The sequence below is a fragment of the Choloepus didactylus genome, chromosome 5, assembly GCF_015220235.1.
Source record: "Choloepus didactylus isolate mChoDid1 chromosome 5, mChoDid1.pri, whole genome shotgun sequence".
In the NCBI taxonomy this organism is placed as follows: domain Eukaryota; kingdom Metazoa; phylum Chordata; class Mammalia; order Pilosa; family Megalonychidae; genus Choloepus; species Choloepus didactylus.
In genome coordinates, this window is record NC_051311.1 from 98,613,261 (window position 1) to 99,189,976 (window position 576,716).

General features: G+C 35.0%; 1 protein-coding gene and 2 pseudogenes across 2 annotated transcripts; all 3 read right to left on the reverse strand.

The window, feature by feature from the left end:
* Nucleotides 1-10,390: 10,390 nt before the first annotated feature.
* On the reverse strand, nt 10,391-471,141 carry PCLO (piccolo presynaptic cytomatrix protein). 2 transcript variants are annotated; one of them, XM_037836536.1, is made up of 25 exons: nt 470,732-471,141; nt 463,255-464,695; nt 445,091-446,503; nt 262,832-263,569; nt 247,771-252,853; nt 245,402-247,416; nt 204,011-206,174; nt 196,526-196,650; nt 190,397-190,487; nt 161,314-161,439; nt 135,640-135,748; nt 135,031-135,098; nt 133,753-133,964; nt 125,832-125,882; nt 121,253-121,377; nt 118,721-118,747; nt 111,511-111,604; nt 110,117-110,188; nt 108,361-108,541; nt 106,491-106,685; nt 89,519-89,660; nt 84,891-84,964; nt 16,950-17,084; nt 16,371-16,516; nt 10,391-15,059 (listed from the first exon to the last, which is right to left on the reverse strand). In XM_037836536.1, exons 1-25 carry the CDS (start codon nt 470,971-470,973, stop codon nt 14,919-14,921), a joined length of 15,210 nt encoding a protein of 5,069 aa, XP_037692464.1. In that variant the 5' UTR covers nt 470,974-471,141; the 3' UTR covers nt 10,391-14,918. The 2 variants fall into 2 exon arrangements, with proteins under 2 accessions (XP_037692464.1, XP_037692465.1); XM_037836537.1 differs by lacking the exons at nt 190,397-190,487; nt 196,526-196,650.
* On the reverse strand, nt 35,287-56,757 carry LOC119534767 (annotated as a pseudogene).
* LOC119535590 lies at nt 367,866-367,963 on the reverse strand (annotated as a pseudogene).
* Nucleotides 471,142-576,716: the final 105,575 nt, after the last annotated feature.

The following is a 576,716-nucleotide window of genomic DNA, read 5'->3' on the forward strand; positions in this document are numbered from 1 at the left end:
GAGGATAGAAATCAAAGCAGTGCATAGAGATAATTCTTTCAAGGATTTTTTTTTTTTTTCCTCTGGAAAAGGAAGGGCAGAAATGGGATTAGAGATGAAGGAGGATATTGGGTAAATATTTTTTTATTTTTTGAGCTTTGACTGGAAACACTATGTTTATTGGTGGAAAGTTCCTTTTGTTGGGTTCTTCAGGAAACAGACTGTGAGATGGGGAGTTACCTGCAGGAAATTTGTTAGGGAGTGCTTCAGAAGTGACACCAGGGAGAGAGTGGAGGAAACAGAAATGGGCAGATGGAGAAGCTAAATAGTGAAGCAGTCGCAGCCTCAGCCCATCCCATGGGAAGCTATGGAGTGAGGATTGCCCTTTAGAGTTGTCCCAAAATGAAGCTAGAGATCCTGGCCTTTAGCATCCTCTCCCCTAATCATCTAGTCATTGAATTCAGGCTGCCCCTGGGAGGGGTGGAGGGAGAGCTCCCTTTGGCTGAGGGCAATCCCTGGGGAGATATTCAGCTGTGAACTTTCAGAAGACACTGCAGTGATGTCCTTTTGAAGGTTAAAGGGGACAAGATGTGGTTTACAAGGAAAGGATTTCCTTTTCTCAGAATATGGACAGATTATCCATAGTAATAGGAGAGAAGTATCCTGAGATACAGTATCTAGATACAGAAAGCAGGCAGATGAGTATATATTATGGTGTGAACCTGAAGTGCCATTTGAGATCAAAGATTCATGAGGAATTTGAGTTGTTGGAGGTTTAAGGAGAGGGAGAGCATGTGAAAGGATCACTCAAGAGACTGGAAGAGTGAATGACCTAGGGAAGAGTGATTGCTGGGCAGCACTGTAGGTCCACTCAAGGTTAGTGATAATTAGTGAAACTAAGACCTCTCAGATTGATTGGGCAATATTCTCCAGCTTGGTTCAGCTGGGTTTGGATAGAAAGAGAAAAGGTAGAAAGTGGGCTTAAAATATAAGGATGGTGTTTTGCCAAGTGAATACAAAGAAAGAGAGGGACAAGAGTTTTTACACACAAAAAAGAAGCATAGGTTCAAGAAAATTATCATGTCTCCTGTGTCATGCAGTGAGAAAATGTACAAGCAAGGATTTGATTCCAGATCTTTATGACTCCACAGCCTATAAGTTTTCCATTACATCATCTTACCTATATAGTACTCAAACAAAGCATGCAAAAGGACCAAATAAAACTTATAAAAATAATATAGCAATGCCCAAACTATAGGCATAATTCTATAGCTCTTCAGTGTGCTATCAAGTTTTTACTTTTCCTCCTTTTCTTACAAGATGTTTAATGCTGGCTTGGGCCAAAAGACACTCTTTAAGAGAAAAGGCTCTCTGGGAATGGAGCTGGGTCCATACCCCTCTCTTTTCAGTTTCCCAGGTGTCTTGGGTTTCGCTGATAAGAAAGCCTAAGGAAGATGATGATGTGAATTCTTTAGGAAATAGGGGACTCCATGTGACACTTAAAGCCATTCCCACAGTGTTGAATCCCTGAACATTAACACAATGCAAAAAGGATTTTCAGATTTTCTCATGATTCTCTCCAACATATAAAGGCTCTACATGCACAGGCCCTGGTGACATATTCAGATCTTCTCCCTCTCCTATTCTCTAGAATCCTGAGACTTATGAAAGATATTTACTATTATGCAAATGCCATTCTCTATGTGCATTTTGGTCTTATAGTCCTTTCCCCTCTTTCCCCATCCCACACTATACTTCTTCACATCCTCTTTTTTTTTTTTTATTACATTGTATTTATTTATTTTTTTGGATTACATTTTAGTTTTAAGGGCTGTTGTATGTATACGGAAAAATTTATGCTGATAGTACAGAGTTCCCATATACTCCTGTCCACTACAGTTTTCCCTATTATTAACATTTTGCATTAGTGTGGTACATTTTTTTTTAATAATTCAATTTTATTGAGATATATTCACATGCCATGCAGTCATACAAAGTGTACAATCAGTTGTTCATGGTACCACCATATAGTTGTGCATCCATCACCAAAATCAATTTTAGAACATTTTCATTACCACACACACAAAAGTGATAAGAATAAGAATTAAAGTGTTCCTCACTTCCTCTTACTCCCAGACCACCTCCTGATAGTTTTGAGGGGGAGGTGGTTTATCTCTTTCTCTTCTATTAGTGTTTGACTTGACTTTGAGCCCAGCTGGGTTTTACCCTTTTTCTTTATAGAGGAGTGTGTGTGTGTTGAGTGTGTGTGTGTGTGTATGTGTGTGTGTGTGTATGTGTGTGTGTTGTATGTGTGTTGGAGATGAGGAATGGAGTGGAAACTAAGCAGGTAACCCCAATTTAGAGGATGCTTGTGAACCTCCATGCATTTATATTTCTTGTCTCATGAACACTGAAATCCCCAGGAGCACCTTCCATTTTAACCCATGATGTGGTGCTAGTTTTCATTGTTCTCAAAAGCGGTTGATACTTTTACTCTGCCATTGGTGAAAAGAATAATTTAAAAATTCAGGAAAAAGATAAAAGCTAGGTTGAAAGTAAGATGAGTGAAGCCTTTGAGTAATGTAGTTCCAGGAAATGGGTGCATGTAATTGAATCTATTGATTTAGAAATCTCACAGAATGAAAAGCCTAGTGTGCACAGTAAAAATGAAGTCTTAGCAAAGAAACACATTTTTTGTTGTTGTTGTTGTTTCTGAAAATTCAAATGAATTATACTGAGAAGAAGTAGTTCCATTTTGAATGGAAATGCATCCACTAAAGTCTCATTGAATTAAGGGTATCTCTAATCATGGTTAGGGTAATGAAGAAAAACTTTTGATGCTTTAGGATCATCCCATTTATTCAATCTTTTGCTTAATAATGATCAAGTTCCTACAATGGAGGCATTTTGAGGGTGGTAAAAGTGCAGCAATTTTTACATCAAGCTTATAATGGTTTAGTGTTTTGATCCCACCACACTAATTCTAACTAATGATTTGTCATTTTGTCTCTAAGCTTCCTTAGTAAAGGCACATCATTTTTTAGCCTTTCAAATCTCCTTGTGTTATCAGCTTTGGTGAGATCCCCATTTTTCTTCCACAGCTTCTCAGTGCAGATTCTGGGCAAAGAGTACCTTTCCGTATTATAGTCTTCTGAAGGAAAAAGAGATTTTGATGCCTGATGTACACATCATAATGTGTGTCAGGGCTCCCAGCTGTGCTGTCCAGTATGATAGCTACTAGCTACATGTGGCATTTAAATTTTAAATTTAATTACAATTAAATAAACAAGAATTCAGTTCTCCAGTCACATTAGCCACATTTCAAGTTCGCAATAGCCACACATGACTATTGATGCCTTCATTGACAAAAAAGATATAGCATCACTGCAGAAAGTTTTATTGGACATTGCTGACCTGGGGAAGAGAAGATATTTTTTCCATTTCTTCCCTTGGAGAGGAATTGTCATGCTTTGTAATACCATGACACATGGCTGGGTGTGGGTGAGTCCAGGATTCATAAGATCCACTTTCTGCCTTCTACGAAGTCACAGATGTATGTTTAGATTATTACTGTGCAATAAAGTTATTCCAGAGGAAGTGTTATGAGTGCAACTAGAAGAGGGATGAGTAGTCATCGTCAGGGAAGTCTTTCTGGGATAGGAGTTTTGGGGCTCAAAGAAGGCTTTTTGGAATAGACACAATCATTGAGCTTCAAGAATGAGCAGGAGACATTTCAGTAAAAGTGTGAGCTGGAGGAAGGGCATTATTGGTAGAGTACAGCTTCAGCAATAGATGGAGAAGGGGGACAGCATGATGTGTGTAGAGAACAAATAGCAGGCTAACATTATTGAAAAATAAAGTGTTAAGTTTACAATAACATGAGATGACATTGGAGAGCTGAGCAATCACCAGCTTATGGAGGGCCTTTTATGAAATGTGAAGGATTTTACACTATTTCAATAAAATTTCTTCATGGAATTATCTTCTATGTGTAGCACAGAGCAAAGCAATATGTATTTGGATTGGGAAAGGAGGAGAAGGAAGAGGATTTGCTTAGATACTAAGTTTAAGTATTTAAGTTTTCCTTCCTTCTTCCTTCCCTCCCTCCCTCTGTCCCTTTGAATTCATGGAGTTTTTGCACCCTGCTTTATGTTAGCTGCATTTGTTTTAAATAAATACAATATTTTAAATTATCTTCCATTGGGAAAAAATGGTGCTTCAAGGAGCTGTGCCCTGTTTCTCCTCTGGGGTTACAACTGTCTGAGAAACTGTAAGCCTTTGATCCAAACAAGATTTATTGAGTACCTATTCTCTGCCAGACAGAGTGCTAGGAATTGAGCTTATAATGGTAAGCAAATAAAACATGGTTCTATCATGAAGTATATAATTGTGCATTAATCAATTGGTTATCCAAATAAATAAGTACAATCTATGGTAATTGCCTAGAAAGAAAATAAAGAGCATTACTAGAGCACAGCATGTGGGATGGATCACTCTTAGGAGATGTTGGGGAGCAGAGGCAAATCCCAGGCATAGGGTTCACAATGTAGGATGAAATTCTCAAGTATTGGGGGAATAGGAAAAAAGGCCTGCGGATAGATGGGAAAGCTCTGGGGAGGGCTGTACTAGATGAGTTTGGAGCAGGAAGCATGGATTTTACAAAAGTGTTTGGTCTTTATCAAAAAAGCAAGGCTATACCATTAAATGTTTTAAGTTGTGGGTAGACCAGATGGGTAGTGTTCTAGTTTGCTAATTCTGCCAGAATGCAAAACACCAGAGACGGATTGGCTTTTATAAAGGGGGTTTATTTGGTTACAAAGTCTTACAGTCTTAAGGCTATAAAATGTCCAAGGTAACACATCAACAACTGGGTACCTTCACTGGAGAATGGTCAATGGTGTCCAGAAAACTTCTGTTAGCTGGGAAGGCATGTGGCTGGCATCTGCTCCAAAGTTCTGGTTTCAAAATAGCTTTCTCCCAGAACGTTCCTCTCTAGGCTGCAGTTCCTCAAAAATGTCACTCTCAGTTGCTCTTGGGGCATTTGTCCTTTCTTAGCTTCTCCAGAGCAAAACTCTGCTTTCAAGAGCCATCTTCAAATGGTGTTTCATCTGCAGCTACTCTCTCAGCTTCTGTGCATTCTTCAAAGTGTCCCTCTTGGCTGTAGCTCCTCTTCAAAATGTCACTCTCAGCTGCACTGAGTTCATTCTGTTTGTCAGCTCATTTATATGGCTCCAGTGATTTAATTTAGATTCACCCCGAATGGGTGGGGTAACACCTCCATGGAAATTATCCAATCAGAGTCATCACCCACAGTTGGGTGGGGCGCATTTCCATGCAAACAACTTAATCCAAACGTTGCAACTTAATCCCCACTAATGTGTCTGCCCCACAAGATTGTGTCAAAGAATATGGCTTTTTCTGGGGGACCTAATACATTCAAACCAGCACAGATAGGGAATGAAAAGTCAGATTTGTCTGTCTGAAGAGGAGAAAATGAGTAGGAGAAGGAAGAGTGCAAGTAGTGGAATGGAGACAAGAAGCAATTTGCAATTGTCCAAATGAGAGAGAGAAGAATGGAAGGATTAGGTTTTTCTAAATGATCTGAATTTGGGGAAGGAATGGGGCATGGGGAAAGTACAAGAGAAGGTGCTGTCAAGGATGATGTCCAGTTTCTTGCCCTGGTTTTGGTGAGGGGAACCAATGAGATGTTTTAAGCAAGGACATGTTGTAGTCAAATATGCATTTCAGATAGAGCACAGGTGGCTGTGGGGAGGATTCATTTGAAGAGGACAAATAGCAAGGCTATTAGGAGGCTGTTGTGGAAATCCAAGAAAGAGATGAAAGGGTAAGAACTAGGAACAACTGAATTAAATATTATAGGCAGCTATAATTCATTCAGTCTACAGCTCCTAACTTTACCATTGTAAGTAATTCAATAGTATATGACTTTCTTTTAAGTGCCTGCATTAATAGATATGAATAGCCTTTAAAGGAATGTTTGAAACATTCAAAAGATCTAATCAACTGACAATAACAGTCCTTTGAATTTTACAGATAGAGCAAAAAATTAGAGTATCTTCTCCAGCTCAACAGAATAAAGTCTTCTTCACCCCATGACAGAAATATTTCTTCATTAAAAGTAGAAATGTCATCTGAATGCCTTGGGGTCAGTATGAGCTTGGTAAGGTATTACATAAGGGAATGAAAGAAAATTGGTCAATTTTGCTAATAGTCTCTCATTGTCTTGGTGTGCTAGTTTGTTTATATTATGTCCCCCAGAAAAAGCCATATTATTTAATGCAATCTTGTGGGAGCAGATATACTAGTGTTGATTAAGTTGGAACCTTTGGATTAGGTTGTTTCCAAGGAGATGTGACCCACCCAACTGTAGGTGATAACTCTGATTAGATAATTTTCATGGAGGCATGGCCATGCCCATTCAGCACGGGGTTGATTAGTTTACTAGAGCCCTATATAAGAGCTCAGACAGAAGGAGCTTGCTGCTGCAACTTACAGAGACATTTTGATGACGGCCGTTGAAAGCAGTCTTGCTGATGCTTTGGAGGTACTAGCCCAGAGTTTGCCCCAAGAAGCTAATACAGAGACATTTTGGAGAACACCATTTTGAAACACAACCTGGGAGCAAGCAGACGCCAGCCATGTGCCTTCCCAGCTAACAGAGGTTTTTCCGGAGGCCAATGGCCTTTCTCCAGTGAAGGTACCCTATTTTTGATGCCTTACCTTGGTCACTTTACGGCCTTAAGACTGTAACTTTATAACCAAATAAACCCCTTTTATAAAAGCCAATCCATTTCTGGTGTTTTGCAAAATGGTAGCATTAGCAAACTGGAACACTTGGGTTTGGCTATCTTTTTTTTTTTCTTTCCAAACTTTTAGATGTATTTCTGGGTATATTGTGGAAAATGGTAATCTCTTATTTTTTGAAATGTGCTGTGTTTGCAGACTTTTCAATTGATAAATGAAATACAGAATCAAATATCACTGCTTCTCAATCATTCCATTTATTTTATAGCAATATCATTATTTTGAAAAAATAACTCCAGAATTTATATTTTATGAAATCTAATCCTGATACCTTATGACCCTCCCTTTTCAACTCTTCTTTACCATTATAAACTATGCCTGGGAAACAGTTTTTGGGTATTTCTGAAACAAGTAGTGCACTTTCACAACACTGTGCTTTTTTTTTTTTTTTTTTTAACAACATTCCATTAGCCTTAATACTTGATCTCTTGGTTCAACTGGTGAACTCCTTTCCCCTACTAGAACTTCACTCATAGATCCCTGTAGTTTCCCTGGGAGAAGTAGTTATTCCTCTTTAATTTTATATGTTTTTCTATTTCCCAGTCCATTGGTCTTTACCTTTCTTTACTTCCCTCTTAATTATTATGTATTCTGTGATTCATCAATTTAAAGTCAACTCTTCCCATACCCTGAACTCCCTTGCACATCTGTCTTTTTGTTGGCAAGACCCAACTTAATTAAAGTTTACTGTCTTTTCTCTGCTTTTATGTATGAACACCCAATTGAGGCTGGAGAATCATATGACAAGGCAGATTGGCATCACTGAGCTCAAATGGGCCCTCACTATGATATAGTATCCTTTGCACTTTTTCCTGTCTACTTTCTCTCCCATTTGTATCCAGCACTATTTTAGATCTCCTTTATTTTCTTCAAATATCCAACCCTTATTAGCTTCCTCTTCACTCTAAACTGGTGACCTCAGATTCTATTTCATTGGGAAAATTGTACTAGGAGAAGGAATATCTTTATATCAAACCTAAAATCTGTCTACATATGCTCTAATCCTCTCTTTTTCTGTCTTTCTTTTTCTTTTGTTTTGATTTATTAGGCTTGTAGTTTTAAACCTGATTGCACGTTGACACCATTTGTAGCATTAAAATATACTTATGCCTGGGTCCCAAAACCAGAGATGATGATTTACTTGGTCTGGGTTGGTGTTTGGGTATCCATATTTTTTAAAGCTCTTCAGATGATTTTAATATCCAGCCAGGGTTGAGATCCCATTGTTAGAAGGGTTTACCTTTCTCCTCTTAAAGAACAGTTGTTGAACATGTGCTTAGATCCCATCTTCTCACATTATACCCCAAAATATTATTCTTTCACAATTCTTGATATATATCACTCCCTCTCAGATATGTTCTCATTGTCTTTGCAATTTATTCAATTCTTTCTTGTCTTAAAATCCAAACCAAACCAAGCCAACTGACCAACGAACAAACTGACAAAATACTGTAGATTTCCCCTTCACAACCAAATGTCTAAAAAGCATTGAATGCTTCTTGAGTTCATTTAAAATAATTGGTTTCTGTCCCTATTATTTCACTGAAACAGCCCACACCAAGGTGATAATTAACCTTGTTTTGCCATCCACAACTCTGTTTTTCTCAGAAAGCTTTGTCATACTTAATCTTTCTTTTTCCTTCTCTCTCTTGCTCCCCCCCCTTTTCTTTCTTTCTTTTCAATTGTGAAAGATATAATACATCTAGAAGAGTATGTAGTTTAAAGAATAATTATAAAATAAGTATCAATATTACCACCACACAGATTAAGAACTAGGATATTACTAAGTGCTTCTCAAATCATGTCTGCTTTATTCCCTCATGAGATAACCCAACGTGTCTTTTGTGATAATCATTCCTTTAATTTTCCTCATACCTATTAGAAGCATGCGGCATTTTTTTTCATTTTACTTTTTTCCCTCCATATATTTGTGAAATCCATTCATATTGATATGCATAGCTTTTGTTTGTTCATTTGTACTGTCTTATTTTTATTTTATTGTCTTATTTTATTCTGTTGTTTTAATATATTACAAAAGTAATAATATGCTAAAAATATTTATCCATTTTATTGTTGATGGATTTTTGGGTTGAGTTTAGGGTTATAATTATTGATATATAATTATCTATAATAAATATATATATTTTATATATTATAGAATATATATATTTTTATAATTATATATTATATAATATATATTTATTATAATTATATATAATAAATATACCTGTAATGATGACATTCAAAATATTTAATATTGTATATGGCAAGGTTACATACCAATCACAACTATTAGCAAACCTATCTGAAGGGAAGCCTGACTAAGGAGAATGGAAAATACATTCTCCTATGTTGAGTGGCTAAACCAGTTAACATATTTGGGCTTGTCTCCTGGTGTACATGTTGAAGAGTTTCTCTGTTGCATATGTGTAGGAATAGAATTATTGAGTTGTAAGGCATGGACATTTTCAATGTTCCAAGTTAATCCCAAGCTATTTTTAAAATTGGTTTTTCCTATTATATTTCCACAAAGAATACAAGAGAATTACCTTGCCAAAACTTGGGTTCCTCAGACTAGATTTTTACCAATCTACTGGATATATTATAATATCTTATAGTATAAACTGAAACTTCCCTGAAAACTAATGAAGTTGAGCATGTGCTTTTACATTCTTTAACCACTGGGTTTCTTCTTTTCTAAAGTATCTGTTCAAGAGTTGTTCCCATCCCATTGCTTTTCCTTTCTTCTTTGATTTGTAAGTGTTCTTTATATATTCTTAATATTAGTGCTTTATTTGTATCTCTTACAGGGATTGAGCCTCAGAAGCTGCAAATATTACAAAAATAGAGGCAGTCTGATATTATATGTCTCCTAATGGAAGAACACAAGAGTAACTTGTGATAGAGATCAAGCATGAATCAGATCAAGCCCATAGAGCCAAATACCAATTTAAAGGCAATTCAGAGGAACATGTTAACTTCATTATGAGGATGCAAATTCAGATTTGAAGAATGCCTGGGGATTGAAAGACCAAGTTTCTTCAATAAAGGATATGTATAGAAAAACAAGAGTAGGGGAAGGAGACCAGGTAGATTGAAAGGGGCTTAGAAAACATATTTTAAAAACCCAGGAAGACTGTACTAGTGTTTAGTGGGCAGATGTGAGTGATAAAATGGGAAATAATTATCATAAATATCAGGATAGTCTGTATTTAGGGCAGAGAGAGGGAACTGTGATAGTGATGGGTTACGTGGAAGGCTAATGGAATGTCTCACAAAATTCAATTACTTGAATAACAAAACAAAACAAAAATTTCAATTACTTGACCTAAATGATGGTAACAAGAGTAACAGTTGTTTACTTCTGAGCTATATATTTGTTTAATTCTGTTTTCTATACCTGTGCTATATTTTATAATGTATTTTTAAACTGGGTGAGTAAACAATTTAGAGAAAATGTTCTGAAAAGTTCCATGTTCTGTTGTTATATTGAGTATCAATTTTTCAAATTGACATACACAAGCAGTCAAAGTTGACATTTTCAGTATTTATTAGTAAGGCTGAGGCAACAGCCTTTATACAGCACAATTTGCATAAGTTATCAGACACATCCTGTATACTATCACAAAACCAAGACATATTTTTACGAAGAGTAAAACTCAAAACAGATTTACAGGCATTTTTTAATACAATTACCACATATTTTCAGTTCAATTTACACAAACTTTAGCCCAAGAATTTGTATTTGTTCATTAGATTTTCCAGAGAGAGTTGGGTAAAACAGAAAAAAGAACACATTAGCAAATCACCAACATGGCATGCAACATATAGTTTGAAACAAGACTTATCTTCAAGTTCTTTACTTTTTATTTTGAAATCAGTTTTACTAGGCTTTTATTTTTTCAGACAAGAAATTTCTTTCTTTAACATCAGATGTGTTTTTATTAAGATATCAGCACAAGTGTTAATCAGTAGTAAGAGCACCTGAGCACATCACAAACAAATATACAGATACATTCAAACAATAATCACATTCACATGCTGAATGCCAAATAAAATTCATATCTCAACTTTGTCTATGTTATGAAATGTATAATTAGGTACAGAGTAACAAATTAAGAAAATGCTCTCAATCTATCTATGAGATAAGGAATTCGATTAATAATTTTAGTTTAGTGAGTATCTTTAATAACAATAACAGGGAACATACAGAAAACATCAATATGTCATATTCAATGAGAATATCTCTTTCACTCGTTCATTCTTGTATTACATCAAAGGCAAGTAGTTATTAAAGAAACAGTTCGTAATTATTCATTGAGCTTTCTTTCACTTTCATTTTAAGCTTGAAAAAATGGGGAAAATCACTTCTGTCACACCTATAGTTATAAACATATATATATATATGTAGTTAGCTGATTTTAGAATATTAGACATTGTAGCAATGAAAATAAGTTTTTAAAAATATTGTTAGTTGTGATTTAAATTATAAAGTAAAAAAATACTATAAACATCTTTATGATATCTTAATGAAATGAAACATTGATCAAATAATTTCTAATAAATTGGGAGCAATATAGTACATACTTTTATTTTACTTCACATCACCACCACTTCTAGTGTCACTACTGCTATCACCACTGTCACCACAACCGTTCCTACATAAGAATCAATATCAGCTGGTTACCAGCTATAATATTCCCATAATATGACAATTTTAATGTGTGTGAGCCACAAAGTTAATTACACTCATATGCTGAAAATACCCATTCAGTTAGTGAGTGTGATTAATTAAAATATGGGCACTATTAAGGGCAAAGACAATCTCTGCTCCTAGTTTTGGATACTGGTATTTTAAATTGAAATGATAAATAATGAGTTCAGAGTCATCAAAAATCTCCTTAATCTTGAGTAAAACCAGGGAAAACGTGAACTTCTTGCTTCTGATAGTATTTACTTCTGTAATGACTATCCTATAAAACCCTGTTTTTTGTAAAAACTCACATTGTGCTTTTGTTTCTATAGCTGGAAGTTTCTCTAGGACCAAACCTTAAACCAAGAAGCAACTTCGGTCTCTCATGACTCACTGAATTTGTGGGAAAAATTAAAATGCTTTTCAAGGTGTAAGTGCTGTAATTGGACTTATCGTATGTTACTTAGAGATTACAAACTTTGTTGTTAATAGGATTAAAAAAAGGTAATGCCATTAAATAAAATAAAATAAAGTGGAAAATCACATGCTGTGATATATACAAAAAAGTAAAAAACACCAAGAGCCCTGTTTATAATTAAAAAAGAAATAGTTTCATAGTAAGAAGGGTAATTAATTAACATCATTCAAAAGAAATGCATTCATATAAGGATCAATGTTGCATAGAATAATTCCAGTACAATGTAGGAGTTTGGTCAGCTGCAAACTTGGCACACTTTGGTGAGATCTCATACTCTCTGAGGGGGTTGCTGGTGCACAAAAAGAAGCCCTGTTGTTAACTCTTGTGATTGACCTGGCCCATTCACTAATTCCTTGAAACCAAGGGGCTAGTATAATGGAAAGACTCATGCTTTTCAGTCAACTACCAAGGGATGTTCTTGTTTTGGTGGCCCCTCCATTTGTATTATTGGAAAAGAAATTGCAACTGGAATGAAGTAAGCTAACTGGCCATACAACTTCTTATGCACACCTGTGGTTGCAAGTGGCTGCAGAAAAGGACCAAAGGCAAGCCAGGGATTACTTTAAAGGGCAAAGAGCAGGGAATTTTTATGTCAGAAGGAGATCTTCCTGACCTTTTCCTTCCCCAGTTATGAGAGACAATTACAGGCTTCCTCTAGTGCTAACTTCTGCTGGAAATATCCATGGCAACCACCCCCAGATCTAGTTGTCTCTAAAAATAAAATCCTAGCAATAGCAAATCTTAAGTGATCCCTCCCCTCATGCTTATTCTAGAGCAATATCAAGCAAGATAAACATCATTGCAATATCAGGGAAGAGGGAGACAAAAGTAGGTAGGGGAGTGACAATTATCTTTCTTAGGTTAGGGAAAAGTAAATTTGTATTTTTAGATGAATATAATAATAAATATAGATGGCCTGGGATTTATTATGAGTTTTTTACTTTAGTGTTTTACACTGAGTTAATTCCTTGTAAAAAATTCCTAAAAAAATGAGAAAATTCAATATGCAACCAATGTATTTGGAGATGGGTTTCCTTCATTCCATTAAACCCTTGCCCTTGAATAAAGCAGCAGCTTTTAAGCTCAGAATACTCTGAGAAGCACTTTAATTAATTTATTTTTGGATGTAATATGGGAATGGGATAAGAAAAATGAGTATGATTCTTATAATTTAGGATAGCAAAAATTTGGAAATATTTTTTCATTTAATATTTCATCTACTTTTAGGTGAAATGAAAGTTTATATTTTGAAGAAAATTTTAAAAAATGAGTTTTGGAGTTAATTTTCTACTTTTATCTGTACCAAATGCTTGCCATTGCTTTGGCGGATGCTTTTTTCACATATAAAATATGAGAATCAAAAAGCTGTATATTAATTTTTCCTACTTCTGTATATAAAACTATATCTGGAAATGTGCTTTCATCTTCTGTCATAGACCACTTGGTTTGATCATCCCAATATCCCACTAGGAATATATGATTATTTTTATCCTACAAATAAGAAAACTGGGGAAAAGTAAGATGTGACATATGCAAGGTAATACACTGAGTCAGTGGCAGAACAAAGACCAGATACTGCACTTCTTTTCCCAGCCAAGTATGTTTTCCACAACTCCATGCTACTTCCTTTATTAAGGCTGGGTGATGGAGAAGATGTCAGCTTCACTTTAATGACTTTGACATTGACCATTTTATTCTATATTATTAAAATAGCTTAAAGTATATTTTAACTTCAATATAAAGTTTAATTTTCACATATTTTCCCAACATTGAATAACTTTATCCCTTTAGTAACTTTGATATTGTTACTAAAGGAGGAAAAAAACACTAGAGAGAATGTGAGTTCAGTGTTGGGATTGACATTATACAATTAGTTGATGTGTTAGGGGAAAACATTACAGAAGAGCAGGAAGTCACACTAATTTAATTAATCAGTGTCAAGAGATTAATGTGATTTGTCTGCCAGAGAAAGAATTTTCTCTATCAATACATCACTCAAGAGGAATGAAGTATACAGGATAGTTCATTTATTTGCAGTTCCACAGAGAACAAGTTTTCATGCTTGTTAGAACATATCATTTTAATCTAGATCTTTTGGAACATAGATTGAAAATTCCTTGGTTTAATGGTAAATTATGGAGATTTTGAAGTTTTCAACCAAGTTTCCAATATTTTGTGGGCAGCATTCTTTGTTAATCAATCATCAAGGTCTAGAAAAATGAGGGCCTTATTTCTAGAATAAATGTAATTTCATTTCTACCTATTATTTTCTTCACTCTACATTATTTTAAATACTATTGGAACAAATGTGCTTTTACCATATGGATTTCAAAGTTGGTGTTTTACACCTTGTAACATTTAGACATAAGAGAAAATCTGTGCAACATGTTCTGAAAAGTCATAATTTCTCCCTTCTCTCTTCTTTTAGCCCTATGAACACAGCCACCTAACTGCCAGTCCTGGACAAGCTGTTTAAGTGTATCGTATGTCAGCATCACAAAACAGTAAGTTGTCTGAGAGTATAAACAGAAGGAAGATTTTCCAGACTTTTGAAAACTGAGATTTGTTACATCAGTTCTTTTCTTTCAACTGAGGTTCTTCTGCATCAAAACCATATTGATCTTTGATCCTCTGCTTTTAGCTACAGCTCAACTCTGATCAATGATTTTTGCCTTAAGAACATTTCTCTCACAGTTTCGCTTGACAGCCACAAGAAATACAAGATCTCAGAATTACACTTTGTTGTCATCACATGAACTTTTCCATTTGAGTCTTTTTCTGCATTCTGCATCAATACATTTAAAATGCTTTAAGTATGCTTTTGCCTGTCATTCCCCCTCTCATGTTTGCTCCTGAAAACATCGTTAATACAATATTAGCCAACTATAGCCTTGATTTGAAGCTATTTAGAACAGTTTCTATGCCCTTAACAACCACATTTCTTCAATGGGTTTGAGTAGGACTGACCAAAAGTTTGTGCCAGTTGACTATTCTTTTCCTTAGATCCACTTTGTCAAGCCAGATACAGGCTTCACCTATTAAGGTCTTTTTCATAAACTTCCCTCCATTGGAGAAAAGTAAAACCTAGAAGAAATAGACAAAATTATATATTTATGTATATATTTTTTAATCTCTTTTAAGGACATTATGATCATCAAAGAAAAAGGAGAGAAAAGAGAGGGTGGGAGTACAAGAAGTAACAGGCATACTTGTAAGACAACTAGTAACCAAGATGTCCTCAAAAAAATGCATAATATAAATTAGTTGACATCAACATTTTTTACCATTCTCTGAAGTAAAACATATATCCTAAAGGATATGAGAATTCTAAATAAGAAATGTAATGTAAAACAAACTAATCCTGTCTAGGTTTATGCTTTAGCTGATGTAAAGTTCTACATCACTTTTTACTAGTTTATGAAATACTAACTCAAATACAAAATTATTTGAGTGTGGACTGAATAAATTGGATTTCACAAGGCAAACAACATAACACTTGTTTTAGTTAGTATTTGATTTACTGGTGGTTTTACTATACTACGGTATGCATTTCCGAAGTGGTTTTCTTAAGTCACGTGCAAAAGTTTTATTACTTAAAATCCCAAGGGATCTCAGATCCAAGAGATTTAAGAGATGAGTTGAAAGAAAGGTAGAGGGCAGTAAGTGGAGTTAGCCATTATATTAATGGCAGAATGGGGTTGACAGTTTATAATATGAGCAAAAGGTTACGTGAGTAAGGTGTGATAAATTACACAAGAGTTCATCTGTAAAGGTACTGAGTTTACACTGTAGGATGTGGTGTATAGATGGAGAGAGATGGTGAAAGAAACTTTGAATAAGAGAGAAAATATGAGCAAAAGTTTGGAGGCTTAACCTGATCTGAAAAGATTCTGGTATGACTGGGGCATAGAGTGAGTGGAAAAGCATAGAAGGATGAGACTAAATGGATAAAATGAGAACTCACCTTGAAGGACTCTTAATGAGCCAAGATAGTGGTGAGTCATTGAGGGGTTTTAATATGACTTAACCAGTGTTTCTAAAAGATACAGTGTGATCCAACAGATTACAGAAACAAGACATTGGTGACAAGTAGGCCAAGGGCACTGATGAAATGGTTTGAGTAACAAAGTTGGGGACCTATAGAGAAGTAGTGGCAGTGAGCATGAAAGTAAGAGAAAATTACATAAAATAAACTGAACAGACAGAATAGAGAAAACTTGGCAACTAACTGGATGGGGAAGGTGGGGCGTGGAATTGTAAGTGGCCCCTGGGAAGGTAAGGATTAATTGACTTGTTAAATGTCACAGAGCACATGATCAGAATATAAATATTGAATAATTGAAAGGAAAACAAATAAATACAATATGAATGAAAACTTTTTAAATAGTAATTTACCTGAAGGGAATGTCCAGCAGGACTTAGGCTGAATCTAAAAGTTTCATTGAATGAAGGCTCTCGATCGTGTCTACATACTCTTGTTTTTTTCTTGATCACTTTTTTTTGAGTGGAGATGTTCATCACATATATTTTCACATACAAATCTGAAAGTAAGATTTCAGTTTCTTAAGTGTCCATCAAACATACAATTTTCTACTGAAAGAATTATAATTGTATACTGAGAGCTCTCTACATTTTAAGCAAAGCCAGCAGATTATGTATAATTTGTTTTAGACAACTTAAAAGTTAATTAAATGTGTATCAGTTTTCTTAACAATTTAAATTTGGTTTCTTGTAGTTTAATAAGTACATCATTCTAAGTATATATTTGAAAAATAACTAGCTAAAAACTGGGAAAAACATAAAAGATATTGCCACTTGTTCTATACACAAAACATTACTAAAATCCTATTTGGCATTTTTTCTGGTATATCTGGTATATAGTCTAAAGTTTAACTAACAATTTCTTAGGATATTTAGAATAGACCCCTAATGAATTCCTAAATATATTATGTTGCGCATTATAAAATCAGATACCTGGTAAGTGATCAGGAGATTTAAATTTGTAGGTGATATTTCTGCATTGGAGAATTTCAACTATTAGCTGTTCACCATCTGTCTTCATTTCCTTCTTCAATGCTATTTTTATTTCACCCATTACTTGAGTTTTAACTGGAATAATTAAATGAAAATGTTAAAGGATATGTAATACCATTTATTAAATTTTTAGTTCCATCATTCATTCATGTGTTAATTTACTGGGTGTTTATCAGGTGTGAAACACTTTATTGTATCTGTAGATACATAGATGAATATGAACGCAGTCTAGGACCTTAAGGAAAACAGTCTCATGCGGAGACTGATAAATATAGTTCTTTGTAATATGTTAAGTATAATGATAGACCAATAACAAGGGAGATGCATTGGAAATATAAGTGACTCAACTGTAGACTTGCTGGCCAAAAGAGAGGATAGATGAGACTATACTGGAAAGAAGAGAAACATACATAAAACTAATTGAATTCTAATATAAGTTGCAGGAAATAGTAAGTAACAAATTCTGTAAAATATAAAAAGTCTCTTGCCTCTAATTGACAATTACCAGTCTTGTACAAAAACACTTGCTAAGACCACTAAAAGTCATTATATATTATTCTATTCCTTTTCAGTTTCTTTCATATATGAAATTGCCAAGAGCATGTAGAGATAGAATTGCAAAAAGGAAACTACAATAAGTGAGTGAAACTGACCTCAAAGTATTTGTTCCAAGTGTTTATCTTGGATCTTTAACATTACTGAAGATGCTATTCTTGTTAGGTCAAATCATTTATTTATTCATCCATTCATCTATCAAGTCACACTGTTTATTTGCATATTCATTCAATGACAAATATTTTATTTCCCACCCTACTCTGTGCTGAACACTCTGCTAGGAAGCATGGATGCAATGATGAGCCAAAACAGGCATAGTTATTGGCTTCATGGTTTTTCCATCTATTTAAGGAAGGGATATATTAATCAAATCTTTCCATCAATAAATGCATACTTAGAAAGAGAGAAAAAGTTCTAAAGTTCTACAGCATGGTTCTCAAAGAGGATATAACAAAGGAGCACTTCCGTAGGGAAGTATTCCTTGAGCTGAGACCAGAACGAGAAAGCATAGTCTGGGTGACACGATGGGGAAGAGTGCCCTAGAGGGAAGGAACAGCACATTTACAAAGGGAACATTATGTAATTGAAGAACTAAATAAATGACAATGTGACCAAAACATATTGTTAATTGACGCCATGTTAATAAATTGGTTTTTACTGTCAGAACAATAGGAATCCTTTGCAGTTTTTCAAAAAGGCTGTAGATCATCTGTCCTCGAACATTTTGTTCTCAGAACTTCCTTACACTCTTTAAAAAATATGCAGACCCCTCAAAGAGCCTTCGTTTATATGGGTTATATCTATAAATTTTTTTTGTATCAGAAGTTAAAACTTAGAAATTAAAAAATATTCATTTTTATCCAGTTAAAATGGCAATGATAAATCTATAAATAAATAACATTTTTGTTGTTGTTGTTGCTCCTACAAGGGAATATTGTTCTTTTCTTTAACAATAATTTTATTGACTTTGAGAACACAAGAATATTACAAATAGAATGCAAAAGCCCAGACAGAGAAGGGAAATATTAAAGATGTAAATTGAATTAGCAAATAATACTATTAGCCTTGTTTGCAGTGATGACAGCTATTTAAAAACTTCATTCAGAAGCTAAATTAACACAGTGGTTCCCAGCCCTGATTGCATATTGGAATTGCTGGGAAACTTTAAAAACATCAGGATACCTGGGCCCAACCTAACTAATTAAGTCTCATTCTCTGGGGCGAGGCCAGGTTTCTAATTTTTTTTTTTCCTTTTTCCTTTTTAATTTTTATTGGGATTGTTCAGATACCATGCAATTATCCAAAGATCCAAAGTGTACAATCACTTGCCCCCGGGTACCCTCTTACAGCTGTGCATCCATCACCACACTTAAATTTTGTTCAATTTTTAGAAACTTTTCATTACTCCAGACAAGAAATAAAGTGAAAGATGAAAAAAGAAAAAAAGGAAAGGAAACTCTAATCTTCCCCTAGCCCTAACCAACCCCCCTCAATTGTTGACTCATAGTATTGGTATAGTACATTTGTTACTGTTTATGAAAAAATGTTGAAATACTACTAACTGTAGTATATAGTTTGCAATAGGTATATATTTCTTCCCTATATGCCCCTCTATTATTAACTTCTAATTGTATTGTCATACATTTGTTCTGGTTCATGGAAGCGATTTCTAGTATTTGTACAGTTGATCATGGACATTACCCACCACAGGATTCAGTTTTATACATCCCCACCTTTTGACCTCCAACCTTCCTTCTGGTGACATATATGACTCTGAGCTTCCCCTTTCCACCTCATTCACACACCATTCGGCACTGTTAGTTATTCTCACATCTTGGTACCGACATGTCTGTTCATTTCCAAACATTTAAGTTCATCCTAGTTGAACATTCTGCTCATACTAAGCAACCGCTCCCCATTCTTAAGCCTCATCCTATATCTTGGTACCTTATATTTCATGTCTATGAGTTTACATATTATAATTAGTTCCTATCAGTGAGACCCTGCAATATTTGTCGTTATGTGTCTGGCTTATTTCACTCAGTATATTACCCTAGAGGTTTTGTCATCCACCCGTTTTTTTGTTTTTTTTTTATATGGTTTTGTTCACTCACCACACATTCCATCCAAAGTAAATAATCAATGGTTCTCTGTATGGTCATACATTTATGTGTTCACCACCTTCACCACTATCTATATAAGGGCATCTACATTTCTTCCACAAGGCAGGAGGGAGAGTCAAAGAAGGTAGAGAGGCAAAAGAAAGAGGAAAAAAAAATGACAGCTAGGAAGCAGCAAAAGGAAAAATAACCTTAAATCAAAGAAGAGCAAAGAATCAGACAATACCACCAATGTCAAGTGTCTAACATGCCTCCCCACCCCCCCCCCTCAAATCTGCATTCACCTTGGTATATCACCTTTGTTACATTAAAGGAATCTTAATACAATGATTCTATTAGTTACAGTCTCTAGTTTATGCTGATTGCATCCCTCCCCCAATGCCTCCCCATTTCTAACACCTTGCAAGGTTGACATTTGCTTGTTCTCCCTCGTAAAAGAACATATTTGGACATTTTATCACAATTGTTGAACACTCTAGATTTCACCAAGTTACACAGTCCCAGTCTTTATCTTTCCTCCTTTCTTGTGGTGTCTCACATGCTCCCCACTGTCCTCTTTCAACTGTATTCAGTTACCTTTGTTCAGTGTACTTACATTGTTGTGCTACCATCTCCCAAAATTGTGTTCCAAACCACGCACTCCTGTCTTCTATCACTCTGTAGTGCTCCCTTTAGTATTTCCTGTAGGGCGGGTGTCTTGTTCACAAAGTCTCTCATTGTCTGTTTGTCAGAAAATATTTTGAGCTCTCCCTCATATTTGAAGGACAGCCTTGCTGGATATAGGATTCTTGGTTGGCAGTTTTTCTCTTTCAGTATCTTAAATATATCACACCACTTCCTTCTTACCTCCACGGTTTCTGCTGAGAGATCCACACATAGTGTTATTAAGCTTCCTTTGTATGTAATGGATCGCTTTTCTCTTGCTGCTTTCAGGATTCTCTCTTTGTCTTTGACATTTGATAATCTGATTATTAAGTGTCTTGGCGTAGGCCTATTCAGATCTTTTCTGTTCGGAGTACGCTGTGCTTCTTGGATCTGTAATTTTATGTCTTTCATAAGAGATGGGAAATTTTCATTAATTATTTCCTCTATTATTGCTTCTGCTCCTTTTCCCTTCTCTTCTCCTTCTGGGACACCAATGATACGTACATTATTGTACTTTGTTTTGTCCTTGAGTTCCCGGAGACATTGCTCATATTTTTTCATTCTTTTCTCCATCTGCTCCTTTGCGTGTAGGCTTTCAGGTGTTTTGTTCTCCAGTTCCTGAGTGTTTTCTTCTGCCTCTTGAGATCTGCTGTTGTATGTTTCCATTGTGCCTTTCATCTCTTGTGTTGTGCCTTTCATTTCCATAGATTCTACTAGTTGTTTTTTTGAACTTTCGATTTCTGCCGTATATATGCCCAGTGTTTCCTTTACAGCCTCTATCTCCTTTGCAATATCTTCTCTAAACTTTTTGAATTGATTTAGCATTAGTTGTTTAAATTCCTGTATCTCAGTTGAAGTGTATGTTTGTTCCTTTGACTGGGCCATAACTTTGTTTTTCTTAGTGTAGGTTGTAATTTTCTGTTGTCTAGGCATGGTTTTCCTTGGTTATCCAAATCAGGTTTTCCCAGACCAGAACAGGCTCAGGTCCCAGAGGGCAGAAATATTCAGTATCTGGTTTCCCTGTGGGTGTGTCTTAGAAAATTGCTCCACCCTGTGATGCCTCAGGTCACTGTTCTTTTCTGCCCAGCAGGTGATGCCTGTTAGCCTATAATTCTTGACTAGTGTGAGGAGGTATGGCCGTGTTTCCCCAGGCTCTGGGGTCTGGTTCTGAATGGAAAGGGCCCCACCCCTTTCCTCTTAGAGAAGATAGACCCCCTAGGGGGAGGTCATTAGCATTTCAATGTTCTCTCTCTCTGCTTGTGCTGTCTCCACCCTTCTCTGAGTCACAGCCCTGGAAACTGAAAATGACTTGGGCTTTCTCCACTGAGAGATTTTATGCTGTGATCTTGGGCATTCCTCCCAATTCAGGTTGGTGTATGATGAGTGGATGGTCTTGTTTGTCCCCCTGCAGTTATTCTGGATTATGTACTAGTTGTTTCTGTTTTTTTTTAGTTGTTCCAGGGGGACTACTTAGCTTCCACTCCTCTCTATGCTGCCATCTTGCCTCCACCTAATAAATAACATTTTAATGAAAAAAAAATAACCATACTCTCCCAAACAAACAAACAAACAAAATAATAGTAAGAAGAGTACTGCTGTTTCCCATTTTTTCAAATCTCTTTAACACTTGGCTTAATACAAAAGAATTGGACTTTCAAACCTATTTCAATGTTAAATTGATTACAGTATGTTGTTTGAGTTAAACTATATGAAGAAAGTCCAGTCTCATACAGATTCTTAGTTAGAAGAGGTAGGAATATTTTAATAACCATTTCAGATAATTGTGGAAAATCTTTGATACTATACTAAAACTTAACAAGTAGGAGATACTTAAAGGTCAGTGGCAATGTGGAATCTGAAAGCATATCAATGAACATTTTGTACTGTTACTTTAAAACCCATCAGTCTAACTTGTACTTTGAACAAATATTTTAACTATGCCTGAATTTGTAGCATCATGCATTGGTCATTTGGAAAATACTGGCTCACTGAGTTATGTAGATCTTCCAAATGTTGACACATTTCATTCAATATTAAAAGCTCACATTTGTTAATACTACCATAAAGCTCATCAAAAAAGTCCTTGATATTTGGAAGTTATCAAGTTCAATAAGGCACATATAAGCATTCCAAAATTCAAATTTTTACTTAAAAGCTGAATTGTGTCATTGGCAACAAATAGTCAACCGTTTCTTTAAGGTGATAAGCACACTTTGTTAATTTTTTGAGAAAATGGCAGCTAAATATCCAAGTCAGAATAACTATAGTTTGTCTTTCATTTGCTCTTTAAAGTAAAAATGGTTTTTCATGGGGGGGGGGGGTGGCCAGGGGGAGGAAGAAGTTCAGCCTGCAATTTTTAAAAAATTTTTTATAAATGTGTTGTCTCCTATAAGTCTGTTTTGCTATGTGGTAGAAGTTCTTTATGTGTATTTACCTTTTCATCACACAGAATATTAAAGGCTTAAGGGACTAGATTTAATAACAGTAATTTAAACTGCTTTGACAAGGACATTTTTAAGTGAATGTGGCATTTATTTTTTCCTGCAAATGCATAATAGTGAAGAATACATTGTTTCCTAGTACAGTTTGTGCCAATATCCTAATTTGTGCTAACTCACCATCAGTTTTATGCACCACTGCTCTTCCACTCTCAGTGTAAATGTCAACACAGTGAAAAAGGTGAATAATGTTGTGCTGGTTTGAATCGGTTATGTATCGCAGAAAAGACTATATTCTTTTAATCCATTCTTGTGGAGGCAGAAATATTGTGGGTGGGACCCTTTCTTTTTTTAAGTTGCCAAAGCCCTTTATTTTTTTTAAATTAAGTTCAGTTTTATTGAGATATATTCACATACCATACAATCACCCATGGTGTACAATTGTTCACAGTACCATCATATAGTTACACCTTCATCACCCCCATCTATTTTTGAACATTTTTCTTACACCAGAAAGAATCAGAATCAGAATAAAAAATGGAAGTAAAAAAGAACACCCAAACCATTCCCCCCAACTCACCCTATAAAGGGAGTGTGATCCGCAAGGTTTTCACAATCACACTGTCACCCCTTGTAAGTTACACTGTTATACAATCATCTTCAAGAGTCAAAGATACTGGGTTGGAGTTGGATAGTTTTAGGTATTTACTTCTAGCTATTCCAATACATTAAAACCTAAAGAGGGTTATCTATATAGTGCATAAGAATGTCCACCAGGGTGACCTCTCGACTCCATCTGAAATCTCTCAGCCACTGAAGTTTCACTTCGTTTTGTCTTGCATCCCCCTTTTGGTCAAGAAGATGTTCTCAATCCCATGATGCTAAATTCCGACTCATCCCCTGGAGTCATATCCCACATTGCCAGGGAAATTTACTCTCCTGGGAGACAAATCTCATGAAGAGGGGAGGACAGTGAGTTCACCTGCCAAGTTGTCTTACCTAGAGAGAGGGGGGCCACATCTGAGCAGCAAAGAGATACTCAGGGGGAGACTCTTAGGCACAACTATAAGCAGGTTTAGCCTCTCCTTTGCAGTAATGAGCTTTATAAGGGCAAGCCCCAAGATGGAGGGCTCAGTATACCAAGCCGTCAGTCCTCAATGTTTGTGAGAACATCAACAACAATCCAGGTGTTCTGGTTTGCTAATGCTGCTGTTAAGCAAAATACCAGAAATGGGTTGGCTTTTATAAAGGGGGTTTCTTTGGTTACAAAGTTACAGTCTGAAGGTCATAAAGTGTCCAAGGTAAAGCATCAACAATTGAGTACCTTCACTGAAGGATGGCCATTGGTGTCTGGAATACCTCTGTTATCTGGGAAGGCACATAGCTGGCATCCACTTGCTCCCAGGTTGGGTTTCAAAATCACGTTCTCCAAAATGTTGCTCTTGTGGCATTTTGTCCTCTCTTAGCTGCAGCTCCTCTTCAAAATGTCACTCTCAGTTGCTCTCCAAAATGTCACTCACAGCTGCTCTGTGAACTCCTTTATATGACTCCAGTGATGCAATTAACACCCACCCTGAATGGGTGGGGTAACACCTCCATGGGAATTATCCAATCAAACATTTCAGTCAAAGTTGATTGAATCACATCTCCATGAAAACACTCAATCAAAAGATTCCAATCTAATCAACACTAATACATCTTCCCCTACAGGACTGCATCAAAGATAATGGCATTTGGGGGGACATAATACATCCAAACTGGCACACCAGGGGAGGAAGTCCAACACTTCTGCATTTTCCCCCAGCTCCTCAGAGGGGCTCTGCATATATATTTTTATTCTCTGCCCAAGTTACTTTGGGATGTGTTGCTATTTCACCCTAACCTATACAAACCTACCATATCTCACTTCCTATTCAAAGTTCCATGTAATTGTGGTGTTCGAACAAACTGACTGTAGAAGTTATATTGTCTAGAAAATATAGATCCTACACCAAATAAACATCTCTTCCCTTGGTCTCACATGGAAGTTGGAGTTTTAACACACAGTCAGTTTCAACCTTTACCCATTGACCCTGTTTGCCCTGGTCTTAACCAGATTTGCTTCATTCATATCTCTAATTGAAGTCTGGGCTCTTTTTCAACTTTTTTTTTTTTTTAACAGTTGCTGTATGCATTAATACTGACATTCATATCTGCCAAGCTCTAGCTCTGAGTTTCAGGTGTCACACAGATACCCAATGTTCCAGAGACCAATCAGGTTATACACAAAGGGATCAGCATCTCAGAGTTTGGAGATAGCTGTTACAATTCAGGAATAGATTTGACTGTAAGAGCTTACAATCTAAGAACCATTACACAAATTGTTTCCCTGTTAAGCTGTGCTCTAAGATTCAATTCTGAGTTTACACATTGTAGTTAGTCCATATTGGTGAGGCATTATAATGTTTGCCTTGGTTTCTGGCATACTTCACTCAAAATGCTGTCTACAGGATTCATTCACCTCACTGGGTGTCTCACAGCTTCACTCCTTCTCGTAGTTGCTCAATATTCCATCGTATGTGCACACCACAGTTCACCATTCTATTCCTCAGTCTATATACCCTTAGGCCACCTCCACCCATCATAAATCATGAGTACTGCCTCCATAAACACCAGTATGCAAATATTCATTCATGTCTCTGCTCTCAGATCTTCCAAGTACATATCCTATAATGAGGTTGCAGAGCCTTATGGCACCCACATAGTTAGCTTCTTGTGGAACCACCACACTAACCTCCAGAAAGTCTACACCATTCTGCCCCCTCATCAAAAGTAACTAGGTCCATCCCTCTCTTCATGTTTTCTCCAGCACTTTCACCCGTATTTATATTTTTCCTACAATTTTTAGAGATATATTCACATGCCATACAATTATCCACAGTGTACAGTCATTTACAGTATCATCATATAGTTGTACATTTATCACCACAGTCAGCACATGAATATATTACTTACTACAAAAAAGTTTTCTTTTTGGCCAATAATAAAAAAGATAATAAAAAGAAAAATAAAATGTAATACAATATAATAGTAAGGACAGAAAACAACACCACTACTAAAAATCCCATATCCCTCCCTTATATCCCCCTTTCATACACAAATAGCTTTGGTATATTGTCTTTGTTACATTTAATGCAAGCATATTACAATGTTACTATTGACCATAGACTCCAGTTTGCTTTGATTATGTTTTTTCCCAAATACCATCCCTTTTTCAACACTCTGCATGGTTGACATTCATTTGTTGTCCCACATGTAAAAATATTTTTATATTTGTACATTTAATAACAGTTATTGGCTACTACAGTTTTTGCCAAGTTATACAGTTCCAGTCTTTATCATCTATCTTTACTTCTGGTGTCATACATTCCCTTATTTCACCTCTTTCAGCTTTACTTGCAGACATCTTTGTTCAGTGTACTTACAGTATTGTGCTACCATCACACAGTATGATGCCATCTATTTCTGGGTCTATACAATCAATCCTGCTGAACATTCTGTAGTCCTTCAGCATCAAATGCCCAATCTCTACCCTCCTTCTATCTCCTGGTAGCCTGTGTTATCAGCTTTAACTCTCAAAGTTTGCTCACTAATGTTAGTTCATATTAGTGAGACCATACAGTATTTGTCCTTTTGTTTCTGGCCAACTTCACTCAACATAATGTCCTCAAAGTTCATCTACGTTAGTATATGTTCCATGTCTTTGTTCTGTTTTATAGCTGCATAATATTCCATCATATGTATACACCACAGTTTGTTTATCCACTCGTCCTTTGATGGACATTTGGGCTGTTTCCGTCTCTTGGCAGTCGGGAATAATGCTGCAATAAACATTGGTTTACAAATGTCTGTTTGTGTCTTAACTTTCAGTTCCTTTGTGTATATACCTAGCAATGGAATAGCTGGGTCATATGGCAAATCTATGCTTAGCTCCCTGAGGAACCACTACACTGTCTCCCAGAGTGGTTGCACCATTCTACATTCCCACCAACAATGAATAAGTGTGCCTCTTTCTCCACATCTTCTCCAGCACTTGTAGTTTTCTGTTTTTTGGATAACGGCCATTCTGGTAAGTGTGAGATGATATCTCACTGTGGTTTTGATTTGCATTTCCCTAACAGCCAGTGAAGTTGAGCATTTTTTCATATGTTTTTGAGTCATTTGTATTTCCTCTTCAGAAAAGTCTTTTGCCCCTTTTTTTAATTGGGTTGTTTTGTCTTTCTGTTGTTGAGTTGTAGGATTGCTTTATATATTTGGGATATTAAACCTTTATCTGATGTGTGGTTTCCAAATATTGTCTCCCATTGGGTAGGCTGCCTTTTTACTTTTTTAACAAAGTCCTTTGATGTACAATAGCATTTGATTTTAAGGAGATCCCATTTGTCTATTTGTTTTTTGGTTGCTCGTGCTTTGGGTGTAAGGTCTAGGAAACCACCTCCTATCTCAAGATCTTCAAGAAATTGCCCTATGTTTTCTTCTAAGAGTCTTATGGTCTTAGCACTAATTTTTAGGTTTTTGTTCCATTTCGAGTTAATTTTTGTATAAGGTGTGAGATAGTAGTCCTCTTTAATTCTTTTGGAAATGGATATCCAGTTCTCCAAACAGCATCTATTGAAGTGGCTGTCCCAGTTGCTTTGGCTTGACTGCCTTATCAAAGATCAATTGTCCATAGATGCAAGAGTCTGTTTCTGAACACTCAATTCAATTCCATTGTTTTGTATTTCTATCCTTATGCCAGAACCATGCTGTTTTGAGCACTGTAGTTTTGTAATATGTTTCAAAGTCAGGTAGTGTAAGACCTCCCACTTTGTTCCTCTTTCTCAAGATATTTTTGGCTATTCAGGGTACCTTGCCCTTTGAAATAAATTTGGTTATTTGTTTTTTCTATTTCTGCAAAGTAAGTTGCTGGGATTTTAATTGGTATTGCATTGAATGTATAAATCAGTTTAGGTAGAGTTGACATCTTAATTATATTTAGTCTTCCAATCCATGAACATGGTATGTTCTTCCATCTTTTCAGGTCTGGTTCGATTTCTTTTAGCAGTTTCTTGTAGTTTTCTTTGTATAGGTCTTTTGTGGCCTTCCTTAACTTTATTCCTAAATACTTGATTCTTCTAGTTGCTACTGTAAATGGATTTTTTTTTATTTCTTCCTCTTGTTGCACATTACTTGTGTATAAGAACACTATAGATTTTTGTGTGTTGATCTTGTAGCCTGCCACTTTTCTGTATTCATTGATTAGCTCTAATAGCTTTGCTGTAGATTTTTCTGGATTTTCTACATATAGAATCATGTCATCTGCAAACAGTGAAAGTTTTACTTCTTCCTCTCACATTTGGATGCCTTTTATTTCTTTTTCTTGCCTAACTGCTCTAGCTAGAACTTTCAGCACAATGTTGAATAACAATGATGACCATGGACATCCCTGTCTTGTTCCTGATCTTAGAGGGAAAGCTTTCAATCTCTCCCCATGAGTACAATGTTAGCTGTGGGTTTTTCATATATTGCCTTTAACATATGGAGAAAATTTCCTTCTATTCCTATCATTTGAAGTGTTTTCATTAAGAAAGGATGTTGAATTTTGTCAAATGCCTTTTCTGCATCAATAGAGATGATCATGTGGTTCTTCTGCTTTGATTGATTGATGTGGTGTGTTACATTAATTGATTTTCTTGTGTTGAACCAGCCTTGCATACCTAGAATAAACCCCACTTGGTCATGGTGTATAATTCTTTTAATGTGCTGCTAGATTTGATTTGTGAGTATTTTGTTGAGGATTTTTGCATCTATATTCATTAAAGAGATTGGTCTATAATTTCCTTTTTTTGTATTATCTTGGCTTGATTTTGGTATTAGGGTGATGTTGGCTTCATAGAATGAGTTGGCTAGATTTCCCTCCTCTTCAGTTGTTTTTTGAAGAGTTTGAGCAGGATTGGTATTAGTTCTTTCTTGAATGCTTGCTGGAATTCACATGTGAAGCCATCTTGTGCTTGGCTTCTTTTTTGGGAGCTTTTTGATGACTGACTCAATCTCTTTACTTGTGATTGGTTTGTTTAGGTTGTTTATTTCTTCTAAGGTCAAAGTTGTTTGCTTATGCTTTTCTAGGAAGTTGTCAATTTCATGTAAGTTGTCTAGTTTATTAGCATGCAGTTGCTCATAGTATCTTCTCATTATCTCCTTTATTTCTGCAGGGTCAGTAGTTAGGTTTCCTTTACTGTTTCTGATTGCATTTATTTGCATCTGCTCTCTTTTTTCTTTTCTTTTCTTTTCTTTCTTTCTTTTTTTTTTTTTTTTTGTTAGGCTGGCTAGGGTTCCATTAATTTTGTTGATTTTCTTGAAGAACCAGCTTCTGGTTTTGTTGATTCTCTCTGTTGTTTTTCTATTCTCAATTTCATTTATTTCTGCTCTAATCTTTGTTATTTCTTTTTTCTGTTTGTTTTGGAGTTAGTTTGCTCTTCTTTCTCTAGTTCCTCCAGGTGGGCAGTTAATTCCTCAATTTTTGCCCTCTCTTCTCTTTTAATATAGGCATATAGGGCAATAAATTTCCCTCTCAGCACTGCCTTTGCTGCATCCCATAAGTTTTGATATGTTGTGTTTTCATTGTCCTTTGCCTGGAGGTATTTGCTAATTTCTCTTGTAATTTCTTCCTTTACCCACTGGTTTTCTAAGAGTGTGCTGTTTCGTCTCCATATATTTGTGAATTTTATAATCTTCTGCCTGTTTTTTATTTCCAACTTCATGCTTGTATTTTTCCATTCTTTTCACCATCTGTTCTTTTGTGTATATGAATTCAAGTGTCTTGTCTTCCAGTTCACTGATCCTTTCTTCTGCCTGTTCAAATCTACTGTTGTATCCCTCCATTGTCTTTTTCATCTCCTCCATTATGCCCTTCATTCCCATAAGTTCTGCCATCTGTTTTTTCAAGTTTATGACTTCTTCTTTATGGTCATCCAGTGTTTTCCTTATATCCTTCATCTCTTTTGCTATATCTTCCCTCAGTTCATTGACTTGATTTTTTAATTCATTTATATTTGTTTGAACATTTTAATTAGTTCTTCCTTCAGTTCATTGAATTGATTTAGCATTAGTTGCCTCAACTCCTGTATCTCAGTTGAACTACTAGTTTGTTCCTTTGGCTGGTCCATATTTTTGTGTTTCCTAGTACAGCTCATTATCTTGAGCTGTCTAGGCATCTGACTTTCTTGATTAGCTTATTCTGGAGTTCATTTTCACTCCTTTACCTAGGGTTTTTGTGTTGGTTGGCTTTGTTCTCTAACCTTTGGTGTTTAGTTCAGCTTATTCTAGGCCTCTAACTTAGGTTTTATTTATTTGAATGGAGTTTTTCACCTCTTGTTTTTCTGTTTCTTGCCTTGACTCTATGTAGCCTTTCTGTGTGAGGGTCTCCTCAGGTATGGTCAACCCCAGTCAGGTTTTCTGAGTCCAGAGAGGACCAGGTCTCAGGAGGAGGGGATGGAGTTTCCTTGAGAAACTCCTGTGAGGCCTTTAGACTCTGTGATTTTCCTATGCTGTCCAGCAGATGGTGCTTGCCAGCCCACAGTTCCCCTACCAGTGTAAGGAGGTGTGGAGCCTTAAGTTCACCTGGTGATCCTGACCCTGTTGGGGGTGTGGCTGGCTGAAGCTCATTTCTGAATTCTAACCCTTGGGGTCTGAGTCCCCCAAAGAAGGGCTGCCAGTTGAGCTGGTCCATGCCCCCCTTTTCTTGAGAAGTTATGGTCTTTAGTGAATTTTCTCTGCCACTAGACTTACTGCTTTGTCTCTCAGAGCTATCTTACCTCTGCTCTTTCCTGGGCCCAAATTGCAAGTCTTTGAGACTTTCTGTAATGAGCTTCTTAGAATAGTTATTTTTTAAAAAAGAGAAAAAGATAAAGAAAAAAAACAGAAAAGAAAAAGAAAAAGAAGGGCCAGTATAGACTATTTACAGTCCTTGCAGTTCTGATGGGCTGTTGAGATGCAAAAAGACAATGAGTTGAGGGCAAGGAGCAATCAAGAAACCAGAACAACCTGCTTTTCAGAGAAGGGCCCTGGCCCCCTGGGTTTGCATATGTGCCTGATTCTGTTTGAGCCTGGCCGTTCTCCTTATTATGTTTACTCCTAACTCCAAAAGTCTCTGATTTTATTTATTTATTTATTTTGCTGTTTTTGCTAGCCCTGTCTCCTCTCTGCAGGGCTGACTCCTCCCAGATTTTCCAGTGTCTGGTGTCAGTTTATCTATGGTTGAAGTTTTTGTTCAGCAGTGTGAGTTTGCTAATTAGAGCTGCAACTGCAGTTCACCCTCCTGGTTCCCAGCACCAATAGCCCCTCCTCCCTTGGGACTGTGTCTGGCAGGGAGGGGTGCAACACCCCCTGGCCACGAGAACTTACAGATTTTGTTGATTTCAGCTGCTCTATGTATTCGTGAGTCTTGTATGAAGTATGTACAAACTCAAATTCCTCTGTGGTATCTGGTCCATGCAGTTCCTGGCTATCTACCAGCTGTCCCAGAGGAGTAACTAAAAGTCACACCTCACCACTCTGCCATCTTGCCCCGCCCTCATGGGTGGGACCTTTTGATTATGTTGTTTCCACAGAGATGCGACCTTGTCCATTCAATGTGGCTCTTAATCCCCTTGCTGGAGTCCTCTGTGAGAGGATAAAAGACAGATGAAAGTTCCGAGATGTTTAGTAAGAAAACGCCCCAGAAGAAGCAAGAAGGACCCAGACAAGTTGATAAAGAAATGCCCAGAGAAATTTGGAAGCAGCCATGGAGACCAGAAGCAGGGAGAGAAGGATCAGCAGAAATCGCCATGCATTTTTCCACATGACAGAGGAACCCTGGATGCCATCAGCCTTTCTTCAGAGAAGGTATTGTCCTATTGATGCCTTAATTGGGACATTTTCATGGCCTTAGAACTGTAAATTTGTGAACTAATAAATCCTCAGTGTAAAAACCAATCCACTTCTGGTATATTGCATTCCAGCAGTATTAGCAAATGGAAACAAATGTCTTAGTATATTCTCAAAATAATTTTTATCTCATGGACTCCTTTAACAGTCTTGGGGACTCCTGGTGAACCCCACTTTGAGAACCACTGCTATGAGTTACAGTAGTTTGAAACGTCTTTGAGAGGAAACTAAAATAACAAAAGCACTATTGTAAAATTGTAAAAATATTAGATTATAGTTATTCAAACATTTTAATTAATTTGGTCATACTGTTGGGATATGGTAATTCTGATATATTTCTTTCCTAGATCAATCAACAGTTTAAATTAATTTAGACCTCTATATCTAGATGTACCCTGACATGTGGAAAAATTTCTATTTATATCATATCTCTCCCTTATCCGTTCCCTCTGTCATAAACTAATGCTAAGGCCCCAACACAGAAAAAGTTGTCTGTAATACATTACAAAATGAAACACAAATTTTCTAGATATAGTTAATTCATAATGCTCTAACAGCCAATTATTGGACACTACACAGTAGCTAGATGTCAGATTCATTAAATTCTCTGTCCTCACACATTAAGAATACATTAAACTGTTAGAATTGTATGTAAATAATAACAACAACCTTGCAACCTTAAAGTGTAAATTAGCATCCATTCTGATATTTGAAAGTGACTTGAAACTAGCAATCAATAAAGAGAAACTTTGCTGTAACCCATAAATGTATTTAAATCACAGGAACTCTATGACAGAAATTTTGTGAATGAGTATTGGTGAACAATTACTGTGATGTTAGTGGATCTTTTGTCTCATATTTATTTCTTACTGTTATTTTATTTATCTGGGCTGATCAAATCAAAAAGAAGAAAAATTGTCTTGACAGTATCTTATCAACCTAAAGTGATTTCAAGATTTCCAGACTTATAACCAATATTAAGTCAATGTTCTCCAAAGATTTGTAGATTTTTCTGAGTATGTGAGCCACAAAGCCACATATTAAAATCAACCATAAATTATAATTACACATCATTATTTAATTTTATTTTTAGAATTATTTCTGTTGCTTATTCACATTTACACTTTATTTTGGGCTTAACATTTAGTCAAAGAAAAAACAAATATGAGAGAAACATACAAATTTGAGTGCTAGCAACCATACATGTGGTATGAGAACAGTAAAATGAGAAACCATTAAAAGGTAGAATAAACAAGCAGAGCTCTGTTGAGGAATTTCAATCGGTTAAAGAAGTCTTGAGCTAAACGTGTTCACCATTATCTCATTACTATTTTCACAATCCTATGAGATTGTTACCATTATTGTTACATCTACCCACCACCTTTTTTTAATTTCATCAAATCTATTTATTAATGCATTTCAAGTTTCAAAAAACCTTACATCTTTGCACAATACTTTATTTTTTGCAATTTTTAGTAAAAATTTCCAAAGTGGATGAAAAGATACTGTATAAAACACAGTGGACATTAAAGTAACGGTAGTATTAGATCTCATTTGTCTTGATCGTTTTGTTTTACCACATCTTGATTTGCAGTGGAAAGAGTTCAGTGCACTTATCTCTTTTCAGAAAACATTTAACTTAAACACAAAACAGGGCAGAGTGCATCTTCCAAAACCCTACCACAGGATAACATTATAAGCAAAAAATTTACATGTTCCAAAGTCTACCACACTCAAGAAGTTACTAAGAACTCTTGCAGAATAAAAGTCACTGCTTTAGAAATGCAACCCACTTCCAACTTTGCATGGCCCAAAAACAAAGGCATTTAAATGATTTAAAAGCAATTACATACATATCTACCTACTTGTTTGTTTATAATTATTTATAGTCTATCTGGGATTTCATGTACAAAATCTGTCTTTAAATCATGTACAAAAAGCTTTATTTTGAAAAAAGTCACCACATACTGTACAAGTTTACAAGGAAGAGATCCCATTATTATCTCTAGCATTTTTGGCCTTGCTTGCTTACATCACATTATGAGAATGACTGTGTAAACCTTATACTCTTAAGAAAAAAAAGGAGAAAAAAGAAGTCAAAACACAGAAATCTTTTCAACCTTCCCTAATTTGCCTCCTATGTGAAGTCAGGAAAAATAAGTGTTTACTTCTAATTTTGGTGATGTAGTTGGAAAACAGAAGCAATAAATATCACAAGCTTACATTTTTTTTGTAATGCCCTCTTTCCATTTCCTGCATAGCAATAAGCCTGCTAATATATTAAATGCTTTTGCTTTCTTTCTTTTAAATGCCAATTACTTACATCTGTTTAAAAAATAAATTTGGAATGGGACATTCTGCTTTTTTGCCTTCATTGTTGTTAAGATATTTTAAGGGAAAAAATGTCAGAAGGCCCACCTACAATTTTAACTACCAGTTGAACAAAATTATTCTTATTTAGTGGTTACCAATGATCAGTGATGACATGCTGAAATAACTTCAAATATTTTGATAAAATAAAGACACAGCTTTTCTTCTCCATATCAGACAAAAAAACAAAACATAATTAGCATACCTTAGAAATATGGAAAACACAAATAGCAGGCTACAAATTAAAAAAAAAATAATTTCATTGACATATTTTCCACCAAAGCATGAACAAAATTTCACCTATCAGTTCAAAAATGGAATTAAATTAGGAAGTTTAAAATAAATAAACAGAAGTCAGACATTTACATAAAGAACTAACTCTGAAGTAGTATACTGCATATGTCCAGTTTGTACAACACTTCTTTAACTGTGTTCTTCAGCATAGTCACTTGTGCTCTTAGCAGCCATTAGAAGAAGATAAAATGAGTATCAGAACAACTCCATCATAAGAAAAGGGTAAATTGATTCTCATTCCAAAACTGCCTATGTAAAGCCTTACAGAATCCTGGACCACTGAATACCACCATTTTCTGTTTTCCTGACTATGTCAATTAAACAGTAATTTTTCATTAAGAGTGGGAAAATTTTATTAAACAAAGAAATATCAATATTGCAGTTTTTGTTTACAATTTCACACAGAAGTACAGTGTATGTAAGAAATACATGTCTGCATATAACAAGGTATGTACATTGGCAAAGGACGTCTCCAGTGTTGAGGTGGTTGAGCCTCCTAGCCTTGACTGGCAGTTGAAAACTCAAAACAAAACAAAACAAAAAAATATGTACATAAATTTCAATTTGTGAGAAAAGTTTATTGAAAACCAAGTTTGCCTGCATGTGAAGAAAATGCAGCAATGAAGAACAGGAAACATGGGGCACATAATAATATCCTAAGACTTTGTGCCATGAGGTTAAAAATATCTGTCTATCAGAAAACTGGGCTCCTTTTACAACACATCACCCCAAATTGGAATTTTCAGGCTTCAAAATTTAATTCCACCTCTTCTGAGTACGTGATCTCTTGCCGTTTTTCCTTTGACTGTTATTTGTCAGGATTTAGTTTGGGGATGATGATTTAATAGGTTTCTCTTTGGAGTGAAGTTTTCCCATTGTAGGCACTAGGAAGAACGAAGGCAAAAGCAGCAATTAACATCTCAGATGTCCCTTCTGATAACTCTCCCAGGGCCTCTGATGCTGGGGTTGCTGAATGAGCTGTGGAGGTCTCCTCCTCTTTAAAGTGCCTGGAAATGGTTTAGGAGGAGGTAATTTTGGATTACTACTTGGAGTACAAACACTGCATATCTTAGTAAAAGCAGCCAGTAACATGATCAGGGCAATTCCTGTAAGTAATACTGCCCACCAATATGCCACAAACCATTCAACAATGTTTTTATCAAGCTCTGGATTAAAAACTGCTTTTTTTTAAGCCTAGCTAGAGGACCATCGGCATCTACTAATCTCACAGTAGCCTCTAAAATCATTGCAAAGGGATCCAGGTTGCAGGCTGATGGTTCAACCACCAAATTGCTTGTTCCACCGCACAGACCCTGTACTGGCACAAGTTGATGGCTCCATTTTCTTCATACAGCAGATGTGACATAATTCCTTATCATCTTTGCCATCAGAACTGGCACAAGTACACTCCTCCAAGCCGTATTTCTCACAGATAGAACCTGCACGTTGCCCATTAATGTATAGTTGTGTGTGCCTATTATAATCTGTCAAATTTGGTTTAGGGTCAGATGCTGGGCAGAGAGCTGTGACGCCATTATATATTCCTTCTCTCACACAGTCTGAATCATCCCGACACTTCTCAGACTTTGACTAGAATGCACACTGTGCTGTACAGCAGGGACCTTGACTTGGACTGCAGTGTTTTCCAGGTTTCAGCTTGCCTTTTTCCCCCTCTGGTTGGTGGGGAGCACTCATCTTTACACTGGTCACTATCACCACAATCACAGTCTTCACCTTGTTCTACCATTCCGTTTCCAAAAATAGGTTGGCCAGATTCAAGAAAACAGTTGCTTCTCTTCTTCTCAACAACTTGGCTTATATTTCTGATACTACAAAGTGAGAATTTATTGTTGTTGAATTCGTCCCCAGATGTTGCTCTTGCATGCATGATGTAATTGCCATTTTCTTTTTGTCCTAAATTCTTAGATTCTCCTGGAGTGCCCTCTGTTCCAGAATCATGTGGAGATCCAAAATTGTGTCCAACTTCATGAGCAAAAGTAATGTGAGAGACTTTGGGAGGTACATGAAACCCATAGTTGTGAACAGGAACAATTCCAGTGTTTAGGGACCTCTTGCCGTCTGAATAGAGCTTACTTTTTTTCACATATTCCTCTAGAGCTTCCTGAAGGTGCTCCAACCCAAGCCAGACCAAGAATGCCATCATCAAAATTTCGGTCTGTGAAGACATAGGCCAAACAGTAGTCATCATGAACCTGCTCAGAATTCAATTCCAGAAACTTCTCTAACCCAATATTTGGGAACCCAAAAGGATATGTAGGATCCTTCTCATCAGCAATTGTATTGATTCTTATTCATTTTACCAAGAAACTAATGTTGCAGATTCTGGAGAAGTTGGTAGTCTAGTAAATTGTATCAATTACTAACATAACTGGGTATCTGGACAATCACAGCTTTCTATGTTTCATAATATTTAAAGAATAGATGATCAGTCTGAATATAAAGTTGGCATATATTTCTTTCAGCTATAGTTGTACTTTTTTTCCTTAGGAGTCCTGGACCATTAGCAGTGAATTCATCTTGAGGTTTCTGTGTTACTTCCTCTACACCAGTCATTTGGTACTTCCTCATCTTTTCAAATACTGAATGATCTGCACAGCCCTCCTGTGGACCATATTTATGGGAATAGTCTTCTCTGAGGAAAGTTCTATGGCATCTGGGGTTCCTCTGTCACATGGGAAGGCATATGGCCAGAGTCTGCTCAGCCTCTCCCGGGTTTAGCTTCTGGATTCCGTGTCTTTCTCCAAAATGTCTGTGGGCTTCTGTTTTAGCTTCTCTCTTAGCTTCTCCCGGGGGCAAACTCTGGATTACATCTTAGCTTCTCTCAACTTTTTTTTTTATTTGAGACAATATACCCTTACAGAATGAAAGAATTTGCCCTTTCACCCAAAGGCCACACAGCTAATAAATGAAACAAACAATGTGCATAAATAATTTGTAAAATATTATCTAAGAACTGTTTCCAGAAATAAGAGATCTTAAATCTGCAGATTGAAATGGCTTACAATGTGACATGGGAAATTTGACGAGGATAATCATCTTTGAGACATATCCTAGTAATACTACTGGGCTTTAAATGCAAAGAAAAAAAATTCTTTAGGTGTCCAGAAAAAATGTAAGAATCCTTGCAGTCTGGTATCAGGCTTAGAGCAAAGCAACAATGGAATAGCCTTTTAAGAAAGTCGAGAAAATGAAGAGCAAGTCACTTTATGTGTATCCAGCTAAGCTGTCTTTCAAGTATCAAGACTAAAGTTTTGTACCTGAAAGAACTCAAGGAATACTGTCAAAGGTTCACTTCCTGAGAAATATATGAAATGATGCATTTCATTAAACCAAAGAGATAACTAGAGAAACTTCAGCAAAAGGACAGATATTGAATAGTAAATATATTTAATTGTAGAACTAAGACAAAGTAAGAGTGGGGACTTGGGTGGGTAGAAGAACAGCATGTAAATGTTTTATGTTCTGACAAATAATGAGTGTAACTAAAAAAATAGATGGAGAAGGGAGAGAGAAACTAGAAAGTAGAATAAGATTATTGATTTTTATATAGGTAACAAGTAAGCAACAAGGATATTACTTAAAACTGACAGACCAGATAATAAAAGGTTAAGTACAGAAAGCAGGGGTTAAAGATATTTTAAAAGGTACAAATAAAAAGACAGCCATTAGAAGAAAGATACAAAGCGTCCTTAATTCCAAAAAGAAATTTTTAAAAACCAAAACCCCAAATTAAAAAGAAATACAATAAATAAAACACAGTGTACTTAATAATTATAAAACAAAATGCAGAGTTGAGACCAAGCTTATCTGTTATATCAATAAACATGAATAGACTTAGCCACCCTATTAAAAAAAAATTTTAGATAGGGTCATAAAGCAAAGTCTAACTCATTGCTATATGCAAGAAACAAAACTAAAATTTAGTTTTGTTATAAAAAGCCAAAAGTAAAGATGTTGGCAAGTATGACAGGCAAATGGAAACAATAAGAAAGTAAAGATTGAGATTCTATTATCAGAAAAATAGAATTAAGGCTTGTGTGCAATAAACCAGATGAAGAAGGGCACCTTATAAAACTAAAAATCCATAAATTATAACAAAGACACAACAGTTAATATCTGTGAACCACTTAACATAAAGCTGAAACTACAAAATAAAATGTAAGGAAGTATAGAGGGGTAAGGAGAAATAGAATAATAATAGTAGATTTTAACATACTATCTGCATCACAAGACAGATCAAGTGAAATAAAACAAGATACAGAAAATTTAGATGTCATACTCAATAAAATAGTTCTCATGGATATATATAAAAGACAATACACCTTTTTTTCAATCATAAGGAACATTCACAACCATTGATCATGTTTGCTTCTAAAGAAAACATCAGTAAGTTCTATCAAATGAAGCTGTTATAAACAACAATATCTGATCACAACGTAATTAGACTAGAAACTCTAAAACCAAATACAAAACTACCTTTACTTAGAAATTAAAAAAAATCCTTCTATGAAACAACTTTTGAGTAAATGAGGAAATATGAGAATATACACAGTTCCTGAAAAACAATGGTAATGAAAACACTATGTATGAGAATCTAGTGACCAGAGGAAAATCAATAGCCTTATATAACCATATCATTTAAAACAGTGATCAGAAGAAAATGCATAGAAATAGACTTATATCAATTAAAAAAACTGAATTAAATTTCCAACTCTGAAAGCTAGAAAAGAACCACATAGTAAAACAAAAGGAAGTGCAAGGAAAGAAATAATGAAGATAAAAACTGAAATTAATGAGGTAGAGAATAGAAAAACAGTAAGTCAATTTAAAAAATCAAAATTCCAATACTTTGACAACCATCAACAAAATAGAAAAATCAATAGTAAATTTAATCAAGTGACACATGGAGAAAGCAAAGTATACAAAATAAGAAATGCCAAGTGAGGAATAACTACTGACAGAAGAAATTCTTAAAAAAGTCCTATGAGATCCCTTTGCACATCTTCATGTAAATAAATTTAAGTAAATGCAGTTTACCATAATCTACCATATTAGAGATGGAAAGCTAAAGCAGAGTAATATAGAAAAAGTTTTCAAGATATTGCTTCAAAAAGGCAGTAGGTCCAGCTTATTTTATAGGGAAATTCTACAAAATCTTTAGATGCCACATTACTCCAGTGCTACATAAATAGTTTCAGAGCATAGAAAATGAAGACAAAGTTCTAAATTCCCTTTTCTGAAGAAAGTGTAATATTTATACCTAAACCCTATAAAGATAAGATGGAAACTAAAAATTAGAGATCAATATCACTTATACTGATGTGAAAATTTTGAATAAAACACTAGTGAACAGACACCAACATCACATTTAAAAGACTAATACCCTGTTACCATACAGAATAGAAGACCAGTTAGATATTTATACTTATACTGATGACCAGAATAAAATAGTAGTACAGGCTATAATAATATCCCATATTTTATAATGGGGCATATGCATACGAATAGGAAAAGAAGTTCACTGAGTTTCTCTTTCTATCACCATGGGGACCCACTTTAAAAACGGGGCAGAAGGAATGGTGTCTAGGGGCATGGATTTATCTTTTGACATCTCTCAGATGGATGCAGTAAACAGTGAAAAATTTCCTGGCCAATTAAATGGGACAATAGATGGATAAAATGGAAAGGCACTTGACTACTCCAAGCTTTTCAGCCTTAGGAAGATAACAAAATTAGGGGAACCATCTATTTCTGCCTTTCTGAATTCATTCCAACCTTATTTTACTACTTGTGCTGGTTTGAATCTATCGTGTCCCCCACAAAAGCCATGTACCTTTTGATTAGGTTGTTTCCATGGAGGTGTGACCCCCCCATCCAGTGATTAGTTCACTGGAGTACTTTAAGAGAACTCAGGAGATGAGAGGCTGAGAAAAGCCAAGAGAGATATTTTGGAGAGAAGCTAAGAGCCAACACAGACCCAGATGCTTGGAGAAGCTGGGAGATGCAGACAGAAGGACGTTTGTAGATGCTAAGCTAAGAAATGAAGCCCAGAGTTTGCCTCAGAGAAGTTAAGAGAGGACCCCCAGATGCTTAGAGAGAAATGCCCCAGGAGAACCAAGCAGAGAGCTGAGAGAAGCTAAGAGAGACAGACACCTAAAGACATTTTGGAAAAAGCCATTTTGAAATGCAAGCTGGACCAGCAGCAAAGGACCAGCAGATGCCAGCCACGTGCCTTCTCAGCTGACAGATGGGTTCTGGATGCCATTAGCCTTTCTTCAGTGAAGGTATCCTCATGTTGATACCTTAGTTTGGACACTTTTATGGCCTTAGAACTATAACTCTGTAGCCTAATAAATCCCTTTTATAAAAGCCCATCCATTTTTGGTATTTTTCATAAAGGCAGCTTTAGCAAACTGGAGCACTACTCCATTAATGAAATATCATTATTATTTTCATAACTCTTTGACAATACAAGATCTATCTTTTCAAGTCTCTATTCTCCATTAAATTTGCAACTGAGAATTTCAACTCAGAATGTCCTCCTCTTTCTCCAATTTTGAGAACGTAGGAGTTGAAAGAAAGTTTAGGGATCAACTCATCTTCCTTTTAAACAGAAACATGTAACTCAAATATTTGCTTTTACCCTATTTCTCTCTGCTCAATGATTGTTGCTCCAGCTTATACCAGCTTATATTTTTACCTGTTACTCCTAACTAGACTAAAGTTCCTTTATGATTGAGCTTTCTGTCTTTCTATTATGCCTCCCATATAATCTTAAACCACTCTGTCGGCACAGGAAAGACACAATCTAGTATTAGTTTACTGGCTGAAGTGAGAATTCATAAGTTATCTTAGTTCTTAATTGGCCTATGATATATGTATGCTTATATCTAAATGTGACTGTTGATAAAACCCTGGGAATTCTCACTAAACTCTCATCCACAAAGAAGTAGATGAACAATTAGAGTAGCCAGCCCCAGGAGAAAGTCAAACAAATCCCTTGACAGTGACAGCCTTGACTCATCACTGTAAGATCAAAGGGTCTCAGGACAAGTCAAGAAAAACAGCCAGGGCTTCTCATTTCCCAGGGCTCCAAGATGAAGTGAGGGCAATATCCAAAGCTGAGAGTGTCTTTTCATAGGAGTTGGACTCACCTTGGCTTGGTGTAGTAAATGTTGGCACATAGCATTTAACTAAATCTCAGAAGAAGGAACAGAGTCTAGTGAACTACAGCCACAAACAGTCATAGAAAAGTGGATAGAACTGCTGCTCCATCCCTCAAACAGTCCCTGGGATGGAGGGAAAACTAGGATTCCAAGTTGGTAGGAAAGGAGTCAAGGAAAATTCACACCACTATTTAGGGTCAATAGAAATTGTGGGTAGAATTGATCACAATGATGAGTACAACAAGAAGGGGAATAGACCAACAATTTCTTTTGGAAGAAATTCCCTTTTATAGGTCATATTCTCTTTTATAGGCTTGAAAGGCCACCCAATACTCTGTACATTTGAAGTTTGTTGTTGTTTTTCCCACCTTCTCACTTGGGAAGAAAGGTGGAATTTAAAACTTGCTAATTAAAGTTCTCAAGTCATCGCTTTTTCTGCTTCTTTCTTGGACGGTTAAATTCACATGTTTAATAGTGTGACATTCGTGAAGGTCTTGAGAAGTTTCTCTTTGCTCAATGATTGTTGCTCCAGCTTATACTTTAATATTTCTATTAAAGGAAGAAAGGGACATGTCCATTGCAGGGCTCTCAAAGGAGAAGGCTGAATTAATTAGGGGTCATTAAAATCAATTATTGCTGTTCTTTTATAAGTTCAGAATGACTGTCATTTGAAGCAGATGAATGGATGCAGACAAAAATACTCTGCATCTACTGTCTCAAAAGGGAAACAGCAGCTCCAGCTCAGCTCGAACCTTTGAACTAAAAAAGACTATGACATACTAGAGGATATGTGAATGTATTGTGTTATTTGGTTTGCAGTAGAGAGTAAACAATCAGTAGGATAATGATTTGGCTAGTCATAAGGTCTCTTGGTGTCCTGAAATTTATGCTTCTTTGGTTGTATTAAAGGAACAAAAATTGATTCTACCTTACAGAAGTATTTATCCTAGACTGTAGCATGCACATACAACTCAAGAAGAGAAAGAAAGAGAAGAAGAAGGAAGGGAGGGACAGAGGGAAAGAGGGGACATAGTTCAAAAATGAGATGACAAAATAATAGGTGAGGTGGAAATGGGAATTAGAAGGCTAAAGAAACGTAATCCCATTTCAAAACTCTTAATGAATTAGAAATATCACAGAACAAAATGAGATAAAATAGAAATTAATATTATTGACAGTGGAAAGGAAGGCTTAAAATAGGAAAGATATTAAAGAAGTTAGAGAACACAATAGATATATAGAACAGAAAGATATAATCCAACGTAACTGGCTTCTCTGAAAAAGTAAATCAAGAGAGCAGAAAATAACATCTATTCAAAAATATAAAAAAAATATTCTGTATTCCAAGAAATATTGGTAGATTTAGATGGTGGTGTAGCCTATTTGAGCTAATGAACTTGTTTAAGGATAGAGAAAACATTCTGTAAGGATCCAGGGTGAAAAAAAACCAATTCCCTTGTTAAGAGTCCAAGAATCAGGCTGATTTCAGATTTCTCAAAAGCTACTCTCAATACCAGAAGTCAAAAGAACTATGTCTGAAAATATCTGAGGGGAAGAAAGTACACTCCTATTTAAGTTGTCATTGGTGTATAAAAGAACATATAGCCATTCTCAAATATTTAAGACACTATGAGAGATTATATAAGAGAGGAAGGAAGGAAGGAAGGAATGGAGGAAGGGATGGAGGAAGGGAAGGGAGAGAAGGAGGAAGGGAGGGAGGGACCAAAAAAATAGTAGAGTAACGAAGGTTGAAGAAAGTGAAAGAACACTGATTCCTTACATTTTAAAGCAGAGAGTCATTCAATGAAGTTTAAAATTGAAATGTAATAGTAAAAGTCATAATGACCTAGTCACTTAATATTTTACATTTTGTTTCATAAACTTAGTGAGATCTTTTACAGAGTAATATGGCTAAAATATTTATCTGAAGCTGTTATTCCTTTGTTTTCACTTTGATACAATTTGTTCATTAAATTCAATATCAGTATAACAATTTTTTTACAAAGAACATGAATAACATAATTCCATTTTAACAAAATTATCTCTGTCTCTAGCTAGCTAAAGCATTCTAAGTAAGTATAATTGTAAAACTAGTTTATTTTTGTCTTTCACAGCTTCCCCTTTTCACACTGTCTGGTGTTTTATTCTCCATTAACATATGCAATTCTCTTCCCTGCTTTTTTCACTTTCTCGGAAAAATGTTTACATATATTTATAGATATTTTACCTTTGAAAAAACATGTGTGTCATATCTATGTGCTCACATTTATACACATCCCTGTAACTTGCTATATAATTTATAATTTTAGAGAAGTATATTTTAGGAAAACATAATTAACAGAACACTTACACTCATTGTCTCACAACAAGAATAAAGGTTGGTATAATCCACAATTTACAGATGAGAAAACTGTGGCTCAGGTGTCTTAAGTATCTTGCCAAATTGTTACATGTTTGTGGTTTATTGAATTATTTAGCTCAATTTAGACATGTTCCTAATCTTAATCTACATTCTTATGTTTGTGTGACCCACTGTAAATAGTATCTCTTGAAGATTTTATTTTTCTTTAAGGTGTGGCCAACTGAATGAGGGTGGGTCTTAATCCAGATTACCGGAGACCTTGTAAAGAGATAGACACAGGGAAGAACCAGAAGCTGGAAGTCAGGGGAATCCAGAGGAATAAGAAGACATGGCCATATCAGGAAAGCCAGGGCACCCCAGAGAGTGCCTGCAGCCAGCACCAGAACGCTGCCATCTTCAGGGAGAAATCAAACCCTGCCTATGTCTTGAGCTTGGACTTCTCCTAGCCTCGAAACTATGAGCCAATTAAATACTGTTTTCAAGACAAAGCCAGTTTGTGGTTTTGTGATAGCAGTCTGGCATCATAAGAGAATGACTGAGGCAGAACTTGAATCTAGATCTTCTGATTTTAAGTCTAAGGCTCTATTCTCCCATGAACACTATATTTTCTTATGAATAAGATTGCAAAGATATTTGAGTTACTTATGGGAATATTAGCAGTTTTTATAATACAGTATTATAATGAAAGGGTTTTCAAGGCTAAAATTTACTATTTTGTTTTAGCCACATATTGGACCTTAGAAAGCAGAGAGAGCATAGCAAGAAACTCTGTAAGTTGTTTAAGTAATGGAAGATCTCTTCTAGTATTGTCTACACATTTCCATTAGGTCAATTATGTAGGTTATTTAGATTAAACAACAAAAACAGCAATACAGTTTTCTGAATTGCTTATAATTATTTAAGATTCTATATGCAATTGACTTAAACATGCAAAGTAATTTAAAAGAAGTGGCTATTGATTGAGAAACTATTTCTATTTTCTTACATTACTGATTTTTAATACTTACTGGACACAGTGCAAATTGAGGTTTAATCTCTTATAATTCTAAGACTTCTATTGCAATAAGGGTGGCTTTTGTCAAGTGTAAGGATGTTTTAAGCAAAAGCTCTTTGGAAGCAACATATAATTCACTGAATGTGAAAAAAAAAAGTGCCAATTCATAAAAGAAGAGAAAAGCAGTACTTTGTAGAAGGGAAGTCTCCATAAGGAAAAAAATCATACAGTGAAAAAAATTCTCATTAACACTTAGATTTCTCTGTATTCACAAATTTCCATTAATACTGCCTACCTGTTCAGGTCACTGGTATTACTGAAGTCTGATTGGTGTTAGATAAGATGTGTATTTAGCCCTGATAGTCTATCACCACCTAATTTGTTAGCACCCGTCATTCCAAATCTAAGAAAAGTCTAATGTGAAATTAAGCTGGATTTTTAAAAACCCAGGAAATCTGGTTTCTAGCCCTGTGAGATGACAGGCCAGTCATTAAATCTCTGATTTGTCTTTCCCATTTGTAAAATGAAAATATTTAAGATCCTGTATAATATCCCTTTCAGTATTATAGGGCTGTAAAATTTTGGGACATTTTCTGGCATTACCTAAACACGATTTAGCCCTCAGCCTTCACTGGTTAAATGTATTTTGCTCAAAATAATTTTATCTGTCTAGTCTGTTAGTGTTTCCAAATCCAGTCATTATGGAAAGTCTTACTTACGCCTTCATACCAGTCAATAGCCAAAGTATTGAAGCACATTTCCTAATGTACAAGTTTAAATGGTGATATTTTTATAATGCCAGGATAACAAAGGTAAACAGTCTAACAGCATGTCTTAAATGGAAATTATTTAATAATCATAATTCCTTTTTATTTATCAACATTCATATGCAATGGAAGGTCAGTTCTAGATGTAATTTAGAGTAAATATGTCTATACCTACTAGGTCAATTACTCAATTTATTCAAATTAAGCAAAACCAAGAAAAACATGTCTTGAAATATTCATATGTCAATACCATTTTAACTTGAAATCTCACCCCAACCCCCCACCCCCCGAAATAAAGGTCATTTTCCACTTTGTTGAGCCTGTACAAATCAAACCTTAGAGAGAGGACAACATAAGCTCACTATAATTAATTCTTTTCTCCAGACTTTCTCTGTAATTTCCAACCAGGTGTATTCTCACCTTTAGTCTATAACAATTTTACCTTCCATGCTGATGTTGTAACTCTCCTTTCCAAAAGTTAAAAGGCTTTTTGACTGTGGTGCTCAATAATTATCTATAATTAGCTCTTCCTTTTCTTTACATCATATCCTTGAGTAGCAAGAAAAGCTACTTGGTTTTTAAATAAGCCTGGTATCTTATTTGCATTGATTTTAATCTCCTGGTATATTGTTGCTTTCCAGAGTATATATTAAAGGCACTGATATGTTTTAAAGTAAATTCTCAGAAACTTGTTTCTGGACAAAGATCCTTACTTGTATAGATAGAACTGGTTTTGGGTAGGACTAACTAGGAGGAATGTGAAATGGTTTAATTTTTGAAGGTTTACCCTACTCTTAGACATTTGAAAAAAGTGAGGAATAGTGACACTATTTTATCTCATTATGTAGTATATTGGATTCCATTCCAGGTATCCTCAGTATGAGATTTCATGAGATTGGTTCTATGTAAATCATCCTATTTAAACAATGATGATGACTCTGTGCAACTAGCTGTTACCCAGCTCCCCTTCTACTGCTGTATCTAATGGATGACTGTAAGTACTTGGGACCAGCACTTTTTACTGACACGTTCCATGAATAAAGGGTTAGAGAAAGAATTACTAAAGCAGATTTGAAAAATACTTCCATACCAGTTATAATTTCTTAGAGTGCAAGTCACTGGATTTGATTTTAAAGAAAAAAAAAAAATCTTCTTCCCAAATATATTTCAAGAAAAATCATCTTCTACTCCCTCACAAGTATATGCTTTTTTATAACCAAATGAATAGTGTTTTATAATATTACTAGTGATGAATACTAGTTAAATAATTTAAAAATAAAATATGTAAAATGTCAATCTCATTTTCTCTTAAAACCATGTAAAATAGACAGTAGGTATTAATACTTTCATTTAACATGAAAAACACTGTAAATTTTAGGTCGATTAAGTTACCAAAAGTCACACAGCTAGATTAGATCAGTTTCCAGGAAGATGGCCCAAGGTTATTGCCAAAATTGTGGTAATTTATTATGTGATAGTGATCGTGTGCCAAATTCACGTGCATTTTCTTGTATGTTCCTGTTTTGGAGGAAGGTGGCTTGGAATCTGGGGTCATGGTGATCAGCAGGCATGTGTGTGTGGGGGGGGGGTGTGTATGGAGGGGCTTGGGATTTGTGGGGCAGTTGTCCTGGGAAAAGACAGGGAGTAAATTTTTACCCATTTCCTTTTCAAGGCATTAATTTATGAAAATATATTTGATTGTTTACATGTAGGGAGTTACAATGGACATGAAGGTGAAGATAAGGTGTTTGATCTATTGAACAACTGTTGTGTTTCAGGCACTTTATAGGATCCTATAAATAATTGACTTAAACATGAAAAGTAAGTTAAAAGTGCAAGAGCTGTGCTTTATTTATACTTGTCTTTTTAGCCCACAGCAAAAGCATATATATTAGATGTTTAATGAATGAAATTGTGTAGTTTTCCTAATCTTTATCACAAACTTATAAGGTAACTCTTTCCACCTAGACCCAAAGAAAGTGATGTATTGGATCTGACTTAAATGATCATGCTTGTACCACTAAACTAAGCTAACACCAAGGATGACAGATATTTTGGAATTTTCTCCAACTCTATGGCTCCACCCAAAAGATGATTTTATGTTAGCCTCTTAATTTTATTCTCTGTTTTCGTCTATACCAAAGCCTCTATATTCAAAGCTGTTGAGTGACATCCTAGCACATTTTCATGTCTCTGGGCTGAGTGGGGGCTGAGGGAGGAGGCATTTTGTTACATTTTCATTAAAAAAATGTATTTCAAAGGGAAGGGATTTTTTTAAGCTTTCATTAAAACTTTTATTTGAAATAACCCAGATTCAAGGTGATATTTTATACAGTAAAGCAGATTTAAGAGTTCTGTGAAAGTAGGTCAAGCCTGCACATTCTCTCTGTATTCTGTTATAAAAATAAATCCTTTCTTTCTGAGATAAAGCCAGAAAGAACATAATTTTAGGAAGAAAAAATAGATTTTTCTGATTGGTCTCCTTCAATGCTTTTGGCAATTTCTGTCTCTTGATACATGTGTCTTAGCATTCATTTTACTGTGACCCAAAATACTAGATCTCTTTAAAAATTTACTTTTAATTGGAAGCCTCCTATTATCTTGTATAAGACAAGAAAAAAAGCTTTTGCTATTAGAGAAGAAAAACTGAAAACTTAATAAATGGACTTTACATTGAAAATGTTTGGAGTTTTGAAATAACTCCCCAACCCTTAGGAAAACAAACCCCATGACTAGTGAAATAGAACAGCTGGTATGACAGACTAACAGGTTAGTGAAGTCCTTTTTAGTAGAAGAAACAAGCTTAAGAAGACAAGGCCAGCTTCCTGAATTCACACTAAAAGTTGTACTGGTATAAAAGCAGGCTTATTACCTACCCAAGAAGAGAGAGTATTAACATCATCATTTAACAAATTTAGAAAATAAAACCAGGTCATAGTTTAACATTAGGGAAACTAGGAGTCCCTCTGAGGAAATATAAACAGTCTCTGAAAATGTGAGGCTACTGTGGTAGGATGAATTATATACACTAACTAAGACGTGTTCTTAATCTTAATGCCACTCCTTTGTGTTTGAACTCACTGTAAATAGGGTCTCTTGAAGATGTTATTTTTAGTTAAGGTGTGATACAATTGAATTTTTAAGGTGAGCCTTAATTGGATTACTGGAATCCCTTATAAGCAAAAGAAATTCCAACATAATCAGATAAAGCCATGGGGGAAGAACCAAAAGCTGGAAGTCAGTGTCCCAGGAAAAAAGGAGAGGACATGCCATGTGATGGAAAAGTGAAGTGCTGGGGATTGAATCATGTCCTCCAAAAAAAAGGTTGCTCAGATACCAACCCCTAGCCCTGTGCGTGTGAACCTATTTGTAAATAGGATCTTTGAAGATGTTATTAGTTTAGGTGTACCTAAACTGAATGAGAGCGGGCCTTAATCCATTAGGGCTGAAGTCCTTATTAGCAAAGGAAATTGGACATAGATAGAAGCCACTTAGAGCAGCCAGAAATTGGATGTCAACAGAGCTTGGAGAAGAAGAAAAAGAGGCTGCCATGTGCATTGTCATGGGACAGAAAAGCCAAGGACAAGGATTGTGCAACCAGCCCTAGAATGCCGCAGTCTTCAGGGAGAAAGCATTGCCTTCCTGACTCCTTAATTTTGGACTTCTTCTAGCTTCAAAACCATGAGCCAATAAACTCCCATTCTTTATGATATTTGTTTTAGTAGCCAGGAAACTAAAACAGTTTTTGGTATTGGAAAGTGGGGCACTGCTATGACAAATACCTGAAATTGTGGAAATGGCTTTGGAATTGAGTAATGGGTAGTGACTGGAAGGACTGTGAGGTACTTGATAAAAAAAGGCCTAGACTGCTTTAAAGAGACTGGTAGAAACAGGGACATTAAAAGAACCTCTGAAGAGACCTTAGAAGAAAATGATGAATTCGTAATTGAAAATTGGAGGAAAGATAATCCTTCATACATAATGGCAGAGAACTTGTGAAATTGTGTTCTGATTTCGGAGAGAAAGTGGAACTTGTAAGAGATGAACTCATATTTAGCTGAAGAGATTTGCAAGCTAAGTGTGGAAGGTGCAGTCTGGTTTCTCCTTACAGCTTTGAGTAAAATATGAGAGGAAAGAGATAAGCTGAGTACTGAACTCTTAAGCAAAAAGAAACCAGAAATTGATGGCTTGCAAAATTCTGAGTTTATCCAGATAGTGTGCTCTGAGACTAGGGCCAGAAGTGGCTCTATCAGGGATCTCCTTGAGCTTTATGGAACTGAGTCCCCAGAGAACAGGGCTCAGGAGGGTGTGACTGAAAATGGTTCCAGTCAGCCACTTCAGTGGAAGTCGAGATTGAAAATTCAGATATCCAGAAAGGATTTGTAGAAAGTTCTATTGTTTGATGGTTTGGATCCCATGGAATTGCTAGCAAAGACAAAAAGGTTTTGCAAAATTTGTATGAACAGGAGCAATGCCTGAAAGGGACAGAGAAGGGATGACTTGAAGGAAGAATGACTTTCAGGGCAGAACAATGGAAGTTGAGGACTGGCCTGAACAGATCTCTGTTCATGAGAGTGGACCCATCCACATGTGTGGAAATGGCAGGTGTGCCCCTATGTATGGAGGGGGCAGGCCACCTGCCTGGGGACTTTGAGGGGGCAAGACTTGCACCCTACTGTTTAGGAAAGTGCCACCAATCCAATGCTTGGAGATCGTGGGGCCTGTTGTTTCAGAATTCAAGAAAGCGTAGTTGCTATTCCAATGCTCGGAGAGTGTGGGGCCTACACTGCAGGGTTTGGGGAGAGCATGGCCACAGCACAGGCACTTGGAGAGGGTGGGGCTGCTATTTCAGCAGGCCCATAGGGCAAAACATGATCTACAGACGACTCTCAGACTTTGAAATCTAACGGAGTTTGCTCTGCTAGGTTTCAGATTGGTTTGGGGCCTATGAAGCCTGTTCTGTCCCACCAATGTATTTTGGGAGCAGATATCTTGCTTTCTAGATTTTACAGGTCCACAGATGGAGAGGAATTTTGCCCCAATATTGATCACACCCATAAATGATTTTACTGAGACTTTGTAACTTAGTGTTATTCTAAAATGGTTTAAGGCTTCTGGCATATTGTGATGGAATGAGTGCATTTTGCATGTAAGAAGAATATGTTTTTTGTGGGCCCAGAGGGTGGATTATTGGGGATTGAGTCATGTTCCCCACAAAAGGCATATTCAGTTCCCAATCCCTGGTCCTGTGGGTGTGAACCCATTTGTAAATAGGTCTCTTCTGGTTTGCTAAAGCTGCTGGAATGCAAAATACCAGAAATGGATTGGCTTTTACAATGGGGGTTTATTAGTTCTCAAATTTACAGTTCTATGAACACTGAAAATGTTCCAATTAAGGCATCAATAGGATGATACTTTCTCTGAATAAAGGCTGATGGCATCTGGGGTTCCTCTGACACATGGGAAGGCACATGGCTGGAGTCTGCTGGGTCTTTTCCCGGGGTTAGCTTCTGGTTTCCCTGGCTTTCTCCAAAATGTCTTTGGGCTTCTGTCCAAGCTTCTCTCTCTTAGTTTCTGTGTGTCCTTTCTTATTTCTCCCAGGACATTTCTCTGTAAGTGTCTAAGGGTCCTCTCTTAGCTTCTCCAGGGCAAACTTTTGGTTTCATCTCTTAGCTTCTCTCCTGGTTCTGGTTCAAAGGCTGTCTCCAAAATGTCTCTGGGTGTTTTCTCTCTAAGAGTCTCTGAGCTTTCTTCCAAATGTCTCTGCCTTTTACCCTCTCTTAGAGGATACCAGGAAAGATGATTAAGACCTACCTTGAATGGGTGGGGCCACATCTCTATGCAAATAATCTAATCAAAAAGTCTCATCTGCAATAGATCTGCCCTCACAAGATTATATTAAAAGAATGTAGTCTTTTACGGGGCACATAACGTATTCAAACTGGCACAAGGACCTCTGAAGATGTTATTAGTTAAGGTTTGCCCAGACTGAATGAGGGTAGGCTTTAATCTAATATGGATTTTTATCTAACCTCATATGCAACAGTTGAAGCTACAAGGTCCTAACAGAAAGTAGTTGACTTACTCAAAGGAGTGGTTAAAAAGAATTTAATGAAAGGACCATTTACAAAGTGGGGGGAGACTAAGGGAACCTACAGGGTGTGGTGATGCACCCAAGGACCATCCACAAGAGGAAGCCATTCCCACTCCTAGACCTGATGGATCCTGAGGAGGGAGGCTGTTAACAAAATCCAGAAAGAGCTATACCGTGGGAGAGGAGCCCCTAGAGAGGAACTGAATAAGTCAACTACTTCCTGCTAGGACCTTGTAACTTCAACTTTTGCATATGAGGTTAGATAAAAATCCAAGACTCGTGTGTGTGTGTGTGTTTTCCATATAGGGAACAGTTCTCCCAAGTCCATCTATGAAACAGTCCGTTTGTTAAAAGGAAATCAAACATGGATTGAAACCATGGGGAGCAGCCAGAAGCTACAAGTCAATGCAACCAGGAATAGAAAGGAGGAGATGCTGCCATGTGCATTGCCATGATTTTGGACTTCTCCTAGGCTCAAAACTGTGATCCAGTAAACTCGCATTATTTAAGTCAACCCACTGTATAGTATTTGTTTTAGCAACTAGAAAATGAAAACACCAAGGAACCCAAGGACTGCCAGCCAGAACGCTACCAACCACAGGAGGAAGACAGCCTTCCAGCCTCTGAAACCATGAACCAGTGAATTTCTGCTGTTTAATCCAACCCACTGCGTGGTATTTGCTATAGTAGCCAGGACAACTAAGCTACCAATAACCGCAGAACAATCTCCATCTTCTCACAGAGTGGAAGGGCAATACGCCACCCAATAATCTAAAAAAGAATTGGCAAATGCCACCTGAAGGAGGGTAAATAGTTTGTGGGAGTCAAATGTTTAAATTGGTTCACTAGGTTATTTACATTGATATCAAGTCACTCTTTGTTCTCAGATTAATTACACACAGTAATTTTGCTACTCTTCTCAGTTTTAACTGATTCTCTAGTTTTTCATTCTTTACTAGATGAAATATATAGAAATATTTTAGAGTTCTATTTTATAAAACTGTTCCTTAACCCTATTATTTCCAGCTATAACCTATTCTCTCTTTTCCTTAACTGTCACATTAGATCAAAGAGGAAACTATAATTCCATCCCAACTATTTATGCTCAACCCACTTGTGCTGGATATTCTGTTTACCTCTTCAGTTTTCCTCTACATTAGGTAGATCTTGCTTTGCCTACTAATATGAATATGAACACTATGGACTTCCTCACCTGGCTTCCTTACCTTCTTACTTTCAGTGAGGTTTGACAGTGAAGAGCCAGCAGGAGATCTGAGGTTAAGAGCAAAGAGGTTGGCACATTTATTTCTTCATCCTACTCCACTGTGTCTGTTGGGACATTATTTTTTTAGCAGTGGCTGTACCTTACTACAAAAACTACAGTTCCTCTCTAGGGGCTCCTCTCCCATGGTATAGCTCTTTCTGGATTTTGTTAACAGCCTCCCTCCTCAGGATCCATCAGGTCTAGGAGTGGGAATGGCTTCCTCTTGTGGATGGTCCTTGGGTGCATCACCACACCCTGTAGGTTCCCTTAGTCTCCCCCAACTTTGTAAATGGTCCTTCATTAAATTCTTTTTAACCACTCCTTTGAGTAAGTCAACTACTTTCTGTTAGGACCTTGTAGCTTCAACTTTTGCATATGAGTTTAGATAAAAATCCAAGACTCGTGTGTGTGTGTGTGTGTGTGTTCTCCATATAGGGAACAGTTCTCCCAAGTCCATTTATGAAACAGTCCATTTTGTTCTGAGGTGCTATTTTTAGTTTCCATATATTCCTGGGTCTATCTTTGTATTTTATGCTATTTTTCCTTTCATCTTGCACAAGTTCCATACTCTTTTTAAAAATATTGTGTGTCTTGATATCTTGCAGGGCAATTTCATCCTTGTATTAGGGTAGAGTAGATTTTGCTGCAGCCACTATCTCCCCTTTTGTTGGTTGACAGACCCACAAAGAAAAGAGAACTCTGTAGAGACTTGCACAGAAATTAAATGCTCAGCCCAGAAGTGACACATATCATTAACTCCTATGACTTATTGGCTAGAATCAGTCAATGATTCACTGTCCCACAAGGGAGTCAAGTAGTCTCGGAGACAGAGAAATGGAAATAATCAGTGAGCCACATTAATGACACCAAAACCTTCTTTGTTCTTTTTCAAAGTTGACTTGGTGATTGGAGGCTCTCAACTATTTCACTTGACTGTTAGAATAAGTATGTCGAGTTCTTAAAAAAGAAAAAATCCAGCTGTGAATTTAACTGGAATTTCATTAGGTTTATATTTTGCTGTCCTACTAAGGATGATGGAATATTTCTACATTTATTCATATCTTCTTTTATGCCCTTTAATAGAGTCCCAAAGTTGCTTTTATTTTTCTGTAGGTACTTAACATTAATGAACATATAAAAGTTATTTATCAATTTGTTGTTGAATATAGTTTTTGAATTCTTCACTATTACAAAGTTGAAATGAACATTTTATCCGTAACTCTTCATGTAGGGATATAAGAGTTTGACATATTCCTATGTATGGAATCATTGGTTCAAAGAATATGCATACGTTCATCTTTAGTTACTATTGCCAAATTGGTCTCCAAAATGGTTATACAAATATTCTCATGTACTGTTGTCCTATCAGCAGGATACTATTTCATTTGTTACCTTTTGGCAAATTTTGGTGTTCCCTTAATGAATTTTAGAAAAAAACATTATATTCATGCACAAACATGCAGGATAATAATCCAGTATGAATAATTAAACTTCATTTAAATGTGTGGCAAATATCTTCTCTCAGTCTTCAAATTATCTTTTTATTTTATTTATGGTGTCTTCTGTTGAACTAAATTTTGTTCTAATTTTAATGTAGTCAAATTTAGTAGTCTTTTACATTATTGTTTTTTGTTTTGTCTGATTTTGAAATCAGAAAGATAATTACCTATATTTGTTTTTAAAAATATTAAAGTGTTATTTCTTAAATAGATGCTCAAACCACATTTATTTGTCTATCTATTGTTTTTGCAGCATGAAGTAATAACCTTTTTTTATTGTGTGTGGGCAACCAATTTTTCCTGAATATTTATTTATCTACAATGTAAAATACAATTTCTGTTGTAAATAAAGCTTCCATATATATAAGGATATTATTGGTCTATTAAACTATACATGTGCTAATACCATATTATTTTATATACTATGACTTTATAACTAATCTTGATAACTAGGAGCACTGTACCTTAACATTCTTCTTTAAAATTTTCTTGGCCCTTTGGTCTTCTGTATGAATTTTAAGATTAACTTCAAAATTCCCTAACAAACCTTTTTGTTATTTAATTAAATTTCATGATATTCGTTTATTAAATTTGGAACTGTAATAATTATGATATTAATCTTTATTGCATGCTATATAAATATTCATTCATTCATATCTTCCTTTTTGAGCCTCAATTATATTTTGCAATTTACTCATAAAGTTGTTGTATTTTCTTAGACTTATTTCCTGCAGTTTTAGACTTTCTACCAAATTGTGAAAAGGTTCCTTTTTTCCTGTGTTTTTGAAGAGGTCAACAGAGGTCACATCAGAAGGCTATTGTATCTTTCCTTGATTTTTCTACCTGTTTTGTCTGACCTTGATATCATTCCACCAGCTTTATATTGCTTGGTATCGGTATGATGCGTATCTTTCCGTCCCTTTATTTTCAACCTTTCTGTAAAATTTTACTTTACAGTATGCCTTCTGTAAGCAGCATGTAGCTAGATAAGTTTAATCTACTTTGGTTAAGTTTGTATTTTATTACATAATTTAAATACATCTATATTAATTAGCAGTGATTATTTTCTGTTTAATAGTTCTTACTGCACTATTTTGGAATGCTTTCCACTATAAGTAACAGAAAATATGATTTATAATGGATTAAACAAATAGGGAGTTATTTTTCTAATGTAAAAAGAAATCCAGAGTTAGTCAGGTTGGTAGTTTGAAGCTGTACGTATCCCAGTAAAACACAGTCTTAAATTTAATCCATTCCTGTGGGTGTGAACCCATTGTAAGTAGGACCTTTTGATGAGGCTACTTCAGTTAAGGTGTGGCCCAGCCCAATCAAGATGGGTCTTAATCCTATTAGTGGAGTCTTTTATAAGCAGGATGAAATTCAGACTTAGAGAGTGAAAGACAAAGAGAGCAGCCAGAAGCTGAAAATCAACACAACCTGGATGAGAATGGAGAGGCCAGGAAGGCTGTCATGTGTATTGCTATGCAAGAGAGGAGCTAAGGACCAAGGATCTCCAGCAATCAGTCCCAGAATACTGCAGTCTTTGGCGGGAAAGCATCGTCTTGACGAGGCCTTGATTTGGATATTCTCTTAATCTCAAAACCATGAGCAAGTAAATTCCCTTGTTTAAGCTGAACCATTGCATAGTATTTGCTTGAGCAGCTAGGAAACTAAAATAGGCAGGCACAGGCATGGGTACACAAGTTCAATAATGAACTCAGGAGCTTGATTCTTTCTTTCTTTATAACTGTCATTTTTGGCATTTGTTTTCCTCCTTCTTGCTTCATGGTTGCAAGATGCCTCTACATTTCCAGGCATCAGTTTGTCTTCCAGACACAATAAAATGGGTCAGGAACAACTGCTTTTACTTCACAGGGATCTTGTGAAGATTTAATGAGCTAATACAATGTCCAGAATATTGTAATCTCTCAAAAAGTTTAGTTATTAACATCTTCTGCTGTCTAGAATAGAATTTATTCCTTCACCATCTAATTCTGGTAAACCCAAGTCTTTCTAACACAAAATCCAGGAAATATACTGTCCTTCATCCCTACATTGGTAACTCCAGAGGGCACCATTCACCAACTGGTCTGTGTGAACACTGTCTCCTGGAATCATGCTCACCCTACTTGTCCATACCTGGGTGGTACTGCCCTCAGGCTTCCTAGAAAGTGAGACCCTCGAGAATAAGACTGATCTTGATAAATGAGGAACATGGTTGCTGTTAAAGTTGAAAATGTTAAGTGAAGAATTTAGTAACCTGTCTTAAAAGAACCAAAAATAGAATGTGTGTTCTGTGGCCTATTGCTACTACTCTCCACCTCCTTTAAAATCTTGCTACCAAATTCTAGATTCTTTACAACTGACTGAAGTTAAGCACCACCCTCTCCCCATGCACCTTTCTAATAAAAAGTAGTTATCATCCCCCAAGTGCTTGAACACCAAAATAAAAGTGTCCTTTATACTCTCTTTATGCTCACTTTATGTAGTGATACTGTGAATAAGTAGTTACAAACAAACTGTATTATCACTCTTTTTATCTCACATATGCCAGGCATTTTCTTCAAATGATGCAGATAGGTGATGGGAGATCTTTAATAAAATAAGTAATTTAAAAATTACCAACTTTAATGATACAAAAATTCTTGGAATTATTACCCTTGAAATTATTATCAGATTTCCTTTAATTTCATAGTGAAGTTAAAATTATAGGAAATGGATGAATCATAATATTCAGAATGGCCATAATATTTTAAGTGTATAAAATTGGGTATTGCAAAAATTGGAATATGACTTTGGCTCCATAGTGAAATAATCCTTGAAAACAGACTCAAATTAAAGTATTTCATTAATAGTAGCTTGAGAGGATTGAGTTTTCTCAGAAAAAAGAACCAAGAGTAAATTATTTTTAAATTTTCAAAACACTAATAAGTTTTCAAAAAATCAAATAAATAATAAGCAATAGTTTTGAAAAGTTATAAAGGCAATGGCTTGATAGGTTTTTTAATAGAAATTTACCCAAATGACTTTACAAAAAGTTTCTTTTCCAGGTAAGAGGAACTCATACTTCTGAACATTTTTTACATAAAATTTAATTAAACAACTTTGTTACATTTTGATCTAAAAACTTGTTTTAATAGAAAGAAATAACCATTTCCATGACTGGATATAATTTCTGGAAACAGAAACGCAACATTGGGAAATGCTATATTAAATGAATTATTCATCCATTCTTGATGAACATTTAAACTCTTTCACATTAATATAAAATATCAAAACTCATTTCAGAAATTTATTATAAGCCCTGCTGTTTTTGTCATTTCAAGCAAAGCTCTTCTAAAGTTTCTATTTTTTATAGAGTTACCATTCTTTTTATTACTATTTTTTACATTACTTATATATTTTTTAAAACCCTACTGTTCACATTTCCCCTTTCTTTTCATATAATTTTCTAGATCTGTGCAAGGGTTTTGTTTTTTGTTTTGTTTTGTTTTGTTTTGTTTTTGCAACAGCCCTGACTGCTCTATTTAGATTCGAAGATTTCAGGGCATATTTGAGAGTTAGATACTCTAACAAAAATCTCTTATCCCTTTTTCTCTTCCACCAATTTTTTAGGAAATACCTGCCCCTAATCTATGTAGGTCTGTCAGGCTGGAAATCATCTTACTCAATTTTCTTTGTCACAATGATTTTTCCAGAGATAGGCATTTGACCCACATAGGAAAAATCAGAGTGTGTCACTGATGGTGTTGTGAGAGAGATTCTGTCTTGCCTTTGGATCAAGAACTTAAAACTATGTCCCTGAGCAGCCAGCAGCTCTGTCCGTGGACTCATGGAGCAGCCTGAGACCAGGCTAATACATAGAGTGTTGGGAACTGAATCACGTCCTCCGCAAAGGGCATGTTCAGGTCCCAGCTCCTGCTCCTGTGGGTGTGAACCATTTGGTAAATAGGACCTTTGGAAGATGTTATAGATTAAGGTGTGCCCAAATTAAATGAAGGCGGCCCTTAATCCAACATGGCTGAAGTCCTTATAAACAAAGACTGTTTTAGCAGGAGAAGCCACAGAGAGCAGCCACAAGGTGGATATCAACGGAACCCAGAAGGAAACAAAATGCCACCACCTGCACTGTCATGTGACAGAAAAGTCAAAGAATCCAAAGATTGCCGGCCAGTAGGAAAATACAGACCCTAGGAGGGAGCAAGCCTTCTAGTTTCTGAAAATGTGAGCCAATACATTCCTGTAGTTAAGCCAACCCATTTTGTAGTGTTTACTTTAACACCAGGTAAACTAAGACCCAGAGAAAACACCAGCAAACAGTGGAGAAACTAAAACAGAACAGAAGCTAGTATTTTCTGTGGCCATTTCCACCTACGATTTTCTCAATTATGATAACCAATAAGCTTTCCTCTTTAAACGTTATTTGCGTTGTGTTTCTGTTACTTACCAATGAAAGATACTGTGTCACATACATTTAGTTAAAGAAATATCATATGAAAAAATCACACCCTGGATATAATGGGGAAAAATCAATGCAAAAATGACTCAATACTGTTTTATATTTATTAAAAGATAGTTAAACATAAGGGAGTATAAAGAATATACAATAAACCTTCATATAATGACTGGCCAGCTTAAGAAATAAATAAATTCATAAATTCAGATGAAGCCAGCTGTATTACACTTCCCCCAATTACTTCCCTCTCTTTCCCCAGAAAGTAAGCATTATTAATCTGATGATTATCATTCCCTTCACTTTAGCACCATTGCTACACATATGTGAATCCCCAAACAATATCCAGAGTGATTATTTCTCACTACATTAGACCATACACCCAGCCCAAGACATCATCTCTTTCCTGGATAATTGTGACAAATGCCCATCAGCTCTATCTTTTTGACCCTTGCTTCCCTTCAGAATATTTTCAAAAGAGAAGTCTGGGTGATTCTTGTAAAATATAAAATTCTACTAAAAATTCTTCAATGATGTCCCATGCCACTCTCAAGAGCAGGCATGGTTTTTATAGTGGTTTGCAGGCCCCCTGTTCCCACTCTGACCTGACCGACTACCATTCTCAACCTCACCCACTCTACTCCAGCCACACTGTCCTCTTCTTGGAAATGCCAGGAATGTTTTGCCATTTGTTCTTTTTTTGTTGTTCTGCCGTGAACACTCTTGCCCCAGATATTCACTACTCTCTCCCTCATCTCCTTCTGTGTTTACTCAAATTTTACCTTTAAGCAGAGCCTTCCCAGGCCATGGTATTTCCTACTTCCACCTTCTATTCTTTTTTTTTTTTTTTTTTTTTTTTTTTTTTTTTTTTTTTATTTTTTTTTTTTTTTTTTTTTTTTTTTTTTTTTTTTTTTTAACTTTCCCTTCTTTTTTCAAATCACCTGTATGAAAAAAAAAAGTTAAAAAGAAAACAAACATACAATAAAAGAGCATTTCAAAGAGACCATAGCAAGGGAGTAAGAAAAAGACAACTAACCTAAGATAACTGCTTAACTTCCAACATGTTCCTACTTTACCCCAAGAAAGTTACATAATATAGCAACATTTCAGTGAACTTGTTCCTACTACAACCATCAGAAATTAACAGACCATAGTCATTTCTGGGCATCCCCAGAACGCCAAATAGCTTATCTGTTCTTCCTGGATTATTGTTCCCCCTTCCTTAATTGCTCTCTACTGCTAGTTCCCCTACATTCTACATTATAAACCATTTGTTTTACATTTTTCAAAGTTCACATTAGTGGTAGCATATAATATTTCTCTTTTTGTGCCTGGCTTATTTCGCTCAGCATTATGTCTTCAAGGTTCATCCATGTTGTCATATGTTTCACCAGATCGTTCCTTCTTACTGCCGCGTAGTATTCCATCGTGTGTATATACCACATTTTATTTATCCACTCATCTGTTGAAGGACATTTGGGTTGTTTCCATCTCTTGGCAATTGTGAATAATGCTGCTATGAACATTGGCGTGCAGATATCTGTTCGTGTCACTGCTTTCCGATCTTCCGGGTATATACCGAGGAGTGCAATCGCTGGATCGAATGGTAGCTCTATATCTAGTTTTCTAAGGAACTGCCAGACTGACTTCCAGAGTGGCTGAACCATTATACAGTCCCACCAACAATGAATAAGAGTTCCAATTTCTCCACATCCCCTCCAGCATTTGTAGTTTCCTGTTTGTTTAATGGCAGCCATTCTAACCGGTGTTAGATGGTATCTCATTGTGGTCTTAATTTGCATCTCTCTAATAGCTAGTGAAGCTGAACATTTCTTCATGTGTTTCCCGGCCATCCGCATTTCCTCTTCAGAGAACTGTCCCCTCATATCTTTTGCCCATTTTATAATTGGGCTGTCTGTACTATTGTCATTGAGTTGTAGGATTTCTTTGTATATGCAAGATATCAGTCTTTTGTCAGATACATGGTTTCCAAAAATTTTTTCCCATTGAGTTGGCTGCCTCTTTACCTTTTTGAGAAATTCCTTTGAGGTGCAGAAACTTCTAAGCTTGAGGAGTTCCCATTTATCTATTTTCTCTTTTGTTGCTTGTGCTTTGGGTGTAAAGTCTAGGAAGTGGCCTCCTAATACAAGGTCTTGAAGATGTTTTCCTACATTATCTTCTAGGAGTTTTATGGTACTTTCTTTTATATTGAGATCTTTGGTCCATTTTGAGTTAATTTTTGTGTAGGGGGTGAGGTAGGGGTCCTCTTTCATTCTTTTGGATATGGATATCCAACTCTCCCAGCCCCATTTGTTGAAAAGACCATTATGGCTCAGTTCGGTGACTTTGGGGGCCTTATCAAAGATCAGTCGGCCATAGATCTGAGGGTCTATCTCTGAATTCTCAATTCGATTCCATTGATCTATATGTCTATCTTTGTGCCAGTACCATGCTGTCTTGGCAACTGTGGCTTTATAATAAGCTTCAAAGTCAGGGAGTGTAAGTCCTCCCACTTCGTTTTTCTTTTTTAGAGTGTCTTTAGCAATTCGAGGCATCTTCCCTTTCCAAATAAATTTGATAACTAGCTTTTCCAAGTCTGCAAAGTAGGTTGTTGGAATTTTGATTGGGATTGCATTGAATCTGTAGATGAGTTTGGGTAGAATTGACATCTTAATGACATTTAGCCTTCCTATCCATGAACATGGAATATTTTTCCATCTTTTAAGGTCCCCTTCTATTTCTTTTAGTAGAGTTATGTAGTTTTCTTTGTATAGGTCTTTTACATCTTTGGTTAAGTTGATTCCTAGGTACTTGATTTTTTTAGTTGCTATTGAAAATGGTATCTTTTTCTTGAGTGTCTCTTCAGTTTGTTCATTTCTAGCATATAGAAACATTACTGACTTATGTGCATTAATCTTGTATCCCGCTACTTTGCTAAATTTGTTTATTAGCTCTAGTAGGTGTATCGTTGATTTCTCAGGGTTTTCTAGATATAAGATCATATCATCTGCAAACAATGACAGTTTTACTTCTTCTTTTCCAATTTGGATGCCTTTTATTTCTTTGTCTTGCCGGATTGCCCTGGCTAGCACTTCCAGCACAATGTTGAATAACAGTGGTGACAGCGGGCATCCTTGTCTTGTTCCTGATCTTAGAGGGAAGGCTTTCAGTCTCTCACCATTGAGTACTATGCTGGCTGTGGGTTTTTCATATATGCTCTTTATCATGTTGAGGAAGTTTCCTTCAATTCCTACCTTTTGAAGTGTTTTTATCAAAAAGGGATGTTGGATTTTGTCAAATGCTTTTTCAGCATCTATTGAGATGATCAATTGATTTTTCCCTTTCGAGTTTTTAATGTGTTGTAATACATTGATTGTTTTTCTTATGTTGAACCATCCTTGCATGCCTGGAATGAACCCCACTTGGTCATGGTGTATGATTTTTTTAATGTGTCTTTGGATTCGATTTGCAAGTATTTTGTTGAGGATTTTTGCATCTATATTCATTAGGGAGATTGGCCGGTAGTTTTCCTTTTTTGTAGCATCTTTGCCTGGTTTTGGTATTAGATTGATGTTAGCTTCATAAAATGAGTTAGGTAGTGTTCCATTTTTTTCAATGTTTTGAAAGAGTTTGAGTAAGATTGGTGTCAGTTCTTTCTGGAAAGTTTGGTAGAATTCCCCTGTGAAGCCATCTGGCCCTGGGCATTTATTTGTGGGAAGATTTTTGATGACTGATTGGATCTCTTTGCTTGTGATGGGTTGGTTGAGGTCTTCTATTTCTTCTCTGGTCAGTCTAGGTTGTTCATACGTTTCCAGGAAATTGTCCATTTCTTCTACATTATCCAGTTTGTTGCCATACAGTTGTTCATAATATCCTCTTATAATTTTTTTAATTTCTTCAGGATCTGCAGTTATGTCACCTTTTTCATTCATTATTTTGTTTATATGGGTCTTCTCTCTTTTTGATTTTGTCAGTCTAGCTAGGGGCTTGTCAATCTTGTTGATCTTCTCAAAGAACCAACTTTTGGTGATATTTATCCTTTCTATTGTTTTTTTGTTCTCTATGTCATTTATTTCTGCTTTAATCCTTGTTATTTCTTTTCTTCTACTTGGTTTAGGATTGGTTTGCTGTTCATTTTCTAGCTTCTTCAGTTGATCCATTAGTTCTTTGATTTTGGCTCTTTCTTCCTTTTTAATATATGCGTTTAGTGCTATAAATTTCCCCCTTAGCACTGCTTTTGCTGCATCCCATAGGTTTTGGTATGTTGTGTTCTCATTTTCATTCGTCTCTATATATTTAGCAATTTCTCTTGCTATTTCTTCTTTAACCCACTGATTGTTTAGGAGTGTGTTGTTTAACCTCCAGGTATTTGTGAATTTTCTAAGTCTCTGATGGTTATTGACTTCTAATTGTATTCCATTGTGGTCAGAGAATGTGCTTTGAATAATTTCAATCTTTTTAAATTTATTGAGGCTTGTTTTATGTCCCAGCATATGATCTATTCTGGAGAAAGTTCCGTGGGCACTAGAAAAGTATGTGTATCCTGGTGATTTGGGATGTAATGTCCTGTAGATGTCTGTTAAATCTAATTCATTTATCAGATTGTTTAGGTTTTCAATTTCCTTATTGGTCTTCTGTCTGGTTGATCTATCTATAGGAGAGAGTGATGTGCTGAAGTCTCCCACAATTATTGTGGAAACATCAATTGCTTCCTTTAGTTTTGCCAATGTTTCTCTCATGTATTTTGTGGCACCTTGATTGGGTGCATAGACATTTACGATTGTTATTTCTTCTTGCTGAATTGCCCCTTTTATTAGTATGTAGTGGCCTTCTTTGTCTCTCAAAACATCCCTGCATTTGAAGTCTATTTTATCTGAGATTAATATTGCTACACCTGCTTTCTTTTGGCTGTAGCTTGCATGAAATATTTTTTTCCATCCTTTCACTTTCAATTTCTTTGTGTCCCTGTGTCTAAGATGAGTCTCTTGTATGCAACATATTGATGGTTCATTTTTTTTGATCCATTCTGCGAATCTATATCTTTTAATTGGGGAGTTTAATCCATTTACATTCAACGTTAAAACCGTGAAGGCATTTCTTGAATCGGCCATCTTATCCTTTGGATTATGTTTGCCATATTTTTCCCTCTCTCTATTAATATCCTTTATTGTACCCATACCGAATCTCTTTAGTACTGAACCTTTCTCCAAGTCTCTCTGTCCTGTCTTTGTTTCTCTGTCTGTAGGGCTCCCTTTAGTATCTCCAGTAGGGCAGGTCTCTTGTTAGCAAATTCTCTCAGCATTTCTTTGTCTGTGAAAAATTTAAGCTCTCCCTCAAATTTGAAGGAGAGCTTTGCTGGATAAAGTATTCTTGGCTGGAAATTCCTCTCTCTCAGAATTTTAAATATATCGTGCCATTGCCTTCTCGCCTCCATGGTGGCTGCTGAGTAGTCACTACTTAGTCTTATGCTGTTTCCTTTGTATGTGGTGAATTGCTTTTCTCTTGCTGCTTTCAGAACTTGCTCCTTCTCTTCTATGTTTGACAGTGTGATCAGTATATGTCTCGGAGTGGGTTTTTTTGGATTTATTCTATTTGGAGTTCGCTGAGCATTTATGATTTGTGTATTTATGTTGTTTAGAAGATTTGGGAAGTTTTCCCCAACAATTTCTTTGAATACTCTTCCTAGACCTTTACCCTTTTCTTCCCCTTCTGGGACACCAATGAGTCTTATATTCGGACGCTTCATATTATCTATCATATCCCTGAGGTCCATTTCGAGTTTTTCAATTTTTTTCCCCATTCTTTCTTTTATGCTTTCATTTTCCATTCTGTCATCTTCCAGGTCACTGATTCGTTGTTCAACTTCCTCTAGTCTTGTACTATGAGTGTCCAGAATCTTTTTAATTTGGTCAACAGTTTCTTTAATTTCCATAAGATCATCCATTTTTTTATTTAGTCTTGCAATGTCTTCTTTATGCTCTTCTAGGGTCTTCTTGATTTCCTTCATATCCCGTACTAGGGTCTCATTGTTCATCTTTAGTTCTTTGAGTAGCTGCTCTAGGTGTGTCTCTTCTGGTCTTTTGATTTGGGTGCTTGGGCTTGGGTTATCCATATCGTCTGGTTTTTTCATATGCTTTATAATTTTCTGTTGTTTTTGGCCTCGTGGCATTTGCTGTCCTTGATAGGGTTCTTTTAGGGTTTGTAGACCAGTTGAAGTCCTTATCTCTAATTTATCAGATCTACAGCTTCGTGGAGTACACTTTCTCTAACTAACCAGCAGGTGGCGTCCACGAGCCACCTGTTCTCCACAAGCCAGATCTCCCCTGCTTAGCCTTTTTGGTGAGTGGGGGAGTGAGTCTTGTGGGGCCCAATTGGTGTCCCAAGCTTGCGTGTGTAGTTGGTGTTGCCTGCCCTGTATGTGGGGCGTGTTTCTGGGCAGTCGGGGAGGGGGGGTGGCCCTAACAATCAAATCTCCCTGATGATCCTAGAGTTTTAAAGCTACTGCAATAGTCTAATCCTTCAGTTCAGTCCTGCCACAGTTTGTCTCTGCCACTGACCCACAAGTCTTTGGTATTGGCGTATGGCTCCTGAGACTTGCAAGTGGGCCCCTCTTCCAGGCTGTGCACCCCGGGTCCTCTGTTGAGGGATGACTGTGCTATGTCACAGGTGAGTGCCGTCCCCCCAGGGCAGTTCTGGGCTGCTGGGCTGTGTTGGGAGGCTCCCAGTCTGCTCAAATGATGGCTGAATGGGGCTCTGTTAATTCACACTGCTCCCCCTTCCCAGCTCTGGGACATTCAGCTGAGGTTGCAGGGAAGGCTAATGTCCACGCCCAGTTTTGTGGTGTGTGCCTGTTATTTGAAGCACTTCCGTCACACTGGGTTGTCTGGGGCAGCTCTGGGCTATGGGGCTGGCGATGGGCAGGAGTGTTTCCTGTCCACCAGGATGGTGGCTGTGAGCGGACACCCCCCTTTTCTTGGGAAGTTGTGTTGTTTAGTGAATTTTCTCAGCCACTGGATTATTGCCTTTTGTCTCAGAGCTCTCTTATTTCTGCTCTTGACTTGACGTGCCCAAATTTCAATTCTTTGAAGCTTTCTGTATTGAGCTTCTTAGAGTAATTGTTTTAGAAAAAGCAAAAAGGATTTTAAAAAAAAAAAAAAAAAAAAAAAACAAAACGGCCCTCCTCAGAGATCTAATGGGTTATTGAAATGCTAATAGACAAAGCAACCAGGGCCATTAAGGAAAGGTGCCCTGGGCAGAGAGATCAGCCTTGCTTCGGGATTTGCATATGCGCCTCAAGGCCTGATCTCCGCCCTTCCCCTTTCTGTGTTCACCAGAACTCCAAAAATCCTCTGCTTTTACTTTGGAGCTTCTCGTGTTGTTTTCCTTCTATGCCCGTCTCCTCTCTGCTGGGCTGGCTGCTCTCAGAGTCTCTGGTGTCTGGCCTCACTCTATCTATGGTTGGAGTTTGAATCAGTAGAATGAGTTTCCGATGAGAGCAGCCACTGCAATTCTCCCTTCTCCTTCCTGGAGCTGACAGCCCCTCCTCCCCCGGGACTGAGCCTGGCAGGGAGGGGCGCGGGTCCCCTGGCCGCAAAAACTTACAGATTTCGCTGATCTCAGCAGTTCCACGTTTTCATGAGTGTTGTATGAAGTATGCCCAAAGACAGATTGCTCTGTGGTGTCCAGTCCACGCAGTTCCTGGCTTTTTACCTACTTTCCTGGAGGAGTAACTAAAACATACAGCTCACCAGTCTGCCATCTTGCCCCGCCTCCCTCTATTCTTTTTAAACTTCAGGTGCTTGGAATTGTGTTTCTCACCCTCCTCAGTTCAGCACAGAAGCTCCTAAATAGCTCCCATCTCTGCAAGGACTCCCCCTTGTTGCTATTTTATTTTGTTTATATTTTTCCTTTTCATTCTATTTACTTTATCTCATCACCCTCCCAAACATAGCTACTCAATCCTGTGTATTTACTGTATATCCTTTTAATCCAACTTCCATATATTTATTTACATTAATTTTTATATAAAGGTATAGCCATGTAAATATCTGGTATTACTTTTTATTTATTTATGATGGACCTAAACAATATTGTGCTATAAGTTTCATTCTGCTTATTACTTTCTTTTCCACTCAAAATTTTGTTTTTGGACTCTACTGATTTTATTACATGTAGATGTGTTTGTATACGTCTTCTGAAATCTGCAAAGTAGTCTTATTACCTGCATATATATATATATATTCCCTTTGTCTTCACAACCACACACACACACACACACACACACATACAAAAACAGCTGCCAAGCTTCTCTTTACTAATAGCTTTGTAAATCTTTACTTATGAAATAATTTAAGTTTCTTTGAGATGGTTTTATATATTATTTTTGCTTTTAGCTTAAAAATGATTTTTTATTGTCCTAGAAGAAACAAAGTCTTCAATGATACAAGTTAAGAAATCCTCTCTCTCCCCTTATCTCTGAATCATTTCTGCTACAGTTTGCTGGAGGAGATAGAACTTAAGCACATAATTACAGAAAAACATGGTTGGTGCAGTGATGGAGGCACTGAGAATACAGAGAAAATTTTCCTAACACAGTCTGGTGAGGCGGGTTCCATGAATAGCTTCTTGAAAGAAGTAAGCTGAGAAATGGGCCTCAAGGGCTGAATAGGTGCTTTCCAGGAAAAAGAGATTTGGGAAATAGGGATCACTTTAAGCAAAGGGAACAGCATGGGCAATCGTAAAGAGAGGGGAAACTACAAAGCCTGTATGCAAAACTACAAGCAAATTTGATATAACCAGAATGTGAAGTGAGGAAAATGACAAGTCAGGAGAAGTAGGAAGAGGGACCTGTGGTGTTAAAACCCTCAGCTGTAGTATTATAGTTGATGGGGGTCTACTGACATGTCTTATGTTAGAGACTCACGCAGAGGGTGTCTATTAGAAGATGGACTTGAAGGTGATGATACTGTAGGTTTTGAGAACAATTAGGAGGCCAGGAAGTTCTCTGGGGGAGATATGAGGAGAACCTAAACTTGGGCAGTGGTGGAGAAAAGGGAAGAGATTTAAGAACTATTTAGGAGACAAAATCTGCAAGGTTTTAGCAATTTCCCACCTGTGGAAATGAGAGTGATTAGAAGAATGATGCAACCAAACCTGAGATATAAAATACAGCAGGAAGAGGAGTGTGGATCTTTGCTAGAAGAAAAAAAAACACAACTAACATTTGATATATTTTTTACCTGCCAGTAGATTCGCATATTTAAAGTTTTAAATCTTCTTGATGTTTTATCTTGAAATCAGCAAAGAGCTATTCCTAATAACAAATTTAAAAATTGTATTTCTTTAAATAACATAAAATCATGAATTTCCATGTAACATGTCTACCTCTAAAGATTGAATTCTAGGTACTATTTTGATAATAAGAGCAATTAGACATTCATTAAATAATAAAGATACAACTTTTAAAAGCAGTTTTAAAAATATTACACTCATTCCATTTGATTTACTACCTTTTTAAAATTTGTAACAATTTTCAGGAACACTTTAGTGGAATATTTTCTTTAAAATATGACTAAAGACTTTATTAAGGAAAATATTTATGCACAAGAAAACAGAAACCTAAAATATTTATAGAAAAGACTTTAAATTATTAGCCCATGGGGGACAAATAGAATTTTGAGCTTCTTACTCAATAAGTAATATTAAATTTATACCAGTAATATAAAATTTATAAATTTATTATAAAAATAATATTTTTATTTCGGAAAGGAGAGACCCTTTCCGAAAGAAGTTTGGCAAAAAGCACTTTAACTGAATGCTGCTAACTTTGTTCTTTTTTCATGGTCATTTGCTTGAGCACAAGACATGCTTGACATAGCTCATTTTCTCTCTGAATTATTTAAGGAGATGTATGTGCCTGAATTACTCCTGTATCATTGCTGATAATATTGGAAACTGAAATAAAACACAGTTGGAAACCCTTAAAAAAAGAGTTTAAAATGTTAAATCAAATGCTAGAAAAACTATAGTTCATACTTGAGAGCTCTAAAATATCCATAAACAAATGAGCAACAGCTTATTATTAATTTTATTCAGACGACCTCACTGTGAAATATAAAGAAGTAAACCGTAAACAGAGGAATACCACAGCAGTCTCAAAATCAAACTGAATTGCACAACTTGTCCTAAATTTTGACCCAGCTGATTCATCATGAACTAAAAGGAAATAAACTCAAACTATGACTATCAAAAAATAACACATACATCAAGAAAAAGCTACCTGTCTTGAATATAAATTGTTGAGAAATAGTTCCTGTTCTTTCAGACTCGTGCAGAAACTGAAATCATCTCAAACGACTTTTTCCACCTATTAAAATACAAGCCAAAGAGAGCATGTCCCACCTAACTCAAAACAGAACTATTGAATGTGATTGGGCTCAGACTTTTTGGTACTAAAAGACTGCTTATTGATTGATTTAACCCCTTCCACCCTTGTGTCTGTTTCACTGCTGTAATGATACATTAGTGAATGAAAAGAAAAACAGAAGCAGCAAAACAAAGTAAGAGTTCAGTTAAAACGGAGTATTTTGATAAATTCCATTCCTTTTGTTTCATTAAAGAATTTTTTTAATGTTCACAGAAAATTTTCTAAAATACATATATCAACATTTAAGCCTTTTCAAGTATGAAATTATAACTTTTTTTTTTTTTTATTAAACCAGCTTCTATACCTTATGGTAGAATTCTGAATTTCTTATCTCGTTTTATGATACCAAAGATGTATAAAATATAAATTATTGAATGAATACCTCCACTGTCTTCAGGATACACCCTGGATGATTTTATTTAAAAAACAATGAAATTCCTCTGAACTTGTCAGTGATTTTCCTCCAATACCCAGAGTACACACACACACACAATTCAGTATATGGAAGGATCTGATTCATCAAGGTTTCCATATTTAGAATTACAGATCATGTCACTGTATACAAAGTTAAGATAGCAAAATTTAGGTGTTCTAACTAATTCAAACTTCATTTTACAGAATTCATCTTTTAAACATCTTCTGAAGTACATATGGCCTTTTAAAGCACAGCCAGTTTCTCTCTTTAAAATTCTGTGGAAGCATAGGCTTGCATTTCATGATTTCCCCACAGTTCCCTTTAATTTATTACTTTTTACACTGCCCTCTATTGTTAATACATTTTCTGAGTTCTTCTTTTCAAATCATATTTATATTTACTGATCATTTTACATGATCACAGTTACCTCATTTCATCTCTATGATGCTAGGGCTCAAAGATATTATAATTACATTTTGACTCTGAACCTTTTTTTCAGAACAAAGACATCTCTATTTGTTTCCCTCGATAGCTCTCAGAACTCTCTGTCCCATTTCCTCTTCCTGCTGCCTCTGCCACCATTCTGGTCATTATAATTTCTTACTCGGACAATTGAATTATCTCCTAATTCACCTCCCTGAATGCAGACATGATCCTTATCATCTATCCTTCACTGAATCAAATCTAATCATGTGATTTTCCTGCTTAAAGCCTGTCTAGAGCTTTCAACTGCCTATCTTACCATGCAGAATCCAAATTCCTTATGACAGCATCTGATATTTCATACATTACCTAAATCATAAATAACTTTTAGGTTTGGTTTAGCCTTTGGCCTCTCTGAGTCTTGATTTTTTTATTCAATATTGATTTAAAAACACTTATCAAGTAAGTATTTTGTGCTAAACACTGAGAACATCCTGACACACAAAACTTACATAGGTATTATTATATTATTATATAGGATTGCCGTGACAACTGAAGTCACCAATTTTAAAGATCTTAGAATAGTGTCTGAAAAATAAATGGCAGTTGCTGTTGTTAAGAGTCTGGGTTGATGTGTTTTTTTTTAATATAATTATTTTTTTAGAGAATTTCTAGATTTATAGAAAAATCAGTCAGAAAATATAGAATTCCCATATAGTCCCCCTCCCCAACTATTATTAATGCCTGCATTAGTGGTACCTTTGTTACAATTCATGAAATAACATTTTTATAATTGTACTATTAACTATAGTCCATAGTTTATATTAGGGTTGACTCTTAGTGTTAAACAGGTCCACAGATTTTCTAAAAAATTGTATTCTAGTAACATATACACAATTCAATTCCCTCCATTTAACCACATTAAAATATATAATCTGTGCTACTAATTATATTCACAATTTGTGCTACCATCACCACCATCCATTACCAAAAAATTTCCATCCTCTTTAACAGAAATTCTGTACCAACTAAGCATTAACTCCTTATTCCCTACTCCCACCCAGCTCATGGTAACCTGTATTCTACTTTCCAATGCTATGAATTTGCTTATTCCAATTATTTTATATCAGGGTCATTTGTGTCTGGCTTATTTCACTCAACACAATGTCTTCAAGGCACATTCATGTTGTAGCATGTATCAGAACTTCATTCTTTTTCATGGCTGAATAATATTCCATTGTATGTATATAACACCTTTAATTTATCCATTCATTGGTCGGACACTTGGGTTGTTTCCATCATTTGACAATTGTGAATAATGCTGTTATGAACATTGCACAAAACATCTGTTTGAGTTCCTGTTTTCAATTCTTTTCATATATACCTAGTAGGAGAATTGCCAGGTATATAGTATATCTCTACTTAGTTTCTGAGGAACTGCCAAACTGTCTTCCACAGTGACTGCACCATTGCACCATTTTACTTTCCCACCAGAAATGAAAAAGTGTTCCTATTTCTCCACATCCTCTCCAACACTTGCAATTTTCTGTTGTTTTTTTTTTTTTTAATAGTAGCCATTCTAGTGGGTGTGAAAAGCTCTCAGTATGGTTTTGATTTGCATTCCCCTGATGGATAATGATGTTGATATTCTTTTCACAAGCTTAGTGGAGTTACATACCAAAAAGTACAATACAGTAGTACTAGCATTTATAATTACCCATATGGTTACCTTTACTAGAAATCTTTATTTTCTTATGCTCCTTGGATCCGTTGTCTAGTATCCTTTTCTTTCAGTCTGAAGAACACACTCTCTTTAGGATTCTTTGTAGGGCAGGTCTAGTGATACTGAACTCCCTCTGGTTTTGTTTATCTGGGGATGTCTTACTCTTTTTCTCATTTTTGAAAGAAAGTATTGCTGAATGTAAAATTTTTCGTTGTTTTCTTTCAGCACTTTTGCTTATCTGGGAATATCTTAATCAAAACTTTGAAAGAAAGTCTTGCAGGATATAAAATTGTTGGTTGTTTTCTTTCAGCACTTCAAATACTTCATATCACTGCCTTCTTGCCTCCATGGTTTCTGATGAGAAATCATCACTTAATCTTATCAGGACTCCCTTGTACATAAGTCACTGCTTTTCCCTTGCAGCATTCAGAACTCTCTCCTTGTCCTGGTAATTGAACAGTTTGATTACTATGTGTCTGGGTGTGGTTCTCTTTGAGGTTATCCTGTTTGGGGTTAGTTGGGCCTTTTGAATGTGCATATTCATGTCCTTCATTAAATTGGGAAGTTTTCTGCCATTATTTCTTTGAATATTCCTTTTGCCCCTTTCTCTCTTTCTTCTCCTGGGGATCCCATAATGTGTATATTGTTATGCTTGATGGTGTCCCAGGGGTCTCTTAGGCTCTGCTCACTTTTTTTTAGTTTTTTCTGTTTTTGCTCCTCAGTCTGAATAATTTCAATTGTTTTGTCTTCAAGATAACTGATTCTTTCTTCTGCTAGCTCCAATTTACTGTTGAAATCCTCTAGTGAATTTCTCATTTTGGTTACTGTGTTCTTCAACTCCAGTATTTCTGTTTGGTTCTTCTGAGAATCTGAAATAGAGTCCCATATTGTTCATTCATTGTTTGCTTCATATACTTAGTTGTTTTTCCATGTTTTCCTTTATCATCTTCATCATATGGAAGATCATTTTTTTTTTTTAAGTCTTTTTCCTATATATCCAAAGTCTGCTCCTTTTCATTGATGGTTTCTGAATTTTTATCTTGTTTCTTTCTATGGGCCATCTTTATTTCCTGCTTCTTCATTAGTCTTATAATCATTTGTTGAACACTGTACATTTTAATATTTTAAACTGTTAAATCTGGCATTTAATACCTGAGCCATCCGTTCCTTAAATTTGTATCCAGTTTGTGATATGACAGAGATTTTCTTGAATGCCAAGAACTAATCTAAACAAACCAAAGCAAAAAGCACCTTTCACTGTTTTTGCAAATTGTCTCTGCTTTGGCTCTGGTCTCTTTGAGAGCTTAGCTCCCTTATCAAGAAGATCAGCCTGAGGCAAATGTGAAGTGCATGGCCTTCTGTTTTATCTGAGCCTGTGTGGAGTTCCTGGGTTTATGCTCTCTAGAGGCCTTAGGAATTCCCCTGTTTATCATTTACAGGGTTTAAACTGAATGTCCCCTCTAATCTCTTTGAAATAGACTTTCACCCCCTCATGTGTACTCTCTCCTATGACTTAACGCAGGTAGTCCTTTGCCCCAGACTTCTGCAACTTAATTGTTTCTTATACTGTCCCAGAAGTCTTTAAGTTGCTTCTCTGCCCTCAGGACAAACTTAGAAAGTGCAAGCCCAAGACAAGTTTCCAGGCTCAGTTCCTCAGACTTCCAGTCCATAGATTGGCACTGGCATACATGTACTCCAGTATGCACACAGGGGCCACTCTATTCCCTCTGGAACATGGCCAGGAACTCACAATGGGAGTGCAAACTGGCTCCACCCTCCATTGTGGAGGGGTGGGGAAAGGGCCAGCAAGGGTGCTAGGAGTTTTCCTGTGGCATTTGAAGCTGCATTTTCTTGATTCAGCACTTGCCCAGTTAATGCAGCCCTTTAATTGTTTTCCATAGTTTTGAGGAAGGTTACTGTCTTTAACTTTTCTCTGACACCTCTGCCTGAGGGTGGTTGGAACAAGCACCACCCTCAGAGCTGTCCCCCAGCCATCTGAAGTAGCTGATCAAAAGCAGTGATCAGAAATTAGACCACATCACCCTGGAATTTCTAAGACCAGGTCTTTATGTTCCATCTTGGGACCAGCAAGCTGTATGAGATGTCTGAGTTTCAGTCCCCACTGCTGCCTGCCATAAGGCTGGAGGATGGGGATGGAAGCCACAACATGGAAGGTGAAAACTACTGGTTTTTACTACAATTTACCAGCTTCTTTTCCCAGCTCCTCTCTGGATGCTACACTAGACTCCAGAATTTCAAATTAGTTGATACAGAAAGTTTCTGATAGCTCAATAGTTGTTTTGGTGGAGGGTCTGATTTCTGGAGATTCCTACTCTGCCATCTACTCATAATCCTCTTCTACTTCCCAGCACCGTATTTTCTAGAGGCTATTGTTTCTCCATTCAATGACCTTGGTGCCCTTGTCAAAAATCAATTGGCCAGATCTAGTTAGGACTAGGGGAAATCGGACCGAAGAGTAAAGGACGATACTGACTGTGTTTTTAAACTTCAACTTCTGTGTTAGACAAAGGGAAGAGGTTTATTTGGTGCAGAATCTATATTTTCTAAACAGTTTAACTTGTACAGTGTGTTCAAATACCATAATTACATGGAACTTTGAATAGGAAGTGAGACTTGGTAGGTTTGTACAGGTTAGAGTGAAATAGCAACACATCCCAAAATAACCTGGGCAGAGAATAAAAATATATATGCAGAGCCCCCCTAAGGAACTGGGGGAAAATGCAGAAGAGTTGGACTTCCTCACCTTGATTGTTGCTGATGTTCTCACAAGCACTGAGGACTGGTGGTTTTGTATACCAAGCCCTCTATCTTGGTGCTTGCCCTTATGGAACTTGTTACTGCAAAGGAGAGGCTGAAACTGCTTATAATTGTGCCTAAGCATCTCCCCCTGAGTACCTCCTTGTTGCTCAGATGTGGCCCTCTCTCTCTAGCTAACCCAACTTGGCAGGTGAATCCATTGCCTTCCTCCCTATGTGGGACCTGACTCCCAGGAGTGTAAATCTCCCTGGCAATGGAGGACATGACTCCCGAGAACGAATCTGGACCCGACATCATGGGATTGAGAACATCTTCTTGACCAACAGGGGAATGGGAAATGAAACAAAGTTTCAGTGGCTGAGAGATTCCAAATGGAGTTGAGAGGTTACTCTGGTGAGCACGCTTATGCATTATATACATAACTCTTTTTAGGTTTTAAGGTATTGGAATAGCTGGAAGTAAATACCTGAAACTATCAAACTGCAACCCAGTAGCCTTGACTCTTGAAGTTGATTGCATAACAATGTAGCTTACAAGGGATGACAGTGTGATTGTGAAAGCCTTGTGGATCACATTCCCTTTATCCAGTGTGCAGACGGATGAGTAGAAAAATGGGGACAAAAACTAAATGAAAAATAAGGTGGGGAGGATGATTTGGGTGTTATTTTTTACTTTCATTTTTATTCTTATTTTTACTTTTTCTGGTATAAGGAAAATGTTCAAAAAATAGATTGGGGTGATGGATGCACAACTATATGATGATACTGTGAACAGTTTATTGTATACCACGGATGACTGTATGATATGTAAATATCTCAATGAAACTGAATTTAAAAAAATCAATTGGCCAGAGATGTGGAGGTTTATTTCTGAACTCTCAGATTTATTCCATTGATTTATATGTCTGTCCTTATGCCAGTACCATGCCATTTTGATTATTGTAGCTTTGTAAAATGTGTGAGTCCACCAACTTCATTCTTTTTCATGATGGTTTTTGCTATTCAGTGCCCCTGTCCCTTCCATATAATTTTGATAATTGGCTTCAACATTTCTGCAAAGACGGCGGTTAGGTTTTTTTTTTTTAATTAAATTTTATTGAGATACATACACATACCATACAATCATCCAAAGTGTACAATCAATTATTTATAGTACCACCATATAGTTGTGCATTCATCAGCCCAATCTATTTTTTGAACCTTTTCCTTATACCAGAAAAAAGTAAAAATAAGAATAAAAAATAAAAGTAAAAAAGAACACCCAAATTATCCCCCTCCCACCCTATTTTTCATTTAATTTTTTGTCCCCATTTTTCTACTTATCCATCCATACACTGGATAAAGGGAGTGTGATTCACAAGGCTTTCACAATCACACTGTCACCCATTGTAAGCTACATTGCTATACAATCATCTTCAAGAGCCAAGGCTACTGGGTTGCAGTTTAATAGTTTCAGGTATTTACTTCTAGCTATTCCAATGCATTAAAACCTAAAAAGGGTTATCTATATAGTGCATAAGAATGCCCACCAGAGTGACCTCTCGACTCCATTTGGAATCTCTCAGCCACTGAAACTTTATTTTGTTTCATTTTGCATCTCCCTTTTGGTCAAGAAGATGTTCTCAATCCCACATGTTGGGTCCAGGTTCATCCCCAGGAGTCATATCCCACATTGCCAGGGAGATCTACACCTCTGGGACTCAGGTCCCACATCAGGGGGAGGGAAGTGAGTTCACCTGCTGAGTTGACTTAGCTAGAGAGAGAGGGCCACATCTGAGCAACAAAGAGGTACTCAGGGGGAGACTCTTAGTCACAATTCTAAGCAGGCTTAGCCTCTCCTTTGCAGTAACAAGCTTCATAAGGGCAATTCCCACAATAGAGGGCTCAGCACATCAAGCCACCAGTCCTCAGTGTTTGTGAGAATATCATCAACAATCAAGATGAGGAAGCCCAACACCTCTGCATTCCCCCAGCTCCTCAGGGAGGCCCTGCATATACATTTTTATTCTCTGTCCAAATTACTTTGGGTTGTGTCACTATTTTATACTAACCTATGCAAACCTACCAGGTCTCACTTCCTATTAAAAGTTCCATGTAATTATGGTATTTGAACACACTGTACAAGTTAAATTGTTTAGGAAATATGGATCTTGCACCAACTAAACATCTCTTCCCTTGGTTTCATGTGGAATTTAAAGTTTTAAAATGCAGTCAGTGTTGTCCTTTACCCTTTGGCCTGATTTTCCCTAGTCCTAGCCACATCTGCTTCATTCATATCTCTAGTTGAAGTCTGGACTCTTTTTCAGCTTTTTAAACAGTTGCTATATGTGCTAATACAGACATTCATATCTGCTGAGTTCTAGCTCTGAGTTTCAGGTGTCACACAGATACCCAAAGTTCCAGGGATTGATCAGGTTATACACAAAGGGATCAGCATCTCGAAATCTGGAGATAGTCATTGCAATTCAGGAATAGATGTGACTGCTCTAAGAGCTTACAATCTAGGAACTGTTACAATAAGTGTTCCCCTGATAGGCTGTGCTCGAAGGTTCAATTCTGAGTTTACATATTGCAGTTACTCCATATTGGTGAGGCATTACAGTGTTTGCCTTTGTTTCTGGCACAGTTCGCTGAAAATGCTGTCTACAGGTTCCATTTACCTCATTGCATGTCTCACAGCTTCATCCCTTCTCGCGTTGCTCAATATTCCATTGTATGCATACACAACTCTTCACCATTCTATTCTTCAGTCTATGTACCCTTAGGCCACCTCCACCCATTGCAAATCATGTATACTGTCTCCATAAACACCAGTGTGCAAATGTTCATTCAAGTTGCTGCTCTCGGATCCTCCAAGTAAATGCCCCCTAATGACATTGCAGGTCGTTATGGTACCCACATACTTAGCTTCATGTGGAACCACCCCACTGTACTCCAGACAGGGGCTGTTAAGTTTTTGATTGGGATTGTGTTGAATCTGTAAATCACTTTTGGTAGAATTGACATTTTAGCAATATTTAGGCTTCCAATTCATGAATATGGAATGTCACTCCATTTATTTAGGTTTTCTTTGATTTCTTTTAGCAGAGTTTCGTAGTTTTCCATGTCCAAGTCTTTACATCCTTGTTAAATTTATTAAATATAAATCTTGGTTGCTATTGTAAATGGAAATTTTTTCTTGGTTTCCTCTTCAGATTTTTCATTATTAATGTATAGAAACACCACTGATTTCTGCATGTTGACCTTGTACCCTGCCCCTTTGCTGAGTTTGCTGAGCAGCTTTATTGTGGATTTTTCAGGATTTTCTATATATAGTATCATGTCTTCTGTAAATAGGGGAAGTTTTACTTTTCCTTTCTAATTTGCATGGTTTTCATTTCTTTTTCTTGCTTAATCACTCTGGCTAGAACTTCCAGTACAATACTCAATAACAGTGGTGATAGATGGCATCCTCATCTTATTGCTGATCTTATGGAAAAAGCTTTTCATTTTTCACAATTGAATATTACATTAGTTGTGGGTTTTCCATAATTCCCTTTATCATGTTGGGGAAGTTTTCTTCCATTCCTAGTTTTCTAAGTGTTTTTTATCAAGAAGGTGTGCTGAGTTTTGTCATATGCTGCTTCTTATCAATTGAGATGATCATCTGATTTTTCTTCATTCTATTAATGTGATGTGTTGATTAATCGATATTCTAAGTTGAACCACTCTTGCATTTCTTGGATAAATCTCACTTGATCATGGTATATAAATCTTTTAATGTGCTGTTGGATTCAGTTTGCTATATCTTGTTGAGGATTTTTGCTTCTATATTCATAAGGGATATGGACCTGTAATTTTCTCTTCTTGTGTATCTTCTTCTGGCTTTGGTATGAGGATGATGATGGCCTCACAGAATGAATTAGGGAGTGTTCCTGCCTCTTCAATTCTTTGGAAGAATTTGAGCAGGATTGTTGTTAGTTCTTTGACTTTTCAGTAAAATTCACTGTTCCTGGGCTTTCTTTGTTGGGAAGTTTTTCAATACTAATTCAATGTCCTTACTTTTTCTTAGTCTGTTGAGATATTCTATTTCTTTTTGAGTCAGTGTAGGCAGTTTATGTGTTTCTAGCAATTTGTCCATTTCATCTAGGTTATCGAATTTTTTGAAATACAGTTGTTTATAGTATCCTCTTATCCTTTTAATTTCTGTGGTGTTGGAACTAATGTTCCCTCTTCATTCTGATTTTAGTTATTTGCATCCTCTCTCTCTTTTTTTTTTCTTTGTCAGTTTAGCTTAAGGCTTGTTGATTTCATTGATCTTTTCAAAGAACAAATTTTTGGTTTCATTGATTCTCTTCATTGTTTTTCTATTCTCTATTTCATTTATCTCTGTTCTACCTTTTTATATTTCTTTCTTTCAGCTCATTTTGGGTTTAGTTTGCTCTTCTTTTTCCTGTTCCTCTAGTAGGGAGGTTAGGTCTCTGATTTGAGATTTCTTCTTTTTAATGTAAACATTTAAACCTTTTCTTGAATCTTCAAGTTTTGGTATGTTGTGTTTTATTTACATTCTCCTCAAGATATTTCTTAATTTCCCTTGTGATTTCTACTTTGACTCATTTGTTGCTTGAATGTGTTATTTAATTTTCACATATTTGTGAGTTTTTCAGTTCTCCCACTGTTATTGATTTCTAGTTTCATTCCACTTTGGTTGAAGAGGATCCATAGTATGATTTCAGTATTTTTAAATTTACTGAGACTTGGTTGTTTGGACCTAACATAGGGTCTATACTGGAGAATGATCTTGTGCACTAGAGAAGAATGTGTATTCTATTGCTATTGGGTGAAGTGTTCTATATATGTTTGTTAGGTCTAGTTGGCTTAGAGTATCATTCAAGCCTCCCATTTCCTTACTGATCTTCCATCTAGATGTCTATTCATTATTGAAAGTGGCATACTGAAGTCTCCTACTATTAATGTAGAACTGTCTATTTCTATCTATTTATATATTTTGGTCTCTGCTGTTAGGTGCATGCATATCTATAATTATTATACCTTCTTGTTCAATTGACCCTTTTACTGTATATGCCTTCTTTTCCCCTTGAAACAGATATTGACTTAAAGTCTATTTTATCTGACATTAGTACAGCCACCACAACTCTATTTTGAGTACTTTTTGCATGGAATATTTTTTCCAATCTTTTTACTTTCAATGTACTTGAGTAACACTGAATTTTAAATTTCAGGCAATTTAGGAAAATATGATAAGGTCTAAAAAACAATTCTCCACAGAGGAGAGACATTCCTATACCAGGGATTAAATCAGAATTATTTTGGGGAGAAGAGTTGATTGAAATAATAAATACATGTATCACTTCTACAAAACAAACTGGAAAATGTGGGACTCTAAAAACATTTTGTCTTGGAGGCACACCAAAATGCAGAAAAGATAAAGCACTTTAGAGAATATGGATTTAAAGAACTTGCAAAAATTTAGACTAGGATAAATCACTTACATGATATGTGGTATTATTAGAACAAAGATACTAATAGCTAATATTTATTGACTATGTGTCAGCCACTGTGACAAGCACTTTACAGTCACTATTTCTTTTAATCCTTGAAACACACTGATGAGGTAGGTACTATTGTTTTTCTTACTTTTGTGGATTAAGAAACTGAGACTTGAGTGACTTGATGAATACCAAGCTTATAAAAAGTGGCCTCTGAAAGCAATGTCAAAACAATCATAATCTTCTCCTTCAGAATCCAGTGGGAATTACCAATTGCTAGCAGTGGTATTTAGTAGTCATTGCTGCTTTCCATTTGACCTGGTGCTTTTTCTAAGAAAACACTATTAAATACATTTAACTAATAAAAACAATTGTAGAAAAGAGACAGATAACCTATCTTGAAGGTGTCAATAGAGATTTTAATGTAAATTGGGAAAGCACCTGTCTGCAAAATAGGAAAGTCTAATTAGTTTTATTTAAATCTTCAAGAAAAGAGGTCTTTTATAGCTCTCCCACCAATTGCATGGTATTTTAGCAATCATTCTTTGGATAGGATTTCATTCTTTTAGAGGAATATAAATTGGATATTCATTTCTAATTTAATGATAGCTACAATATAAAGGGTGTTAAACATGTGACAAATATCTGCTTATTAAATTTTATATTGTGTAATTATTTAAATTGTAGAAGGGTAACCATTCACTATTACAGATAGTCTAGAATCATATTACCATATTTTACTACTACTTGGGTCAGAACCCCAGAACTTTTGATCGATCTCATATTCTGACCCACTAAATTAATCTCCTGATGGGATTAAAATTTATGAGTCACTTCTATAAAAAAGATGAAATATTATTGGAGAAAATTAAAAAACAGAAAATAGTATTTTTCTATTCTTATTTTTTACGATCAGAAATCAGAATAAATAGACTTCCTCAATAAGTAGAACAAAAACATGGATATTCAGTATCAAAAAATTCTGATAACATGCTCAACACAAAATTTCATTGCCGTAAAACATTCTTTCTTATTCTGCACACTACAATGCCAAAACAAGAATAAGAATTTTACGGGAAAAAACTGTGTCAAGGCCATTACTTAAAATCTATGATATACTTTTGATTTAAAGTAAGCTGTCCTAGACAATTTCCCTTAGAGGAGACCAAGGAGTTCATAAAAGAAAATGCTTAAATGAGTATAATGAAAGACTCAAGATGAATTGGGACCTTGCAAGGATCTACAATTTCAAGCTTATCTACAGACACTGTTTTCATGGTACCCTAGAGAAATAATTGAAAAGAGAAAAATCCTATCAGGAAACTACATAGTTTGTCTAAAACAAATTGAACTGACTCTGTTTTATTTGTATGTTTTTTTTTTTTTTTTTTTTCCCATTTTAATGGTTGTTTTTGTTGACTGACAACAAAAGGAAGTCAAGGCAATTCTTTGGATCAGTAAAATTAAAACAGAAAAAATATAATTTATACATATACCTCAAGTAAAACACAAAGTTGATTCCATATTTCCATGTGGACAAACAAAATCTTGCACTTTGTCTTATTCTGATGTGCTTAGAACAAATAAATTCTTGTATAATTTAATAATCTTTCTCCTTATTTTCCGTCTATATAGATTTCCTTACTTAAAAATTATCTCTAAAAGTTTAATATTTCTTGTGATTTTCTTCCCATATTATTAGCTATTTTGTATATATCTCTTATAGCAGTATTTATGTCCAACTTCTTATAAATTATAAATTTGTTTACTTTCAAAATGTCAGTAATATTTCAGCCAAAAGCAGCTTGTCCAAAATATTGCTACCAAAAGGGCACACAACCATAAATTACTCACATTACATTTCATATTCCATCTTATTCCCATCTTCAACCCCTGCCCCTCTGCTCAATATCTAATCTGAGATAACTGTAGATTAGGGTCAATACATTAAAGCATAAACATATTGACTCATAAGTTTAAATAAAATATAAAGTAGTCTATGATTGGATCCTTCTTAGAAAACAAGCATGTTTTGTGTGGGACTGATATAAAAGAAGAAAGCAGTAGTAGGATGAATAAGTTTTATTCATTGACTGTTGTTAACATTTATGCTAAAATAATTTTATACATAAACTTTAAAATTGAAAGAAAGGTGAAATTAGGTAGCTAAATCTTTGAAAAAACTGCACACGTATTAGTCCTCTATAAACCTAGAAAACAGTCATTAACTTAATACATAATCATATTAGTTATTCATTCACTCAACAAACATTCCTTAAACAACTATATGGGTAAGACTTTCTGCTAAGGGCTGGGATAGCAAGAAGAACAAAACCTAATTCTGACCTGAGTGTTGCTCAACCTAATGGAGGAGACAGGCATAGAAATAGACAAATTTAATTCAAGGAACATTGATAACAATACATGTAGACTATGGTATAAACAGACAGTTTTTGTGAAGTTGTAAAGGAGCACAGGAAAAGGAAGCAAAATGGGGAAGAGGATGAATTAAATTCAGGGCACGTGCAGTTCAATGCGTTTATGGAATCTCCAGGTAAAATATAGTGCTGCTTCTAGGTTTTGTGCCCTTGATCCATTCTTTGCCCTTCCCCTTGTTCTCCTATTGGAGTTGGTGCTCCTTATGTTGTGTCTCCCAGGCTTCCTGTCAGTTGGCTTCTAGCTGGGTTTGGTCAAGCACTGGCAGGAGATTGAAGAGTATGAGGAAGAGAGAAGCAGGATATTTCTCCCCATTCCTTGTATATCTCAGGATATATTTATGGTATTTGCTGTGTCTCTGCCTTGTTTTCTACTCCAAGCAAGACAGGCTTGCCCTGGTTCTGCTTCCACTGACCTCTAGCCTACAGGGCTCTGCTGCCTCGTTATATCCTGCTTTGCTCCTTGGCCTCTTCCATGAGTACATAATAAATTGCCAGCCTTAAATTTCTTCTATTTTAAATATTCAGAGTAATTTCTATTTTCTGGTTGGACACAGATACTAACAGACATTAACTGAGTCTGAATACCAGGGAATTTGGGTGGTAGATTTTGGACTCATCAACATATAGACTAGAATTGATGCGATTACCTAGGGAGAGAGTGGGTAAAAGAATTGGTGATTTGTGGATAGCACCCTGATGAACATGACAATAGGCAGAGGAAAACTAGAGAATTTTGAGTGTAATCAGAAAAATGTGGTAACCATTTAAGTCCATGAGGAATCTTAGGGATCTCTTAGACCCATCACTGACAGATGAGGTTTCTGAAGCTAAAGATATCAGGTCACATAAGTAGTAACAAGACTAGCTTTGAAACCGAAGTCTCCTGTTTCCTTTTGTAGCATCCTTGTGATACAGTTATGGATTGAAGAATGTCTCCCATAAGGACATGTTCAAGACCTAACTCCAGGGTGTGAACTTATTTGTAAATAGGATCTTTGATGATGCTGTTAAGACAAGGTCAAACTGAATCTGGGTGGGTCTTACCAATGTGACTGGAGTCCTCATAAGTAAAGGAAATTTGGATACATTAGTAGAAGTGTGGAGGAGATAGGAGGAGACTAATCGCCATGTGACAGAGGCAGAGATTGAATTATGGATTGGCAGCAAGCCATCACCAGAATTCTACAAGCTTTGGAGAAAGCATGACCCACTGGTACATTAATTTTGGTCTTTTAGCCTCCAAACGGTGAAACAATAAATTCCTGTTGTTTAAGCCAACCAGTCTACGGTGTTTCTTATAGCAGCCTTGGAACACTAAGACAAATGCCATGCCCATAATCATTCTTTTTAACAGAATGAGAATTGGTACCATTTTCCTGGGTTCAAATCACTTGTTTTGACCTCATGTGATGTTTGTACTTCAGTTTCCCTTTATGTAAAACCAGTAAAATAGCATTCTTTACCTCATGGGAAATTGTAAGAATTAAATGAAATAACACCTGAAAAGTACTTAGAATAGTGTAATGTACTTCGAATAGCTGAAATTATTGAGAGGTTGGTGCAAACTCATTAAGGATAACAGTGCTATCGGATTTTATCATATTATAAAAGAAATGTTAGTGGCTATACAGCTTATAGATTCTCTTATTATATATATACTAGAAGTTGATAGCTTTTTTTATATTTTGTAATTCATTTACCATTTATTTAATACAACCAAATTTAATTTCAAATTTGGTTTTCATGTTAAAAGCCAGTTCAGAAATTATTTCTCTAAAATGATTTTTACACATTTAGTATCTTCTCAGCTTCATATATTTAAGAAATCCCATTGACTTACATGTGGTGCCATGATTGGTTTTCTATTTGCATGTTTAAAATACAAACAAACAAAATATTAAGAATATATTTTTTCCTTAAGAAAGCCTTCTGGGTCCTTTTCTTGTCATCATTCTCATTCTTTCTTTATCTTTTAAATTTTTATTACCCCAAAGTACATGAATATTAAATATGAATGAAGAAATAGGGAAATTGCTAAGTGAGGTTACTAAGGAATTCTCATTTAATAAAGAATAAGTGCTTACTATTGAGTGGTTTTGCTATTTGTGCTTAGAATTTTACGTTTGTATTAAAAGATACACATCAAACACTTATGGTGTAGCATGTAGATCCAAACAGAATCTGGTATTGTAGATTTTAACTTACCCTCAGGGTCTGCTAGTCCTCCTCCCACTCCTGGCTGTTTTACAGGTTCTTGTACATTCTGACCCATCTTCCCTCTATTTAAAATGAAAATGAAATGTTACATATTAAATTATGATCTCCTGAATGTAACATAAGATGCCAAGTTCACAAAAAGTAAAATGATTTTGTATATTCCAACCTGCAGTAAATTATTTCCATGGCAAATATACACTCAGTAAATTGTTCTACATCGCATTAATTAAAAAAAAAGGGAAATTGTTTATTATTCCTATTTAGTCCAACATAGTATCTCAAAACTCAATGTCTCATTTGTTGATTCATTTATCAAATTTAAGACCTTTATGCAATTTTAATATTTTGCTGTAGAATTAGAGGGTTGTTTTTTCCATTTTTATTTGGTTAAGTGAGAAGGAGTTTTTATATCTTTACACTTTGAATGGTGAGTTGGTATAGATTCTTTGGTGAGAAGAGGAATCTTGAATTAAATAAGTTACAAAAATAATATTGTGATAATATAGATTTTTTTATTTTACTTAGTAACTTTCTTCCAAATCCCTTCCATGTTTTCAGCTGGGTTTAGCAAATTGGCTTTTGAAGTCAGACTGTTTGTGTTTTGGCTTTGCTACTTCTTGCTATGTGTAACCTAAGGCAAAGTTACTTAATCTTGTCAAGTCTGTCTCTTCCTTCATAATATAAGGGAAGCAATATCAGCGGCCTTTTGGTTACTGAGAAAATCAAATAGGTAATGTATATAAAGTGCTTATTACAATGCCTGAAACATAATAAACACTCAAGAATATAAGTTATTACTAGGTAGGTACCCATATGACAGCTTTAGAATTCACCCAAAATCTGCTACTTGTTTTCAGTTTGAGCTTCAGGCTTTTTGGAGGGCCAAACAGCTGAACACCTTATTCAGGAGAATTTTTGTCATCTCTGAGCTTTCACATGACCATTGATTTTATGATAATATATGTTGTCATCAAATCTAATCTGCCTAATGGTCTGAGTAATAACAGCAAATATATTCACATTTGAAGATACATTTTTAAATATATATAGGTGTTTTAGGTGCAATTTGAAGTAAAAATCTCAAATGCATTTTTATATTGAAATTTACGATCAGTTGAAATTATGCACACCAATACACAAGCATGTGTGGTTATATATATATATATATATATATATTTTATTATATTTTCATATATATATATATGTTGCAAGAATCCATGATACTTTGAACATTGCAAGTTCAGAATGTTGATAATGTAACAGCCAAAAGGCTCTAGATCACTTCTTATTTTGTCAGCCAGAGGAAAAGCTATATGGCGTATAAAAGATTTTTGGAATTGCCATTTTATTTTATATGCTTATATAAGATATTCTAAAAAGATGGAATAGAAGCTCTTAAGTGTTGAAAAGGATGCTCGATCAAAGGATTGCCTTCATACTATACTTTCTATACAGTAATTACAATCAAGCAAGATCTACTAATAACTAATTCATTCTTTCACAAAAAGTAGTTGGTTTGCTTGACCTGCTGAACACATAACCATACTTGTTTTTAAGAATCCAATTATATCTTTCTTGAAAACTACACTAAAGATCCTCTTATTCTATTACAGAAAAGAGGCTGATATGGGTAGGTACAAATGAAAGAGGAACAGTTGTAAATTCAGAAATAATCTTTAAAGCCATTACAGTGCTGCATTATGACAATTCTAGATTTAAGGTTTAACTACAAATTTTTATCAAGTAATTATGTGAGAGTTCCAATGTACAAAAAATGTTAGAAATTACACACACACACATGCACACAGTTTGTGTCTCAATATATATACAAAGTCTTGTTTAAGCAAGGCACAAAATTTCAATTTGTGTAATTGCTTCAATAAGATTACATCATCACTATAGATGAAATCTTCAACACGAGTAGTTGATGAGATTAAAAAAATAAATCCACTCAGGAAGAAAAGTTTCATAACTTAGCGGCAATCTCACGTTTAGAAGTATACTGTATTGGTAGAGTTAGCTAAAAAATATCTTATTCCTGTGCTAAATTCAATTGAAATTGACAGTCTATTTAATATTGTACATGGTGATCCTGGGAACAATCTATGAGTTGAGAGTATTGAGAAAATTACTGTTCTTATATTACTTTGAACTTTAAAAAATGGTTTTTATAATTTTTATAAAATTATAGTACTAAAATTAAGTTTTTGATAACTTTTATATTTGTTCTTGATTCCTAGATTTTGTATTTTAATGGTGATATTCAACTGTAGGCTTTGCTTCTAATGAAAATTGATTTTAACATTAGGTACTTAGCCAAATCTTATATTCAATGCATTTCTAAGATTATACAGGAAACTTTCACAGCATTGTGAAGCTAAGTGTAGTAGAAAGGAAATGTAACTGGGTGATGTGAAAGACAACAATTTTCCTGAATTTCCAATGAATAAATCTCAACTCAGGCCATTCTGACTCCACAGTTTATAATTTACATTTGTTAATCAATCAACAAATATTTGTTGAACACTTACGCTAGTCCAAACACTAATTCTGTTAGACATGATGGGGCATATAAAAGAAATCTGAAACAATATTTCTTGCATATATCCTGGAATGCTTTAGAAATGTGAATTTTCTTTCTGCTCTTATGCGAAACAATAGTCTCCTAGACAGTGTTGTGAGGCTTTGGTTTACAAAAGAAACAGGAAAATTGAAAAAAAAAAAGCAAAAACAAATTTGGAATGTGGTACATATGTTAAAAAAAAAAAAAGAGCGCATAATCTACTTCCGCCTCTGACATTCTGATATTGAGGAAATAATATAGTTTATTCTCTGGAAATTATAACTTTTTCATCATTGTTTAATTATTTATCTTGAAAGGTACAGACAACATGAAAAGGTATCCGGTACACACTGGGCAAAACCTTTATAAATTCATATGATTCATATGATTCCAAAAAGGAATCTAATGAATTTGCTGAAATTCTTTTCAGTCAAACTGGAGTCATTAGGGGCTCAGGACAAAAGAGATCACCTTCCTTTTAGAAATCACTTCCAACAAAATATGACTGATTAAATACCAATAAGCCCTTTAAATCTGTAGCCTGGTCTCCATAAAAATAAAATAAAAAAAAGGATGGACAGGGGATCTAATAATAATGGACATAATTTAAGTTGAAAAATGCAACTAGAAAACTACAAAATAACCACATTTTTTCACTGTAAAAATCCACTTCCCCATTATTTTGCCTTTGTGAACTAAGTCATTATCTAAATATTAGGACTATTCCAGAGTTCAAAAGGAAAGAATTATAAAACACTTGACATTAAAACAAGGAGAAATGGAAGCCTGAGAAGGCTTCACTCAGCACTGCAAAAAATCAGAAAGACCCTTAACAAGGATCCAAGTTAGGGATTAACAAATGTGTTCTGTAATGGGCCAGACAGTAAATGCTCTGGACTGTTGCAACCAATCCACTGTGCCCTTATAGCCCCAAAGCTGCTTGCGGACCGGTGATTGGTAGGCTTTGCTGCATCGTGTGGGAAGAGTCAACATGACTGTCAATAAAAGATGTTCACGCTGATCTCCAAATGCATAATTATATGGTAACACACAAACAAATTGACATGGCTGTGTTCCAGTACGATTTTATTTATGGATACTGAAATTTTGATTTCATAGAATTTTTATGTTATGAAATACTATTTTTCTTTTGATTTTTTTCCAGATATTTAAAAATGTAAAAAACATTTATAGCTCACAGGTCTTAACAAAAATAGATTTTGCAGGCTAGATTAATCTTGGCTAGAGCTTGGTTGTTCAATGGCCCCGTGGTGTTTTTGACAACCCAGGAGACCTGTTAGCAGGGGAGGAGAAGGTAGGGTAGGATGTTTAGATTTTGGCATTGGAACAGATGTAATCCACATATTTATCTCGGATACTACTAAATTATCCCACCAAACTGGCTAAACCTATCTAACATATTCTAAGCACAGCCTGTTTCAGTTTTACATTTGCTTTGAAATATAATTTTCTTGAGGGTTAACATATTATGAATGAGCTTTATTTGGAGAGTTTCTACAGAGGAACTTATATATTATTTGATATTAGTTCTAGAAAATACTGAAACTTCAAAATCTTCAATTACAATTGAAGATAGAATTTCAGTTATAAGTATATATGTTAGCCCAATGTATTATCTAAATCTAACAAGATGTATGGGTTCTTTAAATATGTTTAAATCTCTCCTGATTCAAAGTAATCTATCTTCATCTCAAATACCCAATAGTTTTTGTGTTTGGTCATTATATGATTAAAACATCAATGTACTGCCGCTAAACTTGACTCAGATGGCTAAGCTATTATTTTGGTAGTTTTGATGTTAAATACATAATTAAATAGCCTTAGTAGTAACTAGCTTTTCTATTTAGAATTAACTGAAATAATTAAATTTTTCCTGAACAGTCTATTTTTTTTGTGTTGGCATAAACAGTTCAAGTATTTCAGGTACAATGACTCAGACTTGGCTAATTATCCAGTTATTTCCTGTGAAATGTTAAGAAAATCTTAGTCATGAGGTTGTTAACTTTGTAGGAAGAAAAAAAGAACAACTTACATCCTTGGAATAGGAAATAGATTAGTCTCCCCTGCCGTGCTGCCGCTTCCTTCGCTGTCCATGCTGTATCCACTTCCAAAACTGCTGCCCGAGGAGCCGGTGGACACAGAGCTTTCCGCGGGCCGGTGATTGGTAGGCTTTGCTGCATGGTGTGGGGAGAGTCAACACAACCGTCAATAAAAGATGTTCACGCTAGTCTCCAAATGCATAATTATATGGTTTCTTCATTTACACGAATAAAGAAACATAGCTAGCACAAGAACTCTACATTTCTTAACCCATTTCATTTTTATTTCCTTATCCACTAACGCACAGTAACACTAAATTACTTTGGTTTTTTTTAGACATAAAGGAAAAGCACTTCTGTTGAAACACTATTAGGTTTTTAGACTCACTTAAGTAGTATTTAACCTTCTATTATTATTGTTGTTATTGTTATTACTTGTAGTGGTTTATTTGTATAGTATTGCAATGATGATATGGCAATAAAACTAAGTATTTTGGCTACATCATGGAGAAAAAAGTTTAGGAAGACTTGAGTACATGGAAATAGAATGAAAAAGGAAATTTGCTTGGTTATTTTCCATATTAATAAAAAATTCATTTTTCTCCTGAGAACCGAAGATGCAGAGTTGAATAGTTTCCAGAAGTGATTGAAAATTCTGTGCATGCTTGGATGTTGTTGTATTATCTCCAGTAGGTTTTTTAATTTTGGAGATATTTATTTCCCTTTTATACATTTCCAAGTTTATGATTGGAACATGTTTCAAAAATTTCATGAGTTTGATTTTTGGATATAATAATGCAAATTCCCATAGATACCTTATAAGATTGTGCTGTAAATAATGCAATAAAGGCACAGATCTAGTATTGTTAGCAAAGTTCTAGATTATAAGAGATTAGGGAAGCATTTTTTCTTTGCTTAAATAACAGGAAATTATTTATTTATTTTATTTATCTATTTATCTTTATTAGAGAAGTTGTGGATTTTAGAGAACAATCATGTATAAAATACAGGATTCTCACATCTTACCCCACCACCAACATCAGAAGTACTTTTGATGCAAAAAAAGGAAGACAAGACAAAAGTGTTTGCACTCATTTTGTCAGTAGAAACCACTGTTAGGCAAAATTTTGAAGTTATTGCTGTATTTCTTCAGGCAGGTGATCAGAGTTTAATGGCATGAACTTTGGTCGTATTGATCTGGTTTTGAATACCAACCCACTCTCTAGTAGCTCTTAAGTCTTAGTGTTCTCATTTGAAAAACATGGGCAATTATGCCTACCTCATAAGGTTGTGATTATGAAGAGTAAGTGAGGTTACTCACTCTTCTTCCTCTTGTGATTTTATCGCCAAACTCCCATCCCTTCTTCTTCAGGGCTTTATTGCCAGTGGCAGTTTCCTAGTGCTTTTGTGCTTACCTAGGTCCTGACCACGAATTCTCCTACATTCTCTTCTAATTCTGGACGTGTTCTAGGCTACAAAACGACTCAGTCTCTTGCCTCTGTACAGGCGTGTATTATCCCTGTTCCTTCCAGGAATTTCTTAGCCAGTTGGGCAAATTCACACTCCTGGGTGAATAAGTTGATAATCCTTTATGGATCCTAAAGTTACATGTATTTTTCTTGAGAAGATGTATAAAATACAATGACTCAAAATCTGATGGAATTTCAACCACTATAACAAAATGAAATGGGGGTGGGGTGGGGACAAAAACAATGTGAAGGAAACAGATTGTGGATAGGAAAGCCAACAGGAGGGCAGTCAAGTCTGACTCTTTTTTCTTTGGGATCAAGTCCTACAAAGGATTTAACTTTGCCCAATTTCTTCCCTTCTTCCATTTCAGGCACTAGTAGATTCTCTTAAAGCCATCAGGAATTTTCACAATATCTATTTCAGTTTCAGTAGGACCCCCTTCACAGAATAGAGAAATAAGGAAGAAAATTTTAATGATCAATTATTTATCAGACATCTACGAGTTGGGAATAGCTATATAGAAAAAGGCCCGAATCCTATTAAATAGCCAGTTGCCAATGAATTACCAGTAACTTAAAGGAATACATTTGTGGAAACAGAATGATAGTTTCATCTTTGTTTAATAGTCTCTTCAACTTATGTAGAACAAACCCAGATAAATATAGTGTATTTAATGTTAAAGAAAAGACTTTTTAAAATGATAATTTAAAGTAAAATTTAGAGAAAATATAAGGATATAAAATATGTACATTTATAAAGTAGATTAAATTGTATGATCAACCACATAATGAGTCAGATTAGTCATTTGATTGTAAATAAAGAAAAGCTGTCGTACTTTTTGATTGACATTACATAACCCAATCGACTAGATTGTTAATAATTTTTAGTATGACATTGAGCAGCTTTAATTTCATAAACTGGAAGATCTCAACATAGTATTTTCAAACTCAAACCTCAATTAACTGACATTAATTTTTAAATCAATTTCTTCTTACTAAATTAAAATTTTCATCCCAAAGCAAGCTCACAATGTATCAGAATAGCTACATTATAGCCATGACATTTTACTATTTGCATTTTTAAATGTTCAGTCTTTTCTTCTGTCAAATTTGGTTTTGTCTGATGCAATTTCTAGTTCTATTCCTCTCTGAGCAATTTGAGAAATGTGTACAGAATGTAACAAAACATAATAAGAAGAAAAGAACAAAGATAGAAATAAATATAGGGACAGGCAGTTTTTCATCTTGTCTATCTCCCTTGAATAGAAATCTCATTTAGAAAGCTTGCGGAATTGCTATTACTATTTTAAATGTAAACAAATAATATTTAATAAGAATGTAAAAAGAAAGAAAATCAAATTAAGGGAACATACACATATATTGTCACAATCCCAAGTCTACCTAATATCTTTGCAAAATAAAATTACATCTAATGTTGAACCTACAGAAATTTCATGCATTTAGAAGTTAGGAAAATAATTCAAATGAATCTTAGATATTTGGCATTATCTTAACAAAACATCCCAATGCCTTAATTTGATTTTTTACTCTTAACCTGGTATATTAGTGCAGCATAGAAATAAATAGTCTGACATTTGGTTAGTTTCTGCAAATAAATTTAATTAAAATGTGGAATGGGCATTACCTTTTTTGCTGGGATACATTTATATAGCATTAAATGCCATAAAACGTGAAGAAATGCAGACATTTTGATAAGCTGGTGCTGAAAATCCAAGTATTTTAATAGTCATTTTCCAAATACTTGAAACCACATATATATTTACTAATTTCTTAGTATTGAAAAAGCCCTCAGATAAGTAAACATCAATTCTGTTATATTGAGCTAAATTTGCCTTAATGCAGACTTTTAAACAAATAAAACACTTTTGGTATTTTACTCAGTTATCTTGAGACTTTACTCACAATCTTATACAGTTTCAATACATTTAATGATTCCAGTAAAACTCCTATAGTCTGTCTTTCAAAGTTCTTTATCATCTGCTCCCTTCCAAATTGATCTCCTATAATTCTCCTTCATATACTTTATGCTGAAGCCTCTTCAGATCAACTCTCGCTCCTTTTGGTTCCTTGATACTTTTCCTCTCCTGTGCCTCCTACTCTAACATACCTTTCTCAACCCCTGTCACTTTCTCACATCTAAAGTATACTTATCCATAAAAGCCTGGTTCAAATATCACCTGCTTCAGGCATTTTCCTCATCCTCTTAGTCAGAAGTGAATTTTTTTAACTTTGGATTCTCACAGAACATGATCCATGTATACTTAGTGGCAATTATCTCTTTCTGTCTTTAATTGTAGATGTTACATGCATGCCATTATTGGAAGCAGAGCCTGCATTTGCTCCTTGTTAGCCTCCTTAAAAAAAATTGTCATGGAAACATGTTCAAATGATATTTAATGAATAAATTATTCTTAATAATAATATATGAATAATTATTTCTCTTAAATAAATAACTAAAAATTCTGACTGATTAATAGATATTTCACTTTTTATACAGCTGTACACAAATCATAAGTCATCATGAAGGCTACTTGATATGGGATGCTTTCCATGTTCTTTGTGAAAAAGCTTTGAGGAATCCACTTTTTTTGTGGCTCCTAAAAATCACAGATAACAGTTTTAATCTGTCATACTATGTAGAAAAATGCAATCACTCAACTAGAAGTTTTGTTATTCCATTTCTAAAAATACTAGTTTCGTTGAAAGAAATATTTTAAAAGAATGCATTAAACACTGGAAAGTACAGCTTCATGAATTTTAAAAATTCATAACAGACCATGAATATTATATATTTTAAAGAATTGGAGTGACAATCAGAAATAAATCTCCCTTGGAGCAAAAGAGACAATAGAAACATTCTATGGGTGCCTCCAGAGGGTACTATTTCAGACACTGGTATTTGAGCTGATTTCACCTCTTGGTGTATAGACAGTAGATAGGCTCTGATTTGTATCTAAGTGTAATTTTTCTTTCTTTCCATATTTCTGAAGGAGAGAATATTTTAAAATATTAAAACTAAATATTATTTTTCATAATTTTATTATTTCAAAATTAACAATTTAAAAATAATCTACCTCTGCTTTGTTCTTTCAACTTTTCAGAGTTTCAGGAATCATGGGCCTATTATTTGCATGTATTATGCACCCATATGTTATACATGAGAAATGTTTATTTTACTAATTGATTTTTTTTGATATAATACACATTTTGTGGGAGAAACTGTTTTATGAGTTACATGTGTACTTTTTGGTGTACTTTATTTTCGAATTCTTTACTATCAAGTATCACTCCTGTAGAGAGGGTCCCCGTGTCTTACAGGAATAAATCCCAGTGTACCAGATCATTTTTGTGACTCTGTTGTTGAGAGGTCATTTCAGGTAAACAAGTTTTATCTACTATGAAGAATTCAATCTGCATTAATTGTTCTTAGACCTCTTCGTTTTCTTCAACTGCTACATGGCTAGACATCATTTTGTTTTATTATTCCACTGTGGCTAACCTTTTTTAAACCTGGTTGTATCTGTTTGATAGCACGTCTGACTTAAATTAGTTTGTTGGGTTGGTTTTTCCCACTACTATACTTAATGTGCAGAACTATAGTTGTACCTACCACAAGATGGCAGCACTATGCTCAGAGTCCACCGATCAGAATTGCAGACTCGATTTTGTAACTGTGGTATGACGGAGATTAAAGAAAAAAAAAAGGAAGGAAGGAATCTAGAGATAACTTGTTCCAGAACCATCATCTCTCCTATAGAGAAACCAACCCCTGGAAAAATTTTGTGGCCTTGTTCATAGTCACACAGTAATTAATGAGAGGAATTGGAACTAAAAAGTGCTAATACTTTTCTATCACATCCAGTTAGTTGTTTCAAATGAGGAAGGTGAGATCCCTGCCTACTGTAGAATTCAGTGCTTGAATTGCAAACACATTTGCTGCCAGTGATGTTCCATCATTGGTTTTATATGGTTGGTCCAGCTCATATATTTTGGAAATAATATATTACGTAGCTAGATAGCTGTAATTGCACAGATTACCTTGTTGATACAGTATTAAATATTACTTTCATAGACACAATATATAGGGTTTTAAGATTAAGTTTGAAATTAAGATAAAGCAATCAACAATTATTTTATTTAAATAATGTAATGATGGAACTGAAATAACTATTTGGTTGTTTTAGAAATGTTGAATATAATTTTTTCTCTAGCTAGAACTTTAACTGTTATTTATTTTGGTGACCTTTTCTACTTTCCCCCCTATGAAATTTCTATTTATCTATCTCCTTCTTTCTCATATATCTATCATCTATCATCAATCTACCTATCTAGTATTACTGTTTTTTGTTGTTTTGTTTTTGTTTTTGTTTTAAACTAAAGTGAGTATGAAGTGTTGTCTCATTTGTTGTTTTGATGTGAACCTGGACCTGAAAATATCAGGTTTAAAATTCCATTGTGGTCAGCATTACTCAGTATGTTTTCCACTCAGTTATGTTCAAATCACATCTTTGTTTCCTATTACAGTTCAGTGATATTAATTTTAGAAGAGATGTAGCATCTTATTAGTACCTCAGAAGTTCAATATTTTTATTTTCTTTAAATCTACTTTAGCATATTCATTATCAATTTAGAAACAAACTAAAGAAACCAGACACTAGATAAATGCCATAGTTAGCTTCAATACAGCTGTTTGTGGGAATGTTCACACACCTTCAAAATTACAGGTATTCACAAATTAAAATATTGAATATAGACAACTCTAACTTTTATATCAGCCATTCATAAGCACTTTGGTGGGGCAGTTGAAGGAAGAATGTCATTGAAATTTTTTTCAATGAGAAATTATTGGTGAGATTTATTTACCTATTGATCTATAACAAAATAACAAACCATGAGAAATGGAATGTTTCAGTGTCTTTTTTCCTCATAAAAATCAAAAGGTGTCCCTGAAGATATTCCATATTCACTTGGTAGCATCTGTCAGAGAGAAAACTGGAGATGTGATGCCTCCATTTGTTATGTCCCAGGAAAGGTGATGAAACTCTTAATCCGGATCACATTCTCACCCTCCCTCCATATTGGCCTTTTGACTGAATTTTTAAAGACATTTGAGTAAACAATTCAATCTGCTTTAATCTAAAACTACCAGTAACTTGCAGGAGTTGCCCATACTTACTAATCATTCACTCTGTAGCTTTAGAGATACTGGGATCAAATATCCCTTCAGGAAATAGAAGTAATAGTATATATTTTCAATATAACAGATTTTTTTTAAATGAAAGAAAAATTAATTTAAACTAATAATGTGGTAGAGAGGATTTTTTCTTACATAAATAAAATACATGATGGCCCACAATACTGGAGTCCTTGCATTTATGCTATAATGTTGCCTTTTAAGCATGTCTTCTTTTTTTCAGGTGTTTTGGTTCGGATTGTCCAAGGTTAACTGATACTGGAAAAAGCCATTTGAAATAAATGCAGTTAAAATGGAACCATTTCATAAATAATGGAAAAATAATGGAAAAATTTTGACATTATCATGAGCAAAAATTAAGAAAATAAGTTCATTTTATTTGATCTTTAGCACATTTTAGGTTATAATTCCAGCTATGCTGAATTACGGAATGAACCAAGAATGTATCACATTCCAAGTTTTGCTTTTGTGCTAAAAATTGCTAACACAGTTATGATAACATGATAAGAGATCAATAGTAAGGAGGGACATATTTGAAAGAAAAAACATTCAAGGGCTACATCAGGTTTTCAAGGGCAACTCTCAATTTTTCAATGTTCATTTCATTCTCTCTTGAAGCAGAAGTAGTCTCTTTCTTGCAATTTGTTTGCATTATATTCACATTAGATATTTAGACAGATATTTCCAAGAGCTGACAATCGGGGGGGGGGGGGAAAGACAGGAATAAAGACTACTGTAAAGCACTCAGGGATGTTTGAGTGGAAAGTAATTTTTAAAATATTCAGTTTTGAAAAATTTTGCCTTCTTTTAAAATCCTGAAACTGTGGTAACCTAGGCTATGAATACTTAGATAACCAGGATGTAGCTCTTAAATGGAATCCAAAGTTTGATTTATATAAAAATTCTGTCCAAAGGACATAGAGTTGGACAAATTTTTAATGTATATGAATAATATATTAAGAGCATATTAATTTACATGGCTAATGCTACAGAAAACGTTGAGTGTTATTTTTCATTTCTTCAAATGTGGTCAATGTCTACAAAGTAATGAGGAAGTTTGGATAATTATTTGATAAACTCCCATAGGACCTGAGTTCTTTAGTTAATTTCATTAATCTTTTCAAATACGTTCTCTTTACCTGTAGTTGACTATCTCTCAACAGACTGTAAAGATTTTGAGAGAGGAACCAGAGCCAGAACAAATAAAAATAAAATTAATTGTATTATGTAGATATTTCTAAATATTATGATGCTTGTTTTTATATAAATCTAAGTAATGACTAATTGTATTTTTCTTTTTACATCTCAGTTGAAGGTGGGCAAAGCTCACACTCTCCTCACACTTGAAAATTCTTTCCAGACACCTTTAAATTGGTTACTCAATAAATATTATTAGGTTGGAAGATTTACATGGATAGTGATTTTTGTCTATTTTTGTTTGTTGCCATATCACCAACACCTCAAAGAACTCCTGTGACATAATATGCACTCCAAAAAAACCCCAAACAATAAACAAATATGAATGAATGTATGAATGAATGATGAACACTGAATATAGATAATACTTTCTATAAATGATATATACATATATGCAGAGTCTCATTTTTTGCTTTAATTGTTTAAAAACATACTAAGTTAAATACATAAAAATTAGGTAAGAAGTAAGAATTTTTGAGTTTTTCCTCAAATTTGAATTAAAGTGATCTTCAGTTTTTTATTATTATGCCAACATAATTTACAATAGATAGTTCCAGTAATGTTGATATATAGAAGATAAAAGGAACAAATAATTCATAAACACGTGTTTTTCCCATAAATATTATGCCAAGATAAGGACTCAAACACAATTTTTTTCTACATTTATAATACTTGTCACTCCACTTTAGATTAGGAACAGCTTGATTAGAACTGGTAGGCAATTTACCAGTCAAATTTCAAAAGGAAGAAATAATGAAAATGCACATATCACCCTAGCTTAATCTGAATCATGCCCAATAAAATATTTTGTTAGCTATTTAAGATGAAAAATTGCTGTCTGTCAATCTTGATTATAAGCTTACAGTAAATGTGAAAGGAACGGGTTCTGAAATGCAATAGGGAAGACACAAAGTTTAGTAAATTTAGAGGTAAATGTGATAATTTTATCTTGGAATACACTCCTAATTATCCAATGTCTTTGGCTTTGGAAAAACAATGATTGGATACAAGTCTGGATCAGTGTGGTTCATAACTATTTTGGTCTCAAGATGCCCTTTACGCTCTTAAACTTTATTGAATAACCCAACGAACCTTGGTTTATGTGGGTCAAATCTACTGATATTTGTTGCATTCAAAGTTAAGACAGAAAAACTTTAAACCAAGAATCCACAAGCATAGTCATCAAAGAAATAATGTCATGGCATGTCATATAGGTGCTGGAAAATTCTACTTTACACTTGAAAAAGAATGGGAGTGAACAAAGCAAATAGCTTAGTATTCTAAATAGTTTTTTTGACCTTGCAGATTCCTGAAAGTGTCTCTGGGACACTGAGGGGTCAGTGGACACACTTTGAGAACTACTGTTCTGGACCTACAGTGATGGAAAAGAAGTACTATCTGTGAGAATTAGAAGAAATCAATTAGCACCAGCTTCTTTGAGAGTGTCTTAAATTATAATATAAATCGAGATCATTTTATAGTGCCTTTCATTTTTCACTTTACCTTTTGTATTGAAAAATAATTTCAAGTCATTAGCCTTTCTTGAAAAGGTTTATTATCATTGTTACTATGTTAACCTCTTTAAATTTCTTCAGATGTTAAGAAGTTCATTCAGCATTTCACAACCTTGGAAGCATAGGGTCTGATTTGAGGATTACAAGTATCATAAAAACATGTGTGTCTATTCTATATTTACTTAAAAAAAAACTGCTTTATGGAACAAAGGAACCCAGAGTAAATATTTGGGATTCATAATATAATATAAATTCTTACAAAAAGGTTTTTTTTATTTACATAAAATATTTTTAATTTTCTTGTACAGTAGTGGCTGGAGGAAACCAAAATAATGATTAAATAGTTATTTACTTTAAGAAATGTCATTAGCTATGAGAATGTGTTATGACAGACTAAAACTAAAAATATATAATGTGTCCATATGGAAAGAAATTTGAGTTAAATAGTAAAAACATCCATTTTCTTTATCTTTGTTCTGTTCTTTTTATATACTGTTGGATAAAAAAATATATGTATTCCATAGAACTTGAAATAATGTGGTTTTGAATTGTTTTAATGAGGAAAAGCAGATTTTGCTGCTGCATTTCTTTAAGAACAAATATAGCAAAATAGGGAATGGATGTTTTTATTCTACTCTCTTATGTTTCAAAATAGAGCACCATGCTCTTGACTATTTCCAAGACTTTTTTTCTTAAAAATTTATCTGTCTCATTTGATTTGGAGTATTAGTTTTATTAGTTTCTGTCCTAGCAGAATCTATCGATCGATCGATTGAATGTATCTTTCAGTACCTTAAAACACATTGAGCTATAAAGCTAGATTAAACCTACTTTATTCTTATTCATTCATCTTATACATTAAACTCAAGACCAATTAAAATTCTGTATTTCTGATATGTTTTCATTTAAAATCCGTAAGTAGTTTTGCTCTTCAATGAATATCTATTTATACATATAATACAGTAATAATACAAAGAAAAAAAAGAATATTTTCACAGCCTGGCTCATTACACACTTCATCCTATCCCACATGTTATTTTTTCCAGAATTATCTTGCCCAACAAATAATGGATGAAGTATCATGATTTTATACAACGTAACACATATGGATGAAAAGTAGAGGAAAAGAACAAGTAATTTTGTATAGCAAGGGAATTTTGTTATGTAGGCAGATAGTGTCTTGGTCATTCCTCCATGTCTCCTTAGGTAGCATTTCGCCTGGCTCCATCATCCCCCTTTCCCGGATATTAACTTTCCAAGCCAATGCTCATCTTGTGCCCTCACTGACCCAGGTTCCCCACTCTGCCCCCTCAGTCTTCCCATGCTCCATGCTTCCAACTTCCTTCCCCCATCAACATTTTACTTGCCTGTCCCATTTCCTCAGGTTCCTATTCCCTGGGGGTAATATGATAAGCTAACCTTTTGAAAATAATTTGCTCAAACCCAAAGTGAAATCAGTTGCATTTTGAAAGCTAAGTTTCATGTTAAAGTAGACATGTCACAAACAGTATTTAAGGACTTTTGGCATTGTTAAACATTAGCCCTTTCTCTTCTTCTCATATCATGTATTAATAGTTCCATCCACATCATACAGGCACATAGCTAGATCACCTGATTAAGACATAGCAATTTTGAAGTCAATTTTGATATGTAGATGGGCTAGTTGGCCTTGCTCTGCATGTCAAATGAAATGAACATACAAACTCCAGTGTGGACCAGATCAAAATATGTGTATGTCATGGTACAGATCCATGGCTACTACTGGAAAAGAACAGAAGTACCTGATGATGGTAGGTCAGTGGTTTCACCTTCATAAATGAAGGTCAATAAACAAGGGACAGTGTCATCTGGTCAGAGCTATATATTTTCTGGCTGTGACTATGTAGGTATAGCAGAGTTATTTCTGGCAATGAAGTTAAATGCCTGCAGAAATATTTGAAAATGAATAAGCAATTATTCTAAGAAAATATGGAAACTTTCAGAAAAACAAAGCTCAGAAGAGCATTTTGATTTTCAGAGACAACAAAGAGAACCCCCAGCCCCAGAGAGATAGGCACAGAACTTTTGAAAGTTGAAATTATCCCATTTGATTCTCTCATATGTAACTGAAGGTTTGCTGTTTCTGCTTCATTACAGTTCCAATTTTCTTTTCATTTTAAACTACCCAAGGTTTTATTTTTTTTGTTTTTCTTTCTTTTTCCGCCAAGTACAATGAAATGCAAAATGTAAAATCTGTTTTTATTAAACTCACATATAATCTTACAAAAGACTTCACCTCCAAATGAACTCATTCTGATTCCTCTTGTCATGAGTCTCCCTTATTTCCCTAATGGACCCTGTCTTTCCAGAAACAGAGAATGCTAAATTTCCTTCTGACTGGAAGTGACCATAAACTTCTAGTAAAAAGTGAACAGGACACAAATTAGCTACTGCCTTTGTAACCAGCAACTCCCTCCACTTCCAACGCCCACCCAGCTCCCCAACCCAGCCACCCACTACGAATTGCCCAAGACAGCACTCCCACGGGGCGGGGGTGCCTTAGTAAATTTTGCCAGGGCAATACATGGATATGAAACTCTTCTTCTCTGACAAGTGCTGCAAATGAGCCTTATTGAAAATGGGGTGTCCAGCAACGGTGTGTAGAAGAAACTTCAGGCTTTTCTCCTACAATACAGGATACTGAGGTATTCCTGATTATTATTCCCTCACGCAAGATTTTTATTGATTTATCTTCTCACTTAACCTATCCAACATGTCCACACTGCTCTTTTATTGCCCAAGGTAGATGGATATTTCTGTCCATTCTGTATTACCTGTTTATAAATTAAAAATTTGTTTTTAAAATGTTAGATCTAACAAAAATAGGTTGGGCATTGTCAAAATACACTTAAAATTTAACTTGTTAGATGTCAACTAACTTCCTATTTTTAAATTACAGCTCTCTTGAAAGACTTTAATCAGAATGGCTATATTCATTCATTTGTGATTAAAGTTCCCAAATGCCTTTTTCTTCCACCCACTAGTCATCTAAGATATATTGTGAAAAACACTGAAAGACTTGGAATTAAATAAATCTAACTAAAACCCAGCTGTTAACTAACTCAATCTTCCAGGTGTTAAGAATGCTTCCATTGGTTTTGGTTTTGGTATGATTTTCTAAACTCTTTCTTCCCTGGTTGGTGCTACCTTTTGGAAAGATGTGGCCTGTGTTCAACCAAACCAACTGGCTTGGAAAAGAAATTTTCAGGGAATTCTAAATATAGAGAGCTGTTTAGGCATCAAGATGATCTGGCACAATATGTGTCATCTTTCCTTTCAGGTTCTCTAGCATGCAACTACACCCTGGTGGGAGAGCAAAAGTTCCTTTTGACTCATTCCATAATTCTTGCTTGACTCATATTTTATGCTAGTTCAAGCAGAAATCTGCTGAGAAGCTTTAAAAAAAAGTATTTGAAAAGCTCTTTAGGGACAATTTTGTCACCCTTGATAGAAATGTCTACAGATGTACACCTGGCTACTCTTTGGACTCTGGTTACTGCTGCACTGGACTTCTGCAGTGGGAAGGTTTTCTTCTGTTGATTTGTGGCAGCTTAATTACCAGTTTTCAGAAAGGAGAATCATGTAGGTAGAACACTGTATTCTGCCATCATTTCTAGCCACTTCTAGAAATGTGTAAGTACATGAGTGACAAATAATAAATGTGTCCACTGTTTTTATTTAAGTCAGGAAGAGTTTGATTTCAAAGAAATCAATGTATTAAAAAGCACTGGCTTAGGTGGTACAAGAACAGGATTATATTGAAGGTTCTGAAAATTTCTAGATGTGTGTTCTTATATCAGTCTCAGATTCTCAGATTGCCAACCCATAAAACAGGGATTAAAAATATCTGCAATGAATTCCTCATTAACTTGTTGTATTAAAGTGAGAAAATGGTGGCAAAACACTTTGCATATTGTGAATAACTTTTCAAAAGTAGGGTATTATTCCATAAGGCAGCTGGGATTGTGTGAACTCTATTCTGAGTTTGAAATGGGAGACTTGCATCCAAACTCTGAAAATTATTAATTACACTACTGCAGTTAATGAATAGGAACTTGCTGAGTCTTTATGTTTATACCTCTTAACAGTTTTTCTCTATAAAGTATAAACAAATTATGTTGTATTTCAAAAACAATTTAATCCTACAGCATGTTAGCTCTTAGGTATTGGGCATAATCCATGGTTGACTTACATTATTGATTTATTGTAGCAGTAAAATAATATATTTGTATTATAGAAAAGATAACATTTTATTTATCATCTGTTAAACCAAAATTGAATAAGAAATCATGCTGTGTCATCTATTTTCCCTTTTGATTGTGATTTTAATAAAGAATGACTTCAGGATTCAATAATCACAGGGATTTAAATGTAAGAGAGTATTATTATTCAAAGAAGGGAATTTAAAAATAGTTTGATACATGTTTTAAGAAAGAACCATATTTAGAATAAAATCATACAAAAGATATTGTATGGTAATACATCATAATTAAAAATAGAAGCTTTGACTACTATGACATTTATAATCATGGAATGTTTAAAGTTAAAAAAAAAAGGATAACATTAAGAAACCAACTGAACTTATTTGATGTGAGAAAAGGTGAGAGGCAGAATTTTAAGTACTTCTGGAAAGCACTAGCAGAGCTAGACAGAAAAGGGAAAAGTGTGCTTTGGTGATAATCTATAAACTGGGCTAATTTTTAAGCCAATTGTTTCTTGAATTACCTGGATAATTAAAAAAACATCACAGTGGTGCAGTCTCTCTACTGCCACATACACCTTCCACTTTCCCAAATATATGATAAAATAAACTTTTTAAATTTCTGAGAATAAGGAGAAACGTAATAGGAAAGTATAGGGCTTAATCTAAATTTTGTGCTGAATATAGAATCATAAATTCAAGCATTTTAGGGCTAAAAAGGTCTTCAGTGGGCAAACACTGCCATCCTATTTTTAAAATTGTTTCTTTTATACATGTTTTAAAATTAAACTTGAAGATAATTTTATAATCACTGTGGTTTGATTCCTCTTATCAGTGGCACTCTTTCTTCAGGAAAACTCCTTATTGTACACAAATGCAGTTCAGGTTAAACATAGATATATGCTTGCTTTCCCTCTTGAACAGAACTCTGGAAACAAATATAGCTGCATTTCCAAAGCAAGGGCTCATGGGATTTATCTTCCCCTATCCAGGAACCACAGGAAATTGTGAAGTAGATCAGACGTGGGAGAATGAAAGAGTTGGAAGTGTTGCCTAGAGTAGCCCAACACCACTACTTACTTACATTTTTACGTAAGCTCTGATGCTTTTATTTGGTAATAATTTTCCATCTATCTCATAATGTTTTATAATGGAACTTTATTCTGCTCCCAAATGTTCTATCATTACAGCTCTCACTAGCAATGGAGAAGTAACTATAAATAGTCTGTCGCAAGGAATCAAATAAGAAAACAAAAACTGACACACTCATTTTAAACTGCATCATATAACAATGGCTCGGAACCCAGTAGTTTATGAATGAAATAAAGATACTTTATTTATTACACAGGCACTTGGATATTCACATGCCCAACACATCTGATACACTTAATAACTATGGAAACACCAGTGGAAAATGTCTGCTTGTAGGATCAAGAGAGAACTTTCACCATGTAAAGGTGAGTGATTGCAATAACAATTTTTCCTTTACTTTCCTCCAAGAATGTTCAAAATTCACTGAATTTATAAGAAAGTTACACTTGAAATAATATGCAACACAAACTGATCTACATTCCAACTGGTATGCTAACTTGAATTGTGAGCAATTTAAATTTTATCACAATGTGACATATTTATAGTCATGCTTGAACAGATCAGGTTAGTAGCATGCATTCCATTCTGCAATATGCATACTGTTAATCTATTTCTCAACAAAAGTCAAAAGATGCCCAGTGAATAGAAAAATACAAATCACTGTAGTCAATATATTACGGGACTGATTTTGGGACTGACACCGTGATGATGAGATCCTGAAATGCCATGCCCACAAAAGCACATTAAAAAGTAGATAAACATGTTTTATCAGAAAATATCTAGAAATTAAAAGATGAGGGCTTTAAATTTGGGGGATGTTCTTGCTGTGTGCTTTGAACAGTGCCTTTCTGCTCACCTCCTTCTGGCTTGACTGGTCCATCAGACATCACCTTCCTGAGGGCTAGCTGGCTTTGGTCTTGGTTGCCATTGGCTGGTGGAGGCAGATTATCAGACTGAGATCTTTGAATGGGGAGGACTCCTGCTATGCTGTGTCTGTGCTGCTTCCTGGCATGATTAGACTGACCGCTTTTATGTGCTGCTGAGGCAGTGTGGGTGAAATGGAAACCCAGAATATGTATCCTCAGATGGAACCAGCTTAAATGTTAGTCATGCAAACAGAAGTGTTCTGTTGGTCTATTCAAATAAGTTGTGTTTTCAAATGCCAAAACGACACCACATGCACAGCACTAAAAGAGGTTAAAACTGGCTGTTTCTTTGGAAATGATGACTAGGGAGACGGGAAAACAAAAATCTATCTCTATTGTCTGGCTAATGCCTCTTAAAAGTAACAGTGCACCTACATTTATGAGATCTCTGCTTTTATGTATTTATGAGATCTAAGCTTTTATATATCAATTGATTAAATTTTCACAGATTAAAACACAGCATTTAAGAATAAATGATGGTTGCACTTTATAGCTAATTTATAGCTACCAGACTTAGCACATCTTGACTTTCAAAGGATCATCAATGGTTAGAAAAACAATAACAGCCTATAAATCTCTGTTATATACAAAGGTGACCCATCAGAGTGGACCCAATTGTGCTCCTTAATGAGGCTACATTGCTTCACCACAAATCCTTATACATATATTAATATTGTGTCTTTTTTGAAAATATGAGAAACATGATTCTTTTCACTAGATTCTTTTAAAGACTAGAAAGTTTTGCACATGGAAAGCTACAACATATTACATGCATAATTTATTAGTGATTTTAGCAGGACTCAAAATGGCTTTTCTCTCTTAGAACTTGATTGTTGGTTGCATTATTCTTTTGCCTAAATTTTCTGTGTGTTTTCAGATGCGAGAATCTCATTGATACTCTGCTCTAAATGCTTGTGTGTGCTTTTTTTGGTGTAAGGCCTGGAAAAGTGGCAGCCATTTGTGCTTTTAATTTCTATCATCTAAAGGATATCTAAGCACACACAAAGAGGACAAAAAACACTGCTTTGCCTGCAAACACCACAGACACAGCTACCAAACATTATGAGCCAGGTTGGATGGATGGTGGAAACAAAGGAGAAACAGCCAGTTTTACTGCAGTCTATGAAAATTAAAAAGAGCGAGAGAGAGATCTAAATAGGAAGGAGCACATTTATGCATTGATACGGTTTTTACACAGACAAAGAGACAGAGAACAGAGTGAGCAGGAGATGCTGAAAACAGAAAGGACAGCAGGAAAGGCAACAGATGAACATTAAGCTGCCATGCTGAGGAATTTATTTGCGTCTTTTACTTGGTTGAAGGCGGAGTTGTTGCACAGCAGCTTCCGCAGCGGCTATAGCGGCCCCTGCGTCTTCCAGGTGGGTCTGAGTGACGCTGGTTTTGCTTTGACTGCGAGATGGTCCGTGAGAGCGGAGATGGCCTTCAGATGATGATTTCGAGCTACCAGGACTACTATGGGATTTCTCAATGGTGGGAACCTGCATGTCTGGTTACAAAAGGGTAAAACATGAGTTCAAGTATCCCTCCTGTCAAGCTAGATGGAAAATAATTTGAAACTGCCTAAGTTTTATGTTAATTCTGTATTTTTTTAATGGCATCTTTATGCAACGGCTCACCATAGAGTAAATGATTAAACATTTAGGAAACAAAACGACTATAGTCTCAAAAAGAGATGTTTGAAAAGAGAATACATTCTAACATGCCTCAAGTAAATGAATATATTATCTTCTAGGTTCACCAAGCAACTCTGCTAATTCTAGTAGGGACCAGGTAAGAGACAATAGGCATATACTGCTACAGGAGGAGTTTTAATTAAATATGTAGTGAATTCCTAGATGAAGGAGTGTGAGTCACTAGGACATATTAAAAGTGGAGATTGTAGAATCATCCTCTCAGGCTATTTTAGATCATGTATAGATCATACATTTCGTGAGGTGGTTTGAACATGGTAGTCAGAAAGAGAGAGAGAGAGAGAGTTGAAGTTGATTTCGAGCTACCAGGACTACCATGGGATTTCTCAATGGTGGGAACCTGTATGTCTGGTTACAAAAGGGTAAAACATGAGTTCAAGTATCCCTCCTTGAACTTAATATAAAAGTACAAGTTTATATTAATCATCTTCTAGAATGCTAAACAGGGTAGGGTTGCTATGACTAAGTGGAATCCATAAATGATCTACGAAACTCAGCACTCATTGTAGTGACCAGTTTATCACATCAACGCAGTGGCCTACTGGACATGGCCTCAGTTTCCCATCTCCTAGAACACTTGTACTGATGATCCATTCCCTTCTAATGTACAAAGAGGAGGCAAGGAAGTAATCATCAGATCCAACATAAAAATGTATATTTAATACTTATACATAGCTGAGTATATCTAGGTAATTTACTACATGGTTATTTCATACAGGCAGTAACTTGGTTTATGATGAGGATTCATGTTGCATTGTAGGGTAGTTGGTAAAGAACCTCCCAAGGGAATAGCTCATTTGAATGGGGATCCTGTGCAGTCAAACCAAATCTATGACATTGTTATTTTAAAAATAAATAAATAGTAGCTAAAAAATCAGAATTAGCTTTAGTCCAACAGTTTGAAAATGCTTAAGTAAAGTTCAGTATATTTATCATTTTAATAACATGGGGAAAATGTTGTTGATATGATAAATAAGATGTAGGATGAAAAATTATATATATGGAATAAAACCATACCTATGAAAAAACATGGATTTAAACAATTAGAAGGAATATGCCTAATGGAAATGGTGATTATGTCTAGTAAATGAGCTGGTGGGAATTTGTTTTATTTCCTTTATCAAATACCACAATGAATTTTATAAAATCATATTACCAAGGAGTTTGAGAGCTGGAAAAGATCCAATAGTCCATAGAGCGCAATCTCCTCCATTTTACAGATTGGAAAAGAGAGGAGCAGAGAGGTGAAGATCACAAAGTCATATACCTAATATGGGCTGATCCCAAGACTGAAGCCCGTTTCTCCTGATTCCATATCCATCACTCTTTTCATGGCACCATGTTAAATCTTTTTCAATAGAATCTGAATCTAACATTTCAACATATATTAAATATACAGGTATTTTTATTCAAGAGGATACTGAATGAACAAGTAGACACAAACTTTTTTTTACTTGAAATATCTCCTACCCTTGGAGGGGTCAGGGAAGATACCATGGCTTCTGCTTTTGATGACAGATGGCTTTGGGGACTGCTGGCTGCTTTGACTGGAATGGGACTTGCCATGATCAATGCTTTCAGTCTGTTCTTTAAGAGGATACCACCGAGGAGTGTTGTCAAGGTGAGATGTGCTAGATAAATCAATCAATACCTGAAAAACAGTGTAATAAGCCAATGAAATGTATAGATTAAGCTATATTTATTCAAACCTAATTTATGTGATTTAAGATTTCCTTAAGGATATAACTCTGAGAATGCTGAGGCTGTCTTCCTCATTTGTTCATCATCTGTGGTATTAACAATGATATCTTGTGCCTATCAGATGCTTAATAAATGTTTGGTTAAATTGAACTATCTAAATTTTTTGACTATTAACTTAATTTGTTATCAGATGATGTAAAAAGGCAGGGTCACAAGTCAATCTCTTCCTGAAACAGCAAAGCTTTCTTTCGTTACATGGGCGCAGTCTAGTCCAAAACTTGGCTAGCAACTTTGAGTAACATTTGGCATTAGTTACAAGAGGGAGAAAAAGAAAAAGAATGGATAATTTGCAATTACTAACTTATTTTTCTATCTTAAAACATAGTTTACATTTGAAATAGCGACATGATTAACAACTGATGATAAGAAATCATTGTATCGTGGTTTAATTGGCAGCATTCCATTTTAGTAGTTTGTAAATAATGCTGCCATCTTAGATATGATGAGATACAAAGTAAATGAAAGCCAGCACAATGGATATATACTCTAAATTCATTTAAACAAGAAGACAATAAATTAGAAGGACTTCAATAACACAAGTTTTTGAATCGAGACGTTAAATAAGACATTGAATAATAGTCGTCCAGATTGAAAGAAAGGATAGACCAAGTATCGGGACCAGGAAGAAGCCTGCAGGTGAAAGTCAAATGGGGGGGATCATCAGGGTCGGTGATGGGAACAGGGTGTAGGAACCAAACAAGGCTTCATGTCACCTCAGAATACACAACTGTTCTATATAATCTCTAACAGTAGTATATCATGTTTTCTAGATGCTCAATTTTGGGGAGAAAATTATTCATTCTTCTATCATTCATTCATTCATAATTTCTGCTGTAAGCAAAGAGAACTAAACGAAATGTATGTTTTTGGAGCATAGTAGATGAAAAATATCACAAAATCTGACCACTCTACCAGATCTCACGATTAGAATATTTTGATTCCTTGTGAATTTACATAAATATAATTTTCACTGTTTTCTCCTACTTCTAGCTTTGCCTCTTGAAATATTTTGAGAGATTTTTCTCTGAATAATCATAAATAACAATGTAAAATGACACATCCAGTTATTCAGACATGTATTGAGGAATACCATTTAAAATGCATTTAAAACAATCCAGCTAATTTTATAACATGATAAATTTGCTATCTGAAATCTTCAACATAATTATTTGGAATTGCAACCCCATTATACATCTTCTTACCGAAACAATTGGCATTTTATCTTGCAAATGCATTATAAAATATGTTAAGGGGTAGAGTGAAAACTATTTCATGAGTTGTGTGCATCTGTTCAGAGTAAATCAGGCAAAGATTTACTCTGATTTTTACAAAGAAAAAATTCAATTGGTCAAAGAATTTTATCCAGAAATGGCTATCTTATAAACACAAGAAATATAGTTTGCAACAATCTTTAATTGGTGTTTTACATTGGCAGTAGATAAGAAAAAGAAAATTGGAGACTCACCTCACCAAGAAAGTCATTGGAAGAAAATCTATCATAATCCCAGACTGTCACCTCCAGTGTTTTCTTCTTGAGCTACAGTTCAAATCAAAATGTCATTTACCACATTTTTCCATCATAAACTTTTCATTATATTCATATAATAGGCCCACTTATTTTCACTTCCTTGAACCCTGTCTTCTTATGTTAAAATACTTGAATTTTTTTCTAAAGCCACTTGAGTTTGTATTCAATAATATGTAAAAGCTTAATGATTTTGTAATCCATCCCATGTTTGACCATAAAGGACCTCCTTTTTTTTATAAACAAAATGGTAACTTTGATTTATTTCCCATTGTTTCACCCACTCCATTTTTAAAAATAGAAAGCAGAATATATAAATATGTTCTAAATGCATGAAATTTATAAATTGTAAGAATGTCTAGGATTACGCAGAAGATAAACTTTGTGTATTGCAGTTTGTTGTTTCAGTCAAATGCTGAAAAACCTAGTAGCATTGCCTCATTTCTGTGGGTGAATTTAACTCATTTAAAATTCAAAAGCACAGATTATAAGTTATATCTGGCTTCAACTTCATAATCAAATTATACAGCACAAAATATAAATCTCATTTTGAAATACAACTCATATGTAAATTGTATCATGTGGCTGTCTTTCCTTTCTATTTCTACTCTTCTCCCTCTGTATTCAACCTTAAAAAGTATCAGTTATTTTCCATTATTTATGAAAATGCAGATTTTCAGAAGCAGATTAGTGCAACTTTGTCTGGAGCCCCTTATTTGTGGTAATAACCCTTTATACTAGTTATTTTTATGCCCATTTTCTTCTTTACAGTTTATTTCCAGAATCCCAGATTCTTAAGAAGCCTCAGGTTAGAGAAGAGATGAGTTTCTAAAATGTCACTTGGTAGGATAATAAATTTCTATGCCTTGAATCTTCTTTTCTCTTTGAATTCTTTCTGTAAGTCTAGAATATATCCAGTTGGAAATATTTCCCCCCAAGATATGACAAATATGGCTCAGTCTATCAAAGCATTTGAAATTTAAAAGTAATCAGTGGAAAATTTCCCATTGGGCCCCTTATTGTCCTCGCTCCTTCCTTCCCTCCCTTCCTCCCTCCCTTTTTCCCTCTTTCTTTCCTTTCCTTCCCTTCTTCCTTTCATCTATTTATTTATTTTTTTATTGGTTGTTTTGTCAAAATGGTCACATTTACTTTCATTGTCACTATCTTTGAAATTCATCTATTTCTTTTCACTGGCTAAATTTATTCCATGTTTTATACTTAAACATTTTTCTTTGTTTGGCAAAAGAGATATGGATCCCAATCTTTCAATATTTTTTCCACCACTATTCTTAAATTAGCCTAAATCTGTCTTATAGAAAATAAACATCACATACCTGTTCCAAGGAGATACTTTTATAAATTACTGTTTGATTCCACTCAGGATTAAGGCTTTTCTGAATGTATTTAGTCCTTCTCTTGTACTCAGCACTGAATTGGAAGAAAAGAAAACATTATCTTGATTATTCACTCTAACTGATGACTTGAGAGTCAACCTGAAGGGCATGCAGACTTTTCAAGATGACATTTTGTTCTGAATAGCTGTAAACTCATTTCCTCATGCCTCAAACTTTATTTTAAATTAAATGCACAATGACAATTTAAAAATATGTTGGATGATTCTAGTTTTATTAGCTCTAAAGTATTTTTTTTTTTAAGAAAAGGTTGTAGGTGTTCTACTAACTATATTATACTATAACTTTAGAAAGCTTATTCTTTCCTGAACGCAGGAGATAATAACATGAACTATATGGTAATATCAAAGTCTTTTTCCCCCATAAATAATAATTTGATATTTATTTTTTCAAAACATCTGCATCTATTCTTGTCAACAAGACTAAAGGATCTTTAAATTCATTGTCTTTATTAAACATTGTAATAATTGTATTAGCTGAGAAAAGGATGAAGAATGGCTGTTACTATAGCTGAGATTTCATGAAGATTTGTTACCTAATATTTAAAGTATATCCTAACACTCTTGGTAAAATATAATATTTAATCTACTTATAAAACAGTTTTAATTAAATATAAATTCTTGATTCAGGTCAACAGCTATGATATGAATGATGACTCCAATCTAATCTTCCCTCATTTGAGTTTATCCCTGACTTTTCCATTTATTCTGAGTAAGGGAAACTTTTATTCTACAGGTTTAAAAATCAGTTTATTTCCAAAACCTATTCCAATCAAGTCAGGCAGAATATCTATAGTTGGCAATCACCAGCTAATGAAGATGGAAATGGATTACAGCTATCTGTTATTAGCTAATGGTATCCAGACAGACAAGACCATTCTCTAAACTTCACTACTGTTTTCTGAATTTTCTGACTAAGCTATATCTCTGAGCCTAAATAACACTCCAGCTCTGGTGGGTACTGGAGTCATAAACACAGACCTCCTTGTCTGGGGCCATGGCATGTTCATGGACCTCACAAGTTGCCTTTCCCTAAAGGAACTGGACCCTCACCCTTTTAATCTGTAATTCTATTTCAAACCTGAGGCAGAACTAAATATTGCTACATTCCTGTTCTCAAATGTTGCCATCCTGGAATGCATAGTATTGTTCCCAGACACTTACTATTGTCCAATTCAGCTAAAGCAAGCTACTGTGAATGAACTCCAGTTCACCACCCACTTTGAGAGACGGCCTTCCAGTCAGGTATCTTTCTTTTCTGGCTTTATTCTCTCTCCTACTAGCCAGGTGCAAGAGGAGCAGTTCTCAACAGTGACTCAATATTGGGGTTACCTGGTAATTGGAGACCTCTCATCTCTGCACTTCTAAGTAGAGTCTGATTTAATTGTCCTGGCACGAAGCCTTAGCATTAGTGTTTTAAAGCTCCCGGGTAAGTCTAATGTGTAGCTGTGATGGAGAATCACTGTGCTTAAGCCTCCTAATAATTCACTGTTGAGCCACTGTGAACTTAATCCAATATAAGGAGTAAAGCAGCACTTTTCTCACTTCTAACTAATTCATTTGAATGTAGAACAATAAGAGCAGGTTTTGACAATTTTGCCATCCAAGATAAATTTCAAACATTTTGGAGAAATGATGTAAGGAAACAGAAAATTTCATGGACCATTGATGGGGAGTAAAAATTTGTACACACTTTTTAAAAGACAGATTTGTCAATATCTAGTGAAGTTCATGTTCATATGAACAACCACCCAGAAAATTCCACTCCTGCTTATTCCATTTCTGCCTTAGAGAGATTCTTCTGTGTACAAGGAATTTGTTCAAGAAACTCATTGCAAGATTGTTTTTAAAATTATAGTCAATTAGGAAATGAATAAATACATTGTAATACATTGATTCAATGAATACAGCAGTTAAAATGAATGGAAGACACCTACATATATCCAGATAAATAAGTCCTGAAAACAAAGTCTTGAACAAAAAAATTGCAGAAAGATAAATATAGTAAGGCCTCACAATATAAAGTTAAAATCATGTGAAATACTACTATAAGTTATTTATATATACATGCATATATGTACACATTCATATATGCTTGGGAATTATAAATATTAAATTCCATTTAATGGTTATCTTAGGCTGGGTAGCAGAATAGTCTTAGAGAGCTTCAGGAGTACCTGTAAAATGTTTTTCTTTAACTAAAAATGGAATCTGAAGGAAAATAGCAAAATACTAAGATTTGATAAAACTGAATAGCAAACACGCAGGTATTTGTTAGAGCATTTTGTGTAATTTTCATTAAGTTTGAAATATTTTATAATAAGTTCAAAATTTGGTAAACCAAGCCCCTTTATATCTAATGTTTCTTTATTTTTTTAAATGATGACATAGGAAGAATGAATGTGATGTCTTTTAAGTTACTAGCGAACACCTGAATTTCTTCTTTAGAATCATGAATATCTCTAGGCAGTTATTCTTTGAAGAAAAACAGGTGATAGTATGAGTTTTAAGCTTTCCATTTGTTTTGAACTCGGTTATCAAGGTGATGAGGTTCAGAACAGCCAGAACAAGGACAAGATACATAGTAGACCAAACTGTGGCAACATTACTTTTTTCAAATTCTGAAATACTAAATGTGTACAATTTTTTTACAAGATGAGAATTAATGTCAGATGCAATCCTATGTAGTTCTGCTAAAGTTCTGAATATACTAATATATATTAAAATGGTATGCAGTATTGAAATACTTTCACAAGGATTTATTGGTCATGAAGTTTTCTTAATCCATAAATATGGATGATTGCTATTATAATTTTTCATATCGATATTTAGTCATGTTTATCCTCATATATCTACCAAAAATTGAGTATCAACTCTGTACCAGGAACTGTGCATCTCTATGAAGAAGTATAACTTCAAAAATTTAATTGTATTGACCTACCATTATATATTTCACTCATGCACAAAAAGCATGATAGAAAGTAAGCACATTAAAATAAAAATAGCTAACAATTATTAAATGCTTACTTTTCCCCAGGTACAGATTTAAGTGTTTTACATGTGCTAATTCATTTAATCCTCAAACAAATGGTATTATTATTCCATTTGATAGGTGAGAAAACTGAAGCACAGAGGGATTAACCTGTTGGCAAGGATGCACAGTAGATAACAGGTGGAACCACATTCAAACATAGGGAATCTGATTCCTTGCTCTTAAACATATGCTACATGAACTCAATTTGATCAGGCCATCATAAAAATGTGACATCCATTGATTTTCTTAATTGCAGGCTTCATTAGTTGAAGTATCCAGCTTGTTTTCTTTACTTTATAATTTAAATGTCCTCACCTCAATTTAAATATATATTTAAATACATATATAATGTAAATTATACATAATATGTGTGTACACAAACACACATACCGTTAAAAAATATGCCATTTTTAGAGTTATGCCTAGGAAAACTCTGAATGCTTTATGCTAAGAGAGTGTTTGGGGAACAACTTGGGAATAGTTGTTACAAATAATTATTTTTGCCCAAATACATTGAAAAATAACAAATTGGTTGAAACTTTACATGCTCATTTTAATAGAGGATCTGAATCCTATTAATGACTTTGATTCTACAATTCTCTCCAAACCCAAAGCAAACATTGTCTTTAGGATTAATGGAAGTCAAGACACCTTGCTCCTGAGTCCTCTCTAGCACAATGAAATAAAGAAATCATGCGCAGTCCTTCAGCACTTGAATTTCTTCACATGCAGAGCTAGCCATGCAAAGCTATTTCTAAAATAACACTTGTTTTATAATGACCAAAGCTTAACCATCTTTGGCATGGGGCTTTTGGGGTTTTTTGGCCCTTTGCACAACCAAAAACTCTCCATAATTCTCATAGTCATGTCAAAATCTATGGATTTATAAGTTGAAGATGGCCAGGTGAGGATAAAATCAGGTTGAGGAAAAAAAGTAGAGTTTATTCTCCTTTTCCTTCCATGTCTGGTAAACACACTGCATGCCCTTGTGGGAAAATGACATTAATAATTTATTAACACCATTAGGCCTTTTCTAATAATCAAATAAGTTTGTAAAAATGTGAAAATAAAGTGTCAGTTCATCAAGATGGGACATGATGCTCATTTAAAAAAAAAGTCTAAACCTTCACCCTTCAAAGTTTTGACTTATTTATTTTTTATTTCATTTACTATTATTAGCCAGAAAATTTTTCATAGGTAGATCCCTTTAAGCAGGCAGAAGAATATATTTCAAATTCAATTATTCTACCCTGAACCAGCAGAAAAACCAGCTCTTCAAATTTCTCCTTTTAATTCCAAATGAAAAAGTGAGAAATAAGAATGGAATACCATGGCTTCTTCATATTGAACTTTCATAGAATTATCATTTAAGGTCTTTATTTATTTTATTTCACTTAGTTTTCCTTTACTGAATGCTATATAATAAAACACATATATACACACACATATAAATATGTGTATATATACAATTGTGTATACATATATAATTTACAAAAGTAAATTAATATGTATCTATATTTACATGATTATATATATTTTTAAAATGTTTTATATATATACACATATACATATTTTTTCAAAATTACTGCTCTAAGGATGTTTTCCTTAATATATAGAAAAGCCTAGATTGCATCTGATTTTAAGAGCTCTGTTGTCTGTGCCAAGGTGGGTTTGTTACCTGTCACTTTGTTGCCTTCAGTACACCCCAAGGGTGTAGTCTGTGGCCATGTTGTCAATTCTCACTCCAACACCTAGCACAGTTTCTGGCACATTGTCTGTGCTAAATAAATGTTGAACAGATCCTTAAAACATGTTTGCACTTCTTTGTTTTCTTGAAAATCTATTGAAATAAAGTAAGCTTTGGCCTTCCATTCTGAAATGCATACATACCTGAATCTACCTTATATAAGCCCAGGAATAAAAAGTTTGATATGATAAAGAGCATGTTTAGAGAAAGCCAAGCAGAGAATTGGGCTTCCAGGTATGTTGATAGCTAAAACTAGTTTCAATCAAAGCAAAACTTTAAACTTATTAGCAGGAACCTATTTGCATTTTGTCAAATAGGGTGGTGAGAGAAAACGAGAATGAGATCCCATAGATACGTTCATTGTCATCTCTATCACCCAGGGGCCAAGTACTGAGTTCAAGAACTATTCAGGCTCTTTCCCTGCCTTTCTGCTACCTCATCTTGCCTGGCATTTGCTCTTTCTGCTCTGGTGAGTATACTGATCAAAGGGTGGGAAGAGAAATGAAAGGAAAATAGAAAACTGGACTGAAGAAAGTATAATTTTTAAATTAATTGACAGGACATTTAAGAAACTTTAAGAATGATGTATTAAATTTTACTATAAAAAATGGTGTTTAGTTTTCTCTATAGTATTGTTAAATAATTTGATACAATTCTGTAGCCCAAGCATTCTGTGTCTCCTTTTTGCAGAGATATCTGACCATTAGCTACATGAAACTTAATAATAATAGCAGCTGCTATTTACTGATGTGCCAGACACTATGCTTATCACTTTCCATGCATTGGGCCATTTATTTCACAAAAACTGTGTGAGTAGCAGAAGAAGAAATGGTTTTAGAGAAGTCTCACGGGTTCTAAGTTGCAGGTTGAAATTCAAACTCAAGTTCTCAAAGACTTCATTCTATGGTCTCCATAACTTACCTTACAATCTTTTGACACCATTGGTACCTAGCCATTAAAATTCCCTCTCACATCAACAATTCTTAAAGATTTAATGAAGGAAAGTGACTTCTACATCTTCAAAATCACCATTATAATACAAGACATCTCATACTTTCTCCCATTATTTATATTTATGTGTTTTGTTTGTTTGTTTTTTCTTGTTGTATGCTGTCTTCTAGGCAATCACTATAATTCTGACACTCTCACTTCAGTTTCTCTGGATTAAAAACAGGAAGGTTCTGAATAATGTGATTGATAATGACTGTTGTAAAATGACACTATCTCTTTGAAACAGAAGTAATTTCACATACCAGTCAGAGACCTGGATGGTGTCATGTGGTGAGAGAGCCAGCCACAAGGAGCCCATCAAAGCATCAAATTTCACAGGTTGCCCTACTTTATGGTTGCAAGGAAACATAAAGTTTCTGGGCACCAGAAAGGCTGTGGTGACTCATCCAATTCATTGACATATTTAAGAATTTATGCCTTTAAAAATCAGAAACAGACTTTTTGAGCAACAGCTTGTCAGGATTGGTAAAGCTGTCAAATTTTCATATACAAAAACGAATGCTGTACCATTGATATTTTGGGTAGGATTAAAATTCTCACCACCCTATTGCTATAGATGGTACAGGATTCACCTCCTCAGCTAAATAACACATTTAATTTGTAATGCAAATAAGAGACACACAAAAGAATGCTTTTGGCTATGTCTTAAGAGAAAGCCTTAGTTGATAATATAATGATGCAATATGTTATGAGCTTTATCAGAAAACATTTTTCTACTATTGGCAAACAAAAGAGGGTGCTCGTCTTGGGTTGCCAATGCACTAGAGCAAGCAAAATGTGGCATCCTATATTTTGTAGCAATACTTTTGTGGTGCAGGATGTATAAAAGAACAAAAATGTTTCAAAAAATCAGGTCCAAACAATGGAAAAAGATTGGACAGCTAATGTCTCTAGGACAAGATATACATCTAGTACCAGCTACCCAGACAATCAGTTAATTCTTTTTGAAAAGTGATTATAGATGTTTTTAGTTGTAATAGCAGATCCAGGAGAACTTAAGCCATGATTATCACATGAGAGGGTAAATGAGTTTTAGTGGACAGATTATAAACAAAAACTTTAGACATGTCTAATTTCAGGGTAGTATTATTTCCTTATTCAAACTTTTTATGTTTTTAATGTTTTATACTTTTCTCTGTTCTATTGCAAATAAATGCTAAATTTATTTAGTAACATTGTAGTCAGAACAATTTGCTCTAAGCCTAATGCAACAGATACAAATATATAGAAAAATAAAATTTACAACCCAAGTTGAAGTGCATTTAAATGTACATTAAAATGCAAAAAGTACAACTCTAGACATAACAGCATAGCATGATGCTGAAAGATAACCAACTCTACCTTGCATTCTGGACAACCATGACTTGACTGCATTGATTCCAAGAGCGAGAGTGAAGGATACGACAGGAAAGTAGGAAAGACAGGAAAAAAAAGTTAGAACAGAAATAAGGAAGGAAATATGAGAATATTAATTAGAAGAGCTATCCCATAACCTATAAATGACATGAGACAGAATATAGTCGTAGAACTGAAGTGAAAATAATACTTCATAAGTATAATAAATCCTAAGGCCTTGGCCACTGAAATAATCAAGAGTCATCCAACAAAAGAGCTGGGACTCGAAAAGGCATATTGGCTGCCTTTGAACCAAATCCCATCCAGCAGGCATGTTTTGTTTGGCAAACTTCACGAGTGAGGGTGGCTTTAGGTGGGGCATTTGCTCCATGTTTTACTGTAATCCCCACCATTCCTTGTTATCACAAAATAATTGACATATTAATGTTATCTGTCCTTTCTGGTTATTCAAGTTTGCAACATTCTAATTGAAAGATACCCTGCAGAAAATGAAGGAAAGGCATGCCATATAGTATAAAAGATGATACTCCAGCATCTTATTAGGAAAGATAGAAATAAGCGATAGTGCTTTTTTTTTCATTCATTCATTAACAAATACTAATTAGAGACAAAACCATTGGCAGGGATGTCCTCATCTCATTATATTGAGATTAAATAACATTAAGAGTGTAATGCACAATCAAAGATAGAGTGACGTTTTCTTGTTGCTTTTATACTCACTTTAAAAGCTGTAGGCAGATTATAGCTGTAACTGCTATCTAGAGATATAAATTAATTAGCATAAAATAAAAACTCCCATTCCTGGGTTATATGACTAGCTGGTAATCTCTCTATAAAATTATTGAGGATTTTTCAAAACATCTAATTGATTAAAACTAGAGCAAAGACATCAGCAATGCTAAGTTTCTAAATAAAATTATTGGGGAGGATGAAATTAAAGCTGTATGCTGAATTTTATATAGCACCTCACCATTTTCAAATTGTTTTCTAAGTATTTTCTAATTTGATTTCCCTTACAAGCTAAAAATTATGACTCTGCCTAACTTGTCTCTTCTCCATATAGACAATGAAACTGAAACTCAAAGAATTTGGTGGTCTACCCGTAGTTGTATAATCAGTAAACAGCCAATTTAAATCTAAAGTATTAATCTTATGTGGGTCACGTTCAAACCAACCAACTACAGTTAGAGAACATACTTTATACTATTTCAATGTTTTTAAATTTGTTGCAGTTTGTTTTATGGCCCAGAATATAGTCTATATTAGTGAATATTCATGTGCACCTGAAAAGACTATGTATTCTGCTATTGTTGAGTAGTATGTTCTACAAATGTCTATTAGGTCATCAAACCAACTATAACAAATTATCAGGCAATTGAGGAAATTATTAAGGCATTATTTAAATATTATTATGGATGATATGGGTCCCTAGCTTTTAGAAATGTACACTAAAACAGTCACAGAAAAAAATGTAACAATAGTTCAAATTTACTTCAAAATATCTGGAGAGGGTTAGTGGATAAGGGTAAAAATGAAACACAATTGACCATGAAGTGATAATTATTGAAGCAGAGTGATCGGCACATGATGTGTCTTTATACTATTCTCTCCACTTTTGTACCACGTTTGAAAATCTCCAAACAAAAAGTAATATTCAAATGTCACTTCCCAAGTTAAATGAAAAACAAACAAAAAATAAAATCAGCTTCTTTAAGTTACCAGCCCTGATTATTTTTTTAAATTATACCTCCATTAGTTGATAACTTATGTTTCCATCATATTAATTCAGCTAATATAAATTGTTCAGATAAGGCATAATCATCTGTAGAGCCCCAAATCCCTGTTCTATAATTATGGCCCCTGATTACTGATTTATATACACGGTGATTTTCATTCATTATGTGCAAATTAAACATCTTGCTTTATGTGAACTATTATATATCACCAAAGAGTTTCCATGTATTTACTAAAGTCAACATTTCAAATATTACTCTTATTTTTATTTTATTGTTTTGTAAACATTAATTGGAAAACATGCTTATAGATAAGGATGTATCAAGAAGCCTTTTTCATGAACATTAACATATTGGGTAATATACATGTCCCAGAAAAGTAAACTGTAACTTATGAGTCCTTAGATATTGATTTCACAAATAAAATCAATTTTGGAATGTATGCTAATTCTTTAAATCTACCACAAATAAGTCCTTCAACGATTGGTTATCACATTGAAAAGGCTTCCAGAATTGAAATGCTGATTTGGTCTCATTGTGGCAGGCAGGCTCTTCTAGAAACCTTTAAGAGATAATTTAAAGATATTTTATTCCACTTAAATTTAGTAAATTGTAAATAAATAGTTATGTAGAGAAAACTAAGGAAAAGATAATAAACTCAATTACATTAAACATAAGGAGAGTCTTTGAAATTAGAGTTTGGAAAATATTATGAATATTTTTTCAACCATGAGATAAAGCCTGTTTTCCTATGATACTCAGAAGGTTTTGCTTCTTTACTTACCCTCGCCCTGGAAGAAGGTACACTTTAACAAATGGGTCAGAGTAACCGTTGTTGTCTCGAGGGATAAGGTTTCTTGCTTGGAGAATATGTATTATGAGATTTCCAAGATCATAGTTGATTTGAAGCTAGAGGGAACAGAAAAATATCTTGTTAATTTTTATTTTTTAACATATCTTACATTATCATCCATTAAAAAAAAAGTCTCACAAGTAGCATTAAATGTCATTTCCATTTTATTTGAAACTGAACAGAGCAATTAACATCTAATTTAATTGGAGGCTCCCAGGCACATTTTTCTTGTTTATAATTTTTTTATTGAGATATATTCACATACCATACAGTCATACAAAGCATACAATCAACTGTTCACAGTACCACCATATAGTTGTGCATCCATCACCAAAATTAATTTTTGAACATTTTCATTACCACACACACAAAAGTAATAAGAATAAAAATTTAAGTGAAAAAGAATAAAGTAAAAAAGATCACTGGGTGGTTTTTTTTTTTTTTTTTTTTTTTTTTGCCCCTGTTTTTCTACTCATCCATCCATACACTGGACAAAGGGGGAGTGTGATCCACACATAGCTTTCCCAATCACATTGTCACCCCTCATAAGCTACATTTTTATACAATCATCTTCAAGATTCAAGGGTTCTGAGTTGTAGTTTGATAGTTTCAGGTATTTACTGCTAACTATTCTAATTCATTAGAACCTAAAAAGGGTTGTTGATATTGTGCAGAAGAGTGCCCACCAGAGTGACCTCTCGGCTCCTTTTGGAATCTCTCAGCCACTGAAACTTATTTCATTTCATTTCACATCCCTCTTTTGGTCAAGAAGATGTTCTCCATCCCATGCTGCTGGGTCTAGATTCCTCCCTAGGAGTCATATTCCATGTTGCCAGGGGTATTTACAACCCTGGGTGTCATATCCCATGTAGGGTGGAGGGCAGTGATTTCATCTGCCAAGTTGACTTAGCTAGAGAGAGAGGGCCACATCTGAGCAACAAAGAGGCATTCAGGAGGAGACACTTAGGCAAAATTATAAGCAGGCCTGGCCTCTCCTTTGCAGTAACCATCTTCTGAAGGGCAAATCCTGTGATTGAGGGCTCAGCCCATCAAACCACCAGTCCCCAATGTCTGTGAGAACATCGGCAACCATCGAGGTGGGGAAGCCCAACACCCCATGCATTCTCTGCCAGCAATGTTCACATTAGTGGTAGCATATAATATTTCTCTTTTTGTGCCTGGCTTATTTCACTCAGCATTATGTCTTCAAGGTTGTCATATGTTTCATGATATCGTTCCTTCTTACTGCTGCATATTATTCCATTGCGTGTATACACCACATTTTATTTATCCATTCATCTGTTAAAGGACATTTGGATTGTTTCCATCTCTTGGCAATTATGAATAATGCTGCTATGAACATTGGCATGCAGATATCTGTTCGCATCACTGCTTTCAGATCTTCCAGGTATACACCGAGAAGTGCAATTGCTGGATCAAAGGGTAACTCTGTATCTAGTTTTCTAAGGAACTGCCAGACTGATTTCCAGAGTGGCTGAACCATTATACAGTCCCACCAGCAAAGAATAAGAGTTCAATTTCTCCACATCCTCTCCAGCATTTGTAGTTTCCTGTTTGTTTAATGGCAGCCATTCTAATCTGTGTGAAATGGTATCTTGTCTTAATTTGCATCTCTCTAATAGCTAGTGAAGCTGAACATTTTTTCATGTGTTTTTTTTTGTGCCAGGCACATTTTAATCCCTAGTAAACATGCTGTTCATTCTTTCCATGGCAAACATCCTGGCCTATTTGAAACTCATTCAGAATTAAAAATCATACAGTGAATGCTAGTTACATTTTAAACTAATTTTCTTTTCTAGGAAAATGGTAAATGTTATCAATGCTCATTAATACAACCAATGGGATTTTGAAAATAAATTAACTAATTGATAACATTTATCAGAAAATGTCATTTGCATTTCTCCAAACTTTAAGCAGTGGTGTGGATGTCAGTACTGAAATGTAAGGGTATTGAAGAGTATGTAGATTTTATCTCTTCCTACATTCCACTACCTGCTGTTAAACCTACAGCTTCTCTTGCTCTGCCTGCTTTTCTAATAGAGTGAAAGATTAGGATAATAAAATTCTGTCCATTAATTTTATAAGCTGAAGGAGAAAGAAGAGGCATTGGCTCATAGATGCTCAATGGCTGTTGCATAATTGTCACTGAATAGTAAACGATTTACAACTCAAATAAATATTGGGAGAAGCCAGGATAATTCAAAATAATTGAATTAATTACTTTTTCTCCTTCTGAATTAAAAGGTTCTTTTGGCATAATTTGGTAGAACCCTCAATTCTGTTTGATGCTCTTTGTGTTTATCTAATGACAGAAAGGAAGGGCTCTATATACCAAAGGGAAAAATTCATAAATACAAATAGTAACATATTTTAATAAGCCATACAAAATGGATCTGCTGTGTTGATGCTGAAAGTGGGATAGTAATTTAGATGAGTTAAATTTTCATTTAAAATTTCATAATTAAAATAATTCCTTATTTTAGCATATTTTCAACCTGGTTATGTTTCTGGCAGGAAATGAATCCTGACTTGCCTTTCTTGAACCACAAAAGCCCAGAGTCTTTCTGATCATCCTAAAAGCAAAATGAAACATTAAGCAAAGTGCTATAAAAAAAGAAGAGAAATGGGAAAAGTTTAGAAGTGCAGTAACTGTGCTATATTGGGCTACAGAAATATGTAATATGAAATAGTCTGTAGCTAATTTCACAAGATTTCAAATAGCTCCCAAATGTTTAATTAAGAGACATCTACCTTCTCTTCTTTCCCTGCTAGTCCTGGAATTCATTTGTAATCGATGATGCACCAAAATCAGTTCTTTTTATTGAAAAAAAAAACAGTTTGCTGGCTACTCTAAGAGAATGCTGTTCAAACACTGCTATGTAGGGCCCTTAAGAGTTCTGAGAGAGAAGGGGTGTCTCCAGCAGTTCCCAACCAGAACAGCTCCAGAGCGGGCAGCTGCATCTGTCAAGTGTTTACATAAGATTTCATTTGGAATAAGGCTTTGCTAAAAGAAAACAAAAATACACAAAATCATTGCCATAAAAAAATATCACAGGAGTTAAGAAGAAATATTGCCAGGATTAAGTTCGACTATGAAATTAAATCCTACTGCTCAAGGGAGAGGAAAAACAACAGTAAACAATAAAAACAACAAGCCAAAAAAATACAGCACCTATTAGTCCATGGGCAGGAAGTTAAAAAAAGTAGATATTAAGAATTAGAAATTCTAACATTTTCTTTGCTCTTGAAGAAAGTTCAGGTCTGGTGAAAACGGGCTTTCTGGAGGTGAGAATAGCAGTGAGAGCAAGGTCTAGACTATGCAGGCAAACAGGTTCAGACCTGGTGCACTTGTTCTCTATTTCCATTTCCATGTGCCACTTTTGCCTTTAACCTTCTGTGCCAAGACAGTCACTTAATTGATTTATTTGTTTTCATGTCCTTCCATAATGTTAGCTGTAGGCTACTGCCATATGAATTTTTATTACTATTTCTTTCAATTACGTAATGTCAGTGATCACCTTAAAATGTAGTGACTAACATCCTTACGCTTGCCTTCAAGGTTCTTTTTGATTTATTCTCAACCTTTATCTTTAGGAACGTTTCTCTGAAGCAAAGCTGATCTCATTCCCTTACTCTGGCAGTGCTATCTTTCCTTCTGCCATTTTACTTCCAGGTACACACTCCCGCTTTCTCCATGCTTATCCTCAAATTAGTTCAAATCTCTGTTATCCCTGGTGAAGTCTTTCATTAAAATTTCCTGTAAAATGGGTTGGACACCCAGCTAAGACTTGCTGTTTGTTTCCCTTAACTAGAAATTACTATCTTCAAAGAGATACTATTTTATGGTTTTAATGCTTTCTTTTTATGTGACCTTTTTTTTTTTTTTGCCTACCCTAAATTACTCTTTTGTGTCATCTAAGCACAGTTTTTCTAACTTTTTTGCTATGTCCTTATAGTAAGAAATACATTTTGTGTTACAACAGTACACAAAAACAGAAACACAGAGAAGTGGAAAAAAAAAAAAGATCTATTATATCACAATCCCCTAAGTTGATTTTTTAAATTACACATTGGTTATGACCTGCTGTATGAAAAACATGGTTCTACAGGAATTGCTCAGTGATTATTTAGTGATTATTACTTAGAGGAAGAAAAGAAAACAGCATTAGACTCATGAAAGTCTTCAAATTTCCAGGTGATCTGTCGTGTTTGAAGAACATTCAACACGTTTAATGTAACTAAGACACAAACATATTGGCATGGTTAAGGTGTTACACAAGTTTTAAATATATAATTCCATAGATATAATTCAATTCATAAAACATTATTTGAATTAAAATACTACTCTATAAAATTGGATTTTTACTTTACAGTTTGGTGGATGTTGGAGAATAGGAAAGCTGCTAACAATGTGTTTACAATTTTAATAGGCCAGTGGAAAACTAGTCAAAAAAAGGCATAGTGATGATTTTTCTAAAAATTTTCATACCTGAATTTCCCCCGTAATTGGGTGAGAGACAACCTTTGTTGCATCAGTAGGCTGCAATATTAAAAATTATATATTACATTAATGGATAAATCATTCATAAAATTTACTATTTCAACTTTCTTCTGAAATTAATTTGCATTTGGTTGTTGCACCCTACTTGGAAAATACATTTCATCCATTTGGCTGCTTCAGAATATGATGTCTATGTATACTTCTCAACACATTTTTAATTTTATAGATACATAAATCTATTTTTCATTTTGTCAAGCCCGTTTTAAAGCTTGCCAGAAGTAATGTATTTTCATTACTTAAGAAATTGCATACTTTTGGTTTAAAGTACTTAAGTGTTCACAGGTTTAAAGATCTACATTTGATATAGTAATAAAAACCATTGTTTTATATGAGGAATGCCTGTGAGCACAGACGCTATAAGTTCTTTCCTTGTACTTTGTTGGATGCTCAGCATTTCCTTGATCCCTTCCAGAGTACAGCACTCAGACAATCACTTTCCTAATAGTTCACACTCCTTAATTAAGCTTTCAGCCTACCTCATATATATCCTCATTTCATTACTAACTTACTCATGTCAGTAAAACTTTAAAAATAGTTGAGAAAGTGATCAGTCAACTAATTCATTCTGCTGAATAAATGAGTGATTGGTGACTTGTTACACATCAAGGGAATATTTGTATAAAAGAAGAGATGATACTTCTGATCCCAAATCTATGATAAAATTTCAGGCAATGTGGCATTTATGTAGGGGTGATATTTACTAAAAAAGGAGGCCACCTTGCTAAGCTTCAAATAATGCCCTGTCTTCCTACCTGTACATAATTCTGGCGTTAATATACAATTAACTGGAAAAAGAAGAATCTGTGGCCACATAATATTTAGGTTGATACACACACACACACAACATAAAACTTGCATTTTAACAATTTTAAGTATATAAAACCGTGATATTAATTACATTTACAACGTTGTGATACATCACCACCATCCATTATCAAAACTTTTTCAACATCCCAAACAGAAACTCTAGAAATGAGAGCAGTCAAGAGTCAAAAGAAGACACTATATTCACAGTCTTGGTCAATGAAATAACTAAAGAGAATTAATATAATAACTGGCGAAATTATGGGTGTGGGGGTTAAATTTCTAAGGCGTATTTTTTTAGTTCCGCTCATTTATAAAATGTCCCCCTTATTATTAACCTGAAACTCTGCTTCTGGGTGCAAAGGATAGAATGCTTGCAAGTCATTGAACAATTATGTTTATTCAATAATTACTTTACTTTTTAAGTTTCAAGAAAAGAAAACTGAATTTAGAGGAAGAAGGACCACACAAATTGTTGGAACTATTTGTATCTCACTGCCAAACCAAGAGTTTCTAAAATCCAGACATTCTTGAATCTCAGGGCAGAAGAGTTGGAGAATAATGGAGAAAAGAAGTAAAAGGTAAGAAAAGAAGAAGCAAAGAGTAGTTACGGATAAGTTATTTCATTTTCCCACCATAGCAAGGGTCAAGAACTTGAATGCTGCCTGTAGTTAATCACATGACAAGGAAGTGTTTATTGGTGAAGCAGTTAATATTTTCAAATCTGAATGTTAATGATAGTAACAGGAGAAAATTGAGGCAAATAGCTTGTCTGATTTTGTTTTTTCTCCACCAGATAACAACTTCATTTTATAATATATAAAGCTTTTTCAGAAACATTATCATCTGTGGTGTATTATTTATTCCTAGTAGAAATACAAAAACAGAAAATATAAATTTTGATTATAGTTATAAATTCAAAATGATATTTGACATAGGCCACATGAGGCTTTGTTTCCAGATGGGGAACTATCCTTTTTATATTGAATATACAGTTTTATATGTTTAATTATTTCATATCAAATTATTCAGTGTAAATATCCCATAACTTTGAAGAACATAATTAGCTCCAGGATGGAATTTATAATAATAAATTCAATTATTAAGGAGGTTTAGTTATTATAGTAGCAGTGGGTTTATTATCATATATTTCATGTTTTAAACTGTTGAGTATTGTAACCCTGTCATTACAAACAGCATTTCAGAAAGGTCTCAGTATTCCTTAAACTTTGAATGGTCTTGATATAATGGTTGAATCATGTTGATGATCTCAATGACAACATGACAAAATCTTTCATTACAGTTTAGTGAAGCTAGGAAAGAAAGTAGCAATAATCTGAAAAACAACCTTTCCTTGAAAGTTTTGAAAAGAAAATATAATTCTTACATTTGCAAGATAAAAAAAATAGAGTTATTTTCTTCTTCTCCTCACGCACTTCTCCATCTTGGCACTGTGTATTTCAAGGACTGTGTTCCATTTTATTAGATTGTAATTATAATTCTCTTTTAATGTTTGCTACCCTTCTTTCTAAGTGACAAATACAATGCTTGGGATTTAATTTCCAAAACACCTTGTACCTTTCCTGCAACACCATATACTGAAAATTTTCAGGCTCAGTCTAAATGGCATTACTGCCTCTTACAGCTTTTTCCTGAGCTCCTCACCATGTTGGAACTCCTCTCTTTCACCTTTATGCTCTTGTTGAATTTCATTCGAACTCTCTCACAGTAATGGCTATTTTCTCCATTATTATTTGAATACATTTTGTTGTCCTTTTAGATAATCAATTATTTGGGAAAAAAGGCCTGTACCTTGATTATTTCTGTATGCCCCTGGCATCTAGCTGAGAAGTTATCATGTATTAAATATTCAATACATGTTTGTAATACTTGAATGTATGTTTATGAATTGATAAAATAATCTGAATTGTTTTAAGCTGAACATTGATTTTACTGTGTTGAATATAGTCTTTGGAAAGTGTTATGAATCATATCCCATTATTTATCTTGATTACTAATGTGCAAACTGAAGAAGAAGAAAGATTTTTTAACATCTCAAGATTTTCTTTTCTTTTCTGGAATCAGATATGTGTACACAACTACTCTGTCTGTTTTTACCTGATGTATATTCTCACATTCAATAAGCAAAAGTCTGTTCTGAAAATTTTGATGAGAGCTAGTTTCCCCTTATGGTATTTTGATATTTTCTTCCTTTCACTTCATTTTACATTTCTTTTGGGCTTATATATATTTTCTGCTGCTGAATCTTTTTTTTATAATACTACTAAACAGTACTATAAGAAAAGAAATATTTATTTAAGCCCTGGAATTATGATCTTATTTTTAAATGTTTAGATTGGTTCTTAATTTAATCTCTAATTAATTTTTTTCTAAACAGTACCATATCTTGAAAGAGGAATTCTTTATGAATTTTAATACAACTTGAGGGTAAGAAATTAATTAAAGCAATTATAGTAGCCACATTAAAAATGTAACTATAAGCAGGTAAAATTAATTTTAATAATAGATTTTATTTAGCCCAATTCATTCCAAATATTATCCTTTCAACATGTAATCAATATAAAATTATTGAGATACTTTACATTCTTTTTTCAGACTAAGTCTTTAAAATCTGACGTGTAATTCACATATAGCACATCCCAATTAGGACTAGCCACATTTCAAGTATTCAATTGCCACATGTAGCTAGCAGCTATCATATGGGATAGTATAGCTCTTTACTTTTGTATTTTAGCAAAGTTACTACAAACTACATAGGCCTATAGTCTCAGTATAGAAAAGAATTACTGCATACCATTAAACTTGTCAATATCATTTCTGTAATGTTTGTCCCACTGTACCTCTTTTCATCTTCTCATCATTGCCAAAAAATTAACACATTACAATAAATCAAATTTTGTGCTTGCATAATAAGTGACTGTTGAAGGGTTAATTCACAAATATTAGTTTATATTGTTACTGTTCTGTGCAACTAATAAATGGTTCTTGGCTCTTAAGGAGTTTGCAAGCCCAATAAGGAATATAAAACAAGCAAACACGTAACTATACTCAAGATATAGTGTCTTCAGAGATACATAAAGCATCTGGCCCTTTGGAGGAAGGAAGAATAACTCCTGGGTCTGACTTGAGGGAAGGATTCGAATATGGAGACTTCATGGAGGAAATCTTTCTGTTATTTTGTTTTTGTGTAAAGTCTATCACTGGCTGCCCCTTTCCTGCAGATTGGAGGGCAAATGCCATGGCATGACATATTATTTATCAATGATAAATAAATAAATAAATGTTTGCAAATACCAAACATGTTGGAATGGCTTTTTAAATGGATAATGGGGAGTTTCTGGAAGAATTGTGAGGAGCTTGACAGAAAAGGCCAAAACTGCTTTAAAGAGACTGTTTGTGGAAATATGGACTCTAAAGATACTTCTGACGAGATCTTGAAAAGAAATGATCAATGTGTTGTTGTGAACTGGAAGAAAGGCGATCCTTGTTTTAAAGTGGCAGAGAATTTGGCAAAATTGAGTCCTGGTGTCAGATGGAAGGAAGAATCTGGAAGCAACAACCTGGAATACTTAGCTGAGGAGATCTCCAGACTACATGTGGAGGATGTATCCTGGCTTCTCCTTGCAGCTTATAGTAAAATGCGAGCAGAGAGAGATAAACTTAGAACTGAACTCTTGGGTTCAAAGAAACCAGAAGCTGATGGCTTGGAAAATTATGAGCTTCCAGGGGGTGGAATCCCAGAAGCTACAGCCCAATGTGAGGATGTAACCAAACATGGAACCCAGCCGCCATTTCAGTACAAGCCAGGATTGGAGATGGAATTATCCAGAAAGGATTTGTGGAAACTCCTATTGTCTGATGGCTTTGACCCCTGTGTGCTTCATGCAAAGCCAACAGAATTTTTGTGAGAACTTTATAGACAGAGCCGCTGCCAGTCTGGACTGGAGGAGACAGACAAGGAACAAATTGCAGGAAAAATTTCTTCAAAGACAGAGCCATGGAGGTTGAGGTCTGGAGTCAAGAGGCCTTGGGCTGGGAGAGTGGAGCAGCCCACACGCATGGAAAGGGTGAGTTTGCCCCGGAGGTTGAGGGTGGGCATTCCACCTCGATGCTCTGGAAGAGTTTTGCCACCCGAGGTCCCAAAGAGGGTGGAGCACATTTCCAGGGAATTGGGGAGAGCCTGGCTGCCACCATACTGTTCTGAAGGGGTTGAGCATGTGCCCCGGAGATGGAAGGGAATCCGGGAGCTGCCCCGATGTTTGAGGAGGGTGGGGCCGAGAAGGTGGTCTCCCCAATGTGTGGGTATGTTGGAGCACTCACCTAAGCATTTGGAGAGGAAAGGACTGCCACAAAGGCCCTTAGGAAGGGTTAGGCTCCCACTCTCTCAAGCCCCAAGGATGCAACGTTGTTCTGTTAATGACTCTCAGACTTTGAAATCTAATGGAGTCTGTCCTGCAGGTTTTAGGAACTGTTTTGATATAAATAATATGTCAATGATGAGGATATTTTCTCTATTAAGAATCACATGTATATACAGAGGAAAAATTAAAATTGCCTACACTTTCATTTCCTTTTATAAGGTTAAAATTAATTCAGTGTTCTTTTTACTTCCTCAGCAACTTTTTTTTTAACACATATTATTTGTGAGGCTGAATGATGACTTATTTAACCTATTATTTGGGGAAATCTGTATTGTTTCTGTTTCTTTGCCTTGCAAACAAGGCTTCAGTGGACATTTCTATACATCTATGTTGGCATAAGTTTCCTAATTAAAAAAAAAAGGTTCAATCTTAGCAGAAGAATTACTGGGTCAAAGTGTAAGTCCATCATCAGCTTTGATAGATAATAGCCAATAACCCTCCAGAGTGGTATAAACATGTTTATAGTCCCACCAAGAATAGATGAGTGTACTATTTCCCCACAATTTGTTACCCTGAATATTATCAAACTTTAAACATTTTTGACAAGCTGATGGATGAAACACTGTAAGAATGTTGGTGTAATTCCTGGCTCTTTTCCCAGGTGTTCTCTGTGTAATACACATCACACTTGACATAGAGTTCTATGTCTTTTTGTCCATGTTGCTCCATAGCTTTTGTGTCTATTTTTTTATGACTTCAGTAAACCATTGAGTGGATGTGATTTCCTATTTTTGGACCCATAGTTATCCTTTAATTTATTATTATAGTAAATTACTTCATTACATTTTTATTATTATTATTTTAATAGTTGTTACTAAAGTTTATATGTAAGTGTTCAGAGAAATGAGTGGAAACTTGTTGAATCTTAACAAGTATTACAAAATTGCTTCCCAAAGTAGTAGCACCTACTTCTAAGAAATAAAGATAGCTCTCTCCTTGCCCCCTCCACCAATATGGTGTGTGTGTGTGTGTGTGTGTGTGTGTATGGGTGTATAGTACTACTTTTTTTTTTCTCCTACTTATCTTATTTCCCAGGAACTCTGAATTAATGTTGGAAGTATTTGTTTCAAATAAAGATTTGCATCAAGAGAAATTTATTAGTATGGGAACTAGGTATAAAATTCAAATGGTGATATTATGTTACTGTTTCCTTGTTTCCTACTGTTCTAAATTCTCTTTATCTCTAGTTAGTCCTCTTTATCTTTTATTTAAATTACAAAACCTAATGTAAAAAATTAGCTATGTATACTCTTAACAGAGTTGATCTATACACTTAAAAAAATTATGTATACAACTAAAAAGATGGGAGTCAGTTTGATACCAGAAACCATTATAGATAAAGATTAAAAACAAAAAAAGCATATTAAACATACTCTTTAGCTAGGCTATTAATAAAGATATGACAAAATATATGTTTACTTGGATAATCTCTCAAGGAAATAAAGGAGATACAGGAAGAGCAAGGATAGGAAGAACCTTAAGTAAAGGTCTCTGCGAGAAAGTTCAGCTGGTTCTTGGGAAATTACTCTGGCATGTCTTCAGATCTAGAACGTCTCTCCAAGTCAGCCTTCTCTCCTTCTTGAATCAGGAAAGGGCTGGGAGCAACCATACTCTACTCTAAGGCTAGTCTCTCCAACTGGGCTTCAGATGGAATCCTCTCTACCACTTCAGCCATCTTGATTTGCTGGCGATACCCTCCCTCTTCCATCTCTGCCTCAACTGGTGTAGAATTCAAACCCTAGCTCCAGCACCTGCCATCTGCATGACCTTAAAAGGGAGTAATAGGAATATACTTACATTATAGGATTGTTGTGAGGATTTACTGAGTTGATGTAAAAGCTCACTGAATGGTTTCTGGCTCCTGGTAAACTACCATAAGTATGAGCCACACCATAATGGGTTTGTTTTTTCAACAGATAAATGTGCTCTCAAATTTAAAAATAAGAAAAAACTTCTACTCCATTATACATTAAGTACTTCCTTCACTACTTTAAAGAGTAGTGGGTATTTGCATGGCTCCCCTTTTTGACCATCATTTACTCTTCAATCTACTGCACTCAGGTTTTCACCCCCATCAGCTGCTCTGTAAAAGTCATCAGTGATCTGCAGACTGTCAAAGTCAAAAGGCACTTCCCTCAACTTAATTATTTTTTTAAACAACTTATTGAGATATAATTCCTCATAGTATTTAACTTTCCACAGTTTTTCAAAGCCTTTCACTTTCTCATTCCTAAAGTATAGGATTTTATATCTTTTGTTTCCAAAAAGATACAAGTTGGTATCCTATCCTATATAGAAGATGCTCAGTTTCATGCAACAACAAAGAAAACAGAAGGAAATAGGAAGGATCAGACAGTTTTTTCAAGTTCCTCACAATAAGTGCCAAATTATTTTAAGGGATGTCGAAATATATCATACTGATACATCCTGATCAGTTTTATAACTTGGTAGGGGAAAATTTATTTGTTTGCATCAATAGATCATTAGGAAATGAAAACTCCCAAGAAAAATACCTCAGAGAATCATAGTTTGTTTTCTGTCTCCTGGTCTGAATAAATAGCAAGAAAATAAGTAACTCAGAGGTGGCACTGAATGCCTCTCACCTTGCTGCTGTGTTTCTTTTTGCTCACCGAAGGTGACCCTGGTTGCCCAGGGCTGGGAACAGAACTGGATCCTGCTGATGTAGGACCCGAGGGAACGTGAGATCCTTTTTCAACGACTGACGACAGAACCAGTGGTGACTGCTGTAGGGAAACCTTCTGGAGCTCTGCTGCCAACTGCTTAGGATCAACCCCTGGGGATTTTGCTTTATCCACTAAAACAACATGAAATGACTTTACATATTTCTCAATTTCATAGATACTTACTATCATAGAACTTATTTGAGTTTTAGGTGACAAAGTCAAAATACTACTTATAAAATAAGGTAAACTTAAAAACTAAATGAAAACTGCACCTTTATGTGTCAGTTTCTAAGGCGGTCTAATAGTCTCAGAGGAAAGTAAAAATAATGTTGAATTATAGAGAGAAATTGAATTTCCTATTATATCTTCAGAAGAATGATCTTAATTGTATATATTAAAAGGAAGACTGTATGAAGATAAAATATACTGTTTTATTTACTGGAACATAATTTCTATGATTTGCTATTTTCCTTCTCCAAATCTTATATATCTCTGCCCCTGAGAGGGAATTTTCAGAGTATATCTAATTTACAAATACATTAAAATTCCTGTAGTACTTGATCTGTTCTGTTTAGTGCAATATCCCACCTAATGGTGGCTGTAGTATAATAAGTGCTCAATAAAAATTTGTTAAATGAAGGAATTAATGGTATTTTTAGTTTTATATTCAACTAGATTTACAGAGTATATTGGTTATTTAAGAAAGAGTCAAGCTTATTTCATCATGTACTTATGAAATTACATATTGATTTCTAAATATAAAAAAGGCAACAAAAATGTTCAGTGATAAATATTCCAAAACCTGTTTATGCTAAAAAAAATCAATGAAGTATGATCTAAAAAGTATGATCAAAAAAAAAAAAAAAATGGCACCCTGAACTACTTTCACAGGATGAATTTATTCTTAAAGAATTAAAAATGTGAATACACAGCAAGAATTTCATATGGATTTCTTTAATGGGTCTAACATGCAAATCTGCATTTCCTTAGAATGCCAAAAATATATAGCTACAATGCTTTTGATTTTGTTTATAATTATATAAATATAAAATATTTACATAACTTTATCTTTGCCTATGTCTATATTTATGTCTAGATCTTCATCTACAATTACCTCCACCTCTGCAATGACTGCTACATCTAAATCTACATCTCCATCTTTATCCACACAGTTGAAAGCAGACTGCTTTCACCTACCAGCTTTTGGTGGTTCATGAAGTTCTAGGTGCTGGGGATTTTCTGAATCTGACAGCATATTGAGGTCCCTAAAAATTAAAACAAAAAATTAAGAAAGAAATTTAGGAAGGCTAAGACAAAAGGCACTTTTTTTCCAACTACCTTGAATATTTTATTTCAGTAGGTAAATGAGAAGTGGTTAATGACATAAAGCAACTCCAAAGCATGCTTACCCTTCTAACCCAATATATATCTGCAATGCTGTTAAAAGTCAGAGCTGATAAAAATGATTATTTAAGGTGAAATCTTTATGGATTAATGTAAGTTCATTTTGAAATACTATACACACCAATGAACTCTAAATGGGTTTAAGCTTTCATTTAAATGAAGCATGTTTCAATATAAGCATGAAAGGAGAGAGCTATTGACATAATTGGAAACAAAATTAGCTGAATTCTTTCTATGCTTTAGACTTTGATTCTGAACACTAAATCTATAAAACTTGTATTCACTTTGTTTTCTAATTAGAGAAAATCTCGCTGACTGGCAAAGGTTCCACCTTAACAATTTTAAATTAAAAGATCCATGAATAGCCAAAAAATGGAAACAGAAAGATGGGGAAAAACTCACAGTCTTACACATATTTCTGCTTCCCCATTTTGCTGACTAATGATAGTCTGAACTTCTTCATATGTTTTAGAAGTTAAGGGAATTCCATTCCATTCCAATACTTGCATCCCTAAAAAGACAAATTTGAATATAAGATCAAGTGTGATAATTCTAGCCTGGGTCCATATGGCAAAGAAGACATTACTTTTCATTTAAAAACCAATCCAGCACACCATATCAGAGAAAATCAGACCAAAGTTCTCAGAACCTTAATACCAAAGCCATTAAGTGGTTTGATTTCAGCAACTTACCTGAATACATAAAATACCTAATACAACATGCAAAATTTTGCTTTTGAAAATCTATTACACATTATCAAACACATGCATTCTGTTCACACTACTATAGGGAAAACGTTTTTTAATACCTACTGCCTAGACCAATGTTTTGAGGAAAAAACAATTGCAACCACCAGTACAGTTTTCCCTGAAAACTACCAAAGAATGCAAATTTCGGTATTCTATTGTGGAATGGAAGAGGTAGAGAAAATTAGGATTTCAGTGTGAAGCTCCCCTCAAGAAATTGTTGTAACTTCAGCTTTACTCAGATATAGGTGATTGCTACTTTGTGTCTTTTTCTTCGTTGCATGGAAGACATTCCTGAATAAAAGAATAGCAGGAATGTTAGCGGCAGGACCAGCTTCAGGTGTGTCACCTGAGCCGCTGAATATGGCCCTGTGCTCAGAGAGGCCCACACTTGGTTTAATGCTTTGCTGTCACCATCCTGAAATTCTTGATAATGCTTGAACAAAAGACCCCACATTTTCACCTTGCACCTGGTGCCACAAATTATAAAGCTGGCCCTGGTTAAAGGACTTTTCATTTTCCTCTCTATCTAGAAGGATCATTTCATACAAAAAGAAAACAGTAACATAATAATATTTTGACATTTTAAATTTAATTTCTTTGGTCCATTTTATATGAGCTGCCATAATAATTTAGGGGTGTATATTTGGCAAGGCTCACATGGTCCTAATATGTGGCTATGTGAGCTAGATATAAATTAAATGAATCAACCAAAGAAATGGTACCTGAATATATGCGAATGCTATTCGCTTTACCTGAGAAAAATATCTGTATGCCATAAACCCAACTACAATTTAAGTCAAAAGAGATAATGTTGAACAATTTTGTTTTTTTAACATAATTTTATTGATATATATGACGAATTTGTTTTTAATGAACTTCACAAATGTCTATGTGAGGTTCCTGATGCACATCGTTGGCTACAATAGGAAATTCCAAACATGGCATGACTGAGTCCTTAAAAATTTAAGTGATTATGCTGTATATTGGAAAGCATATAACCAGTTACAATCAAAGTAAGGGAAATGCTTTTACACTGCAATGAAATAGCAAATGAAGTCCATAAAAACTCTCACAATAACACAAATAAGAATGACTTTTCTATAACTTACTCCAAGAAAACTTTACCTTCAGATGGGCCTTAGGTTTATTTCAACAATCCCAGGCTGTTGTACACATAAATGAGAAAATTATAAAAAAGAGAGTGACAATGTCACTAAAAATATACATAGCACACTAAATGAGGGAAAAAGTACACTTTTTTTTTTTTTTTTTTTGGTCAGGAGAAAGAGTACATTATGAACAGATGATTTTGAGTTGAACCAAATTAATGGTATTACAATCCAGAAATTGCATTGTCACATTTCTGCAGGAGTATATTCAGTGAAAAGAAATGGCCTCATATCCTTATGCTTTTTCTATTAGATTTTCCTGCTCATTTTCAAAATATCAAATAAAGGGGCGAGTTTATAAAATATAATTAGCCATGAAATGAAAAATGCTTCTAGTCATGAAAAAGGAAAACTGTTTAGTGTCATTAATACAATTTCTGAAAAAGTTATACAGCTAACCAGGGTCTTGCCTAGATATATGCCTGAGACCATGAACTTCTGTCCCATGACAGGCCAGCTGAACGTTTTTCCCCTCCCTCCATTTCCCACCAGGCTTGGTACAGTGTTGCAGTTCAAAACATTTTGCCAGTTCTTTTACCCTGGATTGGTGTCCTTGGAATCAACCAATATAAGGAATGTGACTACTTGAATACAGTCATCTAATAGCATCTTCTCTTTCCATTATATCCCAACTCCCTTCAAATTCTACAAGAAGCCTATTAAACATCCAATGGAATATACAAATCACTCCATATTTGTTTCATAAGATGATTTGAATAAAATATGATGTGATTTCAAATATGACACATTTGTAAAATATTTGTAAATTGTAAGACCCTATAAATTATTGAAAAATGTACACGAAAACTAGTTGAAAATGATTACATCCCATGGATGTTAAATAAAGTGGTGTTTTATAATTTAGTAAATTGAATGTAAGCATATTCAAACTTAAGATAGCTTTTTTTTTTAAGATGGTTTTTCACTCTGGGTTTTAGAAAGCATTCTTGGCAGATTGTGTGTAACTTAATGATTATATTTATTAATTCATATTATGGAAAATTTAGATTTTCTATTTATTTAAATTATATGAGCATGTATGCTAAATAATTATTCAAGTTTGAGAGTACACAGATGCACCTGAATTATATCCCTAGAAACTGCCTATCATAATAGCTTCTAATAAGAAAAGTAAGAGTTATCTGAATATTTGCTGAATGTGCAACAGTGATGATAGGATTTCTTGCTTGAAATCTTATACTTAATAGATTACTGCAAATCAAAAGTGAAAATAAAAGGTCATTTTAGAACTTTAAAAAAATAAATCAACATAAAACATTCTCAAGTATGCATTTTTATAATGTCTAAGATATTTAAGATACTTAATTTTGTATGTTCCATAAAAGGTCCATTTTAACTTTAAAATACACAATTTCATGCTACTTTATATCTTGTTCTATGTTTAATATTTACTATTATATCAAAAGTATTTTATCTATTAAAAGTATTCAATTAACAGTCAAAATCTTATAGGGTACAGTATTTTGAAACATACATCACTCAAAAGCTTGACTTTTATTCATTCCAGAAATATTTTTTTCGGTACTTATTATGTGACAGGTACTACACAATTCATCCCTTTTGTCTATGCCTAATAATTTATGCTGTTATAAAAATTAATATAAATGATACTCTAGTGTAGAAAAATTAGAAATCTCTTAGTAATTAGTAAAATAAAGGCAAAACACAAAGGAGGAAACCTAAAAAGTGTTACAAGTGAATAAAAAAAGCACACGTTCTTTATTGATTAGAACATGCAAATTAAGGCAATAGTGACAAATTACTTAACTCTCATCAGATTGGCAAAAGTTTGAGAGCCAGAAAATGCTGTACTGAGCAGGATGTGGGATCAGGGGACCATGAAATTTGTCAAGGGAGATTATCCTTGCTAGATGATTGTTCCAGTTTATTCTCACTCTGGGATGTGAAAATAATATAACTATGCCATGATGAAAAGCAAAACAACTCCTTGTTTAAATTTATAAACATGCAATTATTTTAATTGGAATGCAAATGAGTGTAACCATTTAGAAGGCAATCTGGAAGAACATAATTAAATTAAGCATATATAAGTCCCTATGACCCAGCAATCCTCTTCTGGGGTATGAATTAGTGGGGAGGAGGCGGCATCAGGAGAAATGTGCAATTAGTGTGAGGTTCATGCTCATCATAGAAACACTCCACAGAGGTTGGAAGAAACATACCATACCATGTTAAAACACAAAGGTGGCTCCATTTTACAATCGTTGGTAAAGTAAAAAAAAAAAAAGACTGTGAAGCAGTATCTGATTTCTAGGTTAATGCCAGTTAAGTAAATTAAAACTATATGCATACAAAATAATATATATTTTACAACTAGTAAAAGACATCACATAAATTAGAATAGTTGCCCATGGATGGAAGAGAGGAATGTCAAAAGAAAATCATACAAAATAAAATGAATTAATAAATGAATGAATAAATGAAAAACACATACACAGAAGGGACTATGAATGAACCAATGAGATTAATGTGTATGAACCTAGAATCTGATGTCCCTGGGGTCCAAAAAATCTGATTAAAATACTCTGTAAGCTATTGTAATGTATTGTTTTACATTTTTTCCTCACTAATATTATCCGAATTCTGGATCTCCAATCTCAGAAATCCACTATAAATCAGCAGTATCAACAAAAACATCAGCCAAGTGTGTCATCACCCTCTGGTTGACTAAGGAGTGATCAACCATGAAAATGGCCTTCAGGGGTCTAATACATTGTCCACACCAGTTTTACCAATTATACATTCACTTTTATTAGGCAATGTTAATATATGAGAAATACTATATAGTTACCACTTTTAAAAAAAAATTACAATTTTTTTTTTGTATTTTACAATTTTGACCTATTTACAAAGAATGTAATGGAAGGAAGGAAGGATGGAAGGAAGGAAAGAAGGAAGGAAGATAAAAGGAAAGGTGGGAGGAAATCTGTGGTAAAGGAAAAAAATTAGAATATTACGGTAGCATTCTGCTAATTTACAGGACAAGGGAGACCCCTTCAGTGATGATATGACATTCAAAACCCTGGTATAGTTTCCTGAGGAAACTGATCTGCAGGTTTAAAACTTTTAGTTTGGAAAATATCTGACTGAAGAGTTAATAATCTCAATAATATTGCTATTGCTGTCATTATTATCGCCATTGCTTTTAGTAGTGGAACTCATAGTTCAAACAAACCTTAAAACAGAACCTCAATATACAAAATATATAAAAATAAAGCTACTTTAGTTGAAGCTGGTTCCGTCTACCTCCCCACCCTACCCCATTCTCCAGTTTCCACACTATAGGCACATTTAGGCAACTGTGGGAATGTTATGAGTTTAAAATGTCCCAATAACCTGAATAAGGGTGTAAGAACAATTTCCATTGACTATGACACTGCCTCTAGAGATACACTGTAATGACGGTAATTTGAATTAAATTTTTTTGAAAATGGAGTATGAATTTGTAAAAGGATTACAATAAGGCTTTACAGTTTGTCTTTTTTTCCCCAATAATTAATTAATAATGTTTTCAAATACAACAGTTTGTATGTGTGCCTGTGTGTGTGTGTCTGGGTGTGTGTATAATATTTAGGATTGAAAAAATTAAAATCTTTCCCATTTATCAATAAAAGCATATGAACTATTTTCAGAAAGATAAATATTTTATCCATGGGAAACATGTTTTATGAACTCTCATCTGCTGGTAGGCAACTGTTGCTATCTTCTCTTCATCATAATAAAATTACATTCACATTTAGCTTGGTTATTTAATAGCTGTCATGACCTTGAGCAAGTTTATTAATCCGCCGTCCCATGTTTCCTCAAGGGAGATTATAGTTGTAAAATTATTGCTTTGGATTATTTCTACTCTATGATGTGGGGAATACTATGACTGTGCTAGAATGAAAAACAAAACAACAGCTTGTTCACAACTTGTAAAAATGCCATTCGTGAGCTACAGGTTTATATAAGAAAATAAAATATTTTAGAATCCTGAAATCTCCACACTGTTTTTAATTATTTTCCTTACCTATTACTTTTATTCCCATATATAGCAAATTTCTTCAAGCATAGGTACCATATTATCTAAGTTTTCTTTTTTTGCACCTCTCAGATTTCTCAGAACAGGGTATAATAAGTGTTTCTAGACTTTAAGCTGTAATTTTTAGTTTTGCTTTGTTTTGTTTTGGTCAAAATAAGCAACATGGCACCATGGTTTTCCTTAATAAAGGGATCCATAGAAACTTTTAAAGAATCTTTATCTAGTTTATTAGTTTTCAATGAATGGAGCCTGAAGTTTTGTTTGTTTCTTTGTTTGTATGCTTGATTCTAAGAAATTTCATTCATCCCAAATTGTGTCATTGTGGCCACTTATTCAAAGGCAAGGTGATTTTCTGAAATGGTCACAGAAAAACAAACATGACTTAGGGCCTGACTGAATTATGAAGCAGTCTTTTTGCCCCTGATTTACTACTGTCTTTCGCCATCCTCCCTCTCACTGCCCTCTCAGTGACATTTGTCCAGGTCCCTCTTGCTAGTCTGGGCTCCTTGGGGCTCCTATGCATCACCCTACCTAGGTTACCTTCCTGGGCACTGCTACATATGTTCCTGCATTGCTTAATTCAGGGGTTGGAACATCTGATATGCAGTTTGAATCTACATTTGCTTTAAATTTACATGTAAAGCAGACCAGGTACAAAGTGCTAGAGCTATTTAAGTCTAAAATCCAAAATGATACCCCATTAAAGTATACACTTTTTAATGATGTGATACATCACAATTTTGTCTCTCTACAGTATAAATATAACAGGATTTTTAGCTCACTGCAATATTTAACGTACATTTTATAAATGCATATTTTTTCCAAGTTTTGGTAATGTTAAACATAATAATATATTTATATTTATATTTTGTTGCTTTAAACCATTGTATATTTTACATCGGTAAACTAAGCACAATCCAAGTGAAAAACAGATTGTTAAGCAAATATATGTGCTATAAAAAATTCTCTACTTCCATCCTTGGGCAGACCTACTGACAAAAGTTCTTTATAGAAATATACAGTTTGGCTGTATTTTGAAAATAGTTCAGAATTGGCAAAGTTAAATTCTATATTTGAAACCGTCATTGATTTGAGATGTGATCTTGAGCAATTTATTTCACCACATCTCTTCTTTAATTCATACTTTTTTGTGAAGAATGAGCAATTAAAATCAGCAAAATACAGCTCGCATATGTAAATTCCTAAACAAAATTAGGCAATGAGTACCAGAGCTGGATATAAATCCTGACCTGCCTGATGCTAAGAGCCTGCTCTCTCTAGATCACTGGAGATACTAAAAGATGGCTGGTGGAGGATTTGGTATGGTTATTGAAGAGAGGATTCCACATCCTTGCTTCCAAAGCATCCATTTCAAACTTACAGAAAGACGCAGTCTGTTCCGTGGCATATTGATTAGATATATTCAGAAATTTAAGTATAGAAACAAATCACATACATCAAGAAGCAGAATCACTTGAGCACATAGATATTTTGAAGAATGTCACTTTTGTTGATACAAGCAATAGGATTAGGGTTTGGGGTATTATGAAAAACGAAGTAATAATTTAATAGTTTTCTTGATGTAGAATGATAAACACAACACTTCCTCTTATGAATTTCAAAAGAAATGAATAAAGAAGAGAAATGCCATTCTTTGTCCTGGAAAACAGCTAATTACTAATATCCCGATAAGGTAAATATGATAATACTACATCCTAACAGTAATACATTACAACCTATCAGTCCAAGTACTAACAACTTGTATTTTTTCTTTTTAGAAGCTAGTTTCTTAAACACTTATTAGAGAACCTTTGTAGTAACTTGAAATGCCATCTTGGGTCATGTGTACCTAACAGCTTTTGGGAATTTTGAGAAATCTCATGCTAGTGACCAATCCGTACCTGGTAATCCCCCTGGAACAAGTACAAGGAAGCTCACTCATCTGTGTGGTGTGTTTCTTGATCTCCAACCTTGATCACTGCCATGCCATCTGCAACATAGTCAAAAAAGCATAAGCAGAAATAGAGATGTGCTTGCCTAGGAACATTCTCCCTTATGTTACACAGGAGTGTGTCCTCTAACAGTAATTCTGGTATTAGCTCTGCGGCCACAGACTTCTTGTCAGGGAATGACAGAGGTCCACTTCTGAATTCAAAACCACCACTCCAAAAACAGCTAACTTCACCTTCATGCCAATCACTGATTCTCAGCAATAAATCCAACTGCATTTTCTTGCCAGAAACCCTGTCAGTTCATCTTTGAGAATAAGAGATAGCTAGCCAGACCAGTATCCATTACACTGAAACAACTGAAAGCTAAGAACTTTTAAATATCCATGAATTAGAATTAATCCCACAGTTACATTTTCTCATTGAATAATCTAAAATATATTGAGAAAAAAATGACGTTTCTCTCATGTCTTTAGAGGCCTAATGGCCTGGGAGATACTAATATTCCATCCAGCATTCCACAAGCAAACATTGGATATGCTCGCCTTAACTTTTTGCTCTCCTGTCAATGTTTCCAATGAGTCATTAGAAAGGTTCTTGAAGCTATATTTAGATCTTAACAGCATATTCCTATCTTAGTTCCAAGTATCCTTATTTCAAAAATGTGATTATTAATTATAATAATAAAAACACAAGTTTTTCAAAATATTCTATTAAATTAACTTCTAGTTGGGCAGCCTAACATTTTAATAAATGATTGTTTTTGATTGCTTGGATTAAAGATGTTTAGTTCTTATGGATTCATTGTTCTTTTATGAAAATTATTAAAAAATTTAAAATATCACGCCAGTAATGCATTTCACATTTATGATGTTGTGATGTTCAATGCCAGGAAAAAAAAAAAAATGAATCGGAGAACAAGTTCAAGAAATCTAGTGATAAAATAAAGCTTAAAACCAATGAAATGCACATTAAGAGTTGGATTTGGCCCATAATATTTCCCAAGCCAATATACCATTTAAAAAATATTTTCTATTCTGTCTTTACTGGTGATATAATATTGTTAATACACTTAGCAATTGTTATATATTAGCTTTTAAAAAATGTCCTAGCTTACTTTATCATATTGATTCAGAACAATACAACTCGATGTTCTAGTTGGAGCAAATGTCCTGCACTGTAAACCCATTGAAGACTCAAATGGACATGAGTCAGTATAAAAAGATATAATTTCTCCTCAAATTAAATAACTGAAATCTCAACAGAAGTTTTAATGAAAATTAGCAAGCCCATCCTAGAAGTTTATGTAAAATCAAAGGGCCAAGAATAGTACCAAGAGAATTTTTAATATTAGCAATACAGGTGGATTCATCTACATATGTCAAGACCTAATATTAAAATATCACAATTAAAACAGTGTGGTATTGGTGTAAGGACAGATCAGTAGTATAGAATATAGAGTGCTCAAAAGACCGACACATCTGAAAATATATGACAGATGGTACATTATAGGCTTGTCAGAATAATGATATACTATTCAATGAATGGTACACAGGCAAACAATTAACCATGTTGAAGCGAAAACAACAAAGATTTCTACCTCAGACCACAGATACGTTTTTAAAAAACAACAACTTAATTGTATGGGCATAAAGACCTTGTATGAAAAGTAAGATTTTACCACTTTTTACAAAAAAAATATGGAATTGCATCTTTAAGACTTCAGATCAAGGGGGATTTCCAAAACAATATACAACATTTACAAACCGTAACAGAAAAAAATGAGAAATTGGAATTTATTCAAATTTCAACTTTTGTAAAAAAACATAAAATAAAAATACAAGTAAGTAATGGTATAAAAGAAATTATATTTGGTGCTTCATCATCCTGCCTGTCTTAGTCATAAGTTTCCCTTTTTAGCGACTACCCCAGATAGCCTTTTCCCAGGTGGAACCACAGTTAGCAAGGCCTGCACTTCTATATGGTTTGGGATGAAAAAGCTGCCTCTAGCTTCTCAAAAGGGCCCCTGCAGCTTCTCCAAGTGGCCCCTTGAGGCTTCTGCCCTTTCACTCAGCATCATTTACTAGCAGGGAAAGTACTTCCATATGGCTTGGATGATAAGAAGCTGCTCTCAGCCTCTCTAAACGGCCCTTGTAGCTCTGCTTTTTTCACCAATAGTTTGAAACTGCCAATCCCCACTATCCATGGAAAAACCGTAACCCTCTGCTCTAGGTCACATTAAAGGCAAGAGCCTGGGACTCCCATGTGGTCCTCTTTTCCTCCCCACCTGTAAGCAGGAGCCTGGGTTAGGTCAGCCCAGGGCCCCTCGGCAGCCCTCATCCTCCCCTCTCCCTCTCCACCACCTTTGATTTAACAAAACTGTCCTTCCAAGCATTCCAGGCTGGCTCCTCACCTCTGTTGGTGCCTCATCAACAAAAGAACTTCCATTTAACATCCAAAACAACAAGCCAACACTGGTAGGAGATATTTTCAGCCTATATACTTGACAAAGAATAATATCCAGTATATATAAATATTCCCTGCAAATCAATAATGAATACATAAACAACCCAATTAAAGAATGGCAAAACAGGCAAGTCACAGATGAAAAAATGAAAGAACTAAGAAGGGTAATAAAATATTATCATCTTTAACATGATTCAGGGAAAGGCGAATGAAAACAATGGGTGGCCATTCCACATAAGATCTGTAAAAGGATGTAGAGGAATAAGAATGCTTATTTATCACTGATGAATGTAAAATAATATAACACTTTAGAAAGCAATTTGGAAAAATCTACTGTAGTTGAACAAAGCATAGACTTTATAAACCAGAAATTAAACTCCTATTGTTGAAAAAACTTCTGCACATCTGTACAAGTAGACTACTTAAAAAATTAATTATAGCATTGCTTGAAGTTTTAAATAATCGCAAATAACTTAAATACCTATGAATAGGAGGATGTGTAAATTAAACTGCAATAGAGACATACAATCATAAAATTCTGCCCAATAGTTAAAATAAATGAATTAGAGCTACATTCATCACCTTCGATAAATCTCAGAAAGCTCACGTGACTGAAAAAAAAAAAGTGACAAAAGGACATGTACAGTAAAGTGTTTAAAATTTCAAAACAAGCAAAATGAAACATTCTATGGTTTGAGGAAAAATATGTAAAACTATGAAGAAAAGGAAGGGAAAGTATAATCCAAAATTAAGTCTAGAATTGTTTTCTGGAGCAGTAAGAGTAGATTGGGAGAGGAGAGGAGACAATAGGACGGTTTAACTGATTTATATCTACTTATTTGTTTTAAAATTATGAAATAAATAAGGCAAAAAGTTAAGACAACAGAACAGTATGATAGTTATATGCTTTCTGCCATATTATTTTCTGAAGTTTTTTATTTTGCACACTTGAACATATGTAATAAACATTATAGGTCAGTGCCCGACTGAGAGTTAAATTGCATAAATCAAATCACAAATGCTTCGAAGCTCAGCCTCCCCAACCCCTCCCAGAAAGACATCATGGAAAACATGAGAGGTTGAGCTGGACAATGAAGTGGCTAGGATGTCTAGGTGAGACAGGAAAAATTAGGAATAGGCTGTGAGAGATTGCTAGGTATTTTTCTTGATCAGGGAACAGGGTTCAGACAAAGGGAAATCATGCTCATTTTTAATGAATTAGTAAACATCAAACCCTGACTTGTATACTTACTTGGATTGGAGAAATTCAATCACCGAGTTGTTTCAATACAAATGTAAAGATTGAGGGCAAAACACATTCATCATTTACATGCAAATGAATCAGAAACAAATGTGTCAGGCAGCAAACACTTTCACACCAGTTGAGATTCTGACTTCTAATTTAAAACTCCTCTGTCTAGTGCCCTTCATGCTCTCTCAACCACAGAGCAAAGACATTGTAGAAATTCTGGGACAGAGTCGAACTGGCAGAGAAAAAAATCTCATACTCAGCTACTGCACAGAATATCTTACTACTTTTCCACATTTGAGAGGTTTTTATATGTCAGTTACAATCTCCCCCATAGAGATCCAAATTTAAATACCAAAAAAGAAACACAAAAACAAACAAAAACCCAAACTACTGTAATTTTATGTAAATTTATGAACAGTTAAACTTGTGAGACTGTGTGCCCAGAAGAAATAGTTTCCATCTTAAACATCTTTTCAGAAAAGATAATCAAGTCATAATACCAAACATCGATTCTGTCTTAATGCATACTTTTTTTTTACAAATAATAGAGTATGACTATATGTACCATTTTATTTGCTTCAAGCAACCGTGTGAGGAGTGACATCTAAAGTACTGATCTTTGGTAATTAAAAATGAATTATCACTCATTTCTTAAGTCCTTAAATTGTTTAAGTCCTTGTTTTATTAGGCACTGTGCTAGGCACTGAATATGTAGAAAGAAAAAGAAAAAACTCAGAGCCTAGAAAGAGTCACTGAAGCAAAATACTTAGAATGCGGGCATTTAAGGGACACAACACAGATATGCACAAAGTAATACGGAACTCAGAGAAGAAATGAACCTGGCCTTGAAGAGTTCATAACATTCTTTGGTAAATAAAGGCTTTGTTTTGAAGGAGAAGAGAGAATTATCAATGATCTACCGATATGATTGGGGAAGGACTTGGAGAATGATGATAAAGAAAACACAATGACTGATGAAAATAATTTAGAGGATTCGGGTCATTCATAAACTTATTCTCAACCACTATATGCAATTTTCTCCTAACTGCAGAACATATGGTTCCTTTTATCTTTTTTTTTTTTAAATCTTCATTTTATTGAGATATATTCACATACCACGCAGTCATACAAAACAAATCGTACATTCGATTGTTCACAGTACCGTTACATAATTGTACATTCATCACCTAAATCAATCCCTGGCACCTTCATTAGCACACACACAAAAATAACAAGAATAATAATTAAAGTGAAAAAGAGCAATTGAAGTAAAAAAGAACACTGGGTACCTTTGTCTGTCTATTTGTTTGTTTGTTTCCTTCCCCTATTTTTCTACCCATCCATCCATAAACTAGACAAAGGGGAGGGTGGTCCTTATGGCTTTCCCAATCCCATTGTCACCCCTCATAAGCTACATTTTTATACAATTATCTTCGAGATTCATGGGTTCTGGGTTGTAGTTTGATAGTTTCAGGTATCTACCACCAGCTACCCCAATTCTTTAGAACCTAAAAAGAGTTGTCTAAATTGTGCGTAAGAGTGCCCACCAGAGTGACCCCTCGGCTCCTTTTGGAATCTGTCTGCCGCTGAAGCTTATTTCGTTTCCTTTCACATCCCACTTTTTGGTCAAGAAGATGTTCTCCATCCCACGATGGGGGTCTACATTCCTCTCCGGGAGTCATATTCCATGTTGCCAGGGAGATTCACTCCCCTGGGTGTCTGATCCCACGCAGGGGGGAGAGCAGTGATTTCACCTTTCAAGTTGGCTTAGGTAGAGAGAGAGGGCCACATCTGAGCAACAAAGAGGCATTCGGGAGGAGGCTCTTAGGCACAATTATAGGGAGGCCTAGCCTCTCCTTTGCATCAACAGTCCTCCCAAGGGTAAATCCTGTGGTAGAGGGCTCAACCCATTAAACCACCAGTCCCCTATGTCTGTGGTCATGTTAGCAACCATCGAGATGGGGTAGGCCAGTACCCCTGCATTCTCCACAGGCTCCTCAAGGGGGCTCTACATATTTTTTTCCTTGTTTTTTTTTAAACTTTTTTTTTTTTAAATCAGCTGCATGAAAAATAAAAAAAATAAAAAAAAATAATTAAAAAAAAACATACAATAAAAGAACATTTCAAAGAGACCATAACAAGGGAGTAAGAAAAAGACAACTAACCTAAGATAACTGCTTTACTTCCAACATGTTCCTACTCTACCCCAAGAAAGTTACCTAATATAGCAACATTTCTGTGAACTTGTTCCTACTATACCCATCAGAAATTAACAGGCCATAGTCATTCCTGGGCATTCCCAGAACGTTAAATAGCTTATCTGTTCTTCTTGATTATTGTTCCCCCTTCCTTAATTGCTCTCTATCGCTAGTTCCCCTACATTCTACATTATAAACCATTTGTTTTACATTTTTCAAAGTTCACTTTAGTGGTAGCATATAATATTTCGTTTTTTGTGCCAGGCTTATTTCGCTCAGCATTATGTCTTCAAGGTTCATCCATGCTGTCATATGTTTCACGAGATCGTTCCTTCTTACTGCCGTGTAGTATTCCACCATGTGTATATAACACATTTTATTTATCCACTCATCTGTTGAAGGACATTTGTGTTGTTTCCATCTCTTGGCAATTGTAAATAATGCTGCTATGAACATTGGTGTGCAGATATCTGTTCATGTCACTGCTCTCCGATCTTCCGGGTATATATTGAGAAGTGCAATCGCTGGATTGAAGGGTATCTCTATATCTAGTTTTCTGAGGAACTGCCAAACTGACTTCCAGAGTGGCTGAACCATTATACAGTCCCACCAACAATGAATAAGAGTTCCAATTTCTCCACATCCCCTCCAGCATTTGTAGTCTCCTGTTTGTTTAATGGCAGCCATTCTAATCAGTGTTAGATGGTATCTCATTGTGGTCTTAATTTGCATCTCTCTAATAGCTAGTGAAGCTGAACATTTTTTCATGTGTTTCTTGGCCATTTGTATTTCCTCTTCAGAGAACTGTCTTTTCATATCTTTTGCCCATTTTATAATTGGGCTGTCTGTACTATTGTCATTGAGTTGTAGGATCTCTTTATATATGCAAGATATCAGTCTTTTGTCAGATACATGGTTTCCAAAAATTTTTTCCCATTGAGTCGGCTGCCTCTTTACCTTTTTGAGAAATTCCTTTGAGGTGCAGAAACTTCTAAGCTTGAGGAGTTCCCATTTATCTATTTTTTCTTTTGTTGCTTGTGCTGTGGGTGTAAAGTCTAGGAAGTGGCCACCTAATACAAGATCTTGAAGGTGTTTTCCTACATTATCTTCTAGGAGTTTTATGGTATTTTCTTTTATACTGAGATCTTTGGTCCATTTTGAGTTAATTTTTGTGTAGGGTGTGAGGTAGGGGTCCTCTTTCATTCTTTTGGATATAGATATCCAACTCTCCCAGCCCCATTTGTTGAAAAGACCATTATGACCCAGTTCAGTGACTTTGGGGGCCTTATCAAAGATCAGTTGGCCATAGATCTGGGGTTCTGTCTCCAAATTCTCAATTCGATTCCATTGATCTATATGTCTATCTTTGTGCCAGTACCATGCTGTTTTGGCAACTGTGGCTTTATAATAAGCTTCAAAGTCAGGCAGTGTAAGTCCTCCCACTTGGTTTTTCTTTTTTAGAGTGTCTTTAGGAATTCGAGGCATCTTCCCTTTCCAAATAAATTTGATAACTAGCTTTTCCAAGTCTGCAAAGTAGGTTGTTGGAAATTTGATTGGGATTGCATTGAATCTGTAGATGAGTTTGGGTAGAATTGACATCTTAATGACATTTAGCCTTCCTATTCATGAACATGGAATATTTTTCCATCTTTTAAGGTCCCCTTCTATTTCTTTTAGTAGAGTTATGTAGTTTTCTTTGTATAGGTCTTGTACAGCTTTGGTTAAGTTTATTCCTAGGTACTTGATTTTTTTAGTTGCTATTGAAAATGGTATCTTTTTCTTGAGTGTCTCTTCAGTTTGTTCATTTCTAGCATATAGAAACATTACTGACTTATGTGCATTAATCTTGTATCCCGCTACTTTCCTAAATTTGTCTATTGGCTCTAGTAGCTGTATCATCGATTTCTCAGGGTTTTCTAGATATAAGATCATATCATCTGCATACAATGACAGTTTTACTTCTTCTTTTCCAATTTGGATGCCTTTTATTTCTTTGTCTTGCCAGATTGCCCTGGCTAGCACTTCCAGCACAATGTTGAATAACAGTGGTGATAGCGGGCATCCTTGTCTTGCTCCTGATCTTAGAGGGAAGGCTTTCAGTCTCTCACCATTGAGTACTATGCTGGCTGTGGGTTTTTCATATATGCTCTTTATCATATTGAGGAAGTTTCCTTCAATTCCTACCTTTTGAAGTGTTTTTATAAAAAACGGATGTTGGATTTTGTCAAATGCTTTTTCAGCATCTATTGAGATGATCATTTGATTTTTCCCTTTCGAATTGTTAATGTGTTGTAATACATTGATTGATTTTCTTATGCTGAAGCATCCTTGCATGCCTGGAATGAACCCCACTTGGTCATGGTGTATGATTTTTTTAATGTGTCTTTGGATTCGATTTGCAAGTATTTTGTTGAGGATTTTTGCATCTATATTCATTAGGGAGACTGGCCGGTAGTATTCCTTTTTTGTAGCATCTTTGCCTGGTTTTGGTATTAGATTGATGTTAGCTTCATAAAATTAGTTAGGTAGTGTTCCATTTTCTTCAATGTTTTGAAAGAGTTTGAGTACGATTGGTGTCAGTTCTTTCTGGAAAGTTTGGTAGAATTCCCCTGTGAAGCCATCTGGCCCTGGGCATTTATTTGTGGGAAGATTTTTGATGACTGATTGGATCTCTTTGATTGTGATGGGTTGGTTGAGGTCTTCTAATTCTTCTCTGGTCAGTCTAGGTTGTTCATATGTTTCCAGGAAATTGTCCATTTCCTCTAAATTATCCAGTTTTTTGCCATACAGTTGTTCATAGTATCTCTTATAATTTTTTTTAATTTCTTTGGGATCTGCAGTTATGTCACCTTTTTCATTCATTATTTTGTTTATATGGGTCTTCTCTCTTTTTTATTTTGTCAGTCTAGCTAGGGGCTTGTCAATCTTGTTGATCTTCTCAAAGAACCAACTTTTGGTGATATTTATCCTCTCTATTGTTTTTTTTGTTCTCTATGTCATTTATTTCTGCTGTAATCCTTGTTATTTCTTTTCTTCTGCTTGGTTTAGGATTGGTTTGCTGTTCATTTTCTAGCTTCTTCAGTTCATCCATTAGTTCTTTGATTTTGGCTCTTTCTTCCTTTTTAATATATGCGTTTAGTGCTATAAATTTCCCCCTCAGCACTGCTTTTGCTGAATCCCATAGGTTTTGGTATGTTGTGTTCTCATTTTCATTCATCTCTATATATTTAGCAATTTCTCTTGCTATTTCTTCTTTAACCCACTGATTGTTTAGGAGTGTGTTGTTTAACCTCCAGGTGTTTGTGAATTTTTTAAGTCTCTGATGGTTATTGACTTCTAATTGTATTCCATTGTGGTCAGAGAATGTGCTTTGAATAATTTCAATCTTTTTCAATTTATTGAGCCTTGTTTTATGTCCCAGCATATGATGTATTCTGGAGAAAGTTCCGTGAGCACTAGAGAAGTATGTGTATCCTGGTGATTTGGGATGTAATGTTCTATACATGTCTATTAAATCCAATTCATTTATCAGATTGTTTAGGTTTTCAATTTCCTTATTGGTCTTCTGTCTGGTTGTTCTATTTATAGGAGAGAGTGATGTGTTGAAGTCTCCCACAATTATTATGGAAACATCAATTGCTTCCTTTAGTTTTGCCAGTGTTTCTCTCATGTATTTTGTGGCACCTTGATTGGGTACGTAGACATTTATGATTGTTATTTCTTCTTGTTGAATTGCCCCTTTTATTAGTATGTAGTGGCCTTCTTTGTCTCTCAAAACATCCCTGCATTTAAAGTCTATTTTATCTGAGATTATCATTCCTACACCTGCCTTCTTTTGGCTGTAGCTGGCATGAAATATTTTTTTCCATCCTTTCACTTTCAATTTCTTTGTGTCCCTGTGTCTAAGATGAGTCTCTTGTATGCAACATATTGGTGGTTCATTTTTTTTTTGATCTAGTCTGTGAATCTATATCTTTCAATTTGGGAGTTTAATCCATTTACATTCAATGTTATAACCGTGAAGGCATTTCTTGAATCAGCCATCTTATCCTTTGGTTTATGTTTGTCATATATATTTTTCCCCTCTCTCTGTTAATATCCTTTAATGTACCCATACTGAATCTCTTTAGTACTGAACCTGTCTCCAAGTCTCTCTCTCCTTTCTTTGTTTCTCTGTATGTAGGGATCCCTTTAGTATCTCCAGTAGAGCAGGTCTCTCATTAACAAATTCCCTCAGCATTTGTTTGTCTGTGAAAAATTTAAGCTCTCCCTCAAATTTGAAGGAAAGCTTTGCTGGATAAAGTATTCTTGGTTGGAAATTTTTCTCACTCAGAATTTTAAATATATCATGCCACTGCCTTCTCTCCTCCATGGTGGCTGCTGAGTAGTCACTACTTAGTCTTATGCTGTTTCCTTTGCATGTGGTGAACTGCTTTTCTCTGGCTGCTTTCAGAACTTGCTCCTTCTCTTCCATGTTTGGCAGTGTGATCAGAATATGTCTCGGAGTGGGTTTATTTTGATTTATTCTATTTAGAGTTCGCCGGGCATTTATGATTTGTGTATTTATGGTGTTTAGAAGATTTGGGAAGTTTTCCCCAACAATTTCTTTGAATACTCTTCCTAGACCTTTACCCTTTTCTTCCCCTTCTAGAACACCAATGAGTCTTATATTCAGACATTTTATATTATCTATCATATCCCTGAGGTCCATTTCAATTTTTACTATTTTTTTCCCCATTCTTTCTTTTGTGCTTTCATTTTCCATTCTGTTATCTTCCAGGTCACTGATTCTTTGTTCAACTTCCTCTAGTCTTGTACTATGAGTATCCAGAATCTTTTTAATTTGGTCAACAGTTTCTTTAATTTCCATAAGATCATCTATTTTTTTATTTAGTCTTGCAATGTCTTCTTTATGCTCTTCTAGGGTCTTCTTGATATCCTTTGTATCCAGTACTATGGTCTCATTGTTCATCTTTAGTTCTTTGAGTAGTTGCTCTAGGTGCTGTGTCTCTTCTGATCTTTTGATTTGGGTGCTTGGGCTTGGGTTATCCATATCGTCTGGTTTTTTCATATGCTTTTTAATTTTCTGTTGTTTTTGGCCTCTTGGCATTTGCTGAACTTGATAGGGTTCTTTTAGGATTTGTAGACCAATTGAAGTCCTTATCTCTAATTTATCAGATCTACAGCTTCGTGGAGTACACTTTCTCTAACTAACCAGCACGTGGCATCCACGAGCCACCTGTTCTCCACAAGCCAGTTCTTCCCTGCTTTGCCTTTGTGGTGAGTGGGGGAGTGAGTCTTGTGGGGTCTAATTGGTGTACCAAGCTTGCGTGTGTAGTTGGTGTTGCCCACCCTGTATATGGGGCATGTGTCTGGGTGGTCAGGGAGGGGGGGTGGCTCTAACAATCAAATCTCCCTGGTGTTCCTGGAGTTTTAAAGCTGCTGCAATAGTCTAATCCTTCAGTTCAGTCCTGCCACAGTTTGTCTCTGCCACTGACCCACAAGTCCTTGCGTGTGAGTCCCTCTTCCAGGCCGTGCACCCCCTGGTCCTCTGTTGAGGGATGACTGTGCTATGTCACAGGTGAGTGCCGTCCCCCCAGGGTGGTTCTGGGCTGCTGGGCTATGTAGGGAGGCTCCCAGTCTGCTGAAATGATGGCTGAATGTGGCTTTGTTAATTCACACTGCTCCACCTTCCCAACTCTGGGACAACCAGCTGAGGGTGCAGGGAAGGCTAATGTCCACGCCCAGTTTTGTGGTGTGTGCCTGTTATTTGAAGCCCTTCCATCACACTGGGTTGTCTGGGGCAGCTCTGGGCTATGGGGCTGGCTATGGGCAGGAGTGTTTCCTGTCCACCAGGATGATGGCTGTGAGCGGACGCCCCCCTTTTCTTGGGAAGTTGTGGTGTTTAGTGAATTTTCTCAGTCACTGGATTACTGCCTTTTGTCTCAGAGCTCTCTTAGTTCTGCTCTTGTCTTGACCTGCCCAAATTGCAAGTCTTTGAGGCTTTCTGTATTGGGCTTCTTAGAGTAATTGTTTTAGAAAAAGAAGAAAAGATTAAAAAAAAAAAGGGCCCTCCTCACAGATCTAATGGGTTATTGAAATGCTAAGAGACAAAGCAATTGGGGCCATTAAGGAAAGGTCCACAGGGCAGAGAGATCAGTTTTTATTCGGGATTTGCATATGAGCCTCAGGGCCTGAGCTCTGCCCTTCCCCTTTCTATGTTCACCAGAACTCCAAAAACCCTCTGCTTTTATTTTGGAGTTTTTCTTGCTGTTTTCTGCTATGCCTGTCTCCTCTCTGCTGGGCTGGCTGCTCTCAGATTCTCTGGTGTCTGGTATCAGTCTATCTACGGTTGGAGTTTGGATCAGTAGAATGAATTTCAGATAAGAGCTGCCACTGCAGTTCTCCCTTCTCCTTCCCAGCGCTGACAGCCCCTCCTCCCATGGGACTGAGCCTGGCAGGGAGGGGCACGGGTCCCCTGGCCGCAAAAACTTACAGACTTCGCTGATCTCAGCAGTTCGACGTGTTCATGAGTGTTATATGAAGTATGCCCAAAGTCAAATTGCTCTGTGGTGTCCAGTTCACGCAGTTCCTGGCTTTCTACCTACTTTCCTGGAGGAGTAACTAAAACATACAGCTCACCAATCTGCCATCTTGCCTCCTCTCCTTCTTTTATCTTAAGATGACATTTTCTTTAAAATATCCACTTTGATATACATCCAGTTTTCAGGGAGAGAAACTACTGTACCAAGCTCAACTTGTGAAGTAAAAACCATGGTATTCCTAGATAAACAGTCGGAAGTGTTCTCCATGCTAGTTGTCAAAGGTATTCTATTCAGACAGCCCACTTCTGATCCTTGAATTAGATATTATTCAATGAAAAACATAGGGACAGTAATATTTTAAGCAAAATGAAAAACACATACTATATTACATTTATACACAACTATACCATCCACAAAGCATTTATATATACCCTTTCTCACTTTATGTTCTCAAGAAAGCTGCAAGACGTTCTGCAACAAGACTAGCACCTAAACACTAAATGTCAGAGACTCAGCAGATGTCTGCTTTGCTGTGGTTAGGTCCACTGTCCTCTCCATCAAACATAAAGGCACTAAAGGAGTTGTAGTACTCAATTTGCCTCATCTGGATGACACTTACTGACTTTAAGGGAGGGAGGAGTATGAGAGCACTAATAGTAAAGCTTAACCATCAACATACTCACCAAACATACTGATCAATCATGAAGATGTTCTGATATTTATAAGCTAAGTGCTATTCTGAAAGTACTTGCCTATGTAGCTACATGAAATAAAAAAAATTCCCAGTGTATTTGATGAGTAACTGTTCTGTTTGTGTAAAAATAGACTTTTATTCAAACTTGTTTTTGAAATATCTTTCTGTAGAAGGTTGTCTATCTTGTTAAATAATGTAGGATAATGCTTTGTTTCAGAACTCTGAGAACTAGCAAAATTATTGTACAATCATTAGGCTATATTGAAGAAATTAGTTTTAAAACATTCCCAGTATTAATTTGTGTGTCATCTCCTAAAATAAAAACGCAATTAGAAAGTATTTCATCAGTCAAAACTTCCTGACCGAATCTTTCAGTTTTACAATATACAACCATTACCTGAAAGACCTTAGGTAATCAGGTACTTGAGAGACCCCAATCTTCCAAAACCTGGAATATTATTTTCCAGTAACATTTATAAACATTCTTGAAAAAACAAGCAACAGAGAATGATCATTTGCTAACTATTATTCTTCCTTTTAATTGCTTAAGAGTTGTCTTTGTTCTAATGAAAAATGAAGACAAAAGATCTGGGGAATTTAAATACAAATCCAATTATGTTTCTAAAGTACAATTAGCATTAAGATTAAAATGTAACAATTTTTAGATCAACAGTGTTAGGACTGTGAAATATGCAACTATGTTGGGGTTTCTGAAGGTGTATAATGTTTTCTTACATTTTGGTCTTTGGCATGGGCATTTCTCTCTCAACTAATGTAAGCAACTAAAAGTCCACTAGAACATGATATGGACTTTGAATGCATGTTTACAATTTGCCATTTCAATTTTAAATATTTATCTTTAGATAAATGATTATAAATCCTACTTATATTAAAATATCAATACCAAATTCAGCATAATCAACTTAACGGTCTCAAAAATTAGATGCTTCCTCTATAATAACTTTTCAAAACTATTTTACTTGGTGAAATCTATTCAATATCATTACAATTTTAGAAAATTTTGAATTCATGATAAGCTTATTTTTAAAAAACAACACTCTTTATATATTCTTCTCAAATCAAAATACCACCCATCTCCAAATTTGAGAAGTCCATAAGACAACTATCAATACCTTATGACAAATGTAGCTTTTACTTTTTTTTTTTTTTTTATTCTGATAACAGGCAACAAGAGCATTTTTCAAATAACCACTTTCTGGAGAGCACCTAAAAGATGGTACTCTAGAAATAAATCTATTAAGATAGATAATTCTATTTTATACATTAAAAAATCCTTCTTCAATAGCAATCCTTCTTTCATCTATAAAAATAAAAAAATCATTAAAAATAATTTTATCTGTTCCACATGGGCATTCTGCATGACATAAAAAAGAAAAATCAACCATGAGATATTCCTATAAATTTGTATCAGCTTCACTCTATCATGAAACATTTCACCTTAACTGTTGCATTGGTCCTTGGAAAGATAAAACATAAGCCATATAAAAATAAATAGCAAATAAAACTGTACTTGAAGTGTTTATATATTTTTAATTTTCACAGTGTAAGTTTTTAAATATACATAGAATGGCACAATGACCTTTCCCACATATGTAGCTTTACCATTACCATCATCAACATTATCACATGTACGTCTCTAACTAAAAGTTAAAACCATATAAAAGTAAGTTATAAGGCATAAGTGCAAATAGAAATTATTCATTAATTATGCAGATGTAGATTTGAAAATAATCTCCAGGACAGAGGAAATAAGTCAGAAGAGTTAAAGATAGTGACCTAATTTTAAAGGGATAAATTGAGAGATGCAATAGCTAGAGGAAATTTGAAAATACTCCTGTTCTCCCAAAAGTCAACACAATCGGAGCCTACTCCCTTGAGTGCTGCCAAAGTGTTTAAAATGTCAGTCTGGTGAATCTGAAAAGCCTGTTACAGGACAATTGAACAACCTGAAAAGACATGTCATAAACTCGGTCAAACTGTTCCTGAACAACAGTTTTGTAGTTTGGAGTGGAAAAAAGTACAATTCAAGAATTCTATACAAGTTATCATGAATCTTTTAAACGAACTGAAAGATATTTTTGAATCTGTAAGGGCTCAGTGTACATACTTATGTACTCAGAAATGCAGAAAGGAAAGACATACTTTGATGGGATCAAATTAAGTCCTATATCTACTTGGGAATTCATTATAAAGATGAAGAAATTCAATTAAATGAGAAAAATATGTATATGCACATAATTTTCCCTGGGAAAGAATTAATTTCAAACTATGGGGAATTAATCAGTTTTATTACCTTCAATAAATAAATTTTTAAAATAATCAATGGTTCTGAAATAAAACAAGAAAAATTAAAGAAAACCACAACAAACCCACCAGTGGTAAACAAACAGAAATCTCATGGTATTATTATAAAAAGGATGACTCATCTCAGGCATAAAAATCAGGGTAATAACTAGACCAAACTGTTGCTTTGGAATTTGATAGTCTGTTAGTATTTGAGATTGAGGGTCCAAAGGATATCATGTGTAAATTACAGTGGTCTAAACTAGATGAATGCTTGTGGATGCTCATTTGGACCAATGACCTTCTAATCAGTTCAACTTTGTACATAAAATAAGTGAAACTTTTTCATCTAATCTGATGGCACAAAACATAGATATTGCCATTATAGGTGGGGGAAAGTATATGGTTTATGATATATCAGAATTATTCCCCCAAATATTTAGTGTTTCAAAAACATAATTTATATATGGACAGTCAAGACAAAATCTTGAACTAATAGAAGTATTACAAATGTTTACATAAAGATCTATGTTGTAAGAGCAAATAAAACAAAACTGGAAATCATCAATAACAAGTTATGGGTGTGGATTATGCAGGAAAACTGGACTCCCACTGGAGGACCCATGCTAATAAAAGGCCTGGCTTGGCATCTTGGCAAAAGTTTGGGAGAATGAATAAACAAAATAGTTAAAAAATAAAATCCTAAATCATGTTAGTTAATGTAGTTTTAAATGATTTTTCACTTAAACCAATAAGATTAACTGCAAAACTACTAGTTCCAAAATAAGATAAGAGGATTTCAGTGGCAGTTTTAGAACTTAATAGTAAACATAATTTTAGGTTCATTTCAGTTTCCTCTCTTGAATGGGTGATGAAATGAGTTTGAATAATATTTTTATTTTTATTTAAATTTATGAACTTAGAAAATACCACATAAGCCACCATGTGCAAAGTTTATAATTTCGTCACAATATACTTCACTGGAATTGTCTTTAAAATCATCCTAACTTACGGTATTTGCCGATCTCCATGGTGTAAACCCAAAGAAGAAAATAAAATTTTATCTCCATAAATTATTCATTTATCTTTGCCAAATGATATCACAGAGTTGGTGTTGCAAGTTTTATTTTAAAAATTTCATTCTGGAGTCTTCTGTGTGAACACCATTTTGTAACCTCCATCCTTAAAAATGGGTCTCAATTCATGTATCCTAATTAGACTGCAACACCAATAAAATGGAATCAGGCAAGACAGGATTATAGTCATAGAAAATCCATAGGGACCCAGTACGTGCACATAATTGTCTTTTCTTCATTTATATAGGCTTTTTCTTCATTTAACTATCTTGCTTCCTCTCCTAATTTTCCTTGTATTATTAATGCCATTGGAATGTTTTAAATAGTACACTTTCATAAACTAGCATTCTGAAAACAAACAAGCAAATAAAAAAGACATGATTTCTAGGGTTTGCCTATTTCCGTGATGTAAACACTCCCACTACGGCAGATTCAAGCTTTCAACATGATGTCACTGAGTGTGCAACTGGGAGGAGGTGCATGGCACACTACATTGAGTTGGTGTGAGCTGGTTCCAGATCACCAAGTGATGAATAGATGCTGCCTTAAGTTTACATTTATTTTAATAGTCCTTCAAAATACCCAGGGACTTTTCTGGTAGGTTCCAATATATTTAAGGAAATGATGGCAAATCATTTTAGCATAAATAAAAATTTTAAGTAACAATGGCAAACTTTATTAAACTATGATATGACAGAAAAACATTTTTCCAAGTAAACATTTCACTTAAAGTAAAAATTAAAAGAGAGACTGAAGCTACTTTATCATATAAAGTATTATAAACACTGAGCTTGTTGGAGAGTTTGTAAAATGTCAGTGACTATATTATCTGATTTGTAAATTGAAAATTAGTATTATATATTTTGAGAATCCAGCTGGAAAATTTTACTGAAAGAAAATAATGAAATACATTTTTTATAGTCTATTAGCTACATCTGTAAATTTCATTATCACTTAAAAGTTCTTATGCTATAATGAGGTGAGTAGTACATAAAAGGAAACAGTTTCAAGAACAGCGGTTAGCAAACTTTTTGTGTAAGGGTCAAAAGAATAAGTATTTCAGGCTTTGCAGACCATACTTTCTGTCATGAACACAATTCTGCTACTGTGGTTGGAAAGCAGACTTGTATAATATGTAAATTAATGTGCATGAATGTGTTCCAATAAAACATTATTTACCAAAATAGGTGATGGCTGGATTTGACCTGTGGACAATCCCTAGTTTACTGACCCCTGAACAAATCATCTTCCAAGGTTTCTGTGGCTCTGATTTCAATATGCTTTTTCTTAGTCTTTGGGAAACATCAATGACCAGATAACTGAAGTGAATTTTATAAAATTGCCCCCATCAATAAAAAAATCTTGTATAAGTGTTTCTTAAACAATGTATTCTCATTGCTAACAACTGCTTAAAAGGACAATGCAATTGAAAGTAAAATGAATATAGTTATGGACACATTTTTTCTATTACTATTCCAAAATTTCACAATCAACCCTAAGGAGAAAGGTTTACCTTGATCGGTAAAGGAAGAGAAAAGCTGTATATTAAATTCAAATATACTTAATATGAGACATTCTTTATTTTACTTTGAAATCCTTTATTCTTACCTTCCATAAGTTTCCCTGTTTGTTCTGCACTTCCCCCAGGAAGAATCTTGGCAATATAGGCTCCAATCTCTCCGCTATGTCCAGGAATTTCTTTACCACCCACAATTTTAATTCCTAATCCATTACCTGTATTAAAATTAGCAAACTATTAGTAATAATTTAAAAATGGACACCAATTATTACAAGCTTTAAGATGCACCAAAAGGAAGTTTCAGATTGGGCTCCAGTACTCAAAAGCTAATTACAACTTGGAACTGGACACCAAAAACAAAAGTACATTATTTTAATTTCAGTAATAGTTGATATGAAATAGGAACTTCTGACATCTTGATAGGACCTACAGTGATTAACCTGATATTAACAAACACATTTCTGAATAACATATTGAACCATATTCTAAGGCCTTGCTCTTGTTTGAACAGATATTTTGTGAAAAGTTGTCTGAGGATGCACTTTGTAGAAAAAATTCCTCCCATACAACTCACTTATGAAATTGTGGAGCAGTTTATCTTACAGAAAGGTGGTTACAACTATCATAAATTGAGAAGACACAATCCAAATATACAAGTGATTGTAATTGATAAAGTAGGAACATGGTCATAACTTATTATTTACTTTTTAGCCTAACTCATTAACTAGTAATGACCTTGCATTAACATGGCACTTACTACAAAACACAATAAAATTATTCTTGACTGATGAATAACTTAGTAAACTGTTCCTTATTCCAAGGAGCAGATTTTTCTGAAATTAGTAACACGGAAAAAAGATGAAGAATGATTGTTATGAGAAGCCTAATTGAGAAAGATATGAGCTGTTGATATTTTAAGTTTATCCTTTTTAAGTCAGATAATAAATAGCAAGAGTATACAGCATTAGATACATTTTTGTTACAAACTTCAATGTATTTAAAAATGCAAATATTAAAAGAGGCAGAATTCTTCACCTTTAATGAAGACATAATTATCTTTAAATTAGAATTCATCCCATTCTATGATGTAAAAATTGCCAACGCTTTGAAAATCATCACATTTTAAAAGCCAGCTCTCTTCCTAATCCTGTGCCTTTCTCACTTCACTTCTACCAAAATAATCCCAAAGCTGGTATCTACAATGTTCAAACATTAAACAACCAATAACATAGAATTATGGAACTCTTCTGCCACTGGTAGCATGTTCCTTCTTTCCAGTTGTTAAAGATTTCTTGTAAACTCATACAGATATTGAATTTCTTAGGTAATTTCTGATGTAGTAAGCATATTCATATCAATTTAAATTCATTTCAACTTAAATCTGGACATTTTGATTTCACATTTCTAGAGATGTACTTTGATGTTTTAGTATTAAATATGGATAAATGACCAAAAATGTTTCCATGGAAATATAATACCCCACCTCAAATTCAGAAAGCAGGAAATTTTGGGAAAATCAAGGTACAATGTTAATTTTGAATTAAAATGCTTATGTCTAACTGGCACTTGATAAATGTTTACAGCATAATTATCAACTTTATCACTATCAGCTTATTGCAAATTTTATCAACATAATCTCCTTTTGCCTCTCTGATTTTATTCCTTTTAGAAACATTGATAAAATGCTTCCTCAGTTGGTTCCATGAAAATGAATTGGTCTTGTTATTGAGCTCACAGTATACTACGTTAGAGTGACTTATAAACAAATAGTATAAAGAATAGAAGTACTTTACTAAATAAAGAAAATAAAAAGTTATAGCAATTTTACAACATATAAGTAGAGCTGTTGTTAGGGAAGTCTTACAGGGAAATTGAAACTTGAGAAAATCTTTAAAGTAAGTTGGGAATATTTATAGGAAAGAGAAGGTCGATGATAAAAGTAGCAAAACTATTAAGAAAAAGTACTCCTCTACTAACCTTAAATTGCAAGTTAAATGCATTGGTCTTTCCAAGTCTCTATGTATATCACAAGTATTTGATAAATATACTTTTATGTATCTACTTTTAAAATAAACTGCATAAAATAAACACATGAATATAAAAGAAAAACCTCTACATTTGAATTCAAATTTGCACTTTATACCTACTCTAATTTTACAAGTTTATTAATATGTTACATTAAAAGCTCTGGTTTATGAGGTTTTAATCATAGCATTAAGTTGGGACAAAATTCCAATACTTAAGTTTCATTTCAATACTATCATATGTTACATATAAGCAACAAGGGAAAGCAAAATTTTGTTAGTGAACATATTATATTTCTTAGAGAGTAATCTTCAAATAAAATAATGTTTACTTTTTGTAATAAAATTATTACAGGTTAAAAATATGTGGCATAGTCTATTCATGGCATCAGCTGAGCAAAAGAAGAAAGGAGATTACCTATACAAAATCAATGCTTATGAAGTACCAAGGATAAGGGAAAATCCCCAAAGGATAGTTCAATTAAATCTATTATTAGTAATTTACATGTTACTTATACTCCTGAGTAAGGCTGTGGAAGTTTATTTTTGAATTCTTTCACCTACTAATTTCTATGTTATAAATTATCCATATAAATATTTAGGAAAATAAGCTAAATTACATTAAAAATCCTTAACAATTTCTCCTTTGTGTCCTATCAAAATCTACAATTTGCTCCTGAATACTCAGACAAGAATACGTAAAGAATATTTCACATTTTCCTTTATACTTACTAATTTTTGCTTATTATTAGAAAAACATTCCTACAAACACAACATTGTACATCAGTCTCCTTAATAGCAATTCACCCCTGTTTCCAGCAACATAAAAATGGAAACACCATATTCATGATTAGTCTAATCCAACCCTAAACCTGAGCATGAAAATTATAAACACAGCTATTCCCATTAGCTTTTTCTTATACAGCCAACTGCTCCCAGGAATAAAAATTATTGTTAGCATCCATTTTACCTAGTTTTAAATATGTATACATTTGGTACATGAAGGAATTGAAGACAAAATTGCATCTCACATTCCCATGAATGAAAGTTCACATTTTCTATTGTAATGCAAATAATATGTAGATAAAAATGTTACTTGGAGTTCAAAGCATGTATCAAAGATCATCTGTACCTCAATCATATTTGCTGAGATGAGCCAAAGTTGGGTTGCCATATGATTAAAATACAGAAGAGAAGTAAAAAATATGTATCAAAGGACACTGGTATTCTGGTTTTGTTAATATCACCTTTCAAATGACAGATCATGAGTGTGCAGCTAATGTATTTATACTAACAGTGTATAGGATTTCCTCCTCCTGAAATACTTCACAAAGAATTTCCACCAGGAATGCCACATACATACATTTCATTCATGCAATGTCAAGGAATTTTCTTTTTCCTTTATTTTAGATTATATAAGGCAGATGCAAAATTGGAACCAAGTCTGAAAGGTTTGCCTGATCCTTTTATAAAAGGCAATTAAAAATAAATTTATTCCATTTAGCAGTCACTTAGGGCTGAAAATAAAATAACTGTTTGATATTGAATTGGAGATTACCCAGTGAGCCACTCCCTGTGTAATCCACCCCTACACTGAGTGCAGGTAGAACCCATGACTTACTTCTAACCAGTAGGATATGGCAAAGGTGATTGGATACTTCCAATGATTATGTTATATTATATGATACTCCATCTTTGTAGACTGAGCAAGAGAATTTTCTGCTGGCCTTGAAGAAGTAATCTTCCATGTTATGAGTGGGCCACCTAGCAAAGAATTGTAGTGGCCTCTAGAAGCTGAAAATATCTCCCAGCTGATAGCCAGCAGGAAAACGGGGACCTCAGTCTCACAACTGCAGGGAAATGAATTCTGTTAATAGTCGCTTGAGATTGGAAGAGGTCCTTGAGCTTTGTATGGGAACACATTGCAGCCAAAGCCTTGAATGCAGTCTTGTGAGATTCCAACCAGACGATCCAATTAAGCCATGCCTGGATTCTTAACCCCCCAGAAACTATAAGATAACCAAACTCTTTTAAGCCATGAAATTTGACAATTTGCTAATCAACAGTAGAAAATTAACACAAGAATGAAAGTTGGGTGCTAAGTTTTCTGTCGAAACAATTTATATGGACATTAGCTTGGTAGCAAAACTTGGGAAACATTTGTGTTTATGTTAGTTATAATAGTGATTGAGACAGTGATAAAGGGTAGGAATGAAAGGAAAATTAGGGAAAGAAAGAATAAACATTTTTCTTCATAAACAGAGAGGAAGAGCTCTGTTGTATCCGTTCTGCAATGCTGAGGTTCTAGTATAATGTGTGTAGCAGGTACATGGCATCTAGGTGACATTAAACAGTATATAATTGAATGAATAATGAATGAATGAATGAATACTAAAATGTCTGTTTTTCTCCAAGTGGGGCTAATGCATCAATGATGATGTTAATAATTATGTATTGGAATGATGACATCAACATGGTGACACAAGACATACCCTGGAAAAATCTCCTTTCAGAATCAACTAATAAAAGGATAAATCCCACTTGCTTAGTACACTGGAGGATGAAGAGACTGGGAAAGGACTCAACAAATTCTGAACTGAAGGAAAAATAAAATAATCAGGTAGGAGAATTTCTTCGTAGTATGGAACCCTCCCTCTCACTCAGTCCCTTGTAGCTTGGGAGTCTCACAGAAGCAGCACAGTCTGACTCTCTCCTGCCACAGATACAGACTAGAGAGCCACTCACAGCAGTGAGTTAGAACTCCATGCATATCCATGCACAGGGACACAAGTCTGCAGAGACCCAGGGTGGAACGCAAGCCACTGAGGAATGCCACATACAAAAGAGCCCCCATGGGGGGAAAATATAGAGAACACAGTAGAACTGTTGACAAGAGTTGAATTCACTCAATCCAGTCTCTGTTTGCTGGAGCACGTAAATGCAAAATGGACCTTTTTAGATTGATTCACCTTTCTGAATAGACCCAATCTAGGTCTCAGGGAGGAATACCCTAATGGGAAAGAAGCCAGAGGCAGAAAAGTCTCATAGATTAAAAACAAAAAGGTGAGGGGAACTGAGCTGCTGTAAAACAGGATGAGTCACAGAACTGAAAAGTGTAAGGAAAAGGGGCATTGAGTGAGGAAGAGAATTTAAACAAACCATAGGAGCTGGGGAGAAAATTCTGCACAAAAAGAACAGACCAAGATTTCAGGAGAAGGACAAGAGGAAAGGAAGCTTTCTCCTAGAGGTAAAACAATTGTACAAAATGTGCAATCTTAAAAATTGTATCACATATCCAGGGCAAGAAACAGATGAAGAGCTGAGAAAATCTGAACAGTTAAACACAGGTTACTCTAAAGGTCCAGAATAAGTTGGACCAAGCATAAAAGACTACTAACACAAAGTCAAACAACAATAAAGCCCTACACAAGAGGGAGAAACAGACCTTTAGAGTTAACACACCAAAATAATCAGATGCCCAGACTACTGGCAAAAATTACAAAACATACTAAGAAACAGATATATGGCCCATTCAAGGGAACAAATTAGAACTTTAGAGTAGACACAGCATTTGGAACAACTAATTAAAGTAATTCAAAGAAATTTCATAAATCAATTCAAAGAGATGAATGAGAATATGGATATAGAGCTAAAGGATATTAAGACAATGTGTGAGCATAAAGAACAATTTGAAAGTTTTTAAAAAAGCATAACAGAAATTATGGGATGAAAGTCACAATAATGGAGAAATACACCAGCAGATTTGAAAAGGCAGAGGAAAGAACCAATGAACTAGAAGACAGGAAAATCAAAATCATACAGTGAGAAGAACATATAGAGAAAAGAAGAGAAAAAAATTGAGCAGTGTCTCAGATATTTCAGTGACAGCATAAAATGTACAAACATACTCATTATCTATGTCCCAGAAGGAGAAGAGAAGGGAAACAAGGCAGAAAGACTATCTGAGGTAATAATGCCCAAAATTTCTTATGCAGACATAAATATACATGTCCAAGAAGTGCAACACACTCCAAACAGAATAGACACACTCCAAGACACATGTTAATCAGAACTTCAAATGCCACAGACAGAGAATTCTGAAAGCAGTAAGTGAAAAGTGATGTATTACATACAAAGGATCCTCATAAGACCGAGTGCTGATATCTCATAAGAATCCATGGAGATGAGAAGACAGTGATATGATATATTTAAGGTAATGAAAGAGAAAAATAAAAACCTGTAAGCCAAAAATTCTTTATACAGCAAAATGTCCTTCAACAATGAGGGAGAGTTTAAAATATTCACAGATAAACAGAAACTGAGAGAGTTCATCAAAAAAAGATCTGTCCTATAAGAATTACTAAGGGGAGTTTTGTAGGTTGAAAGGAAAAGATAGGAGACAGTGGCTTGAAGTAGTGTGCAGAAATGAAGATCTTCTGTAAAGGTAACTAAAAAGGTAATGCAAAACACAGTAGTACTGTATCCTCAATATACAACTCTACTGTTTAATGTCTGTAAGAGTCAGAATACAATTGAACAAAAAAGAGGCATATTTCCTGATAATGAACGTCCAAAATATAAAAAGGAAATGTGGGTCATTTCCCACAAAAACAACATAAAGAGGGCAAACAGAGGGATATTGGAGCCAAGAACATATATGCTACTGAAGCTAAGTTGGCATCTTTTCAAATTAGTAGCGTATAGATATAAGTTGTGTATACAAACCCCAGAGTAACTACAAGGAAAGTATTTAAAAAATATACAGAAATAAGAATTATAAAGAAATAAAACAAATACATCACAAATGATCAAATATACAGAAAAGGAAATTGCAACAAAGGAAAAGAGAGACCAAAAAAAAAAAAAAAAAAAGGAAATATGGCATATAAAAACCAAAGAACAAAATGGCTGATGTAAATACTGTCTTTACAGTAGTATCACTGAATGTAAATGGATTAAACTCCCCAACCAAAAGTCACAGTTTGACAGAATGGATAAAAAAAGCATGATCCAACTATCTGTTTTGTACAGGAGACTCACTTTAGACACAAAGATACAAATTAGTTGAAAGTGAAAGGATGGAAAAAGATATTCAATGCACATAGTAACCAAAAAAGAACTGAGGTAGCTATACTAATATCAGACAAAATAGACTTTAAGTCAAAAGATGTTGCAAGTAATAAAAGGGTCAATCCACCAGTAAGAAATAACAATCATAAATATTTATGCACCTAACAATGGTGCCCCAAAATACATGATGCAAACACTGGCAAAACTGAAAGAAGAAATAGACACTTTTACAATAATTGTTGGAGATTTCAATGTACCACTATTATCAATAGATAGATCATCTAGACAGAAGATCAATAAAGAAACAGAGAACTTGAATAATACGATAAATGAACTAGGCCTAACAGACATATACAGAACATTGCACCCTAATACACTAGTCAAAAGCACATATATCATTTTCCTTTATAGACCACATATTGGGCCACAAAGCAAGTATCAATAAATTTAGAAAGATTGAAATTATTCAAAACATCTCCTTTTGCCATAATGGAATTAAGCTGGAAATCAGTAACAGGCAGAGAACTGGGAAGTCCACAAATATATGGAAGTTAAATAATCACTTAAGCAATCAGTAGTTCAAAGAAAAAATGGCAAGTGCAATCAGTAAACATGGTGAGATGAACAAAAATGAGAACACAACATATCATAACTTATGGGATGCAAAGAAGGTAGTGCTGAGAGGGAGATTTATATCTGCAAACACTTATATTACAAAAGAATAAAGAGCTAAAATCAAATACCTAACTGAACATCTAGAGAAACTAGAAAAAGAACAGCACACTAACCCCAAAGAAGGAAGGAAATAACAAAGATCAGCGCAGAAATAAATAAAATTGAGAATTAAAAAAAAAGAGAGAATTAACAAAACCAAAAGTTGTTTCATTAAAAAGATCAATAAAATTGACAAACCCTTAGCTAGAGTGACAACCAAAAAAAGAGAAGAGATACAAATAAAATCAGAATGAGAAGGGGGACATTACTACTGACCTCACAGAAATAAAAAAGATCATAAGATACTATGAACAATTGTATGTCAAAAAATTAGACAACCTAGATGAAATGCACAAATTCTTACAAATACACAAACAACCTGCACTGACTCTAGAGGAAATAGAACATTTCAACAGTCAAATTACAAGTTTAGAGACTGCATCAGCCATCAAAAACATCCCCAAAAATAAGAGCCCAGGACCAGATGGCTTCACAAGTGATTCTATCAAACATTCCAAGAAGAATTAAAATCAGTCCTGATCAAACTCTTCCATAAAACTGAACAAGAAGAATACCTAATTCACTCTATGAAGCCAACATCACCCTAACACCAAAGCCAGATAAAGATGCTATATGAAAAGAAAATTACAGACCAATTTCTCTTATGACTATAGATGCAAAAATTCTCAATAAAATACCTGCAAATCAAATTCAATAGCATATTAAAAGAATTATAGACCATGATCAAGTGGATTTTACCCCAGATAGGCAAGGGTGATTCAATATAAGAAAACCAATTAATGTAATCCACCACATTTACCAAACAAAGAGAAAAAACACATGATCATCTCAGTTGATGAAGAAAATGCATTTGACAAAATCTACCATCCTTTCCTGATAAAAACACTTTGAAAAATAGGAATAGAAGGAAACTTCCTTTACTTGATAAAGGGCAGTCATGAAAAACCCACAGCCAATGTCATCCTTAATGGTGAAAGACTGAAATCTTTCTTTCAAAGACCTGGAGAAAAAGACAAGGATGCCCACTCTCATCAATGATATTTAACATTGTGATGTAAATTCTAGCCAGAGCAGTCAAGGAAGAAAGAGAAATAAAAGGCATTAAAATTGGAAAGGAAGAAATAAAACTCACTATTTGCTGATGACACGATCCTATACATAGAAAGTCCTGAAATATCTACAACAAAGCTTCTAGAGCTAATAAATGTATTCAGTAAAGTGGTGGGATTCAAGATGCAACATGCAAAAATCAGCAGTGTGTCCATATACTAGTAATAAGCAATCTGAGAAGGAAATGAAGAAAAATGTTCCATTTACAATAGCAATTAAAATGTTCAAATATCTAGGAATAAATTTAGCCAAGGATATAAAGGACTTATACATGGAAAACTACAGAACTTTGCTAAAAGAAATCAAAGAAGAACTAAATAAATGGAAGTAACACTCCATGTTCATGGATTGGAAGAGTAAATATTGTTAAAATGTCAATCCTACCCAAAGCAATTCATAAATTTAACACAATTCCAATCAAAATTCCAAAACCTTCTTTACAGAAATGGAAAAGCCAATTACCAAATTTATTTGGAAGGGTAAGGGGCCCTGAATAGCTTAAACCATCTTGAACATGAAGAACAAAGTTGGAGGACCCACACTTTCTGACTTTAAAACTTTTTACAAAGCTAGCAGGGGTCAAAACAGCATGGCACTGACGTAAGGATAGACATGTAGACCAATGGAATTGAATTGAGAGTTCAGAAATAGATCCTTACATCTATGGCCAATTGATTTTTCACAAGCCTGCCAAATTCACTCAATTGGGAAAGAATAGTCTCTCCAACAAATGGTGCCGGCGGACCTGGAAATCCATATGCAGCAAAAAAAAAAAAAAAGAAAAAAAAAGGAGGAGGACCCCTATCTGGCACCATATACAAAAATTAACTAAAATGGATCAAAGACCTAAATATAAGAACCAGGACTATAACGCTCCTAGAAGAAAATGTAGGGAAGCATCTATAGGATCTTGTGTTATGCAATGGTTTCTTAAACTTTACACCCAAAGCACAAGCAACAAAAGAAAAAAATAGTGAAATAGGACCTCATCAAAATTACAAACTTTTGTACATCAAAAGACTTTATACTGGAATTGAAAAGACAACTTACTCAATGGGAGAAAATGTTTGGAAACCACATATCCAATAAGGGTTTAATAACCAAAATAATAAAGAAATTGTACAACTTAACAATAAAAAGACAAACAGCCCAATTAAAAAATGGACAAAAGACCTGAATAGACATTTCTCCAAAGAGGATAAACAAATGGCTAAAAAGCACAGGAAAAGAGGGAAATGCAAATCAAACCACAATTTCACACCTATCACATTTCACAACTATCAGAATGGCTGCTATTAAAAAAAACAATGAAAACGAACAAGTGTTGTAGAGGACATGAAAACATAGCAACACTCATTCATTTTTTAGTGGAAATGTAAAATGGTATAGTCACTGTAGAAGACAGTTTGGCAGTTCCTGAGAAAGCTAAATATGGAATTACCGTATGACCCAGCAATCTCTTTACTACGCATATACCCAAAAGTATGGAAAGCAGTGACTCAAACAAATGTTTGTACACTGATGTTCACAGAAGCACTATTCACAACTGCCAAATGATGGAAGCAATCCAAGTGTCTATCAATTTATGAATGGACAGACAAAATGTGGTATATATATACAATGGAATATTATTCAGCATTAAAAAGGAATAAAGTTCTGATTCATGCAACAACATGGATGAACCTTGAAGGCATTATGTTGAGTGAAATAAGCCAGACTCAATAGGACAAATAGTGTATGATCTCACTGATATGAAATAATTAGAATTAGCAAAGTCACAGAGTTAGAATCTAGAATAGAGATTACCAGGGGCTGGGTTGGGGGTAGGGAATGGGGAGTTAATGCTTAATTTGTACAGATTTTATATTTAGCTTGATTGTAAAGTTTTGGAAACTGTTGGTGATTATGGTAGTACAACACTGTGAGTGTAATTAGCAATACTGAACTATATAAGTGAAGGTTAAAAAGGGAAATTTAAGGTTGTATGTATGTTACTAGAATAAAAATTAAAAGATAAAACACAGGACAGAAAAACACAGGGAACCTTATTGGAAACGATGTACTATAGTCAAAAGTACAATTATAAAAGTTCTTTCAAGAATTAAAACATATGTACTACACTAAGGTAAAGTGTTGATAATATTAAAAAATATATACCCTAACAAAACTATGGAATATAATTAATACAATTATCATATTCTTTCAATAGTAACAAAAGCTCCACACTAATGCAAAGTATTAATAATAGGGGAGACATACATGTGAACTCCATATTTTTTACATGATTTTTCTGAAAACCAAAACCTCTTTAATTAAAAAAAAATTAAGTATGTATTTGTATTTATTCTATTCTTAGAAAATGCCTTTCAAATTACACTAACTCATTGCTCTTAAAGGAATAAACAAACAAAACACCTACATCTTGATCATGAGAAAAAGTAGGCTTAACTAGGTTGAGTGCTCAAGATGACACAGCTAATATATGGGAAAGAAGGAATAAAGCCCAAGCTCTCACTCCAAATAAGACAATTGGCAATGCACCCTCCTGTCTGATTAATGCATTGGGTTTGTTATCAGAAGGTATGGGTTTGAGAGCAGACCATTCACCCTCTCCTGTTCTCGCTCAGTTATAGAGTGGAGAATGATGGGAGAGTTTGCAGTCAGATCATTAAAAGGAGAATTGACCAAGATACAAAAAAAATGGTATTAGGAGCCAGTGTCCCTCAGCCAGGACTGAGGAGAGGAAATCTGTTTGGCCTAGGCAACAAACTGCAACTGATTAGTTAGGAACTCATTATATTTGCTTTGTCAGTATAATTTCTAGTTTTCTATTGCTGCATAAATGTTATATCTTCATCAGACAGATCACAAAGATGGAATTCTTGCATTTGTTTTTATTATGGCTTTTTCACATTACAATACAATACAATTACATATATAATGACATAATGAGTAAGTTATTGGATTAATATTTACATATCTTGGTATGCAAGTCTATAAAGAACAAAATCCATATGGGCCTCGTAGCATAATAAGTATGCTATCAGTTGAGAAACTTATTTGGAGAGAAAAGTTTTAAATTTGCTGAGTAACTTCAGAGATAAATAAAATCCAGGTGTCCAGATTATTTTTGTACTACAAGCTGAAACTGTCCTCATCAAAATCAATTTACTATTGCTGAAGGAGGTATTCAACATAGTCTAATAGGCTCTGCCTTTCAGTATATACATGGGAATATTTTTTCATTACAGAATGATTTGGTACAATGACTTTTGATTATTTTCCTTATTCTATTAAAGAAAAAATATTAGCATTACATGAGGGAAAGGACAAGAAATGTTACAAGTTGTTAGACAATGAGGAAAAGATTATCAAACATTCCACTGAAATTATGCTTTGAACAAAAATGAGATGCTTTCATTTTATTTATTTTCATCTTGTTTTCTATTATATCCACTTTATTGATCTTTTACTTTTTCAAATGTCTCAAAATATATGAATTTGGAAGTTTTCTATTTGCTTTCTGTTCCTTGTACCAATATTATTTTATATTTAACATATTTCATTTTTCTCAATCACTTTGGTATCATCTTCAGGGGCAGAAGGAAAGAGAAAATAACTATAATTATACTGAGTTCCTATTATGTGTTTGACACTTTTCTGTAGCTTTCTTGCATTGTCTATTTTAATCCTCTCTACAGCTCTTTATATTAGATACTAACCATACCATTTTCAGGATAAAGAAACTGAGACTAAGAAAGGTTAGAAACCATTTTTTTCCCTGACTCCCACAAACTTCTTCTTTCTATATTCTTCCTCTCATCACTCTAATTGTCAAGAACGTATTCTATAAGACCAGTATAAGTTCTTACTGCCTTAATTAAATCCCATTTCTTCTTTCCCATTTTTCTACAGCCAATTCACATACATTTTACATTTATAACCTTAGATTTCACATTAATATTACCATTTATCTTCCTTTTCTATAAACTCTTATATGTCTTTACTCTCTTATAATGAAATCAATTGTTCATCTCTTTATTTTATTTCAATAAGAGTGGATAGAAAACTGAGCTAAACTACTCCAGCTGGAAGCAAAGCCTACATTGTCACTTCTTTAGCAGAAAAACAGAATAAAAGTAATTTAATCCTGACAGACGTCAGGAGAAGTGATGTTTCTGTGGAACTAGCCATGACAATAAACACTTTCTTTGTCACTGAAGGAGTGAATACAAGTTTTCACCAAAATTTACCATGAAAAAATTGTGATTTCAGAAGAGATTCAATACAAATCTTATTTTATTGCCATAGTTCGTTTATTCAATTTATTCCTAAAACTAATTTGAGAGGCTTACAATGAAATATTGCATCACATATATTTGGTTTGTTCGTATAAAAGAACAAAGCCCACCCTGTATGGGGAGGGAGAAACTGAGATGTCCAGATCCACTTGGTGAGATCTGCTCATTCCCACTAAGGTCCCAGCAGCAAGGAAGGTATATGCTTTCTCCAGTGACAGTTATATTTTCTCTTGGCCTTCCACAAGAAGCAGAAGAGATGACATTAATTGTTTTAGCATTCTATTCTAAGAGTTGTTGTGATATGAAAAATTAGTTTTCTTATGAAATGTTTATGTAAATGATGTTGGAGGAAAACTACAATTTTAATACTCAATGGAATGGATATTAGCTGTAATTTGTCTAAACCACATGAGGCAGCCTCAGTTCCTCTTTATTTGACAAACAACATCTGAGAATAGCAGTGCATTCTTAAACTTAGTTTTTAAACTGGTGCACCTTTTTATTATGGTTAAGCTTACTTCAGTATGAAACTTTGGAGAAAACATGACAAAGCAAAAAATTTTTTTAAAGCCCTCCTAAATGAAACTATATTTTAACTGATTTCAATGATGACCATATTGCCCACCAAATTTAATTTAATTTTTTTCTTTGTCCACCTTGCCCAACATTATCTGGCCATAATTCCTTTTATATATTTTATGTCATATACAAACCAAACCAAGCCAACAATAACCTACTCTCCTTCACATCAACTTTACAGATAATTAAGTCACTGAAAAGGAAATAAAAAACTACATCATTGAAAAGGAAGTGAATAAAAAGGAATAAACAGGACAAAATGTCAACATGATCATTATGAAAAAAATACTACTTAAAACAATGCGATAGAAAATTTGACTTCTGAACTAAGAATTTTTTTTTCTTAAAATTATGTAATTTTACATTCCTACTGTGAACAGCAGATGAAAAACCTATATTCTTAGGTTAGAAATGCAAATCAGTAGAGTCTTTCTGTTGAGAAATTTAGCAAGATGTCTATACAGCACCCAAAATATCCTTTCCTTTTTACCCAGTAATTCTACTTCCGGAAATAATTTTAAGGAAATAGCAAACGTGGCAGCAATTTTTTCAGTGGTACTGTTTACAATAGTGAAAAGAGACAACCTAAATGTCCAACAATTGAGGATGGCTAAATTTAATGATTAAATATCTAGACAATGTGATAAAAAACAATCATTAGAATTATGTTTGTGAAGAATTTTAACGTAATAGGAAAATGCCTGTATCAGGCAGTTAATACTAAATTAAAAATGTGTACATAAAGTACATTACAATATATTGTCAACTTTTAGTGTGTGTGTATAAAAAGACTGGAAGAAAAAATAAATTGTGAAATTATGATGGTTTTTATTTACACTTACATATAAATGGTTTTACATTTACACTTTATATATACAGAGGATTGAAAATTATATATGCATTTAGCTACTGGCAGCAGAGAGCTAGATGGGAGTTTTGCCTTTGAGATCTCTTACTAAGAGGAGGCACAGTAACGAAAATCCTTATGAGAAAAGAGGATATGTTCTTTTCACCTTATTGATAAAATTGTTTGAGCAAATGAAGATAAGAGCTGCAGTGCATAAATTTTACATGAACATATATGTATCCATAGTTTGTGACACCTAATTTAATATTAGATATGCCATTTCATATATTCATATTTCATGTGTTTTAGTTTATTTCTTCAAGTGTCTTGCAAATTCTTGGAAGAACAATTGATTCATATCTACCACATATCTAGCATGAGGTTGAAACCATATTCAATATTAAATATGTACCTGTTCATAGTGGGAAAAAGTCCTCTACTTATTGTAACTCTCTTTAATCATATTACAGAGAATAATTGAATAATTTTCATGAATAATTTTAAAGTAGATTTAACAGAAGTTTCCTAAATTGTATTTTTAGTATTATTTATTGAGGTAGAACCTGAGAATATTTTTTATTAATCTTCTGATAATGCCATTATATCTTTGAGAAACACTGGATATGAGATATAGAATTACTCATTACCACATTCCAGCTAGACTTTGAGTACAGACTTCTGACAAAATGACTTCTATTTAAAGTTTGCTGATTTTCATGTTAAAAATTCATAATTAAGAAAAAACACATTTATATTCAGTAGAAATGGTTTTACTTTATTTCAGAAGAAAACAGAAAACTTGTAAGTGTAAGGCAAACAATATAGTGATTATTTTTCTATCTCAAGTACCTAAAATATTTAATATTTTTCAATTATTTGCTTTGGAATTTTGCATGTATAATTTTGATTGCATATTGGCACAATATAGCAATTAATCAGATCATAGAAATAAGATAATTATCACTAATGCAATATAATTTTCATTAAAACATACACCCATTGATAGGTCATTGTGCACTGAGGATTCATTTGCTGAACTGTATATATATGCAGTGTATACATGTAAGTAAATTTCCCTTCCCCTCAACAAAATGAACACAGAATCTTCTCAGTACAGGTGTTTAAGATCCCCAGTGGTCTTTAAAACTGTTCTTAAAGACTTCTGTTTAGCTTTTTAAGTGTTTAGACAAAAATCAAGAAAAACAACAATAATAAATTTTTTATTGAATATTCAACAGAGGGAGGAGAGGAAGGAATTTTATAGCAGAATTAGGGCAGACTGCTGGAGTCCTAGTCACAACTAGTCACCAATTCTCTTTAGAATCTTGGGAAATTCACAACCTTTCTTAGAAGCTTAATGGACTCATTTATGAAATGTTGATAAAATATCTGGGCTTTATTCTCCACAGTATTTGTCTTTTTTATCAGTATGTTTTATCCAATTACTTAGAATTGTTATTATGCTATCTAATCAGTAATATAGGATAAGGATAGAGGGAGATTGTGTTAGGCCTGCAGCTTTGTTTTTTCAAGCATATGAAATCAAGATTATAATGTAATATTTAAACAGCATAACTTACAGGTATTTCACATTAAAACAAAATTCAATAAATGTATGTTTTATTTTATTTCAAATGCACTGATTTAAATATTTAAAAATAAAAAAGATTCTATTATCCAAACAATTTTATAGATGACCTAGAATCCTAGAGGAATATAATATTTTTCCCCCATCAGGAAATGCTTTGCAAAAAAATTGTCAAAATCACAGTTAAATATAAAAAGTGTAAAATGAACTAAATGAATCCTCTCTCTCAAAATGAACTGCATAGCTGGACAAAACAGTTGAGAACAACCATTTCAGTGCTCTGCAAATGACTAGATCATACAACAAACCTGAAAGTGTTTGTTCATGAGAAGCTACTGGTCTTTGAGTAAGAATAGTGAGGTCTTGGTTGTGTTTGTCTTGCAGTTCCCCAGTTTGGTCACCATGGTAGTTATACTGTGAAAGGGAAGACCATGAAAACTAGAAGCTTTGTTGCTAGAGGGGGGCTGAATCGATTTAGAGTAGAAAGCAGATATCCCACACTAAACAACAACAGGAAGAGCCTACAGTTCTTCTAGCCTAAGAGTGTGGTTCTGGATGGAGCAAGTGGCAGACTGGCAGATAGACCTAGGGTTTAACTGGAGCTCAGGAAGAGAGACAGTTATAAATGGATTTGATAAACACTCCACAAATCCTTGGCTGAGTGTAGGCTGAAGCACATACTCAGCAGAGGTCAGAGAGAACCCAAGCTATCCACACATACTTGGCCAACAGAAGTCTACATAGATGCACAGAGGAGATGAGAGAGGAGGCAGTGGAAAGCAGAAGCAAGGGCACACTCGAAAACTGGAAGACTTGAAAACTGCCTGAACTTTGAATATTCTCCCCACTCTACATACTGATCCATCAATAGAGGTTAGAAGCTTTATAGACTCAAGATGCTTGAGCTGAACTTCTGACTAATGATTGGCTGACCGCTGAGCTAAGAAGACATAACTCATAGGAAGCCAGCTTTAAATTTGAAACTTGACTAATGATAAAAAAGGAAACTGAGCAGAGACATCAGTTTCCATAGACCACATAATTTATCTTATAAAGGACTTGCATCCAGAATGTATATTAACTTTTACAAATCACTAAGAAGTTAAACAACCCAAATAAATATGGAAAAACTATCTGAAAAGATATTGCACAAAAGAAGACATATGGATTCCCTAAAAGCACAAGAAAAGATGTGCAAAACCATTTGTGATTACGGGAAGCAAATTAAAACAACAATGAGATATCACCTACACTCACCCAAAAAGACAGCAATTACTAAGTGTTGGCAAGGATGTGGAGAAATTAAAAAACTCATAAACTGCTGTTGAAAATGTAAAATGGTACAGCCATTTTGGAAAACTGTTTGACAGTTTCTTGAAAAGCAAAACAGAAACTTACCACAACACCCAGCAATTCCACACCTAGGAACTCACCCAAAATAAATAACTTATGCCAACATAAAAACTTGTATATAAATGTTTAAAAAAAACTGGGACAAATCCAATGGATAAATGAAATGCAGAATATCCAAAAAAGGAATGCTATTCAACAATAAAAAGGAACAAACTACCGATACATGTTGAAACACAGATGAACCTCAAAATCCTTTGCTAAATGAAAGAAACTAGACACCAGGACTACATATTGTATAACTGCATTTATATAAAATGTTCAGAAAAGGCAATCACACAGACAAAAAGCAAATTGGTCATTGCTTACAGCTGGGGCAAAGCAGACAGACATGGAGATTGGCTGCTGGTAGGCTCAAGGGAACTTTTTGGGATGATGGTAATATTCTAAAACAAGATTGTGCTGATGGATACACAATATCATAATTCACTAAAAGTTACTGATTTGCACACTAATAATGGATAAATTTTATGATATGTAAATTGTGCCACAATAAAGCTCTTAATATAATAATAAAAACCAGCTACTAGCATTTGAACTTGAGATCCAGTGAGATTTGTTAAAATTTGTATTCTTTTTCTAAAAGCCTATACCAACAGTGGACTAATCAGAATAGAAAATGAGCCATTAATTCCATTGAAGATACTGCTCTCTTATGAACCTAAAGAAAAATTTTTATGTTCTTCACTATTACACTTGCTAATCAGTCTTTCTAGCCTTGCAGATGTAGCCAGTCCATTATGATACTGTATATAAGCAAATGCCTCTTTTAAAATCAGAAGACTTTCTTTGGCTTGTTTCAAACAGTTGTGTATTTGAATCCATATAAGATGGAGCTCTAAATAAAAAATGAATGAGACTCATTTTTGGAGCATTACAAAAAAAAAAGATATGCATCCAATAGCCATGGTTTTACTTTGTAAGCCATCTCTTTAAGGTGATCCCAACTAGCTTTCTCACTCCAAGAGAAGGTAAAATAACATGAATTGAAAGTATCAAGTTTTGTGCCGAATTCACTTGCAGTTATGTGAGATACATAAAGATGGTCTTATTTTACAGATAAACAACCTTATTCCCAAAATTTAAACAAGTAATGGAGCTACATTTCAATCCAGGTCTTTCTGATCCAAACTCATTGCCTGTTTTCTCCACTTTGATGCTTTTGCAAGGTTGAACAAAGACTTTCAAAACCATTGCACAGTGGTGGATAAACACCTACATCTTTGGAGTTTTAAGGTTAAAAATAAAAGGATGTACTTTGTGAAATTTAAGGACTATTTTATAGAATATTGTATGCATGTGTTTCTCCCTGCATACATTACAAAATTATACATAAGAGTGTATATGCATATGTGTATACTTATATATATGCTAATGAACAATAAAATGTTATAATTTTTTTTTACTTTTTCTCAGTTGTTTCAAAAATATTACAGTAATAATTATTACATCTCTCTTCCTCTTACTAGTTTATGAGTAAGTTGGAAGATCAGGGTCTTGGTTGTGTTCATTATGTTAAAATAGCATTCAACAAAAGGTAAGTCATGCCGTGGGTGCCCAGTTTATGACTATTAGTGAATAAATAATTTAAAAATATACCCAATATGAATTAAACATTTTCAAAATGTATTTTTAATTGTATCAACTTTTTCCATAGAAAGGCAAAAAGTATGTTCTTTTTTTTTTTTTCCCCTGCTCTGTAAACATCCATAGAGTAGCAGTTCCCAAACTTTGTGATTCTGGAAGCCATTTATACACTAATATTATCAAGGACTCCAAAGAGCTTTTGTTTATATTAGTTATAACTATATTTTCTCTAAGTTAAAACTGCAAATTAAAAAAATATATTTATTTATTAATGAATTTCAAAAATAACAATAATAAACCCATTCCACTTGTCTTAGTTTACCAGACTATTATGTCAAATACCACCAGGGGGTTGGCTTAAACAACAGGAATTTATTGGCTCATAGTTTGGAGATTTAGAGAAGTCTAAAACTAAGGTGTTAGCAAGGTGATGCTTTTTCCCCAAACTCTTTTACTTTCTGGTGCTGGCTGCCAATAATCCTTGGGGTTTGTTGGCTTGTATTCCTGCCTTGCATCCAGTGGAGATGTTCTCTCCTTTCTCTTCCAGGTTCTGTTAACTTCTGGCTTCTCAATCCTCCCCATAGCTTTTTCTGACTCTGGCTTCCAGTTTCTTTCTCTTTTAATGACTAACTAAGTTGGGTCACACGTTAATTTAAAAATAACAACGTCAAGAGATCCTATATACAATGAGTTCACACCCACAGAAATGTGGATTAATATTAAGAACATGCCTAAATTGGTGTATAAAATTCAATCTACCACAGTCCACCCTCTGGATCTCCAAAAGACATGTTCTTCTTACTTTCAAAATGCATTCACTAAATCTCAACATCCCAAAAGTCTTAAGTTATTTTCTCAACAACTTTAAGTAAAAAATCTCATCATCTAAAGGTTTGGTCAATCCTAGGGCAAAATTCTTCTCTATTTGATGGACATGTGAAACCTAGAGAAAAGTTATCTCCTTCCACAATACAATGGTGGGACAGGCATAGGATAGAATTCCCATTCTAGAAGGGAGAAATTGGAAGGAAAATTGGGGTAACAGATCCAAAATAAGTCTAAAACCCAAAAGAGCAAACTTCACTAGATTTCAAGGTCTGAGAGTCATCTGCAGACTGATGCTTTATCCTCCAGGCCTGCTGGAGTGGTAGTCCCACCCTTTCTGAGTTCTTGGACAGTGGTCATGATCTCCCAGAACACTGCGCCCTAGGCCCCACCCTCTCCAAGTGGCAGCTTGCCTATACCACAAAATAGGAGCGTAGGTACTACTCTAGAAGCATGGGTGGTAACCAAACTCTCCCTAAACACCTGGGAATCGACCCCATTCTCTCCAGCTTTGGAGAAGTGGCTGAACTCTCCCAATGGGTAGAAATCCTGCCCCTTCTCATTGCAGGTTAAGGCCTATCATTTCCACACATATGGGTGGACCCTCTCTCTTGGCCAGAGGAGATCTTTTCAATCCAGACCTCAGCTTCTATGGTTCTGCCGTTAAAGTCATCCTTCCTTCAATTTGTCCCTTCGTTGTTTCCTTCGGTCCGGGCTGGTGGTGATTCTGTTTATACAAATTTCACGAAAATCTTGTCAGCTTTGCATGCATTGTAAGGGGGTCCAAACCATCAAACAAAAGGACTTTCTACAGGTCCTTCCTGGATAACTGCATTTCTTATCCTGACTTCCTCTGAAATGGCTGACTCTATCCATTTTCTGCCATACCCTCTTTAACACAGGGTTGTACAGTTAAACCCTCACATGGAGTTCTGTGGAGATTCACTTTCCAGCAGAGCAGGAAAGGCCCAGATAGAGCCACTTCTGGGCCTAGTCTCAGAGCATGCTATCTGGATAGGCTGAGAATTTTGCAAATCATCAATTGCTAGTTTCTTTGTCTTTAACAGTTCAATCCTCAGTTTCTTTCTTTTCTCATTTCACTATAAGTAGCAAGGGGAAACCAGGCTGAACCTTCCACACTTAGCTTGGAAATCTCCTTAGGCAAATATCCAAGTTCATTGCTTACAAGTTTTGCCTTCCATCTGACACCAGAACATAATTTTGTCAAGCTCCGCTACTTTATAATAAGGAATATCTTTCGTCCAGTTTCTCATAAAACATTCATAATTGCATTTTAAGGCATCACAAGAAGTATCTTTAACATCCATATTTCTACCAACAGTTTCTTTGATGCAATCTAGGCTTTTTCTATCACGTACCTCAACACTCTTCCAACCTCTATCCATTACACAATTCCAAACCCACGTCCACATTTTTAGATATTTGTAATAGAAGAACCCCACTTTATGGTACCAAATACTATCTTAATTTGCTGGGCTACTGTGACAAATATCAAGCAATGGGTTGGCTTTAAAAAAAATGGGAATTTATTGGCTCACTGTTTTGAAGGTAGGAGAAATTTAAAACCAAGAAAGGCAATACTTTCTCCAGTCTGTAACATTCTGGTGCTGGCTGCCAGTGACTCTAGGGGCTTCTTGGTCTGTATGCCTGCCTTGTATCACATGGCAATGCCTTCTCCTTTCTCTTCTGGGTTCCACTGACTTCCAGCTTCAAGACCCACCCTGTGGCTTTTTCTGATCTGGCTTCTAGTTTCTTTCTCTTTATATGGTCTCTATTAATCTGGATTGAGGCCCAATTATAATTTAAAATAACATCTTCATGAGATCCTATTTACAATGGGGACACACCCACAGAAATGTGATCAAGATTAAGAACATATCTAAATTGGGGAACATAATTCAATCTACCACAATATGTTTACATAAGTCATATATTTTATAAATATAACTATACTTTATAAAAAATAATGAGGAAGATGGCATTATTTTACATGTTTTGCAAATTTGTTTGACACTGGGCTTAACAGAAAACTGAATTTTCATATCTGCTTTTGAACGTCATCTGCTGTGACATTATACATCATGTAGACTCTGAAAAACTCTACTGTATAGTCACAAAAGAATGAGAGTGAAAAAGACAAATGCTGTCTTAACTTTATTGTAAAAACAGATTTTATCTTGTAAGTTCTCTAAAAGAGTCTCAGGGACCATGAGTGTTCTCCTGGTCATACTTGGAGAATCACACAGGGGAAAAAGGTAAAATAACCACTTTTTATTCCTGCCTCCTATATTGAAATAATTTTTGTCTCCACTAAATAAAAATAAAATTTTCTTCTTTCATTTTTTGAGGTGTGTTTGCTTTATATAATCTTTACATAACAGTTTTTAATGCTACACCCAGATAGCAGAGCCATCAATGTTTTATAAAAGACATACAGGATTTCTACTTTCAGTGAGCTTATATAACCAAGATAAAAATTGGTTGATGCCCATTTTCCATTCTGTTTAAGAGAGAAGATACATGATTTTACTCTTAACTCCTTCCTTCCTTATATCCTTATCTTGTTTTACAAAAGCAGCTCAATTACTAGCTTAGACAGCTTTTTCACTATAGATGAAGTTATGGGATGCTGCTTTTTTTCTCTAAACACAAGAAACATATGGGAATTAAAAAATATTATGGGAAATTTCATAAATATAAAAAAGTAGTGACAAGACTATAATAAAGCCAATTTAGTTAGTCTCCCAGCTACAATATTTATCAAACCATGGTTAATTTTGTTTCATTTATAACCCCCCTTCCCATTCTACCCACTTAGATAATTTTGAAGCAAATACCAGATAAGATATTTCCTCTATAAATATTTCAGGATACATTTCTAAAATTCTTAATTAAGCACAGAATCCTTAAAAACCATTTTAATCATAGCTAAACATAACAGTAAATCCTTAATATTACCAAATATTTATAAAGTCAACCAAACTAGGCTTTTGGTTGGGCAGTAAATGATATAGGGACTACTGTTTCCCAAAGATAGTCATTCCGGTCTTTAGACTTTGGTATACATGTATTTAAAACAACTTTAAGCAATAAAGATTTATTTGAAAACAAACACAGTATAGGACTATATTTCCTAAGGACAATGTTATTCAGTAGTGATCAATGCAGGGTAAATATTTATTATTATTATTTTATGTCATTATCAAAAGAAAAATGGTCATGTACAGATATAGTTTACTCTATTGATAGTAAATTTATTTTTCAAAAGAATAATTCTCTTTCTTCATTTTTGCAAAATTTATGTATAGAGAATGTTGAATCATTTTGAGACTAGAATATTGGAATAAGAAGTCAAAGGCACTCATTTCTCTTATGCTTACACTTAAAAATTTTTTCCAGTTGACCAAATTTATTTGGAAGGGAAAGCAGCCTCATATAGCCAAAACATCCTGATAAAGAAGAATGAAGTAAAAGGACCCACACTTCCTGACTTTAAAAGCTTATTATAAAGCCACAGTGGTCAAAGCAGCATGTTACTGGCATAAAGATAAAGATATTGATCACTGGACTTGAATTGATAGTTCAGAAATAGACTGTCAGACCTATGGTCAATTGATTTTTGACAAGGCCCCCAAAGCCACTGAACTGGGACAGAATTGTCTCTTCAATAAATAGTGCTGGGAGAACTAGATATCCATATCCAAAGGAATGAAAGAGGACACCTCCATCACACCCTATACAAAAATTAACTCAAAGGGGATCAAAGACCTAAATATAACAGCCAGTACCATAAAACTCCAAGAAGAAAATACAGGGGAACATCTTCAAGATCTAGCGATACGAGATAGCTTCTTAGGTCTTACACCCAAAGCACAAGCAACGAAAGAAAAAATAGACAAATGGGAACTCCTCAAGATTGAATACTTCTGTGCTTCAAAGCGCTTTGTCAAAAGGTTGAAAAAGCAGCCAACCCGAAGGGAGAAAATATTTGGCAATCACATATCTGATAAGGGATTGATAATCAGTATATACATGCAAAGAAATCCTACAACTCAAGAATAAAAATACAATAACCCAATTATAATATGGACAAAAGGCATGAAATGATATTTCTCCAAAGACAAAATACAAATGGCTAAAAAGCACAAGACAAGATGTTCATCTTCATTACGTATTAGGGAAATGCAACTCAAAACCACAATGAGATTTCATCTCACATCTAATAGAATGGCTGCTATTAAACAAACAGGCAACTATAAGCTATGGTCTATAGTTAACAGTAATATCTTAATATTTTTAATATTCTTTCATTGATTGTTTACTTTGGAAAGATTATATGCTATGTGAATATATCTCAACAAAATTTTTAGTTAAAAAGTTTTTCCAGTTGCAGTAAAAGAAAAGAAATAACAATAATGAGTTGCAAAGGATGGATAACTTTGAGGTGATTATTCCTTTAATATACTATAAAAATAATAATGTGGCTAGAAAACATTGATATCGCATCCTGATGATTTAGTGAAAATGATTTGAAGATTCTTCTTGTATTTATTGATAAAACAAATAATAATTTCAGCACTACTGGGAAGTATTATCTTGTTTCCCTTATATGTTGGTGGGAACTGAATTAGTTTGTAGCAAGTAATTAATTGTAAAAAATAAATAAAATCTGGATTTTAAGATTCATCTTTGGAATTTTCATCAGTACTTAAAATTCAGTGTGAACAGCAAAAAAAGTATGAAAGGTTTAATTATCCATCTCTGGTAGAAGAAAAATTACCCAGTCTTAAAAGGAAAACAACAACATTAGACTCCTAATCAATTCATTCTTTATGAAAACAAAGGAAAATAGTTCAAAGCAAATCCTCTTGCAAATCTACATGCACCATGTTCTAAAATCTGAAATGAATGATAACAGGTACACTGATGAGATAAGTCCTTTTAGTCTTTGTTATATTAGTGCTTAAATAAAAGCCCAGCATATATACAATTTTAAATCTACTGCCTATACATTTACCCACACATAAATATATGAGTTTTTCTTATTGAGATCCAGGGAGATCATTTGATTTTGATGGAACATAAAGAATGCACTTGAGTGATAATATGGGTAATAATTTACCTTTTGAAAATTCATTAATTACAGCAAAATTTATATATTATCTCAAAGTTATAAATAATGGATATAAAAATCTGTAATATAAAAATTCTATTATCTGTCTCTTGTAGATGGCAGTGTGAGATGCTCCAGAGTTCCGTCTCTCCACAGAAGCTTTGACTAATAAGCAGGAATTGGTAGAAATATCTTTCTCAAAGCTCCAGAAACAGTTAAAGGATTGCAGTGACAGGACAAGTACCAAATCAAGAAAAAGGCAACTTAAAAATGGTAGGATCTCCCGGTGCCCTTGCTAGCCCCTCCTCCATCGCCTCACTGGCTTGGCATGGAGGCAGCCTGCAGTCTCAGAGTGGGTCCCTGGTCCTATTTCCATGGGGAGCAGAGTAACCCTCATGCACACACTGAGAGCATGAATGTTTGTGACAATCTGTCTGGTAACAGCCTGAAGGATTGAATCAGGACACTAATCACAGGCTTGTCATGCCAGAATTTACCATGCATGTAGGGGCAGGTCACAGACCTATCCTATAGAATGTTGTAGGAGAACAGTCAACTCTCAGCTGCATGGAGCAAAGGTTTACGGGCTGTGGAACATACAGTACAGTGCCCTGATATTAAGAAACACTTTTCCTAGGGAAGAGAGGACATTCAGATCTATGTAAATGGTCGTAACTCTAGAGCCAGGTGCACATACCCAGGAAAAGACACAGGTGCAGAAAGGACAGGAGCAGAGGGTGGGTGGCCCTATGCTTTGGCCTTAAGCTATTCCCTAAATACATTGTATGCCTAAACTCTAAAGGAAAGCATTAGCATAGGCAAATATGTAAAGAGTTTTTGAGAAAGGTGTTTTCTCTTTCCATCTTGGTTTTTTTGTTTTTGTTGTTAGCTCCTGGCATTCAAGGAAAGATCACTCTGTACTAGTGTGATACAAGCTTAAGAAACAGATACCTCAGAGTCTAAATTCCAGCAAATAAACTAAATTATCAAAACATCCAGGTTTCAACAACAAAACACACACACACACAAACAGGAAGCTGTGGCATAAACAAAGAAGATTAAAACATTAGAAACCATCAAAGTGAAGGAAAAGAGTTGGGATATAGCAAAGACTTAAAAAAAATAGGTTCTAAATATGCTAGAAGAGCTAAAGGAAAACATGGGCAATAAGTAAAGGGCAATAGGAAAATGATAGATGAACACAAAGAGTAAATCACTAAAGAGATAAGAATTATGAGAAAGAACCAAACAGAGTTGACGATCACAGTAAGAGGAGTTAAAAATTCCTTACAGGGGTTCAACAGCAGATTGGAGCTGGCAGAAGAATTAGTGAACTTGAAGATGAGATCATTGAATCATCCATTCCAAGGATCAGAAAGAGGAAAGAATGAAGAAAAGTGAACAGAGCCTGAACAATCTGTGCATACCAATATTTACATTGTGGAAGTGCCAGAAGGGAAAGAAAGGGAGAAATGGCCAGAGAGAAGATGCAAAGAAATAATGGCTGAAAACTTCCCAAATGTAACAAAAGACATGAATATGCTAATCCAAGATGCTCACCAAATACCAAACAGGATAAACCAATATAAACCCTCAATGTGACGTATTATAGTCAAACTGCTGAATGCCAAAATTAAAGAGAATTCTGAAAGCTGCAGGAGACAAGCAATATGTCAAGTATAGAAAGACTTAATAAGACTAAGTGCTGATTTCTCCTCAGAAACCATGGAACCAGTGGAATGACATATTTAAAATGCTGAAAGAGAGAAATTGCCAACCAAGGATTCTATGTCTGTAAAAACTGTCTTAAAAATGAGGGAGAGGCCATGCCCTTACCAACAGTCATCCCAAAACACTGAAGTTAGGCTGGTATCAAACCAAATGAGATTATTCTAGATTTAGGATGTCAAATTAAAGCCCCAAGGTAAACACAAAGAAAATATTGGCAAATATGCAAGCTCATAGAGAAAGAAATTAGTTTACCAGTGGTGGGAGAAGGGGAAATTGGGAATTAATGCATAATGGGTATAGGGTTTCTCACTGTAGTGATGGGAAAACGCTAGTAATGGATGATGGTGAGGGTACTGCAACTTCATAATGTGACAAATCCCACTGAATGGTATGCTTGGGATTGGTATGTTATATATTTATATTCCCTCAATAAAATAAAAAAGAAAGAGCAGCTAAAAAGACAATGACAATTAAAAGCTTGATCCTGGACAAGATCTTACCAGGGAGGAAAAAAGGCTGAAAAGGACATTATGGGGACATATGAAAAATATAGAATATAGACTGTAAGCTTTATATCATTGTTAAATTTCTTGATCTTAATAACTGCACTTAAGCTGGCTACATAAATGAATATACTTGATCTTAGGGAATGTACATGGCAGTATTAAGTGTTCAAGGAGTATCATGTGTACAGCCTAACTCTCAAATGTTCAGATAATAGGTAGATAAATTGATAGATAGGCAGATAGATGAAAGAAAGAAAGAGAGAGAGAGAGAGAGAGAGAGAGAGAGAGAGAGAGAGAGAGAGAGAGGAAGGAGGGAGGGAGGGAAGAAGGAAGAAAGGAAGGAGGAAAGAAGTAAGAGGGAAGGAGGGAGGGAGGAAAGTAGTTATGGCAAATGTGGCAAAATGTTAAAATTCATGGATCTGGGTATCTTGGGGAAGAGCAGTATGTTGAGTTCTCTGTATGCGGTTTGTGTTATTTTTGCAACTGTGTGTAAGTTTGAAATTATTTCAAAATACAAAGTTTAAAGAAAAAAAATCCATTACTTTTCAAAACTGTCAAAGTAGGTATAGAGAAATTTATTACTTAAAAGAATAAAAGAGATTTTCTTGATTCCTTGATAATGTTTTATAGTACTAAAAACAGTGGCTATATTTCTTCATAATGAAATGATAATGGAACATTGCATCCCATGCAATACTGCATTTGAAAAAATTTAACAGGAATTTAATTCAAATTAAAATTAAACAAAAATGATCTAAATACACACCATTTAGTAAATTTTCATAGTAATGATCACATCATTAATGTTTTTTATGTTCTAATGTATAGCCTTCTTATTTTTTAAATTCAGTTTTATTGAGATATATTCCCATACCATACAATCAATTATGGTGTACAATCAACTGTTCACAGCACCATCATATAGCTGTGTATTCATCATCCCAATCAATTTTTGAAAATTTTCCTTATGCCAGAAAGAAAAAAAATAAAAATAAAAAATAAAAGTAAAAAAGAACACCCAAATGATTCCCCTTCCCCATCCCACCCTATTTTTCATTTAGTTTTTATCCCCATTTTTCTACTCATCCATTTGTATACTGGATAAAGGGAGTATGAGCCACAAGGTTTTCACAATCACACTGTCACACCATGTAAGCTAGATAGTTATACAATCGTATTCAAGAATCAAGGCTACTGGGTTGCAGTTTGACAGTTTCAGGTATTTCCTTCTAACTATTCCAATACATTAAAACCTAATAAAGGCTATCTATATAGTGCATAAGAATGCCTTCCAGAGTGACCTCCTGACTCCATTTGAAATCTCTTAGTCAGTGAAACTTTATTTTGTTTCATTTTGCTTCCCTCTTTTGGTCCAGAAGATTTTCTCAATCCCACGATGCCAGGTCTAGACTCATCCCCAGGAGTCATATCCTGCATTGCTAGGGAGATTTACCTCTGGAAGTCAAGTCCCACATAGAGGGGAGGGCAGTGAGTTCACCTGCCAAGTGGGCTTAGAGAGAAAGAGTGGGAGCCACATTTGAGCAACAAAGAGGCTCTCTGGGGGAGACCCTTATAGCCTTCTTATTTTTGACATCTTCTAAAACAGAATTTTTGATATAAAAGATGGTGTTTTCTATAATTCAAAGAGTCCCCTAAGCTGAAACCCCAATACTTACTTCATCTGACATTAAAATAAAAAGAACTAGTGTTTTAAATTTGCTTTACCTGAAACTGTGTGATCCTTAGAGTCTTGTATTATTTTTATCCTCGCATGAGGAAAGATGTAGTGCACAGTCTTCCCATTCATCTGTAGAATCTAAGACATACATGTGATAAGGTGAACAATCAATGTTAAAGACTTAAAAGGCAAAATAGAGAATTGACCAGCTTATTTAAATGCATGCTGATTCAATCAAATAACAATTTGAGCATCTTGTACTATATAATATTATTGGTTTTTGAGTTCATTATGGTCTTTGCATTTATAACAGATTGCTAGTGCAAACCAATTTGTTGCATGGGGAGATAATCAGAGTATGCAACAGGTTCTAAATGACGTCTGTTTCTACAGCAGTATGTAGACAATACTGGCAACAGTGGTTAGAGATTGTGCATGGGAAAATTGTCAACTGCTGATTTTGCTCTATAATAGGTACAAATGAAAAGGCATTTAAAACTTTTTAGCAATAGGTGGTGCTATGGGAGGTAAGACAGCGAAGATCCTCATGCTCTGCATCTCTGTCAGTCATTGGGTTGCTCTGTGGTTAAATTGCTTTTATTTTATTTTGGAATTGTACTTTCACTGAGTGCTTCCAATAGGAGTTTCAATGTACACTGGATGCTGGGACTCATTCTGAGCAAATAAAGTTTTTGCACATTCTAATGGTTTCCAAAGCCTTCTTTGTATTCAAAGGTTGTGTGTTGACGGTGTTCTCATTTGCTCTAGACATTCCTTAGGGTAGGAGAAATGACACTTGAAGCTACTGTTTCAAGTCTGTGATTTCAATTCTCATTATTGAGACTTAAATATGAGAAAACTATAGACTGCATTATCTCTGTTTCCACCTGGTGAAATGAGCATTCTGAAACAAAAGTAAATTAGCAAATGCAAGCTTGTGAATTATATTCAATGGAGATTTGCTTTCAAAAGAGAGCTGTGTAATAATGAAAGCTAGAAACACCAAAATATTTATTCAGATCTATATCAACAAGATTTTATTAGTATGGTATCTTGTATATATCACCTTAAGAGAATTTTTTCCACTTAAATTACAAATTAAATAAAGTTTAGTAACAATAGATATTTCACACTATCCATTTTAGAATATGTTTAAGAAGCATATGTTACTAAACCAAAATATTAAATGGAATTTAGAATTAAAGATATATATACATATATATATTTAAGAAGGATGGTTCCTTGGAAAACTGGTGTGGACCTAAAAAATCCAGCTATAAAACTGTAGAACTCTGGATATTAAAAGCTAAACAGAGATTTAAAAAAAATAAAAGAATTATAGCCTTTTTCTTTTATTCCTTAGGAAAGAAGTGTAAGCAGGCCTCTGATCAACATAAAACTCCCCAAACAACACTAGATGCTTACTGATTACATGAAGCCTTCATAGCAAAACCAAAATATTGTTCACAGGCTTATAAAAATATTAAGGGCAGTATAATCAGTTAATTCAGATACTATACACTCATGCTAAATGTGTAATCTACTGAAAACCTTATTGATATTCGTAACAATAAGAGCTTACATTTTTAATCTTTCTCCTACTGTCTCTTGCCTGTGGTTCTCTCTGCCTCCTTCTCCTTCCTTCCCTCCTTCTTCCACCTACTTTCCCTCTCTGCATCTTTTCTCCTTCTTCTACTTTCCCTTGTCTTCACTTTTTTCCTCTCTCCCTCCCCTAATCTACAATTAAAGATCTTTATTTAGGCTAAAAATTAAGTTGCATACATTGAGATCCTATAATGCCTAGATATAACTAAACTTTCTTTGGTGCTGCTGATAATTCATTAAAGTTGTTGGAAATTGTTTCATTTTATTTAAAATATCTTCTACTTTCATGTATTATTTAATAATGATTTTAAAAAGTCATTTTTCCACTTCATCAAAAGTAAACTAATAAAATGCAGTTTTGACTTTTGGTCTTATTTCTTCCCATTCTCCAGACTGAGGAGAAGTTGATTTAGTCTTATGGAATATTTATTGCACAGTCTAAAAGAATATTCAGGATTCCTAAGTTTTTCATTGGAGTTTTATCACCTAATAGTATTGCATTTTAATTCATACTGTGATGATGTCAGTGGAAGGGATGTTAAACATCTTCATTTTCATAAATCCTGCCTGCAGAGTATCTTATAAAACTTCCTGTAGTTTCAGACACTGTCTACAACCAGCTTCTCGAGCCCAGTTAAAAATTTTAAAACATTAAACTACCAAAATTGTGATTGATATGATCAAGTGTCTATAGAAAGCAGAAGCATCTGTTTCCATGTATGAACTAGTAGAGCTTGGCTTTTTTCTAACATTTTGCAGGTTAAGGTTGGGAGTCCTCCAACAGATGGGCAGATGTGTCTGCCAAATATGACAGGTTAAGGCCACAGGGCATAGCTGATGTTAAGCAGTGCCCCATACCTCTCCCCAGGGGGCTAGTCTCTGATATCCTTGTCTTTTGATGATTCTGCATCAACAGAAATATCACCTGTATGTCTTCCAGGAAAAAGGATTTTTCTTTGCTACTTATAAATTTTAATAAGCAATTAATGTCACAAATTATGAAATCATACCTGCTATGTTGACATGCTATTTATTTGTACAGACATTTTCCACTTAATTACCATGGGCCAGTTACCATGCTAGATGCAGGGGACAAAGAGCCCTACTAGGTTCCAAGCAGTGTACTAGGCACAGTATGTATATATATACATGGTAAGTGGAATAGAGACCCTGCTTTCTAGGAGCTCACAGCTCAAGACATAATTCATGGGGTACTATTAGAGCACAAAGAGGAACACATAACCTGGATTGGAGGGGAGGTGGTGTTTGTGGTGTCAGGGAAGGTTGCTTGCAAGATGGTACATGTACATGGAAACCTGAGTGATTAGTAGGGTTAGCTAAAAGAAAGGAAGGAGGACAAGTGTCCAAGGAGAAAAAACAGAACAAAGTCCCAGAAAAAAGAGAATCATGGGTCTTTCAAAGGAATTAAATGTACCTCAATACAGAAGTTGCATGGAAATGGCATGGAAGTGGCAGAGAGTGTGGAGGCATATTGTATTAGTTAAGAAGTGTCGAACTTCACAACCACCCCATGGTCATAATCTATTTATAAATGGAGTGACTGAGAAAAAATGAAAATAAAGGTTATATGATCTTAATTCACAAAGCAGAGTTGACTTTTCAATAAAAAGTGCAGAGGTTACACAAAATATATGTATTTGAAAAGAAACAAATATAGATTTGGAGATTGGTATATTTTTATAGTTAATATGATTTACAATTTAATAAACATTTCAGAAATATTATTCTTATATGCTAGGTTTTTATACAAAATATTTTTAAAAGCAAGTAAATTAGTGTTTGCATTAGTGAATTTGCTTTTATTACTTTTGCCTCCCGAGTTTTTATGATCATAAATTCTTGTTATGCATAAGTTTTCACATAAAAACACTGGAGTTTATTGGTACTAAGATCTCAATATTACATTTTAATGTTTAAAGATGCAAAGAAGTGAAAAAAAACAAGGATGTTATTTTGCTATTCTTTCTAGACTAAGATACAGTTATGATGAGTTAATGAGGAAGAAAATATTTGAGGGTAAATAATGCAAAAAGGATGAGTTTTGAACTTTACATGAATGTTATTGAAGGGTATGCTGCCTTCTCTGTAGCTTCTGTTTAGAAAACTATAAAGCAAACAAAGAAAAGATTGCCATAAAAGTCAGCATATTTGTTACTTTATGATCTGGGGGTGCTTGCAAGGGTTTCTAGGTACAGGCAATGTTCCCTTTCCTGGTCTGTGTGGTGGTTATATGACTGTTCATAACTAATTGATAACTCTCTATATTTGCAGTTTTGAGAACTATTTACTTGCAGTTTTTATTTGTATGTTAGATTCAAAGATAGATACAAAATATGTTTAAAAAAGCATAAAAATGTAAATGTTATGCATGATTGTCCTGTTAATCCACTTCTCTAATAAAAAATAAAACAAAATAAAAAATGTTAAAATGTAAAAAAAATATTTCTAGCAAGAAAATACCCATTACTCTATGATGTTTACCCATACATAATTCTAATAAGGGTCCTTATATTTTCCACTTTATCAAATATAACAAGAAGTTAATTGAATTATTCTCAAATACACCCTTTGCTTAGTTTTGCATTATATTGGTCTGCAATTACATATTGTTTAAAACATGATGTACAATAGCCTCAATGGAACAAAACCATAAATCTATAGTTGTGAGTAACAGAAAATTAGGAACAAAAAATGTCATTATGGATATCCATATTCATCTACATAAAATAGAACTTTAGACGATTTTTTTAGTTGAATATAGATTACTTTAAAATGTATCTTCAAAGAAAATTAGTTGGATAAATTTGTTGTAGAAGATATTCTGAATATCTGTAGGAATAGTGGTGCTGGAAAACAACAGATTAGAAGTTATTTTTAGCTCTCAAGTTTATATATTTCATCTCATGATTTCTTTGAAGTATTTGTGTTTTATTGACTTGATCTAGGTCTATGAGTAATAAGTTCTGAGAAATAAATGAGAGAGGTAAGAAACAAGAAAAAAGTAATTACAGAAAATTCTTATTAATAAAAAATATTCAAAGATGTCTTCAACTTATGAATTTATTATTTATCAATTATAGAAAAAAGGGAGGTAAATTTAAACTTTATTTAACATATTTAGAATGATTTTATTAATTTTCTTACTTCCCAAATGGATCTATTCAATTAGATAGAAATATAACCATAAATAAAATATTATGAATAACAAAATATGGTAAAGAAAGTATAATTTCACAGTCTGACACATTAATGAAGTACAAAGAAACGGAAGTGTTTTGACATTTTTATAGCGGTAAACACAACCATGAACCAAAAACTTATTAAAGATACCAAAAACTAGTGGAAGAATATTTTCCAATATAGAGAGAAGAATCTCAAGATTCCTAGAAAATAAGACAGCATAGTGAAAAATGAAACAGAAAACAATTCTCAGAAAAGGAAATTTTATTTAATGGTGGGAAATTTGTCCATGAAATGGGAAATTGTATAGGGAGAAATAAAATCTGCCAGTATGGATTATTTGTCTTTTAGGCAGTACTTTTATATGCGATAGATTTGTTTTCTTTCTTTTATACCTCAAGATAACAAACACTTAAACTATAGTTATTAAAATACAGTTATAATAGCTCTAATTAGTTGTTCAAAATATAGTTGTCTTCCATATCAATGAATCACTGAACAGACAGGATGATGGAGGAGTTAATGTAAGTGAAATAAGTCGACTCTCACTTTTCTGGGTATTTTAATGGTCAAAAATGAGTACACAGTCTGCAAATATCTCATCTGATAAGGCAATTGATTTAGTGCCACTTTACTTATCAGAGGCATCTCCTTCAATTTATTTAACTGTTAATCTCCCAGGTATCTTTCAAAACTCAACTCTAACATTGCCACATTTAGTCTCAAGAGAATAAGATCATGAGTTTTTCTATCATATATCTGCATTTGAAATTTACCTCCAGGTTTCAGTTCCTTCATTTCTGAAGTGACATTAATAATACCTACTTTGTGAGTTGTGCTGAAGATAAAATCCAATGATGACTGTAAAATAATTACTTTTTCCACATTAAACACTCTATAAATTATTGGTTCCCTTTTCTTCCCCAAGTAAACCCTGACCCACTCAGCTGACTTCACTAGGTCATGACCTTCTTTGCTATTCTTTAGCACCTTATTGGAAAGCATTGTAAACAACCCAATGCATCTTGCTCAATATTCTGTAAGCTATTTGGGAGTGCCAGGTATTCTCCTTGTATGGCAGTGCTGGATGTGTTGTAAAAACTGAATTATCTTTTGGAGAATGAATCACTTAAAGTTGTCTGGTTCATAAAAGCATCATAGCTGTGCTCCAAAGTCTATCAGTCATAGCTTATTTAATTATAGCAGAAGGAGGGTACTTACCATTTTCAACTCCTGAAAAAAATAATTTGTGAACCTGATTAGCAGAAGTCTTCTGTATTTTAGGATAATTGAGAACATTCTATGGTAAAATAGAGCCCCCATCCCCCCTTTTCAGACAAATCTAAGAGATTACTAAATATAGCACTTACTTGCTCTTGATGTTGACTGAGTGGTCTAGAATGGACCAATCTTTCTGGCAGTTTTCGGTCCATTTCCAAACGAGACTCCCTGGGTTTGTCAAACCAATCTGTTTCTTCACGGCGCAGGTGATAGGCTTTGGAGACCAATGAAATATCAGACATTGCAACCCCAACTAATACAGATGATAGAGGGCAGCAGATGGTCTGCAGCACCAACATGCACAGAGTTTGTTAATCACTCATGCATTTCAAACACAACTCACAATAGGACGAGAAATCATTTATAATATTATGTTAAAATAAAATTATGTTAAAAGATTTTTACTATGGAATAACCTAGAGAAAATGATGCACACAACTGTTCAACCATTACAGCAAAACAAAACATACTTAAAAATTTAAAAGGAGATAAAAATAAATTCAGTAGGTTTAAATATATTAATATACCAATTAATACATCATTAATGATCATCACTAATGTTTGACATAAAATAAATTTAAATATTGTCTTTTTGATGAGAATTACATGTTATGCTGATTTATTTATGGTTCCAATTCAAAGTAAATCATAAAGGTTGTGTACAAAATAAAACAATAGAAAGATTGGCTAATATAGCTAGAACTCTAAGTAGTGGAAAAATGAAGTCAGTTCCTCTATTTTTAGAGCCTCTATTAACATAATGACCACTTGATTTGACTTAATTTTGAAATTTTTGCTTAAGAATTTTACAAAACTAGGGGCTAAACTATTTAATTTTTTTCAGAGAAGAGCATTTATTAAAACATGATTTGCATGTATGCTAATAACATTCTATTAGAGTAAAAATAAAAGCCACTTACAGAACAATTCATTTTTGTTAAATCATTTTGACTTGAAGGCTTACACAATCCGTTAGAATCAGCTCAGAATTTTATTTGCATTCAATATACTTTTTTTCCCTTAAGATATTCAAAGAATTTCCATTTAAAAGATGCGACACTTTCTTTTGAAGATGAAAAATGAATATTGCCATTTTATTAGAGGTGCTCCATCTTAAAGCATATGTTTAATTTTATTTAGCTCTGTATTTCCCTAAATTTGTTGCACGAACAACTCCTTTAGCCAATATTTTTAATTATTTCATGGAACCTCCTTTGGGAAACTTCAATCTAAAATAATTGCTGGTTGAATACTAACATATCATGTTTCATCTATACTCTGAGGAGTTGTTGGAAATTTAATTTCAGGTTAGAAAATCACTACTCTGACTTAGCCACCTACTCTCACATTTTAGGTTTATTTCATTGGCTGATAAATAAATACAATTAATGACTCAAGATACAAAATAAATCTGGTTGCATTTACTATTAATTTTATTGAGCAGGGACATTATATTATACATTAGAAGGCATTACTTTGCTGAGGACATGATATAACACTGGCCTGTCTTCCTATGCTCTTAACCTAATCCCACTATTAACAATTACCACCTGGGAAGTATGTGCCAGATTGTACCAACACACCAGAATTCTAAAAGAAATCTTAAATCCAGCATTTCTATAAATCCCGCCAATTAGAACAAGTTTCTGGACAGTTAATATGTCCTTCTAGTCTGGTTATATAATCTTTCAATCTCTTTGAGTTTATGTAAGTAACTGTGCTAGGCCCAATTTTTCTCCCACTTACCATTTTGTATCGGATTTTCATCCCTGGTTTGTTTTCCATGGCCACTCTTTGCCTACTTTTCTCTGGATGTTCCCTAGAAGCCTTTTAGAACAGCTACTCTGTTAGATCTCTCCATCCTTCCACCATGTAATGCAGCTACTGGTGCATTCTTTACCTATGCATCATATTCTAGTTATGCTTTTCCTAGTTTCCCCAACAACATCTTAAAAGTTTCAGTAGCTAACAGATTTCAAATAGAGTCGAGAGGCTATCCTGCAGGTTAATCTTATGCAAGCTCCAGCTAGATATCCCCAATGGCCACAATATGCCAAGTCCTAATCAACAGCAGTCCTGAAATATGTAGGTCCCTATCTGAGACTATAAAAGTTTCACTCACTCAGTTTATTTCTTCAGAAACTTAAATCGTCGAGTGTTCCTGTGCTAGATAAGTCCCAAACCCAGAGGCAACAGCCTCTTCAACAACATCAACAGATGCAACCCCCTTTCCCATAATGTCAACACTCCCTTTTCAATATGAATAAGTTAGGGTGGTAACTGTCCACACATCCCTGAAGATCGAGAAAGTGATTAAATGAGAGGAAGGGGTAACAGCAGACAAGAAAAGATTTAACAAAGGATTACGAATACTGAATCTTCATATAAATGTATATATATATATATTTTTAGATGCTAGAGTATTGGAGTAACTAGAAGGAAATAATCAAAATGGTTAAACAGTAACCAGTAACATTCCTTGAAATATGCTCTATAGCTATTCATTAAATTGTACTTTGAAAGTTATCACCTCTCTATATATGTTTTATTTCACAATAAGTAAATAATTGAATCTATGGAACTGTAATCCATAACATTCTTTGAAATTTGCTGTATATTATACAACTACTTATTAAATCATAGTTTGAAAGTTACCACTTTCCTGTATATGTATTATATTTCATTAAAAAATGTAAAAAAAATTAGAATTTTTACATCAAAATAAAAAAATATTTTCTTAAGAGATCACTGAGTTAGGTATTGGTTAGAAGAGTTGATTGTACTTATTTTTAAAATTATGTGTGACAAGTAACATGAACTCATAAAATATTTTTTTGAAAATACAACTATATTTAAAGTACAAAATTATTGTTTTAAATTGTTCTTCCTATTCAGTTCCTAATTTCTTCCAAAGTCTTTTAATGCTACCATATAGTGATTAAAATTTTGTTTTACCTAATATATAGAATTTGGCATATCATAAATTGTTTTATTCTTTGTAAAAGGACCCCTAATTAATGGCTGTTGGAAATACACTGTTGCTTCCTAAATTACAAATGAATGAAGAAGCCCTTCTCAAGTACTCACCTGAAATACTTGATGCTGCTATCAACCTTAGGCTTTCTTGAAATTCTAGTTTCCATGATGCCATACTATTGAGTTCTATTTCATTACAGTTTTCTTTCTCTATGTACACCCCTGATCCTCTTCTCCCCTAAAGCTTCCTCCCAAGGTTACCCCCAGGCTATTCCTATTATTTCTTTGCTGGCAGAGCTAGCTAACTCACAGCATGTGTACCACTACTCATTTCTACATCTCCCGGGATCTTGATCAATGTTGCTAATTAACTGCAGTCTTTTCCCCCAATAAACATGAGAAGACAAATGGTATATTATAGTTTAGTTGGTCTCTTAGATTTAACGAAATACAATAATACATATCTGGTTTTAGTTGCACATGCACTTGTCTGATTTCCTCTGTTTGACTCTAAGCTGCTTGCAGGGCACTACTCATAACTTCTTTATCGTTTTTTCTCCCTCAACATCTAAAACAATGCCTTTCCCATGGCATATCATTCCATAAATATTTGTTGAATGAAACATAGACTAGTTATCAACTAGGGAAATAAGTATCCTAATTGTGATAAGTGCACTTTTTAATAAATATAAATTTGTCCCTTGAACTTCATTAACAGTTACAAAACATTTTCTCTCAGATATTTATTATGATTTTCATGGTCCTAATTTGACATTCAGTCACTAAACTTATGAAAATATTTTTAATGTAATGGAAATTTAAGTATACACAAAACAAATGCATATTGAACCACACTAACTATTAAATTTAATATTTTATCTTGCTCCTTACATACTTTCATTATATGTTTCTCATGAAAAGAAAAAACTAAAGATTTGAATAAATTAATAACTTGTATAATTTGGTAAATTATTTCACATGAATATTTAACTTTCCAAACTGCATTTGAAATAAAATCTTTTACAAGGTGTATTTTTCTTCAAATAAGGCAGAATCTCAACCTGATTCAACTTTTGTCAATTTATTTCAAATTCTGATTACTCAATTTTCTTTAATTTCTTGTAATAACCCTATATGCAACTGAATGAGGATGTTTGCCATTCTTTGCATAGGAATTAATAGATGAACCAAGAGCAACCAGACTGAATGACTTTGCGTTTTATTTGAATTCTGCCTTCATCATTTAGACCAAGTTGTACCTAAATGTTAATCATTTATGATTGCAATTATTTGATCTGCCGTAATTGGATCTGCAGATTAAAAATTAAATTTAATAATAATATTTTCCACATTTGTTTTAAATAATTTGCCAGAGATTAACACTTCATTTTTTCAAGCTGACAATATTTTCTTGAATTCTTAAATTCAAAATACAACTAAGTTATTTTTGAGTCTAGCATTGTTCACTGTCAACAGTTTCATGAATAGTTTAATTCTCCTAGACATCAAATATCGGTCAAAATATTTCTTTAAAATTTTGTAGATATTATGCTGTTTTTTTGCATGGAGTACATTTTGAAAGAATATTTTCAACAAAAAGGTTGCATTTGTAGAAATAGTTTAAATATAACCTGACTGCTTCTGCCTTAGCTTTTTCTAATCTGCCTAGAAAAAAAGGCCTGTTCTACTTACCTCAAGCAACCACACATGAATTTAAAAAGTTGTGGAATTCAAGCTGATGGCTATAACCATTAAGCAATATAAATTGTGTTTACCTAGATTTACCTCATGCAATATTTGAAATTTTACTGTAGTCAGTCATGTAGAACACGTGAAAAACAACTTATAGTCTATAACTTAGAGTTTAACTAAGAAAACACCCAACAATTTGAAATCAGTAAAATTTGTTTTGTCTACATGATACTAAATAACCTGTTGGAATGTTACACTGTTCAAGTTATATTGGCATCATTCAAATACAGATTAGTATTCATTTGGTAAAAATTTGTTTAAAAAATCCCTAATAATCCATGACTTCAAAAGTGTCATGAGTTATGTGATTGGGAAAAATAGTTTCTACTTTTCCTTTAATTATCCAAGGAATCCAAGATTTCAAAAGAAAGGTAAGCCATTGCCAATATTTATGTGATATTAAAGCAAAGAAAATTTATAACATTTTATGACAAATGTCTTTTAAAGATAATCACTAGAATTCACAGATAATATTACATATAATTCAATTTGTTATAGTTGTCCTTTTCTAATTTTATATCAACGTAAACTTTATTAATATGTTTCTTGTGTGCTTAATTTTAAATACATTTTATTTTTAAATTTCATTTTAACTGTTTACTTCTTTGTTATTACCTTTACATATTTCATAATTTGTGTGCTGCATGATTTCACATCTTCTTTATTGAAACATTTTTTTCATAGTCTTTGATGACCATGAGTACGTATCATCTAAACTTATAAATGAGAAATAAAACATCTTTTTTGGTTGTATATAAATGCCACACATTGGGATATCTAGAAACATTTGTATGTCTTGCACCATGTTGACAAAAAAAATCTTTGATGAATAACTACGTTTGTCAAATTGTCTCCATATACGTGCTCATCATGCACACACGGCCCTTAGGTATTTAGTTATGCCGTATACCCAATGGAGTTTTTTTTTAATTTTGTTATTTTACAGATATGACTATCAAAGAAACTTTTTACTCATCTGCAACAGTCATTTTATATGTATAAAATGTGTGTAAAATGTGAATTGCACAAAAGAATAAAGTAAAAGTAAAGTTTTTCCACATAATATCATAAATCTTGTTTAACTATGTTGATTCATTAAAACAATTGGGTAAATTAAAAAATAGACAAATTGGCTCTTTTATTTAATTGAGCCATTGTCAATAAAAATGGTCAACCCAATAGCCTGTAGAAAAGAAATCAGAAAGTGACTTGTCTATTGGAATTTCAAAAGGAAAACCAGTTCTCCTTCAAATCCAGTGATTACTTAAGTTCTGTTTAACTCTAGATTCAATTTCTAAAATCATATCTGTGTCTGGGTAGAAATTAGAAAGAAAATCCTTTTCATTAAAATGTATATTTTCCTGTGTGTTTTTAGGAGACATGTCCATTTGAAAGGAGAGATGTTCATATTCTATTAGTGCTTTGGAGTCTCCAAAGGCATGAAGTAATTATGCTTTTATTTGATCAGAAATATTTTATTTCTAGGACTCTACCCACACTTAAATTCAAAAGTAAACCACAGTTAAGCTACCCTTATTGTAAGTCTTAATATTGGATAGAGTGCAACACAGTTTCAGTAAGTGAGGGAATAAGGAGAACGGGATGTTTCGGATTTTCTTTTTTCTTTTTATGGAGTTATGTAAATGTTCTAAAAATGATCATGGTGGTGAATGCACAACTATGCGATGATATTGTGAACCATTGATTGTATACTTTGGATGGACTGTATGGTATATGAATATATCTCAACAAAATTACATTTTTTAAAAAAGTAAACCACAGAGGGAGAAGATAAATACAAAAAACCAAGAGTTTAAGTCCTCTTTATGTGGGCAAGGCTCTCCACACCTCTGTTCCATCTTCTCTCACCTTCAAAATTATACTTGGACTAGATAATATCCTAAAATCCTCTCTTTCTACATGATAAAACTACTTTAAATCAGTTTTCAGTTAAGCCTGTATTTGCTTTAAAACATCTCTTCAATATGGAAAACTAGAAAAAAAATTTTAGGGCAAAAAAATGGGATAATGTAAAAAAAAAAATGCTAGAGAAAAGGCAAAAACAGGCACATCAGTAAGGCTTCATATCCAAATAGCTATACTCATGAATGTATACAAATTTTCAATTTTAAAATATAATAAATGCTACATACATACTAATAGGTTATTTATTTCCAAATTATATTAGTGTTAAGATTTCTAGCATGTAATGCAAAATATGCAACCTTGTCAATTACAGAATTCATAATGAGAGGGAGGTAAATTAGAAATCATTTATTCAAGGAGAATTATAAAAGTCTGCATTATACTAAAATCAGGGATTATCCAAGAGTCCTTAAAAAGAGAACATTCTTTGAATTAATGAACATTGATACCACAAAAATAAGAAATAATTTACTATTAGAAAATCTAGCAGAAAATACTCAGTAGCTCCACATGTTAATAATTTCACAAACTGAAAGAAACTGAACAATAATTTTTAAAATGCATTTAAAAATTAAATAAACATACAATGAAAAATTGTCCAACTATGGATTTGAAGGATGACCATATTTTATTGACAGAATTATCTGATAATGGTTTTAGAGAAGTGGACACCAAACAAACCAAGCAAACAATCAAGAAACAGAACAACAAAACAATAAACTTAAAAGGAATAAAGGAAAACATGCTACAAAATCTATACACGAGATAAAATTTCCATTTACAAGAAATAAAATTGAAGTAAACATGCAAAAGACACACCACGAAAAGTAGAATACATCCTTGGAGAAGGAAAATCAAACATGCAGAAAAATAAGAGTTTGAGTTTTGAGAGTAACAAGGTAGTCTGAAGCCCCAATTACCTTCACTGTCCGACATGGCATGTTGGAAGTCATCCATGATGAATGCTATATCACGATCATATCCTCGAGTCCGTGATTCTTCTCTCATGTGTTGCTGAACTTCAGGTAATGAGTGACTGGATCCAAATTGATCCCTGGTGTCTGCAGATATTGGTGGCAGGGGTCCGGCTGCAGCCCTGGCCATTCCCATTGGCTGACCAACAGGACTTAGTGGACTTTCTTCTTCAGAGTTCTGGGCCACAATTGGTATTCTTCCTCTACTCTGGCTTATTGGCAAACTAGTAGGCTTAGTTCTGCCAGAGGGTGATGCATGACTAAAGGAAACATCTAGAGCTTCAGCCTCTTGAGCCTTCAGTCTTAGAGAGGAGCTAGAAGAATCCCTTTTAATTGACAAATCAAGACCATAGACAGAGGACGGTCTGGAGGAAGGTCTGGACCTGCTGCCACTGCTGTATGGCTTATCTGCTTCATCCTGCAGAGCTGACCTTATGGTGTTTCCTAATGTACCCAGTCCTGTGCCAAGGGATGATCCCATAAATTTTTGTTGGTCTGTAATATTTTTCCTGAGGCCAAAAGTGATGTCATCTTGAAGAAGCCTTGCCCTGGAAGAAACGCCACCAATAGATGAAGTGCTAGAAGTCAAATAGCTTGAATAATCAGGTTCAAGATCTCTGCTTTCTTGAATAGGTGAAAATTTTGACATTTTAGGGTCAATTAGTGATTTCTTATGCTTTGACTGCTTTTGATAAAGTATGGCTGCTGGTAGTTGTTTTGCTGCTTGTTTTTCAAGTGTGAGTCTACTAATGCTATACTTTTCAGATTTTGGAAAATGTCTATAGCTGGTATCAGCGTGGTAATAATGGGAAAGACCAGCAAGGTGATCTAAGCTCTCCGCTCCTCTACGGAATTCTTGTTTAATCTGATGTTTCAGAAGCTTTAACTCATAAGGATCCTCCATTGGGTCTTCCTCTGCTTTTACATAACTATGCAATCTGGAAGAAGTCTGTAAAGGGGCTAAGAAATCCGTTACTTCTTGAGACCTACGTGTCTCAGTGGTTCGAAGGAGTCGGTCTGTTTTTGATAGATCCTTTTCATGAAGACTAAATGCAGTGCTTAATGCTGCTGTCCCTTTGGTAATCTCTCCAATGTCATCAATTAGGACATAATTTCGTGGCGTGTGGTCAATATCTGCATAGAAAGACTCTGCAGATATGCTTGATATTGGACTGCCTGCCATGCTACTTCTTTCCTCCAAACCTATTCTCAAGTCTAAACTATTGTACTTACTACCAAGGTGGGAAACAGCATATGTATTATCAGTAGAAACAGGTGCTATCATCAAGGGTTGGTTGCGAATCACCTCATAGCTTGAAGTTACCTTGGGCTCCAAATATAACGTGGTTTGCCGTGGCTTTTGTTGTATCACCATCATCTGTGATGGTAACTGATAGGAAGGTTGTGGGGTTGGGGTAGGTTGAGCTTGAGGCGTGAAGGACATTGTTGCCACAGCTTGGAAGGTTGGCTGAGTTTGGTAAGGTGAAACTTGGTGGTACAAAGTTTGTTGTGTGTATGGGGTTGGTGCTTGGGTAGGAAGAGCAGGGGAAGAATACTGGTATTGGGTATAAGGACTCGTAGGAGGAACCAGCTGAGATTCTGGTTGGGTTTGTGGTGTTATAAACTGGCTGAATTCAGTTTGGGGAGCAGTTCTTGGTCGCTCAATGCCGTGCTGACTTTCTATTCGGCTTGGTCTGGTGCTGCTCACTTCACTGTCTGACATGTAATCACGATCCTCAGCTACCCCCTGGAGGTAGGCTCGCTCTCTCTTTTCTCTCTCCTTTAATAATGCCTCTTTCCTCCGGTTAATTCCCATTTCCAAGTACCGTAGCTTGGCATCAATCTCCTTTTCTTCCTCATCGAGTTCTGCTTGTTTTTTTCTAAGCTTTGCTGATTCCCTCTCCACAAGATCAAGCTCTCTGTCGATGTCCTGGAGAATCTTGGCCCGTGCCATTGTGTTGGTTCTGCAAATTCTTCTTCTGGAAACTGTGCCCATTGTGCTGTATGTTGACTGAGTTGCTGTGGAAGTCTCCTCTGGAGGTGGATTTGGCAGAGTTCTCTTAACTTTTTTCTGGGTGCCCGAGGAGGTTATGGTTTGAGAACCTTTAGTCTACAATTAAGAAAACAAAACAGTGTTTTTTTAATTGAGGAAAAAATGTTAAAAGACTCAACAAAATTTCATAATTTACATTTAAATAAAAATGCTGTCATTATGTAGTTATTGCAACGTATTAAATGTTATATAATTTAAAGTATTGGTCACAAACGCAATTAACTGAAAAATACTCTTTCTTTTCTTGGACAATTATTTGTTTTTATAACTCCTGAATCAGTAGAAGTGGGTTTTGAAATCAAGCACATAACTCATTGCTCATGCAGGCTTATATTTCAATTTGATTCAGAGGAGAACTGTAAAAAATTAATTTCCATCTAAATAAATATACATATGATTTTAAAAATAAATCTATTCCTTAAGAATTTGTGTTAACCATTTGTAAACTTAAGTTACATTTGTTGGAGATGCTTATTTACCACTGTTACGCTTGAAACAGTTTGCACCTTTCTTTCCATTCCTACTTTTACCCACTGGATTGGCTGCCATTTTTATTCCAATCATGAAATGTTCTTAAATGAAATCTTTAATCTCTCTAATGTTCTCTCCCCCCACCAAAGGTAATATAGATTTATTTCCTATTTAATCTTTCAATATATTCATGACTATTTGGATTTTATTTATACCTTCAACTTTATTAGTCTTTATTAATTTTATCTCCCTTTTTAATGCTTTAGAAACTCCTACACAAAGCAAAAGGAACTGACTGCAATAAAAAATTCATTGAAACTTTTTAAAAAATCCAATAAAGTACAGAGCTAGTGAGCTGTCAGATATTTTCAATTCATTTGGTTAATCTGTCATAACATTCTTTCCAAGAATCACTGGTCTTAGAGAATCATACAAATTTAGACTACCAAAAGACATAACCATAAAATAGTTAAAATAAATTAAACTGATATACTCAATGTTACCCAAGTATTAATTAGAATATTCACAGCTAGGTCCCTGGTCTTCTACCTTCCAGTTGCATATTCTTTCTAAAATGCTTTTTTTTTTTCCTTTCTCTCTTTTAAGTATAATCCAAAACACTTAATCAACCCTTTTCCTAGTCACCAAATATTGAGGACAGAAAAACAATAGAAAACATATAAGCCCATGAATATGGTCCTGGGAATTATGTCCTGTTAATTAGATCACATATCCTCAAGTCTGTGCTTTCACTACCTTTGTGTTATTTCCAAATTCATCTCTTCATGCTGTTTATTTATCTTAATTTTCTGCTCCTCGCATCTACTGCAACTGTTTTTTTCTTAATAGAAATCATAATCTGAAACCTATCCTAAAGGTTTATTGAAATTTATGTGTGTTTTGGAAGTTTAAAATATTTAGATGGAAATTCACAATGAAAAAATGTTGTGAGTCTGTGAGATATGGTATAGGAACTATCAAACTTTCTCTCTGAAGAAATATCTCAAGGGATATGAGGGATTAGTGCCTCCGAGGCAGCTGCTTAGCATGTTACTTATTTGCACTCTCTCACTGTCAATGCTTTCATTTTATTTAATACTCACAATTAAATCCTAGGGCTGTTATGAGGATTAAACGAGACAACTGTGTAAATTACTTGGTACATATTGTAGGAACCCTTTAAAAATATTTGTTCCTTCCAAAATCTCCTTTTTCTCCATAGAAAACTATGGATTTTTGATAAACCCATATTTTAAATCTTTCAAAAGATGTTTACTTTGTAAAAAAAATACTTTGTCTTATACTTTTGAATATCAACTGGAAATAATGAAGTAATAAAATAAAAAACAATATCTCATAATCATTTTCTTAATAATTTTTCAAAATACTAACAGAGAAATAAGTCTTCTATCTTAAAATCCCACAATACCCTTTTGATTTCTCTAAATATAATTGTGTTCAATCAGAGGCTGAGAATAACTTACTTTTTTTCTTTTTCCTTACCACGTAGTTAGTAGATTTGGTAAATGCACAGGAATTTTTATTAAGATTTATTTACTTAAACAATTTAAGATATTCACCTATACTTCATAATTATGGTTTTAAAAAGATTTTATAAGAGTGTTTAATTGTGTTTCCCTGGAAATGTAATCACACTGCACAATACTTCAAAGTAAGAACTTTCCTTCCCACCAAAGGGTTAAACACGTCCCTCAAATAATGAAAAACAAAATGTTAATCCTGGCAGAAAGAAAGCGCACAAAACAGAGAATGTAAACATGGAATGGAGCAAATAGAGAGAAAGGAAAGAAATTTCTAGGGTGGGCAAGTACATTTTAAAATTAAGTTTTAAAGATACAGTTGTACTTCAACTAAACAGTAAAAGTATTTGTTGATTAAAAGAATGAAGAAATAAAAGTGCAAAATAATAACTTGTTGTGACTATTAAAATTTTGGAATCAAGAAGTGAATTTCCCCGAATTCACTGGTTGGATTGAGAGTATATCCTAAATCTTAGAAGAAAAACAAGGAATCTTAACAAAGACTATTTATTTCATTAGTAGTAATTCCTAATGAAGACAACTAGAGATTGCTATCAGATCTTATTATTTTTCATATCTGTGTGCAATTTTTGCCTCATTTAACTTTATATTTAACTGTTTATAGTTCTTATTTGAGAGAGTAGGCTTAGGCAATCTCAACAATTATCCACAAAGTCCTAATTTAAAGTAGCCTTCTAGATATTAGAAATTTCTTGAATTATCCTCCACAGTTGCAAATATTTAGTGATCCATGACTTCTTTCAATTATTTAGGAACCATAAATACAAGTCATGGAAGCAATAGACAAAGTTGGTTGGCAGAAGCAAGATACTTACTGAGTTATTCTATGTGATCACTCGGTCTCCACAAATTGAAACAGCTTTGCTGTTCTCTGTTTCTGCTTGCATACTTGGTAATACAATAGCTTTAACCATGACTATGTCACAAAGTCACAAAGTCAAAGACTTTTCAAGGTCTTAGCCATGTCTTGCACAAATGAGAGGAGTGCAACATTTGACTGAATGTTCAGTCTGTTGAATCAGACCCTCTGGAGTCTGGCTATGTTTTTATAAGCTATGAGACCTTTACCAAGTTGCTTAAACTCCCTGAGCCTCAGTTTTCTTACCTGGAAAAGGAGGTTAATATTCATTCGTATATTATTGGTTTGTTTAAGGAGTAAATAAGGTCATACAAGTAAAGAGGTTAGATTAGTCATAAACAATTTTCCTCAGTATTTGACTGAACAGATGTCCAAATGGGATGCACCATAATTTGGCTATTGAATGTCTTTGTGGAAAAATTGATCAAGGCACAAAGTTTTGTTTTCCATAAAATTATCTGGTAGGAGGTTTCATATAACAAAATAATTGATTCAATTCTCAAAAATCTAACTTCTAACTTCTACTCAAAAACAAAAGGAATTATATTTCTAGAAAGAAAATAGCCCCGTTTCAAACTTACAGTTTCTGATAAAGACGGTCCCTCAATACCAGCTTTCTAAACTTAATGAAGCAGAGTGTATCTTAACTTTATCAGGGAAGTGTTCTAAAAATGTGCTGTTGTCTAATGAAAAGATATTCTAATCTCTCCTAAGTGACAACAGGTACTTTCCTATAGAGGTGCCCTTTATAATACAGCATCCTATTAGAAGGCTCCAAGTAAGTGTACAAGCCCTGCTGTAACAAAAGCATTCTTATTTACTGTTCAAAATAAATTCTGTTTTCAAATGTCCTTTGGACATGAGTAATAGGGAAACATTTTTGATAAAAAAGTCAAAAAACAATTAAACGTATTGATTTCCAGGCAGTAAACCTCCATAGAGCTAAATGTTACAAATCAGCTTATCTACCTAGTAAATGAAGACATCCTTTAATCAAGTCCATTCATTCATTCATCCCTTCAACAGATAAATTATTGAGATCTGCCATGTTCTGGGCACTGGCATAAATGATGACTATGAACATAAATCATTATAATACTAGGTGGATCGCTATTGATATCTTGAAATTTAAAAGGCATCTTAGAAGTTGCATAAATATTTCCAGAAATATAAGAGTATAGTTTGCCTTCATGTAGATAACAATCATTTCTCAATATATTCTAATTGGGGGCTGGTAGATTTTATAGTTGCTCAAATATCTAGAGCCTTGGCTTAGCAAGAGGGATTAGATCACATTCTGAACATTATTAGATTAGTAAGGGTGAGCACCAAAGGCTAAGGTGCTGAAGACATGGAACAAAAAGAGGAGGATACCAAATAGAAATTTTGCTCGAATCATGTTTTTTCCTAAGATTGGCTTTGCATCATGGTGCAGGATTTATAGACAGTTAGGTTATATGTGATACATAAGAACACATAATAACAAGAATATTGTTTGATCAGTGTCTGTTCTTTTTGCTGTTTTTATCTCATAAACACAAGGGGTGAGGGCTTGCCTTACATATGGGTGCAATATAAAACCATGTGTACTGTGCAATTTAAGATGAACTGAATTCTAAGATCATAAATAACCTCTGAACTGGATTTCTTCAGGACTTAAATTTTCCACCATTAGTAAGTTCTTTGGACTACGATAATGTTGTCAGTGGTTATACTTATATTGTGGAAAGTGATAAAACATTAGAATAAAATACAGACTGTATCAGGTAAATTCTAATGTGGATTAAAATGGTGGATTATTTAGACTATAGCAGGGGCCAGACAATCAAATGTCAACAGGGGCAAGACAAGTGAGGCATTTTAATGTTAGATTAGAAAAAATGGAGATGGATTGGTTTAGCTGAGTTTAAGTCCCATCTGTAAATGTCAGCTCTAGAAGATGGATGCCACATATAAAAACAGGCCTAGTGTGGCACAATCTATTTATTTCAAGAGAAGTAGGAAATCTGAATTTAAAATTTTGTTTCTAATTCAAATGCCTTACAAATATTTTTGAGACCTCATAAACCAAGGCTTTGAGCTCCACTGACAGCTTGAAATCTCTGGTCTAAAGAAGATTTTTCTAGCATATGTGGGGTGCCCATTGAGAAACCCTAGTGTCAAACACAGTTAGGATCTAGTAGAAAGGAAGCAATAGGCTTCAATCAATGAAAGAGGATGTAGGAAGGAAAATGCAAGAGCCCTAAAGACTTCAGTCCTTTCTTGAGACTTCATTAGGCTTTAAAGAGTTATCCTTCATCATATATGGTTAAATTTTAAACATGATTATTCATGCATTTTCCTCCACAGCATACTACTTTCTTTTCCATTATCCCTAAAAAACCTATAACTATTCAATTCACTGAAACAGATATTAAGGGCCTACTCTGTTCAAAGCACTTTGCAAAGCACCTTTTACACTTTTATTAGGGACCCAAACTCTACAATGAGTAACAATCCATAGATTTAAAATGTAAATTGTGTGTGTGTGTGTGTGTGTACTTTGTTTTAGGATGTATTGGTACCACTTAAGAGGTCAGACAAATATAATAGAGAATTTGAAGTGGGGCTGCACAAATGTATAATATTGCACTTAATTCTGATATAATCAATATAATGTAAAATAATAGAGTCCAGAACTCCAAAACAGAGCATCAAAATGAAGCAATGGTTGGAGCCTACCCCGATCAAGATGGCAAAGTAAGAAGTTTCAGGGCTCCATCTCCCCACTAAAGCTTTGAACAACCAGCAAGACCTGGCAGAAACATCTTTCTCAAAGACCCAGAGAACAATTAAAGACTTGAAGAAACAGGTGAGCACCAATCAAGAAAAAGTCTACTTAAAATGGTAGGATCTTGTGGAGCCCTGGCTGCCCCTTCACTACTCCTTTATGATTCAGCATGGACCTGACCCTAGCTCCCAGTAAGGGTCCCTAGACCTGGATCTGGAGGGAGGAGAGTAGCCCCCACACATACTGGGAACATGTATATTTGGCACAGTTTGATGGTGGCCTGAGGTATTCAACCAGAATACTGATTGAGGCTTGCCATCCCAGAACTTGCCCTATATGTAAAAGACATCTCACAGAGCTCTCCTACAGAATACTATGGGAAAGCAGTAAAGCCATGGCTGCCTGGGGCAAGGGATTATTGACAGCAAAGCATACAGTGCAGTGCCCAGTACCATGAGCAAATGGTGTCCTAGGGAAGAGAGGACATTTGTATCTGTGTAGATGTGGGGAATTCCTAGGGTCATGCACCCAAGACAAAAGGCATATAGAGAAAGGATAAAGGAGGTTTCTATGCTTTGGCCTGGAGATATTCTCTAAGCTCTTGTGTGAATAAGCCCAGGGAGAGCATTGACACAGGTAAATCTAAAAGACTGTGAAATGTGTTCAATTTTTTCCTCCTATTTTTTTGTTAGTTTGGGGCATTCAAGGAAAGCTCCATCATAACACTACCTGGATATAAGCTTAAGAAACAGATGTACCAGAGTCTAATTTCTAGTGACAATATATTAAAATTTCAAAATGTTCCAGGTTTCAACAAAAGATTAAAAAACATACATAGAAACAGGAAGTGATGGCACAGGCCAAGGAGATGATTAAAGCATTAGACACTATCAATGAAGAAGACTGGACCTGGGACATATCAGACAAAGATGTTAAAAAAAAAAATAAAGGTCCTAAATATGCTCAAAGAACTAACGAAAAATGTGGACAAAGAACTAAAGGACATTAGGAAAATGAGAGATAAACACAAAGAGAAAATCAGTAGAGAGATGGAAATTAAAAGGAACCAAACAGAGCTGAAATCACAGTAAGATAAATTAAAAATTCCATAGAGGGGCTCAACAGAAGATTGGAGTTGGCAGAAGAAAGAATCAGTGAACTTGAAGATGAGATCACTGAAATCATCCATTCTGAGGATCAGAAAGAAGATAAAATGAAAAAAAAAAGTGAAAAGAACCTAAGGAAACAGTGGGATACCATCAAGCATACTAATATATACATTCTGGATGTCCCAGAAGTGAAAGAAAGAGGGAAAGGGCCAATGTGAAGATTCAAAGACATAATGGCTGAAAAATTAACGAAGTTAACAAAAGACACAAATACAGACCTCCAAGATGATCAAACAGGATAAAGCCAAATAGACCCATGCCATGGCATATTATAATCAAATTGTTGAAAGTTGAAGATAGAGAATTTTGAAAGCCACAAGAGTTGAAGCAATGTGTCACATACAAGGAAGCCTCAATAAGATTAAGTGCTGATTTCTCATTGGAAATCATGGAGACAAGAAGGCAGTGGGCTGACATATATCAAGTGCTGAAAGGAAAAACATGCCAACCAAGAATTTATTATCCAGCAGAACTATCTTTCAAAAATGAGGGAGAAATTAAGACATTCCCAGATATACAAACATGGAGGGATTTTTTCACCACTAGATTGGCCCTACAAGCAATGCTAAAGAGAGTTCTGCAGGATGAATGGAAAGAAAAATAGACAATAGTTCAAAGGCACTTGGAGAAATAGAGATCTTCAGTAAAGTTAACAAGATAAGTAAATATAAATCTCAGTACTACTGCACTTTTGGTTTGCAACTCCATTTTTTACTTCCTATTGGATCTGAAAGGCAAATTATATCATTATAGATTTTTTTGATGAAAATCTAATGACAAATCAATGGTTTCTACTCATAATGTATAAATACGTAATTACTGATAGTTACATATAGGTGGGGGAACAGAGGGTATTAGAAATATAGTTTATGTTTGCTATTGAAGTTAAGTTGGTATCAAACCAAATGAGATTATTATAGATTCAGGATGTCAAATTAAAGCCCCAGGGTAACCAAAATGAAAATACTGGAGAATATGCAATCTCACAGTGAAATAAATTAGAGTTCAGTTTACTAGTGGCAGGGTACAGGGGGAAATAGGGAGTTAATATATAAGGGGTATAGGGTTTCTGGTTAGGTAGATAGGAAAATTTTAGCAGTGGAAGGTGATGAGGGTACTGCAATCTTGTGAATGTAATTAATCCCACTGAATGATATGCTTGGGAGTGGTTCAGATAGGTAAGTTTATGTTGTATATATATTCTCACACTAAAGAAAAGAAAGAGCAACTAAAGGGACCATGGCAGTTAAGTAAAATACATGATCCTGCAAAGGATCTCGTAAGGGAGGAGAAAAGGTTCAAAGAGACATTACTGGAACATTTGAACAAAATGGAATATAGAATATATATATATATATATATATATATATATATATATATATAGAATATATTAATGTTAAAATATCTGAAACTGGATAACTGCATGTATGGTGGTTACAAAAATGAAAATCCTTGTTCTTCAGAAATGTACATGACAGTATTAAGTAATTCAAAGAGCATTCTATATTCAACCTACACTCGTGTTCCTAAAATGGATTGATAGAAAGACAGACAGACAGACAGATGGATGGATAGATAGATATAATGATACAGAAAATGTGGCAAAATGTTATAATTGGTGGATCTAGGAATCTCAGTGATTAGGGTTATGGTGGAGTTCTCTGTATGGAGTTTGCATTATTTTCCCAACAGTCTTGTAAGTTTGTAAGTGTTTCAAAATAAAAAGTTAACAACATCAACAATATTGATCACGTTGAAAACATCAAAAGATATTTGGAAGACAGATTATCTTGATTAAGGGTAGCATTGTTGGAGGCCATGACTACAGACCAGACAAGAGTCTAGCAAAAACTTGATGCTTAAAAAGATTTCCCTTGATGACAAACCGTACAAGCTGCCTTTAGATAGATCTGGTGCCTTTAACCTAAGAAAATTATTGTATTACATATAAAAAACTTAAAATATTTAAAAATAGTTGTGCAGATAGCAGAAAAGAGGAAAGGAAAAAGAAAGTCCTAACAACAAAATGGAGGTTTAAGAGGTATTAGAAGAATAGCCCCTTACAGGTTGCAACACCTAGGATGCAATTAGGATAACAGATAAATAATCTCAGAATAAATTTGTTGTCTAAAGTTACTTTCAGTAACATTCTTCTCAGAGGATTTGTTACATTGTGATTTATATGACAAAGGAAAGGAATTCTTCCTTGTCTGAGGTACCAGGGCTACTAATAAAAATAACAATAGTTAAGGTATAGTATACACTATCCTAAGGACTTTAAATATATGCATATACATTATCTCATTGTAAAAACAATCTAATCTCAATCTAAGTAAAGATGAGAAAAGGATACTTATTTTTTTCAAAAAGTTTAAGAAGCTAAAAATATAGAGAGGCTATTGTTTAAAAATCATAGATGCTAGGCCAAGATTATTCATCTATCACTATGTGTAATAAATATGACAAAATTCAATTTACTAATTCATTCAAGTAGCTGCAAAGTATAATTCTAAAAATGCATTGCTCTAGATACCAAAGAAACTGAGCTAAGAAGCATTAAGTAAGAACATAGACCTTGCCTTCAAAGAACTCAAAAATCAGGAATATTTTTTAAGGATGTTGTAAGGAAAAACTACCTCAGTGTTTTGATAACTAGTTCCCAGTGTCAATATCAGAGATACACTTCTAAACTATTGAGCTGTTAGAGAGACACAGGAATTTATTTTTTCATTTTATAAATAGAGAAAGCCATACGTGTGGTTGGAAATAAATGTTTCTCATGATAACATCTTGGGTTCTTAAGATTTTTTCTTCTTTTCATTAAACAGAAAATTATTTTTATGAATGTCTTTTACTTTTAAATGATGGAGATGTTGATTCACTTACAAACTGTATAATTCTACAAAGATCTAGTGACAAAAAAGATACTATTGTACATACAAAGATTATACAATCTTCTAGAGAAAATTAATCCCTTAAAAGATCGTCTATAAAACAACATAGGAGTTAGAGTATATAAATAGAGTATATTGGGACTCAGAGGAAGAAGTTTTTACTTTCAGCTTGGGCAAGAAAAGAAGGATGGATTAACACATTTAGAAGGCCTGGATCTTGAAATGAATAGGATGACAACAAAAGAATATTTTTAGGTGGAGAGAACAGTCTGAGATGTAAATTTTTAGAGAAATTCCAAGGATAATCTGGTTTCATTTGAGCCTACTGATGTATTAATACCTGTGAGATGGAAACATCCAGAGAGTGTTCTGTGCAAAATAATAGAGTGGTAAAAGGGAAGAGGAAACTAAATGTATAGAAGAAGAAGAGGAAGAGGAGGAGGGGGAGGAAGCAGCAGAAGCAGCAGCATAAAATAAAACCTTGAAAGCTGTTATCTATTTTAAAATTTCAATCCATCCATTTTCTTCTTTTACAGGTGGAAAAGGCCACTCTGGTTATTAAATAATGGTTAAATTAACTCCAATGCCATGTGAAATAGCAGGGGAAATCATCAAACTGTAAATGAGCAATCACTGGCAATGACTTGCAATGCAGACAACAGGGTAGCAATCAGTGTAGCTTTGTGAAAGAGAAAATTGTGACAGCCCAATTTAATTTCCTTCAGTGATAACATGACAGTCCACATAGATAATGTGGAAGCAATAGATAGAATCTGGCAAGGCTCCAGCAGAGCAGTTTATTCTGTCCCACGGCATAGTCATCAACAAAGTTTTGGTCAATAGAATTGTAAGTGGTCATATAATTTTTCAGAGCTCTGCATGCAGACCATTGATTATGGTTCAGCATCAGTGCAGGCAGGGTTTCTCAGTCTTGGTACTGTTGACATTTTGAACCATTTTGTTGTGTGAGGGGAGCTGTTTTGTACATTGAAGGATGTTTAATGGCACCTCTGGCCTCTACCTACTAGATGCCCATAGACATCCTCTCCCCAAGTCATGGCAAATCAAAAAAATCTGCACACATTGATAAATGTCCCCTCAAAGCCAAAATAGCTCCTGGTTGAAATCCTAGATTGATAAAGGGGGAAATACGGGATAATATCTCTAGGAAGAGATAGAGAATGTTTGTATTGTTATTGTTATATCATAGTGCCTTAGTTTGAATGGGCAAAGACAGACTTCTTAGAGGACCTAGAACTTGAATGGTGACTTGAAAAAGACAACTAGGTGGAATATAGGTGACAGAAAAAGTGACATTCTAAGCTATGGCAAATATCTGAGCAAATTAATAGGGTTAGGAAAATACAAAATTATTTTGCCTTGGCTATAAGTTTGTTTTATGGCTATAAATTGATCCCTTTATTATATAGGATAATTCTTACCTATTAGATTAACATGACCTAATATTCAAAGATATTCAACTAGGTCTTAAAAATTAATTTTATTAAATAGCTTGGGTGGGAGGGGGTTTGAATGCCCACATTTATGAGAATGAGTCCATTCAGTGCAGAAAATGAATCACTGTAGTCTAACATAAAAATCTTGGAAAATTTTCCCTAGGTACAATATCTATGAAAAAGCAGAGGGTAAGGAATTATTAGTCTTATTGGAAAATTATAGAAAGCCAGCCCTTCATAAAAATTTGCCTGTCACTCTATATTCAAAAGAAGGCTCAATGGTGTAATTCAATGGTGTAACCTAAAGAGGAGGGGGCAATTATTAAGTTTGAAAAATTACATGCCAGAATCACTAAAGGAGATCAGTGGGAGAGCTATGTCCAATTTTAAAATCAAGAAACTCCTGACCTCTTGAACACAATTTAAGAAGAAGGAATTAGAGTCAAACAACAATAACAATAAGAACAACAAAATTATCTGATTGCTTAGTGGAAAAAAAAAAGTTGGGAACATTACATTTAATGGAAGCATATTACAATGTTACTGTTGACCATAGACTCCAGTTTACTTTGATTATATTTTTTCCCCACTACCATCCCCTTTCCAACACTCTGCATGGTTGACATTCATTTGTTGTCCCATATGCAAGAACAGTTTTATATTTGCACATTTAATCACAATCATTGTCCAGTTTTTGCTAAGTTAAACAGTCCCAGTCTTTATCTTCTAGCTTTACCTCAGGTGTCATACATGCTTCTAGCCCACCTCTTCAGCTTTACTCATGGACATCTTTGTTCAGTGTAGTTACAATATTGGGCTACCATCACACAGTATTATGCTGTCTATCTCTGGGCCTATACAATCAAGCATGCTGAACATTCTGTAGTCTTCAGCATCAAATGCCTGATCTCTACCCTATTTCTATCTCCTGGTAGCCTACGTTATCAGCTTTTTTTATTTATTTTTTTAAATAAATTTTTTTTCATTTTTATTGAGGTTGTTCAGATACCATACAATTATCCAAAGATCCAAAATGTACAATCACTTGCCCCTGGGTACCCTCATACAGCTGTGAATCCATCACACTTAATTTTTGTTCAATTTTTAGAAACTTTTCATTACTCCAGACAAGAAATAAAGTGAAAGATGAAAAAAGAAAAAAAGAAAAGGAAACTCGAATCCTCCCCTATCCCTAACCAACCCCCCTCAATTGTTAACTCGTAGTATTGATATAGTACATTTGTTACTGTTTATGAAAAAATGTTGAAATACTACTAACTGTAGTATATAGTTTGTAATAGGTATATAGTTCTTCCCTATATGCCCCTCTATTATTAACTTCTAATTGTATTGTCATACATTTGTTCTGGTTCGTGGAAGCGATTTCTAGTATTTGTACAGTTGATCATGGACATTGCCCACCATAGGATTCAGTTTTATACATTCCCATCTTTTGACCTCCAACTTTCCTTCTGGTGACATACATGATTCTGAGCTTCCCCTTTCCACCTCATTCACACACAATTCGGTGCTGTTAGTTATTCTCACATCTTGCTACCAACACCCCTGTTCATTTCCAAACATTTAAGTTCATCCTAATTGAACATTCTGCTCATACTAAGCAACCACTCCCCATTCTTAAGCCTCGTCCTATATCTTGGTACCTTATATTTCATGTCTATGAGTTTACATATTATAATTAGTTCCTATCAGTGAGACCCTGCAATAATTGTCCTAATGTGTCTGGCTTATTTCACTCAGTATATTGCCCTCGAGGTTTTGTCATCAACCCATTTTTTTTTTAATATGGTTTTGTTCGCTCACCATACATTCCATCCCAAGTAAATAATCGATAGTTTTCTGCATGGTCATACATTTATGTGTTCACCACCTTCACCACTATCTATATAAGGGCATCTACATACATTTCTTCCACAAGGCAGGAGGGAGAGTCAAAGAAGGTGGAGAGGCAAAAGAAAGAGGAAAAGAAAAAATGACAACTAGGAAGCAGCAAAAGGAAAAATAACCTTAAATCAAAGTAGAATAAAGAATCAGACAATACCACCAATGTCAAGTGTCTAACATGCCTCCCCTATCCCCCCCTCTTATCTGCATTTACCTTGGTATATCACCTTTGTTACATTAAAGGAAGCATAATACAGTGATTCTATTAGTTACAGTCTCTAGTTTATGCTGATTGCATCCCTCCCCCAATGCCTCCCCATTCTTAACACCTTGCAAGGTTGACATTTGCTTGTTCTCCCTCGTAAAAGAACATATTTGTACATTTTATCACAATTGTGGAATACTCTAGATTTCACAAAGTTACACAGTCCCAGTCTTTATCTTTCCTCCTTTCTTGTGGTGTCTCACATGCTCCCCACCTTCCTCTCTCAACCGTATTCATAGATACCTTTGTTCAGTGCACTTACATTGTTGTGCTACCATCTCCCAAAATCATGTTCCAAACCACGCACTCCTGTCTTCTATCAACCTGTAGTGCTCCCTTTAGTATTTCCTGTAGGACAGGTGTCCTGTTCACAAAGTCTCTCATTGTCTGTTTGTCAGAAAATATTTTGAGCTCTCCCTCATATTTGAAGGACAGCTTTGCTGGATATAGGATTCTTGGTTGGTGGCTTTTCTCTTTCAGTATCTTAAATATATCACACCACTTCCTTCTTGCCTCCATGGTTTCTGCTGAGAGATCCGCACATAGTCTTATTAAACTTCCTTTGTATGTAATGGATCGCTTTTCTCTTGCTGCTTTCAGGATTCTCTCTTTGTCTTTGACATTTGATAATCTGATTATTAAGTGTCTTGGCATAGGCCTATTCAGATCTCTTCTGTTTGGAGTACGCTGTGCTTCTTGGATCTGTAATTTTATGTCTTTCATAAGAGATGGGAAATTTTCATTAATTATTTCCTCTATTATTGCTTCTGCCCCCTTTCCTTTCTCTTCTCCATCTTGGACACCAATGATATGTACATTATTGTACTTTGTTTCTTCCTTGAGTTCCCAGAGACGTTGCTCATATTTTTTCATTCTTTTCTGCATCTGCTCCTTTGCATGTAGGCTTTCAGGTGTTTTGTTCTCCAGTTCCTGAGTGTTTTCTTCTGCCTCTTGAGATGTGCTGTTGTATGTTTCCATTGTGTCTTTCATCTCTTGTGTTGTGCCTTTCATTTCCATAGATTCTACTAGTTGTTTTTTTGAACTTTTGATTTCTGCCGTATATATGCCCAGTGTTTCCTTTACAGCCTCTATCTCTTTTGCAATATCTTCTCTAAACTTTTTGATTTGATTTAGCATTAGTTGTTTAAATTCCTGTATCTCAGTTGAAGTGTACATTTGTTCCTTTGACTGGGCCATAACTTTGTTTTTCTTAGTGTAGGTTGTAATTTTCTGTTGTCTAGATATGGTTTCCTTGGTTATCCAAATCAGGTTTTCCCAGACCAGAACAGGCTCAGGTCCCAGAGGGCAGAAATATTCAGTATCTGGTTTCCCTGTGGGTGTGTCTTAGAAAATTGCTCCACCCTTTGATGCCTCAGGTCACTGTGCTTTTCTGCCCAGCAGGTGACGCCTGTTAGCCTACAATTCTTGACTGGTGTGAGGAGGTGTGGCTGTGTTCCCCCAGGCTCTGGGGTCTGGTTCTGAATGGAAAGGGCCCCACCTCTTTCCTCCTAGAGAAGACAGACCCCCAGGTGGAGGTCATTAGCATTTCAATGGTCTTGCTCTCTGCAGGTGCTGTCTCCATCCTTCCCCAAGTCACAGCCCTGGAAACTGGAAATGACTGGGGCTTTCTCCACTGAGCCAAAAAAGAAACAGATAGTTCCCTTCAGACCCAGTCCAAGGCGACCCTCCGGCTCTCCCAGGTCAGTCGTCACCCAAAGCCTCTGTCTGTTTTTTGGGGATGCGTACCTGTAGTGAGCAGTTCACACTTGCTACTTAAAACCCCAGTTGGAGCTCAGCTGAGCTATATTCACTTGCTGGGAGAGAGCTTCTCTCTGGCACCAGGAGGCTTTGCAGCTCGGGCTATGGGGGAGGGGGTCTCACGACTTGGATCCGCAGGTTTTACTTACAGATTTTATGCTGTGTTCTCGGGCATTCCTCCCAATTCAGGTTGGTGTATGATGAGTGGATGGTCTCATTTGTCCCCCCGCAGTTATTCTGGATTATTTACTAGTTGTTTCTGGTTTTTTGTAGTTGTTCCAGGGGGACTACTTAGCTTCCACGCCTCTCTATGCTGCCATCTTGCCCCTCTCCCCTGTTATCAGCTTTTAACTCTCAAAGTTTGCTCATTAATGTTAGTTCATATTAGTGAGACCATACAGTATTTGTCCTTTTGTTTCTGGCTAACTTTGCTCAATATAATGTCCACAAGGTTCATCCATGTTATTATATGTTTCGTGTCTTTGTTCTGTTTTACAGATGTGTAATATTCCTTTGTGTGTATGTACCACAGTTTGTTTATCCACTCATCCACTGATGGACATTTGGGCTGTTTCCATCTCTTGGCTATTGTGAATAAAGCCATGACAAGCACTGGTTTACAAATGCCTGTTTGTGTCTTAACTTTCAGTTCCTCTGAGTATATACCTAGTAATGGAATAGCTGGGTCATATGACAAATCTATGCTTAGCTCCCTGAGGAACCACTACACTGTCTCCCAGAGTGGTTGCACCATTCTACATTCCCACCAACAGTGAATAAGTGTGCCTCTTTCTCCACATCCTCTCCAGCACTTGTAATTTTCTGTTTTTTTGGATAATGGCCATTCTGGTAGGTGTGAGATGATATCTCATTGTGGTTTTGATTTGCATTTCCCTAATAGCCAGTGAAGTTGAGTGTTTTTTCATGTTTTTGAGCCATTTGGGAACATTTTTAACCCAAAGAAGGCACTTATGAGTTGCTCACTGTACTAAATACTGAGATTACTATGATGAGTAAGACATGGCCCTTGCCCTTTAATTGTGCAATAGAATATACAGAATTGGAGAACAGAAATTGCTGTAAGAGTATTTGTACTGCCCTATTCGAACTCTCCTCTTCCAGGACCTTTTACTTTGAAATGAAAGTGTTTTAGTTTGCTAAAGTTGCCAAAATTCAATATACCACAAATGGTTTGGCTTTTACAGTGGGGATTTATTAACTTACAAATTTATAGTTCTGAGGCCATGTAAATGTCCAAATCAAGGCATCAACCAGTGATGCTTTCTCCTCAGAGACCGACTACTGGTGATCTGGGACTCCTCTGTCACATGGCAAGACACATGGTGACATCTGCTGGTCTCTCTCTTCTCTCTGGAGTTATGTTGCTTCCAACTTCTGGCTTCAGTGGCTTCCTCTCTAGTTCTGTGGTTTCTGTCTGTTTTCTGTGTGTTCTTCTCTCTCGGCTTCTCTGGCTTTTCTCTCTCAGATTCTTTGTGTACTTCTCTGAATTTCATCTCTTTTATAGGATTCCACTAAGAGGTTTCTGACCATCTGGGGCACAACTCAACTGAAATAACCTCACCCAAAGGTCCGACCCACAATAAGTCTATGCCCACAGGGATGGATTAGCTTTAAGAATATGATCTTTTTTGGGGTACATATAGCTTCAAACCATCACAGAGAGTAAGTTTTTTTTACTTTTCTTGGTAAGAAAATAATACACATACATACTATACTGCTCTCTGACTTTATTTGCTTCTGTTTTGTTCCTGACCATCCACTCTTTTTAGGGTGTAAATCTCATCTATAAAAAGTTATAGATTAATCATTAGGAAGACAGGCAAAATCTGTAGTTTTTTATTCTTCCTCCAAACAAGATAGCTCTTTAAAATATATAAGCATAGGCCAACATCCTTTAACTTCGGGAAGTTAGGGTGGGGAGATGATGATGAAGCTGTAACGTGTGTACAAGATTGCAAGTTGTAAAACATGCCTTTATACATACTTCCTTGTAAACTGACTGGAAGCAGAGTTTCACTCTCTGAAATTTCAATGAAAACATTAATACAAACTTCAGAGGTCTTTTTTCCTCTACCACAACAGTTTACAGTTTTGAGACAAAACAGCAGTTGAATAAATATTCAGAGGTCTATCCTATGCATCATAAAATCCATAATGTCTTCCTGAAATAGACCCATTATTTATTACAATCCCTCCATCCCCACACATAGCTAATACATACAAAACATTTAGTTCAAGAAGTCAAGAATTTCTATTGCTTAAAGAAATACAAAACAAACAAACAAACAAAGAAACACCAGAGGAGTGACCTGTGGAAAAGAAATTCTAAATGATACCACTAAAGAAAAAAATATTTTACTGGTAAAGCATTTAAAATCCAGTAGACTTTCTAATAGGGTACAGTGCCTTGCACATACAAAATAGGGCCATCAAATTTCAACTAAAGCACTATGATATAGTTTAATAATTATTTCCATGAATAAAAATGCTAGATAAGCAGCATGCTCATTGCTATGGGACTGTCCTTGAATTACTGAAAAACAGTAGATGTCTTCATCGTTCTATTGTTATAAGAGATAATTTACCATTTGTGAATGTAATACAAATTGTAAAAAAGTAGTTTTTCTCATGTCGTAAGAATATAGTAGCAAGAAACAGAAATGAGAAACTGATTTACAGGGCTCTTTAATAACAGAATAAAAACAAAATAACAGAACATATTTAAATATCACATACTTGTAATTTATTTCTGAAAGACTAGTAGTAGAGATAAAAATGTTCTCTGATTAATATTGTGAAAATGGAACTCAATATTTCACCAGACATCTTTAAGCTTTTCCTTAATGCATCTCTTGTCTCAGGTTGTTTTGCTTTCTTGCTGAAAGTCATTGCTTTTGGGCTGAGCAGTCAGGCAGAAAACTAGTTTCTACCTCACTGGACAGAAGCATCAAGGATATTAGTCTGTGTGACATTTATTGCCTTATATTCTATGGAAAGCCCCAAAGAGATTACTTTCTTTTCTTTAAATCTATAAAAAAGTATTTTAGAAAGCCCTCTTAGATGGTTTTTAAGGTGACTATTTTATGTACATATATCTAGCTAGCTATCGTCTTTCTAAACAATATTAAGTCAGATGTCTATACTCCAATACTGGAACAGAGTACATTCTGTTCATATGCCCCTTTGCTACAGTTTACTAAAGTGTTCACAATATGTAGGTTTCTATTTTTTTCTAGTTGGCAATTGCTTTATTCAAATATTACAAATATATGTAGAGTTCAAGAGGAATATTCATATTTTGTAACAAATATCAAAGTAGTGTTTTACTTAGAGGGCTTCAGTAAAAGACAAATTCTTCCAATACTCACTATAGTCATATGGCAGATTGAGGATCCTAGGAAAGTAAGGACTGGTTGTACACTGCCTTTGGGGTTTTCATCATTCATGCAATCCTTGGCTAATTTGTTTTCTTCCATAAGATAATCAGTATTCTTTTTAGTGATCTGTTTATTATAACTTTGTCACTAAGAAGTGCTCATTCTTTCAGAAGATCCGTGTATGCTTTTACATTTCCAGAGTTGTTCAGTGCCTGGAGTCTTATTTTATGATTGGACAATAAAATAAAACAGCTTATCAGCATGTCAGTCCTTACTTTTTTCCAAATCAATTGATATACTGATGATTATATAATCCAAATTGTTTGCCTGGATTTCAAGGATCTGGCAAAAACATACCTGCCCATTTTCTTTATTCTTTATTCTCAGTGTCTCTCAATTCTCACATTAGCAAAAGTGTTTGCAATCTCTATACTTTTCCTTCCTGCATCTTATCTTTATACATGTGTTGTGGGTTATTTTGTGCCCTACAAAAAGATATATTAAAGTCCTGACCCAAAGTACCTGTGAATGTGACATTATTTGGAAATGAGTCTTTGTGATGGAATCAAGTTAAGAACTGGTATCTTTATAAGGCCATAAAAAGGTACAGACACACAGGGAGAATGCTATGTGATGATAGGGACAGAGATCGGAGTAATGTGTCTATAAGCCAAGAAACACCCAGGATTGCCGACAAACACCAGAAGCTAGGGGAGAGGCATGGAACAGATACTTTCCTAGAATCTCAAAGGGAGCATGGTCCTGTCAACACTTTGATTTCAGACTTCCAGGCTCCCAAACGGTGAAAGAATAAACTTCTGTTGTTTTTAAGCCACCCAGTTTGTATGAACTTGTTACAGCAGCACTAGGAAACTAAAACAACATGCCAAATAATATTTCTTCAGCATGCATTTATATTGTATTAACATAAAATATAGTTTTTAATATATTTGAATGTAAGCAACTTAAATCTGTCTTCAAGTGCATAGTGTAGTTGTAACTAGGATATACAGAACAAGACTCAAAAACTGAAGGTAAGGTTTATGGCTAAACACAATGCCAAAAGTTTGTGTGTTTTTAATATTAAAAAAAGGGAGGGTGATCTAAATTTATTTTTAAACTCTAAAAACTCCCTAATTTAAATCTGAGTCTCAATCAATTGAAATTTATATATTTATATATTTATATATGCATTAAATTATTTATTTGTTCATTCTTGAAATGGGAACAGATCTTTTATGAATGGTCAATTTATTTCTGTTAGCATTATATTATTTCTTTGTGGGTGAGTAGAGGAAATCCATGCTAATTAATTTTGAAAAAAAATTATAATTTAGAATAGCATTAATTAACAATATATACAGGTTTTCAATTTTTCTTTTAATCTGTATCACATAGTTTTATGATCACTACAGACTACTCAATAAATGTTTGCTATATTTTCTTTAAGTAAATAAATAAAAGAATAATATCTTTGTTTACTAAATTCACAGTTAAATGGATACACACTTCTGCAAGGGTTAAAGCAATAAATAAAATTTATTATATTTTTATCAATTGTTTCCATCAACTTGTAGTAATTTATTTATAGGTCAGTCTTTACTAATTCAAAACTTGTGAAGCAATAGGAAAAAAGAGATAAGCCCTAACTGCTTAGTGAAAGAGAAAAATAATGTAAATAAATGAAAATAGATAATTAAAATTGATGTGATAAATTAAGCAGAATATGAAATATGAATATTTTAGACAGGGCTATAGGAACAAAATCCAGATAGTTTTGAAATGAAGCAATAAGAGGATGTAAGATGCACAAAAGATGCTAGAATTAAGAAGTGATTAGTTATCCATGCCTCATACTCTACAGGTGTCAGAAAAATGCAGACTGAAGTGTATCCTCTGGACTTATCAATTAGATAGTCATTGGTGACCCTGGGAAAAGCAGAGTGTTTATATTGGGTTAATGAATAAATGGTAGAAGAGGAAATAAAAACAGTGATATTAGACTCTTCACAGCTTGATGACAAAAAAGATACAGGGCAAAGATTTCAGGGTGGGTGTTTTGAGGAAGAGTATTTTTTTAGGATTGATAAGATACAGACCGAGGATCAGAAGCAGAGAAGGGGAAGTGATTGAAGACATACAAGAGAGAAAAGAAAACTGATAAAACCTTTATATAATGAAATCCTTTAAAAAGGATAATATAGTTTTCAATAGTAACAATTAAAATATTAGGATTTAAAACTATAAATTTAAGTATTATTAAGAGCTTCATATATAATATCTTATTAAATTTCCAACACAACTTGAGTAGAGTGTTAACTATTATTACTTCCAGGTTTCAGATATTTATAACTTTAGAGACATATAACTTGGCCAAACTTGCATCACTAATAAGTGGCAGAGCCAGGATTTTAATTCATGTTTGCCTAACACGAATGCTCAAGTTTAAGTAAAATATGACTTATTTAAACTTCAAAATGAAAAAATTCAAATAATCTACAATGCAAATGGCCTGCATTAGCATACATGATAAATAATGAGCATGTGTTAAGACAATATGTTCATCCATTAATATCTGATACATAAAATCTACACGACCCAGTTTCAAGGAAACAAATCACTATAACTATGAGGAGTAAACAGAATAAATTAATATGAAATTTATATTCAATTGTCTTGATACTGAACCCACACATCTGTTATTTTTACAAACTATCATTCTCTGTTTTCTAAACATAAGGTGTATTTCCTACATTCCTAGGGGATATGTCAAATGAGTTACTATTATTTTATGAATGAAACAGGAGTCATTGTCAAGAAGTCTAACATTAAATGCATATCTTAAATATTTGGGTTTTGTTAACTCAATTTATTGGTCTCTGTCTGTCCACTCATCCAACAAATACTTACTAAACCTGTGTTAGTTACACAATGTTCTGTGCTAGTCTATGGTAATATAAGAATGAATGACTCTGGGATCATCTCTGTCTTCACACAACTTTCAGAGTTTAGGGAAAAAAAAAAAAGAAAATTTTCACCAAGACCAAAATTTAACTTGATCCATTTTCTGATACAAACTTATATGTGGGTCTTAGAGAATGTAAAGGAGGGATTTTGTATCTCTGTTTGGGCTGATACATATAAGGCATCTGGGGAGACACCCTGTGTTGCAGTTCTAAGTGACAAGTGGGAAACTCAGACTATAGAGTTGAGATTTCTTTGTAGCAGAACACATGAGCAAAGGCACATCTCTCAAGACCAGCATGTACATATGAGGGGAGAGACATTCTCAGGATGTGAAGCTAGAGAGTGACATATCAGACTATGAAGGGCCTTGAATGCTATGCTAAGTTTACACTTTATCATGTAAGTGAGAAGAGCCATGGAAGGTTTTAAGTGAAGAAATGACACAATAACATGGATTTATTAGGAGTTAGCTTTGGAAGAATTCTACTGTCACAAAAGGAATGAAAATTTACTACAAGTTTTGACTGATACCAAACTGTCCAAGAGGTAAATGTCAGCATGACACAAAAGCACCTGATTCATTTTTACGAAAGTAGAAACTAGTGTCCAAAGAAGTTAAAGTTGAGTGCATGAACTCTGAGTTCTATGGTAGATAATTTCTTACCTGCGAAATTGTAAACTCAGCCTTTTCACTTCCATTCTAACTTGTTTCCCAAGTATATGGAGATAATACCTTTTTGAAACTTTAGATACTAGGTTATATACTCTTCATCTAAGGATATTCCTCAAATCTCTTGCCTCCTTTCACAATCTCACTTATGGAATCTCTCTCTCTCTCTTGCTAGACATAGATAGATATATAGATATATATATGTATTTTGGTAATAAATTTGTTTATTTAACATTTTGAGCCCTCTCCATGGTGACAGACACCCCTAGGTCTTGAGAGTGCAGGGGAAGACTGTAAAATACAAAACCTTATGGAACATTTAGAGTTATGAAGTAGAGAAAAAGAGAACGCATTGTAAAGGAGAAAGGAAGGATGCGGAAAAATTCAGTGCCTGAACGGGAAACAAGAAGTATAGTTTCGGATGTTGATCGGTTACTGAAAATAAGGACCAAGACAAAAGCTTTGCATGCAGAGATCAGGAGAACACTTTCTTCCCCTGAAATACTAGACGTATTTTTAAAAAATACTGATTTCTTTTCATTTTGTATTTGTTATTTTGGGTTAACACACATATTTGCATATGTTTCTATGTTAAAAAGTAACTAGCTATATGTTTGCTATGCAAAACATGTCTGTTATTGATAAACATCTTCTATTTTATGATGTAAAGTTTGTATTATAATGGATTATGTATATTAAAATTATTCCTATGTATTACTGCATGATAGAATTTGAAGGGCTGTAATGATCTTTCCTGTACCAAATTATTTCTAATATTCCTCTACATTCTTAGCAAGAAGAGCCAGAGAGACAGTGTGTGAGCAAAATGGGAGTCCCAGTCTCTCATAACTCAATTTTAGAAGTGATATCCCATCATTTTTGCCATGTTCTATTCATTAGAAGCAAGTCAGTAGGTCTATCTCAAACTCAAAGTGAGGGAATTACACAACAGTATAAATTCAAATAGGTAGGGAATCAATGGGAGTCATTTTAGAAGCTGTCTGCTACATAAAATAAATACTGGCAGTGCTCAATAGGCAAAATGCAGGTAAGGAAGAGGCAACTCTTTGTGTTCATACAGGTGAAATGTTTTGCCGGCATTTTGAGATAATCAAAGTAATGGCAAAAGGGTCGTTGATGGTGAACCATGGATTAAGACAGCAGTAAAGATAGGAGGACTGATGAACAGGAACAAAATAGAAGCTCCAGACTGGAATAGGGGTGCATTTGAAGAACTGATGGTGGTAGTACTTGAGAGAAAACATTGAGATTTAAGGTTGACATGAGAGCAGGATCTATGATTTCTGAGTTAGATAATTTTGAGATAATTTCAGGTCAGAGAGCAATTGTGGGAATGGATGACAGATATGGAGGAGAGGTAACAATCACTGGAGATAAAATAACTTTAAGAAGGGGAAGAAGAGGAAATCTAGGTGCTAGATCATCATCTCCACACATGTTGAAGTCACTTAGGACCTGGTAGGACTTTTGATGGTGAGATATCAGACTTTTACACAAAGGAGGAGTCACACGACAAGCATGCCTATAGGTGAATCATGCAAGATCACACTGTCCAACGCAAAGGAATTCTTGGAGGAAAAAAAAGTCACAGTCAGGTTCCTTTTGCTTTCCTTTAATTTGTTAACTCAGATATTTGATTACTTTGGAAATTAGCTTGGCCACATCCAGAAATGAGAAGGAAAAAGTTTTACCACAGGAAAAGGATATGATAAAGAGTAGATTAGGCAGGAATAACCCTTAGGAATTCGAGACCAACCAGTCTCCTTAGTGTGGAGAGTAGGCTCTGACTAGGGGGAGACAGCTTTAAGGGAGTATGCAGGAAGACAAACAAGAAAATAAAGTAAGCCCCGGGGTGAGACACATGAAGGAGATTATAACAAAAGCAGGGAAACTCCAGAAAACCTGCTTCCCAATGTTTATTATCAATGACTATTATCCATTCTATAATGTAAAGCTGCTACTTTCTTTGCAGCTTTCTGTGCATAGTATGATAGCCTACATGTCTGACCTCATGGATCTTTACCATGTCATTGTCTGTAGCAGATATTCATGTACATGATATAATTTGCCTACTCCTTAGAGATAGAGGCTATTTCTTTCCTATCTTTGAATCCCTGCAGTGGCTTGAACAGCGTCTGGCACTAAACAGAAATTTGTGGAATAAATAATAAATCAAGAGAGACTAAAGAATGCACTTCTAAGCCATTTTCAAGTGAATTCTGGACTAATTTTAATTAAACCATGGGAACTGATGATGTTATGGAAATTTATTTTGATGCAATTAACATTACGTGGATGATATTTAGTTACCCTGAGAAGGGACTGAAGAGATAAATACAAACTAAGTTTTCCTCCTCTTGTATATGCATTTATCTGCTTTACAAGGATGACCTTTACTGATTTGACTTTAAACTTTCAACTTTCATATTTCCTTATCTAGTTATCTATGGTTCTCATAAACCATGTTCAATATATTAGAAATTCATGAAATAAGAAAAGTCACTCTCCTATAGGATAGCCTTGAGGATGAAATGAGATAATGTGTATAAATGCTTAGCCTAGCACATAGTAAGCACACGATAATGTTTACCCATTATTTTTAAGAGTATATCAGATCACCATTGGGCCCATATTTTAGAAGACAGTCTCTAAGTTGACCCCCAATGATCCTGCCTTCTAGTATCCACAGCCTTATTTAATTCACCCTCTCTGTCCTCCCTTGAGTGTGGGATGGACATACTGATTGCCTTCTAACAACTAGAATATAGCAGAAACAAAGGGATGTCACTTCTGAGATTAGGTTACAAAAAGACTGGGGCTTCCATCTTGGACTCTCTGTGTCTCTCTCACTCTCTCTCTTTTTCATCATTTTTCCTTAAATCACGTGCCCTTTCCGGGGACAACCCTGTAGAGGGGCCCAGATGACCAGGGACTAAGGCCAGCGACCATGTGAGTAGCTTGGCACAAACCTTTTCCCACATCCCTCCCCACTGGTTGAGTCTTCAGAGACTGCAGCCCCAGCCAAAGGCTAAACTGAAACCTTATGAGAGACCTTGAGATCCTGACCCAAAGAAACTGTGAGATAATAAATGGTTGTTGTTTTTGCTGCTAAGTTTTAGGGTAATCTGTTGCACAGCAATAGATAACTACTGACTTTTTCACATTATAGAGCTTCTGTGTATTTGCCTGTTTATCTTGCTGGTTATGTAGTCTCACTTTCTTTTGACAGACATTATCCACTTTCGCATATTTTCCCTTGTGGAGGCTGTTTGACATGTGTAACTCTTCACTGTTTTGCTTCACCTTGCCATTTAGCATTTTTGTTGTTGTTGTTGTAAAGCCTGATTGAAGACCCAGAAATGACTCACTGTGGAGTCAGAAGGTCCCCCGTTGGATCAATGCCTCAGCTTTCTTTACTGGCTGACAGTTCCTACCAGGTAAGATTATCCCAGTCCTTGAGCTGCTTCCAAGAAATGAAGGTCATATATTTGGTTGTTAATTAAATACATCCTTGTCTTCATAGTATTTTAAGTTTTTTAATTGAAACCTTAGTATTTTTGCCTTTTGAAAGGTACCCTGAGGTTTTCAATTTTCTAAGGTTAGATTTTTCAGTGAAAAATTAAGTGCTCCTTGTACCGGTACTGGCTGCTTTCAGAAAGAACAAGCATTTGAGAAAACAGTTTGCTCTGTGCAAAAATGTGTTATATAGGCATTCCCATCTCCTGAACACCCTCCAGCCTTCACAGCCTCTCCTTACATGCATGGCTAGATCCACAAATTCAGGGCTTCCTGGCTAAAAGAGGCCCAGACTATTTCATTTTTTGAGATATTCCTAATATATAAGAAATGAAGAAATGCTATCAATAAGGTGACAAAATTATGACATTTTAAATGTTGACATTTAACAAATTATACTTGGAAACAGAAATACACACAAATACACACACACACACAATGGCTTGTATTTGAAAATGACATCAGAAGTCTATATTTTGAGGCCCTTTCTCAATATGTGGCCAAGGCCAAATGGTCTTGGTCTCCCAGGGATCCTTTTTTTCTGTAAAACTGTATTTTTTCTCACAATTACTGAAAATTAGATTCCTTTCAGGAATACATAAATGAGTTGCTTTGGGAGGGGGGAGGTTTCTTTGATATTTGGAGAAACAAATCTCTAATAATTGATTTTTGTGTGATAGGATTAAAATTTGGTGGTGGTAGGGTTTGCCTAGTCCCTGTCTGAAATCTTTCTACTATGTGTGTACCTTGTTTGCCTATTCAGGGGCATGGCTTTTTTTTTTTTTTTTTTTTTGGAGTTAGCTATTAATTTAGGTTGTCTTTGCAGAAGAAACGATATTAAAAGATTAATTTTAAACTGCACACAATATTATTTTAATGAAAAAATGTGCAGAACAATTTTGCATAGAGAGGGTCAACCTATGGTGTCTACTTAAAGGCACTGAGATCCCCTTAGTCTAACAGCAACCTAAATCATTTTCATGTGGTTTTCTAATGGTTGAAATTTCTATATTTGGGGCTATATTTCTCAAAAGCCCTGAAAAAGGATAAGGCAAATAATGCACATTCAGCATGATAATTATTCTAAACAAAGCTATTTATAGTATATTAATTAAATTAAACTATGCATGGCTCCATCTCCACAGTTATTCATTTGTAACTCATATAATCTAATTATTTTTCTATATAGAGCTATTATGACAAATCGTAACATGGATATGATTTAGTGGTAGTATATACCTTCACTCTAAAAATGTTTATTTTCACTTATTATAAGATAAGGACATACGGTATAGGCTTTCTTAAACTTATGAACCACTTGACAAGTATGTGTTCAAATCTGAAATTGCAGTCTTTTCCAATTTCACTTAGTTTTCTATCTTGCCAAATGACAGCTTCAAGCAACTCCAAAATAGCTCTGGAAAAATTATGTATTTTGTCCCCAAATTCAGAATCTCAGGATTTCTATCTACCTCTATCTATCTGTTCTTCTTCTAGGAAAACACTTCTAAATATACACAAGTTTATATTTCTCACTGTAGACAACAATTATTTTCAATGGGGAATCTATTTTTCTATATACTAGCATTCACATAGAGTACCAGTCCATGACAAGCACACAATAAATGGTAGATATTATTATAAATGGTTAACCATTATTATATGCATTACTTGAAAACAGCAGCAATAATTCTTTAATAGCAGCACTCAAAATTTCTTTTGGTTCAAAAGTTTGTGAACATTTTGTCATGCATATAATATTACTAAATATGTACTTAAGAACTCAATGAAAATTGGTATCAGGAGTTCAGAAATTCAGAACCCTAAAACAATAGAGGTCTTTGGATGTCACCTTCCAATAATGAATAATGATTCACTGTACAATGTAGGTAAGACTATGTGCAGAAAGACCAAGAAGCAGCATAGTATACTAAAAGTAATTTAGGATTTGTATTCAGAAAAACAATTTTAGTTATGAGTCCGCACTTTACTTGTTCAGCATGACCTTAAACAGTTTATGCTCATTTACACTCTATTTTGACTCTATGAATTGAAGACCAAATCCTATACCTCATTGGTTTGCCATAAAGATAAAATGAGCTTAGTTGTTTCAAGTACCTAACAGTCTGCTTGTTAGCACTCAATAAATGATAGTTGCTGATATTGTAATTCCTGTTACTTTAAGGATCAAATAAGGTTATATAAATACATATGGTCTCCCACAAAGCAAAAAACAAACAAGAAAACACCATAAAATATGGTTGCTTTTGTTGAATGTTGAAAGAAAAACGTTTACAAAAGGATACCAAGTCTAATAGATTTAACTACTTGTTCACATGAAGCTAATAAGGAAAGGGCTACACTATCAATTATTTTTATTACCTTTATGCCAAAAGTGAAACTTCATTTCAATTAAAACATGGCAAATTATAAATTAAAGTTCTGTGCCTGAGTTTGTATCCTAACCTCTAAAAGATCTGCTTAACTACTTCTATAGTGGTAAATCAAAATCCTCAAATTTCTGAATTCCATCAACTTCCAGAACTACTCAAAAGGTTTAGTATAGAGTGAACTATAATAATACATAATGTTATTCTCATATGAATAATTATGCTTTTATATGTTTTTGGAAACTGGATAATTTTGGCAATAATATCTCATATTTTAAGTAAATATGCTAGGTAAATATGAAAATTAATAGTTTTCCTCTTTTCATGATTTTTACACATTTATCTACCAGCACATTATATTTCATCCATCTTGTTATTGTAGAGGAGAAGAGACTCAACTCCATGCAATTAACCAATGACATCCAAACCTCACTTTTGTGTTTCACTAGTATATCATTAATACTCACTGAAAGATAGATCATGGTATGGCTGGGTAATCTACTGAGAAATTCAACTGTGTTTTGTTCTTCTTGCTATTAGAGATTAGAAGAATGACAGGTATTTCTCCCTCAATCTCATGAAGGTAGCTCTGCCTAGATTGCAAATATGAGAGCTTTGTTCAGGGGGCTTTTGATTCACAGAGACTACAGAAAGTTAACTCCTACAATATGTATATGCATATCAAAAATAAAGGAGATGGGGGTGGTTTGGGAAGTTTTTCCCAAGGGGCTCCAGTGTCCACACTCTCACCTAAAGCCACCACAAGATTACTTGAAGTCTGGTTGGTTTGAGATGGCAGAGAACAGAATTTTAAGAGTCATAGGCTTGGAAATCACATAAAGTAAAATTGGCCAAGCTTGGATTATAAATAGAAGAGCTGCTTTCTTCAAAGGACTCCGAAGGGACCACAACCATCAGTGAACATTATAGAGGTGACTGATTTGCTTTAAAGAATTAAAGATATATAACACTTTGTACACTTGACTGTTGTAAAGTGAAATGTTTAATAACTGTGAGGGTATAAAATTTAAAGCACAGATAATATTAATGGTCTTAGAAATAAGATATATTACATTTCTAAATTTTACATTTTATTCCAAAGACACATTGCTATGTTAGAATATACATATATTTTTAAATTAATTTGTTGCTTCATGCAATATTACATTTTCTTGATTCCTTTCCTAGAAGAAAATAAAATGCTTAAGTGTGTTAAGGTACTCTTTTCTTTCTTTTAATTCTTTCCTTTATTAATCTTCTAATGTCAAGTTATTACTAAGTTTACAATATTCTCTTTGAAGCCACTGCTTCCAAATATATTGGGGCAGCTTTTGCCAATATGCCTTTAGTTAAGTTGAAAGAAAGCCTGATATCAATGAGCATAAAGATAAACAAAGAAGTAATTTAAAATCATCACCATATTGTCAAGGCTGTGAAGACAGGATAACACAAGGATTAAAATAACAGATGATATCACTGGAAAATGAGCACAGATAATTCCTATTTTCTCAGTTTATACCATTTAATATTTACATGGTAGTGTGCTACGTTACCAATTGCCATGTGCAACTATCTAATGCTGATTTATTCTGCAAGGGCAAAATAATTTACATTTCTAATATGCTACAATGAGGTAATGACTATATTCCTTTATTAGAAGATGTATTAAATGGTTTATATGGGCAGCCTCAGGCAGAATAATAAAGTTAATAAAAATTTCCAGGAATTAACATATAAGCATCCTATAACATGAATGTGAATCAAAAAAGTAAATGCATCTTCCTCTTTCTCTTTTCAGCAGACATTCCTTTATAATCCAGGTTGCTGGATATTGCAATACTGCCTGCCTACCTGTGCATTATTCCATACTGAGAACAAATCATTGATCCAAAAGGATAGCAACATAGTGATGCCAATGCTTTTATAGAATGTTGGCAATCTCTCATCAGAACAAAATTAACTTTATTTCAAATGCTATAAAATGTAAATCTATATTTATGCTACATTTCTGGGCAGGGAGTGTTAGAATTATGACTGCTATGTTATATATGTTCTAGAGTATCAGATCATTAGCAATTTAAAGAATGATTGCATAACTACACCTCAAAAGTCATGACAGATATAATGATCACTAACAGTGACACAAAACCATCTAGTGGCATTAATTATCTTGAGATGACAAAGGCCTTTTATATTCAGATCCTTGAAATGTCTAACCACAAAATCATAGGAATAGAGCTATTGTTTTTTGTTTCTCGTTCACTGATTGATATTCCTTAACCTAGAACAGTACCTTGGAACATGATATTTAAATAGTTTAGTGATGCTTTTATCTACATATGTTTGCAGTATATGAAATGTTTTTCTCCATAAACCTATAATGTGAAATAGCTCCCCCCTAAAATAAATTAAATAAAAAAATTTTCTTGGAAAGTACTTGACCATGATACATAATTCATACAGACTGTAGAACCATTTGATTCCTTGGAAGATAATACTATTAACAATTGATTAAGAGATGGTAAATTAAATTAAATAAATGGCAAGATATATTTATTTAGTCCTCTAGGAGATAAAACTCATGGGCCTATATAAACATGAAAAAATGTTTGCTAAGTGCCATTTTAAGAGTTTAACTTTTCCTTTCAGTACTCAGTTCCACACACTCAATACCAAGAGAATAGAGATATAATTGAGTGGGTTATTATATGATTTTACAAACAGAAAATTAATGAAATCTGAGTTTATTGGTCATTGTGCATTTGAGTGAGTATTTATAGGCATCAGCTCCATCCATAAAGGGAGAACTCATTGGAACCATCAGAAAAGAAGCTTTTTCTAAATACAATAACATTGTTGTTAGAAATTGTCTATCATTTTAATACTTTATGTCACAATGAAGAAATTCATGCACATTTATTCATGTCAAAAGGAAAATTAATGTTGTGATGTGGAGTGTTTTATGAAGTGTCACAAAATCCTCTAAATTAGCATTAATTAGTACTTTCAGCAGTGATTTCAGCTCAAGGTTCAAAGAAGCCAATGACTAAGCCATACAAGTATCCTCTGTGTCTGGAGACAGAGCTCTGTGATTAGGGCTGAGTTTCGTTGGAATAAACAATGGGGACCTGCCTTGTCCCTGTCATGCTATAATATACTACCTTAATGGATCAGAAATTAAAATTTGTTCCAACCCACTAAGAATGATTTATTCATGTAGTTAAAACAGTTTATCAGAGAGTCAAAAGAATTGTATGTTTGTTTTTTTCATACAATTACATTTAATCATTCATGGATGGGGAGGAAAATAAAGAAGTGACAAGGAGAATCCCTTTAGCTTCAAACTTTCTATTCTTACTCAACTTTCATTCCATGAATAGGGTAATTTATTGTTTTCGTAAGACTAGACTTTTATTTGCTGTCTCATAAAATTAGATGTGACCCTATTTCTCTGGAAATAAAAATGATACTAAGATAACAGTTCTGGAATCAGCTTAATGTTTTCTTGTATTGTTCTCAACACCCAAGATTAATTTTTCAACTGTTTCAATTTGAATTCCTCCCAATTTGTTGTTAAGTGAAATTAAAACAGATAATTCCCTTTGTTATTTACAGCTTCAGGCTAAACTTCCTCAGTTTATTTCTCCAGTTCATTTAATAGTCAGTTTGCTTTACTACACTTGCTCTATTGCTCCCTTAACTCAAATTCTCCAAATAATTCAAAATTTAAGAGTATCACAAAGAAAATCCTGTCAAATACATCTGATTTGATGCAAATGAAAGTAACATTAGGATGAGTAAGGTGTGCAAAGAACACTGGCCTGGGCTTCAGTTCTCTCATCTTTAAAATATGGAATAAAATAAATTTAAAGCACACAGAAAAGAAGTGATTTGTATCCCAACCAAGGAAATGCATGAAAGTATTTCATTAGTTATCTAAGTCTATAGAAGTATTAATCATTTTATGTATATATGTACATTATATGTAGCTATATGCATACATGTATATTATAAAAGTATACTATGATACTGAATATGTTGATAAGAAAAAGAAAATGTCAAGCAACTATTGGAATATATTGTGATCCCAATACATATCTTATATGTCAAACAATACCCCAAACTTTTCCAGTTTTTTAATATTATAATCATATTAGTTATTTGTTTCATTTTATATTTTGTGATGCAGGATATTAGAGTATACTAAATAATTAGCAATTTGCCAAAATATAAACAGATATACAAAAGCACATGTGCATGTGTGTTGGGAGAGGATGTATTTGAGAGACTATGTGGCTTTCTTGTAGAGACAGTTACAAACTGCACAACCATTTAAAACAGGAAGAGGAGAGAATTGTTAAGAAACTTATACTATGACAAAATACCCATAAAGCTAATTAATGCTAACTAATGTTCTATAAAACCATGTCAGTAATAATCAATGCTGTATTAATTCAGCGCTCCCCTGTGTTAGCTAACCTGGTATGTCAGAATATTTAGTGTTAAGTTTTCAGAAGAGGATTTCACTGAACATTAGGAATATAAACAAATCTGCTTTTATAAGCATTGGTAATTGGCATATTTTGAAAGATGGATGTCTGGAAAGGCTAATAAAAATTATTTAATTTCCTTTCTCTCAACATGCAAAGATTTGTTTTGAAATTCTTTACATATTGATCATCATGAAATGGCAACATTAAATACTGAACAGTACATTCATGAGATCAACCAAAAAATTTTCTGGTTTCTACTTGGTGACATTTGTGTACAGGTATATATTTGGCTTAGATTTTTAACTATTCTTCTAATTATTAATTACAGTAAATTATTTTTTGACTGCCATTTATTTTGAAAAACACATTAAAATTGAATTTCCTATATTAATTTTAAAACAGTTGAATTTTAAGGTGCAGGATTTTAATCATAAAGAAGAAATATTGTGAGAAAATATATCAGCAATGAATAAGGTAAGAACTATAGAAAGAATAAGATTTCTGCTATTTACAAAGGGAATCTTGAATATATGTATAACTTTTCCGACATATATAAATGCCACCATTATAAAACAACTTATTTCATCAAACTGACTTTAAAATATTGATTTCTTACATTGTTTTTCAATGTGAGTAATGAAAAGAACACTTGTCAAACTACATCCTTAAATTACACTTGGTCATCATAATCATTACTTCTTAAATCTTTATTTTCTGGAATAATTGTCAGAAATAAAATTTTTCAATGTGTGTTATAGAAATTATTCTCAGAAATAGAGTCAAAGAGTTCCAAGAATCTTAAAAGTAGTTATTAAAATAGCAAGCAGTGAAGCAAAACATATTCTTGTAAAAATTAGCACATGAATACCATCTGCTTTGCAATAAGATTCTGGCTTAAACTCTAGAACAAAAAGATTTTATATAAACAGCTGTTTTATTACAAAAAAAGCTTTAAAATTGTTAAATAAGTCTAAGGATTAGACAAAACAGCTTTAATACCTAACTACCTATTTATTTTTATGGCTATTTAGAGGTTATAATATTTTAAATGTGGTTCCTTTTAATGCAAACTGTTGTGTATCATCATTTATAAAAAATGCTATTTTGGAAATATATAAATCCTTTTAAAAGAGAAATCATTTAACATAATGTTATATTTTTAAAAAGATTTTGTAATGAATTAGGTCCCTTCTAGTGCCAAACAAATTTTTTGAATATACACTGATAGTTCATCTGCATAATATCACCTTCTCCCTAGACTTTGCAGAGTACATATTACATTCACGCTCCTTCCTGAAGTTATTGGTCATCTAAGGTAATGATGTAAATCATTCTCACTGTACAGTGCAAAGAGAAACTACATGAGGAACACATTTAGGTGCTCTAGTTCATGCAATGTTCTTAGATAAGATGCTAGAGATAATCCACAGACATATGCATACATACCATAAACACGCTCAAACTGGATTGAAATATATTCTTAGGAAGTAGTGTCATCCATTCAGGAAAGGAAGACAAACACAGGTGAAAGTGGAAGGAAAAACAGTAATACTGCAACTACACAAAAAGTATACTGGGAAGATGAATATGGTTTGTTTTTTTCCTTAGTTTGTTTTTTGTTTTAAGTGGGAGTGAGGAATCTCTGAATCCCCCAAAGCTGAAAGCAGTCTAATAGTTAAAGAGGTCCATCCACTCACTAATTCATCACATTAATTTATTATTATCAAGCATCTACTATGGGTTAGCCATCTTTTTGGTCTTTGGGGATATAGCAGTGAACATGATAAATGAAAATTCCTTACCCATACATCTAGTTGGAGAAGAAGGACTATATACAAAATTACAGAGGAAGAGGTACTGTATGTTAGATGACAATAAATTCTATGGAGAAAAATAAAGAAAGGCATCGGAAAAGGGAGTATCAGAAGGGTGGATGGCTTTCAGTATAAAATAGGTCAGTCACAGATGGCCTTGTGGCCTGAAAGAGTAAATTTAAGAACAATTATAGAGAGCAGGAATCTGAAATTTCTAGAGCAGCAGCATTACATATTCCACAGAATGGGAAGGTACACTGTTACTAGGAGATTGAGAATTATTTCTACCAATCCATAAAGGAAAATTCTTTAATGACAGTTGGCAACTTTCTGCTGAGGAAATAAAAATAATGTCAAATGTCAATCTAACAAGGAAAGGAAATCAACATTACTAGATATTTAAAATTGCCAGATACAGTGATGGGAAGGTAATAAATGTTACTTCATTTAATTATTACAAATAATCCCATGATGTATGTAAATATATGACTATTCTACTCCAGCCTCCACCTATTTTTTTTTTTTTTAACTATTTGGCTTTCATAAAGGATTTTAATTGAGAATGAGTTCTACTGAAAAAGTTATGAAATAATTAATTCCATACTATATTTCATACTACCTTTTATTAGAAAGCATTTTATTAGAAAGGATTTTTCTTAACCATGATGAAAATGCAGTATTACCCAGTCATATCCAGGTAGTAATCATAACCACATGAAAAGGATTAAATTCCAACTTTGTTTTGGTTGTATCTCTTGGGAATTAGAAGTCCTGGATAGCAAACTAAACAACTCAAAGAAAGAGGTGGCAGTTTTTTTTTCCCCATCTTTATTCAAAGTGGAAAATTTAAAATTTGTTAGGGAAATTAGACTGTAAGATAAAAAATGTAATTACATAAATGTTTTCAAAACTAAAATTAGGTTTTGAGACTGTAGTTTGGTACTGAGATATGGGGTCTAGAAAAGAGATGGAGCTCATCTCTTAGAGGCAGGAGAATATTATTAAATTAAATTAAATTATCTAGGTAACCCTTTCCCTGCTCCAGTTATGCCTTTCTGTGTAGACTTCTGTGTAATATTATTGTCTGGTGCTGATTTTAATCACTTGAATGTATCAGCCATCTTAGAGGTAAGTGTGAACTCAGAGTGCTGGTGAGACACTAACTAGACAAGACATGCTCGTGCCTTGGAATGTTCAGTTTCAAAGATATGTGACCAATGTTTCATGATGGAAAACCATATGAGATTTAAAGGGTCTTATGCTACACAATTGCAGCCCTAGAGAAAATAAATGAAATGAGAAAACTCCTGTTCTAAATTGCAGTATTAAGACAAATGTGCTATAATTCCAGAAAGTTAGATTTTACTTATAAGGAAGAATTTTTAAGTCTTTAATTAGTTAAAGTTGTTCAGAAAGCTTGTGAAAACAGTTACTAAGGAAAGAAGAATTGTGTGTGGACAGAGGACAAAACAAAGCAAAGCAAACAGTCTATTTATCCCTGTGAGCTAACTGAAAGTACACCATAGTGCCTTGATAGGTTAGCAAAAACAAAATGACCCCCAGTGGTTGGAGGTAAAACATGAGCTCTGCCTCTCTCAATCACCCTGTATCTTTAGAGTTTATCAGTGTCTGAATAAAATTATGAATGAATGAGATAATGAAAGCATGCATGCAAAAATGAAAAAAAAAAAGAGAATAAACATAATAGAGGGAGATTTAAATTGGAATTTTAAAGACAGTGGAGGAAATAACAAGCTATAAAGACAGATACCAAGAGTGGCATTGAATTAGCAAGAAATAATCAGGAAATACACAATTATCTCAGAAGAAACCAATAAAAAGATAAGAATAACAAAGTGAGGCACTCAGAATTTAAATTCTGGCCAGGTTATTGGTTTATTATGGGACTGTGAAAAAGTCACTAGCCTACTCCAGGCTTGGTTTCTTCATCTGTAAGATGGTTGAACTTGCTAATACCTAAATTCCTTTCAAATTGTGTTAAATGTCTGAAATGTCTATATTATGAACAACAACAACAAAACAAAGTAGCCTTAACACTTTAAGCAAAGGAGATATCAACTTATAGTTATCAACAGAAATTACCAGGATGCACCTAAAGAAAAAGTAAGTGGCCAGCATCTTTTAATACATGTCTTATCACATTACATCTATGCTTATAACCCTCCCTTCAATAAGTTCATTCAATAAATATTGAGGGTCTACTTTGTGCCAGACACTGCTCTAGGTTCTTGGGAATATAGCAGCAAACAAAGCAAAATCCCTGCCACTGCAGAGTTTACATTCCACTGGAGAAGAAAGATGGTATTCATAAGAAATAAATACAAATTTAGAGCATTCTGGGGTGGGAATTCACGACTGCAGACTTATTTAGAGAATGAGGTAAGGAGAGTCTTTCTATGGAGGTGAAATTTGAGTAGAAACCTGTACACAGGAGAGAGACTCAGAGGTATGCCCTGAGTGGGGTTGAGGCTAGCACATCCAAAGAACAGCCAGGCCAGGGCTAGGAGCGGAATGAGAAGGGGAACAGGTGTGGAAGGTGTCACGAGTGTGGGAGTAACTAATGAGGTGAGACGGGAATAAACCAGATTGTATAGGCCCTTGGAAAGAAATTTCTAATATATTCTGACTATGATGAGAATCTATAGGAGAGTTTGAGCTATGGAGAAACTTAGAAGAATATTTAGAAGAATATACTTTCTTCAGTACAGCTAATACTTAATAAACCATGCTTATAATTAAGAAATTAATTTCATTTAGTTTAAAACAGACTCAAAGAATGTCTACACATTTGCATAGAAACAAATTAGACAACTCACATTTTAAACTCCAAGTATCAAAAGTATTAAAAAAACAGTGATATATAAAATGGTTGTGCATCTAATAAACAATACCTTTGAGTTTATATATAGTCACTCCATATTAAAGCAGGCAATGAGTTTGACCCATTGGAAAAAGGGACTACTCAATTGTGCCCCAAGTCTCAATACTCCTGGGATTTCCCAGGCTCAGCATATTAGATAGTAATTCTATTCAACTTATTTTATGACTGGATAATCAACCAATATTACTGATACTCTCAGTTATACAACCCCCAAAACCCATTGTTTTTCATTGCACATTTCTAACTTCAAACTGAATACTGGGAGGAAAAATATTGGTAACTTGAATTTCTTCTTTAACTGAGTTCAATTGAATTAAGAGTGCAGGGTCATATATTAAGTAAAGGATCAATACACTAACTATAAAAGCCTATTCTTTCTAATGACAGAAGATAAAAAATATTACTTTAAAAATATTATCAAGAACCACATTTTAAAAGTTTTCCAAGTAAATCTTTAAGTTAATCTACAGGCTACAGCTGTAAAAATAAATATCTACACATTAGAACTAAATTAAAATTATTTCCACTATAGATTTAATTCTAGAAACAAAGCTCTATCTAAAATAACCCTCCATAAACTGGATGAAATCTCAATACACTGTAACAGTGGTTCACAGAGTGTTCAAGTATCAAAGCGCATTTTTAATATTAATATATGGCTATGACCTCTGTCACCCACATGAAGACAGTATTACTTTTCAGATCCACTTGTTGAGAAAGCACAAAACAAAACGCTATGAAATCAGAAAATTTAGAAAGGACATTTTTACTTATTAATATCACTCTTAGTAGTTATGGCTATGTCTATTGATTTGGCTGTGAGTCTATAAACAGAATTGCAGTCATATATAATGGCATATTTTTCAGCCCACAGATAATGCTTCACATATGTGGGTCAGTGGAACTCTAGCAATCTCTCAGCAAACTACTTAAAAGCTTCAGGTTTCTAAGTCCTAGAGTTCAGAGACTAGTAGAAGAGTTTTAAATTTGAACATAAATCTTGTTTTAAACTGAACTTCCGTATTTATCAATCACTTAAAAAATTACACTATATTTTCTTAAGTAGGATACACCTGTTTTTGAAGCTGATTGTTCACATTTCTTATTCCCAGTTACAGAGATCTTCACAAATAGCTTTAGGATACCTGCATATTTCTTTTCTTTTTAAAGTATATCTATATATTTTTAAAAAATCTCTTATTCAAGGAAATATAAAAATTCTTCTGGTTTATGAAATTCTAACTGAATTTAGATCACCAGAAACAGCATATTAATTACAATTACTGTTCAGTATTAATAAAAATTAGGGTATCTTAATCATATTTGTATTTTCCCTCTCTTCAATACTACATTTTCTCCATTCAGACAATGACTACTTCAAAAATTAGAAAATAAAAATGAGAATATTTAAGCAGTAAGATAGGGTTTACCTGGGGCTAGATTAAGAATTTGCCAGAAACAAAGTATGCATGGATGAACTATGATAATTGTATTATACATTCATCTCTCTGCTCTAGAAATGCTTTCCATTGACCAGGAAATATCCTAAGGTTTTTAATGACATATTCTGTCTGGAGGAGGATGAGACTGACAACATGATCTCGAAGGACTCTATTGCTATAGCTTTCTAGGATACCGTATCTGTTTGTGTTCAACACTCATCCCATAACACTGAGTATGAATATGAATTATATTTAATGAAATCATAGTTTTTAACTGACATAAGGGAGATTCTGATACTGGAACAAAACTTTCAATCTCATAACTCATAAAATAATAAACTTCTTTCTCACTTTGCCTTATATAATATGTTTTCTATTTTGAGTATTTTTAAGTGACTGTATCATTTTCTATTTTTTCCCCAAATTTCTAATGAAACAGTTCTCAATGAAATTTAATATTAGTTTTCTAAGGAGCCATGAACTTTATCACTCCCTAAAGTCCGCAAACACGATTAATATCAATGAATCATTTTCTTTTATTGAGAAAGGAATCACACTTACTGTGTAGCCCTCGGTATACTGAAAAGCAGCCCTGGAACTCTCCTCTGCTGTCGGACTCAGAGGCTTAGGGTCAGACATGGAACGCTGCATCATCTTGGCTGCCTTAGGACTTGCTGGGGGAACTTGCACCATATCTGGATGCAGAACTTTCTGTGGACTTACATCATCAGGGAGGGGTTTTTCATAAGGTACAAAGGCAGATTCTAAGACTTTTCCTGGTGAAAGTGGTGAAATGGGTGAATAAAGGACTTTTGGTGATTTGGGTGGGGAAGGAGCCAGCTGTAGTGTGGAATCTGCCCGAAGGTGAGATGAGTAACCGATCTCCAAAGGTGTTGGGCGTTTCTTGTCTTTGGGTGGAGAGGTGGCACTCAGATATTGGGGACTTTGTGTGTCTGAATCTGCTTCTGTTTGACATCCTAAACTATTCCCCTTGTAAGTCTTTTCAGGTGCTGAAATGTGTTTAATTATTTCGACCTTGGCATCCACGTGTGCCCGTATTGACGGTGTTCTTATGGTTCCCACAGGTTCAGTTTGTACGGATATCTCTGCTACTGTTTGAACTGCTATGCTGGAGACTTTGGAAAGGGGTTTTGTCTTGTCAGCCTCTGTGGTGCTATCACCATATTTCCCTACTCGAGATTTTCTCCTTGATCTACTAGGCATATCCCAATCATCCTGATCTTCATCATCAGTTTGGACACTTGTATCAACACTTTTTTTAGTTCTCCTTCTCCTATTTGCATAACTCCGATCTGCTGCATCTTCATCGTCAGTTTGTACTCCACTGTCCACTATCTTTTTAAAACATCGGGGATCATCTCCTATATTTTCTCCCATCTCATCATACTGTCCACGTACTTTGGCTCCAGAGCTTCTCTTTTTGGGTGGTTTTTCATCTTTTACAACAACATCCGTTAGAGGTATTTCTGAAACAGTACTCAGAATGCCAGGTGGAGCAATGTACTGAGTAACACCGTCAGACTGAACTGTGTACCATCCTTGACTCTGTGGTATTTCAATTGCTACAACAGCCGAAGCTGTGGTGGTTGCATCTTCAGTCGCCCAAAACTGACCTCCTTCTGGGGCCGCATACTGACCTTCCAAAATTGCCTGCTCTGTAGAGGTTTGGGGAGAGACAGTTCCAGAAGGGTCATAGTTATACTGATAGATCTGGCGAATCTTTTGCTCCTCTAGCTGCTGGTGAAGCTGCTGCTGCAGCTGTTGGATTTGCTCAAGCTGTAACTGTTGCTGAGCTAATGTCTCCTGCCTCATCATGAACTGGGCTTGCCGCTCTTCTTCTTGTTGATACAGAAGGTGCTGCTTCATAGACTGCAGCTCCTCCAGCTTTTTTTGAACAATGATCTTTTCTTGTTCTCGGAACCTTTGAATTTCTTGGCGTTCCCACTCCAATTCCTCAGCAAAGCGCTGTTGCTTAATTTTCTCCAGTTCCAAGAGCTCACGCTCCAAGTCTAACTGCTGCTGTTGTTTATCTTCTTCAGGGACAATTAACAGAGCACTTTCATCTTCCACCACTTCAGAAAATACTTCTGATGCTGTGGTTAAACTGGAAGCAGAGTCTATTGTCTCAGCAGTAAGAGTTTCCATAGTAATAGTTTGCAAACTGGCATTGATATCAATACCAGTTACTGCAATGTCCATTTCAGAGGCACCAGTTGTTAGGAAATATGATCTAGGCACTGGCTGACTCTGGTGCAGGGAAGATAACGAAGTTGCTGCATCAGTTGTGTGCCTACCAGACAAATCTCTCACAGTGGTGCTGAAAATGGAGCCAGGTTGTGTAGTGATAGCAAATGTAGAGGGTATTGGTGTTGCCACCGAAGAATAGACAACGCCATTAGATGACCTCAAAACACTCCCCACACCATACTGGGGTCCTGGAGGTGGAGTCATTCTTGCTGTGGAATACTGTGGGGTACTAATCCCAACACCTGAAATGACTTGTCGTGTTTCTGGATATGGACCTGTTGTCTTGCTTGAATAATCCATTACCTCACCTGAAACACAGGGCAGAGTTATAGTCCAGTTCCCAGAATGAATGATGCCTTTTGAGTTTGAAAGCCCTCTCATCTTGATGAACACAATGAATGGGACTGCATGCAAATCCACAGATTAACCTAATTAAAATGCGAATAAAAGCAATGTTGAACATGCAGGCACATGCAGGCGACTTTGAGCAGATAAATAAAAAATGAAGAAACAAAAGCGCACATGTACTCCAAAATACGTTGCCAAAACATCCAAAGAAATATTAAAAAAAAAACTGGTAAAGGGACATTTTCATCCTGAAATGAGATGAGGCACACCACAATGATATTTCAAGGAAAGGTCTGCTGCCACATCATACTGACCTGTAGTAATTCTTCCTGAAGTTAGATCTACTGCTGCATCAGTTCCTCCAGAATAATCAAAAGCATTCTTACTTTTATAGAAAAAATGTCCAGCTTCTGCTAAATTAGTGTCAGACATGGAGGGTTTCATTCCCCCAATTCCCCTATGACCAGATGGCCCTGTTCGATCATATTGATAGTGGTCATCTCTATAACCAAAACGGTCCTCGGGAAGAGTAGTTGCAGGCTGTTGTGCTGTGCAGCTCCTTCCAAAAGGTAACTTATAAACCACATCACAGCACACAGCTCTTCTTCCTGCAGTCAGATCAACAGGTTTTTCATCATCTTCTATTATTTTGGTCACCACACTTGATGAAGGCTCGTCCACTGTAACAACAGTTCTGTGAGACTTTGCGGTACTGAGATCCACTACTTCCCCATCACTGACCCCCTGTGATGTGGCACTATCAGTCCATCCATTTGTGACACCAACAGGAGGTACTGTGACAGCCTTCGTAATAGCCAAGGTCACTGCATGTGCTGGAGTACCTACAGATAAGTTTATTGGTGCTTCTTCCCTAAGCGTGGGAATGGCCTGGCTACCTGGTATCCTGTATGTGGGCTCAGCATACTTTGATGTAGTAAGTTGGAGTGGTGTTGTTACTGCATATTCTATACCCACTAGGCTTTCCGTCCCTGTGGTGTAACTTGCACTAGCTGTACACGTGACAACGGTCACTGTTTCACTGACCAGAGGTACTGGGGTCACTACTGATGTAGTTGCACTGAGATTTATAATAGAGGGTTGGACAGTACTAATTTGTCTCCCACAAATTTCACTTGTTGTGGTCTGCCTTTTCACATCCATTGTAGAAGCAGAAAGATCCATACATTGTTCAGTTACTTTAACTTCTTTTGATACTGTACGCAGATCAATGACATCACCAACAAGTTGCAACTTTGCATTTTCCTTATACTGATACTTCTCTATATGTAGGGTATCTAGAGCAAGAGGCTCTGAAGGAATTGATATAGAGACACTGCTGGGACCAACACCAGGAAATGTACTTCTGGCTGCTGAAACCTCAGCTTTGGGAACTTCAGTTGTGAGAGATTGTGTAACTGAAGTCAGGGCTGCTTGAAGTGAAGACAATGTTGTGACAGGAAGAGAAGAAAATGTCTCTAAAGATCCTGCAAAGTACAGGCTCTGCTCTGAAGAACTTGGGATTTCTGCAGCTGTCATAGGAGAAACTACAGAAAACACTGATTCAATAGAAACCAGATCTTTAGGGGGCGATCCTAGGGGCCAACTAGTAATTGCTTGACTAGCTGAAGAATCTGTTGGAGTCCCAGGTTCAGACGGCAAGGTGATAACAACGTAAGTCTCCATGAGGGATTTGGAATATCTTGGTGAGGACTTATTAGAGTGTGGAGAAAGTGGGGAAGTAGGGGAAGGTAATTTATAATCTGCCGATGTCACTAAATTCAATGTCATACTTGAAGTTAAAGATAAACCTGTTGGTTTGGGGTGTGTATCTGTTGATTTTTGTGTAGTTACTGGAAGCTGAGGAACTGCTGGTTTAGGGGCAATTGGAGGTTTGCCTGGCTCATGCCTATGTGTAAATACAAGTCCAGATGGAATTGAAGATGGTTTAGGAGGAACAGGAGGAGGTTCAGGGGTGCATATTTTTGTTCCAGGTAATCCATTAATCCTTGGAACAGCTGTGGTCTCCACAGCTGTAACAGTATCAGCAGGAGGGGTAGATGCAGTAGCTAGAGTCACTGGCACTGTAACTGTAACCTTTTTTTTAGGGTAAATAGTCGGTTTTGGTGAAGTTGGTGGAGGAAGTGGTGGGGGAGGAGGTGGAGGTGGAGGTGGTGGTGGTGGAGGAGGAGGAGGAGAGGGAGGGGGAGGAGGTTGGACTGATACGTCCAAAGAAGAACTTCGGAAGAATGGACGAGTTTTAGTTGGAAGAAAAGAAACAGGAGGACTGCCAGATGGTAACTGAGATGCAGGTTTTGCTTGACCAAAGACCTCTTCAGATACAAAGCATGTAGTTGAAACCTGCTCAGTCATTGGAAGAGCTGTAGCAGAAGGTGGTTGATCAAACACAGTTTCAGATATGCTAATTTTTGTTAGTTCAGCTTCAGGCTCCTTCCTTTTATCTCTGTAAGCTTCCAAAATTTCCAGAATAACTCCATTCCCACTTTCCTTCTTGGCTGTCTTCATTGGATCTTTTTCAGGTATAGATAAGTCAGTGATAACAGTGTCAGCAGCAGGCCCCTCGGGTTTAGTTCCTACAGATGCTATGGCAGGTGCCATACCAGATAAGGAAATCACAATATGATCAGCACTGGCTCTACTATCTGGTGAGCTAGCCTGATCTAAAGATATATTTATTTCATCTGGATAGTCTATCATGGTGCCTGGAAAATAAGTTGATGATGTTTCCTCAGAATCTTCAAATTTAGTTATGTCAACTGGCTCTGTATAAAGTGTGGTTATGCTATCTCGGGTAGTAATAGGTGAGGAGCTATCTGTGGTACAAACTGAAGAAACAGATGATGTCAGAGAAGGTGTGTCAGATGGTAGAACAGATGCAGCACTTTCTGAAGGCTCTGAGTAGGTCAAAATCAATGATTCATGGGCAATTATCTCTTGAATTTCTCTTGTATAATCAGTTACATATTCATCCTCAATTTCTTCTGTTGAAAAATGTTGGGTTATTTTAACATCTGGGATAGAAAGTGTTGCACTGCTGGTAGAATCTGTAAGAGATGCTCCTGAGAGAACGCTTGATGTCAAAGACGCATCGGGCACCCTGTCAAAATCCATTGTGGATTCTGTCACATCATCCCCTAGGAGGGGCTGGGTTGGACTGGCTTCAGGCGTTAATTGCATCTGTTGCTTCTTCATGAGTTCTTCATAGGCAGCATCAGCATCCAATAATTTTTTTTCTTCACTGCTAGAAGTTACCATACTACCCAGATCCACTATCTCGTGGCTTTCCGGGATGATATAAGAGCTTGAAACAATGTCTTCTTGAGGCACAACAGAATGTAAGCTCTCTAACTCATAAAACTCTTTCTGGAGGTCTGTAATTTTCTGCATAGGATCTTCATAAATCTGTTCTGGGAGTCTTATTTTTTGCTCTCTCCCTCTCTGCTGCATAAATCCATTTTCTTCATCTTGTCTTATTAGCAGACTGCTATCTACTGATCCATTGTATGTGTCCTCTACTAAAGATTCGTAAATATAATCCTCTATTAACATCCCACCATACAAGGGCTCTTTTTCGAACACTTCATCTCGTTCATTTGCAGCTGAAAAAGCTTTATATTTGTGGGATTTATGCATCATTTCTTCATATATCTCTTCAGCACTTTTTAATGCTTTTGGACCACCTTCTTTCTGCATAATAGATTGCTCATCTGTTGGTGAGTATAAAGACACAGCTGTGGGCAATTTATAAACTTTCCGTACTTCTATTATTTTTTCTGGGCTTATTTCAAAACCCTCTGGGTCTGATTCTATGCTAGGTGAATATTCAGAACAAGAAGAGCGGTGGAGCTCCTCCATTTCTGCAGCCTGGCGTAATTCTTCTGTTGGCGACGCATCTTCAATGGGAGAGAGATTACTGGGTGGTGTCTTTGGCCTTTCCCTTCTTCTCTGAGCTCGAAGTTCATCTTTGTCTTTCTTTGATTTTTTACTAGAACTCTTTCTCTGTTGCTGTTCTAACTCCCGTTGCTTCTCTTGCTCCTTTAATAATTCTTCTTCCTCTCTCAATTCTTCTTCCTCTGAAGAATCTTCAATAGTAGGTAAAAGAGGGCCATGTGATCGGTGACGAGCTTTGCGTTGCTGTTTGCTCTCTCCTTTTTTGTGACTTGGGCTGCTGTCACTATCCTCATCAAGTGATGACACTGATGTAGGAGACGTACCAGGAGTGAAGCTGGAAGCATGAAGGCTAGAAGAACCTTCCCCTCTTGACCTATCTTCTGGTGAATCGGTCAGGCTTTCCATTTCTAATTCTGGCTCTTCATCAAAATACAAAGCTGTTTTCTTCTGTGATGACTCTGCAGAATACTTATCTGCTATCGTGCTGTTGAGTTCAATTGTTTTAAATCGACGTAGCCCTCCTCCTCCAGCAATTGCAAGTTCTTCATTCTCCTGACTTTTGGTTTCTCTGTATTTAAGTTCAGGACTTTCGTCAAATGTCTCATCATCTTCATCATGCCATGAATGGCGTCTCCCTGCATCTTCATCAAAGCTAGTACTACTTTTACGAGTCAGTCGCCTGTGCTTCCCTGCTGTTACTTTTCCTTTCCCTTTTGTTTCTTCCTTCTTCTGGCTGTCTATACTACTACTAATCTCTTTGAGCTGGTTCTTAATAACATCACCATCCTCAGAGCCTGAAGCATCTTCGTCAGCACTCATTTCTCTGATTTGTTTTCGAATGAAGTCCTCCTCTTCACCTGATCCTTGACTATCTTCCGGTTTATACTCATCGCTGCTTGATGAACCAACACTAGTTCTCCGTTTTCTTTGTGGAACAGGTGAGTTCTCACTTTCACTACTGTCTTCAACTGAATCATAAGACGGTCTTCTGGTAACTATGCCATCGACAAATTCAGACTTTTCTTTCTGTTCTTTTCTGGAAAGAATGTCTTGTTGACCATCTTTTATTAAATGGTCTTTTTTTTCTTCTTGACTCTCTTTGCGCTCCTCTTCTGAAATAGAAGTTTCCATTGTTTCAGGAAAACTCTGAGTTTTCTGTTGGTCCTTAGGCTGCTCAGGAGTAACCACACAGGGTTCTGTTTGCTTTTCTGGCTGTTCATCAACACATGTACTAGTCTGAGCTTCCAAAATGGACAAGACAGTACTCTCTAACTTAGCTAAATCTGTGGGACTGGCAGGGCTACTTTCTTGTGAAAAGGAATGCTTTTTGAGTCCCTTAAGCAAATCCTTTTCATCACCTGGAATAAGAGTTGGAATTTCACCAAGTGAACTTGATACTCCATCGGAAGAATAACCTGTGTCACTCAGACCTTGTGGGCTTTTCAGCTGCTGAGAACTTGAGATGTCTGATTTGTCATCTTCCTTTTCCTAGCGGAGGAAAAGATACAGGAAAACTTAACATGGTTAAACTAAGAAGTTGGCCTATCATTTAACTTCCAAATAACTATTAAGAACTAAGGAATAATTATGGGATTTTTTTCCAACTATACACCAGTATTTTTAAAAAAAAACCTTGAATATGTACAAAAATTGAAACTAGTTGATATATATTGATTAAGACTAGTCTTTGTTTAACCTAAGTTTAATTTAAATGCTAATTCTCAATAACATCTGATTTTATTCCATCAGTACTCTATTCCTTTTCATTTCGATATTGTTTTCATTCAAAAATATGACTACCTTTCAAGTACATTTACTTTGGGATAGAAGTCAAATTGTGAAGTAAAAATTTAATGATAATTTTTCCATTACCATAATTAATATTTTTGGATTATTAGATCAGGCAAAGTCCATGAAAAAAAAATCAGAAGATGGGCTTATGGGCTTTGTGTCTGGCTACAGTTGGTATGGGATTTTGGAAATTTTACTTAACCAAAATGAACAAAGTAACATGGCCATAATGATTTTTGCCCCATCTACCTCAATAGATTTCTGGGAAACTTAAGCAAGTCACTGATTTAAAAACAAATGTTTTGAAAACTCTAAAACCCTATGTGTGTGTGTGTGTGTGTGTGTGTGTGTGTGTGTGTGCGTGTAATGCTGTTAAAATTATTATATCGATGGGAATGAATGTTTAGAAACTGAACTTCCAAAAACTTATGCAATAATTGGTCTGAATCACTTCAGCTAAAGAGAAAATTCCAGTTGTTAGTTTTGTAGAACTGTAATCAAATTTACCTTCAACATCCCACCTTAAAGTTATTTCACAAATATCATTAATAAATATCTTCTGATATTCAAGATACTTGGAGAATTACTTATCTTCACATTATTTAAAAAATGGCTCCCTTCAAGCAGTACTACAGCTAACTTTTCCTGAGAGGAAGCACGAGTATACAGGCTGCTGGGAGGAGGCAGCAGAAACATGGGGTAGGTACCCCACAGCCCTAACCTCCCGGCCTTCCTTGGGCTGCAAAGAGGCCACGATAACAACTTTGATTCAAGAATCAGAGAGGCTTTAACTGAAAATGTTAAACATAGAGATTGCTTGCATGAATCCTATTTAAAATGCCTGTGATGCCGCAGAAAATGAATTCCAACTGATCCAGTTAGATTCCATATTGAGAGGAGAAGATCACAGTAGCCTCATAGTCCCATGGAATGAAGGAATCAGAGGAAGAGTTGTACCACGCACGACCTGCTACATCTGACTCTGGCCTAAGAGGCCACCTTGATTCCATGGAGTCTGTATCTTGAATTCTCTCAATATGTTCAGTGGGTGTGAGGGTGTGGAATCCTCTCACCTATCAATTGCCCAACTGAACTGATTGATGCCAGGTTGCACAACAAATTGGCAAAAAATGTGTTCTTTTTACACTTTTTTTTTCTTTGTCTTTTACTTTCTTTTGTCTGTCTTCTTTGTTTTTCACCTACAGAGTTCTCTAATATAAGAGTTGTTGACTTGAAATCCATTTTATTTTCATTTCAATAAAAATTGTTACTGCTTATAGTTAAAGATATACCTTGAGCACATTATAGGGTAAAATGCTTTTGCTGAATTCACAACATGACTCGATTTAAAACGATAGTTCTGACATATTCCTGCCAACTTTAGTGAAGAGCATAATGCCTTCTCTTTGGTTTACCCAGAATTAATTGTCCCGGGACATTGTGGATGTCTTTTCAGGACAGGATTACTTATCTACAGTTGTGAGACTACGGTGGCATGACTGATAGGTCTCAGCTCACTTTGGCTCCTTTCTCTTAAGAGCAAAACATCAAAGAGGCAAGCATAGGTGAAGTGGCTTTCCGAGAAAACCTTTCTGGATTGTCATAGTGAGGGATGTTTCCATTTGTTCTCATGCTAATGGCAGAGCATATTTATTGAATTCAATATGCTTTCTACATCCTTTCCTGTCTGTCTTTTTTTACTCTAGCCTCACCTACCCTTCACTGAAACACAGTAAACACCGTCACCACAGTGGGGGATACCTAAGCTCCTTGTTGAAAAGAGGTCCCAAAAATGATCTTTCATAATAAAATTCTGCTAATCTCATTTGTATTCTTTATTTTGTGCTTACATATATTCCAAAACATAACAATGTACTAAGACTTTACACAGAGGGAGGAAATGTAACTCTTGTTGTAGAATAACAATTCATTGACAATAATAAAAGAGAAATTGTTTTACACAACAGAATCTGAAGGTTGTACTGACATTTCACAAAAGTATATTAGGACCAGACAAACATAAAGAAACAAAGGAAATTAAAAGACATTAGACAGAAGGTTACTACATATAAAAATAAAAATGCCTACCCTAAACCTCTTTTATGCATCCTTTAACCATGTGTTCATGCTTTTGTTCTCCTCTGTTGCTATGTTCTACCCACTTTTCCCTTCTGTCACTCATTTCCTCATCTTTTCTCTAAACTCCTCACAAGATTCAACCATTGTTTACATAAAGTGATATTTTGATGCCTTCTTTCCATAAATGACTTTTCCTTTTCCATATTTGAGGTGGCAAAAGTCTGCACAGATTTTGCTCTATAGGCTGTTGTGTCTAAGAAAAAAAATGTTTGGATTGTTAATAAGGAAATCAAGTGAGCTGGTCAAAGGACATTTGACTGAATTATTTTGCCGTGAGTAAACCATGATGCCATCTTTCTCACACTAACTGGCTTAGGTGTAAAATCCACTGGCAGAGTTAAGTGTCCTTCTGATGCTTCATTTTACTGTTAATTTGTTAACCATCAGATGACATACCAACCACGCCCTTTGACACCAGGCATCTACATATTCCCCTTTTTTAACTTCTTTTTGTTGCTAAAATAAAAAAATAAAAAGTTCTTCATATATAGAGATTGGCATACAGAGGCAGTGATTGGAGGAGCCCTTTTCTTCCTTCCTTCCTTCCATCCTTATTTCCTTCCTTATTTCCTTCCTTCCTTCTTTCTTTCCTTCCTTTCTTCTTTCCTTCTTTCCCTTCCTTCCTCATTCCCTTTCTTTCCTCCCTCCCTCTCTCTCTCTCTCTCTCTCTTACTCCCCCTTTCTGCCTTTCTTTATCTATCCACTCTACTTTGTGAGATATCTGGGTACTATTGTACCAATGCAGTTTGTGTTCATGCAAGTTAAATTGTGTACACAAATTTAACACCACAAACCAATACTTCATTAATAACGTCTCCTAACAAGGGAATAGTTGGACAAAACGAGAGAGAGAGAGAGGATGGAAGCAGAGAAGAATGAAACAGAGAATAATGTAAAATATTGTGTAAGATGGATTTTTGTTTTCTCTAATTATTCAATTTTCAAATGGATGTCTGAAGTGTATAAATCTAGAGGAATAAGACTGAGTATTCATGTGAGGGTGGCCTAACTGGACTCACTTCCTCCCAAGTTTCCAAATCCCCAGGAGTAAAAGATTAGGAATTTTTTTTCAGTTCTTTCAAAAATGTGTAGTTTTATACTTATTTAAAAGAAGAATACTAGGCTACTTAGTAACATATTAATATATAATGAAATGAATAGATTGAAATGGTTCTTTCTAAAGTTTTTAAATATGGAAATATAGATATTTAATACACTAATATATAATGAAATGAATAGATTGAAATGGTTCTTTCTAAAGTTTTTAAATATGGAAATATAGATATTTAATACACATATATCTACATACATTACCTGAGTATGAATATTGCTGATTTAAAAAAATTTATGCACCTTATCATTTGAATAGATTACAGAAGCTGGTGTTATTTATTATCCCTTCACTTTTATATACAATACAATTTAGAATGACCTCTGAAATTTCTGCATAAGAATAGAGTTCTAAATGTCTATCCTTTGCATGAGAATTTTGTTTTCATAGTTGATAGAGACAGTGAGTGGGAACAATCATAATTTAAGCACAACTTAAAAAAAAAACCAATGTTATTTTTCAGTGCCCTGAGAAACACATTTTCTCTGAATTTTTCAAGTACATTTACCATTAGACTCCATTACACTGAATTTTATTTTAATTACGTATTGTACTTTCCCTAGTGAGAGAATTATGGCTACTTGAGCTTTTCTAACCTGAGCAGAGAATATGATTACTCAAAATTGCCAGAGGCTCAAGATTCATTTTTTACTCACTAATAGTGAGTAGAAAATTCCACTCGCTTTTTCTTCCAGTATCCCACTGCCATGTATTAAACTGCAGACTGGTCAGAGTGACTAATTGAGCCCCATTTGAAGATCTTCCCTTGGTATTTTAAATTGGCACTTCACCAGTAGTCTGCACTACCAAATTTGGTTCTTCACTTTCTCAAAGTTTGAAACTTTCAGTCTTCCACACTGAAGGTTAAGAATTGAATTCCAGGCTTAATATAAAGTTGTGTGAAGAGAGTATACAACATTTTTTGTTTAATTTTCCAAGTGATTTATTTTTGATGAGCCAAAATAAAGTATCAAATGAATATGTTTAATCATTATATAAGGTTTGGGCCAACATAGATTGCTAGCCTGAGTGTTCCAAAACTAGATAAACTGAAAGAATAAATTAGTAAAACTCATTAGAGCTGAATAAAAAGATCAGATGCTCCCACCTAACCACTTAACTCAGGAATCTTGTTCAATACAGAAAACCTGATTCTTTTTCATTCCACCTGATTATGAAGCTATCATATACAATGGCTCCATATAACTTAAACACTAGCCACTGGGTGACTTTAACCAGCAATAAAATACATACTAAAAGATGTTAAAAGGAGGACTGCAGTGTTTCAAAATACTGTATCAGTTGAAGATGATCAGACATATATATATCAATATGATATATCAGATGCTGACTTAAACAATACTCTGTTTAAGTATGTAAGCAAAAAAATTTTTTTTGAATATGAAATTTTAAAATATTAAACTAAAAAAGGGTGTACCTTTCAAATCATTTATTATATTTCAGGACTAATTTTAATTCCATTCAACAAACATGTTTTGAAAAATCAGAATGGATGGATAGCCAAAATGATGTGGCAACAAAGAAATGTACACAATAGACTATAATAACATGAATGGCATGGTGATAAATAAATGAATATATAAAATAATATAAGATACATAAATAAAGCAAAAATTACATGAAATGTTCAGAACTGGGCTATAACCCTAGATCTGCTGCTTCCAAGCTGTGTGATTTTTGGCAAGGAAATTCAGTTTCCATATCCACCTTGCCTCATCAAGTTTGTTTATTAAATGAGATAGAAAAGACTTAACACGGAGCCCAGAATATAGTAAGAGGTAAAATAAGAGTACTATTTTGACTTTAAGCAAAAACTAATTTAAAAACTAAGCAAGATATGGAGTTTAGCAGCAGGAAAGGCACCTGTCATTAAGGAACAGAAGAGTAGACTCCTGGAGAAGTTACCACCTGAGTGGCCTGGAAGTCCAGGTAGGATTTTTCTGATAAGGTAGATGTGAGGGCTGAGTGTCGGTGTACAAAGAGAAATCTGCTGAGCAAAGGATCCATAGGAAGAAAGCACAAGGCACAATAAGAAATCATGTAAAGGTACTTTTGTTTGGTTTTTGAGTTCTCACTTGTGGAGGATACCAGGGGTGCTTGAAAGTTATATTGGAGCCAGGTTCTAGAAGGTGAGAAAGCTGAGCTGAGTCATTTAGACAGGGGTCTCCACAGTGGGCTGCACATACTGTGGGGGCTAAGCTAAGCAAACCTATCCAATGGAATAGAAGAAGAAAACATCAGGATTTTTTTCCTATGTTTTTTAATCCAAAATAGGATATAAATTAAATTTTACTAATATTTAATAAATAGATTGATATCAGCATTTTCCCTTACTTCTTATGTCAGTTAGTCAAATGATCTATTAGGAATCCTGGGAGAAAACTAGGATTTATACCATGAAGAGAAGTTGCAGTGAGGTTATTACTTCATTTGTTCACTTTTGGTAAATTGCTGCTTTTATTCATTTAGGCAGATTTATGGCTTATATTATTAGTTTCAACTAAACCAACTTTTGTATAATGGATAAATGCCACTAAAAACATTGCTGCAAAGAAATCATGTCTTAAGGATAATAGTAATGATGTAAGAAACACAAACACACGTTAATAAAGAAGCTGACATCCTTCATATTGTTACAAGCTTTTCATCAGCAACATTACAGGGTATATATCAATGGTGACCAAACAAAATCAGAACTGTCAAGAATTTGGTCAAAAATTATTGGCTTAATGAAGAAATCTATTTATAATCTATAAGTATGTCTGTTATCCTTAATAACAAACCCTGCCCCAAACATATAACATGCTTTGGAGATATAGCCAGTGATATTATGAAACCATCACAAATCTCCATAATTTTCAGCAAATGAGTATTCCAGTACTTTGCAAAATTTCAGTAAATTGAATAATATACATTTAGAATCTTCTTTTGCATTTTCTTATTTAATATTAAAAGACAAAAAAGTCACACATCATTTGGGAAAACACTTGTTCTTTCTGCCATGTTAACATGGCTAAAGTAATATGAGGAAAACAATATGGTGACCAAATCACATTTCTTCTTTAGCAAATACTGCTGAAAGGAACAAAAAAATAATAGTGGGAGGTTTGAGAAATAGAAAAAGATTAGAACAAAGAAAGTAGTGGAAAGTTTGGTAGTAGTGGGACCAAAGAACAGACATTTCTAACATGCTGAGCTTATAGTATTCACTATTTCTGCTTCAACAATAAACTATTTAAGGAGTTACTACTTGGAGTCCTAAAGAAAATATGAACAAATGAAGAAAGAACCTCAATATAGATTACATTTAATAAAGGTACATATATATTTTAATGAAAAAACTGCATGTTAAATACTGAAGAGTGGCTTCTCTGATTCAAATTATTTTTAAAAGAAGACTCTTGGGTAAGTTACAGAAACAGCAGTCCATGGGAAAGTCATTTATTGCATCTCTTAAAGGCAAGCCATAATAGGAAAGAGTGCCTTAGGATGTTAGTGATGTGGTACAATGTACACCAATAAAACCTTTATGCCTTTATGTTTTGAAGAATATTTTAAATATTTTATATTGACATGGAAAAGTAACTATGAACTAATTTTAACCTCTGTGGTTTGCTGACTATTTCATGAAAAATTAAAGAGGCATAGAATGTGCAGATTTAATTATTTTTAAACAAAACCTGAAGCATCTCAAAATGGTTTAACTTTTTGGTGATGATATTAATAGTTATCAACAATTTGCTACCTATTAAGTATTAGGTAGAAAATAAACACTGTCTCTTCAAGAACATTATGATATGGGAACAGCCCTTTAAAGATAAATATTTGTGTGATTCTACATTTAAATGTGACATATCATTTAAAAGTTGTTATATCTACTCATTTAACAAACTTTGAAACGGAATATTCAAATCTGTTAAACAACTTCCAGATGAATAACTTCAGTAGGTTTTAAAACCATTTAATATATTTAAAAAAATTTCCTGATGAGTTAGCAAGGACAAATGATTGGTGTCTGGGAAGATCAACATTTTTTTTTTTTTTTTGTAGAATTTCCACATTTCTCCCCATAATTGGTTTTTAATTCTATAACTGTTAAAATAGGTATCAAGATTTGGCAAGTACAATCTTTGATTCACCTCTTCCATTTCTTATATATCCTTGTGAATTATCTTTTTCTAAGATAGTTATTAAAACTAATTGTCAAAATATCAAAATCAGTTCAACTCAGAAGCAGTTTTTCAAATAGCTCTACAAAAAAATTTAGACCAAGCTTTTAAAAAACACTGAGGCATAATCAATAAATTTTCTCTCTGAAATATTATTATTTACCATGTTTCAATGTGATCGAAAGTATCTATATCTAAACAAATACAGTAACATTTCAATTTTTATTTCACCAAATTTTTTCTATTCTGTGTGAATGTATATGCATTCATATATTGCAAATGATATTTTAGTAAAAGAGTAAATGCATTCAGTTTATATATAAATAAATATACATATATTGATGTTGTAAAATAAAAGGAAGTAGTGATGGGGTGCATGACCAAAATATTTGAAGACTTCTTGTTTAGATTATGTTTAACAAGTAATAGCAAACCATTAAAAATATCTGAGTAATGAAGTTAATTTACTCAAATGCTGGAAAACAATTATGTGAAAACTATACACTGGAGAGGGAAGAATGGGAAGGCACAGTGACCAGGAATTAGAGCACTCAGATCCTTGGTGAAAGGTCATGAAGAGTAATGTCCTTAGACAGGAGTGTAATAAATTTGACATGGAGAGCAAAGGGCAGGTAAGAAGAAACCTCAGACTACTTAGACAATTAGTGAACAGGAGAGTAGAGACTGGGTGAGAGATGGCGCCATCATCAGCAATACAAAAAAGAAACCGCTTCTACAGAAAAGTGGATAAATCTAACATTCAGTTTGCGTTTATAGTGAGGCTTTGAAGTGGAGCTACCTATAAGGTTCTTGAAAATGCAGGTCTGGCCCTCAGAAGAAAGGGTGAAGTTGTACAAGTGGGTTTAGGGACCCACTTGTGGGTTCATTCATGGGGGCTGCCCCGAAAAGGGAAGACAGAATTCAAAGAAAAACAAAGGAAATGTCACTGTTTGGAGACTGGGAAGAGAAATCATGGAGATAAAGTAGACATCAGAAAGAGTGATCAGAAGGACAACAAGAAAACCAGGAGGAGACAGAGTCATGGATGTCAAGGACAGTTTTACAAAGGGGGACATGGCAAAAAGTACCAGGTTCTGTAACGTGGTAGCTAGAAGAAGCAACGGATGCGGGATGTGGGGTGGTGGTGGCAGCAAGATCCAGCCATTAGAATTTATCTAAATGGATAAAAAACAGGCATCTGCTTTTTTTCTGACATGAGTAAAACTCACTCATATAACAAAGGAAGACCACAGGAAGACCACCATTTATTCAGTTAATGGGTGCTGCATCATATAGGAGAGATGGGCTAGGGTTAAAGTCATAAACAAAAAAACATCTGAACCTGCATCAGAAAATCAAGTCATAGGTTCTAGACTTTTAATACAAATAATTTAAACAATAATGTCATTTAATTTCCCTGCACATCACTGCTGTCATCTGTGAATTAAAATGAATCAGTAAGATGTGATGTAAGATCTCTTCTAAGTCTAAAAATTTTATTCCTCTAAAAATGAAATAATTGCCTGTGCAAATATTTGTTAAGATGGAATACTCTTTAAGTGTGCATTAAAGAACAGAAAACTATATATATATTCCTAATTATGCTTGGATTTTAACTAGCCCTTCAATATTAAACACATTGAACTAAACTCCTAACAAAACCCATTATGTTAAAATAAGTTCTACATGCAAAAATAAATTACTTTGTAAATTTTTAAAATGATGTTTGGTCTGAATTTTAGCCACACTTTTTTTTTTTTTTTTTTTTTTTTGCATTTACAATTATTTAATCATTCTATAGCTGACCACATCTTAAAAAGCTTTTGAGTAGGAAGAAACTTGATGACTACTGGAAAACCGATTTGCTAACTGAATAGAAACTTTATAGGCACACAAATCATTTTACATTAAAAGAGGATACTCATTTAATGTTTGTACTGGCAATAAAGGAATACCTTAAAACTGCAGGAAATACTACTTTATCATTCTATATGATTTTGACAAATTCATGTAAAAAACAATTTTACATCTATGCTTTATGTAAATTTGATTAAGCTGTTAAAAGACCAAAATTCTCCATTTCAAAATGCAAACAATTATTACACATTTCTAAGAAAGCCATTAATTGATTGAAGGCCTTTGCTTACATAATTACTATTAAGTAATTTGTGTACTTGGGTAAAAATATTGATTCACATATGTGAGATGATGCAAAGTTAGGATTCCATAACTTACTGTTTTTTCTTTTCTAGGTTCCATCTGATCAGATTTTGCTATGTGTCCTGCCTGTGGCCGTTCTTTTATTTTGGGGGTCATTTCATCATCTTCCATTTGCAAACTCTGAGTCTTGTCAGATGGCAAATCATCCACTTTGGTCTCTGGTTGTTTTTCTTCTTGCACTGCCTTTGGAGCCACTCTGCCTTCTGGCTTTTCTTTGGCAATTTGAACTTGAGTTTTAAGCAAGTCACGTTTCTGTTCCTCCTCTAGGGCTGACGGTATTGCTTCTGGCGGCAACTTTGTTTCTTCAGGGATTGGTTTTTTGTCTTTAGGGGTTAGCTTCTTTTCTTCCAGGGGTGGCTTTTTTTCTTCAGGGGTTGGCTTTTTTCCTTCAAGGAGTGACTTTTTTTCTTCTGAGGGTGGCTTTTTTCCTTCCGGGGCTGAAGTTTTGTCTTTCTCTAGTATTTTCTCTTCCTGTTTTTGATCTGTGGTTACCTTTGGGGGAATTTTTTCAATTGAAGGTGTTTCTTTTACTTTTTCTGGTATTACTTTATCAGCTTCTGGTTTTACTTCTTGTTCCTTCTCTCTCTCTTTTATTTGGGCAGGCATGGCTGTTTTCTGAGAAAGTTGCTTTGTAAGCACAGGCATAGGAGATGCTTTTGGTCCTGACTGTGAAGGTGGCATTTTGCCCAAGTCTCCAAGCTGTCCTGCTATTGCTCTCTGGGTTTGGCAATTTAAACAAAGCCATTCTTGAATCTGCAAACAAAACAGAATGAACATATTAGATATAATATAACGTATCTGTTTGGGGCATTTATGAAGGTTAACATTTAGCAATTCCTACTTGCGTTTTTGTATAAGGAAAAGGTGGGCCACTGCTTTCAAAATCAAGGAATCTGGCTTTTTAAAAACTTGCAAGAAGACACCTTGAAATCTAAAAATGTGAGGAATGTCTAGAGACTAGCAACTCACTCTCCTCACTATATAAAAAGGAAAATTGCATTAATGATTGTCTTAGAATATTGTAATAAGGATGAACCCAGGGGAACATCCATTTTGTGGAGGAAAAAATCTGCATTTGTTCCAAATAAAATTATTTTTAAGCCTGGTGACTTCAAATTTAGTATTTCCATCATAAAGTTATACTAACACTATTAAATTTCATAACACTTTTCTTTTTAACAATGAATTAATCAGAAGTTCTTCTAGGATTTCACCTCTATTCTCCTACCTCTTGACTTGGGACAAATGTAGCTCTATCTATTAGAATTGAGCGATTCCAAGTATAAGTAGAATTTTCAAGAATCACTTGTACATAATTCTGCATCAGCTTTAGGATTAAGAAAATAATTTCATTCTTAATAATAATCACATTTCCATAAGAAATTGAGCAGGAAGCACTCACAGGATCAAGTTGTTGTTTGCTACCTCTTCTTCCAGAGTTTTCTGACTTGCTGACTAAAATATTTCCTCATATCTCTGCTCCTCAACTTGTGAATTGAGAGCCACCTGTGTCAAATCAGCTGAAGTGCTCCTTAAAAATTCAAATTCTCACCAAAACTACTTTAGTAGAATCACAGGAATGGGTGAAAGGAGATCCCCTTTTTGGTTGGAAAAAAGCAACCTAAAGATTGAAAACTATTCTTTCATAAGAATGCATGACAAATAATCACATGGAAGACAGGTTATTTTTAACTAATAATATTGCAGAATTTCTCCCTTTTTGAGGTATGTTGTATTTTTTTTCTCAAATACCTATTATAATATAAGAAATAAATGCTGTACATGTAGCTTCAAGTTGTTACCATTTAGTGACTACCCATTCTGTCAGGGTCAGGGTTGGGCAGCCATACAAATAATATTTGCATTCGTATATTGCATTATCTTCTGAGAAGTTCAATTCCAAATTGCTTCTCATACTAGCTACTCTTTCCATTTGCTTAGCTTAAATGATTTAGAGGAAAAATGTATTTATTGTTCTAGGATACTACCAGAGACCTAAGTTTCATTTCTAATTTCAGCTTACAATTTCTTCAGACATTAAAATTTTTGCTTAATATCTGTAACTGTTTTGCAATTTGTAAGCCATTAGAATTCTTATTTGCTGATCTAAAAGCATAAAGATAAAAGTCAATTAGTTAGCTGCAATAAAATGCCTTCTATAAAACATTAGTATGTATTATATGTTCATTTGCTTTTTGTGTATATGATTACTCTCTGCCAATTCCATTCTTAATTTCATGTCAAAGCTACTCTGAAGTGAACTGTGGTTTCATTAAATATAAAAGTCATAGGAAAGAAACTGATCTAATTCCTTTTGTCAAATACTAAAAGCTCTAACCCTTGCGTTGAACAGTCCCAGGAGGAGGCAATTCTATAATGCCTACAGAAAATCAATCATAATCTGTGCTGTGGTTTTAGAAACCATTACGTGGTTGAGCCACATCTATTTTAGGATATTTTCATTCCCTTCCTGACTTCTTTAAAAAAACAAAAACATATACAAATAGCTTCATCACTGTGCTGTTTTTCACATGGATTCTAAAAGCCAATGCAGGTGTGTATTAAGCATTAAGCATTCCTGTAAGGCCATGTCCTAATGTAAATAAGCTAGGGTACTTTTTAATACACCAGGAATAAAAGTCTCAATCCACTGGAAATTCTCCTCAAATAGAAAAGTGTTATTATTTTAACTGGGTGTTTGGGTTAAATTATTCTTTCAAAGTTCCAAAATTCCTATCCATATTCAGTTAAAACTAACATTTTTATTGTTGCTATTTTTCAGTCTTCTAAAAATGACTTTGCCTTGTTCAACCCTTTGGTTACATGACTGATTCTCAGTGTGGATAAAGTAAAAAGGTTAAGCCTAATTCTTTTTATTTTACCCTTTGACTAATAGCCCCAAATTAATTTTGAAAGTGATATTTTTATTATCATCTAAACTAAAGACAAGGACATGTCCATTCATGTATTTATTCTGAATACATCTATTGAGTACACATACCATTTGGAAAGCATATGTGCTTATTCCATAAAGGAGCTGGAAGAAATTAAAAGTATAGGCAGTAAGAAACTAAAACTAGCAGGGGAAATGGAAAGGGTAATGAAGGACAAAAGGAATATTCAATGAGTTAAGTAATTTGTTAAGTTAAAAGTCACTAAGAATATATTTTAAACAGACAATTAAAAATGCTAACTTGGTGGTTTCATACAAGAGTCTCTTTACTTTTCTGTAACCCTAGAAACAAAATTAGATGTCTACAAATGCAGCAAGCAGAGGAAATTATGAAGACAATAAGGAACTCAAAGAAAACAAAAATTATAATAATAACAAAAATTTTATATTCCCTTAAACGTGTGGATTTAAATTTTGTTCATTAAGAGGGAGAACAGGAGTATCATTAGAGAAAAGGGCAGCAGCTAGGGCAAAATCAAAAGTGGAAATGAAAAAGACAAATTGCAAAAAATTTCACATTGAATAAAAAAGACTGAAAAGAATTTTCAAAAAAGTATATCGTCATTAAATGCAATACAAGTTTTAGAAAAATTTGCTGCAAGAGAAAAACAATTTTGGAAATCTTCTATGATCACATAAGACTATGTAACAACCTGAGTCACAATTTTTTGGTTTTCTTTACCAAAAACAATCTCCAAGATTTTTCATGACTGTGTTCTGGAGTTTAATTAATAAGCATTATATTTCTGAGACCAAAAGTGTGATCTGTACTCTCAGTTCCTTATACCTACATGATTAATTACTTACAATGTTTCAAGTCCAGTAGTAGTTTGGAAATAAATTAAGCAAGGATTCCTGAACTTATATAAAAAGCAATGCACAATATATTACTGACATATATGACTTTTACTAGTTGAAAAGAATTTAGCCAGTCATAGCATTAACCCTTTCTATAACAGTTACACCTCTGAAACACATGACTGTTTATATTTTGCCTCCAAGGTTAAATAATAAATGAATAATGGTTTACCTTTGAAAATAGTTCCTTATAGTCAGTGAAACAATCAGGATATGAATATATCCACATAGGTCTTTAAATACTGAAGGCATTATTATTATATTATTTTTACAACATAGAAAACACAAAATAAAGATGCTCATGGAAGATTTAATTTTAAAAACTTATTAGTCATCATTACAGATGCTTTCAAACCATTTTCATTTATTTTTCTGTGATTTTAAAATATATTCTATTTCAAGTATACTATTATAAGTACCTACCAGTGGTTTGAAACATTAAGTTTGTTTTTCATCCATATTATTATATGTATTACTTAAAAACTCTGCATTCTATTGGGCCAGTCACACATTTGCTCAAGGTGTTAACGTCAATAACCAAGATATCGCAACTCATTTCCAAGTAGGGAAAATTATGATAAACAAATAGTGTGTTGATCACAACATACCCAAATAAATTCAATTACTAGCCAGTACATGTTAATAAAATTAACATCCATATTTTACTTTAACAGCCTATCATCAGAGCTTGCTCAAAACAAAATAACCCTCCAAAAATCCATTAGTCCTAGGAGGAGAGTAGGAAATGAGGGCAATAAAAACCTAGAAAAGGGATGATGCTGTGCTACTCAGCATTTTTCCATCAATAAGCAATTTGCTTTATATAACATTTCAGCTGTAACTATAGCAACAATACCATTAAGGCAAAACTCAGAACTTCTCCTGAGGGCTGCCTATTTATTTTTCTAAGAATCTTTTCTGAAGCATGATGATAAGACCTGCAGCAGCTTGAAAGTCTGCCTTTGGATTTAAAAGGGTAGTGAAGTGACAGTCACAAAACCCGCAGGAGCATTTGTATCTGTGTCTGAAAAACCTTGCAACGGACATTTTAGCATGAATTTTCATTAAAGGGTAGACTAGACTGATTTGGAAGCTCATATACTTTCCACAGGTAGAAGTTTTAAAGGAGAGACTGGGTGACTCCTACTTAAAATTCTGTAAAGGAAAGTCAAGCAATCAAGGTGTTGCTACTATATATAATAACATTGCACTCCCTGGCTACTATGAAGTTTTTGAAACAAAAATGAACATTTTACACAGGTTTTTTGTTTGTTTGTTTGCTTATCATTAAGAAAATTATATATTTTAAGCAGAGAATCAATACACTAATAATCTTCTTAGAAATCTGCAGTTTCCTCATTGACAGATCTAAAAATTGAGGAGCAATGTTACCCACAACTTGTCACTTGTATCAATGTCACCTATAATCTCAGCATGATGTTCCAACATCCTGATAATCAGATTTCTTACTTACAAGATTTCTAAATGTATTTCCTCCTGTCTTCTGTAAGGAGAAAAGGATTGGTTTCACAGTTGATGCACTCTTTTTTCAAGTTGTTCAGACTACACAGGCAGGATATTAGAAATGGGTGAATATCAGTGAGACTGCACTTTACAAATATTCAGTGATGTATTTGTGACATTTCTATTCTCACTCCAACTCTCCTAACAATAAATGAAATGTTAGTGTCAGATCCTTTTTTTTTTCTTTTTATCATCATTGAAACAAAAATAGTATCTGAAATACATAATTGAGTGATTGGGGTTCATCGTCTTCACTTGTAGATATAAGAATTATATAAAATGGATTCAAACATAGATATCCATATGAAATAATAGTGAAAAAAATCAAATAGACAACTTGAAATATTAATTTCCAGTGGAACTCCAGAATGTGAAGGGTAGGAATCTATTCTGAAGCCTGATAAAATATTGGATACTGTGTGAAACTTGTATTGGGGTCTTCATTCCTAGATCTTAAGTGATCAGTGGCCATGTTCCCCATCATCTCTTCTATGTGTACACTTATTTCTGCAATACTCTCACACCTTCATGTGCCCAAACAAAGGCTCTTTGCTTCACTCATTTGAAACTCGTCATGTAGATTCCTATATAAGATATGTTAACAGACATTTCCCTAAATAGAAAATATGCCAACTAAAATCATGTAAATTTTACCAGAAAATTTTTAACTCTTGATTAATACTGTTTTCTTCCATTTTTCTTTGACTTCTCCTGATCACTTTCTCATCTGTATTTAAATACATTTTCTTAAACTAAGAAAGTAATCTCTGGGTGTTTGATGCTTAAATACTATTATATAAAGAATATATGAATAAACACATGCAATAGTTAAAATATCTGTGAAGTTTTATATTAACACATTTTTGACGAAACTTAAAGAAAATCATCTTACAAATTATATACATGATATAAAAAAATTCTATATTTATTTATACAAATTTATATTTATAAATGTATGTATATCTTTGTATGGATAGGAAGTAAACTGGATTAATTTCTTTATAATGTCTGTCTCTCTGCCTGTCTAACAATCTATCTGTCTATCTATGTACATACTTGGATAAAGGGGAGTCGGACATGAAAAGAGTGAACTCATCAAAACTGTGTTCAACTAAGAAATTTACCTGTTCTGGGTCTATCACAGGGATTAGAGTAACTGACTATCTGCCAGCACATAAAAGGCAAACTCCAAAGGAAACAGCTGATTTCTCACTGTTAACCAACAATGCACTACACCTATAGGTAATCATGCATATATACTGGATTTACTTCACTTAACATGGTTCTAACAAAACTGTAAGGTTCAGAAGAGAGGCTTATTTGTGGATCATGGCATTTCTATTTGAGTGATTGTTTTAGTATACTAGGTTTTAAGCTGATAATTATTAATGTATTATAAGTCTAGTATGAAAAATAACAGTTTAACATACAAATTATCATTTATATTTTATGGATGTCAAGATATATTGTTATTATATAACCAGTTCTCATCCCTCTGCTTTTAGAGCTTCTCTTTGTTATATCCTTAATACAAGAGCTATGTATTGATTTTGGATGTGTGAATAATTACATCAAAGAAAAAGAATTACATTTTAAGTCTAACTTAGTCACCAGTCAGCACTACAAGCAATGAATGATTGAATGTTAAAACAAGATTTATTTTGAAGATACTAACACTTCATCATAGGGAAATATTATGTTCGTAAAGATTACAGAGCTATACGCATTTGAATATAGAATATTTAAAGCACACTGCAGACAAATGAAATTTGCAGAACATTTTATAGAATAAATAAAAATCAATCCCAACTTTTAAATGAAACCATCATTGTGGACATAATATTCAAAGACAGAATAATCTTACAAACTATGGAGGCTAAAATGTATACGAAGGTGTGCTGCATCAGACTTACTGAATAGTGGAGAATGGGTGCAAGGTGGATGGAGAGATTGGTGATGTGTTAAGCCCTTTGGCAATGTAGTAAAATAGGGAAATAGTACTTGAAGTCCTTACTGGAGGGAAGAATCAGTGTGGTGATTTGGTAAGGTGTATTCTTGGCTAGGCTGATCACATTTCTCAGAATTCCCTTTCCTAAATGTTCCCCTTACAGTGTGCCACTAGAGGCATTTTTGTGCAAGACTTGGAGGGCAGAAGTGAAGCAGTACTCATATCATTTTTTTATGCTCAAAAGGTCAGGGCAGGGTCACCAGGTCCTGTTGTAGCTTGCACATGTTGTCACTTATTGTTTGTTGGCTGCTCCATTTTGCTCTGGGTTCTCCTTCAGCTTTTTTACCAGCCTCAAGGTAGGAGGTTGTGAGTACTGACTGAGGTACTAGTCTATCTTCATGGGTTCCAGATCGTGACCATGGGTTCCAGCTTGTCCTTGCTCTCCATACTTTACATTCATTTTCCCTTCCTTGACTGCTCTGCAGATTTTAAGCTCCAACATCAGACATAAAGACAACAGCCTTTTAGAGACTGCTTAACCAGCTCTGACAATTGTGTAAGGTCAAATCCCTGTACCAAATTCTTTATAATACACATTTTATACCTTCTAGTAGTTCTGCTCTGACTAAAGTCTAAGTGATACAGTCAGGCTGAGTCAACTGTTATTCAAGGCGAGATGAAGTTTTTACACTTTTACCCATTAATGTTGCATGTGTCAAGTAATTCTAATAGACTTTTTCAAATCTGAAGTTTCAGGGTGAAGAAAGAGGACTTTATTTGAATTAAAGAGAAATAGGAACTGGCTCAAGTTCTGCCAGTGTGACATGCATGAATGGGCCATTTGAAAAGTTTAGGGTTGCTTTTATTAATGATGATGAAATATTTCAGCCATCAAAAAAAATTTGTGACATGTATATAATAAAAAATAACAAAGAGGTGAACATCCACATACTCATGTATCCATGTAAGTGATTGACACCATAGTCATTACTCTCATAGAATAATCACCAAAATTTGTGTTTTTTGTCATACTTTTAATATTATGTATATATCTATTTTGTATTGGCTACTTTGCCTATTTTTGAATTATATAAAATAGTTTCATGCTATATTTTATTGTTTCCTTTTCAGTCATTTCTCATTGCCTAAATACAACTATCTATCAAATATCTATAAAATATTGTGATTAACTTTATAGTGATGAACATCCATGAACCTTAAAACTATTTAAAAATCAGAATATTATCTTTATATATTTTATATATCTTCCCTAGAGTTAACTACTATTCTAAGTGTGTATCTGTCATTATCACATTTTGGAGCAATTTTTACCCTATGTGTTTAGATCCATAAGCAATGTATTATTTACTTTTGAATATTTTAAAAGAATATCTCTAAATTTCCTTTCTATTCTGATTCTATAGATTTTAGAGTTAGAATTGTAGAATGTCATTTTTCATATATGCTTTTCAAAATTAAAACATTTTCTCTATCCAAGCCAGAGTTGGTGGTAATAATATAAAAAAATGTGTAAGACCATCACCAAGTGTAAGAACTGTGAGAAATTAGAGAGTACATGACTCACCTAAAATCACTTAATTTTATTCTTTAAAAAAATTATGGTGATCCATCAAAACACATTTGTACAAAATCAGGACATAGATTGCAATTTCTTACTCTATTCACTGGACAAATATCTAATGAAAACTTAGTGAAACTGCTAGAATCTGAGTTATCATAGATTATTAAATAGATTCTTGAAAGATAATGTAATTACTCAAATATTCAAAAAGAAAGCTATAATTTATAACAATTTTGATATTCTATTTTTTAGAAAGAATATTTCTATGCAGGCCCACTAAGAATATTGAGAAATATCAGTGAGACTTTGAAGTAGTGTAAATCAGTTCACTCATAAGGTATTTAATGTATGTTTGCTATGATACTCATGCTGTTCTAAGTGCTTTATGTGATATGATCTTTGTTCAATGAAGAACCAAAATAATTATATAATTATAAAATAATTGTATGAGAGGATATATATAGATATATGTACGTATTATACATATATGTATGTAGATATATATACATGTACATATGCACACACACACACAAACAGACTCCTCAGGAAGGGAGCACCTAAATTAGGCAAAATCACTCATTCATGAAGCAGGACTCATGAGCCTTGACAGACCAGCTGGATGTGAAAAAGAGTAAAATGAACTGAGGTAACAAGGCAGGAAAAGCACACACACACGGAGCACAAAAATTAGGTAAGCCTCTTTCTTGGGCTTGGATATTAGAAACAAGTAGAAAACTAGATGGAGAATGAAAATAATGTATGATTCATATATGACAGATAATGATCTGTTACAGTGTTTAGACAGAAATTGGTAGGAAAAGAAAAAAATAATTCAAATTCAAGTTAACACTTAGGAAGGTCTTAGGTCTAGGTTACTGTAGGACTGTTAGCATCTATTTTAGAACTATGGATTTCTTTAGTTGTTCTTTTTGCTGCAGCCATTCAAAGAGTTTAGGGTTGAAATCTCATATATTAAACCTGAACTCTATTTTGTCGGACCCCAGAAAAAAGAGTCTAACATATAGAAGGAATGTCTGATCCACAGGCCCTGCTGCTTATCTCATAAATACCAGGTGTGCCATAAACTAAGGGTTGAAGGCTGTTTTAGGAATCCCAGTCACAGTGGCACCTAGATTCCAGGGGGCAGACAAGGCAAGATCAGATATGCCCATAAAGATGAATGACCACAAACAAGCCAAAAGGCCTGCTTCCTTCACATAGATAATATAGTGCACATCAGAGTAGTGTGTTAGAACACTAGTAACCAGTCAGCAGAAACTGATAAGCACTCACCCAATCGAGGCCCAGAACACACTCAGCAGGACCCTTCCTCCCCAACACCCAACGTGGGTTTTTCCTTTAAAAAATGCTGCTCTCAGATAGAGGGCGGGAGCCATTTTTCCTTTCTTTCTTTTCTGATGACTCCCACCTGCTTTCTTCTGCTTTCTTCCTCTAATAAACCTTAAACTCTCTTCTTAAACCATGACTCGCTGCGTCTGTGTGAATTGACCTAACATATGTGTATATGCAAGTATGTACATACATACACATATAAACTCACATATTTATTTTTATAGAATTGCTACTTGTTCATGATAAATTCTTGAAAAATTTGAAACTATGATTGAACATAATATTTTTTGAGAACATAGTTTTTAATGATGATGGCATAACCTACTGTGTGGATATATTCTAATTTATTTAATGACTCCATTAGAAGAATATTCTAAAGATAGCAATGTAAACAAGACACAATATAAATGCAGGAGGGCAGTGCAGTGAGTGGTTTAGTTTGTTTAATTCCATAATAAAAATATTATTCATCTGTTTCACTATCTTGTACCCAACATTATGCCAGTAACGTGTATCATACATTCACAACATACTGAGTTCAATATTTTGCTCAGTCGACTTGCTGGAATTAAAATGCTGACAGCAGACAGGTAAATGCAGCCCATGGATAGCTGAAGACTCATAAGTCATTTAGGAAATCTGAGGAAGTACAGACATTTAAAGTAAATTTAACCTTGATATGTGTTGTCTGTCTGTGATCCTAGAGCCAGTAAAGGTGAGATGGCAATGAGGGATTGGGTAGGGAGACTGGAAAATATGAGAAGTCGAATTGGCAAAGGTTTTATTAAATATATGACAGCAAATACATTACTATTGCCCTGTTCATTCATGTAGTGAAAAAACTATTAATTATAGAATTACACTCTAGTTTAATGGATAAATTATAGTAGCAAGTGAATACCAGATCACATAAACCAGATTTTGAATATGAGGGCATAAATTCAATTGATTTCTTTCACTGCCCAAGAGATGTATACTGATGGATCCTAACAACTGGAAACTAGGTGTGGTGGTTTGGAGCTATATGTACCCCAGAAAAACATGTTCTTAAACATAATCCATTCCTGTGACTGTGAACCCATTTAAGTAGAACAATTTGATGAATTTTCTTCCATTAAGGTGTGACATCATGATGGGTCTTAATCCAATTATTTGAGTCCTTTATAAGCAGAATGAAATTCAGACAGATGGAGTGAAAGTCATGGGAAGAAGAAGCTGATGGTCAATGGAGTCCAGAAGAGTAGGGGGAGGCCAGCAGAGGTCACTATATGCATTGCCATGTGATAGAGGAGCCCAGGACAAGGATCACTGGCAGCCAGCCCCAGAACACAAGTCTTTACGAAGAAAGCATTGCCTTGATGATGCCTTGATTTGAACTTTTCATAGCCTGAAAACCATGAGCTAACATATTTCCATTGTTTAAGTCAACACATTGCATGATATTTGCTTGAACAGCAAAGGAAACTAAAACAGATTTTGGTACCAGGAGAGTGGGGTGCTGCTATCGCAAATACCAAAAAAATGTAGAAATGGCTTTGGAATTGGGTAATGTGTAGAGGCTGGAAGAATTGTGAGATGTTTGATAGAAAAAGCCTAGCACGCACTGAAGGGACTGTTGATAGAGATATGGGTGCTAAGGGCACTTCTCATGAAGGCTTAGAAGGAAATGATGAATGTGTTGATTGGGAATTGGAGGAAAGGCAATTCTTGTTTGAAAGTGGCAGAGAATTGGGTGAAAGTGAGTTCTAATGTCCTATGGAAGGCAGAACTTGAAAGTGATAAACTTGAATATTTAGCTGAGGAGATTTCAAAGCCAAGTTTGGAAGGTGCAGCCTGGTTTCTCCTTGCAGCTTATAGTGAAATGTGAAAGAGAGAAGCTGAGAAATGAACTCTGAAGCACAAAGAAACCAGAATAGACTGTTTAGAAAATTCTGAGCTTATTCAGATAGTGTGCTTTGTTCTAAGACTAGGCCAGAAGTGGTTCTATCAGGGACCTCCCTGAACTTTCTGAAAGTGAATTCTCAGAGAATAGGGCTACATATGAGGGTTTAACTGAAGATAAAACCAGTCAGCCATTTTAGCGGAAGTCAGGATTGGAAATGCAGTTATGCAGGAAGGATCTGTGGAAAGCTCTGTTGTCTGAATTTTTTACCCCTGTGAACTATATGCAAAGCTGACAAGTTTTTTACAAAATTTGTTGAGTGAAACTGCTGCCAACCTGGCCTGAAAGGGACAGAGAAGGGTTGAATTAAAGGAAGAATGACTTCAAGGCAGAACCATGGAAGCTGAGGTCTGGACCAAAGAGATCTGCTTGGGGCAAGAGAGAGAGAATCCAGCCGTGTGTGTGGAAAGGGCATGCCTGCCCATGTGCTTGGAGGGTGCAGGTCTTCCACCCCATTGTTCAGGGAGGGTGATATCACCCCTGTGCTTGGAGTTGGTGGGACCTGTGTCCTGGCATTTGTGGAGAGACTGGCCACCATCCCAATGCTTGGAGAGGGTGGGGCCTTCACACCAGTGTCCAGGAAGAGCATGATGCTGTGCAAGCACTTGGAAGGGGTGGAACTCCACTCCTTCAGGCCTGGAGGACAAAACATTGATCCATAGATGACTCTCAAACTTGAATTCTAATGGAATTTTCCCTGCAGGGTTTCATAATCGTTTGGGACCCATGACCCCTGTTTTCCTTTGTATTTCTCCCTTCTGGAATGGCAATGCTTATCTTATGCCTGCTCCTCCATTGTATATTGTAAACAGATAACTTGTTCTCTGGGTTTCACAGGCCCACAAACAGAGGGGAATCACACCGCAGCACAGACCACACCCATAACCAATTTTGACAAGACTTTATACTTAGCATTGTTTCTGAAATGGCTTAAGGCTTTGGCGATGTTTTGATAGAATTAACATATTCTTCATGTAGAAAGAACATGTCTTTTTGCGGTCTAGAGGGTAGAGAGTGATGGTTTGGAGCTGTAAGAGAAACATGTTTTTAACCTTAATCCACTCCTGTGACTGTGAACTCATTGTAAGTAGGACCTTTTGATGAGGTTACTTCAGTTAAGGTGTGACCCAACTCAGTCAGGATGTATCTTACTCTAACTACTGGATCCTTTATAAGCAGAATGAAATTCAGACAGATGGAGAGAAAGCCATGAGAAGCAAGCAGCTGAAGGACAACAGAACTTAGAAGAGGAGGGAAAGGCCAAGAGAGGCCCCCATGTGTACTGCCATGTGATAGAGGAGCCCAGGACCAAGGATCATCAGCAGCCAGCTCCAGAATACCAGTCTTCAGGAAGAAAGTATGGCCTTGATGACATCTTGATTTAGAATTTTCCTAACCTCAAAACTTTGAGTTAATAAATTCCCATTGTTTAAGCCAACCCATTGCATGGCATTTTCTTGAGCACCCAAGGAAACTAAAACACCCTTCAAACCTGTCTTCTGGATGATGAGGCTGGGAATCTTGGGATGGACAGGGGTCAGGGAGGGGAGGTGCAGAGAAAGAGACAAAGATAACAGTCTTTCCAGAAGCACTGATCTGAATCCTAGTTTTCACACCTCCCAATATTGCTTTCAGAGCCAATGCAGGAGTGGCAATACCAGGAACATGTGGCCTCTGATGACCTTCAATGTGTGAGAGGCAGAACTGTTACATGTATGGGAAGTCAGCTGGAGCCTCACCGTTTGTAATGCTCAACTGAGTCAATGAAGATTTTTGAGTCAGAAAGTGGCATGATCAAATCTGTCATCTTGGAAAGAATGTGATTAAAAAAAAAAATGTACCTTAGAGAATCAACCCTGCCTTCTGAGTCTTTAAATGTGTGTTGTGCTATGTATGAAAAACAGAAGTATAAAGCAGAATTCCCATTTTTAGAAGAGAACTGATTCCATTTAGCATGTAACTTCTTCCTTAGACTATTTGTACTTTAAAATAGGTTTTGAAGAAGTCAATTTTCCTTTGAAGGAATGACAGTACACTGTATAGTTTACATATTTGTATAGATGACCAGCGCAGCAGCAGAATAAACTGTATGAGAGAATTGATATTGCCTGGGGGAACGGGAGACTCTTCTAATTTGAAAAGGAACCTGATGATTTAAGGATGGAGGGGGAACAGATTCTGGGAGAAGACAATTGGAATATGCTGAGTTTAAAGGATTGGAATGCATTTATCTCATTTAATTCTTTAAAAGTCCTAGGGGAGTGTTTCTATAATTGTATTCATTATACATAAGAAGACACTGAGGGATAGAACTAAAAAGTAATATCCTACTCAATATCTGAAGTAGATATCTGAGATGAAGCTATAGGTGTAGATTTAGATCTGAAGATGCAAAAATATAGATGGTACTTAAGACAGAATTAGAGGTGGGATTTTCCAGAGTTGATGGGCAAAAGAAGAACAGAGAGAATGTTCTTGGGGAATAGTTATATTTTGACAGGAAGATAAACCATGAAAGCATACTAAAGAGGGTCATTCAAGAAATTGGGAGGAAAAACACTAATTTTTAGTAAACTCAAGTGAAGATGGGAATATCTAAGAATGAAAAGCAACCATGCCAAACATAACTGAACAAGTATTCTGTTTATATATTTCATTCTTAATTGGTTTTACAGAATATATATTTGCATTACAATTTATTTTAAATAATTGGCTTCATGTATTTATATGACTTTACCTGACATCATCCTAGCTTTTCTCAATGTGCATCAGAAATTCTTACAGGCAATTCATTCTCCCTGGTAAATTCATCCTCACATATACCCTTGGCTAAGCCTTTACCTACTTCAGTCTTTGTTCAAATACTATCTTCTCAATGATGCAATTTAAAATTTCAACTTCCCTGTACTTTCAATCTTTATTAACCTTGTTCATTTGTTTTTCTTTTTTCCCTTAGCATTTATCACTTTCTAACATGCCACATAACTTATTTCCCCCACTAGAATATAAACTCATAAGAGGAGGATCTTTTGTATATTTTGTTCACTGAAATATCCCAAACACATAATTCAATACCTGGCATATAAGTGCTCAATAAATACTTCTTGGATGAATTAATTAATGTGGCAGGAAATAGGGTGCAATCCATGGGTGCTTTCATGTTGCCGCAATTAGGTAAAATTATGAGAAACTAAAAGAGGAGTCTGTGGTTCTTAGGACAATGTATGTAGTACTCAAGCTTATTGGTCCAGTTTTACTAAGAAATAAACTAACCATGAATGAACTAAAATTCAGCTAAAATGTTCTTGAGATTTTTACAAGAAACTAACTGAGTTAAGAAAATAAAGTCCACGGAAAAAATATACTTTTATTGTATACATGGAATGGTTTTTAAATTTTCTGGATACATTCTCCAACTTGAATTAATGAACAAATTAAATTTTAAAATGTCAACATTGAAAACAAAATGAAAAGTTTAACATGAAATAATATCTAATAACAGATCACAAGAAATTTTTTCATAATTATTTTTTAATTCTTTCTGTTATATATAGTATATGAAGGAATTCTAGTTAAGCAATATAGTTTGAAAAGAAGTTACTCTCTGGTTCTTCCACTAATTCCTTTAAAAAGTTAGTGAAAAACAACACATACACAAGGGAAAAGAGACAACAAGGAAAGAATAGCTGAAATGACTCCACAATTATTGAAAATGGAAGAGATGATTGAGGTTTCACTGTTTAGGATCATTGAAGAAAAATCTTTAAGACTAAATGTCTTATAGAGAATGTGGAAGCATAAGGAAGTGAACAATCAAGCAGATTCCTGCCATGGAACCTCCACAAATTAGGTTATAGAAGACCAGATAACTTTAAAAACAGGGTGCAAGGAGGAGCTAAAAACAGGGAAATTGGTTAGCAGTATAAGTGGTCACAAGAAGTTTTAGAGTCCTTCCCAAAACTATACCACAGTGGATTTCTGTACCACATTCCAGCAGAATAGAGACAAGATTGAACCACAGAAAGTCTAGATTCAGGAATAGGAAAACTGAAAATAAGGAGACTAAGGGAATAATATGTCCACTATGCAGTCAGACCCTTCCCTTTACCAGAACAAAGCCCCTTTACCAGAACATGTTAGATAGGCTTATAATATGTTGCAGTAAAGTAGAAAATTCCTCTCTGGATATCCTAAAATAGATGAAAAATCTTGCAAGATATAGTATTTGAGGTTCCCCATGAAAACTTCCAAGTCTCTTCAAGACAATTGCCAGCCAAGCCCACATATCTTTTAACTGGCTTTAAATTATCCAAAAATATGTTAAAATATAATTATAAATAAAAATGCAAATATAAATATAAAAATAAATCCAGTTGGTGCCAGACATTTGAGGCAAATGACTAACATATGGTAGGTAGTACCCAAGATTTGTCCAATGATTCATGTCTTCTGGTATTCACAACCTTGTGCAGTCCTCTCCCATGCTGAATAAGACTGACCTGAGTTACCAAAAAGATACTGCAGAAACGAAAGAGCGCCTTCTGATGCTAGGCCATAAAAACAATTGTGGCTTCCACCTTGCTGTCTTTGGTTCAGTCACTCTTGTGATGACAGCCACGATGCAGTGAGAATATGTAAGCAGCAACAGAGCGTTCCAATGTGGCAAGGAACTGAGGCCCCTTGCCAAAAGCCAGCACCAATTTGCCAACTACATTTGTGAACCATCTTAGAATGAGAACCTTCAGACTTGGTCAAGTCATCATTGGCCTGCAGCCCTACTTGACCTCTTGAGTCTTTGACAGCAACTCCCTCCAGAAAGTGCAATCACTGACTCATCATGAAGTCTGAAGTGGTGAGGGCAGCTTCCCTCTACAAGGCCTGCCAGGGAAAGCCTTTGTAATTGCTCATGGTCAGGCTTGAAAGATCACACGTAGAATTTTACCTTGGAGCTGAACTTCTCAGAGACTACAATGAATTGATCATATTGAGAATAGCTGGAGGGTTTTGCCTAAGAGTTTGAGAAAATATTAGCAATAAATACAGTACACTGAAAACTACACAAATTTAAAAAAAGACAACTATAAACTCTTGGAAAAAGAAAAGGCATACAACAAAGGAATATAAAAAAATGACACCGTGCATATCAGCTGCAAGCAACGTTTATACAGCTAAATATAGAGTAACACAAACACAGAGTTCTGATTTACCTAAAAGTTGTGATAGGGTTCTATAGGGAGGATGGGAGCCTGAAGAGAGTGGATGTATGGACACAGCATTGTAAGGAATTTTTTTTTTTTTTTAACCAGTCTATTGTCAACTCTGTACCAGTGTGAGGACCAACGCCCAGTACTCTACAACTGTAACTGTATTAGGTAGGAATGCTTAACTTGCTTTTTTATGGGTTGGTGGTGAGGTTTATAAAAAAGTATTTTCAAGAATTTAAAAGCAATCCAAATATGATTTTACAAGTTTCATCCTAAAATTTTGTTATTATAGTCTCTCTTAATTAAAAAAAAAAAAAATCTTGTCTGTATCTGCCTGCCTCTCTATATAATGCCACATGGTTCTTAACTATATTACTTCATGAAAGGAAATTTTGTAGTTGTAATAGTAAGGGCTGAATTTCTTTGACATTTTCATTATTTCTCCTTAAATTTTCAGCCTTTATTTAAATTGGTATCTTTAGTTATTTTTTTCCATTATTGTTTTTAATGACAGTTTTCTTCAAGACACTGACACCTCATGTTTCAGGTTTTCACATCAAATTTTATTCCTGCTCTTGTGGATTTGCATAACGATTTGCATCTTATGCTACTGTTCATAATAAATGATCCTTCCACAAAAAAAAAAAAAAAGATCCTAAACTGGGTCATTTTCCAAACCCTTAATCAATATAAATGCTTACATTTTAAAAGAAATAGCATTACAACTATTTTATTATGAAAGATGGTGGATAGTGGTAAATATCAGAAGAAACAATTAAGAAGTGAAAATGTTTGCCACCTTGAAGAAAATTCTGGTGTGGGGGGGAAGACTCCTTGTAAGGTTTGTAGTACCACTGCCTTTTAACTATGTATACGTATTGCTTTGTTGAAAACAAAAATTAAAAATACTTTGAAGTATATAAACTTGGTTTCTAGTCCTACAAACACCACTCCAAAACCTAAATTAAGGTACTTATACTTAACCCCTCTGGTCTTAGTTTCTTCATCTTTAAAAAGTGTAATTAGTGCATGTGGTGCTGTGAAGCCTTATGTACCTAAGAAAGACCTGTTCTTAAAGTTAATCCATTCCTGTGGATTTGGACCCATTTTAAGTAGGATCTTTTGAAAAGGCTACTTCAGTTAAGGAGTGACCCACCTCAATCAAAATGGGTCTTAATCCTCTGACTGAAGTCCTTTACAAGATAATTAAATTCAAAGACAGAGAAAGACATGGAAGCAAGAAGCTGAAACAAGAAAACCCAGAGGAGAAGGGAGAGACCAGCAGACACTGCCATGTGCCTTGCCATGTGCCTTGCCATGTGGCAGAGGAACCAAGGATCACTGGAAGCTGGTTTTCGGGAAGAAAGCAACATTTGGAAATTTTCCTGGACTCTAAACATAAGTGAATAAATTCTCTTTGCTTAAGCAGAACCATTTCATGGTATTGCTTTAAACAGCCTGGGAAATTAAAACAGTGCACTTAGTGTAAGAAGGATTTTTGGCAGGTTGAATGTGATAATGCATATACTTGTCACATATTAAGTGCTCAATAATGTAAGTTATTTAAACACCTCTTCCAAGTATGTTCATTAATTTTTCCCTAGTATATCATTCATGCAAATTCAAGATAAGTAGGTCCTCTATACTGATTTATTAGTATTTTTACGATTGCACTTACTACTCCATAACTTGCATGACTTATTTATAAAAGATTCTTACATATACTAAAAGGACATAAGCAAACTGGGGGCAAGATTCACTTTGAATTAATCTCTGGTCTTCTACTCTGCCATTTATATTAATATCTATTAGGGGATAGATAAAAAATTTAAAGAAATGATGACATATAAAACGTAATTTTATTATATATGAGGCTTTTAATACACTGTATTTGTATATTTTAATTTTATCACCTGCAAAATTGGGACAATCATATTAATACCTACTCTATTTACTACATTGATTGATTATGGAAACTAAGAGGTAACAGGTACTTGATAATCTAGAAAATTATCTATAAATTTAAGGGGTTTTTAAAAAATATTTTTAAAATGTATTACTAAGTGAAGTCATCCATAATTATTATTGTTAACATTAAGTACAGGGGATCTCATGATTTCATAAGAAAATATTACTTATTAACCATAGTATCATTTTATACTCATTTTGAATTCTCATGTTTTAAACAAATCTTAAAACTATTGTTTGATGTTTTGGGTTTACCCTATATTTGTAATTAGCACTTGATCCAGTTTTTAAAACTATTTTTCTAAAATAATTGACAAATTTAACATTTTAAAAATATTTGTCTGTCTATCTACCCATCCATCCATCTAGTCTATCTTCCCTCTGGCTTTACTGAGGGATTTACACTTTATTTCAGCAATATTCTAACACATATTTCACTTATTAAAATACTCATATGACATTCTATTTGATTTCTTTAGAATTAGGAATTTGGGAAAAGGAAAGTGATATATGTTACCATTTTGTTGAGTCATACATAATATGGCTTTATCATAAATAGTACCAATCTAAGTGAAAATCATTTTAATTCACTTTGCCAAAATTATAAGTATATATATTTATTTTATTAATACAAGTATATATTACATCATTATTTAAAACAACCAGAGTCAATGATATGTATCATTAATTTGGCAGATGCTGAATTGAAACTGAATGATGTCTTGGGCAAAACAGCAAAATGAAGGAAGCTGTATTGCTAAGGGTTTAATCAATCCCTATTTCATCAGAATCATTTTTCCAAATGCATTTATATATTATTCTAGTTTCTGTAAAAAATCCAAGACAGTCTCACCCCATGGGTGCTATGAACAACTGAAGATGTTATTACCATACATTGAATAGGACTATTTTAAAACATGAATATATTTTAATGCCAGTAGGAAAATAAATTAGTAACAGAAAAACTGATACCTTGAGATTGAGTTGTATTCAGTTTCATTTGGCAATCTGTCAGGACTAAGATTTATAAAAAAAAAATCAGCCTATATCAAGTTGGGTTCTCTTCAAACTTTCAACTTCTACCATCATGATACATAATAATGGATGTAACAAATATATAAAATTTAGTTGTGTGAAGCAACTAAACTCAGTACTGAAACTACATCAGGCCATTACAAAGGTTAACTTTCTAATGTGAAAATACTCTTTCTTTCTGTAGATTACTTAATTTTACATTACACTTTCTCAAATAATAAGATTCCAAGGAACCTATTTCTTTTATTAACTACTATTAACAACTATTGTCTTGAACTATTATAAATTAGACTTTAATTCTCTTGTGGTAATGTCAAAATTGTCTATTTCCATTTCAATTATTTCAAATGTGGGGTGTGTGTGTGTGTGATTATGTGTATGTCTGTGTATCTCGTAGAGTGCAAGAGATGTGTGTGTATAAAAATAAAAAAAAATGAAGTCAGAAAGTTGTCAAGGACCTATGTACAGGGACTTTGAGCATAACTCCAGAGGCACTGTCTTTATTACGATAATTTCGAGAGAAGAAAATGCCCCAGACTATGTATAACCATATATCTGCTTGCTTATTTTGTATTTTGTTTATTTGTTCTTCACAACTTGCTTGCAAAGCTCTTGCTCTTTTAGCTACATTTAGCCCTATTTTTCTCTTTATTTGGGCATAACACAATACTTGCTCTGGGTCCCAGAAAACCTGTCTTTCATTAAGGCCTGAGAATGTTTCTTGCTACTTCTGAGACTTCTGGAATCTTAATTACTTGCCTAGATATTATTTTAAATGATACAATTAGCATTTCTTAATTTGAAAACTCTCTTTGATTAGACAATAAATGTCAAATTGGAAACATTCTTGCAATGTTATATAAATCAAGTATGAAGCTGAAAATAGTTTCTACTGTAAAGCTGAAGGAACACTTCAGTAATTATTTTCACCTTATCTCTGGTCAATCATTCCTAAACCCAGAATTTCTCCCTATAATACCTTTCTGGAACTCATTTAATCCCATTAACACTGGCATGAGACTAGTAATGAATCCTCACAGAGCGAACCTACTGATTCCATACACAACGTTTCCTAAAACGTCTTCAATAAAGGTCGATGATATAGTGCCCTTCAGTTCAGTAAAAGCATTTATAAAGGTGTGAATGTAGGGACAGGGAGGATCAGTGTCCAGGTAGAAGACTCTGATGTTCCATTTCAGTCCTAGAGGAGATGGCAGATGATCAAGAGGAATGAATGGATGGAACAGCCTTCAATCAAACCTCCATGGTATTTATTTTGGCCATGCTTTAGTAACATATTGACCTGAGGCTAATTCAGGATTATACTCTGTGACAAGCACCTGGAGTGCAGTTATTCCATGAGGCCAATTAATTGAGGAGCCATATGTTTCAATATTTAGCTGAACTGGAGTTAAGACTGAATATCATTTTGTAAATGTGGAGTAGCTGAACAAGGGCATCTGCTGAGCAGACAGGGCTGTGTCTTTGCTACTTGCTTTTTGTGGTGTCTTTTACAGAGTCATTAAAAATTTTAAGGAAATATTTGATTAAAATTTCCTTTGCATGTGGCAATAAACCAACACGAATCCAAAAGCTATACTTTCAAATTAATAAAAAATTAAAAATCCTTCATTTTCAGAATGAGTAAAGGAAGAACATTGTGACTTTTAACTTATTAAAGATATCATAATATGTCCATATCACTATGCATTTCAACCACATAATTCAGTCATCATTATACTGCTGTCTATTCTTTTGATCAGTTCTTGGTCAATTTTTATATTTATATATTTCTGAATGAAGATGATTCAAAGAAAAGAAAGATTATTAATTTGATGCTACATTTGAAAGAGAAATTGTAACAAATGCTTAGTCAATTTTTTATTTCTCACATACATTTTTATAATTTTATTAACAATATACTATAATTTAGGATGAATAATTTTATGAGGTTATATTTCTCTTACAAATACCTAATAAAACTAGTAATGAGGTAATAACTACAATGAAGAAAGATGAAGGAGAAAAAACATAAGAACTCAATAACAATTTTGAAAGGATCACTAGAATCAGAAAACAGATGATAGGTTGTCATAGGTTAGAAAGATATCAAATTTCATCATATCTTATCAAAATTATGATATGAAACTTTTTGAAGACAGCCTCATTCATATATGATTCTTTCACTGAGATTGTTCACATACCATACAATTATCCAAAGATCCAAAGTGTACAATCATTTGCCCCTGGGTACCCTCATACAGCTGTGCATTCATCACCTCAATTAATTTTTTTCAATCTTTAGAACATTTTCATTACTCCAGAAAAGAAATAAAGACAAAAAAAGGAAACTCAAATCCTCCCAAAACCCTAATCACTCCCCTCCATTATTGATTCATAGTATTGGTATAGTACATTTGTTACTGTTGATGAAAGAACATTAAAATACTACTAACTACATTATATAGTTTGCAATAGGTATATTTTTTCCCTATATGTCCCTTTATTAATAACTTCTAGTTATAGTGTCATACATTTGTTCTGGATCATGAAAGCGATTTCTAATATTTGTACAGTTAATCACTGACACTGCCCACCACAAGGTTCACTGTGTTATACATTCCCATCTTACAACCTCCAACTTTCCTTCTGGTGACAGTTTCCCCTTCCCACCACATTCATGCACCATTCAGCACTACTAGTTATTCTCACAATGTGCTACCATCATCATTGTCCATTTCCATACATTTAAGTTCAACCTAGTTGAACATTCTGCTCTTAATAAGCAACTGCTCCCCATTCTTTAGCCTCGTTCTATATCCTGGTAACTTATATTTCATGTCTATGAGTTTGCATATGATAATTTGTTCATATCAGTGAGACCTTGCAATATTTGTCCTTATGTGCCTGACTTATTTCACTCAATATAGTGCCCTCAAGTTTTCTTCATCAACCCATTTTTTTTAAGATGGTTTTGTGCACACACCATACATTCGGTCCCAAGCAATCGATGATTCCCTGTATAGTCATGTATTTATGTATTCACCTCCATCACCACTATCTATATAAGGACATCTCCATTTCTTCCAGAAAGAAGGAGGAAGAGTCAAAGAAGGTAGAGAAACAAAAGAAAAAGAGAAAAAGCAAACAAACAAACATGACAGCTAGGAAGCAACAAAAGGAAAGACAGCATTAAACTAAAGTAGAATAAAGAGTCAGAAAACATCACAAATGCCAAGAGTCCCATACCCCTCACTTATATGCATTTAGCTTTGGTATATTGTCTTTGTTACATTAAAGGAAGCATAATACAATGTTTCTGTTAATTATAGTCTCTAGTTTGCATTGATTATATTTTCCCCCAATACCTCCCTATTTTTAACACCTTGCAAGGTTGACATTCACCTGTTCTTCCTCATGTAAAAACATATTTTTACATTCTATCTCAATTGTTGAGCACTCCAGGTTTCACTGAGTTATACAGTCCCAGTCTTTATCTTTCCTCTTTCCTTATGATGTCCCACATGATCCTAACCTCCCTCTTTCAACCATACTCACAGTCATCTTTGTTCAGTGTATTTACATTGCTGTGCTACCATCACCCAAAATTGTGTCCCAAACCTCTCACTCCTGTCTTTTCCTATCTGTCTGTAGTTCTCTCTTTAGTATTTCCTGTAGAGCAGGTATCTTGTTCATAAACTCTGCCACTGTCTGTTTGTCAGAGAATATTTTAAACACTCCCTCCTGTTTGAAGGACAGTTTTGCCAGATATAGGATTCTTGGTTGGCGGTTTTTCTCTTTCAATATCTTAAATATATCACATGACTCTTTCTTGCCTCCATGGTTTCTACTGAGAAATCTGCACATAGTCTTATCAAGCTTCCTTTGTATGTGATGTATCACTTTTCTCTTGCTAGTTTCGGGATTCTCTTTTTGTCTTTGACATTTGATAATCTGATTATTAAGTGTCTTGGCATAGGTCTATTCAGATCTATTCTGTTTGAGGTAACATCTGTAATTTTATGTCTTTCATAAGAGATGGGAAATTTTCATTGATTATTTCCTCCATTATTGCTTCTGCCCCTTTTCCCTTCTCCTTCTGAGACACCCATGACAAATACATTCATGCACTTCATGTTGTCATTCAGTTCCCTGAGATGTTGCTCATATTTTTCCATTCTTTTCCCTATCTGTTCTTTTGTGCGTAGGATATCAGGTCTCTTGTTCTCCAGTTCCTGACTGTTTTTCCTGCCTCTTGAGATCTGTGTCTCTATTGTGTCTTTCATCCCTTGTGTCGTGCCTTTCATTTCCATAGATTTTGCCAGTTGTTTTCTTGAACTTTCTATTTCTACCTTATGTACACCCAGTGTTTTCATTATATGCTTCATCCCTTTTGCCACATCTTCCCTAAACTTTTTGAATTGATTTAGAATAAGCTGTTTCAATTCTGTATCTCAGTTGAAGTGTAAGTCTGTTCCTCTGACTGGGCCATAACTTCATTTTTCTTAGTGTAGGTTGTAGTTTTCTGTTGTCTAGACATCTGGTTTCCTTGGTTACTCCAATCAGGTTTTCCCAGACCAGAACGGGCTCAGGTCCCAGAATAGGGCAATATTCAGTATCAGGTTTCCCTGAGGTTGTGTCTTTAAAGATTGACATCCCCTATGAGGCCTCAAACCACTGTGCTTTTCCTAACCTGAACAGCTGGTGGCACCTGTCAGCCTTTAGCTCCTGACTGGTGTAAGGAGGTGTGGCCCATTTAGTTTCTATTTTGGCTGTTTTCCCCCAGGCTCTAGGTTCTGGTTCTGAATGGAAGGCAGGTAATAGGGCTGGGCACTATCTCCTTCCTCAAGGGAAGATACATTCCTTAGGGAGTTATCATCTGCATTTAAATAGGTTCTTTGTCTCTCTGACTCTGCTATCTCCAACCTTGTCTGGGTCAGAGTGCTGTGAACTGAAAATGGCTGAAGATTTCTCCACTGAGCCACTCAGGTTGAGAGAGAGAAAAAGGGGCAGAAATCCCCCTTTCAGTTTAGTCCATGGCCCCCGGTTACACCTGTTGGCCAGAGATAGCACCTGGTCCTCTGGATTTCCCCTCCTGGGACAGAGAAGTCCCCTGGCTCTTCAAGGTCAGTCATCATTAAAAGCCTCTGTCTGCTTGTTGAGGATTTGTAGCTTGCATTGAGCAGTCCACATTTGCCAATTAAAACCCCAGTTGGAGCTGGACTGAGGTATATGCGCTTGCTCAGAGAGTGCTGCTCTCTATCACAGCGAGGGTTTGCTGTTCGAGCTGCTATGGTGGTGGTGGTGGTGGTGGGGTCCACAGTTTCTACTCACAGATTTCACACTGTGATCTCAGGCATTCCTCCCAAACCAGGTTGGTGCACAATGTGTGGACAGTCACAGTTGTCCCCCAGAAGTTATTCCAGATCATTTAGTAGTTGTTCCCGATTGTTTATTAGTTGCTCCAAGGGGACTAACTAACTTCCACTCCTCTCTATGCTGCCATCTTCTTCCCTTGAATCATATATGATTTTTAAAAGCATTCTTCTTAAATAGATTTTTAAATAGGCATCAAAATAAGTTAGAACATTATCTGCTCTGATTAACAAGATAGGACACTTTTTTTAAGTCAAAATTTATTTGCTCTAAAAAAAGCCAGTTTTTCCCCTTAAAGACTGTGCTTTAAGGAAGCCTTCACTGACACAACAGAGAGTGATTCTCTTAACTCTTTCAGATTTCATTTATTTATTTAATTAAAATTAAAATTAATTTAATTTTATTTGTCTTTCAATTTTTACTATTAGTATTAAAAAGCAGATCTAATCCAGGCATTCTCTGTCATTCATACAAATGTACAATGCAAGGTGCTGAATAAATCCATTCAATTGAATTAGATATAAATATTTAAAAACAAAACTTAAAGCAATTTAGTTGAAAGGTCAGTTTCCTTATATGTAAAATGGAGATGGCTTAGTAAGGACTATTTGATACCTTTCAAATTTAAAAATGGAATGTCTTCTCCATAAAACATGTAATTTAAAGAGAATAGTATGGAGCATATATACAATTATTGCAATATCATTTTTGGTCACCCAGGAATTCCACTAGATCTAGAAATGAGTTATTCTATGAAATGAAACCTGTGATATTTCATAGAGTCAAATGAAAATTTGTGGGGCAGAGCAAAACATCAACAGTCAAATATTTTTCTCATAAGCTCTATAAAACACACACACACACACACACACACACACACAGAGAGAGAGAGAGAGAGAGAGAGAGAGAGAGAGAGAGAAATATATTATAACCAAACAGGTGCACATGAAAAAAGAAGAATGGGTTATTACATCTTAAATTAGATTAAACATATTTTAAGCCTGATTACTCCCTGTAGGTAGTAGGCAGACTAAATACTTGTAATTTGTGGCCCAGTTTAAACTATCAATTAACTTCAGTAGAAGATTCTATAAGGATACCAATATTTTAACTGTGTTTTACAAATAGCAGTATAGGAATGTGGTCATGAAGTTATACTGTGGATAGATAAGATATAAATTAAAATACCAACTTTTCATCTTTGAAATGGAGATGATAACAGTGCATATCCTATCAGTCTTTTGGGGATTAAATGAAGTAATGAAACACAGTGTTTATCAAGACAACTGATACATGATATGTCAGACATCAATGGACAATTTTTTTGAGTGTATAGAAAAAAATAGTAAAGAATTTAAGTTTGAAATATTTGCTTTATTTCTATTAAGACAAGTACTTAAATATATGATTTTTATACTTATTGAACAGAATTCTGGGTCTACAAGAATTCTAATTCTAGCAGCCAGTTCAAACTTAACTTGAGGACTTAATAATATTCTAGAATTTCACAGAAATTTCATAGAAAAAAATCCTTATTTATGGAAATATGGTTTTTGTATAGTAAATGTGAATCTATTGGTTCCAACACAACAAACAGGGCAGAAGCTTTTAGATGTTTAAGAATTAAATTAAATACAGACAATAGTAACCAGACATGCTCCTCCCCACGGCCTTACTGTTAACCCATTCACAGATACAGCTGTTCTTATAAACTGAAGATTGAGACTTAAAAGGGAGGTAACAAGTAAGAAGAAGGTACAATCATTAACATATTATAAGCTAATGAGTAGTCATGGAGGTAATACATATTATCAGATACATAAAGATTAATTTATTAGGTAATACAACTCTATAAAATGAACAAGTATACATATACTATTTTGATTAACTTTTCTTCTTTCCTATTTAAGCATTTATACATTTAGATTATCCTGATCTCTTACTTTACTCTTTCTTCTTGTTTCTCAGAAATTTGAAGGTTGTTTTCATTTATTAACAATTCTGACAGAAGACTAAACATACAGCATACATGCCAGTTTGTATTTTAAAGCTATAAATAAGAACTATTGAAAACTTAAAAAATGGAAGATAGAAAAACATATAAACTCATCATTTGTTACATTTTATTCCAGTCTATTTTTTATGCATATTCAAATAGATTTAAGATTATACAATACTCACTTACTCTCTCTCCATCTATAAATGTTGGGCAATGTTATATATTAATTTGGTGAATATACAGTTTTTCCTACTACTTCCACTTAATCATATAGCAAAAGTACACTCAATGTTGTTCATTGATTTCTTTGCTTACATCATTGAAAAGAGAAATATGGCATTTTGCTATGAGGACATAAAATTATTTAACTATTCTTGTTGACAGGTTTCACTAACGAGACTCTAAAATTGTGTCTCTAGGGTAGTCACAAATCTATACGTAACACTGCATTGGTTGAGTCAGGGTTTCCTTATTTAAGTTTAAGGCATTAATTCTCAAGAGGCCATATTTCTAAAATTACATATAAATCTTTCTAAATGAAAAGTTAAAAACTGGGATTTACTGCTAGCTGCTATCTAGTGAAATGAAGTATTCATTTTCTCTCCTTTGAAGTGAAGGCAAAATTTTTAGGGCAAAATAAATCCAATGAAGAAAGTAGCTTGTTTTCTCTTGTGTGTAGAAAAGGCAGAACTTTTAGGACAAAAAACCATCTAATGAGGAACAGGAACTGAGAAGAAAACACTTGAATTTTCTGATCAATTTCCTCCAGTTAAGAAAAGATCAACCAGTTTTCTTAACTCTTTCAAGGCAGAAAAAAGAATGTACTGAAATCAAATGCATTTGAAAACATTCTAGAGAATTTAAAATTATTATAATCCTGCAACTGATTTCTGTGCTTATAGCTCCTTAAAAGGATATAATTTATTCATATGAGAATATATTATCCCCAATTAAAGAAGAAAAAGTCAATCATTTTTAACTGAGAGAGTTTATGTAGTTGTTCCTTTAAATACAATTTTAATAAATGGAATTTAAGTATATATTGTGTCTTAATGCAATATTAAATCCTCTAATAACAAGTAATTTAAGGTAAAACTTTTTAATGGTATCAGATATATATTCTTCTGTAGAGAGAGATGCTATTTTTGAAATATCAACCTGTATTTTTTTTCTTGTTGCATTTCCCCCTATCTTTTCCCTTTTTTTCTGGCAGATAGTTTACTCTGTATTGAGGGTCATGGGGAGGAGTTACAACAAGGTTGAAAGAACTAGTAGCTTGGTAGTCTACAGAACTTTTATTTCCCCAAACCTCAACCAATTAAGGAGATTATTTTTGGAGTTTCTGTATCACATCACACACAGGGACTACCTCTGGCAGGAAAACTTGAGAATAGATAATTTTCTCTGTGACTAGAAAATGACTTCCCAGACTGGGGTGATAGAGATTGAAGGAAGGTTATGAGAAACAGAAGAAAGCAGATAAGAGGGGCTCTAAGCAACTAAGTTATACTTTCTGTGAAAACACCTGAATACGTAGGCATGAAGAAACCCTCCCTCAGAGAAGCTGTCGGAATTGAGGGCAAAAACCCAGAGAGGCAATAGCTTCATTGTCTAAGTATATGGGATCATGGAGAGTCTGGTGGAGTTTTATATGCCCCAGTGACAAAGAAATAGCAAAAAGATTTCTGTGACCCCTTTATAGCCCCTTATACAAACAGAAACATTGAAAACAGGAAAAGATGTCTCATTAAAATGTGTGGCCCAAAACCAAGGACAAAATAGATTTCTCAACATTTACCTTGCAGGGCACATGACTTGATTACCAGATAGGTAATTAATTAACACCACTATCCCTGTCCCATTCCAATTACCATAAACCCACTGAACCTTGTGCACAGAGAGAGAGATTATAGAGGGATCCCAAATTGACTCTGATAAAGTTTCACCATCTTAGTTGAATGGGCTCAAATAGAACTTGAGCTTGGTTACAGCCAGTTAAATAATTGAGTGGAATATGTTCTCTGCACACCTGAGATTATGGATTGAAATTCATAACTATTACAAATAGAAAACACCTCCCCCTTGACCATGTGTTGAGGGAAGACTTTATTTTGCCTAACTGTTTGCATGGTTGGTGTCATTATTGATTAAATATGTTACCTCTTCAGAGATACCTAAATATGATTATGCTTTCTGAGAAACATAATGAAGCACTGATATAGTTAATTACATCATATTAACTTGGAAAAATTATTAGGAAAATATCATGGTATCATAGGCAAGTAAAATCACTACCAAAGACATCCATAGCCATAACATCAATCAAGTTATCAAAACTGAGTATGATGAGTTTTTTCTAAGTGTTTCAAAATTTATATTCATTTCTTTCTTGCTTACTAATTCAGGAAAAAGTTAGCACTGGATGACAGACCAGCTGTATTTTTTACCTAAATCCTGGAAAAAAAGCACTCATCTATTTATGTTTCAGTTTTATTATTCAATAATTATGAACAATAATGTTATTCATATCATACTTGTGAATAATAATGTTCTAGGAACTCTTACTATCCAATGAGGATAACATGTATATGAGATGGACTCATTTTTTCAGATAACTGTGCATCTCTAAGTCTTCATTTGTTTCTCTATCTGTCTATCTCTTTCTATCAATGTCTGGGTATTTTTAATGTACTATTGGTATGATATGACTTTATATGTGAATTTCACACATAATAAATTGAGAATTTAATCCTATACATTTTATATCTTCAGAGGTACCTTATTATGTAATTTTTAAATGTGTTCTATAACAGTGCAGTTTTAAGGGTCAACTTTAAATTTAATATGATAAATTAGCTATCATTATGTGTGCATATTTTATTAATTTATTCTTACAATGTACATTATTAAAGCCTTAATATCCCTTTCTATTCTTATCTTCGCAACATCCTTAAAAAACACAAAGTAGTTTAAAAAACACAAAGATAAAAAGTAGACATTTGTCACTTGGAAATTGATATCTATTGTAATTAAATGAATTTCATATTTTAAGAACCTGACTGATGGTATAATGGTAAAACTCATTTTCATTTTAATAATTTATTGACATATTTATTCACGTTTTGGAGCTGCTAATCTTAGTATCAGCTATCAGCAACCCTGTAAATTAAAATTTTGCCCAAACTCATCAGTGCTGAGATAATTTAATTTTTTAAATAAAAATTTTATGGAGTATAAAAAGACTTTTCAAAGATATACAGTATGATAAGAATATATGTAAATTCCAAACACCCTAGGATCATAAATTCATTTTAACATATTTCTTTGCAGCATATTTTACCCTTATTCAGAAGAGATACCACTCATTATGAAAAGAAAATATCAATAAACTCCACTGCACTATTATTGTGTTGCCTCATAATGACTCCTAGTCTCTCTTCCCAGCGGGAATACTTCATAAAGCAGATGTAAAAATGTTCTCAAAACCAGCACCTGATTAAATTAGTTTCATAGGGCACCCATTTCAGTCCTCTCTCCTATATATATACATATTAGCACTTTAAACTATTTTATGGCATTATCTTGTGTACTTGTGAAAACTGCATTTTACATGTAAACCTATTGCTGGCTCAAGAGAGACATCACTCTGTCAGTTTCAGGAACTCAGGCATCTGCTGCTGCTTATCAGAAAACACATTTTAAGGAAAAATGCACACCATCAAAACTATGTGTCTTAAAAGCTCTGGCCTTCTTTCCACGGACAGCTACAAAGGAAAATGGAGGACCATTCTCCTTGCTTTCCTTTCAAGATTATGAAGCTTGAACATAGGGGGGAGAAAGACATGGATTTCTCTCTGTGCCTCCCGCTTGCCACAATTAATGTCAACTAAAACAGTAGTTATTTCAGATAATAGTCAAAATTTGTTTAAAGATTCTACTACACTATATTATAATAATGGAATGTTCTATCTACCCAGCATGTTAAAGCCATCATATAGGTTAAAAAGTCCGAATGAGATATAAATTGCTTCCTGACTTTTGTGAATTCAGAAAGACTACTGACATTTATATTAATGCCACTCTTTTAATGTACGTTCACAAGGGAATTGGTTTAAAAATGTTTCCAAACTTTTTATGATCTAGAGATGCACAATTGGGAGTTACAGTGAATATATGGCATTTTAAGCTATGGAAATTGGTGGACTTCCAGGGAAAGATGTAGCGTAAAAGGACAGGAAGGGCTATGTAAAACGACAGAAGGGCTATGACCAAGCCCTGAAGCTATATAACATTTAGAAGCTAGGTTGAAGAATACAGTTCAGCATTGGAGGCTGAGGAGGAACTGTGCAAATATCTAGGTAGAATATCAGAAGAGAGTTGTAGCATGGAAACCAAGAGAAGAGAGTGAAGAAGGAGTAGTTCTTTGCCCTGGATGAATTGAGAGTGCATGTAAATTGAGCACTCAAAGCATCTACTGGATTGAAATTTACCAGAAACTTTGGCAAGAACATAAGGTTTTGGTAAATTGGTGTAAAAAAGCACTAGATTGGAGTGTGATATGGAGTGGTTGGGATATGAAGAAATGCAATCATAAAATATATTTAATTCTTCAGAGAAGTCTGGCTGTGAAGGGTGGGGAGGAATAAAGCAATTTTTTTTAAGTAAATATAATATCAAGGGAGAAGCAATATAACACACTATTCAAGGTCATAAAATCTAGAACCAGATGGCCTGGGTTTGGCCTGGCCCTCCCACTTCCTAGCTGTGTGGTCTTAGATAACTTACTTAACCTTTCTGTGCATCAATTCTTTCATCTTAAAATTAGTGACACTAATACTTACAAGGTTTTCTGAAGAAAAAACTAATTGACGTATTTAAAGTACATAGAACAATGCTGGTACATAGTAAAAACTAGATAAGTCTTGTTGCTTTGTTCAATGTGTAGAAATATTAAGTATGTTTTTAAATGTGGACTAGAGGAACCCAATATAGGAAAATAAAAGCAAAATATATATGATTATATTTAGGAGGAGAGATTATGAGTTACTCTTATTTTTGCTTAAATACAGATTTTTCATAGTATGTGGTTGCTTTCATATAAAAATATGTTATCATTTTAGAAAATATGCAAAATATCATGAAAAGTTTGCATAATATATTGGGAAAAGAATGACAAAGATTATAAAACAACAATCTTATTATGATATCATTTTGTGGAAATCCTGTATAAAGAAAAAATACTAAAAGAATATATGCCCAAATTTTAATAGTAGCTAATGATAAGTGGCAGAGTTACAGATTATTTCAATTTATTTTCCATGCTCTTCTGGATTTTCCAAACTTTCTAAAATTAACATTAACACTATTTTTTTGTAAGAGGAAATGTTATACAAAAAACAAAAGATTTTCCTCTGGAGTCTGAAAGTCCACAAATGGGGCTTGGTCAGAACATTGGGCTACTTAATTAATACAGATACACTGAATCTAACAGTGTTAGTTCACTAAGCCAGGATCAGCCTTTTAATCCATACCCCTGAGTTTCAGGCAAAAATCTTATTAGCTACATACTGCTATCCAAACAATTTTGATAAAATGCAAATCTGGATTTAGCAAACTCATACAGTGACTCATTCTCCTTCATTAGGAATAAAGCAGCCCATTTGTAAGCCCTGTGGCACACATTCAGAAGTGGAAGTTTTACTGAATATATTTTCTCTCTTTGGTTTTATGTTTTTCACATGCTTTCTTTGTCTAGAAGCCTTTTTTTTTCCTTTCTTACATAGTCTCATTCAATCTATCCTTCAAAGCATGGTTTTGTTAGTACTCCTAAAGCATACTATAGAGATGGCATACTATAGTGATTTTTTTGTTTTTTTGTTTTTGTAGGCCTCATGTAGATACTCAGCCACTTAGATGCAAGGATACACACAAACATAAACATACACACCTACACATGCATCTAAAACATAGCAGTTGCTCAAAACATTTTGCTAAGTGAATTGAGTGAATTCAAAGCAAATTGGTGTTTAAAGAACATAAGATTTCAAATTTATAAAATTTTATAAACTAGTTTTAAACTTTCAAAAATACTGTTTTTTGAAAAATTTATAAACTAGTTTTAAACTTTCAAAAATACTGTTTAAAAGAACTGATACTTTTCCATTTCTGTCTAAGGAAGAACCTGGAATTGATTTTTCAGTCAAAGGATATAGGCAATGGAAAGAACAGATTTGGGAAAATAAAATTAAAGTCATAGACCAAATGAATTCATATCATCATTGCACTTCAGTAGATAATTAAACCTATGCCTTCAATGAAAAACATCTTATCACTAGAAACACTGAAGACTAAACTGGGGAGTAAGAGTGTACCAGCTGATCCCTACCATTGTGGACGTAAACAGAATAGTAATTATCTCTTAGGAAAGATTATAGACAACATCAGAAGAGTACAAGCAAGGTCAATTATTGTTGGATCCCCTTCAGGCTCAATCAGCCATTAGCTGGTGGCTCACCTGCTTCTCAGATCATTTTCTCCCTAACACAGATAAAACTATCACCATCAATCTCTTTCTGTATTGCTTGGGAAAAAAAAACAAAACTTAAGAATGTTTCATTATGTATTTCTTTTTATGGTTGATATTCTTCAAATATTTAATAACTCCTTTATCCAGCTTTACTCCAACCTATATTAACCAATCAGTAACAGGTACAACTCTTACGTATCAAAAGAGGACCTTTCCCTCCCAAAACTATAAATTACTAATAAGCAAGTAGAACTGTATAAAGAAACACCTACTCCACAGACAAGTTTAGAGCAGTTGCTCTTATAGGTCAGTCAGATACCTTGCCCTTCTATCAGTTGCATGCCTCGCCTTATGACTGAGATTTCTCCTTGATTCTGGTGAAATTAGTGGAGAGGCCTCAAAGAAACTGTCATTAGTGATTAAAGAACCCATTTAAACTAATTCTAATCTGTCCCTTAGAAGGCAAATACATATGGAGTCTTAGATTTATGTATATTTTTGTATCTCAGTTATATCCAAAAGAGACTTTCTATACCTAATGGATAAATCCATTGTTATAAAAACTGAATGATTACCACTGGACAAAAGACAAAAGTGAAACAGAACAAGGGAGAGGACAGGAAAGGAATACAATAAACTCTGGTTGAGTAGAGTCAGAGTAGTTAAGTATAAAACACTCCCCTGAGCTTTCCAGAAGTCAAGACAGACAGAAAACGAATTAGCTTATTAATTTCCCTTGGGGGAAAATTAAAAAAAAAGAAACAAAAACAAACAGTTGACATATATTGCACACTTGTTATGAGTCAGGTTTAGTTCAAATACTTCATATGCATTAAGTTATTCAATAATTATAACTCTATTTTGCATATGAGCAAATTAGGGCTCAAAGAATTTGAATAATTGGCCCAAATGTATGACTGATGAATTTCAAAGCATGAAACTTCTATAGCCCCATGCCATAAAAAATCATATTACAATTTTCTACAAGTATCTGTTTGAAGCCATTTACCAACATAATGAAGAAGGGTTTAGTGGGTTGATTTCCTAAAAGAGGATGATGTATTCAGTGGAAGAGATAGTATAGCAAAGTTGTTAACAGCATAGGTACTGTATTCAGACATCTTGATTCCAAATTCTATAATCTGCTGTGTTCTGTATGAGCCTGAGCAACTTGCTTAACTTCTCTAACCCTCAGTTTCTTCATCCATAAAATGGTACATAATACCTACCTTTATAGGATTGCTGGGATAAATGTGGTAATCAATATAAAGTTCTTAACAAAGACCTGGAACAGTAAATGGTAGTTGTTTCAATTATTATTATTATTACTATTATTATTATTATTATTATTATTATTATGGAACTCCTTGGAGCTTTGGTTCTGCCAGATAGAGAAGGTAACATCTGGAGCAGAAGGGCAAACACACATTTCCCTTGATTTTACATTACAGTTATGAAAGGAAAGCATTCAACCAAATAATGAAGATTTTGCCAGTCTTTTGATAAGCATGAGAAAAAAGGAAAAACAAAAGAAAACAAAACAAGCAAACAAACAAAACAGAGTATGGAAGTTAAGCTGATCCACTGGTCAACTGGTTACTGTCAACCCATTATCATTTTACCAGTCTCTGGCATAATGAGAAAAATCTATGCATGTAAGAGTGATAAAATAATCTCTAGCATATATATAGGAAACCTTAGTGACTAATTCATACTCTGTGTGACATAACAATGCATTAGCAGGTGTGGCTGATTTAAAACAAAACAAAACAAAAAACTCAAGCCTGTGCTGAGGATTTTCCTTTACTCTCAAATTGAAAAAAAATGATGAGGACTGAATTAGATATCTATTGCTGACTTCCAAACCTCCTGAAAATTCTGTGGCTCAAAAAACAACCATTTTTATTTTTCATGATTCTGTGTGTTGGCTGGGGTCCTTCATATGACCATATTCAGCTGGAGGCTGGATTGGGCTGGTAGTCTGAGAAGGCCTGATTTGCATCTCTAACACTTTCTCCACATCATCTTTTATCCTGGAACATCATGGAAGTCTCAGAAAAGCATTTAAAAAGAGCAAGATCCAATGCACAAGTGTTTATCAAGCCTCTGCTTGCATCAGGTTTGCTGATGTGCCATTAGCCAACAGATGTCTCAGGGTCAAGCAGATACACAAAAGGCTTGGATCTGGGAGGTGTGCTCACTAGAGCACCTTATTGCAATAATATACCACAGAGACCGTGTGTCAGGGTTCCCTATTTTACATCAATCACTCTGCAAAGGCTTCTGTGGAATCATTATGTGTCTTTCTTGGGATACCTAGTTCCTCCAGGTTCTAAGGCTCTTTCAACAGTTCTCAGTAATTTCCTCTCTCCTTTCTATTATTTCTTTCTGGATCTCTGATTAGACATATGCCAATTTTTGTTTTCTCATCCTACTTTCCATATTGTTAAATTCTCCATCTTACACTCTCTGCTGACTTTTTTTTTTTTTTTTCATAAATACCTTCCTTTTCACCACTTAATTCTTTTCCCCAACTATTCAGGTTTTAATTGTAATAATTTTATCCTCCATTACTAGAAGTACTCTTTGGTCCTTCTGAAATCTTGCTGGTCAATCCTGATAGTGTCTTATTGTTTGCCTTTCATTTTGATTCCATTCTTCTATTCTTTGTACAATCTGTTCTATATCTGACAATGAAAATAACTTAAGTCCTCTGGAATCACTTTTAAATTTACTTTAATTTGGCTCCAGCACATAAAACTCCATTTTAAAATGCCAATTAATTCTAAAGAATATGCAAAACTGCTTTTAACCATATTAACCATCAGAGCATCTTTTATAATACTCAAATTTTTAAAGTATTAAAGATGCAATAATAGGAAATAGATTAAACAAATTATAGTTCAACAATACAATGGAATATTACAGAGTTATTAAAATTGTGATATGGATTTGTATTCACTAACATGAAAAGATTCCATAAAAAGATGAAAGAAACAGAATAAAAAACAGTCACTAATTCATTCAACAATTATTTACTAAGCACCTAATATGTCAGGTACTGTTTGATGTGCTAAGATAAAACAGCAAACAGATTAAAAATAGCAATATCATACACACACACACACACACACACACACACACACAGAAAATATTTCCCCATATTGGCATTTTAAATTTTCTTATGTTTTTTCTCAATTGCCATATACCTTCATGGAAAATAGATCTATCATACCTTCAAATTTTAACTGTCAAACTAAAGTTACTTGGATTTTACAGGTGGTTTCTGATATTTTTTCTTATCTATATTTTTTATGTTTCTCCCATATTATGTTTATGTTCTTTGTATAAGAAAGGAATCATAAAAAAATATAATGGTTTCACCCTGCCACATCAAAATGGTGGTCTAAGAAGCTTCAAGTCTCCGTACCCCTATAGAAGTTTTGAGGAATCAGCAAGACCTGACAGAAACATCTTTCTCAGAGCTCCAGAAAAGAAATAAAAGATTGAAATAATGGGGGGAGCAATGCATGAAGAAAAAAGTAACTTAAAAACAGTAGAATCTTATGGTGTCCTGGGTGGCCCTTCACCCATCCACTCACTGGTTCAGCGTGGAGTCACCCCATGCACCCAGTGTGGATCTCTGGTCCTGGTTCCAGATGTAGCAGATTAACCTTCATGCTCATACTGGGAGTATATATATCTGGCCCAATCTGTCTGGCAATAGTCTGAGGAATTGAACCTGGACACTTGTAGGCTTACCATCTCAGAACTTGTCCCAATGTGTAGAAGGCAGCACACAGAGCCCTTCTACAGCATGCTGTAGGAGAAAAGTCAAGTTGTAGCTGCCTGGGGCAATGGATTGATGGCCATAGGGCATTCAGTGCAGTGAGTGGGACCATGAGGGAATTGTTACCTAGGGAAGACAGGACCTTCATATCCATGTAAAAAGGGGAAATCCTAGGGCCGCACACACACGCCCAACACAAGATGGAAGAGCAGAAAGGACAAGGGAGGCCCATATGCTTTGACCTCAAGCTATTCTCTAAACTCTTTCTTTGTGTTTATAAGCTCTGAAGAGAGCACTTATCAGGCCAATCTACAAAGACTGGAAAAGATATTTTCTTTTTCTTTTCTATCCTTTTCTTTTTTATTAGATCCTGGCATTCAAGGAACTTGATTTTAGTGTGCTATTTTAATGTGTTATTGCTGGAATTTAGACTGTGAGACGTCTATTTCCTAAGAAATAGGAAATAACACATTAAAATACCAAAATGTCCAAGTTTCAACAAAAGATTAGAAAACATACAACAAAGCATACAACAAAACAGAATTCCAAGCAAAGGAGTTTAAAGCATTAAACACTATCAGTGAGGAGGACCAGACCTAGGACATATTAAAGACGCTTAAAAAATGGTCCTAAATATACTCAAATTCCTCAATGAAAACATGGACAAAGAAATAAAGGAAATCAAGAAAATGATAAATAAACACCAAGACAACATCAGTAGAGATTTGGAAAGTATGATAAGGAACCAAACAGGCCACAGTAACAGAAAACAAAAATTCCCTAAGGGTTTCAATAGCATATTGAAGTTGGCAGAATAAATAATCAGAGATTTGGAAGATAAGAGAATTTAATCATTCAATCTGAGGACTAAAAAGAAGAATGAAGAAAAGTGTACAGCTGAGGAATCTGAAGGACACCATCAGGTATAATAGATACACTGTGAGTGTCGTAGAAGGGAAAAAAAAGGCAGGGGGAGAAACACTCAGAGGAAAAATTCAAAGAAATAGTGGCTGAAAACTTTCCAAATTCAATGAAAGACATGAATATACACGACAAACTCCAAACAATATACAGCCAAATAGACCTACACCATGACATATTATAATCAAACTTTCAAATGCCAAAGACGAAGAGAAAATCCTGAAAACTGCAAGAGAGAAGCAACGTGTCACTTACAAAGAAGCCTCAATAAGACTAAGTGCTGATTTGTCATTGGAAATCATGAAGGCAAGAAGGCAGTGCTATGACATATTTGAAGTACTAAAAGGAAAAAACAAAAAACAAACTGCTAACTATGAATTCTGTTATCCAACAAAACTGTTTCAAAAATGAGGGTGTTTTGGAGGCTGGGCAAGATGGCGGCATAGAGAGAAGTGGAAGCTAAGTAGTCCCCCTGGAACAACTACAAAAACCAGAAACAACTAGTAAATAATCCAGAATAACTGCGGGGGGACAAACGAGACCATCCACTCATCATACACCAACCTGAATTGGGAGGAATGCCTGAGAAAACAACATAAAATCTGTAAGTAAAACCTGCAGATCCAAGTCATGAGACGCCCCCCCTCATAGCCCGAGCTGCAAAGCCTCGTGGTGCCAGAGAGAAGCTCTCTCCCAGCAAGCAAATACAGCTCAGCTGAGCTCCAACTGGGGTTTTAAGTAGCAAGTGTGAACTGCTCACTACAGGTCCGAATCCCCCCAAAAAAGACAGAGGCTTTGGGTGATGACTGACCTTGGGTCAGAGGGTCGCCTTGGACTGGGTCTGAAGGGGACTATCTGTTTCTTTTTTGGCTCAGTGGAGAAAGCCCCAGTCATTTTCAGTTTCCAGGGCTGTGACTCCGGGAAGGGAGGAGACAGCACAAGCAGAGAGAGAGACCATTGAAATGCTAACGACCTCCACCTGGCGGATCTGTCTTCTCTAGGAGGAAAGGGGTGGGGCCCTTTCCATTCAGTACCAGATCCCAGAGCCTGGGGGAACACAGCCATACCTCTTCACACCAGTCAAGAATTATAGGCTAACAGGCATCACCTGCTGGGCAGAAAAGCACAGTGACCTGAGGCATCAAAGGGTGGAGCAATTTTCTAAGACACATCCTCAGGGAAACCAGATACTGACTATTTCTTCCCTCTGGGACCTGAGCCTGTTCTGGTTTGGGAAAACCTGATTTGGATAACCAAGGAAACCATGCCTAGACAACAGAAAATTACAACCTACACTAAGAAAAACAAAGTTATGGCCCAGTCAAAGGAACAAACGTACATTTCAACTGAGATACAGAAATTTAAACAACTAATGCTAAATCAATTCAAAAAGTTTAGAGAAGATATTGCAAAGGAGATAGAGGCTGTAAAGGAAACACTGGGCATATATAAGGCAGAAATCGAAAGTTCAAAAAAACAACTAGTAGAATCTATGGAAATGAAAGGCACAACACAAGAGATGAAAGACACAATGGAAACATACAACAGCAGATCTCAAGAGGCAGAAGAAAACACTCAAGAACTGGAGAATAACACCTGAAAGCCTACACGCAAAGGAGCAGATGGAGAAGAGAATGAAAAAATATGAGCAACGTTTCTGGGAACTCAAGGATGAAACAAAGTACAAGAATTTATGTATCACTGGTGTCCCAGAAGGAGAAGAGAAGGGAAAAGGGGAAGAAGCAATAATAGAGGAAATAATTAATGAAAATTTCCCATCTCTTATGAAAGACATAAAATTACAGATCCAAGAAGCACAGAGTACTCCAAACAGAAGAGATCTGAATAGGCCTACACCAAGACCCTTAATAATCAGATTATCAAATGTCAAAGACAAAGAGAGAATCCTAAAAGCAGCAAGAGAAAGCGATCCATTACATACAAAGGAAGCTTAATAAGACTATGTGTGGATCTCTCAGCAGAAACCATGGAGGCTAGAAGGAAGTGGTGTGATATATTTAAGATACTGAAAGAGAAAAACCACCAACCTAGAATCCTATATCCAGCAAAGCTGTCCTTCAAATATGAGGGAGAGCTCAAAATATTTTCTGACAAACAGACAATGAGAGACTTTGTGAACAAGACACCTGTCCTACAGGAAATACTAAAGGGAGCACTACAGAGTGATAGAAGACAAGAGTGTGTGGTTTGGAACACAATTTTGGGAGATGGTAGCACAACAATGTAAGTGCACTGAACAAAGATAACTATGAATACGGTTGAGAGAGGAAGGTAGGGAGCATGTGAGACACCACAAGAAAGGAGGAAAGATAAAGACTGGGACTGTGTAACTTGGTGAAATCTAGAGTATTCAACAATTGTGATGAAATGTACAAATATGTTCTTTTACGAGGGAGAACAAGCAAATGTCAACCTTGCAAGGTGTTAAAAATGGGGAGGCATTGGGGGAGGGATGCAATCAGCATAAAATAGAGACTGTAACTAATAGAATCATTGTATTATGCTTCCTTTAATGTAACAAAGGTGATATACCAAGGTAAATGCAGATAAGAGGGGGGGATAGGGGAGGCATGTTAGACACTTGACATTGGTGGTATTGTCTGATTCTTTATTCTACTTTGATTTAAGGTTATTTTTCCTTTTGCTGCTTCCTAGCTGTCATTTTTTTTCCTCTTTCTTTTGCCTCTCTACCTTCTTTGACTCTCCCTCCTGCCTTGTGGAAGAAATGTAGATGCCCTTATATAGATAGTGGTGAAGGTGGTGAACACATAAATATATGACCATACAAAGAACCATCGATTATTTACTTGGGATGGAATGTATGGTAAGTGAACAAAACCATATTAAAAAAAAAAAAAAATGGGTTGATGACAAAACCTCGAGGGCAATATACTGAGTGAAATAAGCCAGACACATAAGGACAATTATTGCAGGGTCTCACTGATAGGAACTAATTATAATATGTAAACTCACAGACATGAAATATAAGGTACCAAGATAAAGGATGAGGCTTAAGAATGGGAAGTGGTTGCTTAGTATGAGCAGAATGTTCAATTAGGATGAACTTAAATGTTTGGAAATGAACAGGGGTGTTGGTAGCAAGATGTGAGAATAACTAACAGTGCCAAATGGTGTGTGAATGAGGTGGAAAGGGGAAGCTCAGAGTCATATATGTCACCAGAAGGAAAGTTGGAGGTCAAGAGACAGGAATGCATAAAACTGAATCCTATGGTGGGCAATGTCCATGATCAACTGTACAAATACTAGAAATCGCTTCCATGAAGCAGAACAAATGTATGACAATACAATTAGAAGTTAATAATAGAGGGGTATATAGGGATGAACTATATACCTATTGCAAACTATATACTACAGTTAGTAGTATTTCAACATTTTTTCATAAACAGTAACAAATGTACTATACCAATACTATGAGTCAACAATTGAGGGGGGTTGGTTAGGTCTAGGGGAAGATTAGAGTTTCCTTTTCTTTTTTTCTTTTTTCATCTTTCACTTTATTTCTTGTCTGGAGTAATGCAAAGTTTCTAAAAATTGAACAAAAATTAAGTGTGGTGATGGATGCACAGCTGTATGAGGGTACCCAGGGGCAAGTGATTGTACACTTTGGATCTTTGGATAATTGTATGGTATCTGAACAATCTCAATAAAAATGAAAAAAAAAAATGAGGGCGTTTTAAAGATATTCCTAGATAGCAAAAGCTGAGGAGTTCATCACCACTAGGCAGTCCTTATAAAAGTTGCTAAAGAAAGTTCTGTAGGTTGAAGAAAAGGACAATAGACAGAAGGTACATGAAGAAATAAAGATCTCCAGTAAGGGTAACAACTTGGGTAAATATAAATGCCAGTAATACTGTGTTGTTGGGTTGTAACTCCACTTTTTCTTTCCTACAGGATCTAAAAGGAAAATGCATAAAATGTAATGACAATGACTTGGGGCTCATAATGTACAAACGTGTACTTTGTGACAAATACTACATAAAGGAAGAGGGATGGAGACATATAGGAACATAGTTTATTGGGAAAGCAAATGGAATTGTTACAAATTTAGGATATTAAATAAAATATTGGAGAATATGCAAGCTCATAGAGACAAAAAGTGCAGGTTGCCAGTGGCAGAGTCAGGGGGAATGGGGAGTTAGTGCCAACTTGGTGTATGGTTTCAGTTTGCGGGGATGGGAAAGTTTTAGTAATGGAAGGTGGTGAGGGTACCACAACACTGTGAATATGATTAATCCCACTGAATGGTATGCTTGGGAGTGATTGAAATGGGAAATTTTATGTTGTATATATGTTCCCACAAATTTTTAAAAAAGAACAACTAAAGAGACAATGAAAATTGACTGTAATATGTGATCCTGGGCAGAATCTGATAAGGGAGAAGAAATGGCTCAAAAGGGCATTATTGGGACATATGAAGAAATTGGAATATACATTTCAAGCTTTATACCAATGTTAAATTTATTGAATTTATAAGTGCACATAAGTGAATATCTTAGCTGTTAGGGAATGTACACAACAGTATAAAGTATTCAAGGATCATGATGTATATGACCTAAACTATAGTTCAGAACATGGAGTGAGAAATAGATACGTAGATAGACAGACAAATAGATGGATGGATGGATGGATAGATGGATTGTTAGGTAGATAGATGGATGGATAATCAGAATGATATGGAAATCTGGCAAAATATTAAAATTGGTGAATCTGGGTGTCTGGGGGTTAGGGGCATTTTGAGTTCTCTGTATAGGGTTTGTATTATTTTTTCAACTTTTCTGTAAGTTTGAAATTATTTCAAAATAAAAGTTTAAGAAAGTTTATAGACACGATAATTCTTAAAGCACATTCTCTTAATGACAAAATCACAGACATGGAGAACAGATTAGTGGTTTCTAAAGGATGTTGAAGAGTAGAGGTACAAAAACAAAGAGGTAGCATGAACGAGTTATTTTGTAGTGGAACAGTGCTGTGTCTTGATGTGATGATTATATGAATGTATACATGGGATAAAATTACATAGAGCATTAAATACCCCCCACACACTCACGAATGCAGTTTTAAGCAACAGTAAAAACCTGGATGAATTCTGTAGTCCAGTTGATAGTAATATACCAATGTCAATTTTCTGATCTTGATCTACTTTAGCTGTATAAGATGTCAACAATAGGGGAAGCTAAGTGAATGGTATATGCAACTCTTTGTACTTTTCCTGAAACTTCCTGTGAGTCTGGAATTATTTCACAATAAAAAAAAATTTTAAGGCAAAGAAAAACAAAACAAAAACAAAAAATATATTGGTTTTAATAAAGATGATCTATCAGAACATAGAATATACAGAACATCTTTGACTGCAGTATAGTGATAAGGAACCTCAAATATATTTATATAAACATAATTTTTTAATAAAACAGTAAAATTGGGGGAAAAGAATAAGAGTAGAATGTTTCATACATATATATTAGATCACCTCTAAATGTATACTGCAAAGATACTTAACATTAGATTTGATCATTTACATGTTGTGATGTGTGTATGCGAAAGAAAGTCATTGCAATATGGCTTGGACTGGGTGGAAATGCATACACACAAACTGGAATCTTGGAAGACTATGTCAATGGATAAAAGCAGAGTGAAATATTTCATGTGCTTTATACAAGGAATATAACTTCCAAATTATTTAAGAACTACTTAAAAGAGAGATAAGATGGACATTAAACAACCCTGAGATTTCAGAAAAAATATATATCAAGTAACTGCATTTGCCATTTGGAAGCAAAGTTCTAATTATAGATACCACAGTCAAACATGAGAGGAAAGGAGAAGTTTTTGTTGTTGTTTGTTTGTTTCCTTATGAACAGGGAACTTCATAAACAGATAAACTTCCCAAACGCTTCTGCTTTGGCAAACATGATTGTGTTTATATAACATTACAATGTGACATTTAGTTTTACCTCCCAGAATGCAGATGATAATGGTCTTTATAATGCAATTAACCAGTCCCCCCAAAGTATTTAATTAAGGCACCAATATCCACCAGAAGTTTTGGATAAAAAAGAGCCATAGCTTTATAAATAATTTCTTCTACAGAATTTTAAATGGGATCAGACTTTTGATTACACTTGCAAAATACATATAGTATTATTATAGGAACACAGTGGAACTGTCAATTACTATATCTTACTAAATAATTGGACTGCCAAATTTAAAGGCATTGATGAGTTAACAACATGGATATAAATTATAAACTTTAAGCCAAAGAATGTAGTAATTAACAAGATTAGAATTATGCATTTAAAAAACAATAATAAAAATAAAAATAGAGGTATAAATTGAAGCAATTGAATATATTTCATATGACCTGGTAGAGTGAATAGATATTTTTAAGGCTTTCTTTCCTGATTCTTTTCAAAAGTTTAATTTTCATTAATTAGAGAAGCATAGAGATGAAAAAGTAGTTCAGAGCCAACAAATTAAAATGTCTACAGTTCCTTTTCTTATAGTGCTGTTTCATCAAATATGCTGCACAGCAAAACAAACGATTTTCACATTGGACCCTGGAAGTACAATAAAACAGATTTAAACAAAGAAAGTATTATTTGTATTCAGCATCCTAAGCATACTCTTCCTTTTCATTTTAAATAAGCAGTCCTAAGGATAGTAGTATCTAGAATTTCACAGTGTGGAGAAGGGGAAATAGGATGAATCACATTTTATAGATGGATAGTTCCACAAGAGTTATCAATAGTTCCTATTATTTTTATAAAACATATAGCCTGCTTTTCTTTCCCCCTTGTTTTTATTATTATAAGCCTTTTTAAGGCTTTGCTCAAATACCAGCTCCTGAATGACCATCTACTTAAAATTGCAATTTTTCCCCATCCCTTAGTCATCACAATCCTTCTTATCCTGCTTCACTTTTTCTCCTTAGCTTTTGTCAATTCTAATTTTAGATATTTTTATTATATTAATTTATTTAGTGTATACCTACTGACACTAGAATACAAATTTTACAAGGACAGGAAATTTTTTTGTCTGCTTAGTTCCTAGATGTATCCCCAAATCCTTGATCACTGCCTCTCAAATAAAAGGGAATCAATAAATATTTGTTGAAATAATTATACTGAATTGAATCAGATATTTGGCTCCTTCTTGGGAAATTAGAAAAAGTAAACACAGCAACATGAAATCATCAGTGGAAAAAGTACTGATGAAAAATACTGATGAACAACCTTAGTTATAATCAAAGAAATGCAGCAGTTAATAACATTTGAAAAAACATAAAATTGGGTAATGCACAGTGTTGACAAGTTAGGGAGACAACAACTGTATACATTGCTGAAAGCTGTATAAATTGGTAAAATACATATATTTTGTTAATGTAGAAGGCAAGATTAAAATTTGTGTAATCTCTGATACAAAATGCTATTAATAAGAACATATAGTGATGACATAATTGGATAAATATTGAAAATGGATGGTTCTATATATTTTATACATGTGAAAAAAAAGAAACACCTTAAATTTCTAACAACAGGGAATAGCTTTGGAAAATTATGTACAGAGAGATGAATATTATTTAGCAATTTAAAAAATTGTAATGGCTAGATATCCATTAATTATTTCCAAGTAGTTAAAGAGTTAAGAAAATCATTACTGGGAGAGGTAATTTAGAGTAGAATTTAAGGTGTGGAGTTGTGGTCAGACTGCATGGGTTTGAATCTCTGTTCCATTATTTACAGTACACGGAATAACGGCAAGTTACTTAGCTTCTTTAAACCTTAGGGTACACATCTGTAAAATGAGAGTATTACTAGTGCTTATTTCAGTGGGTTGTCATCAAGATGATAGGATAAATTCTATGTGAAACACTTAGCAGACTGTCTGAAATATTGATATGCTCCATAAATGTTAGATGCCATTATCATTATTATTATTATTATTACATTTATTTGGACATATGTGATATGTGTTTGAATAGTAAAATATACAATAATGTATAGTAAAATAACAATTAGGTTTATAATTGAGTTCATTGGTTTGCAGGTAATTTTTATGATTTCTTTCTCTTTTTTTCCATTTTTAAAGCCTTTCCAGGTAATATCTGTTATTTGTGTAATAAATACACATACAGACAGAAATCAGAAATATGCAAAACATGACTAACTCATGTTTATTGCAGGTTTCTGTAGTCCTCTTCTATTAAAAATTAAGATTATGTAATCTTAATTTAAATATTAAATATTAATAAATAATATTAAATATATTAAATCTTAATATAATCTTAATTATATAATCTAACTTTTTAACCTCTTAAATGTAAGGGCCTAAGGACTTTCTTTTAAGATCAAATTGGTCACTTGAATATAGAATTGCCCTATTCATTAAAAAGCAGTTCAAATGAAACAAACATTTTTAGATATTTTAATTGGCTCTAAACTGTGAGTGAGGAATCAATTCTTTGTTGAGGGCTTCCTGTATATGAGATACTTCATGTATTTTGTAATTTAATTCACTCCAGAATCTAAAAGGTGGTTATTATTTTCCCTATTTTACTAGTAAGTTTATTATGTCCAAGGTACTAAATTAGTAAAGGGGACTGAGGCAAACTCAAATTGATCTGGCTGTAAAGCCCACAGTTTTTCCAACATTCAATACCGACATCCAAGATTTGCTATTATAAATAAGTGAAAGGTCTAAGAGTGTGTAGTCAAGAGAGGGAAAAAGTGTTCTCAGCAGGGTAGGGGTAGGAAAAGAATAACTGTCATAAGAATATGTAATGGATTGTTTCAGATGGCACAAGTATTAATAGAGTTCGAAATGTTTCAATAGATACATCTAAATATATCAATTATCACATTAAATATAAGTAAAGGAAAATCATTAGTAAATATGGGGATTATCATATCTACCAGATGTATCCATCCAGATGAGAAACACACTCAAAATAAAATCCTAAGGATAAAGGGAAGGAAAACGATACAACGAGAAAATAAACAAACGAATACTAGTGAAGCTGTAGTGGCTCAGATCTTGCAAATTGGGCACTTGACACTGACACATGAAAAATTAGACTATAGGGAAATAATTCTGAGTTTGCAAGCACATAGTAACATTGACTCAAAATATATACAGCAAAACTTTTAAAAATTAATAGATGAAAAATTCAGAACCATGGAGTAGATTTTTAATTAATTTCTCAGTTACTGATTGATCAAACAGAGCAAAGAATTAGTAAAATTGAACATCATAATCAGCAAGCATGTTCTGATGGTCATTTATATAGCTCTATACTCAACAAACAGAAAATTAACATTCTTTTAAAGCAGAATGGGTCATTTATTAAAACATGTTTAGGTGCCAGGCTGTAAAGCAAGTATCCACAAATAGTAATAAACCAACATCAGGCAAATTATGTGACCTGACAACAATACAAGAAAATTCAAAATTAAGAGTAAACATTATATAATTCCATGTAAAAAGAATTTATAACACATAATATATATGAATGTTTTCATAAGTAGCATACATTTCAAAATATATGTAACATATTTTTATACATGTGCGTGACATCCAAAGCACAACAGATGTTAACATCTGTTTAATTTTAGTGGTGTTTCTTACATTATAAAGTTTATAAATTTTACTGCATGTCACTATTTTTCCTATCAAGAAAGAGAGATATGAAAGAGAACTAATTGTTTTGAAAGAGGTGAGAAAAAGTGGCAAAGAAAGTATTATGCAATGATTTGTTTAAATACAGAATGTTGCCTTAAAAGGTAGCCTGTCATTAGCAGCATTCAATAAGAAGTTGATCAGTAGCTACTGATCAGTCATATAAAACATTTTCCTACAGTTAGTAAGGAATTGGATTAGCTAATACTTTAAACCCTTTAAGAATTTTGTATTTAAAATATTATTTTGTTATAAAAACTTTATATATAAAGTTCATCTCTACAACATTTTCTATATCCAGAAATACACCTTACAGAAAAATCACCTATAACCTAATTCATTTTAACTTATTTTAGAATAGCTTTTTTAGTGGGTGCTGTAAATGATATTTTAAAAAATCTAACTATAATATGCCTATTGGGTCCTTCTTGCTTCAATGCTTATCTCTCCAACTAGCAAGTAATGGATCTAAGATGGACCAGGAATATTATGTAATATTATGTTGTACCAAATGAATGCAATGGAACTATGTTTACTATAAGATAAAAAATAATTATTTGAACACTTATTTTAATACTGTAATATTAAATAACACTTGAGAAGGTTGAGAGCCTACAGTTTGTATCTTCTTTGTGATGTGTAAGTTATTTAGCCCATTGTGCCAAAGATTTCCAAATCCTATTTAATTATTAATTTTTAACATTAGATAAATGGTGAAAGAATAATGCGAAATGGAGCACTTTTAATTGTATGAAGTGAAAGTACATAATAAAATAATTTTACAATATCTATACAATGTTGAGATTAATACCATGCTTGATAATGTAGAGAAAATCCAAGGCTTACTTCAAACTGAATAGCTTCTCAATATAATCAACTGCCTAGACATGAAATAATATAAGTTTAAAATAAATACTTATTTTTTGGTAAAGTTTTGGATTACATTAGAAAAATATATGCAAAAGTTTCTTTATTCTAGGAAAAGAAAATTAGCATTGGGTTACATACTGGTTATATATGGATTACCAAAGCATGATGTTTAAAAGAATTTTCTAAACATTAGAATAACAAATTTTTAAGGTTAAAATATAATTTAAATATCATTTATTAAGAATTCCATAAGTACTCACTCAAAATATTTTAATTAATATTAATTTGTAACATGATAAATCCTCAAGGCCATTCTATTCTTTTTAAAATAAAAGTTTTATTGAGATATATTCACATACCATACAATCCATCCAAATGTACAATGAATAGCATTTGGCATATTCAGAGTTGTGCATTCATCACCACAATCAATTTTAGAACATTTTCATTACTCCAAAAAGAAAATCCCAATACCCTATACCCCTTATCAGTCACTTCTCAATCCCTCTATCCTTCCCCATATCGACATAACCACTAATTTATTCCTGTCTCTATAGATTTATTTATATTTACATTTTATATACATGGAATCCTACAATATGTAGTACTTTGTGTCTGTTTTATTCACTTAGCATAATGATTTTTAAAAATTACTGTTACTTTTTTTTAATAACAGAAGCTGTAGCTTACAGGAAAATCACAATGTTCATCATGTAAAAAACCGCTCTGTTGTGGACACTGCATTAGCATTGTAGTTTTGTTACAATTAATGGAAGAACATTAAAACAGTACTATTAACTATAGTCCATAGTTCACATGAGGTGTATTTTTCTCTTATATCACCATATTATTAACACCTTGTATTAGTAACATGCATTTGCTATATTTCATGAAAGAACATTCCTATACCTGTACTATCCACGAGTCCATTGTCCACAACAGAGTTCACTGTGTTATACAGTCCCATGTTTTATTTTTTAACTTTCCTTCTAGTAACTAGATGACCCCAAACTTCCCTATTCAACCACATTCACATACATAATTCAGCACTGTTAATTACACTCACAATAATGTGCTACCTCGCCACCATTCATTTCCAAACCTTTCCAATCAATCTAAATAGGAATTCTGTACAAATTAAGCATCAGCTCCCCCGTTATCCACCCCAATTTATTCCCTGGTAACCAATATTCTAGATTCTAACTCTATGAGTTTGTTTATTACAATTAGTGCATCCCACTGAGATCATACAATATTTGTCCTTTTGTGCCTGGCTTGTTTCACTGAGCATTATGTCCTCAAGGTTCATCCATGGTGTCACATGCATCGGGGCTTCATTCCTGTCTACAGCTGAAGAATTTTGCATCATATGTATATATACCACATTTTGTTTATCCATTCATTGATTGAAAGACACTTGGGTTGCTTCCATCTTTTGGTAATTGTGAATAATGTTGCTATGAACATCAGTGTACAAATTATCTGTTTGAATCCCTGCTTCCAATTCTGCTGGGTATATACCTGGTAGCAGAACTGTAGGTCAATGACAATTCTATATTTAGCTTCCTGAGGAACTGTCAAACTGTCTTTCACAGCAGCTGCACCACTTTACATTTCCACCAGCAACAAATGAGTGTTCCTATTTCTCCATACCTTATCCAGCACTTTTAATGTTATGTTTTTTCTTAATAGTAGCCATTCTAGTGAGTGTGAAATGATAGTTCATGGTGGTTTTGATTTGCATTTCCCTAAAAGCAAATGGATGTTGAGCATGTTTCCATGTGCTTTTTAGCCATTTGCATATCCTCTTGGTAGAAATGTCTATTCAAGTATTTTGTCCATTTTTTAATTGGGTTGTTTGTATCTTTATTATTGAATTGTAGGATTTCTTTATATATTCTGGATATTAAACCTTTATTGGATATGTGTTCTCCAAATATTTTCTTCCATTGAATAGGTTGCCTTTTCACATTCATGACAGTCTTTTCATAATCAAAGTTTTTAATTTAGAGGAAGTCCCATTTATCTATTTTTTTCTTTCGTTGCTTGTGCTTTGGGTGTGAAGTCTAAGAAACCATTGCCTAATACATGATCCTGAAGATGCTTCCCTCCATTTTCTTCTGGGAGTTTTATAGTCCTAGCTTTTATATGAAGGTCTTGATCCATTATGAGGTAATTTTTGTATAAATTGTGAGATGGGATCCTTTCATTCTTTTGCATATGGATATCCAGTTCTCTCAGCACCATTTGTTGAAGAGAATATTCTTTCCCAATTGAGTGGACTTGGCAGCCTTTTCAAAAATCAGTTTGGCCATAGGTGCCTGAGTCTATTTCTGAACTCTCAATTAGATTCCATTGGTTCATATATCTATTCTTGTGCCAGTACCATGCTTATTTGACCACTGTAGCTTTGTAATAAGCATTAAGGTCGGGAAGTATGAGTCATCCAACTTTGTTCTTCTTTTTCAAGTTGTTTTTGGCTATTTGGGGTCCCTTACCCTTCCAAATAAATTTGATAATTGGCTTTTCCATTTCTACAAAGTAGGCTGTTAGAATTTTGACTGGAATTGCATTGAATCTATAAATCATTTTGGGTTGAATTGACATCTTAACAATATTCAGATTAACACAGAATGGCCTTTCATTTGTTTAGGTCTTCTTTGATTTCCTTTAGAAATGTTTTGTAGTTTTCTGTGTGCAAGTTCTTCACATCCTTGGTACATTTATTCCTAGATATTGATGCTTTAGTTGCTATTATAAAAGGAATTATTATTGTTGATTTCCTCCTCAGTATGCTCATTGATAATGTATAGAAACACTACTGATTTTTGCATGTTGATCTTGTACCCCACCACTTTGCTGAATTTGTTTACTTGCTCTAGTACCATTTTTGTAGATTTTTGGGGACTTTGTATGTATAGAATCATGTTATCTGCAAATAGGGAAAGTTTTACTTCTTCCTTTCTGAACTGGATGCATTTTATTTCTCTTTCTTGCTTAACTGCTCTGACTAGAACTTCCAGTGCAATGCTGAATAACAGTGGTGATAGTAGGCATCCTTGACTTGTTCCTGATCTTATAGGAAAAGCTTTCCATCTTTCACCATTAAGTATGATATTAACTGTGGGTTTTTTATATATGTCCATTATCATGTTGAGGAAATTTCCTTCTATTCCTATTTTTCTAAGTGTTTGTATCAGGAAAGGATGCTGAATTTTGTCAATGCCTTTTCTGTGTCAATTGAGATAATCATGCATTTTCTCCTTTTCTTTTGTTAATGCGATATATTACATTAATTGATTTTCTTATGTTGAACCACATTTGGATATCTGGGATAAAACCCAGTTGATCATGGTGTACAATTATTTTTATGTGCTGTTAGATTCAATTTTTAAGTATTTTGTTGAGGATTTTTGCATCTATATTAATAAGATAAATTGTGCTGTAATTTTTTTTCTTGTAGCATCTTTACCTGCCTTTGTTGATTGATGTCGGCCTCTTAGAATGAGATGGGTAGTGTTCCATCCTCTTCAATTTTTTGGAAGAGTTTGCACAGGATAGATATTAATTCTTTTTGGAATGACTGCTAGAATTAACCTGTGAAGCCACCTGGTCCTGGGCTTTTCTTTGTTGGGAGGTTTATGATTACTGATTTGATCTCTGTACTTGTGATTGGTCTGTTGAGGTTTTCTATTTCTTGTAGAGTCAGTGTAGGTTGTTTGTGTGTTTCTAGGAATTTGTTCATTTCATCTATGTTGAATAATTTGCTGGCTTACAGTTGTTCTTAGAATGCTTTTATGATCCTTTTTTATTTCTCTGGGGTCAATAGTAATATCCCCCCTCTCATTTCTTATTTTATTTATTTGCATTCTCTCTCCCCTCTCCTTTTTTTTTTGTTTGTCTATCTAGCTAAGGGTTTGTCAATTTTAGTGATCTTTTCAATGAACCAATGTTTGATTTTGTTAATTCTCTATAATGTTTTTTTAATTCCATTTATTTCTGCTCTATTTTTTGTTATTTCTTTCTTTCTGCTTGCTTTGGGGTTAGTGTGCTGTCTTTTTTCTAGTTCCTCTGGGTGTGCAGTTAGGTCTTTGACTTTAGCTCTTTCTTCTCTTGTAATATAAATGTTTAGGGATATCAGTTTCCCTCTCAGCACTGCCTTTGCTACACCCCAAAAGTTATGATATGTTGTGTTCTCATTTTCATTCATCTTAAGATGTTTTCTGATTTCACTTGCAATTTTTTCTTTGACCTACTGATTGTTTAGGTATTGTTCTTTAACTTCCATATATCTGTGGATTTCCCAGTTCTCTGCCTGTTCTTGATTTCCAGCTTCATTCCATTATGGTAAGAGAAGATGCTTTGCATGATTGCAACCTTTCTAAATTTATGAAAATCATTTTAAATTTTTTGAGACTTTTTGTGACCCAATATGTAGTCTATCTTGGAAGAATTACCCATGTGCATTTGAGTATATCCTGCTGTTTCAGGGTGTAATGTTCTGTTCATATTTGTCTCTTAGGTCTAGTTCATTTACCATATTATTAAATTTCTCTGTTTTCTTATCGATCCTCTGTCTGGATGTTCTATCTATTGATGAGAGTAGTGGACTGAAGTCTCCAACTATTATGTAGAAATGTTTGCTTCTCCCTTCAGTTTTTTCCAGTGTTTGCCTCATATATTTTGGGGCACAATGGTTAGGTGCATAATAGATTGCTATTTCTTCTTGGTGGATTGTACCTTTTATTCACATATAGTGTCCTTCTTTGTGTCTTATAACAGTTTGACTTAAAGTGTATTTTGTCTGATATTAGTATAACTACCTCAGCTCTTTTTATGGTTACTATTTGCATGGAATATCTGTCTTCATTCTTTCATTTTCAACCTATTTGTGTCTTTAGGTCTAAGGTGAGTCTCCTGTACATAACATATGGCTGGGTCATGCTTTTTTATCCATTCCACCAATCTGTGACTTTTGATTAGGAAATTTATCCATTAACTTTTAGTGTTTTTATTGTAAAGGCAGTATTTACTTCAGCCATTTTGTACTTTGGTTTCCACATGTCATATCTTCTTTTTTTAAACTCTCTTTTCCTTTATTGCACTCTCCTTTTCTATACAGTTGATCTTTTGTGATGTATCTGACTGATCTCTTTCTCATTTCTCTTTCTTTATATTTTGAAAATACTTTCTTTGTGGTTATCCTGGCATTTTTATTACACAACCTGTATCTGTAACCTCCTAATTTCAAAAGAAACCAACTTAGCCAAAATAGCATAAATAGTCCCTGTTCCCATATCCCTCTGTTTCCCCCCATGTGTGGTTTTTCCCCAATTTCCCACTTTATATTTTGTGTGTCTATTATCAGGTATTATGCCTTCTTGTTCAGTTGTATTCTGATTCTTATATGAATTAAAGACTAGAGTTTTATATTGAGTATACAGTACTATTAAGCTTTTCATTTACCCTTTTAGTTACCCTAACTGATGATCTTCATTTCTTCACTCTGCTCCAAACCACTGTCTCCAGTCTTTTTCCTTTCAATCTGCAAAATTTCCCTTAGTGATTCTTTTAGGGCAGGTCTTTTGTTGACAAACTTTCTCAGTTTCTGTTTATCTGTGAATATTTTAAACTCCCCCTCATTTTTTTTTCAATTTTAACTTTTATTGAGATTGTTCACATACCATACAATTATCCAAAGACCCAAAGTGTACAACAGTTGCCCCCAGTACCCTAATACAGCTGTGCATCCATCACCACAATTAATTTTTGTTCAATTTTTAGAACATTTTCATTACTCCAGACAAGAAATAAAGACAAAGAAGAGGAAAAAAAAAAAAAAAAAAAGGAAAGGAAATGCAAATCCTCCCATATCCCTAACCACCCCCCCTCCATTGTTGACTCATAGTATTGGTATAGTACATTTGTTACTGTTTATGAAAGAACGTTGAAATACTACTAACTGCAGTATATAGTTTGCAATAGGTATACATTTTTTCCCTATATCCCCCTCTATTATTAACTTATAGTTGTATTGTCATACATTTGTTCTGGTCCATGGAAGAGATTTCTAATATTTGTAAAGTTAATCACAGACATTGCCCACCATAGGATTCAATTTTATACATTCTCATCTTTTGACCTCCAACTTTCCTTCTGGTGACATATATGACTCTGAGCTTCCCCTTTCCACCACAATCACGCATCATTCAGCACTGTTAGTTATTCTCACCATGTGCTACTGTCACCTCTGTTCATTTCCAAATGTTTTAAGTTCATCCTAGTTGAACATTCTGCTCATACTAAGCAACCACTCCCTATTCTTTAGCCTCATTCTATATCTTGGTAACTTATATGTCTATGAGTTTACATATTATAATTAGTTCCTATCAGTGAGACCCTGCAATATTTGCCCTTATGTGTCTGGCTTATTTCACTCAGTATATTGTCCTCAAGGTTTTGTCATCAACCCTCTTTTTTTTTTCATTAGATGGTTTTGTTCACATGCCACATATTCCATCCTAAGTAAACATTCAATGGTTCCCTGTATAGTCACATATTTATGTGTTCACCACCTTCACCACTATCTATATAAGGGCATCTATTTTTCTTCCATAAAGCAGGAGGAAGAGTCAAAGAAGTTAGAGAGGCAAAAGAAAAAGAAAAAAGAAAGAAGGAAAGAAAAGACAGCTAGGAAGCAGCAAAAGGAAACACAATCTTAAATCAAAGTAGAATAAAGAGCCAGACAACACCACCAATGCCAAGTGTCTCACACCCCTCCCCTATCCCCCCCTCTTATCTGCATTTACCTTGGTATATCACCTTTGTTACATTAAAGGAAGCATAATACAATTATTCTGTTAATTATAGTCTATAGTTTACGTTGATTGTATTTTCCCCCAATGACTCCTTATTTTTAACACCTTGCAAGGTTGACATTTGTTTGTTCTCCCTTGTGAAAAAAACATATTTGTACATTTTATCACAATTGTTGAAAACTCTAGGTTTCACTGAGTTACACAGTCCCAGTCCTTATCTTTCCTCTTTTCTTCTGGTGTCCCACATGCTCCTAACCTTCCTCTTTCAACCATATTCATAGTTATCTTTGTTCAGTGTACTTACATTGTTGTGTTACCATCTCCCAAAATTGTGTTCCAAACCTCTCACTCCTGTCTTCTATCAGTCTATAGTGCTCCCTTTAGTGTTTCCTGTAGGACAGGTGTCTTGTTCACAAAGTCTCTCATTGTCTGTTTGTCAGAGAATATTTTGAACTCTCCCTCATATTTGAAGGATAATTTTACTGGATATGGGATTCTTGGTTGGTGGTTTTTCTTTTTCAGTATCTTAAATATATCACACCACTTCCTTCTTGCCTCCATGGTTTCTGCTGAGAGATCCACACATAGTCTTATTAAGCTTCCTTTGTATGTGATGGATTGCTTTTCTCTTGCTGCTTTCAGGATTCTCTCTTTGTCTTTGACACTTGATAATCTAATTATTAAGTGTCTTGGCATAGTCCTATTCAGATCTATTTTGTTCGGAGTACACTGCACTTCTTGGATCTGTAATTTTATGCCTTTCATAAGAGATGGGAAATATTCATTGATTATTTCTTCTATTATTGCTTCTGCTCCTTTTCCCTTCTTTTCTTCTTCTGGGACACCAATGATATGTACATTCTTGTATTTCATTTCTTCCTTAAGTTCCTGGAGACATTGCTCATATTTTTCCATTCTTTTCTCTATCTGTTCTTTTGTGTGCAGACTTTCAGGTGTGTTGTTCTTCAGTTCCTGAGAGTTTTCTTCTGTCTCTTGAGATCTGCTGTTGTATGTTTCCATTATGTCTTTCATCTCTTGTGTTGTGCCTTTCATTCCATAGATTTTGCCAGTTGTTTTTTCGAACTCTCAATTTCTACCTTATGTACGCCCAGTGTTTTCATTATATGGTTCAGCTCTTTTGCCATATCTTCCCTAAACTTTTTGAATTCACTTATTATTAGTTGTTTAAATTCCTGTATCTCAATGAAGTGTCAGTTTATTCCTCTGACTGGGCCATAATTTCACTTTTCTTAGTGTAGGTTGTAGTTTTCTGTTGTCTAGGCATCTGACCTCCTAGGCCACCCCAATTAGGTTTTCCCAGATGAGAACAAGCTCAGGTCACAGAAGGAAGAAATATTCAGTATCCAGTTTTCCTGATGTTGTGACTTAGAGGATTGACACACCTGTGCTTTTCTGCCTAGCAGGTGGTGCCTGTCAGCCTGCCACAGGCTGGTGTAAGGGAGTGTGACCTGCAGCTCTCCTCCCCCAGGCTCTGGGGTCTGGTTCTGAATGTAAGGCAGGTAGTAGAGCTGGGTCCCTCCTCTTTCCTCTTGGGAAGCTATGCCCCCTACAGAGAGGTCATTTGCATATAAATAGATTCTTTGTTTCTCTGACTCTGCTATCTCCACCCTTGTCTGGGTCAGAGTGCTATGATTTTAAAATGGCTCAGGCTTTCTCTATTGTAAAGCACTGCAAGCTGAAAATGGCTGAGGCTTTCTCCACTGAGCCACCTGGTTGACAGAGAAAGGGACAGAAAGCCCCCAGATTCACCTGTTGGCCAGAGATAGCACCTGATCCTTTGGGCTTCCCATCCTGAGACAGATATGTCCCCTGACTCTCCAAGGTCAGGCATCACCAAAAGCTTCTGTCTGTTGGGGATTCACTGTCTGTATTGAGCAGTTAACATTAAAACCCCAGTTGGAGCTGGGCTGAGGTATATTCACTTGTTCAGAGAGTGCTGCTCTTTAGCACCATGAGGCTTCCATGAGGGAGGGGCTCTCTGCTCTCAGTGTGGGTCTGCAGTTTTTACTTACAGATTTTATGCTGTGATCTCAGGCATTCCTCCTAATTCAGGCTGGTGTATGATGAGTGGACAGTCATGTTATTCCAGGTTATTCCAGGTTATTTACTAATTTTCCTATTGTTTATGAATTGTTCCAGGGGGACTAACTGGCTTCCACTCCTCTCTATGCCACCATCTTAGCTCCTCCCCTCTCCCTCATTTTTGAAGGACAGTTTTGCCAGATAAAGAATTTTGGGCTGGCAATTTTTCTCTTTCAGTACCTTAAATATATCGTACCACTGACTCCTCACTTCCATGATTTCTGATGAGAAATATGTACTATGTCTTTTTGAGGATGCCTTGTATATGATGAATCACTTTCTCTTGCTGCTTTCAGAATTCCTTCATTATCTTTGGCATTTGACATTCTTATTAGTAGGTATCTCATTGTAGGTCTGTTGGGATTTATTCTGTTTGGAGTATGATGAACTTTTTGGACATGTATATTGGACATGTCTTTTACAAGAATTGGGACTTTTGGCATTATTACCTTAAATATTCTTTCTGCCTCTTTTCCTTCTGGGACATGCATGATGCATATGTTTGTGTGCTTCATGCTGTCATTCAAATCCTTAAGGCACTGCTTAATTTTTTGTATTCTTTTATCTATCTGATCTTCTGACTGTATAATTTCAGTTACCTTGTCTTCTAATTCACTGATTCTTTCTTCTGACTGTTCAAATCTGCTGTTGTATACCTCCAGTGTATTTCAAATCTCTACTACTGTGCCTTTCATCCCATAATTTCTGTAATGTTTCTTTTTTTACTTTCGAAGTCATCTTTATGCTCACACATTGTATTCTTAATATCCTTTATTTCTTTATGCATGTTTCCCTTCATCTCCATGAATTTATTTAGATTTATTTGAACATCTTTGATTAGTTGTACAACTTCTAAGTTTTTGAAGTTTTAATTTGTTCCCTTGACTGAGCCATATCTTCCTGATTCTTACTATAGCTTGTAATTTTTTGCTGATGTCTAGGCATCTAATAATCTTGATGAGTTAACTCTGAATGTCCATTTCCCCCTCCTGTCTAGGATTTTATTGTTGAATAGCTTTGTGTTAAGGCTCTTCTTTGATGCTTGGTCTAACTTATTCTTGACTTTAGAATAAGTCTAGACTTTAGAATAAGTCTAGACTTTAGTCTGTGGTGGGACAGACCCAGGCCATGCTGCTTCTGTGTGACTTGCAAGCTACATGGGACTGAGTGAGGGGTAAGGGAATGGTAACACACTGGGAACCAACTGATATCTTGGACAGAATTCTCCTATCTGAGATTTTTCTATTTCTTCAATTCAGTATTTGTGGAGTCCTTCTCCAGTCACTATTGTCCTCCAGAGTTCTAAGCAAGTGGGATTTCTCCTTTTATTTGCTAAATCTCTGGAGAGCTTTTTCAGGGGATTCTTACTTTACCATGTTGTTGATGTCACCACCTCTCTCTGTTCTTCTTTAACATTTTTTGGCTATTATTTCTTACTGCTGAGCATGACCAAGCCTTTTTTTTTTTTTTTTTTTTTTTTTTTTTTTTTTTTTTTTTTTTTTTTTCCTTGTCTCAGCTAGCTTCACTTTAAACTGAGGATAATACCTGTACCTTTCTATAAGGTTGTTATGAGGAAGTGTCATAGAAGTGTTTTTTTGTTTGCTTGTTTTTTGTTTTTTGTTTTGTTTTGTTTTTTTAATTTGTACATGAATTCTTTTCTGCATGCCCTTAAATATCAGGGCTCCATTCTTGGTCCATTTTCCTTTAAGAGGCACATTCTTCCCCACTTTAAACTAACAGATTAACTTCAAATCCACATTTACAACTTTCTACTTAATAGCTCCAACTAGACATTTTTTAGGCATCTCAACCCATCTTGCTCCAAACTAATCTCATTTTATTCCATACCTCCACAAAACAAAACAAATAAAAACCACCACTAAAAAAGCTTCTCACCCCTGAGTGTCTCCAAATTCAAACATAACGAATGTTACCAACATCTACTCCGTTTGGTTATTATCCAACCAGACTCTGCAACAATAGAAATTATCTTTTATTTAATACCAACATTAGTTTGGCCACCAAATGTCATAGCTTTATCTCCTAAATGTAGGCTGACTTATATACCCATCACCATGCTTCCTTGGCTCTCACTTTTAAACTACTGAAGTTACCTCCTAATTTGTCTCCCTGCCTCCAGTTTATCTCCCATCTTCAGCTCACACCACCCACCCTTCAAATATCACCATAGTGATAGTTCCAGAGAATTAATATTATCATGTCACTTTCTGCCTATAATACTTGAATGCCCTTCCATCATGTACAACATAAATCCCTGAATCTTTGGCCCAAGTAATCTTTCAATAATTTTTCCTACATTATGTCTACCCTCGTTTTTCACCACTCTTTCACTTCATACTCTGCTTTAGATCCACATGAAACTTGCCACACCCCAAACATATCATATTCTCATTTTCCAACTTCATTCACATATGCTTTTCCACTGTCATCGGAATGCTTATGCATTAGAGAGTTTCAGCAAACACATGGTCTTCTATGAAACTATCACAGATAGTTCCCTTATCGACTTCTACAGAGTGAACTGATTCCCTTTTGACCTTTGTTAATATCTTGACTTTAACCCTAAAACTGATTTTATAAAATTATGCTGTGATGGTCAACTTCTCTTGCTCCTCAGGAGATAATGAAGAACTTATCCTGTACTTTTGAATTTCTAGCACCTAGGACAGTTTCTGGCCAATCGAGAAATGTTGAACTAATGAATAAATTAAGAAATAATGGAATGAAAAGATATAAGGATTGGTAGGTGCATACTTCAAAATAATTTAAATATAAAAGCAAATCATAATTTTCCCTTTTAGTTCACAGTGTCTTTTTTCTACATATGTCCAAGTTTGTAGTTTTAGGCCACAGTGTTGTGTTTTAATCTTTACTCTCTTGTCATTAGGAAATTCTTCCTAATACCCTAATTTGCTCTACCTTATCACTTTAATGTTTATAATTACTTTTTACTTTATTCATCTTGTCTTCTCAAAACTACCATCTAAAATTTATCCAATATAAAAAGAAATATCTTAAGTTATAAAGATTAGCTAGATATGTTATATGCCCAGCTGTGTATTAGCTACAATTTTATAACTTTGCCAAGAATCTATAGCTATCATATACTTGTTTTAATCACTCTACATGACTACTTTTTAATTAAAAGTGCTTTTATTTTTGTTTGTAGTTTCAATATGGTACTTGTTGAACTTGAAGGATACTTGTTGGATAAACACTATGGGGGGAATGTATATACTCTACTAAAAGCAAAAACATCAGAATCGGAAAATATTTTTATACTCTACAAATCTTGTATGATTTTATTTTGAGGAACTTACTATGTAATGCAAATCTGTCACTCTCATTTTAAAACTGAAGAAACAAGGCTCAGCAGAACTTAAAAATATCTTCCAAGTTTAGTTTCAAATAATTGACCCACCTCTTCCAAACTTAATTCCTAAGACCCAACCATAGAGATTTTCATCCCACATTAAGCCTGATAAACAAAAAAAATCAAGATAACATTAAAATCTACAATGAAAATTCATTAATATATTCATTCAACAAACACCGAGGGTATCGTGAATGACAGACTTTGCTAGGCATTGAGAATCAGAGATGTGTATAGCATGGACACTATCTTCAAAAACTCACAGTTAGCAAACCATGGTCCACAAACTCAAAGAACCACAGGGTCAGGAAGGCAACACAAACGAATGAAGCAAATTCAGGAAAAATCACTATATCAGCATAATGATGTATTTTAGGAATATTGTTTGGGGTATCAGAGGAAGTGGTATGGCTATTGTAAACTAGAGAATACATGCTTTTAATAAGGAGGGAAAAACTATAAGTTTCTACCATTTTTTACTCTCAGAAAAGAGGAGGCCAGAGTTGCCAGAAAACACAATTTTTTGTAGAGAAGCCAGAAATCCAGATTTTTGAACTTGGGGTTCCAATGTTCATAATCAATTATGACCACTTTCTAAACAAAACAAAACACTGTAGGTATCAAAATATCATAACTCAAGAAAACACCACTTTTGACTGGTTCTGGCCAGTAGGAAACAAGATCAAAACTTCTGGCTTGGACTAGAATTTCAGATAATGAAAGAGATTGGGAAGCTGAGTTATATAGTGTTTCAGTTTGCTAAAGCTGCCGGAATGCAATATACCAGGAATGGGTTGGCTTTTAACAATGGAGATTTATTAAGTTACAAGTTATAATTCTAAGGCCATGAAAATATCCAAATTAAGGCATCAACAAGAGCATAACTTCTCTGAAAAAGGCTGCTGGCATACAGGGTTCCTCTGTCACGTGGAAAGGCACATGAAGATGTTTGTTGGTCATTCTCTCCTGGGTTCTGGTTTCAGTGGGGGCTTTCTCTCTCAGCTACTGTGGGTTCTTCTTGCTTCTGTGGGCATTCCTCTTCTCTCTGGGCTTTTTCTGTCTTTTATCCTCTTCACAAAGGACTCCAGTAAAGGATTAACACCCTGCTTGAATTCGCTGGGTCACATCTCAATTGAAACAACCTAATTGAAAGGTCCCACTCACAATGGGTCTGCACCCACAAGAATGGATTAAAAGGACATGGTATTTTCTGGGATACATAACAGTTCCAAGCCAATACATATAGACAGACTCCTAGGTCTTAATGGAGGTAAGCCAAAGCACAGAAACAAAGACAACTGGCCCAAGCTGCCACACCAGAGAAAAATGTGACAGGTCTCAAATTTTACAGTTGTTCACCACTTATCCCATACCTCCACACACTTAGTATTTAGCTTGCTAGTTAGCCTTCTAATTCCTGATCTTTATTTTCCAAACAGGCAATATGGATAAAAATGGATGTAATGTTTATAATGAGATTAAAAAATTAATTGCATGTGAGATACTCTATGATGATAATAGTATATTTTCTGAAGGAGTCTGAAAACTTAATACACATACAGTATCCAAGTTTTAACTCCCAGTTTGCAAAATGTATGTAAATAAAGTATTTCAGAATTTAAAGCAAATTCTCCTTGCTTTACTGTAGTAAAAAAGAATATCATGTCCCATGAAAACATGCTTTCTGATACTATTCTGACCCTGAGACAAACTTTAAGGACTGTTTTTTTCCTTCTTGATAATATTTAATTAATAGCCTTGTATCTCTGTAATAAATGAATTTGGAAAAAATCTCTCACACCATTTAAAATTTCATCTCACATACATATATTCATATATATATATATATATATATATCACTTAAAATATATCCACAGTGGAATTAAGGAAGGCTTCATTGTGCAAGTAATCATTAATATCCCCACTCTTTTTGGTGGCTTAATATCCTGTTATTAGTAAAAATTGCCAAAAGGTGTGAAAGTCAATACAATGTTGGGAGTGATAATTGATGACACATACATCTAATCTTAGATTCCTAAAATTAAGAAATATTACATCATTGCTCACTGAAAGGTGACCTAGAAGCAGAAAAAAATTGCAGTGAAAAGGATAATTTTAAAAGATAATTTTAAAAAAAGGTATTAGTATGATTCTGATACAAATATATAATAAACATGGGCCAAAGACCTTAATTATCCCATTAACAAATGAAATGAGTAGATGTTACAACTGGTTCAAAAGAGAACTCAAAGTACCATATATTTATAATTAGATAAGGAATACTGAAGAGAATTTAAGTATGGATGCAAAACAGGCAATCAATATCCACAGTGTGATAATCAATTGCAATTTCTAGGAAACAATTTTTGTTTCTGTGACTGGGAATTATCTGCATTACTTCAGTTTTCTACAAGTTAACTCCTACATCTACAAAGTTGTGAAATCACCTAATCAAAGGCAAACAAAGGTAGAGATAACCCAGATGGATGAACTAGTCGGGGCACCCACTACATTTCAGTCATTCACAATTTTTCCTTATGTGAACAAGGAATGTTTATTTATTTCAGAATGAGGTCAAAAATTTGCCCTGAATATTCAATGCCTAAAATTACCTTAAACAAATTCTTACGTCAATAAAAAGACTACCTCTAGAAATTTCAGTTATATAATTTCAAATTCTGGGATTAACAGTGAAAATCAAGAAAGATCTCAGAAAAACTTTAAAATAAATGTAATTTCCAAACAGAAGAGACTTAATCATTCACCACCAATTATTTTTTACTAATTAACATGGATATTTTATGGTTTAAGATAGAGCCAAAATTAGTTACAGTAGACAACAAAACTGGCAAAGATAAAATTAACCCCATGGAATTTAAAACATAAATGACAACAACAACAAAAAACAACAATTTCACAATAAAAAATGCATTTAAAAAAAAGCATATGTACAAATTTGCTCTAGCTTGTTTTCTCTATGTCATCACAGGCAAGTTCATCTTTTCTCCTCTATGTGCCTGAGGTTCTTCGTTTAAAGTAGTGGTAGCTCTCAATGTTGTATGAATAAAATTAAAAGCACATGCACACTCCCTGGTGATGTGGGACATGACTCCCAGGAATGAGCCTGGCCCTGGCAGTGAAGGTTTGAAAAGGCCTACTTGACCAGAAGGAGGAAAAAGAAAGATGACAAAATAAGGTTACAGTGGCTAAGAGATCTCAAATTGAGTCAAAAGGCTGTCCTGGAGGTTTCTCATATGCAAGCTCCAGCTAGACATCCCAAATGGCCACAGTATGGCATGCCCTTACCAAAAGTAGTCCCCAAATACCTAGGTTCCTATCTGAGATTATATAAAAGATTCACTTACTAAGTTTTATCTCTCAGAAACTTAAATCCACCAGAGTGTTCCTATGCCAGACAAGTCCTAAAACCCAGAGGCAACAGCATCTTTAAGAAAACAATCAGATATAGCCCCCTTCCCCATATTGTTGACACACCTTTTCCATATGAACAAGTTAGGGTAGTCACTGCCTAAACATCCCTGAAGATTGAGAAAGAGATTAAGAGAGAGGAAGGGGTAGCAACAGACAAGAAAGGATTTAACAAAGTACTAGGAAACTATATATATATATAGAGAGAGAAAAACTATATATAGAAACTATATATATATATTTAGATGATAGGGTATTAGAATAGCTAGAAGGAGATAACTGAAATGGTGGAACTGTAACCTAAAACATTCTTTGAAATTTGCTCTATAGCTATTCATTGAATTGTATTTTGAAAGTTTTCACCCTTCTGTATACACCCTATATTCCATAATAAGGAAAGAACTGAAACTAGAACTGTAACCCATAACAATTTTTGAAATTACCTGTATAACTGCTTGTTGAGCTGTACCTTGAATGTTAACACCTTTCTGTATATATGTTATATTATACAATAATGAAAATAACTGAAATTGTGGAACTGTAACCCATAACATTCTTTGAAATTTTCTACTTGTTAAATCATATTTGAAAGTTATCACTGTTGTGAATATATATTAAAGTTCACAATAAAAAATGAAAAAGCACATGCACACATGCCTTGCTCAATATCTCCCAAGAGGTTTACCTATTTACCATCAGTATATTTTAAACATGAACTTATTTGATACTTCCCAGGGCAGGAGCTAGATGCCTGGCCCCAGAGGTACCAAACTGAATATCACCTCCTTGCCCCAAAAGATTTCACAGTATGGGGTCTCTGATGTTTGATTGGGTTCAAATCAGTCCAAATAATAATAATAATAAAAGCTATTCAAACTTTGTAAATAATAATATGATCATTGGAAATTCTACTTCTCAGATTGCATTCCCAGAGTCCTATAATGAATCTAAACTGGAATATTTGTGTGAATAAACAAACTCAAGGCATTTAATGTTTTTGGAAATATCTAATAATTACAATAGAAGAGTTATAAAAATTTATCATGATAGTCATATTGTGTGTGATAGTCACACATAAAACCTATTGTTTCTTTTTGTTGTTGTTCCTGTATCCATTGTAATATAGCAATTTTTACAAAAGTCTTGGTATATATCACCTTAGAACGCTAGTACTTGCAAAGTAAAAGCAAACAAACAACCCATGGTTTCATGATAAGCAACCAAGTATTTATTAAACATCAATTCTGGATGCACCATTATGCTTGGCACTATGAAGGAAGAAATTAGTATTATAAAAGTCCCTTCTCCTAAGAAATTTACAATCTTCCTGGGAAGGCAAGAGATACACATGAAACAGACAATAAAACAAGTTGGTAAATGAACAAATACTAGACTGAGTGATATAAATAAGAGGTCAAGCCATGCGTAGAAAGGACCTCACTTAAAATAGTTCTACCATCAACACCAGCAGAAATATGTATCATTTGCCAGGGATTTACAAGAATGATCAATTATGTGTTTATATATGCCTTGAGTGGAGTACACAGGAGGATAAAAATAAGTGTCCCATAACAATCTGTAAATACGATTAAGTAAGACCGCCTCCTGAAATTTAACTATAAAACCAAAACATAATGGATCAAAGAATACGATAAATTTCTGTGAAGATCCCAATCCAGAACAAAATTTCCTAAAAGAAACACACCTAAAAAGAGAAAGTGTAAGTCATGAGAGGTGGGAGGGATGGCTTTTCAACATTGGAAAATAGAAAAAAAAAAATTAATCCACAAAATTAGCAGCGCTTATCTAAGCACGAACCAGGCGAAAGTCCTGATCCACAAACTTGGACAATTCTCTCCCTGAGGCAAGGCTGCACCATCTGTGAAAGTATATATACCAGGATACGTCTTCCTAAAGGCATTAGACATTCAAATTGTACAGCTTTGTTCCAATTTACTGCTTAGAAGAGCAAACTTCAGATTTTCATAGGGTTTATATGGTAACTCCCTAAAAGTGAGAGAAAATGCGTCTTGCCCCTCAATAGCTGAATTTCTCACAATAAGAGTAATTATAATAGGTACACTTTCTGAGCAGTTACTGTTTTGAGCAATTACTATTTTAAGTGCTTTACCTGAATTTACTCAGTAAATCATCACAACCCTATGAGTATGCACAGTTATTATCCCCACTGGGCAGATGAGGAAACTGAGGCACAAAGAGGTAACTTGCTCAAGATCACACAGCTACTAAGATACGATTTGGAAATAGTCTTTCTCCAGAGTCTTTGATCTTTCCTAAATACTACATTACACTGCCTCTCACAGTAATTTATTGACATTTTAAGTTACACAAAGTACTCCTGTGGGCCTGGTGAGCATAGATCAGCATCTCTAAGTGTACTGTCAGTTCTAGACACAGTGAAGTTTAAATTTCTGGGCTTTCAATGCTAGGTCTTGGTATCATCTAAATAAAAATCACATTTTTGGGTAGCCACTTATCCTTCTTCAGGTTGCACATGATCTCAAACTAGCTTCTTTTTCCTTCCTGTGCATACATGCTGCCCTGAGTTCCATATATTCCCATGTATTTCTATTTGATGTAGATGAAACACAATTCTTCATAAGGCATTATATGTGTTAAATCAACACAAGTTTCATATTAAAAATGGCAATGAGGTTGATAAATAAGATAATGCTTCCTGATATAAACAGATGATATAGATAATAATCTATAACAAATTATCATTCGAAATTTTTATTGTAAAAATCAAACCAAACAAAAAACATATGTAATCTATAAATGTACCATTTTAAAGTTACCTAAATGATGCATAGCCATTATCTTTCAGTTTCCTTCACGTGAAATGTAGCTGAGTCCTCTACTGCACTAAGAATGAGCTCCTTTTTTCTTGAAGTCTGTTTTCCCCGACCCCCACAATACAGTTTATTAGAAAAGGTTCCATAATGTAACCATTTTATTTTACCCTGAAGAATATATGCTTTTTTGCATGGCCCAAATCCAAGGTTAAAAAATCTTTCCTTAACACAATAGTTCTTCATAGGCTTTCTTATTTTTGAAATGTCACACATATTTATGTCTATTTCCTGAAAAACTGCAAAACCTTGGCAGCATCTAAGCCCCAGCTCACCGATTTGTTTTCATGAAAGTGCACAGCCTGGGAAGATCATCAAACATCGGGAGGTAGGTGATGTTCTTCCCACTAGCTCACTAAATTCCTCATGTAAAAAGGACATGGCACAAGGTTGGACACCCACTATCAGAGGCCCAACAACAGATGGACTGACTAAGAATTAAAAATGATGCCAAAATCTGGAAATGTCAAAATATAATAAAATAAAACACATAGGTTGAGGAAAATGGGAAAGAAAATACGTGTGAGAGTGGGAACCTGAAATTAGAATCAATTTTGAAGGAAGCAAAATTTTAAAAAATATGCTTTCAATTTTTGTAAGAAGAACTCAGTTCAGGGCTAAGTGATATAAAAGAAGTGGGTTCTTATTTTTGATGGTAAGTTCTAAACGACTATCATAGCTTTCTCATGTTGATTCAAGAGTCCTATAGTAAGTAGACAGCCATAGAGGTCTGGGTTATTAAAGAATGTTTCTTTTGACCTTAGATCCAAAGGAAAGTTATAGTTGGACAATTGTCAGTTTGGAGAAGGGATTTGCTGTAGAGAGTATAGATTTGGTTTGCAAAATTTGTTTATCATAAGGGGCTTGAATGCCAGTCTCAGGAATGTGGAAGGCATCCTTAAACAAGAGAGCTATCACTGGAATACTCTAAGTAGAAGAGTGTAATGTGTGACATGGAGAAAGTGAATATTAGGAAAATTATTCTTACTGTAATATAGGGTAGATTGAACCTGGAAGAAGAGAATAGGAACTGGCCTGGCTGAGAAAGTATGCTAGATCAGGGAGTTGGCAAAAACTCTGCACATCAACTTTCCCTTCAGGCTGTACCAAGGTTTCAACCAACATTCCTGGGACACAGAACAGAGCTGGGGCAATTCAAATGCTTTTCTTGTTGGTGTCAACTGGGTCAGTCCTTATCTGAGGATGGTTTAAACAGGGTAAAGGGAGAAAACAGGCTCTATTCTCTTTACAAATAAACTATGGCTCTTTAAAAGACTAATGGAAAACAAGAAAGGTGGAAATCTTTTGGAAGACTCAGAGAAAATACAAACTTCTAAAAATGGTTTATTAGAGAATCAGAAAAACTGCAAATGATTTGGCAATTTTAATACATGGTGAAAAGCCATAACTATATAATGAAATAGGAACAGAAAGACCTAAGGAAAATATGTATTCTATGAGGAAATGGAGATGGAAGAGAAAAACAAAGAATTGAAGAGAAAATAATGCAGTCATAGCATTAAAATCCATATTGATGCTAGAAAAGATTAGCATAAATATCAAGAACTTATATGAGGGCAGACAATGAGAGGACATATGATTAAAAACTTATAAACATTCTTGAGAAAGAAACCTTAATAACTGAACAGGAACAATAATTAAAGACACAGTAAAAAATATCTTTCTTGAGTAGAAAAGGAGCATATTATGCGGACCTCATGAGTTCATTCAACTTCAAGAAAAGTCAAGTCAGAGGTATACCTAGATTTATTATTTTAAAATTATTATTATAACATCCTTTTGTAAAGGAGATACTCAAATACATATTACATTTATGACCACACAATTGGATTGCTCTTTTGCATAGCTAAATACTAGAAAATTTGTTTTACACCTTTTCAAAGAAAAGAGATATTAAAAAACAAACTATAAACAACCCTGTTATAGTTCCTGGGTGATGACAGGTAAATACATTATGCAATATATAAAGACTGTTGATGCTATATTAAGTATAAAATTTGCATGAGAAAAACAACTTGACAATATACTTCAAATGGCTAAGAAATAAATCAAAATGAAGAACTCTAGAATGGAGAAGTTGTATTTTAAATAAATTAAATTTATTCTCTTAATAAGTATCTCTCCTAACAAAACACACCAAAATACAGATACAGTTTCATGCAGAAAATTGTTTACAAGGGCAATAATTAGAAGGAGCTAAATTGAAAGCAAATAAGTGCTCCACAATAAATTCTCAAATACTGAATTAAAATTCCTGGACCAAAATGTTTACAAAGTGGTTTTTAATTTTTTTATTAGAGAAGATGTTAGTTTACAGAAAAATCATGCATAAAATATAACATTTCCATATAACACTCTACAAAGTGTTTTTAATGCCACAGTAAACACATACCACCAATACCTTAAAGGGCAAAAAACCAAAATGTAGAATTGTAAATGTGTAAAGAATAAGAAACATACACCAAATGTTAGAATAATAAATATGAGGAATAAAGGAAAGAAGTCATGTTAAGCATACTTCCACTACGAGGGGAATCAATCACATCACACGCTGGTTGTTGGTTTTTTTTTTTTTTTTAATAATTTTCTGTATTACTCTAAATTTTCTGCAATGACACTATTATAACCAGAAAAAAAGACCTAGATTTAAAAAATGTCAGATTTTGGCATTCTGTTGAATTTGGGTACTTTGGTATATAGTTTAGAATACACCTAACACAATTACATAGTTTTAGAATGCTCCTGTTGGATATATGAAAATCATTATAAACCCTATTTTCAATTAAAGACCTACATCCTGTGTATGTGTCCATATAAATATTTATGCACATAGGTTATTAATACATATGCATATACATGTATTTATAAAATATTAATTAATAATCAATAATTTCAGGAACAGTGCTAATTTTCCTTTAAGTCAGAGAGGAATTATACTGTAATTTGAGGTACTGCTTTTATTGGCTTTGACTTTTATGCAAACTTTTTGAAGTTCAATTTGGAAGCTTATAAACAAGGAGATAACGGTGCATTTATAATGAAGGACTCCACAACATCAAAGAATTGACGAGAATTTTAAAATGATTTGACTTTTTAGTCATGGTTTTCTTTAGGATTTTGTTAGAATACCTAAAAGGGAAACTACCTTTTTAAAAACTTGAGTTATACAGAGCTAAGGAAGATGAGATAAAAGAGGTGAGAAAGACAGGAAAAGTGTGCTAGCACATACAAGACATGATAGTTTCCTGTTGACTCAAATTTTACAATGTCTACTATGGAATATGGTTGGCTTTCCATAAATTTTCCTGTTATTATTGCATTGAAAATAAATGAATGAGTGAATGAATAAATGAATGAAAGTGTCAGTGTAAATTTTGTGAATTGCTAAAAATCTTAAAGAATTTTTAGTTCCCTCAAACAAGCTGTGTTTTGATTTGCTTGTAAAAAGTGTCAGTATTCTAGCTAGAGTGGATAAAGTGAATTGTAAAACTTTTGGAAGTAGAATAAGTGAAGAAGAGGGGTGGAGAGAAAGTGCCAAGTTCATTTGTTTTAATTTTAAACTTGGTTAACCAAAATCCACATAAAACCTCCATTATATAATCTAACATAATGCTTGTATTGTAATCAGCAGTCTTCCAATCATCGGTGTTTAACAAGAAGATGAGATCGTAAGAGAAAAACAGAAATAATGTAAAGTTATACATGAAATATTCTACTTTAGTACATTTTTAATCATGATTTACTGTGCCAAAAATTTCCTGCAATGAACAACAGAGCCGGGTCAATCTTTTAGGTTAATAGAAGGCATTCTCAATTACTAACAGCCACACAAGATCTTGATGAATTATAGCAAGACACAAAGCTGTCACATAAGAGAACCAGTGTCTCATTTCTACTATTTAAATATAATTTCTATGCACTGGGCGTTAAGTGACCCTTATTACTCTTAGTATCTATGAAGCAGTGTGTTGGTTTTGTTACATAGATCCATTCTGTCTTTTAAAAAAAATACTATGGCTATAAAATAAGTTAGAGTATTTGGCAAAGACTGAAATAGCATCAAGGAACTTAAATATCAAAAGATGCCATATTTTAATTAAAAAGAGGTAGAGGAAGGAAGCACTTGAAAATGACTCAAAGCATTTCAAAGTCGCTATCTAATAGTTAAATATGCTCAGGAGATGAGTGGCTCTCAGAAGTAAAAGGAAAAGAGCCTTAAAGAGGAAAGAGAAAATAATAGTCTTGGTTCCAGGTATTCTTTGCAGTTACATGAATTAAAGCTTTTAAATTAGATGTTTCCTATTTAATTATTCACAAACTGGAAAGTATTAGCATAGACCTTTGCACACAAGACTATTAAATAGATGGCAAAAAAGAAGAGCTTTAATTACTCAGTAGAACCCTAAGTATTTTTGCAATTTATTTTTTTAAACAAGTCAACTTAGAAGAAATTTTTTTTTTTTTGTATATTAAGGCATTCTTTTACATCCCATCTTTCATGGAGTGCAGGATTTGTCCTAACCTGTGTGTTGGTGACCATGACATGGAGCATAATCAAAGCCAGAAATCACTGACTAGAGAGACCTGCATCTAATTACTGATTTTTCCTCTTTACTAGCTATGTGATCTTAGACAGGTTATATAAAGTTATGGCCCTCAGTTTCCTCACCTATGCAAGGGAGATAAAAATAGTTACTTCATAAATCTATGTTGAGAGTGAAATGATAAAACATATTGGAAGAACCAAGCACACTATTATCATGTAATATAAATTAAATAAATGTTTTTTTCCTTCTTTCCTCTTTCCTTCCTGCTCTTCTACCTTCCTTCCTCTCCTTCTCCCACATGCATTTCTTGATTTAATTGCTAAATCATGGAATAAAAATTCAATTTTTGTATATTTGGAGCAATGTTAGCAGCAAATTAAAACACAATAAAATGGTATTATGATTAAGAATAAAAGGATGTCTAAGTTTTATAGTGCTTTATTTTTAAGTGCTTTGATATTTTATTTAACCATCCTATAAAAAGTGAAAATTATAATGTTTAACACAATATTTAAAAAAATAACTATAAAATAAAATAAGTTTGATAAGACTTTCTTAAAGACCCCTGAGGAATTTCAGTGTATATGGTATAAAGTTGTTTATATTGACCTGTAAGCATTCTAGCAAGATAAAATTATATAAATTAAAATGTTAATGTTTTGTAAATCATATAAATACATGTCAATCATATATGCAAATATTTAGCTCCAAAAGCAAAGTGACTTCTTCAAAGGAAACTGGAAAATGATGGCAATGTTACAGAAGATTTAAAAAAAAAAATTCAGGTTCCTAGGCTTTAGGACAGCTAAGAGACTAAGACCATAGGATTGTATTTAGAGTAACCATTTAATATTGTTGGAAAATTCTATTATCTATAAACAAAAAAATTACATACAGTAGGTAAAAAAATATTTGTTGAGTGATTGAAACCAATCACTTATCCTTTATACATTTTTATCATAAGATTCCATATTTTCTTTCAAAACAGACATATGCATCTTTTAGATATATAATGTAGTAACTGCTTTAGCTGCAGGTCTTTTTAAGCTTTCACTGAATGAGTTCATCAAATTGGAAAAGGTTATAGTACATTTCTTTGCCTTATGTAAGAAACAATAACATTTAGGTGCCTCTGGCATAATGAACTATCTGGAAGCCCAAATATATGGGATAAAGGCATGTTATTTGTTGCACAATAACTTTCATGGATAAAAGTTGAAAAAAACGGAAAGTTAACTTTAGATCTTACTGAACTTAATCACATAACCATATTTTGAATTGTTTGGTGTGAGATAAACATTGTCTGTGAAATGAACATAATTATTAGAATCATATTTTTAAAAAAATTGTTACCCTTAGCTATTCTGAGGTACAAACTATTTTAACACAAAGCAGGTTAATTTTTAAACATTGATTATTGATGGCATATTAAAAAACTAATATTGGTTATATAGCAGATTAAATTTATAGTTTCTAAATCTATTCATTTATTGAATTTGCAGATTATAAAGGAAAAATCATAACTGCATGAGCACAGTATAAAAAGTTATTATTATTCAAGCTAAAATATTAAAGACTACAATATTATGACTCTGTCTATATGAGAAGCCAAAAAACAACTTAAAATGAAAACCCAGTGGAGGTTGTTAATAAACATTTAGAATTCAATAATATATTCTGTTGGTTTGAGCCATTTATCCCCATACCCTCCCACATGAAATCTTATCTACCTTCCCAAGTGTATATGATCTCCTGATTTGTAGTCAGAAACGACAGCATAGGGCATATCTTTGAATTTGAAACTGATGACTATGGAAAAGGTAGTAAGTACTAGTCCCTAAGTGTTTTAGCACCAAAGATTGTGCCCTTGATTATCAAGGCAAATGATTTAATTTTCAGCAATAGTATCTTCACCTGCAAAATAAAAAGAAAAAAAAAAAAAATATATATATATATATATATATATATATATATGAAGATGTTGTGCCTGGGTGCACTGATTCAGGGAATTTTTTTTAATACAATTCAGGACCAAACTTAAATAGTTCAAGCAGAAACTAGGTGAACACATCTTATGTCATAGTAGTACAGGTGGGAAACTAAATTAGTAACTCTCTAACTTATTAAGGTCATTGACTCCTGAGACAATGCTGTTTGGGAAATCTAATGAGATTCTCAAAAAATCCTGAAATTTCCACAACCATTCCTGGAAACTAGTTACTTTCTCGAATGCGTATCAAACTAAAAAGAAAAAAGCTGCCTGTTGGGTAATTTCTGAGAGCTGACTCATTTTAACCAATCTGTCACTCAATGATCATTTCTTGTTCACTGGCTTCAGGCCAGCCACCATGTTCAGCACTGATGATACATATTCAGATAAGAAAAGGCACTGCTCAGCTTCTGGAGGCTTAGAAATTCATTTAGCGAAACAGACATCTTAAAATTCTAATACAATTTGATAAGCCCAACAGTTGGGATATAGCAGCTACAACGAAGGAGTATAGAGCAGAGAAATGCAAACAACTAATCTTGTCCAAATATGAAAGGTACCTTTTGAGCTGGGACATGAAAAAAATTGTGAGATTTCATCAATATGAGAGAAATAAAGGTATGTCCAGTATATATAATGGCAACAGCAATGTTATGGTCAAATAAGAACACCTGGAATGCTCCATAAACTGTTAGCTGTCCTCTAGAAATAGTTGCCAATCAGTCATTGCCCTTAATTTCTTAGCCTCGGTCTTTTGGTCTTTTTAGCACTTTTGCTTTCATGCAATTTACACTGCTGTGTAGTGGAAGAGAAAGAGCCCTCAACCAGGCTGGGATTAGGGTGATGTAAGTGAGGCATTCAACTCAGGAGCAAAATTTAAGTGGGTGCGAAAAAGCTCAGAAGCTGGCAATAGTTTTAAAATAAAAACTAATGAAAGAAATCCATGGTAATAAAACAAAAACAATCAATAAAGACAGGTAATGGTTGTTTGTTCTATGACTTTGTGTTAGCTAATGTGCAGTAGGTAGAGTTATTTTCAGTCAGCCATAGGATTCCCAGCTGGCATAGCCCCTTCAGGTCTCTTTTCCCATTCCCAAATGGGTGGGTTTATGAAGACTGACAATGGCATATAATGGATTAGGCAATACAGGGTTTATAAATATACTGATTTTTTTAATTGTAGAGCTTTTATTAGTTTTTTCCACCTGGTTCTAAGTGGGAGGATACTTTGATGAGTGTAAAAAGGGACACCCATTTTTCTTTTTGCCTCAGGCTCCAATATGGCTTCTCAAGATACTGCCCTGCACGGTTCTATTCTTAGCTCTGCTTCAAACTTGCTATAGGATCTTGAAGGAGCCACTCAGCTCCTCTGAGCTGCAGTGTTCATACTTATTCATAAATTAGGGATAAGACCAACCACTCTCTCTAGCAATAAAATTATTATGAGAAAAATTATTTGAAAGGGCTTTGCAAATGTTCAATTGCTGTAATTTATAACTCATAATATACCCAGTTAATAATTTCCAATCAGTTAATACTGAGAGACATACTATATGCACGTCACAACATCTTTTTACCTCAAACTGTTAGAAATAGACAACTGCTCCCTTAGCAGCCTGGGGTTCTGAATATGGAAATGCATGTTTAACTACCAAGCTGAAAGGATCTGAGGGCCCTTCACTTGAAGCAGTCTTGCTTCAAGTCTTGAAGCAGTTATATCAAAGACCTTGGAACTTTTGAAATCTGGGCAAAGGATATCATTTTAAATTCTGTTCCAGGTGTGCGCTCTTTGTAGCTTCTAACATCCTGGCTATCATGTGGGTATGGTTTCATATCCTCATTGATAAAATTCCATATACAAAGGGAAAGGAAATGGTAAATTTGAGATGGAGTCAGAACAAATGCAAAGGCATACTGAACAGGCTTCTGCATCAGATCCTAAAATGCACCTGTAATAGTTTTCTCCTTTTCAAGAATCACTAAACAATTAGACAAAGAATCAAAAGCTATGCCAAGAAATGACGCTGCAAGGTAATCTCAATTTCTGTCTCTTTCTCTTTCTACCTCTTTCTATCTCTAAAACATCATGCAAATGCTGGCCCTCATTTCAGAACCACTAGAAAAAATAAATCCCCTCAAACAAATATAATCATTAACATTAGGTAGACACAAGATCATGTTTTACATAATCATCTCAATAACCCCCTTCTTTTATTCATCCTTTTGAAGGTTACCCTTGATATGTCATTCTTTGCTAAAATCCCAGGGTTTTTCTTAATACTTTTAAGTACTTTCTTCAATGAAACTTCAGTGCTGTTATATACAAATATATGGACCTCTGACTATTTGGGGGTTTTCCCTTTAACTTTGCTTACTACTAAAACTATGACCATCATCGTTAAGACATACAGTAGAACTAAGTTTTAACTTCTTCACCCATGCCTCTTGCGTCTACCTGCCCACCAACCACCCACTTTTTCCTCTTTAATCTGGCTTCAGTGTACATGATACTACTATAACTAGGGTTTTAAGGGTCACTCTGAGCATCCTGACTGACAAATTCATTATCTTGAGAATTCTCTGTTCTCCACCTTCTAATGCAAAAGCATGAGACTCCCTTGGTCCACTCTTTTCATCTTAGCTAATATTTCCCTCTCTACTCATTCCTCTTCTTTTTCTCTAATTTTAAACATTAATTTTTTTCAAGATTTTATTCTCTTGTACCCTTTCTCTCTCTGTCTTGAGCTCAGGCCTCTCCTGAAATCCAGATACCAATTTCTGGAGTTATGTTTGAAATAATTCCCTGAAGACCTACTAGTAACTTTTAATTACCATGTCCACACAAAAACTCTTTTCATTTCTGACACCACCATTTTCCAAATCACCCAGGCATGAATCATTGGTTTAATTTTTGACTATTCTTTTCCTTTATGTCCACATCCAAAAAATTAAGAGTCAAATCATGAAGTCTTAACATCTGCAGTACTCTGGAGATAAGGCTGAGTGACAATGAAACACAGGGTTAAAGCCATCCAGACAGATTTCGTTAAGAATATCAGTTCACCTCCCTGCTGGCTGTTTGTCTTTAGCCACATTACTTGCTTATCCAGAAAGCGTAGCCATGATACTACCCAACAGATTATTGTGACAATTAAACAAAAAAGACCTCATAAAGAAAGCTAATGTGATAAGACACCACTAAGCAAATGGTACCTATGATATTTCTCTATATGAAACCTATTCAAGTATTGTTTAAATCTTCCTATCTATGCACATAAGCATCTGTTTTTCTTATGCTAAGAATATCCTCCCATCCCATTCCCCTAAGATCATACCTATTATTCAATGCTCATCTCAAATATTCCTTCCTCCATAAAGCCTTTGCTAAACAACCCTCCCATACTAGTATACTCTTTCATCCTTTGAAGACATACAATACTTTGTACTTCTCTTTAGCCATTTTCTGCCCTTTTTGAATGTGTCTCTTCTATTCACTAGATATGTTTATCCCTATCATATCTTCAAATTCCCACAAATATTCTTGCTACATGCCATTGCCCACCTAGAATGTTACTGATTTTACCTCATCTTTTGTCTCTTTATTTGAAGTTATGTTTAGTTCCTTCCCAGATTACAAGGTAAATTAATTGGAGATCAGTATATCATCTTTCTTTTTCTTGTCTGCAGTGCCACATACATAGGCTTATCCAAGTATGTGCTCAAAAACTTTTGTTAAATAAGTTTAATTTGAAGAACAGCAAACTTAGAGTAGACGAAGTAATAGCAATCTTAGAGTGGACGAAGTCCAGTACAGTTAAGAAAAAAATCTAAAGCTTTTCTTACCATCACTTGTTATTACATTCCATGACAGAAAATCAGAAAACTAATAAAAAATAAAATTAACTAAATTTCTCCTATATTTTTCCCTGAGAGCAATGCTGTTTTCTACAAAATACTTTTGAGAACAAAAGATCAGAGAATTTTCCCATAATGATGCAGAATGCTTCTTTATAAGCAAATTACCACTCATCTCCTTAATCAAATGCTACTTCTTCCTAGCAAAGTCTCTTATATATGAGACTCATCACTATTTCCTATGTATATGTTGTATTGGAATCACTGTCCAACATAAACATATTAGTGATATTAAACAAATTTTGTGAGGCTTCCTGGAAGATGGCAGATTAGAGAGAAAGATCAAAATTCTCCTCTGTGAAAAACACTAAATAAAAGACAGAAAGTGCTCCAGAACAGCAGTTTCAGGGTTCCACCGGCTGGGCAGAGACTTCTATACCCACAGTGAGTGTGTACTTGGAGAAGCCAAGAGACTGCATTTAACAGTGAGTGTTAAGCCCGGAATGCCATCACGGAGTGAGTGGTTGGAGCTGGCGGATGAGCATGGAAGGGAATAGCCTTCTACGCCCTGGGCACCAGCCTCAGCACTTGGCTTGGGTGATAACCCTTTGCAGACCCATGGCATAGAGCCCCTGTGCCAGGGCCTGGCCATTGTAGCAGGCAGACGAGCGTGGAAGAGGGCAGCTTTCCATGCCCTGTGCAGCCATCTTTGCAGTTGGCTGGGAGATAACCCTTCAGAGCCCCACAGCCGAGATCTTCCTTGAGGGAATTCAGGATTCAGTGGACTTGTGATGGCATCCACTCTTCCTCCACAGAAGTCTGTAGTGTGCACAGTCTAGAGGCAGGGGTGCCACATGGAAGTGCCAGGAGCCCTCTCCCAATCCCAGGGACTCATGGGCACACAGCAGACAGGGACTGTGGGTCACTAGAGCTGGAAGGTGAGATACTCAGTTCTGCATCCACAGAGTACTCCACCCACAGCCCCAGGAATGGCTGGGACCACTGTGTCCTGTAGTGAACTCCCTGCAAACTGCATATGGCACATTCCCAACCCACAGGGCTGGCAGTCCCAAGTGCACACGGAAAATTGGTGTACTGATTGGTCTTCCACATGGTTTGGACCCCCGCTCAGTGCATGGACAAAGTTGGGGAAGAACCGGATTGAGGGCGAGAGGTGGCCCAAGACCACTATCTGCTAGTAGGTCAGGGAACATGCACTCCACTAAGCTGTAGCTCTGCCAAATTACAGAAAAATGTTCAAATAATCCTGCATATCCTAAAAGAACTCTATCAAGATAAGCAAATGCCAAGGGGCCAAAAACAACAGAAAATTATAAAGCATATGAAGAAACCAGATGACATGGATGACCCAAAAGTCCAAATTTAAAAGCCAGAAGGAGCAATTAATCAAAGAAGTCACATAAATATCAATGTCATAGCTCAGGATATAAAGGACATGAAGAAGAACCTAGAAGAGCATAAAGAAGAATTTGCAAGAGTAAATAAAAAATTAGCAGATCTTATGGAAATAAAAGATACTGTTGATAAAATTAAAAATACTCTTGAGACACAGAACAGCAGATTTAAAGAGGGAGAGAAGTGAATTAGCAAACTCAAAGACAGGAAGATGGAATATGAAAGCACAAAAGAACTGGTGAAAAAATGTGAAAAATCTGAAATAGATCTCAGGGAATTGATGGATAACATGAAGTGCACAAATATAAGAATGACTGGTGTTCCAGAAGGTGAAGAGAAGAGTAAAAGGCTGTGAAGAGTACTTGAAGACATTGTTGGGGAAAACTTTCCAACCCTTCTAAATGACATAAATATGCAAATCAAAGATGCCCAATGAACTCCAAATATAATAAATCAAATAAACCCACTCTGAGATATATTCTGATCAGATTGCCAAATGCTGAAGAGGAGAAAGTTCTGAAAGCAGCAAGGGAGAAGCAACTCACCACATACAAGGGAAACATAAGACTACTGACTACTCAGCAGGCACCATGGAGGTGAGAAGGCAGTGAGTGGTATGACATATTTAAGATTCTGAAAGAGAAAAATTGCCAGCCAAGAATTCTTGATCCAGCAAAGCTCTCCTTCACAATTGAGGGAGAGCTTAAAATTTTTACAGACAAACAAATGCTGAGAGAATTTGTTAATAAGAGACCTGCCCTACAAGAAACACTAATGGGAGATCTACCAGCTGAGAAAAAAAAGGAGAGAAAGGAATGGAGAAGGGCACAGAACTGAAGAGTAATAGTAAGGGTAACTTAAAGGAAATGGAGAGACAGGGACAAAATAGATCTCACAAATAAAAACCAAAGGATAAGATGGCTGATTCAAGAACTGCTTTCACAGTAAAAACATTGAATGTGAATAGATTAAAATCTCCAATTCAAAGATACAGATTGGAAGAATGGATTAAAAAATATGAACCATCAATATGATGTTTACACGAGATGCACCTTAGACCCAGCGACACAAAGAGACTGAAAGTGAAAGGATGGAAAAAAATATTCCACGTAAACTACAGTCAAAAGAAAGCAAGGGTAGCAATACTAATTTCAGATTAAATAGACTTTAAATGCAAGGATGCTATAAGAGACAAAGAAGGACACTTTATATGAATAAAAGGGACAATCCACCAAGAAGAAATAACAAACATAAATGTTTATGCACCCAATCAAGGTGCTCCTAGGTACATGAGACAAACATTGGCAAAACTGAAGGAAGCAATAGATGTTTCCACAATAACCATGGTAGAATTCAATACACCACCCCTTCCTATAGATAGATCAGCCAGACAGAGGATCAATATTCCACAATAACAATGGGAGACATCAATTCACCACCCTTTCCTATAGATAGATCAGCCAGAAAGAGGACCAATAAGGAAACTGAGAATCTAAACAATGTGATAAATGATTAGACACAACAGACATATATAGAGAATTATATCCCAAATTACCAGGAAATACATTCTTCTCTAGTGCTCATAGAACTTTCTCCAGGATAGATCATATGCTGTGGCATAAAACAAGCCTCAACAAATTTAAAAAGATTGAAATTATTCAAAGCACGTTCTCTGACCACAATGGAATGCAACCAGACTTCTTCTTAATCATCAAAGAACCAGAACATTCACAAATATCTGGAGGTTAAAAAACACACTCCTAAACAATCAGTGGGTCAAAGAAGAAATTGCAAGAGAAAATGCCAAATATCTAGAGACAAATGAAAATGAGAACACAACATATCAAAACCTATGGGATGCAGCAAAGGCAGTATTGAGGGGGAAACTTATAGCTCTAAATGCATATATTAAAAAGGAAGAAAGAGCTAAAATCAAAGAACTAATGGAAAAACTGAAGAAGCTAGAAAATGATCAGCAAACTAATCCTAAAGCAAGTGGAACAAAAGAAATAACAAGGATTAAAGCAGAAATAAATGATATGGAGAACAAAAATACAATAGAGAAAATAAGTAAAACCAAAAGTTGGTTCTTTGAGATCAACAAGATTGACAAACCCTTAGCTAGACTTACAAAGTCAAAAAGAGAGAAGATCCAAATAAACAAAATAATAAATGAGAGGGGGAACATTATTGTGGATCCTGAAGAAATTAAAAAAAATCATAAGAGGATACTATGAAAAACTGTACACCAACAATCTAGACAATTTAGAGGAAATGGATAATTTCCTGGAAACACATGAACAACATAGACTGACCAGAGAAGAAACAGAAGACCTCATCAAACCAATCACAAGTAAAGAGATCCACTCAGTCATCAAAAAGCTTCCTACAAATAAAAGCCCAGGGCCACATGGCTTCACAGGGAAATACTACCAAACTTTCCAAAAATAATTGACACCATTCCTATTAAAACAATTGAAGAAAATGGAACACTATCTAACTCATTTTATGAAACCAACAACACTCGAACACCAAAACCAGATAAAGATTCTACAAGAAAGGAAAACTACAGGCCAATCTCCGTAATGAATACAAATGGAAAAATTCTCAACAAAATACTGGCAAATAGAATCCAAAGACACATTAAAAAAATCATACACCATGACCAAGTGGGGTTCATCCCAGGCATGCAAGGTTATTTCATCATAAGAAAATCAATCAATTTAATACAACACATTAACAAACCAAAAGGGAAAATCAAATGATCATCTCAATAGATGCTGAAAAAGCACTCAACAAAATTCAGCACCCTTTTTTAATAAAAACACTTCCTCAATATGATAAAGGGCATATATTAAAATCCCACAGCCAGCATAGCCTTCTCTCTAAGATTAGGAATGAGTCAAGGATGCCCACTGTCACCACTATTATTCAACATTGTGCTAGAAGTTCTAGCCAGAGCAATCCAGCAAGACAAAAAAATAAAAAGCATCCAAATTGGAAAGGAAGAAGTAAAACTGTCATTATTTGCAGATGATATGATCTTATATTTGGAAAACCCTGGGAAATCAATGTCACAGCTACTTGAGCTAATAAATAAATCCAGGAAAGTGGTGGGATACAAGGTTAATCCACATAAGTCAGTAATGCTCTTATACACTAGAAATGACCTAATGGAAGAGACACTCAAGAAAAAGATTCCATTCACAATAGCAACTTAAAAAAATCAAGTACCTAGGAATAAACTTACACAAGGATGTAAAAGACATCTACTCAGAAAATTACATAATTTTAATAAAAGTAATAAAAAGGTACCTAAAGAGATGGAAAGATATTCCATGTTCATGGAAAGGAAGGCTAAACGTTTTTGGGTACGATGTCAATCCTACACAAACTGATCTACAGATTCAATGCAATTCCAATCAAAATTCCAACAACCTACTTTGCAGACTTGGAAAATCTAGTTATCAAATTTATTTGGAAGAGAAAGGGGCCTCAAGTTGCTAAAAATATTATGAAAAAGAAAAATGAAGTGGGAGGACTTACACTTCCTGACTTTGAAGCCTACTATAAAGCCACAGTAGTCAAAACAGCATGGTAGAGAGGCGGGGCAAGATGGCAGACTGGTGAGCTGTAAGTTTTAGTTACTCCTCCAGGAAAGTAGGTAAAAAGCCAGGAACTGCGTGGACTGGACACCACAGAGCAATCTGTCTTTGGGCATACTTCATACAACACTCATGAAAATGTCGAACTGCTGAGATCAGCGAAATCTGTAAGTTTTTGCGGCCAGGGGACCTGCGCCCCTCCCTGCCAGGCTCAGTCCCGTGGAAGGAGGGGCTGCCAGCTCCGGGAAGGAGAAGGGAGAACTGCAGTGGTAGCCCTTCTCGGAAACTCATTCTACTGATTCAAATTCCAACCATAGATAGACTGAGACCAGACACCAGAGAATCTGAGAGCTGCCAGCCCAGCAGAGAGGAGACAGGCATAGAAAAAAAAAAAAAAACACAAAAAATTCCAAAATAAAAGCAGAGGATTTTTGGAGTTCTGGTGAACACAGAAAGGGGAAGGGCGGAGCTCAGGCCTTGAGGCGCATATGCAAATCCCGAAGGAAAGCTGATCTCTCTGCCCTGTGGACCTTTCCTTAATGGCCCTGGTTGCTTTGTCTATTAGCATTTCAATAACCCATTAGATCTCTGAGGAGGGCCCTTTTTTTTTTTTTTTTTTAAATCCTTTTTTCTTTTTCTAAAACAATTACTCTAAGAAGCCCAATACAGAAAGCTTCAAAGAATTGCAATTTGGGCACATCAAGTCAAGAGCAGAACTAAGAGAGCTCTGAGACAAAAGGCAATAATCCAGTGGCTGAGAAAATTCACTAAACACCACAACTTCCCAAGAAAAGGGGGGTGTCCGCTCACAGCCACCATCCTGGTGGACAGGAAACACTCCTGCCCATTGCCAGCCCCATAGCCCAGAGCTGCCCCAGACAACCCAGTGTGACGGAAGTGCTTCAAATAACAGGCACACACCACAAAACTGGGCGTGGACATTAGCCTTCCCTGCAACCTCAGCTGATTGTCCCAGAGCTGGGAAGGTGGAGCAGTGTGAATTAACAAAGCCCCATTCAGCCATCATTTGAACAGACTGGGAGCCTCCCTACACAGCCCAGCAGCCCAGAACTGCCCTGGGGGGACGGCACTCACCTGTGACATAGCACAGTCATCCCTCAACAGAGGACCCGGGGTGCACAGCCTGGAAGAGGGGCCCACTTGCAAGTCTCAGGAGCCATACGCCAATACCAAAGACTTGTGGGTCAGTGGCAGAGACAAACTGTGGCAGGACTGAACTGAAGGATTAGACTATTGTAGCAGCTTTAAAACTCCAGAATCATCAGGGAGATTTGATTGTTAGGGCCACCCCCCCCTCCCCGACTGCCCAGAAACACGCCCCACATACAGGGCAGGCAACACCAACTACACACGCAAGCTTGGTACACCAATTGGGCCCCACAAGACTCACTCCCCCACTCACCAAAAAAAAGGCTAAGCAGGGGAGAACCGGCTTGTGGAGAACAGGTGGCTCTTGGACGCCACCTGCTGGTTAGTTAGAGAAAGTGTACTCCACGAAGCTGTAGATCTGATAAATTAGAGATAAGGACTTCAATAGGTCTACAAACCCTAAAAGAACCCTATCAAGTTCAGAAAATGCCACGAGGCCAAAAACAACAGAAAATTATAAAGCATATGAAAAAACCAGACGATATGGATAACCCAAGCCCAAGCACCCAAATCAAAAGACCAGAAGAGACACAGCACCTAGAGCAGCTACTCAAAGAACTAAAGATGAACAATGAGACCATAGTACGGGATATGAAGGAAATCAAGAAGACTCTAGAAGAGCATAAAGAAGACATTGCAAGACTAAATAAAAAAATGGATGACCTTATGGAAATTAAAGAAACTGTTGACCAAATTAAAAAGATTCTGGACACTCATAGTACAAGACTAGAGGAAGTTGAACAACGAATCAGTGACCTGGAAGATGACAGAAGGGAAAATGAAACCATAAAAGAAAGAATGGGAAAAAAAATTGAAAAAATCGAAATGGACCTCAGGGATATGATAGATAATATGAAACGTCCAAATATAAGACTCATTGGTGTCCCAGAAGGGGAAGAAAAGGGTAAAGGTCTAGGAAGAGTATTCAAAGAAATTGTTGGGGAAAACTTCCCAAATCTTCTAAACAACATAAATACAAAAATCATAAATGCTCAGCGAACTCCAAATAGAATAAATCCAAATAAACCCACTCCGAGACATATACTGATCACACTGTCAAACACAGAAGAGAAAGAGCAAGTTCTGAAAGCAGCAAGAGAAAAGCAATTCACCACATACAAAGGAAACAGCATAAGACTAAGTAGTGACTACTCAGCAGCCACCATGGAGGCGAGAAGGCAGTGGCACGATATATTTAAAATTCTGAGTGAGAAAAATTTCCAGCCAAGAATACTTTATCCAGCAAAGCTCTCCTTCAAATTTGAGAGAGAGCTTAAATTTTTCACAGACAAAGAAATGCTGAGAGAATTTGCTAACAAGAGACCTGCCCTACTGGAGATACTAAAGGGAGCCCTACAGACACAGAAACAAAGACAGGACAGAGAGACTTGGAGAAAGGTTCAGTACTAAAGAGATTCGGTATGGGTACAATAAAGGATATTAATAGAGAGAGGGAAAAATATGGCAAACATAAACCAAAGGATAAGATGGCCGATTCAAGAAATGCCTTCACGGTTTTAACGTTGAATGTAAATGGATTAAACTCCCCAATTAAAAGATATAGATTCGCAGAATGGATCAAAAAAAATGAACCATCAATATGTTGCATACAAGAGACTCATCTTAGACACAGGGACACAAAGAAACTGAAAGTGAAAGGATGGAAAAAAATATTTCATGCAAGCTACAGCCAAAAGAAAGCAGGTGTAGCAATATTAATCTCAGATAAAATAGACTTCAAATGCAGGGATGTTTTGAGAGACAAAGAAGGCCACTACATACTAATAAAAGGGGCAATTCAGCAAGAAGAAATAACAATCGTAAATGTCTATGCACCCAATCAAGGTGCCACAAAATACATGAGAGAAACACTGGCAAAACTAAAGGAAGCAATTGATGTTTCCACAATAATTGTGGGAGACTTCAACACATCACTCTCTCCTATAGATAGATCAACCAGACAGAAGACCAATAAGGAAACTGAAAACCTAAACAATCTGATAAATGAATTAGATTTAACAGACATATACAGGACATTACATCCCAAATCACCAGGATAGACATACTTTTCTAGTGCTCATGGAACTTTTTCCAGAATAGATCATATGCTGGGACATAAAACAAGCCTCAATAAATTTAAAAAGATTGAAATTATTCAAAGCACATTCTCTGACCACAATGGAATACAATTAGAAGTCAATAACCATCAGAGACTTAGAAAATTCACAAATACCTGGAGGTTAAACAACACACTCCTAAACAATCAGTGGGTTAAAGAAGAAATAGCAAGAGAAATTGCTAAATATATAGAGACGAATGAAAATGAGAACACAACATACCAAAACCTATGGGATGCAGCAAAAGCAGTGCTAAGGGGGAAATTTATAGCACTAAACGCATATATTAAAAAGGAAGAAAGAGCCAAAATCAAAGAACTAATGGATCAACTGAAGAAGCTAGAAAATAAACAGCAAACCAATCCTAAACCAAGTAGAAGAAAAGAAATAACAAGGATTAAACCAGAAATAAATGACATAGAGAACAAAAAAACAATAGAGAGGATAAATATCACCAAAAGTTGGTTCTTTGAGAAGATCAACAAGATTGACAAGCCCCTAGCTAGACTGACAAAATCAAAAAGAGAGAAGACCCATATAAACAAAATAATGAATGAAAAAGGTGACATAACTGCAGATCCTGAAGAAATTAAAAAAATTATAAGAGGATATTATGAACAACTGTATGGCAACAAACTGGATAATGTAGAAGAAATGGACAATTTCCTGGAAACGTATGAACAACGTAGACTGACCAGAGAAGAAATAGAAGACCTCAACCAACCCATCACAAGCAAAGAGATCCAATCAGTCATCAAAAATCTTCCCACTAATAAATGCCCAGGGCCAGATGGCTTCACAGGGGAATTCTACCAAACTTTCCAGAAAGAACTGACACCAATCTTACTCAAACTCTTTCAAAACATTGAAAAAAATGGAACACTACCTAACTCATTTTATGAAGCTAACATCAATCTAATACCAAAACCAGGCAAAGATGCTACTAAAAAGGAAAACTACCGGCCAATCTCCCTAATGAATATAGATGCAAAAATCCTCAACAAAATACTTGCAAATTGAATGCAAAGACACATTAAAAAATCATACACCATGACCAAGTGGGGTTCATTCCAGGCATGCAAGGATGGTTCAACATAAGAAAAACAATCAATGTATTACAACACATTAACAAGTCAAAAGGGAAAAATCAATTGATCATCTCAATAGATGCTTAAAAAGCATTTGACAAAATCCAACATCCCTTTTTGATAAAAACACTTCAAAAGGTAGGAATTGAAGGAAACTTCCTCAACATGATAAAGAGCATATATGAAAAACCCACAGCCAGCATAGTACTCAATGGTGAGAGACTGAAAGCCTTCCCTCTAAGATCAGGAACAAGACAAGGATGCCCACTGTCACCACTGTTATTCAACATTGTGCTGGAAGTGCTAGCCAGGGCAATCCGGCAAGACAAAGAAATAAAAGGCATCCAAATTGGAAAAGAAGAAGTAAAACTGTCATTGTTTGCATATGATATGATCTTATATCTAGAAAACCCTGAGAAATCAACGATACACCTACTAGAGCTAATAAACAAATTTAGCAAAGTAGCGGGATACAAGATTAATGCACATAAGTCAGTAATGTTTCTATATGCTAGAAATGAACAAACTGAAGAGACACTCAAGAAAAAGATACCATTTTCAATAGCAACTAAAAAAAATCAAGTACCTAGGAATAAACTTAACCAAAGATGTGAAAGACCTATACAAAGAAAACTACATAACTCTACTAAAAGAAATAGAAGGGGACCTTAAAAGATGGAAAAATATTCCATGTTCATGGATAGGAAGGCTAAATGTCATTAAGATGTCACTTCTACCCAAACTCACCTACAGATTCAATGCAATCCCAATCAAAATTTGCAAACTTGGAAAAGCTAGTTATCAAATTTATTTGGAAAGGGAAGATGCCTCGAATTGCTAAAGACACTCTAAAAAAGAAAAACGAAGTGGGAGGACTTACACTCTCTGACTTTGAAGCTTATTATAAAGCCACAGTTGCCAAAACAGCATGGTACTGGCACAAAGATAGACATATAGATCAATGGAATCGAATTGAGAATTCAGAGATAGACCCTCAGATCTATGGCCGACTGATCTTTGATAAGGCCCCCAAAGTCACTGAACTGAGCCATAATGTTCTTTTCAACAAATGGGGCTGGGAGAGTTGGATATCCATATCCAAAAGAATGAAAGAGGACCCCTACCTCACCCCCTACACAAAAATTAACTCAAAATGGACCAAAGATCTCAATATAAAAGAAAGTACCATAAAACTCCTAGAAGATAATGTAGGAAAACATCTTCAAGACCTTGTATTAGGCGGCCACTTCCTAGACTTTACACCCAAAGCACAAGCAACAAAAGAAAAGATAGATACATGGGAACTCCTCAAGCTTAGAAGTTTCTGCACCTCAAAGGAATTTCTCAAAAAGGTAAAGAGGCAGCCAACTCAATGGGAAAAAATTTTTGGAAACCATGTATCTGACAAAAGACTGATATCTTGCATATACAAAGAAATCCTACAACTCAATGACAATAGTACAGACAGCCCAATTATAAAATGGGCAAAAGTTATGAAAAGACAGTTCTCTGAAGAGGAAATACAAATGGACAAGAAACACATGAAAAAATGTTCAGCTTCACTAGCTATTAGAGAGATGCAAATTAAGACCACAATGAGATACCATCTAACACCGGTTAGAATGGCTGCCATTAAACAAACAGGAAACTACAAATTCTGGAGGGGATGTGGAGAAATTGGAACTCTTATTCATTGTTGGTGGGACTGTATAATGGTTCAGCCACTCTGGAAGTCAGTCTGGCAGTTCCTTAGAAAACTAGATATAGAGCTACCATTCGATCCAGCGATCGCACTTCTCGGTATATACCCGGAAGATCGGAAAGCAGTGACACGAACAGATATCTGCACGCCAATGTTCATAGCAGCATTATTCACAATTGCCAAGAGATGGAAACAACCCAAATGTCCTTCAACAGATGAGTGGATAAATAAAATGTGGTATATACACACAATGGAATACTACGCGGCAGTAAGAAGGAACGATCTGGTGAAACATATGACAACATGGATGAACCTTGAAGACATAATGCTGAGCGAAATAAGCCAGGCATAAAAAGAGAAATATTACATGCTACCACTAATGTGAACTTTGAAAAATGTAAAACAAATGGTTTATAATGTAGAATGTAGGGGAACTAGCAGTAGAGAGCAATTAAGGAAGGAGGAACAATAATCCAAGAAGAACAGATAAGCTAACGTTCTGGGGATGCCCAGAAATGACTATTGTCTGTTAATTTCTGATGGATATAGTAGGAACAAGTTCACAGAAATGTTGCTATATTATGTAACTTTCTTGGGGTAAAGTAGGAACATGTTGGAAGTTAAGCAGTTATCTTAGGTTAGTTGTCTTTTTCTTACCCCCTTGTTATGGTCTCTTTGAAATGTTCTTTTATTGTATGTTTGTTTTCTTTTTAACTTTTTTTTTCATACAGTTGATTTAAAAAAGAAGGGAAAGTTAAAAAAAAAAAAAAAAAGAAAAGAAAAACAAGGAAAAAAAAAAGATGTAGTTCCCCCTTGAGGAGCCTGTGGAGAATGCAGGGGTATTCGCCTACCCCACCTCCATGGTTGCTAACATGACCACAGACATAGGGGACTGGTGGTTTGATGGGTTGAGCCCTCTACCATAAGTTTACCCTTGGGAAGACGGTTGCTGCAAAGGAGAGGCTAGGCCTCCCTATATTTGTGCCTAAGAGTCTCCTCCTGAATGCCTCTTTGTTGCTCAGATGTGGCCCTCTCTCTCTGGCTAAGCCAACTTGAAAGGTGAAATCACTGCCCTCCCCCCTACGTGGGATCAGACACCCAGGGGAGTGAATCTCCCTGGCAACGTGGAATATGACTCCCGGGGAGGAATGTAGACCCGGCATCGTGGGACGGAGAACATCTTCTTGACCAAAACGGGGATGTGAAAGGAAATGAAATAAGCTTCAGTGGCAGAGAGATTCCTAAACGAGCCGAGAGATCACTCTGGTGGGCACTCTTACGCACACTTTAGACAACCTTTTTTAGGTTCTAAAGAATTGGGGTAGCTGGTGGTGGATACCTGAAACTATTAAACTACAACACAGAACCCATGAATCTCGAAGACAGTTGTATAAAAATGTAGCTTATGAGGGGTGACAGTGGGATTGGGAATGCCATAAGGACCAAACTCCACTTTGTCTAGTTTATGGATGGATGTGTAGAAAAGTAGGGGAAGCAAACAAACAGATAAAGGTACCCAGTGTTCTTTTTTACTTCAATTGCTCTTTTTCACTCTAATTATTATTCTTGTTATTTTTGTGTGTGTGCTAATGAAGGTGTCAGGGATTGATTTAGGTGATGAATGTACAACTATGTAATGGTACTGTAAACAATCGAAAGTACAATTTGTTTTGTATGACTGCGTGGTATGTGAATATATCTCAATAAAATGATGATTAAAAAAAAAAAACAGCATGGTATTAGCATAAAGATAGACATATTGATCAATGCAATCAAATTGAGAATACAGAAATAGACCCCCAGATCTAAGGTCAACTGATTTTTGATAAGGCCCCCAAATCTACTGAACTGGGACAGAACAGTCTCTTCAACAAATGGGGCTGGGAGAACTGGATATCCATATTCAAAAGAATGAAAGAGGACCCCTACCTCACACCCTATACAAAAAATAGCTCAAAGTAAATCAAATACTTTAATATAAATGATAGTACCATAAAACTGCTAGAAGACAAGGTAGGGAAACATCTCCAAGACCTAGTATTAGGAGGTCGCTTCTTAGACCTTACACCCAAAGCACAAGCAATGAAAGAAAAACTAGATAAATGGGAACTCCTCAAATCAAAAGGTTCTTTACCTCAGAGGAATTTGTCAAAAAGGTAAAGAGGCAGCCAATGCAATGGGAGAAAATATTTGGAAACCATGTATCTGATAAGAGACTGATATCTTGCATATATAAAGAAATCCTACAACTCAATGACAATGGTACAAACAGCCCAATTATAACATGGGCAAAAGATATGAAAAGACATTTCTCCAAAGAGGAAATACAAATAGCTAAAAAATGAAAAAATGAAAAATGTTCACCTTCCCTAGCTATTAGAGAGATACAAAAGACCACAATGAAATACCATCTCACACCAATAAGAATGGCTGCCATCAAACAAATAGGAAACTACAAATGCTGGAGAGGATGTGGAGAAATTGAAAGTCTTATTATAAATTGCTAGTGGGACTGTATAATGATATAACACTCTGGAAGACAGTCTTGTGGTTCCTCAGAGAACTAGATATCAAGTTACCCTATGATCCAGCAATTTCACTTCTCATTATATACCCAGAAGATCTGAAAGCAGTGACATGAACAGATATTTGCACACTGATGTCCACAGCAGCATTATCCACAATTGCCAAGAGAGACAAACAATCCAACTGTCCTTCAACAGATGAGTGGATAAACAAAATGCATTATAAACATACCACGGAATACTACACAGCAGTAAGAAGGAATGAAGTCATGAAACATGACAACATGGATGAGCCGTGAAGACATAATGCTGAGTGAAATAAGCCGGACACAAAAGGAGAGCTATCGTATGTTACCATTAATATGAACTCCATGAAAAATGTTAAAACAAATGTTTTATAATGTAGAATATAGGGGACCTAGAGATAGACAAAAGCTAGTGAAGGGGGAATGTACATATGTACAGATATGATAATGAGGGTGAACTTATGGTATAGGTATAGTCAGGTGTGACTATGGTTCATTAATGGGATTATAAGTATTAGTGACTCACTGAAGGTGAACATGTTTGTAAATGGTTGTTTACAGGCATGTAACCCACAGAGCAGCACCACAAACCAAAACAAGTATTAACATGTGTGCCAGTTTGAATGTATTATGTCCCCCAGAAAAAGCCATATTCTTTGATCGAGTCTTGTGAGGCAGACTTTTGGTGCTGATTAGATTTGCTTGGAATTTACCCCACCCAGCTGTGGGTGATGACTCTGATGAGATATTCCCATGGAGGCATGGCCCCACCCATTCAGGGTGGGCCTTGATCAGTGGAGCCATATAAATGAGCTGACTCAAAGAGAAGGAACTCAGTGCAGCTGAGAGTGACATTTTGAAGAGGAGCTACAGCCAAGAGGGGCACTTTGAAGAAAGCACAGGAGCTGCAAATGACAGTTTGAAGACAGCTGTTGAAAGCAGACTCTTGCTCCAGAGAAGCTGAGAGAGGACAAATATCCCAAGTGCAAGTAAGGGTGACATTTTTGAGGAACTGCAGCCTAGAGAGGAGTGTCCTGGGAGAAAGCCATTTTGAAACCAGAACTTTGCAGCAGATGCCAGCCACATGCCTTCCCAGCTAACAGAGGTTTTACGGACACCATTGGCCATCCTCCAGTGAAGGTAGCCAATTGCTGATGTGTTACCTTGGACACTTGATGGCCTTAAGACTGTAACTGTGTAACCAAATAATCCCCATTTTATAAAAGCCAACCCATCTCTGATGTTTTGCATTCTGGCAGCATTAGCAAACTAGAGCAACATGATATACTTATAAGGTATGACACTGGTGCACAGGGTTAACAACAGAGTGGTATATGGACAAACTACCCATTGCATATTAAAGACTATGTTTAATAAAAATATCTTACTGACACTACACTAATACTAGGGATGAACAATTAGCAGCTGATAAGAGCTCTGGGATGTATTATGTTATTATAATTGTTTAAAGTGGAGAGTGATACCGATTGTACAACTAAGAGAAGATAATGAAAGAAACTGACTGTTTAGCTTGGGATAGAATATATATTAAGTGAAATTAGGAACCCACTACTTAATAAATCAAGCCCTCGACTTGAAGCTTGCTCCCGTGAAACTTAGGGTTGTAAATGGGAGGTTAAGCCTTCCTATAATTATGCCTAAGAGGCACCTCCAGGGAACCTTTTTGTTGCTCAGATGTGGCCTTTCTCTCTCTAAGCCCAACTCAGCAAATAAATTCATTAACCTCCCCACAACAAGGAACATGACTCCAAGAGGAATGAATCTCCCTAGCGATGTGGGACATAACACCTAGGAATAAGCAGGGCCCTGGCAGCAAGGGATGGAAAAGTCCTACTTGACCAAAAGGGGGGGGGGGAGGTAACAAGCTGAGGTCACAGTGGCTGAGAGATCCCAAAAAGAGTCAGGAGGTTACCCTGGAGGCTTCTCTTATGCAAGCTCCAGCTAGACATCCCAAATGGCCACAGTATGCCATGCCCTTACCAAAAGTAGTCCCCAAAAATCTAGGTCCCTACCTGAGATTCTTTAAAATATTCGTTCACTAAGTTTTATCTCTCAGAAACTTAAATCCACTAGAGTGTTCCTATACCAGACAAGTCCTAAAACCCAGAGGCAATAGCCTCTTTAAGAACAGCAATCAGATGCAGCCTCCTTTCCCATACTGTCGAGACTCCCTTTCAATATGAACAAGTTAGGGTGCTCACTTTCTAGACAGCCCTGAAGATGCAGAAAGAGATTAAGTGAAAGCAAGGAGTAGCAACAGACAAGATAAGGTTTAACGAAGGTCTATGAATACTGAAACTTTATATAAATACGTTTAGATGCTGGGGTGTTGGAATAGCTGGAAGGAGGTAAACGATATGGTGGAACTGTAAACTGTAACATCCTTTGAAATTTTCTCTACAGCTATTTGTTGAATTGGGCTTTGAAAGTCTTCACCTTTCTGTATAAACCCTACATTGCATAATAAGGAAAAAACTGAAACTGTGGAACTATAACCCATAACAATTTTTGAAATTACCCATGTAACTGCTTGTTGTGCTGTACATTGAAAGTTAACACCTTTCTGTATGTATGTTATATTTTACAATAATGGAAAGAGCTGAAGTTGTGGGACGGTAACCCATGATATTCTTTGAAATTTGCCCTCTAACTACTTGTTAAATGTACTTTGAAAGTTATCACTGTTTGGTATACATGTTAAAGTTCACAATAAAAAAATGCCTTAAAAAAAACAAATTTTGCTACTGTGGTAAATCAGGCTGTATTCATACTTGTGTTTTATTTTCTAGTTATCTATGGTGAGAATTTAAAACTCTTGCTAAGGCTTTTGTCTAAAACTTGTTGATTTCATTTGCATCACAGAAAATGCTCTGAATATTATACTGTCAGTGACTTTACAATAAAATCCTTGGTGACAGTTTCACTTTGAATATATAAATGTTCCTTACTGCTGAGGATATGTGTTCCATCTGTTTTCTGTTGACCAATTATAATGAAAATATTTTTCAAATTAAGGGTATATTCCTCTTCCTCATAATATATACATCTTTAGGTGCTGTTAACATTCATTCAGGTTCTCTGGCAACAAGTCTCTTTAATTCTCACAGGTGAAGTCTCTTCAGAGTTACCTGTAGCCCTATAATGCTTCAGAAGTACTAGCCATGTTGTCTTTGCTTCTGGTCCTGCTTTGTTCCTGTAAACTAGCACCAATAACTGGCTCTTGCACTATTTCTTTGAAACATCCATCAAGAAAAATGATTTCCAATCTGGAATTAGGCAAAATCAGTTACTGCAAGTTCTTTCAGAGTAATGCTGGGATGCAATCCTGACTGACTTTCTACTGATTAGGCGATTTTACAACGCTGTAGAGTAGAAATTGTCACATAGAAAACCAATATCAATTTAAACAACCTTTATTTGAGAGCAATGCAAATGATTACTGACTATGATAATGTAAATAAATGTTGTCCAGGAGAAATGCAATGGATTTTATTCTGGCAAAAAAGATAACCCTAAATATTACAGTATATTGCTCTGCACGATATTAACCAGTTTTACACCTATTAGAAAATCATTTCAGCATTCTCAAATGATTATATGAAACTCTGCCCTCCAAAATCTCCTTTGAACTTAGTCTTGACTTCTTACTGGTTATCTCACTGATTAATGAATTTTTAAAAATCTTTAACAGGTTCATTTTATATTTGTATGTGACCCATGTTTTTAACTTTTTGAAAATTATAACTAAGAAGTCCAAACCTTGTAAACACAGTTTTGATAAGTAAAAAAACATAATAAGGGTTAACATGTATTCTGTGCTTATTATGTGACAGGCTTATTTTGAGTGTTTTTCCAAATCAAGTAATTCTCAAAATAATTCTACAAGGCTATCACTATTATTATTTCCCCGATTTAGAGAAAATACTTTTATTTGAGTATGTATTTGAAGTCAAGACTGTGATTCTAGAGTTTATGTATCTAACTACTCCACTATATTGCTTCTTAAAACTATATCTTTGATTATTTTTTCCTGAATTCATGCCTTTTCCCACCAAATATCCTGGTGTTTTTTGGGACTGAGGCTGTCTTGGCTCCTTTCCTTCTAAGAATCATTGCTAACTGCTCTTATGTTCCATTGCGAGCTAAAGAGTTCCTATTGTCCAATCTCTGTGGTGACTTTTCTGAATCTTATAAAATATCTTCTTAGTATGGTAACTATCAAACTTTAGGTATATCAGAGTCACCCGGAAGGCTTGATAAAATACAAACTGTTGAGTCCTATCCCCAAAGTTTCAGATACAGTAGGTCTGGGTAGGAAAAGAGAATTTGCAGTTCTAAAACTATCTTGTGATACTGATGCTGAAGGTCTGGAGGAAACACTTGGAAAACCACTGACTTAACATATATTGCTAAATCTCTTGCAGGATGACTACTAATTAATCTAGAGTAGACAGTTTTAAATCTCTTAATCATGACACTTGTATTGCTCACCTGAAATGAGGCTACTCTCTCCTCTGTCTCCCTTTGTTACCAAATAAGCACTTGTTTGGTAACAAGTTGTTCTCATATATGTTGTGATAACTATAGTGTAGATATCCTTAAATATACTGGAAAAAGCCCCCAGCATGGCGACTGGTTCTCCTAAGGGGTCCAGTACCCAGACCTATTTGTCATAGCTGCTTTAAACCAAATATAGGACAGTTAATATTTTGGGGGAGTGGAGGGTTCTCTGGAATGCCAACTCTCCAATACCATAATGTCTGCAATCATTACCCTTGACACAGCCATGAATTACCATTGTTCTTACTGACATTATTATTGTAATTGCTTCCATTCTATCCCTATGCCCCTCCCAACCTGCACCCCAATGCTTCCTATCCCCCAGGCTGTTTCTTCATGGCCAAATAGATTTATGGGAACTGTGTCCTATTTTTTTCAGAACTACTTCCTGTTCTGGCACTGATGATTTATGGGGTCAATGCAATATTAGTTAAATAGTAATAAGAAATGAGAAGTAAACATATTTGACATTTGACTTCCTGATGCTATTACACAGATGTTCAAGAAAAATAAACTGAAAACCTTTATTTATTTTGTAAACAAAACGATTTTCTAATATAGGAATATAAGAAGAAGAAACATTGCATATTAATTATTGACTAAAGAATCCTGTTTTGGCAGTTCAACAAACCTGTTTGTGATCAAACTATAGCAGGTTGCTAGGTCACATTAAGCCTAATGCACGAATATTGACAGAGGCCTAACTTGCAAATGTGCTTTTAAAACAGCTTTCTACCATATCATTTTCTTATTGGGAGATTTTCCAATAGCAACCCAGCCTATTAGCCCATCATAAGACCAAAGTATATGATGCTGCAAATGTTCATACATTTAGATAGCAGCTGGTTTGAAAGGTTTGATAGATTTTTACTGAAATATGATTTTCTACTTGAGGTTGGGAGCTAGAAAACCTTATTTAATGGACATCAGAAAATGCACTCTATTTGTTCATGATGGCTAGCTGAAGGAATTATAGCACTGAACTTTGGTCAGGAACAGACCAAAGGGGAGGAAAAATAGCTACTTTTAAAATCATACCTCTAACTGGGATAGGTAACTGGGATACCTATTTTCATAAATGGGATACCAATTTTGACTTGTCTTTACAGGAAAGAAAGAATAAAAGGCATATCCTGGACCCCAGTTTCCCCTGTCTACTTCATGGTACCCAAAAGAATCATTCAGAAAAATTCAAAGATGGTTAACTATTATTAACAATGATGCCTCATTGTTTGCTTCCATATTAAAATTATCCACCTTATAATTCACAAATTATAAATAACATTTTTAATCTACTGTTCTTACTGGGACTCTTGAGGGATAAAGTATATATTACTTGCTACCAAATAATATTGTTCTCTCTATGATTTACTGAATTGTGTTAAATTTTGAGTTAGCTTCCTGTGTATCTGAAGTGCAGGGAGGACTTAATTTTTTATTTATAATAGCTTTATTGAGATATAATTCATATTCCATACAATTCAATGGGTTTTTTTTTTTTTTGTATATTCACAGATATGTACAATCATCATTACAGGCAATTTCAGAACATTTTCATCACCTCAAAAAGAAACTTCTTACTGTTTAGCTATCATCCTCCTATCCACTCTACCCCATCTCCCCAGACCTAAGCAATAACTAATCTATGTCTGTCTTTATAGACTTCCCTATTCTAGACATTTCATATAAATTAAATCATATGTGTGGAATCCATATGTGATATTTTCTGACTGGATTTTTTCACTCAGAATGATGTTTTTCAAGGTTCATCCATGTTATAGCATGTATTGTATGGTTGAATGATATTCCACTGTATGGATATGCCACATTTTCTTTATCTATTTATCAGTTGATGGATATTATCATTTTTTCTGCCTTTTGGCTTTATGAATAATGCTACTTTTAACATTAATATTTGTAAAAATTCATGCTAATAATATTCAGTTTTTTGTGGACATATGTTTCCTTTTCTTAGTTATATGCCTTGGAGTTGAATTGCTGGATCATATGATTACTCTGATTAACCATTTAAGGAACTGCTAGATTATTTTACAAAATAGCTGCCCATTTTACATTCCAACCATCAGTGTATGAGGGTTCTGGTTTCTCCACATCCTCACCAACAATCCTTATTACCCACCTTTTTATTCTAACCATCTTAGTGGGCACAAGGGTGAAGTATCTCATGGTTTTGATTGGCATTTATCTGATAACTAAAGAAGTGGAACATCTTTTCATGGATGTATTGGTCATTTCTATATCTTCTTCAGAGAAATGTCTATTGAAATCCTTTGCCTAATTTTTAATTGGGTTATTTGTCTTTTCATTATTGAATTGTAAGAGTTCTTTGTATATTCTAAATATAAGTCCCTTATCAGGCATATGATTCACAAAAATTTTTTCCCATTCTGTGGGATGTCTTTTCACTTTATTGACAGAGTCCTCTGAAGAATAGGAGTTTTTAACTTTGATGAAGTCTAATTTATCCAGTTTTTTCTTTTGTTGTTCATGCTTTTGGTGCCATAGGTAAGAATACACTGTCAAACTAGAAGTCAGAAGATTTACCCCTTTTTCTTCTAAGATTTTTATAGTTTTAGCTCTTATATTTTTATCTATTTTGAGCTAAATTTTATATATGCTATGAGGTAAGGGTCCCATTTTATTCTTATGTATATGGCTATCCAGTTATCCCAGTACCATTCATTGAAAAGACTATTTTTCTCCACTGAATGATCTTGGGATTGTTGCTGAAATCTGTAGCTCATAGATATATGGGTGTATTTTTGGACTCTCAAGTATATTCCATTGATCTCTATATATACATGTGTGTGTTTATGCTAGTACTACACTGTTCTGATTGCTATAGTAAGTTTTGAAATTGGGAAGTGTGAATCCTTCAACTTCATTCTTTTTCCACATTATTTTGGCTTTTCTGAGTCCCCTTGTAATTCCACATGGATTTTAGAATGACTTATGAATTTCTACAGTGATGCCAGCTGGGAATTTGGTAGGGAATGTGTTGAATCTATAGGTGAATTGGTGGAGTATTGCCACCTTATATACTATTTAGTCTTCCAACCAAGATTATAAGATGTCTTTTCATTTATTTATGACTTCTTTAATTTCTTCCAGCAATATTTTCTAGTTTTCACAGGATAAATTTTGTACTTCTTTTGTTAAATTGATTCCTATTTTGTTCTTTTTGATGCTACTGTAAATGGAATTGTTCTCTTAATATCATTTTCAAATTGTTTATTGCATGGGTGTAGAAATACAACTGATCTTTGTATATTGATCTTATATCCTGCACTCTTGCTGAACTTATTAGTTCTAAGAGGTTTTTCATAGATTCTTTAGGATTTTCTACATATGAGATCATGCCATCTGGAAACAGAGATAGTTTTACTTCTTCAGCACAAGTAAACTACTAGCCAGTTCTGTACTTTATTGAGTCAGTGAATTATTAATAGCAAAATTTTATACTCTTTCAGAGGCAGTCATTAACCTTTCCTCTGAAATATAAACTATATAATATAATTTCCATTAAGGGAGCCAATAATTCATTATAAGCTATATTTTGCTTCCTTCTATGTTTCTATGTATGCATTCAGACACAACATTATGCAATGCTACACTAATCCCACAGTAAATATAATAACATTTTTATTTATATTGAGCTCTCCTTTCTTCTGAATACTTAAAGCTCTTAACAAAGTTTATTTTAAAGGACAATTGTGCATGATTTTTATACTAGCTGAGAATATAATCAGGAAATTTAACTCCTGTGAAATTTCATAGCTTTTACTGACAAAATATAATTATCATTTTGTTCTTTAAAAATTATAACTGCTGATCTTATGGTTCTTTCTTTTAGAAATATATCAAAACCACAAATATCATGCTGGTGTTCAACATATCTTAAAACATAAAAGACAAAAAACAAAATTTGTCCTTCAGAAACATAAAACAACCTAGGTGGTTATGAGGTCAATATGAATTTGATGCCAAAAGGAATGAAGATTCAGAAATATCAAATAATAAGTGTATATTTGAAGTGAATAAGCAGTTTGTTCCTCAAAGTTACTGTAAAAGACCTGATGTTCCACCCCCTGCTGAGACCCCACCGGCTGTTAAAATCTGCCTTTTAAAATGGATTTTCATAGCAGGAAAACCCATTTTAAAGAGTTATGTCATCCAGTCTCTCCCAAGTTAACACATCAGTTTTACTTTCAATTATCTGCTCTAATAGGAAAAGAAAACATGGTTAATAAGATCCAAAATTCATAACCAAATGATATTTCATTGCCATCAGTAACCAATTTTATATTTAAAACTTTTAAAAAAATCTAGCAACAGCATCAATTTCATTTTTAATATCTTTTCCCTAGCACATTTTAACCTGTACTATAAACTCATTCTAGAAGTGTAAAGCATAAAAACTGGGGCAGCCAAGGGCATGAAATTCCAAAATAGCACTTAATTGTGTCCCTCGTAATATTAAAGTTGGTTATGACTATTAAATTCTACTTTTTGATAACAGTTTTAAACTTAACTTCTGCAATTACAGCTACTAATAAAATAAAAATATTATGGGGCTTGGTCTGCATTTATCATTACATACTACTAAATTGAATTATAATGTGCTTTTGAAAAATATTAAGATACGAGCACAAGCTAAATCTTCTAGACTTGTGTTTGTTTAATAGGGGCATAAAGGGCAAAATAACGGAATAAAATCTTCTCCTGTAACTCAGAATTGTAATAATTGAAGTCAAACGCATTCTGTAGCATGAACATTGGTACATTCTGTGGTGCTACTGGTGAACTTGAATTAAAATAGACATTATTTTAAAACATCTGTTTGTTTTAAAGATGCAACACAAGCTTTGTTCTGACTGAGGTGCATGAAGCAAGTCTTGGGATATTATTTCAAAAATTAACAGATCACATTACTGCAGTTACTTTACATACAAAGTATGAAGATTAACACCTATATGTTCAAGCTTCTTTCAATTCTTTCACATTGACGAAAAACAGCATGTGATTCACAAATTTTGTTCCTGCATTGATGAATAGTCATTGGGTGTTTCTCCAAAACAATAACGTAAAGATGATTATAAATTGAATAACTGTTAATTAAAAGATCCCTTAAAATAATCCCCCATGCCTGGCAAAAATAATGAAAGAGGTATAAATATATTTGGCAAGATTTATAGATCTTGAGGTCCTGACAAAAAATGAAAATCTTTATTTTCTAAGCAAAGAAACTAGCCAAGGGCAGGTAAATGATTTGCCTAAAATGATAAGGCAGCCAAAGCAAGAGATGACAGAACTGAGATTAAATGCCTCTCTATGTCATGTGCTGTCCACTCAAATTACTTCTTCACTCAAAGGAGGGTTTCTCAAACTTGGTATTCTTGACATTTTAGGCTGGGTGATCCTTTGTTATGTGTGGGGCTGCGTCCTATGCATCGTAGTATGTTGACTGTATCCCTGGCTACACTAGATGCCAGAAGCACTCCTCCCCAGTTGTGACAAGGAAAAATGTCTCTAGACACTGCCAATTGTTGCTGGGGGCAAAATCTCCCCAGCTGAGAAGCACTGCTTTAAAATTAATGAAGTTGAAGTTCTGGAGAAACCTTAAGAAAGTAATAGTAGTCAAGAAAATTAAAAATTACATGTGACTCCTTTCCTTTCTATTTCCTTTGACTTTCCAGTATGTATAAGCCCCTTTAATATAGGGCTACTTCTAATTGATCTTTGTTCCTTCACAGTGCTAGTACATTGAGGAGATGCTGAGTAAATAAGTTGATTTGAATTGTTTCCTGTCTGAGGAGGAAAATGCATTGGATATTTGATTATGTGCATCCTTTGCATTCCAAAAAGACTAAAAATTATCAAAAGATCACATCTAAAAGTAATATGGCAACTTCTTACCTAAGTGTGGAAGTAGCAAATGAAAAGAACTGCAGTGGTGTTCATTTTCTCTTTCATGCACCATTTCAATTGTCCTCAATTTACATTTGCATCCCACACACCAGACTTCCAGCAACTGTGTAGCCTCCAAAGTTTCTGGAAGCAACTTTAAGACTCAGGCTAGAAGCTCCAGTAGCACAATGGGTTAACATGCAGTACTTATAAAATACAGGCTGTGTGACTGGGGCAGGCCAGAAGTCTGCCATGAGCAATAACGTGGCTGAAAGTGCTCACAGTACACAGATCAGTTTTTAGTTAGTAGTTTTGTTTCCAACTCTAGAAGCAAAACTGGTAACTTGCTTTCTTCCTATGAAACACAAAAGATACCCTTATGCCAAATATAATTTGGTTTACTTTTATCTTGTATCTTTGAACCTCCATATCCCTGAAGTGTGTAAATGTAAGAATATGTGAGAAAAAAATAACACAATTATTTCAGTTGGAAACTACAGGATAGAAATCTGAGCAGTTAATAACTAGCACCTTCCATATTGTAACTGATCAGTAATATACTAGTTTATTGTTTAAGTGGTTGAAAATTTAACAAGAATTATTAAGCAAAATTAAATTATGTATGTGTCTTTTACCAACAAATTATAACAATCCCTAAATAGGATTTTTTGCACATAGTAACATATGAACCTGCTACACATAAAATTTATAGGGGGTTATATAAGGAAGCAAAAACAGGTAAAATCAGTCTCTACAAAATAGGAGAATAAAGTAACTATTTTACTGATTGATCCTTTGGAATTGCATATTTAAAAAAAAGAACAAGACATGATCAAATGTATCCTCATGTAGTGTCTAAAATAAGAATCTTTGCAATATTATGTGGACCATAATTTCTTGCCCACAAATGACAGAGGTGGGGCAGGTCAGGAGAACAATATTCACAAGTCAAAGTTTTGGAAGAAGATGTTTCTTTTGTCATTTAGCATAGCTTCAGCTAAAAGCAATAATGATGGAACAAAATCTATCATCCTACTCCAGTATATCAAAGATATTTATAAAACTACTTTACTATATGATCCTAATATATAATGTTTCCTATAAAGTGATGGTAGCTTCAAAATCTAACAGAAAGGCAATTATTTCATCTGATTAGGACATGGTTATTATGGATGATAGGTATGTCTGATGCAATTCAATTTTAAAGGCATCATTTCATACCCTGTAAAATTAATATTACAAGTACAATAACCTTTAGAAGTTAAAGTGTTGCACTATTTCTCAAGTCCAATCCATATTCATTTGTAGAGATGAGCAGCACTCAAGAAAAAAGAAAGAACAGAAAAAGGGTTATTTTTTACCCATTAAAAGATGTTATGCAACATCAAATATTTTAATATTTCTACAACATAGATGAAGTTAAATGAAACTACCAATCACAAGGAGTTTTGTAAGCAATGCTATTTATAACCATGATTCCACAGATATGGTAAATAAATCAATCACCAACTCTTAATAAAATACAAGAATTTCCATCATGCATAGTTTACAGGCTCCTTAAGAGGTGGTCTCCTTAGAGGCTGGATGTTCAAGAAAGACTCAACAAACAAATGTTGTCAAGTCTTTTCACACAAATGCTTAATCAGTTTGGTTATTTAGTTACCTTAATAATACAGTATCTTCATACTCTAATTGAGTGTGGAATAAATATTGCATGAAAAATGCAACCCTTTCAAATTCATTAGTAAGAACTTTTATGCCCTCTTATCTGTAAGAACCATTATTCTTGAACTTCAAGCATTTTATTATTTTCCTTTGGGGCACAGCTTCCATCATGGTATTAAAGGAATCAAAGAACACAAACAACAAAAAAATCTTTTCTTAAGGATCACTTCCATTCCTTATTTGAAATATAATCAGATCAATGAAACTACACAATTTCCACATAAAAATACATGTTAGTAAAATAATTCCTCCAAGTAGTGCTGCACACAAGCTACAACTCTAACCCCAACTGTTGTAATCATTATGAGCGGGGATTTCCCAAAATGTAGCAGCACTAGATTGGCCTGTTGGCTACCTAGCAAGAAAAAAAAAATCATCCACAAATACATGAACCAGGGTCATAGTTACAATTTTTAAAGAATCTTTAGACAAACCAGATTTGTTAGGAGGTAAGCAGAAAAATTAATGTTTGAGTTGTAATATCACTACCATGAACTATCATATATGCAGAGTTCAACCACTATTTTCAATTTCTCAAGACTGGTTTCTTACAAGTATTAAAAACCCATCCTTAAAAATATGGAATGCTTCACAAATTTGTGTCATCCTTATGCAGGGGCCATGCTAATCTCTATTTCAACCTAATTTTTGTACATATGCTGCTGAAGCAAGACAGGGTTATGTTTTTATTTTAGGGGTAGAGCAAAAAGTGAGATTAGTTATCTGTGAACATATCTTTTTCTTATCTTATTTCTTAACATATCTTGTTATGCATTGCTGATACCTAAAGTGACATTTAGTCTTCAAAATCCATTTGTCAAAATTCTACTCATTGTTTATCATCAAGCTAAAATGCCCACAGCTCCTTGATCTGCTCTATGGAACAGATATTAGAAATAATTTTGTTTCTTTCTCCTAAGGACTTTGCACGTATGCATGGCCCTTTCCTATGGCACTGAGTATATTCTGGCTTATATTATAGCTATGTGTATTCAGAGCTTTCTCTCTCCTACTAGTTTGTAAATTCTTTAGGTACATCAATGGCCCTGTCATTATAGCCTACAGATTGTCTAAAAGAGAACTAGACAATTGATTAGCATTTATTTAATAAATTTCTTTCTCTTGCTTAGCCCATAGATAGCAAATTTCCTGGGAGTCTGAAAAGATGATGATAATCTGGGGAGGTACATTCTTGCCTCAATTGGAGAAATGATAGTTTATTACAATTGTTCAATACTCCATTAGAAGTAGCTCTCTATCATGAAGACTATCAGCAAGTGGAAATTCTAAGAGCCAAAATATTAATATTAAGAGTCTTAGATATCTGTTAGAATTGCCAAATTTCTAACTGTATCAGTTACACCATCTTAATATTTCCCCATGTTAAACTCCAAGAATGAATGCAGATATATATTTGTGTTTGTCCTCTACTGTACATAATTATCACATTGCATAAGATTTTTAAAAAAGGTTAAGGAAATGCTAATTTTCAATGCTAATTATAACATTTCAAACTTACAGAAAAGTTGGAAAAATAATACAAATCTGATATAGAGAAGCCCAATATACACCCACCAACCCTCAGATACCCAGACCCACAAATTTTAACATATTGCCACCCTTGCCACATCTTTCTTCTTCCTTTCTTCCTTCCTTCTTTGCTTCCTTCCTTCCTTCCTTCCTTCCTTTCCTTCCTTCTTCCCCCCTTCTCTCTCTCTCTCTATCTCTATCTCTCACCTATCTATCTATCTATCTAGCCTCTAGGTAGGTATGTATGTATGTATGTATGTATGCATCTATCTATCTATCTATCTATCTACCTACCTACCTAGCTCCTTAACATTTGAGAGCAGGATGCCCACATCATACTCCTTGAACACATAAAACTTCCATGGACATTTCCTATGAACAAGGATATCTACTCATGTAATCACCATAAGTGCTGTTACCAAGTTCAAGAAATTTGACATTGATATTAAGCTTGCAGTCCATATTCCATTTTTTTCTTATGTCCCGATAATGTTCTTTTGAGCCTTTCTTCAACATTCTTAGATCCCATCCAATATCATGTATTGAATTTGTCATTTTCTCTCTACTTTTTTTTTTGTTAAATTGTGGACACATACATATAACATAAATCCTCCCATCTCTACCCCTCCCCCGCATACCATTCCCTGGGATTAATCACATTCACAATACTGCAGTAACCTCACCACCATACATTACTAGAGTTTCCCTTCACCTCACCAGAAACCCTATACTCATTGCTCATTAATTTCACGTCGTCCCTGCTCCCCACCCCAGTAACCTGTACTCTAATATCTGTTTCTATGAGTTTGCATATTCTTTGCTATTTTCTTCTGTGGTTACGATGGGGCTTACATTTAACATCCTAAATTTATAGCAATCTCATTTGCTGGTATAACCAGCTTAACTTCAGTAACATACATAATCTATGTTCCTATGCCCTCCACCCCCCTACCTTTATGTAGTTCTTGTCACAAATTACATATTTATACATTATGAGTTCAAAAGCACTAATTTATCTTTTCATACATTTGCCTTTTAGTTCCTATATGAAGTAAAAAGTGGAGTTACAAACCAAAATTACAATAGTACTGGCATTTATATTTACCAATTTTGTTACCCTTACTGGAGATCTTTATGTCTTCATGTGACTTCAATCTATTGTCTGTTGTCTTTTCCTTTCAAATTGCAGAACTCTCCTTAGTATCTCTTGTAGGGCTAGTCTAGTGGTGACTATCTTCTTAGGACTTTGCTTATCAGAGAATGTCTTAATTCCTTCCTCATTTTTGAACGGCAGTTTCATCAGATATAGAATTCTTGGTTGGTAATTTTTTTCCCTTCAGCATTTTAAATATGTCTTCCCACTTTCTTTTTGCTTGCATGGTTTCTGATATGAAATTGGCACTTAATCTTATTGAGGCTCCCTTTTACATGACACATTGCTTCCCTCTTGTTGCTTTCAGAATTCTCTACCTTTTGTATTTGGTAGTTTGATTATAACATGGCATGATGTAGGTCTATTTGGGTTTATCCTGTTTGGAGTTTGTTGAGCATCTTTGATGTGTATATTCATGTTTTTCATTAAATTTGGGAAGTTTTCAGCCCTTGTTTCTTTGAATATTCTCTCTGGCCCTTTTTATTTCTTCTCCTTGACTCCCACAATGCATATATTGGTACACTTGTTGGTGTCCCACGGGTTCCTTAGGCTCTGTTCACTTTTCTACATTATTTCTTCTTCCTGCTCCTCAGACTGGACGATATCAATTTTCTTTTCTTCAAGTTCACTGATTCTTCTTCCAGCACCAATCTGCTATTGAACAGATTGAACCCCTCTAAGGAATGTTTAATTTCTGTTACTATGATCTTTAGCATAATTTCCATCCCTATATTGATATTCTCTTTGTGTTTCAGTTATTATTTTTCTGGTTTCCTTTAGTTCTTTGGCCAGGTTTTTGTTTAGTCTTTGATACATTAAGAACCATTTTTTCTAAAGCCTATGTCCCAAGTCTGGTCCTCCTCACTGATGGTTTCTATGCTTTAATTTTCTCCTTTGCCTGAGCCATTGCATCTGGTTTCTTTGTTTTGTAATCTTTTGTTGAAAAATGGACATTTTGATATTTTAATGTATTATTACTGGAATTTAGATTCTGAGGCTTCTGTATTCAGCTAGTGTTATGACAGAGCTTTCCTTGAATGCCAGAAGCTAACAAAAAAAAATAAAAAAAGGAAGGAAAAAAAAGAAAACATCTTTCCTAGTCTTTCTAGTTTGACCTGTATGAGTGCGCCCCTTCAGAGCATATCCATACAATGAGTTTAGAAAATAGCTCCAGGCCAAAGCATAGGGGTCTTCCTGAGCCTTTCTGTACATGCATCTTGACTTGGGTATGTGCATGTAACCTTAGGAATTCCAACATTTACATGGATATGAATGTCCTGTCTTCCATAGGAAATCATTTCCTCACAGTCTGGGTACTAAACTTTAGGTCCTACAGTCAGCAATCCTTTGTCCCAGGCAGCTACAACTCGACTTCTTCGGCACAACATTTGGTAGGAGAGCTCTATGAGCTGCCTTCCACATGCAGGACAAATTCTGAGACAGTCAGTCCCTCAGTCCACCCACCAGGCACACTGAGCCAGACATATACACTCCCACTAAGTACATGAGGGTTACCTGTTCCCACAGAACTGGGACCAGAAATAAGCCCTGGATCATAGGCCAGTTCCACACCGAGCAGGAAATTCCAATCCTGGCTGGTTCCTTCCCCATATATAATGAGTGCTTGTAATTTAGATTTTCTTCCGTGACTGAGAAGTCAACTTTTAAACATGAGAGCTTTGGCTACCTTTGGTATTTCCTACATTCTATACTTTAACTTCTTCACAAATATGGAGCAATAAGAGGATGATTGTGTTTTGCCTAGCAGCAATAATTTCAAAAATAAGAAGAAAATCAATACCAGACAACAAAATTGTCCAAAAAGCATAAAAAAAGAAATAAAAATAGCTAGTTATTTTTAAGTGCTCCATCTAGGTATACCCTAACTGTGCTTTCTTATCTTTAGAACTACTAAAATCTTCACTATGACTATAAAGCAAAAGCAAAGGAAAGGAAGGAGCTTAAACTCTAAATAGTAAATACAGAAAACCATGACAAAGTGAGCTTCCTATTGCATAAATCACATTTATTTATGTTTTTTTGTTTGTTTGTTTTTTGTTTTTTGTTTTTTTTGGCCAGATAACACTGTGACATCATTGGAAGCATATGCCTTTTCCTAATCATATTTTGATCATCAAAGAGGTCAAAAAGAATTGTTTATTTTCTACCTACAAATGTACAGCCATGACATTTATTAACATCTCCCCTTAAGCCAAATATAATACATTAGAAACTAAGATATTTAAAGCAATAGCCTTCATAATTTATATTGTCCAAAAAATATTTGCTGATTTTGAAGACCAGAGATGTTTTAGATTATCATGGGTAAACTGATTTGCATATTGAGTTAAAAATCCATTCCCCTTGGTTTTCATATTAATGATAATAAACAGAAGGCCACTATAAAGAATTCATAATACAGAAAAATATTGGAATCTTGCACATTTTAGAATAAGTAATAGCAGCTGTCATTTATTGAGGGTTTACTGTTTTCCAGTTACTATATTCAAACAATTCACTAACATCAGTACATTTAATTCACAAAATCCTTTGAAGAATTATTTCACTCTTAATAGAAATGAGAAAAATGAGAATTGGAGAATTTAAGCAATTTTCTCAAAGTCATATGTGAATAAATTGCAGATCTGGAATTTTAACCCAGATTTGTCTGACTTCAAAGTCTGTTGTCATAACCAATAATTCATCCATCCACCTCCCAAGACACATGCACACACATACACATACCCTTCAAGGAACACACCCACAAACAGGGTGTTGCACAAGCTAAATTAAATTGTCTTATTTAATCACAGACATGCAAGCAACAGCAATTTTTAGTGAGGTCCAGGCCCAACATCCAAACTGTGTTCCAGATTCAAGTTCTACCTCCATGGGGAGTTTCCTCACTACTCTAGAATACATTGATATCTCTTTTGCTGAATTTTGTTAGTATTTATAATCTATTCCACATATTTTAGAACTTAATCACATATTGCCTTATTATTTTGCTGTTTTATTTGCATCTGTATTGTTTTCCCACCTTTATTTAGAATCTAAATTTTAGAATATTATAGGATTATAACATTGTCATACATAGCATTGTTACAGCATTATATTTATATTTTATGACCATAGTTCTTTTAAAAGAGCATCACATCTAGCTTGTTATTTAATAAACTTATTGCTGACTTTCTTGGGTTACTAATTCATAATGCAGACATTACTTATAAGGCCAGATCAGTTTATATGCCCTAATTTAAATTTTCTTGCTACCTTGAAGAGGAAACTATCATTGAATCAGAACATTTTTAAAGGATCTTCTCCACTGAAGCAAAGCCAACTACTTCCTGGGCTAGCTGTGGTTTTCATCCACATTCCAAATCATCCAGGAACCAAACCATCCCTGGAGATATCAAGTCATTAGATTTTTCGTTTTTTTTTTTTTCCATTTCCAATGAATGCTTCTGGCAACTCTGCAAATTTCTTAGACATTCATTAAAAGCAAAGCAGTATTCCCTGAAGAGGATTAGCAAAGTAATTCATTGTTAGAATGTCTTTAGAGGTGTAATTCTGAACTTATGAAACATTCAGAGTCTTACCAACTCTTTATTTATATCAGATTTTATAGGTTCCAGATCCTCTATTCTCACCCTACTCATGGTTCAAAGAGCACCATATTCCTTTATGAAAACCTCACATATTCCTTTCTGCCTTTTCAAATGTCAACTGAGAAAACCATTCTGAGCTCATTATAATCCACTTATTAGAACATTTAACATGTGCTTCATCAATATTTTTTATGATAATGCATTTCACACTTCATAATTTCACACAATTGAGAAAGTTAAGTATTCTGCATATAGATATATGCGTGTAAGTCTTAAGACAGGTGGGTTGGTCATGGTTGAGTATTTTCCCAAATGACAACAGTGCACTCTTGTATGTTTGATCAAGCTAAGCCACCTGCTGCTGATTTCTCACTATCCTAATTGCTCCTGGAATCATCAAATTTACCTCTTAAGAAACAGGATGAAAATGGGGAAATGCTAGCATTCTTTGTCACTCTCTACCATGTGATGGAAGCTGGAAGTAATGGCATATGGCATGAATGACGAGAGCCTTAATGTGTAAAAGATGAATCCTTATCTTCTAATAAAGCATGATATAAGGGCATTTAATGGTTTGATAATATGAAGCAAAAAAAGTGTTATATCCTATTTATTTATTAAAATGAAATTACTTGAGGTCTCCTCAGCTTTCTGCTAATTGATGGCACAAAAATTCTAGTCCCCATTCTCTCCTACCTTGCCTCTAAGTAACAGGTTCACATAATCTCCCCTTACCGATCCATATGTACTGCTCTTCCCCAATGTTCTTCACCTAGTTTTCTATTTGTCTCATTCTATTACAGAGGATTATAATGGTTAGCATTATATCATGGTTGAGGGCTTGAGTTCCAGAATCAGACAATCTGGGTCTAAAACCTGATTCTGGTTTAACTTTTTGGTACTTTATCCTTTCCTCATATAAATTAGAAATACATTTTTTAAGAGTGAATACTTGTTAAACCACTTATAACATTGCCTGGCATATAATAAAAATGCAATGTTGTTGAGTTACAAAGCTATTATTATTATTATTATTATTATTATTATTATTTTCAATGATACTATTAATCTGTTTACTCTTACTTCTTGGCTTCGACTATCACAGTTGACTTTCATTTCTTAGACTGACCTGCCACACATACACTGTTGATTCCAAAATTAAATTCTGTATTCTAGATGACTACAGAAAGTGATTAAAAACACAAGCCCTGGAGTCAGAAACATGTGAATTTCAATACAATCTCCAGCATTTTATAGCTGTTTAGGCTCAGGTGTTATTTAACTTCTGTAAGACTGCAGATGAATCTGTAAAATGGGGACACTGATACCTTAACAGGTTGTGGTTGATATTTAAATGAGATAATGTACATTTAGTATAGTGTCTCTGATAGTTTTATTCTGAACTCATATTTGTACATTTTTTACTGGATGTTCCACAGAGCTCATAAAATCAACCTGCCCTAAAATGAACTTCTCCTTACTGTGCTTCCACACCTGCTCTGCCCTCTATGCCCCTATCTTTTTGGATGTTTTGTAGCCATTAGACTAGTTACACCAGCAATAAATAGGAATGATCTTGACTCTTCCTTCTCAATCTTATTCCACAAGATAATCGTTCATCAAGTCATTTCAATTATACCACCTAATTAGGTTGATGATGCAACCCTCCTCTCCATTTACTTTCCTGGATTAATCATCTCTCATCTAGTCTACCACATTATCCTTCAAACTGAAGTCTTGAATTTCAATTTATTTTACACTTTCAATTCACTGTCCACACTGCTGCCTGATTTGAACTTTGGTTCTAAAATTTGTAGCAGATATTTCAAAGAGAGAAACAAGAGAAGTTTCATGATCCACAGGAACAATAACATATTTGCAAGCTCAGGTAGAATGAGTTATTTTGCCTACAAGGAGAAAAATTTCTGTCACAGTTCTTAGAAGTTCTAATCAGTTCTTAGAAGCCTTTTTATGCAAAAAGGAATGTTCAAGACTGAATAAGTGCTAGAAATGCTCTATGCATTACACAGCTTAACTTAATATTGAAAATCCAACCAGTTCCTACACATAATAATTTTTATTTCCCCCAAGTTTTCCTTTTCAAAAACTGGTGTAATATATTTAATCTTCAGAAGCAGATTTTCTTCAATATTTTAGCACTTTTGAACTATTTAATTAATAAATCAGAGGTGGGGAAGCCATTTTGTTAGCAACTAAATTTTAAACATTATGTTAAAAACAAATTAAAATAAAAATATATTACCTCTAATATAGGAGTCAAGGAATCAACTGAGGCATTAAGCCAGGTACACAGGAATCAAACGGCTGAACAAAAATTCTCCCTTATGGCTAGGATGCAATATCAGGGTCAAAATGTGAATAATGGCTCATCAGTATAAAATAAAAGATCAGTTGGCTCAAAATGGGCTCAATACAAATAACTAGGAAGACAAGCATGGAGTAAGGCAGAAACATTGCCAATAGGAGAAATTTCTTGCTTGGTAATTTAACATGGTTGAATCAGTTGACCAGCTTCACAGGCAGGTAAATTTAAGCTCAAATGAAATTTAAATGTGCAAACTGTAGCAGAGTAAAACCACTATAAATTTGTAAATCAAAAACTTTTATTTCCTTCTCTACTCCCACAGTTATTAAAAATGTAATATCTTGCATATTTATATTTGTCAAAAGGATTAAATCAGAACCATGCTACATGTAAACTCAAACCCTATTGTCAACCACACCTGAAATCCCCTGAAGGATCTGGATACTACTGCACTGCCATCATCACTTGATAGCTATAGGACAGCATGTTTCAATAAGCACTTTAGATTTATTTCTAAAAAATCCCAAAATAAATTCACACCTTACAGGGCCACATAGATTGTGGAATAATTTGGATACCTTCCTTCCTATTGGGCAGAAACAGAGTGGGGAAAAGAAAGAGCTTAGAGAAGAATTTTGGAATGAGATCTGTAATGCCCTGTGACATTCTGTCAAAATTACTTATTGACTTTAGTTGAAGGAACTCACCACAGGCTTTGCAAAAAAATTAAAACAACAAAAAATAATGTGATGACCTTTGATTATTTGGAGAATTAAGGGAGTCTTAAGAAGAATCTATTTAACTTTAGCAGATCAGCATAAAATTATTTTGTTGATCTAATATCCCCAATATAGCACTTCCAGTGTATATGTGGATTTTTTATGATTGTCTCAATTAGTTAGACATGGTTTAGATATATTTTTGAAATGAAGGCACTTACAAAAGCTGTGAAAGTTGATTATTTGAAGGGATGAAGGGTAAAAGGAAGTCAATAGGTATAAACACTTTCACAATTTTGTGAATTTTCTATAAACAAGAGTATAACTGTTGACTATTTAAAATAAATATATATGGGAGTTACGTGCTCTCCAGAAGTTATTGTTTTACTCCCAGTTTTGATTTTACACAATAAGACGAAATTACTGGGTAGAGACAGAAAGATAATTCAAAGTAAATAAAAGGCTTCTTTCAAATTTAAATTCAGGTCAAATATACAAATATTACTGTTCTTTAGAAATCTAGTCACCAGAATGCTTTAAGTCATCTGTGAGAAGACATCTAGCTTCTCTCTTGGGTGGATGCTATGATTAGCATAGGTACAGTTCATTATTTGGATGAATATTCTCACATTCAGAGTTGTTTGAAATCAAATTAGTCTGCCTCATATGTTCTATTGAGGATTTAGACATCTAACAGGGAATTGTTTGTTTTTGTCTGTCATTTGCTGAAAGTAACCTCCAAGGAAACAGCATCCTCTGCCAATTTTTCTGCTATAAAAACTCAAAGTGCAACATATCTTTACATCATCAACAAGTGATGAAGCCAAGATTTGAACCTGGGCAATCTGATTCCAGAACTCAGAGCCTGCCTTCTTAACAACTATGCAATGCCATCTACCTCCATGCAGCCAGTCAGGAGCTTACCTAGATGTCACAAAATAGGTATAATGAAAGGAAAGCATTTATAAAGGAAGTATTATCCAGCATGAACAATGACAATACTCGTGAGCAAACTTATTCCTTTCTTAAGAAATAGCAGCCATTCCCCTGTCCCTATCCCTAAGTGGAATGCAAGCTACAAATGACCTAAGATTAGAAAACAAAAATTACATATATTCTTGTTATAAGCACAAATAACAACAGCATTGAAAGCTACAGTATCTCTAAAATTGAGAAAATATGTACACAGATAGAATAGAACACAAATATAAACTAAAAATAAGAAAAGATCAACCAATAAAGGGATGGTTTGGTAAACATATATTCATCACCATGGAACTCCTGGCTTTAAAAGATGGGAATGAATAGATCACAAAAAATAAAATCCACAAGAAACTCACTCTAGTATATACAAGGGTGACAATCAATTGATTTTTTTTTACATTAAATAAAAATGAGAATAGGCCTAAAAAAAGTCATGACAGAAATATATCTAACTGAGCTGCTAGGCTTTATTCACAAACAACCTGCCAGAATAGATGGATCTTCTAAGATAAGTCACAGATCAGGAATGGATTCATACAGCTTGGTGGTTAAGAAGTGAAGAGCTATGCCATTTGAAAAGAATATCAAGACTGAAATCTTGAAGAGAGGGCAAGTCAACAAAGGATACAGAAATCAAGTTTCCCCAATTAAATGGAAGCTAGAAAAGGCAGCAAAAGAGTAAGAGATATAGAAAGCCCTGTAATAATATAAATGAATAAATGAATTTTTAAGATTTTTAGAAGTATATTGAGTCTGAAGAAATATGTGTGGGGAGGCTAAGAAAAGGATAGTAATATTATTCTCTTCATCTTGGGATACCCTGAAAAGAAACAAAAATGACCTAATGATTTCCATTGGCTCCTAGGAAAACATTCTTTTTCTATAACTTTAATCACCTTTGCCATGGCAAGATAAACCAACCACATTTCTAAATCAATTTCCCTGGCAACATTATGTCTGAGCTGATGGAGCCCAGTGTGTCCACACTACAAAGACAGTAGGTAACATACATCACCTTAACAATCCAAACCCAAATTTGAAAGCTTGATATAGTTCTCATTGGTGATATGATAGCACCTCAGCCCCTTCCCATGCTCCGTGCCACACACTATCCATGTGCCTCTCCATTAAGTGTCCTACATGCTCCCATGGATCAAATCAGGATGCCCCATGCTGCTCATCACTGCTTGTTCTCTGCTGCAGATTCCACTTGGGGGGCCTGAAACCTGCTCCATATTACTGCTCACATTGCTGCCCCTCTATTTCCAGCCACTGCTCAGCCCTTCGCTCCATTCAATGACATTATAACTCTAACCTCAACCACAGATATTCTCCTCTCTTCTCTGATGTTAGTAGGGAACTAATCTAGTTCTCTAAGTTCAACCCTTTCAGAGGGCATCTTAGGGGCCCAGGATGCATAGAATCACACAGTTCTTTCAATTTTACTCTGAGTGCAAAAAAGCCACCAGTGTGGTGGAGCAGGTACAGGCTGATTCTGGACAGGTTCAAGGAGCAGTGGACTGAATCACTACTTTCTTTGCCCCTCAGTCAAGGTTGCTGAGTCCAGCTCAACAATGAGTATTATCAATAGAAAGATTTTTTTATTATTATGGACCACACAGTACATCTTGATAATTTGCATTCTGCTGCCGCTGTCTACCATAAACTCCTCGTCCACCATATGGCAGATATACTTGACTATGCTTCAAATAATCTGGAAAATTTTAATTTATTTCACAAAAACTTTTTCTGTCCTCATAGAAATTACGGGGTACAAAGAGAAATAGGGTGGTGTATAAATTTTCTATTGCTGTGTAAAAAATTACCAAAAATGGAGCAGCTTAAAACAGCACAACTTTATTATCTATATCATGGTTTCTGTAGATGAGAAGACCAGGAATGATGTGACTTAGGGTTACACAAGGTTGAAATAATGTGTTGGCTGGGCTGTGCTATCATCGGGAGCTCAGGGTCCCCTTCCAAACTTATCCAAGTTGTTGCCAGAATTCGGTTCCTTGTGGTTGTAGGACTGAGGTGCTCAGCTTCTAGAGGCCACCTGCTGTTTCCTGCCATGTGGCCCACTCCTTAACAGGGCAGTTTACTTTCTTAAGTTGAACAGAACAGCATCTGCTGCTGTTGCTTGTCTCTTTTAAGAGCTTTTCTGATTAGGTCAGACCCACCCAGCAAAATCTCCCTTTTGGTTAACATATAGTCAACCGATTAGGGGCCTTAATTTTATGTCTTCAAAATACATGTTAACATATAACATAATATGATTACTGGAGTGATAACCCATTATCATCACAGGTCCAATCTACACTCAAGAAGAGGAGATTATATGAGACAGGTAAAGCAGGGAGTGGGAATCTTGAGCTCATCTTAAGATTAGTTATCTAATTACACCTGCTAACCATATACGTAATTTTCAGCTCCCTTTCTAGAGTTAGGTACTTTTATTTCCTTGCCGAAATTAAGATTATTTTTGACTGCTTTAGCAGTTAAGCTATGAACTACATTACCACATATTCCCTATCAATTAGACACTGTCATAAGATATTAGCTTTAAAGTATAGTCCTAAGTCAACTTAGGATTTATTCTCTTACCATGTGGGTTGCCCTGGCTTTTAGAGGTATTTTGAACACATATGAAATAATCTAACCCAATCCTGTTGCTGAAAATATGAGGCTATTCTGGCATCAAGGCCATGTATTTAAAATATTTGGCAATTTTAATTTGAGAATGAAGGGAAGGCAGAAGATTTTTCCACTACCTTACCAGGTTATCAGAATTTGTATGACATCTGATGACTAAGGGCCAATTAGCATGAGGTTTATGGTTAGCAAAGAAATGTGTACCAGACCTTAAGAGGTATGGCTTTTGGATATGTCAAATACAGACTTGATTTCATATAGTTCATCACAGGCTTTCTTGAAAAACCATCTTAACAAAACCCTAATAAAAGATAAACAGAACACAACTAGCAATTGGATCTGACTTCAAAGTTCTAACATAATTAGGATTATTATAGAATTATGGAGAATCAATGCCCCTGCTAAAAAGTAGTGTTTGTCTACACAACTATGCTAAGTCATGGGTAAAATAAAAATACTCTTAAATAAAACAGTCAATATCTCTCTCTGGGTAAAAAGTAAATCTTGTCTATGCACATAATAAATGGGCAAGTGATAATAGTCATTTGAAACTGTCCAACAATTCTGTGTTGAAGATGATAAAAATCATTCATTCATTTTCTCCATCTTTTTCATGACAGGATCTCTAAGTGGTGTACTAGTATCTGATTCTAAGTATAATCATTGTTTAAATAAAAGCAAAAATAGCCTTGCCAGTACCTGACAGAGGACTCTACTTTTCCTGCTCATCAATTTATTGAGTGACTGGCTCCTATGTGTGGGGCATACATCAGATTAAATATACTAGTTGTCCTCAACTGCCTTAAATCCAACTGCTACTTCTCTCTCCTTCAACTAGTAATACGTTTTCTGCTATTCAAGCTCTAACAGATTTTCCTTGACACCTCATCTCACCCTTCTTCAACATAATCAACCCTGCTGAAAGTTTAACCATAATGCCCATCATCTATTTCTTTTCATTTTCACTCTTCTGTTAAAAATCATTTACACAATCCTGTATTAATTGCATTAGCTTTCTAATTCTGAACTAGCTTTCTAATTCTGCCTAAAATCACTGTTCTTTCAAAATTTTCAAATATACAACTGCTAAATTAATATTCTTAATTTCTTAAGAGAAGAAAATGAATGAAAGAAATACCAAGGAAGTTTCTGAAGGTAAAGCCAGGTATTTGACTCCAAAGCTGCTTCTTATAATAACTACACTGTATTGTCTTCCCATGTAAATTAACCACCTAGAATAATGCCCATTACTTATGAAGCTAAGTCCAAATGCTAGAACTCAGCTCTGCTCTTTTGTATTCCTGAAAACAAATGGATGACTCCCATTTCTGCACTTTTCCTATCATCTGGAATGCCACAATTTCCCCCAACCTCAGTTTGAGGCCAATCGATAAAGTTGTCTCAGACCTACCCAAGATATTGTGGTGTTTCCCTCCCTTAAATTTCTTGAAATTTGTCTCACTTTTGCACTTATAAAATGTCCTTTTATACTATGAACACCAGACTATTTGGGTTATTTTGCCTTATTGAGCGAATATAAATTAAAGGACATAGACTTTGTTTTATTCTCTTGTGTCCTTCACAGCACAAAGAATAGTGCCTTGGTTTAGAAAAGTACTTTTCAGATAGTTGACTCCTATTCAACACAAACTTATTAAGGGCCTTCCATGAATAAGCTCCTACACTGGTAATGGCACAAATATAGAGGTGAATAAATATGCTCCCCAAAAGTGTTTCCCTGCTCTGAAAGAGTTTTAGTCAAATTATGAAATAAAGATACAACAGCACAGCAAAGAAACAGAGTATGACACATACTATAAAAAAGGGTCAGCAAAAACTTAGTAAAGCAATATATGGGGAAAATACCATATAATGGGAATAGAGAGAGGAAACAAAAGTGAGTAGGGAAGCACAGGTTATGCAACTTAGGAAGAGTGAATAGACCAGTTTGACAGGAAAATATAATACATGAAATGAAATGGTAGAAATTAAGAACAAAACAGTAGACGAAGCAAAGCAGGGAGCACCTTGAATGGCAGACTATGGATTTTTGGATTTTCTTTGGCGAAGCAGCATGGTTTTGAGTACCAGCGCAAAATGAACACAGACTCTTGTCATACAGAGTCGCTGTTCTGATTAAAGAAAAGCATGTCTATAAAACGCCTAGCATTATGCCTGGAACATAACAGGTGTTCACCAAAGGACACCTTGTCATTGTTCATTGATTAAACTTTGCTTTAGACAGATAAACTGCCAAGAGTCCACAGACTGGGAAGGAAAAGAGGAAATGAAGGCAAAAATTCCAAAAATGTTCCACTAAAAGGAAAAAGAGGGGCAGTTTTAGTTTCCTAGGCTGCTTAAAGCAGATACTATAAAATGTGTTGGTTTAAACACATTTAAATTAAGGCAGTGAAAATGTCCAAATCAGGGCATCATGAAGGTGATGCTTTCTTCCCAAAGACCAACTGCAAGAGATCCTTGGCTCCTCTGCCACGTGGCAAGGCACATGGTGTTGTCTGCTGGCCTCTCCCTTCTCTTGCGGGTTTTGTTGGTTTCAGCTTCTTTGCTTCCATGGCTTTCTTTCTCTTTCTGTGTTCTCATTCCATTTATAAAGGACTCCAGTAAGAGGATTAAGATCCATCCTGAATGAGGTAGGTCACACCTTAACTGAGGTAGCCTCATCAAAAATTCCCACTTACAATGGATCCACATACAGGAATGGATTGTCTTTAAGAACGTGTCTTCCTGGGGTACATATTGCTCCAAATCATCACAGGTGCCAAGGATACTCAAACTCAGTAAGTATTTGTGGATGAAAATAAGAAAAGCTTGAGCGTTCATGTGCCTTTCTTTGAATGCCATGGACATTTATGTTCCCTCAGAGGATTGTTAAAATTATGGGAAGAGAATTGAAATTAATTTCTAAGAATTTCCACCTTTTAAAAGTCCTTATTTCTTTCATACAGTGCCCAAGAAACTTCAAAGGTAGATTCTTTCGGCAATTCAGTAAAACTGCTTTGTCCTTTGCAGCATCTCATCAGACCTTTCATTTGCTTCACTGGAAATCATGGTGCATAAATTACCTCGGACTAATCATCTTTACAAATGTTGGTTTCCATGAAAGAAAGAAAGTGGAAATGAACCATTTTGAGCCTTTGGTCTTCATGTCAAGTAACTAATTTCCAATTTCTGGAGGCACATCCTTTGCCATGTGCTTCAAAATTTAATGATTACTCTCCCCTTCTACGCTGAATGGGTTTCCTGCAGCCACAGGGCATCCCATTACATTCTTTGATATTTGCTCTTTTTTATTATATAAACATTTTCCTAAATAATTATCTTGCTATTGTTATTCTCTGGCTACATCTCTATGTTTTTCCCTAAATAATTACCTGAATGAAAAAACACAACATTCTAAGAAAATTAAACACATAATCTTGTGTTTTGGGTGACGATTGTTTTTTATTTTAGTTTACTTGAAAGAGAACAAAGAACTAAAGTTTTTAATCCAAATCTCTTTTGCAAGTGAAGAAGTTTGTTTCAAATTGGTTTGAAAGGTTCTCATGAGAACACTTTCCCGAAATGCAGCAAATGAGCAAAGAGTGGCAACTATCCAGAGTTTAAACTGTATGTTGAAGATTCCAAAAAGAAAGCTAAACTTTTCTCCTGTCCCTAAAGTATCATTTTATTTTCAAGTAAACTTTATTATTAAAGTATAATATGTAACTTTTTAAAAATAAAATGGAGATAAAGATAAATGTAGCCAGAAGTTAATAACAATTGTAATTCTTTCTATTATCTAACAGACAGAAAAATAAAAATAGTAAAGTTTTCCTTTTCTTTCCTGTTCCCCAGATAAATGAACAAATAAATAAAAATCAGATCACCAGCAATTATCTTTGAATTTTGTAGCTTTCCTTTTTCTTGGAGGCAATTTAATAGAAAGTTGGTCTATCACACTTACATTAAAATTTCACACAATGAATTCCTCAAGTGTAAAAAAAATAGCAATCATAGAAACCAATATGCAAGATTTATAAGGAACCCTTCGAGGGTACATTTTACATAGTTCATATGTGTTACTGAAACCAAGAAGTATTTTCCTTCTATGTGTTAATGAAACTACTTTTTGTTTACCTTCTGCCTAAGTTTGTTTATTTTTTTAACAAGTAATACAAAAGAGACAATATTTTTAAGACCTTATTTTATTATGCACTACTGAAGATTTTCACTTTAATAATGCTGGGTAAATATAAAGTCAAAATTTAAGAATAAAAACTGAAACACAGCCAAGTTTCCAGATACTATACACACTTAAAGTAAGAATTTTTCCTAATAGGCCCTTGCAGATAAAGAAAATGACCTGACATCCAAGAGTCATAGATAACAAGTCAAAATGAAAGCAAATATGTTAATAAATTTGCAGTATATAAAAACTATCATAATTGCCAAATAGTTAAAGGGTAAGTGGAGAACAGCTCTGACTTTTAATCAAGTATGTATATCTTTTAGAATTACAAGTGTAAAATTTAATACAACCTTTAAGCTCTTTAAATCAAGTTATATATGTATATTTACCTGTGCATATATATTTTCTTAAGTTGGAAAAAATCATGGTTGTTGTATGTCTCTCTAAAAAAAATGGGCATTGCTGATAATGTATCTAAAATACTTACCATACCAAGAAGCAAATTAAAAAAAGGAATTTGACACTAAAATAAGAAGAACAGGCCTTCAAAAACTTAAATGAAGGTCACTAACCTATAATAAAAAAATAGATTTGGTGCACAATAAATGATTTTGCTTATCAATCATAGTATCAGATCAATTAATTATATAAGGTATTCAAAACACAATGCAAAGGCAAACAAAACAAAACAAAACAAACAGAAAAACACAACGTACCTGTCTCCCGCAAAAATAACATAATATGTCACTGTTGCAAAGATGTATGTCATTTAAGTGTTTAGAGACTATGATAGTTCAGAGGGTTTATGGACCCCAGAAAATCATGTTCTTAAAGCTAATCCATTCCTGTGGGTGTAAACCTATTGCAGGTGGGACCTTTTGATTAGGTTATTTCAGCTGAGTCATGCCCCAAGGTGGGTCTTAATCTTCTTACTGGAGTCCCTTATAAGAGGATAACAGACAGAAAGAAGACACAGAAAAAAACCCCAGAGAAGCTGAGAGAGGAAGCTACTGAAACCAGAAGCTGGAAGCAACTAAACCCAGGAAAGAAGGGAGAGATCAGCAGATGTGATCATGTACCTGGCCATGTGGCCACGTGACGGAGGAGCTGAGGATCGCTGTTACCCAGACTATGGGGAGAAAGCAACACCTGTTGACACTTTGATTTGGATGTTTTCACAGCCTAAGAACTGTAAGCTAATAAGTTAATAAATCCCCATTGTAAAAGTCAACCCATTTCTGGTATATCGCATTTCATCAGCTTTAGCAAACTAAAAAGGTGACCTTCTTGAGTTGCTATAATAATATCATACACTTTTACTGGAAATCAGAAAATCAAATGTGACTTTCTTTTTACATTTTATTCTCTTGGATTAAACCACTCATATTATAAAGATCATGTGTGTCTTTCTGCTATACTTAGCACACAGCAGATATTGAATAAATGTTGTTGATAGGTAAAGTAATGAGAAGGGAAAACTGGTATTCCATATTGTTCTAATGCCAGGTTTATTATTGAGAGCCAATGCTCTATCTACACAACACGTTCCTGTTCTGCAGTCACTTAGCACCAGGGAAGGAGGTAGACAGGCAACATTCTTTCTTACATGATCTTGTCCTTCTCTGAACTCCTTGTAAAGTCATTCATTAACAATACATTGTTCTCTCTCCTGTGCATGAATTTGTGCAAATAGATCATAACAGTATAAGAGAGAAGTTAAGATTTAGTCAGATAACATGACTTTAGATTATAAATCTACCACTTATAATTCATTCAATATAGACAAATTTCTTAACCTCTCTGAGCTTTAGTTTCTTTATTGAAACTAGGAATACTAACATCTCTCTTATAGGCACTAAAGTGCCTCATCCAGTGGCGGGGCTACAGTGAGCTTTTAATAAATGTCTGGACATATAAATATAACCGATCATCGCCAACACTATAATAATTCTTTACTTCCTTAACTATTGACCATATACTCTGAAGATTCTCAAAAACTTACACTGACTGTGTAAAAAGAGATACAAGGAGAAGGGGAAGAGGTACACTCTCAAGCCCTGTGGTGGTGTTAGCTATTTCTTGCTTTCTCTAATCTGGAAAATCATAAGTTTCCAGTTGTCCAGGTTTGGAAACCCTTAATTCTTGACTCCTCTCTTCCTTTTCTTCCACATTAAATGAAGTGTGAAATTCATTTGAGATTTTCTTCACTATTTTTCTTCAGTATTATCTTTCCATTTCCATTCCCATCACACTGTTCCTGATTTTTACTGCTACTAACCTAGACAACTGCTAAAGTTCCAAATCAGTATCCCTGCCTATAGCCTCCCCACCATCCAGCTTATCATGTTCACTATTCAATAAATACAAAATATCTTAGTGTGGCACTAAAGATTATTCACAATGTGACCCAATCTGCCTCTTTGGCATCATCAAAAGTACTACCCTATATAATTCTAAGTATGTTTCTCGCCTCCTACCTCCAAACATTGCTTTCCAATTCCTGTATACTTGAATTAAAAAATCTCCAACTCACCCTATTATGAGGGAATACTGAAATTCAGACTTCTTTTATACAGAGGAGTTTAATGACTAGGTCTACATTGGAGTCATAATTGGAGGTTACTGAGTTCAAGATAGAGTTGAGAAGGTCAAGAAGCATGTGATTAGTGGGCTTTATATGGGTTGACCACATGGATCCCCAAATCATCAATGATGATGGCAGGCATGAGATTTAGAGAAGACTCTGAGTTATATGGAAAGGCTTCAATAAAGGAGAAATAACTGTGATGAGAAAAGATGCATGTAGATAGTAAATGTCATGGCAAATAGTAAAGCTTAAACTCTTTAGTTTGATGATTTGCACTGGAATTCTGACTCCACCTCTTACTAAACTTGTGAATTTGGTCAACATATTTAACAAATCTGCACTTCAGTTTCCTCAAACATAAATAGAAAATTATTATACCAGCTATATAGAGAGAGCTGTAAGGATTTTAATGAAATATGCATTCCAAATCTGAGAGTAGTGCCTGGCATCTAGACAACATTCACAATATTTTAGCAATTAATACCACCATGAGTTGCAAAGTATAAGAAATTTTTATTGAAAAGATTGGCTTGGAAATATCCTTAGAATGCAAGAACAATGCCATCCTCACCTCAAATCTCATGGTATATGGGATAATATTTTAAAATCAGACATGACATCAATTATTCCAATCCTTTGAATAAAATATCACATGAATTGGTTCAAGTTAAATTTACAATGAAATTAGTGTTAAACTAAGAGGTATCATAAAATGGTAAGGAGCAAATAATTTCCAAACTTATGAGTCATCTATCATCCAAGAAGAATTTATTGAGTACCTTTTATAAGTCAGATGCTGTGAAAGATGTTCAGGAAATAGAGATGAGTATTTTCTGCCTTTAGGAATTCACTGACTTACGGAGGAGATAGAAATGTAAACAAAATAAATCACTATATACTTGAGAAACAGAACAAAATCCTACATTGGAAGAGACATACACTTTATAATTGTATTTAGCTTTTCACCCATTCAACTACCAAGGAAGACATTTTAAATGCAAAGTTGCTATTTTGCGGTTATCTGGATTTTGTGCTGCAAAAATTTAGTGAAACAAATTAATTCCAACATGCCCCAAAGTTACATAATAATACTGGTATGCAAACACAGATGCTGTGATCAAACTTTGAAAGCTGTAATGGAGTTCTATTTTGAAAGAAATCACATTTAAAAAACCACTTAGTTTCAATAATAAAATGATTTAATCATGATCATCCAATCAAACTATATGTGGGGGGTGACAGATATAAAGAACTACATGAGTAACTGGAACACCTTCCATTTAGATATGTGTTTCCTATCCTGCTACTTTTAAGTCTTAATACTAGCCTAGTGGCATTACATGTAGAAAATTAACTACATATTATTATTTAATGTGTTATTAAATACTAGCTAACACATTACCAGTCTGGATAAATGACCTATGTTTCTTAAATATGTCTAGGTTGGTGTTTTATAATTGGAAATAAACCATATGGAATTTGAAGACAACTTGTTACTACATTAATTTTCCTATTATGATCTTAAAATCATTTTTACTATCTAATAAAATATAATTTTTATTATAGAGTTCATTCAGGACTGTGTGTAGGGGTATGTGTGTGTGTGTGAGAGAGAGAGAGAGAGAGAGAAAGAGAGAGAAAGAGAGACAGAGACAGAGAGAGAGACAGATAAACAAGAGACAGAGAGAAAGAGAAATCTCTAACAGTTATCTTGATACCTAGAAACTTTGATAGAAATCTACTAAGAACGGGACCCAATTACATGCAAGTGTGACCAGAAAGGCTGAACAGACACCTCCAAGATGTAGAATGAGCATCAAAGAACACAAATCAGCAGCTTTGATCTGAGTCACAGCAGTAACTAAAATATTCTAAAGGAGCCTTTTTCATGTGCATCTTATGGAGCAATGAGTATCATCTTTCTTTTTATTTAAATGCTCAATGGTATAGGCCAATGTGGGGAAATTAGATGAACTGTCACTAGACACTTGCAAACCAGAAAACAACTAACAAAAAATGATGTTTCAAAAACAAAAGAAATATCTATTTGGAGAAAGAGAATGTTCTGATCAAAAAACTAGCTGAAACACACACTTCTACATAATTTGGCATTTGTTGTTTGTATACTCTCAGGTTAAAGGTAGAGGAAATGCATGCCTAATGAAATAATATTTATTCCTTTTATAGCTTTAGCCATAATCAAATCTCTACTCAATTACTTTAATAAGTTGACAATCCCAGAATAGTACCTAAATAAATGTAAAGAAAGACAAATATAAAAAGAAACTACATATAAATATAAATATAAATATAAATAATATAAATATAAATATAAAAAGACATTCTCTAATGGAAAGGTAAACTCAATCCAATAACAGTTTAATAAACTGCATCTGAAACTCCTAATGAGCTATATGTCACCATGTTAGTACTCTGAGCCCATTAAAAAACTTTACCAAAATCCTAGGTTTTTAACAAAATATACTTACTTGGAAAATAGGTTATTTTAAAAAAGCGATATACCATTCACTTTTCAAAATACTTTTGAAAATACTTCAAAAAAACAAGTAAATTTAAAGATATCAAAAAATCTCAGTGCTAAATAGCATCAAGGCCTTTTCTGGTATAAGCATCAGAGGTTTTAAAGGCTAAACCTCTTGTCCTGTGTTAGTTCTAAACTCAAAGATTCAGGTGTGGAGCCAATCAGTCTACCATGCAAGTGGTCCATTTATATGTGGCTTGATGGCCCTAGGCTGTGCCACAATTCTAACAGTTCCCAGAGGCAACCTGTTTTTTGTTTTATACTTCCATCCAAAAGAAGCCTGAGCTCCAGACTGCATTGTACACAATTTTTAATATACAAAATAGCTAGAGATAAGAGAATAAACATCAAAAATCCATGAGTTCTAAATCAGTACTTATAATGTTATTTTTGCCAAGGGTAAACAGAGAGAATTGACAGGTTCGTGGAATATAATACTTATAAACAATTATTAGCTTTTTAATGCATTGTTAAGCCCAGCACATCAAAATAAGAAGTCATTGTGATATTCTCTGTGTAATGCCAGGTAAAAATCTGGCATCTCAAAAGGGAGTATGGGGAAATTAGTCTAAAACAAAATAAAAGATATATGCACATATATTTGTATAAATATAAGCAAGCTTTTATTTTAATATCATTATGAATTTTTAATAATTTTAAATGCTAACACATATTGAAGCCTAATTAATTTATATACTCTAAATAATCATATTTTTGATGTACCTTTATACCAAAGTTTATAAGGAAATAAGAAGTAGAAATGAAAGACAACACTGTGTGTTAGAAACAATGGTTAAAGAGTTTGAATATTAAAAAAAAAAGGGTTTTCACTCTCACATTATTTTAAATGCATCTGAACTATGAGTTTAGTAAAGACATTAAGACCTGAGTGAAAAATTGATGTTTAGTAATGCTTGGTCTTTAATGACTCTCAAATTACCTCACTATGCGTCTTGCAAATCATTCCTACACTAGCTTTTGGGCTTTTCTAAAACTCGTAAGTCTTCTATACCAGCTCATAGTGAAATACCTATAGATCATTATGTTCTCAGAATTCATCTCTGCAATACAGTTGGTTAATCCACGGAAACCTGCAAAAGGTAAATGAATGAGAAATTCACTTCTTAAAACATTCATGTAGAGCATTTTTTCCTTGTTAAATGTTATTTTTCTCTGCCCCTAAACAAGTGAAAATTTATCTGACAGAGATAGTAACAAAAAGAAAGTCATGGGATCTGTAAAGGGAAAATATTAAAGGTAGAATAGGTAATTCTAAAAATTCAGCAGCTTAGAAGACTTAAGGGGAAAGATCCATATCATCTCAGCAACTAACGGAGGAGGGCAGGGCAGAAATGGTAGTCAGAGTCAGGATTGGTGATTGCACTTATAAGTGGTCCACACAAAGCCACTTCTAACAGAGTGTAGGAAAAGCTCTGCTTTGTCCTCTTAACTCTTGATTCTGTCAGGTGCCTCCTAATAATGGCTAAGAAGAGAAATAAATCATTAATTTCTCAAACATAACCAGATAAATGGAAATTGAACCGATCGTTGTCATCCTATAATCAGCAAACATACATTATTAAAACATTAAAATGATGACATTTAGCTAATAGATTTGCTAGATACAAAAAAGCACCCAAGGCTTACTTTCAAAGAGTTATTTTGAAATAGAATTTCAGACTTTTAACTCTGAGCCAAATTTTATTTATTCTAAAAATAGCATGTCAATCTATACTGCCCTGTTTGTCAACAGAAATTATGAAGATGCACCCAAAAAGGAGAATCATATTTTATGACACATACAGTAGACTTTTCTTTGCAGTTTGTGAAAAATTACCCTGTGCAGCCAAAGCATTTATGATTCCAAAGATATTCTATGTGTTGCTAGTATTCATTGTGAATGCAAACCTATTTTGCAGAACTTGGCATTTAAAAATTAGTACTATCTAAATAAAAGAAATAAGTTTCCTCACAGAGCTAACTTAAAACAAATGAATACTGTTAAAATCATACTTAGGCAATCCTTAGAGAAAATAAGTGATTGAAAGATTTTCATCAGAATTCCTTAAATCCAAGCCAAATAGCAAAGTTAAGGTTAATGTAAAAATATAGACTGGATTACAAGTCTAACAGCATTTTACTTTATTATCTAATAGATTTAAATTGTTGCTAATGGAGTTATATATATGGGAAAGACATTAAAATTAAGGGGTACATTAAAATATGTATTTCTCTATTTCAATCTAGTGACATTATAAAACCAATGAAACCAACTGTGATACATTCAAGAAAGTGTTAACCACTCAACCAGTGCTAACTTAAAAACAAGAGGAAAACTGCAGTATAGCCCATAAAAATAAGCCAGAAATAATTTTTATTCTTATTTCTAAACCGGGTCAACTGAAATAAAAATAGGAGTGTGATGAATAATCAGATCTTATTTTCCCTTCCTGCTATTCAGGGGGCAGAAATAACTCTGATAGAACCATTGAAGAAGAAAAAAAGAAATTTTCCTATTTCAACACGTCTCCCTGATTCCCAGTTTTTGACTTTTTCTAAAGGTGGTTTGGTCTCTGAAGGCCTCACACTTGGAAATTAGTTTACGTTTATAGACATTTTCTGCTGGTAGCTGTGGCTGTTTCTCAATAGGTACAAAAATCTTGCCTACTACATGTTGGATCAAACTCAGATTAAACAATGTATTATTAAGAGAAGATTTAATAATATATATTTCAACATTTAATGAATAAAACAATAGTTATTTTGTTCTCAAAATATATTAGTATACAGATGAACTCAAAGACTTTAATCCAAAGGCTAATTTACCATTTTTTCTATGGTATTGTGCTTCTCAGGGAATCACAGGCAGTTCAGAGTTACAAAGGGCTGAGTGTCTAGATATTTTAAGAAAACTCTGACAGGTTCAAATGTTCTTATTAAATATTTACTTATTGTAAGTGAATAAAAAATAAAAATAAGTCCTTCAACAAAAATGCTGTCAAAATTACAAATTGTATATATTTTACCACAGGATCAAGAACCTTCAGTCTCTATTTATGTATGGGAAGAACTAAAAAGGATTGGACAAAACTAATTGTTTTAGGGACATACAATCATAAAGGGTTTCTCCCCATTGATATCATAAATTTTCTATAATGTATCGTTATCTTTAGAATTTAAAAAATCATTAACAATGAGACTATTTATATATAAGGACAATGATCAGTTAAAATATGTAATGGAAACATAAAACCATTCTCAAAAACAATAATAAATCATACATATATATTAAATTTATAATCACATTGACATTTTTCTTAAAATATGTAGAAAATACATGAAAATTATTTTGCATTTTATTAAAAGAAAATCTAAATGAATAATCCTAGATGACAAATCACATTAAAGAATTCATTTTTCAAAATTAATTTACAAGTTTAAATCAACTAATAAAAAATCCTACATACTTAGAACTTCAAAAATAATGGACATCTGGAAAAAAGATCAAGTGAAAAGAGTTATGAAATATTTTGAAAAGTCACAACAGCATGCAAAGACTGTTTATTTGAACTACAGTGTATATATAAAGAAAAAACAGAATATCTAGAAACACCCAAATGATTGATGCATTTTATATATAATAAAGAGTCTCATAAATCAGTGGGGAATAGTTGTTATTTAATAACTAACACTGATACAATCAACTAATCAAATGAAAAACTCAGCTTAAATCCTCAATTTACATCCTATACACAAAACAAATACCAAATGATTAATATATTCAATGTCAAACCTATTAAAAATAAAAACAAACATTTATTGAGAATATGCTTATCTTATTAATTTAGAAACAGCTTAAATAGATAATATTATAATGTTTATGTAAATTACGATACAGTTAAATAATAAAGTATTATGTAACACTAGAAAGCTTAAATGTTTTGTTAAACAGGAAAATATTTGTGATGTGTTTTTAAAATTTTTTAAATTTTTAATGCAATTTTATGTAAATAATAAGATATGTTCACATATCACATAATCATCCAAAGTGTACAATCAGTGGTTCACAGTACCATCACACAGTTCTGCATTCATCACGACAATCAATTTTTGAACATTTTCATTATCCCCCCCAAAATTTATATATATAGAAACAAAAATAAAAATAAAAAAGGAACACCCAAAACATCCCATACCCCATACTCTATTGTTTACTTTTTTCTCTTTATTTTCTTACTCATTTGTCCACATACTGGGTAAAGGGAATGTCAGTCACAATGTTTCACAATTACACAGTCACATCTTAAGAGCTATATAATTATAGAATCATCTTCAAGAATCAAGGCTACTGGATTACAGTTCAACAGTTACAGGTATTTCTTTCTACCTCTATCAATACACTAAAAACTACAAAGGGATATCTATAAAATGCATAAGAATAACCTCCAGAATGACCTCTCAACTCTATTTGAAATCTCTCAGCCAATGAAACTCTATTTTGTTTCATTTTTCTTCCCTCTTTTTGTCCGAGAAGGCTTTCTCAATCCCATGATGTCAGGGCCAGACTCATCACCAGGAGTCATGTCCCACATTGCCAAAGAGATTTACACCTCTGAGAGTCATGCTTCATGTAGGGGGAAGGGCAGTAAGTTTACCTGCAGAGTTGGCATACAGAGAGGCCACATCTGAGCTACAAAAGAGGTTCTCTGGGGGTGACTCTTAGGCATAATTATAAGCAGGCTTAGCTTCTCCTTTCCATGAATACGTTTCATAAGGGCAAGCCCCAAGATCGAGGGCTTGGCTTATTAAATTGGTAGTACCCAATGCTTGAAAGAATATCAGGAATTCCCCAGGTGGGGAAGTTTAATATTTCCACATTTTATCCAGTTCTTCAAGGGAGTTTTGCAAATACTTCCTAACTTACTCTGGTATGTATTGGGGCATCACACTAACCTGTACAAACCAACAAGATCTCACTATCTATTCAAGGTTTCATGTAACTATGTTGTGCCAGTTTGAATGTATTGTGTCCCTCAAACGCCATTATCTTTGATGTAGGCTTGTGGGGCAGATGTTTTGGTGCTGATTAGATTTGCTTGGAATGTGCCCCACCCAGCTGTGGGTGATGACGCTGATGAGATATTCCCATGGAGGCATGGCCCCACCCATTCAGAGTGGGCCTTGATCAGTGGAGCCATATAAATGAGCTGACTCAAAGAGAAGGAACTCAGTGCAGCTGTGAGTGATGTTTTGAAGAGGAGCTACAGACAAGAGGGACATTTTGAAGAAAGCACAGGAGCTGCAGATGAGAGAAGGTTTGAAGACGGCCGTTGAAAGCACTCTTGCTCTGGAGAAGCTGAGAGAGGACAAATACCTCAAGTGCAACTAAGAGTGACATTTTTGAGGAACTGCAGCCTAGAGAGGAACGTCCTGGGAGAAAGCCATTTTGAAACCAAAACTTGGAGCAGACGCCAGACACATGCCTTCCCAGTTAACAGAGGTTTTCCGGACACCATTGGCCATCCTCCAGTGAAGGTACCCGATTACTGATGTGTTACCTTGGACACTTTATGGCCTTAAGACTGTAACTGTGTAGCCAAATAAACCCCCTTTTTATAAAAGCCAATCCATCTCTGGTGTTTTGCATCCTGCAGCATTAGCAAACTAGAACATATGGTATTAAAATAAACTGAACATACAAGTTAAATTAGAAAGTGTGCTACAGAAAATATAAATTTTGCACCAAATAACCATCTCTTCCTTTGGTCTCACACAGAAGTTGAAGTTTTAAAACATCATCAACATTTTCCTTTACCTTTAGTCTGATTTGCCTTAGTCCTAACCAGGTCAGCTTCATCCATACATCTAATCGAAATCTGATCTCTTTTTCAGCTGTTTTAACAGTTGCTGTATGGGGTAATACTGACTTTCATAGCTGCAGAACTCTAGCTCTAAGTCTCAGGTGTCACACAGATACCCAAAGTTCCAGGGAACGAGAAGGTTATACACAAAGAGCCCAGAATCTCAGGATTTAGAAATAACCATAACAAGTCAGGAATAGATGTGACTGCTGTAAGAGCTTACAATCTAGGAACCTTTACAATAAGCCTTCCCCTGATAAATTATGCTCTAGAATTCAATTCTCAGAGTTTGCACATTATATTTAGTCCATATTAGTGAGGTATTATAATATTTGTCTTTTTGTTTCTGGCTTATTTCACTCAACATACTCTCCACAAGGTTCATTAATCTAGTTGCATGCCTCACAGCTTCATTCCTTCTTATAGCTGCTAAATATTATATTGCATGCATACACCACAGTTCATCAGTCAATGTACCCTTAGGCCATCTCCATCTTGTAAATCATGAATACTGCCACCATAAACACCAGTGTGCAAATGTCCATTCATGTTCCTGCTTTCAGTTCTCCCAAGTATATACCTAATAATGGGGTTGCAGGATCATATGGAAACACTAAACTTAGCCTCCTGTGGAACCAACACACTGCCCTCCAGATGGGGTGTACCCCCAGATTGACATTTGACAATCTGATTAGTAAGTGAGGTGGAGTAGGTCTATTCATATCTATTCTTTTTGGGTTATGCTGCACTTCTTGGATCTGTAATTATTTTGTCTTTCATAAGAGATGGGAAATTTTTAGTGATTATTTCCTCTATTATTGCTTCTGCCCCCTTTCCCTTCTCTTCTCCATTCTGGGACACCCATAACACATATATTCATGAGCTTCATGTTGTCATTCAATTCCCTGAGACCCTGTTCCTATTTTCCCATTCTTTTCCCTATCTGTCCTTTTGTGTGTAGGATTTCAGATGCCTTGTCCTCTAGTTCACTAATCCTTTCTTCTGCCTCTTCAAATCTGCTGTTGTAAATCTCCATTGTGTTTTTCATCTCTTTATTGTGCCTTTCATTCCCATTAGTTCTGCCAATTATTTTGACAAACTTTCAAGTCTTCCTTATGTTCGCCTAATGTATTCTTTATATCCTTCATCATTTTTTGCTATGTCTTCCCTCACCTCTTTGATTTGATTTTTTAATTGATTTCACATGTTTGTTTGAAAAACTTTAGTCATTTCAACTGTATCTCTCCTTGAGGTTTAGTTTGTTCCTTTGACTGGGCCATATCTTCATTTTTCCAAGTGTGACTCATAATTTTTGTTGGTGTCTAGGCATCTGGTTTCCTTGATTATTTTATTATAGAGGTTGTTTTCACAATTTTACCCAGGGTTTTCTTGTTGGTTGGCTTTGTTCTCTATCTGTTCTTTGGCATTCAGTTCAATTTATTCTAGAACCCTAGCATAGCTTCTGTTTAATTGATCAGAATTTTTCAGCTCTTGTTATTCTGGTTCTTCTCCTGCCTATATGTAATTTTTTTTTTTTTTTTTTTTTTTGTCATACAAGATATGATTGAACTCAAACAGATTTCCCAGACAAGACAGGCCCACATCTCAGGAGGAGGATGTAATCAGTATCAAGTTTCCCTGAGGATGAGACATAGAAGGTTGTCAGACTTTCCTGTGAGGCCCTAGATTCTGTGCTTTTCCTATCTTGCCTAGCAGGTGGTGCTTGTCAGCCTGCAGCTCCCCATTGGCATAAAGAGGTGCAGTGCCTTTAATTCTCAGCACACTGTGTCCCTGCCAGACACATGGCTAAGGCAAGCTTAAGCTGTTTTTGTTTTTTTTTTTTTTCTTTTTTTCTCCAGCCCCTGGGGTCTGAATTCTCTGAAGGAGGGCCACCACTTGAGCTGGGCCCTGTCCTCCCTTTTCTTGGGAAAGATGCAACCTTTAGGGAATTATCTCCTTCACTTGACTGCTGACTTTGTCTCTCACATCTATCTTAACTCCACCCTTGCCTGGTCAGCATTGACAATTGAAAATGCCTCAGGCTTTCTCTAACAACCTACTTAAAAACAGTTTAAAAAAAGAGAGAGAGTGAAAAAAAAAAAAAGAAATTCCCTTTTCAAAGCCAGTCCCCAGCTCTCCAGTGTGCCAGTCAAGAGCCACAGTTGATTCTTGGCTCTGTGCACCCCTTTTCTGGGCTCACAGCCCTTTTCCAGTATTCTGAACTTGGCCAACTCCAAAATCCTCTGTTTTCATTTATTATTTTTTTCCCTTCAGCCCTGCTGTCTCTCTGCCAAGAGAAACCTCAGGGTTCCTTTCCTGCTTGCTCCAGGTTTATCTGTGCTGTAGCTTGTATTCAGTAGTCCAAATTTGTTCATTAAAACTGCAGTTGGAGCTTGGTTGAGCCACCTACCCTTGCTCCTAGTAGACACTACTTCTTTTTCCCACAGGGAAATGTTCCTCAGCCTGCCATGCCACTGGGGACAGGGCACTAGCCTTTGCCTTTTGGGGGGTTTTTCTTATAGCCCTATACCGTAGTCTTAGCCCTTTCACCCATTCCAGACTGTTGTATGATGTGTGTCCAGTCATGGATGTTCCCCAAACAGTTGTTCCAGACTATTTACTAGTTGTTCCTGGTTGTTTACTAGTTTCTCTAGTCAACTAAATTCTACACCTCCCTCTGCCACCAACTTGTCTTACCTCTTGTGATATGTTTTAAAAGCAACATATAAAATCAGAACATGATCTGAACCTCATTAAACAACATATAGAGAAAGCAATATAAAAATATTAGTTTGTGAAATATTAGCTTTCTTATGTTTTTCAATGTTTCCTTTCACAGTGAGTAAAAATGTTTAAATATTAAAAGAGCTTTTCAATAGCACAGAGTATATCCAAAATTAATCTCTAGCTCTTTGTTAACCTCTACTTCTGTGCATACACTGATTTCTCCCAAGGTGATAAGGGAACACTCCATATTTTCATGGATACATTGTAATCACCTTTGTAACAGCTGGATCCCACCATTTTAAGCAGCTGGAAAATTAGTCCATCTGCTTCCTATTTGTAAATAGGCTTAAAAAAAAGAGTGAGTGCCCTAAGTCTACATTCAGAGAAAGAAGAAATTCATCTCTATTTCATGATTTCAGACAGAACTAGTAAGGAGCCCAGCCTCTCGAGACTATTTCTAGCAATTGGTGTGGATTCTTGAAATTCCACAATTAGCAGTGTATTTCTTTGACACAAATCTCTCTCTCTCACTTAAACAAAAATATCCTTTGAAGGGGTTAATATATTTAAGTTTTATCTATCTATGGAATAGAATGAATGTAGTTTTCAATTGTCTTCCCAAAAACAAGTTGTAAAGAGGAATAGGGAAGAGTTAAAATGATAGCATCTTCTGTGCAGGAAATAGAAGTCAGAGTGCAGTCCCACTGAGGGGAAAGACGAAGACTGGAAGAAGTGAGAATAATGAAAAATTTTTCCAAATGTTTACCTTTGGGAATAACAGATCCTAAAAATACACAATAATGAACTGTCATTGACAGGAGTGCATTACTGAAGATGTTCTTAATTTTGTGACTTGGTACTAGGATCAATTCTGTAAGCTATGCTTCTGGCATACTTATGAATTTTGGAATATGTCTTGGAGGTAGTGTGAAAGCATCCTTGAAAGAAAACAGAATAACTGTAAATTAATGTTTTTAAATGGCTGTTACAAGGGTCCACATACAGAAAAACCTTTTTAAATGTTATAGCCAAAGATTGAGAAAAGATTTTCAAATACAAATGAAACAATTCATTAAACTTCACTGCTGCTTTTACATTACATTTGCCTTTAACTGGTATCCCAATTTATAGGCATCATGACTCATTCATGATTAAGGCATATTGGTACTCAATTAATATTTAATAATTAAAGACTAGATTCTATAGACAGGTAGAGTTAAACAATAGTTTTCAAAATCCCAAAGGTTCCACAAATTCTAAGTACTATAATGTTAACTATAGCAAAAAAATACTTCTGTTAGATTCAATATACTCAGCTAAGTTGTATTTACATTTGTTTTCATTTTTGTTTTCCAGAATATTGAAAAAAACATATAATCTCTTCCCCGTCCCTGCCCCCCCCACATGCATGCATACATACACTCTTTAGAAAACAATAAAGAGATTTTAACAGATTTTCAGAGATCTTCCCCTTGATCAATGTTGCCCATACTAGCACATTTTCAATTAGCACCAGGAACAAGGACTTGATTGATTTTACACCCTCAGTTATAATTCCACTTCGGTTGACAACATGAAGAGATTTACCTACATACCAATGAAATCTACACTTGCAATTGCTAAGCATACTAAAATGGAATTTGAGATCAAAAGCAGATATTCTTCTTTGAATCTGATTCACTATCATTACTTTATAATATACATGCAAAACAAAATCATATATAGAATAATTTGGCCTGAGTGGAGGAAAAAAATCAATATGCTTCCTTTTCATGTGTGGCACAGTTAGTCCAAAAGATGTACAGTTAAAGCATTCCCAGGCTCAGGTTTACATGAACCCTGTTGCTATTGCTATAATACCCTCCTTGCAGTCTGGCAACAGGTCCAGAATATGTGCCAACTCAGGAGAAAAATGACATCTGGGAGGAAACATGTTTTGTAATCTTAGCTGACTTCCAATCTAAGTAATAGGTAACATTTCTTTAGTGTTTACTACATGCCAAATATTGTGCTAAGACCATTAATTGCTCTATTTCATGATTTAGGCGTGACCGTCAAGTCAATTTTAAGAAGAGGAAATGGAGGCACATCGAGGTTAAGTAAGTGGCCTAGTAAAAGCTCATCAGCCTTCCAATCAGGCAGTCTTTCGCCAGGGCCCACAGTCTTAACAACATGCTTCAAGGTGGGTTAAGTGGTACCACATGCTCAATCTCCCTCATTCCAGTGATTTCTAGTGTTCAGATTTCAAAGTGCCAAAAAGAAACATTTGATAAATACTTGTTTGAAGAATTCCCACAAACAGGAGTGTTGTTATGTTTTAGGGATCTAGTGTTTGAAGAACAAAGCTTACTTTTTAAAAATGACTAAAGGAGAACCTGTCTTTTCATCAACTTGAGAACATTTTTTAAAATTCTACTTTAATCCAAATCTCTTTTCCTTTATATGAAAGTAGAAATAATAAATTAATATATAAATAAATTATTTGGATATTTTTATATCTATGATCAACTAAGGGAGTGTCTTCCACAATGAGAGAATACAATCAGCTGGATTTAATCCAATCAGTTAAAGACTTTTAAGGGAGAAGAGAGAACTTTTCACTTTTTCTTCAGCTGCCAGTCAGCCTCTCCTGTGGAGTTCATTGAAGACCTGCATGGGAGTTGCCAGCTTGCTGCCTGCTCTTCGGAATTTGGACTTATGCATCCCCACAGTTGTGTGAGACACTTTTATAAAATCTCATTTACAGATATCTCCTGTTGGTTCTGTTTCCCTGAAGAACCCTGACAAATACACCCTCACTTTACATACCTCTCACTGATTATCATCTTCCTCCTGCATTGAATACAGACCTCATCGTGGCACCTCACAATCTCTCATTGGTCAGTGTATTCTGCTGCTCCTGTCTCATGAATACCTCTCAGGTCCCTTTTCTCATTTCCACCACCACTGGCACTGCCTGAGTGAAGATGTCCTCACTTACCATAGGGAGGGTATAATATTGCCTCCCTCAGAAGGCCTTTCCCTACCTCATCTCACTCTCCTCCAGGCCACTCTCCACAATGCTGACAAGATAATCTTTCTTACAGTCAAAAAGGATAATAAAAATCTCTAGTGAAAAATCCTTCAATAATACTCCAATTCCTTCAGGATAAAATCTAGCACTAGTATTATGATATATTAGCCCCTTCAATAGGATTGGATTACACACTGGGAGACAAAGCAGGTGTGAGAAAATGAGACAAGCTCAGCTTTGAGTAACTTGTCAAAAACTCCACAACGGCAAATTCCCCCCTTTCAGATATATGTAAGTTTTATATTTTAAAAAAGTTAGTATTATTTTTAAATTTTGGATTACATATGCAGGGTGGGGAGATTTAGAAGTGCTTAAGTCTTCTGAATTCCATTCTGCCCTACCTGAGGCAACCCCTACAATCTCACCAGATTTCTCTCTCTCCACTTCCACACCCTTGCAACCCTATTCCAGTCTTACTAAAATACTTTAATGTTCTAGAATGTATCATGTTCCTTCCTGCCTCTATAGATTTGTACTTTTTTTCACCTGCCTGAAATTGTGGCCCTTTACTTCTTCTGGAAAAATAACTATTAACTCTTTAAACCCAATTCAGCTGTCACCTCCCCAGAAAGACTTCCTTGGCTCAGGCTTCAAACACACACCATTTTTAGTAAGTTGCCCACTTATTTTCTGCCATACAATCTGATCTGTGCTAACCTCAACACCTAGTATTTATCAAGCTTTCCATTCAACATTTAATGTATTCTTCAACTTAATTCAAAGAAGGATTTGATTTTGGTTGCTACAAGTCCCAGTGCAATAACCACTGGTATGACAGGTGGAAAGACAGTCAAGGTAGGCACTATAGCACTGGTAATTTGAGGTCACTGTCACAAAATTTGGGGCTCCAAGGTACCCCTTGTAACTATACTCTACCCTGGCTTCTCCCCAAGTTCCCTGGTACTCTGAAGCAACCACACTATGTTTGTCAAGACTACAGATAAGAAAACCTCACTCTAAACTCAGCAACTGAGTTCATGAATACACAGCAGTTTGTGTTCATGTAAAATCTGCAACCATTTCCCAAATTATAGTAGAAAATAAGTAGAAGTCAACAATCAACTTTCACTCATAAAGCCATTGTTACTTACTATCTATGTAAAATAATGTGATTTATTGGTCAGTCTGGCCTAAAGACACCATAATCTCAAAACCACATACCTAGAAATATAAGAAGTAGAGAAGTAAATGAAAGGTGATATTTATCTGTCCCCCCAAAAAAAATAAATTTAAATATCTTCAAATAATACATCAATTAGCAGTTACCTAGAATGACTCCATTCCAGAAAGTTTTTTCCAGCAATAAACATTCTGCCTTCATGCAAAATATAATAAGCTTCAAATGAGGAGTCCTGAATCATCTGTTTGAATTGGGAATGGCATTTAAACTCTGTGAGTCTTAGCTTCCTCACTATTACATTAAGCTGCCTTTCACTGTGGTCCTTTCCAGATCTAAAATACCATGACTCAACAACACACAAAGTACTGTGGTGGGTGCAAAGAGAATACATGGGTCTCCAGAGGAATCAAGAGAACCTACAAATTGACTATTATTCCTATTTTTATTTCAAGCCTAAAATAGTCTGAAAGCTATTCTTAAAATTAATGTATTTTCTGATAAACTTTGAAACTGGAACACATAGTTATATTTTTCAGTTAAACTTGACTTCCAATAAATAAATATAGTTGCCTTAATCATGTGCTAAGTACAAAATATCATATTGTCCTATCATTGACCCCCTTTCCCTCACAGGAGTGTGTCCTCTAGGTTGTTAATGGGGCCACAGAAAGTTACAGATTTTAGTTCCTGAGGAATAAACTTATGTATGGTATATTTTCTGTATCAGTTGGAGAAACTATATATATATACATATATATATATATATATATATATATATATATATATATATATATAATAATTCTCTTCTTTAAATGACATTTTGATGAGCATTGAAGTAGGCTTATCCAAGCAACCATTTTTAGTTTCCTAGAAAAATAGAACCTTGCCTCGTTTCCAATCACTGGAAATAGTTCAAGCATATGTGTATATACATGTAGTCCTCATTACTAAGTAATGATTTTTGGAATGAAAGAATAAAGAAAAAGTAGGCTTTCCACTGTAACCCTGAAAGTTTTCATATCTTTAATGCCAATATATGTTTGAAAGCTAGAAAATTACTTGCCAACTGAATATTAAAATGGTAAACACTCATTTCAAAGTGTACCAGAAGATTGATGAAACAAAAATAGCTATGAGAAATAGAATCATAATCTCTCTAGCCAACTGAGGAACATGGAATTTTTTCTCAATTACTTTGCTGCTTCTATGAGGGCTTAGGAGGAATAAAACCCTGATTTTTAGAATTACTGCATGAGAATGGTGTAATCTCAGAAGTAATGACTGAAGTGATTACAAGAGCTAAAACCACTAATCAGCTACCAATTTGTATGAGTTTTGCTGAAGACTCTTGGGAAAGAATTGCTCCAAATTTCATCTTTTCATTTTTTTTCACTTACTGATACAGATTTTCTACATTTGGATATGCTTGTAATAAATGTTCAATTGATTTTACATTTTGAAAAACAAGGCCAAAGCTTGAAAGAAAAATGTATTGGTATTTCAATAAACTAAGAAGGAATCTTGTTCCATACAAGGGAGCCATTCGATTGTATTGCCAAGTCCTTTAAAAACATTTTGCGTAAAGGTTTTAACCACGTGTCTTACTAATCAAGGGACTTTGGTTCAGTAAAAAGAAAACCCACGCTTCAAAAAATGTATGTATTTATAGGAGTTTCCAAGTTTATCACTTGGAGGCAAGTAATATTCAAGAATCACTTCCAAATGTCTTTTATTTCTCACTGTATCTCATTGATTCATTAAAAATGTATCTATTCCACAACTCAGTTGAATATGGCTATTGAAAATTACTTTTGGGTGGGGTAAAAAAATAAAAGGCGGTGCATTCATTTTAAAAATTCAACTTAGGAAACCCTGATGAAATATGTGGAAAGCACTGTCAGGAATAATTTAGGATGCCTCAGAATTGTCAGCTGCCCATATAACATTATTTGTGAATCACCCACAGGACATCCTAAACAAAATGTCCTCTTCACTATCAGAAATTCTGCCATTAAGGATCCTAAAAGCTTTTCGGTCTTGAGATTCTTCTCCCTTGAATCCCCTGGAAGATAAAACACCTACGACTTAAGCCATTATTTCTAATTCACATATGGTGCAGAGTTGGCAACCACTCAAGAGCAAAGTCCCATGGGGCTGGGCAAAAATAGACAGTGGGAATGAAAAAAGGAGAAGCTTGGAAAAAGGAGGTAGGAAGATACCAAAAATGGAATTTATCTACTTCACCACTTAGCCTGAGACCATTCCCAAAAAATAAGTCCCAAATCTACTGGCAGAATCAAAACTAATCTCAGGTCACCTTCTCTGGTTACTAATCATGATGATTTCTTATCAAAACTAATCTCAGGTCACCTTCTCAGGCTAATATTCATGATGATTTCTTATAAACCCAGTCAAAAACATGGTTGAGTCCTGACCCCTAATATTTAATAGAATTTGTGGGCTAATCCTAAACCTCATCAAAACAAACGAATCAAAATTCAACAGATACCAAACTATATTATTTAAAGAACAGAAAAGCATACAGCAAATATTGCCACTGTATTCGTGACTATTTCTAGACTCAGAGATTAAAATACTCACTCCCTAGGAAACACTAAATCCCATGGATCCAGAATTCTTTGCAATCCTTAAATCTTCAGTTGCAATTGGAATACAGGAAAAGGTTCCTTCATATTTTAACAAAAAATTCATATCACCATTATGAAATCAAGGGGAAAAAATGTTTCTATGTTGAAAACAAATAGTGTAAACAAGTCTTAAAAATGGGTATAACTACTCACTTGAAATGTGTACTATACATTTTAACAAAGGAATCATTGCTGCTTGAAAAGAATGTGGAATTTGCTGTTTCTAGATGGGAGTGTTTCATAAATTTTGATTAGTTCCTTATTAAAGAGCCCACAACATCTGGCCCTCTCCAAACAAAGCATGCCCTTTCATTAAATGATGGGCTTTACATCACTTTTATCACAATTTCTTTTGTTTTAATGAAAATTTTAATAATACTGAACACACCTTATATTAAACTTCCTAATTCAATCCTCTGAGACTTTATACCATATTGATAGTGAAAAGACTATGACCCACACTTAAGTTTAGAGTACTTTCCTATATAGTAAGAAATGTGATCTTCACACTACTCCTTCTGGAAAGTTTTCTGGATATGATCAGCATCTCCAATTTTACAGATGATTAAACCAATGAAGAGAAGAGAAAAGCCACAAGAACTTGCAAAAGAGACTTGAACCTACATTTTTAAACCCCAAGTTCATACTATTTCTACCTTCTGCACTGCAGAAATTTAGTTGTTATCTGAGTAAATATAACAGAATGGTTGGATTTGAATACTGGTTTTGCCAATTGCCAGTTGAATGACTTATACAAGTTAGCCTCTCAACTCAGTTTCCTCATCTTTAAAATATGAATAATGATATTACCAACCTCAAAGAGTTGTGTGAGAATTAAAAGTATTAATACATGTGAGGAATTTAGAACAGTATTCTAACACAGAGCACAGAGTATATGTGATATATGTGTCAGTGTGCTGGTTTGGATCAGTTTTGTCCCCCATAAAAGCAGTGTTCTTTTAATGCAATCTTGTGGAGGCAGACTAATTGTGGGTGGGATCTTTTGATTAGGTTGTTTCCATGGAGATGTGATCCATCCAATTGTAGTTGGGACCTTTTGATTAGATTATTTCCATGGAAGTGTGACCCCACCCATTCACGGTAGGTCTTGATTAGTTTACTGGAGTCTTTAAGAGAGCACAGGGGCTGAAAAAGACCCAGATGCTTGGAGATGCAGAGAGAAAGACATTTGGAGATGCTAAGAGATGAAGGCCAGAGTTTGCCCGGGAGAAGCTAAGAGAGGACCCACAGACACTTAAAGAGAAATGCAGGCCCTGGGAGAATAAGAAAGGATGCACAGGAGCAGAGAGAAGCTAATAGAGACAGAAGCCCAAAGACGTTTTTGAGAAAGCCATTTTGAAACCAGAACCCAGGAGCAAAGGACCAGCAGATTCCAGCCATGTGCATTCCCAGCTCACAGAGGTGTTCCAGACGCCTTCGGTCTTTCTTCAGTGAAGGTATCCTCTTATTGATGTCTTAGTTTGGACACTTTTATGGCCTTAGAACTGTAAATTTGTAACCTAATAAGTCCCCTTTATAGAAGCCAATCCATTTCTGGCATTTTGCATAACAGCAGCTTTAGCAAGTGGAACAGTCAGCTACGACTGTACTTATGACGAATAAAGGTAAGATTATCAACAAAACTGAGCACATCCATATCCTCTCATTTACCTTACACAGTAACTATTTTTAATGCAATAAAGTAAACCAGCCTGATAAATGAGTCCAGAAATGCAAAGTCTTGGTTTCTTTGGTATATGAAAATATTTCTTTTTAATAAGTTAAAGCATTTATTCCTCTGGTTTTTCATAATTACGCTTTACAAATTGTGAACCAGAATGCATACTAATAAATCTATTCAGGTCTAAATAACACATTTCATTTGTTTACATTGATCCCCATTAAATTGCTTTAGACAATTCCTTGTAAAGGAAAAGAAAATATGTTTAGATGTCAAAAACAACAAAAATCAGAGCATGATCATCTATGAAAAACTGTTCCAGCATAGTAGGAAAAAGTTGTTATACTCAATAAGGAATAGGAAAAGCATTATTCTTCTTTGTATAACAAATAAAAATAATGTCCAAGGCATTGGATCCTCAATGTTTTATGAATACATTTTTCTCCAAACTCTGTATTTATAATAAATGATACTTGGATTAATACTACTGCTGATAAAATCACAATATGAGAAATGTAAAATAAATATTAAAAAATAACTCATCTAAATGGCCTCATATTTTCACACTCCTGTTAAGAAACTTAAAAGTATCTGTATAAGAACATACAAGTCAGATGGTTTTGTTTTATACAATGAAAGGAGCTAAGAGAAATACCTCTCAATGACCTTCATGCAGACACCAAAAACATGATTCTAATTTCAGAGGAGTCATTGATAGGCAATGACTTTGGAGTGCTTAGAAGTTCAGAGCTTCACTTAGTTCCTAGTCCTAAAATAAAACTAATCAGAATAAAAATCACTAATATCAATCCCAGAAAATAATTTATTTATACATTAATTTTTATTTTGGGGAGGAATACCATTCTTATTGGTAAATCTGGCAGAGTGAGGGTAGAAGGTACTCTGGGTCTTTACAAATGCACCATATGTAACTATACATATTAGTATATTGTCAATAATCAAGTAACTAAAATAGAAACTCAGCATATGCTACACATAAGGCCTTTTTTGGACACCAAGGCAAAGCAAAATTCTTGCCTTCATGAAACTCTAGCTAAAGGGATAACTGTATGTAATAGTGAATTTCAAACTTTAAGTGCCTAAGGAACACTTATGAATATTAAAATTTTGGAATACATAAATAAAGAGAATAAATGACCCACCGTAACACCAGTCATATCAGTCCTAAACAATCTCTCCTATTGTGTGTCGTAGTGTATGTCCATAAAGGTATCTACATATCTAATACATGCTCTCAGTCAGCACTCTCTTACTAAGAACAGTGATTTTCCCTGACCAACTTCTCTTTTACATTCAAGAGGAAGCAATCTCTCATGTTCCAGTAAAATAGGTGATCTTTCTTTACCACTGACTTAATGTTATACTATGTCTCCTGAGCAACATGGACAATCAGAGACCAACATAGGAAAAGGTAACAATAAGTGGCATTAATCTGTTACTATTCCATGAAAGAGCAGGGATTCTGGTTGGGTCTTGAAAGATAAATAGAATTTGGATAAGAGAGAAGGGTTTTATGACAGCAAAGGCACTAGGGGTACAAAAGCACAAGTCATATTTGAAGGACAATGAAATACATCTGTAGGGTTGGGGTGGCATATTTCATAAACTGAATAGTTTATAATAATGCTAAACGTATGAGTTAAATACAGATCTCTTTTATGGGCACAGGAAAGCAACTGAAAGTAAGAATTTGAAGGCAAGAAGAGTGCACAGGAATGTAGCCTGGATGTGAAAAGACTCTAAACAAGGATTATGAAGGAAACAATAACTAGATAAAGAAATAATTTTAAGGAAAGAGCAAACACTATTTTCTGGCTTATAGTATATACAGTTTTTGTGTTTTGTTTTTTTTTTTTTTTGCTATTTTTCTTAATGTATAGTATATTAACAAATCTGCTAGGATTATATATGTTTTAGGCACAGATAGATCTAAATCTAGATTTAGAATGATACAATCTCCATAAAATACCCCAACCATTCTTCTTCATCTTTACTATTACCACTAACTCCAAAAATTGGTAGAGAACCCTGGAACTATCAACATGATTAGTCATTTTGATGAGGGTTATTGGAAAGCATACTATATTGTTCAAGCTACTCATACAACACACACTAAACTATCATCTACTAAACCTATTATATTAAGTAATATTGTTTGCTTAATTACTAAAAGGATCTGTATTTGATTTTCTAGCAATATATATAGTTTTAAATAACAAATTGTGCCAACAACATTGCTTAACTAAAGAATAATGTAATTGCTATGAAGGCTGTTACTTTATATATAAGCAATTCATATATTCTGGATATTAGAATTAGTCTTAAACAACAACAAAAACAACCCCCCCCACACACACACAGCCACATACACATACACATACATTTTACTCACCAAACGTTATCGTGATTTTGAATCCCTTTTATCACTAAAAGCCCCAAATGTTTGGATAATTTTCATCTGTAGGGCTGAGGTGGCATATTTGATAAGTTGAATATCTTACAATAATGTTTACATAAATATTATAATGTTTTAATATAATTAATATTGAACAATACATGAATATAAAATAGTTTGCCTTTTGCAGAATCCTTAACAAACATGACATTTCAGCATTTATCTATAGTCATTTCTCATGGCCCTTTATTTTAACAAAGTAACACTAGATTCTTCTAGTTATTATATTAACTAGTGCAATAAGTCTTATTTCTTGGTTAAATATAAGCATGATTTTCTATACTGCAAAAAGGAAACACAATCCATATGAAATCACCTTTCCTGTGTGCATATCCTTATGAAGTAATATCAGGATAGATTAGAGCTCACTGAAAATAACTTCATAAAATTTTTTCTACATAATGAACCAGAAGGAGTGCTAACCTTTATTAGAGTTCTATCATGTATTTTACTTAAGAAAGGATATAAAGTCCATTTTAGATATATCAGTAATCTGTTAAGGGTCAGTAAAAGAAAGAACATACCAGTACAGGCTAAGTAATTCAGCATTGTCAATGATTTCCAAATTCGTACTTCTATTTACATGGATATCCACTGTCAATGTAAAAGAATTTCAAACAACGGAAGAAAACTGGGTAGAATAATAAAATTAATAAGAAATAAACTAAGTTATTTTCACCCCACAAATTGACTTAATTTCCTAAAATTATTTTTGGGGGTCTTCTGGCTTTGGATGTAGGCTAAAAGTTATTATTGTCTTATGTGTTTTTGTGCCTAAGGGCAGAATTGAGGCAAAGGCTCTCTTTAGCTATTGCGCTAGGACTTGAGAATTTCGTTGCTTTTTCTTCCAATATAACTGGGAAGTGGCAGAGGTGGTAATAAAATGAATGGAAAAACAGCTGTGGAACAATCTGACAATCAGACCCTGAAAATAAAGAGTGTATAGTTACTAGAGTGCCTCCCAAGACCACAGGGATGTATGCTGTGGGTTTTCCTTTAGCACTATACCTCTCTCTGCCTTGCGATGGCTTTCACATGCCTGATTCCTTTCTAATTCCAGCTTTGAGTGTTAGCTCATCCCTTGCCAATGCAAATCCTGCCACAAAAATGGAAGGCCGGGGTAATTACACAGAAGCTTTACAATGACCAACAGAAAATGTGTTTCAAAGATGAAAAATTAAAACAACTTTCAGTGTTGAGACCTCCATAGATTCAAAGAGATACAGAGAACCCTCTCATTTCTAATTTGGATGTCTAGAGAATAGGGCCACATGGCACCAGTACAGTTAATTAAAGGAACACAGGCAGGTCATTAAATAGACATCACAGCATGGGGACAATTAAGATAATCTTGAGATAGAGGTAAGGCCTCCTTAATTTTCAACACACTCTTCAGATTGTTCACTCAGAAGGAGTAAAGAGTAGTACAATAACAGAAGGTAAAAAAAGTATTGAAGAGACTGATCTAAGTTCCTTCTATTTACCAGTACTATGATTTATGGCTAAGATTACTCAGTAGCAATTGTGTTCGGGTTTCACTGTCCAACAATGGACAACTATCTTAACCATGCAATGTTGATAAGAAATAATAGTTAGCGTATGTCTTTTAAAAGGGTGTTTAGATCATTTTGAAGCAGTCATTCTTTTTGGTTGTACAACTAAAACCGCCATGATTATGTTAAAGTATTCTGTTTCCAAAAAAGAGAGAAATCCTCAATGCTTTGTCTTTTTAAAAAAATAACCCCTACAAATTTCTTTTTTTTTTTTTTTTCTACTTGGATATCCTATATATCACATACATTCATTTCCTGTGGCAAGGAAGAATACTTGACCAGAGTTTACAACACTGGGCCTCCTAGGTGGGTCCCTGAAGTTCAAAGCAATTGAGTCCACAGGTGAGGGAAGAGCCAGTGGGGCTGGGTTCATGAATATTAACACCACAGGATCAATAACCATATTAACACCACAGGATCAATAACCATATCTATGGTCTAAAAAACCATGAGCTTTTTTCAGCCCTTGGAGAAATATATAGTTTTGAATTCAGGTCATTTCAATAACATGATTTGAGTGTTCATTCTTTAAAAGACAAAAAAACAAACAAAAAAACCCAACAATAACAAAAAAAACCTCTATTCTTCTGCATAGGATTTAAAAAGGAAAGAATGCTAAGGTTCTTACCTCTATGGAGCTTACATTCTGGTAGGAGCGAGGCTATTTAAATGCAGGGTATATGAATGTCACCAAAGCAGAATTTTTAGAAAAAGAAAAATGTCATCCAGGTATAGTCACACAGACACACACACACACACACACACACACACACACACACACGAGACAGACTATGGGGAAGCATATTTAAATTTAATGCTAGACCGAGACGGTAAATAAGAATCCCTTCTTCTCTACTCCAAAAGAAAGGCATGCTGCTGTATGTATAAAATATACTTTCGGTATTTAACAGTCTATTACCATTTATATTAGGCACCAAGAAATCTCTGCAGAATATCAAGTTTTTTTTGCCTGATGTGTGGCCAAGAAAGTTAGAAAATTGTGAGAAAGATATGTTTTTGCCTTTTTCATGTAACTGTTAATGTCTGAGAGAATTAACAACTCCCAGAACACTGCTGAGAAAACCATAAATGTGCACTGAAAACTTCAGATTCTTTTCTTAATTCAATGAAAAGGAAAGTCCCACTTGTACCAAAAATCTATGTTTTTATTCAGAACAAATCATTGTTCTTTTGCTTCTGAGCCAAATTTCATCTCTGTGCTAGACTTGAGCAAAATTTTGAGATGGGATAAGTATACGAAGCATGTGGGTACAACAGAGAATAAATGTGTGGACATGGTCAATGCAAGAATTGATTACTCAAGGGTGCCTGTTATAGAATTAAATCTGAGTTTCTGCAAATAAACATGAAAGAGCCAATTATGAAAATATAAACAAGTCATTGGTGCACACTGTTACCATTATGAGGGTCCAAAAGTTACTTCCTAAAACAAACCCGGAGATATATCAGGGTATATTTCATTCCTACACTAGGCTCTCAGCATTATGTTTTCTTATTATAATATTATAAAATGTAGCCTCCCATTTACAACAATATATACATCAATCCCAAAGTTTCAGAGTCATAATTCAACGTATAAGAATTTGCTCTAGAATTAACAATGAATTTTCTCTCAAAAAAATTGTCAGATAAAATATACCAAAGCTAGTTTTATATAACATTTCATAAAAATCTACTAGTGATATTTTGACTCTCATATGTGATATTCTATCTGAAATCTACATATGAAATGTAGTGAGCTTGGGATTAAAGTATAAGAATATGGAATAGGTGGCCCAATTAATTTTTTAGTCTCAGAAAAAAAAATCATAATTATTTTTTCAGTATTGTAAAGTAATTTAGTCCGCAAAACCACAAATAACATTCTTCATATTTAATTCTTTGAATTGAGAAATGTGACTAAGACAGTAAAAGTAAAATGCCTATGGATGCTAATTTCAGCATGGGCTAAAGTAGTTACATAAATGAAACTACCAGATATTAACTGTTGTGCCTTTGGGTAATAAAACTACAGATATGATTATTGTAGATTTTTAAAGTGCTCCTGGTGTCAGACTTAACCACTGGAATTATTTATATATATCATGAATTCTCATGTTTTGAACAAATAAATGACAATATAGTTATCTATTCAATTGAAAATTTTAATTTGTACAAAAATTTAATGTTACAAACACCCACCTACCCGCGATAACATGAGAGACTTGGCTCACAATCAGTGTTGCTTTTTATTTGAATGGCCAGCTTCCTATCTTTAATATAGAAAATTTCCAACACTTTAACATCCCCCACACACAAACAGACCACTAGGTTGGAAAATTAAAAGGGATATTGGAATCAGAAAGTTCTAGGTTTGAATTCCACCTTGCTACTTTGTGATTTCAAGAAAGTCTCTTAAAAGTCTCTGATTCTCAGCTATTTCAATTGTAAAATCAAAATGGCAATACTCATATCAAAATGAGAATTTAAATCATGCCTCCTACAGTTATTGTCATAGAGTAAGTACACAAGAAATATTTATTGAATAAACTTATTGAAAAAAATAGTCAATTTGTTGTTTATGAAACTCTGGAAACTTTCCTCTAGCTAAAATATTAGTTTTGCTTTCCTAAATTAAAAAAAAAAAAATCTTACTTTTAAGCCGTCTTTGGTTTCATAGCTATGGTATAGTATGAAGTACGTTCAGTGACAAATCTTTCTTCAACCTAACAATGTGTACTTGTTTACTTGATTACCCTCCTTATTAAGAAACTCTAGTGATGTTAATGAATCTACATAAAATGATAAACTGTCCATGACTTTCATGTAATGTTAAATTGAATACCCTACTTAAATTTATTTTAATGCTATCTGCAATCAGAAGACAACCATTCTCTATAAACAACTATGACTTTAAATTGAAAATATAAATAGCAACACACAGACAAAGCCTACTAATAAGCAAATCATTGATGGATATTAGTCAACTAATATATATATATATATGGAAGTGAAGGATAATTTGAATGGTATGTGTTTTACTTTTGGCACAGAAACTGTGACATTTCCATGAGGCAATGGCTGAAATCTGTTGCTTCTAAGAATAAATCTTCCAAAATTAACTTTGCCAATCACGAGGCAACCCTACCTCATAGTCTGAAAAATTCCAAAATTGTTTATTTTGGGATCATCCTCCCCAGAGACATTCTGAAGTCTAACATTCTTAGTAGATATCTAAATCTCTGCTGATAAAAGCTTTAACTCAAATAAACCCACTTTTTTTTCTGAATAAATGTCACTACTTCTTTTTGTGATTCAGATCCAAAAGAACAACATGATTTTAACCAAACAAATAAATAGAACTAAAACAATTTAAAGTAAGAATTTCATTTGGTACTTTAAGAACTTCGAGGAAAAGTTTTGGTACAGTTGAAAAAAATGCTATTTGCCTTGTCAATTCAATATCAACATAGTTTACTATGATTTTTCTAATCAGGCAGAATGAATATTATTTACTTCTGTTGTGTATTATATTCATCGTCTTTTATTCATTTAGGTGATGAGTGTGGTGTTTCTTGAAGAAGAAAAAGGAAGATCTATTTCAACAATCCTTAGATTGTATACCCAAAAAAGGGCATGTTTTATAATTTTATTAAGCATGATAAATGCCTTACAAATACTCATAAAATGAATATGCCTATTAAATATACTTTTATGGATAATCTGGCTCCTCAGATATATATTAAATTGGAATTAAAAAGGTGCTACTAGGAATATTGATTGGCTATCCTAAAAAATGTACCCACAGGTAAATATTATAGATAAGGCTTTATTGTAATAGTTTTGCAAAAGTGTCAACACTCTATGCATCTTCCCAGATTTTTCTGTAAACACTTGGATATTTTTTGCTATTGTTAAAAGGCAAATTATCAATTTTGAGAAGATGTACTAAATGTAATCTAATACATTTTCATCGGTGCTTGACAATTTAATATGAAATTTAAAATAAATTTTTATATCCATCTCAAAGATCAGGCTATCATGCCAAAAATACTTTTTAGTGGAGACTTCAAAATTTAGTGGAGACTAAAAAATGAAGCAAGAGGAAAATATGTAAAAGGACAAAGCCAGAAACTAAAAGTCAATTGGACCTGGAAATAAACTTAAAGTTCATTACCAGGAGAATAAATAATTATTTAGTATACTCATAAAATATCCATATATTAAACCAGCCCATAGAGCAGTTAAGATGAATGAACTAGAGATAAATCTATTCTGTGAATTAGTTTCTATACAATACTACATATTGCTTATGGATGAATATATGTACAATACAAGTCTAAAACCTGGTTTCAGTTCAAAACACAAAATTAAGAGTAAGAGAAGCTAATAGAATCAAAAAGGGATACATGTGGTGTTTTATTTGTACCATTAATGACATGTATCTAGGCAAAAATGGCTAAATATTAAGATTTGACAAGATTACATGGTGTGTTGTTTGTCATTCTCTATTCTTTTCTGTATATTTGAAATATTTCATAATTTAAAATTGTTTTTAAAATAATTGATTTTAAAGTCTATAACAGAATAAGCATAAATGTCTCTACATTGTATTAAGATGTCTGCTATACCAAGATACAAAAGTTTTGAGAATCACTCATTTCCCCAAAACTGAGATCTCAATCATGTTTCCACCTGAACACATGCTACAAATGACATTCACATCCATGCTTTCATGGTCATGCCACAAATTGTTTGTGATAAAATAAACCATTACAATAACTTACAACTGCCACAAATATGAAAGGTGGAGAAATAATCCTCTGCTCGCCAGAAATAATAGGGAGCAAATTTGTGCAATTTCTGCTGCTCTAGTTAATAAATTCACCTGTTTTCACTCACAAAACAAGCTTATCAGAAAAAATGTCAAATAGGGTCACAATTCTAGGGTAAACTTATTTGTTCTGTAAGTTATTTACAAACATTTGTTCTCTATAACTGGGAGAGAGCCATCTCATACCACTTCTCTATTCACATCAGAATTCAGCCATCTCTAACTCTCAGAGTCTTTACACACACCATTTCCTTCTGGAATACCCTTCCTGCAGTCTACCCCTGTTCACATGGCTGGATCCTTCTCACTTTACTGGTCTCAGGTAAAATGATTCTTACTTAGAGAAGCTTTTCGGGATCATCTTATTTTAGCAGCATTCTGTTTTTTAATAATAATACCTGCTTCTCCCATATATTGGAACCAATCTGGCAGAAGGGCTCTGGTCTATTTATTCATTAATGCAGAGTTAGAAGCTGATGCAATGTCTGGCTTATCGTGAGGACCTAATAGATCCAGGCTGATTAAGTGATTACATTTGTAACTAATAATTTAAATTTACCTCACAAGTAATTACAAATCCCTCTGTGGTGGAATTTTTATTTTTTTTAAATTTACTTCTGTTGTTATTATTTTTTTTTTTGCATTAGGTTTATAGGACTAGTAATCACTTAAAGAGGGGATATTGATAAAGTGCTTAGAACAGTGTCTAGACATAAGAGGCATGCTATAAAAGTTTGACCAGAAAGACCTACAGGGATCATCTATTTACTCTCTTCCTTTAGAAGCCACCCTTACCTATTCCTTCAAAAAATGCTAAATACACACAAATCACAATGCATTCCAGTATTTACAAGACATACCATTATGAGAGTCAGACAATTGTCTTAACCTATCTGTACTTTATAATAGAGAAAAAGAAGCTGAAGCTGGCAAGCTTTTGTTTTCAAAATTAGAATCTCAACTAAGCATAACAGTCTCTAACTTTGCAGAATTATGATAAAGACTTCATTTCAGTGTTCCTTTTTGCATATCAAATAATTATGGAAAAACTAATGATACTGGTACTTGAAAATAATTTTAATTATGCTGCCATACAAAGGCTAATATAAATATAAAATATAAAAACACCAAATACAAGGAAACCTTTCTCACCATTATAATTTATTATATAGTCATATAATTTATTGCATTAAGTTAATGCTTTATGGGTCTTCCCAGAGAGAAATCTCAATTCCCCAAATAAGTATATATGACTATACTTCAAAAAAACATAGAATTACTATTTCAAGGATATCAACATGTAAGCACTGATTGATGCCTGACAGTCATCTAAGGGATTTTTTTCCTCTGACCCAAGATTATTTTTTAACATTGGAAATTGTTTGCTTTATTATGTGGCAATTTTAGAGGCTCTTAACCTCAAAGTTGTTCCTTCACTCATAAACACATATTTTAAGGAAATTAAAGTGAAGAAGATCTGAAAAACAAACAATATTTTTTAATTTCAATTTATCTGAAGAGCTCTTAGGATAGTGTGAAGCTTGGGAAGTAAAAAGAAGGCATAAGATAATAAATAAAAATTATTGTTTGATGTTATTTATATATGAACCATAAAATGTGTGTGCACTTAGCCACTTATTTGATCTTAAATTATACATGATTGTGTTTTAAAGTAAAATATCTTTTCCAGGAAGAACAGGCAAAATAAGTAAACTTTAAAAATAATTCCATCTTTTTTCAGCAATTTAAAAATATGCATGTTTCATTTTTACCTTTAGTTACCTTTGCATAATTCCATAAATCAGATTCTTCACTAAGATATTAATACTACACAAGCTCTATTTAAGTTTTACCTAATATAGCTTTCATTTACAGTCATAACATTATTAATGAGGCACCCAAACAAAATCATACCATGAAGAAAAACTGTAACACTTGGCTATGGAAGCTACATAATACTCAAAATTAATATTTTCATAAGCATTCAAAAGAAGTTGAGTTTAACAATTTTAAAAACATATCTATATTGTTTCTGAATTCAGAATTGAATACTTAAATTTTACAATGTAATTGAACTTTTTATGACTTCTAGATTAGCAGCACCTTCTTGATGTTATTAAACTCTGCTCTTCCTATTCTTTTAAGATCAAAAAGAGATATGACACAATGGCATAGGTCAAAACACATACTTGAAAAAAAGGCTTCTACATCTTGGGAATTGCACTCAACCTTCTCAATGATGTGAAAAATTTTGAGAAGAACGCAATAAATATCTGTTAGTTGAATGAATAAAGAAGGAGAAAATGAATCATAAAGAAGCAGAATTCAAGATCAGATTCAATATCTTGGAGCAAAACATCACTTTTACACAGCAATTTCTTAACACAAATAGAAACTTTCAATAAGCAAAAATAAACAGAATATGAGGAATAGGTTAGGTTCTGTTGTAAAGCTATGATACAGAGATGACAAGATATAGTTCTTATGTTTTAAGAATCATGGTCTAGAACTATTTGAAATCAAAAGATCAGTTACAAAAATTTTATTGATGCTCATGGAAATCACAAACTCCTCAGCGTGACAGTCACATCTCTGAACAATTTTTATCAGAACACCTTCCATTTTCACAACCCTAGCCACATAAATAACATAACACAGACATAAAGTTAATTGCTATGGTCAGTATAACATAGCAAAATAAAGATTTGGGCTCAAATTAACTCATATTAGATATTTATATATCCTTAGTCAAATTACTTAACTTTTGGGAACCTCAGTTTCCATATCCGCAAATCCCACTGGAGTTAGTTGAGGGATAAATGAGAAAAAGATGCTAAAGAACCCAGCAAAATGTCAAGAATCTTTTAGGCCTGTGGTTCCCACACAGTAGGCTGAGGCATCATGGGGGGCTGGGGGAACCCATAGGGGTACTTCAGAGTACTTTAATTTTTCAAGAGAAACAGAGTGACATCCATCAGACTCCACATGAACTACTACAGTTTTGTTGTTTGGACCTAACAACATATTAAGGAAACTGTGAAATAATTTTGTTTTGCCTAGGGGAACTGTGAAAAAAAATTACCGAGAACTAATGGCACAAGAAAGGCTATCTGTTTGGCGTTTATAAATTATATCCTGCCACCTTCCCCCATCTCTGATTCAACAAAGAAACCCCACATACATTCTTTTTTCTTTGGTCTTGGGCTTAAATTGTAACTCAGAAGCTGGAAATACACAGTCTTGCAAATTCACTTTAAAGCTGAATTAGTAGGGCCCTTGCTTGAAAGTAATAAAGAATTCTGATGAACAGGAGAAAAGGATTTTTTTGAGGAATATGGTATCGCTCCCCAAATTGGCATAAATCTGCCAATATGAACCCAATTCAAGGTTAAGAGGCAGAAGCAGCCAGGTGAGAATGTTGAGCTGACCTCACTGCCACAGCACTCGGCTCACTGCTATGACTGGACACCACCATCAGTGGCAAGCCTGAATTCAATACTGCCATATCTGTGCATCACTCAAGATGCAAAGCCCCTTGAAAGAGTCCTAGCAGGCAGGTCTTAGCTTGCCTAGACTGGGGAGAAGGAGCATCTGCCCCTTCTCTATGAATACAAAAAGGTAAGGCTGTGTCTCCCATCAAAATTACCCAGGGGAGGATTATCCTAAACTAGAAGGATATTCAGATTCTGGATGGCCAAAACAACATAGTGAATGTCCATCCCAAGTGCCATGTCCACCTTCATAGACAGTTCAAATTCCACTCTGGCAAAGAAAATGCTTAGATTTACACATCAAGCCCCCCATCTCCCTAAATTTTTATGGTTACTGTTTTTGTACTTCTGCTATAGTAATTACCACAATCTAACTTTTATTAGGCATTTTTATATGCTTTCCTATTTCACTAGATTATGAGCTTTGTAAGAGCAGAAGACATGACTATTCTTTTTTCTAAAATCTCCTATAGCATTAAAATTTTTTATTGAATTTTATATGAAACAATAAAACTTCTAAGTAGAAAAAGAAAACATAGATATATTTTATTTCCCATGTTTATTCAATTTTAATAGAGTATAATAACTTTAACTAGGTAAACATTTCCAGTAATATGCCTCAAATAACACACAGAAATTCTGAGACACATTCATGAAAATAAATGAGAAAGGTATAAATATTCCTTTATTGGTAGGTCCCCATGCACATTAATCACATAAAAATATTGAGTATTATCTACACAATATTTACAGACATATTCTACAAAGAAAAAAATATTTCTCTTTGTTAACTAAGATGATCTAAGATATCAAACATATGTGCTTATTAACAGTGTGATTTAGCACTATTACCCAGCCTTTTGAATCATTTAAAAATCACATGTTAGCCTGAGGATTTTCACCAGCCTCTCTCATACTTGAAACACTATACAAACAAGTCAGCAAATGTATCTAAAAACTTGGAAGGCATATATAAAATATGGACCAAGTGCATTTTTTAAAAAATAAAGATTAATCAATATTTACAATGATTTAAGCTCTCTTCATCTTTGACGATGTGATTTTTTTTTCTTTACACTCATCCTCATATATCTGTGTAGCCATGGACTGCTTTATTGTGGAATTCTGTGCATAAATAAGTGAAGAAAGAACAAATATCAACCACAGAGTGCTTCTCTTTTTCAATCTCAGTCAAAGTTCCAGAATTTTTCTTTCAGGATTTAGATTCCATCCTTGGTGAGTATTAAATGCAATAGCTATGTTGGGCAACAGCTATAACAAATAAGAATTATCAAGTATCATTTTACCAGTCAAATTCTTAGTCTTTGCTGCTTTTGGAAGTCATTTCCTTTTTTTTAAACAAATTCACTAACTTAAGTTTTATAATTATAAAACAATTTATATATATATACACACACATACATATTTAACAATTTATATATATAAAGTATGTATTTCATAACACTGAAAGCAAATACATTTCTTTCTAAGAGCCATCCCACTTCATTGTTTTTATTTATTTATTTTTTCCTGGATTAAAGCCAAACCTGATTCTGTTGGCCATACTTTAATTAAAAATGTCATCTTCAAAGGATCCTCCTAAAAATGGGTTCACACCCACAGAAATGGATTATGATTAAGAACACACTTTTCTAGGGTACATAATTCAATCTGCCATATATATATATATATGTTGCAATGTTCCTTCTACTTGAAGGCCTGCCTTTAATGGATTTTGTAGTATTGGGTCTGCTGATGATGAATTCTTTCAATTTTTGTGTTTGTGAAAAACTTTGCTTTCATTTTAGAAAGATATTTTTGCTGCCTAATTCTAGGTTAGCCATTTTGTTTTGTTTTCAGTACTTTGTAGCTGTCTTGTGGCTTGCAATTTCTCTGATGAGAAGTCTTCTGTAATCCTTGTCTTTGTTTCCCTGTTAATTTCATCTTTTTTCTCTCTACCTCTTTTGATATTTTTCTCTTTATCACTAATTTTGAGAAATTTGATTATAATATACTGTGGTATGGATTTCTTCATGTTTCTTGTGTTCAGTGTTTGTGTGATTTCTTGGAACTGACTTTATAATTTTTATCTTATTTGGAAAATAGTTCTTCAGATATTTTTCTGCCCCATTCTACTCCTTCAGAGACTTTATTTTTATTATTATTTTTTTTAATCTTCATTTTATTGAGATATATTCACATACCACGCAGTCATACAAAACAAATCGTACATTTGATTGTTCACGGTACCATTACATAGCTGTACATTCATCACCTAAATCACTCCCTGACACCTTCATTAGCACACACACAAAAATAACAAGAATAATAATTAAAGTGAAAAAGAGCAATTGAAGTAAAAAAGAACACTGGGTACCTTTGTCTGTTTGTTTCCTTCCCCTATTTTTCTACTCATCCATCCATAAACTAGACAAAGGGGAGTGTGGTCTTTATGGCTTTCCCAATCCCATTGTCACCCCTCATAAGCTACATTTTTATACAATTGTCTTCGAGATTCATGGGTTCTGGGTTGTAGTTTGATAGTTTCAGGTATCCACCACCAGCTACCCCAATTTTTTAGAACCTAAAAAGGGTTGTCTAAATTGTGCATAAGAGTGCCCACCAGAGTGACCTCTCGGCTCCTTTTGGAATCTCTTTGCCACTGAAGCTTATTTCATTTTCTTTCACATCCTCCTTTTGGTCAAGAAGATGTTCTCCGTCCCACGATGCCAGGTCTACATCCCTCTCCGGGAGTCATATTCCACGTTGCCAGGGAGATTCACTCCCCTGGGTGTCTGATCCCACGTAGGGGGGAGGGCAGTGATTTCACCTTTCAAGTTGGCTTAGCTAGAGAGAGAGGGCCACATCCGAGCAACAAAGAGGCATTCGGGAGGAGGCTCTTAGGCACAATTATAGGGAGGCCTAGCCTCTCCTTTACAGCAACCATCTTCCCAAGGGTAAAACCTATGGTAGAGGGCTCAACCCATCAAACCACCAGTCCCCTATGTCTGTGGGCATGTTAGCAACCATCGAGGTAGGGCAGGCCAATACCCCTGCATTCTCCACCAGCTCCTCAAGGGGGCTCTGCATATTTTTTCCAAGAGCCATCCCACTTCATTGTTTTTAAAAAAGGAGAAATACAAGCAATATTTAAAACAAAGAAATGTACTGCTTAATAATAGCAAGCCGATATGGATGATTGCCAGAATCACTACAGAAGCTAATAGAACAGCTGCAGCATCATCAGTCAGGCACCTGTAGTTTCTCCTTTCAGTGACCACTGTATCAGGAAGAGAACACATCTCGGCTTTAACACTTTCACATCATCGCTAGCATGGTTGGATGAACTCCATTCAGCCACCACCGGAATTGTGTGTTGTGAAGAACATCAATTAATATTCATTCAACATTCACATAAGCCATATCATGATCAAAATACCTATTAAAAAGCCAAACCTTAGAGACCTTTAAAATTAATTAATTAAGGGAGGAGGGGCAAGACGGTGGCACGGAGAGGTGTGGAATTTAGTTAGTCCACTGGAGCAACTAATAAACAACCAGGAACAACTAGCAAATAATCTGGAACAACTGCTGGGAGACAACCGCGTCTGTCCACACTTTGTACACCAACCTGGACTGAGTGGAATGGCTGAGATCGCAGCATAAAATCTGTAAGTAAAAACTGCAGAACCACACCAGAAGCCCCCTCCCCACATGGCAGTAGAAAGCAGCATTCCTGGAACAAGCAAATATAGCTCAGCCTAGCTCCAACTGGAGTTTTAATCAACAAATGTGGACTGCTGAATACAAGCTACAAACATAGACAAACCCCAAACAAGCAGCAAAGTACCCTGAGGTTGCTCCCAGTGGAGAGGAGGTAGGGCTGATGGGAAAAAAAATAATTAAAAAAAAGAAGGAAAAATACAGAGGCTTTTAAAGACGACTGACCTTAGAGAGCGAGAAAATGCCTGTGCCCCAGGAAAGGGAACCCAGAAGACGAGGTGTTCTCTCTGACTGACAGGCAAAACTGGGGGGCCATGGACTGGCTCTGAAAGGGGGCTTTCTTTCCCTTTTTCTCTCTCTCAAACTGAGTGGCTCAGTAGAGAAAGCCTCAACAATTTTTAGTTCCCATCACTCTGACCCAGACAGGGGTGGAGGTAACAGAGACAAAGAGAAAAAGGAGTAACTCAAATACAGAAGATAGTTCCCTAGGGGGTGTATCTTCCCTAAAAGGAAGGAGGTGGGGACCAGCTCTAGTGCCAGCCCTCCCTTCAGAACTCAGACCCCAGGGCCTGGGGGAAAACAGTCAAAACAGAAACAACCTACCCTGAGAATTAAAGGAGCCACACTGCCTTACAGCCTGTCGGGAGCGACAGGCTGACAGGCACCACCTGCTAGACAGGTTAGGAAAAGCACACAGCTAGAGACCTCATAGGAAAGTCTGTCAATCTTCTAAGACACACCCTGAGGGAAACCTGACACTGAATATAACCCCATTCTGAGACCTGAACCCATTCTGATCTGGGAAAATCTGACTGGGGTAACCAAGGAAACAAGATGCCTAGACAACAGAAGACTACAAATCACAGTAGGAAAAACAAAGATATGGCCCAGTCAAAGGACCAAATTTACACCTCAATTAAGCTACAGTTGAGATACTGTTTCACTTTAATGAAACAATCTATTAAAGATTTTCAAAGAAATAAGCTAAATCAATTAAAAAACCAAGTCAACGAATTCAGGGAAGATACAGCAAAACAGATGAAGGATATAAAGAAAACACTTGGTGAACATAAGGTAGAAATTGAAAGTCTGAAAAAACTGGCAGAATCTATGGAAATAAAAGGCACAGCATAAGAGATGGAAAACACAATGGAGACACACAACAGCAGATTTCAAGAGGCAGAAGAAAACATTCAGGAACTAGAGAAGAAGACACCTGAAATTCTACACACAAAAGAACAGATAGGGAAAAGAATGGAAAAATATGAGCAAGTTCTCAGGGAACTGAATGACAACATGAAACACATGAATGTACGTGTCATGGGTGTCCCAGAAGGAGAAGAGAAGGGAAAAGGGGCAGAAGCAATAATAGAGGAAATAATTAATGAAAATTTCCCATCTCTTAAGAAAGACATAAAATTACAGATCCATAAAGCACAGCGTACCCCAAACAGAATAGATCTGAATAGACCTATGCCAAGATGCTTAATAATCAGATTATCAAATGTCAAAGACAAAGAGTGAGTCCTGAAAGCAGCAAGAGAAAAGTGATCCATCACATACAAAGGAAGCTTGATAAGACTATCTGTGGATTTCTCAGTAGAAACCACGGAGGCAAGAAGGAAGTGGCGTGATATATTTAAGATACTGAAAGAGAAAAACTGCCAACCAAGAATCCTATATCCAGCAAAACTGCCCTTCAAATATGAGAGTGAGTTCAAAATATTCTCTGACAAACAGACAATGACAGAATTTGTGAACAAGATATCTGCTCTACATGAAATACTAAAGGGAGCACTACAGACAGATAGGAAAAGACAAGGGTGAGAGGTTTGGAATACAATTTTGGGTGATGGTAGCACAGCAATGTAAGTACACTGACCAAAGATGACTGTGAGTATGGTTGAAAGAGGAAGGTTAGGAGCATGTGGGACACCAGAAGGAAAGAGGAAAGATAAATACTGGGGCTGTACAACTCAGTGAAACCTGGAGTGCTCAACAATTGTGATAAAATGTACAAATATGTTTTCACATGAGGGAGAACAAATGAATGTCAAGGTGTTAAAAATGGGGTGGTATTGGGGGAAAAAATACAATCAATGCAAACTAGGGACTACAGTTAACAGAAACATTGTATTATGCTCCCTTTAATGTAACAAAGACAATATACCAAAGCTAAATGCCTAAAAAATAATTAATTAATTAACTTTGAGTTGGCATTTGGGTTTTAAAATACATAGATATATCCAGTAGAATTCATTAGAAAATTTATTCCTCAGAAAATACTTAATTCACAAACAAACAAAACCAGTTATATGTAAAATATATACTTAAGTCTTTTTAAAAGGATAGCTGAAGTTTGAAACTGTAATAAATAGCTTTCAGATATTCTTTGACAAAGTTATCCATTCATAGATATAGTAATTTCATTCAATATGTAAAGTCAAAGAAATAGAGTGGTGTGACTATATCTCTGTGTACACATGCATGAGACAAAGAAACCCATCTTAACAAAAAATATATTGAATAGAGAAAGGAAGAAGCAAAGATCACAATTCATGTGGAAAGTAGATGGATTTTCTTTTCCTTTGCTCTATTTGTATATGAGATCCTAAGTCACCACAATTACTTGCTCATTTTCCACACCACATATGTAAATTATTATCCTAGCATATTACATCTATCAATCTACCTACCTACAATCTACCTACCTATCTATCATAATTAAGACTTTTCCTGGAGAAATAGAACTATTTTCACATGAAAGGTGTAACCTGAAGCTGTCATTTTAAAAGTTCAGTTATCCATTGTATGGCCTGTCAAAAATCAAATGCAACTTTATACCCAAATTTTGTCTTTTTAAAATACTGCCTGTGTCAGTTCGAATGTATTATGTTCCCCCAAATGGCATTATCTTTGATGTAATCTGTGTGGGCAGACCTATCAGTGTTAATTAGATTGTAATCCTTTGAGTGTTTCCATGGAGATTTACCCCACCCAACTGAGGGTGATGACTCTGACTGGATAATTTCCATGGAGGTGCTGGCCCCGCCCATTCAGTGTGGGTCTGAATTAAATTACTGGAGCACTATATAAGATCAGACAGAAGGAGCAAGCCGCTACAGCCAAGAGGGATACATTGAAGAATGCTCTAGAACTGAGAGAGGAGCTTCAGCTTACAGAGACATTTTGGAGACGGCCTTGGAAAGCAGACTTTTGCTCTGGAGAGGCTAAGAGAGGACAAACGCCCCAAGAGCAACTAAGAGTGACATTTTTGAGGAGCCAAAACCTAGAGAGGAACGTCCTGGGGGAAAGTCATTTGAAACCAGAACTTGGAGCAGATGCTGGCCACATGCCTTCCCAGCTAACAGAGGTTTTCCAGATGCCATTGGCCATTCTCCAGTGAAGGCACCCAACTGTTGATGCATTACCTTGGACACTTGATGGCCTGAAGACTGTAACTGTGTAACCAAATAAACCCCCTTTTAGAAAAGCCAATCCACTTCTGGTGTTTTGCATTCTGGCAGCATCAGCAAACCAGAACACTGCCTCAATGAGATGATAACATTTTCTTAACACTTGATGCAAAGAAAAAATTCTGAAACTGAACTCCATCTTTAATTCTTAATCATTGACGGTAGAAAGGGATGAATATTCAATATATTTTGTGAGTTACACTGTTTTGCATTATTTTGCCAAATATATTATTCTTCCACAATTTATTACTTGGGGGAGTGTGCCAGTCTGAATGTATTATGTCCCTCAAATGCCGTTATCTTTGATGTAATCTTGTGTGGGTAGCCATTATCAGTGTTGATTAGATTGTAATTCTTTGAGTGTTTCTGTGGAGATGGCCCCACCCAGCTGTGGGTGATGACTCTGATGAGATAATTTCCATGGAGGTGTGGCCCCAACCATTCAGGGCAGGCCTTGATTACTGAAGCAGTATATAAGCTCAAACAGAAGGAGCGAGCTTGCTACAGCCAAGAGGGACACTTTGAAGAAAGCACAGGAGCCGCATATGAGAGACAGTTTGAAGATGGACGTTGAAAGCAGACTTTTGCTCCAGAGAAGCTGAGAGGACAAATACCCCAAGCACAACTAAGAGTGACATTTTTGAGGAACTGCAGCCTAGAGAGGAACGTCCTTGGAGAAAGCCATTTTGAAACCAGAGCTTTGGAGCAGACGCCAGCCATGTGCCTTCCCAGCTAATAGAGGTTTTCCAGACACCACTGGCCATACTCCAGTGAAGGTACATGATTGCTGATGTGTTACCTTGGACACTTTATGGCCTTAAGATTGGAACTGTATAACCAAATAAACCTCCCTTTTATAAAAGCCAATCCATCTCTGATGTTTTGCATTCCAGCAGCATTAGCAAACTAGAACAGGGGGATTAATCAATGTACATCACCATTGTATTAATAAACCTCCTTCATTAATTTTCACCTGAATCAAGATTATCTCTAAATAAGAAAATAATATACTGGAGCTAGAAAGGCCTGTGGCTACTGGAAGTAGCTTTAATGTATTACTTTGAAATTTGGGCTTCCTTACTTAGTACTCTGCTACCTGTCCTCAGTTTCCGCCCTCTTTCTCTTACAGCCTCCTCACTTCATTGTGCCTATAAAATATAATCACAGATCTGAGCATATATCCCTCCCGTTGAACTCACATACCCACATTTATACCCAAATCAAACAACCTTGCCCGGGTGGCTAAAGAGGTGTCTATAATTACATACAGTCTTTTCAATGTGCCCCACGCAAACAAACCCTGTTTTAATTCTTCAGCCTTTACCTCTAAACTTAACTGCCCACTACTCCTTAATTATACTTTTTCCTTAAGAATGATGCCCAAAAAATATCCACCTTGGAGCACAATGGGAGTGAAGGGAAAGGAGTGGCATATTTTTATCCTCTTCACTGTATTTCCAACCACTCTTCATCCCCTAACCAACTATTCTCCTCTTTTAACATTTCTTTTATTTAGTTATCTTGCCACTGTAAAAATCGCATTTCCAAAGAACTTCAGCCTCTTCCCAATAGATTTAATCCTAATATACAGCCCCTCTTTCCACCCTATCCTCTGTGAACTTAATATAGTTGTTTAGTTACATATACAGTTTTACTTGTATCTATATAGTTAATATATTTATTTACTTATATCATAAATAAAATATATCAGCTCCAATAACTGTTACTTTAACAATGTTTTAGCCACCTACACATATGCTACACAGATGTTAACATTATTCTGTTCACATTCTAGCTGATGACTCCTCAGAATGATGCTATAGACAGCCTTTCACTTTCATATGCTTTAAAAAGATTGAAGACAAAAAAAAATAAAGAAGAAAAAAATGAATATAAACCATCAGTCTACTCCATCTATTTTCACCTGAGAATGGTCTTCCAGACTTTACCAATTTTTACAATAGTAAAATCACATTTTATTTAATATTATAAGCACTCAGTTATTATTTCACATGGTTTCAAAACATTCCATAAAATTTTTGAAAGGCAATTTTTAAGATTAATTGAGATTTCTAATTTTAGTCCAGACTGGACTAAACTTCCTATCCTGCAAATTACATTGCAGTGGGAATTTAGCCACTTCTCTGTGCTCAGTTTCCCAATCTGTAGAAGGACAATAACAATGCATCCTTAAGTGGTTTAACATATTTAGTGCCAGGATCTGGCATACAGTAGGTGCTTAATAAGTATTAGATGCTATAAGTTACAATATACCATGTTTACTTTATGTAACAATGTCTATTGCTGGAAATGTAGATTTTTACAGGTTTTTTGGTAAAGTACCAAAGATAATGATACAATGAACATGGAGCCTTTCTTCCGTTGAATCATTTGTCTGGTTAAATTCTCAAGAATGAGATTAATCAGATCCAAGAATATAAGTGCTTTCTTGCTTCTGACAGGTATGACTTTTTAAAAAATATTTGTAACATGTTAGAAGACAGCTATTAGGAGATAGGTTTATCACTGTATTGTTGGCATTGTATCATTTGTTTTTCTTAAATAGCTCTCTCCGCACATCTTTCAAAGCTGCCCTATCCTAGTTTTCCCTTACCTCTAATCACTCAGTATGCCATGTTTTGCCTCCCTCCTCCTTCCCCACAAAATTTGGCATTTCCTAGAACTCACCTCTGTATTTGCTTTTCTATGTTCTTTCCTTCAATATTATAATCTAATTTCGTGACCTTGACATCATTTCTATTTTGATGATATCCAAAACAAGATGTTTGTGCCTGAAATGTCGTCTGAGATCTAGACTTGAGTTATCTACCTTCCGTCTGAATACTAATATCCCTTCTGACCTGAACATTCCTCTACTTTAATTTCACATGATTTTACAATTGCTGCCCCAGTTTCCCAGGCTGAAAATCAAGTCATGTTTATCTTTCAAGTTCCACAACAAGCCCTAACCAGTCTATCTCCTCCCAGAGGGAATCCTATACTTCCCAATATAATCTGGTTCATTTAATAAATTAATGATGAAATTACAGAATAAGGCTAAGCATTGAACTGTAAATTCATGTGAACCTCTCTCTTGTTACTATCTCAAATAAATAGAATGATGCATAAGTACTTTTATGTAGAAGGCCTTAAAATGGTGATGACTCCATAAAGAGAACTTCTTATACTGCTTTAACTCACTCTCCTCCCTGCCACAGGATTTGAGGTAAATGAATTCTGCTTTACATCCAATGTGTCAATGAATTACCAGTATATTTTAATTCATAAATGTCCCATGATAAAATCGCTGAAACAGATGTATCCTCCTTCACAAAATTTTCTTGCTTTAATAAATTTAATCACTTAGTTGCTATGGTAGGCAGAATTCTAAGATGGCCCTCAAGATTTCTGCATCCCTGGTGTGCACACCTTGTTTAATTTCCTCCTCTTGAGTGTGGGCAGAAATTGTGACTACAATGGAATATCACTCCATGATTAGGTTAGCCATCAGTTGAGTTTTGAATAAATCGAAAGAGAGAATCACCAGTTAGGCTTGATCTATTCAGGACAGCCCTTAGAAGGGCCAGGGCCCTGCCTTAAGTCAGACATTTGAAGCACAAGAGGGATTTCACATGAGGGAAAAGAAGATGAAGGGGCCCACAAGGCAAGGAATGTTAGAGGTCTCCAAAAATTGAGTGTCCCCCAGCTAACGGCCAATAAGAAAACAGGGACCTCAGCTCTATGACTACAAGGATCTGAATTACAACATAAAAGCTCTTAGAAGCATGTTCTCCAAAGTCTCCACATGGAAACACAGAGCAGACTACACTTTGATTTCAGTCTTATAAGATCCTAAGCAGAGAATCCGGTCATGCCATGCTGGACTCATCATCTCCAAAACTGTGAGCTAACAAACAGGTGTTGTTTTAAGCTTCTAAGTTTATGGTGATTTGTTACACAGCAATCAAAAACTAAAACAACTGCTGAATAAAGTTCAGTTTTTAACTTGTGAGTAACATTAGTTTTTAAATGGACTTTTTTTTATTTTAAAATGTTACTTACCTTTTTTAATATAAACAGAAATCATATCATTAAAAAAGTACAAATGATATGATTGTTTATTTTCACATAATTTAAATAACATCTATCTGTCAAAAAAAAAGTATATTTACAGTTTCACTGAGAATAACAATGTTTTAATCAGCAAATGTCTGATTGATATTTAAGAGCTGGGATAAATCATTATAATAAAGCTGGCTGCTGGTTATCAGTTACAAAAAGTAATAAGATAAAATCTTCTCTTAATCCAAATTTTTTTATAAATACAAAAAGGTGAACAACTCATTTAAATATCAGGAAAGAAAATAAATCTCAGACCATAGCTGGAGTGAATTAAGCCATTTAGTCATTAACTTTCTGTGAACATTTCTTATGCCAACATATTCTTGTTGGTAATCACTTCTCAGCAATTTTCCAAGGCTTTCCAAGTATACTCATTTTATACAAATCCATGATAAAACTTCTGTCAATAAACTTTCAAAATCTTAGAGATAGTTTGCCTCGTTTCATATGTAAAGAAAGCACTCATATTAATATGCCACAATCATAGAAAGAAAATCATTAAGTAAGTAAAAATAGAAGCAGTGTTGACATCACAAATAAAAGAATACAACAATGCATATGTTTTCATTTTAGTCAGGGTTCATTACTTTTTACTACATTATATAAAATAATCTGAAATAATCTTTCAAGCTTGGAGTAAAGGCCTACACTTGCCATTTAACATCAAAACTAATTTCATTATGCAGCTAGATTCTCGTAGAAGTGCAACTTCACTGAGAAAAATCAAATCATTTTTAATCTTGCCGTTTAGTAAGAGGTATGTCATGTGCCTTTAGATCTGGCAGTTGGAACTAACAAAACTAACATTTAGTGAGCTGCACCAAGTGCCTTTACCAAGAGCTTTACCAAATACCAAATGTTACATATATTCACCCTTGTAATTCTTACAACAGCCCCATGAGTAGGTCCTCTTATCATCCCCACATTACAGATGAAGAAACAAAGTCACAAAGAACTTAAGAAATCTGTCCTGGCAAGACAGCTAGGAAGCAGGTGAGCTGGTTTTCAAATGCAGATGATCTGGTGTGATAGGGCCCAACTTGACAACTCCCCTACCCACCTTTCATGGATCACCAAACTGATTTTCTCTTTTTCCTTGAATCTTAATTTCATTCACTTATCCCACAGCCTTAAAAGAAGATGCATCATCCTCTGTGGGCCCAATTTTATCATAAGAATTTATTTGAAGAAAATGTCTCAATAGATATGGTATATGTGTCCTCTTTTATTCTTTTGAATGAAGCATACTGAGGTAGAAAAGTGGTCAAATATATAAGGTTGATCTTTCAGAATTCTGAACCAATATTTCAGTTTACATGGTCAGAAATTACAGCTGTAATATATACTGGATTAATTCATTGATTCTACAAAGATCTTGTGAGAGTCTACTGTATTCCAAGCACCTGAAATAGTACCTGGCAGTCAAAGAACTTACTTTATAATTGAAAGAAAAAAATAAAAATAGGAGAAGGGTAAGAAAACTTTGAATTATGTTATAGCAGCGAGGGGCAAGTGACAGTATTAAACAGGGAGATCAGGGTAGGCCTCACTGAGTAATATTTGATCAAAGAACTTAAAAAATATAAATTTCCTATTTTTTCATATGAAAAAAGTCCATCTTCTTACTAATTTTTCCATATCTTAAGAACATATGTAAGGAGACACATGTTTTTACTCAAGACCTTTTATGAGGTCTTTCAAAATCCTTGCAGCCAATATTGGATCAAATAACTAAATCTCAAACCATTTATAACTACAATTATAACTATTAACATAAAACTTGCATTTCACTCTACATGTCACTTAACTAAATCTGTGTTTCCTTTACTGAACAAACATGTATTGATTACCTAGTAAATGCAGTCATTTTGCTAGTACTGAGGAGACTAATTCCTTATTCTCAAGGGGTTCACATTCTAATGAGATTATACTAGTAAACAGACAATAGCAATACTGAATAAGAAGCGTGACTGCAGTACAAGGGAGAAAGAAGTAGGGGTCAAGAGGAAGTGACATCTGAAACGGATCTCAAAGAATGGATAGGAGTTATCCAGCGGAAGATGTAAGCAAGTGGAGATTATTTGGGGCTTGTGCAGAAGTATGGATAAGTGAAGGTACATACTTTGCTCTTGGAATTGAATATAGTTGTACAAGACAGAAGATTAAGGGATTCAGTAGAAAGTGATTGATAAGGAGACTGTACAAATAATCATAAATATTTTAGAGGATGAATTTTGAGAAACTCAGTTTCCCCAAATAAACCATACAGAGTCTACTGCAGTAGTAAGGATGAAAAGTAAGGACTCACACAAGATTTTCATAGTGAAAATAAGGAGAGATCTTTAGCAGGTAGAAATGATAAGAGTTGAAAACCTATCGCTTGTGGGAAGTGAAAGAGAAAGAGTAACCCAGAGTGACTCTGAGGCTCGTGGTGCCTTGCGCTATGACAGGGAACACATAAAGAGAAACGCAAGGGGAGAAGATGATAAATCCAAAATGGGACATGTTAAATATGAAGTTTGTGGTTTAATGCAACTGCTCCCTAGATAATGTAATTTATGACTCTGAGGGCAAAGGAAAGAATTCTAGGAATGAGAAAGAAGTGAAGGTACCAATTAAAAGTATTTAATATTAAAATACTATTTCCTGAGCAATATGTCAGAACCTATGCTGAGAAGATTAGATTATTTCATCTAATCCTTGCAACTAGACTCAGAGGTCACCACCCTCTTCTACCTTCATTTTCCCTCCATTCATTCAGAAATGTTTACTCTATGTGGCAGTCACTACTCAGGGCAAAAGGCATGCAGCAACAAACAGGACAAACAAAGCCGTTCCCTGTGAGATTACCTTTCATAGATGAAAATCTGAGAAGTGACTCACCCCAAATCATATATGTGGCCAACAGGTGGTAGGACTAGAATTTGAACCCAGTTTTAATTCAAGTATCTGAGACTTTAACCAATATGCCATAGATGGCAAATATTAAATACTAAAAAATATTAAATATGTTCAGAAAACAAAGACTTCGCCAAAGCAACTTGATTGGGAGTAAAGGATAGGCCCTTTCCAAACAAATAGTTTTCACTTTTTATGTCCTGGAGTGAATTAATAGTAAAATTGTTAGAGGTCCAATGGGAATGGGATTATCATTAATAGGAAGGTAGTCACAGGAAAGCAATAGAGGCTACAGAAGTGAAGCTTCTGGGATTCCACCCAGCAGATTCAAGAACCCCTGTTCTGAGTTAGTTTTGCAGAGATGAACAGAAGATAGCCTGAGGATGCTTTCCTCACCTTGGTCTATAGGTCTGTATGACTCATCCTGAACAATGCTATTTAAGCTAATTAGGGAGGCTCTCATCATCCATTTTGTTTTGTTTTTAAACATATATGACTTGATTACACAGGTTTTGTTCACTAACTTAATCAAACCTCTTTTGTTCCTTTTCCATAATGACAAAATGTTTTTGAGACATATCTCTACATCGGCATTTCCCAACAAGTGTTTTCTAAAACACCAGTTCTACCAAATAAATAAAAGAATTCTGTGGTAAAGTAAGTTTGGGATAAACTTCATTAAACAAAGTGCTGTATTACAAGATCTCTTATAACACCAAAGTCTAACATAAGCAATTCATATTTCTAAGAGGGATTAAATATGAAGCATTTCTCAAATTTTCTTGATGAGGGAATATGTTTTTAGTGAAACACCTTGTGGGATTAGACTTCAAAGAAATCCCCCTTGGGGGAAAAAATTGTCTTAGATTATTCAGACAATATACAATCAGATTGTATTGGGACATAAAGTTAGTATATGTCTTTATATTGCATTACAACGCCCTGAGAAAACCGACTCTAGGTGGTTTGCCATCCTGATAAGTAAGCAAGGTTTTTAAATAGAGGATGATTCTTTTTATAAAAGTCATGAATAATATTCAATATTTTGTTTTGCATAGCTCAGCGGACACTAGTCACTTCTATCTATTTGAGTCTTTTAGGTCTATTATTAAGGGTTTTATGTACTTAATAATACTTACATAATTACTTCTGTGTGTTTGAGAGATTTTTTTAAAAGTGGAGAGTGGTTATCATTCCAGTTACTCATGTATTACAAATATGATAACAAAAAAATGTTGGTGAATAAAACCAGAATGGGAGAATAAATACAGGACATATAAGAGATGTCAGAAGCCCAAATAGTTTCACAAAGCCTCAGTAAATAAAAGGAATTAACTGGCATGCTTGCAAACAGTTTACTCAGCGAAAAGGTATATTTTTTACTGAGTGCTCTCATTAGTTTTCTATTGGACCTGTGGCTCAGGTTGAGCAGTTCTAGTTTTAGCAGGAGCAAAAGAGAATTGCTTTTGATGGTTCTTGGAGATTATGAGATAAGCAGCAATATGTGGTGTGTTGAAAAATCAATCTACCTATAAAGTTATGGAATAGTGAGGAAAACTAAAACTGTATTAAAACTTTATTATTGTTATTCTGAAATGTTTAAAAGGTAATTTAAGTGAACACTACAAACCAAATTCCAGTATTTAATAGCAATGAAGATAAACCTTCTCACAACCATCATTGATCAGTGCTGTTTAATACATTATAGTACTAAAAAAAAACACAAGAAATGAGCTACAGAAACAGTGCTGATTCCTCAACAGCTTTTCTTTCTGTGGCTTTCCAAACTGTTAAATTAAAATGAAAAGTCTTCTCATGCTAACTGCTCACAGACACATTTTCTCATTAAATAAAAAAACAAAAAAAAGAGACGCAGAAAGTATTTAAATCCGACTTTGGGCAATCCACACATAGAGATCTGAACATATTTTTATTCCTATTGCTAATTTCATGTGTAAGACATTTTTGAGTTCTCCTGCTTATTATATTTTCCCTTGTCACTACACCTTGCTTTCTAAAAATGACAAGGCAGATGAGAAGATGTGATTCACAGTTCCACATATCAGTTCACAACACTGTGTATGTCATCCCAAAAATAAAACCTTGTGGTACTTTAAGTTCTAGTTTCTTCCCAGGGGAATTTCCAGCTTTAGATTTAAAAAAACACATATATAGACATACATATACATATATACATATATATGTAGACATATATATGCATAAAAAATTTCCAATTTTAAGAAATATTGAAGCAAAAATTATTGTTTCAATTACTTATATGAATATCTATTATTACTAATTTTTCCTAATAGTGGATGGATCTATTCTAAGTAGTATAAAACTGTCATGTAAACTACATTATAAGTTGTACAGACTCATATTTAGACCAGAAACATTATTTTGCCATCTGATTAGGTGGGGTTCTATAATTTATTGAAGGAGTAATCCCAGAGTCATGCTGGCTGCATAGTGGAAATGCAACTGAATTTTTTTTCAAATCATATTAATGTTATATTAATTTGTGGGATTATGTAACCCCCAAATAATGGGGCAAGGAAAGATTAATATATAGTAATAAAGAGCATGCATTTTCTCAGAAGCAATGCTTGTTTGAATGAAAGATTGAATTGTTTGTCTCATAAATTTCCCTTTGGTTTATTTTGTTCACAAACTGTTATTAAAGGAGGGAATTTTTAGAAGGAGATACAGAAAACAAACTCAGTGAAAGGATATTTTTATTTGGTACTGTAGCAACCCACTATCGGGCTTTGAGACCTCAGACATATCACTTCACTTCTCTGAGTCTCATAAGGAGTTTCATGGAGGATCCAAAGCGAGAGAGACTTCCAAATGGGCAGCCTCCTGTCCTCAGCCAAGTGGTTGAAGTCTGCTTCAACCACCACACATCCACTTTTATTTGTTTTCTACACTAGCTCTCTATATGTAATAGCATCTGAAGGTATTCATTATATTTTTAAGCTTCAAAACCCACTGGACTATTAGTACCTCTTGACAAAAACAATCCCATGGGTCTCTCTTGTTCCTATAAGTCTTGCTGGGTCTGCCAACAATACAAGCTTTTGACCACTCTTCATCCTGGCCATTTCTGAGGGTTGTGTGTGCAGTGGGCAACCTTGATGGGTAAGGTTAATATCTCCCTCTGGAACAACACAGACTAGCTTATTGACAGCTCAGTGTTCCTCAACCATGATTCAAAGCCACACTGCATGCAGAGCATCCATCTAGGCCCACATCATGCAACCCCACTGGGAATAGGGGGCAAGGAGAACTGACACAAATATGCTGATACTCATGCAGGTTGATATGCTATAAGTAATCAAATATTTTTTCTCTGACGCAGGAGTATCATGTCTATTTCTAACATCAATGAAAGAGTAACAGGCTAATTTATTAGCCTGTAAATAGGGGAAACTCAAATTTCAGGCTGGACAAAACTTTACTACTAGACCACTTTGCCAAGCTTTTCATGGACATTTAATGTATTTAAATATTAAAACTAGGCTAGTAATAGATAACACCTCTTAGGTTCTAATGTATTGCAATAGCTAGAAGTAAATACCTGAAACTACCAAACTCTGACCCAGTAGTCTGGACTCCTGAAGACGATTATATAATAATGTAGATTACAAGGGGTGACAGTGTGATTGTGAAAACCTTGTGGATCACACTCCCTTTATCTAGTGTATGGATGGATGAGTAGAAAAATGGGGATAAAAACTAAATGACAAATGGGGGGGACTGGGGGGATGGTTTGGATGTTCTTTTTTTACTTTTATTTTTTATTCTTATTCTGATTCTTTCTGATGTAAGGAAAATGTTCAGAAATAGATTGTGGTGATGAATGCATAACTATATGATCATACTGTGAACAGTTGATTGTATACCATGGATGATTGTAGGGTATGTGAATATATTTCAATAAAACTGAATGTAATAAAAAAAAAACTAGGTTAATAAAAATCATAAGATATAATACTGTAAACCCAGATAGCTAACAGAAAAATCAGGGATCTAGAAAAGTGAACTGTGCTTTAATGAGAATTTATTACATGATAAAAGTGGCACTATAAGTCAGAGTGAAAAGGATGAATTACTTAGAAAATTATTTGGGGGCAAACAGCTATCTATTTTGAATACGTAACATTAGACCCTTCATCTCTCACTTTACAAAACAAAAAGTAATTCCAGATACGTAAAAGATACAATATGATAAATAAATTACAGATGTTTTAGGAGAAATTTTAGAAGTCTATTTTTATAATATAAAGGTGAAAAAGGTTTTCTTTAGCAAAATCAGTATCACAATATAAAAGCAAATTAAAAAATTTGACAGCATAAAAATTTTTAAAAAACAACATCATGTATGGAAGGAAACACCAAAAACAAATTATAGACATGGGGAAAATCATTTCAACCTAGGTTGACAAAGAGTTAAAATCACTAAATATTATAAGAAATATATGATATCCCCTACCCCTCCAAAAATAAAAAGAACAATGGATGTAAATAGGCAATTTGAAAAGGAGAAACATAAATGGCTGATAAATTCATGAAGCTGATAAACATATGTTTAATTTCAAAAGTCAGGAAATTCAAATTAATTCAACAATGCAACATAATTTCTGACTCATGAAATTTATAAATATGAAATACTAGTCAGAATGTGGGGAAAAAGAGACATTCAAAAATTATTTGTAGGACTATAAATTACTACTACATCTTTAAAAAGCAATATGACAATTTGTTTTTTATATAATTTTAAAGACCTGTTTGCCTTATTCTTGCATATCCAAATCAAGGAATTTATATAACATGTAAAAATACCATGCAAAAATACATGTCTAGACATTGTACTGCAGCTTTATTTGTATGGGAACAGAAACCAGAAACCATCAATTCCTCAGTTTTAAAGAGGAAGATCTACAGCAATATGGTGAGATATTGTGCAGCTTTTAAGAGAATGAGGTAAATCAATGAATGTTGACTTAAAAGAATGTCCATTGTACACGCTTTAGTGAAGAAAGAAGCCAATGAAAACATTTATAGTAAAACCACATATTCATTTCAAAATAAATAGATTATTTTAAAAAAACTAGCCACAAAATTAAAAAATCCCAAATCCTTCTACATGTCACTATGTATATACATTATAAAAGCAAGCAAACAAAAAAAGAAAAGAAAAGCATGCCTGAATAAATACTAAATCATTGACAGGAAATGCATGGAGAAGAGGAAGCTATTCATTTTTCTTCAGACACATCAGTACTATATGGATTGTTAAAATGAAGAACTATTACTTTCGTATTTAAAAATTTTTTGTATTTAAAAATTTATAAATATTGTATTTAAAATTATTGGAAAAGAGGCTAAAAAGTAAACATGATGGCCTTCAAGGAAATAAAGGAAGAAAATATTGACTAGATGATATATTCAAGCTCTAATGGTCTGTGTTGCTGAGACTTCTGGTGGTGTTTGATCTGAAGTCTAATGTTTCTTACCCAAAGAACACAGGGACAGTATAAACAGACCCAAGAGTTCTGAAAGAAAAGAATAGAGGAATCATTTGGAACCAGAGGTGTCAGTGGAAACAGAGCACAACCTGACCTACAGGTTGGTCTGGTCACAGCACACTGGTAAGTAGTGTGGATATTGGTTACTGCCGATCAGCAGGACATGAGAGCACTGATCCTTTGACCAGGCCATGCATCCATGGTCTATCTCTTACTGAGGAGAGGCTTGTGACCTATCTTCTCAGTATAGCATGCAAAAAGAACCAGTTATCTCTTGTAACATAAAGAAACCATCCTTGAAAGGGTGCAACAAATATAAAAATATTTGTTTTTCCTGTGTATAGAGAAGGACTATCTTATACAGCAGCATAATGCAGTGCACGCATATGCAATTGCAAAGTTAAATGATAAAAAGGCAGCAGAAGCAGCAATATTTAAGGAAGAAAGACTTATACAATAGTGACTGGACTTAAGTGAATTCAGAGACAGTCAAAAGAAGCCTTACAGCCAACACACTTTTAGAAATATTAATGCCACCATAAAAGACAACAATCAGGTCAGTGAGGACAAGGATGAAATCCAAGAAGGGAGCAATAAAAAACGATGGCTTATTCAATACCAGAACTAGGCCTGTAATTAGTAAGGAAGAATAGGTGACCTAAAAAGGATAAGACTAATATATCTTATTTAAGCCAACATATCCAAAGTATTATCATCTCAAAACATAATCAACATAAATTATTAGTGAGATGCTTTACATTCTTTTTTCATATAAGTCTTTGTAATCTGGTGTGTATTGTACTCCACAACTCAATTTGGACTATCCACATTTCAAGTGTTTGTTAGCCATAAGTGACCAATGACTATCTTATAAGACAATGCATCTCTAGAAAAATGGTAATACTTACAGAAAGCTGTCAGAACATAAACTGAAACAAATATTGTGGAGAAGCAGTTTAAGATGTGTATAACCGATGACCAAGCAATTCTACTGGGAATGTACCAAAGGAGATTATACAAAAAATGTTGGTAGAAGCAGTGATTTAGCAACAGTAACTGCCACTAATGAAACAACTTAGAATTATCATTTTCAGAAAGTAAAGTGTTTGCACGCATTGGCAGGAATATAATAGCATTTATTGCAGCTGGAAGTAGTATGTTTAATATCCTGACATTTGCCAATACGAAGGCAGGACAGATCATTTAATTCTCCAGGCATATGTTTGCACCCATAAGTGCTGACCAGCTGGTAAACTTAACTGGAAAAAAAACTGGCAGAATGATGCTACCTTCTATGCTTCTGAACATCTGAATCTACCCCGCTCTTCTAAATTCAACCATGTAACACAGTCGCTATTATTCTGTGTGCTCCAAATGTTACCTGAATTTGATTTATATATTTACAAATTTGTTGGTATTAAAATCCTAGTAATTACCCAATGACACAACTTACAGGTAGGTGAGAAGAGAACAAGCGACATTGGTTATCCAGTTCTCTAGGTTATTTATACATGTAAAATAGAGAGAACACTGGCTCAGGTTGTGAATTATACCTCTGCAGTTTGAGACCTGCATCACGCAAGTACTCATTTGCCTGACCCTAAAGGAATGATAATACCTACCACACAGTACTGTGATGAGAAAAGCGCCAGACATAATGCCTTTCCCATAGGTCTGGTCAAACACCAGCTTCCCCAAAACTAAGCAAATAGCAGGAAGAATGACATCACTCTACAATAATATCTGTACAATGTTTTGCCTGGATTGTAATTAGAATCATATATTTAAATTTAAGTTTTAAATAACATTTCTGGTTAATCAAAGAAATACAAACCAAAGCAACAATATTATACATTTTTAGCTCTCCAAATTAACAAAACTCATTGTAAATGATATTATTCAAATTTGGAGAGGCTGTAGTGAGAAAGCAATCACATATGCCAGAGGTAGCAATGTAAATGCTATCACATCCTCAAAAAGAATTTGACACTCCATGGTCCTTATTCCCTGATTTAGTAACCCTAAAATTAGTAAGCTTGCCTTAGGAAATAGTTAAAAACACAGACAAATGTTTATGTTCACCTTATGTATTACAAAAAGTTCATATTATTTATAATAAAAAATTTAAACAACCTAAATCCCTACTAGAGGAGAATGACTATGAAACAATATACATCCATAGAATTGAATAATACCTAAATCATTTAAAATTTTATTTAAGAAGTGCTTAATCACATGGGAAAAATGTTATAATCTAAGTATAAATTAAGATTGAGATACAGAACTACCATGTAGAATGGAAAATTAATGATGCACAAAAGCATAGAAAAAAGGCCTAATGGGAAAATTACTTTCATGTTTAAGGTTTCGTAAACAATGATATATCTTTACTTTAAATCATATTTGGACTTATTCAACAAAATATCATGTAATAAGAAGGTAACATATCAAATTGCCTAAAAAGTTTGTTTTATAAGCAAGCTTATAAACATTCTATGTCAGACCAAAACAGCCAACAGGTGTCTCCTTTTTTGCCAGGGATGCCAGAAATTTTGTCACAGAATCTACATAACCATTATGTAATTCTTTTGACACAAATTTATTGGAAGGAGAGAATCTTTTCTCCTTAGATTTCTGATCACTCATTTAGCCCTTTAATTCCTCTTCTAAATATAAACTTAAGTGCTTTTTAGGATTGGATATATCATTTTTAAAGTATTAAATAATGATCTTTAAAGCAAAGGCAAGATATTATTTGTTTGCCAACTAAGACATGTAATAACACATCCCCTATTTGGCCATCCTTGAGTAATGGATAGAGAAAGCAGAAGCCACTGGCTGGAGAGTAAATATCCGAAGGGATCTGTTACACCACTGGGCCTCAAATCTCCTCAAACGGCTTGTCTGTTGCCTAGTGACAAATACATGCTAGTTATCCCTGCATCCTTTAGGCTTTGAATATTATCTTACCAAGGAAATTAAATTGTGATTCTAGGACTTCCTGAAGCATGAGGAAATATTTTTAGTTTTAAGTCTTATTTTCATAGTAAAAAAGTTACTTTTAAAATAAGTAGTAAAAATAATAAAATAAATATGACAAATAAATTTGACTCATTTTGCATTGAAACTGAACTTGAATGATGTAAATTCACTAGGTAAATTGCCAACACAGGCTGTTTTTCTCAGCATGCTTCCAAATTCTGTATGACTAGATCTCTCTGAAAGCCTTACTACCACTTTTAAAACCCCTTGGAAAATATCTTCCCTGAGTCGACAAAAATGAAAACCTAAAAGAATTATTTTTTTGCTAACCAGGTTTAACAGACTATAGTACCATTTATACAAACTGTTCATCAAACAATTAAACAGTAAAGCTTAGGCTGAAGCCTGACTGAGCCCCAGCGTTCTACAGGGGTCTCCTGGAGTCCCGGTGGTGCAGCGGGGATATTGCCACTGAGAGATGGAAACAACCTTAAAGACAGGAGTGTTTGATTAATGATGGGGAGGATGGAGAATACTACAGCTTTCCAACCCAGAACAAACTACAACTAGCTCTTCTCACCACCAGAAGAACAGAGTAGCAAAAGGGGAGGGCAGGGTACCATCAATAGGAAAAGAAGTCCTGCCTCACACTGATGAGTGCCAAAGAAACAAGGGCTTTTACTAGAGAACTAAATATGCTTTATTACAAAAATAAAATGAAATTGTTGCATCCTTTTTTGAGAAAGACCATTTCTTCATACTTCAGGCATAAAGTCTAAGAATTTTCAGAATGTGTTCTCTGACATAGCATGAAATTACAGTAACCAGCCCATCAGAAAATACTGGATCACAAAACAAATATCACAAGCAGAATGAAGAAACAGTAGAATGAAATATGGATTAAAGAGGGGATGCTTTCCTAACCACTCCTAGCCGAGGGAAATGGAGAGAGATTAGTGGTATGAACACTGGGATCACACTATAAGTCTATTAATCCTATTTAGAATTTAATAAGCATATATCATACATCCACATACATATATATCTCCTGTATATGTTTTACATACGCACACACATATACATATATACGTATATATCTCACACACACGTATGCAAACACACGCTATTCTTTTCAAAAACCCTTTCTGCCAGTCCTCTAAAGTCCTCTGAGGCACTAATAATAAGAACTATTTGACTATGGATTAACTCAACTAAGCTTCAGTCATTTCCTTCATGCCAGGCCAGCCACTGGACTTTACCTAGAAACCAAAGGGCACAAAGGCCTTAAACTAACTGAAAACTTCATGCAGATTAGGACAGACAAAGTGAGCCAGGAACACTATTCATTTTTGTTACTTCGGATTTTTTTTCTTCTGAAACATGACCTTCCATATTCAAAGAAATTACTGCAGAGCAAGAGTGTGAACAACAACAGATCATCTAAATCCCATTACTCAGATTAAAAATAAAACCTTTCCTAAACCATCTAAATATATGAGATCTTTTATATTTTCAACCTATTCAATCTATTGAAACTTCACAGGTGTTCTTTGTAATTCTCAGCTTCATGCAACCAATCTTTCCAAATTTCTACCTCTAAAATATAATTTACCAACATAGAGAAAACAAAGAATTTCATAAAAGGTTTTTTATCTTTCTACCTGAGGGCTCTCATTTCACACTGTCTAATGTTGACAGAATTCCAGTAATCACCTATGGTCCAGAAATAAACATATATGTCTTTATTTACATTTCTTAGTTATAGTCCTCTCCCAACTATATACACTTTTTTAATGTGCTCAAAACACACTTTAAATGCAGAAATTATAGTTTGCATTTAGTGGTACAGTTTGTTTTATAACTATTTAAATTAACTGTATTGTGGTGATACCATAAGGCTCCTCATTAAGGGGTATAAATTTTTAAATCTAGAAAATAAATACAATGGTACCGGAAAAAATAAAATTGCCCTCTGCATGAATTCACATCAAATACAGCTCTTCTAAAAATACAAAAGAAATTTAAGGTTCATTTTTTTGTTTTGCTTTTAACTTGAATCCAAAACTCCAAAACACTGCAAACAATAATTACAGTTCTTACCACTCATGAAATGCTGAAAAACCAGCTTTCACTCACCTTTAAAATGGATCTTGGTTAACATTATTCACCAAAGCTAAAAGAGGATAAAAATCTCCTCAAATCTATAAGGATAATATTTTCATATGGCATTAAATATTATGTTAAAGCAACCTGTCTTTCTAAAGTAAAAAGTAAAAATCTTTTATGGTTTATTCTTAAGAACATATATTTAACTCAAAAAGCATACCAAAAAAAAAAAAAACCCTAAAACTTCCTTTATACAGATGCCAACATCTATTCGATTTCTCCGTTCCAAAGAACTGCAAAATCAAGAACTGTAGATTGAAACAATGCATAAGTGTTTTTGATTTGTATAACAAAAGAAACATTGTTTGACCATTTCCTAAGTATTTATTAAAACGTTGTTACTTATCTAAGAGAGCAGCAATCATTGAAATTCCAGTCTTTCAAGATCCAAAAATTCTAATAGCACTAACATGCTACTAATGCTTATAGATTCATTCTTTTATAACTGTATTAGATAGAAATGTGCCATCTGCTTTTCTGTCATTTACACTGGGGAGAAAGTGGTCCTGTCATCTTATAAGAAACAAAATCCCTGACATTAATTATTGAAATCTACATATTTTATTTCTTTCCACAGTTCCTAATAAAGTACTCTATTATATTGGTGCTAGATAATATCTCAAACTGAATTATAAAAAGCCTAGATATAATAAGTTCAAGCCACTATTTTCTAGTAAGCAGCAGTATTAACTTACATAAAGTTATTAACAATTTTTTGTAAAATAGCAGTTTTCACATTGCTTATGGATCTGCAACCAATCAAACTTTTTTTATTTTTAATGAATTCAAGAGACTGGCACAAGTAGAGGTATAGAGAAAAGTAAATGACAACTCTTATTTGGCATTTATAGTGAAAAACAAATATCTCTTCAAAGACATAGATCTTTAATTCATAAATGATTGGAATAATTGTTATTTTAAGTTGTCAACTTATTTGATCTTATTTCTGGTGTATTAACTCAGATAAGTATAAATTACATGAACTCTTAAGATTGGAGTGAACATTTAGTAATTAAAAGTTCTAAAAAATTACTATTGATTTGCTTCATTCATCAGAAATGCATTTCTGCTCAGAAATTTGGACATCAAAGTATTTCAGAATAAACATCGAAATATGTACATCCATATGAAACATGTGCAGCTTACCTCAGTCAAATGTGGTGTAGGGTTAAATCCACAGAGATTACACACCCGATTCTTACATTCAGTGCAAACACTGAAATTAGGAGGATCCCTGGAACTTATGTTGAGTTCAGTTTTGCAGAGAGGACAGGCTGATTCTGGTTTAGGGGTTGTCTCTGGTTTAGGGGTTTTCTCTGGTTTGGGGGGAACAGCAGCCTTTTGAGGCACAGCCCCTGGAGGTTTGCTCTCCTTAATAGGTTGAGGCTTCTTTTCTGTTTCTGTTCTTTTTACTGTTGGAACTTGATCAACTTTGGACTCTGATTTTTCAGCTACTGGAGCTTTAGTTTCCTTTTTCACAGGTATAGCTTTCACAGGTGCTGATGGTGTCTGGCCTGTAGATTTGGGTGGCCCCTGAGAAGTGGGTGGCTGTGAAGGAGGAGGGGCTTGCTTTGTTGGGGCCTCTTGCCCACTTTGTGAATGAGGTCCAGGCTGACCTGCTGTGGAAATTAAATTTGACGCCTGACTGAAGATCGATGCTCCAAACCCAAAGAGTTTACCAGTCACAGTTTCTTGAGGAGTTGTAGGTTGTGATTTAGGGGCATCAGTAATACTTCCCAGATTAAGACTGAAACGTCTCGACTGCTCCTGAGGCTTGGGGGGCTGCTGAGACATGGGAGCAGTCTGGCCAGTGATAGGTCGTGCACCAGATGGGGTTGGCGACCCTTTTGGCATTGGCTTGGCATCTGGTTTAAGACTCATTTTAGTTTGTGCTTTCTTGGGTTCTTCCCTCTTTTGAATTGGATCAACCTGTTTTTGACCTTTAATGTCTGAACTAGAACCAGGACGTGAGATAATTTTCGAATCTGATGCAGGTCGAGGTATGGCTTTAGAATCTAAGGGTGTGACTTTTTCACCTGTTGGTGGAAAACTCTGTGAAGGTTTGGCAGAGTCTGTTTTCAAAGGAGGAGCTGTTCTCTCCTGAGCCTGTGACAGCACTTTGGAGTCTGGAATGTCAGGTTTGGTTGCTACTGATGATGAAGACGCAATGTCTCGGGCAGGCTTTACCAACTTTTGCTGCTTTAATTTATCATCAGCCACAGTGGCCTTGGTCTGCTCAGGGGGGACAGAAGGCTCCTCAGGAGGGGCTGGCGGGACCGAGGACTCTGCCACAGTAGGCTGCTTGGCTGTAGCTGGGGGAGGACCATGAAGGGTTGGTTGTTTCACTAGTGGTGAGGGCTTTCTAGACTCAAGTGGCTTTGAGATATCCTGTTTGAGTGCAGTATCCTTCTTTGGGGAAGTCTGCTGTGATTGCAGGGATGATTTGCTCACCATAACAGGGGCAGTCTTCGGTTTGGGCTGGGGTGATGATGGAACTAGAGCCAGATCACCACCTAGAGCTCTTTGCATCTGACAGTTTAAGCAGAGCCATTCTTTCATCTAGAAATAATATAAAACTATGGTCACTGAAATAATACTGTAAAAATGAACATTTCAAAAAATGCATAGTACCATTTGAAACTGTTTCATAATTCAAAGCATAAAATATCAAGTTATTTTCATCAATTTATATTGAAATATAAAAATTTAATTACATTAAAATACAACTAATATATGCACTTTGAAAGTTATCACTGCTCTCTATATATGTTAAATTTCACAATGGGAAAGGCATTAAAAAACTACAATTAATGAATCTCTGAGAAAAACACTCTATTTTGAGGAAAATAAAAAGAAAAAATCAACAAAGAGTTGTATGTTTCTACCAACATAATTTCGTTATTCTTTGCCTTTGATTTACTCAGTTTGATTACAAACAGAAATAGAAAACCATGTATATGTAAAACACTGGTTATAGTAGATTCTATAAATCAGTTATGTTACATATTTTCTCTATCCGTGGCTCATAAAGAGGTTTTAGTTACACAGCCCAGGTTAGGCATGGTATTGGAACATCTCTAACTTCTTAAGTTAGCAGAGCACACCGCTGAGATGATATATTCAAATGTGTGAAAGCAAAAAGTTGTTAACCATGCTGGGTTGGAAAAAGAAAATTCCTCTGAGAGTAAAGAAAAAATATTGCCATCACCTCAAATTATCATAGAGAGCATGATCCAACAGGGCAGACATTGTTTCTTTATGAATTTTACGGACAAACTTAATTGCTTGATTATAAGTAAGCAATGGACTTATTTGATTTGTGATATATATACATATATCTATATGCACACACATATATATAATATGCATGGTTAAATGCATGTCCTCTTTTCATATCTCATCCATCGTGAAAAGATGCCGAATTTGCTACCATATTCCAGAAAATAACTTAAAGCACCTTGTTTAACATTTACCTTTTTTATTATTCCAAAATAATAGATGTCATTACAAAAAAGTTAAATACTGAAATAAAGAACTTATAAAATTAAATTCTACCATCATCCTATCCTCCCCACACAAAGTCACTGAACTCCTTTGTTTAGAATATTGCACAGTAAAAAATAAACACATGAAGCATAGGTACCAGGAAAATTTTCCACAGCACAAAACTGTAAAGTGTTAGGCTGGCAAGCCAAAACATTCTTGATCTTCAAATAATTTCTTTTTGAAATGAAATTGAACTTAACATTCCTAAATGTTTTAACTGCTTTGTCATCTGGCAGTTTGTCACTAACTTCAGAAATAAAAAAATTAAAACTACACTGAATCTTTTTCTTAATTAATTTAAATGCCTTTAAAATAAAAACAGGCATTGAAATTATTTAAACTCATGTAGTAGTTTAACAAGGCTTATTCTGAAATTTTACAGAACGCAAACTTTTGTTTGGAAAAGGCTGAAAGAGACTTTCAACTATCTGAAATGTGTTTCTGTTTAACAATTTGAATCAAAAAGTTAAATAGCAATATTTGTTAAATACTGGTGGTAGGTACTTGGATATTCTTTATGTTTGATTTTTATATAGGTGTTATGTACCTTTATATTCAATATATTTTTTATTTTTATCTTTCTGTGTGTTTGAAGCATTTCACAAAATATGACTTTTTTGTACATATACATATTTGAAACCCATAATCAACCAATTGCTACTTCCTGATGGATGGTAATTCCTCTATAAATATGCCTTTGTCCACTCACCTAACTCCCCATTATCTTTGTCAATTTTGAAATTCCACTATTTATTTTTTCTCATTTGTTTTCTTCCACAACCTTACAAAATTTGACCTCACCTCATACTCATGCTGCTGGGCAAGTTACAAGAAGAAAAACACAATTAAATACCTACTTCTTTACATGTATTATCATTTCTCTATAAAAAATCTATTATATGAGATCTGAATTCACATTAACCACTTTAAATCACAAACTCGTAAAGTTAGTGACTGCCTATCATTATCACTAATGGTTCTCATTCTCTTTAACAAGTGTCATAGCCAAAGTAGATGCAAAATTTATTTACTCATTCATTCCTTTATTGAAATATTTATTGAGCACCTTCTATGTAGCATGTACTGCTGAAAAAGAGAGTAAAAAATCCCTTTCCTAATGGAGCCTGCAATGGAAGAGTCAGATAAGAAACAAGTAGATAAATTAATACATAATATAAATTAAGGTTACTATAGCTATATTACCTATAAATAGAAGTATATAATAAATATCTGATGACATTGTTATGATACTTTCTTTCCTTTTTCCTGATGCTTCCTTTTTTTATCCCTGAAATATTTCTCTGGATGCATTTAGTGTCATCACTAAAAGTTTAAGTCTCTTTGCATTGGGAACATTATAGCTTCATGCATAGACAGTCAGTAAGCTCTGACTCCAACTTTGGATCACAGCGGAATTAGAGCACCACCACAACATATCCAAAGTAGGCTGCACATTAAGCCTGGAAACCACATTCTAGTCTCTCCTTATTCCAAAATCAAATGGTTCTTTGTGGTTTGTAAATACATGTGACTATGGGTCCACCTACATTACAATGAAAGAAGTAGGAAAAAGGAGGAGGAAAACAAAAGTCACTACCCTTTCACAGGGAGAGAATTCTGCTTTTCTCTTAATACATCCTTTTCTTGAGCAGACTCTACTACCCCATCTTTTGTCTTTTAATGATCACATTTTCCTCACTGTGATGAACAACACATAAAAGATATTTGATTATCCTCTTTGCTGCCACAATATAGATTGAAATCATTGTCTATAGCCTATCACAACATGAAAAGCTTTTTATCCTCTTAGGATTTTTATAAAGAGCCTCCTTTTTATTTAATTCTACTGGCCAAATCTGTTGAGATAGAAATGTTTATTATCTCAGCACTTAACAGTCTAGTACTGAAAACAGCAGCATTTCCAATTCCCTGATCCAACAGCAAAGAAAGATGGGGAAAAAAAGGAAAAAAAAAAAAAGGAAAAGAAAAGAAAAGAAACTTCCTACACAATGAGAAAATGAAAATGTCCACGATCTGCCCCTGCAGTAATATTGTGAACCACCTTCCACTTTGCTGTTGGTCATGACTCACAAAGCCCTTAAGGAGAGTAACAATTAATGATAGCGCCACAATCATTTCAATTAGAAATTTTGTTGCAATATTTGTACCGTATACACAATTATTCTGTGTTGCTGCAAGAATTAGCTCCCCATTAGTTCTTTCTTTGTCCCTCATTTGGCCTCTCATCATTTTTCAAACACTTATTCTTCCACCAAAAGTAACCTGCTTAAAACAAACGTAAGGGCTTGACTCTAACCGCTTCTTAAACCTCAATGCTTCTCCAATACCTGTGAAATAAAGTTAATTTTTGCAAGAAATTCAAAACATATAAATTTGCTGGATTCCTATCCTAGTACTTACATTATTCTATTTTCAGCTTTATATCTCCCTAAAGACAGTAAGCAACAAAAGATAAGATCTTCCTCCTCATAGTCTTTGTATTGCCCCCCCTCCCCAGGTTGTAACTGACCCTTTTAAGCACCACAGACATTCACAAACATATTTTTAGCTGTTTTGAATTAAGTAAATTAATTGAAAATATTTAACTGTGCTGCTCTTCAATCCACAGTCTTTCTGTGCTTATTCTGCCAATCTCCACTGTTTACCGAGCCTGTGTGACAGGCTTCTGCCTTCGTTTTCTGGCTGCAGGCCATTCTCCCTTGCATCCTACTATATACCTCTGACCACTGGCTATCTATCCCCATTTTAATTCAAACAGGAAAGACTTCTCCATAATTAACACACAGCTAACCATAAACATTTTTCCTGTCTGTGTCTGGAGACAATTATTGTACCTTGTCTCACTTACAAAATTAAACCCCTATCTCAACTTCTGCGCAGAGATGAATTCGAATTCACCACCATCATCGTCTCATACGCTAGGTTCAATTGCTACCAGTTCTACCTATAACACAGTTGGTCTCCTAGTTTTTCTTCATTTCATTGTAGCCACGGATGAGGGTCTTAGAAGATTTTACTACTTGTTGCTTCATCCCATGCCACAAAAATTAGATAAAATCCAAGCCCAAACCTGATTCAAAAAAGAAGCCTTCCACAAAGATTACAGAAACAACTTTCTAGGTCACCTGTCACAAGTAGCAGTCCCTCCTTAACATCACAATATAATCACTCATAGCCATTAGATAGATGGTGGGAAGAAGGAAAAGCAAGCAATGACAGGACAGACTATAACTGTATCAATATACCCTGAATGTACTACCTCCCTCAATATCCAAGCATTAAAATGGAAGAATATAGTTTTATTAGACAAATATTTCAAGCCTCATCTATTCCAAAATCCAGGCTTTAGATAACAAATAAGGGAAAACAATCATTTTTGCTCTCCCCACTTTAGTCGTACGTACAAGAATGGAGACACAATTATTTAATGAGCTACTCTAACTCAACTAACTCCATGGAAAGGAACATAAGATTGTACACTCAGTCTTCTGAGACTTAAAACACTACACAAATGGAGGTAAGAGAGTGGTGAGACAGGATTTCTGCCCATTCTGAGGTTACTGTGTATTGGAATGTAGAACTCCATATAATTACTGTGACACATTTCACTGTTTAATCCACTCCCCCAAGCTCCCTATTTTTGAGCTTTTTTTAATCTATCAGAGCTGTGAAATATAGTGATATCACTTCCGTGGATAAAGCCTTTTCTGGACAATCATAAATGTCTTATTTAGATGTTTCAAGAGGTATTAATTGAAGGTTTCCTTGTGAACTTCACTACAGAGTTACAATTAATGGTGCCACTTTTCAATACAGGTATCAAAACTATTGATCATTCACAAAATTATATTCTAAATTTTAAGTGTATGTCTTCAAAAAAAATTCAAGATAATTCATCTACACAATGAAGTGAATTGTTAAATCTGTGGGGGGGGAGCAGAATTATAGCATACTTATGCTCAGAACTATTATCTCTTTATTTAGTTTCAAAACAGAATGAAAGCTTCTATGCTTTCAGGTAAAAAAAGGCAAAAAGACTAACCTGCACCCTTTATAGTGTCCCAAACTAGAAATTTTTAACACAAAATCTACATGCAATTTATAATGAAAAATGTGCACAATTACATAGCAGTAGTACTTGGAATAATAGAACATCAGAAAGGACAAACAATGTTTGGAATTTATATTTGCTGGTGTTCATATGCCATTCACATGAGCTGTTGAATAAGTTTTCCTCAATCATGCCTTCATCCTGTCCTTGTACAACAAAACCTGTCAGATTCTTACATCTTGACTCATCACTACTAAACTTTTCTGGAAACCACGACATCTAAATGTACATTTACTCCCTCAAGGCAGTATTCTCTCTCTCTTACTTGAGAGAGATCCCCCAACCAGTGTGTGCTGCTTTCCGCTTTAACTAAATCCTGTCCATCCTTCATGGTCCATGTTGAATTCCCCTCTTTAGCACTTAATATCATTAATTAAGCTCTGCCTTTTTCAACTACTACAACTGTTGTTTGAGTCATAGCACTTAGACTTAAATATAGATTGCTTTAAATTATTTATCGCTCATTTCCTTTCTTCTGCTCACATATACTTTTAAGGCAGCGACAGTGTTTCATGCATACTCTTATCTCTGCATTGGGAACTGCTGGAGATTGAATCATGTCCCCTACAAAAGGCATGTTATGGTCCCCCTATAGGTAGGGACTCATTTGTAAATAGGGGCTTCGAAAATGTTTTTAGTTAAAATGTGCCCCAAATGAATGAGGATGGGCCTTAATCCAATATGGCTGAAGTCTTTATTGGACATGGGAAAATCTGTAGGAAAAGCAAGAAGCTAGAAGTCAAAGAAGCTCAAGAAAGAAAGGAGAAGATGTGTCCATGTACATTGTCATGTGATAAGAAAGCCAAGAAAATCCAAAGACTGCCAACCAATCTGAAAATACTAAGGGAAGAAGCAAGCCTTCTATTCTCTGAAACTATGAGCCAAAAATTCCTGTTGTTAAACCAACCCACTGTATGGTATTTGTTTTAGCAGCTGGGAAACTAACACAGATAACACGTAAATTTTAGATATTATTTAATGAATTCTTCTAAAGTTTTTCCCTCTTCCTCATCAAATCATCATCAAACATTTATTGAAAGCCTCATGTTATTTTGAATGCCATAAAGAGAAACATAACCAGACAAAAGACTACTTAGAGATAAAAGTTCTAAAGAATCAATATTAAAAGAGAAAATCAAGCTAAGGTTATAGCATATTATGTTTTCTTCTATTCGAGGATTACCCAAACCACATGACCTCCTCCATAGAGGAAGTTACTCTCTGACAGCAGTTTGGCTGCAGATGGCTCTCTGTTGTTGACATCTTTAGCTAGGCAGATTAATGAATAATTCATTTTGGTTAAAAACTAGATACTAGCATTCCTCAGAACTTTGATAGCATGCTCAGCCATTTGGTAAAACAATTTTATTTGAAACCATCCATCCAGAAGTTGGATGAATACTTTCTCTAGGAAGCAGTGTGGATTACAATTTTTTGCTGCATAATTCAGTAACCATAAACAAGCTTTGTGAAACATAAACTAAACATGCACTTTTTTCTTCATATAGCACAGTAATGCTCACCAAATGCTAGCAATAAATTTGTAAATCCTCATAAAATAGGATCAAACGATAAAAGCATATTTTAATGTTTGTCAATGTGATTCAAAACAAGCAAACTGCCACTCTCATTAAAGCACAATTTACAAAATAATTATAGCACATGGACATTAATGTCTACCTAGACTCTCTTATAACTACACAAAGAGAGTAGGCTTTCAAATCAATAAACTGAATTTCCATAAATTATATACTAACACTTGTAAACTGTCTCACATGGTGAACTCAAACTTATACCTCAATTGATTAACACATACTTGAGCCATCTCACAGTTTTGCAGCCTATGATCCAACAGCTACAATTACACAGCATTTATGCAATTATTTAAATAGCTTATTGCATTATCCTCTTATTTCATTTAAAAATGAATAAAAAATTATATTAGTTAAAAGAATCAAAGGTCTCATAAACTTAATATAAAGAGACAAATATGAAAATATTATGTATGCTGAAAACAGCATATCCTTAAATTCTATCAGATGCTCATGGGAATTAAGTCAATCACTTGTGTGTTGACATGGAAAGGAAAGAAATACATTTTTAAAAATATATGAAATACTTAAAATATATTAAAGCTTGTATAAAAAGATAACATTTGATAAAGGATCATTAGCCTTTTCTTAGCTCTCTGCTAATGGAAGCCCCTTATAACTCATAAATTATTCAAATTTTATAGAGTTGTATTTCTTTATCAATAATGTATTTAAGGAATGTCTGATTTTTAATTTATGATTAATCAGCTTTACATTATTTTTAAAGTTTTTCACAGATCCTATCCACATTTTCCATTGTCATTTATTTCCTTCTGACCATTGGTTAGATCCTCCCTCTGTCAATAAGTTAAAAAACACATTCCACATTTTCCCAGTAAGTACAATCACAGAATTTCTAAACACGTATTTACATATGAAGACTGCTACTTGATTTAAGTGTTTTAAATACAGAGAAATATGTTTCTAAGAGTTATTCTAAGCTTTCAACTGAAAATTCTGATTTTGTATTTGACAAAAAATAAAGGCATATTTTTGATTAGAGAGAAAAAAGACAGAAAGGTGGCTTAATGTTTTATATTCAGGCGAGACCAGGTTTCATCCATATGTATTTTATTATGTTCTCTTTTAAACCAAAATTCCATCTTGTTTCCTAAGTTACTGTCTCTCCTTTTAGACTCTGAGTTCTATTGACCATGAGTAGTCAAAACTGGCACCTTCATTATCTCTACTCTCAAAACCTAGTAGAGTGACTCTCACAGACGAGCTCACAGCTTTCTCAGAGAACAAAAAAGAACTCATCAATACAAAACACTGACTTGGGCAGTAGTGAACAGAAAGATATAAAAACCAGGTGCTCTTGGACCTCAGTTTTTTTTACACTAAATTCCAAAAATAAACTCCTGCCTAGAAAGTTAACTTCTTTTTAACTTTAAGGCTATGGAAAATTCACACACACACACACACAAATTCACCTAAAAATTTAGAAAATGGTATGGTAAATCAAATAATTGGTTAAAGATAACATGGTCTCCTGTCCTGGCTACTTCTATGAGATCTACTGTTAACTGACCCTTCAAATATCACTTAAATTCTTAACTTAGGTTTTCTAATCTACAAATGGTGCTAGTAGTGATGGCACTATCTCCACCTGCCCATTAGAACATTTATAAGGATCAATCATAATGAATGTTTATGTTAGTTTTGATTTCAAAGCAATTCCATTTAAATTGCCTAATATGATTTTTACTTTATAAATGCTCTCATGCTACAAATAAGCAAACGAAATACTCAGAAAAATAAAGTGACTTCATCACATTACACAACCAGAAAGTAGCTGAGCTAGAATTCTTACCCGCATTCTCCAATTATCAATCTCATATTCTTTTCACTTTTCCAAGCAGCCAACTACTGACTAACTTGTAAAGAAACATTGTGGATGCAAAAGTGTTTAGAGTATGAGCTGTGACTCTTCTTACTCTATTTAGTCATCTTTAAAATGTGGACATCACTTCATTCAAAGAGCATTAAATAAGAAAATGTATGTAAAGTATCTAGTGTCTGAAACGCACAGTATTCAAACTTTGATCTCTCCTTTCTGTGACAAAGACAAATTTCTCTTCTTAGTAAAGGAAGAGAAAGGCAAGAAACGTTGTTTGCAGTGAAGTAGTTGCTGCCTTATCAAAGGTAACTAGAACTACTCTGAAGTGAATTAATAGTAATATCAGCAAGATCATACATGTATGAGAAGCAGTGCTAAGACTAAAACCTAGATCTTTTCATATCTTAAGGGTACATTTAATAATAGTATTATTTTAAGGAAAGTGATTATAAACTTCAAATAAATTATTTACATCACTATCTTCAATGTAGTGTCTGAAATATTTGTAAATAAGCGCCCATTTAATCTAAGCTAATTAATATCTGGAATAGAACAGAGTGTTATATATGTGTGCTTTCTTGAGGGTGGTGAACAATGAGCAAGTTAGCCCATCACTATATTGAGTTTACCAATACAGTAAATTAATTTGTTACATGTGGGTATCTGCTTTCACAGCAGAACAGCTATTCTTACCAAGTAATATAGATCATCTTGCCAGTTATGATAATATGTAACAGAAGTCCTACTGGAAATTATAAAGCTGGTTATGTAGCAAGACACCTGAACATCTAGCCATTTAAAAGCTGAAAGTAATAAAGGCTCTGGTTCTAAAGATTAACTCCTAGGAAGAGCACCAAGATACTTTTTCATCCAGAGAACAACAAATTTATGAGGAAAATGTCACTGTAATGGACTTTGTTGAAGATGAGATCCAAACAAATATGGTGTTTTCATGTGGATTACCAGAGTATTGAATCTTCTTTGTTTTCCAAAAACCTTATACTTAGAATCAACAGACTTGATTTCTATTAACTGGCTTTATATAAAAATAGTGCCAGTTAAAGTATACATGATTTCAAAAAGTAAGAATTGTACAAAGAAACTGACGAAACTACAGATAAGTAAGCACAAGGTATTTCAAATCATCATTATATAGAACTGAAAAATCTTGACATTTTACCAAGCAGAATACCAAGGCTGAAGATGTAACATTTAAGAATCTAAATCCTTTATTCATCCCATCAGGTCATATAATTTTTTCACTAATAATGTGATGACATTTTTAAAAAAAATTACCCTAGTATTAATTTTAATTATGTTATAACAAGGTTTAAAAAATAGTACAAAAAGTATGACATTAAAAGTAAAAGTCTCCCTCTCTCTATCAATCAGGCTTACTTTCCAGAATCAATCAGTATTAACTTCTTTCAGTTTTTCTTGTGGTTGCCATTATAATATCAAATAATAAATTTGATTTTATTTCTTAATTTATCAATTTAAAAGTTTACATTTTCATCTTACTGTAAAAGATAAACATTTTTCAAAAGACAACCTTATATTTATCTCCTGTTTTATGATTGTCTTTAGCCATACCAATGAAATCATATTTGATGTATTAAATATAAATATTTAAATGCACATTAAGTGTGCTGACTTTTATCATCTCACATTTCAACATTGTTATGTAATCACATTTTTTAAAAACAGTGATTTCTGTTCTTATTTCTTCCGTCTTCATTTCTGGGGCATAGTCAGTTACCCCATCTCATTCTTTTAATTTTTCATTTTAAAAGAGGAACTCCTAGAGAGATTGTTATAAATGCATACATATACATACATGCTTACATACAGATATGGTGGACAGTTAGAGATGGCCAGATAGATAGATAGATAGATAGATAGATAGATAGACAGACAGACACACAGGCAGGCAGATAAACAGATATAGATAGATGATAGATGATAGATGATAGATAGATAGATAGATAGATAGATAGATAGATAGATAGATAGATAAATGAAATAGCTTGGCAATGACCTTTATGAACTCTTTCACATGTGAAAAAATCCTTAAATTGGCCTCAGGATCTCTGGATATCTTGCCTAGATAACAGAATTCATCTTATCACCAGCTTTGGAACTTTGAGGAAATTGTTCCATATATGCTATCCTTTACAAGAGTATGATGTCTGCCTAATCTCTCATCCTATGGTAAATGGTGCTGTTTTTCTCTGCACCTTTTGGGTTTTCTCTGTATGCCTGGAAATGTGATACTTCCCCAGGATATATCTATGGATAAGTCATTTTTATAAATAGCTTTGTTGGTGATTGGTGGGCCTGTACAATCTGAAAACTTCTACTTTTCTTTAGCTCAGAGAAATGTTCTAGAATTTCCCCTATCATCTCAATTCTCTCTTTCTAGAATTCCCATTAGAGCTCTTAGTAGAATCTCTATTATTTCAATATTTCTCTTAGAAGCTATAATACCAGGAGTCCCAAGAAAGCCTCAGCATTATAGATAACCACATCTTCCACCTCCTCAAGCTGTCCACAACTCCAGGGGCTAGAGTCCAAAATGCTCTCCCCATGATGAGGTTAAAAATGCCCATTCTCGTTCTCAATTACCACAGGCAGGAATGAAGAGGGGAGGTAGAATTCTAAAAATTCGTGGGAGCATTCCCACCCTTTTCTTCTTCACCACTCCCACCCTTACCCTTCAGTCTTAATAAAGAATACACTAGATAAATAGGCGTTTAGTTACTATTAAAAATTCAGGATTCCCAATTTATCCATCAACTCCCAGATTCTAATTCCCAAATGGGAGGTAGTGAGGGAGCTTTACTACCCCTTCCTTACTCATTTCTTTACATATACTATATATTTTACTTGTTTGTCAACCTTACTAGAATACAAGCTCCATAAAGGAAGGATTTTTGTTTATTTAGTCCACCCTCAGAGTCTAGAATAGTGCCTGAAACAAAAGAGGTGCTCAGTAAGTATCCACTGAGTAGTATTTTTTTCTTTTGTCTTTTAGTTCTATAATTTGGAAAAATTCTAGCCTTTATTCTCCAGACCATCAACTGCATCCATTTTTGCCCTCATGTGTCTATTTTTACCCACAGAAATTTGTGTGTGGTAATTATTGATGAAGAGTCCTCTTAACTCTTTCTTAGGAAAATCATATGAATTTTTTTAAGCTCTAAATGTTTCCTGAATTAATTATTTTCTATGAAGTTGGTTTTCTTTAAAATCAGTTCATCTATATCCTTCACATTAGTGTTATTCTAGTTATAAATATTTAGTTATGCTCTTTTATCAGCTCTATTTAAGTAGGCAATTGGCAGAGGTTTTCTGTATTTATGGAGAGCTCTGCTTCCTCTTTAGTCATCTCTGAAAGAGAACATGGCAGAGGGCCAGTGTCCAAGTAAGGACAACTTTACTCTGAGGGTTACAGATTTAGTGCATTTGACTCCTGTCTGAATAGTGTTTTCTTTTCATTGTTCTTTGTTTATTTTCTCCTTGGCACAACTCTGTTATGGGAGAAAAACAATACCTCCAATTATACTCCTTTTCCCAAAGCCCTTGTTTTCTCACTAGGGCCCCTTCTAGGCAGTTCACTCCTTTATGTGGAGAACAATCTTTGGCCTGGGGCAAAAAAAACGCCTCCCCTCCAGGCTGTTTTCCCAATGGAGATTAGGAGAGTCCAGTTATCCTATTTGTTCCCACTGCAGTTCTTTAATTTACTCCTTGATCACTACCCAGAACCCACTACTGCTTTCTGTATTTTTTATTCCAAGCGTAGGGCCTCTCTGAGGCTCCTGCAGAAAGCTACTTTTACACTGGTTTCCTCGGCTCTTTTATCTTAGCTCCTTCCTATTTTCTTTCTATCTTATAGTAACTCTTTGAAATGCCAACTTATGCTTATGATGTCCTATCACATTTTCAAGATACAAACAAATTCTATCTTTTAAAACATGGGACTTTTTTAGAGAGAGGAGAGTAACGTGTGCACTCAGTGGTCCTTTTTAAGGGGAACTGTGTGGCAATCTTTGTTTAGAGTTAAGGATTACAAAGACTTTGGCACTAAAAACACCAAGCCAATAAAAAAAATTAATATCCTCTATAAATTTCTGATAAATTCTTTCAGCTACTCCACCATCACGAATGCCTCACTTGCCTCCTTTCTCCACAGATTCTAACCTCCTGAAATTTGACATAGCTCTTCTCCTTGCTCACCAGCTCTTTTAAATAGCTTTCCCTCTCTTGGTTTCTCTTACTAAAAATAAGCAGTTCCATCCACCTATTAGAGGAAGCCAGTTAAGCCATGTTAACCAACTGAAGATGTTTGGTCATTTTTGTTATTGTTTAAAATTGTTTTGTTTTTAATAAAAGGGTCAGAGTTTACCTGCAAGCCTAGTCTTTTTAAATTCCTGAAAGGTAGCCATGTTTTAGTAAAATAAAATACCTAGTTTGAACCAAAACACTAATTAATACATGAGCCATCATGATCCAAAAATAATATGACCAAAAACCACACCTAATCCATTTTTACTATTAACATTTGATTCATTATCAGTATTCTGAAAAGTGACAACTCATTTTCATATATTAGAAAACTGTGTAAGATTTGGGAGAATTATCAGATATCAAGCACAAGACTTTCAATTTCTGTCCCTAAATCTATCTTGCCCAAGGTTGCATACCATAAGCATATTAACAACAACAACACTTTTGCCACTAATTAGAAAGCAAATGTTTCCATGTCAGGAAGGAAGCCCACAGAGAGGGCCTGTATTGTAGAGATTTGTTGCATAAACAAGCAGACAAGAAGAGACACAACCATAATCTCTCAGCATTAAAAATCTAGGCTTGGAGCCAGTGGGTTCTTAAGGTTTATATAGAACAGTACACACCTTAATGACACAAGACAAGGCGGTTAATTTAAAGACCATCCTCTCCCCTCAGATATCTGGGTTGTCTAAGGGGTGTGTGTGTGTGTGTGTGTGTGTGTGTGTGTGTGTGTGTGTTGGGAGGCAGAAAGTTATTAGCAAATGTACAGTTAAGTGAGTAGAACATTCCCTTCCCTGAAGCTTGTCGCTGAGTGTTGATATTCTCTCTAGTCTTTCTTCCCAAGACTTGGTGCCCATGAGTCAGAATGGTCACTCGTAAATATAATCATAGTTCTGATGTGTTATTAAACTAGAAAAAAGTCAGAGAAATTCTCCGCATCTTTTCAAAGAACGATATAAGGGGCCAGTATCCTATTTAACCTATAGACAACGAAAGGAATAATATAGAATCACTTGCGTGTATAATCCGATTTGCAAACAATAAATTCACGTGAGTTGAAATACCAAAGAACTAGTCTAGCCCCCATCCTTATCCTACATAGGAAACACTGTTCATTTGCTCAATCTGAATATTTAAGGACAATCTGACCTGGAATGTAATATCCTCTTTGGAAGACGTAGAGAGGTGCACTTTCTCATGCATACATATATCAGTTTAGCAGTGATGGTCGTCCTCAAAGTTCTACTTATCTCCTTAACCCTAAACCCTCAGGCTCCACCCAGAGCTGTAACTTCCCAACCACAACCCCCACATAATTCAGGAATTTCAGAAACTGGCCATTTGGTTGACAAGACTAGGGAAGATGCATTCATAGAGTTCACATTAGAACCTGAATTTTATTTTCCTTATGGATGAAGTGTTACTAATACTACAGACCAAATAGCTTCTGAGTGCTACCTCAGGACCCAATATTTATTAAACTGTTTTTACATAGAAAACTTACAAGTAAACTTTAAAAGCCAGATCTGTTCAAAATGTTAAGATTTTCTGTGCTACAACATACTGCAAATTCCAAAGCACTTCAAAAAATACTTTGTCATATAATTTTTTAGTTAATCCTCCTATTAACCAACTGTGTCTGGTAGGGAATATATTATTATTTTCGTATTTCAAATATTGTCATCATTAGAAAAAATGCAAATGACTTGCCCAAGCTTTCCAGTAGCTGAGGGTGATAACTTCCTTTACTAATCAGTTAAAGGAGGCCCTCTACATGCTCCCCATATTCCCTACTTCTTCCATGTCCAGCCATGTGTGTCTAAATTCTTCAAATCTTTCACATTCCCACCTCAAATACTTCTCCCATGGAGATATCTCTGACACCCCTACCCCTGCTCAATGGTGCGTCACAAAAAACATTTGATAAAAATTTGTAAAATGAAAGATCAAAGGTTTGATAACACAAAATTTCATACAGCAGAATGCTCATTGCTACCTGCTAAATGTGGAAGACCATAATCTGCCTCCAATTTCTCTCCAACCTTATTGCATGTTCCTTTCCCACCATTCCAGCTAAGTTAGAATTTTATCCCCTTTCCTAATATGCTCTTCAGTTTCTGGCCCAAGTCACTCTGTTTTATATCCTCTACCTGTTGAAATCATACTCATCCTCATATATAATTCTAATGCTATTTTCTCCATGAAGCTTTCCTCAACTGGACCCACTGGCAATGAGCACTTCCTACTCTGAAGTCCAAAATATTTGCTCTCATCCCTCACAGCTCTTTTCATTTGACCATACACCATATTTCCTTGTGTGTGTTTTACCTGATCTAGTACATTTTAATCATGTTAAGATCAGCATTCATGTTTTAGTTATATTTATACCCCACAAAACATGTAGTAAATGTCTTCCAGATAGTGGGTAGTCAAATAGTGTCTGTGGCTTAAATGTCCAACTGCGTATTTCTGCTACTAAAATGCCACTAAAATGTGACAAATACAAATACTTCCTAAAATGAACTGCTTCTGTTTGAAGCCATTATTATTGTACATTCCTATACTGTGTGCGGAAACTTATCTTTTCAAAAATTAAAAAGCTACATATATACTAAGAAAATACTTATAATCTGATTTGACTCATTTTAAATACACATTTTTATCTTTCATCATTGTATGTATCGGAATTTACATAATGGGTACCAGTAATCATCACTGTTATTATAACAGATTTCATTTATAACAAGATATATAAGCCTCCCCTTTCAGGAATAGTTAAATCACACAATCCTTAAAGACCTGCTGTTAGTTCCTTATTGGGTCAATTGCAGGCATAATGTAAGGACATCCCACTAATCAGCTGTCCTCCAGACTGACTAAATGGTTTCTATGCCTTCTCATTGGGTAAGGGGTATCAGATCTCTTGAAAAAATGAACCATTTCCTTTATTCTCTTAGGTCCTAAACCTCTTTGTTTTCATTTTATTTACATTGTTACCCCATTGTCACTGTATTATTTCCTAACTCCAAAGTTCTGAGTTCTTCTGACCTTGGTGCTTTATGTATCCTCTACCTATTGAAACGCCACTTTCTTCAGGATGTTTAGGTGCTGAGTTAATATTAAATGACTTACTAAGAATTAGTTTGCTATCCTCAACCCTGTACTCTGTATCACATTGGCCACTTTATGATTTCATGTAAAGAAGTCTTACACAGAGTCTTGGTGATGTAAACTGTGATCCTTTTGAGAAGAGTGCCATCAATGCTAAACCTGCTCTAATGACTTCTTTATTTTGTGAACTTATCTATACTGATATTAATGTCTCTACTCATGAAGGAAGTTTGTCCTCATTAGAATATATAAGAATCATTAGCAGAGAAAGAGGGCATATAGTTTGAAAAGGTGTATTCAATATTATATTAAAAATATAACTAGAATTTGAAAATATCTACTATTTTTCTAATGCAAATATAATACAGTTAAGAGTATCGTAATCTTGATAGATAGGAGCATAAGTTTAAATGGTAAAACAAAAGCAATGTATACTAAATAATAGTGCCAATTTCACACACAAAGTGAACTTAGTATGATCCTCAGCATCTTTCAATTGTTCCATATTTGTTTTATGCGCCAAGTTTATCAGAAATTGTGGCAACATTTTGGGCTTATTTCTGGAGAAAATGTAAAAGAAAAAATTCTTATTCACCTCAATAGGTCTAAGCTCTTCTCTGCCAACAACTGGCAGAAAAGGAAAGGAGGAAGGTAGGAAGGAAGAGAGGGAGTGAGGGAGGAAAGGAAGAAACCAGAGAAGGGCTTTACCATCCTATCTAACAAGAGATAAATCAAAAACCATTTGTGGTATATGACAATATGGTTTAGATGCATGGACTCAGTGAATAAATGCACTCACCTCCGTTAAATGAGGATTGGGATTAAAACCACAGAGGCTACAGACAGTGATTTGACACTCAGTGCACGTGTTATAATTGGCCTTTTCTGGAACATGTAACAGAAGTTCAGTGGTATTGCAAAGAGGACAGATAGTTTTAGGAAGGCCTTGTACTGGAGCCTGTGCTGCAGATGATGATGATGTTGGTGGCTGCGGAGGTTTCCCAGCTCCTGTTTGGACTACTGGTTTTGTAGATTGTTGAGTTGAGGTTTTTGCTGGGCCAGGTTGTTGAACAGAGGGCTTTGCTGAGCTAGGCTGTAGAGGTAAAGGTTTTGTTGGGCCTGATTGTTGAGCTATAGGCTTTACTGGACCTGGCTGGTGAGCTAGAGTTTTTCCTGTCCCAGGCTGCTGAGCCAAAGACTTTGATGGTCCAGCCTGCTGAGCTGGAGTCTTTGCAGGTCCAGGTGGCTGAGCTGGAGACTGTGGCACAGGTTGTTGAGCTAGGAGTTTTGGTGTCCCCAGCTGCTGGGCTGTGGGTTTTGCTGGCCCAGGCTTCTGAGCTGGAGTCTTAGCAGGTCCAGGCAGCTGAGCTGGAGGCTTTGTTGTCCCTGGTAGCTGAGCTGGGAGCTTTGCTGTCAGCATTTGAGGTGAGGGCTTTGCTGGCCCTGGCTGTTGAGCTGGGAACTTTGCTGGCCCTGGTTGCTGAACTGGGGGCTTTGCAGGTCCATGCTGTGGCATGGAAATTTTTTCAGGTCCAGGCTGCTGGGGTGGAGGTTTTCCAGGACCTGCTTGCTGAAGAGGAGGTTTGGATGGGCTTTGTAATGAGGTTTTAACTGGTTCTCCCCCTACTATGTCTGACTGTTTAGTCTGAGACCTAGTTTGGTCTCGTTGGAGTGGCAACTTTGCCTGATCTGTCTGTAGAATCTGTGTAGCCCCCTGACTTGGCTTTCTTGCCCCTGGAGGTTGTGATTTAATTTTTTCTGGTTGCTGAGAAGATACTGATTTTGGAGAGCCATCCTGCTGAAGTGGGGCCTTAACAGGCCCTTGCTGCTTAGGAACTGGCTTGGGTGACTGCTGTGATGGAGGCTTTGTGATTCCTTCAGGTTTTCCTTGTACCTTCTGAGGTGCTTTTTGTTTCTTGGTGGTTTCTTCCTGTGATGTCTCAGAGTCTGATATCAAATCAAAAGGGTTGAATTTATTTACCACAGAGGAAACAGCACTTAAAGGGTTAACCTCTGAGAGGAAGCCAGGCATCATACTGGACTTGTGCTCTTCCTTAAAATCGGTTCTAGATTTTGATTCTTTCAAGCTAATAGCAGAAGGACTCCTTCCAGGCAATTTCTGCTCTGACCTCAAAGTGTCTGCAGTTCTACTTTTACTGAGACCAGGTTGCGCTGGATGCCCAGGGTCCGGTGGTTTCCCTGGTTGCGTTGGAGGCTGACTACTATCAAATTCTTGTTTCCTAGAAGAATGAAAGGAAAAGAAGTAAAAATAATCAAAGTTATCTCAAATCAAAGTAATATTTAAAAAGCTGTTGCTTTCTTATATCCTCAAAAGTATGAATGTATAAATATATTTATAATCAATTTTTGGTAACAACCTATAAATGATCATAAACTTTTTATTACCTTTGTTACTTTCTTTACATGGGTGGAGATTTCAAACAAGGAGGTGAAAAAAAAAATACTTGCTTCCAAGAGTGATGAAAAATCAAGATATCTAGTCATAAAATACTTAATAAAAAGAATAATTTACATTTACGCTTAATAGAATCTGGTCATCATTAAAACCCAATTAAATATATAAACTCAATAAATCAATGCATTATCATGTCCCAGCACCCACATTTTCACAGGGTGTAACTTTTTTAATTTCAAGTTTGTAGTCAAAGAAATTAGTTCCCCTAACACTAGCAGCATTGAGAAATTAAAAAAAAAATATTTATTTTAATATGGGGGTTTGCTGCAAACTTTTTTTTTTTTTTTTTTTTTTTTTTTTTTTTTTTTTTTGCTTAATTACAAGAATTTAGATTAGTTACATGTAGCACACAACCTGGCATTAGGGGAATTTAATGAGGTTATGATGCCTTTTCAGGGACTCTAAGAAAATGGCTAATTTATTACTTTATCCACTCACTGTATTTATAACTATAGATATGTGATATGTGAAGTGCTTTACTGAAAGACTATTCTGATTACTAAACCATTTGATAAGAAATTTTGACTGAATCGATTATTTCCTTTAGCTCTCTTTTGAGTCTCCCATACTCGGTCAACACCTCCACAACTGTTTTTCTCCCTAAAGCAGATTCTAAAATAGAATCACGTTCAGATTCTAAAATGAATACAGAATGTATTCATTTATATCTCTGAAGGTCTGTAGATGAATCTGAAGTGAAAAGAATTTAAGAAACATTAATCTAGCATAAAACAAAAATCTGATATATTCATCTATTCATTCACTCATTGTTATCCATTCATTTATCTGTTCAATCATCAAACCTTAATGCTCATCTACTAGTTGCCAGACTTAGTTTTAGTGATGCAAAGATGAGTTAAGACATTCTCTTTTCACAGTATACTACATAAGATACAGCATTTCAGTCCCTTTCCTTTTTATCAGAACAATTCTTATGCCAAACAAGAATTCACCAGAAGACCACAGTTAGCTAAGTCATCTTTACATTTTTTGTTCAGCATTAAGCCAATACTTTTTGTGTTGTTGTTCTTATTTGATAAATAAAGTAATTTTAAATAAAAAAATAAAATAAAATTAAGCATCAATTGTACAGTAGTTTTTATACTTGTATAGGTATTTTCTGGCAGGGCAGATTCCATAATACAATGAAATTTAAATTTGTCAGAAGAATATGCAATTATAATTTACTGTGCAAGGAGCTTTCTTTCAATTTTGGTGTTTACTGTTATCACAAATATTTGATATTCATGAAGTTTATTTTTTGTTATTTTGCAGATATTTTTAACTAAATGAAATAATAATTTCACAAGATCAGGGATTAAGATGAGTTTAATAGTATTTTTAAGAAAGGATAATTTAGCGAAACTAATGATAGATTTCTTATCTTCTGTTTAAGGATAGATGTCTTTGTCTCTATACAAAGGAGTTAATTCAATAAAATGCCCAAATAGTTATAGGATTATCACATCTATGTAATGGGCCCTAAGCTTATGCCTTCATAGAGAGGCATACATTATATTAATTGAATGTAGAATATTTCTAGAATAATGCAAACATCTGAACAGTGCATCCTTTTTAAAATAATCTATTTTGGGTCATTTACTAAGGCTCTCTTCTGACTGTAGATGGAAGGAAGCATAAAGGAAGGTACATAAAGAAACAATGAAAATGATTTCCCATAATTGGAAATTATTTAGGGTAACAATTTTAGTTCTGTTTAAGTAAAAACCTCAGAAACAGTAAAACCTAAATTGTTTTTGGATTTTTTCTTGAAGAAAATTGCAAGGACTAAGAATTCTATTTATTTGCCTCATATTAGAAAATCACATCGTACATACATAGCCAATTGTAGATTATTTTTTCTTTCTGAGTCTATGCTATTTAGAAGTAATACTTCTTAGCTTCTTTCTACTATGTTTTGCATCCTACATCTTCATTTATGCTCAAATTTCTATGTCATTAGAAAAGTTTTCAAGGACTTCATTCATATTAAGCACCAAATGATATGAAATGGAAAGTTCCTAATCTTGTCCGTTAACACCTAAATGTTTACAAACTAAATTAGTCTCTAGAACTTTACTGTGATCATTTCATATTGTAGCTCTACAAAATCACTGTTTCTTGATCTTTGTTTCTTTTCATTAAAGAGAAATATATCTTTAACAAAAGTAAAGAATGCATACATGCAAACAAAATACTTATAACCTGATTTCCTCCATAATTATTACATGGCATGTATTTATCAATTCTGCATTTATCAGTAAAAGAATGGCTTATTTAAAAAGCTAACGTACTAAACATGAGTTTGGGTCAAAATATATGTATGACAAGAAACAACTATTTTAATTATTTAACTATAGTCATTTAAAATTGATCATGTTTCCACTATTTTTAAAAATCCATCTAGTATATTTGTCTAAGAATTAAAAGAAATCATTCAAATTCATTAATAATTACTGCACTGTTATATAATACTAATATTAGATAAATTGCAATTGTATCAACACAATAACCAACAATGTAGCAAGCACTGAGTAAAGAGATCATTATGTGTTTTCTTCATCTGAGGAAACAAAGGTACTTTCAAAATTAGTATTACAACCAGGTCATTGCCATTTGGGTTCAAGGATGTATCTCAAGATACTTTAAGCATCTATTTGTACTTTGAATAGAGATGTCATTTTGAGAATTAGCTATCAGAAAAATAATTACATGACACTCTTCTTCCATAACAGAAATGAATGTTTCTCAAGAATTCCTAAGTAATGATCGTAGATATTCTCATTCAAGAAGTTTAACAAGGATAATATTTTATGGCTTTCTTCTCTAGTAAAATGCGGTAAAATTGAATAGATTATCCATCTTCTCAGAGTTCCTGAAAAAGCATCAGAACCTCATTAAATTCCACTAATGACAGGTTGTGTACTATATGTAACTAATGTAAATCGTCTACAATGATTCAAAAATCAAGGAGGAGCATTTTCTCTGTACCTTCTCTTCTTCTACTTCTAATTTGTAACTGCCCATGCTTAATACTACCTCCCTTTTCATTCACTGTTTTCAACCTAGATTGGAATTTTCCTCTCATATGTTAGCAGAAAAAATATTTCAGTACAAATGAGATAAATGTGTATGCAATTGTTAGAATGTGAAAGCAATTGGAATACCAAAATTCTTTTTTTAATGTAACACAACAAGCAATGAGACTTAACTTTATATGGCTCAGTAAAAAAAAAAATTTATAATATTTTAAATATGAACAATCTTAGGAATACCTATTCATTTTTATACAGAAAAAGATATTGGGACTTAGAAAAGCGAAGAGGCTAATTCAAGGTCATAAAACCTATTAGATACAGAAATCTGATGCTGGACTCCTGGCCAAAAGGGGATTTCCACTGCATCACACTGACTTCTCTATAGGTAATAAGCATAAAGATACATCAAGATAAATCACAAAAATGAATAATTCAACATACAAACTGTCTGTAGTCATCACTGACCGTGCCATCCATTGCTGATACTGATATTACAAAAGAATCCCTGTCCATTTTCAATTGATCCTCACAATGACTCTACACAACAGGTAAGACAGGTACTACTTCCCTCAAGTAGAGGCAAGGAAACTGAAGCACAGATTGTTTGAGAAGCATTTGTAATTTTCCACTAGTTAGTTAAAAATCAATCAGCAATAAGCCAATAAACCTACATCTCTGGGCTCACAACCCTTATTTACTAAAAAAAAAAAAAAAAAAAAAAAAAAAAAAAAAAAAAAATCAAACCCTACCATGTCTAATCACATCACATCACTTAACTTCTTAAAACTTCAAAAAATGTGAATTTATTTCCTGTTACATATTTAAATTTAGCATGATTCTAAAAATCTAAATGATAAAATAAGTGCTTCCTTGGTTCACATATGGGGATTATAACTTTCCAAAATCTATGCATATTTTATACAAGCCTTTTTGTAAAATCTAAAGAGGTTGTAAAAATCAGAAACTTGTTTATTTTTGAGTACTTGAATGACACTATCAAAGATAACTATTTAGGTAACAGATTATCTAATAATAAGAATTCTATAATCACACACTTATCTATGGAGAGCTTTAAAAGTATACTATCTAATACAAATTCTGCATAAAACACCATAGATTTAGACAGAAGTAATATTTTTCAGCCACCCTCTGAAGAGGAGAAAAGTTAGGAATTTGGAAATCAAAGCTCACACTTGTTGTTTGTAACCAGCATTCTATACCTGTTGCTTGTGCCTCTTAGGGAAAACTGTAGCAGGGCTGGCATACATTTCTAAAGGTTAATAAAAAGTATTGCACCTTTGTAATATCCTATGGAGAGTTAGTGAATCAAGTTTCAGATTTTTTTCTAAGTAAGTTTTCATCAAATAGAGGAAAATGGCATAGCATAAACTTTACTATTAGTATAATAGATGAGGAAGGCTTTATAACAAAGAAATATCCACATATATTAATAGTTTAAAAACACGGGAAAAACATACTCACTGTAAAGAGGCTAGTTTTTGTAGTGATGTAGTTTCCTTTTAAAAATAAATAGGAGTTTTTTCCCTGATAAATTTTAAGCATTTAAGATTATATACAAGTCACTATCCATAAAATACTTTAAAACACTTCTCCTAAAAATAATGAATTTAATATTACAATTATTTGACAGTTATATTTATATGATAGTGATTAAATTAACTGCTTAATACAAGAGAAGAATCTTCTTCTACATATCCTTGTCTCTTGTATTTCCAATATGGCAAAGGAAAAATGTAGGTTTCCCTTAAGTTCTCATAAAGCAGGAATTATTTCAGTACCACGGACAGGGAACTACTCTCTTTGGGGAGGATGCAAAGTTAAGAGTTTGTTTACAATAATAAAGGCAGGGCAAGCACAATGATTATACCCTCTTAGTACTCTAATCAGAAAACAACTAATTATTGGAATGAAGAAAATTGCAGCCAGAGAGGAAGATGAATATGTTAATATTGGAGATTAACTTACAGTTGCATATGCAAGCTGTTTTGTCTTTACAAGTTATGTATTGAAAATTAATTCTAAAATAATACAAATTTATACGTTCATCCTTAAACTGACAGCCACTTTTGCATATAAAAGAGCACTAGTTTAAAAAAATAGCATATGCTAATTCAGAACTGCATGTACCACACCTGCTCTGCTGTGGCCAAACCATCTGTTTAATGCCACAACATATTTTAGGGTCCTTCAATGAATATAAAAGGTACATTCATTCTATACTTCTACCTAAACAGCTTCTGTTCTCTTCTGGGGTTGGGGAAGGAAGCCCAATCACCTCCAGGGGAATTAAAGTCATTGTTACAGAAATAATTAACCATCATTCAAAAAGAAAAAGATCCCGAAATGCCCAAGAGAAGGTTTAAACAGAAATAGGTAAACACCCAGCTCTATCTATTTCCTAACACGTTCGTGTAGTATTAATGGAAGACTTCCAGATTAGTAAAACACTGGAGGGCGTCTCTCACGCCATCCTAAAGGGAAAAGGTTTCCAAAGGCCAAAAACCACAACCTAAAATCACAGTTTGAAGAACGCAACCCTTGACTATCCCACCAGAAACTCTACAATGCATTTTTCATTCCTCCCATCAGAAGGCTTATGGATCTCTTTATCGCCACCTCATTAGGGAGAATAAAATGAACGGTGGCGACATATATGTAGAGCCGTGCTGGCACATACTAACACATATATGCACGGGACTCTGTACATATATGCCCGGACATATACATCATGCTGTGCGTGCCTGTGCAAGGAAGGCGGCTCCGCAGTGGCCGGGGGAACGCTTCCCTTGGGCAGCCCCTGCGCCCTTGACATGACAGCGGCGATCTGTCTCCTCTCCTCCTCGCTCAGCTGGCTCAGATCCGCCTCCATGCCGGCCGGGATCGCGGTGTGCAAGGGGCTCCCCGCTCCGTCAGCCCCTCCTCCGGCCGCCGCCGACAGCCCTTCGGGGAGCCCTTCCCCTTCCAAGCTCGCCTCGTTGCCCATGGCTCACAGAGGCTCGGGGCCGCGGCGCTCCCTCCCTGAGCTGTGTCCCAGTCAGGAAGCCCGCGGCCCGAGAAGCAACCGGCGCCCAGGTCCGCCGCGGGGCGTATAAGCGGCCGCCTCCCCGGGCTCGGGACCGGGTACTGCTATCCAGAGCACTAGGCGCGGATTAGTCCCTCTCACAGGTGACGCCTGCAGCCGGTACCCCCTCCATGTTGGACAGCGCCAGGCACCCTTTGCAGAAGACGCCGCCCCGACACCGCCTCAGAGCTTGGAGCTGGGGAGAGGCAGATCTGAGAGGTGCCAGCCGGGCGCCGTCCGCCCCTCCCACCGAGCCCCGCCCCTCCGCCCCGCCCTCTTAGTGCGCATGCCCTTCTCAGAACAGGTTATGCCTGCGCGCCGTGCAATTTGCGCTGCGTCGATCTATATCCTTCCTCATTCTCAGCACCGATTTAAAGGAGCCCAGCAAGAGCACAGCTAAAAACCAGGACGAGCGAGTCGGTGTTTCTTTCAGGCATATTTCAGGATACCTGAACCCAAGTTTTAGTGGACTAGATTCAAGGCGAACGGGAGGGCAGGAGGGGGAGTGTCTGTTTCCAGCTTTGACTCATGGGATTTGTAGTTTACTTTTTCTTTCTTTCCTTTCCTTTCTTTTTTTTTTTTCTTTTAAAGCTTTAAAAGATCCTAGGAAAGGGTTCAGGTAACTGGAGATTAACAGAAGAACTCTGATATCTCCCAAAAGTAGCTACAGAACGACTCTTTTCATTTAGAACTTCCCTAAAACAGTAAGATTAAAACTTTTTAAAATGATTCATCAGTGAACAGGTAAGGTTGTTCTCTAAACGTACTACACTACAATAGGGATTCAGGAGAATTGTGGACCCAAGCTACTGTGGTTAAAATCCAGATTGTAAAATATTATAATGTTATTTTAGTGTGAAACTTTGAGAACACTGAACTTCCCTTTCTTGGTACACATTTTAGGATAGAAAAAAAACAAAAGGTAACTTGTATGAGTCACACAACTAGTTAGCAGCAAAGATATAACTAGTGACCACTCTTTCAGACCCATTCTTTAGCCCCTCACCACCTCTTCCCACATACTCTTTTCTTGCTATTACGTTTCTTGGAAGGGTTTGTTTTACTCATCTCTGGATCTGTGGCCCCAATTTTGAAACCTACTCTTCCTCACAAATTGGATTTAATGTTAGTGTTAAGGATGAAGAAATAAAAAACTAACAATTGGGGAAGAATACCTAAATCAAACAAAAATGAATAATTTGTTAAGCAAATTAGTTATCAAGCTTTTGCAATAATGAATCATAATAGTTTGATATTGGGCATTCCACTTGTATCAAAACTATACAGTTGCACAGTTATAACAGTTTGTGACTACATGCACTGCTTTTATGGATGAGTAATTGTCAGGTCACATTACTGGTAGAGTTCCTACAAAAACTTTTCCTAACTTTGTTTCTCTCATAAGGTATCAATAGGTGTGTGACATCTGCAGTTAACTATGAAGAGTCATTCTGTGCTGGTTTGGATATATTGTGTCCCCCAGAAAAGCCATGTTCTTTGAGGTAATCTTGTGGGGGCAAACTTTTAAGTCTTTTGATTAGGGTAGAACTTTTTGATTGTTTCCTACTGTGAGTGAGACCTTTGATTAGATTATTTCCATGGTGGTATGGACACTGCCCATGCAGGATGGGTCTTGACTGGGTCTTTGGAGTACTTAACACAGCTCAGGAGCCACCACAGATGCTGCCACTAACGCTTGGAGATGCTTGGGAGATGTAGAAAGAAGGACATTTGGAGATGCTAAGCTAAGCAGTGAAGCCCAGAGCTTGCCATGGAAAAGCTAAGAGAGGACCCCAGATTCTTCAAGAGAAGACACCCTTGGAGAAAGAAGAAAGGACGCACAGGAGCTGAGAGAGAGTCACTAAGACAGAAGCCTAGAGACATTTTGGAGAGAGCCATTTTGAAACACAACCAGAGAGCAGAGGGCCAGCAGATGCCAGCCACCTGCCTTCCCAGCTGACAGAAGTGTTCAGGCACCATGGGCCATTCTACAGTGAAGGTATACGCTTGTTGATGCTTTAGTTTGGACATTTCTATGGCCTCAGGACTGTAACATTGTAACCTAATAAATCCCCTTTATAAAAGCCAGTCCATTTCTGGTGTTTTGCATAATGGCAGCTCTAGCAAACCAGAACACATCCATTCAAATAAAGAGAATGTTCCCAGTTGGAACAAACAAATCAAGCTGAGCCAGCCCAAGTTTATTCTGATGGCCACATTTAGAGGCAAATGCAATAGGGTAACATAATGTCTTAGTTTGCTTGGCTTCTATGACAAATACCACACAATGGGAATATATTGGCTCATAGTTTCAGAGACCATAAATCCAAATTAAGGCACAATGGCAAGATTATGAATTCTTGGGTTGGTAGCATTCTTGTGCTGGCTGGCTGGCAATCCTTGAGTTCCTTGGCTTTCCGCATCGTATGGCAATGCCCTCTTTTCTCTCTTCCGGGTTCTGTTGACTTCCAACTCTAGTTCCCCCTGGCTTTCTCTGGGTCTGAATTTCTTCTACTTATGTAGTACTCCAGTAATCCAGATAAAGGCCAGCCCTCATTCATTTGGGCTACCCTTTAACTAAAATAACATCTTCAAGAGATCCTGTTTATAATGGATTCACGCCCACAGGAATGTGGACTAAGATTAAGAACATGTATAATTAGAACACATAATTCAATCTACCACCATCTGCCTTCTGGCTGCCAAAAAGACATGTTCTTCCCACATGCAAAACACATCCATCCAAACCCAATATCCCAAAAGCCTAAGTCATTTCAATAACAACTCTAAATTTAAAGTCTCATCAAAATCATTTATGGTGTGGCCCTTCCTGGGGCAAAATTCCTTTCCATCTCTGGACCTATGAAACCTAGGAAACAAATTACCTACTTCCAAAATACAATGATGGGGCAGGGACAGGTTCAAAATTCCCATTACAGAAGTGAGAGATTGGAAGGAATACAGGGGTCATGGGTCCCAAGCAAGTTCAAAACCCAGACAGGCAAACTCCATTAGATCTTAAGGTCTCAGCAGTATCCCTGGCTTAATGCACTGTTCTCTGAGTGTGCTAGAATAGCAGCTCCACACTTTCCAAGCAATTGCACAGTGGTCATGCTCTCCCAAAAGAAAGGGTCTAGTTCCCACCATCTCTGGAGTGATGACCTCGCTCTGCCTGAATATTGGGGTGTAGGCCCCACTCTCTTTGTGCATTGAGTTGGCACTCAAACTCTCCCCAACAAGGCAGCAAGTTCACCCCCTCTGAGTGCAGGGGCTTATTGGTCTTTCCACAAATATGGGTAGGCCCTCTTTCTCTCTTGGCCAGAGGAGAGCTTTTCAGTCCACACCTCTACTTCCATATTTCTGTTCTTGAAGTCATTCTTCCTCAGTTCATCCCTCTATCCATTTCTGTCCAGATTGGCAGTGCTTCTGTTCATACAAATTTTGCAAAAGTTTTTGGTGGCATGTAGTTCCAGGAGGTCAAAACCATCAGACAAAAGGATTTGCCATGGATCCTTCTGGGAAAACTGCATTTCCACTTCCTAAATCATAATTCTCTCCCTGGCAAAATGATAACTGCTCCAAGGTCCAGGCTGGCCTGGGAATCAGTAGCACTTTCAGATGGAGGTGAGGAAGAAGAAGATTTACATTCTAGCTATTGTCTCATAGCATGCTCAAGCTTTGGGGATAATATATCATCGATGTATTCATATCCACAAACCACAAATTTAAAAATTTGATAAGATGAATACCCTTTCAAACTCTAGGCTCAAAATATTAAGCTCAGAAAATATATTGTTAACTTCATAGTATCTTTCATTGTACATGGAAGAGCACCTGTGAAGTGATAAGAAGAGAGAGAAATGAAGCAATAATATGCAGAGTATATATAATATTGAGACACTACACCAAACTAATCATTGGTAAGATGGGAACTTTACAGGCCATTGTGCAAACATGTATATTCACCTTCTCCTTCTCTCCTCTCCCCCAGGAGCAAACATCATCAGGAAACAGGAAAAGGGACATATGATAGGAAGAGAAAATAGATGGCGAAAACATGATATCTCTCGGTAGCACTTCAGAGACATTTTGGCTGTTGACTTTTTAAAATGATCATGCTTTGGGATCTTTATTACTGCGAGTTTTGAATAATGTTCCTATTTTCAATCCTTTATTTGGACTTAAGGTTGCTTGTTCTTAGGAGGTGCTTTTGACCCAAAGAGAACATTGTGGCAGAGTCGAGGGAAGGAACTTAAAGCTGGCTGCTTAGAGTTTTCTCTAGTACCAGGGGAATAAAAGAGAAAAGTTAGCAATTTACTGGGGTAGATTAGAAATAAAAATATCAGGGCAGAAGACATACTTTAAAATAATGATCGCTTCTTTTAAAGCTATATTTCTTATGTGTGAATCCTTAGAATTCTAAGGAAAGAAGGATGAAGAATCAAACACTGTAGGTAACTTTATGGAGTTTCTCCTTGCTTACCCAGAAAAAAAAAAAATCATTATTAGTTTCATTCTGCAAATGATCTAATAGTACTATATTTAAAATACTGGTTGCTTCCTGTTCATTTTATAGTTATTCTACTTATCATTTATTTGAAGTTATATTTAATGTAAAAACCAATTCACTCAGCCTGAAGGTGGGTCATGAAAGGAATTCATTTCTAAAAACCCCCACTCTTATATACTATTATGTCCTTCCAGAATGACCTCTCAATTTCACAAAACTGACCTTGAACCAAATAATTTCCTTTAGTTTGATTTTTGTCTCACTTTCCCAGCTAGTTTCTATATTAATAGATGAAAAACAACCTAAATCTGATAATTAACAACTAATTATGACTATAACATGATTCCTTGCAATGGGAAGATCATTTACCCATACCCTTGTTGACAGCATTCAAGAGCAGTTTGAAATCAAAAGAGCAGCTTATTTTTGGCTACATGTTCAATCCTGAATAAGTTAAGGAGTTCGCAAAAATCAGAGGTAAAACAGCCTTCAAATGCAGAAAAATATGTAGCCCCACTAGTTATTAAATACCTATAATTAAATAATAGTCACATAATTTAATGTAGTCTATTTAATGTAAAACAATAACATATATTTATTAAACTCTATTTGGCAACCAGTTATCTAAATACTGGATTATTTATTAAATGCCCGAAACAGCCCTATTAAAACCATTATAATGATAATGGTGGTGAGTATTTTACAAAATAGGCCCTTTCATAAGCTCACACTGAGAGTGCAAATAGATGCAAAGTTTTGAAAAATAATTTGCCAATACTTATCAAGAACCTTTAAAAATTTATAATCTGTTAGATACTTCTGGATATCAGTCCGAAAGAAATCATTTGAGTTACAAAAATGGTTCTATGAAAAAAGATGTTCACTATAGTATTATTTATAATAGCAATGAATTAAAATAGTCCTTAATGCCCCAATATAGAATGGAGAAGTAAAATCTGGTACAGCTATATGATGGTATAGTATGAAAATATTTATTTAAATAATGCTTTTGAAGAGTTCATTATAACAGGGAAATTTTCACAAATGAAAGTTTCATAAAATTATTTAAATCCTAAACATGCAAAAAAATCAAACCTCTCAAATATATTTTATGTCAAGACCCTATAGACAGTCTTCCTTTTTCTTTTTAATTTTCTGTAGTTTTCAAATTTTCCAAAGTGAATTTGGAGTATTTTTATAGTGTAAGAAAACCAATATTATTACTGATCATTTTTAATTAAAAAATAAATGCAAGCTGTTATGTTAGGGAACCAAATACTATCATCTTGTTATCACACATACCCTCTCACATTTAAGAACTGCATCACCAAATGACATGATATATACCATAACAGTGTTTTTATGTGATGTGATCAGAGAAAAACTCAAATTATTCTTATTCTCTCTATGTGTAAAGGAACATGCATTTTTGTATATGTGCAGATGAATATATTCATGTTCATATAAATATAGACAACATGAATTGTAATTTTTATATAGGCACATGCATATCTTTTTTTAATGTTCCTTCTTTAATAGAAGGTGAGACAGGATTGTGTTCATTTAATAGAGCAAGGACCTGCAGCTGCTGAAGTTCCAATACTTCAGTTTTTGTTATCGTTGAACTGCTTCTGTATTGCAGCTCTCAGCCATTTTTGTTAGCTCTGCTTTAAAATAGATTTACAGATAGAGTAGAGGAAATTCAAGTGAGATTACAGTTGATTATGAACTGTCTTCTCAATTTTGAGGGAAAAAACATGAGTGGTGTATTACAGAAAGTTTGATAAATGTTGAAATTGGTAAAATTTATTTTTAAATTCAGACATCTGAAATATCAGTAGTTTGTTTCTTTTTATTCTCATTCCAATGTAAATCTTAATTTAAAATAAAATAAAAAAGTCATTTGGACTTAACAGTAGTTCCTATAGATATATATAATGTGACATTAAAATAAAATTAGTTTGTATATCACTTCACAATATTTACTTTGTTAATCAAAATTATTAATTTCATGTGGTTATAATTTAGCATTATTTATTCTCCCACTTTATAAATGGAAGATTTATATAAATTTTGTAAATGGGAGATTCTAACTTAAGATTCAAAAGCTATGTTTTGGAATATTGGGACATATGTGCATGTCTTACTGTTCATGATTTTTCCTTTGATGACATCTAACTTTAAATCCTAGCTCTGCCATCATCTAGCTGTTTAAATTGAGCAAGTCATTGACTTTTCTGAACTTGAGGTTCCTCAAGTATATAAATAGAAATAATAATATAATAATAATAACACTATCTTTCAAGGTTGTTGTGACCAATGGAAAAAAGATATGAATGCATTTATAAACTATGAGGCATTATGACTATGGGAGAATGTTATAATACTGCTCCCCAAAGAATCGCACCTCCCTATCGCCAAAGCCCTTTATGATGGGACTGTCACTTTTCTCATCAAGAGATATTTTCTCACCCGTTGACTCAAAGTTGAACTTCTGCCTTGCTTTGATGAAAGGAATGTGGTGGGAGTGATGTGTAATTTCTCAGGATGGACTTCTTCATAGCCTGAGAACTCTGTGCTCTGAAGAAACTCAGATGAGACCACATGGAGAGAGGGGTCCAGCTGCCCCAGCTTCCGGTCATCCCAGCTGAGGTCCCAAACACGTAGGTGGGACCTTGGAGCACCCTGCCCCAGCAAGTCATCTGCTGGTCATAGTCAAATGAGTGAACCAGGAGAAACCAGCAGAACTACCCAATCAACCCAAAGAAATCCTGAAATTTGATTTAAATCATTAAGCTTTAGTTAAACCATATATTTTCAGTTTTTATATATTATGATTATATACAATTTTCAAAGTTCTCTTTTCAAATCCTTTACCTCTAATCACTCTTTTCCCATTGGCTATCCAGTTGCACTTGAGTTATTTATTCAAAATATCCAAATAACACACTCCTAACCTATAAAGTAGGAAACAATTTATTCAAAATATCCAAATAACACACTCCTAACCTATAAAGTGGGAAACAGCCCAATTATCCTGAAATTTACTACTTACTTCTTCAAAGGCTCAAACAAGAAAATATATGTGAAGATGCTTTTTAAACTATGTAACACTACCCAGCCATAAAGTTATATAAAAAGATGGAAAAATATATTTATGAGTTTTTGTCTGAGGGAGACCAATGTATTTGTTTGAGAAGTTGCTGGAGGAAGAGGGTGATGCATTAAAGTTCCTACTCAAGATGGTGGCTATACTACAGGTTTACAGATCTTTAGGTGAAACACTAAATGTCAGCAATTCAAATTTACCTTGGGTATGTTAGAAAGGTAATATGATACATATACTGTACATTATATAACTGTGCTTCTAATATATAGTCAGTAAAACCTGTTAATTTTCACATTAAATTCTAAAGGAGTCAGTATCACATCATCTACAGAATTTTTGGTTTTACTAAGTCTTGTTATGGATTGGAGTTTGGACATTTTGAGAATAGCTTAGGCTTATCTAAATTGCTCTGCAAAATAAAGAGCAGTTTGAATTGACTGAGTAACATGGACTAGAGGACAAAAGTAGAGAAATCTAGAAGGTCAGGAAGCGACTGGTGACATTTCTTTTATGGAAAGGGGGAATAGAAACATGTTCCCTGCTACTTCCAGGAGGCAGTGTGTCCTAGAGGTCTTTGGAGGACTGACATGTCAACAAAGCTTCATATTTCCTGTGGATTATGCAATGTAAAGCCCAACTTGGTCTCTCATGAAAATGTCAGGGAAGTCCATATTACTAAGATTTACAAGCTTAAGAAAAAAAAACAGGATGTAGCACATTTATTTATTTGCTTATATCCTATATTGGGATGGTGAATATTAACTCTTCACCAAAATCAGTTTTCTCCCTTCTTCTAAGCAAGTAGCTTGACCACAGTTGCCAGCCTCTTCTGCAGTTATGTGCAGCCTATGACTGAGCTCCACCCAAAGTATGTGTGCTGCTTCCTGGCCTGCCCCAAAGAATTCTGTTGTGTGCTCCTCCCTGGTTGGCAGGGATGGAGACAATGAGCCCCACTTCAGAGGCCCCATAAATTAAAGATAGCATAGCCATTGGGTGTGTTCTATAAGGTGAGAGTTTCTGAATGACCAGATATGGGATTCTGCCTTCTCCTACTAGTACCACTTTCCTTGGACAGTATTGTGAATGTGGAGTAAAAAATTCTATTATGTTTGAGCCATAGAATGCTTTGGAGTTTTCTTTTTTTTTTTTTTTTTCATCTTTTTGTTAATGTAGTCAGTATTGTCTTAGCTAATAATGAGGTGGCAGGAGCTACTTCCTTACAGGAGAAAGTAACACATTAATAGAATGCATCATCTCAGAGGCACTTCATTCTTCTCCTTATCCTCTATGTTTAATCAGTCACCATATTCTGTTACTTCCTTTGAAATTTCTTGTATTTTTCTTCTTCTTTGATTCCACAATCTATTTATAAGGACTCATCAGTTTATTCTAACAGAAGTGACTTTTAACATTCTCTCTCCTCCCATCTAACCTTTTTTAATATTGTGAGATTAAGTTTCCTAAAATGTTGAACTCATCATTTGCTCAAGGAGGATTTAATAAGTATCTACACATACAAGGCATTGTGATTAGGCCTTTTGGTCTCTACACATTTGCAGAGTCCCTGCATTCAAATTCATGGCCCTCTTCCAAAATCTCTACTGGCTTCCAATGCCTATAAGGCAAATTCCAATTTTTCTCCTTAGCTAATATACCTCAATGATTCTGGTTCTCTTTTTCTTTTGAACTAGCAGGACAGGTGAGTCCGGATGCAAAAATGCAATGCTTACCTCTTCTCCAGTCTCTCCTTTTCTCCACCCTGGCAAGATTGTCCCCTTACCTCTATCCATCCATGCATTTCTCCAGTATTTATTCACATATGGTCTTGATTTATCAGTATTGTTTTCAGTACTGACTTCTTAGAATGATGCATCAATGCTTCTATTTCTCTTGTAATCTCATTAGTACCTAGTGCACATAGTAAATGCTCAAACCAACAGAAGTTAGTGCAGGTCAAAACTGAACTAAATTAATTCAGGTCAAAATGTAAATAATGTAAAAAGTACATTAGATCAACTTACGGAGGACACCTTTAAGAGGGGGAACAAAGGAATGCTTTCACTGAGTTTTAGGAATCCTCATCTATAAAAATACAATTTTTAATCCATGATATTGTATTATATTTAATCTATTATAAGGATCTCTGCTAAGTATTTTATCGATTTATAATATCAATCCTTCAGACAATCTTGTCATGTGACTGCTGTTTTGTCCATTTTAAAGGTGAAAAAATAGATTCAAATGGCTATTTAACATTTTTAAGGTCACTTAACCATGGAGAATTCAAACCCAGCTCAGCCTGTATTAAAATACCTTTTCCCCTTGTATTAAAATACCTTCAGTATTTAATTGGAAAAGATTGTTCTTGCTAAAGAGTTTATAGTATTATAGAATGGTACCTTTGTGTCCATTTTCAAAGCTTGGATAATACATTCATTATATTGGAAACATATATATTTTCTTGAACAAACTGACCAACAAGTATAATAATTACAGGAAATGACATAAAGAACTTTAATTCTCTAAGAAATATTCCATGCAGCCAAATAGAAGGGAAAAAAAACAGAATCTGAAAAAAAGGTAATGAAAAAAATTCTCACTACTCTATTTAATATGATAATTAAATAAGTAATTGTCTTTATCATTATCAGCTTATCATGTTTTCTTTCATTTGGGGCTAGGTATCTTTGCCTCAAATCACAGGGCAAGAATTTTTTTCTTGTACATTTCAGGAGCCATTTGGGAAATGTTTAATTTTATTCCAAACATGCTCTAGATTTCCTAAGTTAATTATTGACGAATAAGCTGAGGATAGAAAGGATTTTATACAAATCTGCTTGATGCCTCCCATGTCTTCTTCTATTTCACTTGCTATTCACATAAATAGATCACTGTCTGCTGATGGCAGTTTGTCCATATCTTGCCTGTAATAATAATACTTCACTTTTTATAATGGCCTTTACTGCAGTGGTCTCAAACTTTTGAAAACCAACAGCCATAAACTACTGCAGTAACCATGACGTGTCTGTTTTACAAGCGGTTAAACTGCAGATGTGAATCATTGAGCTGGTGTCCAGCATAACTCTTTTTGAGTTATATACATTTGCCACTAGAGAAGCTTAATTCTTCACACATTTTATCCTCATCATTGATCTTATAAAGCCAAAGACATACCTATCACAGATTCAAAATCTGAGCTCTTCAAAGAAAAAAAGTAATTGGATCAATAAATGGCATTCCAAGATAGATAATCATGATCTTTTATTGATTTTCTTGCAATTCTTGTCAGGAAGAGGTGGCTATTTTTAATCATTGATAGAAAAAGACTCAAAGAGAAGCTGTTAGATTTTCTGCAGAGGAAAAGCTCTTTCTGAAAAGAACAATAGTTTCTCTCTAGTCATCTTATAGGTTTCTTTCCATTCTCAAAGACATCTGAGTAAAGGTAAACCGTTTGGGGCCAAAGCATGGTCCTGCTGTGCAACTCTCCAAATCCTTTAGGTGCCCAAGAAGCATACTTAGAGCCATCTCTCTTACCAGCCTGCCAGTTTTACCCGTGGCCATGATCTCCTAGCTTTGCTAAGCCAGTCAGGCTTCATTCATTCAGCACACATTCTGAGTACTCTATTGGTGGTAGAGATATACTGATATATAAAAGAGACCCAGTTCCTGTTCTTACCAAGCTTATATTGTAGCGGGGAAAACAGACATTTTAAGAAGTAAATATAAACTCATTTTCAAAACTTTCAATCTGTATTATTTTGACCAATCCTCTTATTGAAAATAACTAAAAAGTTGGACAAAATACATTTAAAAAAATCTTAAGTGCATCAAAGAGCTGGCAATAGAGTGAGGTTTTACCAGGCCAAAACTTAAGGAAAAAGGGAAGCTGGGAAGATGCTTTTAGGTTGAAAGCATTTGCTGATTCAGATAAAAACTGAATTTTCCTTTTGACAGCCTTATTGGACAAGGAAGACTAAAATAAAAGCCCAGAGTATGCAAATGGTGAAGGATCTAACATGAGAACCACCCAGTAAGCCAAGGTACACAAAACAGGCTACAGCTATGAGGTGTGGGTGAACTAGAAGATGACCATTTCTTTCTTTAAATTGCTTAAGTTTTGCAAGGATACTCAATTCTTGAACCTTATGTTTCCAATATTAGAAGTGGCCTGGACTGCTAGTTCCTCCAGGTGCAAAGCAAAAGCAAGTGCAAGGCATATCTGGAGGAATATATTCCCACCTTAGACTTCTGTAATTTCTGCTATTTCTTGGAAAGAAGAGATGTCCTATGCTGAGACATCAGCTGGAGGGGAGCTGGAGAAAAGTAGCTGAAGTCTGGAATAGCTCCTGAGAAGAACGGGAGAAGAAACTGAAGAGAATGAAATACAGAAAACACTGAGTAGTAAGAGGAGCCCAGCTAATTTTTGCCAGTAATATTGTACAATTGTTTATGAACATGTTCAGTAAAGTGTGGTCCTTGGACCTTCTGCATTAGCACCACCCAAGAGCTCGTTGAAAAGCAAACTCTCAAACCAGACCCCAAACCTACAGAATCAGAACCTGTAGTTTAACAACATCCCTGGATGGTTCATTTGAATTATAATGATAGAGTTGGAGTTAATGAATGAGAATAATGAAGCCTGAACTAGATCAGTGATGGTGGGGGAGGGAGAAGGATTGATGGAAAAGTAAATGCTGTGCATTCTAAGTTTAAAGGCCATGGTAACAGACTGAACAATAGACCCTGTGTTTTCTAACTTAAGCACTTGGAAGGATAGTGTTTCAACAAACTTTCAAATTCTGTGGCATATGCAAAGCCAATCAGAGAGGGGAAATGATATTACTCAACTTTTTTCAGTTTGATGCATTTGGCTTAGAGAAAGAGGGAATTTTAGACAGGGGATATATTTGGTTATAGTGGAGGTATTATTGGAATTCAGTGTTCTGAATGTTTTGGTTTGCTAAAGCTGCTGAAATGCAATATACCAAAAATGAGCTGCTTTTACAATGAGGATTTATTAACTTATAAGCTTAGAGTTCTGGGACTGTAAAAATGTCCAAATCAAGATATCAACAGGCAATGTTTTCCCCCTGAAGCCCAGCTACTGTCCATCCTCAGCTCCTCTGCCACCTGGCGTCTGCTGGTCCTTCTTTCAATTTCATAGCCTTCAGCTTTTGGCTTTTCTCTTTCAGCTTCTCTGAGGCTTTTTTCTGTGTCTTCTCTTTGTCTTTTATTCCTCTTTACAGGGCTCCAGTAAGAGGATTAAGACCCACCTGGGGCAGACCTCAACTGAAATAACCTAATCAAGAGGTCCCACCCACAAAAGGTTTACATCCACAGGAAAGGATTAGCTTTAAGAACATGATTTTCTGGGGTCAATAAAGCCTTCAAAACATTACACTGAGTCTGTAACCAATGTGTGTTCTGCTGAGCATAAGATAGTTTTTTTCCAGATGTAATGAGCAGTGCTAAATAGCAAAAAGAATTTAAGTATGTTTTAAAAAGTAGAATTATTTACATCACCCTTATAAACATCAGTGTAACTTTAATCATGAAGTTGTGCTATGAAAATCTTTTAGAACTTCTTTTTACCATGTATTATTTTTCTGACAATACTATACTATAATTTGTTCCTGGAACATTAATTATCACATGTGGAGCCATTTTAACATAAATTCAAATTAAAATAAGACAAAACAAAAAAAATGGGGATTAAGAAGATCCTAGAGTTAAACAAAGGGAGTCAGATTATCTTGAGGGTTGAAGTTTGAGAAGTTCTTATCTAGAGCTAAGACAGTATGAAACGGTGATCACAGTTCATACCCCCTTCCCAAAGGGACCATAGATCGCAAACCAACAACTGGAAGATTAAACATGACTCACAGATGTGTTTTGCTCTGCCCACAGAGCAATTTTTCATATGTTCTTGCTTAAAATTTTGGATATTTCTTATTAAAAATTTTTATTTTCTGCTTTTCTTGAAAACTGAAAAACCGACAGTACTAAGCCAATTCCTACTTGGCAACATTTGACTGCAGTGGAGTAGAGGCCCTCTCCTTTAAACCTGCTCCCCTCTGGCTTTATTCATTACGTTCTCTGCTTGCTTGTTGTAGACATTTTGTATTTGGCCACTCTGCAGTCTCCACTTCTCACCAAGAAAGGATCTTTCTACCAATTAAAGGTATTTAGCAAAGACTTATGACATTTCATAATTAATTTTAGACCTGTCAACTGGACTAATTCTTTAAAAGATACAGTGCAAGATGTGCAATATATTATAGACTTCAGTTACATTTTCTTCTTTGCATCTCCACTATTGATTTTCTTTGAGCACTGTGGTTTGTGTCTCTGAATTATAAGTAGTGACAGGTTGAACTTCCTCTGCACCTATATGTGTCAGAGTTGTAATTAACAATCATGTAGGTAGGATTATAGTGATGTAATAAAGAGAGAAAAAAATATTCCTTCTAACTTAGTATCTGCAGGGTTTTGGTAATGAATCTCTTCTTTTATCTGCAAAGAACATGTGCTTCCCCAAATAATTTCTAATGTCATATGTGAACTCACTTTCCATATAACGATTCTTATTTCCAGAAATCTGTTTAAGGTCAAAAATTAACATTGGCCTTTCTTCTTTTATGAACCACTGTTTCCAGAGTTCATAAATTCTCTTGGATTTGGGGAGGGTGGGGTGAAATTAGCAATATTTTATAATCTTTATAGATAATTTGAAAGATATCTATGGCATACATCTGAACATAAATTTGATACTAAAATCAAATTCTGTTTAACCTTTCAGACCCACAATATATTTTTAACTGGTTTTTAAGAAAATCTGGCACAAGCCAGATATATGTGAATCACTTGAGACACCTTCCTTTCCTAAAGGTTGTTAAGTTATATACTCCAAAATCTCTGGCACAAATATGTCCTTCCTGATTTATTTCCCCTTACCTGAACCTTATTCTCCTTTCTAAGATGGGTGTCAATTTCCTCTTTTTTCTCCTAATGCTTAGGCATTCCCCAGGATTCATGTTCTTGCCCCATTCCAGTCCATCCAAATTCTATCCTGGACTTTCTCAGGTGCATATCCTCCTTGAAACTGTCCCTGCACATACTAGCACTAACTCTTAATTAATTACTTCTCGATTATCATGTGCCAGATTGAAATATTATTTATCTTTTTAAAGTAAATATATCTTAATCTGTTTAGCAGTATGCTTACAAATGAAGTGGACTGTATCCTATTCTTTTTAGCCCCTAAATTGTTTTCCATAAGAAAAACTATAAATACTCATTGACTGATAGCTTATTTCTGAGAACTAATGGCTTAAATCAAAGGTCCTACACCATCAAATTTTCTCTCTAAATAGAATCTTTCCAATTAGCATCCAAACACTTCTATTTCCAATATTCTTAAAAAGTCATCTTTTGTGCAGGGGTATTGGCCTGCCCTATCTCGATGGTTGCTAACATGCCCACAGACATAGGGGACTGGTGGTTTGATGGATTGAGCCCTCTACCACGGAATTTGCCCTTGGGAAGACGGTTGCTGCAAAGGAGAGGCTAGGCCTCCCTATAATTGTGCCTAAGAGCCTCCTCCCGAATGCCTCTTTGTTGCTCAGATGTGGCCCTCTCTCTCTAGCTAAGCCAACTTGAAAGGTGAAATCACTGCCCTCCCCCTATGTGGGATCTGACACAGGGTGGTGAATCTCCCTGGCAACGTGGAATATAACTCCCGGGGAGGAATGTAGACCTGGCATTGTGGGATGGAGAACATAATCTTGACCAAAAGGGGGATGTGAAAGGAAATGAAATAAGCTCCAGTGGCAGAGAGATTCCAAAAGGAGCCGAGAGGTCACTCTAGTGGGCACTCTTACACACAATATAGACAACCGGTTTTAGGTTCTAATGAATTGGGGTAGCTGGTGGTGGATACCTGAAACTATCAGACTACAACCCAGAACCCATGAATCTTGAAGACAATTGTATAAAGGTGTGGCTTATGAGGGGGGACAGTGGGACTGGGGGGGGAGGCATAGGGATCACACTCCCGTTTGTCTAGTTTGTGGATGGATGAGTGGAAAGGTGGGGGAAGGAAACAAACAAACAAACAGACAGACAAGGGCACCCAGTGTTCTTTTTTACTTTAGTTGCTCCTTTTCACTTTAATTATTATTCTTGTTATTTTTGTGTGTGTGGTAATGAGGGTGTCGGGGATTGATTTTGGTAATGAATGTACAACGATGTAATGGTACTGTGAACAATCAAATGTACGATTTGTTTTGTATGACTGCGTGGTATGTGAATATATCTCAATAAAATGAATAATAAAAAAAAAGTCATCTTTTGACTTCATTTCACACTTCAGCTATTGCCCATTTCTCTGCTTCCCTTTACAGATGAACTGATGATCTCACCAGCATTCATGGATTCAAATGTCCAGCCCATATGATATCTAATATCATATCAAGCTTTATACACTCCAAACTGATACTGATATCTGCCCCAACCCAAAACCTGCTATTCCTGATATTTTCCACTTCCCAGTTAATGACAACTCTATTCCTCTAGTTAAAGCCAGAAATCTTAGAAGTTTTGACTCTTTTCTTTCTCTCATATCTAATATCCAATCCAGTGGTAAATCCTATTATCTTCAACTTCAAAATTTACATGAAATCCAAACAGTTCTGACCTTGCACACTGCTACTATGACCATGCAGTCATCTCTAGTTGGATTTTGCAATTGCCTTCTATCTTGTCTGCTGACTTCCACCGTTGCCCAACTTTAGCCTGTTTGCAACACAGTGAGCAGCCAGAGTGATCCTATTCTGATGTAATCAAATCATGTCACCCCTCTGCTCAACCTCTTCCAACAGGTCCTCCAACAGCCTATAGGAAGTAAACACAATGTTGACTTCCTGCAGTTTTCTCTCAACCTCTGATTGTTTCATTGAGCTTTACACTCAAGTATCTGTTGGACAACACACAATAATGTTTCTCAGATACTGTAGAGTCAATATTCCCCAAACCTTATCATAGTCCCTCATACCTACTCATTCTGCTATGCTAGGTATGTCAATAAATGGCACTATCTTACATCTGATTGCCCAACCCAGATATATGGCTATTGTCCTAGAATCCTCTATCTTCAGGTCTAAGCACATCTCAGCACACCAGAGATAAAAATTGCAGGTATATCCCCACTTTCTCCCCACCTTTACAAGTAACTGTAACAAGATAATCTTTGCAAGAGAAATTTGTGGTTTTCTTTCTGTGTTTCCTCTGCTCTCATACTCCAAACATAAAAGTAGGCCTCAAAGTATTTTCTTGTCACAGGAATGTTTTACAGGGTTGAAAGTAAAAACTGAATACTTCCGAGGGGCAGAGGTGCAAAAGACTGAGAAAGAGCTGTCTAAGATATAAGAACAGATAGTTATATCGGGTACATGATGTTCCCAGAAAGGTACTATCCTAGGACTACGGTTTTTAGCTTCTCCAAAGAGCCACACACTCCAGTCAAAACCTGGAAGTTGCAGTCTCAGACCCAAAAGCTGCTTGCAGGCTAGGACAGTGGTACTCTTAGCAACACCAAGAGGACCAATGACCACTGACCTCTCTTATTGCTACATAAGATCCTAGACGGTAACAAACACTTGGAACCCTGAATCCCAACAACGATTGAGATTGATTGTCCTACCAGCACAGCAGAATGGGGACTTGATCAACTTTAATTTTATTTAAACAACATAAATACCTGTGGTATTTCATATAATTCATATATTTCATATAACTGAGATTCATATAATTTAATCAATAGTTTTTTCTCTTTCTCTCTCTCTCTCTAACCTCTCTTTCTCTTTAAAGAAACAAAGCCACCAAGATGACTAAAATTTCAGGTAAGAGCTTTATTTGAAAACAACCAAAGTATTTAAAAAAACAAAAAAAGTGTAGAATCCCCCAGGTTTAAAACTTTTAACTGTACTTTTTAACCTTGGAGTACATTCCCTTACATCTCTCTTCTTTCCTTCATCAAATAACATTCTATAAGTACAGTTATCCACAGACCAGAGTTCTGCACAAAACAGCATCAACTAATTTAGGTTTACAATTTTCCTAAGAACCCAAAACCTTAGAAGAGTAAGGAAGTAGGGAGATTAGAAGCTGGCAGCCAATTGCAGAGGCAACAGTGAGGGGAGGAAATGGGGAGTTGGAGTACTTGAGTCTGACTCAAGCATTTTAATGCCACCATTTTGACCCAGGCATTTTTATGCATCCTAGAACATAAAACCTTAACTGCTCTGTTGGTTTCCCAGCTCCTGAAATAAATACCATAAAAGGAGTTAGCTTAACAACAGGAATTTATTGGCTCACAGTTTTAGAGGCTAGAAGGCTTTCTTCTCCCAGGGTCCATATCTCCTGGCTGGCTGGCAATCTTTGGGGTTCTTTGGCTTTTCCTTCACATGGCAATATACATGGTGATGTCTTTTCTTTTCTCCTCCAGGTTCCATTGACTTCCTGTTTCTTGCTCTTTCCTTGGCTTCTCTCCCTGGCCTTCTCTATAAAGCCTTCAGTAATAGGATTAAGACCCATCCTGATTCAATAGGCTACACTTTAACTAAAAGTAACATCATTTAAAGGTCCTATTTTTGGTGGGTTCACACCCATAGGAATGGATTAGATTGAGAACATGTTTTTCTGGGGTCCACAACTCCAAGACACCACAACTTGTTTTATTATCCAGAACTGTGAGAAGCAAACATCCTCCACCTATTCCAAAACCTTTACCCCTCCCTAACCTCATCCCTGTGGATAAGATGGAAAGTAGCACTCTCCTGGGGAGAGTGGACAAGGTGGAGGCTAGGATTAGTTAACTGATTCCTGTGGTTACTGCACTCATCTCTAAAAGACTGTGAGTCATTCAAAGCAAGGTGCTCATTTTCTGAGTTCTTTTTATATTGAATAACGTACCTTTCTATTTCTCAATTTCTCTCCCAAAATTGAATGGACTTTTATTAATTTCAGTGAATAAACTAAGTTGCATGTTTATTGACGGTATTTAGATATTTTTTTTGAAACTCTGAAAGGCAGCCATATCACCTTTTTGTATGGTTCCTGATTCTGCTAACTTATTTCATGATTAGGAACAAATACAGATAGAGCACTGGGATGGGGATAGGGCTGTAAAATTTTTGAAAAAAGGCTATTTCTGTCTTTTTTTAAAGAGTACTGGTCAGTTATTTTGTAGTGTCCCTTAATTTGGGTTTGTCTGATGTTTTTCTCATGATTAAATTTAGATTTTACATTTTTGGCAAGACATCACAAAAATAATGTGTGCCTTTTCCAATTCTCTTTGTTCTGAGATTCAGACTGCATAGAGCATTTTCAACAAAAGTCCTCTCATTGTCTTGGTTAAAAAGTCTTTCCTTAATTTTGTTGCTAATCCAGTCTGTGCCTTATTTTCTTCTTCTATAAAATTTGGTTATAAACGGTATCTTCTTCACAAAGTTGTTGTGATGATTAAACAAGGTTATATTTTTTAAAATTTTAGGATTGTACCTGATACAAAGTAAGCTCTGAAAAAATATCAGTCATTATTAGCATTCCTTAATACAATACAAATAGTTAACATATTAAGGACTTGCTATGTTTATGTTATTTAATGTATTTAACCTCTACACGACCCTATCAAACAGAAAAATCACCATGAGAATACCACAGTACTAACTAATGCAGGCAAGATCTTCCCAAGCAGGATCTACCAATGGATGCTTAAATTAGTGGGTGAAAGTTTGAGAAGAAACAGGTTATTTGCAGTTTTAATATCTCTCCCCAGAGGTATATATTCATTACAAAGGGGAAAATAGTAACTTTACAGTGGAGAAATCCAGCAGATGCCACTTGACCTAAGTAATCAAAGTTAACATCATATAGTTTATCAACATCAAGTACTGCCTGAGATGATGTAGCGAGATGGGGACTTCATTTGTAGAATTCTATCAAAAAAGGAATAACTTCAATTTAATCACAATAAAATAATAGACATGCCTAAATTGACTGATATTCTGCAAAATTTCTCACCAGCTCTCTTCAAAAGCATCAAATAAAAGACAAGGAAAGTCTAAGAAATTGTTACAGATTGGAGGATATTAAGGAAATGACAATTAAATGCAATGTGGGATCCTGGATTGGATGTTGGACCAGAAATAGGACAATAGTGGAGAAACTGGTAAAATCTGAATAAAAGATATAGTTTAGCAGTACAACTCTACAGTCGATTTGTTCAAACACCACAATTGCATGGAACTTTGAATAGGAAGTGAGATACAGTAGGTTAGTATAGGCTGGAGTGAAATAGTGACACATCCTAGAGTAATTTGGGCAGATAATAAAAAATATATTTACAGCCTCCCCCTCCCCAGCCCTGAGGATCTGGGGGAAGGTGCGGATGTGTTGGACATCCTTACCTGGACTGGTGTTGATGGTGTCACAAACATTGGGACTGGCGGTTTGATGTGCTGAGCCCTCAAGCATGGGACTTGCCCTTATGAAGCTTATTACCACAAAGGAGAGTCTAAAGTTGTATGCAATGGTGCCTAAGAGTCTCCCCCTGAGTACCTCTTTGTTGCTCAGATGTGGCCCTCTCTCTCTCTAGCTGAGCCATCTCGACAGGTGAACTCGCTGCCCTCCCCACTACGTGGGACCTGACTCCCAGGGGTGTAAATCTCCCTGGCAACGCAGAGTATGACTCCTGGGGATGAATGTGGACCCGGCATCATGGGACTGAGAGTATCTTCTTGACCAAAAGGGGGATGCAAAATGAGACAAAATAGTTTCAGTGGCTGAGAGATTCCAAATGGAGTCAAGAGGTCACTCTGGTGGACATTCTTATGCACTATATAGATAACACCTCTTAGGCTTTAATGTATTGGAATAGCTAGAAGTAAATACCTGAAACTACCAAACTCCAACCCAGCAGTCTGGACTCCTGAAGACAATTATATAATAATGTAGATTACAAGGGGTGACAGTGTGATTGTGAAGACCTTGTGGATCACACCCCCTTTACCTAGTGTATGGATGAGTGGAGGAATGGGGATAAAAACTAAAGGACAAATGGGGTGGGATGGGGGGATGATTTGGGTGTTCTTTTTTCACTTTTATTTTTTATTCTTGTTCTGGTTCTTTCTGATGTAAGGAAAATGTTCAGAGATAGATTGTGGTGATGAATGCATAACTATGTTATCATACTGTGGACAGTGGATTGTATATCATGGATGATTGTATGGTGTGTGAATGTATTTCAATAAAACTGAATTTAATAAAAAAAGATATAGTTTAGTTAATAGCATTGTACCTTTGTTATTGCTTAGTTTTTGATAACAACAATGGTTATCATTAGGGGAAGCTGGGTGAGGAGTATACAAGAACTCTCTCTCTCTCTACTAATTTTACAGCTTATTTATAAGCCTGAAATTATTTCAAAATAGAAGAGGTTTGAAAAATCCATTAGGTAATACCATTCACTATTGAGGAAATGATGTAGAGTATGCTAAGGCCACAAAGCTAGTAAGTATAAGAGATGAAATTTTATTCAAGTCAGTTGGACTCCAGAGCCTGCACTTTTAAAACTACTTTATACTACTTCTCAATAAAATAGATATATTACTATATAATGATAATTGGGGAAGATTGTAAAACCCTAGGAGCTAAATTAATTCTAACAAATGTTTATTTTTAAACTACTTTTTTTCTTGATTAAAATAGCAACGCAAACTAATATGAGAGCTATTGGCTCAAAAGACTCCTTCCTACATAAAACTGCAGCCTTCAAGTCCACTTCTAGCACCCTCTGTGTTCCTCCCCACTCTTTTATTTCTTCTTAACACTTATCCTCATCTGACGCACATGCAAATACACATACATTTTTATTAATTTTGCTTTGTCTCCATGCAGTAGAACATGAGCTCCATGAAGGCAGAAATTTTTGTCTATTTTTTTCCAGCCCCTAGAATAATAAGTGATCAAATTCCTGAATGAATAAATGAATGAATGAAGAATTTCTGCCCACATGGGGGTGTGAAAGAATTCCAATTTTAAATATTTTACCCAGGAAAGACCTCACTGAGAAGATGGCATTTAGGCAAAGATCTGAAGCCAATGAGGGAATAAGCCATTCATATAATTAGAGAAAGAACATCCAGTTTGAGGGAAAAGAAAATTCAGTAGCCTGAAACAGCAGTGCCTGGTTCATCACAGAGCATCTAGATGGTCAGTGTGGCTGCAGCAGACTGAGCAAATTATAGAGGCAGTGGGTGATGAAGTGAGAAATACAATGTAGCATCAGACACACAGGAGTTGATGGCTTACAGGACTTTCCTCTGGGTGAGACGTGAATCCACGGAAGGGTTTTGAGCAGAAGAGTGACGTGCTCTGACTTAGATGTGAACAGGATCACTCTGGCTGCTATGCATAGATTGTAATGGGCAAAAATGGAAGCAAGGGCACCAGTTAGAAACTACTGAAAATATCTGGGGGCAAGATATTATGGTTGCAAGGATCAGTTATCAGTGGTAGAAGTCCTAAGAAGCGTTGCCAAAGACAGTCCAGAATATAGTTGTATTCAATAAATGTTAGCTCCCTTCTCTCCACCACAACAGTTTTCTCTCATGTCCCAGAGAAAAACTCTGACTATACTGACACTGCCTTTATCCTAGAATATACCTGCAGCTCTTTTCTTCCTTGAGCAAGCTTATCTCTTTCCCTAGGACTCCAATTCAACAGAACTATCTTTATTGCTTTAAACTCCTTTCTACACCTTTCATCTGAATCTCCTGCATATGATAAAGAACTACCAGAACCCCTTCTTTTCATATGGGGACATGCATTTTCCATTTTAAAACAATCTCATTACCATCTCCAGAAACTCCACACAAAGAAATGTCTTTTCCTAGGTTACCCTGTTCAGGTGTTTCAACTCTCATAACGGTCTTCATGTGCCTAGCATTGTGGAAACTGTGCTGTGGAAGGTATAAAAGAAGAATGACCATACTGGAATGAGCTAACATATATTTTTAGTATTAAAAACTTTTTTTAAAAAATAAAATCCCCCATTCCCCATTCCTACCCGTAATGGTATGCTATTTTTATTGTGGCTCTATTATAGCCACTGCACAGTCCATAGACAGTGAATTACTGATCCAAATAATCCTTATTTTACAGGTGATAAAGCAGGAGCACGCAGTCTTGTTGGGAATAGGGAACTTGAGGGCAGAGTCAAAGCATTTAGTAGAGATCTCTAAAGTGTTTACCAAGTTATTCATAGAAATGGAAAGTATCAGTAAACTAGACAGTGAAAGTGAATTGTTAGCCACAAATAAATACATAATTAACAAGAACCTTAGAGACCTTGTCAAATAGGGAAATGAGATAAAGTTAACTAGAGGAAACATTGACCCAAGCAGCATGGGGAAGTGTTTCTGGAGAGGTGACCTTTAAACTGAGACAGAGTTTAAGAATGTAAAGACTTGAGGGTAAAGTATGTATTTGGACATATAAACCACATAAGTCCAAAGATCAGAAAACAAGTAAGAACTTTGTAGGTTTAAGGGACTGAAAAACAGGCAAGCCTGTATAGCTGGAGGGGAGACCATGAAGATGAAGTGGCCATCTTCAGATGAAAGAAATCAGATTATGCAATCAGGTAGAAATCAGATTATGCAGAGCCCTTTGGACCAAGGCAAGGAATCTGAATTTTATTCCAAGAAAAATGGGGTGCCATTATAGGGAATTAAGTAAAATGATCTGATTTACATTTCTTTAAAAATCATCTGGAAGTTGTGGAGAATGAATTCAAGAGTATCAAGAGGGGAAAAATCATTTTATTCATTTTTCCATCTGTGATTCCTTGTAGTATGTTGGCCATAGAATGCATTAGAATGACCTTGGGGTAAAAAAATAATTGTACTTGGTTGGTTACAGACAAGTAAGGGGAGAAAGCTAGAGTGATCATGTTGTAATGGATTAGAGTTGGAGACATCAGTATGAACATGTTTAGCTTAAAATAGATACAGATGTAAACATATAAAATTATTTATAGATATGTATATATATATGAATTAGGAAATATATTTTTTCTTGCTTCATGAGATGAGATAGTTTAGAAGTAACAACATGCTAGTAGCAAAAACCACACCTAATACCCAATTTTTTATTTCTAATATCATTCTGCAGTAAAAAGAACCAGGGCTCCTTGGAGAAATGGCTGATTCTAGTGCTAAGATGGAAAACATACAAGATATGTTTAGAGCATCTCACAGTGTCAGAAAATAAGGAAGTACTAAAAAATGATAGGGTATGTTAAAAGGATGTAAATTGCATGTAAAGCAATCAGTACAGTATCTGGAACATATGAAGTGATGAAGAAAATATTAGTATAATAAAAAATTCAGGCAATACAGAAATGAATTGTCCTTTGATCTGTATCCTTTCCCATTCCTGTGCCCTATGAATACATCAGACAAATGCAGGGCAAGAAAACAGTGTGATAATCCCATATTATTTTCCAGACCACCATTCCCTGATGAGAGAACACAGTGAAGCCTTGCTACCTCCACCATGTTGGAATCCTAGACCAAGAGTCCAATGAGCAGAAAGAGGGACAGCCATCTAGACTCTGGGTCCCTAGCATGGATAGCAAAAAAAAAAAAAAAAAAAAAAAAGAAATAAGACTGAAGGGTCTGGCAGAGGAAAGATTCCCAATACCATTAGGTAGACACTGGGGATTGTAGGGTTGAGCTCTCAAGTCAGTAAATTTGGGGCAAAGGGAAGATAGTGCTTTAGATCAAAGATGTGCTTGGGAATTCTCACCTTCCCAAGTGTAATGTTCTTCTGGGTTATGTGTGTGCCTGACAGGCTTGTTTACAGACAATTTTAAACACAAACCATCAAACCATAAGGATAGTTTCACACTTACCCTCCCTACTTCTGCTTTCTCAATGAAACTACTGGGCTGAGTTTTCAGAATCTGATAGAAAGTCAAAGTCCACTCTATGAGAATGAAATTAGGAAAGACATAAGCATGAGGGAGGTTATTACTTATTAGCTTTATTAATATAAATCAATCAATAATTCAGTGATTTTCATTTTGACAGTGCAATATAGCCTGCCTTTTATAAAGGCTATATCAGAGTCACTGCTTCAAGATGTTCTACTGAACTTATCTGGGATAAAATTTTTACTGTAGGTTATCTGTGTGGAAAGTTGCTAAATTTCCATCTCATTTATGAAGCATTGTTTCAAACTAATGGTTTTAAGACTTTGTCTATTTATCCTGGGTAATGAGAGAGTCACTTTCTTTGAGGAATTATAGTTAAGAGCCAAAGAATAATTTTCTGGGAGAGTTTAGAAACGTCTTGTCCTGGAGAAATGAACTTTTGAGTTTTAAAATTTCTGTAACTTATATAACCTAAGAATTCCTTCAGCATTTAAACATTAAAGAAAAGCTGATATATTACAACCAAACCCCTCCATCATCTGTTTTGGTTTTCTTCCTTAAATCATAGCAAGGCATTTTGATACTTTTTTTCAGGTAAACTCATAGGTAGTCCGACAAATCAAAAGGAAAGGAGGGCATTCCTCATACAGGTAGAGTTTGAGGGATATTACCCAAAGCATATTCCTTTGTAGCTGAACTGTATGCCCTGACTCCTTTTTGTTGTCATTTTAACAGACTGTCTTTTTCTTGTGAATTTCTACTGATAGAACATCTAAATCCAACTGAGCTAGAGAAGCATATTTACCCCTTAGCAGTTATTAATGCATTCATATGCTAACTCAGGTTTAAGGGTAAAGCCAAGGTCCAGGTAAGAAGAGAAGGAAGAAGCCAGGGGTAGAAGGAAGAGAATGTGAGAGAAACCTAGAGATAAGAATGGAAAGCCCAGGATTTATGAAGATCATGGGAACCAGAGAACAACAGGAATGAACTGGAGTCCTGGAGACGAAAATCAGTGAAATCATTATGGTGATCCTGACTTTATTCCACCCACACCTCCTTTTTGTGTCTTGAGTTGTCATGATCTTAGAAATACAGTGTTACAAAATTGGAACTAAATTAACATATGTGTTCATTCCTTTGATGTGGCCATTGAAAGTCTTTTTTTACCTTCTTTTTGCCCAGCTAACATGCAACATTTGTAAAGGATGCTAAAAAAGACCTTTAGCAAAGAAGATGACTTAGAATATCCCAGAAGTTGAATTCACAACTAAATGTGTTACTAAAAGTAAAGAGACACATCAAGGGTTATGCTAAAAGCAAAGGATAAAAAATAATCTCATTAATTTCTGTAGTCAAATATTAGTAAATCAAATGTAAAAAATAATTAATTATACAACTTTTAACCTAAGTGATGAGATCTTTTCTTAAAGACTGGTTGATTAAATTTGTGTCACAAAATTTTGCAGTTTTAGTGATTTTCAATTTAGCCTTAAACTACAAAAGTTCAAACTGTACAAACAGTTGTAAAATTGTTTGACTGTGCAAACAATTAAGCAAGTTTCCTAATAAATCCATTTCATATCCTTGGACATTTGACATTAGGGATACAGTGTAGTTGACTTGTAAGAAACGTTAAAATATACAAGAGGCTTTACTAAGATTTTTTGAGGGAGTTTTTATGAGTAATAGATTTAGTATTAATTCTTCCAGTATTTAGAGCATGAAAAGTCATTAGTAGAACCAAAAAAAAAAAGCCTTTTGTGATAGTAACAGAATTTTTCTAGACCTGAGATTTAGTTATTAAGTCACTTAGCACTAGATATGGGGGATTATTAATCTTCCTTTTTACAGGCTTTCAATTTAGACAAGGATTTTTTTAATTCAAATTTATTAAGATACATTTACATACCATACAATCAGCCCAAGTGTACAAAGTTGTTCACTGTACCATCATACAGTTGTGCATTCATCTCCACAATCAATTTTTGAACATTTTCATTACTCACAAAAGAATAAAATTAAGAACAAAAATAAAAGGAAAAAAGAACACCCAAAACATCCCACCCCCACCCCACCTCTTATTCATTTAATTTTTAGACAAGAATATTTTAACAAGCAAAAAGCTTATCATACTTTTAATTCTTGTGGTTCCACATATTCAAACTGCTTTATTTTCCTTAATGAGACTGTTTTATTAAAGAAGACTAGAAGAAGAATTCTTCTTATATGTATACTTAGTACAAGCAGGTCAGACTGGGATATATTGGTCTCACTAATCTCTTTATAATCTCCAGAGGAAATGAATACATTATCTTGAACATTCACACAATATATGTATTGTGAAATAAGCAGTCTTTCAATGTAAAATACATGTTTTATCCAAATAAAATTTCTTTAGGACACAATAATTTGTAAAATACAATTAATACATGATTACTCTTCCAGTTAATATTAGTAAGAACACCTCAATAAATGGATAAACCTGTATAATTTATTACAGAGATCACACATATCAGAACCAATGACTACCCACATATAGCATAATTAACATTTTAAATGTACTATTTTCTAAAAGCCTATAACCACTTACAACATGGTTATGTCAGAAATACTCATTTTTCATTAACTACTTAGGTAAAGAATAGGAAATAGTTAAAGTAGACATAAAAAGTGTATTATGTTATTAAACAATGTGCATATTTATTTGTGAGATATAAGCAGATAAGAGATATATTTTTAAAACTATATTTTGCAATTAATCAGTTTTATAAGTCTGATTTCCTGATTGTTCATAGTCACATTTCAGACCGGTTTGTAAACAGCTAAAGTTTAAGTGCCCACATGTTTTATGTTGTGAATTTTTATTAACTGCTATGTAATTTATGTCTTGTTTCCTGTGCCCAGAGCTCAGAGGACTTTTCAATTTTTTTATGTCATACATTTATTTATAGGTAGAAAAAGCAATAATGAAAATACAAAAGATTTTTTAAAAGCAACAATAAATTTTATTCTCCACTCAGTGGACATAGAGTGAACCTACAGAGAAAGGAAAATAGTCTTATGTGGCCGAAAGACCCGAAAGACATTAGAAAGACTCTTCTAATGAAGATGATATCCATTCTGCATTCAGATACCACTCTTTATATGTCCCAGATTACATTAACCTGCTGGGAATCATGCACAGGATGGGGCAATCGGAAAAAAAGATAACTAGCAATAGAGAGACAACATAACCTAGCAATTCAATGTAAGGGTTCAAAACCCAGCTCTGGGCCGTTGCCTGTGCAATTTGCTGAGTAGTAATAAAAGCTAACTTTTTTAGAGCCCTTAGGGTGGGTCAAGTGCTGTTCCAAGCACTACGTCATTTAAACTGCACAACAAACTTATTTTATGGATTAGGAAACTGAAGCCATGTGGCTTCTCCATGGCCACTTAAGTAACAAAGCTGGGATTTTATCTCAGTCCATTTCCAGAGCCCATGCTCTTAACCAAAAACTGCACTCTTTTAACTTTAGTTTACAGCCCTAGAAAAGGATGGCAAGGTTGAGGGTAATTGTATACCATGCCTACTGTCATAATTTAACAATGGTTTAGGTAAGTGTTGACCATTGCTAAGCTGATAGCAGAATAGCTGTAGTGCCTGAAATAACAAAATGGAGTTTTAGAAGTTATCTTATTTTCATTAAATTTAAAATTTCAAATCAGATAAATGATGGTAATTGTGAAAAAGGAGACTTCTCAGAATCTTTTGACTATTAATCAATGTTTTAGTTCACTAATGCTGCCGGAATGCAAAACACCACAAATGAATTGGCTTTTATAAAAGAGGGTTTATTTGGTTACACAGTTACAGTCTTAAGGCCTTAAAGTGTCCATCAACAAAGGGTACCTTCACTAGAGAAAGGCCATTGGCATCCAGAAAACCTCTGTTAGCTGGGAAGGCATGTGGCTGGTGTCTGCTTGCTCCCAGGTTGCGTTTCAAAATGGTGTTCTCCAAAATGTCTGCATCACCTTCCAACAGCCGTCTTCAAAATGTCTGTCTCAGCTCCAGCTAGCTGTGAGCTCCTTCTGTCTGAACTTATATACTGCTCCAGTAAACTAAACAAGGCCCACGCTGAGTGGGTGGGAACACACCTCCATGGGAATCATGAGAATTATCCAGAGTTATCACCTACAGTTGAGTGGGTCACATCTCCGTGGACAGTGAAGCAATAGGTTCCAATCCAATCCACACTAATATGTCTGCCCCCACAAGAATGCATTAAAGAATATGGCTTTTTCTGGGGGACATAATATATACAAACCAATACAATCAAATAACTAATTCTGAAATATCAACTCATTTGATTCTGCATAGAATTTTGACTTGAGAAAGACAAAGAATATTTAGTAAGCAATAAAGGATTCCAAAAATAGCTTTCAAAATTGGCAAATTCAGGAATTTGATCATTTCTCCCTACCACAAGACATCACACTGGTCCATTATATTGATGATATCATGTTGATTGGACCCAGAGAGCAAGAAGTAACAACTATTCTAGACTTATTGGTAAGGCATTTGCATGTCAGAGAATAGGAGATAAATCCAACACTTTGCACTTCAGTAAAATTTCTAGGTATCCAGCAGTGCGGGGAATGTAAGAGATCCCTTCTAAGGTGGTAAAGGATAAGCTGTTGAATCTAGCCCCTCATACAACCGAAAAAAGGCACAATGCCTTGTTGGCCTAGTTGGATTTTGGATACAACGTATTCATCATTTTGGTGTGCTACTCCAGCCCATTTGCCAAGTGAACAGAAAAGCTTCTCATTTCGAGTGGGGACAGGAATAAGAAGAGGCTCTGCAACAGGTCCAGGCTGCTGTGCAAGCTGCTCTGCCACTTGGACCATATGATCCAGCTGATCCAATGGTGCTGGAATTGTCAGTGGCAAATACAGATGCTATTTGGAATCTCTGGCAGGCTCCTATAGGAGAATCACAATGCAGGCCCTCAGGATTTTGGAGTAAAGCCTCACCATCCTCTGCAGATAACTATTTCTCTATTTGAGAAATAGCTTTTGGCCTGCTAATGGGCCTTACTAGAGACAACCATTAACCATGGGCCACCAAGTTACCATGAGACCTGAGTTGCCTTATAATGAGCTGGGTGTGGTCCAACCTGCCAAGCCATAAAGTTAGGCATGCGCAGCAGCACTCCATAATAAAATGGATATGGTATATATGACATAGGGCTCGAAAGCATCCTGAAGGCACAAGTTACACAAGGAATTGGCCCAAATGCCCATGGTTCCCACTCCTGCTACATTACCTTCTCTTTCCCACCCAAAGCTATGGCCTCTTGGGGAGTTCCCTACAATCAGTTGGCTGAGGAAGAGAAAAAGCAGGCCTGCTTTACAAACAGTTCTGCATGATGTGTGGGTACTACCCAAAAGCGGACAGCTGCAGCACTGCAGCCCCTTTCTGGGATGTCTCTGAAGGACAGTGGTGACGGGAAATCCTCCCAGTGGGCAGAACTTTGAGCAGAGCACCTGGTTATTCATTTTGCTTGGAAGGAGAATTAGCCAGAGGTGCTCTGTATACTGATTCAAGGGCTTTTGCTAATGATTTGGCTGGATGGTCAGGGACTTGGAAGGAACATGATTGGAAAATTGGTGACACGTCTGGGGAAGAGGTACGTGGATAGACCTTTCTAAGTGGGCAAAAAACATGAAAATATTTGTGTCCCATGTGAACACTCACCAGAGGGTGACTTTGGCAGAGGAAGATTTTAATAATCAAGTGGATAATATGACCTATTCTGTGGATACTAGCCAGCCTCTTTCCCCAGCCACTCCATCATTGCCCAGTGGGCTCATGAACAAAGTGGTCAGGGTGGTAGGGGTGGAGTTTATGCATGGGCTCAGCAACATGGACTTCCACTCACCATGCCTGACCTGGCCATAGCCACTGCTCAAGGCCCAATCTGCCAGCAGCAGAGACCCACACAAGTCACCAATATGGCACCATTCCCTGAGGTGATCAGCCTGCTATCCAGTGGCAGGTTGATTACATTAGACCACTTCTATCATGAAAGGGGAAATGATTTGTTCTAACTTGAATAGACACATACTCCAGATATGGGTTTGCCTTCCATGCACACAATGCTTCCACCAAAACTACCATCTCTGGACTTAACAGAATACCTCAACCACTATCATGGTATTTCACACAGCATTGCTTCTGATCAAGGAAACCACTTCAGAGCAAATGAAGTGTGGAACTGGGTACATGCTCATGGAATTCTCTGGTCTTACCATATTCCCTATCATCCAGAGGCAGCTGGGTTGATAGAATGGTGGAATGGCCTGTTGAAGACTCAATTACAGTGCCAACTAGGTGGCAATACCATTCAGGGCAGGGGGTTCTCCAGGAGGCTGTGTTTGCTCTGAATCAGCATCCACTCTATGGTGCTGTTTCTCTCATAGCCAGGATTCACAGGTCCAGGAATCAAGGGGTGGAAAATGGAGTGGCACCACTCACTATTATTCCTAGTGATCCACTAGGGAAATTTTGGCTTTCTGTCCCAGCAACCTTAAACTCTGCTGGTCTACAGGTCTTAGTTCCAAAAGAAGGAGCGTTCCCACTAGGATATGCAACAGTGATTCCATTCAACTGGAAATTAAGACTGCCACCTGACTCTTTGGGCTTTTTATGCCTCTGAATCAACAGGCAAGGAAGGGGATTACTGTACTAGCTGGGGTGATTTATCCTGACTATCAAGGGGAAATAGCACTGCAACTACACCATGAAGGTAAAGAAGAGTTTTCCTGGAATCAGGAGATCCCCTAGGGTGTCTCTTATTACTACTATGCCCTATGATTCAAGTCAATGGAAAAATGCAAGAACCCATTCCAGGCAGGCATACCAATGGCCCACAAACTTCAGGAATGAAGGTTTGGATCAACCCACCAGGCAAAGAACCACAGCCAGCAGAAGTGCCTGCTGAGAGTAAAGGAAACATGGAATAGGAAGTGGAAGAAGGTAGTGATAAATATGAACTATGACCGTGTGACCATTTACAGAAACAAGGACTGTGATGTATTTAAGTTATAGGATATCAAGTTTAAGAGTGAATGTTACTCAAGGACTTACACCCTATTCTGGAAAGATTTAGTGTGTTTCTGGTTGTATGCAAGACAGCTAAGTGTTGTTATCCAAACATATGCCTGTTATTGTGTTCTATTTAGAGATTGAGTATCATTTAAGGTGATATGTATAGCTGCCAAGTTGACAAGTGGTGGACTATGATGGTTAGGTTCATGTGTTCACTTGGCCAGGTGATGGTGCCCAGTTGTCTGAACAAGCAAGCACTGGCCTAACCATTACTGCAAGGACATTTGTGGCTAGTTAATAAAACAGAAGGCTGGTTTATTAGATCATCAATCAGTTGATTACATCTATGGTTGTTTACATCAATGAAGGGTGTGTCTTCCACAATGAGAGAATTCAACCATCTGGATTTAATCCAATCAGTTGAAGATTTTCAAGGAAGAAGAGAGAGAACTTTCACTTCTTCTTCAGACAGACAGCCTCTCCTGGGGAATTCATTGAAGACTTTCATTGGAGTTGCCAGCTCACTGCCTGCCCTGTTGATTTTGGACTCATACATCTCCACAGTTGTGTGAGACACTTCTATAAGCCTCATATTTACAGACATCTCCTGTTTCATAGGGAATGGTTCTGTTTCCCTAGAGAACTCTGAGTAATATAAACTTTTTAGGGCTTTCTTTTTTTTAAAGAATTTTATGGGTTACAGTTCCACCATTTCAGTTATTTCCTTCTCACTATTTTAATACCCTAGCATCATATATATATATATACAAATATATATATATATATATATATATATATAAGATTTATATAAAGATTCAGTATTTGTAATCCTTTGTTAAACCCTATCTTATCTGTTGCTACTGCTTCTTCTCATTTAATCATTTCCTTGATCTTCAGGGTTGTCTAGGTAGTGACCACCCTAACTTATTCATATTAAAATGGGGTGTTGACATTATGGGGAAGGAGGCTGCATCTGGTTGTTCTTTTTTTTAATGAAATTTTATTGAAATATATCCACATACCATACAGTCATTCAAAGTGTACAATCAGTTGTTCACAATATCATCATGTAGTTGTGCATTCATCACCATAATCAATTTTTTGAACATTTTCATTACTCCAAGAAATAAAAATGAAAATAAGAATAAAAATAAAAGTACAAAAGAACACCCAAAACATCTCCTACTCCTTTCCCCCCCTATTATTTATTTATTTTTTTGTCCCCCTTTTTCTACTCATCTGTCCATACACTGGATAAACAGAGTGTAAGCCACAATGTTTTCACAATCACACTGTCACACCATATAAACTATATAGTTATACAGTTGTCTTCAAGAATCAAGGATACTTGATTGCAGTTCAACAGTTTCAGGTATTTCCTTCTAGCTATTCTAACACACTAATAACTAAAAAGGGATATCCATAAAATGCATTTGAATAACCTCCAGAGTGACCTCTCAACTCCATTTGAACTCTCTTAATCACAGAAACTTTATTTTGTTTCATTTCTCTTCCCCCTTTTGGTCAAGAAGGCTTTCTCAATCCCATGATGCCAAGTCCAGGCTTATCCCCAGTTGTCATGTCCCATGTTGCCAGGGAGATTTACACCCCTGGGAGTTATGTCCCACATAGTGGGGAGCACAGTGAGTAGACCTACAGTGTTGGCTTAGAGAGAGTGGCCACATCTGAGCAACAAAAGAGGTTCTCTGGGGATGACTCTTAGGCACAATTATAAGTAAGCTTAGCCTCTCCTTTGTAGTAATAAGTTTCATAAGGGCAAGCCCCAAGATTGAGGGCTTGGCCTACTGCAATGCTAGTCCCCAATGCTTGTGAAAATATCAGAAGTTCTCCAAGTGGGGGAGTTTAGTATTTCCCATTTTTCCCCAGTCCCTCAAGGGGGATTTGCAAATACATTTTTATTCTCTGCCCAAATTACTCTGGGATGTATTGGAGCTTCATGCTAACCTGTACAAATCAACCAGATCTCACCTCCTATTCAAGGTTCCATGTAATTATCATGTTTGAATAAACTGACCATACAAGTTAAATTATATGGTGTGCTACAAAAAATATAGATTTTACACCAAATAAACATCTCTTCCTTTGGTCTCGCTTAGAAGTTGAAGGTTTAAAACACAGTCAATATCATCCTCTTCCCTTTAGTCTGATTTACCTTAATCCTAACAAAGTGCATTTTGCTCATATCTCTAATTAAAGTCTGATCTCTTTTTCAGCTTCTTTAAAATTTGCTGTATGGGATAATGCTGACATTCATAGCTGCCAAACTCCTGCTCTGAGTCTCAGGTGTCACACAGATACCTTAAATTCCAGGGACTGACCAGGTTACACACAAACAGCTCATCATCTCAGAACTTACAAATATAACCATTACAACTCAGGAATAGACGTGACTGCTATAAAAGCTTACAATCTAGGAAACTTTACCATAAGCCTTCCCCTAATAACCTATGCTCTCAGATTCAATTCTCAGAGTTTGCACATTATAGTTAGTCCTTATTACTAAGGCATTATAATGTTTACCCTTTTGATTCTGGCTTATTTCACTCAACATACTTTCCTCAAGGTCCATTCACCTAGTTACATAACTCACAACTTCATTTCTCCTTGCCACTGCTCAATATTCCATTGAATATATACACCACAGTTCACCATTCCAATTATTGGTTGATGTACCCTTAAGTCACCTCCATCTGTTGCAAATTGTGAATACCGCCTCCATAAACAAAAGTGTGCAATGTCCATTCATGTCCCTGCTCTCAGTTCTTCCAAGTGTATGCCCAATAACAGGGTTGCAGGACCATATGGCAACCCCATAGTTAGCTTCCTGTGGAACCACCACACTGCCCTCAAGATGGGCTGCACCATTCTACTTCCCTACCAACAGTGAATAGGTACATCTCTCTCTCTACATTTTCTCCAGCATCTGTATCCCTCTGTTTTTTAAACAGTTTTGTTCACACAACATAAAATCCATTTTAAGTAAAAAATCAGTGATTCTCAGTACAGTCACATATTTATGCATTCACCTCCACAATATATATGAAGACATTTCCATTTCTTCTGCAAAGAAAGAGGAAAAGGAGAAAAAAATGAAGAAGAAAAATACAAAAGATAGAAGGAAAATAAAAATAAAATACAATGAACAGGTCAGACAACACCACCACCACCAAGAATCCCACATCACTCCCTTATAACCCCTTTTATAGACATTTAGCTTTCATATATTACCTTTGTTGCAATTAATCTTACAATGTTACCATTAAGTATAGACTCTAGCTTGCATTGATGGTATTTTTCCCCTTGTACCATCCAATTTTCAACCACTTGCAATGTTGATATTCATTTGTTCTCCCTCTTTTAAAAACATTCTTACATTTGTACATTTAATCACCATCATTGACCACTCGAAGTTTCACTAAGTTATAGCATCCCAGTCTTTATCTTCTATCTTTTTTTCTGGTGTCATACATGCCCATAGCCTTCCTCTTTCAACTGTACTCACACTCATCTTTGTTTAGAGTACTTATAATATTGTGCAACCACCACACAGTATTATGCTAACCATTTGTGGATCTGTACAATCAATCCTGTTTACCCTTATGTACTCCTTCAGCATCAAATGCCATTTCTAACCTCTAGCTCCTGATAACCTGTGTTCTCAATTTTAACTCTCAAATTTCACTCATCAATGTTAGTTCATATTAGTGAGTCCACAGAGTACTCATCCTTTTGCTTCTGGCTAATTTCACTCAACATATCTACTATCTACCATTTTGACTTTTGGAATTTATATGTCATATCTCATTTTATTTTATTTTATTTTCCCTCTCTCTTTTTACTCTCACTGATATTTTTCATTTGTACTCTCTTCTCCAAACCTCTCTCTCCTGTCTTTTCCTATCTGCCTATAGTGCTCCATTTACTATTTCTTGTAGGGCAGGTCTCTTGTTCCCAAACTCTCTCAGTGTGTTCGTCTGAAAATATTTTAAACTATCCCTCATTTTTGAAGGACAGTTTTGCTGGATATAGAATTCTTGGTTGGCAGTTTTTCTCTTCCAGTATCTTAAATATATCATGCCACTGCCTTCTTGCCACCATGGTTTCTACTGGGAAATCCACACATAGCCTTATCAAGCTTCCTTTGTATGTGATGGATCAGTTTTCTCTTGCTGCTTTCAGAATTCTCTCTTTGTCTTTGACATTTGATAATCTGATTATTAAGTGTCTTGGAGTTGGTCTATTCAGATCTATTCTTTTTGGGGTTTGCTGTGCTTCTTGGATCTTCAATTTTATGTCTTTCATAAGAGACGGGAAATTTTCAGTGATTATTTCCTCCATTATTGTTTCTGCCCCCTTTCCCTTCTCTTCTTCTTCTGGGACATCCATAGCATGTATATTCATGTGCTTCATGTTGTCATTCAATTCCCTGAGTCCCAGTTCATATTTTTCAATTGTTTTCCCTATCTCTTCTATTTTGTGTAAGATTTCAGATGTCTTATCCTTTCTTCTGCCTCTTCAAATCTGCCATTGTATGTCTCCATTGTTTTTCATCTCTTCAGTTGTGCTTTCTTTCCCTTAAGTTCTGCCAATTGTTTTTTCAAACTTTCAAGTTCTTCTGTTTGTTTTTCCAATGTCTTCTTTATGTCCTTCATCTCTTTTGCCATATCTTCCCTTGAATTGTTGACTTGATTTTTGAATTGATATAGCATATTTGCTTGAAGAGCTTTAATTAATTGTTTCAACTTCTGTATCTCACTTGAAGTGTAAGTTTGTTCCTTTGACTGGGCCATATCTTCATTTTTTATACTGTCAATCATAATTGTTTGTTGTCTAGGCATCTGGTTTCCTTGATTACGCCAATCAGATTTTCCCAGACCAGACAGGCCCAGGTCTCAGGAAAAGGATGTAATCAGTGTCAAGTTTCCCTGAGGATGAGACCCAGAAAGTTGTCAGACTTTCCTGTGAGGCCTCTAAGTGCTGTGCTTTTCCTATTCTGCCCAGCATGAGGTGCTTGTCAGCCCATAGCTCCCCACCAGCATAAAGAGATGTGTTGCCTTTAATTCTCAGTAGACACTGTCCCTACCAGGGGCTGAGAGTGTCAGAAGCCAAGCCTAAGCAGTTTCTGTTGTTTTTCTTCTCCCCTAGGCCCTAGGGTCTGACTTCTCTGAGGGAGGGGAGCCACTGGAGCTGGATCTGGCCTTCCCCTTTTCTTAGGGAAGATAAGCCCTTTAGAGATTTATCTCCTACATTTGACTTCTTCCTTGCCTAATTATCTTAACTCCACCCTTTCCTGGGTCAGCACTGACAATTGAAAATGCCCAAGCCTTTCTCTAATGAGCTACTTAGAATGAGAGGAAAAAAAAGGTAAAAGAAATAAATCCCCTTTTCAGAGCCAGTCCTCAGCACCCCAGTTACCAGTTATGAACCAGAGTTGGTGTCCACTTCTGTGTGCCACTTTCCCTTGACACACAGCCTTTTTTCAGTATTCTGAGTACAGCTGACTCCAAAAGCCTCTGTTTTTATTTATGTATTTTTTTCCTTTCTGCCAAGAGAAACCTCCAGGTTCCTTTGTTGCTTGCTCCAGGTTATCTGTGCTTGTAGCTTGTATTCAGTAGTCCAAATTCATTAACAAAAACCACAGTTGGAGTTCAGTTGTGCTATCTTCCCTTCCTCCTAGTAGACTGCTTCTTTTTCCCACAGGGAAGTGTTTCAGCTCAGCCTCCCATGCTGGTGGGGGAGGAGTGTCAGCTCCGCAGTTTGGGGAGCTTTACCTACAGCTCCTATGCTGAGATCTCAGCTGTTCCACTCATTCCAGACTGGTGTACGATATGTGTTCAGTCACAGACATCCCCCAACACTTGTTCCAGACTATTTACTAGTTGTTCCTGCCTATATGCTAGTTGTTCCAGAGGACCAACCTCCCTATGCCACCATCTTGCCTTACCCTAAGTATGCCTGGTTGATGTTCTTAATGGGACTTTTGCTCTGGGTTTTAGGACTTGTCTGGCATAGGAGCACTCTGGTGAATTTAAGTTTCTGAAAAATAAACTTAGTAACTGAAACTTTTATAGAGTCTCAAATAGGAACCTAGGTATTTTGCTACTACTGTTGTTTAGGACTTGGCATACTGTGGCTATTTGGGATATCTAGCTGGAGCTAGCTTGCATAAGAGTAACCTCCAGGCTAGCCTCTCAACTCTATTTGAAATCCCTTGGCCACTGTAAACTTGTTTTGTTACCTTTCTTTTCCCCCTTTTGTTCAAGAAGGCATTTTCATTCCCACAATGCCAGGGCCAGGCTCATTCCTGGGAGCCATGTCCCACATACAGGGGAGGTTCATGAATTTATTTACCAATTGGGCTTAGAGAGATAAAGGCACAGCTGAGCAACAAAAGAGGTTCTCTAGAGATGTCTCTTAGGCATAATTATAGGAAGGCTTAGCCTCCCTTTTACAGCCATAATTTTCACAAGAGCAAGTCTCAGAATTGAGGGCTTGACTTATTAAGTAAGGGGTTCCTAATTTCACATGGCATATATTCTGTCTAAAATAAACAGTCATGCTTTTCAGGTTTCAATTGGCACTGCCATGATGGAATGTTCTAGCACAGAATTCACCTGGCTAATAATCTGGTGGTTCCCCAGCAGTTCTGAACCCCTGATTTCTCAACTCATATATAGTATTGGTTATTACAATAAATGTCAGGAATCACAGGTTTACACACTAGTAGACTTTTTGGTTAAATGCAGAGAACAGTAGGTTGGGAAGCCATAGTCTTCTCCTATAGTAACAGTTTGCCTAACCTTGTGCAAGTCATGAAACACTTTAAAGTTTTTCCTTTAAGAAATGTTGTAAGCACCATGATATGCCAGGTACTAAGCTAAGACTGATATTCAGGTTTTCTAATGCTAGCAGAATGCAAAATACCAGAAATGGATTGGCTTTTATAAAGGGGGTTTATTTGGTTAAAAAGTTATAGTCTTAAGGCCATAAAGTCCAAGGTAAGGCATCAACAATAGGGTGCCTTCACTGAAGGATGGCCATTGGCATCTGGAAAACCTCTGTTAGCTTGGAAGGCACATGGCTGGTGTCCGCTTGTTCCCAGGTTGAGTTTCAAAATAGCATTCTCCAAAATGTTGCTCTTGGGGCATTTTGACCTCTCTTAGCTGCAGCTCCTCTTCAAAATGTCACTCTCAGTCACTCTGAGATCCTTCTGTTTGTGAGCTCTTTTTATGGGACTCCAGTGAACTAATCAAAACCCACCTTGAGGAGAAACCAAGACGGCGGCTAGATGAGACAGGGCTAAGGAACACCTCCATGCGAAACACTAGATAAGGACCAGAGAGTGACCCAGAATACCGGTTACAGTGATGTGCCAGCTGGACGGGATCTGCTAGTTCCCAGGGGTTGTATACTTGGTGAAACCGGGAGTCTGCATTCTGAAATTAATGAATAAGCTGGCTGGAAGAGCCACAGCTGCGCAGCGATCTGGGGAAGCCAGGGTTTGGCGTCTGGAGACCGACGGGCTCTTTTAATAAAAAAATAAATAAATAAATAAAAGGGGAAAACCCAGGAGCAGCTGCAGGTACAATCGTGGGAACCACGCAGTAAAACACAGCAAGAGGGGGCTGGGCCAGCCTCTCGGTGTTTGGCCTGGAAGATAGCCCACTGCAGATATCCCTGGCGCCAGGGGAACAGACGGAAGTGCCAGAAGCCGAATGAAACCCTGCGGCTAGCAGCTCGCTCCCCAGAGGGCTGGATAAACTCCTGCCCGGGGCCATGCCCACAGCCCAGAGCCCCGCCAGTTGTCCCGGAGCTGGGAAGGAGGAACTGTGCGAGGAAGGGGGTGTGGAGATGCCCCGTTCGGCCATTTTTGCATCAGGCTGAAAGTGAGCCAGCTCAGCCTGGCAGCCCGGGGCTTCCCTTGAGGGATGGTGTGCACTGGTGACGTAGCACGGCATTCCCTCCAGAGGTCCTGGAGGATCATGGCTGGGTGGGGCTACCCGCTCAGAGATCCCAGGGACACTACGTCAAGTCCGGTGGTTTGTGGGACAGTGAGAGAGAGGGGCTGGGGCTGAAATGAAATGAAGGCTTGGACTCCTGCGGCGGCCTTGAATCTCTGGGAACCTGGGGGGATTTGAATACTGAGGTTGTCCTTCCTCCCTGGCCACCTGTACAAGCACCCCGCATTCAGGGAGGATGGCTCCAGCAACACACCCAGGCTGAGTTCTCCAGCTGAACCCCACAAGAATCATTTCCCCACATACCGTGGGGACAAGGTGGAGAACTGACTTGAGAGGTATAGGTGACTCACAGATGCCATCTGATGGTTAGTTAGAGAAAGTGTACGTCACCAAACAGTGTTTCTGAAAAATTAGATAGGGTTTTTTTTTTGTTGTTGTTGTTTTTGTTTTACAAATTGAAAGAACCCTGTTGAGCAGAGCAAATGCCAAGAGGCCAACAACAACAGAAAATCTCAATGCATATGATAAAACCAGACAATATGGAGAATCCAACTCCAAACACACAAATCAAGTTATCAGAAGAAACAAAGTTCCTCGCAGAATTAATGAAAGAACTACAATCAAGGAATGAAAACATAGCAAAGGACTTAAAGGACATCAAGAAGACCATGGCCCAGGATATAAGCTACATAAAGAAGACCCTAGAAGAGCATAAAGAAGACATTGCAAGGCTAAATAAAAAAATAGAAGATCTTATGGAAATAAAAGAAACTGTTGGCCAAATTAAAAAGACTCTGGATATTCACAATACAAGACTAGAGGAAGCTGAACAACATCTCAGTGTCCTAGAAGTCCACAGAACAGAAAATGAAAGAACAAAAGAAAGATTGGAGAAAAAAATCGAAAAAATCGGAACGGATCTCAGGGAAACGATAGATAAAATAAAATGCCCAAACCTAAGACTCATTGGTGTCCCAGAAGGGGAAGAGAAGGGTACAGGTCTAGAAAGAGTATTCAAAGAAATTGTTGGGGAAAAACTTCTCCAACCTTCTACACAATATAAATACACAAAGCATAAATGCCCAGCGAACTCCAAATAGAATAAATCCAAATAAACCCACTCCGAGACATATTCTGATCAGACTGTCAAATACTGACGAGAAGGAGCAAGTTCTGAAAGCAGCAAGAGAAAAGCAATTCACCACATACAAAGGAAACAGCATAAGACTAAGTTGTGACTACTCAGCGTCCACCATGGAGGCAAGAAAGCAGTAGCAAGACATTTAAAATTCTGAGATAGAAAAATTTCCAACCAAGAATACTTTATCCAGCAAAACTCTCCTTCAAATTCGAGGGAGAGCTTAAATTTTTCACAGACAAATCCTGAGAGACTTTACCAATAAAAGACCTGCCCTACTTCAGATTCTAAAGGAAGCCCTACCAACAGAGAAACAACAGAAAGGAGAAAAAGATATAGAGAATTTTAACAGAAATATATAGTACCTTACATCCCAAAGCACCAGGACACTCATTTTCCTCTAGTGATCATGGATCTTTCTCCAGAAGGGACCATAAGCTGGGACATAAAACAAGCCTCAAGAAATTTAAAAGAAAAAAAAAATTGAATATACTCAAAGCACATTCTCCAACCACAATGGAATACAAATAGAAGTCAATAATTTTTGAACTGTAACTCCACTATTTACTTCCTACATGATATAAATTACACAAACTCTAAGGACAAATCAGTGGTTTTGAACTCAATGTAAAATATGTAATTTTAGACAACTATATAAAGGTAGGGGAATGGAGGAGTATAGGTACATAGTTTATGTGTCCTATTGAAGTGAAGGTGGTATCAAAGAAAAACAAGATTGATATGGATTTAAGAGGTTAATTTTAACCTCCACAGCAAACACAAAGAAATTATCAGAAAATATAACCATAGAGATGAAATGTAGAGTTTGGGTTAAGAGAAATGAGGGAAAGGGCAATGGGGAGTTAAGAAATGAGGGTGGAGTTGCTGTTTGAGGTGAAGGGAAATTTCTAGTAATGGATGGTGGGAAAGAGCATTACAACATTCTAAAGGTGATTAATCCCACTAATGGAAGGCTAGGGAGGGGATGGAATGGGAAGATTTAGGCTGTATATATGTTTCCACAACTAAAAAAAAAAAAAAAAAAAAAAACCCACCCTGAATGGGTGGGTTCACATTTCCACGGAAACATTCAATCAAGAGGTCACACTTAATCAAAGATGTCACTCACATTTGGGTGGGTCACATCTCCATGGAAACACTCAATTAGAAGTTTCCAACCTAATCAACACTAATACGTCTGCCCCCACAAGATTGCATAAAGAATATGGCTTTTCCTGGGGGACATAATATATACAAATCAGCACAACTGGCAACAAAGAATGAATGTGATCTGTGTCCTTAATGTGTGTAGAAAAGTTTACAGTCTAATGGAGTGAGTAGTTCACACTTTATTGTGGTGAATGTGTGTTATTGTGGAAGGAAAGTACAACAATGAACCAAATGCCAATGAACTGGTTATCTGTCTAAAAACTGTGCTTATATTTCAGATGTTTTATCTTTCAGTCTGTAAATGATATTTGCCTGTCCAAGTTCCAGAGGTAATAATAAATGAACGAAATGATCTCCTATATCTCTGATTAAAATATTTGCACTATTGTTTCATTGCTGTGCAACTTACAGAACTCTTCCCTGTGTATTTACTCATCACTTTCCTATATAACTTTTGGTTTGTATGTAAAACTGCTGCTACATATTTTAAGTTTTCTTTGCACATATGTAATCACTACAGGAAGCAGGCACATCTAGAGTTCAGGTTCTCAATTTAACCTGATCATTCTCTAAGGATCAACAGACATAGACAGTAACATGATTATTCTTTGGGGAAGGCATCTGATTTTAGGCTACTGACATTGAGTTTCTAAAGACATTGTATTAGCTGTTAAGTTTTTTGACAGGGAAGAAAAGAGACCAAAGCTCAAATGGAGAAAGTTTTATTGTAGCCATGTGCAGGCGGCTGAAGCTTAAGAGTGGCAACAACCCTGAACAAAGGTGGGAGTACCGGTTTATACTGCTAATGCTGCCAGAATGCAAAACACCAGACATGGATCGGCTTTTACAAAAGGGGGGTTATTTGGTCACACAGCTACAGTCTTAAGGTCATAAAGTGTCCAAGGTAACAAATCAACAATCAGGTACCTTCACTGGAGGATGGCCGATAGAGTCCAGAAAACCTCTGTTAGCTGGGAGGTCACATGGCTGGCATCTGCTCCAAAGTTCTGGTTTCAAAATGGCTTTCTCCCAGGACGTTCCTCTCTAGGGTGCAGTTCCTCAAAAATGCCACTTTCAGTTGCACTCAAGGTATTTGTCCTCTCTTAGCTTCTCTGGAGCAAGAGTCTGCTTTCAAAGGCCGTCTTCAAAATGTCTCTCATCTGCAGTTCCTATGCTTTCTTCAAAGTGTCCCTCTAGGCTGTAGTTCCTCTTCAAAATGTCACTCACGGCTGCACTGAGTTCCTTCTGTTTGTCAGCTCATTTATATGGCTCCACTGATCAAGGCCCACCCTAAATGGGTGGGGCCACACCTCCATGGAAATATCCAATCAGAGTCATCACTCACAGCTGGGTGAGGCGCATCTCCAAAGAAACACTCAGAGAAGTCTAATCAAAACTGATAAAGTCTGCTCACACAAGATTACATCAAAGATAATGGCGTTTGGGAGACACAATATATTCAGACTGGCACAGCCTGCCTTTCAGGAACTGCTTTGAGAAAAGACATTGAAACTACCATGATTTAAATAGCTTATAATATTCAGGTATGGCATATATTTCCTTAAACTTGATTAACATTACCACTTATTAAACAAATCATATTTCATCACTGCTTTCCATTATTTTGTACTTTTTTTATTAGAATTTTGGAGGTAATTCACGGGAAGGACAATAAAAAGGCAATGACTTTCTAGAGAAAAGCCAAAATAGAATAATTTTGCAATTTAAAAGAAAATCATTACCTAAAAAAGATTCTCATGCTTTTAAAAAATATTACATATATGTCTCTGTGCTGGTTTGGATGTCTAATGTCCCCCAAAATGCAAACTTGTGGGTCAGATGTATTAATGTTGATTAGGTTGGAATCATTGGATTAAGCTGTTTCCATGGAGATGTGACCCACCCAAATGTAGGTGATAACTCTGATTGGACTATTTCCATGGAGGTGTGGCCCCACCCATTCAGCCAACATGGGTCTTAATTAAATCACTGGAGTCCTATAAGTGCTCAGACAGAAGGAGCTCAGTGCAGCAGCCAAGAGAGACATTTTGAAGACGGCCACTGAAATCAGACTTTTGCTGACAGTTCGCTCCAGAGAAGCTAAGAGAGGACAAACTCCTCAAGAGCAAAATTTTGAAGAAAGCACAGGAGCTGAGAGAGGAGACAGAACACAACCTGGGATCAGCAGATGCCAGCCGCGTGCCTTCCCAGCTAACAGAGGCTTTCCAGACACCATTGGCCTTCCTTCAGTGAAAGTATACTCGTTGATGCCTTAACTTGGACATTTTCATGGCCTTCACACTGTAAATCTGTAACCAAATAAACCCCCTTATAGAAAAGCCAATCCATTTCTGGTATTTTGCCTAAAGGCGGAATTAGCAAACTGGAACAGACTCCAAATTTGGATAACTAGGAAAACTGTTCACCTGTTATTAATCATTTCCTTTAGACACTTCCCAGATAGTTGCCCAACTGTTTCAAACACCCATCCCTGTTGCACTATTGCTCTGTGGAATGGGCAGACCCAGATGTTAGTTGAATCATGGCACTCAGACAGTCTTTAGTAAACAGAAGCATATCCTATATTAATGTAAACATTTGCTTTAGATTTATGGATATAGAAGACTTTCAAGTAAAATAAACGGTTTTGATTGTCAACAAACAGCAGAAGCAAACACACCTAACGTTAAAGACACAACATCTAAGGTAACTAGATTTCTTCACCAATGTCTCAAGAATGTTTATCTACTAATAATAGAACATTCACATGCCTTGAAAATTTTACTATTAAATTTTTCTTTTGTTAAACTAACCATAAAATTGTTCCTTCCCTGACTATCAAATGGCAACATTGATTTATAGTGACATGCAAATTCAACTGGGGAGATAAATATTCCTACAAATAAATATACTTGAACTACCTTGACAAAATAAAACTCTGAATTAAAAGATATGAAAAAATAGTTTATTTTTACCATATGCACTTCCAGTTTTGTACCCTTATATAGCTAGCAAAAGTATTCTAGACATAACTGTTTTTCAAACTTTTTTGAAAACAAATTTTGTTTGGGAAAGGAGAGATGAAGATGCACAAAAATATATACAAATTCCATTGGCTTATTGTTCTTTATCTTTCAGTTTTTATTGCCATTTATTTAAAAAAAAAAAACAGTTTAGGCTATTTTGCCAGATAGCTCAGATGCCTGGGGTTTCATGAGCATGAGACCTGTTCAGTCACAGAGGGCCCTGTGTCTAAAAGACTCTGTAGTTGGTTTATTGCTCTGCTGTTGCCATCTTGAAATTTTTAATAACCTTTGAACAAGAAATGCTGCATTTTCATTTTGCACTGGGTCCAGAATGTTATGTAGCCAGTTCTGCTCAGACTTACACTACATCTGTGATTTTAATATTGCTTGCATTAACAAAATAAACTGTAGCCAGTTTAAATATATATGAATAAACCCCCTATCAGGTGGTTTGTCCTTTTACTGAGAGAACGTCCCACTCAGGATAAGGCTGTAAAGTCATATTGCTGCTTTGAGACCCTAACCAAAGATGATCAGTCCCCACCCTCGCCAGAAGTGGCTGTTTTAGCTCTTTCTGGGATTACATGCACTATCCCAAGAAACCTTTTAATCAATTCTCTTTTTGCTTAACCAAGCCTGTGCAGATTTCAGTTAAATTCAATGAAATGAGACTTAATTAATATGTACATCATTCATATGAACATGATTAAAATAAATAATGGAAACTCCACTAAATAAATATAATGTGATATGAAGAAGAATGGGGAGGAGCTATAAATATGATTAGAAAAAGATACAATGTACTAGTATTTTTTAAGGTATGTAATAATTTTGTTGTTTTCTAAATGCAATTTTTTTTATATATATTCACAAACCATACCATCCATCCAAAGTACACAATCAATGGCTAAGGAACAAGTAACAAGACAAAATGTAGGGCAATGGCTTCTTTTTGTTGTTGGTTTTTAAAACACCTTTAAATAGAGTAGAGTTGGGAAGGATATATATTCAGACTCTTAACAGGTTATCACTGGATGAAAGGGAGTGACTAAAGGAGAATTTCTAATTCTATAGTGTGAATTTCTGCTTTTTTAAAAAACGTTTACCAAAAACATTTCTTTTTAAATTAGAGAACAATTAAGAATAATATTCCTAACAAACTAAATGTCTAGTTTAATATGATTTCCTTTGTTGAGGAAATTCAGATGCATTTTAGAAAATATTTGGTCATTCCTTAGATAAACATTTTAAATTTTGATCTAGTTGAGTTAGAAAGTCAACTATTAAAAACATTTATACAACTGTTTCCCCCGATCCAACTATTTAAATTTATGAAAATTAATTCATGTTTGACATTGTACACATACAGACTCTTTATGATTCGAATATAATTCACAGTTGAGAAAAAAGTTCAGTGATTCCATGTAGTGATTAAATTTTATATCATAAAATAGTGCAGTGCCTGTCCTCAAAGAGTTCACAGTTTAGTGAACTGGACAGATGGTGACAAGGACAACATATTTTAATTCCAATTTTTAAATAGGTGAAAGACCTATTTGAAACTATTATGAAAGAGTTAGAAAGCAGTTTTGACCCTTTCTTAACCCTAAATAAGACTTTTTCTAAGTGGGTCATAAAAGTGATTCACTGCCTAAAAATAAGATAACTAAATAATTCTATGTTGGGAAAATATCTTGTACAAATTATTTCATTAATCACCAAAATGGTTAGTTCCAATAAAATGATGATCTAACGAAGACAATCAATGAACATTGCCATACTAGATGATCTTTTAGTGTAAAATTTTTTAAAATTTATATTCAAGTAGGAAATCACCTGCACATTTTGTAATGTGCTAGTAACATTTTGAAGTTTTTCCCTGAAAGGTAGGTAACTGTCAAATTTTTAGCATATTTTCACCATCACTTGCAGGCCATCTTTGCAATGTTTTCTCCCAAAATCTATATTCCAATTGAAAACTACAATTTATCATCATTCTACAAACTTGTATGCATATCATCAGTTATTATTAACATAGAGCAAGAGCTACTGATCCATGTTCCAGCGTAAACATGCTCAGAAATAATCTGATAAAGTGTTATTCCAGAAATATATCATTTGCCAGATGCCCTTCATAATCTCCTCTGTCTAGTTACTCTCTATCAAATAATTTTATGATGCTGAAACATTGATAGAAACTTTTTCAAATAATGGAGACATAGTGCAAATATTTTTCTAAACAGATTGCATGGAAAATGATATTGAAGTTACAATGCTTATGTAGGAAAACATGGGAATCCTCATATGACAAAAAACAAATGTTGTTAATATGATTAATCTTAAATGTTTAGCCTTGAAAACATCTTTCAGATTTTTATAAAAATGGAAAATTAAAATGAATTCTTTAAACATCGATTTTCACTTAAATCAAACCTTAGACATTTGAGTGAATTGGCAATATCAAAAGGATTTTACTCATACACACACACATACAAACATCCAATAAATATAAAATGAAGTAACTGTAAAAATATTTATACAATAAAACTTGATTCTTATTTCCAAATTATGACATACTCTCAGATCTAACTCTCTTGTTAAGTCTGAACAGGTACTTTTGAAAGATTCAATGCTTTGAACTTATATTTTGATGCCAGTTGCATTCAGAAGCAAAGTGGATTCTCAAAACAAGCTAGAATAAAAGCTAAATAATTATAATCAATTCAAGTGACCACAATTATCCTCCTGCTATGACAAGCCTGCAGCATTGCCACCTAAACAGCATGTCATTTCAATTACTTGATTACTGTGACAAATGCTCCCTTCAAAATGGGTTTGTGGATGCTGGCTTCCAAGGTCTCAATATTAAAAATTAAATGTGAAGCCTTAAGAATTTTAAAGTTTTCAAACAAACAAGTAGGCAAATATCCAATATAAATTGGATTTTGAATTTAATATGTGCATATTTGTTGAGATGCTAAGATGCAAGGTAAGTGAATTGACTATTCAGAACTTTGCCCAGAAGCCAGGAAGGCACAAATGTGAAAAAGTACCTGAACTTCAAGCTGACTGGCTCTCTTTCAGAAAAGAGAGAATAATCATAGGATTATGGTAACATAATACACATCATAATTGGTATTGTGGCGATTACAGGACATCATATGTGAGAAGTGCATGGCATTATGCCTGGCACAGAGTTTAATGAACAAACTTTGGATATTCTTTAAAAGTTTGAAGAAAAAAATGAAAACAAAGCAAATGGTTTAGAACTGAGGGGAAAACTATTGACTTTAAATAAGAGTCATAACAGAGAACACTCAATAGGGACTCCATTAGGCCTTAAACTTGTGCTAAGTCAAATGAGTCAGTTGAGTCTGTATTTAAGAATTAACAGCTGTGAGTATAGTTTATACCACAAGATGACCTCACATATCAATAATATTTAGTTGTGCTAATCTTCACAGAGTGAAGATGAATGTGGCACATGGGAAATAAAGCAAGATGAGAAGCCAGGATCAGTTCCTGATGGGAAAAATTCTGCCCTTTAAGACTTTGGTGATGGCAGCCAAGCTGCATCATACATGAGGAGAAGAGTGGAGTTCAAGGTTGTGGTGGATTTAACCTCATACATATTTCTATATGGAGAAAATGAATTTTTTCAGGATTTTCCCCCTTTCATATTAACAAAAGCATGTAATTTCTCTCAAGGTTAGATCTATAAATGTGGACAATTTAATGACAAGTCCTCATATACTTATCTTTCAAAATGAGAAAACAGATTTTACTTTTTAAAAACAGTGATTTGTACATGTAAATGATGTTAATTGACTTGTGAAATTCACAAACAGTTTTTGGCCTATTTAAGGAACTTAGAGTCATGGATGTTAGAAACAACATCCATTGGATACATGAGTTTATAACAATACTGCAAATTAGAAGGTATAAAATTTACATTTGTAAGAATAGATGTTTATTTCTTAGTTCCAAATTTTGGATACCCATGGACTTTGTATACTACCACTGAAAAGTGTTATCTAAAATGCCAGAAACATTCACCATTATTATTTCAATGAAGGAAAGATGGTTAAGGGTTAAGTCATGTCAGTTCTGACCATTTCCAGAGAGATGGGGCACACTGCTGGGTGGTGACCACCTGCGGGTGGCTGCAGGAACTTAAAACAGGGATTCCAGGCTTGAGTTTTTAATCACAAAAACTCCAATATAGTCATAATAAATCATTTGTTAGTGAGTATTCCAGTAACTTCCTTTGGCTAACTAGAAAAAAAATAAGTAAATCCATGAAACTTAAGGCTTATCTGAAGGTACAATAAGGCTTTACTTAACTTTCTAATGAGAAAACTGAGTCCCAGAAAGTCCTAGTGGTTTAGATAAGATCTTGTTGGTTTGGATAAGATCAGGGACAAAACTAATCAGGTATCTTATAATATCAGGCTAGTGAATTTTCTATTACAATGTAATAGATACTTACTCTTTTGTTTTTCCCTACTTTTGGGAATCCGGACCTTACCTTACCCACATCATTCATATTTTCACAGTTGCAATGCCATGTGAATGCAATAGGACTCTGCTTCTCTTGGTCAGAGTTGATTGTCCAGGGGTATAAGCCTGACCTAAGACCTGAGCAAATTTTCCCCACCACAAATTTGGAATTACTATCACAAGATAAAGTTTTAATGTAACTGGTCTCTTGAGTGAAGAAAATGAAAACCTGAGAACACTGGGCAGCCTTATTTTGCCATGTGACCGGAAAAGGCACATCTGTAGCAAGATAAGGAGGAAGCCAAATCACAGAAAGGAACGTGGGCAAGAGAGAATCATGCTGACATTAAAATCCCTGATTCCAATTCACTCCTGAAGCCTGACAGTACCCATGCTCTTAGGTCCATGAATCATCCCTGCATTCTTGTAATATATTTCTCTTTTCTGCTTAAGCAGTTTTACTTGCAATCAAAAAGTACTTACATTGTGTGGCCTTGTACATTTCTTTTAAGGGTTGATCAAAGCAACAAGTTTAGTCTGTCTTAAATGAGAAAGCAGCTTAAAAAAAAAAGAATAAGAAAAATTCACATGAGGATATATTAAACTACATATATCTGTGTCACAGAAATCAGCTTACATAATCAACTCAAGCAATTATTTGATGAATTTCTCATGCTTTAATATTTTCATCCACAACTGCTCCTGATGATAGTGTAAAATACTAAAATTTCATGGCAGAGGCCATGATAGTGTGCAAACACCACCTCTTATTTACAGACTATGCCTTTGTGGGATAAAATACTTATGAAGATTTAAAATGTAAAAAGTTGGTGTGCAAACATACCTTTCTTGAAGAATTCACACCATTTACCAAGAAGGCAATACAGATATCCTCTGCGACTATATCTTCATAAATATGCATAGCACAAATTTTTGAATATCTGTCCAGCAAAGCGTATCTCTACTCTCATCTATTATTATGTCTAAAATTGAAATACCCCAGAGAAATGCAATTTTTTGTTTCAATATCTTCATGCAGTTTTTCTCAAATCTCAGAGCTAACCTCTTAGCCAAGAAAATAGTTCTTGATTCTTTCCCTATGGTTAAAAATCAAATCACCATGAATTATTTGAATGGCTATTTTAACCTTCATAGGCGTCTCTGCTAAGATCTATCAAGATTTTTCATTGTCCTTGGTCAAGAACACTCATGTAATAAATCCTTCTAAAACACATTATTTCTTTTACATAAAATTGAAGCCTCCAAAATAACCTGCAGCTATTCCAAATAGATGTTCTTTTATAGTCTTCCATAAAGTTCACTTTGTCAGTTATATAGCCCATTACAATCTTTGACCAAACTGCATCATGTTGTAACTAAGTTAGAGAATTTGGACTTAATGAAAGTAAAATAATTATTTTCAACTTTATGGATAAGGTTTGTGTTACACAGCTTCTCTGTAATTGCATGGGCTAAGTTTAGAACCCAAATACAGGCAGTTCCCATTTGTTCCCCTGTGGATAACAATATCCACATGAGGAAAAAGTGTTTCTGCTTAGATTCAATAGGCATAGATTTGAAAAGCATTTATCAGTCACATTTTTCTAACAGTCTTAAAGTAGCCACCAAGTTGCCACAGTTAAATAAGCCAGAAGTTCAATAATGGTTTGTATTAAAAACCCCCATCTAGCTGGTGCTAGTTGATGTTATAAAACAAGCCAGCAATGTACAAAAGAAGGGATGTTGTGGTATATATTCAGACAAAGAAGCAAAAATGAAAACTATTTCTTATTTTTTGGCACTGCCATAAAGTAGGAGAGAGAAAAAGAAGAGAACATAACAGGTGTGTGGCCATGGAGTTGCAGCACTCATAACTCCCTTGCAGAGAGCGTGCTGTAAGGAGCCCAGCTGACTGATAGACCCCAGTTGCCACATCTTCACATCCATGCAGCGCTCACACTGCAGAGGCCACACGTCAACTGGGCTGTTCCAGCCACTGACTGAGCACAGCAGGAGTGTGAGAGCTCACCCATTCCTGCCAGTACCCAGGACTCCTCTAAAGGGCAGCCTTTGATGGAGGACTCCCCTTTGGCCTGATTAAGACTTTCTCAGATACGAACTGCATCTCAGCCTGAAGTTCTTCCTACCCAATCCTCCGTGCTTCTCTCAGCTTTTAAGGGCATTTCAGAGGAGCAGCTATCCACCTTTTCCCGTTCCCTCCCCTCTTTATCCCTTGCAGACATTTCCTCCAACAAATCATTTGCACGTCTAATCTCCTCTCGGTGTTTGCTTCTCTGAGGACTCAGGCTGACACAGAAAGTAACCTCAAAGAATTAATCCATATGATTGAATTCTAGCTTTAAAAAAAAAAAAAACTCTTTTCCTCTTAAGAAAATTATTTTTCCATCCTAACCATCTTGGCTCCTTGCTGCTTGAAAGATGAAGAAAAGCTGTAACTAAAAGAAATGTTGTTTGACTTTAATGACAAAATAAGTTTTAAATACATCTTTTTGGTGTTTTATTTTTAAATTTTTAACATCTCCCTCCTTTCCTTTCTTCCTTCCTTTTTTCTTTCTTTCTTATTTCCTTTAAGCTTTTTTACACAAAAACTGAAATCTGGCAAGGCATTCCATTGTAAAATTTTGTTCTCTGTAATTGCAAATCTAAAAACTGTCCTCTACAGTGTCACAGGCACTGATAACTTTGGTAGACTATGTATAAGTAGACATGAATCCCAATCAAAAAAGAAAGACTGCATCTACCAAACTACCAGTGTAATCTAAAGAAATCCAGTGCTATTGGATAATGACTAAGAGTGTATGAATTTTTAAAGACATTTTTGGAAGATTCCACCAATGACTATCTATTGCAATAATAGTACAAGGAAATCCAAACCTACTCAAGTAATATGTAATTATCCACAAAGATAAAATAAAGAACTGCCTGTAAGTACAAAACTACAGAATATAGAAAGAGTATAGCTCTAATTGTATTCTTTTCTGTTAAAAGAAAAAAGCATTAGTTAAGATACAGAAATAATAAATAGAAGAGAGCACATCTCCCCCAAAGGCATCTTCCTCAACGGAAGGGATGACAAAGCTCAAGTTCATTCTTCTGGACCCTGCTCTTTTTCTGCAGAACAAATCTTCCAAAAGTTTCCCTGGGTATTTCCCAGGATGGAGCTGACTAGTCCTTGTATGTCTCCAACTCTAAGCATATTGCTGACTAAATCATTTGGGCATTTTTTTTTCTTCTTTATAATGTTACAGTCTCTTAGGTACTTGCTTAAACTGCCCCTATGTTTTTATGTTTCCTCATTTTGTAGCCATAAGAATATAAAACACTCTATATTCTTAAAAAATATATATTCTATAAAAGCTCAGGTATCTGCCCATGATCAAGGATAGGGAAGGGGTTAAATAGTGCCCCTGGTATAGATAATTCATCTCCCTGAACTCAAAGCTTCATTGTACATTGTATCTGCATGGATATTTCTTTGACTAGAGGAGAATGTACTCCCATTGACCTTCTCTCCCTCAAACAACACTTTCTTTGCATCCTCATTCACCATTCCTCCTTCCCTAGGCTGTGGCCCTTACTTTCAGCTTCTCTTGCGTCTTTGAAATTTTTGAGCTTCCAATATAGGATGGTGGTCAACCATCATTTTTTTTGTCAAGGCAGGCAGCAGAAATATGGAGGAGAGGAGGAAGGAAATGAAGGTGGAGGGGAGGGTCCTCTTGAATCTGGGTCATAGAGCAATAATCTGCAAATATTAAACCACTGATTTTGTTTTGTCCTTAAAACATGTTCTATTCCCTTCCAAATTCAAAGTCTGACCTGGTAGTTCATTATTCAGGAATAAATAGGCAGTTACAGCCTAGAACAAAGAGACCATTGATCAGCTTTGACTCCTGAAGCTAACTTTCTTCACATCTTTAGTATAACAGTGGCTATCAAATCCTGAGATAGTTATAGAGAACACACTTATCGGAATCCTATTATTTTATGGATACTGACAAAGTGAGTTTAAATTAAACATGTTACAATGCAAAGAACCTGGAACAAACAACCAAGACAGTTTTGAAGAAGAAGAGCAAAGCTAGAGGAATTATACTATCTGAGATCAAGACTTATTATGCAATGCAATATGCATGAGGAGGAGAAGATAAATGCAACAGAATAGAGAGTTCAGAAAGAAATGTATACATATGCTGTCTCCTGATGTTGCCATTGTGAATGAGTGAGTAAAAGTTGGTCTTTTCAGTAAAAAGAACTAGGTCAATTGCATATTGGAATTGGAAAAAAAATGAATCATGACTCCTTCCTCAGATCAAAGTAAAAACAAACAAAAAAATGATAATTTTAATGGATCACATAGCTTAAATATGAAGGGAAAAGTTATTAAAGATTTAAAAGAAAAGAATAGGAGAATCCCTGCATGAACTTGAGTAAAGAAAGATGCCTTAAACAGGACATAAAAAGCACTAACCATGAAAAAGAAGACTGATACACTGAATGCCATAAAAATTAAGAACTTCTGTTCACCAGAAACATCATTGAGAGAATGAAAATAGTAAAAATACTTATATCTGACAACGAGCTCATACCCAGACACATAAAGAACTCCAGCAAGAGAATAAGAAAAAGAGAAGCAATCAAATATACAAAAAGTGCAAAAGACATTGACAGTTATTTCACAAAAGAGAATGTCTAATTGGGCAACAAGCACATTAAGTACTCATTTGGGAAATGTAATTTGAAGCATCAATTTACATCATGGCATACACTAAATATTGAACAGAATGGTTGATTTAGCATAGAATAGAAATATTTATGTGAATGTCCATAGAGACATTGTTTATAATTGTAAAAAAGTTTTAAATCTAACTTTCCCAGGAGGAGAATGGAAAAACTATACTTTATTCATCCAATAGATTATTATAAATCAATTGAATTGATGAAACTAGTTCTAAATGCATCAAAATGTATATATAACATTCTTTGGAGTGGGGGTAGAAAGTGGCAAAAACATATGTACCACCTTGAATCATATATACATCAATTTTATGGTTGCACTCATATAATGGAATACAAAAATACATATTGGAATAAAATACTTTTGGCAATGGAGATGGAGAAAAGGATATGGGAGGGAACTTTGGCTGTATCTATATCTTATTCCTGAAAAAGGAAGGAAAGAAGGAAATTTGAAAGCAAACATTGAAAAATGTTAATATCTACTTAATTTTAGAGGTTGGTGCATTGATACAGTGTTTATATTGTTTTGTGATCTTGTCTATGTATTTAAAATTTTTCAGTTTTAAAATTTAAAACCACTAAATAATATTGACAAAGAGATAGTAAAAAATGTCCATCAACTTGAAGAGATATTTGAATTTGGTCTTTTGGATAGTTTTGAGAATTAAGAGTTTAAAAAGATAACCCTTTTTAGGATCTAATGACTTGGAATAGCTAGCAGTAAATTCCTGAAACTATCAGATTAGAACCCAGAACCCTTAAATATTGAAGATGATTGTATAATAATGTAGTTTATGAGGGGTGACAATGTGATTTGGAAAGTCATCTGGATCACATTCACACTCCCCTTTGTCCAGTGTATGGATGGATGAGTAGGAAAAACGGGGGCAAAAACAACAACAACAACAAAAAAACACCCAGTGTTGTTTTTTACTTTAATTGCTCTTTTTCACTTTAATTTTTATTCTTATTACTTTTGTGTGTGTGGTAATGAAAATGTTCAAAAATTAATTTTGGTAATGGACACACAACTATATGGTGGTTGTATTAGTTAGGGTTCTCTAGGGAAACAGAATCAATGAGAGGTGTCTCTGACCATCAAATTGTAAAAGTGACTCACACAACTGTGGGTATGCACGAGTCCAAATTCTGTAGAGCAGTCAGCAAACTGTCAACTCCAAGGAAGATGTCCAATGAACTCCTCAGGAAACGAACCGAAAACTTCGATGAACTCCTCAGGAAATGCTTCACTGGCAGCCAAAGAAGAAGTAAAGGTCCTCTATCTGTCTTGCTTATAAGTCTTCAACTGATTAATTGGATTAAATTCAGCCAATTGCATTCTCTCATTGTGGAAGGCACGCCCTTTGGTGAGTCATCAGTCACAGCTGCAGTCAATTGACTGATGATTTAATAAACCAGCCTGTTGGTTTATTAACCAGCCTCAAACGTCCTCACAGCAATTGTTAGGCCAATGTTTGCTTGACCAGACAGCTGGGTACTATCACCTGGCCAAGTTGACACATGAACCTAACCATCACAGTGGTACTGTGAACAATTGATTGTATGCTTTGTATGACTGCATGATATGTGAATGTATATCAATAAAATTGAATTATTAAAAAAAGATTTTACTGCAACTATTGATGTAAATTATAGCGGAAATATGCTTAATTATGATGAAGACATACTCAGCGAGTATCTCAGATAAATAGACTTTTTGAGGAGCCAATGTTCTGGTAAGAATGAAATACTAGTTGGAAGGGAAATGTATGTGCTAGATAATACAGTGAAACCCCATAAAGGGACAAACACCAAAATATTACATCAGCATCCATCATATAAACAGGATGATTGAAAATGACCAGATTCTCAAACCTCTTCCAGAAATGTTCACATGAAATCAAAATCTGGCATTATCGTTTTGAGATATTTATTATTTTAAAGCTCAAAAATCCAAAGGCGTGTCAAGAGAACTTTAAATTCTTTGTCCATAGTACTCCTGCATTATAACTGTAAGGTGAATGGGGATTCCCATTTTATTATATGAAATTATTATAGGTATTATATGTACATGTGATGGCCATGGAGTTCCCCTGTGCCTTATTTTATGGGTTAGTCACTTTTTTTGAGATATGTTCCCACTCTGGAATTTATCTTGAAAACAGCTCACATCTTTGGTTCTCAACTCTGGCTGTGCATTTGAATCCTATAGGGAGTTGTAAAGACTCTCAATGCCCAGGCCACAACCCAGACCAATTAAATTGGAGTCTGTGACTGCAGGTTCCAGGTATCAGTATTTTTTCAAGTTCCATTAGTTTGTGCAATGTGTAGATATGTATAAGGGATTGAGTCAAATATTGACTCAATCAGTCTTAACCTGAGTTTGTGCCTTTGGCTACTAACAACTTCATCATGCTTTTGGCTTTACCTTTCTCATACTAACATTACAGATGAATAAATGAGCACATACATAAAACAAACAAATTAAATAAATTAATGCCTTCTATTACTTGGGAATGTTATTATATTATTTTATATTCTATTTTACCCAATCTTCAGGACTTGCTCTAAAGTTTCCTTTTTCAGGAAGTGTTCCATAATTACTTGACATTGGTTTATGTGTTCCAAGCATGTGCTCATTTGTTCCTTGTACTGTATGATAATTGTTTATATGTTTTTCTATTTCCTCCAGTGGATTATAAACAACTTAAGGTAAAGAATGTCTGTTAGTCATTATTATATCATCTAGCACATAATAGATAAATATTTGTTGAGAGAAAGACTAATCCAATTTAGGAAGTGGTATTATCTTATTACCTTTTCATAAAATCAACTTACCTTTTATTTCAGAGATCATCTATTGGTATAAAGATATTGAATTTATTTGTTTGTTTAATTATAATCAAATGTCCTTCTATTCCCTCCTCATTCTGGGTACCAAGATATTCTTTTTTCTAGGGAAAGCATTATAGCATCTGTTAAGTATGGCCATGTGTTTACCTTTCCCCTTCTCAAGGCCTTTAACAGAATTATGGTCAGGGGATTTTTAAAACTGGTTTTATTTTTTTTTCTTATATTTATCCATGCACAGTTTTAGAAGTGAGATGGTTTTACAGAGATGCTTACCAAAAAGCAGTTCTTCCTGACCAGCCTTATTTTCCCTCCTAGAGGCAGCGATTCTCAACTACTAGCTCTTTCTTTTTACCTTATCATCCCTGTCACTCAATCAGATACTAAAGCTCCTTGTTCTTTATTTTTTAATTTCAGGCATTACCTGTTGATTTTCTACAATGGAAAAGGAAAATTTAGCTCATTTTCATAACTTCCCCCACATCCACTACATACTTGCACCTACTACCATATCTCCATGACATACACTCACTACAAATATGCATCTAGTACACATATCATTCCAATAGAGTTTTAACATGATTTTGGCTAGATCAGTATTTAGCATTTATATTATTGTGATAATAAATGCTTCTCCCAGCTGAGCAAAGGGAGATAGTGTGATAATTTTATCTTCTTGCACACAATGTTATTTTCCATGGAGTTAATTGCTGTGCTATTTTGATTTCATTTGCTTGATTTTCTTTGTGCTTGTCACTACTACATGGCCTAAGGAAGGTTAATCTCAATACATTTAAATGCACAATTTGGCCTATCAATATCACATTCTTGAAAATGTTTCTTCTGATATCAAATGACTTGCTTCCAATCAGAACTGGTTGTTTTTAGTTAAGAATCCCATCTTCCAACTGGGACTGACCTGTTGAAGGTCATTTGGGGTATTTTCTTCATTTCTTTAAATGGACTGGATAACTGATTTGGATTCCATATCTTCATTTACTTGCTTTCTCCCTCATTTTGGTAATGTATATCCTCTGGTGTTTTTCTGGAAAAAGGTATATGGGAGGTCATGTTTTTATCCTTTGAATGAAAGCATTATACCTTCATAATCAATTAATAGATGGACTAGGGATAGAATACTGGATTCAAATCATTATCCCTCATTATCCTGGAAGGTGTCACTACATTGCCTTTTAACTTTCAATATCGCTGTTAAAGCCTGGAGCCATTCTTAGCTTTCATATATGAACATCTTTTTTCTTTTCTTTCTGGATGATTTTAACATTTTCTCTTTCTCCCTCCAGATCTGAATTTTCATTATATGCTTATTTTCACCCTTTGTTCTGGGTACTTCATGAAGCTTTCAGTCTGGAAACACTGTTTTTAGGTTTTGAGAATTTTTTTAATTGTGTTTTATTATTTTGTATCCTCCTTTTTTGGTTTATTTTTATGGAACTGCTAGTGACTAGATACTGGACAACCTAGAATTATTCTCTAAGTTTTAAATATTTTCTCTTAATTTTCAATCTTCCTTTTTTTGTTCTACTTCTTAGAACCATTCCTAATCCTTATATTTCCACGTTTACTAAATGTGTTATTTCTGCTACCATTTTAATTTCTAAAACTATTTTTATTCCCTGAATCACCCTTTTTTGTATAATCTTGTTGTGATTCCATAGATATAGTATCTTCTTTTGTCTCTTTGTTACTATTAAGAGTTTTGTTTCTTTGTTTTAATTTTTAGTTTTCTTTTTCTTTGCATAAGACACTGCTTCTTTCATTTTTTTTTCTCTCTTTGGTTTGGGTCTTCATTTAATGTATAATTTTCTGAAATGTTGAGTGTGCTTTGGTTACCTACTCATAGAGTTGTGCTTTAGGATGCTGATCAGAAGCTTTATGTACATGGCTGGAAAGTGATATGAGATTCTTTTGGAGGGTATCTTTAAATATCAATATCTTTAAATGTTTTCTGTTAGATTTCCTGGAGAGTAATTTTCAAATCTCTTGCTTTGAGGGTGTTATCCTAGTTACCAAGGCTCTAGCAACCAAGAGATGAACAGAGTTGAGAGACTTTCAACATTCAGAAGGCTTGATTTTACTATATTTGAAATGATATTCCCACCCATTTGTGGCTGGTGGCCTATTTGTGCAGAGCCTTATGATGTACTTTATCTGGAGAATAAATCTTAGGTCTTCTGCTGAAGCAGGGTAAAGGTATATGTTTGAATACATCCTATGCAGGAGGAAATCTGTTTCTTAACGAGACTTTCAAACAATTCTCCCGTGTCGCTCTCATCTCAATCTCCATTTCCAGAGGTGCATGGTGCTATCAGTTTTTTATCTTTATTTGGCAACCTTGTGGGGAAAATTGGCTGTTTCTTCTCTTTCTCCAGGGTTGCCTTAGGATTTCACTATCCTAGGTACCACCACTTTGCCACCAGCTAGCATATTCATTTGGGTAAGACAGTACTGACTGACTGTTTAATACCATTTCACTAACTACAATATCTTCCTGAGTAACAGAACCTACATATTATTCATGCTAAAGAACAAAGAAAATGGAGAGGGAATATCACAATCTATTCTGAGGGGCTCTGAAATTTTCCAAGGTCATCAGGTCATATAGATGTACACTTGGGATAGTATTTCCAATTTAGTGGTAAATGACAAAATAACTTGCTAAAATTGTTCAGATCATTTATGATTTACTTTCTAAATTCTCCATGAAAATAATATAAATAATGATGCCCTGAGTATAGATCTTTTCTGAAATGACATCTAAAATAATATTTGTTTAGTATTCCTTTTTTCTTAAAGTGGAACCTCAATATACTGACCATATTTAGGAGAATTTAAATTACTTGCCTTTGCTTAGAAAAAGACCTTTTATTGAAAAAAAAAAACAATGAATGCTGGTTCTTTTTCTGTTCTCTTTTACTGTGACAAAAGGATTGGGAAAAATTTTGTGGGAATAACTTAGCTGCATTATATAATCATATTCACATATGCTTCTGACTAAAAACCTTGGAAACTTACGAAGTTCTTTCTGAAAGCTCAGCTGGGCAGAATGGATTAGTTGGCAGAATAAAAGCCAAATGTTATACTTGTTTGGGTTTCTAAGTGAATTACAAAATTGCAAAGGTTTTGCTGGTTACTTTAATACAATTTCAAACTGTACATGGGGTTGACTGTTTTAGACAAATGAAATCTCTCTGCCATGAGGTTTCTCAGGAATTATGGCAGAGTCCATATTAATCTACATAACAGACCCAAGCATGGAGCCAAGATAGACTTTAATGTTCATCTCTTCCCAGGAGACAGCCAGATGGCTGGTGTGATGCTTTAGCCTGGCACTGCTACCACTTATCAACTGTGTAGACTTTCAGTTTCAAGTTGGATATTAATCCCTTGCCTCAACATAAGGGGTTCTCTTTTATAATTGCACTCACATATAATCTCTACACTACTGATGTCTAAAGATTACTAAAAGATTCTCTTGAAATTATTTTTTTCAAAGTCAAGTATTAGTCAAGAAAATAATACAACAATCACAGGAAAATATATGTGTGTGTGTGTTAAAAAATTATATTTAAAACTAATAACATTTTAAATGTAAAATTTTTACTGGAACTATTTTCATGCCTTAGATTCTGGCCCATTGTAATTGTGTTTTGCTGATTTAGTGAATTCAATTAAAGCAAAAATCCTGAAGACCAGACACAATCCAAGAAGTACTCATCCAAAATACAAACAGTAAATCTGTATAAAGAAAATGATGATGCTTTGGTTCAATATGGATACATCCTTTTGTATTTGAGGGTCTCAGGTGAGCAAAGTCATTGGGATTGAGGGGTTCTTAGGAAAGTAAAGTCAAAGTGTTGGAACAGTAAGGAATTGTTTTACTTATACAAGTGGACAGGGGCCCCTCTGTGTGATGGAGTAATATATATTTATTTCTATTTCTTTTCCACCCACCTCCTCTTCTAACTATATAATCAGCTTCCATCTTAACTACACTAATGAAATTATTATCTTTTTCTCTGCAGTCCTCTCCTATGGAATGCATGATCCTATACTATCTTGGATAAATACTATTCTGATATTTTTTCTATTTCATTGACAAGTCTTTCTTCCTTTCTGGGTCCTTTTCTCCATCTACATACATCTACATACATACATACATACATACATCTACATACATCTACATACAACACACTCTTCTGCCTCAGACATTCTACAGTGTCTAATAGGGCAAATCTTGATCCACCACACAATTCTATTCTCAACATGTGAAACTCTGTATCTTCAAAACCATGATTAATAAAAAGTTTTTCTTCCAATTTTCCTACCATTTCTGGAAAAATGTCACCATTTGTTTAGTAACCCATCCTTGAAACTACATACAAATGTTTAATTCATCTTTCATATTCTCCTTAATTTTTACTCAATCACAAAGTTCTGTCAAGTTTTACACTGTGGATAGATAAGAACCTTGTGCAGACACAAAACTCTGGCATCATAGCATATCTTCAGAAGAGACAGAATTGGAGAATAAGTGAAATTGGAGTTGAGCATCCCTGAGGTAAGTAGAATAGCAGATAGGAATGACACAAAGCAAACCAACTGTATGATAGCATTGAAAAGACTGGAGTCAGAGTAAAGCATTCTTTAGAGGCATACAAAAGGATTAGGGAAACTAGTAAAAAGTCCACTGTGGTGGTTTGGAGCTGTATGCAATGCAGAAAAACATGTTCTTAAACTTAATCCATTCCTGTGGTTATGAACTCATTGTAAGTAGGACCTTTTGATGAGGTTACTTCAGTTAATGTGTGACCCACCTCAATCAGGATGGGCCACAATTCTGTTACTAGGGTTCTTTATAAGCAGAATAAAATTCAGACAGGCAGAGAGAAAGACACAGAGAGAGCAACCAGAAGCTGAACATCAGTGGTACCCGGAAGAGAAGGGAGAGGCCTGGAGAAGCTGCCATGTGCATTGCCATGTGATAGAGGATCCCAGGATCAAGGATCACTCACTAGCAGCAGCCCCAGAATGCCAGTCTTCAGGAAAAAAGCATCACTTTGATGAAGCCTTGATTTGGGCATTCTTTTAGCCTCAAAACCGTGAGCAAATAAATTCCCATTGTTTAAGCTGAACCATTGCATGGTATTTGTAGCCCAGGAAAATAAAACAGCCACAAAGTAAGAGCACCACAAAACAGGAGATCATTATGCTTAATTTGTCTGCAAAATTATTTGCACTACCTATTCTTATATAAAGCTAGAAAGACAATTCAGTTTTTACTCCCTCCCCTTTTATTTTGCACACTTCCCTAAATTATTCTTTCAACAGTTACTTCATTTTCAGGTAACTCAAATATACATACATCAGATATATCAAACATCCTCACAATTTACAAATATAACTTTTTTTGATTTTCATCTTTCCTATCTGAGAGAACCAATTTAAACTCTCAGAACTTGGCTTTACTCATTTATAAAATAGGAATAATAATAATAACTACTTTGAAGGACTATTATGAGTATTAATGAAAGTATATATAAAAATTTTGCTACACTCTGGCACTGAAAAAAACAGCAGATACCTGTGTTATTTCCTCAATTTAATTTACTTTAATAGTATATGGAATTCTTCTAAATAGCAATCCTGACTTGGAGATAAAACATTGACACTCTGAAATATTTAGAAGAATTTTAACTTAGAATTCCTTGGAGTTAACTCTAAATTCAGGTACAAATTTCCCCCTAATTTACAATTTTAACCTCAGATATTATTTATCATGATTGAATCAGTGTTTTTGCACAGAGGAGACGGTTAGAAATCATGTAGCCCCACACACCAATTTTATTATTGGTCAAACTGAGACCTAGAGAGATTTAATGTCTTGTTGAGGGGCCCATATTTAGTCAGTGGAACAGGCAAGACCAGAGTCATTTTTCTTGTCTCCTTTTCAATGTATTTCCACTCTACAGGATAACCTCCACTTGCTGAATTCTGGCTTTCAATCTGTTAAGTGTCTTTTGACGCTAACATTTGTTATCTACCATCATAGGATGTTCTAAATACTACTGATAATTTTGAAGTTTGGAGCTTGTTTGAATGGCAAAAGAAAAAGCCACTTAGATAACTATCTTATAAACATAATTAAATACTAAGGAATAACAGGATAACATCAATGGGTTGTGAAAGGAATTCAGCATTTTAAGGAACTTCTTAGGCTTGATGAAATTGTTACATTAATGCTATATATTTCCAAAATAAAAATTCAGACTACATTGTGTATGAATATTGTGAGTTTTCATTTTGTTTGGTTTCCCTCTTACACTAATATCATAGGCAAATATGTTGTTCTCTTACAATAATAGCTTGCACTCTTGCACTAAGAGAAGCAGTTAGATAGGATTTGATTTCTAAAGAATACTCACAGGCCCCAAAAAGAAAATGCTTACCAATGTACATTTTGGTGCAAGTGAAGATACAATATAACAATATCACTGATGTAAGGATATGCATGAAGTAAAGATATGCCTCATAGCAGAGGTCCAGGAAAAAGCTTCAATCATCCCCACCTCTGTAATGGCATCAGAAACCACTGGCATGTGTACAGAACACCTTAGAATCAGGGAGCTCAAACAAAACAAAGATTAGTGTATCATATCCCCTACTAATATTCCTACTACTAGTGTAGGAATATTCTTACTACATAAGCAGTCTCAAAGGCATGATCCTTCAAGGGTTTCAGTGAGACCAAGTGTAAATCACTGACTTCTCTGTAATCAATAAACAATACTTATATGCTGTACAACAATACTTACAAGCCTTTCTGAAGCTTCTCAGATCATGGTTACAATCAACGCTATTAATTGGTGCCATGCCAGTACATTTCTTACTTCAATAAGATAGCTCAGGTTGTTCCTGACTTGTTGGAAATAACCCTCATAGCAGAGTCCAGTTCCCTGATTTGTGGTCAAGGACTTAGTTTGACAGCAGTCACTTGCTATACATTACATAATATGATAGTCTTTGGACAATCAAAATGCACATATATATTACAAACAGTTGAGTTGGCATGGATTTAAACAAATGATTTAATGATCCAATAATACCAGCACAGAATTTCTCATGGCTTTGTATTAACTTCATAATTTTTTGCCTCTCTGATTTACAGATGTCTGCACTTTATGATACCCATCTGATGAATGATTAAGAACTGTAATTAATCTGTTATTAATCAGGTCTAATCTTCTTCAGACCAATTCTCCATAGGGATGAGATCCCAAGAGGGATTTAATTCAATCTCTAAATACATTTGATCATCAACATCAGTATTAGCCTAAGTTCTACTAGTTTCCACAATATTTATTTTACATATGATTCTTGTAATGTACTAATAAGAGTATAATGTAATACTCTGAATATATGGTTACAATATAAACCAAATATTACAGGATAATTATTTTGTTCCTTCCAACAAAATTTACCTTTCCTCATATATGTAATAACAGATTAAAGGTCCTGTCTCTGTTATTTTAGGACTCCAAACATCTTGAGGAAATAGGCAGATTCCTTTTCTCAGGCATGGTTTAATAGACACTGGTTTCCCAGAGAGAAAGGACCCACAACAGGGTTCATTTATCTGCCACAGGAAGCATTCTAGTCCTACGTAAAATCTGTCCAATACCCACAAATTGAACCATAGGGAAAGAATCGCTAGCCTAGAGTTGTACCTGTTAAAGAGCACCCTCAATACATTGCATTCTCCAGTCCAAAACTTTCATATTCTGGGTTAGAATTCCATAAGTGCATACACTGAGTTTACACTGTGAGAATTCCTGGTCATTCCTCCTGGAGTAGCTCAGACCCTACTTGAATTAATATGTCTAATAATTGATCCTGTGTTCACATGCAAGCTCACGGTGCCTACTTTAATTGCAAGGTCCATTTTGTCCGTGTCATGATATCATTCTAGTTGGTTTTCTGTCCCTGAATACCCCCCACCCCCCTCTTGGTATAGGATGACTTTGATGTGCCATATTTGAGCCAGAGGGTCTTTTTCTTCAGAAAGTCTTTTTTTAAAGCAAACCCATCTGACAATTACCCCTAGCCTAGATCCTAATTCTCTAAAGCACTTTTATTTTGAACAAGCTGTTTTATTTTGAGCAAGCTGTTGGATCCACAGATATGATGTTGCCATTATGTACTAACGTCTTTAGAACAATTAGGAAATAAATTTGAGACCAAAAATGTTGAATCCCCCAGGCTAAGGTCACATGAGTAGTAGTTACTATTAATACTTCCAATAACAATCCACATCAAATCACTGGCTTTTAATTCCCAGGAATATAGACCCACCAAATTATACCTAATTTTTCCCCTTTCTCAGTGATGCAAGAAAAAATTTTCCTCCACCTACTTATAGCTTTCCACTCACAATAACAGGGCAAATTTCTAGTTTTACACATAATATTATGCAGATGGAACATGCAGTGAATAACCTACTGTCATTAAATCACAAATGGTCACACAATGTTTATTCAAATTATTGTTAACCAGGGTTCTCCAGATTCAACCGGGTATACATTCTCACAGTTTGCTTACCAGTACAGATCCTTGATGAGAGATACATTCTGTGAAATCAGAAGCAAAAGACCCAGTCATATTAGTATTGTTCCATACAGCTATAATTAGAACTCTCATCTCTTCCTCCATTATGAGTCTATTGAACACTTCCAGAAATATGTTCACTAGCCATCATATATCTCATTTCTTGGTTCTTTAAAATAAGGGGAAGTTTTGGCAGACAAAGTGCTTCACCCCAAGGCACATCTGAATCAAAGCTAAGAAAGCAAATTATTCTTTTGCTCTATGCCTTTCTTACGCTTATGTTAAATTCTTCCTTTTGTAACACCCATTTATTGGCTTCCTTCCCCTTGACATGTCACACTTTTTCCTCCTTTATCATGATTTATATACAAACATTTATCACTGAGGTAGGCCTACCAGATTGCTGGTAGCAAGATGTGCTGTCTCACGGCTTCCATTTCAATCCATTCCTAATTGTAGGGAATTGGATTGGAAAGTACAAAGAAACGAAACTATTCATTCTGCCAGGCAACTAAATATTTGCAACAGTTAGACCCAACTTGACAATGTGTGGGTAAGGGATAAATCATCCCATAAATCCCTTTGCCTTCTTGCAATTAGGTTCAACTTAATAGACATCGCAATTTGTTTTGAAATATTACTAGTCTCTGAGACCCTTAGTTGTAGCCCCAGTTAAAGATGCCTCAGTCCAGCATTGAATAAAGAAAATTGTGCTGAAGTATGAAGGATTTGTATATCAGTTCCTATATTATCCCCCACACCTTTTTATTTCCCAATTCCACCATAAAAATGTAACAATTTATCTAATGGAGAACCACCTTTAGTCCCCTTAAATTAATTTTTGAAACAGAATAGTGGAAGTTTGCATATCAGCACTTCAATACTTTGTAACTCCTCATCCTTTTAAGAAAGTGTTTTAATTGCCCAATTCCAATTTTCTATTAACTTATTACTTTTAAGGGCACTAGGAAAAATAAAAGAAGCTGTGGAATGTGATATTTCTTCACACATTTGTGCATCATATGAACAGTGAAGTCAGTGCCTTAATCTGATGAAAAGTTAACTAGGTCAAATAGTGTAGTACTTTCTGTTTCAGTCCTGTGATAGTATTTGCAGCATCGACTTCAGTCACTGGGTATGCAGAGCCAAACCCAGAATGTGTTTTAAGCCCTGTCAATATCCCTTTATGTCCCCCAGAGCAAAAGGTAAGGTGTGAATGTAATCTTACTATGTACTAGCCCTACCAGAGGAACACTTCCTAGGGTGAACTGCAAATGCTCTTTCCTGTTTGCAAACAGGGCAATTTTTATTAACAATTTGAGCATCTGTAAAGTCAATGATATATATTGCTGTTTATCTGGCTCATGGCTTGATTTCCCTCATGTGCACATATTTCATGGACCTTGGTTTCCACTCTAAGAGATAGAACCAGGACATGAACTTGTTAGTTCAATTACCTTCAGACCTTGGAATAGAGTTTCTATGGTGAGCATCAACGTGCCCTATTTAATTTTTCCTCAGACTTTCTACAGATTTGCAGAAAGCAATATCCCACATAGATATTTATTGCCCAATTATCTATCGACCATTTGCCAGGCCATATTGCAATCCCATTGGTAACAAGAACAGAGTCTGTATATTCCTGAATAGAATATGTGTTTGTGTCCAGTTCTTTTATCACTGCCAGGAACACAACCTGTAATCCAGACCACTGGGCTGAGTAATTATTCCCCTCTTCCATGAAAATTTTCTATTTGCTGGGCATGGAGCAGCTGCTTTCCATACTGAGGCATAGCCCTTGATTCTGAACTGCCGTCAGGAACTAGGCCAATTGCCAGGCATCCTCATGCAACTTGTCGGAAGGAAGGACTCATTCAGCAATGAAGCAGGCAAGTCTTTGGGCAACAATAGAGGAGGTAAAGTCCTGAGGGTAAAGAGGCTACTTGCTCATGAAAACAAAGAGTTCCTACCATGGGTTCTCTTAGGGTATGTTCCTGTATATATTACCATCATAAGATCTTTGATTGTCCTTGTTTCCATGCTTTTCTGTTATCAACCATGACATGGTGGGTATTTCAGGTCTTAATATCATATACTTCAGTTATTATGGCTCTCTCAGTAAGTGCCCAATAAGAAACCAGCACTTGTCTTAAAAAGGCAGTGTACTTAATAGCACCTGGTAATTTCTGGTCCCAAATCCCGGTGTTAAGTGGTGGTTATAAGCTTTTGCTAGAGACTCCAATTGGCATTAGCACAGGTGTCTGGCACTTCTTATAGTATTTCAGTATTAGAATCATATGGTTCTAAGGAATAGTTTGAGCTACACAGCCTTCGGAAGTTGTAAGAAGTCTTGTTGCTGTTCAGTGCCCAAACATGACTTTTCTCTGGGTGATTTCATGGATCGGTGCCAGCAGTATTCTTGATGAAGGATATGATTTCTCCAAAATCCAAATTGGCCCACTAGGCATTGAGCCTCCTGTTTAATCTGAAAGGTGTAGGGCAATAACGATTTATTCCTAAGGTCTGGGGTATATCACAGATTCTTCCAACTTATGTAATACCCAATCTTCAGAGAATGTGGAGGGTCCTGGATTTTAGAAGGGTTAAACAACCATCCCCAATCAGCCCTATATGGTTTTTTATCTCAGTAAGGTCACTGTGAGTTTCATCCTCAGTTACAGAGATAATAATATCATCCATGTAGTGTAGTAAACAACATTGTCCATTTGTATTAGATCTAGGTCCTTTACTAGATTGTGGAACTATGCAGGAGAGTTCAAATATCCTTAAGGTAATCCAATAAATGTACATTGAAGACTGTTCTACCTGATTGCAAATATTGATAGCTCTCTCTAGCGACTGATACTGAAATAAATGTGTCAGCCAGATCAAACAGAGAATGTTAGTTACATTTAACTTGTATTCATTGAATGATTTGTGCCATATCACTGACATCTGAGCCTACTAGGTATATTGTTTTATTGAGTCTCCCATAGTCTACTGTTATTCTCCACCATCGATCTGCCTTTCCCAGTGGCTATGACGGGCCATTGTACAATGAGTTTGTGAGCACCTATACACCTATATCTAGCACTTCCTAATTAGTCTGGTAATTTCTTGTTGTCTTTCAAGTACAGTGTTTCACATTTACTAATTGAGTTGACTTACATAACTCTAAAGGCCCCCCTGTTGCACATCTAATTAACACTGGACAAAGAACAATATACAAGTTTTTTTTTTAATTCCACATTCTATATGTACCACTATATCAAGGCCATTCCACCATTATATACAATTATATCTTTGCATAGGGGAGATAACACCACAATATACTTTTTGTAACACATTCCAACATTTATCCAGATTTTAAGTTTTGTTCCTTCCACAGTAGCATTGCCATATGCTGCCCCTAAATTAATTCTATCACCCCTGAGGGTTCATTGTCAAGCATAAGCAATACTGTGCGCTATGTTCTATATATAACAGACCTAAACAAACTTCCCTACCTGCAGGCACTTCACCCACAATGTCTCAAGTGCCCCAACAAGGATTGTGCCCAGAAATTCTGCTGTTCATGTCAGTCTTCTTCCTCCATTACTACCTTAATATTAAAAGTTGTAATTTTCCTTTTAATGCTCAAGGTTCAGCTGAATCTTTCTTCTGAAATTCCTTTGAGCATGAATAAATCAAACATCTGCTTTGGGATTTTTACAACCAGTAATGTTTATGGAGTTTGAGTTGGGGTTTCCCCAGGTCCTATAAAATTCTACAAATGTTTCAGTAGATACTCTTTCAATTTCCTCCTTTTTCATGCCTGTTTTAATTAGCCATCCAAAGACTTCCATATTGTTAGGCCTGAATTGTCACCCTTGTTCTTATTTTGATTCCCTTTCTTTTATAAAGGCTTAACATTTTTATTATCTTGAAGTCTCATTTGAGGTATCTTGGATAAAAGATTTGAAACTACCTCTTTATATCCTCTTAATGTGCCAGCAACAAAGTGCCCATGCTCTTGGGGCCAACTTTATCATAGTATCAGTCATTACCTACTGAGGGGCATCCCAATAGGGACCTTGTTTTGTTTTCATACAGCTAGTTCAATATTGCCTGCACCCATAGCAATTCATAATTCACTAGGAGGTGATTATCTATATGGCAAGGAAGGGGCAGGACAATTGTCCTTCTCTGGGTATATATGATGGATTCCTCCCTTAGTACATACTAGTAAACTAGGAAAGTCTCTGTGAACCATTCCACAAAGGGAGTAGCTAATTGAGGATCCAAGCTGAGCCCAAACATCCCTCTTCATTAACAATGATTGACACCAGAGACAAAGCCCCTTGATCAAAACTTCTCAGGACCCATTTTAGTAAGGGTTCCTTAGAGAGCTGCTTGTAACGATTTAAAAATGTCTTGATTCTTTCACTGTATTACTGTTCACATTCATGTTTTTTCCCCCTTCCATCATCAACTTCCCCACTTTAAGCATCATTTTAATTAGTATTACTGGCATGACAAAATTATCAAAAGTTATAGTTGCCAAGTTCCTTTGGTTGGAGTTCCACCTGACTGCCTAAGAGAACAAAGCTCAACCAAAATATTTCCTGAACTTACTTCTGCTTTGGCTAACACTGAAAGAAGTAACCATAGAACTGATTTTTAGCCTATCTTCTCTACTTTTTCCCTCCTAATACATTTGATAGCTCCTGATGTTCAGGTTCTATCATTTCTAGCTTCCCTTGGAAAGTTTTATTATCTATAAACAATTCCAAAACCTTTGTTAGTCAGCCACCAGCATCGATAGTTCTCCATCCCCTCTATCAGAATCTTCCTTTTTATTTCTAGATAATGCTTTACTTTATTTTTAGTTAACAATGATTATGTGGCCTTCTAAGCAATCCCACTTTTGACAACAACAGCAGTAACTAGACAGGGTTCGATTGCTAAAGATGACTCATAATAGCCAACATGATAATGCTTCCAAATCTTCTGTTTATATTAAAGGAAAAGGCTATAATATAGCAACAGTGTTAAAGTAAGGAGATGCATCACAGCCAATGACTGTCCTTCTCTGGGTATATATGATGGATTCCTCCCTCTGAGTCTAGAGGATTCAGGTGCAAGCACCAAAAGTCTTCCTTATGTAAAAGCCACATGGATATACTTTCTCTTTTGGATCAGGAACTACTGGCATGTGTAAAGATTACCTCAGCTCTAAGTATCTCAAATAGAGCCTCAACTGTGGTATTTTATATTCTGCAGGACTTGTAGGCATATTCTTGCTATGTAACCAGCAGAGCCCTCAAGGAGTATCACTGAGATTAATTAAGCACAAACCTTCAGTCTCACTGTTATCAATAAACCACTGCAAGGTGATATAAATGGCCCCAAAACTCTCAAATCCATAATTATAAAGCAAAATTATTATTTTATTTTCAAAAAAAATTATTTTTTTAAGAGCCTAGTATATTTTTTATTTCAGTAAAACATCTCAGGCTCATTTTAATTCTCATGAAATTCATCACTATAGTCCAACTCACATATTAATATCTTCCTCTAATATCTCATTCTAATAACTATTAACTCTAATCTATTATATTACCTTGCAAATATTCTTGGCAAAAGAGTACAGTGAGAAGCTCAGTTGACAAAAATGTATATTTAGCAACAGTAATTTAGATTTTGATGTGTATAAAAAATTAAATGCTTTCTTCACTTTATGATGCCTCTTTCTGATTGTATGCATGATTATCACCTCACTCACTATGGGTGAAGTTATTGAGAGTCTTTCCATTACACTTAATCAATACAGCACAACCAATTCTGTTTTAAATTTGTTGGTTGCTCTAAGTTTGAGGGTTCTATTTTCTATCCTTCTGGGATCTATAGCCACTTGAAATTTGCTGACTATCCTCAGATTGTTTGGTTGAAACATTTACTATAAAACCCTAAGAACACATCCAGACCTTGATGATCATTTCACTTGTGCATCATATCTGCTTATGGCCACACTACAAAGGGATATTTTTTAAACATTAACAAACTTGAACAAAACAGACAGTCCTCAATTTTAGTTGTACTATTCTGTGAACTTCTTTATATTCTGATCTGTGTCATGTACCAATCCCTGAACTAGTAACTGTGGCAAGCCAATTGGCCAGACTTGATTATGTGATTGTCCTTATATGTCTGCCTCCTTCAAACTACAGAAAATGTTTATCCACCATTTCCAAAGATGTACTTGGTTATGATAGAAAGGAAAAGGAAAGCATGCTGGGCAGCAAAAACCGTGGTTATAACGGCTCTCTATTTACAGTTAAATTGTAGTAAGGGATGTAAGAGTAGGAAATGAGATATGTTTGCAGCAGGGAGCTGTCTAAATAAGTAAGTTTCATGGATTTTTTTTTTAGCCTATAAATACTAGGCTGAAATCATAATTTTCTAGGTTTGACTTAATAATCCTCTGAATTCATTTCTAAAGGAGTAATGTCTGCTAAGCTTATTACCCAAGACATCAAATATCCTAACAGAAAAAATCAACTTTTTGTTAAACTGAAAGATTGATGCAGTCACATTGTGAATCATAGATATCACCTCCTGCTCAGCCATCTTTAATTCCTTACTACGTATAGACAACAGAATGGATGTTTAAAGGAAAAAGACTATGAATTAGGGATGGTGGTGTGGGGGTTGTGCCAGAAGTATTATTTAATTATCCAAAGTGAATTTTCATTTTCTTTTACCAGCTCTTTTCATGACTCACTGGAGGATATGACATAAATTTAAATACATCGAACCTATTACAATACAGTCTATAATGTCTTGTTTGAGAAGATGAGAGCTTGAATACAATCATTAGGACTGACAACAAAGGGAGGAGCAAGGAAAAAAAGCATCAAGGCTTACAGTCCATTGCTAGCCTGTATACAGATATAATACATATTTTATAGTAGACACACTAATATTTTTTCAGTAAGTATTAACAATACTGACTTCACAAATTATATAGAATTATAGACTTGCTTCAAAATTATTTCCAAATTGTCCTTTGCCAGTAATGACTAAAAGAGCTTAAATTTAGCAAAGTTTTAGTTGCCTTTAAAGAGGCTAATATAGGTACTTAAGTGTATTTGTAATAAAATTAGCAAAGATTACCTTCAAAATATATTAATTCAACAGGTTGCTTTTTGTTTCTTAGGAAAGATCTAAATCAATTATAAGGAATATGGGGAAGAGAGTGTGAATTTGAGCTACTTTAATTCTTTGGCCTCTTAAGGATAACAGATATTTTACAGTAAAATTTTTTAATAACTATAAATAAAATATATTAATTCTTAATTTAAGAATTCACACTATTATAGTTCATAACTACTTAGAATAGTCAGCATATGTAGACAACCAAATACATAGGCTTATGTATAATTTTAAGGTGCATATATATGCTTACATACATAACATATATGCATATGAGATACATATATATATATATATATATATATACACATGCATATGAGAATTTGTACGTATAGTAACACAAAATTCTTAGCTTCAACTAATGGTTTTGAAGGCTATTTCTTTTATCATTTGTCTTAATTCAGTTTAGATTATATTTTTATATTACAAAACCACAAAAATATTTAATAATGAAGATGATATGTGACGCATTTAATAATGAAAGATGATATGTGAAGCATTTCAATCTAATATATAGCCTCTACCTTTGAAAGGAAATTAGAATTATGACTATGAATATTATATAATACATTCCATCTTTGTCTCATAATTTCTTATTCATACACCATAAACATTCCCTGATGGATGCTGAGGAGAAAGAAACTCAAATAAGTTAGAATAAAAAGGGCTACAATTAAAACAAAAAGTTTAAGCATTTGTGGTAGCTTCGAGCTATATGCTCCAAAAAACAGACACATGTTCTTAATCTTAATCCATTCTTGTACATGTGAACTCTTGTAAATAGGAATTTTGATGAGGTTACCTCACTCAAGGTGTGGCCAAAGAATCAGGATGGGTCTTAATCTTCTTACTGAAGGCCTTATAGGGAAGGCCATAGAGAGAAAGAAAGCCACAGGGCACAGCTGGAAGCTGGAAGTCAACAGGAAGGGCCCAGAAGCCAGGAGAGGTTGCCGTATGCATTGCCATGTGACAGAAAAGCCAAAGACTACGATCACTGGAAGCCTACCCCAGAATGCCACATCCTTCAGAAACAAAGTATTGCCTCGCTGACACCTCAGTTTTGGACTTCTTCTAGCCTCAAAACCATGAGCCAATAAATTCCCATTGTTTAAGTTATCCCATTACATGGTATTTGCTTTAGAAACCAGGAAATTAAAACAACATTTAAAAGTTTATCCTACTTAGTTTTGAAAATGTGCTTATTATAAAATTTCAAATAATTTAAAATGTTATTGATATTGACAACACTTCTAGTTTATTCGTATTTATAATTTTCAATATCAAAAGTACTTAATAGAATGTCCAACTCACAAGAGGGTACATAAAATATATTTCAAGGTATATGGAGAATATATCTATTCCTCACTGATTTTATTCACTGTTTTTTGCTTCTACTCATTTTGCCTCCTCCACTCGGAATGCCCTAAACTTATTTTCCCTTATCTCAGTAAGGTCAAGTCCTATCTATCCATCAAGAAGCTGTGAAAGGCTACCTCTCTTCCAATGTCTTCTTCATTTCACCTCCTCCAACATCCACTAGATGTAAGCACTCTTTTTAATTCATAGTGTACTTTGTCCATTTCACTTCTACTGATAAAGAATATCTCTTTGAAAGCATGTCCATCTAGGAATTCACAAAAATGCATAAAATATTGTCTTGATACATCCATACCTGATGAATGAACAAATAGAGAGGTAAGTGTTGGCACTGCAAATGGATACCAGGATTGAAGGCAGAGTTTCTTGAGATAGAAGACAAGATGAAGGTTAAAGGTGCAGACAGATACTGAGATTGACAAAGGGAATTTGATGGAGTTCCTGTTGAATGGCTATGATTTTATTAGAACAAAATTGTTTATTTTTTGCTTCAGTAGAAGGACACGAAGGTAAGGCTACAAATTTGAAGAATTGTGAGCAACACTCATGGGAAGGTTATAGGAAATGAATTGCAGGTAACTGAATAGATTGTTGAGTGATAATGAAGATAATAAAATAGGTTTTATTAGTAAAGTGTTAAAAAAAACACATGATTTTAAGAGTAGTCAAGCAGTATTACTTAATGACTTTCTATAAATTAATTGATATTATTAGTAACATTATCAGCATACATATTGCTGAAAACATATGAATTTGTTATCAGTATATCCCTCCTTAGTAATAAAAACAGAACTCTGTACAGTCAATTTGGGGGTCGTGGCAAGTCAAATATTCAGAACCAGGAATCCTAACATCAGGACAGGCTGAGCCAATGTGCTTTGTTGCAATATGGCTCTGGGCAGATTTAAAGACCCCTGGGTTTTTACTGACTGGGGAAAGAAAAAGGGACAAAGTAAATGGAGGTGTTTAATTGATAGTTTTTTGAGGAATGGTCTCTGTATTTTTGAGGAATGGTCTCTATTTTAGATCATGTAAAAAGTTATAACAATAAACTGGAGTTTTTGCTTTACTCCAGCAGCATCTGAACCCAAGAGAGGCTGAAATTAAAAAAGGACAGTGTTTAGACACCATCAGTACTGAGACTTAATAGTTTAATTATCTCCTGTCCCTTCTGGCAGGCTAGGGAGTAATTGGCTTAGAAGAAATAAAGAAAATAAAAAAGGCAAATGAGGCCTGCAGAACTAAACCCATAAAATGGATTTAAATATAGCCCCTCTGTAAAAGCAGAGGTCCATGTTAAGTATTGACAGATGAGCACTGATCAGATGGAAGGTGTGTCATAAGTCACGTGTCATAGAAGGTTGCAAAGCATTCAAAGAAAAAACTTAAACTTTTTATTTTAAAACTGCGGTCCTCATTTACTTATATTTCTGCATGCATCCTTGGGTAGGAGGAAGGGGTAGAGCTGGAGTAGTGGTTCTGAAAGCCTGGTCTAAGGACCCATGGGGGTTCGCAAACTCTCAGGATCTGTTCTGTTCTCCCTTTTCTAACTTCAGAGTTGTGTGAGACAGGATTTTATTTCTTATACCATGAATATACAACATATTGCAACACTTTGAATCCAGAAGCAGATTTGAGAATTTAACTCTCTTCTGTCAGAAATTAGAGATTTGCAAACAGTTTTTTTCACCTAAATATATATTTATTTTAACATGTAATGGGTTTCTTACTGTTAATTTTAAATAAGTTAACAAATAAATGTTTTAAGTCATCAGATTTAATTGCTAACAAGGTAAATATCAACTGATATAACCCATGTAAACAAAAGTTATTTGAGTCCTCAATAATTATTAAGGGTGTAAAAGTGCCTAATACCAAATAGTGTGAGAACTGCTTAAGTATTACTGGTCCTAATTATGTACATGCAATACCTGGGGAAATAACTGTTTTGATTTACATAATGACAAACCAACTGTTCTGAATATGCTTTGAAATGCTCATCCTACCTTACAAGATTATTTTGAAGATTAAAGGAAAATATACACAACTAAATAAATTTTAGCTGTTTTTATTAGGAATTAAGAAAGGTCTTGCTGTTCAAGATCCCTGAACCTTCCCTTTGCTGTTCAACAATTCATAAAGCCTTTTGAATAGCTTGAGGTTCACTGATAGGAAAAGGGGACCCATGTACTGAAAGGTGAAATCATAGGAAGTAAGGGGGTGTTCTAGCAGATAACACAGAACAGAGAAATCATTAATTTGGTTAAATTGGGGAAAAATCATGAGCCAATAAATTATAAAACATATTTTTCTTATATTCCAGAATTAGATTATATTAGCTGAAAAGGATCTGATGAAGAGTTATCAAATTTAAGGCAATTATTCAATAGGAAAACTGATGACCAGGAAATAATTTGCATTGAGATTGGTAGAACTTTATTGAAATTTAGTAAGGAATAAAGGAACATAATCTTTTTGGTAAGGCTGAGCCATTCTGTGCAAAAAAGATTATCTTTTTTTTTTTTTATGTAGAGAATGAATTTTAATGACTAATGAAGAAGCAATTTAAAAGAACAAAAGAGAGTAAAAGAAAATGTCTTTGATGAGCTAGATAAGCAGTAAATTTTGAAAGTAAAAGCAGGAAAAGATAATGGCCTCTAAAATGTAGGAAAATGTGTACATCTGAAAATGTAGGATTTAGATAATTCTCAAATTCAGTAATTTCTTAACTCCAGTAAAAGTTGTGTAAAATGTAAGTTTCACTATTAATGAAAAATAAATTTTGGTGATTTAAAAGGCCACTTATATTAACTGCCTGAAAGAGGGAACAGTGTGCCATCTCTAGGCAGAATAATATTTATTCCAGTCTCTTTGGATCTTTTAAATACAATATCCAGAAAACAATAAAACATTATGAGAGACAATAGGAAGCATAAAGTGTAACCAATAATTAAGCAGGCAATGAAAACACTATGCTAGAACTCACAAAGGGTCCAGATGTTGGAATTAGCAGACAAAGATTCTTAAAAACTAAAAAAATTATTGTAAATATTTTTTAAAAATTACAATTAAAATTAGATTAAATGAATGGCGAGGTGGAGAAATGCAATCTCTGAAAATTTTTTTGAATGGCAAAATGCAGTATTTAAAAATAAGAATTTATTGGATATACATAACAGAATACCTGAGACAATGGAAAAAAGATTTCAGAGTACTCAAAGATAGGGTAATAGAAATTACTCAAATGAAAGCATAAAGAGAAAAAAATAATAGAGATGATAACAAAAGTGTCAGTAGTAGTCAAACAAATATGTGGGATAATATCAAATAATTCTAACATATTCATAAACTGGAATTCCAGATTATGAGGCAAAAGGAATTCTTGCCAAATTAATGGCTGAGAAATTTTCAATATTGTTGAGTCATAAACCTACATATTCAAGAAGCTAAGCAAATCCGAATTAGAATGATTACAAAGAAAACTACACTTAGACAAGTTATAGTCAAATTGGAAAATAACAATGATAAAAATTAATTCAATATGCCAAAGAAGGACATATTTCATTAAAGGAAGAAATGATAAGAATGACAACTGACTTCTCAGCATAACCAATGGGAGCAATAGATAATAAAATGGTATATTTAAGTGGTGAAAGAAAAATATATTAGGCTAAAATTCTATACCCAGGGAACATATCCTTCAAAAGTAAAAAAGAAATATGGATATTTTCTGACAAATGAAAACAAAGTAAATTCAGTAGAGCAGATTCACCCTTCAAGAACTAAGAAAGAATATTCTTCAGGTTGATGGGACATAATTCCAGATTCAAGAATGACTCTCTAAGAAGGAATGAGGAACAATATAAATGGAAATATTTACGTAAGTAAAATAGTCTGTTTTTAAAATTTTTTAATCGTTATTGCCTTTCAAAAGTAAAATAGAAGTCATGTATTCTGGAGCTTATGACATATTTAGAAGTAAAATATATTACAACACTAACATGAAGAGTGGGAGAATACATAGAATTATACTGTTGCAAAGTTCCTAAAATGTGTGTGAAGTTGGAAAATACTAAATCAAGGTAATCAAGATGCTTATTGTAATCTTTAATATTGTAATACTGCTATCACCAAGGTGATACTGAAGTTACTATTCTATCAAAAGAGAGCATGATGTTATATGTAAAATATCTAAAGTTATCTACAAACAAACTACTAGATCTCATAAGTAAATTTAGTCATATTACTGGAATACAAGATCACAAGATCAGTATACAAAATTCCATTATATTTCTGTATAAAACAACCAAAAATTGGAAAATGAAATCTAGAAAACAATACCATTTACAATAGCATAAAAATCATAAAGTATCTATGAATAAAATTTTAAAGTTGTGCAAGACCTTTACTGAAAAGTACAAAGCATTGCTGGGATAGAATTTCAGATGAGAGGGAACAAATAGCACCATTCATCCCCTTCAGGTGTCAAAAAGTTAGCACAAGGGCCAATTTGATGGTCAAATGATCACTTTTATTGATAATGAGACTAATCAGGGGATGTGGTATTGGATATATAGTTCAACATATTTGCTGATCTTCTCTGTAAATCAGAGTATCCACCCAGATCTAGTTGGTTCATGATAGAGCCTGCCCCTCTATGTTTGCAACAAGACATCCTGCTAACTGGCTCAGAAACAAGAGAGAAGCTCAGAGAAGGTGAAATGACTGCAATGGGGTCTTCATATTCGTTAATTAGTTGTCACACCCCTCTTCTCTGGGGAGAAGGATGTAAGAGAGGGGAGAGAATGGAAGTTTCCTTCCTTTGTTTCTTATCTTTCCTTCTTGGGTAAGAGAGTTTCTCTGTCATCTAGGAAAATATGAGAAGTGGAAAACAAGGTATTCCCTCTTAAAAGTACTTAAGTTGAGTCTGTAAAGGGCAGTGAAAATTAATATTTTAATTAACACTGCTCTAGATGCTTCTATTCATTACATGGGGATACTGATAAGAGAGACAGACCTATGTTTCCAATTACAATTACACACTAGACCAAGATAAAATGATTAGTCAATGGTTTAGTTACGACTAGAGGTAAAAAAAAAAAAAAGTGTATGAAGTTTCTGGGAAAAATACCAAGTTTAAAAAAATTAAAAATCTTAAAAAAGAGAAATAGAATTGAATTTCATGACATAACAAATTCAGTGCAATTATAAGAGAGACTCAACCTAAAGATAAGGATTCAGAAAATCCAACCAAATGATATATCCCACAGAGCATCAGCTGATGGATAACACAGATCCTGAATCCCATGTATTGTTTCTCTTTGGGTAAAATTACATCAACCCTGAGAAGATAACTAAGTGGGTGTAGTTTTAAATCTAAGAATGTGCAAAAAAGGAGGAATAATAAAGAAATAAATGAAAGCTTTTGAGTTGATCTTTTAGAAAGGGTTTCAGTATAAATTCAGTAATAAGTTTGTAGGAGTTATATCCGCAAATACTTTGCCTGCTGTTTAAAATATTGAAGTCTTCAAAAGAATCAAACTAAATTTGCTATCAGAGTTTAAATATTAAAGCAAATTTATTAATTTTTTCATCTTGGCTAAATATTAAAAATACTGGGTTTTTTCTATAATTAAATTTGGTTTTATTGAGATATATTCACATACCATATAATCATTCATGGTGTTTGTTCTAGTTTGCTAATGCTGCCAGAATGTAAAACACCAGAGACGGATTGGCTTTTATAAAAGGGGGTTTATTTGGTTACACAGATACAGTATTAAGGTCATAAAGTGTCCAAGGTAACACATCAGCAATGGGTACCTTCACTGGAGGATGGCCAACGGTGTCTGGAAAACCTCTGTTAACTGGGAAGGCACGTGGCTGGTGTCTGCTCCAAAGTTCTGGTTTCAAAATGGCTTTCTCCCAGGACATTCCTCTCTAGGCTGCATGCAGTTCCTCAAAAATGTCACTCTTAGTTGCTCTTGGGGTGTTTGTTCTCTCTTAGCTTCTCTGGAGCAAGAGTCTGCTTTTACAGCCATCTTTAAAATGTCTCTGTAAGCTGAAGCTCCTCTCTCAGTTTCAGTGCATTCTTCAAAGTGTCCCTTGGTTGTAGCAAGCTTGCTCCTTCTGTCTGAGCTTATATAGTGCTCCAGTAAACTAATCAAGGCCCATACCGAATGGGTGAGGCCACACCTCCATGGAAATTATCTAATCAGAATTATCACCTACCTTTGGGGGGGGGTTGCATCTCCTTGGAAACACTCAAGGAATTACAATCTAATTAACACTGATACATCTGCCCACACAAGATGACATCAAAGATAATGGCATTTTGGGGGACATAATACATATACGTTCAAACTGGCACAGTGTACAATCAACTGTTCATAGTATCATTCATCACCCCAATCTATTTTTGAACATTTTCCTTACACCAGAAAGAATAATAATAAGAATAAAAAATCAAAGTAAAAAAGAACACCCAAATCATCCCCTCCTCATTCCACCCTATTTTTCATTTAGTTTTTGTCCTCATTTTTCTACTCATCCATCCATACACTGGATAAAGGGAGTACTATCCACAAGGTTTTCACAATCACACACAATAAGCTATATTGTTATACAATCATCTTCAAGAGTAAAGTCTACTGGGTTAATTTTGATAGTTTCAGATATTTACTTCTAGCTATTCCAATACATTAAAACCTACAAAGGGTTATCGATATAGTACATAAGAATGTCCACCAGAATGACCTCTCAACTCCATTTTAAATCTCTCAGCCAGTGAAACTTTGTTTCATTTTGCATCCCCCTTTTAGTCAAGAAGATGTTCTAAATCTCACAATGCTGGGTCCAGATTCATCCCTGGGATTCATATCCCTCATTGCCAGGGAGATTTAGACCCCTGGGAGTCAGATCCCATGTAGTGGGGAGGGCAGTGAGTTCACCTGCAGAGTTGGCTTAGCTAGAGAGAGAGCCACATCTGAGCAACAAAGAGGTACTCAGGGGGAGACTCTTAGGCACAATTATAAGCAGGTTTAGCCTCCCTTTTGCAAAAAAAATACTGGTTTTAAAGATGTATTTATCAATGTTTATGAAGATTAAAAAAATATCCAAACAGTTCTATTCCTTTTAATACTCCCAAAGCCCTAAGACAATAATATATCAATATCTCAAAATGTATATGAAGGTTTTAAGACTGCTATGTATCCCTTTTGTAAAGAAATCTATTGTTTTACTTAACCCATCATTTGTCAGAGATATATGGCCATAAAATTGTTTGTCTAGGAAAACTTATTAAAATCAACATAAAACTCTTGAAAACACTGGAGCCTTATCTCACTACCCTGGGTTCTGATGTCCTGACCCTGATTTGCTCTGCACATTCTTCTACTATCTTAACACTAATTCCCCATCCCCACTACCACCTCCTTTACTTAGAGAACACCACAGCAAATAAGCTAACAAATTTTGATTTTCCATATTGATTCATTTTCCATGAGACAGAGCTATCAATCAATAATAAAACTCTAAGCTTATATGAGTTCTGAAGTACACAGAAAACTTCCTGATACAGTGATTTTATGCCTTTAAAAGATACAAATTCCATATTAGGAAAAAATCAATTACATGTACATGGTTTAAAAAGCACAAAAAGAAATTAGATGAAAAGATACATTCCTTTGTATATAGACTCCTTCAGTGTATCTCCCTGGAGAAAGCTACAGTCTTAATATTCTTGTATATTCTTCCAGAAATATACATTTTTTTTCAGTTTGCTAAAGCTGCCAGAATGCAATATACCAGAAATATGTTGGCTTTTACAATGGGGATTTTTTAACTTACAACTTACAGTTTGTTCCGGTTTGCTAATGTTGCCTTTTCCCAAAAGACCAGACTGGATCGGATTTTATAAAGGAAATTTATTTAGTTACAAAGTTACTGTCTTAAGGCCATAAACTGTTCAAGGTAAGTCATCAACAAATGGGTACCTTCACTGGAGAATGACCAATGGCATCCAGAAAACCTCTGTTAGCTGGGAAGGCACATGGCTGGCATCTGCTCCAGAATTCTGGTTTCAAAATGGCTTTCTCCCAGAACGTTCCTCTCTAGGCTGCAGCTCCTCAAAAATGCCACTCTTAGTTGCTCTTGGGACATTTGTCCTCTCTTAGCTTCTCCAGAGCAAAAGCCTGCTTTCAAAGGCTGTCTCCAAAACATCTCTGTAAACTTCAGCCCCTCTCTCAGCTCCTGTGCATTCTTCAAAGTGTCCCTCTTGGCTGTAGCAAACACTCCTTCTGTCTAAACTTATATAGTGCTCTAGTAAACTAATCAAGGCCCACAGTGAATGGGCAGGGCCACCCCTCCATGGAAATCATCTAATCAGAGTTATCACCTACAGCTGGGTGGGTTGTATCTCCTTCAATCAAAGAATTACAATCTGATCAACACTAATAGGTCTGCACACACAAGATTGCATCAGAGATATTGGCATTTTGGGGGACATAATACATTCAAACTGGCACACAGTTCTTAGGCCATGAAAATGTCCAACTCAAGGCATCAATAGGATGATACCTGTACTCTGAAGACAGGTTGCTGGCATCTGGGACACCTCTGTCACATGGGAAGACACGTGGTCTGTGTATGTCCTTCACTCCTGGGTTTCATTGCTTTCAGCTTCTGGTTCCAATGGCCTCCTCTCTGAGATTCTATCAGTCCTCCTCTGTCTCTCAGCTTCTCTGGGACTTCTGAGCTCCCTGGGCTTTTTCTGTATGTCCTTTATACTTTTATAAAGGACTTCAGTAAGGAGATTAAGACCCACCTTGAATGGGGTGGGTCACATCTCAATTGAAATAATCAAATCAAAAGGTCCCCCCCCCCCATAATAAGCCTGCACCCACAGGTATGGAGTAAAAGAACATGGCCTTTTCTGGAGTACATAACAGCTTCAAACTACCACAACATGCAAAAGTGTATAGACATTTTTCAGTGTACACAAATGGGAGAGTACTATTACTTACCATACTGCACTTTGCATTATTCATTTCATGATAAATGTTGGGGATATTTTTATATCAGTACATGTAAATTTCTCTTTTAATAGCTGTAAAATATTCCACTGTCATTCCCACCCAATTGACGGACTGTTTCAAATTTTACCTTTCGACATTATTACGTTATCAGAGCCACAATAAAAGTTGGTGTCTTACAGAATCTTTGTGTACAATGTATAAATATTATTTCCCCAACATCCTTACCATTATTTTATGCCATTAAATATTCTATTTTTGACAATTTCCTGCTCAAAATAGTTTTGGATCATTCCATTTGCTTTTCTTTATGAGTGATGGTGAATAGCTTTTCATATGTTTAAAAGCTAATTTATTTGTTTTCTGTGAACTGTATATTCATCCCTTCTATCCACATTCTTACTGGAGTTTTAAAAATCCATAGTTAAATATTTAAATAGGCCTTCATATTTCAACTTTGAGCCTGACTGTAACATACAAGATGACTATGGAGCTTGTGATATACTCAGCTCTCAGAGAAAGGCTCAAAGAAGCGAGCAGTGGCTTTTACTTTGTTCCCATCCCAAGTCAGTTCTAAAGTTAATATGGTAACAATTTAGGTGTGATCAAGTGACTCTATTCCTGCATCATTTATAGATGTAAGAGGAAGTCTTGAGACATACTAAAGGAAAAAAATAATGTTACTAAATTTGTAATGGGTTGTCAAGGATATTTGCCATGAATAAATTTAACATTTGCTAGTAAATGCAGTGTGGTATAATGATAAGTGTCTTATTTTGTCAGCACCAATCCTTTTGGCCTGAGATTAAGCAGATGCTATTGCTGCCAATCGCAGAAATGCATAGCTTCTAATTTTTCCAGCCAAAAGTCAAGAAAATTCTCTTCATCATGGTGATTATTAAAGATGTGATGGTGTTTGTGACTGATTATGACTGCTCATGAAGCCCACAAAACAACACTTGGGATAATAATTGTAGGATCCTGAAGAGAAAAATCTTACCACTACTAGAAGAATATTATTACAAAATACTCTTTGGACATTAGGTCTATTATATAGCACAGTGACTTCTCAAGAATATATAGCATTCTATCAGAGCAGAAATTCTGTACGTCTTCAATATGTAGAACAACCAAAATTTGAAACTAATGTTTCAAAGAGGTCACATTTTACAGTACTCCCTGGGTCAAGGACAATCTTATACAATGCTTTATAATTCATCCCATCAACTATCTTACTATCTTGAGCATAAGGCCTTATTTTGGGACAATAATCAATTGAAGATTGATTATTAGAATAATCACCTTTATGTCTGAAAATCACCTTTATGTCTGAAAATTGCCCAACTTCCAGAATGTGTCTTTCTTGATTAATTTCTTGGCTGCTTCTCCATAATTGGCCACAGTAATTGTTCACAAATGTAATGAAATAAACAAAATATTTATTAAATACAAAATAATAAGTAAGATTTTTAATAAAATGGCACAAAAGAACATTTCCTGAAATTGTGAATGACTTATTACCTTCATGGAACAAGTATTTAATTCAAAAATAGTCTTACTTGAGAAATATTTATTGAGTGATTAGTATGTACCACGCACTGACATATGTTCTAGAACACAGCAATAAACAATATGGGGGAAAAATCCCTACCTCATGAACTTTCCATTCAAGTAAAACAAAGAGGGTAATAGAATACTGTGGAAAAGAGTAATCTGAATAAAAAAAAAAAAATTCAGTGGGGTAATTGTGCAAAGCATAAAAATTTCCTCTAATATCTTCTAGAGCCTTGTATGATGAGACCTGATCTTCAGAACAACGTCACAAAGAAATTCAATATTCTGAAACACCCATAAATAAGACCAAATGTATTAAATATGCTAGATTTGGTAAAATAGGTTGCTACACTGAGAATGACTTTTTCAACGTCTGTACATTTTTACATTGCCACTCTATAGAGACCTAAAGGATCTTTTCTTTGGCCTGGTTTAAACATCAAAATGTATTTAAAATTTTACTCAATAATATGTCCCTTAATTGCCCTGCACCCTGCCACTCTACATGGGGAACCACAGCCATTGGTTTCTCATGTATCCTTCCAAAATTTGTTAACATACACAAGTAAATGAATATAGATATTATCCTTCTCATTTTTATGCAAACAATAACATAATACCAGTATTCTATAACTTTTTTCATTAGTTCACAATATATTACAGAAGTCTTTCCATAGCAATATATAAAAAGCTTCTTCAATTTTAACGGCTGCCCAAGAATCCATTTTAGGGATGTACCATGTATTTTTTAAATCTTTCTTTGGATACTTGATATTGATGAATTAGCATTCCAGGTAAATATATTGAATAATTTGTTATTGGTATTTTTATTGCAGTCACTTAAGATATTCTATTTTACATTTGCCTCCATCATATCTTAATCTGACAAGAAGAAAATATGCTCCACAAAATATTGAATTTCTCCACCTGGAGAATTCCTGATATTCTCACAAGCACTGGGGACTACAAATTTAATGGGCCAAGCCCTCAATCTTGGGGCTTGCCCTTATGAAACTTATTCCTGCAAAGGGGAAGCTAAGCCTACTTAAAATTATGCCTAAGAGTCACCCACAGAGAACCTCTTTTGTTGCTCAGATGTGGCTTCTCTCTCTAAGCCAACTCTGCAGGTAAACTCACTGTCCTGCCCCCTAAATGAGACATAACTCCCAGGGGTGTAAATCTTCCAGGCAACATGGTACATGACTCCTGGGGATGAGCCTGGACCCAGCATTGAGGGACTGAGAAAGACTTCCTGACCAAAATGTGGAGAAAAATGAAACAAAATAGAGTTTCAGTGGCTGAGATATTTCAAATATAGTTGAGAGGTCATTCTGGAGGTTATTCTTATGCATTATATAGATATCCCTTTTCCATTTTTAGTGTATTAGAATACCTAAAAGGAAATACCTGAAACTGTTGAACTGTAACCCAGTCGCCTTGATTCTTGAAGATGATAGTATATCTACATAGCTTTCACAGAGTGATTGAGTAACTGTGAAAACCTTATGACTGACACTCCCTTTATCCAGTGTATGGACAGATGAGTAAGAAAATAGGGACAAAACAATAAATAAATAACAGGGGGCTAAGTGATATAGGATGTTTTGGGTGTTCTTTTTAATTTTTAATTTTTATTCTTATTTTTGTTTTTTTGTTTTTTTTTTGGAGTAAAGACAATGTTCAAAATTGATTGTGGTGATGAATGCACAACTATATGATGATACCATGAACTATTGGTTGTACACTTTGGATGCTTATCTGTTACGTGAATAGATCTCAATAAAATTGCATTTAAAAAATATGCTCCACAAATGCTACTAAGTTAGAACATACCAATGTTATTTTAGGAAATAAATATATTTGGATTTGTTGCTTGCACCTAATCTTGTTTTTATAAAAATAACTATATTGCAACTGCTCTTTAAAATAGTATAGAAAAGGGTGGGATTTAACAACTTGGGTTAACTAAAAAAGCTTGGATTGGCAAGAGAGAAATGAGACCACATTAAAATAGGCCAAATTGAGTATTAGGAACCATATGTCAGCAAGAGAGCAATAATAACTTGATATAAAGAAAACAAATGTCATTTGGTAGAGGGGGTCTCTTGATAGGAGTAGAACATGAGAACATGGAAATTCACTGGTGAAAGAAGGATGATATGATATTATGGAAGAGAGATCTGTTAGATATAAATATTTATTAATTGCATACCTCTCTATTCCTTCCTTAAATCCTCCATATTATGAGCCAGTGATCCCTTTAGGAAGCATCATTTCCTAATGGTGAAGCTGCCATGCAATCTGAGGTTGGGCTGAACACACCCTTGACTTCAGAAACAGAGTATTTCTCTTACCAAAAAGATTTGTTCTGATTACCCAAGCCTAAGCAATTGGCATAGAACTTTACATTTTGTCTAGGAATTCTATTACACAAATATTTTTCTCCAACTGAACAGTATGGGGTATAGATATAAAATCTAGTACTGCAACAGACATTTTGCCTCCATGAAAGAAGCCTCCTGAAGATAAAGTTGACACAAAAGAATGCAGACCAAAGAGAATCACAGTGAGCTGCACCAAAGCCCTTCAAACCATACCTTCACTTCATACATCTTCTGGAAGTTTCAAGTATATGAGCCAAAAAATTACCATTTATATTGCAGCCATTTTGGTTTGTGTTTTCTATTTCTTTCAGTTGAAAGTATCCTCACTGATATAAAAAAAGAGGAGAGGGAGAGGAGGGGCTGGAAGTTAAACTTGGTCTAGTGTATGCATTTATTTATTGTCATTCTCAAATTGAACAAACCTGTATACAGTGCCTACTCAAAGCCAGATACTGAACAAGTTTACTGATGAGTAGCGTAAGACATTTTTATTTTTTCCTGTAGAATTCTTTTTAAAAAATGACAGGTAAACAAAATTCTGATTTTATCAGAATTCTGAATCTATCTCTCTCTGTATCTACCTCTACCTCTAACTATCCCTATCTCTATCTCATTGTCTTCAACTCTCTCCATTTCTCCAATCTCCCTGTTTTTCTCTCAGTGATGGTTCTCCTATGCCTTTGATTCTCTAACCTATGTCTCTTAAATGTCTGTATTAAAATGAAGTTATCTTAATAATCATTCTTAATTTTTCTTTGTTAGGTTATGCTGCCTTTCTGTTAAGTTCGATTACTTTCCAGTTCCAAAATATATTCTTTGAAAGTATAGAATTATTGAAGCCATTCTATAATTATTAACTATTTCAGGGATGCCATGGCTGGAATCAGAAAAGAAATCATAATCACAATTAGTAATATTTTATGCTATATTTCTATGTTCTGCTGTTCAAAGAGCTTCCAAAAAAGAAAGCATAAAATTAGCCATGTAGTAATATAGCTCAGATGCTGGTGATCAGAGAGAATATTGAACATTTAAACCAAGGGCACAGGACAATATTTTAAAGCTCCCTGGAGGCGTGATGTCTTATCAAAAAGAGTAATGAATTCTGGCAGCCCAGAGACACTTGGGGGAAAAGCCCCAGAATTTAAGCTGGATAGCATAGGCACATATTCTAAAGAGTTTTGAAAGAAAAGTTGTTTTCTAACTACCTCAACCCTCAGACTCTTATAAATAAATAATAGCATCTTGCATTTCACCAAGAGATAAACAGAGTCTTTGAAGAATGCAGGCCAAAAGGGTTGAATGCATTCTACAGTATTTATAACTGAAGGATTACATTATACATTTGTCAGCATATACAGAGAACATGTTTGTGTTTTTGATGATAATTATCTTGTATTATAAGGAGGAGGGCAAATATACATCACAGTTTTCCCAGTACTGTACCTACATATACTTCTTATATCCTTGTAATTATTGATTAGTGCCCTTTTAATGTCAAGTTTCTGGTTTGGAGGATAAATCATACGTTCACTCTACTTATGTATGTTAGTAATCATGTATAAATATAAGGAAAGCTTTCTGAGAAAAGATGATTACTTGGCTAACATATATAAGAAAAATAATCTTTCTGTGCTATAAAAACATCTGTGAACAGATTGTGGAATTAGGTTGCCTTTTGACAACTGAAAGATCCCATCCATTCAATTGCCCTCTAGAAAAGTATTTTTAATTTTTATTCTTTCCTATCCTAATACGTGTTAAAATAAAAATTTTGTGAGTTAAAATATCCAACTATTTCTTGATCATGCCCATAGTAGGACTAGAAAAATTGATCTAATCAGGATTGAAGAAGGGAGGGCAAGAGAAAGGAAGGAATGGAAAAAAGAAGGGAAGGAGGAAGAGAGGGAAAGCTGAGTAACATTAGCACTTAATCTGGTGAATTTTATTATTGCTTAAATTGGAAAGCAACTTTTCAATTATGATGAATAGTAAAATAATGAATAGCCAAGACATAACCTGAAAGTAAGAAGACATGCTCCAGAAAGAAGTGTTCATTCATCAATTCAACAAAGATTTATGCTCACCTGTAAAATACCAACCAATTTTAACTGCTTCACTAAACTTAATAAATTTAGTGTAATGACTGAGAAACTGTTCTTAGCATCCCTACATTTATACACTGAAGACTTCAATCAAAACTTCCACAGAACACAAGAAAAGTATGATGGATATTGTGATTACTATGATTACTATGATAACCAATTTGCAGGTTTATCTCTTTATGTGTAACTAGGAATACCACGCACTTATACAAATTGAAATTTTATGAGTAGCACTCTGTATTCCAGGCCATGGATTTTATTTGATTTATAGCTTTGGGTTTTAAGCTGAAGGTTTTACAATCTGTTTTATGTGTGAAAACATATTTTTCCTGTTAATCTACATTATGGAGTGCATCCTCATAATAGAGCTGCTACTCTATTCTTCCAATTTTATTTCCCCTCATTTGCTTGCATATGTAAACAAAAGTAGGCTAGAGAATTATGAAATGGCAGTGCTGCCTGGATGCCTTGGTGACTGTGAAACGCTAGACATATTTATAAGGACGCTGCTAGGAAGCTGCTGCTCTCTCACTAAAAATTATCCACTCATTACAGCCAATCAGATAAACAGCCTTGAATGGAATGACTAGGGGATTTTGAGTTTTTTACATTATTTGCTGATGATCACTCTCCTAACTACATTTCCTCCGATGTGATTAAAATTCTTATATTTCTTTTACCTTTTTTTCTTGTCATGTGATACAACAGCGTGTTGCTAAGAAATTGTCACACAGAATCACAGGGTGATGATGTCAGCAAGGGTGAAAATTCATCCCACATCTTCCTCATTTCTTTCAGCTTTCTCTTAGAATGGGATTTCCCAGAATCCAAAACAAAGAAATATTTTTATGTCTCTTACCCAGGGAAGTTATATGTAGTTGGCTCAAAATTCTATTTTAACCCTGGCTTTGCCACCGACATGAAGTTAGTGACTCAGCTAAACCCCTCTCTCCCAATTCTCTCCTCTCAGCAATGGCAACAGTGACAATTTCCATACACTCTACCTCAGCAGCTCATTCTCAGAATCAAATAACACATCATAGGAAAAAGGATTTCAAAAAAAGCAGAACGTACTACAAAGATGGAAGATACCATTATGAAGGTTTTTCTTTGCTGTGTGATTTTTTTTGAAGTTACTACCCTCTAAGATAACAGCACTATCCTACAGAACTTTCCACTTTGATGGCAGAACACCTGAAAATGCTATGAGCATTTGAAATGTGGAGAGGGTAAGGAACTGAATTTTTAAATTTATTTAATTAATTTTAGTTTAAATAGTGACATGAGGCTAGTGGCTACCATGTTGGACAGCACAGCCCTAATGCATTAAATAGTTTTATAAGTTACTACCATCTAAGGGTGTTTTAACATTTGCAAAAGATCAACTACTGATCCAATAATGAAAGTTAGTATTAAAGTGATAAGGATTAACTAGACCTAGATTTCTATTCTTCTCTGGAATAGACTTATAAAAATATAGACTATCTTAAAAACATTTCAGAATAAGAGAGTTATCGTTGATGATATTACTAATAACTACATTTTACAATTATATTGTTAATAAGACAACTCTTCAGAGTTGACTAAGATGAGAAAAATATATATATATATATTACATTCTGTCAGGTTGAGTGGTTTTATTGTGGAAAAGTTAATTGTGGAGTCAGAAAACCTAGATATAAAGGTCTTGACAGTGATACTTTTGCATACGACCTTGGTGAGTTTACTTTTCTCCTCAAAACCTTCAGTGACTTCTGTCAGCTATAGCTTAAAATCCCAACTCTGTGGCATAAACTTCAAAATCCACCTCCTCCTCTATATTTTTCATCTTCTAACACTCCCTAAACCAGAGTAGGCAACTCACCTATTTCTCTGCTTTTGCACATTTTCAACAAATCATTAATGAGTACCTAAAACATACAAGACACTTTGCTAGGTGCTAAGGATACAGCAATGCACAAAATAAATACAGTTAAATACAGTCTCTGCCCCTCTTGACAATTGCATTCTAGAAGGAAATACCAATAAATAATAATCACATAATTTCATACATAATATTAAATCAGGGTTTTATGAAGTAAAAGCTGTGATCAGAAATCAACATGGGGCACTTGGCTTCATTTGTGCGCATCCTAGGAAGCCTTCTCTGGTAGTCTCACTTACTGCTAAAGGGTTAGCAGCATTTAGCCAGGGCGGAGTCTTCCAGGTGGGAAACACATCACGACTGTGTTAAGGTACCTTTCCTCTTCTCCTCCCATGGTGAAATTCTACATGTTTGTCCACATTAAATCACACATTGCCACCTTTGGAAAGCAATCGCAACTAACCTTTCCCATTCCTTTTGTCATAGACAACATAACAGCCTAACACCACATTGTAATTGGTTATATTTCTGTCAAACTTCCCTCTAGGCAATGATTCTTTCCAGACAAACAGTTTTCCTATTTATATCCTCTAGTATTTGTTTCTTGTGTATTCTGAGTAAATTTTAGGAATACAAGAATTTATAACATAAACTCCCTTCCCTTTAAGAGCTTGAATAGAAAGAAGAGGGAAATATTGAAACATATCTTTTGTTATTCTATTTCACCCAGTCTATAATTGAGGCCTGGCAAAATGCAATGAAATAATGAATAACAATTTAGATGTGGTGGAATGATGAGAAAAACAAGAAGCATACATTACAAAAAATTTTTCTATATTCTAGTAAAATTTAGTTTGTGATGATTTCAGAGAGCTACTGGAATAAAGACTGGTAAGAACAGTCCAAATATAAGAGACAGAGATAATAAAAAATAATGGTAAGAGCGGGATGAATCACTCTGGGGAAATAAATCCACTGCCAATATTATTTAGTCCATCAAAGAGAGTCCTTAACTGTTGCTAATTAAATTTATGGCATGGACGACAATCACTAGCCTGAGCCCATTTCATCTTCTACGCATTTATGTCATGGCAAACTGATAACAAACATTTCATAACCAGGTACTTTGAGTAGTTCCAGGGGACTGGATTTGATTCTATCTACAATGGAAAGCCACTGAGGATATTTACGCAGGAGAGTAATAGTCATTTGACAAAAATTCACTGAGAATTTGATTAAACCCAGAGATGGATTTCTGCCCTCACAGTTCCTATGTTTTCAAATGTAAAATGTAATGACCTCATGGCTCTTTTGACAAGTATGACACTGTATTTATGTCCAGTGGAGAAGGAAAGAGGAGTACAGTATTCTCCTTTTGGCAGTTTTAATACCCCTACTCACTTTTAATGTAGGTATATGGCGCTCAAAATTGCCACTTCAATACTCTTATTCTTTCATCCATCTCTTTCATATTTGTCCTTATGTTTTCTGTTGTATCCAAAAATGGAGTGGTAGAAGATTAATTTGGGAAGGATGTGCTATATTCTTATCCTTCTTTTTCTTGCCTATAATACCTTAACACTTATTCTGAAGAATAAGTATTAACTTCTGTTTCTTATGACAAAAACTTTTTGAGTTTGGAAAGATGCTTTATTCTCCCTACTCTTTCAATATTACTTTCCAATTCCCTGGAAGCAATGTGATGAGTGTTCAAAGGCTATGCTTCTTCATCTTGAACGACGTAAAATTTCTTTCCTAAGGAAGAAGAGCCTATTTAGAACTGTATGCAGCACCATCTAGTGACAAAGGAAATAATTGCTTTTAGTGAATAGAGCATCTGCACATTATAATCTGATGTTCTGCATACTTCACACAAAAATTTAGAGATTTGTGTAAAGTCAGCAGGCAGCAAGGAACAGATATGGGTATCTTGGTGTTTGCATATTAATTTTTCCATGAAAACTTGAAGTAAAAAATTAAAAACAATAACTCTTCTTCAGAAATTTATGACATGTTTTCAACAAAAAATATCTTACATCAATGCAAAGGTAAACCAGAGGCTACATGATAGGCTTAAATATTTAGTATCTTCCCAGAGTAAGAGTTTCTAGATATTAAATCACAATTACCTGAGCCACTGATAGTGCCAATGACACCTTTGCAAAAGTCCTCTTCGTACAGCAAGCTAGAGTAAGTCTTCATTTTCAATACACAATTCCTAGTTAGCATGCAATTCTCCTCAAATGAACATACAAATTGATTAATGGAATATTAATATTGATTTCCTGAATATATGCTTTTGAAAACAAGGTTCCTATTTAACTGTTATTATGACATTTGCCTCACCCAGCATCTTTGTCTGGAAAACACATTCAAAAAGGTTAGAAACTGTTGAATTATATAGAAGGAAATTTTTTCCTTTTACAGTAGTTGAAAAGAGTTTTCTGCTGAATATTATTAAACATACATATTATATGAAGCATAGTTTCCTAGGTTTTGCTATTTTACTCACAAGTATCTCAAATGCTAATATAAAGAATCCATGTTAGATGAGTAGGTTAGTGCTTCCAATTTAGTAAGTCACTTAGTAAACTTAAAGAGCAAGAGAGATTTCAGCTTATTCAAAATGTTGACCATAGCAGCAGAGAACAATCAGAAGATTTCTCCATTTTTTTCTTTCTCTGATAAAATAAATTCACGATTTAAAAAAAAACACCTGATATTGTAATAGAATTAAATGCTCTAACTTTACAAATATATTTTTTACTAAAAAAATATTATAGTAGTATAAAACAACTGAAGGATACCAGAGCAAATTTCAGAAATAATATGTGTTTAACTTTTAACATCAAGAAAAATATGTAAATTAATGTAGCTCTATCACAATCATTCCTATAAGTCCCCTGGACTCTGACGACTTCTAGATTAAGAAGAGTGTGATACATGTATTAAAAAGTGCCTTCTTTGCTACTTCTACTCTAATTGTAGAATGGAATTTTCCTGTACAAATAGATGTGGGCTCTGCTACAGGAATTGAACAAAAGAGCTCATTTTTCTAAAGAATTGCTTATGTATGAAGTCTTTTGATAATTCACACATCTGGACAGCTGTGTTTAATCTGTACTTAAACTCTTCTTGCATTCAAATTTTCTCTAAAAATTCAAAATGCAGAGCATGTAAACTCGGTTTCCTCTTTAAAGAATGATGTTTTAATGAATCAGCCAATTTGGACAGGCAAGAATGACACCTGGGTTTAAGTCCCAGGATTCCTGTAGGTACTGCCCTGTTCTTGGGGATGAAGGAACATTAAAACAGCATCCAGAATTTCAACCAGGCTACTAAAAGCTACTTCCATGGCTTCCAATTGCTTCAAAGGAACATACAAAAGTCAAACCAACAGGAAAAGCTTAAAGAATTTGGGGACAAGATGATCTTTTTGTTCTAACATTTCTATGTAATATAATTTTTAAAGAACAGGAAGGCATAGAACTGAAAAAATCTTTGCTGAAAAGCAACTGCTAAAGATTCATTAATTTTATGCAAACCATCTCTCTTTGGAAAGTGCAGATGGAATTAGAATTAGTAGAATGAACTACTATGAGTCATTCAGGGCATTGTATGAATTCCTTTAAGGCGGCTTTCTCCTGTAGTAAAGACTGTCTGCTCATAGGAAGCACTTAAATCATCCAATCTGGGGCATTAGGAAGCTGGGAGAAGCTTCCATGGCCTTGGGAGAAACAATGAAGACAACCAGCAAGCATGTGAGATGGAGAAATCATAAACAGAAATTACCCCAAATTTCTACCCAGAACCAATGAAGGCCACAACCTGTCAGTCCTTTAGTTTATTACAGTCTGTGCAGAGGCTTGAAAAGCTCCCAATTCTTTTCACAAAAAAACTAATATTTAATCCTTAATTACAGTGAATGTTGTAAAAATGCTAAATGAATTCAGATAGAGTGCTGTATGATTTAAAAACGAAGATGAACTCTTAGCACTTCCTATAAATCAATATCATGCTCTCTCCTACTCCAAGTTATCCCCCCAGATCTTTTCTCTGGAACACTGCACAAAGCTCCTCACCACTTTCAGCTAGTCAATTTCTACTTTGCTTTAGGTTTCAGCATAAATAACACTTACACCAAAAGTCTTCCTTAACTCACCCCAAATCAATAAAAATGTTTGGCTCCCTTTTATCTGCACCCTCACTCAGATGTACTCACTCCATCAAAATATATATATCATGTGTTTTCCACTATACCATAAGCCTTTTCAAGGCAAGGATTCTTCATTTTTTATTCTTCAGTACCAGCACCTAGTAAGATATTGAATGGATAAATCCTAAAATTTCCAACTTTACCAAATGTAACTCCCATCTGAAAAGATATCAAAATTAGAAATGGTATTCCGGTTTGCTATTGTTGCTGTTATGCAAAACACCAGAAGTGGATTGGCTTTTATAAAGGGGGTTTATTTGGTTATAAATTTACAGTCTGAAGGCCATGGAAATGTCCAAATTAAGGCTTCAACACAAGCATACCTTCACCAAAGGAAGGCCGATGGTGTCTGGAAAACCTCTGTTAGCTGGGAAGGCAAGTGGTTGGCATCTGCTGATCCCGAGTTGTGCTTCTGCTCCTCTCTCAGCTCCTGTGCATTCTTCAAAATTTTGCTCTTGGCGGGTTTTGTCCTCTCTTAGCTTCTCTGGAGGAGTGTCAGCAAAAGTCTGCTTTCAATGGCTGTTTCCAAAGTGTCTCTCTTGGCTGCGACACCTCCTTCTGTCTGTGAACACTTCCATAGGACTCCAGTGATTCAATTAAGACCCACCCTGAATGGATGGGGTAACACCTCCATGGAAATTATCTAATCAAAGGTCTCGCCCACAGATGATTGAGTCACATCTCCATGGAAACAATCAAAGATCTCCAACCCAATCAGCCCCCACAAGATTGCATCAAAGAACATAGTGTTTTGGGGGACATAATACATCCAAACTGGCACAAATGGGTTGACATTTCTTCATTCCTAATGAAAACTAAAAGCTTATCTATATAATGATCAATACAGTTGTCCACCAACTCAATTCAGCTGTTATGCCAGACCAAGTCTGGTTTATTGGAATATTTATGTAATAGTGTACTTTATTAATTCATGTAGTCTTCTTGGATCTTTAAAGAGAATTTATAAAATATTCCATGTTCATGGATAGGAAGGCTAAATGTCATTAAGATGTCAATTCTACCCAAACTCATCTACAGACTCAATGCAATTCCAATCAAAATTCCAACGACCTACTTTGCAGACTTGGAAAAGCTAGTTATCAAATTTATTTGGAAGGAAAGATGCCTGAAATTGCTAAAAACATCCTAAAAAAGAAAAATGAATTGGAAGGACTTACACTTCCTGACTTTGAAGCTTATTATAAAGCCACAGTAGTCAAAACAGCAGGCTACTGGCACAAAGATAAACATATTGATCAATGGAATTGAATTGAGAATTCAGAGATAGACCCCCAGATCTATGGGTGACTGATCTTTGATAAGTCCCCCAAAACCAATAAACTGGGACATAACAGTCTATTCAACAAATGGAGCTGGGATAGCTGGATATCCGTATCCAAAAGAATGAAAGAGGACCCCTACCTCATACCCTACACAAAAATTAAGGAGCACTTATGTGTCAGGCACTGTGCTAACTGCAGGATGTACAATATGGAACAAAACAGACACATCCTTTCTGCTCTTGGAATAATCACATGTGCCATTTGGGTATTTGTGTATTCTCTTGGCGTGAGTTTGATTCTTAAAAACAAACAAAACAAACAAACAAAAAAAAACAGATCCAAGTGGCAGATATATGCAATAAATCAAGATAATCAAACATGCTTATCTTCTGATTTACTAAGTATGGAATAAAATGAGAATATTAATGCCCTTTTGGATCTAATATGCCTGCTCTATAATTGTGGTTCATTTTAATATGATTCAGAATTTAAACAACTCACCAGTGAGGCAATCTGATCATTTTAATTTACTTCTAGTAGTTTCTACTACTCTAGCTCATATTTTCTAAAAGTCCTGAAACTCATGTATCTTCTACTCTACTCCAATTATTTCACCACCCTTATGGGTACAACCTAGAACTTGCCCTCAATGGGACTATTCATATTCTGAATCCCAAAATTTTCTCATTTGTTAACCATAAATCTATTTCCTTTTAACTCTCTCATACTCACATTCCCACTAAACCATTTTTTTATGACTGTAGTCCCTCAATTATAATCCAATCTATACCAAACCTAGAGCTATACTTAAGTGACTAGTTAATTTAGTCCACAAAATCCATCACTTTCTCTCTCACCTGTTCTCTCAATGTTTTGCTTCATTATTGTTCTTATTTTTACCCTATCAAACTCCAACTAGCAGGACCATTTATGCACTTCCAGAAAAGAAAAAAGAAAACCTTGTGGGCTTTTTTTTCTAGTCTTAAAGTTTCTCGCATTTGTTATTTAGATGTCCCTATTCCACCCAGACCCCAATTCAGAAGATTATTATATATACTCCTACTTACAGAGAAAAATAGAGCCCATCAAATATAACTTCTTTCAGTTGCACACTTCTTTCTCCTCACAAACATAAAATTTATTTAGTCTCTATTCATAGATGCCTCTTACATTTCCTTACATTTCTGCACAAGTAGATGTTAGCACTTGCACACCGGATATCATCCCTTTTCATTCCTCAAGAACTACATTTTATCAATTATTTCCTCTCTTTCCTGTATCTTTACCCACTTCCTAGATAAACAGCGCTCACTTTCAGTATGTGTGCTTAACCTCTATACATCAAAAACAAAAACAAAATTTCACCTCTAGCTAAATCCCCTTTAATTTGAGCTCTCTTTCCTTCAACTCACAACTAAATTCCTTCAAAGAGTAGCCTAGACTCAATCTCTAATTCCTGACTTCTCAGTTTCTCTAGTTCATTACCACTATCTCTCTCTACTTCTAGTGGTCACCAAAGTTCTATTTCAAAATTACATGCTCAATATTCTGTCTTTACCTTAAATTATCTGTTGAATGAATAATACGAACGTTTAGATGTTCTTGCTGTATTTTTATGCAAACAACCTTATGTCTCTTTGTTACATTGATATCTAACAACCAGTTAGATTGTAGTGAAGGTAACAGTAGTGGGCAGTTCATAAAAGATAGGAGAAATAATAGAATCATTTAAAATGTATTCATTCTATGTAGTGGTTTACCTATAACGTCATGATAATCTTATTTCTCTTTAAGAAAAAAATAATTTTTTTATTGGTTTAATGAACTAAATTTCAAGAGACTTTTCCCAGAAGAAGGTGGTGGCAGAAGCAGTGGTATTGTAATTATATTTTTATTTTGATAGATTTCAGACTTACACAGAATACATAGGAATAGTGCCATATACCCTTCTCTCTCTTTTTCTCCATATATATATATATATATATATATATGCCAGAAATTGTGGTCATTTGCTACTCAGCAGTAAAAAACAAATCAAACTTGCAACCTCTTGTCATATTAGGCAGTAAGGAAGCTATCAGATTATGTGGGTCATGTCAAAAAGGCTTAGAAGTCAATTTGAACAGACCCCATTGGCCAAAGAAGGGTCAACCTGAGGTTTAATAAAAGTAATAATTGTAATGGAGAACATCAAATATTAAACCCATGCAGTCATAAGAATAATTTTAAATGGTTACATATGGAAAAAGATAGGTATCGAGTTGTTGTTCTGAAAATTGGTAAATAAAGGAGAAAATCTGGCAATTATCTCATCTATATTTGAACTGCATGTAAAAAGCAGATGAGGGAAGGAGTCTCTTTATAGAGGTTTTCCAACTAATAAATGATAAAGAAATGATAGCATTAGAACATTACCATTTTGCTACCTCTTAATGGACCTATGCATTGAGCATGGACAGTTGCTAACATCATGAAAAGAGAGACAACCAGACATAGTGTTACTCCTAATGAAAGAATACAACACCATCTATACTCTTGCCAAAGGAATAAAATCTGAGTCTAATCAAATTTCTGGATGCAACTGCCAATTATCATGAAATACAGGGGACCAAATAGTATGTTGAACTGCACCATGAATTTCCAATCTGTAAAATCTAGTCTGTGATAAAGTCTAAGGTTAACCGGTCTGAGTTTTTTCAGCAGATAAATGGTAAGGAAATGAAAAGGATAGAGAAGGACCCTGAAGATTTAAAGACAATTATGTACAGTATAGAAATGTTTTACATGTGGGAGAGCAAATGAAGGTCAACTTTGAAAGGTGTTGAAAATGGATGATGCTCCAGTTTGTTAATGCTGCCATTATGCAAAACACTAGAAGCAGATTGGCTTTTATAAAGGGGTTTTATTTGGTTACAAAGTTACAGTCTGAAGGACATGAAAATGTCCAAATTAAGGCATCAGCACAAGTGTACCTTCACTGAAGGAAGACCAATGGTGCCCAGAAAACCTCTGTAAGCTGGGAAGGCATGTGGTTGCTGTCTGCTGATCCCAGATTGTGTTCCAGCTCCTTTCTCAGTTCCTGTGCATTCTTCAAAATGTTGCTCTTTGGGGCATTTTGTCCTCTCTTAGCTTCTCCAGAGCAAAGTGGCAGCAAAAGTCTGCTTTCAATGTCCATCTCCAAAATGTCTCTCTTGGCTGCAGCAGCATTGAGCTCCTTCTGTCTGAGCTTTTATAGGACTCCGGTAAACTAATCAAGACCCAGGCTGAATGAGTGGGGCCACACCTCCATGGAAATAATCTAATCAAAGGTATTACCCACAGTTGGGTGGGTCACATCTCCATGTAAACAACCTAATCCAAAGATCCCAACCTAATCAACACTAATATGTCTGCCCCAACAAGATTGCATTAAAGAACATGGCATTTTGGGGACATAATACATCCAAACCGGCACAGATGGTATTGGGAAAAAATATAGTCAATGCAAACTAGAGTCTATAGTTAATAGTAACATTGTAATATGCTTCCATTAATCCTAACAAGGCAATATACCAAAGCTAAATGTCTATAAGAGAGTGATATAAGGAAGGGATATGGAATTCTTGGTGGTGGTGGCGTTGTCTGATCTTTTTATTGAATTTATTTTATTTTGTTTTTATTTTTTCTTTTATTTTCTACTATTCTTATTTTAATTTTTTTTGAGTAATGAATGTGTTCAAGGGCTAATTTTGGTGATGAATGCACAACTATATGATGGTACTGTGAAGAACTGATTGTACACTATGGATGACTGTATGGTATGTGAATATATCTCTATAAAATTGCAGGGAAAAAAATAAACAGAGGGATACAAGTGCTGGATAAAATGTGGAAAGAGGGACGGGTAGGGAAGTAGAATGGTGCAGCCCATCTGGAGAGCCGTGTGGTGGTTCCACTAGAAGCTAAGTTTGTGGTTGCCATAAGGGCCTGCAACCCCAGTGTTGGCCATATACTTGGAAGAACTGAAAGCAGGAACATGAATGGACATCTGCACACTGATGTTTATGGTGGCAGTATTCACAATTTGCAATGGATGGAGGTGGCCAAAGGTACATCGACTGATGAACATAATGGTGAAATGTGGTGTATGCCTACAATATAATACTGAGAGGCTGCAAGAAGGAATGAAGCTGTGAGGCATGCAAATAGTTGAATGGATCTTGAGGATAGAATGTTGAGTGAAATAAGCCAGAATCAAAAAGACAAATATTATAATGCCTCACTAATATGGACTAAATATAATGTGCAAACTCTGAGAATTGAATCTTAGAGCATAGGTTATCAGGGGGAGGCTTATTGTAAAGGTCCCTAGATTGTAAGCTCTTACAGCAGCCACATCTATTCCTGAGTTGTAATGGTTATCTCTAAATTCTGAGATGCTGAGCTTTTTGTGTAAAACCTGGTGGGTCTCTGGAACTTCAGGTATCTGTGTGACACCTGAGACTCAGAGCTAGAACTTGGCAGCTATGAATTTCAGTACTATCCCATACAGCAACTGTTTAAAAAGCTGAAAAAGAGTTTAGACTTCAATTAGAGATATGAATGAAGTGGATCTGGTTAGGACTAAGGTAAATCAGACTAAAGGGTAAAGGATGATATTGATGGTATTTTAAAACTTCAAATTCTGTGTGAGACCAAATGAAGAGATGTTTATTTGGTGGAAAATCTATATTTTCTGCAGCACACTACATAATTTAACTTGTATGGTCAGTTTATTCAAGCACCATAATTACATGGAACTTTGAATAGGGAGATCTGGTTGGTTTGTACAGGTTAGTGTGAAGCCCCGATACATCCCAAAGTAATTTGGGCAGAGAATAAAGCCCCCTTAAGGGAAAACTGTGGAAATATTAAACTTCCCCACCTAGGCAATTACTGATATTCTCACAAGCATTGGGGACTACCAATTTAGAAGGCCAAGCCCTTGATCTTGGGGCATGCCCTTATGAAGTTTGTTATTGTAAAGGATAGACTAAGCCTACTTATAGTTGTCACTAAGAGTCACCCACAGAGAACCTCTTTTGTTGCTCAGATGTGGCCTCTCTTTCTAAGCCAACTCTGCAGGTAAACTCACTGCCCTCCCCCCTACATGGGACATGACTCTCAGGGGTGTAAATTTCCCCGATGTGGGACATGACTCCCAGGGATTGAGAAAGCCTCTTGGACCAAAAGGGGTAAGAGAAATGAAACAAAATAAAGTTTCAGTGGCTGAGAGATTTCAGATGGAATCGAGAGGTCATTCTGGAGATTATTCTTATGTGTTATATAGATATTCCTTTTTAGTATTTAGTGTATTGGAATAGCTAGAAGGAAATCCCTGAAACTATTGAACTGCAACCCAGGAGCTTTGATTCTTGAAGACGACTGTATAGCTATATAGCTTACATGGTATGACTATGCAATTGTGAAAACTGTGTGGTTCACACTCCCTTTATACAGTGTATGAAGAGATGAGTAGAAAAATGGGGACAAAAATTAAATGAATAATGAGGGGGATGGGATGTTCTGGGTGTTCTTTTGTATTTGTATTTTATTCTTATTTTAATTTTTTTTTTGTAGTAATGAAAATGTTCAAAAATTGATTGAAAAATACTCAAAAGTTGATGAATGCACAACTATATGATGGTACTGTGAACAACTGATTGTACTATATGGTATGTGACAATTGACTGTATGGTATATAAATATATCTCAATAAAACTGAATTTTTTTTAAAAAAAAAGAGAATTATAAGACTTATCAAATTTTAAACATGGCCAACAAAAAATTACTATCTAGGGAGACACATTAATCTGAGAAAACTACAAAAGGTGTCCTGAAAATAATTGCTATAAAATAAACTAGTGGTTCCTTTTAGGGGAATGAAGGGCTTTTGATTGTGTTGGAGTATAAGGACAGGTTTGCAGACCAAATTTTATTTCTTGACCTGGTTGGTGGTTACAAAGATGGTTTCTTTATAATAATTCATTAAACTATATATTTGCTTGGTGTTGTTTTTCTTATAGGTGTTTTACAACAAAATCATTTTAAAAGAGAGAGAGAATCTGCCTAGCATGTTTCATTTTCACCTGGGCATATGTGTTTTTATTATCACCCTGGGTATTGCTGTGTTTGGGTTGTGTCACCTTCCTTTGGATTATAATTAAGAAAATAACTGGCATTTCCTGCATGCATCCATGTTGTTTAATATTGTTAACTACTTCAATTTTAGATTACTTTCTGATGCTGATAATCATAACTCACCTATCCTTTTCCAAGTTAAACATGAGTGTTTTGATGACTATGGAGTTTTACCAAACAAGAGGATTATTTTATACTGCCTCCTCCCCACCCCCCTGCCACCACCACCACCACCAGAACTCTCTGAGAAAAACCACCAAGAAAACCTGGAACTTCTCTAACATCACTGCTTTCCTCTGGAATTAAGCCAGTTTTCTAAAGTTGTTTCCAATTTATTAGCCAAATCCCCAGGCCTGGCTCAAGACCAGGCTGTAAACTTTAGCTTCAGGAGCAGGCCATTTGCAGGCTCCCTTGCAATATATGGCACCCACTCCTTCCAGCTAATAGTGGCTTCCTTGACAAAGGTTCACTGCAAGATTATCCATTCTGTTACTTATTAAAGCCAACTGGAAGGACTTTTAGGTATCCTCTGGTCCTACCCCAGACCTATTAAATTAGAATCTCTATGGATAATAATTTGTATTTTTTTCAGAGCTCCTCAAGGGACCTTAATGTGCAGTTAGGATTGTGAACTACAAGACTAATTAGTCATAAGAAAGCTTATTAATATATCTAATTCTTCTGTGAAGAGAAAAATAAATTAGTATTTTGAAAGGAACATACTTTTCTATCGTTTATACGCTGTGTGCTAAAATTTAGCCTGTTAGTTACTCTTAAAGGACATGCATTAATATATCAAGATATGCTAAGATGAGAGGGCAGAATGAGAAAATGTGAGAGAAGCATTCATTGCATTGCAGTTAAGATAGTAGTTTGAATTACTATCTGGTCAAAAAAGCCTTCTGGAATAGCTATATCTTTTATAGCTATACAAATCAATTTGTGCATTCCCTACTACCATAAAGGTTTAAAAAGATTCTGTTCTCAATTGTATTATACATGCATTGTCATGGTAGCCATCAAGACGTAACTGATTAGCAAGATATATAAATGAAAGGAGCAATATTTAAAATAATCAAAACATACAATATGAGGAATTTCTCTGCCTACATATACTAATATTTCTCAGACTTCAGTGTGCATAAAAACACAGAGGGCACGTGTTAATTGCCCCAGTCTGAAAAATAATAGAGTTCTTGGCGCTCAAGAATCTGAATATTTAACAAGAACCACATGATTGTATGTCCTTGGCCCATACTCTGAGAAACATTCTACACTAATAAATACTAACAATGCCCAAATAATTCACCTTGATATATCCTAAATTGTGGAAACCTCCAGGATCATGCTTATTCTAACTGAGTAGCATTCACTGATAGCCCCTGGAGTAGTTCTTACTTGCTGCTAGAACTTGCCTGTAATCAGCTAATGTGCCTCATCATAGAGACTCAGTGATTCTTATTCAGCTAAATCTCTCAGGATTGGCCACAGGCTCCTGGATGCTTCTGGTCTAATACCCTCCCATTTTAAAAAGAAAGTGTCTACTACTTCACTCTTTCACTAGCTTTAATTAATTAAAGACTCCAAAGTCAGCAGGAAGTCATGTGCTCAGCATGTCCCCATGACAGAACAACTTATCAAATTGCTCTCTTCCTTAGGAAAGTTAATTTGCCACATTGCTAAATTATTTCATGTCTTGTTTCAAATGCCAAGATTTTTTTTCCTGCTCTGTTTGACTGAGGACGCCTTAAAGGTCTCAAAATCTTTTTAATCTAATAGCATAATCTAATAAACATAGGCAATGATTTTTTTTATCTTTTAAAGAAATACAGTTTTCTCACAATGACCAAATGAAATTACATGAATGAATTACCAAGTGATTTGGTAGATACCACAAATAAATTGAATCCATTTCCAGTGGCATGTATCTTACCATTGCAACACATAAACACTATTTCCATTTTTTTCTATTTCCATTCCATTATTTTTCCCTTTATGTGTCTCAACCAGAATCCTGATCTTAATTTGCATAAGCTATCATATCAGTCCATTATCCAACTGGTAATAATTGTAAATAAAAATAAACACTTTATTGCCCCCCAACCCTCCAAGAAAGAAGAATGCTTGGAAATGAAATTTGATGTAGTTTAATGAAGGGTTTAGAGAAGGATCTAATGATCTGTGATTCCACCACCCCTCCTGCTGACAGCTACCATAGCACTACAGCACTGTACTCTGTCTTTCTAGTTCTCTCTCTCCCCTGATGGGTACTAATAAACATGAGAGCAATAACTGTGTTTTCCACCTCTGTACCTCAATGCATAGCACATTGTCTGCCACCCTAATATGCAACCAGCAATCGCCATTCCCTTCTACACTTTCTTCCACAATACAAAGATATTATTTTTTATAGGGCATATTATTATAAACATTACTGACTCACCTGTTTTTAGCTCACTTCTGATTCACAGAAAGAAGTACATAATCATTTTTCAGAAACAATCCAAATATTAAGAGGACACACAGTCCCCTGTTTAACTTTTTTTTGATGAATTATACAATTTGATTTACTGTCCAAAAAAACAGTTCCCTACGTTTAACTCAATAACTTCAAAACAACCAAATTCAGGAGCACTTTTAGTTTTGAAGTGTTGAATTTATCACCATAGGATTTTCTAAATATCATATTCATATTTTAATATTACTGTTGGGTTTATGACCAAGAAATTGACGTGTTTACTCA

Coding starts and splice junctions, on each gene's coding strand:
- PCLO (XM_037836536.1), bottom strand. CDS start 470,973: ATGGGCAACGAGGCGAGCTTGGAAGGGGAAGGGCTCCCCGAAGGGCTG. Junction 135,099..135,639: donor GCAGAAATATGTGTAAGACT/GTGAGTTTTTCC, acceptor TTTAATTTTTAG/GGACCTCAATATGCTGTCAG. Junction 89,661..106,490: donor ACAACTCCGCCTTCAACCAA/GTAAAAGACGCA, acceptor CACACCATGCAG/CAAAGCCTACCAATCACCGG.